Below are 510077 nucleotides of genomic sequence, written 5' to 3'. Positions count from 1 at the left end.
AAGTTTGGTCAAGTTTACATTTTTACAAGAATATGCATGAATGTACTTTAAAGCTTTAATGTCCTTTAATGAAAAAAAAAATTATTGTATTTCTTGTACTTTTCTTCTGAAAGGTTTCTACATTTATACCTTCATGTTTTACAGTATTATCATAAAGCAGACATGTCATGCGTTTATGTTGTATGTGAAACTCGATCCATTTTGAGTACACTGTGCTGTTTTGTTTTACACCATGTGAACCTTCGCCTGCTGGAGCAAGGCTGTATCATAGAGCAGTGACCTCATTCTGCCCTCATCTTCACAGGATTCCCCACAAAACCACAAGAGGGTGATCTTTCAATTCACAAACGCACTGTCTTTTCATCAACGCACAAAACATTAATTTTAGGAAATTCTCTTCAGGAAATGCAATAAAACATAAACAGGTTCTTTTATGTACATGCTTATATTTATATATTTATTATGTGTAAATTATAAAAAAATAAATGCCATCCTAAACAAGTTTTTTAAATAATTATATTAAAATCAGAAATCATTTACCTACATATATTATATATTCCAACACTAAGTATGAAAGGAATCTGTATATTAAATTCCAGGATATTCATATGGCCTTCCTCGGTACTGCTTCGAGGCCGATCGAAATGTAAATAATGCTCATGCTGAAGCTGCCACACCACAGTTCATACCACACACACCTGCATGGCAGGCTCTGGAGGGTAGTCTGTGTGTGTGTGTGTGTGTGTGTGTGTGGTGTGGGGGAGAGGAGGGGGAGAGCAGAGGATACAGAGCGAGATTGTGTGGAGCTGGTGAAGCTGGCATGCAGCTCTGCTTAAGCAGCCTGGGGGTAATAACATTATCCGGCTCCGGAGCAGCTTGCCTCCGAGGCCTCGCAGAGCCGAGCCTTATGAATAAACAACAAGCAGCGGGGCAGAGGATCCCCTTACTTCTGCACGACTGTGCTGCTAAAGCACGCTGGGTTTTTAAAACATTCAACACTGGATACACCGAACCCATCCAGTGAGGTCAAATATAGCAGACTTGCCTCAGTTATATTTTTAACTGAGCCACAGCAGACATCCTGATGTGATTATTTTTTTATTTAATTAAAATACTCTTCTGCTTTTTTTTTTTGAAAGACAATATTTAAATATATAATCAGGGTATTATATAGCTCTTTATTTCAGCATGTGTGTTGTGGGTCTCGGCATTGCTGAGCTCTGGGTAACCGTCTTTCTCTCTGGGGTGGTGTTTTGGAATCAGTGAGCTCCACCTGCTGCCGCTGATATGCAAGCAATGGATGAAAGCCAGGATTGGCCCGAGAATACAACTTGCCACACTCACTCACACACACAAGCACACACACGTACACGTACACACGCACACACACAGGGGATGTGTGAGTCAGCCCTGCATATCGGCCAGCCTGCACTCATTCACAAACACACACTGCTCACTGCCTGTGCTAAAGCACTGATCAAACACTACATACTGCTCTTCAGGCAGACAAAACATTATATTTAATAGTAAAAAAAAAAAATTGATCACTGGATGAAATGTTTAAATGAAAATGTACTGATAAATTAATACCTACTGTAATTTATCTTCTATTCTATGAACAAACAAACAAATATTTGTTTTTGTTTTTCCCTCCTGTAAACACCTTTATAAGACAGAAAAGTGATAACATGGTTCTGTAAAGTGAAGTTCTCTGCACACAAACATCACATCTTTAAACCATTCACATACAAATAATTTAATATTAATACTCAGTGACATAAAATGTAAAACATGTTGTTCTGCAAACCTTTTAAATCAATTCTAAGTCCAGCCTCCAAATAAATAACTGCATTTTTTTGTGTAACTGTCATGAAAAGTCCAGTCAGCAGTCCAATTCATTTGATGGTCTGTTGAGGTTAGGAAAAATCCCGAATTAAGCCTGAATGTCAATTGCAGAAACCTTCAAAATATTATCACACGCCCACAACCAAGGCTGGATAAAATGTGTAATGTACTGGAGACATTTTAGACAGAGCACTAAAATAAACAATACAAGTATAATATAAAACAATCGTTACATGAACAGATTTAATGTCTGTAAGAAAAGAAAAGTGGAGTAGAGTACAAAGTGCATCCCTGTCTGCTGTTTGTGTGAATATATAAGAGTTTTATTATTGGAAGAACGAGACAATATGCACAAAACAACCACCGCATTTTAAGTATAATTATGTGTTATATAATGCCCAAATTTCTCTCTCTTTTTTTTTTTAGTCTCCCTCACATTCAACACAAGTTTTCACACATCACTTTCACGGAAAAATCTTCGGCAGAGTGCCCATACGCACGCGCACACACACACACATGCGCATGCACACACATGCACACACACAAAACGTTCATTGGGCCCCTGAATCTTTTTCTTAAAAACAAGCCTCCAGGCAAGTACGGCCCGTATGCAAGCTGTTGGAATAGCAAGGCATATGCTGGGTATATCTAACACGTTTTCAACCTCCCCCTCATTCCTTCTGTTGTGCATACGGGCAGAGAGCAGCACAGAGTGCCAGGAGGCTGCATGTTTCCTGCTTATTACATATGTACATTCATTCAGCACAGATACATGCCCATAAAGCACTCATCCTGGATATACACTCTCTGTGCACCTCAGCAAGGTGCGATAACGCAAACAAAAATACATACACACAGACAGCCGTTAATGCACACACAGATGTAGGGAACAATCCCATGCCCTCTGACAGTTTGAAAAACATTATGAGACACCTGACAGCTGTTCCTGACTGAGGAAAAAGAGTGGGAAAGAATTGCAGCTTGGAGTGCGCAGCTGGACGCTGAAAAATGCTGCCTCTCCCACTCCACCGGTGCGCGCACACACATACACATTGCACACATACACAGATTCCTAAGAGCCCTCCACAGCACTGGGTTGGAACCGACAGGTGACTAGGATGACAATTAACTAAAAGGAAGTTCCCAGGCGCATCCACTAATTACGCCGTTTGCTGAATGAAATTGCTTTGGTAACTGTAATACGACTAGACTCCTCCGAGTGCAGCTGCGCACAATAACAGAGAACCAGAGAGAGAGAGGGAGAGAGGGAGTAACAGAAAATGCAGGAAAATCACACAAATTCCTGATGTTCCATTAAAACAATTGACTAAATCCTGTACAAAAAAAGTTGTGTATTTAGGAATCAAATCATTTGCACTATGGCAAAATGGTGCTGCAGAATATAACCTTTCTAAAACATCAGGATTTGTTTTTAAAGCAGGCCATGTGGTTTCATTCTGAGTGCAGGAGATTTTTTTTTACGGAAAGATTTTTTCATGCCTCAGTTTTGTGTGTGTGTGTGTGTGATCATTAGGGTTTCAGGTGCATGATCAGTGCCAGACCTATAGTGGGCTGAAGCAGCAGGCTGTTCGATGCCCCTCTCCCACAGTGTGACTAACTCACAGAGACAGTGCCAGAGGAGGCGACTCACATGAGGGTTCGACACTGCTGATGCCTCCACTCATCACTGCCTTCGTTGTGGCCTCACTATCTCCTCACAACATGCACTTCTGACACGTACACCCAGGCAAAACTCAACATTTAGTCCGACTGAGTGAGAATTATTGTTATTTATTTCTTGGCAATCTGTCATATCATATCATATTGTGTCCGTTTGGCCTTTTTTTTTTTTTACAAGTTTATTTAGTTACTACCTGGATTTAACTAAGCAATTAGGTAAGAGTCTTCGATTGGAAAATTACTGTAGTGATTAATATGGTTCAGCTGGCAACAAGCTATTTAACCCTACCTGATACAGTGCGTAGCTTCTCGTTTCTTAAACAACCATATCACAATACTGTGGTCGCAAAGCTGTTTAGAAACGGTTGAATTATTAGCCTGCATCAAGCAAAGAAAACAACTAAGGAGATTGCTAAAGCTACTAAAATAAAGATCTAAAGAGAGGAATTTAAGAAAATTAAGGGTAAGCACTGGAAGATGCATTATTAAAACCAGGAAGAATAGTGCTGAATAATCATTTTTAAGGAAAAATTTTTTTGGAAAAAAATTCCTGAATGAGCAAGATCACTCAGGACAGGACAGTTTACCTCACTGCTATGTTTCATAGTTAAAGAAAGAACATTGTCACACACACGCAAACACAATGCAAAGAGAACTCAAGGGTTTGGGACTAAACAGCTGTGTAGTCTTAAGAAAATCACTTATTAGTGATACACATTAAAAAAGGGCTTCGATTTGCCAGGGAGCATAAAGAATGGACTGTGGAGTATTGGGAAATGTTATTTTAAGGTCATGTCTGATGTGTCCAGATTTACCCTGTCCCAGAGTGATGGGTGCTTCAGGGTAAGAAGACAGGCAGATGAACTAAGCAAGCCTATTGATACAAGCCTGTGGGGGCAGTGTTATGATCCAGGGTGCTTCTGTTGGTCAGGTCTGGGTTCAGCAATGTTTTGTGGCCAAAAATTTTTTTTTTTCTATCCCAAGACCACTATGCCAGGATTCATCAAATTGTGAAAGAGCATGAGATGTCACTCACACATGGATTGGCCAATTATAGAACCCAGACCTTAACCCCATTGAGAATCTTTGGGATGTGCCGAAGAAAACTTTACACAGAAGTCTGACTCTCACATCATCAATACAAGATCTTGAAAAGAAATTAATTTAACTCTGGATGGAAAGAAATGTTGTGACATTGTCTAAGCTTACAAAAACAACGCCATAGCCGTAAACAAAGCAAAGGGTGGTTCACTGCAATGTAAGAGAGTGTGACACTTTTTTTTTTTGCTGTGAAGTGTGTTAATGTATATACAGTAGTATTTCTCTGGCCTCTGAGAGAGTCTTGTGTCTGGAACCAGGACATCAACAATGAACACACTGGCATAATGTAAAAAAGTAAATAATTCGCTACTTTTGTTAGAACAATTATAACAAATGACATAATAAAGATACATGCTGCTTAGTAAAAATGTTAAATGTTAAACTCTTGTATTGGAAGCTATTTTGTACTGTACAAATGCTGCCCTTGATTTTTCAGTGAGAAAACAAATGCTATAATGAATGGCATACTTTTTATAAGACAAAGGACAATCTCACAATCTCACACACATTTTTTTCTCTCACTTAAAACACTTCCATAATTTTGCTTTTTATTTTGTGAAGCTGCTTTGAGACAATGACCATTGTTAAAAGCGCTATGTAAATAAAACTGACTTGAATTTAATTGAAACACGTTCAATTCAATTGTGAAGCTGCTGAATAAAACTAAGGCATTAAACGTTTGAGTAATAACTCAAGGTTTTTAAAGGTTTAAGGTCTTAAAATTGTAAGAAAATTGGGGGAAAATGTAATATCTAAATATTAGCTTTAAAAAAAAAGAGACCACTGCAAAAAAATCCCTTTCTAATGTTTTTTTTTTCTTACAGGTACATGTTTTGGTAAGATAAACAGTTTTGTTTAATTTCCTGTGAACTGCTGACAATATTTCTCCAAAATCTGAAATATAACTTTTGTTATTTCGAGTGGATTTTTAAAGTAAATTCCAATATCACAACTTAAAAAAATAATGCAGTATTTTCAGAGCTTTAATAACAAATGAAACAAAATGCAAATGCTTTGTGAACAAATTGTGTTAATCCTTTGGATAAATAACATTAAGAAATCAGTGGAATAACCCAGATTTCTTTTTCATTCATATTTATTTCCTATTAATAATCTTTTATTTTTAAGATCACGGGCAGTCGTATAAGTATTTCACTGCACATGATACTGTGTTTGACTGTGTATGTGACAAATAAAATTTGAATTAGATTTGCAGTTACAGCTTTCATACGTTCTGGCACTGAAAACCAAAAAATCCACCAGTTTTTCACACTGCTGTTGGTTAACCTTATACCACTCTCAGCTTTGCTTGATGGTTTGTGACCATCTATCTTCATTTGGACGACATTCCAGCAGTTTTCTGGAATAAATTGCAGTGGTTTCTTTTTTAAAGCTTTATATATAGCATTTTTAAAATAGTATTTATTTATTTATAATAGTTTTTATTTATGAGCAGCTTATTATTTATTATCACAATTTATTATCAGATATTAACCAACTTTGTAAATAAAACAGCATAAAACATTGAAAATGGCTGTGAAATTGAAATGGCTATATAATAAAGAACTACTGTTTAAAGCAACGTCGCCCTCTAATGGCCAAGGTCTGCAATTACATCTACCTAAACTAAGCGTCATGATCAGACATTTCACTAGAGACGCGATTACAGGATAAGTGTGCAAACTACAAATTTCCATATAACAAGTCGATTTTCTCTTGCACTGACTGTAAACATAACTCATAATACATATTAACGAAAATATAAAGGTATACACACTCTTTTAATCTGCATAAAGCCAAATGGAAGGCTTTCCTGATCAGATCCTTTTCAAACATCCTTTCCAAACAGACCTCCCTCAAAAGGGTCATAAAGGGGTCACTTGGATTCAGAACGAACCCCACAAATTCACCCTGCACTAAAACAGCATTTGAGAAAAAGACGTAATCCTCTATATGATGCAGACGCTTAGAGTTGCTTCCATATGCTTCCAGTTGCACAACATCCTAATATTAAATAGTTAAACCAAACTGTTTTCATATTATGTGATAAACAAAATAAATTTTTGTCATTAAATATATTTAGCCTAAGTAATTTCACTTTTTAAATACAACCATGTGTTGCATGGAAGCCTCTGACGGCTGGCAGTAAATGTTCTCAAATAGAAATGAATGAGGTGTTTTTGAGCAGCCTGCCAGCAGAGGTGAGTGATGAACACAGAGAGAGTACCACATACTCTGGCTTCAGGTAGAGAGGATGGATGTGGAGCAGAGAAGTGGGACACGGCGACACCATCACTCAAATCATTCGGACCAAATGGCCAGCAAGGGGCAAGGGAGGTGCAACAGGGTGTGTACTCTGTCTTCATCCTTCAGTATGCCTTCATTAGCCTCACACCCGCTCCAGGAAACTTGCCCTATTGTCCTTTTTCCTCCATCTTGAAAACGCTACTCTGTATTGTTTCAAAAGTTCTTTTGATAAACTATGTGTGCTGTTGCACCGAAGGCTAGGGAGACATGAACACCATATTTATAAGGTACCCAAAACAACAGAAAGAAATGTTAAAGGAAGTGTTTAGTTTTTACCTCGGCTTTCAAAACGTTGATATTTATAGTGTAGCTTTCTTTTCTCATTTTAACATACTCTCTCTCTCTCACACACACACACACACACACACACACACACATACTGTACAAGGCATTCCATCTCTCTCATTTCATTCTGTGCAGCCGTCTTGCTGTGCATAATGTCTTAGACCGAACATGCTGAAAAAAAAAGAGTGGTTCCTCTTGACTATGAAGATATAAATCATGATTTTATTCAACCTGCCCTTAGCCAGTCTAAAAACAATCAATAATCAAAAAAAAGCACCACCCAAAAAGACAACTGCATCCTGAGGCAAACTTTCAGTCACTTCTCTCAGACCACTCTGAGAGATCTACTAATATAGTAACTTTATGAAAGATCAGGACTTCAGATCAAGACCTTACACTGACTGGCACCATGTCTAGATCCCTGGCAGATAAGACAAGAATGCAGAGCCCAAGTGTGTCACTGGAGGAATACGACAAGCCCACAGAACCACTGAAAGAAGTGGCACATCTGACTAAAGCTTCAGTACCATCTGTCAGCCTGGCCCCATCACTCATAACCTGATTACATCCCAGAATCTCTGTAAGACCTCACAGACCTGAAAGAGTGGAACAGAGTGAGGAACCAAAATAAAATAAAAAGTGAAATGATGAAAAGTATATACGAATGCTGACAGAACATAAACGGTCCAAAACTGCATATTTGCAGCTTCATCCATCAATATTTAAGGAAATATTAATGTTTTAATTTGACACACAATGATACAAAAGCTTAAAAGAAACATTTTATGCTAATGGACGTTTTAAAAGGGTCTTGTCAAGCCACATAAAAGAACGTAGAATGAAACATGTCTAAGACTGTGTGTGTGTGTATATATATATATATATATATACCGTATATATGTGTGTGTGCAGGACAGCTGCAGCTCACAGGCCAAGGGAATACAACCATCATGAATATTCAGACCGAGCCTCTGGAAGGAACAGCTGTCAGAGAGAAGTCACATGCTGTAACAGTTGTGCAAGGCCACTTCTTGGACCTTCTGGAGAAGCCACCATTACAGAATATGAGAGAGAGAGAGAGAGAGAGAGAGAGAGAGAGAGAGTTTTTTAAATTTTTATTTTAAAAATATCAGTGGCCGCCAGCTCCACTACAGAAAATGGCATTTAAAAAGGTCTAAAGTTTATAGCTAATACTTTGGCTGGTTTGACACAATTAAAATTGAAAAAACTAAAAGGGGAATTCAGTAGGGTCAGTCAAACAACAAGGTGCACAGATTACACCTTTCACAAAAAGAGAATTCACTGATTTCACAATTTAAACAGAACTGAATTCTCTTGTCTACCATACGCATCTCCACTGGGAAGACTGCATGTTTCTATTTATATTTACGGGCAAACTCTTTTAAGATTGAAATGACTAAATATAATTATCTGTCGTTAGTGCTCAGGAAAAGTAGGAGTTAATGATGTATTCATATTTAATTAATCAAAGCGCAATTGAGTTTTTCTGTTGGTAAAGCAGTGGGTTGTTACTTTCAAATAGTGAACAGCAGATAAATTAGCACCAATGTAGTTTATAATTTTTGTACTAATATTTGAATTGTACAGTAAACAGATGCAATTATATATATATAGTAATCATTTTCCACATTTTCTTTAATTTTAAACTATAAAATTTAATTATTCATTCCTATTCCTGACCAGTAACCTCACAATACCATCAGGCTATACTTTACATTTAATTTCTCACAGCTTATTGTTAAATTTATCTCCATTTTTTAAATATTTTTTTTCTAAAAATATTCAACAAATTGTCAAATATAGGATATATGTAATTTATTGCTATTACAATTTAATTCGCATAAACTTTATAGTACTATAATTTATAGTACTAATTTATGTAAGAATAAGTATATATGTACATGTTAATTAGCAACATTAGATTTTAAAACAACACCAGACCCAAAGGAAAGATTCTCACATTCCTCTATGGGGGAACTTCCTTCTCCAAACTTCTCTTTTTTGTCAGGGAATTTTACTATAACATACCCTGCGGTCATTTCCCAAATGCTTCTTACAAAGGTTAAATTAAGTACTACAATTTTTTTTTTAATAAATAAATAAACAACCTTTTCCCTTAAATATTACAAGTCTGAAGTCATGCTCTTTCAGCAGAGGGAATAAAGACAAATTCCCAGTTGGTTAACCAGATGTTCAAAGTTGAGCAACTGTCTGTGAAACCTGCCATTTCTCATGAGATATACACAGATTTTATATACATATATCTCACCAACAGCAAAACAATATGCTAATGTTACATACTCATCCTAATGTAGCTGAGATGATGCTCCCGCACTGAATAAATATTTATAATCAAGCTGAGACGGTCTTATAAAATATATATTAAATGCCCATACTTTTACTGTTTATTTATAGGTACTTTTACAATTACCACATCTCTTTAACAGTTAAGCCTGAGCAAATTCTGTCTTAAATTTTAACAAAATCTTCAAGTTCCATTTGAGGGAGTGTGAAATCAGAAAGGATTAACTTCTGTTTATTCGACCAGTCTGTTCCCTTTCAATAGTATTTTTCCAGCTTTTCTTCATAAAGTTCTACTTATCAACACAATATGATCCAAATCTGATTCGGAAACTTCTGTGTCATGGAAGCAATGCAGAGAGAGAAGCAGATGGAATAGATTAATTAGCCAATGTATATTTAAGTAGAAAGGTATTTATTTGCGTGAGTAGCCAGGGGCCATAATTAAGAGACAAAATAAAAGAAAAAAAAGAAAAGGGAAAAAAAACAAGGTACAAGGGGGTCATTCTTTTTTGGGAATACAGATGAAACCGGCATTTTCACAAGGAAGGAGCTATCAAGTTGCAACACAAAGTGGTTTCAGGGAATTATAAATAAATAAGAGTAAAACAGGCAATCTGGAGGAGAGGAAAGCTCTTTTTTGTTTACGGGCTGCTCAAGAGACCTGAAATGGACCCTCCAAATAAATAAATACAACCGCTACAGGAAGTTCAGCTGCTTCCCCTCAGGTCTAGTTTAGTTTTATTAGCTACAGTCCTGCAGAGATACTAAACAATGAGTGGTTCCCCTCCTCCCTTTTCAGCTGCCTGCACGTTTTCTGGACCAGCACGCCTCTACTCCAGACAGGTCACTGAAGGCCATAAACGTCCTCTCAGTGGAGAATACCTCCCTCAAGGTGCCACTAAAACAGCAAATTACCATAGTCCAACCCCCCAATTTCACTCATGAGGAACCGTTCTTTCACCTCAGGGGGTTTATAATGATTTTTAATAGCTGTAATGTTCACCCTAATGACTAGTCCTGTAGCTTGTTTGTTAATGTACAGCCTCTTGAGTGCAGGGAAGGTGGGAAGCATGAAAGAAGCAGGACAGGTGTGTTCATGTGCCGGTGTCGTTCGAAGGAGGGCACAGAGGGAACAGCTTGCTTTCAGCAGGGGTCCTACAGAAGGAGCAGGTGAAAAGCTATCCCCCCTGCACCTTTTCAATGATGTCTACCTGACACCACATTCAGAAGGAGGGGGTTAGGCAGGGGGAGCCCTGGCAGCATAGGAAATCAGGCGATAGAGATGAGAGCAAACATGCCATCTGGCCAAGGTTTCGATGGAAGCAAAGTCAGCAAAGTTTGCAAAGAGGGTGAGCCTCTGAGGTGTTAGCTAATAATGATGTCACACTCCTAAATGCACAAGGCTCTCATTATGTGTCCATTATGTGGTGCAAAAGAAGCAATTTACATTTAAACACTCATGTTAAAAAAGTAAAATAAATGTTTTGAAAAAAAAGTAATTTAATAATTTGTTAAAAAAAAAAAAAGAAAAAAAAAGAAAGAAGGAAACAAAAATACAAAGTTTGTCATAATTATAGAACAAACAATCCTTCCAATACTTACAGGAAAGTTTGTCAAAATCTGGGCCAAAAAGAGTCAGGTTTTTACTTTTATTTCAATTACACTTATGCACCAGCAGGTGGTACCAAATGCCAGAGTTCAGGCCTATTTCCCTTAACACCCTAATCAACTGGCAAGGCATGTGCATGTGGTGGGTGAGAGTACACAAACATGACAGACAGTACCAGACAGTCAGCAAATAGGTCAACCAGGGTCTTCCAGCTGGAACCGATACAAGCTCAGACTGTCATTTATAGGCCTACTTAACCTGACTGTCTCCCTTTTTATTGGTTCTTATTGTTTAGGGATCGTTTTCATTCATTTCCACGACTTCTCCCAACATTTCCTCCCAGCAGAGTCAAGGAGAAAAGCATGAACTTAGAGGCCCGCTCATGCTAGTTTCCCCTCGCACCCCCTTCATCCTTCCTCAATGCAGGGATATCTAATCTGCTCCATTAATGCTCCCAGTCGACCATCAGGGCTGGTCTCCTGCAGCCAGCTCATATTTCAGTCTCTCCTTCCCTTGCTGCACCTGTGCCAATACCTGCGCCACACACACAAATGTCCCACAGAACTGTTATTGCAAACTTGTGGAGAGTGGACGGATGTGGACAAGCACAGCTTGCCTGCGTTACTCATCACACAACAAGAATAAAGAGAGTTTTCTTCAGTTTTTTATTTGAACAAAGCCACTTGTGAAAGAAATGATACCCCATTTACCATTTCAGACACTAAGGACAATCTGACATGCCGGATTTGCCAGAAAGTGATATAAATGGAAGTAGATCGGCTTTAAGTTACAGGGGAAGCCCACCCAGGCACTGAGGAATGGAAACAATTAGGAGATACTTGGGTCCTGTGCTGACTGGTGGATGGCTTAGATCTGCAATGAAGAGGATCCCGACTGGCAACACTGATTGCAAGAGGATGTCTCCACTTATAGAGACAATGGGTTCACCTTCTACCAGCCATGCTGGAGTATTCAAGCTCTGGCTGACACCCAGAAGGAAGATCTGTGACTAATATATGAATAGTTGCATGTCCACCAGTCAACTTCATAGCAGGACCCAAAAGATGCAAAGCAAAAAACAAAAAAAAAAAGATCAGTTAAGGAAGGCCATGTGAATCATGTGTGCGCACCTGCCTTCCATAAATGCCTACCTATCGGATCTTCTACAGCAAACAAACAGGAATAGGGGACTGTACTAATACAAGAACAACAGACAGATAACTAAAAGCTGACAGACAGATGTTGAAGTAACTTACTATTAAACACCATCATTGCAATTTGCATTCACATAGATTACTACCTGCCATCACCAACATGCCAATTCCAAACAATACACTTATGTGCTCCATAACCTCAGCATATTCCAGCTGTATCCCCTTTGCCCTCCAGCACTGCAAAAGACTGGAAGACTGCAGAACGAAAGCATCCAAGCCCTCTGCTAAAGCCTCCTTGCCAGCAACCTGGGCCACTAGGGGGCATATAGGATCCTGGATGTGTCAGGGCTACAGATGTGCTGCCAGCTTTGCCAGGGGTCACCTTGGAGAGGCCTGTGGCAGCTTGTCCCCGGATACATCTGGCTCTTCCATTTAATCTGCCCACAGAGGGGAGAGCTGGAGAGCAAGCAAGGGAGGGAGGCAACTATAGGAACACTCTGTCTCTCGTGTGTGAAGAGTACATGACCCAGAATTTACAGCCTGAATGTCTGTCACTTGACCGATTATATGAGGTTTGATAGAACACTGAGGCTCTCTTTTAATGTCAGCACACCTAAAACCCAGAATGTGTCCGTCTGAGAAACCCAGTGCTGCTTTTGTGTGTGGCAATGGAGATGCTGGCCTCTGGAGATGCCCCCGCCAGCTGCTAAGCTCCCCCAGCGACAGGGGTCAGCAGCTCCCCTGTTGTAGGCATGTGTAACATAGCGACAGGCTTCTGTGGGTCATGGTGTGCCCTTTGCCGGACAGGAATAAGTAATGGGGTCTCTTTGCAAAGAAGGCAGTGCTCTGAATCAACCTAATTAGAACTGGGTAGAGAGAGGTAAGGAGGATAGGACAAACTGGGGCTTAGAATGACTGCATGCAGCATGTAAATTATGTGGCCACTAATTTAACATGGCGGTTGCAAATCCGGGTTGCACAACCGGCCCGCAAAAGTATTTCTTTCATCCATTTAGTCACTGTGTGATCACTGCTGAGATAAAACCCTTTCTGTCAGCACAACTCCATTTTCATCTTCATTTAAGAAGACATACTGTAAATAGTACAATAGTCGTTTTTCTGCTTATTTGGGTAAACTGTAAACCAAGTGGTTGTGTGGTTACATAGATGGGTAAATGTACCATAGAGCAGGTAAGCCAGAGTTTGAATCTCCTCATTCAGACAATATAATGCACATTTCAATAGAGAGTAGATAAAAACAGTAAAGTTTATTAAAAACAACTCAATACACTTTAATTCACTACTCATCAGAGGCAATTGTGTTCCTTTCCGATATGATGAAATTCAGGCCTGATCTAATGTGAATCACTTGAGTTAAAGTCAAGATTTCCAGACACAGATGAGACTATGCTTTGTTTCTCAATAAGATGACAAGCCTTTTGTCTTTGTCTTATTAACTTTATGTGAGAGAAAATAAGAGCTTGGGTGAGGGGACAACGTTTATTAGCGATAACAGGAACTTGTTTTTTTTTCCTGGGTGTGTTTTATGATAGTGTTGTAAGTTTTTCATATAGTAGTGATTTTGTTGAGATTTCCTGCCGAGCTTAAGTTTGAACTAAAGTATTTCAAAACTTTTAACTTTTGATTATATTGTTGGTACACTGCAGGGGATCACTCGCTCGCTCTCTCTCTCTCTCCCTCCCTCAATCTCTTGTCCATGCTCTCAAACAGACACACACAAGCATACACACACGTACAATCCCAAATGTGCACAAACTGGGAGGTTTACATTCACTGCTGTGTGCATTGATTTTCAAAAGTTATTTTTTTTTTTCTCTTCTATGTAAACCAGATCTTGGCATGTACTGTATTATACCCTGTTGGAGCAACTTTCTGAATTCTCTTTACACCCCTGAAGCAAAGACTTACAGTTGGAATTATGCAGCCCCTCAAATACACAGCGAAATTTATAAATCTATTCTATTTAGGGGCATCTCGTCTTTCTCTCAATCTGACTCAGACCAACAGACAGACAGACAGACAGACAGACACACACACACACACACACACACACACACACACACACACACACACACACACACTCCTTTACTAGCACCCAATAAACAAACACACTCATTATAAATCATCTATTATACTATAATCTTACCTAATCCTCTCCCTGACTATTATCATATTAAGTGACAAGCTTTACTTTATTTTCTGGAGTCACCATCTCATTAGTATGATTAAAAAATAAGCTACAATTAAGGTCATTCACCATAACCATATTAAAAACAGAAACTTTAAAAAAAATTACCAACTAATGCATAAAAGATATTTCATCAAAAAATGCCAGGTTGAAACTTATTTTCCAATACTTTTTCTTACTTTCTCTCTCTCTCTCTCTGTCATAGATCTACACAATGAGTTTAACCAGTTTAACCAGCTGTACACTCCACAAATGCAATCCATATTCTACCACGCCTTTACCAATTTATGATTTAAATGTGGGGGCCCAAAGAGGATTTTTCTTTTCACATGACAGTTACTGTGGCACTTAAAGAGAAAGCACATGCTCATGGGATCTAGACAGTTAGCAGAGCTGGCCTGAGGGTGTGTGGGGCCTCAGCAAGATCTTTAGAAGTGGCAAATATGTCTGACACGAAAATAAAAATCAGTTTTTAACCAGTTGGTTGTAAGCCAGCTAACAACTTAGCATGAAACCCAGGCTCTGTTACAGTATTTTTTTTTCTGTCTATTTGACTAATGCCCACCATTTCCCCATGGAATATCCATTAAAGGTTGTTACATTACTTTATAATAGAAAAACTTCAAACTCTTATAATAGAAAAACTACTTCACTCAATCCGCACTTAACATTGTTTGCAGAAGCCGATTTCCAAACAGCACAGGAACAGAAAATAATCATTTCAAACTAATAAATAAATAAATTTATTTATTTATCATTTAATTAATAAAAAAATAAAAATAATAAAAGCACAAAGACAAAGGTTTAAACGTATATGACCCAAGCCTTGTTCCCTGCGGAAATGACTGCGATCCAGACTCAAATAAAATGTACAAACATACAGCTTTATAAACTCTACTTCAGACAGATAAATGGTCATACACAGATTAAGTAACGTGCTGGAAAAGACACCGCAGGCCACCCTGTGAAAGGTTAATGTGGGAAACTTAATGTGAGACTCGATTAAATGTTTAACAAAAAAAAAAAATATATATATATATATATATATATATATATATATATATATATATATATATGCTAATACTCCAAAATGGTAAAAGTTTGTAGATCATTTTGTGAGATATTTTGGAGCAGGTGAGTGTGGACTGGAGGAGTTAATAGCACTGGCCAAGTTCCAGTGATAGCAGCAAAGCCCCACACCCACAAACACGCACCACACATACACCCCTTCTGCCTCCCCATCATCGGCGACTGACACCTTTTTTTGGCAGCAGAGTGGCGGGTGGCTCAAGACCAAGAGGGCTATAGAGAAAAAAGGATCACTTCTCACCACCACCACTATCCCCCCCACAACAACCACACACATATACACGTACACACACACACTCAAATACACTCCTCCAAATACCAGATGGTGTTTTTGGAATCTGTTTCCATTTTTTTCCACGTCTATTAAAAAAATGACAACTCCCAAGGAACACACATTATGCATACTTGCATACAAATTCACACACCTCATTTAAAACACAGAATACACGTTCATGAAAGAATGAATATCAACTAAGACATGACAGCCAGTACTTTACAAACAAACAGTGATGATTGTGGATTAGAATAGGAGGAAAGAGAAGACAATAAAATTATAGCTCAAAAAAACTGTGTGCATCCTGCGGTGCTGTGTCCATAACTGTCTGAAGAAGTGCCATGGCACAGAACAAGCCATGCTGTAATAGAGCTTCTCTTGATTTTAAACTCCATCATAATGATTGACCTATTAACGTTTTAAACACCAGCCATGAAAACCTGATAAATTTCGATCTTTGGCTTCTTATTTTACTAAATTTAATTTTTTTAAATTTTAAATCAACCAGGTTCCCTAAGCGTAAAGACTAAGCGAGATTAAGTGTGGATGTATTACTAAGGACAGTGTCAGCTGTGAAACTATAAAAGTTTGACGATGAACAATTCTACGACTGCAGAGCTGAGACAACACATCTCTCTTCTCATAAGCTCTCTATCACAGAGAGCATCTTCACTTTCATTGTTCCAAACAAGACAAGCTATAGAGAGCACCAGGCCGAGCCCAAAGAGCCAGCTGTCTTGGCTGGTAGCCATGTTTCTCTCGGGAGAGCCCGAAGAAAGCAGGATAGGAAGATAGAGCTAGAGAATCAGTAAAGGGGGGTGTCTCCTGCCGAGAGTGGCGTTCCTTACAGAGCCATGCCAGGAATAGAAAGAGGTCCTTTTTCTCACACAGTGACCCCTGACCCGCTCCAGACAGCAAGGATTTCACACGCATCTTTTCCACACAATTGATCCCTTCATACCACAGCACAGACACAGAGTGCCGCTGAGATGGCAGAAGGTAAAAGTGCCACAGAGGAAAAGAGACAGACACCAAAGAAAAAAAAACTGAGGTCCTGAACTAACTGGCTGCTATCTCATGAGATTCACTGTCCACATAGAAGCTGAGCATGTTTCACCCGTAAACAAACTCTGCTTTCAGTGGGCCGGCCAACAATATTTTCTTGTTCTTTACGGCATCACCTGCGTTTATTTACATGACGCAGAGGTTCAGAAGTCTCTCTGGAGATTTCATAATTTAGGTCATTTCATAATTAGTTATAAAATGACAAAAATAAACAGAAAACAGGTACATTAGTCACACAGTGCGTTGTGGCACAAAAAAAAAAAATTAACAGGTCACGCAGCTAAAATGCGGACCAATAAAAATCGCACTACATATAACAACAGAAACATCTCAGTTCAGTTCATGTGCATTCAGTTTCATTATAAATAAACAAAGGGATTGCTTACACTGCCTGCTGTTACAGTTAATAGAAGGATGAATAAATTGTGTATTGGTATTAAATGTTTCTTTCTTATGAATATTGAGATTTGTCAATATTTATCAATATAACATTATGTATCACATTATTGTTATATTTACTAAACCATGAGCAAAAAGGAATTAAGAAGCTTGTTACAAAATAAAAATAGGTAAAAATTCTCATCCATCCTTGCAGACTGTGTGTACATGGTCTCAATGATTCAAGCCGTGCTCCCATACTACACAGATGTAAATCGAAGGGTTAGGATTTGATGAGAAGAAAAAAAATATTTTTGCCAATTATCTCTAATGACAAATGCACATTAATAGCAAGCAAATCCTACATTAGCCAAAAAAACAACAACAAAAAACAGGAATGTTTGTTTCTAACATCAGAAGTTTTGCATGATCCAGAGTTTTTCTCCAGCATTCTTATCTTTTTTATGTAGTTTTCAGGGTGCACGCAATATCTGCCTCTAAATCATTCTTTAATGCTACATTCTAATCCTAGCAGGAATTTATTAATGTTTTTAAACCATCTGTCTTTAAATAAAACTAAATAAAGGTGCATTCGTATTTTGTGTATGAAATTCCTAATTTGAATTAAAACAGTTTGTCATGGAAAGCACTAGAAAATGTAAAACATGATTGTTATAAGTTTGCAGTTAACATCTTGAATGGACTCCAAATTTCGTCTTCCTCACTTCCTCTGTTTTTAACACAGAGCGAAGTCCAAATCTGATTTCTCTTTCTTCAAATTACCTTGTTCACGAGCCAACACAATAATGTGCCAACTAAGATGTGCACATTTAAATTCAGCCTCATCAATATTCTTACAAAATGGATGAGGAATTATAATATTAATTTGTATGGCGTACAAGACATAACCAGTTTGCAATGAGTGAAGCACAGATGCTAGACTGTTGAAGCATCTCTTTCCCTCTCTGCTCAGATATATATCATACCATAAAATAGGTAAAAAAAACACCCTCGGGCACCAGTTTCTCAACAACAACAAAAAAAAAAACGTAAACATATGAACGGATATTAAAGCCTGGGCTTAAAGTCTCCCAGAATTTCTTTCCGAAAGTGAAAGAAAAACATATGGACTATAGAATCAAAAAAGGATATAAGTGTTTGACATACTGTATTAAGACTAGTATAAAAAAAAGTATGACAACCAACAGTCACATATACACTAAAAAACTGAAAAATAAATACATTTTAGCATTCCTTGTACCAAAAAAAAATTCTACAGCAATTTAAGCTATGAGTAATTAATTGAAGAAAATCTTTCGTATTAAGCAAACGCTTTTTAATATAAAGTGTCCTCACTTTAGCATTTTTAGCATTGCTAAAATAATCAAAATGACCAACCCCAACTCCTGCTCTTACAGTCTAAACTGCACTTTTAGACATGTTGCTCTGTCACTCATTGACAAATTAATTCTGACTCCATCAGGCGAGTGATGAGTCACCCAGGGTTGGTAATACGGCACACATTAACAAATTGAGTCTGACTGTGAGCTCAGTGTGTGTTCATCACTCCCACACCGAGCACAAACCCTGATGTGGAGGTGTGTGTGTGTATGTATGTGTGTGTGTGTGTGCGTGCGTGCGCGTGTGCGTGTGTGTGTGTGTGTGTGTGCGAGCGGGCTGGAGATGCTGCTCTGCCTGCAGCGCCTGAGGCTGTAGGTCCCTCAGCACACAGACACCATGAGGGAGAAAGCGGAGCTCAGGAAGTTCAAGCAGACAATTTTAATCCTCCAATTTCCTCCTCTCTAATCATTTCTCCCTTAGTCCATGGCGAAGGGCAAATTAGAAACATCTTCCACTCGACAGGACAAGAACACACAGTAAAACTTCATGCACAGCCAGCCAGCAGTAAAAGCACAGGCGGGATAGGTTAAAAAACAGAAATCTGCCATATGATGACCATATCGGCTTTGGGGATTGTTTGAACTGGATGGGTTTTCATGTTAGAATTTTTTTAACCAAAAAAAGTTGTGTTCTAGCTGCAAACATTTGAAGTGACAAAAAAGAGTATTGGCTAAAAAGACATATTAAACAAATAAATAATGTCTAATTGTTTCCAGCACCTAATGAACCTTTTAGGATCATTCAGTTACAACATATGCCTTTGTTTCATTTAATGTGTCCTTAAACTTTCATGTTAACAAAGCCGTACAACAACAAGCGAAATGCTTCAGTCAATCAGTGATTGATCAAATTAGTGGGAATTTAGATTATAGACTTTCTTTTGGTTTTTGAGATTCCTCGGAATTAATTAAGAAAATAAAACCATGACGCTGAAACTTACAATGAATAATTTATCCTCGTTAATATAAAGTCAAATAAGCAGCTACTCAAGCACTACTTTGGCAAATAGCAGAGCAATTTAACTGAGTAAAATACTCAAAATAAGATTGTTTCTATAACTAAATTACTAAAGTTCTTCTTGACCCTTGTGTATACAAGGAATTTACAAGCAAGTTCTAAACACATGGCTGATATTATTGCTAGAAGCACATGGTTTTCACTCACATATAAAAATTAACTCTTATACACACACACACACACACACACACACACTTATTACACACTTTGCCTTTTAGGGAAAACCGATTAATGACAAGCAGATTATATGAGCTGCACATATATGAAAAACCAAATCTCATTAAGCAGTGGAGGCTCAATGTTTGGATAAATGTTTTTTAGTGCAATGGTCAACGCTAAGCACTAATAATCTCGCACACTCTCCATCGCTATCACCTCAAAGCACTTCAGGGGACAATCAGGGTCGACTGCAACAGCTCATTCTGTAAAATCTACTTCAACATATCACACATTTTACAAATTTATTGACCGTGCAAAACAACCTTAAAGGTCAGCTATTAGAATAAAGATCTGATTTGATTTTAACTGCACATATACAGTACCGACACCGCTGAAAGACACCACGTAAAATTTTACACATCAGTTCTTTTACGATAACTAAACACTGCATAACATTGGTTTACATACTTAGGATTTACTTAACATTACATTTAATTATACACTTATATGATCATATTTACAATGTTAATGGAATTAGTGTAGAACAACAAGTACTTGTAAATTAAAAAATATGTTTTTTATAACAGCAAAGTAAAAATGTCTGGGGTATTTTGGGGATTATTGTCAAACTAAACAGAGATGGTATTTTAAAAGTTTAAAAAAGGCAAGCAATATTTACAATGCCAATCCAATCACTAAATTAAACTATATGATCATATATTGATCTTTTCCTAAAACATAAAGTGAAGGATGCAAATTGAATCATAATGAATATTGAATTATAATAATAAATAAATCTTTAAATTAACATTTTGAAATGCACTTAACAAAAGCTAAACAATCAATAATCTTTAAATAAAAAACAAAACCCACAACTCCATAAAACAAATCTAGAAGAATAAATAAAAAAAAACACTAAAAATAAAACTTTACGATTTAAAAATGTATAAAAATACATTTGCTTAGTTTGAAAATAATAATTACCTTACAATTGGTGATTGTACTCAATAACTATTAAATCAATACTTGTTAAAGATATTGGAGCTAACTAAGTGTTGAAGTAAAACACAATAAACTTATAAATGATAAAACAACAATTAAATATTCAAAAACATTACATACATTTACATAAGAAAAATAATATTATGATGTCTTCATCAATTCTGGACAGAGATTGAAATGAATGTAATACTCCAATTAAAAATTAACTACATAACTGCACTTCCCTGTAACTTAATTAACTTCCATAAAAATGGAATAGTAAGTTTGCTTCAACACAATAATAAATTTATAAACAGGTAAAAAATAACTTGTCGACTGTTTGAAAATTGTCTAAATAAAAACTAATTTACACATATTAAAGTTTATATATATATATATATATATATATATATATATATATTTAATTATGTTTGCCAATATATTAATTATGATACTTTCTATGTTCTGCTGTCAATTGTTTTTTAAAGCAGTATTAAAGTTATACAATCTGCCGATTATTTTTATGTTCAAAATATATTATTATTCTAATCTTGAGAGATTTTACCTGGGTCATTATAGATGCAGAGCTTTATACCTTTTTAGATTAATTATAACACACATTTAATAATTTTTATTCAAAGGAATTGTCTTCCTGATTATTAAAAATAATAATAATAATTTCATGAATTTCTCAATTTTAATTAAAAATATAAATAATTAAAACTCACTAAAACTTAAAAGCTGTCACATGAAAATGGAGTTTAGAGATTCCTGCTTGCAGGCTCGCATTCCCGCACTGCCGGTGTCCGGCTCTGGCCCCAGAGCAAGCCACAATGGATCATTTCTGCGCATCACCACCCCCCTGTTCCACAAAAACATCCACCAAGTAACCACCAAAGCTTCCCATCAGACACCACAGTGTAACTAATTAATTTCCCATTCCTTAATCTTTTCTTCACCAGTGGTAAAACGAGCTGGGAACTAGACTGTGGTTTCTCTCATGCTCTCTCCCCAGCGCCCCACGCAAATTCATGCAGCAGAGCCGCTGTGGAGCGAGAAGCCTGGATCAGGCTGGATCAGGGGGAGTGTGTGAGTAAGGGGGAGTCTCGGGCTGAGTTCTGGAGTTCATAACCGTCTGTGAAAGGAATAATATAGCTATTGTGTTCTCACAACATAATCATCTTTTTACTGAAACCACCAAAGAAACTGCTTTCAAAAAAAAGTTGCAGGCATCACACCGGCACTTCAAGATATAATAATAATAATATGATAATAATCATTATGGCAAAATAGATAGCAATAATAAAGATAATAGCACTGGGCTAACATATCATCATGCCTGTTTTTTTTTTAAACTCTTTCATCCACCCCAACTGGGCTTGTATCAGCCAGCCACAATGGGCTATTGTGAATCCCTGCCCTTCCTCATTTCACTGCAAAATCCGCTAAACGCTTTTCTTTTTTTCTCCTCTCTGCCACTCTTCCACTTTCACCTTTCATCAGTTCTACTGAAACGAAGAGGATGTCAAAGGTTGCCTGACCCCACTGCCCACGACAAGCAAGTTAATCAGCCCGACTCATCCCAGCGCTCTTTGGAAGCTTTTTTTTTTTCTTTTCTTGCTTTAATTGCAGAAGCGAAGTGTCAACGCTCAGGAGCAGCGCCCCACCGCATGTCCACACACCACGCTGATCGATCGTGCATGCACACTAACTCAGTGTAAACAAGGGATCACAGCGAATACATGCAGCTCTTTTTTCCTTGTTAGAAGTCATATCATGTGGAACTTTTCCTGTGTCGAGTTAAAGCAGAAGGAGAAGACACATGGGAGCAGCTTCCTCACGCGGAGTGACAGCGGAGGAGTTGAGAAAGGAGACGAAAGTGGAAGAATAAACTACCTCTTGTGCAAAAGTGGTAAAAGTATTGATCGTAGCAAGGACATCTTCATACATTTCAAGTAGCTTAAGAAAAACAAGTGTATAGCGAGAACAAACTTCATGTTAAGTTTCATCTTCGATTCTTCAGCTCGTGGACAATGAGGACAACATTAAAGGAAACACAAAAGAGGATGAAAGTCACAGGACCAACAGTGCACCATTATCTGAATGTAAGGCAAGCAAACAATACAAAAACAAAGCACTCATTACGAGCAACTGAATGTGAAGCAGAAAAGGAATTTTCACAAAACAAAGATGTTTTTGTCTTTCTTTTTGCATGTGCAAGAAAGGGAGGGAAGTTTTGTCCCTCAAAAAAGAAAGAAGAAGAGGAAGAAAAAAAAAACTGCTTTGGCTCTTGCCAACTTACCATCCACCAAGTCCTGGCCGAGATGTCGTAGCAGAGCTGCCATTTGATGGAGCCTTCTGAGGTTTTAGCTGCCATTACGCTGTCAGCAAGCTTCATCTGATGCTAGTGCACTCACCGGAGATAAGACACCTAATTGAGAAAACATTTGCACTGGCATGTTGGGCAACATGTAGCCCGCTCCATACCATATGGAATCATGGGTAAAAAAAAAAATCCCTGACAATGAACCAATCTCGCGCAGACCCCGTGGCAAGGTGAGCGGCAGTCATCTGCTCACAGAGCGAGCTGTCCTTAAAAAAAAAATAACACCAGAATGACGAGCCCACATCACTGAGCCCCTCAGGTCCTTGATCTTTTTTCTTCTTTAATTAGGGATTTTTCTTTATTGATATCAGCATCCTCATCATCATTACTATTCAGCTCACTTAGATCTGTACAAGTTCTTCTTTTTCTCCTTCTTTCAACTCTTTTTTTGGAGGAGTGGAGAGATTTAATAGGACAGAGTCAGGTAGAGGGAGTGAGGGCAGCGGACTAAAGCGCCACAGGCTATTAGCCTGAAATTTCTGCCGGACAGATGGAACTGCTTAAAGACTATCATGCAATGTTTTGTTTTTGAGCTTTTCCCCATTCACGTTCTGTCCTCTGGCAAGAGACTATTTTGTAACAAATTTACTTTACAATGCTCAGGAAATATATTTGCACAAAAATGTCATGGATATTCACCGCTGGGCATTTGCAAATGACTGTTATTTCAAGTTAAATATGAGCACAGAGGAAAGAGAGAGAGAGAAAGCACTGACCATGATATTATTTCCAACTACCTTTTCTACTTGATGTTATGGTGTAAACTACTGTAAGTGACAGCTTTCTTATCTAGGAGACTTCTCCTACCTTATACACAACATCCAAGTCAAGTTAATTTTATTGCAATATTTTTGAAATGTGTCACCATGACACAAAACTGTTGGATGCTTTTTATTTAATATGGCAAATTTTTCTGTGCGCTCAAGTGTACTTTACCGACATCATGCAGGAGATTATGAGAGCTGTGGTCAAGCTTGGTGCAGCTCAGGTTGCTGAGCGAGGGGAATACCTGAGCCAGGGGCAGGAGAGAGAGCTCCAGCATCAAACAGTTCTCCTATTGTGACCTAGCCTAAGGAATGTGATTTGGGCTGAGATACAGAAAGACCTGTTCTCTGGTACGCTTAAGAGGGTACACAGCTTTCATTAATTCTATACCAAAAAGTAACAAGGACGTAAGTACTCGGGTCGATTCCCTGAGAGAACAGCAAATCCATGTTCGTTACCAGAAACAGGCTTTTATTTTAGTTTTTTCCCGAAAATAAAGTTTATTAGGTATACCTACCCAGTATTTTATGTCAGAAGTACCTAATAAACTGTCAAATCACTAAATTTTTATAATGGATATTATTTGTTAATCAACATTCACATTTTAAATTTATTAGCTATTCTTCATTAAAGACATTCACTAAAAATGATTTTTTTTTTGCCACATTTAATTATGTATAATGTTATTGCATTCCTATAACTTTTTAATTACATTTCTACCATGAATACAAAACGATCTACTAAAAAATTCTAATTTAAATAAGTAGGTTTTAAACCCTACATTTGCATAACCCAGTTTATCAGGTAAAGCATTAAATCTATTTCATACATCTACGAGTCTTGCTATGATGCCAGACACAATCCCAGACTACAAACATAAAAGTTATGGCATGTTGAAGAAAAAATAATGAACTACATACAGTTTTTCTCAATGGTCAGCAGGGTGCGGAAATACTCACATTCACCCTGTACTGGACTAACCAAGCATAAAATGAACATACTATAATTATAGCCCCTTTATAAGAGATTTGGATGAAGCTTCGTTAACAAGAGCTATTGCACTGGACAAGTCATGGTTATTTCAATTAAATAGAAATATATTAATATTTTCAAAAATCATAAAACAACATTGCAGAAAACATAATTCGCTTTTATGGTATGCGCTAATTCCAACATTTTAAATTCAGACCAAAACACCAAAGACAAAGTGTACCTTCTGTAGTTTTCTAAAGTTTAATGTTCCTTCATCACCCAGTAGAAGGCACTCTTGCACCATTTTTATTTACTGTGCATTCGGATTCAGGTAAAAAGATGCCTATCAAGAGTTTTTCGACTCACCTTTGGTCTGTCCGTCCTGCATACTGCTTCATCTTAACAAGAAATGTTTTTGCTAGCACAGAAAATTTGTGCCTCGGTGATATGATCTAATCAGAGGAAATAAGAAAATATATTCAGAATAATAAAACTATATACAGGGCCTATAGAAGCTACAACTATTACCTCAAAACCTATAAATAACCTATATATTTATTTATTTATAACATATAAATTTATTCTTTAAAGTTCAGTCATAGCTATATTATCAAGTAAACACAAATCATAAATACAATTAGATTAGTTTCACTGTAAAATATTTACACAATGAAGAATGCTGAAATTGCTTTAGAAATTTGTACAGATTTTTTTTATTTATTCATAAATTCCATAACTAAACTGAATGTATGTAATTTCCTAAGTAAGTTCCTCTTCCTAATCATAGTCTCATTTAAAATGCCTCAAAAACTATTGTCCACATCTGTTTTCATTTCTTTTTCTTTGGCACCGCATTACCTTCTCAGCAGGAAAGCATGGTGCCAGTTGTCTCAGTCCAAACCACATTAAATTATCCCCCCAACATATTTTTAGTTTATATATATATCATATACTGTCTGATATATTGCAGTACAATAAAATTATGAACTTTTGATTGAATTTCAGTAACTGATGGCTAGTCACATACAAGTCACTCTGTCCATACAACCGATATTAATCCCAGCAGCACTTTATAAGTACAAAACGAGCAGATCTGATTTTTGAGGGATTAAAAAATACTACAGACTGAGATTGAATTTCCAGTTACTTCTTTACAAAAAAATCTGTTTTCCTCCATGCATTTTAGTTCTCCGATTGCTGACAGATGCCATTTGTTACAGATGATTAAACTGTAAAGGGATCTGCGTGCAGCAAAATAAATGTCTTCAACGTTTGCGTCCGTGTCAACATCCATATCACAAGGTATGAATGTTACTTAAACAATGTCTTTGGACCATGAGGGCAAGAAAGCATCCAGTGTCTGTCAAGCTTCTGAGATGTTAATGAGCCATGTGCAACAATTATTCTGATGTGAGCATTTGGGTGAATTGCAACAATCACATAAACAGCCATTTTTCCACGTTCGGGTAATTTGCTTGTGCACAGACATCAGGAATCTGCCTAGGATGTTTTTTTTTTCTGGTGTTGTTGTTGTTGTTTTTGTTGTTGTTGGAGAAAATGCAGAGTGAAAAAAGGTAATGGAGACCTGCTGCAAGTGTGCTCCTGCGATTAGAAACACACCATACAGCTTCAGAGTGTTTCAAAATCTTTCAATTTGCCCGAGGAAAACGTTCACAATAACAAGCCCATTGTTTTCAAAAATAAGCAAAAAATTGAAAAGTCTGCCTGGAATCAAGCAGAATGAAATCCAGAGTAATCTTTGCTTTATCCAAGTAAATGGTTAAACAGATAAAGATGAACTCAAGACACAAAAAAATCTAAATGCAGGATATGCTAAATATCAGTTGTCTTTAAGTAGCATAAAACACAGTTAAATCGAATATGTATGTCAGACCGAAATCTTCTTAATATGTACAAATAAGGATTTTGATAAAAGACGATAAATCTGTTTTTCTTCATGATAGATAACTATGGATGTGCAGTGTGTGTCACTAAACTGAATAGTACGTCTGTCTGCGAAGTGCCAGCAGGCAGCAGTCTTACACCAAGAGGCTGGCAGAGATAAGGTAGAGACGAAGGAGAGCGAAGAGAAGAGGTTTGAGCCCTGGCCATGAGTACCATCTGCTCTCACTGCATAGACTTTGCCAAGGCGTGCACAAATTCACTCTTTTACCAGGGATGGTTTGGTGAGGACACAACACATTCATTACCCTTGGACTCAAGTAAAAAGAGGGTGTTGATGAATGTCCTCAAAACCATACTGTTTTCTTAATTATGTCTGACATGTAAATAAAACTCCGAAACAATTACCCAAGCAACAACAGATTAATAACTGGCTGGCGGGTAACCTTATTCAGGACATCCCTGACTGTCCTTCAATGCTTTTTAGACTCAATGACCTTTAAAGCAATATTAATGGATCTTTAGAAACCGTTCATCACTTTTCTATGCTACAAACTTACTAACAAAGTCTTGAGGATCGAAAAATGATCTTAAGCTTTTAATTTTTTCGTGTGAGCATGAAAATGGGATGCATGTTTCCTCAGAAAAGCCCTGTAGATATTTAGAATGGCAGCCAAATGCCGCTGAGGTATGCCAAATGCCACAGTGTTACATCCTCCCCCCAAAATAAGATGTGATGCCATTCTAAAATTTATGGTGTTAGACAGTTTTGTAGCGTGTAACCCTGAGACTTGCCGGCTGCACTGCTGTCCATCTTGGCACATCAGAGTAAATCAGAGAGAACGGCAAAGAGCGGTGGCCAAATCTGTCACATTGATGTCCTGTGTCAGCCAGCAGCATCCCACGCACTGTTCCCTTGACCTTCATCACACTAAACACTAGCCCACCGCTCTCGCTATTTTACTTCCACCCATCTGCCCTTTAGCGTGCCATACTTCACACTTTTAATATTCAACAAAAAGCCTGACATCCCACTGGGATTAATGAAAGTATAATTAAATATAGCATACATTACACACAATGTCGACTCACAGTCTGTAAAAAAAAAAATATATATATATATATATATATATATATATATATATATATATATATATATGCACAGTACACATACACACACACGTAAAGTACTACATACAATAAATGTTTAATTAACTATACGAGACTACAAGGCCCAGATACATCATCATTACTTATGAGTTATCAGAATCAATATTGTACTGTACAATTTACTGAGAAATTAACCTTTTTATTGAATTGTTTATTTAAAATTTAAATATCATATTTTAATTCTAAATGGATGATTTTTTTTATTCGGTGACACCCTGTACTTTAACAGAATTTTGTTTCAATGGTCAAACACCAGTGTTTATGGGTATGATCTTTCACAACCTCTAAAATAAACTATACTACAGCAACCTCAAACAGTTAAAGAAACAACTGAAGAAAGTGTTATAATACAGCCAATATAATAAGCCGCAGATTGTGTAGGCTGTAAGCTTATGTACAGGTCTCTGACAATCCAAAAAAAAAAAAAAGAGAGAGAGCAAAGCATTTTGTACTACATATTACATATATTTAGAGAATCCATTAAAATTAAATTTTATGATAGGAAAAAATATTTATCAATTGAGTTTTTAAGAAAGATAAGGACATTGTTAAATGAATTCATTTTTATTATAATGCCTATATTTCCACATGTTCTGTTTAGAGCAGAATCATCTGTATACATTTGAATGTTCAGGTTTCCATAGTCTTTAACATAATCTTACCAATTACACAGTTGTATAATTATTTTAATACTAAATTTATTGTGGTATAAAGTTTATGTGTGATACTTTTACAATAAATCTTCCTATTTTTATTTTCCTGAAATATGTAAGTTTTTAGGATGGATGGTGATTAGATAGATAGATAGATAGATAGATAGATAGATAGATAGATAGATAGATAGATAGAACATGTTTGTACCTAATTTTAATTTGTCTCATTTAATTTACAAATCGTCCATCATTAGTGTGAAGTATTAAGGCACTGAAGTGATTTTTTTCTCCGCTATGCTGTGTATTTTATGAGAGACTGTGAAGCCCTTTCCTAAACAGAAATACCACCAAGTCTATTTTCAGAAAAACTGAAATATGTCTCTACATATTGCAAATATCAGACTAATGTTATAAAAGGATAAAAAAAAGATGTTATATTTTTTTTATATATGAAATTTGTTACAAAACCCATAGATAATTGTAAAGTACAAATTACAAAGATGTGTATTAAATGTGTATCAGTGGGGCTGCTTTTGATTCTGAGCCTGGTACTGTTCAAAATGTTTACAAATGTTTATTACAACACAATTGTATTACGCTAAAATCCAAAGCACACGGATGATACCGGGCTACACTTAGAAAAACACTACCTCGTAGAGAATATGTGTTGTATGGATTGTGTGTGAGTGTAATTTTTATTTTTTTAATGAACAAACAATCAACAAATCATGCTAACTCCAAAATACATCTGACTCACCTAGAAATTTAACGAACTTACATAGCATTTGATGGCAATACCGAGTGTTCAGTGAGCCGGATCATTGGGTTCAGCTCACCAATAAGAGTCGACACTTAAACTTCCAAACCGCTTATATCCTGTTTCTTTCAACCTGGACTAGACAACATACATTTACCACATCTTATATGTTCAAAATAGGTCAATATGGAAACATGACTGAATTACACTGCAAGAGTAACCTGCCGCAAATACAAGAACCGACTCGCAAAGTTCACTTAAAAGACTCGATTACAAGAATCGATTTAAAGTGCCGACTCGTTTGCGGTTAGCGGTTAAATTTGAGGTGACATTGATTATGCAAAAATGTAATTCAATTAAAACCGAATTTAAAAACGTGCTACTAAAATACTGTCACACAAATATATATGTGAATATATACACGTAAAACTACCCAGTTAGCTAACTGTTAGCCTACAGGCAACAAAATTAGGCATACAATTAGCTGAAAGTAACTTATTGTGAGCTGTTTTAAGTTTAACTTAAAAAAAACAGCTTACAGTAATCATTATCAGAGGCAACAAGGTGTCGATAGAAAGAGGAACATTTTACTTTAATAAAGTAACTTGGCGTGGTGTTACCTAGCCTTCTTCCACTTATCTCCAGGGTTCAGAAGAAAGCTAACGTAAATGAACGGCTCCGATTCAGCTCCTCTCCCCCCATTTACACAGATTAATCGATTTTGAAGCCGAAAGAAAAATATTCTTTCTATTTATTGGAGTTTTTTTTTTTCTCCAGAATTTTCTATTCGCTAATTGTTCATCTCTACCTTTTTTTCCTGTATGCAGGGTCGCAGGGGGCCTGGGCCCTTCCCAGAAGACTTAAGGCACGATACTCACATTCACACACTACAGGCAATTTGAGAATGCCTGTGGGAAGAAACCAGAGTACAACGGGAGAACACGCAAGCTCCTTCCACATAGTGCAGGCGATACTCACACATAAATTCCAAGTTCACTGTATGATGCTTTTCAAGATGAAATTTTATATAAGGATAATTTGAATATATTTTTAATGTTTCCCTAATGAGCAAACTAGATGCTATGTTGGCAAAGAGGACATTGAGGAAAAAACCTTGAGAGAAACCAGGAACCTATTCTAATCTGGAAATCACCAGATAAAATTATCTGGTTATAAAACATATCAAATAATTGTATTTTATAATTGTATACTAAATATAGTCAAGTTTAAAGTTAGGATAAGTGGTAACTTGGAAGACACTTTTGTAGTTTAACACAGAGAGAGAGAGAGAGAATGGGGTGAAAAATGGTGGAAAGATAAGAGAGGACTCATATTTTCGATAGTCTTATTAGAATGCATATAATGCAAGGACGCTAGGAAAACTATTTAAAAAAAATATCAAACAAATAAGACAGGGGGCTCCTAATGATCATCTTCTTCAAAATAATCTAGTGATATTTTTAACCTTTACACTGTAAACTGTAGGTATAGTCATTCATTTCATAGGTATTGTACAGGTATATTCATGCGGTAATATTTTAGTAAATAAGCAGAAATATTTTCCATACATTATATAATTACGTGTAGACATCTGCTTAGCTTTCTAGTTTATTAATTGGGCTAAGTGTATAAAACAGGAGGAACCAGAGGAAACCTTTTTCTTGGGTTGTACATGATAGAAAACCAAAAAAGTAAAGGTTACTACAGGCTACGTGGTATTTAGTCCTCTGGCTCTATTGCAATTCTGATTTGTTTGGCCCAAGTTCTGATCATAGAAAACAATGTTTCTGCAGCATATTTTTTGTATCGCTGCTTAACATAATTAATTTAATCTGCCTACAGTAAGGCTCTGTGCTCTCATGCCTTCTGCCACTGTTAATCACATCTGTGTGCTAACTGTGATAATGATAATGGCTGGACACAGCGAGACCATGCATTTAATCTGTAATATTGCAGTGGGCTGAATAAGAAAAGCCTTGCAGTCAGAATATTTATCTCTTACTTTATAATGTAGATATACTAATAGCAGAAATGTTGAACAAGAGTTTTTATGTTTAAATATTTTTAGTGAATGGAATCATAACTAAATACAAAAAAAATCATCAATCATCTAATATTAGGCACTCTTTGAAATATGCATAGTGTTTACAAAAGGATGGTGATTTTGTCTTAAATTGGACAGACATTTTTTTATAGCAGAAACAGACTGCAGTGGAAACATATGTTCAGCAAACCCTAGCAGATGTCCATCTCAGGGCTAAAGCTTAAACCCAGTGCAAGCATGTGAACATTAGCAAGTCCTTTATGTTAGAGTGCCATGGGCATACATTATTCTCATTCTAACATGTCTGTCTTGCTTCAGGCATTTTATATTTGTGCAAATTTCAGATACTTAAAAGACATTCTGAGTTACGTACAGTGCTCCTTTGTGTTTGGTGCAGAAGGTTAAAAGTACAGGATTAAAGATACATTAATTGTGATATTTCCCAACAAATACTGAAATCATAATCAGCATTATTGTTACCATTATCAACCCATATATGTGACTCTATACGTAAAAACTCAACTAAAGTCATTTTTTGTGATTCACTGTTATCTTAAAAAAAATAATAATAAATAAAAACATTATACAGTTGATTTTATGTAGAAAACATATAATTTTTTTTTACAGACAGGGTCACAAATGGTCAAGTGTTGTGGGAATATGAAGATAAAATAATTACTTTTGTAATTTGATCTATCTGTTAAGCTTTTCATCCCCATTTTGAATATTGACATATTGAGGAATATAGAACAGAACAACGTGATGATCATATCTATTCCATACCAATGTGTATAAATAGCTGCAGGATATAGAAAAAGCAAGAGGAAGAGTAAAAGCCAGGAACAGAATATGCTATCATTGCCATCTGCAGCACACCCTGCACTTGGCAGCCCTGTCCATACATTCCCTTTCCCAGTAAGTGCAGATTAACAAACAAGCAGTGCAGTCTGGCAGTCACACTGGTCGGGTGCAGCTCGCGCTTCTGTTCTAAGAACCAAGCTTTTCTTTTCAGAGTGACATATTTCACCTAAATCATTCATTCCCACAGAAATGACCTTTTTTTCTCACAAACAAATATACTGGAGGACAAGTAGCTAGTGTATAATGCATTATATCTCCACAACACATCACTATACTTTTCTGATATTTTAACATTTAATTAAAATTAAGATTTAAAGTTTTGTTTTGGACATGCCAATACTTTCCTTAAAATAAATGTAGTCTTACACTGAAGTGGGCTTTAAGTGATGTGCCTTATTACAATATGAATTGAATTAAAAATGAAGTAGAATATTTAAGTGTGCTATAAAGAAATAAATAATGCTCTTTAGTTTATATTCACCTTTCATCATAGCATACAAATGAAGGGTTAACTAGGTAAGAGTTTTACCCCCAATTATAACTCAAATGACACAATAAGAAACAGTTTCCTGTGTGCCAAGTCTGTAAGTAATTCCACCAGCACTGGTCTATCCAACTCTTTATGGATATATTGCTTTGCATCATTTTGTAAGACAACGTTGAGTCTTGGGTGTCATCTATGTGCAATCCATTGTGTTTAAATAGTAGGTTTGAATGAGAGCTGGAACTTAGCCACTGATGGGCACTTAGGACTTAGGATGTGCCCTGAAGTGAAACAAAAACCAGGCATACCAGATTGTTGGCAAAAGGCATGGCATTATCACTCTATGAACCATTTTGTTTCAATATTGGATATATTTTATTTATTTCAACAAATTCATCTCAGAAACTAGACTGTCACTTCTTTGCAGAGCTGCTTTCTTAGTTGTGGCAGAACTAGGATGGTAGGGTGTTTATGCATGATTATATATAAATAGATTAACGATGATTGCTGAAGCAGGAGACACTGACTTTGGCACAGGAGAAACATGATTTACTGCTTATAATGAGTGCTATATCAGGCTTGTCCTGTTAACCACTGCATAATGCTAAATACTACATTATACTGACATTGTCTTGCAAAAAAAGATAAGAAAATTATATTGGCATGATTTGCTGAGCATGCATTCAAAGTGAACGAGCTGAATCAGCATTATTACCGCAGAGATCTCAGCGGTGACGCTGCTGTTCCTGGGCGTGTTTAGACAGATGCTGGGTAATAAGTGGTTAAATGAGATGATTAAAGAGGCCTGTCAAGTGAAGAGTGTTAACTCTATTAACAGACTAAAAGAAACACTGTTACCTGCTCTTGAACCGCATTCCGAATTTCACTGCAAAAATATTTTATTAAGTGGTACGGTCTTTAATTTAACCCAAATGTATCTATTTTTATCATTGGATTATTATGGATCAAATATAAGATTATTCAGATTTTTACTGTACAAACTTTGAAAAAAATATTGGGTAATATCTTAGTTTATTTTTAGAAATTAACTACATTAAAGATTTTAGTTGTATGTTTAGTTTTGCAGTGGTCCCAGCCACCTGTTTCAGTTTATTGGTTAAGCATTAACTTTAACATTTCAGGTGACCATGTAATTTAATGTAATATTCAACATCATATTCAATAGATGTATATTGTCCTTACAAATGGTCACTGTACATTACTTACAGCCAAAGGGCTTTTTTTAAATCAACCTCACGATTTCAGACCTGAAATTACCATAAAGCAGCTGGTATTCTTAATGAGAGCTCAGTGGCCTTTTTGAATGTATAGCCTGAGGAACTGAGATGAACAAAATGCAAATTGTTTGCTAGAAATTATGTGGGACACAGAAACTTGTGCTTGCATGAACTTTATGTTAAACTGATTACTATTCTTGACTATAAGCCACTTTACATTTGATTTAAACAGAAATTGAGTCAAAAGTTATTTCCTCGTCTTTTCATCTAAACCTGAGAAAGTGATATAAACATAAATTATTAAAATAATTATAATGACATTATGCGTTGAATTCACAAGATGATGTTTTCTAAACCATTTAGTTTTTGTGTGAAAAAATGCTTAATATACTGTAAATGCATATTGTTCAAATGTGGTGGTGGTGCAATAGTAGAGAGTGTGGATACAGGGTCCTGTGTTTTGTCCTTCCATCAGAGGACTTTATGTGTACACATTCACGTGTTCTCCACATGTTTGTATGAATTATCTTCAGGTGTTCCAGGTTCTTACCAATATCCAGAAAGCATGCCACTAGGTGAAATGCCAATGGTGTGAGCATATACGTGTGTGTGTGTGTGTGTGTGTGTGTGTGTGTGTGTGTGTGTGTAGGGTGCCCTGTGACTGACTAGAACCCCATTCATGGTGTATTTCTGCCTTATGCCCAGTGTGAGTAGACTGTGGATCTATCATGACAAGGACAAAGCAATTATTGAATGTACAGTAGGTTGATATACATACAGTAAGTATAAGGATGGGAACAGTTACAGTAGATTATTCAATACAGTATGTATAAATGAAACAGGATTGGATTTGTAAATTAACTGTGCTGTAAAATGCCTAACTACTATAAGCCAAGTGCCATAGTGTTAACTAGTCTGACCAGTATGTGTAATGTCTAGTTTCTGAGACTGGAACCCAGGGTACACATAATATAATTCTTAGTCACTTAGAGTTATAACTCATTGGCTATTCATCATACATCATGCTGATATATAATATATGTATTATGTTTCTTTCCTATTCACCTTTTCTACCCAAGTGAATGTATATCAGATCATTGAGCCACCCAGAAAGTTACATCATGGCCAAAAAAGTTGAATCATATGGAAAGAACCGGTACAGATGAAGAACATCAAACCAGTTCATGTGAACAGGGCATGCTCACCAAAGACCAAAGGGGTGACTGTACACCATCCACAACACTCCTTTTCCATGTGTCACCTTACAGCACTTGGGCTTCACTTAGACAGTGCAAGGGGAGGCTGGGAAGGGAAGGCAGTGCTTGCCAACAGCAGGTGTTGGTCTGTCCTTCAGGGAGCAGGCAGCAGGCTGGGTACTGATGTGTGGCAGAGAGAGGGGGTCTGGCAATCTGGTGCTCAATGCTGGAGCGTCTGGATAGACAGACAGAGTGAGAGGGCCGGATACAGGCAAAAGTGTCATCTTTTATTTATTTTGTTGCATGAAGCATGGGTTTAATGATTCTCTGATCATTATGGATGGTTGGCTTACTGGTAGCTTTGGTATTTGAAGCTTTATGTTGGTCCAACTGGTTTTTCTATCATTCCAACTAGTTATGATATATTAGTTGACCTGCTCTTGGTGGCTTCCACTATTGTGACACTAGTGAGTTTTAAAATTTCTACACAGACTCTGTGTGATGTCCAGTTAAGAATGTTTTTTATGCATATTCTTACTTGAAGGAGAGAACATATCTGCCTAAACACTTTGGTTACCACATACATTCCAATTTGTCCTTTTGACAATAGGGCCTCTGAATTATTGATGTCCTCATAAAAAGTAATTAAAGGATTTGCTTTCTCATATTACAGAGATTATTAAAGAGAGTGATTTAGAGAGAATCACTCCAGGGTTCTTAATATTGCAGTGCTTTTTTTGATAGAGAACAGTGTTTCATTTTTGTGCTCTGACTTTTGGCTCCACTAAAGAATTCAGATGAGATTCCTCTCTGCAACATTTGAGGCCCTGCATCTCTGTTCATCACCTTGCAAACAATCCAGCATTCCAACATGGCGCTGGGTGCTGAACAGTAGGCTCTGGTTTGGCTTTGTAGTTGTTGTTGTGGCTGTCGTATTAAGTGAGAACCATGTGTTGTGTGCAAGATTGCCATATGATGGGGAACCTGCCCAGCTTGAGATGGACGGCTCCTTTCCCGTGTGGGCACATGTGCAGACCCTCCAACACCTGCCCCTCCTTCACACAAGTACACACACACACACAAGCACACACACACATACACACACACACACACACACACACACACACACACAAAACCCATCTTGTTTTTTTTTTTTTTTTTGAGCAACAAAGTGACACAACAAACAAAACGGCTTTTCACAGTGAATGTGGCCAGGCTGGCTGCGATGAGAGCCTGGCAGCAACTCACAGTCTAGGTCTGGCTGAGAGAGCTTGTGTTTGAAGAGTGAAATCTGCTCTCTGTCCCTGCCGTTCACAGCCAGGTCTTTAACTGCAGCCAAGAGCTCTGGAGACACCATCACCATTCACTCCAGTCTTTCAGCCTCCGCAGACCCCGTTGCAGCTAATCTCAAGGCTTGTCATAAGAAAAGTACCCCAATGCTGTTTTTGTCTATTCCTTGTGGTAGAACTGCATAAAAATCTTTGCAAGTGCACATACTGTACTCATAAGCTATATGCCTTTGCCACAGTAAGACTGCAATTGCACGTGGAGGTATTCCCTATGTGAATAATATTGTGTTTACCAAAACCTTTACACATTTTTGTGAATTTCAGTCAATTCAGAAAGCCTAATTCTCCATGCTCGATGACAGTAAAATCTATGTCTCCAAAACATCTGCTACTCATTTTAACGTTGAGTTTAATGATTCCTAGGTTAGGTTTGGTCAATGTATAATAGATATGATAGGTTCCTAAATTTACAATGTTTGAAACCTTAAGTGCATGTATAGTAATCACATGCAATTATCTCCAGCAATACACATTAAGCACAAGCACGTGCTTTGGTGAGAGCAGGGAGAAAAGCAAAATATAAAATGATGAAAACAGGTTCCTTATCGTTGGTTTCATGCTGGCCATAAGAATACTGCTATATGCGATAAATGTGTTGTACAGTTGTTCAGATACAGAATGTGTTCAAAATTTGTTACAGACCGATGAATTTTCTTATACGAAGAAAGAAAAAATAAATGTGACAGGAATGTTCTATTGCCACGGGAGAAAATATCTACTGACATGAATAAACTTAAAACATGACTGTATTTACAAGTGTTCATATGCATGACATCCAGCTTTGTTGCTTTGCCACCTTGGCCTTTTTTTTAAGCTACTAGACACAAACAAATATTTGCCCTGCAATCTGACCAGTAAAATGAGCTGCCCCTGGCAAAGGCTGACCCAGATTAGGGAATGTAATGTAAGGCGAGGACCTAATCAACAAATTAAACAAATGTATTAATCATTATGGCAAAATCATTTCTTCTCATTTGCATCTCAGGGCTTCTTTAATAAATTTTGAATAACAAATGCGGGGAAATCAAGACCTCATGCATTTTAAAGAACTCACACACAAAGAAGCTTTCTCATTGAATTAGAAGGTGTTTGAGAATTGTCATTTATTTATTTATTTATTTATTTTAAAGTTCCAGAGAGGCAGAATGAATTTCCTGCTAACACAGCTGAACTCTCTAGACTGTGCTGGATGCAAAATCTTCACTGGAATCGATTATTATTATTATTATTATTATTATTATTATTAATCCGGCAGAGGGCAGTCTGGTATGAAGTTCACCCTCCTCTGTCCAAACAAGGAATCAAAATAATAAAACTTTCAAGAGTTGTTTATTCATATATTAGCAGCCAAAATATTAGCTCTTATAAATTGAATATTAATTCGAATATGTGTAATATAAATATAGAACATAAAATACCGATTGTCCGGTATAAATCTGCCATGACCGTCTTGTCCCAGCTGGACTTAAAAACGTTCCTATATGTTTAAATGAAGTCGGTCTCTGTGGGCGCGCAGTGCGCGTTCCCGTGTCCTAGTTTCTATTAGCCGGGGCTAATCACGGAGTTTAGACAGCTTACAATAATAATTTTTTGAAAATGTTAATGTCAGTGTCCACTTCTGTGCCTGTTACTACATTTAAAAGCCCCCCAAAAGTTTTACACAACGCCCAGCCATTGATCAAACAACTTAACACTATACATTTATATTCATTTAAAAGTAAATTTAAATACATTGTATTCTTTTTTTCGAAATCGAGAGCGCGTCTCTGTGAACGCGCGGTGCGCGTGCCCGTGTCTCTGTGAGCTGCCAGTTGGCTGTCACTTTCAATCACATCTCGCTTTAAGATGTGCACGTGACCTGCGGTTGTTCGGAAGACCACGCCCATATGCAAATCAGCTCGTCTGGACTGGGCAATGCCCGGACTGCCATAGACACAAGCGTCCGCTGCCAGGCAATTGGGTCACCGGGAATGTATGCAAATTTGACATTTTTCTTCATTTGCATGCATACACATCTCATTGGAACAGATTTTTAATTTGTTTAAGCGCTCAAGAGGAAAAGTACTGTCAGTTCTATAAAGACAGAAAACATCTGCATTTGGAGACTAACTAGTGTAGTGTAGTAAACCTCATCCCACAGCATTGGCTATAGTTTTATACTGTCAATTAACCAATAAACAGGAGAGGTCTGTTGTGATTTAAGTATCCAAACAGTGACTCCTGATATCTGTCAAAGAATGTGATTATCCAGCGAATACCTTTAAAAATGTAGTTGTTCTTCTTTGGGCTGCTGAGGTGGGTGGTCATACCCTTCCTGCCACAACCCTAAGAATGTCCCTGCAATCTTAGTGGCTTTGGGTGGACAATCCACATAGGAAGGCAGATCACTGAGTCCCTAGTGCCCTAAATGCTAAAAGAAACAGTAATGTTAAACACAATTTGTATATAAAAAATATATATATATAAACTATATAGAGTTAATGTGGGTCAGATATGCTTGTATAACATTTCAGCTACATACTCACTGTAGAGCAAAAAACAGTGTAGCATATGACAGTCACCAAACACATATCAGCTGATAGATAATATTTGATTTTTCAAGTAAATTTGATTCCCCTAAATAGTACACATACATACATGCATGTTCAAATATTGACATTTTGTACAAATATTATTCAGGATAATTGTAGCAAAATTTGCTCAGTCTTTCCCTATTTTCAATGACTCTCTGGAGCAGGTCTGCTTTTACATCTTTCTCCCTTAAATATTAGTCTCCCACCTTTACATTCACTACATAGCCTTGGCCACATTCACATACAGATACACATATACACACTCAAACACAGGCCGTATTGGCATCTTTGTTACAGAGAGACCACATTTCTGGAGAGAGACAGAGGGGACTAGGGTCATCCAGCTTTGGCAGGTCCACATTTGGCAATATGCTAATGGTCTTGGCATGGTCCTCACTTTAACAACTCAAAACCACAGCCAACAGCTTCATTTCTTGGTTGCATGTCTTTTTTACCCCCTTGTTTCCAGAATGAGATTCTACAACTGTCTGGCATGATCAGGCTGCTATGCTGAGCTCATAACAGCCAGCTCCATTTTCCTGACCTACTCAACCCTCTCTGATTTTAGCTGGCTGTAAAAGGCAAGGGCTCCGGCACTGACCACAGCCTGTGATTAAGCACCAACTGGTAAGCAGCCAGATCACTGGACTCAAGCCACACTGCTTTTTGCTGTTGAATGTGCCACCCAGCAAAGATTTACCCATCCCACTACTGGAACCAAGCTTGCTGCTACAGAATGGAACACAAAAATAAGACAAGATAAGTCTGTGCGAATGGAGATGAGTGGTATAAGTGATCGACGTAGCTCCTTAGACAGACTATGGCAACAACATCTTCAATATGCAATGAAAAGATTCATTAGAAAAACAAAAAAGAATAAAAAGTGTGCGTGACACATGAGGCATTATGAGCAAGTAACTAATAAAGAAGCAAAAAGAAGGCCAAAAAAAAAGTAAGAAACAATACTGGGTAACAAGCAACACTAAGAGAAAGGGCTTGCATACTGTATGCTATGAAGGTTTGGCCTAAGGGGTTACAGGCAAAACCATTTACAAGACAGGATAAGATTATTAAGACGTAAAAACCAAGTGATAGGCCAGTAGGTTCAAAATCAGGTGTGCCAGATGCAAATGGTAATGGGGGTAAAACTATAGTGAACATGTGTCGATTAATGAATAACTGTTATTACACTACTGTATGTCCAATTATATATAATTTTTACCACTTAGAATTCTTTTACTATCCATGTTACAGATGCATCACTGACAGCACCACCTCAGAATTTCCTCTCCTCTCATTAGTATTAGCACCTGCTCTCAATTACAGCTACGTACTGCTTTGACAATTCTTGTTTTGTTTTGTTTTCTCCCAAAAGTATTTAAGTATTTTATGAATTTCCATCTAAGGTCTATGGTCCTTAAATCAGGTGCCTTCTATTTGATCTGCAATAGGTCAGAGTAGCATCAGGTTTTCATTTCAACCAAAATGGAGCTAGAAACAAGTTAGAAATGAAACTTGGTTTCATCTGTTTAATCAGTTAATCATGGCTCTTATTTGGATGGAATGAAAAGGTTGCAGCCACAGATTTATTTTTTTTTTTAATCTTAGCCTTTGCACTAAATATTAAATATTAGGGATTGTTGGTCCATCTGAAGCATTAAAGAAGTGTTCATGCCAAAAAGTAAAGAAAAAAGAGGAGATCTGCGGTCCCATTTAAGCACTCTGAATGACCTACTGTACTGTAGGATGGCGGCCAAGACCACTCCAGTCATTCTCTCTAATGTGAAGTTACTGCTGTTGGTTCACTGCACACAAGAGGAGACTACATGATCACTTTTGCTGCTGGCTAATCTGCTGTCTGGCCACTCACAGTGGACCTCACTTCCTGTACATGTACGTTTAAATTTTTTTATTAAGGGGTGGCATTGGCTGAGGGATGGTTAGCACAAGGCTAGTGCCTCTCAGCATATCTAAAATGGGTAAGATAAAAGGTTTTGAAAAACTAGAGCACACCGACAAGATATTTAAAATCACATTAACATAAATTGTTTTATTCATAATATATGCAGTGAGTTAGCATTGTATTGCAGTAGAATATGCTAGATCATACACATTTCTTTGTTTGAAGATACTGGATCATTGCTGCAAATGTCTACTTCTACCAAATAATGATTGTGCAAGTTCAGGGTAACGAGAGATAAACCAAAAAATAAAACACTATGTTCAAGAAGTGCTAAGTAAATAAACTTAGTAATTACTTTTATTTTTGAATGTTTGTTTTAACTCATTTACTCTTGATGTTTTGAGGTCATCAGGCTATATTCATGACATGCAGAATATACAACACACCAAATGTATGGCCATCCAAAACACATTTTACAACTTAACATCAAGTTTTTTTTACAAAGCAGGCTGGTCTTAAATTGAGGCCCTGAAGGATGCCAAGACTCTGACACTAAACCACAGTGCAAATGATCATCTGTTTTGTCTCAACCCATGTATTCCTCCAAAATGGCTTTTACCCACACTGGGTGGCCTGAGTACACTGTTTGGAGCATCCATTAAATGGGACAATTTATTCTCCTTTCTTACAGAACATTTGAGATATGACTGTGCAACTGTGTTTTGTGATGTTAATGTTTGTAAGAGTTGATGGTACTGTATAGATTGGCTTTTCCATTTCCTGCCTCCAGCACTGAATGCATAGTTGACCCGCTTTCTCATTTCAAGTGGAAAAACAAACTAATTATGTGGTAATATGATAATGTATTGTGCTGAGGGGAGCTGCTGTCCCTTCTCATTAAAGTACTTGTGTAATCTCACTTGTTTTATACAACCCACCCGTTCTTATACCTATCTTGCTTGTCATCCACTTCGCTCATTTGTGTTATTTCTTGCAGGGAATATTGCCCTTTCACGAGTCATGAACATTTGTGTCCAGTCTGGGGTATTTTGCATCAAAGTCTGCTTCGTTTGCATAATTACAGGGTTGCTTCCCCCTATCGCCGGTAGCGAAGGTCATCCATCGTGTCTCATGATTTCTTTGAAAGAGATCAAAATGTCTGACTTACAAACACACACACACAATTGTACTGATCTACTGTATATTAAGATCTGTAGTGTCTCTTTCTACATACCCAAGGGAAAGACAACCTGTTTATCCCTGTAGCAATATCTCTATTCATCTTCCCAGTAATTCATCAGTGACTATACCGTATTTGGTTTATTTATTTCTAATTACTTTGTAAGTGCTGGATATAGTTTTTGTGTTTAATTTTGTCAAATATTTTAAAACATAATGTTGGAGCAGGTGTCACTGAATGTATAAGTGAAGCCTCTGTGTAAAGCCCTCTGAAAGTTATGCTGTGTAAAAACAAACTCTGATCACAGGGCACAGTTGGCTGGCAATGGCTGCCGTTGGGCTCTGGGGTCAGACAGCTTGCCAAGATCATCAGTTCCACTGCTGTTGATTAGATGCGTTAATAAAGGATATCACTTTATTTCAGCCTGTGATAGTGAGGTGTCAAAGTAACATCCTCATGCTTCTAGTGTCTGGTGCTGCAGTAACATCAGGTTGTATCTGCTAATTAAAGGAATGCTCTGTGCCAGGTGTCAATAGTGTCATAAGAAAAACTTTTTACTTCTGTCCCCTCAAAGATTCTTCCATGACTTCACCTTTAAACTCTGCGTGCATTATTCAGGAGCATAACAGTTTACAGTTTCATGTTAAGTTGATTAGTAAAAAAAAAATGTCATTCTACCTCCTCTTACAAAATCATTCTCTCAGTTACTTATGATTAAACCAAAGATACAGTAGTGGAAGAAGCTAAGTAGGGCTTAAAAAAAAAAGTATGCCCAAGTATGTCATCAGCCTTTGGCATAGGTGGGCACTTGGCCAGTGCTGTTTCCTCATCAAAAGTCTGAATGTGAAAGGGTAGCAGTCATAATTCATCAGGAGTGAAGGGACACTTCAAATGGAATTAACTCAAAAGCTCACTGCAGTTTCTGGATTTGTTTCAATTTGTTGACAGTGTCAAACTAATTCACACAGATGAAAAATTACAAAAGTAAGTAATAGTTTGTAAAGTTCAAACAAGATTGAGGGTAAATATTACCCATCTCCACTGTACATTGTACACTCATCTGTTTAGCACCCAAAATTGCATCAAATATTCAGTGTAAGCAGAAATGCAACATGCAAGTGTTCATAAATTCACATTACCTACTTTGCATGCTGTGTGTTTAATCCTATAAACACACAAAGATATATTTTAGTAAGTTCATAAAACTCACTCTATAGATAAAGAGTTCCTTATTTTAAGTATAAATAGAACTTCACCATGTACTTTTAGAGGAGCACCTGTGCACCTACCCAATCATATGGTGGTAGCACAATACATAAAAACCCTCAAATAAAGTTCATGAGCTTCAGCTTACGTTCCGATTAAATATCATTAAAAATGTGATCTTGTGACTTTTTAATTGAAAAGAGTAAAACAGAATTATTTCTAAAAAAAAAAAAAAAAAATGGCAAATGAGTTACTTAAGAATTTACAATAAATAGTTTCTGTGTGAGTCTTAGATCTGGTACTCCATCAGTGACTTCATTAAAATAAAAAGTAATTTCAGCCAAAAGCATAGCCAGAGCAGGAAAAAATGTCAGTGTTTTGTGTCTGTGTCTTGTTAAACATGCCTCGACACATTACTGATTGGATGCAACACTGGATTAATTAGAACTGACACTCAGTGCCATCAGCTTTGCCCAGGCACTTGCCTGAGTCTGTTAATCACAGTCACTTACCACTCACTGAGTCAGAATGTGTGGGTATGGGTGTGCATGGGTTTAGATATTTTAGTTGTATATTAACTCATAAAAAATACATGCAAAGAAGCATGCAAAGAAGACATAACTGGAATTAACAAACATAGCACCTTTTTTCAGGAAACATATGTGTATTAGGTCTCTTTTGCAAAAAGCATGTCTGCATGAGTGTTAAAGTGAATTAAAAAAATTAACTGTATATCAGGAGCAGCAGGAGGAAAAAGGAAATGCATCAGGTGGAAGGAAAAGCTAAAGGTTATAAAGCATTATAACCATTGAATAAAAGGCCAGTGAGTAATATTGTTCACAATTTCAGCATGCCCCACTTGTACACTGCAGCTACACTTAAGTTACCCATATACTATAGCTTTGTAGAGTACCTACAGTAAGGCTAATTTGTTTTTTACTACCAGATTCTTCCGCAATTGATGGCCACAGCATTCAGACAACCAAAAATCGATGCTCTGAATGTATAAAAAGTGCATGACTACACTGCAGACGGCACAGTGGCTTAGTGGCTTATATTAGGCTTATTGGCATTCCCAAATTACCCTAGTGTGTGAATGAGTGTGTGTATGTGCGTGTAGCCTGTGATGGATTGACACCCTGTCCAGGGTGTACCCCGCCCTGTGCCCTAAAGTCTCCTGGGATAGGATCCAGCCTGCAACCCTAAATACAGGATAAAGCGGTATAGACAATGAGCTTTTTGTGCTTGCCAAGAAATAAAACCTCAACATCTGGATATATGAGATTAAATTTACTAGTTTCTTATCTTGTTTTTAAACTGAACAAAATAAATTTAAGATTTCATATCAAGGAAAGTTTTCTTGCTATATGGACAAATCATTTAACTAGTTTTAGGTAAAAAAAGAAAATAAGAAAGGGGATGCAGTCTGATAATAGTGTTGCCATTTGCAGAGATTTCAACCTTGGGAAGGTCAACAAGGTTTGCTTTCATTATGCCATATGTTATATTACTTGCAGTCTTCTGGGGCAGTTTAAGTACAGTATGCCTATAAGCAACAACAAAAAAATAAAGAAAAAAGAAAAGAAAAAATTTGTTTAAATTTAAACCACACAGGAAAACAAAGAAGAACTGTTCTGAAGTTTCTTTAAACTGATTTAAAGATTCTGTTATATTGATACTCAATTAATACTGATGATGAACGTGATCTTTAACTAAAATTTATTCTAGTATAATTAAAAGAAGCCAATGTTTAAGCAAAATGGACATGAAACGGACAGTCTTATCATGGCTCTGGCACACTTTTTATGCTCATAACCGTGTTCATTTTTATTATGCACAATTACAGTACAAGGCTCAGTTTGACTTAAATGGCCCTCCTGAAACCTTTATTAATTAATTCCAGTATTTACACCCAGTAACAAGATTTTTCTTCTTAGTTTTAAGACATACTGTATTTATGACATAAACATTGCATATATTTCTTTCTATCCAGATTTGGGATAAACACAGGCCAAGATCTTGATTGACGACGTTTTGAAGTATTGATGATGAGAAATTTGGACCACTTCATGTAGTCTTCTCCAACACTTTTCCAAGACTGTCAATGGGGTAATTCCAGTAATTTCAGCAATCCTCTTACACTATAAAAATAAAAAGTTAAGAAAACTAAATATATATATATATATATATATATATATATATATATATATATATATATATATATATATATATATATATATATATATTGAGTATTAAGCCCATTTTAAACTCCCAATTCTTTAAAAAAACTTTTTCAAAATTTTTCATATTAAAATAAGTGGGCAAAGTGCTTCCTGTGATTACTGTGACACCATCCGACCCCATCTGTTTCATGCACTGATGCTCATGCACCATTAGAAGGTGGCATGACTTACTCAAAGAATAGGAAAGTACAAGCATGCCACTTGTACTGAGAGACTGAACAATCTTCCTAGACAGAATTCGAACTTGCTTCAGTATCTCCAGTTTATAGAATGAATACATTTTTGTTCTACCTTTTGTTCAAGCTTAAATAAATAGTTGCTTATTTACAGAGTAATTGTTTTTTTTTGCTTGATGCAGACCAATATTTTGACCCTTCTGAAACACAGTTGCAAATTTCCTGTAATTATGGAATATGTCTTTATGATGATCTCAGTCCAACTGAGCATTTACAGTATAGATGTATGAAATGTGCCGGACAAACAAGACTGATCTATGGAGTCCCACTCCACAACCAACAGGACCCAAACACTCCAGCCTTGTGGATCCTTGTGTGGAGTCATGTCCAGAGGGGCCAGAGCTGCCTTGCCTTTGTGTGTTTAATCATGGACTATAAGTACAAGTGAAGGTTTGTGGTATATATTAAAGATTTTATGAAGATACTGTCTAAAAAAATAAAGAAAGCTTAAAACAGCAAAGAAGTGGGCAGTGAGTTGGCTCTCGTTAGCTGATTAGAAGGTTTGATTGTTCAAGCCCCAACAATACCATGATTGACCCGGCTTTCTAACAAGCTGTTATATTGGAAAGAAAATATTTTGCTTAAATGTACAGTATATGCAAGAAAATAAAGACTGCTATGTCTTCTAAAAAAATTTTCATTGTTACCTAAAATTTTTAGTTGAATGAGTGGGCAGCAGGGCTGATCTTACAACAATTGTTATTATTATCACAGTGGCACAGTGATGTACTAATTGGCATTGTGGCCTCAAACCTCCAGGGTTCGATTCCTGCCTTGGGTCTATGCATGGACATGTTCTAGCTGGGCTTGATTGTTTTTTTCCGGGTATTTCGATCCAGGTCCTAAAATGTCCAAAGACTTTTTTAGGAGAGTATACGCTAATTAGTGTTCCTCAATTGACTGTAGTACGTGTGTGTGTGCGTGCGTGCGTGCGTGCCTGTGCCTGTGTGTGTGTGTGTGTGCGTGTGTGTGTGGCAGCCTGTTCATGGTTTGACTAAACATGGGCAAAGTGGCTACACCTCAAAGTAACTTGGTCCTATGTACAATTGTTTGAACTGATATTGGAATGTGTAATATTTTAGAAATGGTTCCAAAAGGCATTCATGTTTCCCACTTTACTGTGTGTTGAACAGCATAATGAATCTACCAGCATGAAGTTGAGAGGTCGTGGGTTGGGCAAATTAAAATACATTTCAGGACAAAGATTATTGTATTGTATATTCTACATGTTATACATTGCAGTGTCATTTATGATCATGTTTGGACTTACTGCAATCAATCACCAACCAAGAATACTGTACATTACCAGTTATCTCATTCTGCTTTCTACCTTCGTGATTATTATCCCATTGCCTTAACCACTGTGCTACCACTGCCAAGAACTACAGTTAAATAATTAATTTAATAAAAGTAAATGCATTGATTTTTGTGGAATTATAACCGATTTTAAACTAAAGACTGATGACCAGTGGTCCACACAGGCATTTGTTATTAGTGAATATTTAATTAAATAAATGTCAATACATTAAAGTGTTTACAAAACATTTCCATATTACGTTTATGCAAAATTTTAGAGTTTGATATAATTTATAAAATTGAATTAATTGGGTGGACTTAGAAATATGATAAATATATATGATGAATATTAAGGTGGTTGTTTATATTGTGATGCCTTAAGTGTACGTGTGAGTGTTTGTATGTGAGACTGTGGACAGAAAATCTGTCATGAAGCAGAGCGGCAGATGGTGCACTGGAAGCCACTTTATCAGCGTTTACTCAGTATTTTTACGGAGCAGGGCGACTGTTTCACAGGTCAAGACTGAAGGTTTGGTGGACATCAAGTGTGTGTGTGTGTGTGTGTGTGTGTGTGTGTGTGTGTGTGTGTGTGTGTGTGTGTGTTACAGCCTTTTGTTATTACCCCTTTCTTTTCATTTCTCCTCAGGCTCTGAATGCCATAAAACATCAAAGTCCTCCAGAACCCAGCGAACAGGTCCGCCTCTCGCACTTTGTGTATGCTGAAATACCTTTAACTTATTTCGTTTTACTCTATCTTCTCCCTTTCTATCTTTCAACCATTCCTGCTTTCCAAGTTTTTTCTTTCTTTCTCTTTGAGAGAGCAGTGAGGTCTTTGGCATGCATCTTTGGGGAATAAGAACATCTGGGTTTGTGAGTCAAAGGCAGCATTAGAGGAGTGAAAACGTTTGGAACTGCAGTGCACATTTCCTGTGTTTGGAGGTCTAATTTTCCTCCCCTCTCACCCCTTCTCCATTTCACATTTCTTTCTTGTTCTCCGTCTACTTTGTAGCACTGCTCCATTTTAAGCTCGGGCAAGTGGAACAGATCTGTTGACTCTCTTTCTTCTGTTCTTCTTATCATTTTCCTTCTTTATTTGTTTTCCTTTGTGCTGAGTCAGAGAGGTTGTGTGAGGCAGGGGGCTGGATGTACACAGACCCCCTGCATTCTTTCAGAACCACTAAGCAGACGGAGATTCTCCCACGAACACTCAGAAAAGGCCTGAAGCGGAGGGTCAGCTGAAACAGGTATGTACAATGCCTCCATGCTCCTTCTACCCGTGTATGTGATTTATTTCTGTCTGATAAGGAACTGAGAGTACAGCGCGCAAACCCATTCTCAGTTTTACTGAGTCATTTTCTAATGAGACATACTCTGACGGAGCCTCTTATATGGCAGGTCTTAAAGGGTTAAAGTGTAAAAAGCTCTTACTGTATGTGCACAGCTTTTCTGTCCTTTGGTTCTGTTACAAAGGAGGCCTTTTAGTGGCATCCATTACTTCTTATTATGTTTCCAAAAGCAGCTAAACAAACCAAACAGATGGGGGTGGTGGACCTTCTATGGACACTGGGTGCCTTAAGCTACATCCTGCCACTGAACCAGGCAGAAAGCGTGTTAAGACTGAACTCTGGACTGCGGGTGATTCGAGGCCAGAGTGTTCCTGTGACCACAGAGGAGCTGCAGTTCAACACTAATGAGACCTCAGAGGCCTGCAAAGTGGAGGTAGTGCTCAATGAGCCTGTGTCCCAGAGGGTGGGAAAACTTACTCCGCAGGTAAGGTCCATAAAGTCTTTGCATTTTCTATTATGTCACATTGTAGTACCTGCTAAAGTATAAAGACCAGATAACACAACATATATAGTATGCTGAGTTCTGGATTGTACAAGGCACCCTGGAGCTGTGAGGCGACAATTCTAGAGCTGGGGTTTATTATATTTTATTTAAAATATTTTTTTTAAAAAAAGGATAATGCTCAAATAAAGAATCTGACCATGTTGACTTTCTGTTGCACTTTGTAGATAATGTACGTTAAAATGTGATTTTTAATAAACTAATTATATGTATTAGGTTTTTGACTGCCACTTTCACCCTGATGAGGTGAAATATATCCATAACGGGAGCCCATTACTGGAGGAGGACACAGTCATGTTGAGAGTCTATAGGTACACATACTGTAGTAACTATTAACTTTAACTCACCTTTGATCGTTGTTTGTGGTAGGCATTTTATTTTTTGAATGTTTTTACATGAATAAATGCATGCCTACTTTAGAATACTGCATATTAATGAAAAATACACCTTTTTTCAGATTTACCCATTCCGAGACATTTACTGAAACATTCCTCCTGAAGGTTCAGGTGCTGGAACCTCAGAAGAGTCTGATAGAGTTTGGGAAAGTTCCTTTGGTGGTTTCAGAGTTTTATGGCCTCTCTAACACCATCGACAGCAGTGTGTTGACCTTCAGATCTGAGTCTGATGTAATCTGTTCCGTCCGTCTCCTTACCTCTGAGATCAACGTCCCCATGTTAGGTCAGGTCATTAAAGAGGATCTGGCGCAGAAAGATCAGGCATCTGAGCTGATCTATGGGCCGAGAAAAGGTTGGACAGCTTTCTTGTTATATAAGAAATCTGTGTTTCTCAACTCATATAGACTTAGACTTAATCTTTCACAGTAAAATGTAAAACACAATCTAGTGGGGAAGCCTACTAAAGTATTTCATTTTTAGAATTACTGTCAACTCTGGGCCACAACAATCCAGAAAATAAATGAGGGAGAGCATGTCAAAATGCACATATGGATAAATGCTTTCATATTAAGTGCTTTTCCTGAAGTAACAGTGTCTGTTTTAGCCATTGAGACCATACATTAATTCATGTCAACTAGAAAAAATACCAAGGATTTCAACTCACAAGGGATTTTATTTTCATCTTGAAGGTCGACAAACAGCTATCACTTGCCCTGGAAATAGAGCATGTAATCACAACACCAGAGAGGTACGCTTCCTAAAGACCAGTTGCAGTGAGTTCCTCACTTCAGGTTTAAAGTACCAACATCTCAGCCCTCCATCACCTGAAATTGACTATGTGCCACTCCGAGTGGAAATCAGAGATCAAAACACTCGAGCCCTTTTGCAGGTAAAACAAATATATTACACAGCTTCATGCATCACAATATTGCCAGTAAGATGACATACTGTTAAAGAATTGTGCAATTGCAATTTACAGCTACAGATTTAGTTTTGCACAGGTCAATAAGATGGAATTTGCTCATTAATTTTTTTTCCTTAGGCAGAAAGTGTTTGGCTTCCTGTCCTAATCCATGGCGCCATGCAGAACCAGCCTCCCCATGCTGCTTTTATGTCCATGTTCATCCTAGAAGTAGATCAGTTCATCCTAACCCCCATGACTACCGCTGCCCTGGATGCCAAAGACGATGAGACCCCACAGGCACAGCTGGTGTTTAACGTGACCAAGCCTCCAGCAGAGGGCTACATCACACATCTGGATGATCACACCAAAGCTGTATTTTCCTTCACTTGGCAAGACCTGAATGAAATGAAGATTGCTTATCAGCCCCCAAACAGCAGCCACGCCAGCAGAAAGAATATTGAGGTGAGTAAAATCAAGTTTAATATTTATTCTGCTGTAGTTGTCTCTATATCAACAAATATAGACAGATCTATGACAAATAAAATTTGAATTTGAATTTATATCAGATATACAGTAAATTATACAGTATGTCCTGATTTAGAGTAACAGGAGATAACAATTACTCAGAAAATAAAACAATTGATATCACTTTATGAGTGTAATATTAAAAGTATGTTATTATTATTATTATTATTATTACTACTACTACTACTACTACTACTACTACTACTAATAATAATAATAATAATAATAATATTTTTATATTTATAAAAATTAAAATTACAGTTATAAAAAATAACTTAATAACTGTTAGTCATTTCTTTGCTATTTTTTTGTTTCACAGGTTGATTTTCAGGCTATTGATGGCTTCTTCACCACCAGTCTACCTATTACAATGCACATCTCAATCCGAACAGCAGAAACAAATGCTCCACGAGTCTCCTGGAATCTGGGTATTCTGACTAAAAATTTGTCTAAACTTTTGGTCCTAGTTGAAGGGAGGGTATTTAAAAATAAACTTGCTGACATTAGATAGCATGGCATATATATTGGATTGCTTGTTTGATTGATACTGCAAAAATGCTATTAAAGAATGCTATCTAGGACAGTTCTGGCTCCTCGGAGCATGACTCCAAAAGACCTCTGGGAGTTTGCTGTTGTGTCTGACACCGGGACATTAATGGCAGATCATTTGGGTTATATGGGTTGTGGGGTGGGGCCTCCATGGATTGGACTTGGCTCCTTAATCAGATTAGGAATTTGGTGGCCGAATCAACAACCTTGAACTCTTTGCCTGTTAATTCCCACACATGGCAGGCTGTGATGCACTGGGTGTTCTGACACCTTTTTATCATAGCCAGCATTTACGTTTTTTCAGCAATTTGTGCTGCACTGGATTTCCTTCGGGATCCCTTGGCTTAGAAGCCACCCCACACATGAATGGTCTCAGGATGCTGTACTGTTGACATGACATAGGACTAATGGTAACGTTCGCCTTTCCTTCTCCAGACAAGCTTTTTTCCAATTGCACCAAACAAAATGAAAGGGAAAAAACACTTTATCAGAGAAAATGACTTTACCCTAGTCCTTAGCAGTCCAATCTCTGTACCATTTGTAGAATATTAGTCCGTCCTTTATGTTTTCCTCAAGAGAGGGTGGCTTCTTTGCTGAAAAAAAGCATTCTGAGACGATTCATGTGTGGGATTGCTTCTTAGCCAAGGGAGAGTGCTTGTTCACAATTTTTCCTAAGAATACAGCCATGAATAAAGAATGGTACAAAAACATCTTCTGAGAGCAACTTCTCCCGACCATACAAGAACAGTTTGGTAATGAACAATGCCTTTTCTAGCATGATGGAGCATCTTTTCTCTAGGCAGAAGTGATAACTAAGTGGTTCAGGGAACAAGACATTAAAATTTTGGTACCATGGCCAGGAAACTCCCCCAAAATTCCATTGAGAACTTTTGGTCAATCCTCAAGAAGCAGTGGAGAAACAAAACCCAACAAATTCTGTTTCATTTATTATGCAAGAATCAGCTGCCATCAGTCAGAATGTGGTCCAGAAGTTGATTGACAGCATGCAAGGGCGAATTGCAGAGGTCTTGAAAAAGAAGGGTCAAAAAAAAGTTTGACTCCTTGTTCACAGGCAGGGTCAATTGACATAATGTAACTGTCAATAAAAGCCCTTGTCCCGTATGAAATGCTTGTAATTATACTTCAAAATACCATAGTAACATCTGACAAAAAAATCTAAAAACACTGAAGCAGCGGAAATTTAATATTATATAAATAATATATGCAGCTGTTGATTTAATACAATTGTAATATCAACATTAAGTAGCATAAAACCAAAATTGTAAAATCAAATGTAAAATAGAAGTTAAAGTGTAAATTAGAAATTACTCCATTTATTTACATACAGTACATTCATGCTTCTTTCCATGTAGGCCTGGATCTGCTGGAGGGTCAGTCCAGACCAATCACATGGGAGGACCTGCAAATTGTTGATAATGACAACATAGATGCTGTCATTCTGGTAGCTGTGGATGGTCCTCTACATGGACGACTCAGTGTTCGAGGTGAAATCATATATTAACTTCATATTAGCAAGCAGGTTGCATCTGCATGTTGTCCCTCCAAACTATGACCTCACATTGTTGATAGCGAGGATTCACTGCTTCCTCCAATGTACTTGCAGGCAAACAGACACTTCCTGTTCCATAGTAAACTGAAGGTTATATTTTGGAGGTAGACCAGATACTATGATGTTATGAAATACATACATTTCTTATGTTATGAATATTTCCTTACCCCAGTTATCAGCTCCATGTATATTATGCTTGTACATCTCAGAAGACATGCACTGATACTGACATACAAATGCACTGATAACACTTTGCCAGTGGCCATCTCACAAAGATGTTTTTAGAGTCCTAGCATGTTTTCTTCTACTCCAATGAGTGGCAAGAAGATGCTTGTTTTTGCACAGTGCCTCAATAAAGCAGATTGTAAAGGCTAATGTCATTTCATGCCACTGTGCACACAGGCCAGATGTACTACACGAGGTCACTGGCAGCGGGGTTAACTTAGCTAGCTCTGTTAGAGAGTTGAGTCCAATATACAAAGAAGTATATTGGTCTGTTTTATGATAGATAGATAGATAGATAGATAGATAGATAGATAGATAGATAGATAGATAGATAGATAGATAAATAGATAGATAGATAGATAGATAGATAGATAGATAGATAGATAGATAGATAGATAGATAGATTTTACCATTGGATCTATCTATTATTGGTACAAAGGTAGCACACAAACCTAATCTATGTCAGCACTAATTATATCGTAACATTACAGTGTATTGTAATGTTACATTATGTCAGCATAAATTACATTACAAATTTAATAATGTTACATGAAACTGTTTGATAATTAGGAAGCCTGCATGTCATTTAGACTTTAAACAAACTTGAATAGCCAAACAATGTTGGAAGGTTCAACTCATATATAATCCTCAAAGGTGGCTAAAAGTACACTGTATAGCCTAATGCTAAAAGTAATTAAACATATTGAGTTTACTTGAATAATTACAATTAGTTCCAATTAATAGACATTGATGAGTATTTAGAACTTTTTGGTATTTATGAATTTGTAGAAATGACACTTTTTACGTTAGCTGAACAAATTAGATATTTTAAGTTATTTTCTGTAAGTATGTAAGTAATAATAACTGTCACCTTAAAGTTCCACCAACTTAAAATCTTTCAAAGTAGCGATTTTGTGTCTGACGTCATCAGGGCAATAGGGCACTGGTGGTTCAGTGGTAGGTGTTTTGCCTCCTATGCGAAAGGCCCAAGTTCGATTCCCAGCAACTGGATGAAGTGCCTGTCCCAAGCCCAGATAAACTGACAGGGGAGCAGCCAAAAGATCAACAACAATTTATTTAATTTGCAACAACAAAAAAAAAAATATATATAATTGCTATTAAATAGTATGAGTTAGGCTACTTGATAATGCACGTAAAGAACGATTAATATGAATGAGTACAATGAACTCAAAAACTCATAGTTCTGTTTACTTTAAACCTCTTAACATCATTACTTAACTAATTACATCATTACTTGACTACATCATTATGTAACTGATTACCTAAATTTTTTTGAGTTTTGCCAACTTATTCGGGTTTACAGTGTAGCAACATGATCAAAAAAGATCATTGTGCCCTCATTCCTGGTTTAGACAATCAACGATCAACCTGGCCTGGTGGCATTTTCTAATACAGCACTGTAAGATGAAACCAGTCCTTTATTTAGTGTTTATGTTATATCTGGTATTTTAGTACAATTGTCATCCTGAGGGATGGTTTATTATGACATATTAGTTCTTAGATGTATAAATCAGGACCTAGAGGAGCTTAACATGCTATACAGTAAGTCACATACATGCCCAAGATAGGGTAGAGTCACCTACTGTAAATCAACGGAGAGAAAAAAATTCAATCCTTCTCCATGTTTTTTTTATCTAATTCCCATAGTGATACCACCCAGTAAGGAAGGCCAGTTAAGCTGTCTTGATGGCTTTTAACCATACAGTCTTCTGCGAATGGGGTCATAGCCCAGTAATATAATTTGCAATGTTTCATTTGCCCCACTCACTGCTCTCTGCAACAAGGATCTACAGAGAACATGTTGCTTCCTGGGCAAACTGCCCATAGTCAACTTTGGGCCCAATTACTCAGTTGTACACATTTCCCCTTTAATACATCTGCTAATTAGGTTCCCTGTTGGACCAGTCATTGCTCAGTCATTACTCAGTCTGGCCTTGCTATACACATTTGCTAGCAACCAGTAGATGGACAGCACCTAGTAAAAGATTCCCTGTTTTCTGTATGAAGCAGAGCAAAAGCACAACCATTAATAAAAATACTTATGTATATTTATGCACATCTTTTTTTATAATAAACATTTTACATAATATGAATCCATATAATTAAATACATGTGGAGTACATTCATTCCAATTATCCAACTGAAAACTACGTCTAGTATTTCTAATGTTTTATTATGGCATTCCTGTTATCCAGACTCTGAACATCCAAGCTGAACAACTCATTTATTTTATTGCTCTTTAGGTGGAAAGGGCTTCATGTTTAAAGTGAGGGACCTCCATGAGGGCGTGGTGGTTTATCACCATTCTGACAGCGACACAACACGCGACCACATCATCTTTAGAATCACAGATGGACGCCACAGCATTCGCCACAAGTTTCCCATCAACATCCTCCCAAAAGATGACACTCCTCCTTTTCTTATCAATAATGTAGCCTTCGAGGTGCAGGAGGGGGGTTCGGTGCATGTGGAGGAGTACATGCTTATGGCATCAGATCTGGATTCCAGCGATGACTATATTCAGTACCAGCTTCTTACTTTCCCCAGAGCAGGAACCATAGTCAGGAAAAGCTCTGCACATGAGCCAGGTACTGTACAGTATGTTAAGCCTTCAGTAGTTTAGTATTACCAAAATCAGCCTTTGCAAGGAATGATTCTTGTAAATTAATATGTGTGCTTGACAGGTGTTCCAGTCAAGACATTTATACAGAGAGACATATTACAGGGTCTGATCTACTACAGACACACAGGAGAAGAGATTTTTGAAGACTCGTTTGACTTCCTGCTCTCTGACATCCATGAACCTCCAAATATATCTGACAGACATGTGAGGAAGTCATATGCAAATTACTGACTAGCCACTTTACGATAATTATAATTATTACTATTATCTTGTGTTTATTTGATATTATTGTAATTATTATTTTATAATACATGCAGTATGTCTTTCAGTATTGTTAGAACTATATAACTATTTAAAGGTTTAGATTAGATTCAGGTGGATTGTATTTGACCCTGTCTGTTTCACTAACAGACCGTGGTGGTCCACGTGTTTCCTGTGAAGGACCAGCTGCCAGTGGAGGTTCCCGGCACGGTTCGTTCCATCACAGTTAAAGAGACGGAGGTTGTTTATCTCACACAGATCCACCTTCATTTCCAAGCCCCTGAGCACCCAGACACTGACCTGATGTATTTCATCACTCAACCCTGTTTCAGCCCTACCAAACCTCAGTATGTGCTTAGTCTCCTTAAGAAAAGGGAAACATTGTTTGTTTTTTTTAACATCTGTATCTGCAGTTACAGTCTTTATCCAGAGTTACTTACAGAAGTACTTAGAGTCTCCATCAAAAACATATCCTCATGCTAATATAAATAGGTCAGGGTCTAAGAACTATTACTCTTAAATGCTGTTATAGCTTTCAACTGTTCTGACATCCAGGGGAAATGCTTTCCATAACCTGGTTGGTAGTACACTCAAGTGTCTTAATGCAAAGTCATCTTTGTATCATCACGATGATGGTTCAAGTGGGGTTTGTTAATGCCTACAGCTATGTCAAGTCTATTGTGTGCTTTTAGGACAAGAATGAGGTTTCTTAATCTACTGGTAATTGTAGAGATTGGAAATAAGACATGCAGATTATATTTAAAATGTAAGGTCTTATAATGCTTTTATTACATCACTTGAAGGAATTTTAAATAGGTTTTGGGTTAACCTTTTGGGTTACAGTACCTCTGACCAGTATAAAGCTGGAACTGAAGATGATGATCTTGTAATGTAATAAAAGAATGGATCATTGGCTATTAAACTTAGTTAATCTCAACACTGGAGAAAGAACACACTGCAACTGAAATATACTACAAATATTTCAATATAATCTCTATTAAATGTACAGTATATCTTCAGGGCATACTGTACATGATTACTACAGGAAAGAAAATTGACTCATTTCCCGGTAATTAAAAAGGAGTAAAAAATATGGAAGATGCAGATCACTAAATAACACTAGTCTAATTTCCAATGTAAGGTCAAATGTTCAGTTGTTGAATTTCATTATTAAAGTATTTAAATATGCATAAACATTAATACACATACATTAAATACACATACACTTACTTGAAAATATAAAGATTAGTTAACAAACATTATAAGTGATGAAAGTATTCAACAAAACATTTTCATATAATTCTAAAGTGCCTTTAGAATTCCATTATAAATTGTTTTCAAAAACAGTAAAATAAATAAATGCACACATACATCTTGTGTTAACTGCATATATGCAACAGATGTGGCAGAGACAGATTAGGTTGAAAAAGCCATAAGAATATATTTTGTTTGTCTAAACAAATAATTACATGAAACATCTTTCCTTTGAAGGCTTCCAGATGCAGGTAGACTCTTCTACACCGACACTACAAAATCAATGAAAAAAGATGCCATGATTCCAGTACTTAAATCATTCACTCAGGTTTGATCTTTTTATATATATTATATAATTCTCAGATCATTTGTGCAAATATTACAGAGAGTTTGTTGGTCCCTGGCAGAAAATATTATAGTCTATTTCTTTTTGTTTCCTTAGCATGCAGTGACTCACCACAAAATAGCCTACATGCCCCCTGTAGAGGATATTGGTTCTGAGCCACTCTTTGTACAGTTTGTCTTCTCTGTAAATGATCAAAAGGGCGGCGTGCTCACTGGACTTATCTTTAACATCACAGTCACACCTGTGGACAATCAGGTTCCAGAGGTAATGTAACAGCCCCAAATTAAATACCCGCACCATTTGAATATAATAAATACCACATGGATTGGATTGGCTTTATTTCCCTTTTTTAGGGTTTGAATATGTACGATATGTAAAAATATGTTCACTTATTCAAATCTAATAATTCTGTTTTAAACATATTTTCTCACACATTTCATTATTATGATTTCTCTAATTTTATTTGGATTCTATAAAGCCAGTTTGCGGCAATGGGCGTATTAAAAGCGTTATATAAATATGCGTGAATTTAATTTCATCAAATTACTTTCATCAAATTTAATTAAATTTAATTGAAATCCATAGTTTACACCCACTTTTTTTGCCTATAATCAATGAAAATCTAATTCAATGTAAGGATTATTATAATTTACACATGCTTACTATGTCTATTCTCGTTAATATTATCCAGATGTTCACTAACATGCTGAGGGTGGAGGAAGGTGGAAGTAGGTTCCTGATGGAGGAACACTTATTGGTGCGAGATGCAGACACCCCAAGGGAGAAACTCAGGGTGCAGATACGAACACCCCCCCAGCATGGCAGACTTGAGCTGCAAGGAGTGGTGCTATCAGAAGGAGAAAGCTTCTATCTACAGGACCTAAAAGCACTGAGAGTCAGGTAGGACTAAAGTAAAGTCCGATCAGTGTATGGATGTGAAGACTCAATTTTACTTCCTCAAACTCTTTAGAGATACTAGCTCATATGTATTCAGAGTTGACTTATGCATTTGTGGTGAAGAGTTAATAATGAATGCTCTGTTTAGATACAGTAGCCACATAATAACTGCATGTATGCATATCTGTAGTTTCTGTTGCCTATATTTTTTCTGGCATATAAGCAAGAACTTTTGCTGCATGCAGATGATTTACATAATTTAAATGGCATGCCCAGAAACTCATCTTACATGAGTAATCCAACTCTGAATACTTCTAACTTAACCTGGCATAAATATAGATTGTTATGGTTAGTGTTACTTTTTATTGCAGATATATCCATGATGACTCTGAGACCACTAGGGACAGCATAGGCCTTACGATTACCGATGGAATCAACTCTGCTCAGACTGAACTTCAATTGCAGGTCAGTGTTAAATTGACCTTAAAATTGAATACCCAGATTTTAGACTGTAACCGAAACCATAAAAATGGGAACCGCCTAAAATACTGCAAATAATTCAAATTTGTTATAAATAAGTTGTTTATGTTTTAAATAAGTGATTGTTTTCATGTGTAGATCCTCCCTGTGAATGATGAGCCCCCACAGCTGGGCCTAGGCCTGAAAGATGGGCTCTCCTGCAATGAAGGCAGTCGTGTGCAGATTACTGCTGAGTATTTATTTGCTACAGATGCAGACAGCGATGACACCCGACTCACATACATGCTGGCTCGGACTCCGGCCCGTGGGGTGCTGCAGAAGAATGGAATTATCGTGGATAAGTTCTCTCAGCTTGACGTGCTCAATGGCCTCATCTTCTACCAGCACACTGGTGAGCGGATAAACAAAATACAATGAGCTATATTACAATTTACAAAGAATTAATGTTGCAGTCAACTATATTATGCAATAGTCATCTGAGGTTCAAAGAAATGAATAAATGCACATTACTTTTGAGTATGACCAAATTTTGTTTTGTTTTGTGTCTAGGAGGTGAAATTGGTCCAGACCCCATATCAGACACTGTTACTCTTATAGTTTCTGATGGAGAGGCAGGGACAGACGGTTGTTGCCAAGAAGATGCAGTCCCACCACCTGTCCCTTTACATGGGACGCTTCCTGTCTATGACCTTAATGTCACTGTGATTCCAGTCAACAACCAGACGCCATCTATAATTACCGGTAAATATCTTGTAAACATCTAAATTTTAGCAGAACGATTTGCTAGATTTTTGGCAGAAGTCGTGTACATTTTATATATGAAATGTTCTAGTATATGGACCATTTTTGTTGCCTAATAGCTAATAGACAAACCATTTTATTAAGTTCTTGTGCAATGTGTGATTTATTAATTGCAATGACAATATTTAAAATGTATGTCATGGATTGTATTTTTGTAGCCTATTAGGCTGTAAGGGCAAGTAATGTGCCACAACCTGCAAAAAGCACTATAGATGCATAATAATAAGTTTAGTAAAAAAATCTGTCAAAATCAAACACACGGTTAAATGAAACATAGCCTAACAATTTCTAGGTAATACATAAAGTATGCAGGGTATCAAAAATTCATTATAGTTGCCAAATCAAATCACTTACTTTTAATAACCTTGTCCACTACCTCAAAGTGTACGGCTTAGAGAAGATTTAAGAAATGTCTACTCCCCCATGCCCCCCCCAACCCATTATATAAGGGAGGCAGACATACATTCAAGGCAAACTCTCACAAAAGCTCAGGATATGGATTTTCACTAAATCCTTAGACTGACATGCACTTTGTAGTTATCAGTGAAAAACAGTGACCATTGGGAAACAATAAGAGGAACGAGCAAAATATGTGGATGGTGGTTAAAATCCTATATAAAATTTCAGTATACATACAGCTTGCACATTACTGGTGTATTGAAGGGCAGAGGGGCCACACAGACAGCAGACTGGGATTATAACACAACAGGAACGCAGTAGAACAGATAGCATATACATGTACCTCAAGCTAAATGAACAACGAGGTAGAGAAAAACACAATAGAGCATGCTATGTTCAGAAAGACAAAACAGCCTCTGTTTTGTATTTCCTCCTGCCAAGTTTTAGCGCATTCAGTAGATTCCGATGATCCCCTAAATCTCCAAATCCTTGGAAGGTATTCTGCATGATTGTTACCACACACCATACACCAGACCAGTTTTTGACAAAACATAGTTGTTTAATTAATTTACTCTAAATAAAACAAAAACGACAGGCTTTAAAGCATTAAGCAAATGAAACAAAAAGAAATCTGGATTTTCTGCTTTCCTCGCTGAGGTGTAATGGTTTTATCACCTTGATTGCAGACTGTTGGTCGTTCATTTCTGTCCTTATTGTAGAGCGTGATCCAAACAAACTCCGCTGTGCCAATTCCCCATTCATCATTTATCGGTGGAGTAAATGGGAGCAGATGCCAGTTAGTGTGGGAATGATGGCTTTATCAGCATCCAGGTGGCAGCGGCCTGGCCAAGAGCCCAAAGAGAGAATGTGAGGGGTCAGGATTGCAGGCAGGACAGAGACACAGAGACCGAGACAGATAGAGAAAGACTAAAACAGAGAGACAGAGATATTGAGAAAAGGGACAGGGTAAGGAATTAAAGTATCACAGTGGCAAAAGTCACTTGTGCTACAGTAGGTAAAAGAAGTAAGAGCTAATAAAAGTATTGATCATCTATGTAAATAAGCATTGAATGTTTTAGTGATGTTGCAACTCCTAAATGTTTTATATTCTTATTATCGCGTATTAATATCACAAAATCCATAAGGAATAGAATGATTTTAGACTATATTTCTGCAATGCTAAAGTTTTGTCCATTAAGATATGCTATACTAATACAGTACATGTGTTAAAACATATTACAAGTATTTGAAAGTATTTCTATATTAGGTAAGTTATTCTTAAGAAAAAAAAATTTTTTTTAAATTGAAAACTCTGGAGTACCATCTAATTTTGCTTCACAGCAAAAAAAAAAAAATACTTTCTTTATGTGTATGCTGTAAAACTCATTATATTTTTTTCTGACTGTACTAAGGTCTGTGCTATCTGCATCTCTGTTAGGAAACATGTTGGTGGTGGAAGAGGGATCTAGTGTGTGTCTTTGTGACAATCTGCTGATGGCTACAGACCCTGACACTAAGCCAGACTACTTACACTTCTTCCTGGAGACCCCACCTCAGTATGGCTTTCTGGAAAACACTCTTCCTTCCCCAGGCTTTGAAAAGAGCAATGCTGGAATCCAAGTGGGTCAGTGTTAATCTTCTCAATACAGTCTCTATTCTACCTGAACCTGATGACAACATGACTCTATTTTTTACATTTCCACTAAATGATACTTTCTAAATTAAGCTTCTTTCAGCCAGCTCCATCTTAGCTCTGGATTCATCAATTATGTCCAGTCGAATCATCAGGGTGTGGAGCCCAGAGCAGACCAGTTCAGTGTAAGCGTCAGTGATGGAGTTCATAAGTCTGAACCTGTAACGTTCTACATCATTATCAACCCCACAAATGATGAGACTCCATCTGTATTTCTGCACAACTTCACAGTTAGTCATTCTTATATTTCTTATGCATGTATAATATATTACAGAGCAAAAGGTGATCAAGTTATGAAGTTATTACTTAAAATTTCACATGCTGGCCTGCTAGGGTTCCTTTGTGTTCTCCGAATTCCTCCCACCTGCCAGTGGATGCTACATTGTCCCACTATGAACCCCTTTGTCATGTCTTGTCTTATACTGATGTTTTATCCAGGATGCATTTCCGTCTTCCATGCCTTGTTTGCAGGACACTCTGCAGATCCACCACATTACTGACTAAGATCCATCATTTACGTAAAATGAATGATTAGTGTAGTGTATCGTGTTGGCATTTCTCAGTTGACTTACTTCTCTGTTATTCTATTTTTCTCATTCAAGGTCATGGAGGGAGGAGTGAAAGATCTCAACCCTGCCATTCTTGATGCGATAGATCTTGATGCTCCACCAGATCTTCTGAGCTTCACTGTCGTTGTTCCTCCCGTTCATGGGACTCTGCTGCATGGGCTCTATGGGCTTGACATCAGCCAATTTAAGAATATGGGCAGAGAAATTTTGCAGAGGAGTTTACTGGTGCAGACCTTTACCATGCAAGCACTACGACAAGGTAGGCTTCTCTTCACAAGATCTCCTGGTTTGCAGCTCTGTTTAGCATTGGGGTGGGTGGAGGGGTGGGGGGGTTGAGCAGGAGGTTTGTCAGTGCAGCGCCTCACAACAAGGCTGGCTGCCCCTGTGTCTCCCAGAGGGCGCTGGTTTGTTTTCTCTGGGGTCCAGACTTGCTGAACAGATGTTCCAGGAGACAGAGGTCATGGAGTGCCTGTGGTGCTTCTGCCACATCTGCGAAGGCCTTTCCTGCACAATTACCTCAGAGCCACTGTGTATACAGTGACTGTACAGCTTTTCCTGTTATAAAGTGATGTAGATCTACAGAAATGTTGATCAGGAAATTAGAAAACAAAAGCTCATGTAATAAGGCTGATACCATAGGTGCAGCATGTCTGACAACAAGACTGTAGTTTAATGAAGTCACAATCAAAGGTCAGAATAAAGACGACAGTATTAAAGTAGGAATTTATCCAAGACATTAAATGTATACAAATGTTGCTTACAAGTAAAATAGGATTATAGTCGCTGGTTTAGCTTTCAGACCAACAGTTTAGCAAATCATCATCTGTGTTTACCAGAGAGGGAGCAAAAAAATCAAGTAATTTACTTTATTACTGTACTTAATTAGCATATTAGTTTGGGTGATTTGTGCTTTCCTTTGATATTACCGAAATTTAAATTTCCACTTATGAAATGCATAGGTCTCCCACATTAAAATTAAATATTAGTCTGTAAAGTTTGCTAATAAAGCTAAGGAAGTGTATTGAACTTTTGTACACAAATTTGCACCTTAATTAGAATCTGGTTGCAATTTATAAATTAAATTGTTATATTTGTTTCAAAGTTTTTGTTTCTTTGTTTTCATATACTGTAGTAAGATTAACCTAGTGAGTCATGTTGTAGGAAGGGCTGAGTTAAGAGAATATTTTTCTTATGAATGATTGATAAGCTAACATGCTAACAAGCTAGTCATGCACAAAAGGCTTGTAGTCATCGATTACAAATATATATTGAAGTACATAAATATGTAGATAATTTTTTACTTTTAATTAAGTAAATTCTTGCCTCTATGTGTCTTGTGTACATATAAAGCACATCAAGTTGATTTAAAATGTAATAACAGCTTAAGCAACCCTTTTGTCACAGTGCTAATGAGGTAGCTACAAACTTGCCCTTCCACACAGATCATGCATTGACAGATCAAATATCTATATTTGAAGTGTACATTTTTTACATTAAGCTTCAGTGATATGTGTTTCCACATTAGTTTGTCTCCTTGTTCGAACTTTTCCTGACTGCTTCCTCTTGTTGTGGTTTTGCAGGAATGAAGATCATGTATATGCACGATGACACAGAAACGCATGAGGACACTTTCACCATGCAGCTGACAGATGGCAGGCATGCTGTCCAGGGGAGGGCATGGGTCCACATCCTACCAGTCAATGATGAGAAGCCCCAGCTGATAAAGTAAGGACACCCTGGGACAAATTCCAAGTCATAGAGTCAGGCAGAACGAGGCATTCAGCAGAGGACACTGGACAGACAGACTATAGAGAAAGGGGCTACATAGGCTACAGTACATAGCCTGTTCTGCACATGTGGTTGGGCAATCTGCATTCTCTTTACTGAGAGACTGGAAATAACTTTACACAGATTTTTTTTTATATCCACCCTAAAATGTATGTTTTTTGACTCCATGATTTGGCAAATGTTTCGTATGTAAACTCATCACAGACGACATAATATTTTTTGGCACTCCCACATTGTTGTTAGTGTCATTACTAATGGTGTCGACAGGACAGACATCCCAGTCCTGCTTGCTTTTGCTCCTAACAGAGGCATCTGGCTCTAATGCAGCTACATATTTATTTGTTTAAGGCTCATTTGAGCTTGAAGGCTTGGCATGAGCACCCATTGTGGCCTCAGCATCTTATTCTCCGTCTCTGTTCTGTGTGTGCAGGAATGCAGGTTTAGAGGTAAAGGCTTTGGAGAGGAGGGTTATCTCCAGTGTGGTGCTGGAGGCAGAAGACCATGACACCCCTAGTAACCAGGTCTACTATGTTCTTAAGGCGAACCCCAGTTTTGGCCTTCTGCAACTTAAGGTCAGATCATGCAATATTTCAGAGGAAAATCACATCCATTTTTTTTTTTTTCAAATTTTTTAAAACATGTTGTGGTTTCTGACATGGCTGTGTGCAGACAGAGGCTGGATACACTGACCTGAACGCAGGTCAAAACTTTACACAGGACGATGTGGAGATGAATCGCCTGTTTTACAAACACACTACGTTCAGTGGGTTCAAAGGTCATGACCGATTCCACTTTTTCCTCAGCGATAGAGAGAATGAGACACCTCCACAGAGTTTCTTCATCACTGTCCAAACTGTACAAAAGGGTATGTGCTTCATGGTTCACCAGATACTTCAAACAAGCTCTAAAGTTTGAAATTTTCAGCTTATAATTTTTACATTTATCTCTAGACCTGCAATAATCATATCATTGCAAGTTGTTTGCTGATATTTATTTATTCATTTATTCATTTTAGTCTTGTGATTAATTTTTTTCTCTCAGAAATGGGCCAAAGCTTATGAGGTGTACAGCAGAAGCACTAAAATAATTTTGTGTAGATGGGTTGTAAATTATTAAATTACACCAGGAGTCTCCAAATCCAGTTCTGGAGGGCCAGTGTCTAATACAGTTTGGTGATTCTTCTTCTCAAACACAGCTGATTTAACTAATCTGTTACTTTACTAGATTCACTGGGTGTGTTTAGGTGTTGGTGAATTACAAACTGTGCTGGTCACTGGCCCACCAGGACTGGATTTGGAGACCCCTGAATTAGACCAGAGGAATTTAATTTCTTCTCGCCCATGTGAGCCTCAAAAAAAAAAAAAAAAAATTAAATATACTTTAACATAAAGTTTTAAATTCAAACAATTGTTGCGGTAAGTTATTGTTAGGATACCGTAATGGTGTCTGTTTGATCATAACAGTACCATAGTGCCTTTCTACCATTTGCAGGACTAATTTTGTGGTTGAGCTCTGTTTTCCTCTAAGTCAAAGACTAAACAAAAAAAAAAAAAAAAACACTTGCTTAAACAAATTTAATCTATATGCACATGTAACTTGCCTCTTCATTAGCCAAGAGGGCGAAGCAGTGGCTTCTAGGTCAGTGGTGTTGATTCAGGTGCTGCAGAGGTGAGACGTTTGAACTGTTTTCTACCTCCCAATGAGCGTGAGTTATTAACAGACCAGAGTGCCAACAACTGTACCCTCGTCCTTGTTCCTGGACTTGTCCCCCCATCCGCTGAGGGATGACACACAACTCCTACAAAGTCACTTTTAGTACAACTTTACTTAGTATTTAACTTTACATCACTGTCACGGTGTCAGCGATAGATGTTGTTTATACAGAATAAACATTATTAGATGTGCATATACAGTATATATACAAAATCCATATACTTTTTTTTCTTTCAAATAATAAATTATGTGATGTCAGTAGATTAACCAAAAGTGAAAATCATAAAAGCCCTACATGGCCTACTGCTTTATTTCCAGTGTTGCATGGGCTTTATCTGCATACTGCTACATGATAGGTTTTTTATATTTTACTATGGAGCAACATCATAACTGCCACATGTTTAGCATTAACTGAGATTGGAATGTGGCAAGCCTTAGAGTTTTTGAGCCAACTACACTTTTAGCAGTTTGCTTATTCAAATCTCCTTTTGAATTTCACTTATTTCACTTATTAAGCGTTAACATTTTCATATACTGTACTTATACAAATATTACCGATTGCCTCTGTCAGGTGACATAATCCTGATCACTAAGCCCATGACTATATCGGAGGGAGAAAGAGTTGTACTGACCACAGACGTTCTAATGGCTACAGACAGTGGAAGCCAGTCATTCGAACTTGTTTACACTGTGACCATCCCTCCTAAACATGGACACCTGCACATGGTCCAGCACCCAGGAATCCCTCTGCTCTCCTTCACACAGATGGATGTGGCTTCACACCGGGTGTGCTACACTCACGACAACAGTCATTTTACAAATCTCGACTCCTTCAGGTCAGTCTCATTGGGTTGGAACTTCTAAATATACTGTATAAGACAACATTTAAATACTGAGACACTTAATGAGGTGCACGATAGTTTGTGAATCAGGTGATATACTGTAGTGAATAGTTAGTGACCCATGATGATGTTAACATTGCAGGCAGAGAAACATTAATGATATTCAAATTGTAAATACATTACTCTTAATTAAAAATAAGCCATTGCAACAAGTATTTTTAATTAAACTCTAGTTATTCAAAATAACTCATTGAACTTAATTCCTTAAACTCTTTCGAATGGCTGAGTCTGACTACACCAGTTGGTGTTTGAAAGCTTCAAAGCAAATACTTTTTCAGTAAGTTTTCAAATAAATTTTTTTCAGAGTTTTTTTAATGCAGCACTGCGGATTTGCTGGCACTTAACCCATATCATTTCTTAAGTAGGCAGGCTCTGAGTGTAAAAACAACAAGGCAAAGATGCACGAAGTAGAGTCTTCTCATGGCCACGTTACAGCAGAGAGAGGGGGGAAAAAAAGAAAAAATGTGAAAATATGGAGCATTCCACATATTTATGTACTTTTCCAGCCAATTTGACAGAAGGCAGACATCAGAGAAGGCAGCGTATGGCTGACCTGTCCTGCCTCTCTCATGTGTGTTTGTGACTTGGTTTGTCACCCAAAACCTTGGCTGAGTTTCACATCAGGGTCAGCTAGGAGCACACAAGCCTCTTTCAGCCAAGTCTGATGATGGTCTTGCTTAAAAGAGCGCAAGCAGCAACTCAAATCCATGCCAGTGTGTGCCATCGCAACAACATGGTGCAGCATGTGGAGTTTAGTGGATCACCGTTTGCAGTCAACAACTCAAGTCAACAATTACAAAACAGCTACTTTGCTACCAGACATCACACGGACCACAGATCCACCACAGTAAACACCCAGAACCACATTTGGATGTTTGATTGACGAAAGCCAGTGCGCTGGCTGGTATACAGTGGATGTTTTTCAAACATCTTGTATTTGTGCTTACAGCAAGCAGCTTGAGACAACAGACCCTGTAACCAGGGAAACACCTGAGCGAACACCTGTGTGTCAAAACTGAGCGCAGACAGGAACTCAGGCCGGGGCCAAGAGGGACGGACATGAAAAGTGAGGCAGAAGGTGTTTTTTGTGGGGCCCTGTTTATCCCTCTGCTCACTGGTGACAGGTGGATGATAAATGGGCATTATTAGGAGTGTAATAATTGTCTGCCTGGCATTGTCTCAGTGGTTGCTGCCATGTGAGTGGTGCACTGGGCACAATTACTGAGCAAAATGTGAAATAATGCTAATGCCAGATGTTTAGCTTTTTTTTTTTTTGTAAACAAGAAGACCTGCATGCCGGTGGAGAGGCCAATGTGAGGGATTATGCATGATGTTGATATTGATATGAACATAATTTATCAAAGGTGGCACAGTGGCGAAATTATTTATAAGTGGTGGCACAGTGGTGTAATAGTGCATTGTGGCCGTGCACCTCCAAGGCTGAGGGTTTGGTCCCCACATCAGGTCTGTGTACATGGAGTTTGCATGTTCTCCCTGTGACTGGTGGTATACTGGTCTAGAAGATGTTTCAATAAGAACGGTTGTTATTTGCCTGTCACTTTTTAAATCACCTTAATGTGCTCCTTCTTCTGAAGTGCCCCCTATATATATATATATATATACACAGTATATGGAGTACAGTATATATAAAAAAAAGAACAACTTCCAAATGTCCAAGAATAATATGTTCATATATTATACATAATATATGTCCAGCTTTGACATCAGCAATGGTGTGAAATCCATTATGGGAAGGCTTACATTCACAGTGGAGCACCATGACCGTATTCCACCCACCCTGACCATCAACACCGGCCTCCAGCTTACTGAACGCACCACGGGAACCATCTCACCTGAACACCTGCAGCTTACTGATCCTGATACAGCCTTAGAGAACCTCACCTACACGGTCATTCAACCACCACAGTATGGCAAGCTGCTGTTAAAGGGGTTTCCAATGTCCTGCACCAGCTTCACACAATTAGACATCAACAACATGCATCTGAGCTACCAGCATCTTGCATCTGAGCATCTGAGCTACCAGCATCTTGCTAAGATTGACAGATTCACCTTTCAACCATCAGATGGAACCAATAAAGGCTATGTGGAATACGGACAGCTGAAGGAGCAAGCAGTGGTTTTCCCAATACAGGCAAGGAATGGATTCATACATTTAAATATAGCAATATTCCTTTTATAGTAACACTTTTGATTTACTTCTGTCCCTAAGTGAGATTTATTCACAGAATTCCTTTGTACTGGCAAAGTGCAGGTTTGCGATTTATTTAAGAAAAAACTCAAGCACAAATGTTGTTATACTGTTATCATTTAAAATGTATTCATTGTCACTTCATCTTACTATGGCGGTTATAAAGCTGCATATCCTTTGGAGGCAGAAAATATGTCTTTTCATCATTTTTTATAAAGATTGCATTAATATCTATTACCCCAGATTTGGGATGGAAAAGGCAGCCTACACTGCAAAATACATAGGTATGCAAAATACCTTTTTTAAATTGTTGCTCCAGACAGAGATTAAAGGATAAAATGGTTGTATACAAGCTGTATGCTATAATATCCTATATTGTGCTGTCTCTAAATCATAACTCATAATTTGCAGTGTGTGACCAGTTGGGCAGCTAACGAGCTGACTGTGACTTTTACACAGTATACTCTACTAAATAAATAAAGTTCATAATTGTAAATTATATATTTTATAAATTGATATATATATATTAACTATATAATAAGTTGACCTCCTTTTGCAATTTCGACATTGAGCCTACTGTAAGTCAAATGCACATGCATTCCCATCATGATGGATTTCATCATAAGCCATTATTATGGCTCCATCTTGTGGTTCAAACCCATCATAATGGTTTTAATTGTATTTACAGATAGAAGTCTTAGACAAGACCCCTCCACATGTTGTAACCAAAGGGACCCCCAGTACAGTAGAATTTCTCCAAAACAACAAAAAGGGCATCTATATCACTTCCAAAGAGCTTCAGGCCTCAGATCCTGACAGTTCTGACCAGGAGCTGGAGTTCATCATCACACGGCCTCCACACTTTGGATATCTTGAGAACGCCATCACAGGCAGGTGCACTGAGTGACTAAGATACTAATTATAATCAACGATGATAAGCAGGATTATAACTTGTGTTTGTATGGGGTGTTCATAGGTGGTTACATCAAAGGACGCTTTACTCAAAAGGATGTGGATCAGAAAGCAGTCCGCTACGTCATTCCCTCAGACATGAAGGTGACCTCAGACAGCTTTGAGTTCCAGCTCACTGACCCAGCGGGAAACTTCATACTTCCAGAAGTGTATGTTATTTTTTTGTGTGTGTCTGTGTATACGTAACTATAAATTATAATTAAGCAGTTGTCAAATATCAGGGGCTGATCTGAACTTTGCTTTAAAGTTTATTTAATCAGACTGACATAAAGCAGTTACTGTAACCACTCTGAGCTTTCAAAAACAGCACATTCCAAAATATTTCATTCATCTTATACAACAGCAGATTTCCAGGTATTATAGGCATTAGTTTATTAATGTTAAAGTGACAACACATTAGTTCCATGCTTTTATTCTATTTATAATTGCATTAAGTGTTGTGGAATGGCTGCAAGAAAAGTTATACTTTATGATGAGCATAGTGGATATCAACAGTCATTCCCTCACCACCTTCTCTCTCTTTTAAAATCATAAAAGTTAAAATAAAAAAAATAAAAAACTTGCCACGTAGAAGAGAAACTGGAAAGTGTGAATTCCTCTGTCCTGGTGAAAAACTTACTGACCAATCACATTCTAGAGTTTGGCATCCCCATGGTATAATACACTATTATAAACTGCCTGGCCAAAAAATGTCACACACTCTACGATTTCATTCAATCACCTACTGCTTCGATTACAGCACACAATGTAGTGACCAGTGGGAAAATGGTTTCTCATGCTCTCAGAACCATGTGTTTTTACAGTGTCCACTATGCATGATGGTCCCTCACTTCATGCGCTTCCCTTCTTACCCTAATGCACCCATCTCTCTGGAATAGGGTCAATCTGAACTAATCAGACCCATAACCTTTTTCCAATGCTCCAAACTCCAATCTTTATGCTCCATGCCAAATCAAATTAAAGCCGTTTTTAATAATTAGTCTTACTGATAAGTGGTTTTCTTATGGCCACACAGCTGTTCATTCCCAACTCTGAGTCCTCATCACATTGTGTGCCTCTGCACATGTCTCACTTTAACTATTAAATATAGCTATGATTTTTACTGTTGCTTTTTTACCATGCAATATCACCAAGTGTTTAAAAAGATCTCATTCATGATTTTTTCTGACCACATTTCTTGACCACAAAGTTGACAGTTCAGCACTATCCTTCCAGGTCGGAATAATGCGTTGGAGCGTACTTAATCCGGTTCCTGCATATTTAAAATCTCCTTATTTGTTTGCATTACTTAATGCAGGCCAATAATTCCACCCTTTTATTTGGCCAGACAGTTTATAAACCAACATAAAATGATTTTTAAGATATTAAATATACACAATTTCTTTCTGCACACTAAATGCAAATGATCAGTCGAGACATGTTTTTTGTCTAGAGTTTTTTTTTTCTTAGATTTGCCCTGAATCTACAAGGCGAACAGTTCTAGCAAATAAGAATTTTTTTAACTATTTTATCTTCTGAATAATTTTTAACCGACTTAGGATCTATGTCTAAAATTATATGTTAGCTCTATCTAGCATGATTGTTACAATCATGGTGCTAATGCAGGATTAATTTAGCTATTATCTGTCTTAGCTTATTGCTTTATAGCATTTAAAAAGTTGGTTTTCAATAATCACTTATCACTTTAAACTCAGTTTATATTAGCAAGTTGCTGAACATTTTCAATTGAATCACTTGAACAGACAAGTTTAGTCTTTGAGCACTGCGTAATGTTCCTTATAAAGCTGTTTTTAGAAGAGGTTAATGCAACGCAGCTCAAGCCAAGTGCTAATGTGAACTCTGTTGTGTGCCAAACCCAGAATGGAGCTCCGATGGTCCCGGGTGGAGCTGACGGCTTCCTGTTATCGTGTATGTGAGAATGCAGGAACTCTAGCTGTGCAGGTGGTGCGCAGTGGGAACAGCATAGACCCTGTCTATGTTGGCATCCAGGTGAACTTGAGCAGCAGCACTAAAGTTCTAAAGATTTTTTTTCCTGCAGCCTTGGTGTAAATGAAATGATGGAGTTTGGTGTGTTGTAAAAGAAATGCTTTATTTGTAACGTTTCAGGTGGAAGAAGGCACAGCAAAGGTGGGAAAGGACTTCACTCACAGCTCGGCTCACCTCATACAGTTTGATCCAGGTGTCATGGATTTTATTTTACACTCAGTAATTTAGTATGACAGCGTCAAAGAAAATGGTATATGTCAAATTTTGTGGAGAACAACAATTTATAAAATACATTTAATAGATCATGTGGCATCAAAAGCCATTCATGCATTCTGATGTTTAAGATGAACATAAGCAGGAGCTTTAGTTACTGTTTCTTATATGTTTTATGTATTCTTGAGAATAAGTTCTCCAAGATTCCTGAAAGACTTCTTGGCTTTCACATGCATATGATGACGGATGATTAAGCCAGTGATGTGTATACTATTGATAGTAGTACTGATGAAAGTGATAAAATTATATTTGATCCGGTTTCCTCGATTTAATTAAATTTTAATTCTCACTCTCTCTCTTTATAAGTTAATTTAAAGGTTTGGACTTTCACTTGGTGTTTTTTTTTTTTTTTAATTATTTTTAACATTGGATATTAATGCTGAAGACATCCAAAAATTATATTTTAGATAATTTTATATTTGAATATAAAAATATATTTTATATTTGCTTTGATGCCAGCTTGACACACTCATGGCATTCTGGCATCGGATTTCACCTGGAATGGTTTTCATTTCACAGGTATGCCTTGTCAGGAGTTCATTTGTGATCATTCGTACCTTCTTAATGTGCATAAAACCATCAGTTGTCTTGTGAAGAGGTGAAGGGTGGGTACAGAGTCAAAAGCTCTATTAGTGCTACTACAACTACCGTAAAAATTATATTATGGCAAAAAAACACTCAGTTAAGCAGAAAGAAAAGTGTAGTCATCAAAACCATTAAACACTATAATAAAACAGGCTTTCAAGAGGACCGTGGCAAAAACAGAAGACCAAAAGCTACCTCTACTGCAAAGGAGAAGCTTATTAAAATGACCAGTTCTCTTTTTTCTTTTTTTTTATAGGAGTCAATGTTAAATTTTGGAATATTTACCTCAAAGATGACGGGCTGGAGGAGAACCGTGAGAGGCTGGAGGTGGTGTTGAAAGCCCAGAAGAATGCTGTTTTAGGTGCAATAAGCAAAGCCTCAGTGGAAATTGTGGATCCCAGACATGGTAAATTTGGTTTGGAAAATCTATTGGGACCTTTTAAATGTTATACACTGTTTTGTTTTGTGGTGCATTCTCTGCTGAATATGGTAAAAACTATGTTTTACTTGAATTTTAATCTTAAAACTGGGGGACAATAGCAGTGTCAGAACTAGGATATCAAACACTTTGAACAAATGCTTGTTGCATCATAAGAAAACAGTGCTCCCTTCTGGATGAATGTTTTGTGAGTGTACACAGACGGACTGTAGGAGAAGAAGAACAGACACCAAAATGTATGCAACAGTACACAACAAAAATCACAAAAATGTAAAATTTATCTTTTTTTATATAAGTCCAGTTGGGCTCAAATGAACTCTGAAAGTATTAAATGAACACATGACACATTTCTTCCCAATAACAGGTAAATTCTCATGTGAGGACCAATGGGTATCATTTTTTTAGATTGAGTATTGAGATGTACAATACACTGTTTGCGTATATACAGTGGTGTGAAAAACTATTTGCCCCCTTCCTGATTTCTTATTCTTTTGCATGTTTGTCACACAAAATGTTTCTGATCATTAAACACATTTAACTATTAGTCAAAGATAACACAAGTAAACACAAAATGCAGTTTTTATTATTTAGGGAGAAAAAAAATCCAAACCTACATGGCCCTGTGTGAAAAAGTAATTGCCCCCTGAACCTAATAACTGGTTGGGCCACCCTTAGCAGCAATAACTGCAATCAAGCGTTTGCGATAACTTGCAACGAGTCTTTTTGCAGCGCTCTGGAGTAATTTTGGCCCACTCATCTTTGCAGAATTGTTGTAATTCAGCTTTATTTGAGGGTTTTCTAGCATGAACCGCCTTTTTAAGGTCATGCCACAACATCTCAATAGGATTCAGGTCAGGACTTTGACTAGGCCACTCCAAAGTCTTCATTTTGTTTTTCTTCAGCCATTCAGAGGTGGATTTGCTGGTGTGTTTTGGGTCATTGTCCTGCTGCAGCACCCAAGATCGCTTCAGCTTGAGTTGACGAACAGATGGCCGGACATTCTCCTTCAGGATTTTTTGGTAGACAGTAGAATTCATGGTTCCATCTATCACAGCAAGCCTTCCAGGTCCTGAAGCAGCAAAACAACCCCAGACCATCACACTACCACCACCATATTTTACTGTTGGTATGATGTTCTTTTTCTGAAATGCTGTGTTACTTTTACGCCAGATGTAACGGGACACGCACCTTCCAAAAAGCTCAACTTTTGTCTCGTCGGACCACAAGGTATTTTCCCAAAAGTCTTGGCAATCATTGAGATGTTTTTTAGCAAAATTGAGACGAGCCTTAATGTTCTTTTTGCTTAAAAGTGGTTTGCGCCTTGGAAATCTGCCATGCATGCCGTTTTTGCCCAGTCTCTTTCTTATGGTGAAGTCGTGAACACTAACCTTAATTGAGGCAAGTGAGGCCTGCAGTTCTTTAGATGTTGTCCTGGGGTCTTTTGTGGCCTCTCGGATGAGTTGTCTCTGCGCTCTGGTCGGCCGGCCACTCCTGGGAAGGTTCAACACTGTTCCATGTTTTTGCCATTTGTGGATAATGGCTCTCACTGTGTTTCGCTGGAGTCCCAAAGCATTAGAAATGGCTTTATAACCTTTACCAGACTGATAGATCTCAATTACTTTTGTTCTCATTTGTTCCTGAATTTCTTTGGATCTTGGCATGATGTCTAGCTTTTGAGGTGCTTTTGGTCTACTTCTCTGTGTCAGGTAGCTCCTATTTAAGTGATTTCTTAATTGAAACAGGTGTGGCAGTAATCAGGCCTGGGGGTGACTACAGAAATTGAACTCAGGTGTGATAAACCACAGTTAAGTTATTTTTTAACAAGGGGGGCAATTACTTTTTCACACAGGACCATGTAGATTTGGAGTTTTTTTCTCCCTAAATAATAAAAACCATCATTTAAAAACTGCATTTTGTGTTTACTTGTGTTATCTTTGACTAATAGTTAAATGTGTTTAATGATCAGAAACATTTTGTGTGACAAACATGCAAAAGAATAAAAAATCAGGAAGGGGGCAAATAGTTTTTCACACCACTGTATGTACAGTGTCTATAAGCTAAAAAAATGGGCTCTATTTTCCATTTTGGACTCTTTTTATTTGCAAGTGTTGATTATAGTCTTGCAACTGTACAGTATGTACATTTTTAGCAGTCATATTGGTGCTGTCCTCTTGTGGTTTGTAGGCCACAAATTGTAAAAATTTTCACCTCTTATATATCTAAGTGTCCTCCATTAGGTCGATGTGACCCAGGCGATTTGATTGTTGAGGATGACGAGAAAAAATCTCCTGTTCTACATCACCCACAAACCCACAATACTCCACTTCCACCAATACCAGGAGCAGCGGAAGAAGACTACACACCAGAGCCAAACACTGGGAGTGTATGGGAGCAATATCCACCAAGGGGGGATGTCCCTTATCGCACACAGTACATTCGCTTCAGTGGTGGGGAGGCAGCAGACCAGCCATTACTCAACCAAGGAAGGAGACAGCTAAGACTGCTGGGAAAGAGTGGATCTAGAGTGAGACAGGAATCTTTACATACAAATTGTTTATTAATAACATTTCATCAGCCTCAATACTTTCCAAACTGGATTACCAATAATTAAGAAGCAATTCCAGAAGATAGACTAATGCATTATAACATTAATAATGCATTATTTTGTTAAGATGAAATTAGATGAGAAAAGAATTGTATGAAACATCTAAAAAATGTTTTGTTTATCTAACATCTAAAAATGTTGCCCTTTAAACTGTGTCAGATTCTCTTTAAAATACAGATAATTATTATTAACAATTCTTTGTCTATTTTAGGAGGCAATGGACATCTTGCACATGACATTGTTATAAAAACTTGCATTGCAAAATGTTAATGGTATATTGTTTTTTGATTTTGTTACCATTGTACAATGATTGCTACATTGTTCTTAGACCTTGGACTTTATAACCAATAACTGTGGTCACTAAAAGTCTTTTAAATGTAACAAAAAATGGGCAATAAGATTGTACATTTTAACAAAAGAAAAAACACCTTAACATTTCTGTTGGATTATTTACACTTTTTAAGAAAAATCAATAGAACTTTTTAATTGTGATTCTATTTACGTTTTATTTTTACTTTAGCCAGAAGTGGTGATCCCAGTGCCTCGTGTCCACCCAGAACTTGAGATCACCCCTATCTGGAACTGGCCTGGACTTTCAGAGACTCCTCAGAGTGACAGATTTTCAACTCACTTCACATCAGCTGTTCACCAGCAAAAGGTTAGACCATTTCATTAACTTTAAGACTTCTGAAGAAATATTAAATGAAATATTATCAGTATCACTCATTTACCCATTCCTATATCTTCTTCCATTTTTTTATTTTTAGTCTGCAAAGGCGGTTAGTGTTGACTGTCCTCCTGACTGGACCTTTTACAAGCAACGGTGCTATATACTGGGCTTGGGTGTAGCCAGCTGGAGAAATGCTCAGCATGCATGCAAAGTGTATGTTAATCAAAATACCTGTATTCTGCTACATAATACTGCATTAGACTTCAATTTACAGTTATTACCTTACCCAGTTGTTTTCTTCACTGCCCTATAAATCCAGGCTTAAAGGTGACTTGACAAGTGTTCGATCAAGGTCTCATATGAAGTGGCTATGGAGGCTTGCTAGAAAACAGCCATTTTGGATTGGTAAGGGCACAAACCATGTTCATCTGGATTTCACCAAGAATTTTTAATATATTGCAATACATATTCCACAGTATATGTATGGCTGTAGAGCAGCATTTAGTTGTTATGTTGACAGAACTGTACGATTCATGTCTTTTTTTTGTGTGTAGGCCTTTCTGAATCTCCAGGCCGGTTGAATTGGGCTGACAACACACCAGTGAAATTCTCCAGACTTAAAAATAACAAGGCTTCAGACAATCCTGACCACAATGGCTTCTCTCACAGCTGTGTGCTGGCCCAGAACCCCAAAATATGGACTAGAGAAAATTGTACAACATTAGCAGAACACGAATATATTTGTTCAAAAGGTGCAGAAATCAACGAATAAAGAGAGAATGAATATACAGTATTTTTATTCGGCAACATCCACTCCTTTTTAAATTGTTACCCATTAATAAATATTTGATATACATAATTGACCAGCCTGTTTTCCTTTAGCATAACAATGATTTATTGCCACAATATTCATGTTTAAATGTTTGCTTTAAGACATTTAAATAAAACACAATAGATTGTGCTGTTATTGGAAAATATTTTTAAATCAATATTGGGGTGGTAATTACCACACCAAAAATAATTAAAAACTAAAACAAAGCTGCTACATCAACAGATATAGGAAATAACTTACCTTGTGGATGATTATTTTAAGTGTAACTATGAATGTTTAAAATAAATGTAATTGTTTAATAAACTGAAAACTGAAATCTTGCATAAATTTCATGTGCAAGATGGAACAGTAAAACCACTCTGTCTTTAATTACTTTCTTATTTCAACGTGCCCTATTATGTTTTATTTAAACATTTTGGCATAATTCTCTCACTTACACACACACACACACACAAACACCAAACTGACTGATTGTTTGAAACTGCCAGGAAGTATTTAGTAACCCATTCACTGATTACACCTATGATAAGCAGAAAATCAGCTCAGCATTGAACACTGAATGCTGAGATGGATGAGCTACAAGAGCTGAAGACCAATCCTGTTAGTCAAGAACAGGACTCTGGGACTATCATAGGCATGGACACACACACACACACACACACTGCACAGAAACTAAAGAGTGATGGCAAGAAAGGTGGGATGATGTAGAAACAGGTAGACATATGCATAAAATTCAAAAACAGACCAAAAGAGTGAAAGGATGGGGCAGAAACAGAAGAGAGGAAATCATCACAGCTAGACTAAGAATAGGACACACAGGACTAAATCAAATTCTTAAGATAATACGCTAACACCCAACTGGAGAATGTGAATTCTGTGGACAAATAGAGACAGTAACACATACTGTATATTAACAAACTGTAAAAGATACGACAAATAAAGACCGTATCTCAGAGAAACCATACAGCAGGATGGAGTAGAAACGACAACAGAAAATATGTAGAAGTGTTGTATGTTTAATTACCTAAACGAAACTGGTCTAGTAGATAGCATCTAAGAGAACTTTAATCCAATCTGATAATCCACACTCCAGTCCAGAAGGTGGCGGTAATGCACATATAAGTTGGCTGCCCGCCTACAAAAAAAACAACAACAAAGAAGAAGAAGAAGAAGAACCTGCCGGAAGTCACCCGGAACACTATTGATGTGCGACGGGGAGAAGATGGCGGCGGCCGTGGTGCAAATGGCCTGTTTGTACCGTGGTATGTTAGCGGTGAGAGCCGCGGGCATTAGACCTCTCATTCCCGGACTTGTGCCCAGTCAGCTCAGAGCTTTTTCTGTGAAAAAGGAACCGGAATTAGAGGAAAACCCGTATTATAGCAAATATGAAGAGAAGATCAGAAAACTGCGAAGGTAAATCACTGCAGTACTACAGCAAGTCCTACTGTACTATTTATTATATTGTACTACTAATTACACTGTTATACTCTATTACTACCAAGCTATAATATACTCGCACTGTCATACTAATGTCATACTAATTATAGGAGAGATATTGTACAGGTTAGGGAAGATAATGTAGCATGTTTGCTAGGTGTCAGTGTGTGTTCTTACATTTTTGCAATTTACCTCAGCAGAAGCATTTCAGTATATCATCATATAATACAGTGATCATCATGGGGCAGGGGTGGTGGTATCAAAAAGTTTCCAGACTAGTTTTGTAGCACGCCAACACACACACACACACACACACACACACACACACAGTCACAGGGTGCACTGAGCTTCAGAAGTCAGTGTGCCAAAAGACACAGTTCTGTGAGTTCTGTGTACACCGGGAGCTGTGATAGCAACTCGTGCTATTCTGGTCATGTGCATTACCTCATCTGCTATTTCATCATGGACAGCAAGTTAGAACAAAGAGCGAACGTGAAATTCTGCGTGACACTGGGCAAAAAGAGACATTTGACGTGATTCGGCAAGTTTTCAGCGATGCTGCAATGAGCCTTTTGAGGTGTTTTGAGTGGCACACGCTCTTCAAGAGTGGAAAAACATGACTGGAAGACGATGAGAGATCAGAAAGACCTTCAACAACTTTGACAACTTTTGCATGATGACCATCTGAGAACATTTCACAACCTTGCTGCCATTGTCGGTGTGTCTTACAGAAGAGTCCAGGCAATCCTGGGATTCGAACATGCGCTGTGTTGCTGTTCAAAGTTTATCCCCAGGTTGCTGACCCAGGAGCAGAAGGAACATTGCATCAAAGTCTGCCAAGAACTCCATCAGCATGCTGTGGATGACTTATCCTTCAACTTGGTTAGATGAGGGTGCGATCCTAAGACACAAAGCAACAGTCTTTATAGTCGAAGAGTCCATCATCTCCATAACTGAAAAAGTCGAGGCAGGTCCGCAGCTCAACCAAGTGCATGCTCACCTTCTTTTTCAATATTCAAGGGAGTGTAAATCAAGAAATCTTACTGAGGGGCCAGACCATCAAAAGCAAATTATACTGCCAGATTTTAAGGCATCTGAATGAGGACATACAGCGAAAGCGACCAGATCTGTGACACTCGAATCTCGAAACTTTTGATATCCTGTCGTAGTATAGCTATTAGAATTTAAACATGTATTTTGTATTTGTCAAATAAAATTAACTGTGAATTAACAAGCATAATTAAACATATATTCACACACAGTAACAAACATATCTTGTTATTGTATCTCCAGCAACAAACCTCAAGAGTACAAAGCCCGGCTCGAGAAGTGCAATGAGGTTAAAAAAGAGCCTGTGGGCCACTCCAAACAAGCTGACTTCATTAAACTAATGGAGCAGACGGTAAATGACAAAGACATCTTGTTCCTTCGTTGCACAGACATATGCAACCTATATTACCTATATTCTTGTATAATATTGGTGTATATGTGCTATTTTTTTTATGTGCACTATTGTTTATCTCATGCTTCTAGAAAGATGAGGGAGGCAATGCAGGACCTGCGGGTTTTACTAAAAACAAGGTAGGTTACTCAGCCATTTTCTCATTTCTGTGCTTGTATTTGATTGATTGATTGATTGATTGATTATTTTGTTTGTGTGTGGCAGACCTTAGATTCAATCCTTAACCTTGACATGGTGAAGGACAAGTCTGGTGCTGAAATTGGAGAGGTGACTGCTTTAGTTATTGATTGTAACATCACTTATACATTTTATTTTTATATATACAGTGTATATATACACACAAATAAAGCTCATGAGAAATATTTTAGGAATGACATAAATTTGGCATAAATGTATTAATTGCTACTTGAACCGGTAAACAATGTTTAATTGTTTTGATAAGCTTTGGATGAACTACTTCTCAACAAAAGACACCATCAGTGCTGTCATACCAGTGAGTAAGATCATTTCTTTAGTTTGCAAGTGCATGATTATATAATTAAATTTAGAGATTATTTTGTAACTAAATACGTTTGGTATGAAACTAAATAACTTAGTTTTGTTTTACAAGATTTTACAGTAACTAAATAATTTTTATTCTTCAGGGCTCGACTTATGAGAAGATGATCAGCCGTGCAAAGCTCTGCCCAATGGTAAGGCATGCAGTAATGATATACTCATTAATTCCATGTTTATTTAATCATGCTGGGATCACAAGGCTGCTTTCATATTGGCATTCAGTCATTTATTCATTGTTTAATTTATTTTTATTTTTTTATTTTTTGGAAAATGAGAACACACCTAGCTGCTAAACTGAACTATGAGGTGCAAACTAAGTCAGAGAATAGAACTACAGTATAGTGGTGCAGAAATGTTGTATTCTCTGAACATCTGGATTAAAATGGGAAATAAATACCATCAATCATTGGTTATACTAAACTCTATGAATTCTAGGGAACCCTGAGATCTCTAGCAGTAATATAATTTATGTCACAGGTTACCAACCCTGGTTCTGGAGCATTTGTTTTGCACAATGTATTTTTACCCTGCTCTAAACATTTTTTAAACCACAAGGAGGCAGCATTGTTTTAAAAAGAACCCTGGCAAAATGTCGTTTTAGAAGGAGCTACATCAAGCAAAGAAAACTAAAGAGATTGATGGAATTGGGTTAAGAACTGTCACACGTTATTAAAACCTCTAAAGATGGTACTTTACTGTCAACTAATTTATGCTGAGTAAAGGTGTGTTGAAAAATTTAACAGTACAGCTCGGTTATGATTTTTAGTGAGCAGTGGCAAAAAAAAAAATATTCAGGAGGACTAGGACTGAACTGTGTGGCCATAAAAAAACATTTAATAGTGAGACTAATCAGAAAAAATTGCTGATTAAAAAAAAAAAAGGAAGCATGAAGATTAGACTTAGGAGCAATGAAAAAGGGTAATGTGGCCTGACTGGATTGGCCCAATGTCCAAGTCTTTGGAGGGGCAGTGTTATGATCTGGTGTTGCATCAAGACTCGGTAATGTTATATGGCAATAAAAAGACAGCTGAAGACCTGAATGTTCTAAATGACTGGGTTACTACATATATGAATTTGGTATGGGTATTTTCCAGTACTCAAATTGTGAAAGAAAAAAAAAAGCTTTTCATTCCATCACAATTGCATTTAAAATGTGCTTGGGTTTTTCAATTATTAATTAATTGCTTCAGTTATTCGCAGTAACCATGTTTTTTCTTTAACAGTTCCTGTATCCTCTGCCCCGGGAAGAAGGATATGAATTCTTTCTGGGTCAATGGACTGCTCAGGAACTACACTTTACCTCCCTCATCAATGTTCAGGTAAATAATCCTGCATTTGGGCAGTGTTACATGTCGAAGTCCTGCTTTTTGTTTTTATATATATATATATATACGCTTTATTTTCTATGCAGACTTTGGGAGAAAACGCTCCAAGCCAGCTGATTCTCTACCACTACTCCGACCTGAAGCAGGACAAGGATGTTGTGCTCATGACTGCTGAAAGGGATAACAAGTTTGTTGTGAGTATTACACACACAGCTCCACACTTGTTTGGGTAATATTGTTATTAAAGGATTAGTTTGGCTAATAATTTATAGTTGTATAACAGGTTGTATGATGGTTAATTGGCTTATTTAAATTGATTTTGTAAACAAAATTGAACATTTTGCCCCAGTATAAAATCCAAGTAGTGTTTTTTGTTAATTTAATTTTAATTTTAATTTAAATATTAATTTTAAATTAAGTTCCTTTAAAGTTAAAAGTAAATTATTTTTCAGCTTCAGTCCATGTTTTGCTTATTTTATAGTAATTTCTTTTGTTTTCCAGACTGTTCAAGAAGCTCAATGTTTGGCCAATCAGGTGCAGTTATTTTATGCAGCACAGAGACATGAGACTTTTCAACTAGTAGAGACTTTCAACCACAAACCAGCAGAGTTCAAACACATGTCTGTGGTCGCAGAACTTGAGCAGAGCGGGATAGGACAAGCGGTCACTGCAAAGTAACACCAACACTTGTGGGAGAGAGGCCAGAGAAGCCGTGCATAAAGGAAAGGACGAATAGGGCGAGTCCTGGAATGGAAACTGTCTGGTGTCGATCCCTGCATTGTACTGACTGTACTAGTCCTTAGTACTATCAGCTATCAATATCATCTCATTTATGCATAGATATTTGGTCTCAACAAATATCTCAACATTTGATGATCTCAACAGTGATCTCAAAAAATGCTTTTTTTACTTCCATCACAAGCTCTATTCCTATTTGCAAAGCCATTATTATAAAATGTGAACAGTTTTAGTCTGTTAATGTTCATGTAACTTACCAAAAGTTCAAGGTTCGAGCCTATGGTTTAGATTTTCACCAGTATTTTTTATTTTAAAGAATGAAGAATTTAAATTATAGACCAGTAAAAGCAACATTTTTCTTAGAAATGTGTAAGAAATCTGAAGCTTGGGTATCCAAATTATTATACACTGAACACAAACTCGGTTAAACAACATTTAGGTGGGAAACTTGTGTCTACAGTCCAATAATAGTGTAAATGATAATTGTAATAATGTTGGATATAATGATTTACCTAGCTGACTCCAGGTCGCCGCGACCCTGTATACAGGATAAAGCTGTATAGATGATGAGTTGATTGAAGGAGTTAAATCATGTGGGTTTGTGGAACCTTATGCTCTGTGGTGGTGAACTTCTGGACTGTGATCCACACCATTGCAGTTATTCTCTCTCCATCCTATATGAAGTCATTGCTGTTCAGTAAAAAGAGATGTTTATGAATTAATGACCTGTCATTGAACTCATTATTTTATAAGATTATTTTACAGATTATAAACACTAAGTTCATCCATAAAATGAGTTCAATCTGTCATAATAAACAGCGTGAAGTGTAATTGGCACTACAGCCCTGTGCTTTTTTTCAGCCAAGTTAATAGAATTACAGTGATTTATCAATTATAAACTGGGAAACTGGTAACAGGATCATGAGCATCCAAGGCTCATTTATGCCTGTAGGGACCAAAGACTTGCCTGTCTTGTCCATTCCCACAGAAGAGCCACAGCAACCAAATTGCTAAAAAAAAAATAATAATGATACAAATAATGCAGGCTGAGTATCAGACTACTCAGTAGATTGCAGCTTGCTGTGTATGGTGCTTAACAGGTGAAGAGTTTAAGGTTGCTGATCTGCCCTCCAGACTCCACATATCTCAATTAGATTGAGCCTAGATGACAGAGGTAGAGGTAAAGCCTGATCCATAAAGGCTGCACCTTGCAACATCTAGCACTTAAAGGATCAGCTGAAAACATCCAGGTACCAGATACCACAGCACATCTTCAGGCGTTTTGTGTAGTCCATGCCTTGAGGGGTCAGAGCTGTTTTAGTGGCACAAGGTGAGTGTTTTTGAGTCAATTGTTGAGCACCCACCTAAAGAAGTGAAATTTACCATGAAAGGTTTTTGTTGAAGGTTAGGAACATCTACTGAGACGGATGAAATCTTTAAATACTATGGATGAATGGTGTATGTCATTTTGTTTTAAAATGGTTTATTTACCAGCAATTATGGTCTAACATAAAGGTTAGCACAATTAACATGATTATATCTAATGCCCTCAATGTAATCATACAGAACCTGTATGATTGCTTTAACTTTTCATCCATTCATTCATTCAATAATTATCTTTATCCTGGTCAGGATACTTTAAAGATTGTTCAGTGTAGAGAGGTGAGGTACTACATGAAAATACTGCCTCAAAAAAAAAAAAAATTCACACACACACTAATATTTCTTCATTCAATCAAATTCAAATTTTATTTGTCACATACACAGTCATACACAGTACGATATGCAGTGAAATGCTTAAGCACCTTTAGTTGTGGCCAGTTTATGTGCCAAACTTATTTCTCATGTTTTCAGAACCAGTATGTGTCCTGGAATATGGCTGTGCCATTAGGGAAAAAGAAATACATTCAGATCATCAGTTGATTTCATTTTCTTGCCAAATAATGTTGCTGAGCCTAGCCCTGACCAACTGAAGCAACCCCCAATCATACATTAAAACCGCCTCCACAGGCTTGTTCAGTGGGCAATACACATGATGGGTTCATCGCTTCATGGGCTTCTCTTCCGAACCTGATATACAGGTCTGTCTGGATTCATCAAACCACATGACCTTTTTCCATTGCTCCATAGTCCAATCTTTATGCAATATAACAAACTGAAGTCTGATTAGTCTTACCAATAAGTGGTTTTCATGGCCACATAGCTGTTTTTACCTAATCCTGTGATTTCTAATTACAATGTTTGCATATGGTTATGCTATTACTCACTCACTCACTCATCGTCTATACTACCGCTTTATCTTGTATTCAGGGTCGCAGGGACCTGGAGCCTATCCCAGGAGGCTTAGGGCACGAGGCAAGGTACACCCTGGACAGGGTGCCAATCCATCGCAGGGCTATGCTATTACATTTACTTTTAAACAAAGCTATGGTTTTACTGTTCTTTTTTTTTTAAGAGAACTCTTTTTTTCTATCACATTTCTTCCACAAAGCACTATCCTTCCAGGTTTTTATAATGTGTTGAAGGGTTCTTAACCCAGTTCCATTCATTTTAAATATCCTTAGTTGCTTAGATGTAGCTCAATAATTTGACCCTTCTGAAATGGTAACCCTTTTTGGGTCAGGCAGTGTATATCTAAACAAAGTGTAGTGCATATCCAGCAGCCTTTATGGTTAACAGGTGTTAATCTTTATTATTAAGTACTGAATTCAGTGTACTTGTTAACCGGATGTATTGGACAGTGTTTGTCTCAATGGTTAACAAGTAATATTGGTTATGTACATTGTTTTATGCATTGGTTGTGGCGAGGTGGCACGGTGGTGTAGTGGTTAGCACTGTAGTGGTTAGCACTGTCGCCTTGCACCTCCAGGGTCCGGGTTAGATTCCCGGGCAGGCTTGATTCCCGTCTCTGTGCACATGGTGGGTTTTCTCCGGGTACTCCGGTTTCCTCCCACAGTCCAAAGATATGCATATTAGGCTAATTGGTGGTCCCAAATTGCGTGGCAATTTGTGTGTGCCCCGCGATGGATTGGCACCCTGTCTGGGGTGTACCCTAAGACTCCTGGGATAGGCTCCAGGTCCCTGCGACCCTGAATACAGGATAAAGTGGTATATAAGATAAGTAAGTGAGTGTTAAAGTGGCTAACCAGTTACAGTTATAATGATAATGTTCATCCATCCAAATAAGAACCTCTGTAGTCCAACTATTCCCATTTCACAACTGTGGTAGGACCTCCGGTCAATATTCACACTTTTACACACTACCAGTTAAATCTGCATGTTTTTACGACTGCGAAAGGAAACCAGAGTACCTGCAGCAAACCCACCAATCAAGGATACCACGTAAAGTCCATACACACAGACCCTGAGGCAGGAATCGAACCCGGCTTCTGGAGGTGCAAGGCGACAGTGCTAACTACTGAGCCACCGTGCTACCAATGGTAGTGTACGCTGGTGTTCATGTTATGGCTGTGCCATTGTTTAACCTGTTACTGAGTTAATGTACAATAGAGTATATAAATGTATTGGTCATCTCTATGGTTAACAAGTTAGAAACAACAGAGTGAGTGTGACTAGACACCATCATAAACCATATTAGATATGGCTCTTCTCAGATTGAGCAGCCTTTTCCCTGCTGTGTAAACTGACCATGGACGTTATGACTCATTTATCGGAATCGATTCTTTGTTTGACTCATCGACGGAGAGTTTGATTCATTTGATTCACTACTCATAGGTATGTCAGTCAGGGCGTAGATTTTAGTTCGACCTGGCGTGTCAACAAGAATCTATATTAACGCTAAGTATAGTCTAAAACATTTATGCTATATAAGTATTACCTTACAGAGTAGAGTTTTATAGGTACATTGACTTTTTTTAGGTTAAAAAACGGTTAGTGGTTCAGTCCCACACACGAGAAATAGACATTTTATTACGCTTTCAAGTGTGTAAACTGGCAAAAACAGTAGGCCACGATAACCCGTAGTTGTGATTTGGAAAACGCCCACCGTGGTTCAGTATTTCGGAGAAAAGGAGAGCTTTCTACTCGTTCATACACGTGAGTCGATTCACTCGAAATCTCTCAGACGGAAACGATTCGTCCGAAACGGCTCGTCTGTGATCAGTGCAGTCCGCCCCCACCTAGAAGGAAGGACGGAGGGAACAGCGCGCGCACACTCGAGGTACGAGAGCATCTCCATCATATGAGCAATTAATTAAGCCTCCTGATGTGTGGGATTAGACCAGCATGATTTCCACACGCAGTACATCTGATGTCAATTGTCTGTGCATGCCGTCTTTTATCCTGTCGTTAAAGCCTGTGTGTGTGTGTGTCAGCTCCTCTCACCTGCTCATTGTTTACACCTTATAATTTGTAATATCTGTAATATTCCAGAATCTCAGCTTATTAAATCTGTTTGGTCATTCACATTGGTGACATGCTGCAGTCCAAATCTGTTGAGCTGTAAATACTGTTTACACCCAAGCATACTGTATCGGGTAGATAGATGTGTTCACTGCTGATGAATTGTACTTTAATGAGCCAGACCAAGCCTCGGGAGGTACAGCGTGATGGCCTGTAGAGGCTTTTTCCACCCAGTCATGAACTGAAATGCTGTAGACTGTAGAAATCATTTTCATCTGTAGCTCAGAGCTACAGTACATCTGCTCACCTGTCTGGTTTTGTGCGTTTCCAGATGGCAAAAGTAGACCACCGCTTCGGACAAAGGGATGGCTCCGACCAGAACTTTGATTACATGTTCAAGCTCCTGATTATAGGCAACAGCAGTGTGGGCAAAACCAGCTTTTTGTTCCGATATGCAGACGACTCATTCAGCAACTCGTTTGTCAGCACTGTTGGCATTGACTTTAAAGTAAAGACGGTTTACCGCAATGACAAGAGGGTGAAACTCCAAATCTGGGTGAGTCTGTCTGGACATTATGTTTGTGTGTTCATATAGTATGTGGACACCTTTTAGTTATTGAGTTCTTTCCATGCCTTGTATTCCTATATATGCACACCCTTCGTTGAGAAATAAATCTTTTTTGTTCCTCACACAAAAAACAATAGTGTGAATTTACACTCTTTCTGTAAACAGATTGTATATTATGGTAAGTGATAGAATATTAACCCCAGGACAGATCTTGCCTGCCAGGCACTTTGGTGGAAGATCTAGCTGAGGCAAACATTTGTGTGCTTTGACCCCAGTGTCTAAGGTGAATCATTTTAGAGACTTTCAGTGCACGGCCCTCTACCAGACTGTGAATGGAATTGGTATTTTATTCAGCAGGAAATGCGAGGCAAAAGACTCCCTCTGCTTGCATCATCGGTGCTGGTTGTCATGGCAGCAGTACAGCAGCACACACGGCAGAATGATGCTCAGAGCCAATTAAAGCATCTCCTCAGAGTGGGGGGTGGAGGGTATTGGAGAGTAAACACACGCTTAAGACTGAAGGCAGTAGCTTCAGTAAATTGCAGTTTGAGAAAAGAAAGTTGTAATCAAGGCTGATTGAACAGGATTAAGCGATGGCAAAAATAGCGACTCAAAAACAGCTGCAAAGTTGCTGATGGTGGATAGGATGCGATGAATAATGCTGACGATGGCGCAGCTTTTCTCCTGATAAAATACGCTTTAAATCAGCTATGGCTCATTGTGCCGTTTTTTCATGAATCAGGCTTTAGATGTTGTCATAGTATTCTTGATCATGTGGAGATTCTGCTGATCTGTAGTAATGTGAAAAGTAAGATAAGTACATTTTAAGTAATTAATGGCTGTTAATGTTTAATTCATTAATTTTTTTTTAACTCAAATTTTTTATTTGCTGACTTTGTGTCCTGAGTTTCTATCAACACCATCAGACATTTCTAATGAATAAATAAAGTTAGGCAATATTGTGGTCAACTAACACTAGATGGAACTCTTCATGACTTCCTGTTTGTTCTATAACCAGGTCAACTGCTCAGATTCTGCTCAGAAGTTTGATCTTTTTTTTTTTATATAATTTCAAGATTGAACATTGATACTGCTGTAGTTACAATCATATCATGTTAATACAGTATATCTTAAATGATGATAAATTTGTAGTCACTGTTGATGCTCTTCAGTCTAATCCAGGGTTTACAAGGTGTACACGTTTTCACCGCAGACGATGCTGCCTACCGATACATTTGGTGAAATACGCCCGTGACACACCCATAGTATGACACAAAAGCTGATAATTGCCTCTGAAATGCCTCACAAAATGTTTTGTGTTAAAAAAAAAGCAAGGATAAATTTTTCACAATAACTTGGAGGATGTAAGTAATAACTTACAGTTTTTAGCCTAATTAAAAGTTATGAAAAGGTGCTCCATTGAATTTTTATAATTATATGACAAATACAAAAAATACTTGGTTATTAGACAAATCCTATATTTCCAAGAAAATAAATGTAATTTAAATACATATTTTAATGTCTGACAAAAAAAGTGTTTACAAAACTTCTGTAATGCACTAAAAAAGGTTTTCATTTGTACTAAAATGTTACAACTGGGAGGTTGTTCCAAAACAGGGTGTGATAACCCACACCTCACTGTTCAACAATATATATTAAGTTTTTAGAAATAATTAAAGTTTTTAGTAACATTTTGTCCTAGTTCTCAAGAATGACAGATTTATTATTATATAACAATATGAGGCACAAGTAAGCTGATTATAACTCACGTGCACTAAGTATGGGTGTTTCCTTTCTAAGTTAATAAAAAAAAAATCACAGCCTAACAATTTCCCGAGAAACCAGAAAGTGCAAACTCATCTGTTCTGATAACCCTTCCACATTAAAAAACCTTACTGACACTGGTCACTCGTCTTATAAATCTCCTCATAAAAAGATTTAATCATATCAACTGTTAGGCCATATGTCCGCTTTTGGACATGTTGAATAAGAACATGTTTTTGGTCCATTTAGATTCCATAGTACCCACTATGTTATTTATATCCAGCTTCAATGGATGTGGAGCACAGCCGTGCAAGTCCCTGTGAATGAGCTGTTACTATAGAAACAATGTGTTATTAATATAACCTGTGATTTGCCTCGCAGCTTTAACTGCTGCCAGAGCTGCTGATATTGAAAATGAATCACCTTCTGACTGCTCAAAAACACACATTTAAATGGAACAAACATAAAAATGTAAAAATTATCAACAGGTATATTACTGTTTGATGCAAACGTTATTCAAGACAGTCTCCAGACATTAATCGATATGTCTGGGTGTAAATCACTAGTTAATTAAGATACTGATTCTTCACAGGTTGTAATATTTAAATGTAAATAGCATAATAATCAAGAATATAGTAGAGGCTGGAAACTAGTAATTGATCATCAAAAGAGCAGTGGTGGTTCACACGATTAAGTCTGTGGGTTACTGGTTACTGATCCAAAGGTCAGGGGTTCACACTCCAGCACCATCAAGTTGCCACTATTGAGCACGCTGATTAAGGGCTATCTGCTCCGAGAGGGCTGTATCCTAACTGACCCTGAGTTCTGACCCCAGCTACCTAACTCGGATATGCGAAAAAAAATTTTTTTACTGTGCTATAAGGTACTGTACATGTGACAAATAATTGAATTTATTTATTATTATTATTATTATTTTTTTTTTTGGAAGACCAAAGAGGAGATTTATGGATGCAGTGAGAGAGGACATGAAGTTAGTTGGTGTAAAAGAAGAGGATGCAGAGGATAGGGTTAGATGGAGGCAGATGATTCGCTGTAGAGTACTGTATGTAGTGAGCATAATAACGTCAATGGATATATTTGTTACATGGACCACAAAAAAGCAGGTGATTCAGCCCTATCAGCCTAATCAACCAAAAGCCAGCCGAAAGGAAAACATGATGAAGCCTATGTTGCGCTTGGATTCATGGTGGGGATGGTGGGGGCAGAGGAGAGACCCGTGTGTGTTTTGTGTTTTAAACCACTGGCAGCAGACAGCATGAGACAAAGTAGGAAGACACTTAGAGACAACACACCCCAGTCACATTAATAAGCCACCTGACTTCTTTGAAAGAAAGCTCTAGATAAGTGACGAAGTAAGCCTGTTATAACAATTGCACGTGTATTTTATCTGTTTTGAACTTGGTGTTATTTAATCTTTTTGGTTTTAGAAATTGATATTTCAATAAATAGTAAACTTGGCCGATTTCGTTATCATTTTGTTGACAAGTGAGGCTTGAAAATTCTCCCACCCACTTAAGTGGGGAATGACAGAAAATGTTTGAGAACCACTGACATATAGTAATTCATGTCCCAAAATCTTAATATCAATAATTATTAATGCATTTTTTTTCAGATAATTTCCAGTGGCCTCTGACCTATATATTCCCATAAGCAGCATCACAATAAATATTTACAGCATTCAGCTATAGATTAAAATGTTTTGTGGTGTTTTTGTTGCAGGATACAGCTGGTCAGGAGCGTTACAGGACCATCACTACAGCTTACTACAGAGGAGCAATGGGCTTCATTCTCATGTATGACATAACCAATGAGGAGTCATTTAATGCAGTACAGGACTGGTGAGTCGAATGTGGTTTAAATACCTCTTACAGTATATTTTCTAAACATGAACATGCAAACTCCATGCACACAGACCCAACATGGTGAAACAAATATACAAATATTGACTAAAATAAACTTTTGGCCTCTAGTATTGTATGTTGTAGGTTTGCTGTCATACATTTTTGTCATTTTTTAATTTACATGAGTGTTTAAAGTCTGGCACAGTCTAGGCATAACATACACAAAAATTCTGATACCACAAGTCTAATCCTTTCCTTTTCTGCATTATTTTATATATTTTTATTTAAGGCAAAATATTTTAATACAAATTATGTTAACAGCAGGAGCTTGCAGAAAATTTATACCTTAGAATTTTATGTTTGCATAAATTCCAGAATTACTTAGTATTTGGTACTTATCTTCTTTAGCTTTAATGACAATGGATTATACGAAGGAGTTTGCAAACCTGGTGATTGGCATATGTTAGATCAAGCCCATCATCATAACATCTGAACACATGTTGGAAGGAATGGAATGAATAAGACTCAAGGAAAATCTGACATTTTACGCAAGTTATTAACATGGTCAAAAATAGCTTACATTTAAATAGGCACCAGGAAATACGACCTCAAGATAAATGTCAAACATTGTAAAACTTATGGTTTATTCTCAGCTTTAATTTGAGAAAGAAACACAACACAGGAGGTTTTCATATACAAACAAAAACTTCATCTAGAACAGAGGAAGCAACCACTATAATGAATCCATTGGATTGCTCTAATCCTTGCTATAATGGTGTCGGTCTTAAGATTCTTGCCAGGCTGATAAAAGGTTCTATCATTAAAATGGTTAACTAAACGTCTTGGTAATTCATCCAGCCCCAGGCATCCTCCAGAAGTAAGGCCAGTTACTGTACTGTAGAACACAGAGTCAAAGACGTGCCATGAAAGTTGCTTTGCAAACAACTAGTATGCAGTGAGCTTCTGTTTGCGTGCACATGACATGTTGCCAACTTTGGAAAGAGAAGCCAGGATAAAAAGCTGCAGATAGAAACATCAGTATAAGAGTTACATTTCTTGAAAAGGTTCAGCATCTGTTTACTGGTCAATTTTGTTGTTTTTTTGTCAATACTGGTAGAATAAATCGGGTGATCATATGAGAGGAAAAAAGCTTATTAATGAAAGCATGTATGATGTTTATGGTGAAATGGAAAAAAAGCTTTGGACAACATGATGTTTAACAAATTGCAACAGATATGTCTTTTAAAACATGCTTATTCATATTAATTACAGACGCTGAAAGTATGATAATGTGATGGTGAACAATATGACAAAATATTCTATTGTAATAGTTGAACATGTTTCTCTAATGCACAAACATGCATTGTGTATACAGTAGGTTGGCTGACAAGGTTACATTTTAAAAATACAATTTGTTTAATAAAATATGCATTACTGTTTACTTATTATTTTTTTACTAAATAAAAAATAGAAAAGAGACACTGAAATAAACACTGAAAATTTAACCACCAAATAATCTGCTTGCAGAGTTTGTGACAGTAATTTTACAAAAAAATAATAAATTATATTCCTGATAGCCATCATTTTTAGAAAGGTAGTTTTGATACAGTTTTATCCCAATATCAAAATTATCATAATATCCCAATTTCAAAATTAACCATAAATGTTTCTTGTTTCAGGGCAACCCAGATTAAGACCTACTCGTGGGACAATGCTCAGGTTATTTTAGTGGGAAATAAATGTGACATGGCTGATGAGAGAGTGATACCTGTAGAGAAAGGCAAGCACTTGGCTGATCAACTAGGTGAGTAGCCAAAGAAACCATTTTAAAATGCTTTAACATAAACAGATATTTAAACGTACCCAGTTAAATATGATTCTATAAAATCATGTGATGTTTTTCAGGCTTTGAGTACTATGAGGCGAGCGCCAAGGAAAACATCAATGTCAGGCAGGTGTTCGAGCGCCTGGTAGACATCATCTGTGTGAAGATGTCTGAGCGAGTGGATGCAGACCCATCCATGGTCAGTGGCGCCAAGACCACTCGGCTCAGTGACAAGCCGGCGCAGCTACCTCAGAATTGCTGCTGATTTAGCCTGTTTACTCTGCCGTCACGTGCTAGACTATTGTGCTGATCCTGTCTTTTCATCTGCTTTTCATTTCCAGACTTTTCTGTTTTGTTTATTTGTTACATGTAGTAGTGTTACATATAAAATGCTATATTTTCATGTTAAGCTCACATCTAACTAAGGGTCAGAGTGAGGTCAAAGCAGGGACTCCAGCAAAGCACAAAAAAGCACATGCTCACTGCCAGACACAGATAACTTACATGATTAAATCAGACCTCAATAGGTGTATTATTCTAGCATAATTGGTGCTTTAAGGATCACCTAACACAATCTCTCTGCATCTGCTTTTTAACTATTGCTTAGTGAAGGAGCACGAGTGTGATGTAAACTCAGACAACTGCAGAGTGGTCATATTAGTTATATATTATGCACAGTAAAGGTCTGTTGTTTCAGGGTGGTATATTTTATTTTACTTGGCAGAACCAATGGGCTGGTGGGTACCTATAAAGTTATTTCACTGCCAAAAGTTAAGAGCACAATAGTTTCATCAAGATTGGACTGAGATTCCTTTCATTCCTGTCCATCTTTATTTTGTTACTTTGCTTTCATACCAAAATAGATATCCAGGCTTAACTCTGTCCTGCTTGGCTGAGTGGTGTTTAAAAATAAATAAATCCCGCTCTACCAAGTAAGGACCTACATACAGTGCTGCAGCCATCTGTGGTTGGGAGTCTTAACAAATTATAAATGAACTGCTTGTTATCAGTTGTTGGCACCTGTGAGCACATGTAATGTAGGTAGAGTAGAAAAGAGCAGATCTTGCTTTCCTCTGATTGTGTTCAGCTGTCATGTGACCGAAAATGAGCAGCACTTTGAAAAGGATGTAATAGCTACGCCTGCCGCAGAAGAAGCTCATGCAAGTCTTCACCCTCATTGATAACTATTTTAAAAATGGTGAAAAAGGAAAAGTATAAAACAATCTTATTCTGCTTACTCTCAAACGTGATTACTCTCACATGGTCAGATTTCCTTTCTGTTGTATGCAATTTTTTGTGCCTGTAAACTTTTAGTGGTTCTTGACATTAATAATTGGCCACTCCAACTGCCCAGCATCAGCAATATGGTGTTAGAATGGAGGAGCTTATCTTGATTTCATTCCATTAAAAAGGTAGGGAAGGCCATCAGCTGAACCCTATTCTGATTAGCTGATGACTTTTGGCAGTGTTGTCGCACCAAAGGATGAAAAAGGAAACCTAAACGGGTGAGCACAAAAAGTATAAGTGAACCAGATGAATCTAACTTGTATTATTGTACATTGAGAGTGGAAGTAACTTGTGTAATCATTGCGTGTTCTCTTAACAGCTACAAAAGATAATGCGCTCTCCATTTTTGGCAATAAAATAACACCATAATGGACACAATATAATGTGTGATTTGGACATAAGGAACACTTTGCAAATGTTCAATATATTATGATATATCAAAGGTAGATTAGTAGTTGCATGAATCGAGCCAAGTAGCCTCCAGATACTCTAACAAAATACAAATCAAATCCCTACATGTTCTCTTGTATAAAAGTGAGTATTTTCTTGTGGAGTATATATAACTATATATTTGAATGGTGTGTGTGTGTGTGTGTGTGTGTGTGCGGGCGCGCGCGTATGCGTGTGTGTTAATTTACAGTAACAACACATTAAAAATATCTTTAGAGATGCCAGTATATGTACATTGTAAAACTTGTGCCACAACTGATTTATATTTCAGAAACGTAGCAGATCCTTGTGGAGTTCTACATGTGTCACATACATTGAGTTTTTAATCAAGTGATGTAAGCATTTATGAACAATGTTTTATGTAACTACTTTGAAATTTATTTTACATGAAATATTTATAATTAAGATGTTGTAAGCTATCAAGCTGGTCTTTGCTGAGTAGATATTTATTTTTATGCTATAACCCGAATCTGGGGACATATAGATGTACTGTAACTTTGCTGTCAGTGATTTTTGACTGGTAGAACAATTTGCACAAGGATATAGAGTGATTGTACAGGTCGTTGTAAAGTTGGTTTTAGATTCAATTTCTAACAATAAAAGTTCCACTCACACCATATTAAGTTGTGAATATCCTATCATGTCATAAGATATACAATGTGTGGAGATAACCTGTACAGCAGAATTATTGGCACCCTGAGCAAAAAGGTTATAAATAGGAGGTTGTTGAAATTAAACCAGGACTTGTGGCGAAACCTTTCATGAATAAATTTGTAAAACTGATTGACATTTACAGAAGACTTCCACAGTATGATGATGAAACTCTTAATTCACAGTAAAACATTTTAATAATGCAAACGTTTTGAAGAAGGCCAAACATCAGCGAGCAGAAGGCCTGATTCTTGAGAATCATCTGATTACTTGTTGCTAACTTATGGACAAGACGCATCTATCTGTGGGCTCTGTATACACAAACATTTACCAACACTACTTGCACATTACAGGAAATCAGGTAGATGTTTTTGCTGACCTCGTTCCAAGCCATTTCCACATGTTTGGGCACTTAATAGAGTTCATGGGCCATGCTAGGACCATACTAAAATATTTTAATGGCTGTAAGAGTTTAACATTTACCAGCAGTGGACACATTAGCATACTGTTAAGAAGAGCCTTATAAAATGCTTCATATACAGGATGACAATAGATTTGGTGACAGTGTCATGCAGAAGACATAGCCTCCAGATGGGTAAAGAGAATAAAGTGGTTACTAGAAAAAAAATAGACATTGCTTCATCTTTATATTATTTACTAATTCAACCTGCTTTGTGAATGTTTATATAAATGAGCTCATTTTATTATATATATATATTTTTTTACATTAAAACCAAGTCACAATTCATTGTTTAGAAGATCAAATGCTCACTTAAAATAAGGCAGAAAATATTTTTTTTACAAAGAAAATTGTATAATTCCTTACAGCACTGTGCCAAAGTCTTGGGTACATACAAATAAATGCTGTAGAGCAAAAATGCCTTCAGAAAAAAAAAAAAAGAAAAAAAAATCTACAAAGCCCAGGAAACAAAATCAGTATATGAGTATATGCTTTGAAGACCCTTTAGTGTCAAGTACATTTTGTCTATTTTTATAAGGAAATTAGCTAACAAGTTTTCTGAGCATTCTACAGAAACCCAGTCACACTTTTTCTGGGGACTTGGACAATTCTTTTGTCTTTTTCCCCTGGGATAGGGGGATAGGCTCTAGGCTTCCAATTACCCTGTACAGGATAGGAAATGAATTAGAATTAGATATAACAAAGATTTTCACTGGAACATTAGGAGGAAAAATCCAAATGCAGATGCAATGCCTGCAAGCCAGACGGCTAGGATATTTTATTTACAAACCTGGTATGGAATTGAGTTGTGGATTTAAATTGCATGTAAAAATGTTAAAAAACACAAATACACATTCTCTGCTCTACTAAATGCTTGTCCACCATCCCTACAGCAGCTTCCCTTACAACTACCTAAACCAATCAGAATATCGCTTGCTTTTGTGTTCAACTCTATTCACCAATCACATTGTTCCATACTAGAGGTTCTCGCGCGACTTTAAGGGACTGAGCTGAATACCAAATGCCTGCCTCCTTGAAAATAGAAACGTAACAGAAGCCGTTATTCATCGTTATTCATAGAGTCTGTAGTGTCCCTACTGTATGTAGGGCGTGAATGTTATTTGGGACTCGGCCTACACAGATACGAAGCACCAAGCTCATCTTACCGGTAAACAAGGCACATATTGAATCTTTGACACAAAGCTTATAGCAGAATATGTAAATGCGCTTTTGAATTAAAGATAAACATGTCCTAAATTGCATGTACTGTTTTCTGATGTGTGTTAGAGCGAATACTATACTGTGTGACACTTCAGCTGAGCTAAAGTAGCTAATAGCTAATGTTCAGGTGCCTCAGTGACTGTGCGTTAAATACACCAGGCGGAATAAGGTGACGGTGTCTAAAGGAAGATGTATACTTGTGTTATTCTGTCAGTTACTATGACAAGAGAAAAGTTCGTAATTTAAGTAGTCTGTTAGTAACTTTGTGATTTTATATTGTTACAGAGTGTGTGTATTAGTGATGGGAATCACCGGTCAACTCCCGATTCGATATTATCACGATACCGCGGTGTCGATTCGAATAAAATTGCAATTCTATGAGTATCGTGTTTTTATAAATATCATGATTCAATATTAAATTTTCCTTCGAATTATGTTCAACAATACAAACTACCTTAAAACACGATATCTTAATGTTCAACTGACCAGCACGTATCTCTGTCTGCCATCATGATTACTGCTAAACAAACTTAGGAAATAATTCACTCCACACGGGGTGAACATGTGTTAATAGTATGCAGTGTGCTCTCCGCAGCATTATAAACCTCCAAAGTCCTAAAACTCAATGGCTAAAGCACTGGTTAGCGGTTGCGAGCATGCAGGCGCATAAAGCTTTTGATTGCGCATATAATTTTTGGTTTGTGATTGCGCATATAATTTTTGTCTAATTAACTGTTGTGGTGTTTTAAGACTTGTGTAAAGGTGTGAAATGAGTGGGTTTGAGTCTAATTCGTTCACAGAGTTTGGAGAAAAAGGCTCTAGATCACACAGTCTTTGACCTTGTCTGATTTTTGATCATATAACGACATAAAAATCTATTTCTATTTCCCCAATCAGTTTCTGCGCTCGGTACAGAAATGCTTATATCCGAGGCTGATCACCGTTCATGGCCAATCAAACTAAAAACCAGACTGGTCAGTAGCCGATCAACTGATAATAGTTTTAAATAATCCTGATTCTTTCTAATTTAGTCATGTTCATTGGCTGTAGAACCGTCATTAATGTGGGAGCACTAAGTACCGCTCATCCCTCCCTTCTGAGAGAGCTCGGCCAATCAGCTCTCTCTAAACCTTCGGCTGCGAGAGGTTACAGCATCACCCGGGAATCAAACCAGCGATCTTCAAATGATAGGGCGAGCACTTTACCACTGTGCCATTCGGAGGCAGAACAATGATTCTTGACTGAATCTATTACTATTAGGTGTATATGCTTTGTGTCCAAAATGGTGCATTATGAGTTTTGTGTGCATGTCATGGTAAAAAAATCGCACTTTACCTTAGTGCTTTGCGTTATAAAATGTCATTAGTCCATTATCATTAGTGATATTCTCGGCAAAACCAGACTCGGTGTATGGTAAAAATATAGCTATGTTGTCAGATTTTATATGGGTTTTTTTTTTTTTTTGGCCATGTGTGTTAATTCCTCTGTGATGTGGTGTTTAATTACAGTGTCAACCTCCTCCTAGAAATGCCTCAGAAAAACAAATCCAAAACATCCTGCGGAACTACTCAAGAGCTCAGGCCTGAGAGCGGAGAGCCGCCACCGCTGTCTCAGCAGCCTCAGACTGAACCCAAAGCTGATCTAGACCAAGCTAAGAAAGCAGAGGAAGACCTTGAGGATTTAGAGATAATTAAATCACCAAGTGACCCAAAGAAATATAGGTAAGAAATTGCTCAGTGGATGATGATTTGTTTTATAAATATGCTCCTTTCTTTTGATAAACTTACTTTATCAAAACTTTCAGGTACATTGAGTTAAGCAATGGTCTGAGAGCGCTTCTCATCTCGGATCTGGGTCAGGAAACCTGTGTGTGTAAGTCTGAGCAGTCAGATGGTGGGGACAACGACAGGGAGGAAGACGGTGATCAGGGCGAGAAAGATGGCGGGTCTGAGGAAGACAGCGATAACGATGGAGACAGTAATGACTCGGATGAGAATGGTGATGTGAGGAAAAAGAAGAAGAAAGGCACTTTGGAGAAACAGGTGATAATCCTTGATTCGTTTACAGTACATTTTACTGATAATTTAGAGCACTCTTTCTGTTTCTGATACTTATATTCCAACCAGCGGGTTAGGATTTTCAAGAACATCTGGACATTAGAACTTGGTGTATGAATGTCCATGCATACCAGAAAAGAAAACCCATTAATTGGTCATGTTGATTCCTCAAAATTACTTAATATTTTTATGGTCTGCATATTTTATGACATAGATTGCTATCTCTTCAGGATTAATGTTTTATAAGCAACATTTCAAAAGCCCCCTTTTTTTTTTTTTTTTTAAAGATCATGTTTCGTGCATGGATACCAAATCTAAAAACTGATTAATTTTCCCCTTGCCTTACGTGTATTTTGCTTTAAACACTGCAGGAGACTATAACACCACTTCGGTTTTAACTATAATGTAAACAATCAGGAATAAATTGTTAAAGCTTGTATTAATGACACTATGTACTTTCTCTTTGTCAGTCAGCAGCTGCTCTTTGTATCTGTGTGGGAAGCTTCAGTGACCCAGAGGATTTGCCTGGTCTTGCTCATTTCCTTGAGCACAGTAAGTCCTGTGTGTTTTTTTTTTTTTTTTTTTTTTTTAGTTAGATAGCTTTCATGCAAGCTGTTACTATATCTGTTTTACTTACTGTCTTTATTCGATTTTGAAGGCTTGTCTTAGCTTTTGTTTTGCTTTTTTCGAGCATCAGGTTTCTGAGAAATTACTGAAATGAAAATCTCTGTGCTCTAAACAAATGCTTACCTGACTGGGTTTGACTATTTTCCCATAACTAGAAGAATACCATTACAAGTGCATTTGCAGTGAGCTCAATTAAAACTCATTCTTCTTCTTTCTTTCTTTCTTTCTTAAGTTTTCTTTTTTGGATTAAGCAGAAATAAAGATCATGTAGGTGTAGTTCTTGCAAATACAGTATACTGTATGAAGATACACTTTATATTGCCCAAAGTATTTGGTCGCTTCCCTTTTCATGCATATGACCTTGAGTAACATCCAACTTTTAATCCATAGGTTTTAATATGATGCACCCTTTGTAGCTTAACAGCTTTAACTATTTTGTAAAGACTTTCCACAAGGTGTAGGAGTGTGTTTATAAGATTTTTTTACCATTCTTCCAGAAGTGCATTTGTGAGGTCAGACACTGATGTTGGGCGAGAAGGCCTGGCCCGGGGTCTCTGCTCTAATTCATCCCAAAGGTGTTCTATCAGGTTGAGGTCATGACATTCTGCAGGCCAGTCAATTTTTTCCACACTAAACTTGCTCATTCATGTCCTTATGGACTTTGCTTTGTGTACTGGTGAAATAGGAAGGGGCCATTGGAATAGGGGTCAGATTGGAATAGGAAGGAACCATCCCCAAACTGTTCCCACAAAGTCGGGAGCATGAAATTGTCCAAAATGTCTTGATACGGTAAAGCATTAAGAATTCCTTTCACTGGAACCAAGGGGCCGAGCCCAACTCCTGAATAACAACCACACATCAAAATCCCCCCTCCACAAAACTTTACACTTGGCACAATGTACAAGTACCGTTCTCCGGGCAACCGGCATACCCAGACACATCTATTGGATTGATAGAGAAGCGTTACAGTACTTGTCACTTTAAAGAACACTTCTTCACTGCTGTAGAGACCAGTGGCGGCGGCTTTTACACCGCTGCATCCGATGCATTGCACTTGGTGATATAAGGCTTGGCTGCAGCTTCTCGGCCATCCTGAATCTTTTTACGCACTATTCTTGACCTACTCGAAAGGCCACATGAAGTTTGGAGGTCTGTAACTATTGAAAGTTGATGGCTTCTGTGCACTATGCGTCTCAGCATCAGCTAACCCCACTCCGTGATTTTATGTGGCTTTTCATGGCTAATTTGCTGTAATTTCCAATCGAGTCCACTTTGTTATAATAACACTAACACTTGACTGTGGAATATTTAGTAGCAAGAAAATTTCACGACTGGACTTATTGCACAGGTAGCAATCTATGCAACCCAGTCACTCTCAAATTTTTGTAGAAGCAGCCTACATGCCTTGGTGTTTAATTTTATACTTCTGTAATCATGGAAGTGATTGGAAAACCTGAATTTAATGATTTGGATGAGTGAGTAAATACTTTGGGCAATATAGTGTATCTGATTGAAGAGATTTTAAGGAATGTTTTTGCGATACTGTCTGCCCCTTCACTTTTTTTAAATCTTTTTTTTAGCATAGCTGCTAAAGATTTCTGAGGCTGTTGCTGTTTACATACTGGAGTGATTGGCCTATTTGCCTTTTTTTGGAAAAACCTACATATTGTACCTCTACCATATATATTAGAGTTATTTGCTCACAGTGGATAGGTTATATTCGTCTGAGCCTTGCCTGATGATGGGTTTTACCTGATTACACTCATCTTAAACAAAGGGCATTTACTACTGCATGTACACGTGTCTCTCTCTCTCTTTGTTTCTTTGTCGCTCAGTGGTGTTTATGGGTAGTGAGAAGTACCCAGCTGAGAATGGATTTGATGCGTTTCTAAAGAAGCACGGTGGCAGCGACAATGCTTCAACTGACTTGGAGAGGACTATTTTTCAGTTTGATGTTCAGAGGAAGTACTTCAGAGATGCACTGGATAGGCAAGTTTGATAAATTCCTATGTACTGTAAAATGATGAAGTCTTAAAATTATCTACATAAAATTGCCGTTCCTGATTTATGAGAATACTGTAAAAGTATACTTCCCAGTGATAAATATTTGCTAAATTAAAATTAACAATGAGGGCCAACATTTGACTAAATAAAACTCATAATCTAAATGTAACTTTAAAGGTACTGCTTTTTGGGGCCTTCTCAGTAGATGGTATCTAAAATGGTCTGTGAATGGAGCATGTTGAGGTCTGGTTTAAACTTAAAGACATATTTAATGGAATTACCTTTCTGATCCGCAGGTGGGCTCAGTTCTTCATCTGCCCTTTGATGATAGAAGATGCAATTGAAAGGGAGGTGGAAGCAGTGGATAGTGGTGAGTATATTTTCAGCATCTTGATAGTCGCACAAAATATACTGGTCCTGGGGGCTCCCATGTGGCGCAGGAAAGTGTCCAGAGATTGAAAATTCTAATAACATCTTTTTTAATCACAGTAGCACTAGCATATAAAAGAAGTATGTTGACCTGTGAGCTGTTGTATGCAGATGGTGATGGATATACATTACAGGCAATGGTCTTGGAGTCTGTAGTTTTAAATCAAGTGTTTGTGAGAATGTGTGTTTTCTTCCTGCTGTGCAGAATACCAGTTGGCCAGGCCATCAGACTCTCATCGCAAAGAAATGCTCTTTGGAAGCCTAGCAAAGCCCAACCACCCGATGACAAAGTTCTGCTGGGGTGAGGTCATGATTCTTTGCTATCAAAGATAAAAGTATTTCAGAATATGTGCATAATAATGATAATTATGATAATAACACATAAATTGCAAATCTCACATTTCGTTTGGCGGAAGGTGTATACTTCATTTAATTTCCAGTGGTTTATTTAACACATTGTATTTACATACATTGGGGAAAAAAAAAAACCTTTGTTTGTTTAAAATGTGTTAGGAAATGGGCAAACCCTTAAACACGACCCGAAGGAAAAGATGATAAATACTTATGAGCGCCTGCGGGAGTTCTGGAGGAGATACTACTCTGCTCATTATATGACCCTCACTGTGCAGTCCCGAGGTAACAAACATGACAGACCTCTAGCTGTTTAAGTTAGTCTCTTTTTTTCTTAACAGCAGCCATGTGTTCTGTTCTTAAATTTGCACAAGAGACAAATTTAACTGCTTTTTTCATTCTGTGATCCAAAGGTTTTATTTTATTTATATATTTATTTGTCAAAACTGTATTATCATATTTCTTCCTTTTGCAGAGAGCCTGGATACTTTAGAGGAATGGGTGAGGGAAATTTTCACCAAGGTCCCAAACAAGTAGGTGTTTGACCCACACATTTTGAATTATCATGTTAATCTGTAAACCCTTGTGTCATTTATTTTATTTTTTTGTCTTTTTGTTTGTTCTTCTAAGTGGTCAGACACGTCCTGATTTTTCTGATCGTCAGGAGCCTTTTGCAACACCCGACTTCAACAAGCTTTATAGAGGTACTGCCGTCTCTCTTGTCTGTCTTGTCAGTGTTGTCACAATTTTCGACTAGTTTATTTAATGTGTATTTTGCCTTTTTTAAAGCTTGTTGCATCATTGTGTGCTAAACAGAAAGTGTTAAATATAGTGGTGTGTGTAATTGGCATTTCTATTCAGAATTTTTTTTTTTTATTAAATAATGGCAGGAAAGCCTTTCTTCATTAAACTTAAGAGTTGGGCAGCCTTTTGTTAGTATAAAGTTACCATAACTCAAGTAATTGTTGTCTTTTGATTAATAAAGGAATAATAATTATTATTATACAAACATTGTTTGCCTGTATCTACAATATATCACCTTTTTTCATTTTTTTTCCAGTGGTTCCTGTAAGAAAAATGCACGCTCTTAATATCAGCTGGGCTTTACCTCCCCAAAGCATGCACTACAGGTTAGAGGGGAAACATAACACCTTATTTAACTTTGGCCATCATAACTTACGGTTGTCAAGATACATTTTTATGGACCTAAATCGTTCCAATAATTGGGAAAACTGAAATTTAAAAGAAAAAGGTGGGGGAAATGATTGCTTATTTTCACATACAGTACAACCCCTTTTAAACAAATAAGACACTGTACTCTTAGTGTTTGGTTTAATTAAAACAATCTCTGGTGCTGCAACTGAGCCACGAATGTGAACACACGCTTGCAGTGGACTAAAACAAAAGGAACTTTTTTCTTCTTGTGTTCACATTGTGCGTTTATTTGAAAAAGGTCTCATTTCCCTTTTTGTTCCACAAGAGCTCTCATGTGGCCTCAGACCTCTTTCTGTTCATACTACAGTTCCTTTTTACCTCTCAAACCTTTAATTTTATGGGCCAGCAGACATGATTTACGTTATCACCAATATCTTTGCAATATTGATGCAGCCAAAGTTGGCCTATAAACAAATAAGATTAATGGGAGTTAATTGTTTGTCTGTTTGTTTTTTTCTGAATAAAAAGCATGTCTCGGCTGGTTTTATGTTCAGGATATATAATCTATGTGTAGATTATATTATATATTCAAGGATATATAATCTATGTGTGGAATGTGTACACCCTATTTTATAAATAAGCGATAAATAATATATGCTATAGTACTGCAAAGCTTATATAGTGTTGTTTTGCAACTTTATACTATGTCACAATATTGTAAAAATAATAAATGCAAAGAAATTATATTTGAATACATTTTACAAATTTACAAAGTACTATTTTTTTTTTCTCTCTTAAACTCATTCAATTTGTTTAAAAAATAGTAAAATATTAGCAGTTAAAAATGCACTATTTAATTTTTTTCTCCCATTATTTTAAAGTGAATGTGCTGCGTTCTGCCCTGGTACACAGGAAAAGCTACAATGACTAGAACATAAAGAGGAAATAAGAATTTTAATAATGTAGAAAAACTTTCTGCACATTTCATAAACATTATATGGCATTACAGTATATAAGGACGTCTTCAAAAGTATTAACCAAGGAAAATAAGCCAAATCCATGCATAAGCTTTTACAACACTTTATGCAAAAGTAAATCTATCAGCTAAGAAATTCAGTTCATATCAGCCTAACGCTGATAATCCACTTCCTCTCTTAACCTTCTAGCAGCGATTATTGCCTAACTTTTTTAGATTCTAAGATAGAGTAGACAAAATGTCTTTGTACTACACATAGCTTATAAACCCTTAAATATAAAAATGGCTTATTGAAATTGGTTGAGAAATGTAAACTTGATCTTTTTTTATTAATTCAGAAAAAAATATAGCTCCTGTTTACTCATTTTCCTTTTAAGCCAGCCTTGCCTGCACAAATATAGCAAATGCATTTACCTTATTTAAAGCATTCCTGAATAACAGCATTATATTGTTTACTGCAAGCCTAGAAAGATTAAATACAGTGACACACGGCAAACCAAAGCTGTGTTTTGCATTTACATTGCACAGGTTAAGCAAACCACCACACAGAGGTAATGTAAACTGAACTGAGACGACCCTCAAGGTCTTCTTTGTTTAGTTCGTTTCAGACGATTCTGGGTTCATTTGAGGTGTTTACATACAGTATATGCAAATGCTGACTATTTGGTCTAAATTTTAAGGGCAAAAATGGACCGAGTGTAAAAAAAAACCTTAATAGTGAATACTGTTGCTTCGCACTTCCAGTGTAGTTGATTCAAATCTCATCTGTATTTCCGAGTTGTCTGTAGTGTATTATTGATTGTATTGGTGGGTGTTGTGATTGGATTTGTGCCTTGTGATGGGTACCCATGTGCACACATCCTACTGGAAATGCATGAAAGTATAAAAAGTCTGTGTCTATGTGTGCTATTACAGGGTGAAACCTTTGCATTACTTATCCTGGTTGGTTGGACATGAGGGTGCTGGCAGTATCCTCTCTGTGCTCAGAAAAAAGTAAGCTCAGTGATCTTGTCCACCCACAGTTTTCCACCATATAGGAACATCAAATGTGAATGAGATGTAGCGTTTGTGTTAATCTTTAACATTTACTGTATATTTGCAGGTGCTGGGCACTGGCTCTGTTCGGAGGCAACAGCGAAACAGGTTTTGATCAGAACACAACTTACTCCATCTTTAGCATATCCATCACTCTGACAGATGAGGGCTATCAAAATTTCTATCAGGTCAGGAAACTCAGAGCTGCTTATAATGCACTTGGGGGGGGGGGTAAAAAATGAGCCTAGGGTTTAAACAGTTCTTGTTATCATAGGTGGTGCATTTGGTGTTCCAGTACATGAAGATGCTTCAGAAACTCAAACCCCAACAGAGGTGAGCAATTAATGTTAATACAATTTAGGAGATAGCATTATACTTACAGAAGTACTATAGTCTCTTTCCAAAAATTGTAATTCTGTAGGGCAGTGATTAAGGATGTCATCAAGCTAAAGAACTCTGAGGAAGAGGTTATTATTAAGAATGAAAGTAGTAAAACTCAAGTCAAGGAATTTAAGTGCATATTGATCTTCGACACTTTCTTTTTTTTACTGTTAATCATCTTACTCGTGTGCACATTATAAGTTGTGATTATTATTAATATATTCATTATTATTGCTTGGAAAAGTAATGTGTGGGGTTCAGGGAACAGAGTCAGCCATGGTACAGTACCCCTGGAGCTGCTGAATGTTAATGACTTGACAGAAGCTTTACAGGATTCCCATTTCTAACACAGAATCTTAAATACTTTTGACATCTATGTGCAGCAAGTGTTCTGCAATTGTGTTTTACATATGATTTACAATCCAGGAGCTTCATAATTCCTATTTGTCATTAATTTGCTAAAAACAAACATAAAAAACTTTTTTTAGAAAAACGATAGGCTGTTTGCAGTGGTTCCCAAAAATATTGAGACAAAAGTGTCATTAATGTTTTAATGACATTTTCAAATTATTAACATGTACATGAAATATCAAGATAATAAGAATGATTTGTTATTGTATGTTGTGTTAGCCACTACTGTATTTAACCACTAAGCTAACTTACAGTATTTTTTGTTCATTCAGAAATACTTTTAATATAACTCAGCACATTAATACTTATTGAACATCTACAGTATCTATTCCTTACATCATGCTCTATTCCAGGATTTATGAAGAAATTCAGAAGATAGATGCCAATGAGTTTCACTACCAAGAGCAGGTATGATTACTCCTTGGCATGTTTTGAAATAACTGAATGCATATTTTACATATCAATGTCATGTATTTTCAATATCGCCTGTCGAAAATACTGTGTTCTTAAATTTTGTGATAGACAGATCCTATTGAGTTTGTGGAGAAAATTTGTGAGAATATGCAGCTTTTCCCTAAAGAACACTTTCTCTGTGGAGACCAGCTCATGTTTGAATACAACGCAGAGGTATATGTGCTGTACCCTTCCTCCATCACTGCTTGAATTGTGATGTTGATATTAATTCATTACGTAAGTGTAAGATAAGTCAGGCTAATGGTATTTAAATCTGACCTGTTAAAATATCCTGTTTAAAGTATTACATGCTGTAGGTTTTGTTTCTGCTTAAAAGCATTAGGTTAAAATAAATTGTTTGTTTATCGCTAGAAAATGACATTCATAATTAGGGTAGTTATTGCTGCCGTGTAGAGATTGATTGTATCTTCAAAGTGTGTGTGTGTGTGTGTGTGTGTGTGTGTGTGTGTGTGTGTGTGTGTGTGTGAAGGTGATTTTAGACGCCTTGGAACTGCTCACTCCTGAGAGAGCGAACCTGCTGCTGCTATCCCCGGAGCATGAGGGACAATGCGCACTGAAGGAGAAGTGGTTTGGCACGCAGTACAGTGTAGAAGGTGGGAGCCATTAGGCTGATTGGCAAAATATAATATACAGTGTAAACGTCCTATCGTTGCCAGACAGGTCGATGCATTTCTACACTGATGGTTGCCACAGCACTTAAAAGTTGGCTTAAACTGAAACATCGAAAGCAGTGGCTCTGACTATAAAGGTTAATTTTACAATGAAACACTTTGACAGATAAAATTAAAATTTTATTTTGACCAGGCATTCCATCAATATTGATTACATATCATTTTAGGAACACTGATTTTTTTTTTAAAGTATAGTCTCTGTTTACAGGTTTTTATCTGTTTTTTACTAATTTACACAGATTTAGAGCAGAAAGCTGCATAGTAAAAATCCATATGTAATTCTCACATACTGTACTTGTCACACAATTCTCACATAAAATATTTTCGTTGGCACAGAAGCAACATTGGTACATTATTGGATACCTGATGAAACAGCAGAATGTCAGTATTAAACAGAAACAAATGCATGGTTTAAACTTAAAATTTAATGCATTGAGTTTACATAACAAAATTCAGATTGACTCCATCTCTAATCCACTGTCATGTCCTAATTATGTTAATTAACCTATAATTTAACAATATTCTTTATTGTTAAAATTCTCATATTGATCTTGGTTGTGTGTTTTTACAGATATTGCTCTGGAATGGAGTGAGCTGTGGTCTGGAGATTTCCCTCTGAACCCTGCCCTTCACCTCCCAGTCGAGAACAAGTTCATAGGTCCGTTCTGATGCTTGCTGAATGATAAGTGCTCCTGCTATTCAAATTCAAATTTTATTTGTCACGTACACAGTCATACACAGTACGATATGTAGTGAAATGCTTACACGCCTGCCAGTGACCTTAAAAATAAAAGCTTAAACATAAGAGATAAATATGAATAAAAGAAATACGTTAGAAAATAAAATTAATTGGTAAAATATACTGTACAAGTAAAATATACTGTAATAAAAAAATATGGTAGAAAATGAAATTAACTAGTAAAGGTATGGTTTTTGAGTGAGTGTTTATTTTCTCTCCGTTTCTGTTTGTGATCTGCTTCCAGCCACGGATTTCACACTGAAAACATCAGACTGTCCTGACACCGAGTTCCCGGTTAAAATCGTTGACCACAGCCGAGGGCGACTGTGGTTCAAAAAGGACATGAAGTTTAAAATTCCAAAAGGTGTGTGTCTGTATTTATGTGTGTCTGTCTGCGTCTGTGTGTAAGTGAGAGAGAGAAAGTGGTAATAGAAAAAATAAATCATATGATCATGCGTGTTTCCTTTTTTTTTCATAACTCTTTCTGCAGCATACATCCGCTTCAATTTGCTTACACCTCTGATCCAGGAGTCTCCTGAAAAGTCAGTGTTGATTCACTCCTTGTTTAAGCATTTTTTGTGCATAAATATAAACTTTGCTGCATTTATTTCCGTCTTCATATATAATAGTTGGAGAACTTGCAGTGTAAATTAAGTGTCAAATTGGAAGTCCCCCCCCCCACATATTTATGTTTTTTCTCTTTTCTTGTGTCCTTTCTCAAAGCCTGGTTCTGTTTGACCTTTTCGTGAACATGTTGGTCCATAACTTGGCTGAGCCAGCTTATGATGCAGATGTTGCTCAGTTGGAGTTCAAACTGGTTCCAGGGGATCACGGCTTGGTCATACGTCTCAAAGGGTTCAATCACAAGCTGCCTGTAAGGATGTGGTTTGCCAAATAAAATTTAAACAAATGCAAAGTTTTCTTTCACTAGCTTGATTAATAGATCTAATCAGTTTGTACAGTTTATCCACAAGAACTCCCCATGAGATTTAATTATCTCATTCTATTCTGTTATTTTCTGTCTTTACAGTTGCTATTGAACCTGATTGTAGACTACTTGGCAGATTTCACTGCAGCTCTTGACGTGTTCAGCATGTTTGTAGAGCAGTTGAAAAAGGCATACTTCAACATCCTCATCAAGCCAGAAAGGCTGGGAAAGTCAGTTTGCTTTATTTACTGATTAAACTATTGATGCTTTCGTGATCATTTGACCTGCAGATGTTCAGACACGGTTTTGTCTCCCCCAAATTGTCACACAAATCTAAAACAAGTGGCATTTCTGCTTTTCTGGTATTTTATTTGTGTATAAAATGTAATTGGTGTCGTTTCATTATTGGTATCAAACTATATTTAGTTGTTGTGTAGTAAAAACAATTTGAACTCGCATAGAATTTTCTACCAAAGTTATTTTAGCATATTTAGATTACGTTATTTCAGATATTTGATTTGCATTTTAATTCTTTCTATAGTCATGCATGCAAAATGTTCCCCTTTTTAATCAAGTTTATTTATATATATATAAATTTACAAAGTTGATGGCTAGCCTCTGTTCTGTCACAGAGATGTACGTCTGCAAATCCTGGAGCACTCTCGATGGTCAGTCATTCAGAAGTACCAGGCCATCAGTAAAAACCTCTCCATGAAAGATCTGATGCAGTTTGTCACCAAATTTAAGGCAGAAATGTTTGTGGAAGGACTTGTGCAGGGCAACTTTACAAGTGATGTGAGTCACCTTTAAATTTTGTATAAAAATGTAGAAGTGGCTGCAAGAAGACAAAATCTTCCTTAGTATGTGATGATTAATGTCACAATTCTGCTTCTTCCTAACCATAATTCCTGCGGCACTTCTCCCACAGGAGTCCAAAGAGTTCTTGCAGTATTTTATTGAGTAAGTAGTTTTTTTTTATTATTATTTGTTTGTTTGGTTTTGGTCAGTGTTTGCCAATATATATTGTACTGGGTGTTAGCAGTTTAATACATCTCGAAGCTCATCAGCCATTTCATAAGCTGAGAGTGTTGTATTACAGGGTTCTTGCACATGTCTGAATTGTTCTCAGGAAGAAAAGGAATAAACCCTGTATTAGAGCAGGGAGACAAATATAACCATAAGATCCACTGATCTCAATCATACATCAGCAGAAATACCCATCAGTGTGTTTGTAATGCTATTTATTTTCTGCTTTAAAGCAGGCAGTGTTTTCCAGTCTGAGCCCAGTTCACCGGCTGTTAATTTGATTTTATGCCTTATAGGAGGCTTCAGTTTCAGCCGCTTCCAGTTGAGCCTCCTGTTCTCTTCCATGTGGTGGATCTGCCACAGAAACATCACCTGTGTAAAGTCCAGTCACTAAACATGGGTGATGCCAATTCTGAGGTCACTGTTTATTATCAGGTATTTATTGTTTTGTGTCCTTCCAATACATAATGCACTGTTTTTTAAGTATAAACAGTAGGGCAAAAAAATATTTAGTCAGCCACCAATTGTGCAAATAAACTTGCAAATAAATTCTTTAAAAATCCTACAATGTGGTTTTCTGGCTTTTTTTTTCTTATTTTGTCTCTCATAGTTGAGGTATATCTATGATGAAAATTACAGGCCTCTCACATCTTTTTAAGTGGAAGAACTTGCACAACTGGTGGCTGACTAAATGCTTTTTTGCTCCACTATAGCCTAATGATATATACAGTAGTCATTAAATCTACAGCCATTAGTACATCTGATTTTTTTATGCTGTCTGGACATCTTTGTTTGTTGATAGCTCTCAATTATAGACTTATTTGTGTTCATATGTTTATGACCCTTTAACAAGGAACCAGAAAGCTATGCAAGTGACACAACTTTAGTAATGATGAAATATGTTGTTCTCGTTGTTGTGTGCTTTGTGGCCTTGATATTGTCTGATATGCTTGTTTCCAGTCTGGAATCAAGAGCCTCAAAGAGCATGCGATGATGGAGCTGCTTGTGGTAAGAGTCCCACAGTTCAGTTCTATGCCACATGAGCAAGGGTGATATAAGTGTCTGTGGTTTTATATTTTGTGTCTTGTTGGTTAGATGCACATGGAAGAGCCCTGCTTTGACTTCCTAAGGACTAAAGAGACTTTGGGGTCAGTTGAAAGTTACCTGTTTATTGCAGTTACTTGTATTAAGTCTTAGTGTGAGTATTTAGTGCTGATGAAAGATGGATGTTCATTCTACCCCATCCCACAGGTATCAGGTGTATCCTACCTGCAGGAACACATCCAGTATCCTTGGCTTCTCAGTTACTGTTGAAACTCAAGCAACCAAATTCAGGTGTGTTTTACATGTATTTTAGAATCAGGTTGGTCAGTATCATATTTGCACAGTTAAAATCACATAAATCGAGTTAACAGTCAGAATGAATAGTGTTTCCTTATTAAATTGCAATTGAAGGTTATTGTTTATATGTTGAGTTGACATAATGGATATGCAAGTTGACAGCGTGATATTTGAGCAATGCCTGACTAAGCCATTGTCTTTCTGACAGAACTGACTTTGTAGAGAATAAAATCGAAGAGTTCTTGGTGAACTTTGGTGAGATGATGGCAGATCTGTCAGATGAATCCTTTCAGGCACAAGTCACTGCTTTAATTAAGCTGAAGGAGTGTGAGGATACACACCTTGGTGAGGAGGTGGAAAGAAACTGGTTTGAGGTGGTCACCCAGCAGTATGTGTTTGACCGACTTAGCAAAGAGGTGAGAAAGAAGTAACGCCATCCACATCCTGGTGCTTTCTTTTTAGCTATTTTTGCTTTGTAGCATATTGGAAAAACTTAGTAAATAAACATGTCTTGGCTCACCAGTAAACATTACCTTTACCAGATTATAGCTTTACATATGATTCTATTTAAAAAAAAAAAAAAAAGTTAAGCACATCACCAGTTCAAGCTCTATATAATTACGGTTTACTGTATGTCATGTTGGCTGACAGATATCGGCTCTAAAGCAGATGACCAAAGCTGATATTGTGTCCTGGTATATGAAGCACAGAGGTGTAGACAGCAAGAAGCTCAGTGTTCATGTGAGTATAATACTTTGTGTCTCAGTGCCAATGTGTGTTTATACCATCAATTCATAATGTCCTTAGTCAGTATCTTAGCTATGTGGCTGTAGTACATACACCTATACAAATGATGATGTCCTTCTGTTGATGCCTACTCCAAATACTCCCAGGTGGTTGGCTTTGGGCAGGAGGAGAAAAACGACGAAGACGATCAGACTGCCTCCAATCCGCTGCAGAAGAGTGAAAACGGTACAGACAAGTGTTCCTCGTATGGTGAGGTGTCCAAGCTTACCTTCCTGCCTGCATCACCAGCTCTTGCTGGAACCTACATGATCACGGACATCCGTGCGTTCACCTCCTCATGTTCCCTCTATCCATTTCACAAAATCCTTGGCTAAATTACGCCTGTAACCCAGTGGAACTCAGGAATCGCTGTGCAAATAGACTTGCTTGAGGAGCTACCTCAGATTTGACTCACCTGTGCAGAATCTCTTTCTTTTGTTTTAACTTTACTGATGAAGGGTTAAGAATATAAAGTGCACTGAAATGAGGCTTCATATCAGTACACATGGCAGAGGAAAAAAGGCTATTGTGTTGTTATACTGTAAGTGAGCAATAAAAATGCAGATTTCTTATTAACTGCTTTGAAAAAAAAAATGGTCAAAATTAACCAAATATACAGATGTGTCTATTTTCTACAGTATGTTTTAACTTGGTTTTTGTGCTTCTGGAAGAAAAGAAGTTTTGAGGACATCATAGGTCAATGCAAGGCTTACCTGTACTGAGTGCTTGTAGCATATACAGTTTAGCATGTTTTATCATCTCTTGTTTTGTCAAATGTGTATATGTAATAAATGTGTTTTGGAGAGAAGACAGTGTGTTTGTTATTATTTTCTTTTTTCAAATTTTTGTTATTTAAATTTGCTATTGTAAAATATAAGCACCAATCACCAGTTAGGCTATTGTAAATCTTTGCATATCTAAACACCCTTTGTTCACTTTAGTGAAGCTATTTATGAATAATTCTAATGATGAAAAGGGAAAGATAATTAAAGGTTTAGGATTGCTCTAAATACATTAAAAGCTTGTTGAAGAAAAGGAAAGACATGTTATTACCTTCCAGCTGCTCACTGCTTATTGTTAGTTACTCACATAGACACTGAACAGGCTATTGAATTTTCATCAATAATTTAAAATGAATTGTCATTAAACATGTACGAACCCAGCGCAACAAAACAAACAACCAAAGTGTCATTGATTGATATAATGGCGAGACCAATGACGTATTCATCATTTAGTTCTCAGTGCTCAGGGCATCTTAACGTGTTAGTAACCTATATAAATACTATCTAAATACAATATAAACTAGTACTCTGCCTGACTATGGTAAGCTTCAGGCGCACTGCTCTAACACACACTGCTCTAACACACTCTGCAGTACGGAAGTGTGTTCGGTTGGCCGCAGCCTCGTGAAGTTGCGTGGAAACGGAACGCGATGTTGCCATGGTAACAAACTTTATTACTGTCCGCGCGACGGAACCATTGTGTGGTAAATCTAGGGCGTTTAAAATTACATCTATTTTATTTAAATAGTAACATTTTGTTTGTTTGTTTTTTTGTAGTGGTGTTTCTTCATCCGGTTTTTGTCAGTAGGTTTAATTAAAAAGCCGACATGTCTTCGTGTGTAAAGTCCAGTCCGTCACCTCCTGCTTTACCGAAACCAGACAGCCGGAGGTCGAAGAGACTCCATCACTCTGCGGGGCAAAACAAGTGTGAGTTATCAGCCTTTATACACTTCCTTATTACATGCCTTATGAGGTTAGACACTTTTCTATCACTTCGTTTTACATCTCTGATGTCCTTCCTCCGGTTCTCATCACTAGTCCCAGCTGGTGAGGATGGACACATACAGACATGGGACACATACAGACATGGGACACATACAGACATGGGACACATACAGACATGGGACACATGCTTCAGGACTGAAATTGCCTGAAACAGTTTTGTACTCAAGTCTCCATTAGTCAATAGTCAAAACTTTATTCTACTAGAGTCAAAAATCATCCTCACTCTGGCTGTAGAATTTATTCAAATTCATTTTTAGATATTTTACATAATCCCCTTACTCTTCAATACACTTTGTTCATCTCTCAACAAGCTTTTCTATTCCCTCATTAAACAAACAAAAAAAAAATTAAGGCCAAGCTACAGGCCACAATTGCACCACTCTCTTTATTCCTTCATCAGAAGTGAATCTTCTGGGGACCGAGGGGCAGTGGGCGTTCAGGGGACCAAATGTGAAAAACTGATGGGGCAAGATTAGGACTATCACAATGCCATTGCATATCCAATCGAGGCTTCAGCTCTTCAATAATCATTTCCCTGTAAAGAGCACTGTTGATTGTTGAACATTTTTCCTGATAATGCTCCAATAGTGGGCCTTGAGAATCCCAGCAAACTGTAAGCATCAGTTTTCCAGGTGAGGGTTGACTTTTGAGCTTTTTCTTGTTCAGTGATTGAGGATGTTTTCATTCCATACTGTTTATACTCTCAGGCTTGTAATGATGAATCCATGTCTCGTCACCAGTAATAATTTTCTTTAAGAAACTTTTACCTTTTGAAACCTTTACCGCAGTTACAAATGAACTCATGTAACACGTTCACATCTGCACAGCAGTGACTGAAGAGACAGTAGCCTTGAATGGAAAGCACTGATAAGACCATAACCCAAGAAAAATTTTAATATAACCGTATAAAGTGTATATCACTTTTCGACTCACCCTCGTAAAACCAATTATTTTTACTTAATGCACACAGTGATAGAAGTGAAGTATTTATTCAGTGTTACCCAAAGTATTACCCAAAGTTGTACTTTAAAATACAATTTAAGTTTGGTGGTGGACAGTTGTCATCATTGAGCTGACGCTTACCTAGTAGTGGCATATCGGGATGCAATTATTATAAATTTTTCATCTTTTTATTTAATTTCACCTCTACTTTCTCTTTCCTTTAAGGAATTGGCCACTTATGAAAAATATCCTGCTGAGACCACTGTATGGTCACTTACCATCAATAACTTTTTAAATATACACTTGTATTTTTGCCATCCATATGTATTGTGTGGTTAGTGGTGGACCTAGTGGTTTGTTGCCTGTCATGGATGGGGTAAAATGGCAAATGCATCAATGCAACATTAGTATCTGACCTCACAAATGCACTTCTGAAAGAATATTTAAAAATTCCCATAAACACACTCCTGCACCTTGTGGAACACCTTCCTAGAAGAGTTGAAACTGTTTAGCTGCAAAGGGTGGACCAACATTACTGTATATGAAATCTTATGGATTAAAAAAATTGGATGTTACTAAAATTTATATGCATATAAGGCAGCCGAGCTGTATATATAGTTATATATACTTATATATATAAGTAATACTTATATAGTAATATAGTGTTGAATGTTAAAAATGTTTAATGTGTAATATGTAAATCCTTTTAGACTTTATTGTTACCATATCTGTGCAGCATTATCTGAGTTTCCTGAAGTTAAAGACAGATCATCACTAAGTGAAGGAGTCCAAATGCCAGTGCTTCCCCCACAAAATGGACAAAACTACTTCATACCAGATGAGCTTCTCTTTACTCTCACCTCACCTGAATGGCAGCAAGACAGAGCCCAGTACAACAAAACCCTCAAACACTCAAAGGTTTTTACTGAATAATGTTATTTTCTATATCTTTCATGCTTTCTATAAAATCATTTGATTTTTTTTCCATGTGTTTTATCTGCTCTAAAGAATTGTTTTCTTTTTGGTGCAGGTTTGTGGAATACGTGCACCAGATGCAGTATGGCACCACAATGTAGGTCGCAAAAAATATCACTACTTTCTCGACCAGCCAACATCTGTGACTGGAGCCGGCAGGTTGATATTTTCCACTCCGCTATACTACCACCTTAAACGATATACAGTACAGTACAGCTAACCTAGAGCTTTGCCTTTTTCTGAACTATTGTGTTGTGTGAACAGGGATATATCCTTTCTGTGTGATGCTTTGGCATCTCAGAGGGAGCGGATCTCCCTCCCGCCTGTGCCTGACCGGACCACCATTTCTTTGGAAGACAGTCAAAAGGCAAGTCAAACATAAAAGGTTCTGACCATAACTGTTCCTCCAGTGCTGAAGCTTATAGTCTGATTTTACATACAGGATACACATTCTACACAGACGTTAATCCCAGAGGAATACCATATACTGACAAATAAAGGAGTGAAAGCACTGCATTGTTATGATGAGTAAGTGTTACTGGTTCGGTAGGAAAAAACACTCCATTAAAATGGCTTCTATGTTAATGTAATGTTGCACATGTTTATGTTTCATCAGCTTGCTTTTGTATAATTCCAGCAAATTTACAGTTCTACTAGAGGATGAGCAGAAGAGGCTCAAGAACTTTCCATCAATGTGAGTTACAAAATTCTTAAAATATCCTAAATCACTCAAAGTTATTAATACATATTGTACAGTACCACAGCCCTGGAAAATTCTCAATTCTGATTGTTTAGAAGGTGATGATTTACATTTTACAGTATCTGTGACTGTGATATTATGTTATTACTGGTCCTGCTTTAAACAGTTTGTGTGCCCACTAGGAAGCCAAGTGGGCGTCTGGAGGCAGTGCAGCTGATGAGGGTAATGGATGATATGCTGGAAAAGGCAGGTGCCAGTCAAGAGCTGGAGGAGGTCAAAGGCATTTCACAGGTAAGCATTTTTTAGGCTTGATTTCAATAAGATGGCATATAAACTGCTTTTCTATACACTCTAAGGCCGAAGTACAGTATATGGCCACCTGAGCATAAAGACACACCTATGTTTAAAGAGTTCTGCGTTTAAAGACAATGAGCTCTTCAATATGACCCATTCTACTGCCAGTGTTTGTCCATAGCGATTGCATGACGTGTGTGCTTCATTTTGTGGTATAGGTGTGCGAAAACACCTAAATTTAATAATAGGAAGGGTGTCCACAAATGTTTGGTCATATAGTATAGTTTCATCCAACAGCAAATGGTCTTTTAGTTTACTTTTGGTTTACGAAAGGTTTTGAACTGTAATATCCATGTGCCATGCATAACCACAAAAAAAACCAAAAAAAAAACATGTTTGGACAGCAGTATCAAATGAATCGTACTTAAATCGTAAATAAATTAGCAAAAGATGTCCTGGAAAGTCCCAGTAATAGATTTTTACATGTATATATATTGAAACTAGCTGTACAGTACTAGAGGAAAAAAAGATACACATTACACAAGATACAAAATTGATTGCACCATGAACTAATAATATAAAAATATCCCTGATGCCTTCCTTTTGGTTTTAGATCCAGGGTCTCTTGGAGTTGGTGCGGGTGGAGCAGAACATCTATAACATTGTGTTTCATGAGTTAATTCGGCAGGTGAGCGTGGAATGTATAGAGAGGGGCCAGCTGCTAGCTAAACTCAGGTGTGTGTTCTTATCAAAATGCTTCCTTAATAGAGAGTGACCATTCACATAAAAAAAACAACTAGCCTAAAATACAAAAACTCTCTGTGTAAATAAAGATGCCTTGCCTTAGGCACAGGTATGTGGCTCTACTGGACCGAATCCCCCGTCAGCTCATAGATCTGCATACAGAGACCCTGGCACAGAGAGCTCTGGACCGCCGCCTGACTGAAGAGATCATCTGCTTCAAGAATTCTATTGCACAACTTAATGAGTAAAATTTTAGATCTCTTATTATAAATAAGAGACAAATAATAGTACTGTATCATCATCACCATCATCAATTGGTCAATTGCTTCTCTCCTTGACATTTCAAATGGTTAATATTTTACCTCATGTGCTTACTTTTTATATGTTTGTTTTTTTGTTTTGTTTTTTTACAATAATCCAGAGAGTTGAATCTGCTGAGGGAACACGATGAGCATTTGTCCAAACAGGCTGAAAAAGCCCAGGAGGAGCTAGCTGAAGCACTAAAGCAGTCACAGCTTGACTCTGAGTGAGTAAATGTGCCAGTAGACCCAAGGCTACATTTCCATTTATTCATATTAATATAATCTGTACATGCACAATTTCATGTATCCTAGATTGGCGCTGTAACATCAAAAAGATTGATTTAATATAGTATTTGCCTTTAGATGACATGCAGATTTCCTTGCAGCATTGTTGGGGAGTACCACAAGCTGTATGAACTGCAGAGGCAAAGACTAGAAGGGCAAATAATCATACTGACTGAAGAGAGGGACTTATGGAGCAAGGTCACCTACAGTATCGCTCTCAAGGTCTGATTATGATGATGCATGTGGTTCCTGCCATCTAGTTAACTTTGAAACTCATGCGGCTTTTAGGACACTGTTGGCCTTGTTTAGAAAATAACCAGGTTCGATCCTGGATCCTGGAAATTCTGCAGATTTCATACACAGTTAAAGTGGAAGCACAACACACAGTATAATAGTGAAATGAATGAATAAATCATTAATGAAAAAAGTAAACAGTACATGACTGCTAGAGTCATGTACTTACTTAAACAAAAACCATGTTTATTAAGATCAATTAGACTTTATTTTCCAGCTCAATATGGTATATCAGTTGTTGGCATTATTATTAGTTTCTCATCATATATTGATACTTGAAGGCATTTTCTAGGTACTGTAAGGTCAATCAAACCAGCAGCAGTGATAGGTAGTATGTATAACATTTTTAATGTATGGCCATACTGTATTTAGTAATTAAAAAAAAATAACAGTATGGTCATGCTTATATTCTGTACATTAGGTGCCCATGTCTGTGTTTTTAGACATTTAAATAAAAATCAGATATTTTTTTTAGGTTATTAAGCTAAACAATCTGCAGCTGGTCAGCAGACTTCATCTTAGTGAGCAGGCATGGAGCAAAACCGCTGAGCATTTCACCACTGTCCTGACAGCAAAGGTAAAAACAATGTTTTGCAACAGATGTGGCCATTCAGTAATAGTATAAAAATTCCTGCACATCAGACTAAAATGTTGTAACAAACACATTAGGACTCTGAGGACCTAAATCGCATCATGCAGCTGACAGACCAGTGGAAAGAGCAGCTGACTGGTTTCATGGAGAACCTCAAAGAGACTGAAAATAAACAGTTTGAGAGTATCAGGTCCATCCAGGATGGCCTTGTGAGGTGGCACAAGCACTGTCAGAATAACGCCAGGTAAAAAGGTATACGTTGCTTTTATTTATTTGGTTCCACTTGATCGTATTCATTTTGTGTCAACTTGTTTTTGAAGGAGCCCTAATGTAAAACTGGAAAAAACATCAGAAGAGTTGTTGGTCAATGACTTGAAGCAATGGTCAATGGTGAGCAATTGCTCAAAAAATTATTTATCATAATCCTTTAAGGCCACAAAATGAACTTTTCATACTTATTATACAGGTGTTGACGATGCAGTGTGAGAGGTATGGAGGAGAAGAACTTCTCACTTTTCAAGAGACTCTTCACACACTGGAGCAGCTTCAGGATTTGTGGGTGGAGGTGTATGTGCAGCTGTTCATGAGACATCCATCATGGGATGGAGAAGCTCCTAAGGGACCAGCAGCCATGAGAGAATTGAGCTGTGCTATCAATGAGCTCCACACGCAGTTGGGTATTTGTATCAGTGGAGAGAGTGGTAAGAGGTTTTCAGCATCTGCATGTCTTTATTTGCACTATCACCAAGTCTCGAAATTAAGGTGTAGACAAGATCATAGATATATTGTTTCACTGAATCTAGAATATATCTGATCTAATCTAGCATAAGAAAAAAAAAGGTAAAAAGATGATGTTCGATTATTATAAATTCTGATGTGTAATATTGCCAGTGTTGAAAGTTGTAATGTAATAAACCTGTTGATTGCAGTTTAACATTCTGTAGATTTTTATAATCATAATGTAGTGCTGATAATGTTGCTAAAAAAAACCTATTATCCAGTAAGTTTAATTACATTTTAAACCTAACTAGCTTGTATTTGTTTTTTAGCTCCTAATATACAAAATATAATTTTGTCCATCATATTTTATACAACCCAAATCAGAAAAACTTGAGACAGTATGAAAAATGTGAATAAAAAAGAAAGTAGTGATTTCTAAATTAACTTTGATATGAACACAAAATATTTCATGTTTTGTCTGGTCAACTTTATTTCATTTGTAAACCTACATCCTTTTCTGTCATTAAGACCTGGAACACATTCCAAAAAAGGTTGGAACAGAAGCAATTTAGGGCTAGTAATCAGGTAAATTGGTTAAATAATGATGTGATTTCAAACAGGAAATGTCGACAGGTGATTGTACTTTAATTACTGTATGATCTGGTACAAAAGCAGCATCCAAGAAAGGTCTAGTCCTTTGGGAGCAAAGATGGGCAGAGGATCGACATTTGGATATTTTACCTTCAAAAGTGCATAACATTATTAAAAGATTTAAGGAATCTGGAGGAATTTCAGTGCGTAAAGGACAAGGGTGAAAGTCTAAGCTGAACCACCGTGATCTCCGATCCCTTAGGCGGCACTGAATTAAGAATCATCATTCATCTATAAGTGATATCACCACATGGGCTTAGGAAACTTGTGTCAAGTACCGCAATACATTGACAAATGCCAGTTAAAACTGTACTGTGCCAAAAGGAAGCCGTAAATTAACAGTGTCCAGAAGCGCCGACGCCTTTTCTGTTTGCTCAGAGGCATCTTGGATGGACCATCACACAGTGGAAATGTGTACTGTGGTCGGATCAATTAGTATTTCAGGTATTTTTTGAGGGAAATGGATGCTGTGTGCTCCGGACCAAAGAAGAAAAGAATCATCCAGACTGTTACCATTAAACAAATCCAAAAGTCTGTTATGGTATGTGATTGTGTCAGTGCCCTTGCCAAAGCTGACAGGCACTTCTGTGATGGCACCATTAATGCTGAAAAGTACATAGAGATTTATGCAGCACAATATGCTGCCTTCAAGAAGACATCTTTTCCATGGACACCCATGCATATTTCAACAAGACAATGCAAAACCACATTCTGCACACATTACAAAGTCCTGGCTGCGGAGGAAGAGGATACAAGTACTTGACTGACCTGCCTACAGTCCTGACCTGTCTCCAATAGAAAATGTTTGGCGAATTTTGAAGCACAAAATGCGACAAAAAAGACTCCGTACTGTGGCCCACCTTAAGACTTGTTTGCAGGAAGAATGGGACAAAATTACACCTGAAACACTTCATCACTTTGTGTCTTCAGTCCCTGAATGTCTTTTAAGTGTTGTGCAAAGGAATGGCAACATTAGAAAGTAGTAATTGCTTTACTGGTCTAACTTTTTTTTTATATGTGTTGCAAGAACCAAAATTGTAATATGTGTTTATTTTGAAAAAAAAAAAAGAAAGAAAATTCACGAGGAACACATTAAATAATGTGCTATTGTATTGTCTGCAATGAAATACAAGTCAAAGTAAATTTAGAAATCACTATTCTCTTTTTTTATTTGTGTTTTTCCATACCGCTCCAACTTTTTCTGATTTAAGATTGTAGTTGTTCTTTGTCTTTAGATATTTAATCAAAACTTATTCTTCTGCTAAAGAGCTAGTAAAGACATATTTGTATAAAAGAAAAAAAAATTGGGTGGGGGGTATTAACTATTAACTATTATTATAATCGATTTACTATTATTTGTAGCTTAAGCTATTTTTGCAGTTATCCATGTTATCCATAGCTCCACTGACTGGAAGGGTGTTAGTTAAAATCCCAACCAAGCTGCCACACAAAACCCACGATTGCTTACATGTAGGTTATTAATTTTAAGTAACTTTAAAAGAAATTATCAGCCAAATACAAATGTTCTAATTTAAACAAACCAACAAAGAGTCATTCGACAATAAAACTGCTATACTATAAAATAAAATTGGATTTAATTACAATTTTATTAACCAGGCCCTTCTGTTTGTGCTACTTGAGGAATTCATCAACAGTTGGTCACTCTGGCTGCAGTAATTGAATCCTGGGCTAACAGATTGAAGCCTCTTATTAGACGGCCCGAAATGTTGCATGACTCTGAGTGGTCGAAGCTGGAAAAGGCTCTAGAAAGCTGGATAAATCTGTGTGAGGAGGCCCTGGTAAATGTGAGCAACACACAGACAGAGAGTGACAGGATCAAGCATAAGCCTCACACTAAGTAAGGTTTAATCACTTTATAAACATTACTGTATGCTGTGTGTAATTGATTAGTATCTGAGCTGTCTGAGTCTGTGGCAGGATCAAAATCGACGTGGTCTTGAACATGCTGAGGGAGTTTGTCTCCTCTCAAAACAACTTCTTTGACCACACCAACCTGACACTGTGTGAGGAGGTATAGTACTGACTCTATTAGGTCTTTTTGTGTATGCTCTAAACCAGAAAAACAGTCACCTGAGCTCATATGTGATGAACAGGTCGGCTCTTTGCATGCTCTGCGGACTCGCTGGATGGTGGATCTGCTGCTGTTGATGGTGCCAGATGAGTGTGATGCCCAGGATCTTCATCCTGCACCAAGCCCAGAATTAAACGTCTTTAGGGATGTGTCTTATCAGAAGCTGGAGGACGATGCCAAGAATCTTGAACAGAAACTTAACTACTTCTCCAAATATATTGCAAAGTAATCTTAAACATGTTATTTAACAAAATTAAAATCTATAGTTATTATTATGATTGATGTACCGAAAGTAATGCAAAAGTGGGCCTAACTTTTTAATATAGGACCAGTCAAAACTCTTAATTCTTTGTTAAGTGATTTAAAATGTAAAATTTTTAAATAACACATGGCATTAGGTAATTAAGTACAGTAACAACAACAACAGTCAATTGTTATTTTAAGACATGAAGGTCTGCGGTTCTGGAATAGGTCTTGCAAAAAAGTATTGTCAACTGCATTTGTGAAAAACATAAAGCACCATTATGAAATATCATGAAGACCTTCCCAGGAAAGCAAGACCAAGACTTACCTCTGCAGAGGAGAAGTTCATTTAGAGTCACCTGCCTCAAAATTCACTAATTAACAACACCTCAGCTTTTATGGTGGGATTTACAGAGCAAAAGTAGCAGAAACATCTCGATATTAACTATCTAAAGGAGATTATTGCATATTTTGGATGCCTTCAGGATTGTTTTACAATGTAGAAAGAAATAAAAATCAGGAAAGACCATGGAATTAGAAGTCATCAGAAGTCCAAACTTTTGACTGGTAGTGTAGGTTCTTCAAAGTGCACATACTGTATTGGTAGAATAACTCTTCCTCTGCACTCTTCCTCTCTATCACAAGTGATGCATTTGCACCATCTTTGAACCCAATTCTTGAATTCTCTTAGAAAATCCCTTGTGGTGCAGTTGATGGTCTCCCGCAGTACTACAGAATGTTCACTTAGATGACACCATTGACAAGAACAGTGTGCACAGATGGATGAAGAAGTATAAAGATGGACTAGCCCGCAGTGAAGACAAAGAACGCAGTGGGAGACTATCACCTGTGACAAAGGGGATTTTCAATGAGGATTAGGAGTTAGATTCTAGATGCATCGTTGAGATGTTGAGTGGTGGCTTTATATAATGGAAAATTGTATGAAAATTGTAATAGTTCAGGGGTTATCATTATATGAAATAAGGTACAGAATGGCAGTTTAAATGACAGCTTGTTTGGTGATGCACTGTGTTTGATTGTCACATTGTAGTTCTTGCCAGACGATTGTGGAGGAGATGGCGCAGAAAAATATGTCTCGGACTGACACAGAAAATGAAGTTTACCAGCTTAACAAGCTTCAGGTAAAATATCTGTAATCTCTGGTTAAGCAAAATTTGGCTGTCAAAATTTTCTTTATTAAGACTAGTATATTTAAGACTAGACACATTTTGTCTTACCAGATGTACGATCACTATCCGATAGTTGGCAGTCAGTCAGAAAGCATATTCTTTTATTTGCGTGTGTTTGATGTGTCAGAGGGAGTGTGCCGAGTGGGTGGACGTCTGTCAGATTCTGCTGTGTGATTTGATGGGACGTCCTTTGAAGCTGCAGCTGGCTGAGGAAGCTGTGCCCAAGTTCATCACTGACCTCTCCTTATTTGTGGAGAGTGTACCCTCTCCGGTGAGAAGCATTATTAATTTAGTAAAAATATTCCTTAGATCTGTTTTTCTTCAGGATTAAAAGTATATTGTCTACGTAGTACATTGTATACAGTAAGAACTTGAAGTGTTCTTGCAACAATGTATCTACAATGCTTTTTAAAGCAGATGTTGAAAGACATAAAAAGTATCTCACTTTTTTCATAATTTATCCGTTTGTATAGTGTATATTCTATTTTTGATGTGCTTTCTGATTCAGGGGAAAAAAAGACAATATTGTTTGTGTTTTAGGCTGATGTATATGAAGAACCAGAGAGGTCAGTAAAAGCAAAGGAAGATGAGAAGGCTTTTGTAAAAGCAGGTGGCAGGCCATATACACCCTTACAAGTGAATAAGCAGGTCAGTCACTTTTACTTGTACAAAAAAATTAATGACCTTAAACTTGCTTTTTAACTTTTTGATGTATGGCACATATAAGACACCCCACTGCTCATTTTGTCATGAAGATTGCTTTTGTTAGTTGAAATGAATATATTGTAACCATAGGTGGAAGAAATGAGAGAGGATGGCACAGAGGATCAAAAGAGTGGATCAGTCATGAAGCTTATCGGCCATGATGGTCACATTATCGAACAGATCTTGGAAGGGAAAACTGTGCGCATCACTGGGGTCGGTGTTCATTTACTATTAACATCCATCTAATTTAAATGTGAAAAATACACTCTGGAGAAAAAATACAAATTTCTTAAGTAATTATAAATATGTTTCTTTCTTGTAGACCAGTGATCATGTGGCGCGACCATACTCTGAGAATGCACAGCAGGCTTTCAGTGCACTGGGTACTCTGGGGATTCTTCAGCAGGAGCTGCTGTGAGTATAATATGAATTATACAACAGTTAGTTCTGGTCCACTAATTTAACTGGCCTTTTACGAGTACTTATATTTATTATTATAACTGCACTGGAAGATTTCCCTGTTTGTATCACTCCGCTTGCCTGTGTTCGCAATGTAAAATTCCACTACCTGATTCTTAACAGTTACAATCATCTTCCTTAAGACTGCAATTGCTACCTACAGTATATCTTATCCACAGTCTTCGTCATTGAGACTACAAGTTAAAACTATAAGGAATTTAGAAATGATTCTGATGCTGATACTCTCAATTGCACATAATTGCTCAAATTGCTGTATATGTGTGTGTTCATGTGTTCGTGTGTGTGTGTGTGTGTGTGTGTGTGTGTGTGTGTAAGAACTGTGGAGGCTCGTGCTATCAGTGCTGAAGAGAGGGCTCTAAAGGCAGAGGAAGCCCTTCAGGAAGCTTTAGAGAAGATCCATGATTTAGAGAGACAGCTACCACAAAAAAGCTGTCTAGAAACCAAAGGTAGGTTTAACACACTTTGAAAACAAGCAAACAAAAGAAGCACATTGGTTGTTTCATGCATCTTGAATTTCTAGATTATGATTATCCATCATAAATATGGGTAAATGAGCCAAACTGAGGGCAGAAGAGCTGGCTGCCAAGACCCACATTCAAAACATTTACAAAAGCAGTTTCAGCAAAAAAATAAAATAAAATAATAATAATAATAATAATAATAATAATAATAATAAAAAACGCATTTAATAAGGTTTTGTCACCTTAAACAACCATTTTTTTAAATAGAGAAATTCTTCTAATTGTCTCTGAATCATGTGTGTTGTTTTATTTACACCGAAGGTAAGCTAGAAAGCTAACAAGCTTCTAACACAAGATTGAATCCCAAATGTCTGTCTAAACCCTAATTAAGAGCACTACTTGGCATGTGGAATAAGTAATTGTACACACTAGTGCACTAGATTTCCATTTAACTACTGGGATTTAACCTTGTAACCCGGAAGTTAATGTAGCTGATATTCCAAAGCACAATAGTTGGAAAGATAAAGATAAACTTGGGAGGTTTACTGGACTGTCCAACACCCCATGGTTTATTCTCATCACTTTTTGTTATAAATGTACACCATAAAAAATCCTAAAAAAGTCCTAAATTGATTAAAATCTAGATACAAGTCCTTTCACAAGACCACTTGTAAACTGGGTTGATGATAAATAATCATCAAAAGAAAGAAATTTTTACATCTTTGTAAGAAACAATTATCTGGAAAAAATATCTGGAATGCAGCCACAACAGTTTTAGTGCCTAAAAAAGCATTTTGCATTTCTTTTTCAGCAAACGAGCCTGTTTCACCAGTTGCTAAAGAGGAGGCTATTGCAGAACTGAAAGAGGTGAGCCACTCCCAGCCCTAAATCTACTAAAAGCAGCAAGAAACGCTAAACCTACTGTGTCTACATTGGATGGGCAAGTTTTCTACATGCAAAAGAAAATATATATTTCTGTCATTTGCTTTTCAGTTACAAATGATAAATGATATTTTAGAGAAATAATTCCTTCTCATGCTCCCAGATCTACTCTTTTTTATGTATATTCTATTCTATATCTGTGCCAGAAGGAACAAAAAAAGTGATGGTATATCCTGGTCTTTTAGTACATTTACAGTCGGTCAGCATTGTTGAGTCTGGACCAAAACCACCAAAGCAACTCCAGATCATAACACCACTTCCAGAAAATTGTATAGTTGCAACAATTTGACTCGGCCGAAATGACAACCTTTTATTTTTTGGCCAGACAGTGTATAAACGTTGAATTTCTTGTTATTTTTATTATTATTATTTTCCCCAAGATACAAATAAAAAGTCTGAAATTTTACAGAACAATCAATGCATAATGTATATGAAGTATTTAAGTACATAATAAAAGATATGGTTTTCTACCAGAAGGATGTTTGCATTTTGAATTACAGAACAGTACAATTACAGTTTGCATTTTGAATTAGATTTTTGGTTAAGCAGTAATTTTATGTTTTTTACCTCACTGCCAAATCGCGACTTATTTAACATGATTAGATTGTTCATTGTAGCTAAATAAAATGAAATAAAATTCACATAAGACAATGGTCCACTCTAAGGCGAACACAATTACTGTATGCAATACTATAATGTCCTTTAGATTGGGCAGAATGTGGGCTAAAATAGCTAAATTTAATTGACATAAATATTTTACATTAAAATTAATTGAATGATTTTCGATTGATTTTCAATTAATCAATGTCGCAGGGTGCTTGGGCCCGCAAATCGTTGCTTGCAACTATATTATTATTATTATTATTATTATTATAACTTCTACTACTGCATTCCACTGTCATCATCACATGACTGCTTAAAGACCAGTCAATCTAATGCAATGAACTTTCCAGATTGTTATTTCTTTCTACATTGTAAAGCAATGCTAAAGACATCCAAAATATGCTATATTCTCTTTTGAACAGTTGATATTGAGATGTATCTGCTACTTATGCTCTGTAAAGTCTTCATAACGGCTCTAATCTAAGGTGCTGTAAATTGGTGATTTCTGAGGCTGGTAACTCTAAATTAACTTCTTCTCTGCAGCAGATGTAGGTTTTGGTCTTGTTTGATCTTGGGATGGTTCATGGCTTCCTTAAAGTGGCGCTTGATGGTTTTTGGAAATGCACTTGACAATACTGTTCTTGCAAGAACTATTCCAGAATAACCGACCTTGGTGTCCTAAAAAAACTACTGACTGTTGTTGTTAGACATTGGGAAAATAGAGGGTACCGTACACCCTTTATTGTGTACAAGCATTAATTTTCTCTTGCTTGTATAATTTTTTTTCTCTTGCTTGTATCATTTTTTTCACTTAGAGTTAAGAGTTTTAGTAATAAAAAGTGAATCAGTTGGTCCATTCAATTAACACTGATGACAGAGGAACTATTTTAATGAATTATAATGCTATCTTGCTACTAAATGTGCTCCTGTTGATGGAGGTTCCGTTACATCATTGGGGAATCTTTAGCAATTTCCTGTGAAATGTCCTCTGTTGGCTGGCTTTGATTGGTGGTGCTTCTTATATCTGCCAGCTGAAGTGACTGGTTGTAGAGGGCAGGTGGGAGGCTGAGGAGCACAGCAGGCTGATCATTGCGCATTGTCTGAAGGAGCTGGAGAAGGCGCAGCTGGACGGCCAGAGGAGAGTCTGACAGGGAGTCAATGGAGGCTTTTAAAGCCTCACATGCTGCTTTCTCACCCTCTGCTGCAATCACCTGATGTAACACCACATACACATATTATGGACTGCTTCACTTGCACATTCCCCAGGGGGAACCAGGACATTTCATAGTTCTTTTTTCTAATTTCTTAAAAGATGAATGTTAAATTTGGAACACCAAAGAATAAAGGTTAATGCTAAATGTAATTTCACAATAAATTAATGCACAGATACAAGCGACAGTTTAATGAACTGTGGCTAAAAAGAAGATCCATAAATCCACTTTATATCTTATGAGCGCTTAAAACTAAATCACAGGCTCAGAACTAAATCACTTTCATCACTAATAAACTCCTATGGTAAGAATATTATGAACTAAGCAAAGTACAGATATAACAGAATTTTCTTACTTTTATTTGTGCTTGTCTCTTTGCTTCAGCCTCAACAGCAAAGTTTTGTTGAAGCTCGAGTGGGAGACAGAGGTCCTCTCTGTAATCAAAAAAAGGAGAAAATGTTTCTTACCCAAAAGTTGATTTAACAATACTGCATGGGTATTGATGGACGTATTTATGTTCTTGTGGTTATACATTATGGAATTAACGCATGGCATTTATATGACAACTTACATCTCAGCTCTTTCCACTTTAATTCCCCACTTGCAGGCAAAAGAATCCAGTGCAATCTCAGGAAAATAAAATAAATATATCATAAGACAATTTCTGTAACAAATGTGACATATCGTCATCTAAAAATAAATATATAAACATATACATACATGTATACACTGATCATCCACAACAGTAACACCACCACCAGGTGAATAACAATGATTATCAATTATATACCAGTAAAGGCTAATAGGCATCCAAGCCTCAAGGTGAAAGGCTCATGGGCATCTAAGGCTCATCAATGCCTGTGGAGACTAAAGGACAGCCTGTCCAAAAGCCAATGTAAAGAAAAAAGTAAAGACTATGATAGAAAGTCAGATCAGAACACCCAGTGCATCCGATGAAGAGTTCAAGCTTTTTGATCCACCCTCCAGATTCCCTAGATCTTAATCTGCACTGGACAAACAAGTCCAATCGATAGAGGGTCCACCCAACAGCACCCAAATGATTCGCCACTAATGTACTGCTGACTCCCCCAGAGGTCATGTGGACTCATGCTTCAATGGGGCAGAGCTGCCCCAGTGGCACAAGGGGAAACTACACAATAAAGGGCTTAAATGTTTTGTTCTTTATTGATATAAATGATCCGTGTATATACTGTACTGTATGATGTTGTTCTTGGACCACTTTTAACTTCCTATAACTAATTTGTAATGATGCATGATACATTTTTATTAAATATAGCCTTGGGGAAATAGATTTCTAACAGACTAACACACATGTATACCTGGATCTGGTGGGCAACTTCACTCCTCTTCTGCAGTATGCTGGTGAAGGTGTGATGTGCCAGAACTTCCCTGACTGAGACTTGAACTAGCGCCTGCAGCACAGCTGGGACTCCTGCCAGGGATGAGTAGCACACTGACACATTCTCAACACGGTAGTAGCACACCGCACTCACTTCTGTGCACACCAGGTCTTTTGTCACCACCTGCAGAACAGACACACATTTAATGGGTTACCAGTGAGGAAAATATTATATTGTACTAAAATATTCGTGATTATTTTAAAACATCATTGAGAGATTTAGGCCTACATGAATACTGAACTGCATTAGCTTTAATGAAGAAAATAAATTTTAATACTTTACAGTAGATACCCCTAAAAACTGCAAAGTTCCTGTGTGGAGATGAAAAAGACTACCAGGAGTATTACATTCTCTGAACCACTCGGATCTTTATGGTGCAGCATCCAAACAGAAACCACTCCTTATTAAAACTCTCACTACTTTTTTTTGTTTTTGGATGAAATGTATTAAAAGTTTACTTTAATTTAAAGTTTACTATTTACAGGTAGTGTAATCTAGCAAACACTAGTAGCAAAAGATATTTAGATAAAAATGAAGTTTAATGTTTTAATGATAATGAACTTATTTTTAAGTAAAAAAAAAATAACAATCAATATAATAATAATAATAATAATAATAATACCAATTTGATGTTTTATGCAATGCAGCCAGATAGTTGAGAACTACAATACGTGGCATGTGCTGTTTTAATACTTTTGGCCCTCACTGTATTTTTAAAAGGAAATATACTGTATGCACATATCCATTGACAATTATTGCTGTCCACATCAAAGCATTACAGACAAACAAACAAACAAAAAATCTGAAATATTACCGAGTGAGGAGGGACCTTTAACATCTTTACCCGAATATCCACTTTATGACAAACATCCAGAAATGGGAGGTAAAAGAGAAGGCCTGTAGCAAGATAAAACATAATGGTCTTTATGGTCTCTATACAAAAAGAAGAAAAAATCTGATGCACACTCAAAACTCTAAAGGTCTGGCAGATCCAGTTATGCACAAAGAGTTTTAATTACACTATATTTACTTTCCCAAGTAACTAAAAGGTAGAGGAGACATACTGTAACACTAAATTACTGGGATTTCTCTTTTTGTGTTTGTGTATGGGCTTGAATGATATGTGCAAGTATACCTGGTCCTCTGGGTTTTCTTTCTAGCAAGTGTCCAAGTCTAAACACCACAGCACGCTCATGCTCTCGTACGATCTGTTAATGTTATACTCACATTAACAATTTTGATTAGTAACTAAACACTAAATATCAGGTATATTATTATAGGTAAGGTATATAACACTTACCATCACACAGAACCAAATTGATATTGGGAGGAAGAATATAACTGTGGCAAGAGCTGCAATAATGAGAAGCAGCTCACAAACTCCAAGCCTTTGCAGCTTCAAGGCTGTATTTTAAATTAAAGTTGAAGATTCTTTCAGTAAATGTTAGTGTGTGAGTAAACAGTATACTGTATGTGCATATTATTTGAGAACTCACCATCTTCATGCCATTCACTCTCCAAAAGGCCCAACAACTCTTCATTTTCTTTATTTGTCCTCTGTCTTACACTGTCCACATTGATCACAGTGGATGACACTTCCTTTTTGTCTTCATTACTGTGCTCTTCTTCAGCTTCTTTGTCCTTCGTTCTCTCTCTTCTTTTGTGTGGTTCCTGGAGTTTCACTGCCTTATCCACTTTGTGCTTTCTGTCTCTGGCTGTCGTTTCGGTCTCTCTCTTAGTCCTGACACCTTTTGGAGGAGGTGGTGGAGATATCTTTTCTGTCCTTCCTTCCATCTCACTCTCTTTCACCAGAAGCATCTGACTGTTGTTTGGTGAAGTCAGGAGTGCAGAGTTGCTTTTTAAGATGTTGGGATTAGCTAACAGCCTGCAAGCCTTACAGTTCACTGTGCCATGTGGCTGAGGCAGGGCAGGGAGTATTACTAAGAATAGACAAAAAGGGAGGGAGATGACACAATACAATCAAACTTAGAACTATAAAGAAAGAATAAAGGAGACTCGTATCAAATACTTGAACAAAAAGTAAACAAGTGAAACTTGTTGAATTAACTTTATTTTCCACAATAAAAAGATCGATATATTATTTTAAGATCATCTCCACTGGATACTGCATTATGATTACTAAAATACCCTTTGTTGAAAACAAGTTTTATAAACAATTTTTTGCATGCTTCTTGTTCTGCTTTATGATGTACAATAAAATAATAATTAAATTGTCATTGCATTGGCATTTCATAGCTTCAAGTCTGTGAGAATGGGTTGCTGTCTGTGCAGGATTTCTCACATTCTCCTAGTGTTCAAGTTTCCCCGCAAAACACATGGCAATGGATGCACTGGCTACTCTTGATGGCACTTGTAAATGAGATGATGTGAGTGCACATACACATGTACCCTGAGATGGACTGGCACCCAATGTTCCTGAAATCCACAGCAAACTTTGACTCTTTAGATAAGTAATTATGTATATATTAAAAAGTATGATCTTCCACTCTTTCTTACTCATTCTTTAAATGTGTATGCAAATCCTGTACAGGGTTGCGGGATGCTTGCATACACCCTGGACAATCCACTGCAGAGCATAATCATTAATTCGCTCAGTCATAGACTATGGGTAATTTAGAAACTGTTTAGTCTTATATGCTGGGTATTGATGGCTCAGTGGTAGGTGTTTCGCCTGCCATGCGGAAGGCCCAGGTTTAATTCCCAGCCAGTGCCCAAACCCCCCAGCCACTGAATGCAGTGCCGGTCTCAGGGCCAGGTTAAATGGGAGGGTTGTGTTAGGAAGGGCATCCGGTGTAAAAACCTGTGCCGAGTTGTTGTGTGGACTGGATATTCCGCTGTGGCTAGCAAGGAGTGGCCGATAGACCACCAACAACATTTAGTCTACTCTGCATGTCTTTGGGCTGTGGGAGGAAACTGGAGTACTCCAACATGTAAACTCCATGCACACATACCCGAAAAGGGGACTTGAACCCTTGGCCCTTGAGGTGCCTACTACGGAGCCACAACTTTTTTATCCTAGCTAGGGTTGGGTTGAGGAGTCCACACCAGAAAGTACAAATATTATTTAATTAATCAATTAATTATATATACATTAATTCAGTTAATAATACAAAGTTTAAAAAGTCAATTCTTGATGAAATCAGTGTAAATAATATAACAAATTATATACATATACATTAAAATGTATATATGTTGACAAACAAGCAGTTATTGTTCAATACTCAATTATGGTTTAGAACTAAATATATTATAAAAGATAAAATGTCTTTACATGTGTGTACAGTGAGATGGACTGGAATGTGTAAACTCAAGGGAAAATGTCTGAGGGAGCTGCTGCTGATGCACTTTCCTGTTATTATCACTGTGTCTGAGAAAATATCCGCCCAGCATTTTCAATTATAAAGCCATCCACCCAGTTAAATAAAAAGCTTAATAAACTTTGGTGGTGACAAGTAAAACCTTGGGAAGGTAATAATGCTCAGAGCCTGGTGGGTCAATCACTTCCCACAGTGCAGTAATACAAGCGTGTGTTAACGGCTTGAGCACAAAGCCACCACTGCTAATGTTATGTGTAAAACTTATCTTTTTGAACAAATGAACCCGAAAAAAAAAAACGCTTAATGTTTGTGTAGCAGAAGAGAGATTGTAAGGACTTCAAGAAAACAAGTGTAAGAGGTAAACTGTTTTTTAAAAACCTTTAAACGTATTAGCCAGCTACGCCATATGCTGCCGCGTTCTATTATGTAAAATGCACCTGTTTTGCTAGCAGATAATTTCAGGTTATTTGTTTTTATACACGGTTTCAGCACATATAACCCTGTGCTAACTATTAGCCTAAACGTGTCAGTGCTGATAATAAAAACACCACATATTGCAGTTGGGCTTGGACGCCTATAAAACAGTGAACTGACTCTGCTAATGACTTTCGTGCGGCGGGTCGCCATGTCAGGGGACTAGTGAGAGAAATGTATTCAAGTTTTAAACAACGAGTTTTCCTAGAGGAATATTGCTCGTTTAACCCCCGTTTATTAAACACCCTTTCTGTTTTTAAGTGTCAGGTGAGACTATGGATCTCGAGCAACTTCTTTCAAATCTGAAGAGGGACATTCGCTGTCTCCTCGTCTCCTCCAAAAATGGCCTTTCTCCAGAGGAGCTCAGGAAGGACTACCAGAACATGCTGGGTCACCCCATACCCCTCAAGTGCCTCGGCTTTCGCTCTGTACTCGACATGGTTAAGGAAATGCCCGACGTTGTGCGCTTGAGCTCTGGCTTAAATGGCACTATAGTGTTAAATGGTGAGATCTGTCTGTGTCTCAGTCATTCTGTCTGAAAGATCTAATAGTAGTCAGGTAAAGGGACTCAGTGGCAAATACATTTCTATTAATGATCACTAATTGCATTTCTTCTGCTTTCCCAAATGTTAGATTCCATAAATGATTTTTTTTTTTCATTTCATACATTTATTTTATGATATAAATAAAATAAAAAAATTCATATAGACATGGCCAAAATGTCACAAATATTAATTCAATAATTAATTGCAGGGTTTTTTTTAAATAGATTTTTGTTAGATGTTGCTATTGTTTACTGAAGTATAATTACAAGCATTTCATAAATGTCAAAGCCATGACTAAATAATGACACAAAAGCATCCTCTTGGAGCAACTTTTCAAACATCCAAAAACATTTTGGTGACAAACAGTGCCTTGCCACAAGGCAGATGTGATAACTAAGTGGCTTGGGGAACAAATCATAGATGTTTTTGCATCCATGGCCAGGAAATTCCCCAGGCCTTAATCTCGTTGAGAACGGGCGGACAAACAAAAATCAACAAATTCTGAAAATTTTTAACATCTGACAAAAAGATCTTAAAAACACAGAAGCAGCAGACTTTGTGAAACTTAATATTTGTGTCATTCTCAAAACTTTTGGCCATGGCTGTACATTGCATATGGGTAAGTATGTTGTATGTTCAATCCACTAAAATGCAGTGCTGAATTGAAACTAGACCATAGTCCACCAGATTAGGAATGCTGGCCTATTGTTTTAATGTTGAACATGTCTTAGAAAAGCTGAAGCACAATATTGAGAAACAAAAATCTGCCTAGTTTACAGAGTGAGTAAAGTACAAAGTACCTTTGTACCCAGACGCGTTTACTTAATAGCCAACTCATGAGGCATATGTGGTTTCCATATGTAGTAACCATGTTGGATCATTTGCGTAGATGGAAAAGGTGTGGTTGTGTTTTTGATTAAAACTGAAGTTCAAATTGCAGTCAGCAGAAGGCCTTGTATGTGTTAGTGTCTTCATACGTAGTTGTGTATTTGCTACTTGTCAGCTGTCCAAATTGTTTGTCACTGTTATTTTTTAAAAAATTTATCTTTTTTTACCATGTCAGATAGGACTTGTTAAGTAAGTCAAAAATTGTGCCTTCTTGTGTATATTTTCTTGCATTTAGCAATTGGGAATGAGACTACGAAAGGTATAGAAGAGCTTGTGTACAAGCAGCGAAACCACAAGCCCAAGTCAAAAAGTGGTGGTACACGATTGTTCTCATCACGTTCCATCATTCCACATCACTCACCTGTCCTTCCTCGCCGAGGCCATGCACCCTCTAATCTCCCTGCTCAACTGCGGTCACAGCTCAGGCAGTTACTAAGCCATGGCCCCATAGGGCTCTCCGAGCTGGAGAGGTGCTTTGCACTCCGTTTTGGCAAGCCTCTACGTGTAATGCATTATGGTTTCTACTCCATTGTGGAGATGTTGGCTGCTGCCTCGGACATGATCACGGTGAGGCAGACTCGCATGGGCTCACAGCTGATATTAAAGCCCGACATCACAACAGTCAAACAGATGGGCAGTAGTACTGTTGCACTCCCTAAACAGTCTGCAGGAATCTCCACAGGAGTGTCCACTGGTGCAGGTAAGTTAATCAAATTACACAATCTGTGTTGGGTTATGTTTGTATTATATCATATACATATGTGTTCGGGGAAAACTGTCAGGTTTTCCGTTTCAGTCTTTAGAAAATGGGCTGTGTTGCTTTCCTATCATCAAACCAGAGACAACAACAGAAGGTTCTAATCTAGGCTAGGGAGAAAAAGAACTTGGCAATAGCTGAGTGTTCTAAGGTCCTTGTTTCAGAGGAAAAGGAAGTTTGCATTTCATTTGGAAGTCAACAGCCCAGAGTCTGGAGAAAAAGTGGAGAGGCACAGAATCCAAACTTAAAGTCCAATGTGAAGTTTCAACAGAAAGTGATGATTTTGAGAACCATATTTTTGGTTGATGATGTTGGTCCACAGAGTTTAATCAAGTCCAAGGTCAACACAGCCATCTACCATGAGATTTTAGACCACTTCTTGCTTCATGCTAATGGAGCCCTCACTGAATATTGAGTGCATAACTTAATATATTTTTCAGAAGTTGGACATTTCCATACTCTGAATCCTTTTAGTATTGATATTAGGAAATATTCTAATATTTTAAGATACTGGTTTGAGATTTTAATATTTTAGATACTTTTAAGATTTCTGATTTTTCCGGAACTGTAAGCTATAATCTTCAAAATGAAAACTAAAGCTTCTAATATTTTGCTTGATGTTTAAATAATCTTAAATTAAGTTTTTAAATTAAATAGGAAAAGAAAATGAACTTTTTTGTATTATGATTTTTTGAGATGCACTGTATATTGTTTGAAATTAGGCATTTCAGTAATGTATTGCAGTAAGAACAAAGACTTTTCCATGATTTTTTAATTTTGAAAAAGTAGTGCGAGAATCACCGAAGCTCCATGACATCCAGCCTGAAGTCCAGCAGAAGCCCAAAATCCCTGCAGCCATCAGAGTACAGGAGACTGAACCAATGCAGGAAAAGTCATTTGAGAAATCTGTTGCAAAGGTTTCATTTTATTCCATTATAGCTAAAAAGCACATTATCTTCTGAACCGTAGTCCAATGTCTTAACCGCTGAGCTGCATTGCATTTGTTATTTTAAATACATTTATAAATATTGTCCCAATGACGTTATTGATTTATTGCTATGCTCTGAAATATTCAATAAATAGACTTGATTTTGTGTGGCAGCTTGAGGAGGGGTTTAAGAAGGATATTATTGAAAATGGAGATGCAGGCACGGTCAGTCAGGAACTGAAAGCGAAGCTTCGAAAGGTTAGACTGTGAACCTTAATAAACTATCAAAATTGTGTAATCTTATTAATTGTACTTGTTATTTCATACTTTTTATGCATCATTTTTCAGGTTGTTGCTGAGCACAGACAAGGCATGGTCATTCACAGTCTTCCTACTGAGTACAAGGTAATTCTTCCTAGTAAGCTGTTGAGACTGTACAGTACTTTTAGGCATGACCTGGCCAGATATTTTTACATTCGTGAAGAGGCATTTTATTGGCCATGACAACTGTAGTCTACTTACTGTAGTCTAATTTGTCATTTACAAGGATCACAATTTTAATTTTGTTTTAAATATCTCTTAATATGGTAATAAAAACAAAGTTAGATGTATTCCACAACACTGGGAAAGGGGAACTGAAGACAGTATAATACTCTTGTACTGTATATTATGCAGGATCTTTGAGGGCTCTTCAGGTATTTACCCTAGGTTTTTTTTTGGCATATTACAGTACACATTCCTCTTTAGATGTTGCTTATGATGTTAACTTCTTTCACATGGCCTTTTCAAGGTGGGACATCAAAGTTGCGCCTTCATCACGCCTCACCATTCTGTCTGAAAGGCTGAGGACAGAATAGGGAGTCACTACTGTTTTGCTTTTAAGCCGGCTGTGGTGGTAGTGAAATAAGGAGCGAAATAAGATGTCTATGAAAGGGAGCGGCAGCATCATGCATCAGAGGTGTAACATTTTAAGATGTGTGATTCCTGTCACTCACCACATCTAGATTTAGGCTGTTTTCACACTAAGATTGATTCGTCCCTCCCCCACTCCCCGATTGGCCAGTATTCACATTATTATGTACACAGGTACACTTGTGTATTTATACTTTCCAGTTCAGCAGCTGTCAGTATGTATCAAGTTGGTATGCGAGCTGCCTACACAGAGAAAACATCAGAAAAAGGAATTTCACTATACTGTACCTAATAATATTGATATTTGAAAAAAAATCAGAAAAATGCCTTTTCCTACCACCCTACCTAATTAGCTGTGGCTGTGTGAGATGAGATTGGCGCATACTGTGCACACATTGATTTTGAAGGAGACAAACGGCGTTGTTGACATGTTCTAAACAGCAATCTATTTCTGTATTCGCGTACTGTTGAGTTTCATATTTGATTCAAAACCTTACGAAATTTGGGTTTAAGTGTACTTCATTCCAGACCTGAGAGTATATTGTGAAAAGGGTAAACAGTTGGCTTTTAACCATACAGAAACAAGTATATGGGGGAAACACGAAGGTCCAGGAGCTCAATATGGTGTCTTGTCTTTAGTGTAAATGTGCATGGCTAGCAAAAGCTCCTAAATGCTCAGTTCATTGTTCAGGAGATTTCCAATGCATATGTTATACATCATACCAGATGTTAATATTAATATCAAAACCAGTCCAAAACCTCCAAAGCACAAAGGAAAACTTTACACTGCATTGTCGCATATGTGTGAATTACCAAAGGCAAGCAAAGTTTGCATGTTGAAGGGGTCTTCTTAGTAGCTTTATCTTGCAATCTCTTTTTGAAAGTGACTTTTGTCTCCCTATCACTTTTTGGCTTTGTTGAAATATGTGACACAGTTGCAGCTTGTCATTTTGTCTCTTTATCGATATCAGATATAAATACGTCTCCTTATTGTCAAATACCAGGATATTTTTTGTTTGTTCTCCCCTTTAAGAAAATGCATGGTGAAGACTTGCCCCTGGCCCAGTGTGGCTTCCTGAGTGTAACTGAGATGGTTGAAGCCCTCAGCGACACGTTCTGTGTGCAGCCAAGCCCTGAGGAAGGAGCAAAGCATTTAATCATCATGGAGCTCAAACCAAATGATCAACCAGGTGCTGTGTCTACTGCATACTTCTACTGAGTGTGTTGGCTGCATTTTCCTGTTACTCACATTATGGCTGTATGTTTTTTTACAATGGGCCTTCACCAAGCTTTAAAGTAGTCTCCCTTAATTTTTTCACACCAGATTCCTTGCACTAATTTCAGCACTACCTTTTTAATGTTTTGGTCAGTACTTGTATTGTCTAATTCCAGTCATTTCAAATCTCCTTAGTTATTTTCTTTGCTTGATGCTGGGCAATAATTTGACTCTCTAAAATGGTAAATGTTATTTGATCAGTAGTGATCAGTGAACAGTCCAGAATTACACAGTGATGGTCAGCTGATTTTCAACTTGTATTCCATCAGCTGAGATGTTGGTTCGAGACCTGTATGGACTTTAGGACAGTCAGTAAGGACTGCTTAAAAGATTGTTGGATTTGTCTCTATATTTTTTAAAATGAAGTTTAAAAAAGTTGACAAATCTACCGGCAACATTTTTATTTTGGCCACACTAGATGTTAGTAGGATGTTTATATTAACTGTGTAGTGAAGTGTATTTTCCTGGAACAGTCTTGTCCAAATATATTTAGAAAGTGCTAACATATGTATCACATTTTTTTTTTACAAAATACTAGCACTATGCATGAGTTTTCCTCCTACCCTCAAAGTGCACCTACCTTTATTTTAAAAAATAAACTTGTTAAGTGTCTCACTAAGATCTGAGAGTGGCCAGTTAATCATTTACACAGATTGGTTAACTGGTTAATTACTATTCTGTAGCAATTTGTTTGTAGCAACATTACCGCTGGTCAAGCTGTAATAAAACTGAAATTCAGCCTGTTGGAAAACTTCTGACTGAGAGAAGAGAAGATTGTTCAACACCCACTACTAATGACTCTGTGCTGTAAGTGACGGCATATATTTTCCAGCTTTGTCGTTGAACCCCTCCACCGAGGAACACTTCTTCAGCAGCAATGAGACAGCTTGGGATTGTCAGAGTGATGGAGGAGAGCCCATGGAGTCTTTAGAGTCTGACACAGAAATTGAAATCGCCAACAAGGTCATCCATCAGGTGCATTTAAGTGTTCGGCTTAGGTCAAAGTACTGTGGTGATCTTATTGCTTTATATTATTCAAACAATAAACCATTTAGGCATTTGGTAAAGGGCTCATTTGCATATTGTAGCATTTTTCCCTATCGGTTTTGTAAAGGCCAATAATATAAATAAAAATAACAACTATAAATCAATATGCTATGAAACACTCGGCCGTATGAACACTTGCTTTGTAATTTATTTGTAATGTTTTGTTTCAGCATGAAACTTTTTGTTTTTGTTTTCAGACGGTGAACAGTTTTCCAGAGACGGATTTAAGATGTAGCTTCATGGTCCCTCTGGATGCACTGCGATGTCAGAAGCTAAAACCTCCCACTCGCTGGAGAAACAGGGAGCTGATTCCTGTAGTGGTGGAGTGCATTGAGTCACCCAGCCACTTTTACATCCGCTTTGATGAAGACCATGCAGCCCATGATCTAGAGAAGCTGATGTTTGAAATGAGGTTAATTTTCGTCTTTCAGTAATACAAATACCATCAGGCTAAGGTCGGTGAGGTCAAAATATTGTACTAACTGGTGAATTTCTTCTTATTTTTGGGATACTGTCAACAAACTACAGTATATGCTTAAAGGGAATGCAGGACTCTTTGGCATGCAGACATAATGTTTTCGCCTGATAGATTACATTATTTTGACCATTTTCTCATAACCATTATCATAATTTTCCCAAAATGTTTTGTAACCATCTTACCTGTAGTATTTTTGAATAAACATGACATGTAAACTTCTTACTAATGCTTTATATGTGAGTTCAGGGAGCTGCTGTCAGTTTTCAATCTCAGAGAATGTGTTTGTTGGTAGGAGCTGCTATTCGTGCCCAGAGGTGGCTCAACGCTACTGTCTTCCAGAGACATATGTGCGACCTGGACAGGTGTGCTGTGTGGCCCCAGACGACATGTGGTTCTACCGAGTGGTGATCCACCGACTCCTAAGTCCCTCAGAGGTGGAAGTGTACTACGTGGACTTTGGAGGCCTTACTACCGTCAGCAGAAACAAGCTGCAATTCCTGAAGTTAGTTCTTTGTAATGCTTATGCATAACCTGCTTTTATTAATAACCAAAAAACCCAAATGTTTACATGTTTTCTTTTTTACAAACTGAAGTGAGTTTTGTATTTTAAACAAGAGATAATATTTCTTGAATTCATTTTTTTTACTATAGGTTAGACTATGCTCAGCTTCCAGCTCAAGCTGTTCCATCTGTACTTGTTGGAGTAAAGCCAGTTAAGGTAGTATTGTAACAGTACATCACAATTCAAAATTGAATTTTAGGCTTGTTTTATATATGTCTTATTAAAAGTACAACTTTGTCATTGGTGTGAAAAAAGCTTTACTGTCTTCTTTCTTAACTTGTGCTGCAAAAGCACTGTTCCATAATCCTAAATTTATACAATAGTTTACTGTGTACTTTAGTACTGTGACACTAAACTGAGAGGATTATATTAAAAAAAACAGATGATGTCAAAAAGATCGTGGTTCATTTCATATTAAGCAATGTCACATGGTTAACACTCATACAGTTTGCATTTTCATGTCCTACCAAAGCTTCACCATGCTGTGGATCTTCACAGGGTATTTGGTCTAAAGAAGCCTCCAGCTCGTTCCAGAAGCTGTGCTATGACCGCACCCTGGTGGCTGCCATTCACAGCTACCAGAGAAACTTCCTGCTGGTTTTCTTGTGTGACACTCGCACTGAGGAAGATCTCTACATCCATAGTGCTCTACAAGCCGAGGGTCATGCTATAGCCTGTGATGTCGCTAACATGCCAGTAAGAAATCAACCTTACAAATCAGTTTTGTATATTGCCCAAATTTATATATTTTAAAATGCGGACTCCTATCATATTTTTTTAACCTGGCGGAATTTTTTTTTTCTCGTTTAGAATTAGGGCTGCAGCTAATAATTCTTTTGTTACATCAATCAATGCGCTATTTTAAACCACTAAATATGTTTTTTAAAATTATTTTATGTTTTGACTGGTATGTCCCTTGCATTTGTATTTGTTTGTTTAATCAAATAATTGATTAAACAAAGAAATAAATGCTAGTCGTATTCAAGTCAAACCAGGATTAGTGATGAGACTCGGCTGCAGTGAAAAGTATTAAAGATGATCATCATTCATCAGTGACTGACGGTCCCAGCTGAGGTTGCTTGTAGCTCACTGCAGTCGTTCTCATAAACCTTCAGCGAGTGGAAGCCCTGTTCCTTGAAAAACTCCAGATAACTTGTCGCCAACTTGCAGAAGAGATACAACTGTCTGTGGAAACTGTACATTTACAAACACCATTTGCACATTACAGGAACTCGGCTAGGAGTTATTGCCAGCCACTGCAAGCCATTTCCCCATTTGGGCCATTAAAGGAGCTCCTAGTAGGACAGCGTTTCAGACACGAAGCAGGCAGTTCGATCATACCTAAGAAATGTATGAGAGATTTGACTCTATGGGATCCTCGACCATTACCTTTATTGTAAATTGCAAGCCACTGGGCAACTCAATGACACATTTATAATAGGATAATTCATGTATTTCCATTATATTTGAAATATCCAAACATGTGGTGCAAAATGAACTAATACAGTGTGTTCCACAGTATGCTTCATAGTTTGAAATTTTTATTTTGCTGAATACTGTAAGTCCTATAGTAATATCCTACAGTCTAAAGAAAGACAACTTAGGCTAATTAGCTTTTCAAAATTGGCAAATAAACATGTGAGTGTGTGTATGTGTATATGTGTCTATGCACTGCGGTGGATTGGCACCCTGACCACAATGTACCCTGTTTCATGGCCTAAGTCTTCTAGGATGGGCTCCAGTCCACCGCAACCATGTATACAGGATAAAGTGGTATAGATGATGAGTAAGTGAGTAAGAGTGTATTGTTTCATTATCAAACTTAGTATCTTTGGATGCTAGATCACAAATACAGTGCATATTTGAACCTTTTTTTTTTTTAGTAAAACACTTTTACCTAGACTGAGCTATGAGCAATAAAGTGTGATATATATAGATGATTATATTTTTTTGTTCTTTTAAATGTCTACATTACATTATCTTGTCTGTATCATGTTTAGGTTTTAGAGCAGTTCAACCCAGTGACTCTTTACCTTGGTGAAGGCCAGTTAAAAGAAGTAAAGGAAGATTTTGCAACAGTGATGTCTTCTTTTAGTGTCAAAAATGGACAAAACCTTACACAACAGCTTCAGCCAGATGATGCCACAGCTCGTAGTCAGGTATATTTGCAAGTTTATTGTAGCTACCGTTGCTTAATGTATTGATGTCCTCAGGAAATAGAACTGGGCGACAGGCCAGTTAGTTCCTCGCTCTTTGTAAATTACTGAGACCTTCAGAACCAGAGGAATGCAGCCAGCCTCTTTCTGCTGAGACAGTAAACTGAGGAATTAGAGGGACGCAGTATTGGATGGCAGTCCAATCTGTTTTTAGGACCCATATATCACCTGTCCCTCAAAAAGCCCACTGTGCTTCAATAGTATCACTTGTATTGATCTGTTCTCAAAAGTATGTAACACATTTGTTGATGGTTAATTAGCGAGTATGTAATCAATAGTGCTTGTTTGTTGTTTACTAATAATTTACACTGCATATGAACATGGTTATTTACCAGCTTTTGACAGACAGTGTAGCGAACCAACAGCATTGCCAAGAAATGGCTCTTCTGGATCTTCCTGGGCTGGAATTCATTAATGTGGCTCAGGTCAGGATCAAAGAAACTCCATGCAGTATACTGTATGTCAAACAAATGTGCTGTTTTGCACAACTCATGGTTGCATTTCTACTGGTCCAGGGTGAAAATTCTTACCCCTTTGAAGCACTGATGAATAAAGATCCAGTAAGCTTTGGTAACTGGGATCAGCAATGGATGAACAACGCCAGTGCAAATGAGGAGTCAAAACTTATTCAAAATGGGCCAGAGGAGAGTTCAAAGGTAAGTACCTACATCTCTAGTACATAAACCTAAAGCTGTCTGTGTCGAATCAGTTCTATTTTTAGAGTCCATCTCACCTTTTGAATTCAGAGTGACGTTCCATAAGATATACAGTGCCAGTCAAAAGTCTAATTAATTTTTTGTTTAGTTTTGTAATTTAATTTCCACATTCTAGAACAGTACTGGAGATTTCAAACCTATTAAATAACACATATGGAATTAGGTAATTAGGTAACAACAACAGCAGTCAATTGTTATTTTAAGATGCGAGGGTCAGCTGTTATAGCTGAAATAGTTCTTGCAAGAACAGCATGTTAAGTGCAGTTGCAAAACCCATCAAGATGATGAAACTGGCTCTTACAAAGACCTTCCCAGGAAAGCAAGACCAAAATGTACCTCAGCTGCAGAGAAGTTCCAGCCTCAGAAATCGCCAAATAACAGGACCTCGGATTAGAGCCTTTATGAATGCTTTACAGATCATAAGTACAAAGAAGTAATGCCTTAATACATACAGTATACAGTATAGTTAACTTATTTAAGTAATCAGAATGTTACCTTAACTTTTCTGATCCAAAAAGGATGCTTAGTGTATTTTTACATGAACAACTTTCTTGTATAAAACACAGTTCAGTTTATTTATGTATTTCTATAGCACTTTTGACAATGGTCATTGTCACAAACAGCTTAACAGAATAAAAAAATATGGAAATGAGTTTGATAATTATACAGAATATCCGAAGGCAAGGAAAAAATCAGAGCAATGACAATAGGAAGAAACCTTGAGAGGGAACCCATCCTCATTTGGGTAATATCAGATAGCAAGAATTGATCTGCAGTACTGTGTGTTAGGCAGCTAGAATATGCACATTCTCTGTTGAAGGGGAATTTCAGTACAGAGAACAGCTGTCTTCACCAGCCGAGTCCAAGACCTTCATAATTCTTCATATTCAAGTGGAGCCATCCCCAGTCACCACACGAATCCCAAGCACACCATACTGGGTCATCCCATCATTGGGACGAAAACTCCAACCAGAGGCAGGGCCCCAGTATGTGTCAGACAGGTTCGGCTGGCAGAGGGGGCCTGAATCACTGGCAAATCAGGAGGGCCATGTGTAGCTCAACAGCAAGAGAAAAAAAATGACAGAGACAAAACAGTTAGGTATACTCACAATATCAAGGGATATATTTAGTGCAGAGTGCAAACAGGGACTCTGGCAGGACTAACCATAACGTCATAGCTAAAAGGGAGAGCCAGAAGGAAACAGACTTGAGTACTCCCTGAGAAGTAAAGGAACCTGTCACTTCACCAGAAATCATTTGTACACTGCCAAAATCAAGGAAAAAAGTTCTTGTGGTCTGATGAGTCCAAATTGACCCTATTTCAGATCAACAGATATAGCAGGATAAGAAGGGAATGCATGAAATAATGTACCCTCCATGCATGGTGGTCACTGTACAAGCCTCTGGCAGTGTTACGGGGTTGCTTCCGTTGGTCAGGTCTATGTTCAGTGACGATGAAGTGAAATGGGATGGCTACACGAATGTACTGAATGACCATGTTATTATATCAGGTGATTTTTTTTTTTTTTTCCATCCTTGATTATATGGGCGTATTCCAGAATACAAATAGCGAAAAGTGAAAGAGTGGTTCTGGGAGCATGAAAAATAATTTTCATGCATAAATTGGCCACCATGCTGTGTGCTGTAATCAAAGGTAAAGGTGACAGAGCAAAATATTGAGTGCACATTTTTGGCCTGTCAGTGTACTGTATACCTAAAAGTAATACAGTTAAACCCTGGATTGCGAGTATAATTTGTTCCGGAAGCGTGCTTGGACAGTATGTCACATCACTCGTATATCTGAGCAAATTTCCTGCAAAACATATAATGGAAACTTAGATAATTCGTTCCACAACCCAAAAATATTCATTTAAAAACAAAACAAATTAATCTGCACTTTACCTTTACACTAAATAAAAAAAAAACTTTACATGCATGCACACACAGGTGGTCACAATGTTATAGTAAACAGTACACACACACAAAAGTTGACTATATGAATGACACATGGGCATCGAGACTGAGCATGGGAGACGATTATCCGATATCCCGCAGCGTGCGAAAGAGAAGAACCATTGGCTCAGTTGGGATCACATGATGCTCGGCAGACCAACCGCATATGTATCATTTGTATTTCAAGACCTCTATCGTTTATCAAGTTATTACAAATTTTGCTCGTCTTGAAAAACGCTCATAGACCAAGTTACTTGCAATCCAAGGTTCCATATCATCCATGTCATAAGCTAATTTTCCAACAAGCACTTATTTGAATCACTTGCACTGTGGCTTAATTTAAATGGTGTTTTTAACATCACTGTGCTGAAGGAGGCAAAATACAAAATTAAAAATAAATAGTAAAATAAAAATTAAGAAATTTTTAAACAAATGCCTACAAGTTTAAATAATTGCCAACTTCCCATCTTAATATCATGCATTGTAATTCCCTGTCCTTTAGGACACAGTCCCAGTTAATTGTTAATTAAAAAGGGGATTGTTCTTGTCTGGTGATTTATTATAAAAAGAACACACTATTCTTGACTATCTTACCAATTTACATAACCACTTAGAGCTGAATGAACTTTTCTGAATGCTTTTGCGACATTCCCATTTTGTTACGCAGGCCGAATTGGTGTCACCTGTTCTGTCTATCAACCCGGATGCAGAAACAGAACCTGTTTTGGAGAGTAATTGCCCTCAGACGCCTGCAGCACCTGTTCACATGCTCAGTGATCAAACTCCAGGCATTATCCCCAGCTGCAGCCACCACGCAGGTACAGCACAGACACACTTCAGACACTAATGAAGGGTATTTTGTGGATTGCAGTTTAAAGTTGGGTTGTCTCTATAAAATTCAGTTTTATATACTTGGGGGGGGCAATGTTTGCTGAGGTTTTTGAGTGTCAGCCAGCAATGTGCTGTGTTAATTGTGCTGGACAATTAATACATATAGTGCATGCATTAGTGAGCTATACAAGGTGAATCTACAAATAATGCGTATCTAATAAAGTGGCTAGTAAATGCATCCATCCATGTACTATCTTATCAGAAAAGCCATGAATTAATAAAGATTGAACTCTGTGTTTAATTTTTAAGTCTCTAAAATCAATAGTGCTCTTAAGTTCTTGATTTTGCCTGCTGATTTTAAAGAACTTGGTGTAATAAATTTGTGTTTCTGTAGTAACAGTTTATTGACGGGTACAGTCGAAATAATTAAGTATAATAAGTTAAAAAAACAAAAACAAAGCGAATGCATTTAAAATGTGTTATTATGTACCATATGATAACTGTTGGTATGGTAAAGTGTTCTGGAAAGAGATTTATTTTAGAACTATCTAAAAGTCTAAAATGGAGTTTCTGGTGTTAGCACGTTGTAAGGTAAGCTAATTTAACAAAGGTTCCACAGCACTGAATTTAACTATAAATTTTTTATAATTTTAAAATTATTTAAAATGTAAAATTATTTTATTGTTTGCAGTTAGTGTTTTAATTAAGATTTTTTTAAGTGCTATGGTACGCACTGGACAATCCTCAGAACAAAATTGTAAACTGATAACCAGATCATGGGCACCCAAAGCTAGTTCATGCGTGCGAGGACCAATAGCCAGCATGTCTGCGCTGACCTGATAGAAAAGCCAGTGCAGCACAAATCACCATTAAAAGGTCAATGCTGGCCACAATGGAAAGGTATCAGAACACCCAGTGCACCACAGCCCACCATGCATGTGGCCCAGAATAAGAAGAGCCCCATCCTTAAAACTTCTCAGATACAAGCCCAATTAAGCATACATAAGATGTGCTGAACAAACAAGTTAAATCCATGGAGGATCCACCGTGCAACACCTACACCATCACCGAACGATACTATGGTTAATGGCTTTAATGTTATGGTTTATCACTGTGTAATGAATGTTGTGTGATGCAAGAAATGATCAACACATTATTTTTTCAGGTGATTTACGTCATATGTGTATAGACAGTACAAATCATATCCCCGAGTTTCCCATTATTACTACGTATTTTTCCTATAATGTCTGGATAGAATAGTGAAATACAGGATGTTTAACAGCACTGTTTATAATAAATTTAAAATTGTTACATTATTTCTGTGCATACTGAACAATCCTCTTTTTTTTTTTTTTCTTTGGTCCAGACATGACTGCTGAATTGTTCAAGCCTCTGCCCTCCAGCCTAATGTTTTCTATGTTCAGCACTGGAGACAAGCTAGCTCAAGATGCTCTTTTTCTTCGCCCCGCATCCCCTTTTGCACTAGGCCCCTCAGCCCGCATGGCAGCTGGACCCAGCTTCCTCCAGTGGTGCACACTTAAACAAGTCTAAAATAACTGACTGTCTCTACCGGCAACTCCACACACTCACCTGAACCAGTGATTGTTGAAAGCTACTGTTTGCTGATTTTTTGAAATCTTGCAATTTTGAAATTTGAAGTATTTGTATTATATTGTGGTTTTTATGTTTTTTTTATTTTTTATTATTGGCAATATTTAGAACTTTACCCAGATGGTAATATCGAAAAAAATAAGAAACGAGAATGAAAAATAAATGGAATAGTTTGTGACTGATAAATTATTTTAAACTGGTGATATGTGTCACATATTGATTTATTATTATTATTATTATTATTATTGTTGTTTAACAGGAAAATTCTGAAGTTTTCAGTTATTTATCCTACTAGTTCCAGTTGTTTTTCTGTTGTAAGTAAAGTTGCATGTTTGTTGTTTTGGATTGCAATCTTTTTCTTGTTTGAATCAGACTGTGTCAGATACTAAAAGAGAAAGTATAAATATATATATTTTTTGTTAGTGTGCTTGATTGCTTGCTTTCTTGTTTGTTTTCAGGTGGAAGATATTTAAAATCATAGCATGATATTGCTATAATCATAGCATGGTATATACAGTATACACACATACGCAGTGCCGTAAAAAAGGATTTGCCTGAACTAATTTTTAGATTACACAAAGATAACTCAAGTAAATAATAAATGCAGTATTTAAATAATGATCTCATTTATTAATGTCAAAAAAGCCTATGTAAAAAAATAATTCCCCCGAAAGCCTAATAATGGGGTTGTGCCACCCTTGACGCCAACAACTGCAATCAAGCATTTGCAATGACTGACAGTACTGTAGGTCTTTAACATCGCTGTGGAAGGAATTTGGATTTCACACATTGAACAGCCAGTTTAAGGATCTCAGTCGGATTTCAGTCCAGACTTTCACTAGGCCACCCCAAAACCTTGTTTGTTTATTTTCAATTTTTTTTGTTTTTAGTAATTCAGAGGTGGACTTGCTGGTACATAGGGCCAGGTAGGTTTCGACAGCTTTTTTCTTTATATATTTACACACACGTGCACTATATTGCATCTATAATGCATATGTGGGTTTTTTTTAGGAGTTGGCCAAAATAGTGTACATATGTATGTAATATAGTGTATATGAATCTTTACCTGTTACTGTAAAGTGCGCAGAATGAAGGTGTGAGCGCGTTTACAGTATTCGATTTCAAGTGCACACTGATAAGCACGTATTAAAAATTGTACAGCGCCATCTGTTGAATTTTGTGATTAACTAATAATCTTTTTCAAGGTCAATCTTTATTTTATGATGAGAGCGTTTCCCATTTAAATTTCAAGTTAGCATATCTTCTCTTCCTGTGGTCTGATTGAGATGAAACAAAGCCTATATGTTATCTCAAGCTTAGCTAAATAAACATATGAAATGTTTGTTTAGTAGTTTTTATGTAATGCATGCACAAACAAAAATCAAAAACCATCTTGATGTGTTCTATTACTCATAACTCCATCCAAATTATTTTTCAGAAATATCTTTAATGTACAGACATGCCTACTTTACAGTTTTATTATATGTATAGGAGAACATATACACGTACATACAAACTCGCACTCAGTTGTTTTCAGTTTCTTGCTTAGATGCAAAATTATTCAACAGGTCAATTGATTGGAATGACTTAATGAATAGGAAGTAATGAATAAATCAAAATACATTTTAGAAAACGCTCATCCTCTTACTTGCAGGTTTGAGGTTTGGATGGTTCTGTTAATTATATCAGGAATACATTTCAACTCTTTATCCTAGTCTGTCTTTGTAATATTCACCTTGACACAATGTTCACTGTCAGAGAACCTCTGCTTCTCTGAGCACCATGGGGAAGATTAAATTACCCAAGCAGCATGTCAATAATCCAGCCACATCCATAACTCTGTATTAGATAAAGACGAACAGCCCAGCTGAGGGCCATGGTCAGCAGTTCTAGCCTTTAGCCGACTTAACCAGTGCCTCCTGTACTGAATTTCCTCATTCAGCCAATTATTGCTTTTAATGGGAGCTTAATGGGCCTGTTTCCACAAGACACCCAGGAGGCCAAGCCTTTTAGGAAGAAGCTAAAAGATAGTGCCTCATCCATATATATAGAGAGAGAAAGAGCAGTATGTAAAGGCTTCTGTGTACTTAATTAACTTAATTTTCAAATGTTAAGCTAAAATATTAGATGCTGTGGGTCCTGCATCGGGCAACCCACAGGGATCAATGAGACTTTACTGTGGGCAAGACTCCTTATAGGGGCCTCAATGGTCAAAACTGCTATGCCCACATGTTTGTTTTACCTACAGGGGGCCTTGTGGACTTATTGTGGGCAAGACTACAGACGATTGACCACAGAAAACCCTCACAATTCCTATGGGGCCTGCTTGAGCTACCATACAGGGGCTGATGCCTACAAATGGGCTTGCTCGCGGAAAACTCAAAAAAAGGGCCTCAAAGGGCAGAACTATTGTGGGCCCTGCATGGGCTAACCTACATGGGTCGATGTGGGGTTCATTGTAGACTTACCCACAAAGGGGCCTAAGGGACCAACAGATAAACCCACACCTGCCCACAGTGGGCCTGCTTGGGCATGTTAGCTGGGGTTGTCCAGTTACATTTTTAAGTCTTAAAAGACTTTGTCCTAAGTATTAATATCCAAGTGTTTGGGAAGTGTTGCCATGTCACAGCTCCAGGGTTCCAGGTTCAGTCAGTTTACCCTGTGGGTTTCCTCTGGGATATCCCAGTTTTCTCTCCACTATGTAGTGTGCACTAGATTTCTGCACCCTGGTGTGAAGGAGTGTGTGGTGTCTTGTCCTGAGCTGATTACTCTCTCTCTCTCTCTCTCTCTCTCTCTGCATTTCCAGGAAAGGCTCCAGATTTACTGCAACCATGACTAACACTATATATGTGAATGATTTTTCAGGATGTAAATAAAAGCCGTCAGGAAGGTTTACAGGATGAAAGGGGCGGGGCGATCGGGTTTGGGGGCGTTCCCCTGCGCGTAGGAACACAATCTGGATTTCTTGTAGAGGGGATGTGTGAACCCTGTGTGTGTGTGTGTGTGTGTGTGTCTTCTAAGGACATGTTCTCTGTGGAACTGTTCCCCCGTGTGATTTAGTGCTCAGTGCAGAAAGCGAGAAGTTGTGCCGAGTTTCAGAGCCGCTGTGGATGTGTTCAGACTGGATCCAGCGGAAAGACGTCCCGCGTTAAACACCGACCACTGCGATACCCGAGGAGGAGGAGGAGGAGGAGGAGGAAGGGCCAGGCACACACCAAGGCATTTCAAATCATACAGATGTGAAGAAGTTCGTGTTTCTCGGCGTGTAGATCCAGCACGGTACCGTGTGTGTGTGTGTGTGTGTGTGTGTGTGAGAGAGAGAGATCCCAGTCCTGGATCCTGATCGCCTCCATGGTGAAACAAAGACTGTAGACACAGGTAAGGCTTCAATCCGGATTATATACCTGTTTAAAAAAAGATCAAAGCAATTACACTGCTACTTTGTTATTGATCTACATGTATTGCTATTTTGTTTCTTATTCTGTTTAAATAACCCTTGTTGTTACAGTATTGCCATTACAATGACACATTTTACATACTGTAAATCCCAATGAAAGTGAAAAGTTGTTCCTGTCTAGTCATATAGTCTGCACTGTTACAGGGTTTATATGATAATAAATAAGTGTAATTATAAACTGGGAGGTGGGTCTCCACTATAGCACTCATGGTGTAGAAAAAAAAACTTGAATATTTTCTATACCTGCTTCCTACTGTATGCTTTTGTGCTATAATTGTTTTTTTTTTTTTTACATCATAGTGCTATTAAAAAGCAAGGGGTCATCAGTGCAAATAAATGCAGTAATAATGTCTTTAAGTATCTGTCTTTGACATGCCTTTGTTTACGGTATTGATTATGCAGTCTTTTTCACCTGCTCAGGTGATGATATCAATGACACAGTCAAGTAATATCGCAAACATGCTCCCATTTTTATTCAATGCTCACTGTTTGGTCTGTGCTAAACAAGTATCTTTTTTTCTCTTTATGTTTTCTGTAGTGCAAGCAGATCATGCTTAGATTTGAGGTTGAGTAATTCGAGTCACTTGTTTTGAGTATGCACAATCTAACACCACCAACTTATCATTTGTGTGTTTCCAGTGCTGCAATATCACACGGCACAGCTGAGATAGGGACACAAGTCTTCTAACCCATTCAGGTTAAATATATTGTATTAAGTCGTTGAATGCACTGTGTGTCAGATATGTCCTAGAGGGGTTTTTACAGCAGCTTTCACAAATCACAGCATTCCAAATTAATAATGTATTCATTAATGCAAGGTTCACATGTTAAAAACATGAGCGTCTTATGACCTTTTATTTTCTAACCCTCACTACAAAATGAAATAAACTTCAACCTCCACCCGACTTTAAATCCAAGTCCAATATTTATTCACTTTGATTTACCGGCCTTGTTCTTTATGGTTCACTGTTCTTGTTCTTTCGGGGGAACATGGAGGACAGAGAGCTTTATGAGAAAGATGGCTGATCTCTCTGGCTCTGAATCCCTGCCTCTGAATACTTCCCAGTGATGGAAGAATATTGTTGCAGGAATGCTAGTTGAATTATTGAAAGCTAGGTTTTTAATGCTTGAAAGCTCCTATGGTTGCTGCTCCAAAAGCAGTGTCTTCCTCAGAATAGCTGGTACTACACTTGTGCTCCCTTTTAATTAGGTGCCATCTAAAAACCTGCTTCTGTTATAAAAGAGGAATATACTGTATAGTCCTTCCATAGTATATTGTGATATACTTAATTTTTTAGTACAGTATATTGCATTTTTTATTGGTGGCAGCATGTAAATGTGTGTTAGAATTATTTCCTGAGGAATAAAAGTCAATTATTAGTCTTAATATCGCAGTTCTGCAGGGTTAGGAAATAATTTAGATTATATTGATATTGCAACATATGAGTCAGATGACATTTTGGTACAGCACGTAGTGTTGCTGCCTCACAGCTTCATTGTCCCTGGATTGATCCTATAATGTACTAACCTGCATATAGGTTTTCTCAAAGTACTTTGGTTTTCTTACTGAAAAACAAAACAAAACAGTAAGGCCATATGGGGGAAAGAGACAGGGATTCTGCATTCCATCCAGTGTGTATTTTATTACTACTACAGGTGTTCCATGAATAGGCTCTGGATTAACTACACCTCTGCCCAGAATTAAGCAGTTACTAATAGTAAATGAAGGAATATTTGATCCTTATTAAACATTTTTTGTAATAAGTTGGGTATTGTAAATTTATCATAAGGTGATAACTCCTGAAACCAGTACCTAAGTTCCATTTTAATTTTTGCAACCATCATTTAATTCTTCTTCTTTAAATATGTAAATGCATATAATGCATTTTTTTTATATTGCAAGATATTTTGCTGTGCTATCCACCATTAAAATAGAGCAGAAATTACGGAAAATTAATTACAAAAAAAAGATGTATTAATTGATTCTAAAAAAAATTTTTCTCCAAGTGGCTGTTGTGTTAATCATAATTGCAAGCTGATTCAAAATTATTCGAAAGGAACCATCATCGCTAAAGGAACCAATAGCATCCACTGTTTTTCATCCCTGATTCTGGACCACTCCAGCCTTCTGTTGTTTACCCTTCCATAATACATTTGATCTATTGAATCAGCTGACCAGGCCCTTTCCTGCATCAGTGTGTACATGTGTATATGTTGGAGCTGGGAAAACAATAAACTGAGCAGGATCAGGGTAAAGAACCACTGAGGTGAGGCACCATGCTGCTTTCTGACCTCCTCACCAAATGAAGAACAGGATGTGAATACGTGATTTGTGTAAGATGTAAAACTGTGCCAACGCACAGTAAGCCCATTTAAAAAAACATGACTGTTACACGTTGGCGCTTCCTTTATACATTGAGCTTTTAATGAGTGCAGCAGTGTCATTAGAGACCCAATCCAGTAAATCATGAAACAACAACATAGTGATGAAGATGGAGCAAGCATAACATCTGTGCACATCATTAAATACAGCCATTTATTTCAGAGCCCTCCATAACCACTGTGAATAAACGGAATGAAACAGGAAGTGCTGAATAAGGAGGCAGGCAGTGCTTTGAGATTGTCAGATATGCGAGCCTGGATGCAGCTTTGTCCTTGGGCTGGGAAGCTCACGCAGAACAGCTATAAATCCTGCGCTCCCAGGCCTTGCTGGAGTATTATTGCCCTTCAAGATATACACAAATGGATCCTTCGAGATGGAAGATGAGCTGTAACTTTTTTATCTTTTTATCTGTTCACTTGTGCACTTCATGCCACAGTGTGAGAGTCGAAACTGAGAGCACTTTGAGCAAAATAATTAATGAATAGTTATAGTTGCAGTATAAACATATTCTGTGCCTTAATGTTGTGTAGAATAAATCTTGTAGCTCCAGTGCATCATAAAATTGTATGCTATTATATCTTAATGGGACCCTTCCCTGGTTATTGTATCAAAAATTAATTTAGAGGAAAGCAGAATGCTGTCTTACAGTAATTTAATTCAATACACACATTAAGTTCATTGAGTGGCAGAAACCCAGTCCCTCATTTTGTCATATTAAATCACACTGAGTCCCACACAGTATATAACAATATATAGGAAAAAAAAAACTGCTGCGTTTTACTCATGAATATTATTTTAATCTCTGACAGTTGCAGTGAAGCTCATTTCATATGTAGAATTTATAACAGTATTTTATGCCTGATGATTTTTGAGAAAGCCACATAAATAAATAAATAAACAAATACATTTTACTTCTATTATCGGCTTATAGAAATAAATCTTTGCATAAAGGGATCAGCAGCAATACTCAGGTAAGCTGTGGCATTTAAACCATGACCTTTACACCACCAGCAGCAGCCTGAACTGTTGAGACAAGGCAGGATGGATCCATTGTTTCATACGCTTTATGCCAAGTTCTGACCCTATCTGTTGAATGTCATAGCTGGAATAGAGACTCATTAGACAAGGCAACATTTTTCCAATCTTCTATTGTCTGATTATGTTGTGAGTCCATGCAAATTGTAGCCTCAGTTTCCTTTTCTCAGCTGACAGGAGTTGCACTCCATATGATCTTCTGCAGGCGTAGCCCATTTCCTTCCAGGTTCAACATGTTGTGCATTCAGAGATGCCTTGGTTGTAATGAGAGGTTACTTGAGTTAATTTTGCCTTTTTAGCAGCTTGAACCGGTTTCGCCTTTTTCCTCTGACCATGGGCATCAGCAAGGCATTTTTGCACAAAGAACTGGATATTTCCTCTTCTTCAGACCATTCTTTGTAAATCCCAAAGACAGTTGTGCAGGAAAATCACATTAGATCAGCAGTTTCAGCACCTGTCTGGCACCCACAACCATACCACAAGTTACGTAAATCACCTTTTTTCCCTTTCTGATGCTCGGTTTAAACAACAGTAGACTGTCTTGGGCATGTCTATGTGCTTAAATGCATTGAGTTGCTGTCATGCAATTGACTGATTAGATATTTACATTAAACAGCAGTTGAACAGTGGTGACACATAGTGGGGGACTAGGCGTAGCAGGAGGTGGGTTTCCTCCAGGTACTCCGGTGTCCTCCATCAGCGAGTGTCTGTGTGCGTGCTTGCAAACTCCATGTACACAGAGGCGAGAATCAAACCCGGACCCTTGAGGTGCAAGGCGACAGTGCCAACCACTAAACCACCATGCTGTTGTCACAGAGAACAATTACCCTTGAAAAAATTTAGATCAAATCTTGATCAGTCAATACCTGATTGGTGACTAATGTTTATTCCCCTTGAGCTTGTATAGGTATAGCTAAAATTTTCATAATCCACATAATCTTACATATCTCAGACAATATTCAGCTTTGTCAAAACAATCTTGGTAAATTTGAATGTTGATTATGTATGTTGTAATGAATTATTTAAGCACTAGAGGGTGTCTTGTATCTGAATGAGGGTAGATAAAGAAGTAAAGGCTGGAAGTAGCAGTACAGAGTGAGGGAAATCTGACATTTTATGTTTACATACTTAATGTGTGCTAGTTTTATTTTAATATAAACTGAACTTCAATGTATTAATATAAAATAAAACACAACAATAGGAACCAAAATGTAGAAAGGCCTGGGTTGGATTAATCTATTTCCAGTAATGGTTGAAGCCAGAGACCTTTGTAAGGACCAGGGAAGAAGAAGAAGGATACGGAACTTGGGATTTTAGGGCCCTTGGAAAATAATGACACCTACTCATAAGTGGAAGAATAGCTGGACTGACCTGTGGAAGTTCTGTTCATTCTTCCAACACTTTGTTTAAGTCAACCCAACTCCAGTCAACTTCCATGTACAGGGAGCCTATCCTCTCAGACTGTAAGATGCACTATGTTAAGGGAGAGACCGTCCTTGTAGCCACCGCAAGGAAAATGAATGAAACATTAAGAGAATTGGAAAGCTTAGACAAACCAAAGACTTTAAAAAGGAAGAAGTCATACCCCCAATATAATGCCAGTGGCAGCTCAGAGTGGACCTTGGAAGCAAGGTCTTGTTTACTGTAGAGGGTAAGAAGGCTGCCATTGATCTAACTGTCCATGCAATGGGGCTGTCAGGAGGCAACACAACAAAATTGTTCAACAGCCCTCAAGACCCAGGTGAGGGTTTGACGGGGAAAAAGGTGAAGGTAGACTGAATTTGCAGCATGATGTTTGTGAGTGGAAGCTGTAACAGGCATCCTGTTGGAAAATAAAAGCCACTGACCTCCACTGATGACCTGCCAGGTTGGATTTTTGTGGTTAAAAACCAAAAACAATTCCCCGGACACCTTTAAAACTCTGAGAGAGTTTGTAGTTTAAATGTTTTTTCACTCCATGACGTTCTAGCACTCAGCACCACACTCTTAATTTGATATAAATGACAGTACAGTAAGTCTCACTGTGTTTGAAGCACATCTGCAATCTTGAATATTGGTTTGAGGAAGATATTTACAAACATTAATGAAGTAATTATCAAAAAGTATTCGGTCGAGAGACTTGCAATAGTTGCTAGCTTTGGGAATCAGCACCATCACTCCATCAAAAAATTATGGAGCAAAAGGGAAATGCTTCTATTATTATTATTTATTTTTTTAGTACTTTTTTACTAACTCCTTTAATTAAATTAGAAGAAATATGAAGTATCTAATATATAGGTTTCTGCCTAAGAAGCACATAGGGTCGCAGGAGGAAAGGACACCAGCTGTTATACTTGAAATGGAAGTAGAGGAAAATCTGTTATCTTAAAATGGGGTCACTGGCTAACAAACGTTGAGAGTGACTGCACTAATGAGAGCGAGAAACACTCATCTGTCTTGCTCTGGACATTATTTCATGCCTATTCCTGCTTGACTATTGCTCATCAGTGTGTGTAAGTGTGGTGCTCTCTCCAGAATAAGAATAGCTTTGAAGATTCCACAGATAGGGGAACAGAAATGTTAGTTCCTATTTACATGATTTTTGAAAACTTTAGAAGATACACTTATTAAAAAAAAACCAGATGCCTACAGATTGTAGACAGAACATCCGAAAATGTTCACGCTTGAAAATACATTCAGCAGGGATCAAAAAATTTAATATCCAGCAGCACAAAAATAAATCCACATAATGAATACTTCGGGGTGGCAGGGTGCATCCGATTGTGCCGTAGTGTTTTCTAATTATCTTTAAATAGCCTTCGTTGTTGTTCTCACGTGTTGGATTATTGTTTGCTGCTGCTTGTGACTACAGTCTATAATTATGGAAGCTATCATTATTTATCTGCTAAACATTGGAGATCAAGCTTGTTTAAAGAGCTCCTTAGCAAGAGAAAGGTACTCATTAGGGCCAGACAGGAGGAAATGTGTTACGAGAGAGAACGATGTGGTAGATAAGGGGAAAACAACAGGATAGGCGGAGGATTGGAGGAGAGAGGGGTGACATGATGAGGCTGGACAGAAAGTAAGCGATTAGATGGCTGTTTGCCCAGAAGGGACAGAGCAGATGACGAAGAGGAGACATTGTACTTCTGCCAGCTGAACTGATGTACATGCATCATACATAAAATAAAAATAAGAGCTGAAGCTGAAGAAAAACTCCACTCTTAGCTTACAGACTTGTTATAGAGACATAATTAAATTTACTGAGATTCCTAAATTTAAGGCAAATTCTGAATCATACATCAGGTTTACTGTAGTATTTTCCACATGGATATACAGTTAAAGCTCCAAACTGGACCACATGACTATTCTAACCTGTATAGTGCTTTATAACTTATTCATATACACAGTCTGCGGCTTATATATATATATATATATATATATATATATATATATATATATATATATATATATATATATATTCTACTGTATAACCAACACTGAATGCATGAAGTACATCCAGACTTATCTGTTGTCTATCTTTATTAAGAATGTTATTATTATTATTAATATTAATATTCATTAATATAAGAATGCTCATATAAGATGTCAACTACTATACAATAAAATGTGAGTGTTTATTAATTTTTTCATCAAAGCAATGGGTCCATATATTTATTACCTGATCTTCAAGACCCTTGTTTCCATTCACTAAAGGAACCATTAGTCTTCTTCCCACTTCCGAAATATGATGTGATGAGTTACACAGGCACATTCTTTGCACATTTCTTCCCTTCAGTATTCTGCCATATCTTGGACTATGTTTAGTCATTTCTCAGTGCTAGGACTGAATAGTAATTCTTTAAAAGCAGTCTGGCAACTGGACAGTTAAGAAGCCAGATTATGGAAATGGTAAGATATCCAGTGTTATGACCTTGTTTTGTGCCTTTACATTTTTAAGAAATGTTTCATCTCTCACTTTGTGAATGTGTCTATTGTGAAACTTGGTATAATTTTATCCGACAGAAACGACACAATTACCAAAAATGTAACTTTTCAAATTCAAATGTGACTTTTTATTTATAATTTTACATTCAAATTAAATGCAACTTGATCATTAAGTGGTTTAATGAGTGAGTAGTCGGAAAGTATTATGGTTTGGGGAACCTCGGGGAGGTGGGGAGAGCGAGTCATGGGTTATTGTCACCTGCAAGTCTTAGCATTTGTTTGAGAGAAAGTCAAGACAGCAAGACAGTCAACTGTAGAAACAGGTGGAGATGATGATATTACGATCAGGGCAGTGATTAGTATACTGGTGCTGCTGAATGCTGAGTGGGTGGAACAGACGAGAGGGGAAACGAGGTTGCTGCTGAGGTTGTTATATAAACAAACCCAATTTTTTATTGTATCGTTAGGCACTTTGCAGCCTCTGTCACTAAGTTCAGTTTTTAATTTTTAAATTATTATTTTTATTTATTTAAAAAAAAAAATTTGTGGTAATTTTGATTCTGCAGATTTATTTAAAAAATGTTTCAGTATTTACATATAAGTGGGAAACTATTGTTGCATGGGATGTGGAGTTTCAAATCTAAAAATAAAAGCTAATCATACTTCAGTATGTAAATGCATCACATGCAACAATAGTTTCCCACTTGTGGGAAATGTAGAATTGAAGATTTCGCATATTTATGAATCTGTTTTTCTTGGTGCAGTTAAAATGAACTGCTGCATCGAACATTTTAATGAAATAAAACTTTAAAGTGGGTTTTGCGTGAGTATTTCAATTCTGAAATGTCAAATAAAGTAGTCCAGCTGGCTTGGCACTCTTAGCCGAATAAGTTAATTGTCTCTGTAGATGCAGAGTGCAGATGCGTGTGTTACTCAGGCAGCACGCAGCTGCAGGAAGTCTTATCAGCACTACAGCAGTACAGTACTTCAGGCACTGAAGGAGAAGGCAGGCTGCGCCAGAATCCTGCATTTTCACTGTTGCTCTAATCTGGGCTCAGCAGTGGTGAAAGGCTTGAACAGCCATCCGCTTGCAGTGTGAGCAGAATTTCAAAAACCGCTCAGGATGTGGAGTCCAATGTGCCAGACTTCAGTTTCACTTAATGGGGTGCTGAGGAACGTACAGGCACAGATCCATTTTAGATTACTGCTGTATCTCAGATGGGACGGTGTATGATGTGCTGTGCAAGTATCAGCGCAGGGAAAATTTACCCTTACCTTTACTTGTGTTGTACTGTAGCTTTACTCCAAATGCAGTCAGACTGCCAGAACATCCATAATGTATCTCTAGTTAGTTTTTTTTTTTTTTCCCGGTATTGGACTATTTTTGGTCAGAAGTTTAAACGTTTCGCATTGTATACGTTCTATCCCTTGGTCATCAATCAAACCATGATGAGAGGTTCTCTCACAAAACCGTCCTGGCCAGATCATTTTGCTCCTCAGCATGTAATTTGGTGTCACACGGCATCAGAGTCAGGTAGGAGATGTGACCTGAATTTTGACACAACATTACTGGAAGTGATTTATGACGATATATAAAGTAGTTCAGATTTAATAGCGGTGTTTTTAATACAGACCTATTTTTTAAGCTGTTTATGTGTAAATTATATTATTTATTGTCTTTTCATAAGAGTGGGTTGATTTAGCTTTGTACAGTGCTACACTGCAATATCTTTCCTTTATTTCTGAGCAACATTATCCCAATACCGTCTGATGGACTACATTTTATATACGGGGCCATGGCGGATTGTACAATGGAAACGTTTGAAGCGGTTTCGGTAAGACATCTGGTTGGTAGGATGAATCAGTGATCAGAAATTATCTCCCTTTTTTTTTTTTTTTTGCATACTGAAGAACGAGATGCAATTATTTCTCCCGCAGCAGGAGGATATGATGAATGCAGAGAGAGAGAGAGAGAGAGAGAGAGAAATGAGCAGGTGTGTCTGGCTTCCCCTTTTTCAGTCTCCTGCTCTCATTTTCTCTCACTTCCTGCTGTGAGCCTTCATTATTCTCATCCAGCTGCGTGATTGCACTTCATCATGACAGCTCCTTAATCAAATCTGCACTTCTGGTCAAACTCAATTTCGCCAAGCTGCTTGACCCAACACTCTCTGTGTCAGCACACTCACTACACTTCTGACAGAGGAGAAAACAGAGGACACAGGCATCAGCAGACTCTCTCTCTCTCTCTCTCTCTCTCTCTCTGTACTTCTCTCCTCAGACATTTCTTTTTATCGAACCGTTCGGTCCATTTGTCCAGCTTAGATCCAACTGCTGAAAAACATATTGATTAGTGCGTGAATCTGATTATACGTGTGTATGACAGCCTGTGTAATTGCTGTTACGGCAGCAGTGACATACAAACCACTATGTACTGGGTTAATACCGAATGATCGGCTCAGATTTGATTTTGTTGCTACAGAGACCCACTAGGGAGTACAAACAGGAAGCAGCAAATTGGATGATTACGTGTCAGTTCCAGGCAGCATGAAGCAGGCATTGTAAAAGATTTAAGGTTTTTAGCTTACAGAAATGTTCCTATATTGTATATCCTATAATATCCCAGATATTTGTTGTCAGCTCTACTGTATTATTAAAAGACGCATTACTCTCTGAATAGTAAAAGGTTATATTTATTATTTTTATAAAGGTATAAAATAATCCTTAGTAGGTACATGGTTGCAAACTGCCATCTAGTGACCTACTTTTCTCGCAGTCCTTCTGCACCACATAGGACCATGACACGTTCCAGCTGAGACCATACGAGCCCAAGACACATAAAAACCCCTTAAAAAATCCTGTTTGACCCAGACTAACTATGACTAAAACCAAAACCAATTTCAGCTCAATTTAAGACCGAGACCAGGACCTACACCGAGTGAGATTATCACACACTGAAGTATCTGATCTCAGATCAACCTTGTAATTCAATACTAATCAAAACTATTATGCATACCAACTGAGACCCATGGTAATTGAGACAATGATCCATACCAACCACGGTCAATAAGTACCAACATAAAGACCCAGAGTAAACAAGTCCAAACCCCATACCAACGTGACTAGGTAAGACCAAGACAAACGTATACATACAGAAACATAGTAGCCATAATAACTGAGAACAAAGACAAAATAGGTTGACATCTGAAGGACACTGTGATCAATGTTTATTGATTTTGAAACCCTGGGCTTGTTTAGAAGGCTGATTCATTTTTTTAACTACATTTAGTAGAAAATACGCAATGTTATATTTCTCCACACAATAAAAATGTCTAAACAAACCAAAGAACCATACGAATGCCTCAATCAAAGATGTCCAATTTGATGGCACTGGCATGAATTATGGTTTTCATTACCTCGCCTGCTCTCTTCCTCTCCTCTGGATTTCACTTTAAATGTTTTGTTTCAGTTTAATTTTTAAACACAATAGCGGTGAGCAATAATTGAAACATGTTGTTGATTTAAAGTTCGCTGGGTATTATTGTATTTCTTCGATGTATAAGATTAACTGTCATATTACTTTTAAACTTCACTTTAATGTAATTTCACATAAAATATAGTTCTTTTATAGGAAAGAACTTGCACATTTCTGTCTTAAATGTTTGTCTTTCTTTAAATATGCAAATGCAAATCCTCCCCAACTTATATAACTGGGAACATGCTTGGTTAATCTCATGTCAGGACACCAACATTTGCCTTTTATATGTTTAATATTAACCCAGACTTGATTATCACATTTTTCCCCTGCATTTCTTCCTCTAAATAAGGGTGCAGGAAGTTTAACTCCCCCAAAAGGATTTAATGTTTTAATACTAAAACATTACAGTAAGTTTCACTCACTCACTCACTATGTACCGCTTAGTTCTGTATACAGGGTCGCGAGGGGCCTGGAGCCTATCCCAGGACACTTAAGGACCAGGACAGGGTGCCAATCCTTCATAGGGCACATACAAATACACACTCACACACTATGGGCAACTGTGGGGAGACCATTTAGCCTAATCTGCATGTCTCTGGACTGTGGGAGGACACCAGAGTACCCAGGGGAAAGCCATCAAGCACGGGGAGAACATGCAAAGTCCATGCACACAGAGACGGGAATCGAGCCTGGCCGGGAATCGAACCCAGACCCTGGAGGTGCAATGCTAGTGTGCTCATCACTAAGCCACTGAGACACCAACATTAAGTTTGAGTGGAATAATTTTAGATTAAAGTTGCATTGTAATTCTTTGAACCGGTGATTTTGTATAAGAATGTAAAGGTAGTGTTTCCATATGTTCAGTGACATTGCTTGCTTGACAAAGATATTAGGCTCTTTTAGGACTTTGTGCTTCTGCATGTTCACAGGGTTTGATGGAGATCTGGTCGAATGACAGCGGGAACTGTTGTCATAACTGGAGGAATACTCGCAACGGTGATACTGCTGTGTATCATTGTAGTGCTCTGCTACTGCCGACTCCAGGTACACTCCATTACACCACTTTTATTCACTAATTCCCTTTATCTTTTACATTACATTCAAAAGATTTTTAAAAAAATCCCTTATTTCCTGATATTTACATCTGTATGTGTGTCTTGTTACTCAGACGAGCCCTGTTAGATTGACTGATTGAATAATTAATAGCTCTTCTTGTGTGTGAGCCCTGGGTTACACCTGCGAAGCCTGCATTTGTTGTTTAAAGGGATAAACCCATATGAATTCTAGAGAAGTGTATGTTTCTATTTTGTAGCTGAAAAAAAAAAATCATCTTTCAGACATATTGCAAAAGCATAGGGTATAGGCATTACAGCAATTTGGAATTCCCTGAAAAGGAAGTAAAAAACCCACTGGTGTACTAACCATCAGATATCAAACAGGTCAGGCAAGAAAAAGGACAGCAGTTGACGACAGAAACAAGGTCAGAGGACAATCTCTCTATCAGTCTTCACAAGGCAGGGGTAAAGGTATCACAATTCATTGTTTGAGAAAGACTTCAAGATTTAAAAATTAAATAAAGAGGCCATACTACAAGACGCAAACCACAAAACTGTAGACAAACTGTAGATAGGATCAGCTCAGGTTTCACAACATACACGCTTAAAGCTTGGGTTTGCATGGCGGCTGGTGGAACAGGGCCGCTAATCTCTATTGATGATGGACGGAAACATTCTGTCTAACAATTTCCCAAAAAAAAAAACCACAACCACTCTCATCTCAAAAAATAAAAAAAAATTTAGACTGTCCAAGTGATATCATTGGGGTGCCGGCTCAATGGAGTTATTGCAAGAAAGCAATATCCAAGTATGTTTTTAACTTTAAGACTATCTGTCACGTCATCTGTCATATAAAGTATCCGTCATCTATCAGTTGAGGATATTTGACCACCAAAGGTGCCGGTTTTCTTTTTAGTTTTTAAGAATCTAGAAGTGAAAATAGGAAAACTTCTTATTTGTCATGTCGTATTTGTCTTATACTGTAAATTCAAACTCAAACATTCTCAGTGTATAAGAACCAAAAACTGGCCTTGCTGTTCCATTTTTTTTAAAGGCGGCCATATGTATACTTTATGAATGATACTGTAGATATACAAATCTATCCAAATCTGGGATGAAAAGGTTCTCCTGTATGTTCTCCAGGTCTTTCCCACGTTTCACAGAAAAATCCAAAGCCATCATAACCAGGAGTTTGACATTTTTATTCAGTTGCAGTAATCACATTCACAGCCCTCTTTTATCATAGATATGTTTATTATTGAGCTTTCATAGTCGTCTGACTCGATCTGAATTGATTTATAAAAATGTTTTCTGTCATAATTGTGTTATTGTATGAATAAAAAATGGAGCAAATATTTAAGTAGTTCCAAATAGTCTATTTCTGACTCCATGACTGCATTCCCCCCCCCCCTCTCTTTATCTCAGTATTATTGCTGTAAGCAGAATGAATCCAACCCAGACTCACCTTCCTACTCTGAGGCACAGTTCTCCTGTGATGTCTGCAGACCTTCAGGCATGGAGGGGTCCAGCATCTGTCCCCTGTCCGTGTCTCCTGAAGTGGCCCACAGCTCCTGCCCCACCTGCTCCTCATTCTACAGCAACTCCTTCCACTTCCGCAACAGGGACGAGACACGCAACGGTGCAGAGCGCCTTGCCTACATGCTGCCCTCCACACATGGCACCTCGCTGAGCTCACAATCCTTTCCCGACTTCTACTGCAACACACATGCCATCAGCACTGACGTCTGAGCAGTGGTGAATGATATGAAGTGAGCTATTTCAGGTGACCACTGTGGCACAAGCCATTTTGCGGTCCCAAGAAAACACACCTGAAAGAGGCATTTATTTGCTTGTTTTCAGAGACTTAATAATGAAATATACACGGTCAAGACGAAAAAAAAAAAGTGTTTTGTTTTTTTTTAAACAAGCTGAAATGTGCTGTATACCCACCTCTCGAGCACAGAGAACACTGGGATAACAAGAAGTGTACAGAACCTGATGCTTCGCGTTGGAGCACAGTCAATACAAGTGACTTTTACAGATGAATATTTATTGCTGCTGAAGCTTTTGGACACAGATTTTCTATGAGTATTTGTGGTACAGGATTTCTGAGCCCTAGAAACTCACCAGAGCAGTAATTTTACCTGAGTTTGGGCATCTTTAGAATATGAGCTTCCTGTCTTTACTGCACGAGGGCTATTTAACATGACTTTTCATATGCTGCTGTTGGAATTCTCTAAGATAAGGAAAATCATGTATTCAGTATTAATATCAGCTTTTAATATGAATGAATGTGGCGTGTAAAAGGACAAATCATCAAGGAGTATTGATATAAGAGCAAAGGACTATTTCTAGCTTTCTCTATGCAAGGTCTATGCTTAAGCAGTCAAACATGGCGCTCCTTTTTCACCTTTTAGAGAATGGCATGATGGAAAAGACTGAAGTCATGGACTGAGTGCGTTGTTGTGTAGTGATTTTTTTGCATTGGGTTACATGAGATTGTTATATGAGAACGGAATGTTGGCAAGGGTATTTAAAATTGTAATCTGCATTTTTAAAAACAATTTAGAATTTGGGCCTTTATTTAAATACAGTCTGCCCCAAAAGTCCCTATACATAGACAATGGTTGGATTAAAAGTTTTCTTGGATTGGTTACCATGGTCCTGGAGATTGGCAAATGAGATCCCCAGAACTAAGCCCACTTGTTTCCACTTTATTTATTTTTGAGAGCCATGTAAAGGCCATGGTGTAAGGCCAGGAAAAGTTACAGCAACAAGATGGAATGGGTTCGAAGGAATGCATTCAAAGTGCAGTTACCTGCAAAACTTTGGCTGTGTTAACATGAGTTCATCATGAGTGAAAGAGACGACTCTGAAGGAATGGAACTTGTGGAAAGGAGTTTTGTTGAAGTTTTTTTTGCAGTATCAAGTGGACTAATGGTGTAATGCCATATTCAGTTATTTAGAACAATGTTTTTAGTGGTGGGTCGTATCACAAAAATATCCAATCACAATACACAATTTTTTTTGCACAATATGAATTGGTACATTTTAACAGCAATAACAATTTAATGCTGTTTTTGTTGTTATTATATATATATATATATATATATATATATATATATATATATATATATATAACAATCATGGGTATGAATATAGATTTTCAATCAAGACTGTAAGAAGTATTTGTGTCAGTCAGTGTTGTAGAAGAAAGTCTAGAATCTGTAGGGAGCATTGAAAGTTTTCCTTTCAGAAAGCATTTTGAGTAGAATCCATTAAGAATCCAAAGAATCCTTAAAAAACTTGTTTTTTTAGGCTGCTGATATTGCGAGAATGCATATTGTGGCACAGTTTATTGAGATCTTGATAAATCATATCATCAGTGATACAATATTATGATTGAAATGAAGAGATTTCTAAAAATAGTTCTAAAACTTTACTGTATTTCATTAGAGAAAAAATTAAATACATTTTTAATTAAAAGTACGGTTAGAAATATTTTTTGTCATTAAGAATGATTGTAAAAATATTGTGGAAAAGACTGTGAATGCATCCAGTGGTCTTCATACTAAGCACTGACATTTGACATTAAAACATAGTTTATTTTCACTTTAATGTGCTGCCATAAAAATTGTTCATCTCGTATGCATGATCTAATTATAACTAACACTTATGAACATGTTTGTCAGTCCAGCCAAAAGTTCAGAGGGCAGTTAGTACATACAGTTGAATGCAAAAGTTTGTACACCTTTGGAAAAAAAAGGAAGAACGCTAAGGAATTTAATATAGTTATATAGTGCTGCTGGTTTTCACACATGTTCTGTCATTGTCACAAGTAACAAAGATATAGATATTTATAATGACAAACAAATTTGATTTTATTAAAAGGTTTGCATATAACTATACAATGCTACTTTAAGATGATATTTCTTGTTTTTTTTTCTATCTATTTAGTCTCAGAATTTTTAGATTTGTCCCAGAATACGCACATTTTATTTGTGATTTTATTACATTTTTAACCAAAACTAGTGCATCTTCCTTTTTACCTGCAAAAACTTTTGCACTCGTCTGTAAGTCTCTGATGTAGAAATACTTTTGATGAATTTTTAACAGCTTGGTTTATGTATTATAACACATAATGGATAGAACTTTTGCTATATTGGGAAAATATGGCATATTTTGCTTATTATATTTTTTTATTATTATTATTTTCTTTTTTTAATTCTTTTATTTTCACAATGCAGTGTAAGTAATGAAAAACCCGGAAGTGTATTACATGTAAACAAGATCATTTTAATGTACAGTCTTTTTAGCTCAGATTGGAACATTTAGAAGGTGGATTGAAAAAAATTAATATCATTAAAATGTTACAGTTTTTCAGTTTCACTGATACTTGTTGCATAGTTCAGCCTTATTAACCTTTTTTTACTACTTTATCAGATTCAGTGTATATTCAGTGTTCTCTGCATAAAGGGAATAAAAAGTGGGTTGTGCAACCAAAATAACAAGTTATTGCCACGATTGCAGCAATTAGTTTACTGGTTTCTTTTTCATACAGAACAGGTTTTACTAGTTGCTCTATTACACATCAAAATCTCACATGAGCTCAGATGGAAGCACAAATAAAATAACACTGAGAAGATATTTGAGCAGGAAATCAAGTATGCTCTAATATTTTTTCACGAAGTATGTCTATGCATAACTTTTTGCACTATGGATTATGGGAATTTTGTCACCGGAATCGTCTCCCAAACAGCTCATTGCCAAGTTTGCACATTTTAATCAGTGATGATACTTCTTTATATAGCCATGACTGAGGACATGGCCCATGAAATTTAACAATATAAAAATGCATTCATATACTGCTTTAATATAATGCATTAAAGTTGTTGTGCAGATAAGTCTATGCTTCAGTATAAAGGTACATTTCTATGTATAATGATAACTAATCGCTTCCTCAGTCCACTTTACATACAGCACAGAACATCTTCAGGGAACAGAATGGCTTCAAACAAGCTGTGTCAAACGTGTCATTCATTCATTTTCCTTATATAAGAAGAAAAAATACATTTTGAATATTATGTGAGCAAATACAGTAAGTTGTTTGCATGAGGGTCATTGTACTAGGCAATTTAACCCACTTGTAGAATCACACTTTGGTTTTCTTTTGCCTTCCAACAGGATTGATCACAGTGTTTTTTCACAGCATTTTGTCCTCAGCACATTTTGAAACAAAGTCTGTCTACAAGAATACAGTGGGTGAAGACGATCCAGGTCCATTTCACCACCAGGCTCGTCTGATTAATGGCTGATGTCTGTAGTGTGGAATCTTTTTCATGTATATAGACAAAGTGATGAGAGTGAGGGTTTAACGTTGGTGATCTCTAACAAAAGTGATTAGTTAAATAGATTTGTATTTAAAACCTGACATTCAACTTCTTTTTCTTTAAAAATGATAAAAAATAAAACTATCATTGTGGTTTGGCATATGAGGATACATCTGAAAAGGAATATAAACTGAAATAACCATTTTTTACCAGTCTACTAGACTTGATGCCGAGGTATTCTAAGACATAGTACATTGAGAAATTGAGCTTTACTTAGATTTTTAATACCCTACAATGCAAAATCACTAACATAGTTTTTGTTAAGTTTGTAAATTCATTCAAAATATTAAAGAAGTGGTAAATTCAGCTGATAAAATATGTTTTATATAAAGCCAAGGCATGTCAGAGACAAAAGGACATGAGGTCAAAGATATTCTCCATATACCTCTGACACAGACTTGTGTTAGAATGAGAGAAGAATTAAAGCTTACAATGACTTTTATCATTCTTAATCCCAACCGACATTCTGACAGAATTGAAAGGTATAAAGATGGAGAACCCGACAGCTGGACAATCATATCTGCAGCAGCAGGTCTCTATGTTAGAGGGGCTAGACATTAGCCACTCCTCAATAAAAGGCTTATGTTGGCTTGACAGGAGTTTGCCAAAACACATAAAAGCACTCTGGCCTGATGAAACCATCTGCTGATTACCTGGGTATTTTTATCTACAAAGCACGATGGGGGCAGCCTTATAGTTCTTATGAGGCTTGTAAGAATTGATGAAAGAAGGTAACATGAGTGCAAATAATGGATCAGTTCATGAAACACGTGTCTTGCTCAACCATTGAACAAAAACAGTAAAATATGATGATATTGTTATTTATGTTTAATTGTCATACAAACAGATTCATTGTGTAGAATATATATTTTGCATTCTGCTTTATGTGTTGATGGGATAGCCTCCTGATTCACTACGATGCTAATCAGGATAATGTGTTACTGAAAATGAATATAAGAATGCTTATGCATGAGACTTTATTCAATTGTGACAAATTTAGTGCAACAATACACACTCAGATAAATAGGGTAATTCTGTTTGTGTCTCTGAGGGAACCTGCAAATACATCAGACCAGACCACAAAGTGGTTTCTTTTCTAAACAAAGCTCCAAGCTCATGAAAAGCTAGAACTGTATTTCTACATGTTCCCTCCAAACCTCCAGCACTGCTCAACTGGTCTCACCATCTCTCAGGCATAGAAAAAGACATGCATCTAGACTATTTTTTTTTTCTGTCACCTGACGTATGACTGCACGGCGAGACACTCCAGCTGCCATATAGTTAAATTCGCAGATGACAGCAGTAGTGGGACGCATCACTGATAACGATGAATCCTATACAGAGAGGAGGTGGAACAACTGGTATAGTGGTGTAGAGAATATAACCTCTGCATCAATGTAAAAAAGACCAAAGAAATGGTGGTGGACTTCAGAAAGGACAAGCGAACTCCTCTCCCCCTACACATTGATGGAGCTGCCGTGGAAGGGGTCCCCAGCTTGAAGTATCTGGGTGTCCACATACAGTAGCTAAGACTTAACTTGGAGCATCAACACCTCGGGCCTGATTTAAAAGGCCTACCAACACCTCTACTTCCTCAGGAAGCTAAAACGAGCTGAGCTTGGGGGCCTGGTTCTGAGAAGTTTCTATCGATGTAGAAAGTATCATCGGCTGCTACATCACTGTGTGGCACGGCAATAGCACTGCAGCTGAGAGGAAAGCCCTGAAGAGGGTACACTCTAAAAAGAAATGTTTAGACCTAACAAAAAAAATTAATGCAACGTTTTGCATTAGTCTTTTTGAGTTATGACAACTTCATTTGAAATTATTTTGAACCAACAAGCTTCTTTGCGTTGGGGGAATTAGCTTTTCCTCTTCAGTTAAAGATTATTTTAATTACCCCTTACTTATTAACTGTTAGACAAAAGGCAAGTTTTTAAGTTGATAACTCGTATAAATTATGTTGCTCCAAATGGCTTTACCATATTGTTTTAAAGCAATTTTATATGTTGTTTAATTACTATAATAGTTTATACAAAATTTCAAATAGCAACCATTTAAAAAATTAAGTGACTCCAAATAGATTTTTTTTCAGGTTTCTTTTTATGTAGGGTTTTTTGGTTTTTGTTAATGTAGTAGATTTAAAAAAAATACATTAGTTCAACCATTATTTTTGTGCAATTAGCTTTTATTTTCAACTGCAGTTAAGTATGTGAACAAATTATATATAAATCTTGCACAAAATGCAAATAAAAACCTCAAAATTTAACTGGTCCTCATTAAGAATAACTAAGCATAATAAATTATGCTATCACAACAAAGTTAGCCAAATCTCTATAATTATATGAGTCAAAAGCCAAGTAGCATGTCATAGAACATTCCAAGAGACTAAGCTCTGAATGACACCACACCAGTCATTTCCAATGAGAGAGATAAATTTACAGTTTGCACTCACAGCCCATTTTTTTAAACAATATTGACAAACTTAACAACATACTAATCTAATTAGACTGATGTCTATTGAATAACTATTGATGCAAAATATTAATTTCATACACCTCAGTGATACTGTCAGAATCACAATGCCAACATTTTACATACCCTTTAATGTTATGAAAAATACCACAAATCCCAGACAAATATTAACTTTGAATTGTATTACAAAAGTAACTAAAATACAAGCAAACTAAAATAAAAGAAACACTCTGCTTTTACTTTTTTGCTACTACAATTTGCCTACAGTGGAAGCACACAGCCATCTATGTGAATGAACAAAAGACTTTTAAAAACTGTGGCTGTGACTGAAATTAGTTAACATTATGAAGCTTACAGTCAAATGGTCAAATTAGCAAAACTTGAATAATGTTTTTCCAAACAGCTCTCTTGCTAAGCAGATATCTCATTAAAATAAATGCAAATTCATTACTTTAGTAGATCTATTAGATGTAAATTGAAGTGTTACTCACCATGAAATTTTGTTTATATTAAGTTTGGTTAGCCCATAAGTCTGCTAACACACAATCTTACCACTGGAACACGTCCAGGCATAGGGGGTAGGATATAACTTAAAAAAAATTAACTTATTATGCCAACTTTTTAAAGTTAAGACAACTTAAATTTTGTTTTCAACCCATTAACAATTAAATTTGAGTTTAAATTACATGCAAAATTAAGTTAATATAATTACCAGCATTATTATTTGATCACAACTTATAAAAATAAAGTTTGCAACTTTGAAAGTTCATCTAAATCAATTAATTAGAATGTTTAACTTGCATCCATGTATTAAATCAAGTAGTGGTAAAAGGTCCTCTGAGTTAGTTTTTAGAGTGTAGTTAAGGCTGCACAGAGGACAGTGGGGAGCAGGCTCCCCTCTGTCACTGAACTGTACACTGCAAGATGCGGAGGAAGAACCCTCCGCATTATTAGGGACTCCACACACCCTGCACATGCTCTATTTCAACCTCTTCCCTCAGGCAGAAGGCTGAGGAGCCTTCAGTGCAAGACCACCAGGTTTAAAAACTGCTTTTACCCTGAGGCAATTAGACTGCCGTGCTCTGTAGGTCCTCTCCCATCAAACACAATCACAAGCTGCTAACAATGGATAGTATTTAATTACAATATATCCCTATATGTTTTGTGTAATATAATACTCTATAGTGCCATACATATATAACCCTTTAAGTCCAATGTACAAAATGTGCAATATAGTTCTTGAAAATGTGTTTATATTCATGTATATACACATATACATTCTTATATTTATATTATTCTGTTATCTATGTGGCTTAAACGGGACCTGGATCCCAATTTCATACCATAACATGAAAGTGTGCTAGTATGACAATAAAGAATCTTTGAATCCTTGAATCCTATGTTGGGAAATGACAATCTTTAAGCGACCACTGAAGACCTGTTCCTTATATAAACAGACCAGAAATTCTGCTTGTTTGTTTGTGTGTTTGCACTGGTTTTACAGTGGTCACTAGCGTGTCACAGGCGTAGGCACTGTCACATCAACTTTTATGCCATACTGTTAGATTACTGGATGTAACAGTAGGCATTTCATAAAAGTGGCAGAATTAAGGATTTGAGCCTGCCAGTTTTTTCCCCATTGGAAAGCCCAGGGTTGATTCCCAGCCAGCGCCCAAACCCCAGCCACTGGATGCAGTGCCGGTCCCAAGCCCGGATAAAATGGGAGGGTTGCGTCAGGAAGGGCATCCGCCGTAAAATTTGTGCCAAGTTGTAGTGCGGACTGGATATTCCGCTGTGGCGACACCTGGCCAACAACAACAAAAAAACTGTGTATTCCCACCTGTCGCACCAGTTGTGCTCCTGGGATAGGCTCCTGATTCACCATCCTGATCACAATGGGTTTATCTGACAACAAGATCTTAACCTTTTCCCCGAGGGTAGAAAGTGGGTAGTAAACATGCCCCATGTACTTCGCATAAAAAAACGAACAAAAACAAGCCAAACAAACACTTTTTTTCCACAATGGGACTTTAGTCAAAATTAATTTGCAGATCTTCCTGGAATGTTTTAAGACTTACAGTTTATCAGATCCAGCCCTGGAGTGTCAGTGTCCAGGACAGTTTACAGGATTTTTCTGCTCAGGTTCAAGGTGTTTGTTTTTATTGTGATAATAAATTGAAATCAATGCTGTACGCCATCCTATCTGATTTTGGTTTCGATTTAATGGAGGTTTTTTTTGTGCCTCACGGTGGCGCTCAAACACCCCGAGCCTCGTTCCAGTGGCAGTGTATGAACCCAATACCACGAGTTTGACCCGCCTGTATTCCGACTTGTCCCGCTACCCGGTCTAGGATTGGGTAGCATCGTTCAGGCTTTGACTTTAGGATTGAGTGGCGGCTCTGTCTTCCAATAAATAAGAACCTTGGAAGAATTAACTAATCACAGCAGAGGAGGCGGGATTTTTACCTAATACGGGTAGGAAAACAAATCGTTTTCTGACGTTGTATACACACCGGACTGCTGAGAGACACTTCACCCCAAAACTCCGAACAAGTAAGTTATATCTGTACGGCTGCTTCTTCACCAGGTTTGGACGTTATACTGCAGTTATGGCGCACTTTTTGCGCCTAAACGACACATTTTATGTCTACGAGCAGATATTTCCAGGAGACAACAAACACTGGGGCTAACAGTTTATACTCTGCTAATCAGATAGGACACTAACTAGCCACTTCAGGCTTGTAGTCTGTCCGCTTATAAACGCACGAGCTGGTTTAACTACCTGTGGGTGTCGCGTGCGGTTTCTGTTATTGCTAGTTAGTCAGCTAGCTTAGCTCTGGAGAAAGGCTGCTAATTTTTTTCATGCCAGTAGAGGAGTTTCGGAGACAACAGCGTGCTGTAAACCCGCAGTAATGAGCAATACCAGTATTGCTGTCACATCTACCAGCAAAACACTGATGACCAGTCTCAGATTGTAATGTTTAATGTGTTATTATACACAGGTGGCGGTTTGAGCGCTCTGCTTTGACCCTTCGCAAGTTGTCTAGCCACTGGTAGCTTTAAAAACAACACACTAGCTAAGATCTGATTTTATTCAGCAAAGTTGTTATGGAATTTAAAAGTACGCCTGTCTGCGTTTATGATTGTTTAATTACCTTAATGACTTAATTTAATTAAGTCTAATTACCTAGCTGGAGTACACATCTTCTGATACACAACATAAACAAATATGTAAGTTCTCATTCTTTTTTAAGGAATGAAATACATAATAAATAAGGGGCAATTTGACATCCAGATGATCTTATTTGGAGTTAAGAAGGCCTTAAAGTGGCAGTTTTGGAGAACCAAGAATAGCAGAAACGTTGTGTAAAGTGAAAGGTTGATGTATTTCCAGCCCAGGCTGTAATTTTACACAGCCTGTGTTTTTTTTCTACACTGTATGATTTTGCTTTCAGTAAAAAAAAAAAAATTGTACATTATAGAAGACTTTCTTAATAGTTTATGATCATATAATCAGCATAGAGACGTTACTACGGTTCAGTCTGTCATAGACTTCAGCACATACAGTAATTCATTCGCATTCCTCTAGTGCATTGTTATCATAATGGTATCATAAAGACATTGCACAAATTTAAGCCGGATCATTGCCTAATTGAGTGGTTGCACTTGGTGAAACGCATACAGTGTTATTCCCGATGTGCATTATTGTAATCATGCTCGGCAAGCAAATTCACAGCATGTCCTCAGTGACTGGGAAACCACATGATTACCATGAATGTGGTAGATTACATTGTTAATCACAACAAAGCAAGCATTATCAAATCAAGTTACAAGTTACACAAATTAACCGTCATTGATAAGACATTGACGAGAAGAGATTAGGCTTTAAGTCTCAACTGAATTGTTTCTTGATCATATGGAAGAACTCCTGAAGAACTTTTTAGCTCCGCCATTTAATGCCATGACTAGACATCAATATATTTAAAAAAAAAAACATACAATACATAAGTTTAGTGTTTTTGTTCAGCTGGCACCAGACGACACTTGTTCAATTGGAACACTTTTGGTGGGAATCATTTGTAAAGATGGTGGATAAATACTGTATTTATGTTAACATGTTCTTCCAGGCTGAATCATCTCAGTTATGCGGTGGAGTTTCACAAATCACTGATATGTTGACAGTGCTAAGCATTTAAAGGCTCAAATTTCACAAGACGCTAAACAATTGCAGAAGGACTCTTTATGTTGAAATTAAGTAAAGTCCTACTTCATTCTGTATTTAGTGCTAGTTTCCGCTGAGGGAGTGTAGTAAACATTGCCTATGCGTTTTTTTTGTCCGAGTAACAGAATTGACTGGTTTAAGGAACCTTATTGTGGTCCATGCGTGGCTACTATGTGGCTTGAAGTTCTGGAAAATTACGCTATGGGTGCGCCTAGAGAAAAGTGCACGTGGCATGTTGTCCATGCAGTGTTTTACTCCGTAACTGGGTGACTGTGTGTGACAGAACTTTAGTGACTGCTTTACCCATGTGTTTTTAATGACGTAAGATCTGTCTGAAGAAAGCCGGCAGCAACTCCCTGTCACAGTGATACAGAACAAATCATATTACTGTACCCTTAAAAAATCTATTGATGCATAGTATACAGTATATACACATTTGCACAAGTCATAGAAGATATTTATCTTTGCAAACATATTGGCACGTTTGAAATCAAATCAAGCGTTAAAGACTGCAGAAATTTAATGAACTACCATATCAGATTTTTTTTTTTTTTGTTTTTTCCAATTTTCTTCCCTAATTTAGTCATAGCCAATTTCTCCCCATCACTAGGGGGCTCCCACATTAAGGCTACTACTACCACTCAGCCAGGAGGGCCGAAGACTATCACGTGTTTCCTACGAACCGCGTGACGTCAGCCGACCGCATCTTTTTAAACTGCTTGCTCACGCGCCATTAGGGGCGGAGTAACACACTCGGAGGAAAGCGCTAGCCTCTCCTTCCGCGTGCGCGAGCTCACAGACGCCCCTAATTGGCTGTAGAGCTGTGATTAATGTGGGAGCGCGAGTACCTCTTATCCCTCCCCCCCCGAGAGAGCTCCACCAATCAGCTCTCTCTGCGCCTCCGGCTGTGAGAGGAAAACAGCATCACCCGGGGTTCGAACCAGCACTCCCCGGATGATAGGGCGAGCACTTTACCACTGCGCCACTCGAGATCAGATTTTTACCCTAAGCAACAGTAGTCTATTATAAAATCACACCATGTTATGTTGGTCATGTTATTAAATTATTTACATTTTCAGTGGTACTTCAGAAAAATGTATAATATTGTTCTCTTGATTACAATATGAATATTATTTCTGTGATGTTGAAATCTTTTACTGCACAATGGAGTGCATTTAGTTTTTGCATCATGTCTTAAATAACCACTGTTTAATCCAAAGGTTATTCACTTTATTATATAGCCATAACTTGTTTTTGGATATATTTGACATCATGAAATGCATCTATAAATGAGTTAATTGTGTGCTGTACTGCACTTAAATTATGAATAAAAATTTATAATTGTTGTAGTACATGTCAAATAAGACATTTTGGGACGTGATGTTTAAGGGAGTAAACAACTTCAAGGTGGTTTCAGTAACTCATGACAAAGGAGTACAGGATACTCAAGTTGTCATTTCTCTGATATTTCAGATTTATATTTAAAGGATTCTTTTAATTGCATGTTAAAAGTGTCGTAGGGCTCATCGCTGATGCTGCAGTTGATGGGCATCTTAATGGTTTTGGTGCATTATATTGACCTAATTCTTGAATATTTCTTTCAGTTTATGCTGATGATAAAACAAAAATACAAAAATAAAAAACAAAAAGGAGGAAACAGTGTGTTACCACAAGGAGCAGCATGATGCATGTATATGGTAGATTTAACAAAACACTTCAGGGCATTAATCTATGATTATGATGAAAAGGCCCTTTTGGCACAAAGCACTGTTGTGTTTGCATTCGTTTTCAGTTCTGGACCATTTATAAAGGCTGTAATTGACTGAATGTGATCAGAGCACATGACTGCGTCTAAGAAGCTGCATCTGTGTAGAGCCTTTCACGCACAGCTGGCTGTGGTGTCACTTAAATAAATCCCTGCGTTTGCACAGTGCCTGCTGCTGGGGATGATGCAGTTATAACTGCTACTTCTCAGTGTCATGGTGGCACTGCCTCGGGGCCAGGATTGTGATTGTAATTTTTGACATTCTTGTCTGTCAGAGTAATAAAAAACAGGTTAACTATAGGTCAGTGCAAAATATTGTTTAGTTAACTGTCTTCTTGTTTTTTAAATAAATCAATCTAATAGTTTTTTTTCCTAGGTCTCGAAAAGAAGTAAGATCTCTGGTTTGTTAAAAGGCTTTGCGTCTGGGCTGACGTTATGTTACATAAGACATGGTGGCTTATCTCAGGAAACGAGATGAGAATCAGCAGAAAACAAGGAGTGGTAAACTGCACTTGGCTGCTTGTAGTGTTGTTTGTAATGTCAGCATTTTTTAAGCTTTACTATCGTTTTAAACTTAACCACGTGGTGTCTCTGGCTTTATCCAGCTTTATATATTCATGGACGGTAAATGATCTTTTACAGTAGCTACACAGAACATCAGGATAAACAAGATGGAGCTTACAGTTTTTGCTAGTTGCATGGGGTAGCATGATAAATAAGACAGTTTCTGCATTATTTATAGTATTGATTTCCAGTCCTTGCTGCTTGTGTGTATCATAGTATTTGACCTGTTATGGCTTTTTTTTATACCTTAATGTTAAAAAGCGTAATAGAAAAAATGCACACGTTTTAAAAACAAGAAACAATATTTTTCACTTACTCACTCACTCATCTTCTATACCGCTTTATCCTGCATTCAGGGTCGCGGGGACCTGGAGCCTCTCCCAGGAGGCTTAGGGCACGAGGCGGGGTCACCCTGGACAGAGTGCCAATCCATCGCAGGGCACACACATTCACACTCTCATTCACACACTAAGGGCAATTTGGGAACGCCAATTAGCCTAATCTACATGTCTTTGGACTATGGGAGGAAACTGGAGTACCCGGAGGAAACCCACCAAACATGGGGAGAACATGCAAACTCCATGCACACAGAGACAGGAATCGAGCCTGGCCAGAAAACAAACCCAGATCCTGGAGCTGCAAGGCGACAGTGCTAACTACTACACCACCGTGCCTCCCAATATTTTTCAATTTCAATTAAATTGTATAGCATTTAAATTAATTAATTAATTTAAAGTGTGGGGGGGGGGGTTCCCTGTTTTCTTTCCAATTTAGTCATAATCATTCCCAACAGTTTCTCATTAAGGCTATATCTAGCAATCAGGTAAGACGGAAGATGAGGATTATACATGCTTCCTTCATGACATGTGACACCAGCTAACTGCATCTTTTTCGACGTTGGGGACAGTTTAACACACTCTGAGGAAAGCGCTAATAATATTTTAACTAGTGGCTTAACATGGTTTAAAAAAAACCTTCCTCTTTCATTTTCAGCTGGAACAGAATTGATTAAGGCCAATTTATTTGAGAGTGTGAATGATTTTACTATGCTAAATGGGGAAATGTCAGCCAGCTAAATATTTCTGGTTACAGTACTTTCACTTTCATATTATATGGTGAGGACTGGACAATGAGAATAAACAATTGTACTAAAAAGTTCCTGTGAAGGAACAAGGTCGGTTGGTCTGTGAAATGGTCATGTATCTGTCTATTTCTCTTCCTGCTGTTCAACAATTGCCTTTTCTTCTTCCCTTTTCTTAATCTCTTCTGTTTGACTAACTCTTTCATTACTTTTACTTTTATCATCATTTTTACTTTTTGTGTATGTCTGTTAATTTCAGTTGTCTTATATTTTATTAACTTTTTGAGATTTTGAGTTTTTGACTTTGCCTCTGTACATCGCTTTGATAAATAAATGTAAAGTTTATTTTGAGAAACATGTAGAATAAAGTTGGCTGAATGTATACAGTGTAGAATAGCCGTTATGGTCATTTTGCTACTAAACACCAGTCTTCACATACAAGCGACTTTGAGTAGGATTACATACAGCTTGGATGAAGATGGATAATTTTGACAGATTGCAATTAATTCTCTATATATCATCAGTTAATGCAGAAAATGCAATCAGAATAACCTCAGTCAGATAAATAAAATACTTTATTTATTTACATTTAGGCAATTGGCATGTGCTCTTATCCAGAGTGACTTACATTTTTATTTACAAACACATGGAGTGAGGACCTAAGGGAGGGTGTGTCTGCAGGAATAAAACATGACCTGAAGGAATTGGTTTTGATCATCAAAACTAATTATTATAAAAGAAAAAGAGAATAGATTCAAATTATTGTATTTTAATGGATAATTCATAACAAGAAGGGATTAATAACAACTCGCAAAGCTCAGATATTGTATGAAATAATCATAGGAATTTAGAATCCATTATAAGGGCTACCTCGCACTCTGACAAAGAAAAAAAAAACGCTCCACGTTAAGATCAGATCAGTGTAGGATGTAACTTACGAGTAATCTAACACATTTAGTCCGCCATTTAAGTACTCAGTTATTTACATTTACATTTAGGCATTTGGCAAAAAATAAATATTTAGTTATACTTTCAAAAATATAACAATTTATTCAGACAATTTATGTAATGTGTGAGTGTGTGTGAGTGTGTGTGAGTGTGTGTGAGTGTGTGTGAGTGAGTGTGTGTGAGTGAGTGTGTGTAAGTGTGTGTGTGTGAGTGTGTGTGTGTGTAGTCATGCTACAAGCCCCGCCTCCGATAACCCGGCCCCCTCTGTTATTTCTGCTGTTATACTCCTATCTCACCTATGCGGTTTGACTCTCGGTAACATGGGAACATGGCGTAAAATGTGTTCTGAGGCCTTTAATAAACTGTGTTAGACAGATTTTCATTGGATTGTAGTTATGGTGGAGCTGAGTAAATTTCTGAACACCGGGTGATATTATATATATTTTTTATGTAAATAGGTTTTCATGAGCACGATGACATGGATGTCATTGTTAAAAAAAACGTTTCATGCATTGGTAATTCAGTGAAATAGGTTTTGTGTGTTGCTGGAATAGCACCTGTGCTGTCTGGTTGAGTGGTATCATGGGGAACACCTTTTTTGATTAGTGTAACTTTACCCTCTATGTAACTGTGATGAATGATTTTGTGCAGGGCAGTAGCAGAGGAGGCGCCGAGGGAGGAGCTTCCCTAGCTATCATGGATGACCGCTCATCCCTGCGTAAAGTGAGCGGCTCCACTGAATCTGTGTCCACGGTCACCAGTGAAGAGTTTGTTCTGGTGCAGAACGGCGCTGAGGGCTCACCATCCAGCTCAGAGGGACGTCCCAGGCTCAAGGTGATTGACAACATTGCACTTTTCATGTTACAATTACGGTGTTTATCCATAATCTGTGACCATAATCTGGAAGTATTATTGTAATTGGTATGTAATTGTATTGAAGCTGAAAATCACAATTTGCTTTCAACCTGTAACTGTTGGCGGCTGACACGGGTCGGAACTTTACTATCTGCTTGATGGTCTGCTTTATGCTCATAGATGTCTTGGAACGGAAGTGAGCAGCTGGAGAGGGCAATGGAGGAGGTGCTGGAGGATGAATTAAGGTTGGAGGAGAGGAGAATGGACACACCAGAGGAGACTGGAGAGAATACACAGGACACAGGCATGTCCACAGAACATAAACCACGCAACAGACCACGTAGGCTTACTCTCACTGTGACACCCAATGGTTTGCTCTGGTTTCTCACAGCATTGAGAGAAGTGTAGAAGTTAATATTATTATAGAGGTGCAATAATTTAATTTTAAACCTAAGTTTCACAGCACTAAGTGTGATCAGGTAGTCTTTCTGCATTTGGATGAAGACCCACTAACCATATAAGGCTAGAGAAGGTAGTGAAAAGCTCTGCGTGTTCTGTGCAGGTTTTAGCCAGGAAGTGTCACTGCATACATGCTGGCTCGCTTCCTATTGTTACTGGTTCCTGTTGTTGCTTTTGAAACTGTTGACTGACTGAAGCTGTGGGTTTTAACCTCTCATGTCCTGTGTCCTTTTTTTTGAGCCTTCTTTGCTAAGAATGACTCAGCAGTCCGATGTCCAGGCTGGTGTAAAAGTTTCACTTTGTGATTAGGACTTAACATGCAGTAATGTATTTTATGAGAAGTAGAAATGAATGTGACTCTCTATTATGCATGAACTATTCCTAAATATTTTTTGCAGCCTTAAGTTGTTAAACCAGTGGTTCTCAAACATTTTCTGTCATTCCCCACTTAAGGGGGTGGGTGAATTTTCAAGCCCCACTTGTCAACAAAATGATAACGAAAACGGCCAAGTGTACTATTTATTGAAAAATCAATTTTTAAACCAGTAAGATCAAATAACACCAAGTTCAAAACAGATAAAATACACGTGCAATTGTTATAACAGGCTTACTTCGTCACTTATCTAGAACTTTCTTTCGAAGAAGTCGAGTGGTTTTGTCTCATGCTGTCTGCTGCCAGCGGTTTAAGACACAAAACACACAGAGGTCTCTCCTCTGCCCCACCATCCCCACCATGAATCCAAGCGCAACATAGACTTCATCATGTTTTCCTTTCGGCTGGATTTTTGGTTGATTAGGCTGATAATGCTGAATCACCTGCTTTTTGGTGGTCCATGTAACAAATGTGTCCATTGATGTTATTATGCTCACTACATACAGTATGCTACTGTGTTATGGTCTAAAATGCCCCCGACCTAGGCCACGGATTGCCCACCTAAATTCATAGGTTTATGGTTTACAAATTACAAATTATAACAAATTAATTTAATTATAAAGTAAGCAATATAAAAAAAGGTTGTATAGGGGAAAAATATATAAATTATATATTTTTTCATATACAGTACCACATGTATATTTTTATATTGCTTATTTTATAATAAAAATCATTTCCTGTAATTTTTCACCACAAACAATATTTATTTAGTGTAATTTGTGATAAATAATTTGTTATTTGTACATTGACAAACCCCTGCAAAATAAATGTGCCATAAAATAATCATTTTGGGGGATTTGTATTAATCGTCTCGACGAGTGTCACGTGCCTATGGTTAATTATAATAGTAAAAATATATTTGATAATAATAAACCTTTGAATGTATGTCCTAATATAATATTTGATAGAGATTATGTATGGGGACAATCCGTGGCAGGGGGGCATTTTAGCACATAACACCTGTTTGTGTCCGCGGTAAAGTTAGTTTTATATTCGCATCTCCGAATTCAACAGCTGCGTAAATAAACCCGCAAATAAGATACCCACATATATTTCCTCTCTTCCTCCTCTGTACATTAAGCTACATCCGCCTTAAATTATACATGTTTAAAAGCATAAACACCATTATTCTCTACGGCGCAACGAATGATTTAGGGATCATCGCAAAATGCCGCACACCAACAAAAAGCGTAGAACAATATTGATCTTCCCTTCTGTTCAGCGCCTGAAGGGTCAAAAAGCAACTTTGTTGCCACACTAGAAACTAGAAATGCCAGACTAGTACTGCCTGATAAAATATTAATGTTTAACAAAAATACAGAAACATGAGCATACACATTGGAATAAATGAAATTACATACATAATACCGAATGTTTCCTTATATATTGTTCCTCTGGAATTAACATGCCGACGTTAAACCGTTATTGTTGCACTATGGTTTCACTTTTTCTCTGATGTTATTTTAATTTACTTGTATTAATGATCCATTTCTTTGTGTGTCATTATTTAGTTTCGAGTGTCCGATAAAGAAAATAAAGATTAAATAAATCAATAAAGAAAAGCATGAATTAGAGTAGGTACTTTCCTATTATTTTCCACTAATTCCCTCCCGTTCATTGCGCCCCACCTGTCATAATTGTATTAACCACTAGTGGGGCGCGCCCCACACTTTGAGAACCACTGTGTTAAACTAATAGTTGATAAACAGTATTTAAAATAAAAAGTAACGAGATCAGGATCACATCTCACTTTCCTAACATTGATGATTTTAGGCCAAAAATTATATATATATATATATATATATATATATATATATTAAAAAAAAAAGGTTTCTATGAATGGCTAGTGTATGCAGGGTGCACTAACCTTATAAATTCTTATTCAAAATAGCGATTTAATGGTAATGTTTATAATGGTTAGAGGTTCAGGCCATGGATAAATGTGACTGTGCGACTAATAGGATAAGATAAAGAGACTTTATTGTGAGGTCGCTGTTAGGACTAGAGTAATAAGATACAATAACATTTTGAAATGATGGACTGGAGCACAGAACTTTACCCATAATGGACATCATTTGGAAATACATTTACATTTAGACATTTGGCAGATAGCTATTTACCGGAACACATGGATTCCACAAACCTTGACTATGTCAAAAAAAAAAAAAAGGCAAAGAATAAAAACTTAAATATTTAAAATGAATAAAAAACAGTGATAGTTGACCTGATGTATGTTGTTTCAGAGGCGTTTATAGCTGCAGTGGAGAGCCCAGTGCTGCAAGAGGAAGAGAGTGTGCAGTTCAGTAAGCTCTCCTACCTAGGCTGTACATGGGTAAAGGCTCCACGCAGTGAGACTGAGGCCCAGAGAGCAATGTCCACCCTGAGAGCTGAGAGCCCCAGTCCCATCCCTATTACCTTGCACGTACCTAACAGCCCCGACGGCTGTGTGAGGTAAGACATGCAGTGACCTACATCTTGGACAGATAGACCAGACTCATAAACTAACTTTCTAGATGTAGTAGCTTTTTTTTTTTTTTTTTACATTTCATATTAGTTTTTATTTCCAAACTGGTCTAATACACACACACACACACACACACACACACACACACACACACACACACACACACACACACTGTTCAACCACCCACAGTTCTTCCAAGGACTTTGACTGTTGCACCCGCTTTTTTGCATGCAAAACCCAGCAGGTTCCATTTAGTTTTTTGCCTGAAAATTGGTTGCTAACATAATATGTTGCTTTCTTTTCTGGGATACAGGTATTTTTTTGTAATACTGATGTTTGGAATCAAAAATGTTTTTTGAATAATAAATTCCTACAATAAAACTGTACTAAAAGCACTGTGTGCCTAAGACATTTGCACCGTATTATAGAGATAGTGGGGGGATAGTCGATTCAACTATGAATTGCAATTATTTTGTCTGGCAACAAAAGAAACTGTTACATTTATAATGGACATAAACCGATCGATTCGCCAGTGACCAGAATTGGCTGGTTTTCAGTTTGATCGGCCGATCAGCCTCAGATATGAACGATTCTGGACCAAGTGCAGAAGCTTCCGAATGGTGCAACAGAATGTTTATGGCATTATGTTATCAAAATATTGTGCGTTAAAAGCCTTAGATTTGTTTTTTTGTTTTAAACACTAAACAAATTAGCCTCAAACCCATTTATTACACATGCTTACACCAGTCTCACGGTGAGCGTTAATTAGTGCACTAGAACCCCTGCATGCCCATATGTGATCGCTGCTCTTCGACCCGCATGCTCACTGTTGTGTTCTTGGACTTTGAAGATGTTTGAGGAGGTCAACATTGCCGTTTCTTTATAATCCTACAGGTAAACTATTTACACATTTTCATCCCATGATGTAGGAGAGAATTATTTGCTTAGTTTAAATGATTATTAAAAAAAAATAATTATAGTGGATGACAGAAATATGTGCTGCTCAGTTCAATTTTAAATTACAGCAGCACGGTGATTTAGTGGTTAGCACTATTGTTTTGCACCTTCAGGGCGTGTGGATGGGTATATAAAATCAGACTCATAGTGTACAATCAGACCGACACTACCAGTCAAACGTCTGGACATGACACCTGCTTATTCAAGGGCTTTCCTTTGTTTTTACCATTTTTTGCAATGTGGAACAAAATCAAACACATCAAAACTATAACCCAACACATATTAAGTTAACAAAAATGTTTCAATAAAAAATCTCATATTTTATATCCTTGAAAGTTGCCACCTTTATTTTATTTACGTTGATGAGAGTTTTGCTTGCTTTTGGCAGTCAAAAAGTGCTCAATAGAAACTAATCCCAGTCTCTCATGAGAATCTTGGCCATGATGCTTATGCTCACTGCTGTTGCTTGGAAAAAAACAAGAACGTGCAAAGCTGTCATTACAGCAAAATGTGGTTACATTTAGACGTAAAATATAAAAGATTTTGGTCTATTTCCACTTTATAGCTTACTACATAATCCCATGTGTATTTTTTCACTGTTTTGATGCCTTCAGAATTGCTTTGCAGTGTAGAATATAGTACAAATAAAGAAAAAAAATATGAGTCCTGGTACTAAATATGGTTTTGTACTGGCTTTGTAGTTTTCAATTTGCAAACATATTTTGCTATGTGAGACCAGAATCATATGCAGATATGCTGACTGTCAGCTCAGAATCATACTTACTTTGATTAATTTACTATAAACTTATTTATATATGTAATCTACTGTCAACCATATGAACTCATATTCTAGTAGCATAATAATTTAGAGTAATATTTTTCTTTGTAAGATCAGATTTAAACTTTTGACCTTGCATATCTTCTATGGATCTTAATACCATATAATGAACAGGAACTGTATAATCATGTGTCAAGGTTAAGGTCATGAACTGAAATTTCACTCCCTTGTCCTCATGTACCTTGTTTAAATATCCAGCTCTGTTTCTTCCCTAAAAATGTTTAACATATTTCATTGTTAAACTTTCCTGAAATTTTACACTTGTTCTCTGCTCAGCGCAGAGAATTACCCAAGTTGAAACTACCCTGGTGATGCGGTTTCTCTGTCTTTCGCTACACGTGTGGGAGGGGGTGGACACACAACGAAAAAATTAACACCGCTCTCATGAGAACTTTATAGTAAGAGATGTGAAAGTACCATGAAGCAACCATAAATTGTTTGTTTGACAGGTTCCTCTCAGTTTAAAATTTTTGCATTTCATTCTGAAACCAAATAAACACTCAAACACTCAAAATATTTGTGTACATGCAGTTTCTTCTGACTGTTTGTCATTCTTCTTGTTATTAGCTTCTGATAACTATGAACCTAATGTTTTCATTAGGAAATAGTTTGGCAAAAAAATGATACTTTATGGTTCTCACATAAGAAAGCCATGTCATGTGTAAATGTACAGTATACAGTAAATGTGTCATGTTTGTGTAATTCATGAGTATGTATGAAATGTGATTTGTAAAACATTTTTTTTCTTTTTCCCCTTCTGTGCCGTACTTTAGGATTGTTGACCAGGCCACTGGCACTGAGATTGCCTCCTTTCCCATCTATAAAGTGCTGTTCTGTGCCAGAGGAAAAGATGGCTCTTTAGAGAGTGACTGCTTTTGCTTCACTGAGAGCTACCGTAGCTCTGAGGACTTTCAAATTCACGTCTTCTCCTGTCATATCAAAGAAGCTGTGAGTAGTCCCTCTAGTATGTTCAAGTTAAGGGCTGACTTTTAATAGCTGCAGAGGAAGTCTTGTTTCAACCCTAGGTAAATTTGTCCATGCTCATAAAAAATGTGTTTGTAAGAAGGTACAGGTATTTATTTAGCATGTTTGCAAAGGAGGCTTTGCGATATTATAACAGCAACTAACTTTATTTACAGGTATTTCACACTTTATGTAATAGATAAATAGTATCACCTTATTCATTTCATAAATAGAAAAATGTAAAATGTTGAAAAACATTTTAGGACATACTTTTAAAGAATCTAACTCTGGTTGGTAACAGCTACTCTGCTTCTTGTACTGCACTGCATAACTCCACCTTTTCATTAATTATTTTCCTATAACAGCACACCCATGGTGCTTTCTTGCACTTGAAGTTGATACATTTAGAAGTTGATACATTTAATTTTAATTTGTAAACTTGCCTCAGTGTCTGGTGACCTCGAAGTAATTTTATGCCATGGGGCTAATTGATGAGCAGCGATCAAATAAAACACTCCTGTCATTGTTAATTTGTGCAGGTGAGCCGGATTCTCTACAGCTTCTCTACAGCCTTTAAGCGCTCATCCAGAGCTGCCACAGAGATCCGTGAATCTGCTTTGCCTCAAACCCCTGATAGCGACATCTTCACCTTCACTGTGTCTCTGGAGGTGCGAGAGGATGATGGCAAAGGCAACTTCAGGTCAAGACTGCTATAGTGATTGTTTTGTTCTTATGAGGAAGTGTCTACTTAATGCCTTTATTGTATATAACCTAATGTTGTCTTACCTTATAGAGTTATCATGGTGGTAGTTATTTATTTTACTAAGTATAATGCAGCTGATGGATTTGGTTACTACGATTTCTAATATTCAGTGTATACCTTATTTAAAAAAAATATATGAATTATGATTATTTATAATTGTGGGTGTTATTTATTTTTATTTAACTTTTTTAGGGACTCAGAATTTAAATTTACTCAGTGTTAATCCCAGCTGAAAACCGATTGGCCAATATCAGCCATGTTTTTTAAGTAACTAGTTCATCATTAATAGGACTCATTATAAAATTAGCACGAAGATGGAGAATACCTTAAGTTTCACCTTAATCAGACCTGAGATACCGTTTTTATCAACTTCACACCCAAAACTCCTGGTCCTAAAGAGGCCTGTAAATTTTGTTCAAGTAGATGCAAAATATTATGAGTTCTAGCTGTTTAAGTGAGTTAAACTTAATGCTTGCTGAGAATTGCTTAAATGCTTGAGTCAGAATTAGACAAGGAATCAGAGCGAACAAGAATAAGGTTTCTAGGCCTGAGATCTGGCTTAAAATGGTGTTATGCTGTGTTGTAGTGCCACCATTAGGCCTGTTCGGCTCTTGCCTTAGGGGCTACTACATAATGGCAAAGTGAGTCTGCACAAGTTTCCAAATATTTTGTACCATTTCATTTTATGAGAAACCTATTTTTGATGGTTGCTATGTGGGACCCTTACAACCAATTAAAAAGGTAAATATAAGCCGGTAATACCCATCAAGATCGAACAAATTGTTATTAGTTCCCATTTGATATCCTGAAAATGTGGGACACTTATTTGTGTAAATTTTTTTTCTCAGGAAAAAAGCTGAAATAAAATTTAACATAGATCTAATATGCCGTTACATTAGATCTACTATTAATTATTAATACCATATTAAAACCATTGCAAACTGTTAGCGGAAGTCTAGGCATTGGATCAACATAATCTGTGATCTAATTACATTAAAGACATTACTGTTAAACATTATGTAACAGGAAGTTTAAAGTATGTTCGTGTATTCTTTGTAATCATTGTAATGTTCCTATTTAATGAAGTATAATTTTCTTGATAGTGACATGCAACCTGTACTTCCTGTACTTTGTGTGAAAAAAATTCAGAAAGAAGAAATTCTGTGAAACAGTCGCCTTAAAACCCAGCAGTAGAATTCGTTATTGATGATCTGGCCCAACGGGACAAATTCTCGATGCACAATGTCACGAATGTTAAAAAAGATGATGAGCATGCACTTGTTTTGTTTTAGTCGTGTAGGTGATGGGCTCTTCCACTGTGAAGACTGTTGCTTATTCTCAGGGTTTTACACATGCACCCAAGTTTCGTCACTTGCGTGTGTGCCACACATCATACAACTCATTGCGGCATCGCTGTAAACTTGCCGAATCATGTCAAACTTCTCTGTGGCAGATTTATGCAGTTTTACACAGAATTACACATTTGCTCTTTGGCCAGAACAGCACCAGTTGCACTTCTCTTGAAGTACACAGGACGATGTTCTTTGACATACTGATTTATGCAGGTCCGTGCTCCCTGTGACTGTGTGCAGTCTTGTGCTGTTATATGTTGGTGTGTTACAAAACTAGTCTCAAAACTTTTTAATACCACCCTATATTTTAATAAATCCAAAAAGAAATTGTCTTTCCTTTACTAAATTATGACATGCCTGATTCCAGTGACTAAATTCTGTTGTTGGGTTTCTGTCACTTCTGCAGTCCTGTTCCTAAAGACAGAGACAAGTATTATTTCAAACTGCGCCAGGGTGTACAGAAGAAGGTGGTGGTTACAGTGCAGCAAATCTCCAACAAAGAGTTGGTAATAGAGCGGTAAGACATCACACACACACACACACACACACATTTAAATATCACTTTTGACGAAACTACAGTTTGATGTAGCTTTATGGAATACTATTTCCCTGTTATTGCATCGTGTAGGATGAGGGATTTAAAGTAAAAAGTATTGTACATTATTTGCCCACTCTTCGTCTTTTTCTTTGTCTTTTTCTCACAGTTTTTTTTACTCTTTCCTGTCTCTTGCTTTACTGCTCCTGTTCTTATTCATTTTCTCTGACTCACATTTTCTCTCTCTCTTTCTCTCTCTCACACTCTCTCTCTCTTAGTTCTTTAAATGGCAGATTTTGTACTTGTAAAGAGTAGTTCCTTAATCAGACTCCTGGTGGCACTCAAGTCACAGCAACAGGGTTTCTCTTTTCAATCCGCAACCCACAGTACAAATCCACATTCTCCAAACAGACAGGTTTTAAATTAAAGGACAAACAGCTGCTCTGTTATACTGTGGGGCATTTATTTATTTTACTGCAGTAGCTTTAGGCACTGCTTGCTCTTTTAGATTCATAAGGGCATGAGAGATCAATAAATGTTTTGAAAATAATTCAAATCGCATAATATAAACTTAAAAATGACAGTCCTGTGGGAATTTTTCATCCTTTTAGGGAAAATGTTCCCTATTCATCGGCTTTAGAGACTTTATGCTAAGGTTCATTGCAGGTTTTCTGGAAACTCTTGCGAAGCATTTTATCCTTTTCCTTTAATTGTTCACCTGTCTATATTTCATTTGTTACTGTTTTTTATTATAAAAACTGATGGATGTTTTATTTTGTCTTTCACCATGTCAGATGTTTCGGCATGTTACTCAGTCCTGGGCAGAAGGTTCGGAACAACGACATGCACTTATTAGACATGGTGAGGAAACTCCCCAGATTCTTCCCTCATCTCTCTTTAAGTATTCTTAAAAGTATTACATCTTGCTTTGCTGTGTCTCAGAGGCTGTTCTATAACATCCTTGTGCTGTGTCATGGGACCAGTTTTCTATCCTGATTGCCTCATATTTTCTCATACAGCCACACTTTTAAATGGTCATTCCAAGTCTATTTAAAGACTTTTTATTATTCATTAGAAACATATTTTTGCATATTGCCTCAAGCAACTTTTAGTGTGGGCGGCAATGCATTAAGCTAAAACAATCAGACGTGTAGTTTAATCAGCTGTGGTAATTTTCCTTGGCATTGATGTGGGGAATGAAATTTAGCTTTTACAATACTGTATATCTTAATTTGTGCCTGTTGTTGTTGTGCCTGACATTTCATTCTTAAATCCACTCCTTTTCATGATACTTTTTAGAGAAGTCGCATTACTCAATTACTTAATGCTACAATATAACAGCCATTTGATAAACATGTGATTAAACCGAGCAAACTGCATAAGATACTGGAAAAAAGATTTTTTTAATTTGTTCAGTTATTTTAAATGTTGTGAAGGGATCCTATTATCATTTCCTCTTATTGAAGCCATAAACCTTAGTTCCTTCACAATCTTTTTTTTGTTCTTTTTTTTTTTTTTAATTACAAGGAAAAGAAGCAGCATGACATTTTACCACATAGCCCAAAACAATCTTGTGAAAGAAAATGTGAAGTTAAATTAATTCATGTCTAAAATGATCTTTAATAACATCATAACTTCATTCTGCGTATAAAATCATCAATGTTACTGTATATAAACAAATTTTAAGAATGTAAAGTTTCTTAGTCAACACACATTTTCGCTTTTAGATCGCTTTTACTAGTTTACTTTCTGGTTCTTGTTGTACGTAGGAGATGATGGGGAAGAGTTCAGACGGAAAGGCTTACATTATCACTGGTATATGGAACCCTAACACCCCTGTGTTTCAAGCCCTCAATGAGGATACACCAAAAGGTGAGACATTGTTAATATACAGTCTATACAGAGAGTGCATAGAGTTACGTTATAGACTTCTATTTGAAGCTTGATCATATTTTGTGTGAAAATTGTTTTTCCTGTTTGTGTGATTTGATTACCTGCATCATACATTTATTTATCAGTATATTACACTTTTTGTTTATCATCCTGTCATACAGTATATGATTATAAAACAGCTCTAATCTTTTTTTATGTACATACAGTGTGAGTGTGAGTGTGTGTGTGTGTGTGTGTGTGCAATGGGAGGGGGAAAGAGAAACAACCGAGACATAGGGTGGTATTGTGTGAATATGTGTGTGTGTGTGTGTGTATATGTTTGTATGTATGTATGTATGTATATATGTATGTATGTATGTGTGTGTATATGTATGTATGTATGTATGTATGTATGTGTGTGTATATGTATGTATGTATGTATGTATGTATGTATGTATGTATGTGTGTGTGTGTATGTATGTGTGTGTGTGTATGTATGTGTGTGTATGTATGTATGTATGTATGTATGTATGTATGTATGTATGTATGTATGTATGTGTGTGTGTGTGTGTGTGTGTGTGTGTGTGTGTGTGTGTGTGAGAGATAGAGAGAGAGTACACCATCCTGCATTCAACATAGCAGCAACTGACTGTAAGCTTAAAGGTATAGAATAGAAAGAAATGGCTTGGCTTATAAAACTGTCATATTGTCCTCCAGAAAGGGAGAACCTGTCCACATTATTTAGTCCATGCTAATAATTTAAATAGGGTCCAAATGTAGACAGCTGACCTCTGCTCTGCAAGGAAGGGGTCTGTTTTCTTTATATCTCATTTGATCTGATTTATTTGACTGCAAATTTTGTGGCGTGTGATGGACCAATATTATATTTTCATTAGCTTTATGTGGCAGTTTGGTCTGAAAGCGATGTCATTGAAAAGTCCTACCGTTTACCTACTGTAAATGCTCTTCTCTGCCAGGATTTTATGTTTAGTTTCTTCTGATTGGCAAATATTTTTTGTTTTTCTTTCATTAATGTCTTGTTTATCCAGGTTAATTACAGGTAAAAGTAAAGTTTACCTAAAGTAAAGAGATGAACTCCTTCCACCATGTGACTGAACATGTAAATTACTTAAAGAGAAATGCATATATAAAATCCAGATTGGCTTTCAGAGCACCATTCCATTTCCTGCTGATTAATCTGTAACATGAGATGGGCTTGAGTAATGAGAGTGAATCGTGTATGAGATGAGAATTTGCTTTTGGATTAGACCCTGGAGAGTGCATCGTGTCTCTGTGACCTTCAGCTCAGCTGCCTTGTATTTGCCTCAGTTATGCGATGGTATTTGTGGTTTTATACACGGTGCATATTTTGGGCGTTTAAACTATTGTACAGAAATACTGTGTTAAATTGTAGACATTTGTTTAATGCACCAGTCAATATATCTAATTATGTATGGCGATGTGCATGAAATTTTCGGTCCACATTTTTTACAGTTATTCAGATATGCATACATTAGGTGTAACCTGTCGAGAGTTAATTTGTGACATTTCTTGCCTTCTTAAAGTGCTTTGGACAATCATTTGTTTTACTTCGACTACTACACAAATGCATATTATGGCAAGAAACAGTTAGTTAAGTAAAGAGAAAAGGTATTACATCATTACTTTAAGAAATGATGGTTGTCAGTCCAAAAACTTTTAGCTTTTACAGTGCCGTCACCAAAACCATCAAATGCTGTGATGAAACTAGATAGATGAGGGCTGTTCCCGGAAAGCAAGACCCATGACTACCTCTGCTGCAGGGGCTGCAAGTTTTTTAGAATGACCAGCCTCTTAAACCACCGATTTATAGCACCACAAATTAGAGCTCATGTGAGTCAGGGGCAAAGAAATAGTTACTTTGGAAGAACAACAAGCAGAAGAGACTTGCTTGGTCCAAGAAACACAATAAATGGACATTAGATCAGAGGAAAACTTCTTTTGTCATGTGAGTCCAAATTTGAGATACTGTAGAGCGAGCGAACAGACAGTCCCTTAAATCATGGAGGAGGTGTGATTTGCGTATGGGTGCTTTACTGGTGACACTGTTGGTGACTTCAAAATAGTCGAAAATGATGTGTGTGTGTGTGTGTGTGTGTGTGTGTGTGTGTGTGTATATGTATATATATGTGTGTGTGTGTGAGTGTATCTGGTAACAGGATGCAGACCATCATAGTCATACATGCATTAGTGAGAATCAATCCTTTATTCACATTGCTTATGTCTTGCCTATTTTTAACAGATAAGCAGGTGTATTTGACTGTGGCTGTGGATCTGGTGGTGACAGAGGTGGTGGAGCCAGTTCGATTCCTGATGGAGGCCTTGGCTCGTGTTTATCCATCCAATGAGAGGTTTTGGTACTTCAGCCGAAAAGCTTTCTCTGAGACCTTCTACCTGCAGCTAAAACTGGTACGCAGTTAATTTTATTAAATAGGATTTCTTTCTAAATTGGTCCCGTGACTTCCAACCCGCTAGCTAACTCTCCGCATAGCACAACAGCTACATGACACATGAGGGGACCCTTCCCATCTTTTTGTATTGTTTCTCATTCTGGTACACAGGGAAAGTGTAGTACAGCTGGAGGAAAGTGCTATCTGCCTTCTTCTATTTGCTGTAATTAACAGGAAAGAGAGAGAGAGAGAGTATGTATTTGATCCCACCCGGAAGGTACGGCTATTTATGGCCTCTAAGAGCAGCCAATTCAATAAGCTCACCAACTTTGTACTTGATTTTATTTGGATAACTGAGGTAACTTATTAGGCAATGATAAAACATATTATAATAATTGAGGGACCCTAGAGATACTACCTCATTTTGTTTATGCAGATACAACCTTATTGAGTTTTGGAGATGGGACTCCTAGGCTGACAGTGCACACTACTTCAACTCCAGGAAAGCTGTGAAGCATCAAATGAAGGCTTTGTATTAAGGAACTTAATGAGAGGCCTGGCTCTCATTATCATGCTGAAGTAATTAGGGTTTGCTGTCTGCATGTCCTACTGATTGCCTTGGTAGTTATTTTATTGCTGAGTGGAAGAATAAATGGGCTGTAGTTAAAATCTAATTAAAAGATAATATTATGGTGTTAGCATGAGACCCTTCTTATTTTATTTTCGTGTATTTGCTCCTGCCTTTCATTGTGTGAAGGAATTGGTAAGTAGTTGTTATTTGTTGTAAATGTTGTTTTCTGCCTGAAGCATATTCTCTGCTTAGCAATTACAACAGATTGGCTTCTATTTCAGAGCCAGTGATAAGGGTATCAGCAGGTTTTTTTTGAGAGATGCAAAGAAGGGAGGATTTAGAGATGACCTCTAATGAATGAATAGGATGCGTGTAATCTGGCGCTCTGATTACACCAGCCTCTCTGTGAACCCCATTAGCATACAAGCCCCCCAGGAGTGGCCACTCAGCAAGACACCTTTTTTTTCACTGGCTGCTCCTTTTAATTTCCATAAACATAATTATATTTTTGCCTTTTTCCCCTGTGGCAGCAGCAGAGGTAGGGCTAACTCTGAAAACTTAAACCATATTGTCACGATGGAGACGTTAAAGTCTTGGCATGAGTTAAATGATCAAAACATTTACTCATCGTAGCCATGTAGCCGTGGGTGATCGAGTTCACAACTGTAGCCGCTTTCACACAGCCGGTTTAGTGTGGGTATATTGCACCACGATTGTGCCTCGGCATTCTGTATGAAGGCAGTAAGGTCACGTAGTGATGGCCGAGATTAGAATTGTGTAAAAAGGGAGAACCCTTCCTTGCAGAACTGGGGTCTGAGAGTTGAGATGAGTGATGTATGTGACTTGCTATCGAAGGGATTTAACCAATTAACCAAGCCAGAGATCAGACATACAGTACCGTACACCCCCCAAAGCTGCAAAGCTTAAAGAAAAATTAAGTGAAGGATCAGATGAGATTGAGACTGACTAGCAGTGAGACATTTTTATTTTTTTATATAAATTATTTTATTTTGATAAATATTTATGTTTCAAAGGGCAGTTGACCTCACTGAGCTTTGTCTGGCATTAGGAGATACAGTAAAATGCAAAAAAAAAAAAACTTTCTTTCTCACAAACTCATGTTATGATTGGTTACAACGTTTGGTAAGACTTTAGTTTTGTCTTTTTTTTTATTGTTTAGATTACCAGAACTCTGAAATAGAAGAGAATCCCAGAGCATAAATGCAGAAGTTAAAGGAAATATGTTTTTTTTCCACTCCGTTAAGTGCATCTGCAGTGAGAAATGGCAGTGAACTGGGGAGTCAGCAAGCTTTTAGCAGAGCACTGTGTCTTGAAATCAATGGTACTGTATATGTGGTATTTCAAACATACATGGTACACATCATGCCTACAGTACTCTTCAGGCTGATGGAAGCTCATTGAAAGAAAACACAGAGGTGACTTGGCACTAAATTTGTAATTTCTGTGTGAATTACAAAATAGAAGGAAAAACACAGCATTGAGTAAGGCTTGTCACCCTTGTAGCATGATTTCGGTCGTATTGTTTTTGGGGGTCTGGCAGTGAGGGGGATGCCGGTTACTAATGGTGCATATACGTTATAGTAGCACAGTATCCAGTTTTAATTTAATTTCAAATGTAATGTAGGGCTGTAGCTATTGAATATTTTAGTAATCGAGTATTTTACCAAAAGTTTTATTGAGTAATCAGATAAAATTTAATTTTGCTTAATTAAACAGCAATGTAAAATACTGTATATATAAAAGAAACTATTAAACTAAAAATTAATTGGTTTTCTTTTTAGAAAAATCTACTTTTATTTTTTAAATAAATACAGCATTTAATCTAAAATAAACAGTCATTTATTCACAGGAATAGCTTGTTGGCTAAGATGAATTAATTGCATTACAGTGCCATACATTCTTATTTTAAAGCCTTTTCTCAGATGCAAAAACAAAAAAAAAAAGGTATTTTAAATGACTTTAAGTATCAAAAAATCTAAGGCACACTGTTATGCGTTAAAATGCCTCCCTGCCACGGATTGCCCCCGCTGCATAATATCTATCAAATATTATATTAGAACATAAACTCATATGTTTATGATTTACAAATTGCCCCAAACGAATTTGATTATAAAATAAGCAATATAAAAAAAGACATGTTGTATAGGGAAAAAATATATAAATTATCTTTTTTTTTCATTTTTATATTGCTTATTTTATAACAAAATCGTTTCGTGTAATTTTTCTTCATAAACAATATTTATTTAGTGTAAACATTTTTGTATTACAAACCACTGCAAATTAAATGTGCCACAAAATAAACATTATATGAGAATTTGTATTACGTGTCTGGGGGGCATTATAGCGCATAACACACACATTAAAATAAATAATTATACAAAAACAGTTGTGCAACTTAACTTTCAGAACTAAAAGTTTCAGAGTTTACAGCTCAGGCATAACATAAGCCTTTACTGACAATTTCTGTAATTTTCTCTCGCTGGTCTTTCATCTCTTGGCTTGCTGATATTTTTATCGCTCCCTTCCATTTTGCAGCCCGCAACAGAACGCTCCATCCAATCAATGCACAGCAAACTGTTTGCGTCTCCTTCCGCTGTTTTGGGTGACGTAAGCGCTTTTTCTTTGTCTGTGTTTAGTGGTGGCTTGCATCCGGAAGCGCGCTTTTTCACACCAAACAAATAATTGCGCAAAAACATAACGCAAGCTTTAAAAATTTATTAAAAGAAGCTTCGAGGCAGAAGATTTTGCCTCGACCATTTTTTGTTATAGAATTACTCGGGTTACTCGAGGAATCGTTTCAGCCCTAATGTAATGCATTTAAATAATTTCCTGCCTAATCACTTTATAGTTACAATTCATTCATGTCTATAACTGGCTCTTGATGCTAGCTAGTGTTTTTGATATGTGAAGCCACAGGTCCTGAGCTATTTTATACCTATTTTGTAGCCTTTGAAACATTAACCAGTGTATTATTTAATGCTAATGCGTCACTTTCATCATGCTACTGCTCTGTTGTTAGTAAAATGAATGGGCGAAGTGACGGAATAAATGCATTTTCATTTTTTGCTCTATGTGTATTCATGAACACTCATTTACTGAATATTTGTGTGTAGGGCTTGGAGAAGGGTAGCCAAGGAGACGCCATATATGAAGTAGTGAGTCTTCAGAGGGAATCGGAGAGAGTGGGAGGATCACGAGGCCGCTTGCAGTCCCCTACTGAGGAAGAGGAGCTGGAGGAAGGTATGGCATGTTAAGGCTGGACACAAAATTCGTGATGTTGTTTAAAAAAAGAAAAAAAAAGAAATTTTACTAACAAACTGCCAGTATATTCGTGTGTGTGTGTGTGTGTGTGTGTGTATGTATATATATATATATATATATATATACTGTATATATATATATACTGTATATATAGTACACATACATATAATACCCATACATACTATACATACATATAATACATACATAAACACACACACACACACACACATATACATATATATATATATATATATATATATATATATACACAGTGGTGTGAAAAACTATTTGCCCCCTTCCTGATTTCTTATTCTTTTGCATGTTTGTCACACAAAATGTTTCTGATCATCAAACACATTTAACTATTAGTCAAAGATAACACAAGTAAACACAAAATGCAGTTTTTAAATGATGGTTTTTATTATTTAGGGAGAAAATAACTGGTTGGGCCACCCTTAGCAGCAATAACTGCAATCAAGCATTTGCGATAACTTGCAACGAGTCTTTTTGCAGCGCTCTGGAGGAATTTTGGCCCACTCATCTTTGCAGAATTGTTGTAATTCAGCTTTATTTGAGGGTTTTCTAGCATGAACCGCCTTTTAAAGGTCATGCCACAACATCTCAATAGGATTCAGGTCAGGACTTTGACTAGGCCACTCCAAAGTCTTCATTTTGTTTTTCTTCAGCCATTCAGAGGTGGATTTGCTGGTGTGTTTTGAGTCATTGTCCTGCTGCAGCACCCAAGATCGCTTCAGCTTGAGTTGACGAACAGATGGCCGGACATTCTCCTTCAGGATTTTTTGGTAGACAGTAGAATTCATGGTTCCATCTATCACAGCAAGCCTTCCAGGTCCTGAAGCAGCAAAACAACCCCAGACCATCACACTACCACCACCATATTTTACTGTTGGTATGATGTTCTTTTTCTGAAATGCTGTGTTACTTTTACGCCAGATGTAACGGGACACGCACCTTCCAAAAAGTTCAACTTTTGTCTGGTTGGCCCACAAGGTATTTTCCCAAAAGTCTTGGCAATCATTGAGATGTTTTTTTAGCAAAATTGAGACGAGCCTTAATGTTCTTTTTGCTTAAAAGTGGTTTGCGCCTTGGAAATCTGCCATGCAGGCCGTTTTTGCCCAGTCTCTTTCTTATGGTGGAGTCGTGAACACTAACCTTAATTGAGGCAAGTGAGGCCTGCAGTTCTTTAGATGTTGTTTTGGGGTCTTTTGTGGCCCCTTTTGGTTTGCTGGAGTCCCAAAGCATTAGAAATGGCTTTATAACCTTTACCAGACTGATAGATCTCAATTACTTTTGTTCTCATTTGTTCCTGAATTTCTTTGGATCTTGGCATGATGTCTAGCTTTTGAGGTGCTTTTGGTCTACTTCTCTGTGTCAGGTAGCTCCTATTTAAGTGATTTCTTGATTGAAACAGGTGTGGCAGTAATCAGGCCTGGGGGTGACTACAGAAATTGAAGGTGTGATAAACCACAGTTAAGTTATTTTTTAACAAGGGGGGCAATCACTTTTTTTACACAGGGCCATGTAGATTTGGAGTTTTTTTCTCCCTAAATAATAAAAACCATCATTTAAAAACTGCATTTTGTGTTCAATTATGTTATCTTTGACTAATAGTTAAATGTGTTTGATGATCAGAAACATTTGACAAACATGCAAAAGAATAAGAAATCAGGAAGGGGCAAATAGTTTTTTTTTGTTTGTTTTTTTTCGATTATATATATATAGTTTGATTTTTTGGCTGCTCCTATCGAAGGGTCGCCAGAGGAGACCATTTGATCTGCGAACAGCTTGGCATAGGTTTTATGCCAGATGGCCCTCCTGATGCAACCCTCACATTTTATCTGGGCTTGAGACCGGCACTGCATCTAGTGGCTGGGATTTGGGCAGGAGGGAATTAAACCCGGGTCTTCTGCATGACAGGCGATGAATTCTACTGTACTGTATGTGTGTGTGGTCATTTTCAAAATTTAGTCCCCCCCCTTAAATAAAAACATAATTAAAGAATTAGCTTGTAGCGGGTCTCGGTATTGGGTAAATACTCAGAAAAATAACAGCATAAAACCTTTTTACTGGAACATTATTTATTTAACAAAAAATTCTTTTTAAAAAATGAAGAAGAAAAGAAACCCATAAAAGAATTTGGAGTTGATTGATTGATTTTTCACATGTGGAATCATTCAAGATAGTTGCCAATGTTCCCAGCACATTCACCCTAAGGTCAGACTATACAACGCTTTGCTATACTGTATATATATATATACAGTATAGCTACAGTGAGGTTAATAAGTATTTGATCACCCTGTGATTTTGCAAGTTCTCTTACTTAGAAATCATGGAGGGGTCTACAATTTTTAGCATAGGTGCAGACAGAAAGAAAAATCCAGAAATCACATGCTATGATTTATTTAAACTATTTATTTGTGAATTACTGTGTCAAATAAGTATTTGATCACTTGCTTATCAGCCAGATTTCTGACCCACAAAGACCTGTTATTTTGCCCTTAACGGATCATTTAGGCCTCACAGATAATTTAAGTCAACGAACATGAGAGCATGATCTGAATTTCGCAAAACTGCATCTGAACAAAGCACAAGCCTTCTGGATAATATCCTATGCACAAATGAGACCAACGTGAAGTTGTTCTGCCCTAATGCGCAGCTCCATGTTTGGCAAAAACCAAACAGTATTTCAACAGAAACACCTCCTATCCGGGGTTTATGATTTGCAGCCACAGGACCTGGGCATCTTCATTGAGTTGACCATGAACTTCTCTGTATAAATTCAATTCAAATAAAAATTTTATTTGTCACATACACAGTCATACACAGTACGATATGCAGTGAAATGCTTATACGACCGCCAGTGACCTTAAAAAATGAAAGCTTATAGATAAGAATTTTATTTTTAAAGATAAAAATAAAAATATACTGTACAAATAAGGACATTCACAATATAGCAAAATATGGAAAATATAGAAGAAAAAAAATAGATATTTGTAAAAATGTAGTGTAAATTAAGAATATATATATAAATATATAATCATTATATCCTAGAGGCAAACGTGAGGCCATCTATAATAATAATGAAGAATTAAAAGAATAAAAGAATGAAGGATTTGGAATAGTTTAGTCTAAGTCCAGAGAACTCAGAATTTTAAGAGAGCTGTGCATAAGTGAATACCCAAAAACCTTCATGAACTGACGCAATGTTGTAAAGAGGAATAGGCCAAAAATTCTTGACAATGATGTAAGAGACTGATAAAGTAATAAAGTAAACAATTTCTTCAGGTTATTGCTGCTAAAGGTGGATCTACAAGTTATTAAATCATGTGGTAGTTTGTATTGCCCGCATGTTTATAATGACAATAAAAATAAAAATAATGACACAAATTTTAAGTTTTTTTGTCTGAGGTTGTTTTATGTATATACACACACACACAGTAGAACCTTGGATTGCGAGTAACGCGGTTTGCGAGTGTTCCGCAAGACGAGCAAAGATTTTAGCAAGTCTTGGTTTATAAATACAGAGTATCATGTATCACACATGCGCTTCTTGTTTTGACGCCAAAACAAAAAGATGTCACGTGATCACAACTGAGCCAAAGTTTTTTCCTCTCTCTTGCGCTGCGAAATTGTGGGTAATCGTCTCCCCTGCTCTGTCTTAGTGCTCGTCTTTCACTGGTATATCAACACCCGTGCACGTGTGTACTGTTTACTATAACACTGTGACCGTGTGTGTGCGTAAAACATATTTTATTTTGTGTTTGTATGCGGGCATGTACTGTTTCTTATAACACACATGTGCTCGTGTGTAAAGCAAAAGAAAGTCTCATTAGAGAGGTTGCAGATCCATTTTCTCCCTCCCTGTTTCAGCCTGTCATTATGTGTGTGTGCTCGCGTAATTTGACACCGTGCCCCTTCACACACACACTCTTGCCTTTACAACCCCCCACCCCACCTTGGTATGAAGGTAAAACAGTAGCAAAACCCGAGAGCTTGCAAATTCGAATGTGAGAACTTGTAAAATTAATATTTGTATTTGTAAGTTGAAATTTATACTCACAGCTCTGATGTGAAAAGCTGCATCTATCGATTTGCACACCTGTGTTTTAAATTCGAAGTTGCAGATTAATAGTGACAAATGTGTAACGTGTCATTCACATAAACAAAATGACAGGCACAATTGTGTACTACACATTTATCTTTGCGCTTTACTTCAGTTTCGCTGCACAAGTCGGCGCTCACAACCTCTCAGATCTGGCAGTACAACCTCAAATCCCGGCGCTCTGACTTTTGCTACTCATTTTGCGATATTCCTGTAGCAAAACTCACTTGTGCACTTGTAAGCGCGAACTTGAGAGAGCAGAGTCAGGGGCGGGGCTGGGGTGGGAATGAAGTCAAAGCGCAAAGATAAATGTGTCATTTTGTTTATGTGAATGACACGTTACACATTTGTCACTATTAATCTGCAACGTGGAACGAATATTTACATTAACGAATACATTACTTCTTATGGGGAACCTTGGTTTTTACGAGTGTTTTGAAATACGAGCTTGTATAATCTTTAAACTACTTAAAGAGTGAAAAAAATCACCAGACCAGATTTGCTTTCTTCACAGAAAATCTTCACAGAATTTCGCTAATATCCACTCAAACACATTCGTCCCTCTGCACTTTCTCCCTCATATTTTGGCAGCTGTGAATAAAGTGTAAGTGTTAATTTGGTCAGTGGCTCTGCGCTCCTGCAAATGTGTCTGTTTTTCCCATGTGGTAAACATAGTGCTAGAATTCTTAAATAATACAATACTGCTACGATTAACTGAATATTTTTGTTATAATGTAAAATGTAAAATAATAGTAAATAGTGCTTTCATTTTAGAAAGTAACCAAGAAGGTAGATGTGCAGATGGAGAACACATTACTAAAATTTCACTCATAAGTTTCACAAGATTTTCCGTGGCATTTTAGTTTTTTTAAATTGTGTAAATTAGCCATGACTCAATAAATCGACAACTCAACAAGGTTTTACTAATTGATTCCTTAGACTGATCCTGTGGGGTGTAGGATCCAGGATTTTTTCGATCCCTTTTTGTAAATGTAGTCACCACTTGTAGTTTGTTGCCACAGTTTAACTGATTGATTAGAACAAATTGGGCTCTGTGTTGTACTGTTAGCAAAATTCACAATGCACAAACTTATGCAGAATTGCAGATACATGTCAAGAGCATCTGTTACTATAAAAAAAAAAAAATAGAATCACTAGGTACCAGATGATCTAATTTAAGTATTTGATAAGCTGCTGATCTCCTGGGAATTTCACAGGAAACAGTCTCTAGAGTTTATCCTAAATGGTGTAAAAAAAACTAAAGCAACATGAAGTAAGCGGTTATGTAGGTGAAAGTGCCTTGTTTAAACTGGACTAGGGGAAGTACCCATAGTTGACAGGAAAATGTTTTTTATAAACGGTTAAAAGGTTAAATCTAAAAAATAATATCTGTGATATTATTTCAGCTTAAAAATTAATACAAAGTTGTAAGGTATCTTGTGCCTTATTTACACTAAATAAACTGTACGGCAGCTGAATACAATCCCTGTTCGGTATTCATTTGTTGAATAATGACTCCAGCATATTAAAATTCACTTATACCAATTCAGCACTGTTATTTCAGTGGTCAAACTATTAACTAATCCCAGTAAAAATATTCAGTTTAGCTTTTCTAATTAATCTATGGATGCGGCTTGTTTACATTTAGCAAGTAGCTTCTTAGTAGTTTATTTTAAAGTAGATTTTTAAATCTGTGACATAACTGTTCATAACATCGCTTTTATTCAACATTTTGATTTTGTTTATGGTGCAAATTAAACTTTGGGCAGATATCTAAGTACTCCAGAAGTTTTAATACATTTTGTTTAGCAGTTGATTTAAGACGCGCCAAGAGTTTGACGTATGCCCAGTGCGCTTTCAGAACTTCCGATTTGTTATCTGACACATAACTGCTCATAAGTTTACTTCTACTAAACATTCTGAATTAGTTTATGGTGCAGGTTTAACTTTAGGCTAATGCCAAAGCATGGTTTTAAACTTCCTGCAGGAAGCTATCTTGCGTTGCTTGCTAGATTTTATGTTTAATAAAAAGTGGTGCATGTAAATTGTAAAATGGGATATACTGTATGCTGTACACATTTTGGCTACTTATGAGCTAGAATGAAATGCTTACCAGTTTATTCCCACAAGCGACACAGCAGCAGTCGTGTGTTCCCACAGATAACACGAACTGTCACGTACAAGTGTGAGCACTGGGATAGAGTGGATTCTGGTTTAACAGGGAGTGATCTGGTGTAAAGCAATAGACTGGTGTTTGGTGTTTGCCAAAGCATTACATTTTTATCTCTCAGCAACCCTGTAACATAGATCATGTTTCCAAAGCCTTTAAAAAGATGAGTCATTTTATTTCTCTGGTATCGTTTACAGCAAAGTTGAATCATTTAAAGTGTTGTCTTTTTCCCCACACACATTTAATTGTGTTTAGGGTTTGTATTGATGAAAACCGCTGTTATAGAATGACAGTTTATTATATAATAACTCCATTAAAAATCTAGTGTTTCATCTGAAGCCACTGTACATGCACATTTTTCTTTTCATTTTTTGTATTGTCAGAGAGCTGGAAAAGAAAATTCATCCACCCACACACTATTGAGCTGCTTTGCCACCTTAGGACATAGCAAGCACTCAAGACCTCTATCTCCATCTCCATCTTATTTCTTGTCTCATTTCTCTCTTTCTCTCCCACCCTTTTGTTCTTCTTTCCTTTTTTCGCCCCTCTCATTCTCTTTTGTGAAACACAGAAGCTTATGTTTTAAGCTAAGCCTTAGGTAGTTTAAAAGCATTTTAAAGCCTGCACTTTGATTTGAACCTGACCATTTGTAAAGAACGCTGATTAGAATCTGTTTTTTTTTGGAGGTCAGTTCATGGATGAAGAACCTTTACATCTATCCTCCATCTACATAATGCAGCTCTGGACTGTGCTGCCCTTTTTAAAGTGATGGTGTTAATAATGTGGCTTTTTGTGGGTGATTTACTCCTCGTATTGTGTTGTCCTATTTGTTATGATTGAAACTACAGTCATTTTCTTCCCATTATTAAAATCAATTCACAACTCCTGATTTAGGAATCTATCCATGCTGTGGTACTAAAACCCTTTTTATACCATTCCATAAATTCAGCTACAGATCTGATTGAAATCACAGTCCTGGTCTCCTGGACACGCTGTGAGATTATTGCAAAGCACGTGTCACAGTTGTTCACCTCAGACTTCCATTAGGATTAATGTTACTGTTTCAGTAAGATTTTAGTTTTTGGCTCGTTGGTTTTAACTTCATCAGAGTCAATTTAAGAGTAAATTGTTTTGTTTTACAACCTTTACATTACATCCTTAGGTCTGTACCTTAATAAACAAGTGTCATGACAGTTATTGGCTTATTACATCATTGGATTTAAAACGGTTTTAGTCAACATGTTTCCTAGTATTTATTCAGATTTCTTCATGTCTGGTTAACAGTTGTTGTAAAGAGCATTTTTTTTTTATTTTTTTTATTAGAAATGTTAACGCAGTCATAAGTTTAAATGCTAATCTGATGCTAAATCAATATCTATTGAGTTTGTATTTCTTTTATTTTTTTTAACAAACATCAATACTGTAGTAACCCTCTACTAACCATGATGGAGAGGTTGACTGAGTTAAGCATACTGTAACATATTATTGTAGTTATTATAATTGTTGTTTTTATCATTGGTATTATTATTATTGTTACATTTCAACCATTCTGTGAAGATCAAACATGATTTTTCTTCAGTGACAATGACATGTCTGTGGTATGTCTGGGTTTAGCACAAGCCTGTCGTCATGCAGACTGTGAGAAATGAGATGTCAAAGTGCCAATGGTGCTGCTGGGCTCATAACGACCCTTATGAACATTAACCTTCAGATACTGCATTTATCACCACAAGTTGTGTTAGTTTCAGATGGATAGACCGAAAGCTTAGCTCATGCGTGCGTAGCAGTGATCCTCAGGTTAATGAAATGTATGCAACACGTGACTGTACGATCGCAACAAATACTATGAAACTTTTTTGTTTTTAAATTAAGGCTGTAATCACGTCATCTAAGTTCATGTGTATGTGATGGTTTGAAAGTCAAAGATGTGCCAGTTCGTTTTCTCTTTCCCCTCACATGCGCGCAGACATTCTTGGAAACGTTGAATCCAAAGACTGCATGTAAAAAGCTTGAGTGCTTTTCAGCCCTGAGCTGTGAATTTCAGCTCATCGCTCCTGCTTTCCAGCAGAGCTCTCCCACACACGCACACACAATCTGTGACCAAGGAGGTCACATTATCCCCCCAGCCTGAAGCCTAACACATCAAAAGTACACTGGTGTTTTTCAAGACAAATGAGATCTAGCTACCTTAAGTTATTAAATGATCTTAGATACGACCACATAAATGAATTCCTTACAGTGCTTATCTTCATACCGTTCCCCTTCAATCTTCTCTTCTAGACAGCGACAGCGAGCTCTCCAGTGGAACTGGTGATGTGTCTAAAGACTGTCCTGAAAAGATTTTGGAGTCCTGGGGTGGCATCCTTAATAGATGGTGAGACGACAAGCATTTTACAAACCAATAATTAAGAAAAATATTGGCAAATTAACATCTTTCACATCACTTAATCATTGATTATATCCTTTAAATATCTCATTTATTGCATTATAAAATTTTGAAGTAAAATTTTTTGCTGGTTTAGGTGTTGATTGTAATTATATAATGTATTTTAGTTAACAAGGTTGATATGGTGACTGGAAAGTTGCACCCACAAAGCGTAAATTAATTAATTAACATAACTGACTGACTAATATGAAGCTTGACTTTTTTTACATCCTTCAGAACATGGCTATGCAGGTTGAGACTGAATTCTCATGCTTTTCTGTTTGTGTCAAATGAGAGTTGGTCAAGTTACTGGGTAGTTATCGACTTACATTCGCTGCAGTAATATTTAATTATACAGCAGGTCAGTTCATGTACAGTCCTCCATGTTCATTTTAAGTAGCTGCATGCCATCATACAGTTTGGGCTTGTCAGTAATTTCTTGGGATTTTAAAAACTCCTGCAAAGCCATTTATTACGCTTAGTTAATTTTATTATATAATGAAAAATTTGGTACTTAAAATTCTCTCTTGAAAAAGATTTACAGTACTACTCAGTGTGTTGCTGTAAATGCATGAACAAGGAAAAATATTTTTAGATCCTAAAAGCGGAATAAATAATTGAATGAGAAAATTGTTCTTAATGTTAATCTCTTAATAAGAAAATATTTCAGAATTGTGATGACATGTAGCACTGACCAAGTGTGTGTGTGTGTGTGTTGTTCCCAGGCATGGGAACCTGTCTTCACGTCCTAAAGGGCTGTCTGCACTGGTGAGACCCGGCATCCCCGAGGCCCTGCGAGCTGAAATTTGGCAGCTCCTCTGTGGCTGCCAGGACGAACAGGCCCTGCTGGAACGTTATCGCATCCTCATAACCAAGGTAGGATCAAAACACCCTGCACACACACACACACACACACACACACACACACACACACACACACACACACACACACTTAAATTCATACTCACTCACTCATTCTCTCCGTCTCTCTCTCTCTCTCTCACTGTACACATCTCTGAGTGGAAAACTTACTCCACCTCTCTCATTGCTCACATTTGATTAAAATGCCTTGTTTGTCTTTTAAACCTCTTAAATTGCTCCATGTGGGTGAAGATTCAGGATGCTTTTACATAAATATATCTTGTGTTCATCAAAAATTTTTAAATAAATAAAATGTATTGATATGTGGTAGTTGGTGAATTACACATTGGGGAGACCTAATCTACATGAACTTTGACTTATAGTCATGCAAATACTTAGCATTTTTGTGTAAAACAGATCATATCTATTAATCTAATTGCAGGGTTAAGTGTGTTGGACATTAGCACGTTTATATTTACTTTCCCATGCTTGTATCTCATACATCATAGTTATGAACCTACAAACATTTTCGGTGGATTCTATTTTGGAATCTGTATGTGTAGCTGTTTAAGCAGACTAGTTATTAAGGGTGCAAAAGTGTGTGTATTTGTACTGAACTGTACTGTTTCTGCAGGACTTTTGGGTCAGTCTACATTGTGAACTAAGTGAATACTGTCTAAGTTTACCTAGTACTAGGTGTTTTTCTCAATGAATTTGGTAAATTTAAATTAAAGTTTTAACCCAATTTCCCAAAATTGTCATGGAAAATGTTTAGTAATAATGCTCATACAAACCATAACTATAATAAAGGCAATCCCTAGGCAGGACATTTGGCTTTCGAAGATGAAATTTCCTATTACTACTAATGTTTCTGGAAGATGCCATTGAAACGCTCATTACCTACTTTGACCATAAAGTGATGATAAAATCAGCAGCAGAGCCTCTGATGCCAGGTGTGCACAACCAGTGGCAGTGATGAAGCTGATGTACAAAAACTTTTAAACCTGTACCGCATTTGGTATTTTGAGCAGCATACAGTGCAGTCGCCTAAACAAATTTAAAGTGCTCCCATTAAAGCTCTTGATTTAAGAAAGCATATCCTTAATGTAGCTCTGGCAGGCTATGCTAAGTTTGTAGATGTTTAAAAAGCTAATTCTTTCATGTTGTTTTTGGAGGTGCACTCGTTCTCATGCCAAGCATAGTGACTGGTTGGAATGTTCCCACACTATAACACTATTGTTAACTCTGTCATGTCGTCATACTGTACTAACAGATTAATACTAAAACTATCATTAGTCATGCTTTAAATTTGTTAAAGCTTTTTCAAACTAATTTTCAAGCTTTATTTCAAATTTTTAAGTAGAAGTAGTAAGAAGCAGCTAAGTACCTGAGGTCATCAGTAGAATTAACTCCTGAGTGCAGTGGGGAAGGGGAGCTCTGATTTATTATCCCCTGATCCCCAACTAATATATATTTACACTGTATATTCCAACACAAGTACCTTCCAAACAGAACAATTTTTATTTTTTACTGAAACTCTTATTGAAATAATAATTAGATAGACATAATTTCTGATTCAGTTGGTGGATTAGGTGAAATATCAGGCTGTTTAATTCTTCTGTTAATTCTTTTTATTAAGTTTTTTTATTTTAAGACTTTTGTTTGTTGCACTCTTGTCTGATTTGATGGTGTTGACAGCTGGTATCTACAGTAATTGCAAGTGGAATTAATTAGACTTATGTTAATTTCTCTGTGGGTGCACAGTTGGTATTGAGGGATTTTTTTTTATTATTGGTATAAAAGTTGCATTTGGTCACCTTTTTTGCCACCACATATGATGAATTTTCTCAGACCAGCACAAAAATATCATAATGTCATCATTAAACGCATCCAATTAAATTAAGGTAACTTTATGACTTTATGAATTACAACTCCGGAACCATGTATGGTCGATTAATGGAAAAATTAAAAAATCGGCCCCCACGGTTGCTGATGTAAATGCAAAAGCACCTGGTATAAGAATGTACTCTATGTAAATAGGCACACTGTGTTTTTTTTTTAACTATGTTGGTGTAATGGACTTTGCAGAGCTCAGTTGGAGGTGAGGATATTCCTGCCTGCCCTTTTGTGCTCTTGGTCCTGACCTGCCAGAATCAATTTACCGTTGACTCTGCTTCAAATACCCTTCGGTGTTTCCACCCAGCCCCCATCACTGCTCTCCATAGAGCTCCGATCAGTCAAGCACACCGCTGTTAGATAGGCTGTAAAAGGGCATGTGAAAATCTTTGTTATACATAAAGGAATAGTTTCACAGCAGGAAGGAAATTTTTAGAAGACCTTGATAATGATGTGTGTTTTTTTTTTTCTTGGTTTTTTTTTTCTTTTTTTCTGTATAAATCAATAGTCATCACTGATGCACCTGGGAAATACAGCATGGTCATTATTGAGAGGAAGGGTGACAGAGAAAAAGGCCAATAATAAAACAGGTAAAAAAAGGATAATTGTTTTTCATATGTATTTATACCCTGGCTGTCAGCTCTTGCCAGGGAGTATAAATTCCACTGTTCCAGTTCCCTAACCAAGAGCCATAGTTCCCATCACCTCTCACATCAGCAAAAATAGCTGCCATCCAGATGAGTTACCAAATATATGCTGCTTTATGTAATACAGATTCTGTAACAGTGCAAATATAATTCTCTCATTTATTAATTAAATTTGTAGTATTCTCCTGCAAAGCTCGAAATAATGGTATTGATATAACAGTCATGAGACCATTAATAAACATGAAGAGGCTGATGGGCTTCTCTGCTAGGTGACACTGAAGTTATAAATGGCTCTGTCTCAGCTTGCTATTGATTATGATAGTGATTAATTCCCAAGTAATTGTGCAAATTATGTATTTAGGTTATTATGTAATAAACAAGCCTGATTTTTTTTTTATTATTTTAAATTGGGCTAAGACTAATGATATTTAAAAGCAAATAATCAAAGAATACAAATGAATGTACATGTGGCTCAGTTTATATCATAGCAAATTAGACCTTTTCAGGTTTAAATGATTGAAAATCAGAAATGCATGGCATTTGTAACCACAATTATCCCTGCTTACACTTTTGATTAGGGATTATTATTAAACGATTTATTATTAGCTGACATTTTCTCAACATTTTCCTATCTGCTCCCTCAGAATACTGAGAGAGATGTTCAACCAGGCCTTATAAAAGGGCTGGAACATTTTTGTTTTTAAGAAGCAGATAAAGTAGAGTTAAAAAAAAGTGCACTTGTTTATGCATTTCTATGTATGCATGCAAGAATACCTTGCCAGTTGTTTGCTGTGTTAAAGTGCACTTACCTTGCATATTTCAAACACGTATAAGTGCCGAGAAGGGCATAATTGTATGAGGCTCTGAAGCACGATCCAGAATTTCATTGAAGGCTTGTTTGTGCATCAGATGTCTTATTTGCTGTGTGCCAAGAGGCTTCCTTTTAAACTCACTGTTGCTGAGACAAATCGCTGGACTACATCCAAGAGTTTATTATTCTTTTTATTTTTTACTTCTCTTTGCTAAGACTCTGTTCCACCACTTTCTATTTCCATCTGCTTGTGGGATTAATTATGTAGTCCTCACCAGTCTGCTTAAGTAGATTATTGTCTTTATGGAGCATGTAATGAAATCTTTGATAGCAGATCATTTTGGTAGTTTATTTGCGTTTGTCATTTTTGTGCGCGCTCTGGATTTATAAGATTGTTTCCTTTACATGTTGGTAGGGGGTTTTGGTTTCTCTCTCTTTTTTTCAGTAGTAGTTTCATTGAATTATGAAAGGGACAAGCTTTTAATACCACTTGTGTCATTTGTCTCAGGAATAGCTTCTTTGGCATCACCGTGCGTGGCATCAGGCCTTCATCATATATCATTACATTACATTATGTTATGTTTGCGACACAACTCATCATGTAATTGATATTTCTCATTACCCTCATTGTGCTCTGAGGATCAGCAATGTGTCTGGTGGGGCCACATGAGAGACTGACAGTTTGTAAACATCATTGAGTTAATTTAATTTCCAGGAAATCTAAATAATTTGTCTGTCTGGGTAGATAGAGATTCTTTTGCATGTACTTGCAGAAAATGTGAATGAAAATAAAATGAGGCATTACCTCCTGGTTTACGTAACTAATGAACATTTCCCCTAAAAAGAAAAATCACAGTACACAATCAAGCAATTGAAAAGTACACATCGTGGTTTATATTGTTTGCATTGATGTCATTACTCAACGGTTGTGTCTGTTCTGCTCAGCTGCATATGAAGTGCCTCGGCTTCTCACAAAGCTCTCCCAGTCTCCTTTGGCCAGCTGCATTCATGGCTTCTCTAGATTCAACACCCCTTTTTATAACAGACTTCTGTTCTTACATGTATTTTAATGCACCTATCAGTTACTGAGCCTCCAGTAATGCTGGTCTTTTCTGCTGATTTGCGAGTGTAGATTTTGTATGTTTTCTCCGATGGCTTATTAGAAATCCGTAATAACACCAGCATAGGTTTTAAAATGTACAGTACAGTAAACTGCATGAACAAGTAAAAGAGAGTTTGTCTGTTACTGTTTTTTTAGGTTAACTACAGCGAATATCACTGTCAGTGGAAACCTGACCTGGATTTAGGCAGCTGTTATAATAAATGCTGACTGTCTGCCGTCAACTCCCTGAACAGCATGAGATGGAACAAAAAAATATAGTTTATATCAAGAACGTTGGAATTATTGTGCTGGTGGCATTTTCTCTTTATTATTATTATTATTATATATATTTTTCCAAGCCCCACCCATCTTGCCCTTTTTGATGAATAATTTACACAGCCCTCTGTTTGGAGGTAGCTTATGTTACAAGGTGCAGATCATTTGAGTGGCTGATGCTCTGAGGCTGCTAGACTCATACCCATTTTTGTAATTGCTAATTTTCCTGTGAAGGTGAATGTTCTAATACATTTTCAATTTAAGATTACAGGACTTTAACTTGGGGTAGAAGAATTTCTACCCAACCAGACCGCACAACACACACAAATACATTCACAACCCGTTAATCTCTAATTTGTTCCTGTTTGTTGCACTGTGTCGGCTTCTCTGTGGGAGGGTCCCAGCCAGTTAAAATGCCTGGCAACTGTAACCAAGGGGCAGGGATAGCCAGGCTTGGTCACTGCCACGTTTAAGTGATTTGAAGAAAAGAGAACTGAAGAGAAATAACATGATGACAAAAAAAAATTGGGGCAAGGAGCTGTTGGGGGGGGGGGGGGTTCAAAAGAGAGATGGATAAACGCATTTGATTAGTTTTGCATACGAATCATCTTGTATGTCTGTCTTAAGGGAGATCATGCAAGAATCAGGGAGAAAAAGAGAGGGGCGGGGGGCAGATGGGCACATTTGAGGAGTTGAAAGAGAAGCAGGACCTCAGGTGCAGCCCAAAGGGAAGGCGGGGAAAGCATGTGTGCATGAGAGAGAGAGAGCCTGGCAGCAAGGGAGGGAGCGTGTGAAAAAGAGCCGGCATAAGCGCAAGCGAATGTGTGTGTGTGTGTGTGTGTGTGTGTAAGAGAAAGAGAGAGAAAGGGGAGAGGGAACTGAAAGCCACTCACAGCATCTCTTTCCCACTGCGCCAGCGGTCCAGGGCTGCTCATCACCTCTCTGCTGCTGCTTTCTCATACTATTTGTTTTTTTTACTATCATTTTTTTATATAACTATTGTTCTTCTGTATACTTCATTTTTATCTTCAGTTTATGTTTTTTCTGGTTACTTTTTTTCCCTCTAATTGCTGAATTGAACCTTCGTGTATATACAAGCGGAGGACTTGTATCAGATTGCTGGAGCTGCTAATTGAAGATGAAATCAGTACCATGCAGATTCTTTACCTTAATCTCCGACAGAGGTTTTTTCCTTCCAGCGTCATCATGTGTTGCTTAGTGAAGTTCTGCTGACAAAAAAAGAGGAGGAAAATTAATAGGCAAGCTGCCATGTAAAGACTTCAGAAAAACTGAGGAGTGATTGAATGCAGACGTTCGTTTGTTGTCATCTTTGAACACTGAAATAAGGATAACCGGATATGCAGAGATTTTGGGCGCCTGGCAAAGAACCTGTTTGTCTGGAGAAATATGGATGCATATGTAATGGCTAGGTATCCAAACTTATCACTTTTTCAGGATACTTAAGGAGGTTATTATTCTTATTATTATTTTACCTCATCTAAGCTTTTTAAAAATGGTCTCTGCAAAACTATGATTTTTTAAATGTTTTTCATTTCAAGTCAAATTCAGGAAAAAAAAAAAGTCAATGAATTGGAAGAAAACAGACCAAAGCCAGTCTTTGTGGCAATGCCGTTGTAAAATTTTGATCATTTCCATTTTGCTCAAGCTGTGGTCACTCAACACTGCGGTTTTGAAACACTGTGCAGAAAGAACAAAAACTGCCATAGTGCATTCTCTGTTCATCTACAGTGTGCCTAGGTTTGGATTTTGGACAATCGAAAGCTTACAGGGGGTCCAGGTAACAGCTGTGGGGTCCTCTTTACAAACAGCACATTAAAAACCTTGCACATGATATTTGCATGCAGAAAAGGAATGTGCAGAATCCAGTGCAACTTTCAGCCTTCCTGCATTTCTGCGATTTTGTCACAGTTACCTGAAGTTATGACTAAAGAAAAGGATTGCCTCTAAACTACAGTAGATATTTTTTTCCTATGCTTACACAGAATTTGTCAAAATAGACTTCAAGCTTTTTACCTTCTCATAATTTTCTGATTTATTTGAAAGAGTATCCATGAAATATGTACATTAATTGCTTACTGATAATCTTTCGCGGCCAGTGTTTAGGGACCGCTATGCATGATATCATAAACTGCAATGGTCTTAAATCTGTTACTCTTTGCCCTTGCAAGGACCGTCAGAAGAATCAGTAGAGCGTTGATGTTGCAGCTTGTCGGGGAGCTCTGAGAGCCGTGGTAAACTGTTTCAGTTATCAGCTGACATGATACTCTTTTTACTATCCTTTTGTTTGTGAATGACAGCATCTGAACCTTTTTAATCATGACTGACTGGGAACGAGACGTCTGCATTTTTTCTCCACTATTGGCAGATATCTTGATTTTTGCCAGTGCTTATTTCTTTGAAACCCAGCTATGTGAGATGCAGAGGTGAGATGAAAAACATAATTAGATAGTCTTGTCTTTGCTGAAGGACATTACACACAAAGGGCAAGCAGAGTTTTGGGTGCAGTCCCCTCTGCATTAAGTAAGGAGCCAAGAAACTTTACTTCGCCTGGAAAATGAACCAGTCAGGACTGATTGAGCCTGTCCCAGCTGATAACAGTAGTTTTGGATATGGCGGGAGTGTTTCCCTGAACCACTCATGTCCTCTGGGATGGGGTCAGAATGAGGGCATGGCGACCTGCATCTTGGAGACGGCTCTCATTGTGTTGCTGACTGTGCTGATTATCGCTGGGAATTTGACGGTGATCTTTGTGTTTCATTGTGCCCCTTTGCTGCACCATTACACCACCAGTTATTTTATCCAGACTATGGCCTACGCAGACCTTCTAGTGGGGCTGAGTTGCCTGGTGCCCACTTTCTCTTTGCTACATTACCCAGCTGGTGTTCAAGAACCCCTCACATGCCAGGTGTTCAGCTACGTCATCTCAGTGTTGAAGAGTGTCTCCATGGCTTGCCTGGCCTGCATAAGTGTAGATCGCTATTTGGCCATCACTAAGCCCCTCTCCTACAACCAGTTGGTGACACCATGCCGTTTGCGCTGTTGCATCATCCTGATCTGGATCTACTCTTGCATTGTGTTCCTGCCATCCTTTTTCGGTTGGGGGAAGCCGGGATACCATGGGGACATTTTTGAGTGGTGTGCTCATTTCTGGCCGACCTCAGCTCTGTTTACTGGCTTTGTTGTGTGTCTCCTGTATGCTCCAGCTGCCCTTGTGGTCTGTTTCACCTACTTTCACATCTTCCGTATCTGCCAACAGCATAATCGGGAAATCAGCGAGCGAAGGGCTCGTTTTCCAAGCCAGGAGATGGAGGCTGGTGAGGGGGGGCAACAAACGGGTCATGGTCCCGACAGGCGCTATGCTATGGTCCTCTTCCGCATCACAAGTGTCTTTTACATGCTCTGGCTTCCCTACATCATTTACTTTCTCCTGGAGAGCTCCCACATCTTGGACAGCCCTGCTCTATCTTTTATCACCACCTGGTTAGCGATCAGCAATAGCTTCTGTAACTGCGTCATCTACAGTCTGTCAAACAGCGTGTTCCGGCTCGGCATGCGTAGGCTCTCGCAGACGCTCTGTTCCTCCTGCTCTTTCAGCCCTTGTGCCCATGATGACAAGGACTTCAGAGAGCCAAAGCCTAGAAAAAGAGCCAACTCCTGTTCAATCTGAAGTTGTCATGACCTGCTAATTACTGCAAGGGATGAAGTGAAAAAATTATATAGCTTGAATGTTTTTTGATTTGTGCAATTAATGTAATGACTTCAGGATGAATTTCTGGATCATTACTGAAAGGTTCACCTTGTTGGGTTAAACGAGATCATATCTAAACCACACATAGTGTAGGTTGACTACCTGTCCTGTAAAAATTGAAGCAGCAACTGCCTTGATAGTGTATATCACCAAATGACTGGAAGGCATGTCCTGGATAATTTTTTTTAAGTAAAATATGCAAAGACAGACAAAAACCGGCACTGCAGCACCACCACCATTGCTACAAAAAAAACTACAAAGAAACAAAAATTAAACATAAACAATAAGGTGAACTTCTCTGAACCTGGGTATTGTTACTGATGTCTGTTTGTGGATGCTATATTAATATAGTTTATAGATTTTTAGATTTTGAGGAATATATTTTTTACATTCAAACTACATCTGCTACTAGAATGGCTGCTATATCAAATGGACATTGGTTCAGAACAATGTTCACATGAGAGAAAAAAAAAACATTTAAGGCAAGTGGCACAATTACAGCAAAGCTTTGCATATGGACATTTGTTAGTGTTCTTATTATAGCACAGCAGTCCTTGAGTTGAGATGGGCTCAAATACCATGACAACACTGACTAGTATAAGATTTGGAATTGGGATGTTTTAATTAAAGATGGTCAAATGAAAGGTGAAAGGCGTCAATCCAAGTAACTGATATGCGTTCCAAATGTCATCTTTTATTACTAGAGATGCTGAATCATTATACACGCACAATATTATTGATGCCGTTAGTAGTCGTGAAACGTACCTTAGTTCCCAGTGGTATTATACCTTGGCAGTATGTAATTAAACTTGTTCACCTGCAGTGGCTCTGTGACCCTCTGAAAACCATACAGCACAGCAAACTCAACATTTTTTTTTTCTGTTTAATCAGCATAATGCTCAGTTGAAGTGCACATTTTCTGGTATGCAAGCAAGTCACCTTGTTTGCACCTGTGATTTTTAGTACCTATATTAGTCTGTGCCTCAAATATATGAGAAATAATTTTTGTGTAATATTTTTTATAAAGATTACTTTTATACAGTACATTTTTTTCCATATTAATTTGTTTCAATAAATTTAGGCTTGTCTGTCCTTTGCCAGCTTTTATATGTTCCTAAATTTATTTTCAATCATACCGAGGTGAAAAATAAGTAAAAAATATGGTGGCATCAGAAATTATATAAATAATCACACAAAATAATTTCATAACTTTTATTTTGTATATTTAGTTGCTTTCAGGTGTTCAGATTCAATGTGTAGTCTACAAAAAAAAGTTTTTTTTATTAATTTTTTCCCCCACTAATTTAATCATTTCAATACCATTTTTTGTTTTTTGTAGGAGTTTTGTTTTAAAGTTAATGTGTCCATATTTAATATTAGGATTAATAAACCTAAACCACACACTGATGGCATTAAAATATTTCTTCGAGTTTAAAAATAAGGAACTTTGTGAGCTGTTAGGAAACCTCTGTGAAATATACTGGTGGGGTGTATCTGTTGATTTATATAATGACAATATCATGGAAAACTTGTCTGATTTTCCCTTGTCATTAATTTGCGGTGAACGTCTCAACTCGTAAGGTAAATATACTCCCTTTCATTACTCGTTATATCACACAGAGGAATTATCCTTTTTCGTGTCTACAAAAATGGACAAAAAAGCACAATACCATGTGAGGGCATCACAACCTGGATGTGCGTTTTATGTTTTCATTTTTTAAACAATGAATAATCTGTTTATTTATTTATGCATTTATTTATTTCACAGCATCCACATGGATATAATAGCTGGTAATTTGAAGTCTAACTGTGTGTAGCTGTATTTGTATTGCTGTACAGCTGGTGTATGTTACCTCCAGTACTGAATTTGTTCAATTAAAAAGCGATGGAACATTCCATGGTATACATGCAACATGACCTCTAATGTTAATTTAACGTTTTGTTTACCTTTTTTTCTGTCCAAGACAAATGATAAAGTTTTTTTTAAGGTTTTGTGAGAAACTATGGTTTTCTGTTGCTGCCAGTACAATAAAGTGAACAGAGAATACTTGCCCTACTGTGACTGGACATTGTTACTTAAAAACTCTGCACTGCACATTCATTTGCACCTCCATGCCCTCACTTTTTATTCTTTTATCCACCAAATGAATGCCAATAATTGTTGAATAATGTTATTATAAGTAGATTTCTGTCATTTCTATTTTTTCCATGCTCTAACCCTTGCACTTCAGTTCCTGTCCATCATTTAAAAGCTAGAGCAACCTCATGGTTTTTGTATCCATTATGTTTTTATTCTGAGGCTGGTCAAATATGTCATGTACATTATATGACTTTAACTGTCTAATCCCAAATCTGCTTTTCTGCTCTGCTGTCCTACTGTGGTTACTGCAAAGGTTATGGCTTCTTTTTCAAAAGAATATTAGAGCATCTGCAGTTAGAGTTGGAGGGGAGAGGAAATTAAATGACCTTTAGTTTATTATAATGGGCACATCAAAAGTATCCATGATCATGGGAGCCTTTTGGACCTCAGGACTCACATGAATAAACCATAAGCATTCTCAGTGGCCACGCACTGTATGTCTGAGGCCATGCACTGCTTCAGGGAATGTTTGACCTTACTGAGCTTACACTTTGTGATGTGAATTTAAAACCGGCAAGGACTGTGCAACTACCCACTGCATTCTCGAAAAGTTAATGTATGCCTCATTACAGGCACTTTTCTTTAGATCTTTCATTAAATATTTGCCTTTTGCACAAAGGAAATCTTGGGCAAAGGTGGGTATAATGCTCTTTAAAAGTCCAAAAACCTAAAAGATTTAAATCTAGAAATGCAAATGTATTGGAATTAGTTTATGGTGCGTTTTTTGTAGTTTTTAAACTCCTTTTTGAAGGAGTAAATAATTTTTTGATTTACATGATTTTCAAGTAGTAGAGTTTTCTTGAATCTCTTTCAATGAAAAAAAAAAAAAAGAGTGAGCTACAAGTCAGGGGCATAAGCACCGAAAAAATATCCTCATAAATCATTCCATTGTGCTCATGAGACTTGGCCAAAAGTTTTGATACAAGTTATTTTGTGGCACATGCAAACTTTAGGGGCCTTTTCTGGTGAGTCAGATTCTTTAAAAAAAAGTTAAAGCACACCATTCTTGCCAGATGTCACCTCTGTGTGTTAACACACTCCAGTATTATAAATAATTATTAATAAATAATGAAGTAGATACAGTGGGGCAAAAAAGTATTTAGTCAGCCACCAATTGTGCAAGTTCTCCCATTTAAAAAGATAAGAGAGGCCTGTAGAATCTTAAGACTGGGTAGGCCACTCCAGGACCTTGAAATGCTTTATATGAAGTCAGTCCATTATTGCCCGGGCGGTGTGTTTGGGATCATTGTCATGCTAAAAGACCCAGCCACGTTTCATCTTTAATGCCCTTACTGATGGAAAGAGGTTTTCATTCAAAATCTCACAATACATGGCCCTATTCTTTTTTTTCCTTTACACGGATCAGTCGTCCTGGTCCCTTTGCAGAAAAACAGCCCCAAAGCATGATGTTTCCACCCCCATGCTTCACAGTGGGTATGATGTTCTTTGGATGCAACTCAGCACTTTTTCTCTTCCAAACACAAAGTTCTATTTTGGTTCATTTGACCATATGACATTCTCCCAATTCTCTTCTGGATCATCCAAATGCTCTCTAGCGAAATTCAGACAGGCCTGGACATGTACTGGGTTAATCAGGGGGACACGTCTGGCACTGCAGGATTTGAGTCCCTGGCGGCACAGTGTGGTACTGATGGTAGCCTTTGTTACTCTGGTCCCAGCTCTTTACAGGTAATTCACTAGGTCCCCCCGTGTGGTTCTGGGATTTTTTTCTCACAGTTTTTGTGATCATTTTGACCCCAGGGGGGAGATCTTGCGTGGAGCCCCAAATTGAGGGAGATTATCAGTGGTCTTGTATGTCTTCCATTTTTTTTATAGTTGCTCCCACAGTTGATTTCCTCACACCAAGCTGCTTATCTATTGCAGATTCAGTCTTCCCAGCCTGGTGCAGGTCTACAATTTTGTTTCTGGTGTCCTTTGACAGCTCTTTGGTCTTGGCCATAGTGGAGTTTGGAGTGTGACTGTTTGAGGTTGTGGACAGGTGTCTTTTATACTGATAACAGATTCCATTAATACAGGTAACGAGTGGAGGACAGAGGAGCCTCTTAATGAAGAGGTTATAGGTCTGTGAGAGACAGAAATCTTGCTTGCTATTTTCCACCATAATTTGCAAAAAAGTCTTTAAAAATCCTACAATGTAATTTTCTGGATTTTCTTTTAAATTTTGTCTCTCATAGTTGAGGTATACCTATAATGAAAATTACAGGCCTCTCTCATCTTTTTAAATGGGAGAACTTGCACAATTGGTGGCTGATTAAATACTTTTTTGACCCACTGTATGGCAAAGTACCACTTTTTCTTTATATAGATATATAAATAATCAACACAATGTTTTATTTACATACTTGTAAATTTAAACATTCTAGAAAATCCTCTTCTTTAAAGAAGTTATGTGCTTTTACAGTGATGGATGCGGGTAGCGATTTTAAAAAAGAAAATCAAAAGAAGCCTTGAACAAATGAAATGATGAATTTCTATACATAACTGGAGACCTTATTCAAACCCCTACACCTATTTTCATATGATTTTTGGAGTTTTGTGACAGTTAGAGATGATCTTAGACTTCAGTAGGAATGCTTTTATACCTAAAATGTTTGTTTCATTATATGATTATAACACTTGCATTATGCCAATGTACTTTTGAGCATAAATGAATAGACGATTGCATGAGACGCTATTGCGTTGTGTATGTTACCAGTAATTTTGAAACATTATTTTTTATTAATTTATTTTATTTAAAAGATAACCTTAGGAATTCAGAATGTCTTTATAAAACATCATATTACATCTATATCTGTTGCAGCAGTACTTATTTCCAGCTTCAGAATATTGCAGCAAATTATACATTACTCTTTTTTTCTAGGTCTTTTTCTAGAGGTACATTTTATTTATTTTTTTTATATAAATTAAAACATTTATAGGATATCCATGTCTTTTCTTCCGTAACGTTTGCTAGAATTTTGTTCCTTCTCATGGCTCCAGAGCTAATACTGTATATTGCCTCTTACTTTGGCTTGAGTCTCGCTGACAATTCTGTGACAGTTCTTTGGTTAAAAAGGTGACATCGCTTCAGTCTGGTTTACTGGCTTTGACGTTCGCTTTGTCAGGAGCTCAGCATGGCTGCTCTCTGCGGGAAGCCGGCACTGCTGCTACAGCACTTGCACCTCAATTTAAAACAGAAAAGAATCTCTAATGTCACAATTGGGTGTGGATGTGTTGAGCTGTGTAGAAGTCTTGCAACGTTGCACTTATTCTGTTCTCTTTAAAGTATTTTTAGACTACATTCATACCTTTTTATTGATTTTTCTTAGAAGGGCACATATAGGAGCCACCCAGAGTTGGAAAAAACTCCTCATATAACCTTCCATGGTATGTGCTAGGTTAATGGTGCATAGAGTCCATGTGGCACCTGATTAGATATTAGCAATATTAACACAGTGTAAGGGGTACAATTTAGAGTAGACTGTAGTTCGAATTATTTGTGAATTTTATTCCAATAAACATTGAGTTGATTGTATTAGATATGTCCGCCAAATGTATATATTTACTTTTTTGCCCATCACATTTGCCCTCTCCTCCTTTATAGGTCTACGGTTGCTCCCTTCCAGTTGTTCCCTTCTAGCTCATTTAAACACCTTCATTAATTCAGATTGAGGTAGCTAGTTCAGATGTATCCATGTGTTGATTTAAACATGCAGAATGTATTTGTGTAATGGATTTACTACCCATATGTGAATACATATCTAAAGTATTAAATGTGTTCTAATTATGTGATGCTACTTTTTATAAGCTATTAAATATAATTATATAAGTAAATAAGTCACTTTTATAATTAAATAAGTCATTTCCCACAAAAGCATTCACAGGGATTTTCACGATTCCGAAGTTCAGAGGACAAAAGAAAAAAATGATTCAGTGATGTATCAAAATTCTTTTGTGTGGCAATATATTAATTTTGACTCTAAATTAAAAAATTTTTGGTTTCTTTTGAATTTTTTCAAAAAAGCATTTTGGGTAAAAATGTTGCTGTTCCTCTATAATCCTACAGGTGGTGTGCTCTAAATTATTCACACAGCTCAGAATCCTGTGTGGTAAGATTATTTGCTAGGTATGTTTAGAATTATTTCGAATTTACATTTTGTTTAATTGCGATATTTATAGATAACATTTGTGATCAACCATGATCACAGTATCGGGAGGTCCCTGGTGATTCCTATCTCTAAAGAATGTGTTCATTCACATAAACATATACCTTTTATTTACTCACCTGTAGTAACTGCCTGTTGCCTTGCACAGGTTTATACTGTGAGGAAGGTGCAAATAAAGACAATTGCATGAATAAAACAATACTGTGGGTCTCCCATACAGTATGTTTATTTTATTTCAAGAAATCATTTTTAAAACATTTGGTTTGGGACACAGTTACTAGGTTTAAATATAGATACAGATAAATATATGCAGCCCTAAACAGCAGGGATGGAAATCACCAGTCACTACCCGATAATATAGTATCACAATATCTAGATTCCAATTTAATTTAATATTGCATTTCTCTTAGTATAAATATCCCAATTTAGCATTACGTTTTTCAAATTTGTAAAAGTTTTAAGATCTGGAATTTTTAAGCTTGAAAGGTTTATACCTATAGTCTTATTTAACAGTTTCACAACTGAATAAAACAGTCGTAATTAAATGCAGCCGATTTGTTGTATTAGTTTTCTCACTTTAAACCCAAGGGCAGCATTTAAATATTAGAAAGCTAACTTCAAATACAAGAGTTTAAAATGTAATTAAACAAAGATCTACATTTTTACTTAGCGTGTATACATACTTACTGTAGCACTCATGGTCTTTTAAGACTGGTGTAAGCATGTGAAATGCGTGGGTTTGAGACTTATTTGCTCACAGATTAATGTAATGCTATGAAAATACATTTCTGTTGCACCACTCACAAGCTTGTGCACTCGGCACAGAATCAGTCATGTCCAAGGCTGGTCGGCCTAAGATGATCAAGCAGGGAAAACACCAATTCCAGTCACTGGCTGATTGGCCATTTTGTTTCAATATATAAATCAGCACACAAAATAATTGCGATTCATAACTGGATGCATTTTTCTCAACTAAACAGATACAGACAGTACACTGTTCTTTGTGTATGCTCGTTTGTTTCCTTACAGGCAAAACTGTTTAGATTGTGACTAAGGAGATTAGTCAAACCTTACTGTATGTGTCTGGTTGTGTTAGAAGCTGATATTTATATCCGTACCTGGCTTTTTTTTTTCTGACTTTGTTTCCATATGTTTGCATGTGTGCATTTTCATATTTATGCGGTAGATTTTTTTGGAAACAGGTATTAATAAAATATGGTTGGCAATGTTTGCATGTGCTTTAAATGTCTTACACATGCATTTTGCCAATAGTAGTTTTTGGGAGAAATGCTATTACAGCTTGTAGACCAATTCAGTTTTTTCCAAAGGAAAAAATTATACATAAATATAGTTCATATTATATAAAATTAACTTTTGACGTATTTTGTTTATATCACAAAATTTAAAACAAAAGCATGAAAAATCCTTAATTATACAAAAATAATATGGCACTGAATACATGTGTAAAATGTACAGGAGAGAGCGCACACCTAATTTTTACATGTACTGTTCACGCATGTTTCTTAGGGAGACTCACTGATGTGAAGGAATGGAGGAGAGGAAGGTTAGTTTGGAAAAAGAGTCCCCTTACATAGTAACACTGGGTTGCACATAAGACACACCTCGTTAATGTTCATAAGGTGTAGCACTCTTCACTACAGTTTCATTCGGATGATGTTTCTTGGCAAAGACTTGGACGTCACTCCACTTTGCACAAAATTCTTTTATCATGCATGCAGTCTGCAACCGCGGACTGAGCAAAACTGGTACTGGTGCTGGGCTCATGTCTGATAGCAGCAGGTTGGGATGGCGGTTTCTGGGTTGTATTTCGAGGAGGAGTTTGTGGAAATCGAGGTTCCACTGTATTGTAAACAGTTTGTTTTAAAATGATTTAAAAGTGATTGTACGTTAGATTAATGACTTCTGGTTTTGAATTTTGTTTCATGTCACTCACGCTCCAATAGGCGAGATACTAGACATTTGTTCTCCCTGCCAGTTTTTCATCCATATGTATGAACGTAACCAAGAAAAGCTTACAGTCCAAACTGGTGAATATTTATGAAAATTCTCTTCACGCTGTATTATGAATTCCGTTTAATATTAATCTGTGCCGTCATACCACTCCAGAAGTTGTTCTGCTTCTTGAAAAGGCACTTGGGGCAGAGCAGGAAGAACACCTGTCCCTCTCAGAGCAAAGCAAGTTGAGACTTGCATGCTAATCAAAGCAGAGCTGCTTATTTAATTCCAAGTGTTAATTCCCTTAGTGTCTCCAGGCTTACTGGTCATTGCTAATTACCGTTCTTTTTATCTCTCTCATGTGTTTTGGATGGGATGCCAATGGCCAGCAGTGGGGTTTTGTAATTTGTTTCAAGGAAAGCCTAGCTTACCACTCAACATGAGATAGCAAACTGTAATCCAAAATTCATTCATTCATTTGGTTATTCATTGTCCATATCCCTTGTTAACCTATGTAGGGTCATAGAGGTGATCCTTTAGAGTGATTTTACTAATTTTCCTGAAGTACAATATATATATATTTTTTACTTATCATTTAACTCAAAGTTTTTTTGTTTTTTTTTTGGTAGACCGCAGCTTGGCCCTTAAGTGTGTACACCCTGATCTGCACATTATAGTGTTTTTAAATCTACCATCACCACCTCAGGATGGACTTTAAATTAGCTGTGTAGTTAACCCCTTTAATTCTCCGAATTTAAATTGTCATTAAATAATATTTCTGTTTTTGAGTATGTTAGAAATTAAATATTGTAATAGGTTCCTAAACCAGTTCTAGTAGTGTCAAGAATTAATGTCTACTACAGTCACTGGAGGTGCAGGTGTGCAGCTCCTGAAGTTTGTGAAAAGCACATCCATGATTGAGCTCATCTCTAGAGGTGATAAGTCTGCTCACAGGTGGGAGATTAACCATCTGGTGCAGGACAACTTGCAGCTTGATGCTCTTAAACTGTGGAGATGCTGGGACACTTTGGTAAGAAATCAACTTTTTTTGTTTCTTGAGCACCACCTTCAACATCAGCTCCCTAACAAACAAGGCACAGCAGAGGATGTACGATCCATGGCAGCTGAAGAAGTTCAGCCTGCCACAGCCAGTAATGATAGTGCATCATTAAATCAAACAGATCTGCCTCATCACCATCTGGTATTCTGCCTTTTCTGCCAAGTGCAAGAGACTGTCTGCCATTGCTCCAGGACCTGCACAACTCCAGGACCTTAATGCAATCAGGTAAAATAATGTGGCTGACCTCTCCCTTACCAGATACAAACCTTTTTTTTTTTTTTTTTTTTTTTTAAACAAATCCCCCTCTGTGGTCCATCAGGAACAAATACATTCCACCTGCAGATGCTCTCAAACAAGGAGCAAGACCCCTACTGAGAGAACTTTTATACAAACTGTTGGGTTTGTATTGCAAATGAGGATTTTTATAAATACGTTAATTCAATATAATTTATTTTTTAGAAATTTTTTATATATTTGTTTTTAATAATAATCATTAATTGTTAGCTCCTCCCACATAAGATGCAGTGCTGCCTGCCAGTGTGTGATAAGTTTAAGGCATGCCCCCTCAAGGGGGTGCCAAAGATCACAGGGCCATGCGAGTCTTTGTGCGGGAAGGTTATCAGAATTAGATTTGCACAAGTTAAATACGATTATAATTACACATTTACAGTATAGTTAAAAATCATCCTAGAAAACTATTTAAAAAGATACATTTATTCTTTTTGTTTTGTGTACACCAATCGAAGCAACCCCAGATCATAACATGTGCTTCCAGAACCTTGTACAGTATGTCTGTAGTTTTTCTTTTTTATTAATGTATCCCAATAATCTGACTCAAAAATCTGATTTTTTTAGTCAGTGAAACAAAGAAAGTTCAATTTAATTTTGTTTGTATAGCGCTTTTAACAATTGTCATTGTTGCACAGCAGCTTTACACAATCAAAATATTTATTTAAGTTTGGATGAAATGAGAATGTGTATTGTAAAAATCAAAACGGTCAGATTGTCCCTGATGAGCAAGCCCAGGGCAATGATGGCAAGGGAAAAAAACCCTGAGCAATAGGAAGAAACCTTGAGAGGAACCGGGCTCAACAGGGAACCCATCCTCATTTGGGTGAAACAGTAGGCAGGAATTGATCTGCATTCATACTGTGTGTTGGGTGGAAGGCAGTTCAGTATAACAGTTGATGTTAATTGATGTTAATATGGAGTCCAGGTAGTTATTGAAGGCTCAGGTAGACTCGTTGGAAATTTCAGTCCTGAACTATCGAGCAACTGCAACCAAGTCCTCAGAGAAACAGCTGAGTCCCTAAGGAACACATCCAACCAGAAGCTGGGCACCAGGATGAGTCGGACAGGTCCGGAGGGCAGAGGAAGTCTGGATCAATGGTGTAGGCAGTTCAGGTTTTTTGTCTCTGGGTGTGTGCTGTTGCATCTGGCACCAAGACATTGGCAGCAGAGCCTTTGGGTGCAGTGGGTTGTGTGGTATAGAGCCTCGATGGACTAGACTTGTGTGTCTGGATCATCCTGTGGGTGATTGATTGGATTGGGATTTGAGAGAGATTTGACGCTAGACGGGTAGCCTTAGGTTCTTTACCCGCTGAGCCCTGTGTGTCAGGTGGTGGCGTTCTGGTGCCTTTTTTGACATGGCCAGCATTGACTGAGAATTTGTGCCGCATTGTACCGCTCCTTTGGTCCCCGTGGGCATGGGTTTTACTTGGGTACCCAAGATTATGTCACTGGTTTGCTGGTGTGTAATTGTTGATCACTGTTGTTTAGCTCACCGGGCAGTGGTGTGCTTTTTGCTGAATGGTGTCTATATAGTATATTGTCTTTCCTTAGCCTTTTCATAGAAGAATGGTCATCTCTCACATGCTTACCGTGTGTGTTTTTTGGCTCTACATGGTGCTATTTCAAGCCTTCTGTCTTCTACGATTTGCTAATTTCCTTCGGGAACAAAAAAGTATCTTTCTCTCTCTCTCTCTTAAATTATTCTATGTAAAGTGAAATTCTTTTTTTTTAAATAATTATAGTTTCCAGGTCATGAAAATCCAGTATCATGAAATATTAAAATATTTTACTTTGGTCATTTTGAGTTTGAATTACTTACTATTCATACAGTATAAATGTCATGTACCTCTCAGTCTCATTTAGTACACACATGGGGAAGACTGCTATTTATTTTTTGTAGTACTTCCTAAATTTTCCCCTGTTCTAAGTGTATTTTCTAGCAGCTTGCACCACATTGCCAAGACACTTTCCTTGAATGTGAAACCTACTTGGCAGTAAACCTGATTCAGATTTTTGTGAGGGGCTGTTTTGAAAGAAAATAAACATTACAGTCCTGCTTTTGCGCCAAGTGACTGGTATTCTGCTGAACAGTTCCAGTATGGTAAGTGATAAATCCATGACCTGATCCAGCCTGTTCCATGCAGGCTTCAGCTTAGCTAGCTGTCTGCCACCATTTACACCTTGTCAATACTGATCACTTTTAAATATAGATTGGTTAAGTGAAAATAAGTGTGCCGTATTCCTGGGCATCAAAGATGTAGGCCATATTCATTAAACCTTAAACCAGGTGTTTTATAATTCACATATATTTCTCATACAGGCATCTAGGAAAAAGGTCTTGCATGTATAATGTTACAGTGAGATAATATTTCCTTCACTGTTAGTCCCACTGAGCAGTCTCGTGAATGACATCTGGGTTCATTTTCCTGTTCAACTTTCCAGGCATGAAGAAAAAGGCTCGTAGCTTTTGCCTTGCTACATGTTTATGTATATATGAAGTTTGCTACGAGAGAAGTAACTATCATGTACACTATATGGAAAGTACCTGCAATGACATTGCATCCAAATACATATGCTTCAGTATGGAGTTGGTCCCCTTTTTGCTACTATGACACTCAACTTGGAAGGTTCTCCACAAGATTTTGCAGTGGTTCTGTGGGAATTTCTGCCTAATGATTCTGTCAAGCATTTATGAGGTCAGGGACTGATGTTAAATTAGGCCTAGCTCGCAATCTCCAGTCCAGCTCATCCCATAGGTGCTCAATGTTGTTGAGGTAGGGGGTTCTGTGCAGGCCAGTCAAGTTCTTTTACACGGAAACTCATCAAACCTTGTCTTTATAGTCCTTGTTTGTGCACTAGGGCACAGCTGTGCTGGAATAAATAAGGGCCTTCCACAAACTGTTGCCACGAAGTTGGAAATATAGCATTGTCCAAATGTCTTAGTGCTCTTCATTGGGGATTCAATAATTTGATAATTAACTGATTTGGCAAAATAATTTGTATGTCACTCAGCTCGTTTACTGTATTGGATGGATGATTGTGAATTGGTTTGGGCAGGCAGATCAACTGGAGCTCAGAAGGGCTTGTTTATAAAATGCAATCTTCACAAACAACTTGCATAAACATTAGATTATAGACCGACAGATTAGATAAACTGTTCATAGAGGCAGCACTTCTTGCTATGGTATTTTCCTATTTTGCATTAGAACATTGGTCTACTGTTGTTGTTTTTTTTTTTTTTCCTTAAGCCAGTCTCCAGACAACCAAACTTTGATGAATTCCTGAAAGAGAACATTTAGTTACTACCAAAACCGTTCTTGGTTAGTATGTTCCACATATATCACTGGACCACCACCTTTTGTAAAATGAGGAAGATGTGTTTTTATGAGGATAGATGACATTATGCCTTGAGCTGTAGGTCAAGTGGAGGGCACAAGTAATCTCTGCTAGCCAGTTCTGACCCGGCCATTGCCAGCTAGTGCAATGTCCCGTAAGGAGACACATGCGATTCTAAATCAAATTATCATTTGAATTCTTAGCTTTCCTAAAGTTTCTAGTTGGATGCACCTCTATAAGAGGAAAGTGGTCAACTGAGGCTCTGCGCTTAAGGCTGTAGGTCACCTACCCCGAATTCTGGATTTGATTTTTTTACCGTTTTAGGGGTTTTTAATGTGAGAGACTTTTTGCTTGGTCTAAAGAGTTACTTATTTGAGACATGACTATTCACCTCTTTATAAGAATACAGGATGATAAATAGTGGGCACAGGACTTTATAATCCCATAAGTTAATTATCTGCACCCTGTTTATTGTGCACTATAACTGCAACAAAGTAGACTGTCCATGTGAGACATTGAAAAATCCAAATGTGACTTTCAGTACTGAGAGGAATAGTGGTCGTGAGGCCACTGTGTTTTAGTCAGCCTGTGGACTTGCCACGCACTGTTAAGGTGATTAGAAATTTCTCCAAATATCGCTGTTGGTTTTTATTGTTTACTACATGACAAACCAAGGTCAGGATTCAGTAATGGTCTTGGAACATAAATTCTCTGCATTTCTGTTTTTTGGCATCTAATTTTAAATATTAATAATTCCTTGTTGGGAATTTTCTTAACAAATTTGAAGCATATATGTAGGCGAGAGAGAGACCGAGAAAATAGAGTGCTTTCATTTTATATCGTCATGGAAACAAAAAGGCAGATTTGCCTCCCTGGTGTTCTACTTGTGATCGCTGGTAATTAATTAGGATTGTTAAGCTCTGAAGCAGTTATCCCATGGATAAAACTGTGTGTTTTTGTGCATGTGTCCACAACCTATTTTGCCATTCTCCAGCAGCAGAGAGTCATCCGAATACCTCCTGTTTTCTGTGATAAACGCAATGGAGGTATTGTATGACCCCGGAATAGTAGCACAATGGAATAACCAGAGACCTAAAATAGTAGCACAATGAAATAACCAGATAAAGTAATTAGTGCCTGAACAAACAGATTAAGAATGTCCACAGAGGAGGCGAGGGGTGTGTTTTACAATGGTCTTCAGGTGAAAATGAATCACTTGTCTTTGCGCAGTTGTTTTAATGCTCTTGAACTGTCCACTTTCATAACCACGGATCACATACCACTTATCAGGGGCTTGTTGTCACTTGTTTTTTAAAGACCAGTTTGGTTTGTACAGACCAAACATGTTAGTGAGGCATCATGTCCAGCACTAATGACTAATGAGAATGAGACAGCAGACTCTGCGTGACCAGAGTAGGCTTATTTCTGTTTTATGCAAGTTCATGCTCTCTTCTGTTCTTGAAATAACCAATCGGATTCCCTTTTTATAATACTGTCTTTCAGGGGTTTTTTTCCCCTTCAAATTTTTCTCCCTGTCTCACTGTGTATCTCTGTGAATCATTTTGGATTCTTTTTGTCTCTTTGTCTTTCTGTCTCTTCTGCGAGTTTCTCTTTGTATTTCTCTCTCGGTCTCCTTCTATTTCTGTTTTTTTCTGTCTCTCTGTATCTCTGACTTTGTCTGTTTTATCACTTTCATCCTTTCTGTCTCGCTCTTTGACTTTGTTTCTTCATCAGTTTTTAATTTTCTGTGTCTCTTTCTAACTTTGTCATTCTCTCTCTCTCTCTATTTCTCAATCCAGCTGCTGTCATGTTTTGCCTTTCTTTCAACAGACTCGACTTCTTCTGTGTGGCATTTGTAAATGCCTTCACTTTCTTTGCACTTCTTCTCATCTGCATCCTTGTGTTGACAGGCCTGCCAGTGCAGTGGCTTTGGCACTCAAACAGCAGAAGATGAAGTTGCTGTGCAGTTTTTATGCACATTCAGTCCGTGAGATGCAACTTATTTTAGTCATCGGTTCTTTAATGTTTTCTGTAGCTTCTGTACTGAACTTCCTATTGCCAAAGACAATATTTTTTTGGGTTTCTAAGTCTGAAATATAGTCTTCTTTATAGTATTTCATGTGGACATTAAGATTGGGCAGTGCTCTACAAGGATAAAGTGTCGCCATCTAGCTACATTTATAGCTACATTTATTGCTCCAAAATATAAGAAAATATAATATATATATATAGTATAATATATATAATCTTATTTCCAGTTTTAATTCATGACCTTTATATTGTAAAAGGTGCAGATCTTCTAGAAATTTTAAATGGGAATTTTAAATCCCACTAAAAGAAATCAAAAAGGCCTTGTATGTGTGTTTTACTGTATGTCCACTTATATACATCAGTGCCTCTCATTGAGATCCTGATCAGGCAGCATTATCAACGGCCCTATGAGCACAATCGCTTCATCCCATATGAATCCTGAGAAGAGTGAGCGCAACGGATTCAGCCAAATAATTGGAGCTGGCATTTCTCCAGGAGCTCATTTCGCACACCGATGACACCTTACAAGGATGAGCAGGTCACCGAGGACAAGGAAGGCTCATTCTGCTGTTTACGGATTACCTTGACTGCCTTACACAGCAGCATAATCTGTCAAAAACCAGCGCAAGGACCCATGTGCCTCTTTCCTGACTCCTCACTTATTTGCAATCATCTCTGTGGATGCTGCCAGATGGGTCATGTTGTTTACCACTTGACCTACATTGTGCTCCTTGTTGTTCGATCTTCAGTTTTCCCTCAGTATGTGGGAGCGGTTGCCTTTTGTGGATTTTCCTGCAAGTGTCTGTTGCGTGTGCTTAAGTACATACGTGTTTAGATTCGTGTTAGCAAGAAGGATTTCAGTGTTCCACTTGGACAAGTATAGTGATCTTATCTGGTCTTCATTTACCTTTTTTCACAAGCTTCACTCTCTTAGACTTGTAACTATAGCAACCCTTGTGCAGCTCTCAAGGCTCTTGAGAGTTTATTAGTTTACCAAGTGTAAAAGTAATACACAGTTAAAGTACTGCTTATTGAACATCTGCTCTTGTATATCGCATACCTTTTCCTTTAGGGTTCTTCTAATAACTCCAACAAAATCAGCATTTCATTAGGGTGTCTGTGCGGAAGAGAGATTATGAGAATGCTGTTTGAAACTTATATCGGTTTGTGTGATTATCACCCTATAAAGAGTCTCCAAGCGGGCAATCCTACTTTAAACTGTAAAATGTATGCAACACAAACATATCCTGGGAAAAAAAAGATGCAAAACAAGGATGTTAAGGACAGCAATCAGTTTTAAAGGATGTGTCAAGGGATAAAAGCTCCTGTTGAAGCCAGGTATAATTAAAAAAATATACTGTATAATGATATGCGTATACAGTCTGTGATAGTATGGTATTCAGTCTACAGAAACTCTAAATGAATGATAAGGTTTTTTGATCTAGTTCTATATATAAAAAAATAGATAATAATGTTAAAAATAAAAAGCAAAAGTACACACTTGTTACATAAGTCTCTTGGGTGTACATAATTTTTTCTACTTACTCATTAAGACAGCATATCCCAAGTCTTTTCAGTTGACTCCCTTAACAAGCTCAAGTGTTAAGTAATGTACCAGCACTGTAATTATAATCTAATAATCATGCTCAAACATGCAGCTGTTGTGGTAGTCTTTTATGCTAAGTCCAGTTTCATACTTCTGCTTATAGTAATAAAACGATTGCTCCAGCATGTTTTTTTTTTGTTTTTTTAAACTGTTTTTAAATTTTTTGAAATCCCGGCCTTCACATTTATCAGATAGGTTTTTGAGTTTTGTATGCTGTATGCATGACCGTATCATGACCGTATGCTGTTTGCATGCTGTTTGTTGGCGTTATCAAAACATACCAAAAGAATGAAACAAAATCTTTTTTTTTTTAACTAGAAGAACAGCAGATGATTCAGACGGCTTATGAATCTGGAATGATTGACAGGTTTGTAGGTGTTGTATGTACATAATGCTTTTTTATACTGCATTAAACACTGATCATCTGTGCCATGGTTTGCCTCCAGCTTGTACACTGCTGTACAGACTGTATCAAATTAACCGTTTCATACTATACATAGATAATTAAAAAAATAAATACATTTTATATAGAAAGTGTGTCCTTTATGTAAAGGTCAATACATAAAAATACATTTGTAAAAAGGATAAATAAATAAAGAATAAATGATATTGGTTTGTAAAAAATGTAAGTCATTTAAATCAAAATAGATGAAAAAAAATACAGTTTATTTACAGTTTTAAACATTTAACTAAAGTGAACATATAAATAACCTATTGTATTCACTGGAGTGTGAACACCTGCCATTTTATATTATTTATTATATATATTTTTTTGTTTACAAGAGCCATGTTGCACTCTCATAGTCCAGAGAGCAATAGAAATTAGGCTAATGGTTGAGAGTAATTGTGTTGAATGATTTTGACCTAAACTGACCGTCTAATAAATGTGTGGACACTGCACAAGCAAGGGTTAAAAAGATTGCTTTATAATTTAAACCTATTGTCTGTCCTAATAAGTAAATCACCATGCTACACAACTTTGGCTATTAAACCGCATTGACAGCATGCTGACAGATCAGTTTCCAACCTGTCCAGGAGAGCAGCTGTTGTAGACCCAGGAGACCTCTCGGAAAGCTCTGAAACAGCCAGTTCCCAGTGCAGTCCTCCTGCTTTTTAATTAACCATATGACCTAATCTCCACTTCTGATAAATTTGTCATCTTAGTGTAAAAGGTTAAATTTGAAGGTCATTTGTTTTATATACTTTAATAAGAATTTTATCAGATGGCAGATGACTGTTTCACATTATTTATAGATATAAGAATGTCTCAGACTTTTTGATCTAAGACAGTGTTTGGTATCCATGTTGAAACAATCAAGGGAATGGGTAGAAACTCCTGTGGCCTGTCTTGTACAGATTTGCAGAACTCAAGGCGATGAAGATTTGCTGTATGGAGATTTAACTGTTATAAGCAAGAAGGGCAAGTCACACTAAACACGCCTTTGACTTGTGTCTGTCAAAACATTGACATTTACACTTCATTTAGCACATGCTTTTATCTAAACTGACGCACAGTAGTGTAAAGCAGCTGAAGGTTATAATCTTTGGCATTTCTGAGGCTCACAGTGTTTCTATTACAAGCATAACCTAAATAACCAGAATTATGTTTTTTTTTTTTTTTTACTTGGCCACTTGCATGTTTTAGTAAATTATAAGCTCTCTAGGTTCATTTGAAGCCACACACCCCCATGTTCTGTATGGTGCAAACCATTTTTAAGGGCACTTTCATATCTATTAGTTTTCTCTTCTAATACTGTATAAATATATAAATCATGCCTTTTTGGTTAAAACCTCAGGCAAAGGAATGTTATATCAAAGCATGATTTTCAAAGGCATTTTTATATTACACAATATGTTTATATACAGTATGTTTGTGTGGCTTTCCTATATACAGTATACTGTGTGTATATGTAAAGCACTTGCTATGGTCTCCCAGCAATATAGTAGTATTGCATTTTAATGTGATGCTTTATATAATTACAAAAAAAATTATTAATTTGTATTTTTATATTTAAAAAAAATGTTTTTATAGAAAATTATTTCTTCAATTTATTGTGCTTCAAGGATGTTAAAGTATCCTTTTGTTTCTGATTGCTAAAAACACAAAACACATCCACTTGAGCTTATTACATACTAAAGTGAGGGCAAAGCTGAATAATGTGACACCTGGCAGTACTATAAAGCTAGTATCCTGGCCTTAATTCCTTTTTTTTTTTTAGAAAGCTGCGTCTTCTTTGTTCTAGCAGTTTTTCCTGCCTTTTCTTAGATGACTTCAAACATTTTGTAGCTTTTCATGTGCATGTGCAAGAGAGAAAAAAAAAAGTTTGCTGATCTGGTATGTTTTTTCTTCTGGTGACACAGCTAATAACAAGCCGTCAGTAGGATCACACACAGCGCACTTATGCATTATGCATAGACAAGATTAATCTATCTCCATACTAGCAAAGCTCTCAAGCCTCCCTCTTCCTCCTCCTCTTCTTCTCACCTTCTATTTTGTTGCTTGCCTGGGCTGGCCTGTATGATCAGTCTAATGCAGCTGTTTGTCAATTTCAATTACGGCCTCCTTTGAACTGTGCAATTTCACCTAGGGGAAAAATAGAGGAAGTAATATCCTGCAGTCAGTCGAGCCCTCACTGTGTCGTCCTTTCCTTTACTCGCTTATTTTTTCTCCTTTTATCACCACCCTTTTTGCCAAGGTTTATTTTTTTGTCCAAGATTTTCATTGGGATGATATCTTAGGAATAAGGGGTTAAATGTTTGTAGGAGTGATATGAAGGGTACAGTAGTCAGTCTGCCGATGAACTGCATTTAAATGTTAATTAATTTATATAATACAATTTAACATAAAAGGTTTTTTATGAAAATATGCCAGTGCCGTGAAGTTCAATGTGAACATTTTACATTTCTTCCATAATGAACATCTCTGCATAGTGCGTTTGTACTACTGTGTTTTTCTGTTCATTACCTCTCTAGCCCTAACAAAGGTCTTTCCTGCAGTACATGTGATGGAAAGCTATGAGAGATACAAGTAATACTTACACTTACAAAAGGAAAAACTAGATGTTTTGAAAATCTTTTCCTTTTTTTTCACATTTTAAAACAATGTGCTGATCCTTAGCCTCATCATGTTTCTTAGACCTGCTCAAACAGGATTGTCTCAGCTCTTGATTGGAAAACTTGGACCACCACTTATGTTCATCATCTAATGCTTTATCTTTACCACAGATTCTATATGAGTACATGTCTGTAATTAAATCACAGTCATTTTATTTCATTTAAAATGCAGCATGTGTTTATTGGTTTTCCAAGCCAAATGTGCTCTCGTACAAGTGTGTTCAGCTGCTCTATTAGTTTGTTGAAGGGAAAAATTGTTAGACGTCCCTCTACCAGGCTGGTAGATGCAATGGAATGTAATGACACAAATATAGTGTAAAGGAAGTTTGTTGTGGACTTTTTTGCACCTGCTAAGTAAATAATGTGGATTTAGTCTGGCATTATCGTTATTTGCATCAGAGCTACATAGTTCTGATAGCAGGTCATCTCTCAGTCCTAAACCTTTTTGGCAGCTCTGCAGTTTTTAGACCTTCTGAAGACAGAAGCCGTCTGGCTTAACCCCTGCTGAGAGTGATGAGACCACAATCGATACCTTCACGCTGTTTCCTCCCCAGTGAATTGTCTAGACCCATCTGTCCCTGAATGTTGGTGCAAAAACCGGAAGCCACTCATAGCCAACGTAGCCATCCTGAATCTCTGCACAGCGCACAGGACCGTTGTTCGCTGTCAGCTTGCTATTTAGGGACGTTCACTCTGTTCTTGTCAAAGGCTTGGGAGTGAGCTTTTATCCCCAACATTGATGTCTTGTCAGGCTGATATTAAAGGGATGAAGCACACTGAAGGAAAAGACTATGTATCAGTCCTGACTTTAATTAGAAAAGAGCAATCATTATGGGGATTCTGTGTGAAAACTACTGTTAGTGTCTGAAAAGTGTTTCGGCAGACATGGATGAATTCCTCATGTATTCAGTATTTGGTAAATTCAGTGTAAGGTTCAATTGGCTTTAATATTTTAATGACCCCGATGGCATTATGGAGCTTCCCCCCATTAAAAAAAAAAAAACATTTTACTGTCTTGCTTTAACTAGCTAACTAATATGTACACCAATCAGCCATAACATTTTCCGTACAATGGCACATGTTCAAGGTTTAAGCATTAGATTTTACCATGAAGCATGTGCTCCTAAGTTGAAAAATCTATGAGCACATCTAGAGGTTCACTCCTGCCTTCTCAAAGCCACCTGCAAAGTTCCTGAACCTTTTTCTTTCATGATGTACATCTCTGCATAGTGTGTTTGTTCTACTGTGTTTCTGTTCATTATCTCTCTAGCCCTAACAAAGGTGTTAAATGACTGTTATAAAATAAGCAGTGGAAATGTTTTCCGACACTGCAGGTTAAAATTTATTTCCTGGTAGTTGTAAAGAGTGAACTGGTATAACATACCGGGGGCTTTGTTGGCTCCCTTGTTCATCTCTACTGGGCTAAGAAGCCATGTCTGACCCCCTGTCCCCTGCCAGTGGGCTTGTACGCATCACTGGGCCATGGAGCAATGGATGCAAAACAAATTGAACGGTGGTATAAAGAACATTACAAGGACTTAGAGGTGTTGACACTTCCTAGAAATTTGTCTGAACTCAAACCAGTTGAGCATCTCTAGATGTGTTGATCAAGTATGATCCATCGAGGCTCCACCTCCCAACTTGGGACATTAAAGATCTGCTCCCCCAGGACTTACCGTAAATGATCTGCTACTAATGCCTTGGTCCCAGATACCATGGCACACCTTGAGGAAACCATGCCTCAGTGGGTCAAGCTGTTCTTTGCAACACAAGTGAGATCTTAAACAGTTTTCGGCAGTTGGTTTTTGGGCAAGTTTTTGCTAATCAGTGTATAGTGCTCAAAGTCACAGGGCACATATCAAAATTATTATTAGAGTACTTTATTAATCCCAAAGGGAAAACTTTTTATCATATTCCAGTTAGGAAGCTGGGGTCACTGCTTTATAAACACGGGTCAATATAAAGCAGGTTTCGCTAGGAAGCTGCTCCTAAAAATGGATCTGTACTAACGCTTCGTGTTTCTGCTTCATCTTCACCAGGCTTGGTGAGTGTGATTTTTTTTTTTTTTTTCTATGAATCTTTGCAGATCGCCTTTTTAATAATCACGATAAGTTAACTTATACTCTCATAGAACATGATTATGTAGTCTTCTCTATATACATCCGTCTCTATATAATCCCTAATCGTCCGTTTATAATAAACAATGCATTAAGGTGTTTGTCTAGTTGCAAACTGTATACGTAGTCGGAAAACTATATTATGCTTACCTTTGTAACGTTAAATGGTTTATAACGGTGTCTGTCGAAGATTAAGAAATCATGTAAACACATCAGTAAACACATCGCGTCCGTATCTCTCTTAGTAAGCTTTTCCGCTTTTGTTGTTGTTGCTCACGGCAGCGTAACATCCCGTTAATTCATGCCCATGCAGTGATGAGAAAGACTAATCGAGTCGATGCATGTCCATTCTTTTAATTTCTGCGTTGTCAGGCGATATTACAAACTTCCGTGTAGGTTCCGTACTTAAATTAAACCAAAAACTACTTAAGAAAACAGGCTCAGGCTCTATATTCCAGCGTTTTTCAGTTTGGACTGCATTACCCACAAAGCATTGCCCCACTGCGTTGTGGGCAGTGCTTTGTGGGTAATGCAGTCCAAAGCATTGCCCGCACTGGACTACACTCCCGTGGCTATACCCCACGTGTGTTGTGAAGACACGCCCCACAGAACTAGGGGGGGCGGGCTCAGCAGAGATCATAAGCATTTAAAGGAACATGTACCGAAACAGGTTGCTGAGAACAGAGCTAGTTTTTACCAGGTAAAAGTAGTGTTTTTTTTTTTTTTTACACAACCATTGAGAATTTTTAATTAAAGTATATTACAAACTTTTCATTATCACCCCAAAGAATCATATTAACATTTAAAAATGGGGCTGGATGACCCCTTTAAAAACAGAAGAATAGACATGAAGGACAACAGTGTTATCCTCATCCAAATGCAACAGTAAATCAGACAGAGCAAACTTACAGTATGTTGGTCCCTGAAGCCAGTCAACAGCAGTGTTCAGTGATGTTTCTTAAAAAATCTATTTTATCCATGAAATAGATACAGATAAAAGTTATTTTTTTGATGTTGACTTTATTTATGCATTGGTTATTTTATGGATGTTTGAGTCTGTATCACTATGCAGACTTTGCACTGCTCTTCTGGTTTCTGAACAGTAATCCAGAATTTATGAGGCAGCATTCAAATTAACATCCCATGCTTGCTGGCAGAGATGAAGAGAGAGGTGCAGGAGGTTGAGGAGGACAAAGGCACAGGAAAATTGTGTGTGCGTGTGTGTGTGAGGGAGAGAGATAATGGGGAGCATAGACAGCCCAGTGAACATTCAGTCACACAGCATTGTGTGATCAACCACATACTGTGGCTGAATTGCAGCTTGAGTCCTTCATTGGTGTTAAAAACTCGGTTTACAGAAATAACCCAATCAGCCTGACATTGCATTTCAACAACAACATAGATCAGAGGTGCCCTATCTTATCTGCCAAGTACTGGTGTGGATGTAGGTTTATGTTTCATCCAGGCAAGTAAATCACACAGAGAAGACTGGAAACATCTGGTTACTTCATCTCCTGTTTTGTCAAGGTGATTATTACAATATTTATAGTAGAAAAAGGGTTGTGGATAAATCTATATTTTTTGAAGGGCAAAATCGGAAATGTTTGCTGCCACTTTTCTCCTGCACAGCGTTTTTAAAAAAGCTTTTTAAAGGTTTTTAAGCATTTTTTGTTTGTTGTACACGATAGCTAGTAGAATCAAAAGCTAGCAGGGTCACCAGTACGATATTAAAACGATACATGTTTCTGTTGCACTCAGAAGCTTGTGCACTTGGTTTCATGTCCATTGCCACCAGCCATGGCTGATCAAGCTGAATACCAGTCAGTCACTGGGTGATTGACTGGTGAAATGTTCATAAAATCATAACTGGTATAAATTATTTACAAATCGATTTTGGAGTCAATGAGGCTATTTTTTTGCCTCATTTCTATTAGCTACTGTAGCAACTTTGTTAGGATTTTGAGGCCGTATCATTACTGGTGGGTTTACCTGTGACCACACTCATTTTCTTAGATTTCCTGCCTGCCACTACTTGTTCTGATCTGTGTGATCAGAGTGTCAGCCATTTGTTTTGCTCCTTGCTTTTTGCTACTATTGAACATAGTTTTCTTTAACTTACCATCCACTTGTCTGGCAGTTCCACTTGGTTGTTTAAGTGCATCATATCTGTAACTTTGAACTAGCATTACATGCCCACCTAGCCAGAATTTTTTGACTTTTCTGACTAACAAGGCGTTAAAAATAAAGTAATTCGGACTCTTGTCCCTCAAGTGGTCATATTTTTCTAAACATCTCAAAGACCTAATAAATAATCCGCAAAATATGCACAGAGGTTCTCATTGTTGGTTTGTTCACATAATCTTGTGACTCAATTGTAATGGTATTACTGGAAACACCAGAAGAAATCTGCATATTGAGATAGGGCTGTAAAATGCAGAGTAGTCTTTTCTTGTCTTGTCCCGTACTTTTAAATACACAGACTCCTTCAAATAAGGCCTGTATTAGCTATGACCATGTTGTCTATGAAGAGGTTGTATTTATGTGCCTCACTGAAATATTGTATCAACCAGGGCTGTTTGCTGAGTTAAATAAGACCTGTTCTCCTGGCTACGGCTACCAAGTACTAAGTATATTTGTCTTTGCTTCGACCATAAACCTTTGATTGCCTTGCTCTAAAGTATAAATCTACCCATCATGTGACCCTACTGTCTATCTTGACTTTTTTTCTTCTTCCCCCACAATTGTAGTTACTGAAGATTTCAATCTATATACTGTAGTGACAACCCTACTTTCAATGTAGAAGCTGAGTTGTTAAATTTTAGATTTGGTTGGTATAGACAGAAGATCAGGGGATAACATAATTAACGAGCTGCAACTGTCGTAGCCCTTATCAAAGCTGTTCGGGCGCTATATCATGGTTGACACTGAGCTTTGCCCTCAGCATCCTTACAAGTTGGAAAATAAGAATCTCGTTGTTTAGTATTATACAGGTGACAAAGGGATAGTCTTATTATTATTGGTAGTTAGTTATTAGAGATGTCTCCTAGGGGTTTAAACATTCGTTTGCAACTCAAAATAAACAACTTTCCTCCCGTAGCCATAGCTCACTTGATTTCACTCCCCTTGGAAATCGAGACATGTGAGGTCAAAGAGATCAAAAATCTTAAGTACTATCATGTCAATGAAAAATACATAACCCCTGCAAAAATGCACCCAGACTCCAAAATTCTCTATTCAAGTCTATGAGAGGCTAGAGTGAAGACAGACTGCTTCCTCCCAAACCTGCCTATTCACTGATGTGTGCTCAACTCTGGGGCTCACAAATCCCCACAAAGCTTATATCAAACTGAAGCGCTTAGTCTCTAGCCTTTGTTTAAACTTCAAATGAACAAGATTGATCGAACCATTTGGGAGCAATCAAGCATTGTTCGGGACCTGATAAAAAACGCATTTTGTCAAAGGAATCCATTTCATTTTCTACTGCGGCTGAATTTCAGCAAAAAACTGCCAGTCTAGGCTCAACTTTTAAAATGCACACATGAAACTTGACATCCCACAAGTTTAAAACATTCTCTTTCAAAAACAACAGACCCGTATTTTTGTAACCATATGGGCTAGAAATGAGCCGTTGACGCCAGTGAGGAAATCCAGTGCACCATTGCTCCCCTGCTTCACAATTTCTCCCGAAAGAAATGGTAGTGGTAGTAGGAGTTGTTGTTTAGTAGTAGTTTTTGTTGCTGCTGCTGTAGTAAGTAGTAGTAGTAGTGTTACTACTAATGAGAATGATAAAAATCTGATAAACAGGCTGCCCTGGCGTTTGACTTGCAGAGCATCCCTTGTCTTGGTTTGGATGCTTTGTTTGAAGTGTAGAACAAATAATTGAGTCATGCCCTCAAACCAAAAGTCTCTTTTCTTTGCTCATGGCCTTTTAAATCACGGTGTGCAAATTAGCCTATCCAGCTCAGCAACAAGACTGAGTCTACTCAAAAGGCCTTGTCTGCTTTCTGCTCCCACATTATTAACAATAACTCAGATAATTCTGAGTGCCATTTTTCAACCCTGCTCATGTTAATCCCGAGGAACATGGTTAAAAAGTTTTTAAAAGGTCAAGAACATAAGAGCATCATTGCTCTCTAACTCACCCTCTCTGCAACTGTGTTCTGTACATCCTCAGTCTGGAAGCTCTTTTTCATACTTAGTCTTTTTAATTAGGTAACCCAGGACACAATTAAGGGTGGCATTAATAGGATGAAACTCTAAACGTGAAGTGTTGGCTTACTACTCTCAGCTCTGATCTATTTGTCCCCCCGGTTACCACGACTGTTAATCATTCCCTCAGCACAGGTAACATCCCACCCCCCTTCACCCTTCTTAAAAAGCCACCATTGATGCTGAAGTCTTGTCCAAGAAGTGGCAGACATTTTTGTCTGGGTAGTGATTAAATTTTCACTTTTTTTAGAGTGGTTTTAGATATAATCACATACTGTAGTGTGCTGCTGCTGCTAGTGTCTAAATGAAACATTTAGTCTAATGGTATTTTCATGGCTTCAAACTCTGCACTTTATCCTCAGTCACTTTAAATAAGTTGTTGATTTGTGCCTTTTTGCTGGTGACTAGTGCTGCCTGTGAACTGATCTGTAATTAGGGACTCTCTTCTTGTTGGGTGCAGAAATCCGAGGCATAACAAGTATTCGAGCTCACGGGCCATGCGCACTAAGTGCTGCTCATACACACTTTCACTTCACTGCACACTACACATCCAGAGAGATGATGAGGGGCTGTTGTAGCCCTGAACATGGCTGTCGACTGTATTATCCCATCTGATTCAGTGTGCATTTATTTATAGTGTCATTAACTCATGATGTGAGGAAATCATCAGGGTAAATGTCTTTCATTATTGTTCCCAGTGCAGTGATTTTGCTTAAACTTAAAAAACACAGTGTGTGTAAAGTTGCACAGAAATTATACTATCAGAGGGAATGATGATAACTGTTTAAATTCACTGTGTACTGAATTAGGCAGCAGCATGTCTACTAACAAGGCTACTGTAAGCAATAACCAATATGAAACAGTGCAGCTTCTGTTTGTTCATTGTCCGCAATAAAGCAAGATGGTACAAGTTTACATATGCATTGGCATTTTAATAGGGCCAGGGTTTAAATCCATTGTCTTCTTCATTATGCAGCTTATTATTTAATCTCCATAGGTTTACAGGGAAAGTAATGAAATCCTCCAACTTGCCAATTTTTTATCCTTTGTAGATTAAAAATATGTCGCGACTCATCACAGACTCATAACTCTTTTGCTTGCTCACTTGTCACTAACAAAAGACAAACATGCAGACATCTGTTTTTTTTCTTGGTTTTAGCTCAATCGTTGGCTGATGAATTATATAATTTCAAGCTACAGTATGTCCAATGCAACATGGAATTACTTTTACTGCAGTATCTCTGAGATCACTGGTTGTCTCTGTACATGGTATATACTGTTGTACTTCTAGGTTTGAGATCAAAAGATGAATGAGGGATAACAGATCATCAGATTTTCTGCTTTTGTTTCCTGACATTTACATGTGAAAGTGTAAAACCACTTAGAATAAGGCATCTTTTATATGAACACATTTGATCAGAAATATTTGAATATGACTGAGAACGACAGGTGCTTCTTTTTTCTTGAACAGGTGTACCCTGCTAGATTGATTGTTTAATCAATTAGACAGTGTCTGCTCTTGGTTAAAGCTCTGGATTTATCTTGTGTGTTGTGTAATTGTTGTGCATTTGAGCAGTCTGTGAGAGAAAAGCAAGCGATTTTAAGGCTAAAAAAATAATAATAAATAGATCAAGCCCATTGTATCATGCTTCTGTTTAATAACGTTTAAAGGATGTGCTTTTTGTTTTCATGAGATTATTTGTTATAAGTTGCATGTGTTTTTTTTTTTTCACTGTATTTAACACTGAATTTAACATTCATCTGTTCATTTCATTATACGTCCTGAACATTTATATGTATTTAATTAGAATTAATTAGACTTTGAAACCCTTCCGGGTTAACATGCTCAGGGTTTTTCAGTCATCCCGTGCTCTTGTACTGGCTATGTTTCCTGGTGCTCTCAACCCTTATCTTGATCAGTGATTCTGGCTGAGAGGATTCTGTGTCGAGGATCATCATTTAATCTGATCTCTGGTCAGTGTTATCTGAGGTCAGTCGCATCGGCATTTCAACCCGGAGTGAAACGGAACTGACAGATCTGGTCAAAGCTGCTTCACGCAGACATGGTTTCTTAGCAGCGAGGGAGTCTTTTTATAGTCCGTTAAGCGTCTCTAATTTTCCAAGCGGCAGCAGAAACCCACGGGTGAAATGGGAGAAGTCCACTGCCATCTGTCCGCTCTTTGTCCCTCACAGTAGAATCCAATTGAAGTCAGCAGACATTGTTCTGGTGCCTGCTTTGCTTCGTTTCCTCTCCTTCACCTTTTAGCACCAATGCCTTTCTTCATTTTCTGCCTTCACGTCGCACTGCACCAGCTCAGGTCATTTTGCCGACCCTTCTATTAAAGGAACTGCATGGAAGATTTAATCACATGAATAGGTTTGGCTTTTCAAGTCTGCCGTTATTTTTTTTTATAATAATCTCTATAGCTGATAAACTCATAAAGATAGAAAATAGGATCATACAGTGCAAATTATGTTTTTTTCATTAAATAAAAGACAGCATTGCACAGACAATCTTTTCGAAATGCTGATTTAGAAGCATCTATCATAAGTGGTGAGTTAAACTTATTAGTTTTTACAATTTTTACATGCATGCTTCATAAAGGTAAAATTAAAAGATTAGAAAACAAACATTCTCCTTTTCTACATCTAACTTCATCCACTGACAAAATTAGTTGTCCAAAAGAACTGAAATGAAAGGTTTTGTCTGTACATTGGTCAGAACTTGCTCTTTTAATTACATCTTTACGTTTCATACATGGTAGGGCTAAAATTAGTCTAAAAATATTTTATGTCTGTCTGTATGTGTGTTTGTCCTAGCCAGATTTTGTCAAAGCGTCACGCAAAACTGTCTGTACAGAATTTAGTGAAATTTAGTTAAACTTGTATCACAAATGAAATCAAAATGTTGAGTAGAAGTGAAGTTTATGTCACAGATTATGTCACAGTACAGTATGTACACATTTATTTTTTTCTTCTTATTAGATTATTAGGTCTATACGCATCACTCAATAGAGCCGATCAATGTGATTAATTACTGTGTATAGTCGGTCATGCACCTTTAAGCTGCCAAAATTCTCAAGAAACAGAAATGGAAGGACAGCATGGCTTACTCCAAAACAAAAGGAAAATAGACCATGAAAACTAAACCTGTAAAGATAAATGTGCAGATCAATGTATGTTTATTCTTCTGGAAGTTCCGCCAGTTCGTCTCATAAGTTCCGAAACTATGGCTTTAATAAAAAGCAGTAACGTGAAGCGCTATGAGATAAAACTAGACTCGTTAGAGCAAACATATCCACAGCAGTCCGAGGTAAGAGCGTGTAAATTACCTAAACTGATGGCCCAGTGTTATGCCAAAATGTCCCCCAGTAACTGCTATAAAAATACATATTATAACACAATAATCTATATAAAAGAAAGAAAGGTTTTGTCTGTACATAGTGAAATCAAAATGTTGAGTAAAAGTGATTCTATGTTGGGTGTCAGATTTAATAATCTACTTTAAAATAAGCTGTAAACAAACACCTGCATCAATAGATATTAATTAGAAAAGCTAAACTGAATAATTGTTAGCAGGTAAATCCAGTTTCAGGGTCTGAAAAATTTAACAAGAGCCTAAACTTGAAGCTAACATATGCATTGCATGCATTTAAGTCATGTTTAAAAAATACAAAGTTCATCTTTAATGTACGCTGCATTAAACAGTGATAATGTAATGGTAAAGCTTCATGCTTTATAATGGAAAACTGTCACTGTGATGTATTGTGATTATCATAATCCACTACAATACATTGTGGCTAAAACAATACCGCTTTTTTTGTTCACTAATAAATCACTCACTACTTTATTATCCCCTTCGTTTCCTTGTTCAGCTGGCTGCTATTTGATAAAGCGAATTAGTGAAGCACAAGGACTTGAAATAAAGCGATACAGGTGAGAAAAGAAATGCTGCTGTCTCTTCATCTCTGGAGTCAGTTGACAAATGACACTTTAGATTTGCAGTGACATGCTGTTAATTAAATTAAACTGTTCATAACTCGCCCTGTCAAAAGAGATTTCAGGCATTCATGTTTGGTGTTAACGAACGCCTGGGAACTTGAAGTGGTCATTTGTTAATGAAACTATGAGACCAGTGTACATGTCAGAGTGTGTTTTTTGTAAACTTGGTTTGTTAAACTGGTTGATCATCAGATTGGGAGGACAATTCCTTAACCACAGACAAATTAATCTTGACTCACAGTCAACATCTTGGAAGAAGTGCAACATCTTGGATTCCTTTATCTAAAATGTATGGTCATTTGATAATGTCATGCTTGACCATTGACCTACACTCTCAGTCCTGTGTATTAGCAAAATCTATACACCTGCTTGGTTAGGTGATTGTTCAGTCACAAAGATACATGAAAGCCACATACACAATGAAATCATGCAGATACTACTTAAGTTAATTAGTTAGGGGTGTGGTGGTGGTGGTGTATCTCAATAACCATGATCTTTTTGTGCTAGACAGAGAAAACAGGTCTTAGTATTTTAGAAACTGATGTTCACATACATTTCCTTTTAAATATCATTGGGATCAAATGACTTATAAAAGATGTAGGATAGGACATTCAAAAGCTACACACATTTTTACTGTTAAGAGAAAATCCACCACAATGTTTATCATGCAGAACCCTTCTGTCTATCAAACATATTTTATTTGACTGTAGCTCTTTTACTTGTTTTATTCTTTTTTTTTATATTAGTTTTTAAACAAGTAAATCCAAATGTAGTTCTTAGAAAAAATGTATTTTAAACACCTTATCTAGTTTTAATATTAAATAACAAAAATGACTCTCGCCATGAATATAGCCATAGAAGCTGGCATGGCGTTAAAAAAGAAACTACTGATCTCCTGGGATTTGCACTCATAGCGGACTATAAAGTTTATACAGAATGGTCCATTAAAAACACCTAGCCAATGAGTTACAGTTTGCCATGCAGAAATGTCTTGCTGTTAAGAGGAGTTTATAATGACATAAACTCTACTATTAATGTACTGTAACTATACAATCAAGGCGACCAAAAGAAATCTCAGAATGCATCACATGTCAACGTGTCCTAGGAGATCAACAAGCATGTTCAAAGTGACCTAAAATTAAATTTTCTACCAATTTTGGTGTTTGATATATTAAAAATGAATTACAATTGAGCTGTGCCATCTGGCCAATTTGACAGTTAAAAGGGCAGGTGTACTGGTGTTTGTATTAAAGCCGAATGTATGACATGTACAGTGTATCTGTATTTTGTATCTGGAATTGACTGGCCATGGTCATAATATAAAAATGTCTGCTACATTTAGACAGCAGATTCTGAGAAATACATAAATACGATTCTATCTTTTATTAAAAAACCCAAGGCAGAAAATTGTTGTGATGATAAAGAAAATACAGTGTGGCTTCAACACTACCTGCTGCTAATGTATAGTCTTGGCTATAAACTTCCCGACAACTGAAGATTCTTTATTCTTAGTTATTTGAGCAAAGTACTTGCCATCTATGTCAATCTCTGAGCAATTGTTTTGTAATACTGTTTCAGAAGTGTCAGTATTTCCGCGCTGCTGTGCTGCTGGTTTGCAGTAGAAGGCTGTAGATAGATGTTACACTCATTTTACTGTGTGCTATTGCGCAGCATTCAAGCCAAGGCTTTGGCTCCAGTGCTTTATTCTCAAACTAACAAATGACTCGTGGCAGCTATGTGTCTGTGTGTGTGTCAGAGAGAGAGAAAGAGAGAGAGAGAGTGTGTGTGTGTGTGTGTGAATATATATGTGTGGAGAGAGGATCATCTGTCACAGCTGAAGCCTTTTATCTGCAGCTCTACAGTATGTGCCTTCCAGAAACTCATTCTTCCTAGGAAGCTCTTTGGGGCAAATTTGGACCAATCCTAAACATTCATAATTGTCATGCTTCGTAAAGCCTATCTTTGAAAGTCCAGTTCACTGTGGTATCATGCACTTTGACTTTTTTATTATTGGCTCCCTTTATAATGGGTCAAATTCATTAACATTAATTTTTATTTTTATTTAAAACGGTGGCACTTCCAGAGACATTACTGCACATGTAAAACAACTGGATTTTAGGGATGGGTTGGGTATTTTTCTTAAATATTTAAATATATTTTATGTTTATACATTTAAAATTATATGGAAATCAATGTTTTGATATTAAAAGGTTAGAAACCGGATTATATATAATGTACATGCACAGGGCTCAGCAAAGAGCCCAAGACTGCCAATCAAGCGTCCTAAACTCGACAGATCCCAGTTTGACTGAGCACCCATGGGACGTGTTGGGCAAACAAGTCTGATACACGGAGATATACTACTGCAAAATGTATAACTAAGTGTGTCCTCTTGTGGTGTAGAAGTTAGTAGACATATGAGCTGTGGAAAAACAGCAGGCAAAACAAACATCATAGTTCAATATGTTTTTACGTGCTTAAATTTTTGCATTGATTATAGATTAATGGTTGATATATGAGTCATTTAACACCACAATTATAAAGATTCCAAAATGCCAGATGAGTTTAACCAAAAACGCTGGGACTAGTTTCCAAAAGTAGATTTTGTGTATTAATTTATCACATACTTGACTTGGTGAAGCTAAAAGTTTTAGTAATGTTTTTAACAAGGGGGGGGGGGGAGAGTGGCACATTATAGCTTTTTTATGCGTTGATAGCTGCCACTCTAGTCAGTGCTTCTGGTTTCACCAGATGTGCCTGGCTTCACCAAAGTTTTACAACTATCAATGTTTTGATATTAAAAGGTTACCAACCCGATTATATATAATGTACATGTACAGAGCTCAGCAAAGAGCCCAAGGCTGCCAACCAAGCGTCCTAAACTCGACCGATCCCAGTTTGACTCAGCACCCATGGGACGTGTTGGGCAAACAAGTCAGATACACGGCGGCCCCATCCCGCAACAGCACCCAGAGGATCTGCTTAAAGTTCTGGTCCGAAACAACTGTGTTTTTTTTGGAGTCATGCAGTGAAGAGCTAGAACTGCAAAGGGAACCTACATAGTACTGGACGTGATGTTTCACGTTGGAATTTTGTGTTGGAGTTGCTTGATACTAGGAACGCAACAGTTGTAACCTTACATATCAACTGGTATATGTATTTGGCGTACTGTATATTGGTATGCACACAAAATGATCTCCATGAAGTGCTCTCATGAAAAGTCTTGGGGCAAAGACCTGTGTCAGTTCACCAGTGAGTCTGGAATAGGGGCATATAATGTTAATAATTTTATTCATAATTAGTACTGCAAAGCATGTAATTATTGTCAGCCATTTCAGTATGACTTCCTGCATCCGTATTATATGAAAATCCTTTCCTAATGTTCCTTTATTGGAATGTTTCTTCTTTATTTTTGTTTTCTAATTTTTTACCAACACTCCTCATTTATCCACATAAACTGAAATTTAAATGTATATAAAATAATAATAAAAATCTCCATACTAAGTAAAAACTTGAGTTAATTCTCTTGAGTTACAGTAACTCTGCTTTTCTTGCACGCCAGCCTGCCGACATGTTTCAGTGATTTTTAAAGGTTTGTAAACGATTTCTGAATGTGTGGAAAGTAAACACAGTGTCCTCTTTGTCTTCTTTGTCATTTAGCTATCAAATGCTCAGCACAGTGAAAAGAAAAAATTGTGCCTTGTTTCTCTCTACATCATTCTGGGCCATGTAAACACTTCAGGATTAAATGTTTATTCTTTTTCTCAAGGATTTTCTGTCTCTCATTTTTGCTTTTTTGAAAACAGACATTTCGGCCTGATTCATATAGCTATCTAATGCAGTACAATAAAGCGTTGTAAGGGGGAAAGTGTTGTTTAATACCTGTACATTGCATCTGTTGACAGTTGTGGGTATTTTTTGTAATTATTCCTGTCTTACACTTGGTTGTAGTGTGAAATCTAATTTTCAACATTTTTTTCTCTGGCTGACTACTTTCCACATTCTGTTTAGTTCTTTATAGTGAATTTAATATAAATACAATTGTAATATTAAAATATGAGTTAATTTATTTTTAATTAGACTATAAGGTTTTGGGGAAGGAATACAGTTATGACTTACATCTGTGCAGAGGACAGTGGTCATATGTTTAAGAACTCTGTCCTCCATCGTGATGAAAGTTCTTAGACCCTATTACAGCTCCTTAGGCATACATTAACAGCAGTGAAAGTAAATCTTATTGTATTCTTGGCATCCTTCCCACCTAACAATTAGTCTATTGTAGGCTGCTATTTTCAGCTGTAGTGTTACAAGGATGAATCCACCAGGAGACCGCATTACATGTCCTTTCTCTTTGTTTGCTTGCATGATGTGACTTCCAGGACTCACCACAAGAAGGTGTCATTACCAGAGACATCCATCGCACCTTCCCTGCTCATGACTACTTTAAGGACTCAAATGGTGACGGGCAAGATTCGCTCTACAAGATCTGCAAGGTGAGGAGTAATGCTGGTAGAATTTTTTTTAAAAGGGCAAAAATAGCACCGCATTTATATACAAGTTTTAACCTTTAGCTATGGCTTGTTCCCTGTTCTTTTTTTTTTTTTTGTTGCTATATTTAAATTACAGGTCATATTGCTGTTTCTTTCTGGTCTGAAACAGTTTAAAAATCCATTCGTAAATTCTATAGTTGTTGAAATCTTGAGGTTGACAAAAATATTCTACAACTTTAAGCTTATTTAGGACTCCAATCACCACATGTGTGTACCAAAGGCTAGATTAACAAAATGATTTCGAGTATGTCAAAGCTGTAACCTAAAAACACTTATTTTAAAATTAGTTTATTTGAACTAACATTTTTTTTGTTCACAGGCTTACTCTGTGTATGATGAGGAGATTGGATATTGCCAAGGCCAGTCCTTCCTTGCTGCAGTGTTGTTGTTGCATGTAAGTGTTTATCACTTGTACTTTGACAATTTAAGGTAAAAGGCAGATTATATATATATATAAGTGGTGTGGCAACAATTGGTCATTAAAAATCAAAAGAGAAAATATATGTGTTTGCATCTATTTATCTATCGCTCCATCTATCCATCTATCCATCTATCTATCTATCTATCTATCTATCTATCTATCTATCTATCTATCTATCTACGAGCTTTTTGCAAATAGCACCACCCAGTGGCAAGTGCTTGCCAAGTTACCAGAAACAATAAAGAGACCATAAATGAACGCACTCAACTTTTGATAGCTCAGTGGTAGTTATGTAAAGTGCCTACTAAATCTGATTGGCCTAAGGTCAGTTACTTTTTTTAAAAATTTTATTTAATTTAAATCTCACTAGCAGCATAATCTCAACAAATTATGTAAGCCCAAACAGAATAAAAAAAAACCTGTTTAAAGTGCTATTCATGTTGTCATTATTTAAAAATAATCACTACTGCAAAATGTACGTGGTTAAATTTTTGCATTGATTATAGATTAATGGTTGATATCCCTAGTAATTACTGCAGTCACGATCTGCTGAGTCATTTAACACCACAATATTAAAGATTCCAAAATGCCATTTAGTAATGTTTTTAACAAGTGGGGGAAGTGGCACATTATTGCTGTATCATGGTTGTTTGGCGTTGATAGCTGCCACTCTAGTCAGTGCTTCTGGTTCCACCAGATGTGCCTGTATTCACCAAAGTTTTACACCTAGTCAATTTTTCCTGGAAGCCAACAACCCACAAAAAAAGTAGTAGTCGTTTTTAACATTTTTATTTTCTTATTTACAACCATACAAACAAGAGTACACACTTAACATTTAAACATAAAGTATTTAGGATATAAAAAAAAAAACAGATTAAAAATTAATCCAAAAATAAAATAACTTGTGTTAACCCTTTTGATAAAATAGTATTTAACTATTGAAAAAGGTCTCTGAGTCTGTTGAGGTAGAATATACAGTACTGCATCTCATAAACATTCATACCAGACCAATTCCAGCTGCTCTGCAACAAGAGAACACACAATGACCCAGTGGAAATTCAGGGTTTTACTGGCTGGTCAAAGAAAAAAATTGGGCACTTTAATATTTCATTTGACTACTTTTAACTTCTTGCACATTTGCAGTATCATTGTTTTGACAACTTTTCACTTGTGCAAATTAAAGATCTTGCACTGATGAACAACGAACCCCTCCATAAAGTCTTCTCCAGCACATGCCAAAGATGTTCACTACGGACTCAGGTCATCAGCAGACTTAATTTTATTGCCACATTACATTGCTGAGCTGAAACTTGACAAACTGCCCCCTGAAACTTGTAAAGTGGTACTCTGCATAATGTGGGCATTGCTTCATTTACCTCTGTTCTTACTTTGAAGCATCCGTCGCTCTGGGATAAGGTCAATCTGAACAACACAACGTTTTTTCCATTGATACACTGTCCATTCCAGTCCAGTCTTTATGCTTTATTTTTCCTAGCAAATTGGCTTTGTTTTCACAATGCGCCTTCACCAAATGTTGACGATTCAGCTATTCCTCCGGGTTGTAAATACCCAGAAACGGCTGGTACAACACTCTCCTTGGTTATTTTCTTTGCTTGATGCAGCTCAATAATTTTAACCTTCTGAAACATTTTTGTCATAATTGTTTAAGAACTAAGAAGATACTCACTGCATCAATTAGGTTTAAAAGAATTGTTACCAATTGAAGCATATAATTAATTGCATTAATTATCAAATTAAAGGCTTTTATTTTTATCTTTTTTTGGCCAGGCATTGTGAACCTTTTCTACATTTACCCTTTTTAACTTGCTGAAATTGCCCTTACTTTATTTATTTTGACAATGTCTTGCTTTTTAGCTTAATTAGGACTCCAATCAACACAGATGTATAAACCCTTTTGTAATTTTATTTTGTGGTATTTAACTATAATTTCTTCTGCTTTTTCTTCTTCTTCTTCTTTTTGCCTAAAGAACAAATAATCCAGAATAAGCTATAAGTTGTAAAGACATATTACTAATATTTTTGCAGAAGCTCTGTCTTAGAGTGGATGTTTGTGTATGTATGGAGGTTTTCTTACCCAGGAAGCCCAGGAGGTGACAGGAATATTAATGCCTTAGATTGTCTACCTGCAGGAGCCTATTCAGTCCTGGACACACACGCTGTCTCTGTGATTTAATACCCACCTTAACCTCTCTACCTCAAATATGACCACACACACGTACGACTCAGCACCAGACGCCTGCTTTCTACAGCACTTGCAGCCAACCAGACCTTTCACACATTTGAAATCTTTCACATAGTCACTTGGCAATCTCTGTTAAAGCCCCTGGCTCACTAAGAATCTTCTCCTCAGTTGCATTTTTTTTCTCCTTCATCCATCACAAGCCCTTTATGTAACACCCATCTTTCTTGCATTCTCCATCTTGTTCCCAGTATCTCACTGACTTTGACCTATTGACTCTTAGTCTCCATTATTGTTCCATTCTCTGTATTTCTTTCTCCTTCTTTGACCTAGTATTGTTTCCGCTGTCTCGCTTATCTCATCTTTGGTTCTGCATTTAATCCTTCACTGCTATTAATACCTTTTGATCCTACCTCTTAGATTCTGTCTTGTTTAAAAACAGTACTGACTCGCTGGAAATTCTGTGTTATTTAGCATATATTTAGTTAGCTGTTCTTTATTAATATGTGCTGGAGGTTCTCTTGGATGTTATGTATTCCACTTTACTGTGAGCAGTTTAGCTTTAGAAGAAGGCACGTGCCCATTTTTTACACTAACCCTAAGCCCTGAATTTGTTTTAGGTATTGCTATAATTTAAATACTTACTATAAACTTCTGTAATTTTTATTTAATACAAATTGGCAGTGTTCTAATAGTTTTGGCTAATATTTTTGGCTAGTATAATAAATGTATTCTATGGAAGCCAAGATGTTGTTTCTATTATAAATTTATTTTCTGTATTTATATAAAAGAGGGAAAAGTGTTTTGTAGATTGAATAATGCCCTAAAAAAAATTTTTAAAGATGTAATTGGGATGAAACATTTTCTGAGACTGCAAAATAAGGTGTAATATTTGAAATCCTTTGTATTTTTTGGGAAGAGACATCCACTTGGGGAGGAGTGCACTGGCTTGTATGTTTTTGAAAGGTGGGAGGAACCTGACATGAGAATCCTGTGGAAACCTACATGAGTAACTCCACACAGATAATAACCTGAGTTCAGAATCAAACCAAGGGCCCCCATAGCTGTGGGGTGGCTCATGAAAACAAAAACAAAACAAAAAAAATGTAAAAATAAAGTAAACTGTCTCTAGAAACATAGATTTTTGTTTTATGTTTAGGATTATGTTTAAAAGGAAAAATATGAGAGTATTCATGTTTATATCAGGGTAGCTAAGGATTTTTTTATTTAAGGATTTTTTTTGTGTGTGTGTGTGTGTGTGTGTGTTTGCAGATGCCAGAGGAGCAAGCATTCTGTGTGCTGGTGAAGATCATGTTTGACTACAAACTCAGGGATCTCTACAGGAACAACTTTGAGGATCTACACTGCAAGTTCTACCAGTTAGAGCGCCTGATACAGGTTAATATAGTTAAAATGCCATCTGCAGATTGTCAAACGTGGTATTCATGCTTTTACAACATTCTGTGAGTCAGAGAGAAATGATGACATGACGATATGATGAAATCTGAATCTGCTGCAGAAATGCTCTTTAAAAAATTGTTTTAACTGAAGTTGTTTGGTAAAAATCATAAATAAAAACATGATTGAACTAGTAAGTCTTTCCATACCCACTATTAAGTATTGCACATTTAAATAATGAGACTAATATTTAAATGGTGGGTTTATGTTTATAAAATAAATCTGGGAAAGTGCTATGGATTTTTATTTTTAATTTTTTTTAAACTGGCTAACATTATGCCTAAAATGTGACAACAGCAGATAGTCTACCAGACGGACTTGCAGAGCACAACTTTGTCCAAGTTGTAAGAGTAACTCCTCTGCAAAGTGGGTTTTAATTTTCTGTTGAAATGCAGTTATCACCCAAACACACTTCTTTCAGCACGCAACCTAATAAGGTTAGCATTGATATGTTCCCACATGACGAGTGTTAGCATTGATCGATTCGGGAATGGTACACACACACACACACACACACACACACACACACACACACACCTGTCTGGGGACCCATGCTGTGCAACCAGCAGGCTCTCTGTAAAAATTCCTATCTTTAGCAGCCTTTCTCAAACAGGCTTTTTTTCTTTTCTTTCTTTTTTTTTTAATTAGCTTCTATTCTTAGTGCTTGGGTTCCATCCTCACACTATATCTGATCTCTAATCAGTAGCGGGACAAAATAAAATATGTTGCTGTTGCCACATTGGTCTGAGCTGCTTGTATGAAGAGATAATTTTGAGAGGCTTATTTAAAGCTAAAAAAAAAAAAGATCATGCAAAAGGGAGTTTGACTCATCAGCTTTATGTATTTAATTTTGCCTTGACTTATCCATTATGAGTTTTTTCTTATTTAGGTTTTTTTTTTTTTTTGGTCAGGGCTAAAAAAAAAAAAAAAAACATAAAATTTTGTATGTACAGGTAAAACTCGAAAAAAAAAAATTAATATCATGCAAAAGTTCATTTATTTTAGTAATGCAACTTAAAAGGTAAACTAATATATGAGATACTCATTACAAGCAAAGCAAGATAGTTCAAGCCGTGATTTGTCATAATTGAGATGATTATGGCTTACAGCTCATGAAAACTCCAAATCCACAATCTCAGAAAATTTTAATATTGTAAACAGGGTTTAATTTTTAGCCTCAAAGTGTCCCACTCCCTAATCAGCTAATTAATCCATAACACCTGCAAAGGGTTCCTGAGTCTTTAAATGGTCTCTCAGTCTGGTTCAGCACAATCATGGGTAAGACTGCTGACCTGACAGTTGTGCTGAAAACCATCATTGACATCCTCCATAAGGAGGGAAAGCCTCAAAAGGTAATTGCAAAAGAAGTTGGATGTTTCCAAAGTGCTGTATCAAAGCACATTAATAGAAAGTTATGTGAAAGGGAAAAGTATGGAAGAAAAAGGTTGCTTGTGTAGGGATGACCGCAGCCTGGAGGGGATGGTCAAGAAAAGGCCATTCAAAAGTGTTGAGGACTTTCACAAGGAGTGGACTGAGGCTGGAGTCAGTGCATCAAGAGCCACCACACAGACGGATCCTGGATATGGGTTTCCAATGTGGTATTCCTCTTGTCAAAGTCCTCTTTTCTGATGAGAGCAACTTTTGCATCCCATTTGGAAACAAATGAGTCTGAGGAAGAATGGAGAGGCACACACTGCAAGATGCTTGAAGTCCAGTGTGAAGTTTCCACAGTGTGTGTTAATTTGGGGAGCCTTGTCATCTGCTGGTGTTGGTCCACTGTGTTTTATTATGTCCAGGGTCAACGCAGTGTCTACCAGGAGATTTTGGAGCACTTTATGCTTCCTTTTGCAGACAAGCTTTATGGGGATGCTGACTACATTTTCCAGCAGGACTTGGCACCTGCCCACACTGCCAAAAGGACCAAAACCTGGTTCAGTGACGTTGGATTACTGTGCTTGATTGGCCAGCAAACTCGTCTGACCTGAACACCATAGAGAATCTATGGGGCACTGCCAAGAGAAAGATGAGAGACATGAGACCGAACAATGTAGAAGAGCTTAGAGCCGCTATTGAAGCATCCTGGTCTTTAACACCTCAGCAGTGCCACAGGCTGATAGCTTTCATGCCACGCTGCAGTAAGGCAGTAATTGCTGCAAAAGGGGTCTAAATCAAGTACTGAGTACATGTGCACACTTTTTCATACTTTTTTTAGCGGCCCGATATGTTCTGTGTACAATCCTTGTTTTATTGATTGCATGTAATATTCAAATTTTCTAAGATTCTGGATTTGGGCTTTTCAGGACCTGTAAGCCATAATCATCTCAATTATGACAAATCACGGCTTGAACTATCTTGCTTTGCATTTAATGAGTTCATCTTATATATTAGTTTCACCTTTTAAGTTGCATTACTGAAATAAATGAACTTTTGCATGATATTCTATTTTTTTATAGAGTTTTACCTGTATATATTGCCATACTGACCCCAACCCTGTCAGTACTGTGTGATGAATAAAATATACACTCTGCACTATGCAGAACTGCTTCACTTTTTTAGCACTGGCTAAGGCATAATAGGCAATAGAGTAACAATCCAACATTTATTGAAACAAATTGATATAGCTATCATGCATTGATTATTGATATTATTATTATTATTGGTTGTTATTGTGGATTTTGACACAGAACAAAAACACTGTATTAAAAATAATTTAGATATGTACAACATTTACATGTCAAGTGAGATTATTTTCCGGTTACGCTCATAGTTAGTAGTTCCTCTGTAATTTTGAAAAAAATAATATACATTGTAAAGCATCACTGAAGGCATACAAAATATTCAATAATCTCCTTTGAACAGTGTAAATGTTGAGATATCTGCTACTCATGATCCTCCATAACGGATCTAATCTGAGGTGGTGTTTATTAATTGGTGATTTTTAAGGCTGGTAACTTTAAATTAACTTCTCCTCCACGGCAGAGGTCAATTTTGGTCTTGCTTTCCTGGGAAGGTCTTCATGAGAGCCAGGTTTATTATGGTGCTTGATAGTTTTTGCAAATGCACTCGACAACACTGTTCATGCAAGAACTAATTCAGAAAGGCTGACCTCTTTGTCTTAAAACAACAACTGACTGTTATTGTTGTTACATAATTGCCTAATTTTATGTATTATTTCATAGTTTTGAAATCCCCAGTACTGTTGTGGAATGTAGAAAATAAATTTCTAAACAAGGGTAGTGTACATGTATATTTATATACCTATAAAAAAATTATGTAGTAATATTTGAATATTGAATTTGCCACTAATATAGCAAATATATAACCAGCATTACAGACAGATACAAATATACAGTATAAAATGGAAAGGTAGTGTTATATAGCATACATTTAAAATAAAAACCTTTTATGTGTCCTCTAAATAGTTTTTTTTCCCTTTTCTTCTGTGTAGGAGCAACTCCCCGATTTGTGGTCTCACTTCCAGGATCTAAATCTGGAGGCTCATATGTACGCCTCCCAGTGGTTCTTGACCCTCTTCACCGCCAAGTTCCCCCTCTGCATGGTCTTCCACATCACCGACTTGCTGCTGTGTGAGGTGCATAAACCACACTCTAATGCATTACCTACTGTAGCACCAGAAAATTTCCTTAGCGAGAAGAAAATAATATAGAATATAGTTGTGTATTACTTTATTACTACATCTTTTATCAACTGTTATACACAGTATAATATTCTGTTAAAGCAATAGTTTGATTTAAATGTTTTTTAAATCGAGTAGGACGTGTTTGATGTCGATTGGATCTATTTTGATTTTTACTGAAGGCTAAATTTGCTAGGAAGTAAGGAATACCCACCAGTTTAGTGATGTGTCTAAATCATCACACGTATAGCAATAGCTTTTTGAGGTGAATTGTTGTATGATGCAAAACTGGTAGCTATAAACTTTACATAATTATAAGTTATGATAAACCCAGAGCTTAAGTGGGGTTATCATAAGTGAAATTACCAAAGATGCAAATTTTTAATTTTGCCGTTTTTTAAGATCAGCTAACTTTGGCTTAAAGGGTAAAAACCATACGTTTAATTAGTATAACTATTTCTTTACTTTCATCCGAAGTTTAGTATTGAAGACGATTTAGATTGAAGACTGTTGTAGCAGTGCAATGCTTTATCTTAAAGTGTTTTATCATCAAAAGCTCATATTTGTTCATTGATGAGGATTATAAAATAGTGAGCTTCTGTGTTTGTTTGTCCGTTTTTTTTATTTCGGGTCACATATGAAGAAAGACCATTAGGTTTTTACCTATTAGGTTCAGACACTGGTTTTGGTTAACTTTGTCAAGCATAAATCTCTAAAGGGATTCACTAAATGCTCTTTTTTTTCTTCTTTTTTTAATTGGTTTATATTTTCCAAATATGTTGCTTTAAAAGTCTTTTGGTCTTTTCTTTGCCGTATATTTAGCACAGTTAAAGCCTTTGGCAGAATAATAAAAATTTTCCTTACTCAGTCAATGAGTCGCATGATGAAAATCTGTTGCATGTGTTTAAAGGCATGTCTGTATCTTTCTGCCTCTATGCTCGTTTATCACACTCACTTTGTGTTTTTTTTCTGGCTTCCTCCATCTCTTGTACCATTGACACCTTTTAACACCTTTAACATTTTATTCTTGCTTTGTTTATTCATTCTCTTGAAGGATGCTAGAGGAATTGTATCTGTATTCGGAATGGTGGGATATTGTGTTTCTGTTAGAACGCTTATTTACAAACACAAAATAACACAACACGATGAGCCTCTATTAGAGACACCTGTACATTCATGTAGTTATTTAATCAGCCAATCATGTTGCTGCAGTGCAATGCTTTATCTTGAAGTATTTTATCATCAAAAGCTCATATTCATTCATTAGCTCCAGTAGCTCTAAGGTCAGTCTCAGTTTTTTTTAATTCAGTGTGATACAATGCAATGTGATGAGCTGGAGAACATTCTCCGCAGAACATAAACACTCACCATTTTTTTCTCAACATTCCTATCTTGCCTCCTGGCGCCATCTAGGGTCAGGTTTGTCTGAGTTATTAATAGCGTGAGGAGGATATTTTTAGCTCTGTGTTGCCATGTGAACGGGTTGTCTGAGCGATGTTTGAGATGAATGTTCCCATGCAGAGCTGAGTTCAGCACTGCATCTCCCTTTGCTACTGTGATAGCACCTGCTCACACTCACTCACTCTCTTCTCTCACTCCCATACACACACACACACACACACACACACACACACACACACACACACACACCGCCCACAGTGCAGCTTCTGTCCATCTTTCACTCTGCATGCATGCACACATCCACCTGTCCATCACTCAGGCTTCATCTGATATTTGCTTCTCTTCTTCTTCTTAGCAGTCACTCCCCAGCTTATTGTATTGCTGTGCTATTTCTAGGCATGCTAATCCCCTTCACACAGTAACCCTCATTTGCATTTTGTGTTGAGAAATTCAGCTTTTTTTCTTCTTTTTCTTTTTAGCGAGTCTTTCCTACCCAATGTATCTCCAAGCTTCTGACCTCAGGATGTACAATTAGCTCTTGTCTGTTTTTATATTTCCAGACAATGAGTACAAATAAGCGGCCAAATAACAGACGAATGAAAAATAGTCACTCATAGCTGATTAATCTTCTTGTGGCCAATATTGTCCTATTGTGTACGGAATCTGTAGTGAATACTGAAATAATATTCTGTGTTTAAAAGCATTCATGTCTGTACCCTTACACCATGGTTTGTGCACCTCACACTTCTTTGTGAATCTCTCTACAGGGCCTTAACATCATCTTTAATGTGGCACTGGCTCTACTAAAGGTAAGGATATTTATTACCTAAAAACTTTACTTCTCGACATATAATCAAACTACGGCAAAATGGTGCAGAGACTGTAAATTAGAATAATGTTAAACATGCAACCATGAACAAATCGGGACTGACTAGTGTGTGATTTCGAATAACAAAGATATACCAAAAGCAAAAAAAATTAAATCTCTAGTTTCATTGCAATCTGAGGTATTTGACATTGAACTATCTCAAACCACTTTATTCTCCATATTGGATTTACTTTCTTGTACCAAGCCTTGACCTGACTGGTTGCAGGACTATTTTTAAGTGCTTGACTGTACTCAGTGCTTTTCATAAGAGTTTCATCTGCTTCCTGTAGGAATAAATATGAAGTTTACACTGTCAGCCAATTAAAAGACAGTGTAAAAGTGTAAAAGCAATCTAATGCAGCCTACCTAATTAATTTACATTAATATATTTGTTAAATTTAAGTTTTTAAGTTATGATTAAGAGTGTTTCTTATCCAATAATAAATATAATTATTATATGGTTTCAAACATATGCAAACTATCCATTGAAAGGATGTCTTTGTTTTTTTATTAGAGTGCTTTAAATATTGCAAATGACTTCTCTGGGTTTATTCTCAAATGCACAAAGAAAAAAACAAATATAATTATTGTATGTGCATACTTAATTTCTGTGTGATATTCCAGTAAACACAAGCTAAAATACAATACACGAGGACTGTTTAAATCAAACCCGGACAAAATAACACAAGTATAAAAGTAAAAACTACCTTTATTTCTCTATATAATACCCAGCTACATTAATGCACCTATTCTACCATCAATGTAGATTATCTTTTCAGTATGATGTAACCATGAGCAGACTGCCTGCTTTACATCTGAAACTCTGGCCCCTTAGGAACTCCTTAAATGGCCCAAAAATGTTGAAATTGCATGGAGCAAGGCCAAGACAGTGCAGGGATGTGGCAGTAACTCGCAGTCGAGTTCCTGTAGTGTGCCAGTGGTGTTTGTAAATGATTGTCTGGACAGTTCCCACAGACGAATGCGTCTCTTTTGCAAGTTGGCGACAAGTTATTTGTTGATTTTCTAGGATCAGGTGTTCCACTTGCTGAGTGTTCACAGGAGCGACTGTCGTGGTCTCCAAGGCATCTCAGTTGGGATCATTTTTCATGGACAGGTGGCCTTTTTTTAAATGTTAGCACCATTAAACATTTTACTGCAGTTAGGAGTCTCACCACCGTACTGTGCTTGAAGTCTTCAGTAAATGTCAATCAGTTTTATGCCATTCGCAGGAAATGTCATCAAGTCCCGGTTTGGCTTGATGTCCCTTGAATAATAATAATCTATATTATACTTTATACTCTAGTTACACAAAACTGGAAGAAGCCATGTAGTGTTGTGTGGTGATGAATGAAGATCAGGTGTCCTAGAGCAAAAAAATAACACATACTTTTTGTATCCAGCTGGGAGATCGTCTAGAATAAAAATGACCACCATTTTTTTTTCTAGATCACTATCAGTTCTTCACCATCAGCCTCATTTTAAGACTTAGAACGTGAATTAAAACGGTACAGACTTTTAATGCAATACAAATTGAGTCAGGAAAGCAAAATTATCCATGCTTCCTAATCAGAAGGATGGGATACTCTCTCTTCCCTGTCAATTACATCAACACTAGTCAATCATAGACACCTGAGAGCTAATCTATTCAGAAGAAGGTGGATAGTGTTTTGTGCTGCTCTTTGGTACAACATGAACAGCACAATGGCTTTAAAAAACAGGATGGCTTCATGTGCATTGGCAGGGCACATTCTTACCTGGACTGCAATTGTTGTGTCGTAACCTTATCAGTGGGATCTATCAAGACCAAAATAGGAGAATATTAGTATTGTGTGCCTTGTGGGTTAAAGAAAAAGGCTCTGTCTTCAGCAACATATCGATAAGAGAAATTGGGTAGGACAGTTACTGAGGCAGTTTTGGCCTTTTTTTCTTTTTTTTTTGGTGAAAGGAACATATGCAAAACCTTAAACAGGTAATGGTCTGTAATTAATTGCATCAGATTTCATTTTGTCCTAAGGGTGTGCAGGCATTTGCACTGGACTAGGGTGCAGCAACTATAATTGTCAAAGACACGTTGTAGGAAAATGAAAGAGTAGTCTCTGTTTCCCTCTGCTGTTTGGAAATAATACTGCAAATCAATACTTCAAAAATTTAAGTCATTTCATACACTGGTTCTTAGAGTGAGGATGGTAAACATTCCTGTGGTAGAAAAATATTCCGATGCTTAAACAGTTTGACATTTAGGAGCTCTCAGTGTGAGATAAACAGAGTGGTTATACAGCGTAAAGGTAATACTTTATGAATATTATTGGGCAAATAATGCATTACCTTCTCATACAGTATAAATGTACACATTACTATAAAAAAGTATGTACAGTAGTGCATTATTCTTCTACATACCCCTGCGTATCATTATATAGATGATTTATGCTTTAGAAGTTCCACTTTATTTTTCAAGAAGTAGAGCCAAAGGTGGGGTGGTGTACTGAACTGATATGCTGGCATGGTGAAGGTTATAAGTACCATGCGGTCATTAATCCTGATCAAAAGTTACAGCAGAGCTTGGTTAATACACAGTGAGGATAATGATAGCATGTTAGGATTATTATCAGGTAGCAGGCAATAGAGCTTATATAGTTGTTATAGTTGATAATAATTCTAAACAGTTATCCACTGCCTGGCCAAAAAAAGCTGCACACTCTAAGATTTTGTTTATTCACCTTTAGCTTTAATTACAGCACACAATGTGGAAGCCAGTCTATGTGTGAAAATTATAAGTGCAAGTTTAGTAATAGAATTTTGCCAATTTAGCCTGAAATTTGTTTTAGTCTTAATTGAAAATAGGCAGGGTACACAGAACCTGTGAGATTGAGCATGTACTTCCTATTGGCCTAAGCTTCTTAGCTGTTAAAAGTACTAAAAAGTGTTGACAGGTTTTATTTTTATCATTGTAATATTTTGTTTATATAGTTTACAGTTTATTTATTACCTACGTAGCTAGTATATGTTGTCACTTTTGTTAGGGCATTTACAGTGAGGTCAATAAGTATTTGATTACCCTGTGATTTTGCAAGTTCTCTTATTTAGAAAGGTGCATTTTCACTGTGAGAGACAGAATCTAAAAAGAAAAATCTGGAAAATCACATTGTATGATTTTTATACAATTAATTTGTAAATTTCTGTATAAGTATAAGTAAGTATTTGATCACTTGCTTATTAGCCAGATTTCTGAAATTTCATTTGGCTTTTAAATAGTCCAGCTACACTCTTATCATGATTCTAAATTAGTAGCAGCTGTTTGAGGTCGTTAGCTGTCATAAAGACACCTGTGCACCCCACAATCAGCCAAAGTCTAAGTAGATACATGGGGTATCAATGATAAGAATGGTGAAGAATCAGCTCAGAACTCCACGGAAGGAGCTGATCAATGCTGTGAAGAGAGCTGGGACCATCGTTTTCAAGGCTACTATTTACTAGGCCGTGTTTGGAGAAAGAAGAATGATGAGTATCATCCCAATAATACCATACCTACAGTGAAGCATGGGGCTGGAAACATCATGCTCTGGGGGTGTTTTTCTGCACAGGGGACAGGACGACTGCACTGTATTAAGGAGAGGATAAACAGGGCCTTTTATTGTGACATACTGGGCAAAAACCTTCTTCCCTCAGTCAAGGCATTAAAGATGTATTGTGGCTGGGTCTTCCAACACTACAATGACCCAAAGCACACTGCCAGGAAAACCAAGGAGTGGCTCCGTAAGAAGCATATGGACTATTTAAAAGCAAAATAACAGGTCTTTGAGGGTCAGAAATCTGGCTGATAAGCAAGTGATCAAATACTTATTTGACACAGTAATTCACAAATAAATTGTTCAAAAAAATCATACAATGTGGTTTCCGGATTTTTCTTTTTAGATTCTGTTTCTCACAGTGGAAATGCACCTATGCTAAAAATTGTAGACCCCTCCATGATTTTTAAGTAAGAGAACTTGCAAAATCACAGGGTGATCAAATACTTATTGACCTCACTGTATAAAAGTCCTATGATCACCATCAGCCGCAATCTGGTTTCATTCCTGAAGTAACAAAGACAAACACAGAAAAACTAATTTGGTCATGATGTGAAGTTATGAAGATTTCATACTCTTTCCATTTTTCCACATTTTGCTATATTTCACACACATCTTAAAATATATTCAAGTCCTCTCCCCCCTCATCATTCAACACACAACACTACACAATGACAAAGTCCACCTGTGCCTAATTGAGTTCACCTTCTTAGGAACAGTACACACCTCTCTATACAAGGTCTGTATATTTGCTCAGGTATGCACTTATTATTTTATCAGAGAACCTTATGGCAGCTGTACAATTCATAAATTTGTGCAAATAAATGTCAGAGATTCAGTTAAGAGAGCAAGATCAACAGTTCTGTGGGTGGAGACACCTTGTTGATAAGACAAGTCAGGGTATAATAGACAGAATAGTTTGATCTACCAGGAAAGATATTTTAATTTATATAATTCCTCCTTACCAACATGGTGAGCAGAAAAACATCCCAGGATGCAAGACCTCACTGCACTTGTCAGCCAAATATAGTGATCTTAACCTAGTAGTCTTTGTTTTTTGCACTATACTGTGTAAGCTCTAGAGACTGTTAAGTGTGAACAGTCAAATTCTCGAACAAGCTCTTTCTAGCACTGGCAACCCTGATGCAGCAAACGTCACAGAGATCACACATTTTTATATATATTATTACGTATTATAATAATGTTAACTGCAGCTTTTCACGTTCAGGCTTGATTTTCTGTAAATTATGTGTGGCTGCCACATCATTAGTCGATTGGACGATGCCGTAGATAAGCAGGTATATGGTGTTTATTTTAAAGTGCATTGTATGCAGTCCTCCTGAACTAGTGAAGTATTAATTGAATATTCAGCCAATTAACTCATGTTAGCAAAACTCATTAATATAATATGAATAAAATACATAAAAATTTGCAATCATGACTGAAATATAATTAACTGTGCAATCCTAATAGGTAGTTAAATCTAAGGCTATAAAAAGCTGTTTTGAATAATATTCATAGACATAATCCTTAAGTAGAAATTAATTTTGCCACCATGCCTTAAGGAATAGTCATTACTACTGTACAATTTGATCGATATCAGGATTTTCTATGATGGATGGATTTACACTAAAAAGCTAATTAAAAAATTGATGTGTGCTTATGTTAATTAATTAAAAATGATTAATTTTTCTTTTACTGCATGACTGCACTGCTTTGCTGTTTTATTAAAAAGGAATCTATTCATCTTTCTATCTCTCTAACTTTCTATACACACACATAAAATTGAATATTATAATATATTGAGAATGTAAATGATGGTGTACATGCAGGCATGTGAGAGAGAGAAAAGGGTGGGGAGGTTTAGAGGGGTTGCACTGCTTCATTCGGATTGGCTGGTTATTACGGCATTTTCCCCGGAGGCTCCCAAGCACCCCTCCCTTCCTCCCTCTCTCGTGCTGTTTCTCCACATGCCCACTTCTGTTTGTGTGCCCAACCTGAGCAAACGGCGTCTATTAGCATTTAGCATTAGCCCTTGAACATTTCTCAGCCATGTCCACGGTGCACACGTCGACTCAGGCTGCTTGTGGAGTCTTCACGATGCCCCTCCTCTATACTTTTCATCCTCCACCTCCTCCCTCTCCACCAGCCTGCTGCCTCTTCTAGCACCGACAGCATTTCTGTCCTCTCTCTATCTTGCTTAGCGTCTCCTGGATTAGTCTGCTCTGGTGGGTGTTGCAGCTAGCCTGAGACAGGCCTCGATCTCACTGGCTCACAGGAGCTCAGGAGCAGAGCAGCCAGCCCCAGGGACATCCACAGGCTCTGGACGAGGCCTGCATCATCCTGCCTTATCCCTTTGAATGGAGGTTTTTTTTTTATTTCTGACTGATGAAATGAGACATGACGGAGTGCTGTGGTCTGGTACCCTGTGTGCTTTGCCGATTGGATCCTTCGCATGTGTCCTGGGATTACTTTTTTTTTAATCTTCCTCTGCCAGAGTGATTCACTGATGAGGCATTAAAGCAAAAAGAGGTTATTACTGAGCTGTGGCTTATCTGCTAGGCTTCTAAATGTCATCCATTAGCTCTTCTCTTCTACTCTGAGCTTTTCCAGGTCTCTTATGTTTACATCCGTGCACGTGAAAAGAGTGAAAACCTGTTGTGGACTTATGTCTTTACCAATATATTTTTTCTCATCTTTCACCTTGCTAACATATTTTTTTATGGATGGCATAAGAATAGTTGAGAGTTGTCTAGCTCTGTGTACGAGGAGGAAAGCAGGAAGGATGTGTTGCCTGTCATCTGTCTCATCGCATCCCCAAGCCTGTCCCTCTGTCTGTTGCCAGGCAACAGATTGCTGATTTGAACACTGACGGTGGTGGCCATTACTGAGCATGCAAGAAAGCAGCTCCTCAAACTGAAGCTTAATATTCTTAGGTTAAACAGGACTATAAAAGTCAGGTGAAGTTAACCATGATGTAGATCTTGTGCTTTTATGTTGTGGTCTGAAACAGCAATTTCAACTTAGCATGAACGGGATAAACTATATACAATGCCTTTTTTTAAATATGGAAATCGCCAAACCAAGTCTGTTTGACAAAATAATTACGTGACTGCTGTTTGCTAAATGTGATTGCACATCTAAACTCTGAGTGCGCTAATTTCTAAGAAAAATTATATACCACCTCCGAACTTCATCGTGGCTGATCTTAAGTTAGCCCCGCAGCCTCCCAAGGAGGACTGTGCTGGGGACTCGGGGGATGACCTGGAGAGCTGTACCCTCTCAAGCCCGGACAGGGAGATTCCCATGCCCCCAGCATTGCGGGCACTGGAGGAAGGGGCATCAGCAGGTGATGAACAGGCAGCACTGGGGCCAGACTACACAGATCGGGTGATGACTCTCCTGGGCATGGGCCACCGGCTATTTGTTCCCCGACTGCTGGCGGTGAGGGACAGCTACCATGTGACCTTTACATTTTATGACTCCATGTTGTCTCTTTGGCCATTTGGAATATTTTTCACACAACCTCTACATTTTAAATGAACGTAAAGAACTTTTTTATGGGAAACAGGGGTGTCATTTTTGTCGTTAATTGGGATAATAAGTGATAAATTGAAAATCTCTAAAGGCAAAGTGTGTTAGGACTTTGGGAAAATTTTGGTTGTTTATGTAGGGATTCAGACCTAATATGTGGTGGTGTTTTTTTTGTTTTGTTTTTTTGTAAGGGCAAGTATATTGCATGTGCTGCATCGCCTATGTTTCCCATCAGAGCATGGAAAACTTTTTTTTAGGTTTCTGGTTGGCAAACATGGCTTTAGGTTTAGGGTTTTATTGCCACCTGCTGGTTTTAACTGTCTTCTTCTGGGTTTCCATGTGGACAAAGGTTTGTTGTTTTTCTTTTTTTGAGATTGAAAAGGAAAAAATACAAGTGTAATGTACATGGGGACGAGGCCTCAGATATTCAGATGTACATTAGATTTAAGTAATTAAGATCCCAGAAACCAATTTATTTGGAGTGAATTTGTCTAACTGATGTCAATGCTTTTTTGAATCAGTTTCTTTTTGCATCAGGTACTTTTCTCCTGAACCTCTCTTACCCTGACCAGGACAAATTGCTGACTAAAATGAACTTGTTATTTGTGGCTTTGAAATTGGTGTATTCATTTATAAACATATTTATAGAGTTAATATTGAGCTGAATTCGGTTTATTTGTGGCTTAAATACACATGCAGTATACCTGTTTTGCCCATCCCAGTTACAATTTATTGGGTTCATGTTGATTTTGCCCATACAGTTTTAATTCTGTATGTTAGTGTATCAGTAAGCCCTGATCTCCATTTCTTGTGAAAGCAGCACTTCATCTCATCACTAGTAGATCTGCCTGTTCTGCAGAATGGTGACTTAAAACAATTACTACATTTCTTACTGAAATATTTAATAGGTTCCTCTGTCTCTCTCTTTCTTTCTCTCGCTAAATACAGACCTCTAAGGAAGACCTGCTTCAAGCTGACTTTGAGGGTGCTCTCAAGTTTTTCCGGGTTCAGCTCCCCAAACGCTACAGAGCAGCTGAAAATGCTCGCAGACTCATGGAGCAAGCCTGCAACATCAAGGTAGGATCTATTTCCCAAATCTCATTCTCATTATTACTCGTCTACACTCAGGCACACTGACATCTCTTTAAAATCTTCATGTGAAAGCCATGGGAATAAATGGAAAGGTCATTATCAGTTTTTTGAGGTTCTATTATTTTCTTTCACAGCCACTTGCTCCCGTGCCATTACACTTATATTTCAGCAATATTTCAGCCATGAGGGGAAATTAGTGGAGTCCTAAATGTCTGCCATGACTAAAGTCATCTGTATGGCTTACAGATGCTCAGCGCATTGAACTGGATAAGGAAATGGGTTGCTGACACTGAAGATTACTTGTAATCATGTGCAATACTTACATTGAAGCAGATCTAAATTACTAGAGAATTGATGACACCAGACTTTTTCAGTACTAATAATGTTTAACTTCTAATTTAACATCCTCATTATCAGGGAGAGCAACATGAGACCATTATTTGTTATGGCAACATCATTTCCATAAACCATTACAGCTTACAAACCATTAGCCTATTATTTAATATAGCTCGCTATTTCTCCACCATTAAATAATCTGGATAAATGCGATGTCTAATATAATACTAAACAAGTAACACTAAAGAATGTCTTTTTTTTTCTCCACTATATTGAAATGTTGAGAAAAAACATGTGGCTGCGTTTAAAATCATGCATTGTTAAAGTTTGAGTAAGTGCCTGACATTACGTCATGTTGATATAGTCGTTACAGTGCTATGTAATATTTAATTGAGGACTAAACAACTTCTCTGACCTGTTCCATCTTGAATTTAAAGAATGAACACATGTATGTTTTGCTGTTAATAAACTAATACTTTAGTTCTCTGCACATGGAGGTTCCTGGCTTTCTGCCGAGGATGGGCCCATGTGGTCTGCCTGGGATGTGTGTGGTGACTGGGGACAGTTCCACTTGACCAGGAAGATGGTTTTGGACTTGGCTGGTGTAGGCAGTTGTTTTTAGATGACTTGTGACTGCAGTTGCTTAATAGCTCTGCTATTATTAAGCTTAATAGCTTTGCTAAAATAGTTTTGTACCTAAGCCTCCAACAGAAAAGGTGGACTAAAATGACCGCAAATCAAACCCTGCTGTCTATCACACAAATGAGGATTCCCTGTTAAGTCTGGATCCCCTCAAGGTGTCGTCCTATTGTAATAACAGGGAGATTTTTCTTGCCACTGTTGCACTCGGTTTGTTCATCAGGGACAATTTGATTAATTATATTTATATATACTTCCTCCTCCCTTTCAAACTCATTTCCATAATTTCTTGATTCTGTAAAATTGTTTAATGATAATGGCCATTGTTATAAGTGTGAAAAAGGTGAGATAAATTGAATTGAATTGGTCCAGTATGGTGGTGTAGTGGTTAGCAGGCCTCGGGTCTGTGTGCGTGGAGTCTGCATGTTCTCTCAGTGTTTTGTGGGTTTTCTCCCACAGGCATTTCCCAATGACCCATAGTGAGTGAGTGTATGCCCTGCAATAGATTGTACCCCCCCTCTTGCGAGTCTCTTGAGAGGCTCTCATGACCCTGTAGCAGGATAAGCAGTATAGAAGAAGCTAAATTGTAGGCAAATACCAATTTAATACATGCATTTAATACACACGTTTTGTTTTTGCTTTAACATTGCTTATGAATTATTATTATATTATTTAGTTATGATTCTGGAGAATATATTCTGAGAAATAAACGGGTATTGCATTTGCATCTGCCACTATTTTGCCAAAGTATTTTTACTCTGTAGAAGTTGCTTGATGTTAAAGAAACAACACTTACACCTTGCTATGAGAAATGCACAGTTTTACCACATCTAATGCTTTATGTGAGACGTGCTCTCGCTGCTCTTATCAGTTTCTACTTCATATTCATTAACACATCTTGAAATGTAGTTTTTATCAGTTTTATAAGTTCTGTGAAAAAGAAAACTGATGGCAATAATACTGCCTTAATAGTTTCTTATCCCTCACTGCTTCTTGCCTCTTTCCCCTTATTTATGTTTTAGTCCCACTCATACTTGAACATCGTTGTTACTACTTCTTTTTTTTTTCTTACTCACACGCCCACTGTCACTATCACTATCAGCAGGATTTCCTGTGTAGTTGCTCAACTCTGTTTAAGCTGCAATGTTAAATACAGAAGACATTTAAAGCAGACATGTAGCATTACTTAAGTGCAGGTTTAAATGTGTGTTTCTGGTTACATTTCTAATGCGATATCTGCTCAGAGGAGAAATTGTGATCTCCATCACTGAATCAGTCAGGACAAGGTGGCCTGTTAATCACGTGGCCTGGATATTCAGAAGTGTACAATGGCAGTCTGGCATTTTAGCCAAGTGTTTCTGTACGTGTTTGGAAAGTGTGGCTTTAAAAGTAACACTGAATAGAGGCACTTTTGTCTTTAACATGGCAGTAAAACAATTGTTGAACAATATCACCTTTAAGGCAGGCTTCATATCTTTGTGGTGTCTGTAACACATTGTGTTTTCTTTATTGTTAAAATATACGACAAAACACATTTTAATAGCTTGTTATCCCCACGCCCTGTGATATGATCTGATTATTTGACCGATTGATAATCCTGTGTCATATGTCAGTACAAGGTAAGGCTTTGAGCTATAAGCTCTAGCTATTCTATAGCATATCATTATTGAAATAAAGCATTTTTGTATATGGTGTAGATAATTCTTTTATCTTGTGGAATTGCACTCTTTTGATGTTTCTGATAATAGGCTTCCAGTAAGCACCGGAATAACCGAGATATGCAGTGGTAATTTTCACAGCAAATATGTTTGAGACTTTTCCAAAGCTTTCATCACATTAAAAATTCTCTGAATATAAATAACTAAAATGAAAATCATATAGAAACAGTTGGAAAACACATTTCAACACAAAGCAGCGTGAAGCAATAACTTCTTGTAGAAGTTGCAGAGATGTTTTTCGCAACAGGGCTTAACAATGAATTAGATAAAACCTTTAAGTTAGATATAATTAACAAACTTTTTGCTGTTTTTTTTTTTTTTGTGAAGGGGGGACCGAAGCACATGTAAAGAATAAAATGACACCTGCAGTCGTTGTAAAATGAATGCTGTCAGAACATGCCTTATATTACACAAAACATGTTGATTTTCTCAAACTGTGAGACACTCACCTTATAATTACTCCTGATTGTGGAATAACCTGGTAGGCTTTAGGACCATGGGAAGGTGAAATCCCGGCATAAGGAAATAAGTACACCTGAGCACTGGGATGCAAACAGGTGCATCGATCTGCTTGTTCAAAATGAGTCAGCACATGTGAGGTTCATTTGCCGCGTTTTTTTTTTTGTTTTTTTTTTATCAGAGACTGCGGCGAAATAGTTATTTTTCCATCTGTTATACTTTAAGCCTCTTTTATTTCCTCATGCTTTACCACACCTTGTCTTGTGCAGCGTCATTTTCATAGGTGTGGACCTTGACTTTTTCAAACCACTCCTGTGCATACTAAACAAATCAGCTCAGGACTGTGCGCATGTCATCAGGGAAAAAAATCTGTCCAGCCCTTGACTCCGTCCTTTTATCTCTGGGGAATTAGAGGACACGGAAAATACAAACGTAACGTCTCATCTTTAGACGCATTTTTGAAACATGAAGCTAAGCAGAATTTCAGGATCTTGAACCATCCTCAACCTTGTCACTGGAAATACTGGCCGTGTTTGCTGTGTCATACATGTGTGTGGGAAAACATCATCTCTTATCCATTTGTCAACAGCTTTACAGAAGGTTTGGCCTGTGTGAGGCGCCTGACTCAAAGTGAGAGTGGATGTGAGGGACAGAGCAGCTCATAAGGAGGAGCTGTGAGATGACACTTTGCTTATTTTCAAACGTTTCTCCTCATCCTGTGGTGCATCATATACCCTGGTTATACGTTGGTTTGTACTAACGCTTGTGATGTTTTATCAGAGATGCTTCAGCTGCTTAAGCTTCCGGTTTAGATGAGAGTATTTGTGTGTTGGTGGCAAAAGATGAGAGTGTAAGAGAGTGGCTTGTTTGTGTGCAGGAAGCCTTATAGTGTTTGTTCATATCAGCACTTTTCTGTATGCACACAACCTCTCTGGGGGGCTGCACACAGTGATTAAAGATCCTAAGGGTGGAGTAAATCCCCCCATGTAGAAGCGTTCTTTCTCTTAGGAAACTTGGCATATTTAAGAAAGGATCAACTTGCCGCCTAATCAGCTTACACTGTAAAGGAATTCACTGGCACCTTCATGAACAGGCGAGAGAAAAGCAAAGCCATCTGACTTATTCCCGTCCCAACTTTAGGAAACGTTACAGTGTCTTCACATGAAAGATTTCTGGGGTAAAGCAGCAACAAGACACTGCTTTCGCTGGAGGATTGAATGCAGCTCTGACTCAGCCTGACTGGAATTGTGGATGTGATAACTTCAGGAAAGAGTTGTTATGCTAACTGTGGGATTTTCTCACAGGATGGAGTACCGTGGACTGTAAGATCTCAGGAGGGATAAAGAGATATCGAGCACTAAAGGGACAAGTTTTGAGAGCTTACTGCTGCACGTACATATATTAAAGTGGAGCATTTGCATGAGAGTTACTGAGTCATTGTGGTCTGTGTCTGACATAACCCACACTTCCCCTCCTCTTCCTCTGTCTATCAGTCTTGCGTTTCCCTCTCTTTTCCACATTCTGACCCTCTCTGAAAGCGAGTGAGCTTACCTGCTGAGGACTATGGGATAAAAGTGAGCTCTGTGTAAACGAACCCAGGAAGGACACCTCATTTTTTTTACAGAACGAGGACAAGAAGAGAAAGGGGGCATTTGTGTCTGCTTGTTGGAGGATATCACAGAGACACTTGATCCCCATACTTGGCTTCAGAAACCCCCTGCCTACCTGGGAAGGTTGAAAGGGGGTGTGTCTGTATGAGAGTGTGCATGACAGAGCGAGAGAGAGAGCAAGAGAGAGAGAGAAACTACTCATCTCCTCCCGCCTTCAGGGGCAGGATCTGCTGCTTAGGAAAGGACGCGTGAGCTGTTCAGCACTGACAGAGCTAGCAGCAGTTCTCCATCCTCTCTCATTTTGCTCTCACTCTTGTGCTCTTCTTTCCTGGCTTACACGCTGTCGCTTTCATTCAAGCGCCGGCAAGATGATGGAGGAAGTGTCTATCACGGTGGCCTACGATGCCCACGTTATCAACCAAATCTGTGACGAGGACATCTTTGCTAATTTGGTGGCAGATTCCAGACCTAAACCAGCGGTAGGTAAAACACATCACCATGAATAAACCTCAACATTTATTTCTGAGAAGATCGTGCATTATCCAAGCAAGTAAAGAGCAAGCTTGTGCTGTGATAATGTTCTTGGTATCTTTGGAGAGAAAAAATAGTGTTTTGATACATTGTGTTTTATTTCTGGTCTCTCAGTTAAGTTTGACCTCTGAGTTGCCTCAATTGCAAAGCTAAGCTTGTTTATGTTAAGCTTATTTATGCTTAAAATTTATCCTCAGAACTTTTTTTTTTAAAACTTAATGGCAGAGCAGAACCATAAGTTAGCATTTGAGTGATGCACAAGGAAACTAAGTAACTATTCATTGAGCAGAAAGAGAGAACGTTGTGTGATACATTTTGATTTATTCATGTTTTTATTTATTTATGTCTTTTGTCTGTTTGTTTTTTTCCGCTGATTTTTATCACACTGTTATACGTTTCATGTCACGCGTGCTAGATCTAGTTCTAGATACTTTGAATATAAAGATAAGTATAAAGCGATTGCAAATCAGTATTTAAATCCTCATATTGTTCAAAAGAATTGATTGATAAAAGTTTAAAAGATCTAAATGGCAGATTAAACATTTCTTTAAACAACCTGACATGAAGGTGTGACTCTGTGTTCGCTCTGAGTAGTCATGGAAAACAGTGGTTTGCTGTGAATACTTTGTATGGAAAGTGCCATGGGGGAGTGTTCTTTCCACGAAGGGAGTCAAGTACCTGTGATAAGTGTGTGTGTGTTGTTTTGTGTGTATACAGACGTGCAATAATGCCATTTGCTGACAGCAGCCTTGAGTTTGTTTATAGTTTGCTACATTTTTCCTGTCAGTTTCTGTCAGTATTTATGACTCTATAAGAGCAGCATGTGGAGTCGCTGCTGAAGGCATGGCACTTCTGTACACATCATCCTGGCATAAAATGTGTCATTTCAAGATGTAACGTTGCGTCCTGAACTCTTTGGTGTTCTTTCCATTAAATCTAATGACGATGGCTCCGCTCTTGTTCTCGAATTAAGCTACTTGTTTTATATCCTCCCCCAGCGTGACAGGCAATCACCCCCACAGACCACAAAGAGTGTATCTTATTACTCAACCCTCAACAGATACACTGTGTAAGAACAGGGGGGTTAGAAGAGAGTTTTCATCACCATTGGTTTTAGAGCTTTCTTTGCATATGGGCGTGCCAGGTTTCACATCAACCTTCACTTGTAGCTGCTACACTGTTGATAAAAAAAAAAACCTGTTTTTTTTATCACTGACCCCATGGAGATTACGTCACATCAGTGTTTTCCCCTACAGTATATCAAAGTCTCTATGCAAAACTAGGCCAGGTGAGTGGCTTCCCAAGAGCACTTGTTAGTGTGTGTTTGTGCTCAGTCTCTGTGGATCTGTATGTCAAAGCCCTTGTGTAAAAGGGTAACCGAAGCACTTTATGTTGAAATGGATTTGGGCAAGGTTGTGCTCTTTAGGATAACAGTGTCATAAAATTAGTTGCATCAACAACGAGACAAATGTGTGAAGCAGGTGTGATTTTTACTGGCCTATACAATAGAGTATATTTATCATGATTTTCAAAATAAATATTAATATTCCTTTTTGACAATATCACATTAATTGGAATTAAATGACAACCCTCATAACCAAGTTTTTTTTACTCAATTTTGGTTTTAAATAAAGTTTTGAGGAAGTTGTTTTAGGGCAGCCTTCACAGACTTGCCAGCCCTTTACACATTTTGTGTAGAGCTCTGCATTTTAACTTTACAGTACATTCCAACAAGCTGTCACTCAAAAAAAAAAGTAAAAAGAAGGTTACTCAAAGAAGCTGTTTTCTTTTTTTTATAATAAAACCAGCAGCTGAGTCAATCACCATATAAATGGGGAATGACTGACGGATTTAAATGTGGGTGTTTTTAACATTTCTGTATTAATTGGCACTTTCTGGAAGCCCCACCTTGTTTGCCCATCTCGCATTATTACTTTTGTCGCAAGTTTTCACAGTGCTTGAATGATGCCTTACTTCACTTAAGGGTTGCCAGGTTGAGGCTCCTTATTTTTGATTTATCAGAATTTATGAAGACGGTTTACAAAGAAGTTTCTGTTTCTCCAGGACTCAGTGAATTAGCAAACTTGTAGACAGAAAAAAGCTTGATTGTCTTTCTTCTGCTGAATTTAATGCGATTATTTAAAACAATTCTTCATCTTCAAGTCCTAAGCTGCTGTTATGAATCACCATTATTGGAGACGTGTCATTAATGTAAACCAGACAAGCTTGTCCATTAAAATATTAGGGTGAGTTTTGCCTGATGATGAAGGAAGTATCTGACAGTTTATAAACATATCTATTGTACAACCCAAGGCAAGCAGTACTCTTTGACCACTTTAGTCGGCGTTCCGTTGTTAGACAGCAGACTGAAATACTTTATGCATTGTGACACGCTTTATCTTTCTGCTTGGTCATAATGATGCTTATGTTGCAAGATAATTTTAACTAAACCGCAGGAATTCGTGTGGCTGGTTTTTCCTGCAGTGTAACGCAGGTAGTGTTGCTCCACATTCTCACTCCCTTGGTGTGGCTTTAGAAAGCTCCTCCTGCTGAATGCCATAGAAACTCCAGCACCCATACACCAGCTCTGCTGTTATAGTAACACTCGTCCACTGAGAACACAATGGAGGCTAAGCAGTCTCTGGATTTAAAAGCTTCATCAGTGCAAATGAGCTGAGTTAAAATGAGCTCTGTGTAATTAGTGTAGGGGAAAAGGAGCGTGCATGTTGTGGATATTTAGGACTAATCCGGCATTTTCAGGCTTAAATTTTCATTAGAAAGTTTATGCTTTCTTGTGTATCATGTTGCTGATCACACATAGGCATCTACTGTAAAGAATGCAAGGAATGTTTATCCTGTACATGCTAATGAAAAATGACAGCATATGTAAGGTTGTCCATACCAGTACTAGATCATAGGATGATTATCCTATACACCAAAATAATACTTTAAATAAAATACATAAAATTGTTCAATGCTACAGTCAAATCGAATGGTTATGACTATAACCCTTTGTTCCCTGAGGGAGAGGACCGAGGTACAACACATTGCTTCCCCGCCTCTTAGCTTGGCTCTGCGAAGAGCGGCTTTCAAACTAAGAGTCAACCGTGTCACCATCACGATAGCTTATAGGTATAGACGTGGCTACATCTACGTCACCACAGGTTTGACTGCTTTTACGGCGTGAATATAGGTAGCTTTAGCCAGGACACGAGAGGGTGTGATATCCCATATGTTATGTGTTGTACCGAGTGAGTCGACTGAAAGGGAACTTACTTTATCTTACAAGACATGTCAATACTTATTATTTATATATTGCCTTTAACGGTGGCTATTATTACATAGCAGTTTTACACAAGTATAAAAAGTTACAGATATATTTTTACTTACATTTATCCAAAATAAGCAAGCAGAAGACATGGTATTGAGGAAAAACTTCTTGTGATGACAAGAGAAAGAAGCAATGAGAGGGATCAGACTCATTATGGATAAGCAAGAGATAATTGAAGTCAACCACTGTTCAGATTATAAGTGCTTAACTTAATAGAACTAAGGAATAAAACTGAACTCTATAATCTTAATAAAACAAATGAGTTAACAATTGAAGCATTTACCATGCTACACAGCGCTGACTAATTAGGACTCAAGAGACTGCATGTTGTTGTCCCAGTGTTAAATGTAGTAATGTCTCCACAAAACCAGCACTGATAAACTTAGTAAACTAGGGCTTAGCAGGCAGTGAATAAAGATGCAGACAAAGATTGTCAAAGTGTAGGCAGTGTGCATATTCCATTAAACATCTCTGAATTATATAGTTATGCGGTTTTATGTTAAACATCTGTCTTTAAAATTATATTAGGTGGTAAATTTAAATGGAAATCGTGAAGCAAATACAGTGTCAGGTATAATCAAATTAATAACAATTTAACAAGTAATCTGACCTGCTGAATGCTTTTACTAAATTGCTCGTTTCATGTTTTATAATGGAGGGTATTGTAACATTTTTTGTATTTGTTTGCTGCTGTTGTTTATTAGCAAGGTAAACAAATACGCCTAATTTTTCCTCACTGCACACTGAGAAAATTTGCAAAATGATAATTTAGTTCTACAATGTTATATACTATTTCATACATTGTTGGAAAAAAAAATGTATGGATTTTTACTATTTGTACAGATTTGTTGGCATGTCATTTTTAATCTCATTCTTAAGTCAATAAGGGATGTTTAACCTGTAAACACTGACTTTACGCAGCCTCGTGCTTCTGTCATTCTCATCACCTTCTCCGGTATTTAGCCATTTTAAAGGGAACTACTTCTTGGTACTTTTCGTTTATTTATAAAGCCTTAACATCCAGTGTTCATTCTTTATATCCACTTAACTCATTCCACACTTTCCTCAGGTGCCGACTAAGAAGCTAAAGAAGTTTGAGAAGGAGTACCAGGCTTTCCGGGAGAGCCAGCTGCAGCAGGAGGATCCTATAGACAGATACCAGGTAGGCAAAATAGCTACTTAAACCATATTTACTAATCTCTCTGCTTTTTCACACTTACCCTCATTTCCTCCCTTCACCTTCATCTCATTGCCCTGTCCCAGTTCAGGCCTGCATAGAGATCTGCGGAGAGCATGGCATGCCACACACAGCACAAGGGGGGGAAAAAGAGACTCATTTGCATAGCTATGATTTTATTTTTGGTTGACTTTTTGACCTAGAGAAGGTGACTGTGCTTGTGAGGACTGTTGATTTAATTTTACTCCTTCAGGAACCAATTAATTTTACATAAACTTAGAATAAGTTTCATTTTTGTTGAAATACTGACATTTTGTTATTTATAAGCTAAAGGCCAGAAATGTTTCCACGAGCAGCTATTATTTGGGAAATACAATTTGAATTTTACTATTTGTTTTGTTTAACTGTAAACCAGATTAAATGTCATGTCATCATTGTTAAATAGATTACGTAACCTTCAATTTGTTTGAGTTGTAGTGTTCTGTATTGCAAAATCTTTTATTACATTGTTTTTTTATATAAACATGAAGTATTTTATTTCTGTTCATTGCCTTCGTTGTGTATCCCACTGTTTGTCTTGTAACTCTGATCATAGAAGTGCATGTTTTATTTATTTTTCTTTTGTAATAATTTAATAAAATTTGTTTTGTAGGAAATGTTTCATGGTGAATTAGGGGTTTTATCATGTTGGCACATTTTCAAAAGCTTTTAAGCAAGACTTTTGGATGCAAGCTGAACTTTCTGTGATTTCCGTTCCATGACTTCCTGTTTACTTCCTGCAACACTCACACATTTAACCAATGAGCTTTGCTCACTCACCCCATTTACCCAATGCTGCGTGAGAATGGGTCGAGATGGAGCAGTGCTGATTTCTTCAGGAGGGCTGCTGAGGTGTGTGTGTTTTCTAGTGCTAGATCATAGGTAGTCCACAGCGGTTCCAGGTAAGCCCTAAACCCAATGGTCCTCTTTGGCTATTAACAAGCTTTTTTTCTCCTGCATGTCTGCTGTAACCTCTCTCCTGTTCTGTGCTTTATGGGCTTACTGTTTGTTAGCTGTGAAAAAAATCTGTGTGACACATGCGTGGATCTTTATGGTTAAACCAAGTAGCAAGGCAGGCATGTGTGTAGGATGAGTGGAAATGGGAGTCAGATGACTGGTCTTCCTCTTCCTGATGAACAGAATGTTTGCCAGTGTGCGTATCATGTGAGAGCACTTAGAGGGAGTGGACAGTGTCACACAAAGCCAGTTCTTCCGATGTTGATAATGCAGATGCTGTAAGTAATTTAGAGGAGCAGCCTAAGGCCACTCAGTTCCAGAGTTGTTGGGATTCAATAGTCAGTACTGGCCTCATTGTAAAATGTTGGAGTAAAACCTTTAGCTCATTTTCTTTTAATATATATAGAGAGTGTTTAAAAAGTCTTCATACTAACAGGTAATTTACACTTTTTTAGCAAACAGTCTTCTGAAAATGTTCATATTTAGCGCACATTTTGTTTTGCTATTAGATCCCCAGATCTAAGCACATTTGATTTCCTGTGAATCCATGTCATTAAGGAACGCATTTGAGGTGCACAACCCCAGTTATATTAACATGAGTCCATCATGAGTGGGTCTATATGTGTTTACAAGGACAGTTAATTGTGTAGAGGATGTTTTGTAATAAAGTTTTGCTAAAAAAGTGTTCATGTCCTCTGTATAGAGAGAACTTTGGGGTACCGTTTACAGCACATGCAAAAAAATATTCTTAGGAACTTTACATACAGATTTTTATATAGATTGTGACTTCTGCTTTTAAAAAAAAAATAATAATAATAATAATAATGTTACAGAAATAAAAGATGTTTGTATGTCAGTAAAGAAATTAACATGTTAAGTAATGCATGACATTTCAGACCAAAACATAGTGTAAATCTAAGGTTGGAATAGTCATGGACAGAAAACTTGTGGTACAGTACAGTAGATTCTCCAGGATTCTCAGTTAAACAGCCAGCTTTTATGTTAAAACTTTTGGACCAGAGTGTACCTCAATCTGCTGATGCATCTTCTTAATTAGCTTTGACTCTGGTTATTGCATCACTGTTTATTGTTCAAGCCTTTTTTAAATATGTAAATGTTTAATATTGTTTATTAAGGGAACTTTGCACTCACCTTTAATACCGTACTCTATGTTTTATTAGTTTTATTCTTGAGTTGCAAGATGCAGCTAATCAACAGATCACATAAGCACATCATTACCAACATTTGTATCTGTTTTGTGTTTGGGAAGACTCATTAGATAGTGCTATCAATGAAAAGCCAAAAAGATTTTTTCCCAAAATTACCAAATTCTGTTTATTAGAATACCATACATATATTTTACAACGACATTGAAATGTTTTTTTTTTCTTCTGTAAGAAACATCATGTTGTGTAAAAAGCCAGTTTAATGAACATGATGGTGAAACTGTCAGTCTGCCTAAAGATATCTGAAATCTTGTTAGGCCAGGTGTGATTTAGTCACACAATTAACTTCATGCTTTGAGCAAGCTATTGGAAAGGTATGTGCTGTATCAGAATGGATATAAGGCTAATCAGTGCTGTTTATAACCAGAATTAGGCAGTCAGCATTTCCAGGAAGCTCCTTCTCCAGTGTTATTTTTTCACCGTTGTGTATTTTTCAAAAGACTGTAGATTTTAGAACTGTTAGTAGTAGATATGTCAGACTATATATACTGTAATGACCACCTGCCTAATATTGAGGAGGTTGCCCCTTTTGCCACCAATGACCCTGTCACAAGTTCACTGTTTTTCCCATGTAAAAGGAAAAGTAAAAAAAAACTGAAAACAGTGAACTGGCAACAGGGCCATGAGTGGCCAAGGCTGACTGATGCACATGTGGAGTGAAAGCTGGCCTGTGTAGTCTGATCCAATAGAAGAGCTACTGTAGCTCAAATTGAGGAAAAGGTTATTGATGGTTCCAATAGAAAGGTGTCAGAACACACTGATCATCTCTGTTTTACGGTTTTGGTGGAAATAGGCGGGACCTACTCAATATGAGGCGGGTGGTCACTGTTATAGCTGATCATTGTGTATGTGTATGTATCATGGGAGATGCGCGGTAGTTGCACACTTTTAGCTTCTATGCTAAAAGCAAATCAAGTCAAGGTGGCTAATTTTGGTAATGAACATAATTGCATTTATAAGGTGTAATTAACCATCACAAAACTAAATGACTTTTGAGATCATGTCAAACTGTGATGCTGGTGTGCTAATGTGCTGGGGGTTACTTAACCAGCTGGCTTTACAGTATAGGAGGACTTACTGAGTTTGCAAATTGCATATTCGTGTTACTTTCTTTCTTTTTACCGATGCATTAAGACTTGCATAATGTTATGTAAAATGTTTGTGGTTTGGTTACTGTTTAATAACAAATCACCACCACGTAGCAGGATGCTCTAGTCTTAATTTCCTTAACACGGTTCTTAATAGAAAAGTGTAATTTAGACTAAGACTGTAAATATGGCATATTCTTGCTATTTTACAAATAGGTATCTTCAAATTTACATGATTCATGATCTTAATTTAATACATTTTGCTGTAACCTGGTGTTACAGCATGAAGTGTTGGTGAATTTGTGGAAAAAGGTTCTAGAAAAGAGTGAGAGGGTTAAATGCTATTAAAAAAAAGCAAACATGGAAAATCAAACAGGTTTACGTTTAAACAACTTACTTTGGTTCCGAGTCTACCTGTTTGTTCTGATAGTTTTAAGGCCGAATTCTGTCTGTGGTTCTGTAGAAAACACTGCATGCTGCTTTCAGTCCTGTCTGCTGCGGCTCAGCCTGGTGTGTCATGTGCTACTGCTTATATGTGTCCTGCTCAATCCTATTTTGCAGCTTGTTTCATTCTGCCGTACTCATTTAATTCTGCATCCCAGATAAAAACAAAAAAAATTTTAGTTTAATATGGCATGAGGATGTAGATTCTGATAGAAAATTATGTGTAAATTTGAACAACAGCATGTCATGCTAAATATTTCCTTGGCCTGCTTTCTCAGATGATTATGAATTGTGTATGTACACAGCATTTATTGAGCAGAATTTGATGCCAGAAGGAAAATACTTTAAGCTATCTAGTGATGTTTTTGCTATTTGTTCCTTTTGGGAATTGCTGTTGGCTTTTGTATGCAAGCGAAATGCGTCTGTTTAGCTTGTAGTTGATTGTATTTATATTACTGATATGTGTATTAGGCTTCAGCAAGTCAATTTCATCCAGCTTTGCCTTTTTTACTTGCCTTTTGTCACTCTGTTGTATCTAGTCTGTGATCCATCAAGGCTGGATCGAGGCTGTTCAGTGCTAAAGCTGCAAAAATGCCGTTAACAAAAGTTGCTGACAAACTTTCTGAAGTGTGTTTTCTCTGAAATTTGGTGCTATAGTTTTTAGAGCACAAAAAACCCACAAGCTACTGTATCTCTCTGTGAGCGAGCAAGCCACACTGGCCTTATTTCTCCATTTTAATAGTAAACTAGTTGTGAGCTTTCAGCATCCACGAGCTTTAGTGGCTCAATTTTTTTTATTTTTTATTTTTTTACTGACCATCATTCAGGAAGTTTAAAACTGTCTCCATGTATTTCTCTGGCTTTTAAGCTTATCTGTAGACCAGGTAGTTTCCTATGTGTGTGCGCTGATCCTGGCAAGTCTGCATTTTTAATGCACTTTATGATAATACTAAGCTGTTTGTGTGTGTGTCCTTTCGTGTGTGTGTGTTTTATCCAGAGGGAGAATCGCCGGCTACAGGAAGCCAGCATGCGTTTGGAGCAGGAGAACGATGACCTCGCCCACGAGCTGGTCACGAGCAAGATTGCATTGCGAAATGATTTAGACCAGGTCTGCACCTTCCCTTCCTTCACTTTTATATATTGTACACATGACAGAAAAAAAAAAAACTTGTTGCTGCAGTACTGAGACAGAGCTGTGTGTTTGTCTAGGCGGAGGACAAGGCCGACGTGTTGAACAAAGAGCTGCTGAGCACAAAGCAACGTCTGGTGGAGACGGAAGAAGAGAAGAGGAGACAGGAGGAAGAGACGGCTCAGGTCTACATTCAAAATGAATTACACATGCTTCTGTTTCTCAGTAAATCTGTCTGAAGCTGTGCTGAGCTAAATGACATTATTGGTATAAAATGCTTTTATGTAAACCAATACAAATGTATAATTACTCTTACGTCAACTTTCACATTCAGCTTTTAAGGAAGGAGTCTCCAGTGTCAGGGTTCTGAAGCAGCGTTAAAGCTGTATTTTGTTTTCCGACTCTAGAAAGTCTCCAGTGTGAAGGATTTTGTGTATTGGCATTACATGTTCATTTATTTTCCTTTTTTTTTGTTCTACTAAGTTGAGAGAGAAAGGAAAAGAGGTTGGTGAAGGAAGAAATGTTTTTAGCTTGAATAAGCTGTAAGCGACGCCAGGCTCAGCATGCTCTACAGATGACGGGGTTTCAGATTAGTTAGAATACACACCTGATTTTTTTTTTTTTCCTTTAATATTCTCAGCTAAATGATTTTTCCTACAGTGTTTTTGACTATGCTGGGGTTTCTCGAAATTGAAACCCTCTTTGGGTTTTCACACATCACTGAGTCATAATATATTCCTCTTTTCATTTATGTAGCTAAAGGAGGTGTTCAGAAGAGAGTTGGAAAAAGCAGAGTCTGAGATTAAGAAGACCACAGCCATCATTGCCGAGTATAAACAGGTAAGTATGCGCAGTTTTGTGTACCGTTTCTGATTCCTGACATCTATATGTCTCTGCTTTTCACTATGTGCCTTATTTCTCCTGCTTCTCTTGAGACGAATGTGGAGTTCTGTTAGCTGAAAGCTGCTAAAGTTTCATATTTTCCGTCCCAGATTTGCTCTCAGCTGAGCACCCGGCTGGAGAAACAACAGGCCTCCAACAAGGAGGAGCTGGATATCGTGAAGGTAAAACATCTGTATTCTTATCCTGGTGCATTAAAATGTTTGTCAGGTTCAGGAAAAGGGAGACTTTTTTTTGTCATTCTGTACTATTTCAATCAAAGCTTGTTAAGCAGCATGTCCACTGCAAGCAAATGTGAAAGTTCACTCCCGTTCGTTTCCAGCAGGGCAGTGGGAGTGAAAAGTGTATTGTGGGATAGCAAGCTGCACGAGCTTCAGTCATGACACAGTGAGAAATTCAGAGCTAGTCTTTAGCTTCATGCAAATAACAAGCAGCAGTCATGTAGTGTTGACCAATCAGGGAAAAAAAACTTTTTTCTATTCCATGCTCCGTCATGGTTATTTGCATTTTACTGCCTGTATAAAGTTCTGCCTGGGACTCTGTTTTCACTTGAGTTTTTTTACATTTGTACTGTATGTAAATGCTTTGTTGAGCAGGAATGCTTTTCATGTGATGCTGCACTAAACTGGCTAGAAGGAAATATTTTCACAAAAATCATTAGCTCAGAGTGGCACTGTGATGTAGCGGTTAGCACTGTAGCTTCGCATATCCAGGGTCGAGTGTTGCCACCTGCGGGTCTGTGTGCATTTAGTTTGCATGCTCTCCCTGTTCCTATGGTTTCCTCCCACAGTCCAAAATCCTGCAGATTAAACTAATTGGCGTTCCTGAGTTCCCCGTACAGGCAGGCATTCTGCTGCACACAGTGGACATTTAGCCTTACAGTCACGCTTATACTGAATGAAAAAAAAATCCAGTTCGGTTATGCAATGCAAATTACTTTACACCCACATCAGTATCTGCAACCCGATAAAGAGTTTAATCATAATCCTGTTTGTAGCTCACACTGATTTAGTAAAACTCGGAACCTTAAATCTTATTGGTGTGCGTGTTTGTGCCCACACTCTGTCAGAGTAAAGTGATGGCGTGTGAGCGATGTCGGGAGGTGTTCAGTAAGGACAGCCCCCTGCACGTCCCAGCGGTGACGCAGGACAACCGTGACACGGACCTGGACGAGGAGAAGGATTCCCTAAAGGCTCAGCTGAGGGAGCTAGAGCTAGAACTGGCTCAGACCAAACTGCAGCTGGTGGAGGCCAAGTGCAGGATCCAGGTCAGGGTGTAGACAGCACGCACACACGCACACACACACACACACACACACACACACACTCTCAGCCTCACTGACCTAAGCCCTCTGATCCTTTTTTTCATCCTGCTGCAGGCCTTCTCATGTTTATTTTGTTTCAGTTGCCAGGTTTATATGATACTGATGATGACCGGAATTTGAATAAACAAAAAACTAAAAGACTTTTAAATCAGATGGGCCAATATTTTATTCACAATAGAGAACAAAACTGAGAAATTTTATGCGCAAAATGAGCTCATTTTAAATTTGATGCTTGCTACAGTTCTCCAAAAAGTTGGGACGGGGACAACAAAGGGCTGAAGAAGCAAGAAATCTTGAAAAGATTCAACCAAGTTAATTGACATCAGGTCTGTAACATGTTTAGCTATAAAAGGGCCGTCTTAGAAAGTCTACTACAGCGAAGTGAAGATCAGCAGAGGCTTTTCACTTTATTCAAATTTAAAAAAGGTCCCAACTTTTTCCGGGAATTCGTGTTGTATTATTATGAAGCTCATAGAACGTGGACATGTGAGGCAACATAGCATGTGGAACTCCAAGCATTCTCATTCAAAAGGCTTTAAATTTGAACATTTAAATGAAGCTAGTGCAATTATCATGCACATGGTAAATATATGAAGAAAAAATGTGCTTATGTACATACATAAGTATATCTGATGTATACAGAAATTCACTTTGTATCAACTAGCAATTTGCTTTAGGCATTCATCAGTTATTAAATCAGTCACCATTTGAGACATTAAGAAAGAAGCTGTTCTTTAATTATTCGTGATTAATGTCTTCAAATGTTTTGTTGGTTAAAGATGCACAGATGTAACCATAGTAACATTTACAATCAGGAGCTGAAAACAGTGTGTGATTGGGGAAATGTTTTATTTGTGACTCGTTCGTAAAGTATTTTTACTTTTATAAATGAAGTACTTAATGAGATTAATGAGACATTTCTGCTTTAGTGAAGTGAAACATCTGTGACTTGGATCTTTTACCAAAGGAAATATTTGATTGACTAGTTGCTCTTTTACTTAAGAATCAGTTTGAGTTATTTATTCTTCCTGGTGATGATTGCGTAATACTTTCTACTCATTTTGACTTTTAAGCTTTTTTTTTATTTTTTAATTACCCCCCCCCCCCCCCCCCCAAACAGGAGTTGGAGCATCAGAAAGGAGTCCTGATGAATGAAGTCCAAGCTGCCAAAAACTCCTGGTTTAGTAAAACCCTGGGCTCCTTAAAGAATTCAGCGAGCAGTCAGGTGCCTTCATCACCTAAAGAGGGCCAGTAGGACAGATACAGGCCTCAGCCAGCGAGGCAGGAACAGATCCACTGCCTGGCGCCTGCATGGGAAGGACACAGATGTCTGAATGTTTCTAAACACAGTGTGGTAATGCAGTATTCCCTCTCATACTGAGGGAGACGGGTGGACAGGAAGGAAGAACCACCTGAACTGCTGATCTGTAGACCAGAGTACTGTTGGTTTAGCTTAAGGTCTGTGGGAAAGCAGATTTTATTCTATGAATGCCAAATGTGTGGAACTTTATGGAATTATCACTATTTGACAGGAATGTGAGCAAATATTTTCATGACCTTTATCTGTCGGTCAGAGTGTTTAAGAAAAATGTTGCCCACTCCAACTCGTCCTTTCGTTAGTAAGGTTAAGTGGTCTAACAGGATATTACTACATTAAGGAAAAATTCCTGTTTATTACTGTCAAGCACAAAATGTCTGAATTACATTACAAATGTCCTCTAAAACACTGGTAAACATGTTTACATGATGCCAAACAACAAATCGTTTTCACAAGTTTAAGGTTGATGCACAGAGAGATTTTTTTTTCTTTGTGTGTGTGTTTGTGTTTACGAGAGAGAGAGAATTCTGGTGTAAGTGACCACTCCATTGCACATGTCTCAATCAGAGGTCATATCTATTCAGAGTTCTCTGTATATTGGAAGACAGCAGGTAGGAATATACTGGAATATGCAGAAGCAGCGTCTTGGGCAGTGCAGCAGTTCCACCTTGTGGTGGTTTTCAGTACTGCAGGGTACTGAATTCGGTTACCTGCGTTGACTGTTATATGTTTAAAGGTGGAATTCCTATATAACATTACTAATAAAATTTTATCTTTAGAGTTTATCTACACATTTATAACTGTAGTTTTTTTTTATTTAAGAGGGGGAATACTGCATCCAGACTCAATATATCCCTGTTTTTCTATGTAGTAATAACTAATGTAATTGTATTGTGTTTAAACTAATTTTTTTTAATCTTGTACAGTTCTGAAAAAAGTTCTTTTTTTAACCATTTTTGAATTTGAAATAATGTAAATATTAGCAGCTTAAAGCGCAGTGTTCTGCACAGTGTTGTATATGACTATGAAACGACATTCCTGCTTCTGCTCTTAACTCTCCCAAGTAGCTGAAGCCATGATGACCGAGCGAGCCAGTGACAGCACAGCGCTCTCACACACTCTGCACTCGGGTTAGTGAGCTGGAGACTCCTTCCTGCAAAGCAGTGGTTTGTACACACTGTACTTTAACATAAAGTCACCCACTATTGGGAAAACAGTGTGTTCCCCTATAGCAGGAGACGCATCATAAATGTGCCAAGAATTCCTTGCAGATGTTCCCATGTCCAAGTTTAAGAAAATCATGCTGATATTGAGTGTTGTACATTCATTACTGCAGTTAAACCCTAGGACAAACAGAACAACCTTCAGTGTCTGTCTCTATACCAAGGGTTTGTCACTTCTCCTTATAGGTCTGCATTTGTGACTCAGAGTTGTTTAAATCGCATGGATCTTAACACAAGATGTCTTTATTGTGAATACTTTTTTTTAACTGTGGTCAAAATATGTATGCTTACCTATTTTGTAAGCCAAACATTACTTAAATATTAACCGCTTTCAAGTGCAATCTTTTCTTCAGAGTATATCACTCTGGGTGATGGATTAGAACAAGAGACATTCCTTCTGAGCTCATTAGATTTGTCTGTGTAAGCTGGCTACACCAACCTGTTTCAGTTGAAATAACTATGTGACAAATAAACCCTAATTCTTGATCTGTTAAAGAATTGTGTTCATCTTTGTGTCATTTACATAGTAGTTTTGAATGTTTGAAATGTTAGTTTCTGGTGTTTTATTCAGTGTCATTAAGTCAAACTGTTGCAATCTGACTTCTGGGTTCAATCCAATGGGCATGCAAAAGTAGAATTTTTTTAGAATACTTCAAGTCCTTTGTTCTACTTTTGCTCTGAGGGTGAAATAACTGCTAAGTTATTTAACCCTTAAAACAGCCCTTGGCAACATTGCACTTGTTTATTGTTCCTGCTTTCATGTGGTTTCTTATAAGAAATTATTTAAAAGCACCATCAACTGAAACTTTAACACAGTTGAGAAAATTAAGTATTTGTAATACAGACAGAAGTAACTGTTGTATTTATTGCAAAAACTGCATTTGCCCTCCATAATAATAAAATTAGGAATAACAGTACTTGATCTTCAGCCTGCTGTAGCATGTTGGAAACTTAAACTCCAGAAAAAGCAAACAGCAATGTCTCAACATTTGAGATTTATTGGCAAATCTTTAACAAAAGGTCATTTCTGAGTAACTTAAGGATAAAACATGGGGAGGGTAAGAAAAATAAAATTTGGTCTCTAAAAATTTTTAAGCAAGCAAAAACTAAAACTGCACCAGTAGAAATGTAATGAAGGGTTGAGAGCTCTGTATAGAAGTTGAGAAGGCAAACAGGGGGTAGGATCTCTGGTGGATTACGCATTTCTGTCAATCCTCACATCAATCTCTCTCCCATTAAGTCGATAGCCGTTCATGGTGCGGCAAGCGCGTTCTGCTGTTTCAGGGCTGTCGAAGCGCACCACGCCACAACCCTTTGACTTGCCGTTTTCCATCTTAATATCAGCATACTGCACCATACCTAGTGTAAATACAAAAAAATATTTGTGTTATAACAGTTATTGCTTCCTTGTTAGTTGACCTTAAAACTTTTGATAACTTGTCAACTAAGGCGGCACAAGGACCTGAACATGTTGCATGCTAAATAAGGAATTAGACATGTACCTGACAGTACGTAAAGTTTTTAATTAAAGTATACCTTAGTGATTGTAAAACAATAGAGATAGGTCTCGCTTTAAAATTAGGGTTTTTTTTTTTTACATGATACCTTGACTTAAATATCAGTTTATGAACAATGTTTTTCAAAAACAATTTTGTTGGCACCATTTAAAAAATATATATATATATTTATTACGCAGTGTGAAAAGCTTAAAAGACTGCTAAGCTGCTTAGACCAGACATTTGGAAATGCTCATTTAGGTTGGTGTCTCACCACATGAATTGAAGGCATCCTTCAGCATCTTCCATGTAAAATCAAATGGCAGCTGCAGAGAAACACATTCCAGCGTAAGAAATTTGTTTACATTTTCACAAAACGTACATAATTCAATTTAAAGCTGCCTTGAAAGGACCTACATTTCTGACAAAGATCTGGCAGCCCTTTCTGGCATTGACTCCAGCTCCCGGTCCTCCTTGTCCCACTGAGCCAAAGCTGCCAAAGTTTCCACGGTCCATATCTGCACCTCGATCAAACTGCCCTCCTACACCAGCAGAGCCCATGCGGTCCATTCGGTCAATGCTGGAACCCATGCGGTCCATCCCCGGGGCTGGGAAACGGTCCAGCCCACCCGAGCCCATTCGCTCAAAGTTGGAGCCCATGCGGTCGAGACCAGTATTCATCCTGTCCATGCCCATTGGTGAGGTGAAGTCCATGCCTGCACTCATGCGGTCCAGGCTGGACGGGCCTAGACGGTCAAAATTGGATGGACCCAGGCGGTCCAGACCTGAGCTCATACGGTCTAGGCCTGATCCCAGCCTGTCCATGCTGGGCCCCAGACGATCCATGCCTGAGCCCATGCGATCAAAACTAGAACCCATCCTGTCCAGGTCAGACACACGGTCCATGCGATCCATCCCTATTCTGTCCAGGCTGCCCATGCGATCCATGTTGGCACCAAGTCTGTCCATGCCTGAGCTCATGCGATCCATTCCCATGGAGTTACCTGCAAAACAGGGAACTCTCAGTCTGCACTTCAGAAAATTTTGTGGAAACTATAAGGAATCACAGCTTCATTGCTAACTAACCCATTCCTCTGTCAAAGGAGTCCCCAAAGTTATTGCGGGACATGCCCATCTCACTGCGGCCACCAAATTCTCTGTCAAAGGCAGCGCCAATTCCACGATCCATGTCTGGGAAAAACAAGTCCAGTAGAGTAAGTGGAAGGAGATATAAAACATTTATCATAACTTCCTACACAATTCTGCAACTCACCATTCATCCTCCCCATTCCTGATGGCCCAAAACGATCCATGTTGTTCATTCCACCTCCAAAATTATCCATTCCTTAAAAAAAAAAAAAAAAAAAAAATTAAAAAAAAAAAGATTTTTCTTAACTGGCGAAACGAGTACTTACAGCAAAACTTTTAACTATGAATGGACTGGAAATGAAAATGGAATGATGTATGAAACATACCTCCCATTCTACCCATGCCACCAAATCCCATTCCATCCATTCCTAAACAAAAATGAGTGGGGTGTCAGTGAGAATGAATGGAAAAATGACAAGAAAAGAAACACAAATTAAAGTAAGGCTCTCACCTCCAGGTCCCATATTGCTCATCCCTCCACCACGATTCAGCTGTGTAGCATCAATGGGTTGTCCTCCAGGCCCCAATCCCAGACCAATACCACTCAGACCACCTGCATGAGAACAGAGAAGAGGTTTACACTCGACTGCACAAAATTCAGGCCTGTATAATCACTAATCATACAAAAACTTGTATGTATAATAGCAAACTAACAACGATTTCTTTCTATTTCTATTCAACCTGAAGTAATACTGTTTTGTGGTTTTTTTAGCTTCAACCATTTAACCATTTCTAAAAACGATTTACCACTTAACGATTACTAACACTGATTATATTTTGTTAAAATAAAAAGTTGTACCTTCCATGCAGGCTATTTTATAAGGTTCCTTTGTGTAATCAAATATACAAGCCGTATTTTGCAGACAAGGGGTTTACACAATATCAATTAGGATTACAGGATTACTTACGGGGCAGTGCAGGTGGTCTCTCAGGGGGTGCAAAGTCACCCTTGGGCATTGATTTCTCATCCTGAAATTAAAAACATGGTAAACATTTGTCATATGTTAAGATTTTTAAGCCAAGAGCTCTTAGTAGGAACTGATCACTCACCAACTTAACATGCATGGTTCGATTGAACAGGAGCTGGCCATTGAACATGGCTAACGCAAGTTAAGGAGAGTTGACAAGACAGAAATGATACAGAAATGGGCACAATCACAACAAAATACAAATCCTGCAGTTCAAATTTAAAGGATACAGACTGCTTGCACAGCTTCAATGGGCATCTCAAAGGTGACTGTCCCCATGCCCCTGCTCTTGCCATCTTTGTCCTCTAGGATGTCGGTGCGAACGACGACCCCAGCCATACTAAACACCTCCTTCAGCTTCTTCCAGCCCACCTTGTAATCAAGCTGCGAAAGAAAATCTACATTGAGTATACACTGCAGAACAAACCCATCAGGGCTTGCATGAGCTCTAGTATTAAATAAAACATTTACAATGGAAAGTGATCCGAAGTAGGTTTGTATTTGATCAACTACCATATTGACCAAGCAAGTAATTTACAACTTACATTTGCCACAAAAACTGTACTTCCGATCTTGCCAGCTTGAAGGCCATGGATGATCTCATTAGGAATGTTTGGATTGTTCAGGAGACTCGGCGGGATGTTGACCATGGGAGGAGCACCAGGTCCGGGACCCATACCCATTCCACCCCCCATCCCTCCACCCATACCACCAGGAGGTCCTCCACCACCACCCTGAGACCTCTGGGCTTCACGCTGGGCAATCACTCCATCTGGGTCCTGCAAATAGCACCAGCATCACACATTAGCCACAGTAACAAAGAGGTGGCATACATGAAATTGAAGTGCAAATGTTAATGCAAATGTCTGACCTCTTTCACTTTTAAAGGACGTCCATTCATGTTGTGTTTATTGACCTTTTCCACAGCCTTCTTCATTAACTCTTCAGTTCTAAACTCAACCACCCTGCAAGGTCAAGAAGAGAAATGAAAAAAAGTGATGAAAAGAACCAAGTAAATTTTTTCCACAAGTAAGCAAAAATTAATAAATAAATAAAATACATACGCGCATCCCTTTGGATGATACAGAACATGAGCATGGGGAAGAGGAGCACAAAACACAAGAGGCAACAATTAGACAACAGTGACAGAAATGTATTACATCATTAATACATTCTTGATTGTATACCAAAAAACCTCCCAAAAAAGGAAAAAAAAAAAAAAACATTAAAATGTTACAAGTCATTTTACATCAGTATTTGTGGGGTTCTTTCATCATTTAAAAGTTTCAGAACTTAATTTCATGTCATTTAATAAATACAGCATCCAGAAACTTAAATATTTTAACAATTCTCATACAAAAAAAAATAAAAATCTCCTTCCCTTAACTCCACTTAAAGTGAGTAGCTGTTATTCACTGTTAATGCTCACTGAAGCCTTACTAACCATCATCTATTGAACACCACTCACTACTTTCAGTCCTCAGTTAGAGTAAAAATAAATAAATGTAAAATTCAAACTGCTGCCCACAGTGGGACTGAACTGTAGCACACGATCCAGAATTACCATGGAGCTGAAAAAAATAAAATAAAAAACCACCCCCTGCGGCTCCACTCTGAACCACAGTCAGCATCCACATTCAGCCAAAATTCACCCACGGTGGCATTTTCAACTCTCAAACCCAAGTCTGAATGCCCCACATAAAGGAGATGTAGTGAGAAAACTCAAGCGGACAAATGGAGGTTCGTCTCTTGCACTTACCCTTGATTTGCCTTCCGCGTCCATTAAGTGTTCCACGTACGTTACCTCACCCACTACAAATCAGATTCCAGAAGACACACACCAAGGGAGAGAAGCCGAGAAAACAATTGGAGTTTAGAGCAGACAAACAACCAGGCAGTGAAAGTGAGCTCGGCTTGCTAGTCCAGAGCCTCTCCCCAGCACCACAATTCTGGTACAGGTCTACATGAAGCAAGCTGTCATCTTAAAAATTACTTCTTAAGCTGTCCTTGCTCGAAACCTCAAGACCATAAATGACCGGAAGATTTACGACCTCTCAATCCACCACTATGAATTTGACACGTTGCCTTTTGGGTGTATTTCCACTAGACAACTAACACAAGGTTTGGAAGGTTGGTGTGATCACATTTAGCGAGCTACCTGTACCACCAGTCAACACATTTAAAACAAGCATGTTTAGTCTTAAACAAGCCAGTTCTCAATAGCGTATCAACTGAATATCCAACCACAATGGCACCATCTATGATTAACTAAAGTAACTCAGAATTGAGACCAAACAGGCTCCGCTAAAAGTAAAATCACAGTAATGCCAGTAGAGGCCTTGGAACTCACTGTTATTCTTCAAGGACTGTTAACACCTAAAAGGCAGCCACATATTTCCTTTTTTTCTTTTTTGTTTTATAACAAAACATGGTAATGCCAACAAGATCAACCATGCAGTCAATGGTCTGCCCATTTCTCAGATGTGAAAGAGACGAGCTTAAGAAGCTGCTTTGTTCTGTAGACCTGTACCCCAACAAAACTGACACTTCCAGGCAAAGGTACAATGTGAAGTTCTGCTGTGACAACATTCACTCTGGTATACCTAAAAAAAGAGAATGCAATTTAATTCTACAAGCAACAATTTCCAAATGACACGAAATATATTCCTCATGCTTGCACACCATAAGCCATGGAGGCTTCCTTAAAATAAATAAGTAACTACAAAATCTTAACTCTTTGGGCCTATGACCCTTGAATCGGCCAAAGATCTTGCTCTGAGGATTTTAATATGAATATTTAAGTGTTGTACAACAACTTTATAGGAAAACATGGAATTCATCAAGACATAATTGTATGTCCATTTCTCATTCATAACTGGAACTAAAATGAAATCCTAGCCAGCAAAAGGCCAGGCTGAACTATATTGGTTTAAAGGGGTGACACGATGGGGGCCCCTAAAACATGAACCCGAATACAAAATGAGAAACCTTAAAGAGCTCATAGAAAGCTCTCCAGGGATTGTACGCCACTTAAAGTGCCATTATTTCCAGTCTTATAGGAGCACATTACTGCATCCATGTACAAAAAGGAATTTAAGCCAATACACAACCACAACAACGAATGCATTATATAACTGCTACACAGCCGCCTTCAAGCGGCACCAACCTGACAGGGTTTTGCTAAACACCCTACACTGATGTCTCAAGTGGGAACAAATCCTCCAATCAAACCCAGTACTTTTTCTTACAGAGTCTTACCTTTTTCCTTCATTAGGTCCTTCAGCGCCTGCCATTTGACATCATAAGGAATGTTGCTCACAAAAACACGATATCTCTTGGAGGGGTTGGCGTACGGCTCGTATCTACCACCGCCGCCTCGCTTAGATGACCTCTCCTTCCTGGACTCATGGCCGGGCTTTCCATTCAGTGCATTTCTTAATTTTTTTTTTTAAATAGAAAAAAGCACATATTTGACATGTTTAATTTGTGTTTGTAGATCCTCCAAACTCCATTTAATAATCATCTTCTAAAAGAGTAACAATAATTAGAAGTGTGTTTCTGCCAGGAATCTTTGATTAGTGAAAAAAGTCAAATTTAATGCATTTTTTTCAAGTTATTTTATTCATACATTTTAAAAAGAAGGTTTAATAGCAGATTTGTATATTCTGACTAATTTATGACAAATTCACAGAAACGTGAGTGTTACAGAAAGCGTATAAAATCTTCCCTCAGTGTGCGCCTGGTTTCCTGAGCAGGTCCAGGCCTGGAGGGGAAAATCGGCGACTTCACGCACAGCCAGGCTGTTAGTGCCGCATCGTCACGTATTTAATACAAGCAGCATTACACACTGCATTTAGACGTTAGCCTGGTTTAAACGCGTAACGGCTACACTGCTGCTAGTTACAGTTAACCAGATAACGAACAATAAACAGCTTTCTGTATACGACTTAAAAAAAAGCGCCAACAAAAGTCGAATTGTTCCACAGACATGCTTTTAACGTCAACATTTAAACGTCGGTTTTAAAATTCCACTTTTACAATCATATTACTGGTTAAGTTAGCTAGATTACTTGATTTTAATATTATGTAAACAACATCCGGGAACGCAGTAGGCCCACGCGCCCCACGGCTTTGTTAGCAAACCTAGCCAGCTAGTTAGCGTTCTCTTCTCACTTAACAACCTGAACGCTTAATACGTTACGGCACAAAATACTGTGAAACATAAAATAACGACGTACTATAAAACACTTTAATTAACTGGGTTACCAAAAAAAAAGTGTTTTTGTAGTTAAGGTTATTGAAGTTACCCTTGGCCTGGTTTCTCTGCTGCAGCATCAGACGACATTTTCGGCGTTTCTTCTTTTTCTGACATGCAAACTAACACCAAAAACAAGTAATTGAAAAAAAAAAATCTGTTTAACAGCTAAAATAACAGATTATATTTTTGTAAAGTAGCGCGGTAGCACTGTGCTAATCTGTGCGCTTTGTTCCGGGACGTTTGAAATGGCGGCGGAGCGACGAAATGGATATTTGAGGAGAGTGGGGCATGATGGGAAACGAGTCATACACCTGAATCAAAGGAGCCGAGTGAGTCACGTGATGGAGCGATTCAGATACTTTCTTTACAGTGAGCTGCTTTGTAGAGGAATATACTGCATGTATATATTGTGTATATATGAAATTTTTTGTTTGTGAAAAAAGGTTATACATTTAAACAAATCCTATAAAAATCTATAAAAAAAAAAGTTATAGCCACTGAACTCCACATACACAGACCCGAGGAAGGATCCTCAACCCTGGAGTTGCAAGGCGACAGTGCTAAACATAAAATAAACAAACATGTATAACATTTCTATTAAAAAATGTAAAAAATTGGACAGTACTGTGTGAGTGTGTGTGTGTGTGTGTGGTTTTATAAATAGTCAGACAAGTTTATATTAATCAGATTATTCAGAATCTTATCATCAGATCTTTTTAGAATTGACTCCCATGACTCAAGATATCCAATGGAGATCAATGTTTTCTAAAAAAAAAAACTATAGTTTCCTTTTAAAAAATTGCTCTATTTATGTTAAAGTGTCCTGTTTTTTTTTCAAGTGCAACCATATTACAAATATGGTTTCCCCCTAAGAATAAACTTTATGTGCTTGCCTCTTTTTCTAACAAAAGGGCAAAGGGATAAAAATGACTTCTGTTCTTTTAAATTTATGTTACACAGGATATGATCAGGTTTCTTTGGGCCAAGAATAACTCAGAATGCAAAGAGTTGTGAAATATTAATTACATTAACTGTTAAAAAAAAACAAGTAATTATCTCCATGTCGTATTTGCACATACAGTTGTGTTCAAAATAATAGCAGTGTGTTGAAAAAAGTGAGTAAAGCTCTATATCCATATAATAACTTTTAAATAAAATCACAACACGAAGAAAAATGTGCTAAATGGATTATTAGTTTACAGAAAGTGAAGAAAAACAAATATTTTTATAGTTTATAATTATATCTGTTTTAAAAAATAGCAGTGTCATCATTGATCTTTACAAAGTAATGAATTTACCTTTTAAACAAAAAAGCTTGAAGTTTAATCTTACTCGTGCATCTCTGAACTAATATTTAGTTGCATAACCATGCTTTCTGAGAACTGCTTTACATCTGTGACAATTGTACTACATGCCACAGCATTTACTACAAACAGCATTTTTATTGTCAGGCCACGTGTTTTCTAATGGATTAGAGTCTGTGGATTGGGCTGGCCACTCCATAACGTTAATCTTATTGGTCTGGAACCAAGATGCTGCTTGCTTACTAGTGTGTTCGGGGTCCTTGTCTTGTTGAAACACCCATTTCAAGGGCATTTCCTATTCGGCATGAGGCAACATGACCTCCTTAAGTATTCTGATGTACTCATTTTAATCCATGATCCCTAAAATGTGATAAATAGGCCCAACACCATAGTACAAGAAGCATGAGATAATTAATATCATGATGCTTGTGTCTCCATGCTTCACTGTCTTCACAGTGTACTGTGGCTTAAATTCAGTGTTTGGGGGTTGCATGAAAGTCTGCGCCCTCTAGACCCAAAAAGGACAATCCTGCTTTAATCAGTCCACAAAATATTGCACAATTTCTCTTTAGGCCAGTCAATGTGTTCTTTTGCGAACTGTAACCTCTTCAGCACGTCTTTTTTTTTTTTCAAAGTGACTTCTTGCTAATAGCTTGGCTTTACATAGCCGTCTTCTAATAGTAACAGTACTCACAGGTAACTTTAGGTGTTCTTTGACCATGATGGAATTAATCATTGGCTGAGTCTGCCTAATTTGATATTCCTCGATCCATTTGAATGGTAGTTTTTCTTTCAATTTTTTCTGGTTTTGATCTCCATTTTAAAGCATTTGATATTTTAGCAGAGCAGCCTTTAATTTTTTGCACTTCTTTGTTTTTTTCATCTCTAATTAACTTCTGAACAATGTCTGGAACAACCCATTTTATTCAGATTTTCAGAGAGAAATGCACAGGACAACCTTCTCTGTATTTATCCTTAAATAAGGGGAACTTGTTTGACACCTGTTGTTCACAGAATAATTTACCTCTCCAATTGAACTCCTCACTGCTATTATTTTGAACACGCCCCAATTCAATTAATGATTAAATTACACAGAATCAGGTGCATCCAATCATGACTGTTGGTTTTCTATTACTCCACTACACCTACAAGTAAAATATTTACCATGAAAAAATATCATTTCTCACCAAAATAATTATTGATCTGGTTACTAATGTTGGACTGCTATTATTTTAAACACAAAGGTACATGTGTATTTGTATACATGATTACAGGTCTTGGTAGAAGCAACTCAAAGTGTAAAAATGCATTTTAGGTATTTTCTTTTTTATCATCTTCAAAAAAAATATGACTTTTGAACCATACATGTATTGCTTAGTTCTGAACAGAACATAATGAATAAAAAAACAAGAATTATTATATTATATTATTATATTAATTATTATATCATCTCATTTAATAATTAATATTCCTATAATATTATTATTATAGGAATATTAATTATTAAATAAGATGATCTCTAAGCTTGAGCTCACTTAGCTCACAAGTATGCACAATTTTGAAGCTTTAAAAGTATAAAGTGGCCTCATTCATGTCACTTCAGAGAGTAAAAATGCACAGCAAGATATCAGACCAGACCAGTTGTACTTCCTGCTGGGTTATCAAGGTTGCCCTGGGAGATCTCTTATGCTTTCTGAGGGAGAGTGACAACAAAAATCTAACTATACAATGAAAGAACTTCTATAAGGAATACTGATGTGTTATACAAAAATGGGTAAAGGCCAGATAACACAACATCCAGAGCATCATGTTTAATTCGCTTTGCACACTTTTCTTGGCTGATTGCAAGCACCAACAACTTTTAGTGAGGACAATACAGACACATCAGTCTTTATCCACTTCACTACATAAATATAATAGTATCCCAAAAACTGCGTTAAGTGATAAAAATACGGTGCTCAAAGAATAATTAAAAAAAAAAAGACATAAAATGCAAATAATACATACACTAAAAACACATTAAAACACACTGATGACGAAACAAAAAAAAAATTGTGTATAAGGTTTTGTATAAATTTGCTTAGGTTTATCCTGGAGAAAACAAGAGATTGGTCTTTACCACTTTCTTTTTGTTATGCAATAAAGTGAACCAGTTCATCAACTATCAGAGGAAGTTTAACCTCTGAAATGTGTCAAGTAGAAAAGGCTAGCTAACCTATTTCCAAATGTAAAGAAATTTGGTTTATATAGTGTAAGAAATAACATGGGTCAGCCATATTAACACATATTAACAGCCATATTAATTTTAGAAAGTAAAAGCCTTTTGGCTGCTTAACTCTGCAGGTTGCATAGTGGAAGAAACTCATGGATCTAAAGTAAAAATAAAACAACCCAACAGTGATCTCTTTTTTTCTTTCTGAATGTAGTCCTGTAATCCTTCATATGTCTATAGAATAATTTTCTTAAATGTACTGATAAGGTTATAGGCAAGAAGTGCATTGTAATATTGCCGACACTGCACTCAAGCATGTTTTTTTTTTCCTTTTCTTTTTTTTAACCTCACATTGCAAAATAAAGATACAGATAATCAGGAAAGAAAAAGGCAGACATGTCAGATGGAAGCACACCAATGAGAGACAGTGTTACTTAGAGCAGCAGTTAAGCAGTGAATTTGCACTTAGCTGCTTATCTGTGACCGTTTTTGTGGCTCCTCTCGGTTGGGCTTCTAGAATTATTTGAAAAAGTTAATCCAAAGCCATCAATCCTGCACCACACAACAGGTAGGATAATAATGTTGCAGAGATATATATTTTTTACAACATTTGCTTCTTTCTCAAAAACATAATTTAAAAAACATTTAATGCTGAAAGCTTTTAGTATTAATCTATTGCACACCACTTTCCAAAACTTAACATTATTCCAAGGAGAAGTCATTTAGAGTGTTGAGTGACACTTGAAAAGAAGTAACTACAATTTGCGAGAAATATCTCAGGTGACTTTTACCCCATAAAGAACAAGAAGCCGAGCAAACAGAACTCTGAGGGATTTATCTTTCACCTATTTTTTTACTCCGTATACGGATGCAAGCACCTTTTTGTTTTGTTTTAAATGTGGCACTATGGAAGGTCAAAATCACACAATCACACAAAGCTGGACTGTCAACTATTGTGACAAACATCCACACCCACACCTGGACTGCCTTCCACAGACTTAATTGTATATACAAATGTACAGAGCCTGTCCAGATGATATACTTAATATTTTTACAGAGATGTTTGTCATGTTTCCTATGTGAACAGAGCCCGTTATCAGAAGCAGATGGTCCCTCGATAACTGCATAAAGGCCAAACTTTGGTCAAGGGGTCCATAAAGCCATTAGTAGGAGGCCCTATATCACGACACAGGTTTCCCTTTAAAGTTATGTCATTTTCCACATCACTCTTGTAACATATAACATGCAGGGTGATAATCTTGTCTGTACTCAAGTGGTGTAAATAGATAATTACACAGTTGTTCCCCTGTTGTCAGACAATTTTCCCCAAATAACTGCATATTTAATAATGTAAAACTGCTACAAAAACAAAAATACAAATAAAAGTGTACATACATGTTCTCACAAACACATTCTGCCCTTTACCACAGCCACGTGGAGCTGCAATGTTTAAAATTAAGAAACGTTTGTCACAATAATGACCTGAAGCACAATTACACTTGATCAGCGCATACCTAGGCTACTCGTTTAAGTGCTACCACTGTAGGACCACCGTACACTGCTTTCTGCATGATGCTCGCTTTTAAGAGCTGCTGAGTATAGCCTCTGCTGATCCACAGAAGAGATCTGCGATAGCAACTTTAACAGTCACTAATCATGATACTCAAAAAAAGGGTAGAATTAAAAAATTATTTTGCATGCATGAAAAACCGAGCGTACTGGAGGGCATACACTCTGCCGCATACTAGGTGGAAAAAGGAAATGAATTTATTTCACTCTCCTATTTTAGTGTTCTCCCCTCTATTGGGGCATGTCTAAGAGATCAGGTGCTTGCAGGTTATAGCTCATTCTGTTAGCCGGCCTCAGGAGAAGGCCCTGTCATCCTGTCAACACTTAAAAAAAATCACCACATGGCCTAACAGAGTAAGCTTCAAACATTGGAGCTTCTATAATATATACCAACTGTCACATGGGATAAAGTACTCAAAAACTGGCAGTAGCCATTTTCCTGTCCAATCAAAATGCCAATGCTTTTAAATTAAACAAAACATTAGAGAAGTGTTTAATTTTAAAGTTCATCAGCTTTTTCCTGTTTTCCTGAATTTGTCCCCTCACCCAGCTACCTCTGCTCATAGAGTCCCTACTGTTCTGAACAAAGTATGCTGTGTGGTAGAGGGCCTCATAGATCACCGTGTAGGCAAATAAATAAAATCGTTCCCAAACCACAAACAGCTCACAGAAAGGTACAAAATAATACGCACAACAGAAAAGAGAGAGAGAGAGTTGAAGAAAGAAAATAAAAGAAGTGCTCACATATTTAGATAAAAAGGATTAAATAGAAAAAGAATGCATCCAAAAGTGCTGAGGCTCTAACTGATGATGTGACACATCAAGAACCTTTAGCACATTTAATACCAACACTGTCATGTCCCCCGCCCTCCCCAAAACACCGCCATTCTCATACGATGGTCTCGTCTGACGTCTTTTTCAGCAGCTTTGTGGAAAGCAAGGAATGCTGGGTAGAGTGGGCACCCTTGGCGTCAGGAATGAGCAGACGCACTTTCTGATTGGTTCGTCTCCACTCGGAGTACAACTGACAGTGGTAACGGAATGACACCTGCGGAGAGAGAAGAAATAAGTAAGTAATAATCTCAAATGTAGTCAGTCATTCAGTCTAAAGCTTAAAGTCTGATTCTTTAGTTTTGCATTATGGCACTATAAAGCAATACGACAGCTATTAGTTTGACATCTGTTTTGTGTTTTATGGTATTATTGATTGGTCATAAACGGATTATGTGTAGGATTAAATGTGACATAAGACAACCTTTCTCTGGAAGATTTTAAGTCTGACATCTAAACAACCTGCTGTAGAGCCGACAAGGAGTCTACACATTTGCAGATTTTGTGGTTTGGATGCAGCTGTTTCAAACCACAAAACCACTTCTATAGGGTTTACTGTCTAATGAAATATTAGACAGTAAAATATTGACATATTAACAACTGGTAAGGTAAATCTGCTAAATATTAACTGAAGTGTGGCATAAGGCGAGCCACATACAACTAAACAGACAGCTTAAAGTAAACTCCATGTTTCAAAATAAAATCCATCAGATATATACTGTAACAACTAAAACAAGAGAAAATCCATCTATGCTTATTATACCAATGTGTTAAGGAAAAGTCTAAAAGAATTGAGTTTATACAGAGGATGGCCCAAAATCAACAGATAATCTCATCTGAATTTTGTACATTTTTAAAAGCACACGGTTACGCTCACCTCTCGTCTGCTAACCTGTCTCCACTGTTCAACCATATTAGAAACTGTTTTTAACAAGGTAAACAAAAAGAAAGGCATCTGATCTAAATCACCTAAATCTAAATCTCCTGCCATATTTTAATCACCACGCTGGTTGGGAGACTGTGCTTTGTCCCCTAGCACTTCATAAATCCAGGTGCAAAATCTTAACTTCGAGCCCTGTTTTCACATCAGCACATGAAAAAACACCTGGAACAACCACATATGGATCCACTATAGTTCGTCTACAGAGTCAAAAGATATGCTGATGTCAGTTACATTCTGGAAAGTCTGGAGTTTCCCAACACCTACACCCACACAGCTCGGCATTTAGAACCATAAATCCTGAGAAAATATTCCTCAGACTCTAAAAGACATAAAAATAAAATAGCAGCCTGCTATGGTAAATTATTCTAGCTGATGGAAGAAAAGGGAACTTTTTAAACTTTAACATTTTAATGTCTTGTCTTTCGTTAAAAGAACTTCCCAGGGTTATGATCAATCTCCCTTCCCTCCTCGGAAATGATGAGTCACCACATATATGATGTGGTCTGCTCTGTAACATGGTGTGAAAACAATCGTACATCCTTAAAACCTCCAAAACCAAGATTAAAGGTTAACCTGATCTCAAAGAAGCCATCAGTATCCAAAAATGATCAAGAACACCCATCAGGATCTCACTTAAATCGGATAAGAAGACTTATCTCTCATCTCCTGACACATTACCATGCATTTTTACAACGAATGAAGAATGAAGTGAAATATTCTGACAGCTTCACTGTTTGTTTGCCACAGCAACACTGGCTTACAAAAGGACAAAAATAATTGGGTGTGAGTAGCCATTTGTTAACTTCCTGTACATCAAATAGATTACACACGACTGGTCTTCTTTCAGCACACGTTATAACTCAACCCCATTAGTTCTGACAAATGAAATGGGGAAAAAAGGTGAAAATAATCAGTGGAGTGTTGGAGTGATGTGGCTGGACCTGTTACAACCCTAAAGTGAAAAAAATTGTGTCATACTTGTTATCCGTTTACTGTTAGGTCCTGTTTTTACTTCTTTTCACATTATAACAGAAACATTATGTTACCAACATCTTCTCTCACTCATATTATTAATAATACTACAATAAAAACGCAGTTTTTCATTTGAGCAGGAAACAAAAACTGCTCTCTTCTCAAGACTTACCCATGTTGTATCTGTCGCTTTCTGACAGACACAAAGCACGACACTGGAGACTCTTTCCATTAAATGTTAAATAAAAGTCTCTATAGAAATCTCATCAATAATTTATCACCATATCAATGATTACATACAGTTTTTTAATATAAATACAAGATTCTTCTGTTTATTAATAGGCTTTGGGTAGGTGCTGTCTTCATTATACAAGTTGCTGTTATTTAGCCGATACTGTATAAATAATGCTGCAATGCAACAGTTACTGACAGTTAAGATTCTCTCAGATTTTCTGTGATTCTCAGATTTGAGAATCAACACAGACAACAGACTAAAGACTCCCAAACAACCTCAAAACACTTACACCATCTAATCTCTTCTCTTTTTATTAGTGAGCTCATATCATTCCTGTCCTCTAGTGTGTTCTGGAAGTTCTCACAATCTTTTGCACTAAAAAAACTTTACACATATTTCACTGTGCCCAAAAATAAAAAGCACCGCCTAAAAAGATTTAAGACCTTAAAAAGGTGAGGGCGTGGTTTAAGCCGGGGTCTATCAGTGGGAGTGTGGGGAGAGTGAGCAAATGAAAGTGGCATACCTGTCTCTCATTTGTATTCTTTCATGCTTATTTACCATTATGTTTTTCTTCCTCTCCACTAGACAGTGGGCCCACGTGTGTTGTGAGTGAGTGTAGAGCTAAGTTGAACGAAGCCTCTGAAAATCTGCCAATTTTCTGTTTCCTTTTTTGTGTGGTTTGCCTTTTCCCCCCTTTGTATGGGGGGGGGGCAGACAAAAAATTATAAAAACTCCCCGCAGTCATCTCACCCTGATGTAGTGTCTGTTGAATAACGAATGTGGAAGTGATCTCATGTACGATCTGAGAGACGTTCAAGAAAGACAGATGAAGTTCAAATCATAAGCAAAATGAAGAACGGTGAACCAGGCATGACTTGACTAATCAACCATATATGTAGTGAAAGCTCGGTTCTTCGCCAAACCAATCTGTCTAGGTGAGAGCTTTTAAATTGAGAGATTTGTAGTGTGTGCAGGTATTTAACCAGACATTACCAGAGTCCAGAGGACATAAATGGTGAAGAGTGCGATGGTGAGAGCGATCAGGCCGACTGCCTCCAGGCGACTGTTGAAGTGCAGGTGGTCCTGAGCCCCTCGTAGGCACAGCCAGCCTGATATGGCTGCCAGGGGTGTAATGAACAGGAAGCACACCATGTCGCAGAAGAGCGTGCGCTTCTCGTTTCTGGGCCCAGGGTCCCTAAGCCACTGTAGATAAGCAATGGAAAGGAATTTAAAGGTGAATTAAGTGCATATTGTTTGGCCAGTGGTTCTGTACTTTTTTTTCTTGGTTACTTTACTTTTTTTTGCTCAAAGAAAAAAAAATGATGAACTACAGTAAATTCAAATACAATCTAAAAGGTTCCCTGTTTTTAGACCAAGCGCTACAGAGGCTTTATGGAATGACCCATAGAAAAATCTGAGGTGCACAAATTTCCTTCTTTCTCCAAAAGCCATTATTAAGCAAAAAAAAAAAACAGGTTTGTTGTCTGCCATCTGTTTCTTTGTTTTGCACTGAATCTGAGTAATTTAGAAGTTGTCATTCCTGCACTCTTTGTCATTTCTAGTCACATGTGTTTGGCCTGAAGTTGCCCAAGTTATTGTCCTTTCCTGGAAAGCAAGTGAGCTTTAATTTTCTATATATAAAATTACAGATTTTGATGCTCTGTAAGTAGGGCGTCTTTTAAAGCAGTATGACAACGTAAATCTATGGCACAGCCATCCTAAACAAAATGTGGTTATGTCCAGTTCTTTAGCGTAATCTGGGATCAACAAAAAACTGGGAGGTGTGGCTGTTTACATCCACACATTGTAATATTAACTTTAAACAATTAAATCCTTGTTATTCTAGGAAGTAATTTACTTAAAGACAATTCTCCCAGAAAAAAACAATTACTAAAGATGAATGAGTGTTCTTGCATTCAGTTTGGCAAATTTGCACTGCTGCTTGAAAGACTGAAAAAAAGTTATATGTATTCCACATACATGAATGCCATACAAATCACACGTTTAGTGTCACAGTGCTAAATTCTGAATCACAGCATCCATTAATTGTTTGTGGCAGTACTTGTTTATACACAACAAGCTTAAGCAGGATTTTATGCACTAACTGCAGCTCGGCTACAAAGTCAAACATGACAAAACACTGAACACCAGGAACATAATCTCACATATACCCACACAACCCATAACAATATTACCCACACCCCCACCACCAATAAAACCACCACCACCACCATGCATGACCACACCCCACTAACCACAACCCCTCCCAAGAATAGCTAGACAGTAGCCATGTTACCTCTGTGAGGGGTCTCGGCCTGCGTTCGATAGTGAACTCTGTGTGACACAGCTCACAGTAGCTGGTGTTGGAAGAGGACAGCCACTTCTCCAGGCAGCTCTTGTGCACTGTGCCCAGCGTGCCTGTGCAGTCACATGGCGAAAGGAGCCCTTCACTGTTGCCCCCCTCGTGGCAGATGCGACAAATCGGGCCATCACTGAGAGTAAGAGTGTAACACAGTTCTTGTTAGACTGCCCTTAAAATAAAAAATATGCACACTGCCAACATATGGCATACCTCCAAGGGACGAAAACTAAAAAATCTTTCAGTTTTATAGTGTGTCTCTTACAGAGTAATACAAAAAGACTTTTTTAAAATATTTTAATATCCTTTTCCAACCATTCCTTGTTTCAGTTAGTTTTAGTTAGTTTTCGTTAGTTTTCGTTAGTTTTTGTTATTTTATGTTGTAATTTATGTTAGGACTATCTGTCTTGTCTCTGCTAGCCAGCTAACTAGGCCTCTTAGTTAGCTAGTTTAGCTTCTCTCTTAATTTATGTTGTAAGTTTATGTTGCATGTAGCACCTTGGTCTTGGAGGAACGTTGTTTCATTTCACTGTGTACTAACTGTAAATGGTTGAAGTGACAATAAAGCCTACTTGAACTTGAGTGAGATAAATAAGGTTAAAGAGGAGTTGCCTTGAGAGGATGGAAACTGTAGAAGATACAGAATTAAATCATGGCTTTTAAGCTATTTCACTGGGACTTTTATCTAATACACTGGAGTGGTAGTATACAATGTTTATGCACTTTTACTTGCTTGGTTGCTCAGAATTAAATAAGATATATTTATGATATTTGGGAAAAAAAACAATCAGCATTGGCCTTGTGGTCTTATCCAAAATTACCATCTCTCACTTTACGTCAAAGTATAAGAGTTTCTACAGCTGGATTTAGGAAGGTCACAACTAAAAACTAACAAATACAACAACTAACTGCATATTTCTGGGTTCTGGTTAAGCACAACTGCATGCTGGCACACAGGTTACTGTTTTGTTTGTTTTTTAACTCTGAAAGGTAACACCTCTCCTCCCAGCTACTGTCTTGCCCTAATTACAACAAACTGATTAATACTGACAATCTAAGAGACTTTATGGGAAAAACTCAAATATGCCCATCTTATAAAATAAGATGTGATTATTTGATATAAAACAACAGGATTTTAAGCAAAGATTTCATGATAAAAGTTCCTCTGCAGTTTTTAACACTGTGTACACTGTGTGTGTGTGTGTGTGTGTGTGTGTGTGTGTGTGTGCACGCGTTTAAACAGATGTAAACAGATCAGACACACTCCACTCACCTCTGTGTGCCCAGGGCTTTGATGACAGTGGACAGCAGGCGTCCGTCCTTCGCCGTGACCTGTGTGACGTACTGTGCCCTACGGTGGTCCGACTCCTCCACGGTTTTGGACAGGGCAGCGTTGCCAGTGCAGTCGCACAGCGAGCCTGGCAGGTGGCAACACTCCCCTGTGGTCATGTCTGATCCGTCCAGGGGGACAGGGGACAGGGGAGGGAAAGGGGGACAGGGGGAGTGACCTCTGCTCCCTTATCTCAGGTGGCCCGGGTCCTAGAGCTGCACAGACACAGAACAAGGCTGACTTTAACTACTGTAAAGTGACATACTGTCGGTACAAAGGCACTTATGGCTAGGATTATTCTGAGACTTCCTGGATCATACCTGCTCATCCTGTTTGCTATAAACGTGTGACACAAACAGACAGTAAAACTTACTAAACTTACTGGCTCAGGCAAACATTAACAGCAAGTAACAATTTTTCGCCATACATCCTTATATAAAAGTGACCTGAGTAAATGATTAGATCTAATCTCTCTTCCTGTCGTTACACACACACACACACACAGGCTAAGCAAGACAGTCTCTTACCAAAACAAGGAGAAACGGAGCTAGTTAGCTGCTCGGCTAATACATCCTCCTAATTAGACTTTAGACCACACGCATTTGAATCCCACATAGCCGAGAATTAATGTAAATGTCGATGCAAAATTCGTCCTGTTTAGTCTCCTCACCTATGAAAAAAACATTTAACGCTAGCCGGCACCGCTAGCTTAGCTTAGCTTAATGCGCTACCTGAGGTAACGCTGTGCTCCTCACAACCAGTCAAAATCCAAGCTCTCACCTTTTGTAATTTCATGGCTGTTTATCCTGTCAAGCCTTTAGTTCGCCACAATGGAAATAATGAACTGTAACGTCACAAATAAGAAATAACGTCTCTTGTTTGTGGCCTGGCTAACCTCCCAGATTGGCTTCTTTTCCAGTCTGACAGACGAGCCGACGGCCTCCTATCGACGCTTCCGATTATCGCTCAGAGGACGCAAAAAGCGTAAAGCGGGATTTGGGTGCCGCACTATACTTACGCCGAGTGCGTTACTACTCATTGTGAATTCCCGTAAGATGGGAGGTGTAGTTCATCTACTAAAGAATGCTTAACATAAACTACAGTTAACTCTGGACTGACTGAAACGCACTATACCGAAAGGAAAGATACACCCTTCATTATGTAGTGATTGTAGGGGGGAAAATCATACAACGAATAATAATTTATTAATAAATCATAGTTGTTAAAGAATAATTGAAATCATATAGAATTGGAATTCTACTTGTTATAAAATGGTTTTAAACAGAATGGCTAATTGAACAAGGATTACAAAATAAGGAATAAAGCATCTGAGGTTGTGCTGTTATTAGAAAATAATCAACGACAGGGTGCAGTCATGTGGCCTGATACAAAGAGTTACTGTCATTAAATACCATCCTCCTTAAGTGCTTTGGCACACTGACGTAGTGTGCCAAAGCACTGTCAGCTTGCACCACCAGGGTCCAGGTTTGATTCCCACATGGTGATTAGGCTAATTGGTGTTCCTGTATTGCCTTTCATGTGTTTGTGTGCCCTGTGATGGCTTGGCACCATTTAATGTTGTAAAATGTTCCATCAGATAAGTTAGTTAGTGTTATTGCTTACATTTCAGCAGTTATGAACAGTAATTCACTTTTTCTTGAAGTAAATATCACCTGACCACAGCATGTCAGAAAATGTATTATGTTGACACTCCTCACAAAAATATGAAACTCCTTTTTCCTTACATAATACATCGTATTAACTACTCGATTCTCATATTCATCCCAATCCCAACACGATGCATTACACACTCAAGTAATTACAATTATTTGTTATTAAATTCATCACATTCATATACACTAACAAAGAGAAGGTTGCCCCCAAATCAAAATAGTAATTGAGTTTACTGCTTAATATTAAAAACAATTGTATTAAACTATTGTATTTTCAGTATCTAATAATTTGTTTTCCATGATTGAAATATTTATAATGCTTTTTACCTCACAAACATACAAAACATGTATAATGCCTGATGGCATGTCTGCATCTTTGATATGCGTCTCCAAGTGTTTCAACTTTCTATATAATGTATTCTTAAAAAAACATAACGTTATACTTTTATTTTATCTTTAAAACTATCTTTAAACGACGACTCAAGACGCATCTGTTTCTCCAGTAGTTGAACTAACATCCCCCCCCTCCCAAAAAAAAAAAAAACCCTCTTTCCAGTTGTGTTGGACTAATGGCACTTAGTTATTAACCTAGTTAACCCAGTGTAAGTATGTATCCAATGATGTAAACTTTAAAGCACTTTTTGTAAGTCGCTCTGGATAAGAGTGTCGGCCAAATGCCTAAATGTAAATTTTGAGGCTTTAAATTCCAGCAGCTTGAATGACACATTGTAATATTACATAATACTTTAAAGTCACTATTTTCCTTTAGTCAGTTTCATAATGTTTAAGATGGAGTTATGTATAATAATTACACTAAATAAATTTGACTCACATATATGATTACATGTCAAATTACCCTTCACCTACATTTCAAGCCAAAGCATACATTCAACAGTATGAAACAAAGCTTAAAATCAGTGTAAGGATAACGACAGAGTGTGATGGTAATTTGGTTTATTTTTCATCCCAATATAACTTGATAAAAGGCAAAACAGCTGATGAGACTTCATGGATATGTGAATGTCATAGAACCACGCTTTAATAAAGGCATTTTTTTTATCACAGCATGGGAAAACATAAGGCATTTTCAAACTAACCACACAAGTTACTTAAATTTAAATTATTCAAAAATAATTCAATAACATGGTGATGCACGTTCAGATACAAGATGACAGACAGCCAACCAGCTTGAACAGAAAAAAACCCCAAGTACAGCCTCCTGGTTAACATTAACCTATAACTTAACAGTGCAAAGCCTGGGCTGGGATAACTGTCAATTTTATTTTAATCTGTGTATGTGTGTGTCTGTGTGCGTGTGTGTATATAATGATTAACAGGAAACATCTGCATTCACATGACTGCTGTAACTGGTGCCCTGAACGCAATACAGAATCATCACATGAACTCACTTGGGAGTGTCAGCCAGTGCTGCTCTAAGTAGTACAGAATTTATTGACCGTGCAAGTCTGAAATGTTTGTCTTATTTATTTTTTCCCCCACAACTGAAATAACTGCAGTCTCCCTTTGGTATCTACACAATACAGACAATGTTTCTTGCCCCATGCCGATTCTCAGCCAAAAGTTAAACTAGCAGAGATCCCTTTCAGGGTCTGGCTGAACTGCAGCCTTGCTTAGTGTCGGGAATCTCCAAGCGGAAACTCCTCAAAGTGGCTGGAAGCTCAGGACACACTGATCCCTCACCATCCTTTTCCTTAGGAGTGGGTCACACGATCAGTGGCCAACCAGTGCCCACCACTTCCAAAAACTAAGTCTTCAAGTAGCCTGAAGTCAAATGTGATGACAGAAAGAAAGAGGGAAAACAATTCTCAGACAAACAAAGAGGGAGGGGGAAAAAAAAAGGAATGTTATCTAGAACTTCACAGGACTGGGGAGAATTCTAGACTCAACATGAGTAGAAAGAGCTAGAGCAGCAATGGTTGCACAATACACAGCAAAGAAGCAATGAGTGTGAGAAGAACTGAAGAGGAAGCAGCATGGAGCGAGGACAGAGCAGGGTCACAGGTTCTGGCAGAACTGACATTTGCTGCCTTTCAGCCCATCAGTGGTAGGGGGAACGCTGATGTCCACCACATTGTTGCCAGGAGACTCGTCATGTGCAGACCTGTCTGCAATCTGCTTTTGTGATACAATACGGTAGATCTCTGGAGGGGGACATACAAAAAGTAAATAATTTTAAGACAATTTATATTACGATTGTTAACTGAGAATTAAAAATTCAACAAAAGTAAAATTCATTGTTTTAAATGACTAAACTTTTTTTTTAAATAATCAATTTAATTCAAGTAAATTTTATTTATATTGTGCTTTTAACAATGGTAATTTTTGCAAAGGAGCTTCAGGGACTCTAAAAGAAATTATGGAAATGAGTGTGCAAAAATATGTATAATTATAATTATTACTTTGTTCCGGATGAGCAAGACAAGAGCAACAGTGGCTAAAATAAAAAAAATAAAAAATAAAAAAAAAAAATAAAAAAAACTTGATGACAATAAGAAAAAACCTTAAAAAGAATCAGACTCAACACGGAACTCATCCTCATTTGGGTGATATTTTATTTGTTCTAATAGTTATGGCCAGCAGTACACAGTATGCCACTAAGGACTGCTACTTATATTGTGTTTCATTTGGTGCTCTGTTACAATGAGGAAGATCTGCCTATTCCTAATGACACAATCTGTGGTATGGAATGAGATCTTGCAAAACATGCCCATAATGGCAAAAGAAAAAAAAAAAAAAAAAAAAGAACAAAGCTAACAGACAACAACTCCCTACCTGTGAGTATATTTTTAAAAGCCTCTTCAACATTTGTTGAGTCCAAAGCAGAAGTCTCAATGAAAGACAGGTTGTTCTTTTCTGAAAGAAATACGTATTTAAAGTCATGAATAATATGCTTATTCAGTTTACTTTTTAAGAAAGATCTGGTTAGTGAAACTCACCTGCGAAGGCCCGGGCCTCGTCAGTGGGCACGGCTCGGAGGTGCCTCAGGTCACTTTTGTTGCCCACTAACATGATGACGATGTTGTTGTCCGCATGATCACGTAGCTCCTTTAGCCAGCGCTCTACATTCTCATAGGTCAGGTGTTTGGCAATGTCATACACCAGAAGAGCTCCCACCGCACCCCGGTAATACCTAAATGACAAAAACAGCAAGATCAGTTCTGTTGAGAGATTAGAACTAAAACATTGAAAATTATTCTGACCAAAATATTTTAAAAGTAGAAAAATAACTAATGAACATCATCATACAAGCTTTTCCTATCTGTGTATGCATGTGGCAGGCATGTACTGCTCCAAGTTTAAGCAAAGAACAAGCTCTTTAAAAGACCTTAGTCCTTGTCCTTCAAATGGGACACATCACACTGTGCAAATATACAATATGGCATACTCCCAAACAGAACACAAGGATAAAGGCACAATTATCAAGTGTTGACTATATAAACACTATATAAAAACCTCATTTTGTGGATGTGTTACAACAAAAAATATTAAGTAATACAGTATGTGTAGTTCCTTAACTCACTACATGGAGTAAATGAGTACGTTACCTAAATTAAACGAAGTGAAGGGGTTCCAAGGTACACAATCACACCACACATTTATCATTTATTTTTCCTAAAACAGCAGACCCAATCATGTTTTATCCCTTATTTACAGACTTGAGTGTGTCTAGATTGAGCATCATTCACTCACGCTGACGTGATTGCTCTGTAGCGCTCTTGTCCTGCTGTGTCCCAAATCTGAGCTTTTATAGTTTTGCCATCCACTTGGATGCTTCGAGTAGCGAACTCTACACCGATGGTGCTCTTGCTCTCCAGGTTGAACTCATTGCGCGTGAAACGGGACAGCAGGTTACTCTTGCCCACACCAGAGTCTCCGATGAGCACCACTGCAAACACACATGCCCAAAAAATAAATAAATAAATAATTTTAGTATTAAAATATTAAAGCCAGTATTAAAGACTGCATTTCTGTACTCCCCTGACCACCACACTTAAAACAACAAATGACAACTGGGGAAGTGTATTATGACCATATACTTAAGTGAACTTCAAAATGTACAGGACTTCACTTTAAAAAAAAAAAAAAAAAGTCTATGACTAGAAAAAAAAAATTACTTTACGTAGAATGGTTGTAATCTTAGAATTCATAAAATTCTAAATGTAACCAATGTCACAGATGGTCATATTTTTGAAGACTCTTACACCGAGATATTAACACAATCCCGTTTCACTCGTTTAAACGATTGGGAAATGGTTTCCACTACATACTTTTTCATGACTACATTTTTTGTCAAACATCTGTCTGGCATTAAAGCTGTAAACGCTAACCTTAACTAAGGGCAAGGTATCGTTCACATGGTTTAACCCTGGTTATAAAGCTATTTCATATCTTGTCATTTCTATGCTCTGCATGTGAATATTTTGTCAAAAATGTAGAAAAAAAACAAACAAGGGTTATCTTTGTTTGTCAGTTTTATAGGTGAAAATGTCCTTACATGGGTAATGTGATTTTTTTTGGCATCACAACAAGCTGGGGAAGTAGAAGTTCAACACATGAGTTGATGAAATTCAAGGATCTACGGAATTTTTATCCATCCAGAGTCTGGAATTCTCAGTTGAGGGGGACAGAAAACGTACTCGTGGTGTAATTTCTCTGGGTGAGGTCACAAAAGTTGAATGTGTGTGGTGAAAACAGGAGTTAAATCATTACAGCAAATAAATATTTTAAACTATTAAATAATAAAAGTTGCTTCCTTCCTGAGATTTCTGGTTGGCAAAAAGGAAAACATTCCCTTTTCCAATTTTTATAAATTTACTTTTTTTATAAATAAAAAATAGAATTACGCGCGTGTCTGTAACATGAAACCAACAAAACATTAAAAGAGGAGAAAACAAAACAAAAACAGCATGTCACGTACTAATCATTTAGTAAGTCTAAACTTAAATTTGCAGTTTTTTTTAACAACGCAGAAAGAGGGACAATTTTTGAGATGATAGAAAATTGCTTGACAATGTTTATATTCTTACTAGCCATTTCAACAAAACACTGCTCATTTATGCAATTATCCAAGTCAGCCATCAAGCAGATACAGACTTGCTGGAACTGGAAAAAGACAAGCCAACATTTATGCAGTCCTCAATAATCCTGTTTCATTAAGCTTGTGCATGCTGTAGATTCCACACTCAGATTCCTGTAGTGAGCTGACAGGAGTCAGAACCTGATGTGGCCTGTTGCAGTTGTAGCTCATCCTCCTCAGTGTTTCCTTGTTGTGCATGAAGCAGGTTCCTGCCCAACACGGTTGTAAACAGTAATTATATGGGTTACAGTAGACTTCCTGTGATCTTAAATCAGCCTGGCCATTCTGCATTGACCTCTTTCAGTAAAAGGCATTTTCAGCAGCAGAACTCCTGCTTACATGATGTTTTCTGTTTTTCACACCACTCTGCAAAAAGCTAGAGACTGTACAGGAGACCAGCGGTTACAAAGAAAGTATATTTCCCCATTGTGACCTTTGATGTGCACAGCAGCTGAAGCTCAACATGTATTGGCACAACTTAATGCATTGTGCTGCTGTTTAAGTAAGCACATAAATGAGGAGTACAGGCGTTCCTAATGAAGTGTATGGATGTAAAAAGTAGGAATATTAAAATAAATATATGCATTGATTATTTAGATTGGTAATTATTTAACCATGCAGTGTTTGACTATGTTTGCTACTAGGGACAAAGTAGGAACATTTGCGTAGATTAAAACACTGAATGTGTAGCGTGTGAACTAAAATTCTGTTTATGATGGTAATTATGCACATAACTCCACTTAGATGTGCTTGACTGGTTTAGATTTTTTAAAGGAAAAAAAAAAAAAAAAAAAAAGTATGCAAAAAACAGATAACTGAATTCACTCTGTACCTTGGCTTAATGTTATATGACCTGCTCAGCAGCACAGAGGGCCACTGTGATACTGCAGTGGTAAATAAATGACTAGAAGCCTGAAATCTTGCTGTTTAAGCATCTTCCTATCATCAAGACACACATCAACAGTCACGGGACTTCTGAGGAATCTGTTGTGTGGTACACTTGCATTTTAAAGACATTTGTTTGCCTTCTGATATATGTTTTTGTAATAAAAATGATTAAGCAATAACATCACATCAGGAGTCTGGCACTGGCGTGATGACGTCACCAGGCAGAAATCTCTTATCAATCATTTCCTCTTCGGTTTGATAGATAAGCAAGCTAGAGACTTCCACAGGCTTCAGCGCAGCACCAAGCGTCCTGTTTCACTTCTCTTAACAAACACGACTATTTAAAAGAGAGCACCAAGTTTTACGACTACTGTATTCATTTTTTTTAACAAGCCACAAGTTATTTATAAAAAATGATGTGAAACATTAGCACATCTGCTAATTACCAATCCCCGGATAAAACCAACAATTACTTAGGAGTCATCTTCATAAAAACAGTTCTGGAATTAAATTACGGGGAGAAAATACCAATTTTGACGTAAACTCGACTGTAGCGTTTAGCGAACTAACGTTACACAGCTAGATAGCGGTTAGCTTCCTCCATCTTCATTAAAGCGGTTTCATAGCTAGCTGCAAAACTACCAAGAAAATAAATGGTATTTTTGTGCACATCCATCCCCAATAATTAACTATTTTTTTAAAGATATCGCAGTTTTCCCTCCTCGCCAAAATAAAAATATATATTAAGACCAAAAGGCCTCGAAAGACTAAAAAAGGCCATCGTTGTCAGGTTAGCGTCATATAGCTGAGCTAACGCTCAAATAGCGCTCCATCAAACACGTAGTGCACTACATAAAGTATACAGGACACAGAAACACGCGCAACGTAGTGGACACTCACAATATGTCAGAAGCCATTTGGGACAAAACCAGAGACTGCGATCAAGCAAATTTAGCCTTGTACCTAGCTTATCAAGCTAAATAAACTCCCACTAACGGGGGTTGCATTATTTCACGCAACGCCTAATGGCGGTGTTTAGGCGCGTAAATAAATTTACAACTGACCTTTAAATAAATAATCATACTCATCATCTCGGGTTCCCATGTTAAGTTTTTAGCGAAGCGCCGACGGTCTCCTGACTCCAACCGACAGGAAGAGAATTCACTCAGCTTTATAGCGCTGGAAGGGCGGATTATAGTGATGGGAGACTCGCAAAGGAATCGACTCTTTTAGACCGAAGCTTTTGATTTAATTATACGATACGATTCGATTCGCAAATTTGAATAGTGGCCTTAAAAAACGCAACATTTCATATTATGTATTTTAGATAATAATAAAAATAATAATAATAATAATGTATTTTAGATAATAATCATTTTATTTCTTTATTTATTTGTTGTTGTCACATTGCACCTTCAGGGTCTGGGTTCGAGTCCTGCCTTGGGTCTGTGTGCATATGGAGTTTGCATGTTCTCCCGGTGCTTGGTGGGTTTCCTCCAGGTTCTCCAGTTTTCTCCCACAGTCCAATGACCTGCAGAGTATGTTAATTGGTGTTCCCAAATTGCCTGTAGTGTGTGTGGTGCACTGTGATGGATCAGACTGTCCAGGGTGTCCCCCGTCTCTAGCCTGGGGTAGGCTCCAGGCCATGCAACAGGATAAAATTAAATAGAAGATACATGAAGAAATTAATAATTGTAGTTGTTAATATTATTTACGAACTGTGCATTATTAGAAATGTATGATCAGAAAATGTCTAAATCATAAACCTGTCCTTTCATTAAACACGTACACAGGTTGTATAACCAAACAGGACACTTTTGAGAAACGAGGAACTATGTAAAGCTTCATGCAAGTACTAAAACATGGGGTTATTGTTTAAAATATTTTTTTCTCTTGCTACCCTACCAAATAGTTTATAGTTTATACCCCAGGTTGTGTGTATTTCCTGTTCTGCTCATGTCTTACACTGTTTTATATTTGTACTTTGTGTGGCTTTGAATAGTGTTGTGTTGCACCACAGTTCTGGGGAAACAGCATTTTGTTCTAATGTGTACAAGCTACATACTGTATATGGAGGAAAAACAATATAAGTGCAGAACAGTCACTTCTAGAACTCCTAAACTGATGTGTAAGGATACGATCATCATGTGATCAGCTGCCTGCTGTGTGTGTGTGTGTGTTGCTTACCTGAGGAAGAGGTGGCACCAGGATGCATTGTGGGAAGAAGGCAAGCCAATGGGGGCAATGTTCTTCAGGTAAACTTTGGGTCCAGGCATTTATGTTGCTAAGAGTATTCCCCAATGGCAGTGGCCTCTTTCAACACAACTTCACAGAGGTCATGTGGATCCAGTGCCTGTACTGTCAAAGATGTTTTGGTTGCAAAAGGCAGACCTACACAATATTAGGCAGTTGAGTTTAATGTTATAATTGATTGGTGTGCACATATGCACATATACAGTAATATTCCAGGTATACACATATACCTGGAATATTCCTGAGCCATCAAGAAAGAAAAAACTCCATTAATGAGATAACCTGGTCATTCACTACATTCAGGTTAAATGGTAATTCAACTTATTGCTACATCATGCCTCTGACTCTATATTATAACACGGCTCCCAGAGGCTTGTACAGTGGGTATGACACATGATGGGTGCATCGCTTCATGTGTTTCTGTTCTAACCCTGACAAGCCCATCACTCTACAATAGGGTCAGTCTGGATTCATCAGACCATATGACATTTGTCCATTGCTGCCCATCAAATTGAAGCCTTATATCCAATTAGTGTCACTAACAAGTGATTTTTTTTATGACAACCCAGCTGTTTCCACCGAAGCTATGAATTCTTCTACAAATTTTTACAAATGCAACTCCACCAAGCGTTAAAGTGTCACAATTTTTTCTGACCACATCTGGAAATTCCTTTGGGATAAATAAATTATCTATCTATCTATCTATCTATCTATCTATCTATCTATCTAAGGGGTATTAAAGTCAAAGTGGAATTTTTGATTGTGTAGAATAACATAGTCATGAGAGTAAAAACTACTTATAGTTCTCGAAATACTCCCCTGCTTTACTAATCCACTTATCTCAGCATTTCAGTAGTGCTTGGATACCATCAAGATAGAAAGATTTTTCAGCACACCAGAGCCTTGCTCAGACAGCCTGTTGCATATCTGATTGCTGGCCTCCCAGGAGCTCCTTTTTTGGCACAAACATGTGGAAATCACTTGAAGTGAGGTCAGGACTATACATAGAATGTGGCAATAACTCCCAGCTGCGTTGCCGTAATATGCAAGCTTCATGTGTTTAGGAATTATTGTGTAGACAGTTCCCACAGACAGATGCATCTCTTCCACAAGTTGGTGACAAATTATCTGACGATTTTCAGGGATCAGTAGTTCTTGTGGGCTCCGAGCCACCTCGACTGAGATAATCCTTCATCGGAGTTGTTCTAAATGTTTGCACCATTTAAATAGTCAATTGTAGCTAAAAGTCTCATCACTGTACTGTGCTTGAAGTCTTCTGTAAATGTCAATCAGGTCATTTATGAGAAATTTCATCATAAGTCCAGGTTTGACTTTAATGCCCCTGGTAGATATCAGATCAACACTATTGTAGTGTACAGTGGTGTGAAAAACTATTTGCCCCCTTCCTGATTTCTTATTCTTTTGCATGTTTGTCACACAAAATGTTTCTGATCATCAAACACATTTACCTATTAGTCAAAGATAACACAAGTAAACACAAAATGCAGTTTTTAAATGATGGTTTTTATTATTTAGGGAGGAAAAAAAATCCAAACCTACATGGCCCTGTGTGAAAAAGTAATTGCCCCCTGAACCTAATAACTGGTTGGGCCACCCATAGCAGCAATAACTGCAATCGAGCGTTTGCGATAACTTGCAACAAGTTTTTTTGCAGCGCTCTGGAGTAATTTTGGCCCACTCATCTTTGCAGAATTGTTGTAATTCAGCTTTATTTGAGGGTTTTCTAGCATGAACCGCCTTTTAAAGGTCATGCCACAACATCTCAATAGGATTCAGGTCAGGACTTTGACTAGGCCACTCCAAAGTCTTCATTTTGTTTTTCTGCAGCCATTCAGAGGTGGATTTGCTGGTGTGTTTTGGGTCATTGTCCTGCTGCAGCACCCAAGATCGCTTCAGCTTGAGTTGACGAACAGATGGCCGGACATTCTCCTTCAGGATTTTTTGGTAGACAGTAGAATTCATGGTTCCATCTATCACAGCAAGCCTTCCAGGTCCTGAAGCAGCAAAACAACCCCAGACCATCACACTACCACCACCATATTTTACTGTTGGTATGATGTTCTTTTTCTGAAATGCTGTGTTACTTTTACGCCAGATGTAACGGGACACGCACCTTCCAAAAAGTTCAACTTTTGTCTGGTTGGCCCACAAGGTATTTTCCCAAAAGTCTTGGCAATCATTGAGATGTTTTTTTAGCAAAATTGAGACGAGCCTTAATGTTCTTTTTGCTCAAAAGTGGTTTGCGCCTTGGAAATCTGCCATGCAGGCCGTTTTTGCCCAGTCTCTTTCTTATGGTGAACACTGACCTTAATTGAGGCAAGTGAGGCCTGCAGTTCTTTGGATGTTGTTTTGGGGTCTTTTGTGGCCCCTTTTGGTTTGCTGGAGTCCCAAAGCATTAGAAATGGCTTTATAACCTTTACCAGACTGATAGATCTCAATTACTTTTGTTCATATTTGTTCCTGAATTTCTTTGGATCTTGGCATGATGTCTAGCTTTTGAGGTTCTTTTGGTCTACTTCTCTGTGTCAGGTAGCTCCTATTTAAGTGATTTCTTGATTGAAACAGGTGTGGCAGTAATCAGGCCTGGGGGTGACTACAGAAATTGAACTCAGGTGTGATAAACCACAGTTATTTTTTAACAAGGGGGGCAATCACTTTTTCACACAGGGCCATGTAGATTTGGAGTTTTTTTTCTCCCTTAATAACATAAACCTTTAATTGTTTAAATTATCACCATTTTGTGTTCAATTATGTTATCTTTGACTAATAGTTACGGGTTTTGATGAGCAGAAACATTTAAGTGTGACAAACATGCAAAAGAATAAGAAATCAGGAAGGGGGCAAATAGTTTTTCACACCACTGTATAAACACATGTACACATGTTGCAATAAATTAATGTGTAATTTCTAATGAAATAAACATTTAGCAAAACTCTGATGTGCAGGTCGTATCTTTTAGTTTGTATTTTATGAAGTCTGTACATAGATCAACATGCCAAAACCATACATGTAAATGAGATATTGACAGATAAAATAACAGATGTCAAGTATGTTTATTTCAAGAGAAGGCCAAAAAAATGCACTTGCACGTGTACACAGCCTTTCTCCCACACACATACACACACACTCCTATGAAATACTCATCTATTAAAGAAACAGTTTAGCAAAAAAAAATAAAAAATAACTTGCACAATTTTCCATTGTTCCTAACGTAACATTACAGCATTAACATTATAACTAGATGATGTTTGAGGTGTGAATTTACAGAAGTAACTGGATGAGTTAGACTTTCATTACTTGCTAGCTGCAATAGCCTTCTGCCTGGTGCAAAACATCAAATAACGAACTGGTTTTAATTGATTAATTACACTTATTTTAAAAAGAAAATCGTATATATTTTTTTCACTGAACCATCATTTTATGCTTTGTGTATAAATAAAAAGGATAAACTGTTTCATTTTAAAATTTCGATTTATATTTACAATTTTCAGTGACAACATGCTTGATCTCTACAGCATTGCTTAATCTAATTAATCAGGGCCACACATTTTAAACCACACATACACAGACACAGCTTCTGCAAGATGATGCAATTGATACATTTGCAAGTTCACATGTACGGCACAAAGTGACGTCTGAAATGCAAACACAGTTGCACACTTCGCATCTCAGGAAGAATCTTCTTTACTTAAATTTTACTCATTTTTATGCACAGCTTGAGGGAAAAAAAGGACAAAAAAAGAAAAAAGAAAGCTCCAAATTCACAAGATAAAATATAATCAGTATTTCTTCATTATTATTTGTATTTCTATGTACATACCATTAGTGAGTCACTAACTATGGTGTCAGAACAATTAAAATAATAAATAAATAAGGCAACCCAAAAGTACACTATGTATTGCTGCTGTGGGTGCTTTATATCACACAACAGCATCATGATCAGTGCTTTAACACCCATCAAATATTTAGTAAATCACACATCCTCACACTCACACTTTCAAACACATACACTCTTAAATTACTCTACACATACAAATAAATATACATTTCAACAAATTTCTTTAAACCTTTCCTGCAGTGTAGATCACAACAGCAGTGAAAAACTTGCATCCTGCTCAAATGATTGTGATGCGATGAAATAAAGTGCTGTGATTAAACAGTCCTAAGAGGAAAGCCTGTCTAAAGTTTAAAAAAATTCCATCAAAGGCTTAAATAAAATTTTTAATAAAGACACAATAATGGAAAGTTATCAGGAAACTGTGGGAATTTATAGTGTTTTAAAAATCAAATAACACAAATTGAATTTGAAATGAATCTATATTTTGTGTAACAATTTCAATCAGTTTCAATGCTGGGTTAAATTAACACACCCCTTTAGAAATTCTCATTTGGTCACCATGTGAGAAGATGTAAGAATGCTTTATAAATTAAACAGAAGCTTGCTGGATGACTCCGTAGTAGCAGAAGGAAATCTGAAGGAGTTAAATTACCCAGAATGCATTAAAACACCCCAACCTGTTCCAAATACAGTGGAACCTTGGATTATGAGCATAATTCATTCTGAAAGCGCTCTTGTATATCAAAGCACTCATATATCAAAGCACGAAATTCAATGATTCGTTCCATGACCCAAAAATATTCATATAAAAATAGTTAATACAAAATCTAAAGTAAAAATGAAACAAATTAACCTACACTTTACCTTTGAAAAGAATCATGACTGGTGTTAGACAAGAGCAGAATCAAGAGCGGGGGTGGGCTACTGTGCAGGACGCCTTTCACACGCTGCACACAAACACTACCGGAATCACTCCTCTAAACAAATTCATCTCCCTCTTCATTACTACAGCCTTTCGAACTTTTTTTTTCTTCACGGAGGCCGTTATTACAGTACAGTTACAAAAGAACAGTCACTACTTACAAAAATGCTTTACACACACACACACGGTCACAATGTTATAGTAAACAGTACATACGTGCACGGATGTTAACTATACTAGTGACGCATGCACACTGAGAATGAGTATAGGAGACGATTACCCACAATCCCACATCGCAAGAGAGAGATGAGTTGCTCGTCTTGTAAAAACGCTCACAGACCAAGTTACTCACAATCCAAGGTTCCACTGTACCTCAGGCAACAGATAATAATCTGTATGAACATTAAAGCTTCCATAAAATACTATTCTCTATTTATCATTTCTGTAATAGACAACATTGGCCACTTTTCCTTGTATTGAGGACATAAAGAAAATGTGTTCTTAAATATCAGTTACAATCAACAAAGTTTTTAAAACATAACTAACCATTATAAGGACTTTCATGAATTCTTCAGGCCTATTTATGTGTAAATTAAACCCTAAATCAGAATAATCCATACTTGTGAAAAAGATATTGGACTATTATGTTGTCAATTGCTGCTTCAAAAAGCTAAAAAAAAAAAAGGGACATTACTTTTGTAACAACACTGATTCAGTGCTGTAAAGTATAATGAATAAAGTAAAGTATATGAATAAATCTACACCAGAAAAGCTTTCAGGTCCAGTTTCAGTCCGATGTTTTTTTTATACCATTGTGTTCTTTTCTCTGAACAAGGAAATTTCAACATTTCTGTCTAACGGGCAATGTATTACAGATGTGGTAAATAGAAAGACCAGGCTAAGCAGATAAAGAAGACTGGGTGATTTCTTTTAAAAGCAAATTAGCTTTCCTGCAATTGCTGTTTTATTAGCACATTTAGCTATTTCTTAATTATGCTTCTCTCACGTGTGTGGCGTAAGTTGTTCATATTGCTGAGCTGTAAGGGTTTATTAACTCCAGCACTGCACTATAGAGTTTAGAGCAACTGTCTGCCCATCACATGGGTCTTGATACTGTTGCCCTGAATGATTTTTGTCCGACAATATGCACGTCTTAAAATTCTGAAATTAGGTAGTATATGCAGAGGTGAACAAATTACTAACCCAGGCATTCAGGGTATGGTTCATCAAGCAGTTAATGGAATTAATCTTTACCTCTCACTAAGTGTAAAACAATTATTTCCTTTTGGTATTTCTGTTTTAACCTAATGTGCTTTATGTTGGTTCGACATTACTGAATAGTACAAGCTGCTGCACTACGCACAAAGGTGCTGGTAGTATGTTTTTAATCGTAAACTCAATAGAGTAGACTCACCTCCCAGTTAAGTGTTGAAAGGAAATAAAAAAGCTAGCCGGATTGAAATCATATGCATGGATGAATGAAGAGAGGACTAAAAATCATAGCTGAAAAGCATTAACAAAATCTATTGCAAAGTTTGCAAACACAATGGGTTATGTTAAATATATTATAAGGAAAGGATAAGCACATCATCACACAGTCACCCCCTCCCTGACAATTCACGCACTCATTCCATTGATTATTAAAGCGGTATCCCCCCTAGCTGGCCATATCTTATTACACAATGTTAGCTAGCACCTGGTTAAATAGGTCTCTTGGTGATCAAAGCATCAGACTGTGTACGGACACTGGCCTGGTGGGTTGGATAATTAATAGTAATTTGTCCACCCCTGACATAGCTTACAACATAATATTAGAAATTTTTCCTCATAGTGAAGTTAATTGTAGTATATTGATGCTAGACAGAGCAAGCTTCCTCCAATCTCACATTCCACACCAAGTAATTTCTCTATACATATGAAAAACATGCCCACACTCAGAGACTCACACACATAGAAAAGTAAAAAACAAAATAAAAAAACGTTTTATGAATTACAGGAATGTTATCTCAAAAGACGTAGTTATTACTGGTTGGAGTGCTGCTGTTAGTAGACAGAATGACCGGAGAACCATAGAAGAATGACACTAGTGTATGTTCAGCACAAAGCTCCATATTGCAGCACAAAGCCTGCATGTGGTTTTGGATCATGACAAGATGAAGATCGAAGACACCAGTCACTTAAAAATGTGGTAGGAAGTTTGGTCAGTTGAGTTGAGTCGAGTTGGAAGCCACATCACACCTGAACGATCTCCGGCACCGTCGGACTCACTGCTGTGAACGAGACACAAGAGCGACTGTGGCTCAACTGTACACATTGTAATGCTGTGCAATTTGCAAGATATTTGTGCTTTCAACCGATCAAATGCACATTCAATACAGATGAAAACAGAAATATGATTGTAAAAACAAGAGGATAAACATGCACATGGATTACAAACACACAGACACCTGAACCTGAACCCCCTCCATGCAGATGACACCAGTGTATTAAAATCTACAGAAATAAATAAACACAACAGCTACAGTAAATCAATCAAGAGGGATTGTAAAATAACGAATGACACAAGAATAGTGTTTAAGCTGCCAAATATCCAATACATCAGACAGTCCAGGCAGCTCTGTGACCAACAGTAACTTACTGTATCACTGTCCTCATCCCCTGTGGGCAGAGTCCTGGACTCTGCTGCGTAGTGCAGAGGAGAATAAACCCAGCTCCTCTCCTCTGGAGGCTGATTTGGGAGGCAGAGAGAGAGCGCAGCAGCCGGCATGAGAAAGCAATAGAGCCGAGAAGTGAGAGAGGAATAGAAGAGTTTGTAGGAGGTGAAAGATAAGACAGACAAACACACTGATGAAAGAAAGTAGAATAACATTAAAGAATCATTCAAACTCAAGTATGTGAGTTTGGGTTAGTGTTTGGGTTTTGATGCTGTGCTAATTTTACAAGTTTACACTATTTTAAAACAAGCTCATTAGTTTCAATAAAACAGATTGTCTTGTTGATGTTACAAAACAGCCTGAAGACCATGAGCCTGTTATGTACAATATGCTAATTATAAGGAATAATAATAAAGATAAATAGCAGATTTGTCTCCTGGCAAATAAAACACAGAGGAATCAAGATAGTAAAGGCATAGTGAAATCTCACTTGTGTTTACCTGTGACAAATGCAAGATAGTTTACTATCAGGCTAGCCATTTGGTAGACAATTTACATATTTATGCATGCAGCCTCCTTACATGTCATATGTGTATACAGCAAAAGGTCTTTCTCTGGATTTTAAATACTGATAGGCCCCAAAAAAATGTATAAACACTTAAAAAAGAAAATTATATTCGATATACAGTATAATGATGGTGCGACTACTGACGTATTTAAATACTACCCTTAGCTGCAATAATTCAATTCAAGTTGTAAAAAATAGTATAAATAACAAGTGTGTATACATGGTTTTGGTTCCCTCTGTATATACCAGTGCTAAAGAATTCCTTATGCTAATATTCAAAGCTTAAAAAAAACAACAACTATTAAATAGTCTACCTTATGCCACAGCATATGTTCCTCGCTATTATAAGCAGGATAGACTTTAATGAAAGTTAATAATAAATTTTTAATGTTAAACAGATAATCTTAATTCCTGTAGTGTTTTAATGTGGAAGAGCCATTGCCCTTAAGGTTATGGATTGTGAGATTCCATCATCAGGTGAAACTGACTTAAAACATTTAATGTTTTTATGATGAAATGTCCTATTGAAAAGGGATTTATTATTTTTTAGCTTGGCTATTGTGTTTTTTATTAATTTTTGGAGTGTCAGGGTTTTTATAGTATTTTGAACTTGTGCACAAAATAAGTCATGTTCACTTTTTGCTTCTTAAAAAAACTAAGCCTCTAAACTACTGTATAAAAGCAGTTAGTAATAAAAAACAGGAAGAGGGGTAGCTGGCTACAGAAAAAAGGAACCGGAACTGTGCTAATAAAATGGGAAGTGGAAAAGGCAGTGGTGTGTCCAAGTTCACATTCTGGCTTTCCACATATTTAAATAAGCTAAACATGCCAACAGGATGTATGTGTGTGTGTGTGTGTGTGTGTGTGTAGGAGAGAGAGAGAGAGTTCTAGTTTCCTAGTTTCTCTGCTATTACAGCATTACAGTCACAATGTTCCACAACAGGCTAGTTGACTACCAGGACTTACACTGTGGCCTGAAGTTAGCCCCCTGTTGTGTTTAATGGTCTGAAACAGCTGCCATCAGAAAACTAACAATAGGCAGAAGCTGTGTGTGTGTGTGTGTGTGTGTGTGTGTGTGTGTGTGTGTGTGTGTGTGTGTGTATGTGTAAAGGAGTAAGGCACAGTTAGACAGATAAATTAACAGAGAGAGAGAAAGAGAGATGAATATGGAAATAAATGGAGAAAACAGAATATAAAAAGTGAGACAGAAATAGTTGCAAATGTTAAAATTGATATCATGTAGTCATGTAGAGAGAGAAGCAGAAGGAAAAGAGAGGAACTGAGTGAAAAAAACACAAATAAATGAACAGGTGACAGGTAGCTCATAGTTGCAAGTGGGTGGCTGTTAATTATAAAACCCGGTCTGGTTCAACTGATCACTTGCATTCAACATTCACCACAGAGTTAATTTATTTTACAGTGCAGTGAATTCTCAAACCTGATTGGTCCGAAAGTTCTAATTAATTTACAGCAGCTCTTGAGTGGTGTTCCAGCTGCAAGCTTATTGTAAGTTAAATTCTTGTACAGGGAACATGTGACACATTATACAGACACATTAAAACATGTGTAAACATTAATTCGGTTATGTTTTCTGTGGAGAGACATTTATTTAATGTTTTTGGAAGAGTCTCCAGTGTCAGCACTTTGTAACAATAACAGGAAAAAGGTCTGATGAAGGAAAAGCTGTAAGTTTTTAGTCACAGGAAAGCTGTCTGGCACTGGAGTTTACAATTAGTCATGGATTTATATCTGACCCAACAGAAGTGATGGAACGGGATATGTTTTGTGGATGTTAACTATAAACTTAACTATAACTGGATTAAGCAGTATAAAGTATAGCTATTTAATACACATGAAAAGTGCTGCTGTGTATGGAAGCAGGGGTGGCTCGGTGGTTAAGGTGTTGGATGTCAAGCTGGCAACCCGATGCTGTAAGTAACTGCCACAGAAACGACGGATATATCTCCAGGGTGGGGTGTACCTGCCACCAGATGTGCCGGTACGTAGACACATATCAAGAGGAATACAACACAACCAGGCTGACGTTGAAAAATTAACATCTTCATGATGGGGAGAAGAATTTAGCTTTCCCAGTTTTATTTCTTATATTAATCCCGCTATTCAGTCAATTTACTAGAACCCATTTCCTTTAGCAATGAAGAAGCAGCTTAAGCCGTGCACACAGCAAAAGACTGATGTGATTGTAAACAAGCTGATTGCCGACAGCTGTATTCCTTAGCAAGAGGGATGACAAAAGCGGGTTCAGGAATGTCCTCCGTCACTGCTGCACAAGCATAGTCATTACACAGTCAGAGGCCTTAGGACACATGCTGTATAAAATAAACATTTCTTAAAACAAATCTTAGTCTGAAACCAGGCACTAAAATGAGACGAATTGTCTTTTCATGCAGCCAGTTCAGCGCACTGTGGAAAATCTGATGAAGGTATGCAGCAGGGAACAAAACCGCACACATCACATGCTGTTTAGACCAAGCAGCATAACACATCATGCTGGACATTTAATGAAATGAAAATGAAGCAGACACTCCTAACATACAATCCACTTTAATAACTATCTGGATGAATTAAGTTTATTACTAAGTAAATGTTTTCAAGCCAGAGGAGGAATGCCCAGTTTGATATAATGTCAAAAAGAAAAAAAAATACAGAAAAAATGAAATCCCTACATGTTTCTCCTAAGCTTAAATGTTATTCTGATAAATTTGGATTATCCAATGCATGTATCCTGTGTCGGATTTTGCGGTGCGCTAGCGTGGAACAAAATGGAAATCTCGCTGCTTCTTCCTGAACATATACATCTATACATCATTCGTTTTATTGTATTTCAGATTCAATAGCTTAATTTTGCAGTTTAAGTAATTAAATACTTAACTGAAATAAGATTTTTAAAAATCCTAAAAGCTATATTTTATATAAAAGAATATATATTACAATAATTAGCACCCTTAGAAATGATTATTTATAAAATTCTGGTTCGATTCCCGGGTGATGCTGTAACCTCTCGCAGCCAGAGGTCTAGAGAGAGCGGATTGGCCGAGCTCTCTCAGAGGGGAGGGATGAGAGGTACTTTGTGCTCTCACATTCATCACGACTCTACAGCCAATCTGTGAGCCCGTGCAAGCGGAAGGAGCGGATAGCGCTGTCCTCCAGGTGCGTTACTCTGCCCCCAACAATGCGTGAGCGAGGAGTTTAAAAAGACTCAGCTGGCGTCCTGTGGTTCGGACTGAATAGTCTTCAGCCTTTCTGACTGAGTGGTAGTAGTAGCCTTAATGTGGGAGCCCCCTAGTGACGGGGAGGAATTGGATACGTCTAAATTAGGAATAAAATAAATAGAAAAATAATAGGAAATAAAAAAGAAAAAAAAGAAATATGGATAATAATATAATTCCAGTCTGAACTTAAATGTGAATTAAACCAACTTGCGCTATAATACAAACATATAGTCATTTCAAATTTAAAAACAGACTTTGGATAAGACAGACTTCCCTTACTATTCTTTTAATTGTCAGTGTTCATTTTAAATAATCACACTACAAATTATTCGAAATATTATTTTCTGCTCTGTGTTTTTTTAGGCACAGAACTGTTCCTCGTCTGGCTTCAGCACACGGCAGGGGAAACAATATTCTGTTGAACACACCACACACTCACACTGGCTTCTCACCAGGTTAACAACACCCGCTCGTCACACCAGCGATTCTGCAGACTGCACAGATTCAAATTATCATGTCCCAGATCTAATAAACATGTCTGTGTTCTCTTATATTTATTGCATTATCACAAGAACCGCTGCTTATAATCAAGTCCCTGGTGCTAAGCTTCCAAAACAGTACGCAAGACTCGGTTAAATTAAAAGTGCTTGTGACACTGAATATTTACTTCAGGGAGGCTGTGGCTGAAATACAGAAATGTAGAACGCCAGGCAGACTCTAAATACTCGAGAGTCAGAGCATGCTGTGACAGAACGATACTTACAAAGTAGATCTCAGTGATTGGCACATCATCATCGTCGTCTACAGAGGAGTGGCTGAGGCAGCCAGAGGCTTGACTAGTGCAGTCTGAATCCACCACAATTTTAGGACTCGCAGGAACTGTGGAACAGGAAGCTTCGGCAGAGAGCTCAGGTTCTTCACTGAAAAAAAAAAGTCAAAAAGCTGCTTATTTCCACACTTGGAACTTTTTCACAACCACCAGTGCACGTTTGGTGTGCAAGCGTACTGAAAGAAAGTGACTCACTTCTGGATGAAATTCCCACACTTTTGAAAAGAGCTGCGCATTACAAGGTTGAAAACAGAGAAAAGGTTACATTACATCAAGAATTCTTTTTAATCTCAGAACCATCCAGGTCTACAACTTAGGTGAACGTTGAGCAAAATGTGTCGTTAAACAGGAGCCTTGCAGGTGAGTGATTTTAAGGAGATTGAAATTAAAAGCACTAAAATAATAAATCCATATGAGCATTTGCAAATCACGCACCCAGCAGAGACAGAAGGAGCAAATAAGACAGATGGTTAACTCCCCTCTCCTACAACAACTTCTTTCCCCTCATGGCCACCCACTCACAGTCTCAATGACCTTGCTTCACTGACAGACCGCAAAAACCACACCACGACCGATTTTTAACCAACCGCTTCACACCATGAAAGCAGGACAACCTGGGAGACTGAAAAAATAACCCTTCAAAGTTCAACCCTCAAACAAATAGCTTGAAAGGTTTGGATCTCGATGATGCCATAGCTACAGTATCTGTGGTTAGAGGACAAAAAAGGCAAAATTGGAGGGATGTTACATTTTCTTTCCCTGCCTGTCAGTCACAGTGACACTAATAATGTAAAGGCTGATGTATGACTGGTGAGTGGAGACAGGCTGAGAGAAATAAGGGAGAAGATAATCTTCTTTTTTTTTTTTTAAAGGGCCTTCAACTGGGGCCTTTTATGATGACTTTGATAATGATGTGGCAAAACAAGGAATCACTGAGGAACTTTTCAGACTGTGGCTACACTGACCACGTTACAATTTTCACTGAATCAGTGTTTGACATTTTTCTCTGCTGCATATTTGGATGACTGCTTTGATTTTTACTCAGATTTTTTAATACCTTTGTGAACACATTTTGCAGACAGAATGATATGTATTCTGCCGGACATTACACAAATACAGATGTTCCCTGTGCTATATTAAAGGCTGTTAAAATAATAAATACCTTGTCTCTGGAGAAGGTTGTGGAGCTATGAGTGTAGGCTCACTGTCTTGTCGCTTCAACTCCACCTCTACAGTGATGGTCTGTTGATCTTCCTCCTGAGCCCTACAATCACACCAGCAGAGGGTGCCAACATTCAGCAAAGCACCATGCAATAACTAATAAGAGTGAATAATGTGTGTAACATACACTCACATAATCAGCGTAACACGAGTTTAAAAAAAAAGGGCTCTTTCTGTGCAAATAAAATGATGGTCTTTCATTCTTGGGATTAATATAGGGAGTTGTTTGGGGTTTTTTTTCCACATAGGAATGAAAGTCAAAGCAACTTACGTTCCGTCTTGGCTAGACTGGGTATGTCTCCTGGGAGAGAAAACAGAGACGGCATTATAGCAGGCTCAGCTGTGGCCGCTAGTTTGTGTGTGTGTGTGTGTGTGTGTGTGTGTGTGTGTGTATGTGTTAGGGATTGGTTACCTGTAGCGGGGGTGCTCAGAGGTGTCGGATGGTGAGCGTTCAGGAATGGATAGAGAGGTGGTGGAGGAGAGTGTGGTGGCAATGGAGGCAGTGGTGGCATCCTCAAACGATGGAGGTGTGCAGGGAAGCACATCAGAGCGTCCTGAGAGAGAGAGAGAGTGTCAAAGTCCCTTTGCTTATTCATCTCAACACTGAGTCTAAATAATATCCTTCACTTGTGTGCCTATTTGTTTAATAAATTTTAAACAAATCATGCTATTTATTCTAGGCCAATTCTTATAGAATCAAAAGGAATTCAAATATAATCTTAAATTGTTAGAACATCTGTTACTAAAGTTAGCAAAAAGTCCAACATACAGCTTCTGTGTTAAAGCAAAAACAAAAAAAATTAAATTAAATTAAAAACTCATGTTACTAAGAACCACTCCATTAACAAAACACAACCCTCTACTCATTTAGTCAGCCTTTATAAATACTAATACTGAGGCTGCCATGCTCAGCACAGCCCAGCACACACCCTGGAGCTCAGAGTCCAACCAAAATAAGCAGGTATTTCCATGGTGGTTGAAAACATAGCTGTTTACCTTCATCCTCCAGCGTGGGGAAGCTGCGAGCTCCTCGCAGGTCGTAAATGCTGTCATCTCTGTCGTAGGGAAGCTGGCTAATAGACCATGCGGCTCCAGGCCCTGAGTATTTGGGCACGGCCAGGCCGCCACGCCCACGCTTTGATGGAGAGGATTTCAAGGCTAAAAAAAGAAACACAAGAATCGTTACAACTTTGAAAAAACAAATACACCTATACAGCCATAACTTGATCAGCCATAAAATTGTTTGTGTCTTGTTTGTGTCCTTAGTTTTGCATTAAAGAAATTACTATAAAAAAATTTTTTTGTGACTGTCAGCCTCTCCAATGGTGAACTCAGGTAAAAGTCCTAGGGTGATGGCCAACACTAGCAATGGCAGAAAGTAATCAAAAATAGAGAAAATAATTTGTTTGCAGCGTGTACAACAAAAACAAAGGCTTTGTCAAAATTACAAGATTTATATATACTATATACAATTACTATTCACTTTATTAGGAACACCTGTACATGTGCACATTCATGCAGTTATTCTTGTGCAGTGGCAAGCAGAACAAGGTAATACATGGTGCAAGTTTCTGACTCTGTAACTCATTGACTTTAACCAAGGCAAGGAGGTTGGTACCAGATGGGAGGGTTTAAGAATTTCAGGGCACAACAGAGTTTGGAATGGAGAGAATGGTGAGAAAAGCAAAATAAAAAAAAATGATTTACATCTGGTTCTGTGGGTGGAAACATCCTGTTGATATGAGAAGTCAGGATAATAGTCAGATTGGTTAAAGCTGCCAGGAAGCATATAATAACTCATATAATCACACTTTACAAACATGGTGAGCAGAAAAGCATCTCTCAATACACAAAAGATAACACCATGACACCTTGATGTGCATGAGCCACAACACCTGAAGACCACACCAGGTTCTACGCCTGTCAGTCAAGAACAAAAATCGTCATTAGCGATAACTTGAGCACTCTGACGGGGAAGATATTAGGGTTAGAGGAGCCCATCCAAACTTTAAAGAGGAATAGAGAGCGCAAGAGCAGCGTTATTCCCGTAGCTGAAAGTCTGGGTGGCACAGGCGGATAGCCAGCCCCCGACTCCGGCATTAGAGCCCTCACAGTGGGACAAGGGGGTAACGACTCGGCGGCATACTCATTCAGGCAAAGCTAACGCTGAGGCTAGCCCACCGGAGCACACCTCTTCTGCGCTTCATGTGTCCAACAGGTTTTCTCTCCTCAGTGATGCACCCGCTGAGAAACCTGAAAGAGCTCTGGTTATAGAAGACTCTATACTGAGAAACATAAAATTACCTAGGCCTTTAGGGGCGCCAGCGGCAGTATTTAGGTGTATCCCGGGAGCCAGAGCACCGGACATAGCAGGTAATCTTAGGGCTCTAGGACAGCAAAGGTTCTCCAAGATAGGGTTACATGTTGGAGCAAACGATATACGCCTTCGTCAGTCAGAAGTTAGTAGGCGTAACTTTACAGAGGTGTTTAAATTAGCGAAGGCAATGTCCGATGAAGTAGTATGCTCTGGTCCCATCCCAATGCAACGTGGCGACATAGCTTACAGCAGGTTAAGGAAAATAATGTGGGCTTCATAGACCAATTGGAAGACCTTTAAGGGCAAAGCTGGCCTGTTAGTGTGGGACAGTGTCCATCCCACTCGGAAAAGTGCTGCTCTCATTTCCTGTAGTATAGCTCATAGTCTCAGAAGAGGCCTAGTTAATAGGCGACAATCCAGAACCCAGACCTGAATTTCTCTATGAATTTGCAGATTTCCTCTTAAACCTTGTCATCTCTGTAGACAAGGTGTTAATTGCTGGAGACTTTAATATTTATTTTGAGCACGCAGAAGACCCTCTGAGAACAGCATTTATGTCCATATTGGACTCAGTAGGAGTAAATCAGTGTGTAGTAGGACCCACTCATAAGGCAGGTCACACTTTATTAATTTAATATTATCCTTTAGATCAAGTATAAGAAATATAGCCACAATTGCACAGTCTGAAGTTATCTCTCTATCAGATCACTGTTTTGTCTTAATTAAAGTGTGTCATAGTAATAATGTATGTACAGAGCCGCGCTGTATTAAACGTACATTCACATCAGATATACCACACAGAGCTTTATCAGTAATCTCCCAAAGTTACCAACTTTGGGACTTACTATTTTGATTCATACATGTTTACATCTCATACCAACTTAAATAACTGTTTTGATTGTGTAAAGCTGCTTTTTCGACAATGTCAAGTGTTAAAAGCGCTATACAAATAAAATTTAATTGAATTGAATTGAATAAAAAACTTGCAAACTTTTGTCGGTCCTCAGTTTGGGTCAGTCTGTGGGTATGATAGCCTCAGATTCTTGTTACGCAAGTTGAACCTGATGTGGTCTTCTGCTGTTGTAGCTCACCCACCTGTCTGAGGGTCTGTGCATGCTGAGATAATTTTTTTGGCTTACCATGATTGTACAGTGTGATTGAGATACATATAGACTTCCTGTCGGCTCAAAAATGTCTGGTCATTTTCCTCTGATCTCTCACCAACAGTGTGTTTAAGTCTGCAGACCCTCCACACACAGGATGCTTTTATTTTTTTTGTACCATTTTGTGTTCTCTCCAGAGACTGTGTCTTGTGTCTGAAATTACCAGCAGACCAGCAGTTTCTGAAACTCGATTCAGCCTTTCTGGCGCCAACAATTATGCCATGATCAGAGTCAAAGAGTTCACATTTTTCAGATTCTAATGTCTGATGTGAACATTAACTGAAGCTCTTAACCTCTATATATATGATTTTATGCATTGTGCTGCTACCAAAATTCTGGCTAATGGGATAAGTACATGAATGTGGCAGTGTTTAGGATTTTTAAATGTTGATCCCCATTTTTTAAGGGACCAAACAAACTAACAATCATAAATTAAACTGGTTGTAAATTCTAAGCATTCGTCGACTGCCTTTAGTCTAGAGCCCATAGACGTGACCAGATGATAAGTTTCTGCCCTAGTGATCTTCTTCTTCCAAGGCTTTATTGCAGATGTGTTCAGCTAGCTTTAAAAGTGTTTTGTCTTCTGTTTGCTTTTAGCATGTGGAATCCACATTCAATTCGGTTCAAATCAGGTAACTGACTTGGTCATTGCAGAACATTTCCACACCTTTAAAAATCTTGGGGTGCTGTCAAAGTATTCCATTAGTCATTATTTATCTCCGCTGTGATGTCCTATCCAAAGATTCTGACTTGACTGCATATCATATTACTCTCCATCTGTACATTCAATCATCATGTAATCAGTCAATCATACTTTTGAAGCAGACTTACAGGTGCTTTTTCTAAATACTGTGCTGCTCATAAATCTGAAGAATCTGTCTGCATAGAAAGAAGGCCGGTGAACAGACACTGTATCCTAAAAAAGAGAATAACTCAGCGTTAGAAAACTGGAATTTTATGACTAATTCTAGCTGCATCATTAGGAAAGATCTTGACAACATCTACATCAATAACAAATTTCTCAAAAAGGCACTGTTTACTTAAAAATATACCAGGACATGAACACATACATTTCTGTGCAATAGTCTTGAGCCAGCCCACATTTCATTACATTTTACTTCCAAAGAGTCAGACTTTCCTGTATTTTTTTTAATACAGTCTTAAGAAATTGGTCCCTAGGTTTCCCGAAGGATTTTTTGGCACTAATTTTTGGCAGGTTTTTTCACTGCAGTCCTTGTACCTCACCAGTTTCAGATAAATGTTTTTGCTCGTTAAGCCGCACAGTGACCCATGAATCATTTAAGCATAAAAATCTAAATTAAGGTACAAACCAGTGAGAAACAGGAGCACACAATGACAGATATTCAAGCAGTGGGTGAAACAGACAAGAGGGAAATTGAGGTTACTGCTGAGGTTGTTACATAAACAATTTTTCAATGACTTTGCAGCCTGTCACAGTAAAACATAAAAATTTATAAAGTTCTTTATGAATCCCAAAGGGAAATTTTAACATATCTCAGTTAGGAAATAGGGGTCAGAGCACAGGATAGGTGTCTGTGGAACATACTGGGTTAAGAGCCTTGCTCAAGACTCAACAGTAGCAACCTGGTGGTACTATGGCTAGAACCCCCGACCTTCCGATCAGAAACTCGGTAACCTACAGCCTTAACCATTTGAGCCACCACTGCCCTTCATTTTTTGCCATTTCTTTAATCTATATAGCAAAATTGTCTATGAGGAAATGCAGAAAGAAGTATGACTAAGTGAAGAGAAAGTGCCGTGAATGTTACACCACGTAACGGCAGGACATCAAAACCTTTTCCAACACCTTAAAGATAAACTTTTCTCATCTTATTTTTCATCCATGCATGAAAATACACGTCCTTCTCAAAAAATTAGCATATTGTGATAAAGTTCTTTTTTTTTTTTTTTTTATGTACTGATAAACATTAGAGTTTCATATATTTTAGATTTATTACACACAAATGAAGTAGTTCAAGCCTTCTGTTGTTTTAATATTGATGATTTTGGCATACAGCTCATGAAAACCCAAAATTACTATCTCAAAAAATTAGCATATCATTAAAAGGTTCTCTAAACAAGCTATTAACCTAATCATCTGAATCAACTAATTAACTCTAAACACCTGCAAAAGATTCCTGAGGCTTTTAAAAACTCCCAGCCTGGTTCATTATTTAAAACAGCAATCATGGGTAAGACTGCCGACCTGACTGCTGTCCAGAAGGCCATCATTGACACCCTTAAGCAACAGGGTAAGACACAGAAAGAAATTTCTGAACGAATAGGCTGTTCCCAGAGTGCTGTATCAAGGCACCTTAGTGGGAAGTCTGTGGGAAGGAAAAAGTGTGGCAGAAAACACTGCACAACGAGAAGATGTGACCGGACCCTGAGGAAGATTGTGGAGAAGGACCGATTCCAGACCTTTGGGGACCTGCGGAAGCAGTGGACTGAGTCTGGAGTAGAAACATCCAGAGCCACCGTGTACAGGCGTGTGCAGGAAATGGGCTACAGGTGCCGCATTCCCCAGGTTAAGCCACTTTTGAACCAGAAACAGCGACAGAAGCGCCTCACCTGGGCTACAGAGAAGCAGCACTGGACTGTTGCTCAGTGGTCCAAAGTACTTTTTCGGATGAAAGCAAATTTTGCATGTCATTCGGAAATCAAGGTGCCAGAGTCAGGAGGAAGACTGGGGAGAGGGAAATGCCAAAATGCCTGAAGTCCAGTGTCAAGTACCCACATTCAGTGATGGCCTGTGGTGCCATGTCAGCTGCTGGTGTTGGTCCACTGGGTATCAAGGGCAGGGTCAATGCAGCTAGCTATCAGGAGATTTTGGAGCACTTCATGCTGTTATCTGCTGAAAAGCTTTCTGGAGATGAAGATTTAATTTTTCAGCACGATCTGGCACCTGCTAACAGTTTCAAAACCACTGGTGAATGGTTTACTGACCATGGTATTACTGTGCTCAATTGGCCTGCCAACTCTCCTGACCTGAACCCCATAGAGAATCTGTGGGATATTGTGAAGAGAAAGTTGTGAGACGCAAGAGCCAACACTCTGGATGAGCTTAAGGCCACTATCGAAGCATCCTGGGCCTCCATAACACCTCAGCAGTGCCACAGGCTGATTGCCTCCATGCCACACCGCATTTAAGCAGTCATTTCTGCAACCGATTCCGACCAAGTATTGAGTGCATAACTGAACATAATTATTTGAAGGTTGACTTTTTTTGTATTAAAAACACTTTTCTTTTATTGGTCAGATGAAATATGCTAATTTTTTGAGATAGGAGTTTTGGGTTTTCATGAGCTGTATGCCAAAATCATCAATATTAAAACAATAAAAGGCTTGAACTACTTCAGTTGTGTGTAATGAATCTAAAATATATGAAACTCTAATGTTTATCAGTACATTACAGAAAATAATGAACTTTATCACAATAGGCTAATTTTAATTAACTTAATTTAATTTAAGAAGGACCTGTATTAAAGGTAGCAGCATATTTTAGGAAAAGATAGGTAAAGATACGAAATGTAAAATATTACAAAAAAACCTTCATTTACATTTCTACTTGAGAAAAAAGTATTTACATTAAAATGTACATAAAATCAAAGGTACTGAGCTTTTATTAGCTCACTGTAGCCTTTAAGTCACAGTAAAAGAGTCTGTCTGTCTGTCTCTCTCCACTGTGTACGTTGTGAAGCAATTTCCGCTTTAAATGCTACATACCCATCTGGTTAGGTAAAGCAATGCCATGCAAAAATGTAGTGAGGGAGAAAATACAGATAGTTGTTGTAGAATGTAGTGGACTAAAGGTAAAAAGGAGCAATTAATAAAAGTATTCATGTAAAGTACAAATACATGAAAACTGTACTTCAGTACAGTAACAAAGTAAATGTATTGTTACCTCCCACCCTCTGTTAATGTTAATCCGTACATGTGGATCTTTAAGCAACACATCATGATGTCAAACTTAAGCAAGTGTTACTTCCTAATGCATTCAGTAGCATATTGCCACACTAGCCCACTTTTAAAAAGCATAAGAAAGAACTTTTCATGTTGCTACAGACATGGTTCCTGGACACAGTTACAAAGGAGGGCTTCAAGAGGACCTGCCCAATACACACTTTAGATCCAACCACATGACTTAGCCCTAAACATGAGTTTAACAATGCCTTTTTTTTCAAATAGGAGTTTAAAACAGGAGGTTCATCACCCACTGCGAGATAAACAGCTTTATTAAGGTAAAAATTAAGTAACAGCCATTTAGGTTCAGATGCATGTAAATGCGTCACAGCCATACTGAGGAAGTGGAACAGCCTCACAGCTGAGCCTGTGAAGCTTTCAGCTATAAATAAAGAACTGCTGAATGTGAGATGTGTATGAGTGTGTATATGTACAGTATGTCTGGAGTGTAAAAGACTTGGACAGAAAGATGTGTTTTTTTTTTACCATTTTTTTGTAACTTAAAAGCAAACCTAAACTCAGCTAGGTTGATTATTGATTATTAACTATTCCTATGATCATTAAAAGTGGTTATAAACTCACTATTATCAAAAATATTATATGGCATTATTTAGTCTTTATACTTGTTAGTCTAGTTGGCTGTCACATAAAGCTTAACTCAAACCTAAGTAAATTTTAAATGTCAACTTGGACCTAATGCGCTCTGTGAATGGAATGCTCATAAATAAAAAAAGGCTATTTTAAACATTTAAATAATTAGCCTAATATCTAAATATTTGTATTATAAATGTGTTGTGAAATAGTCAGTGCACTTAGGTTAATAGTTAAAGAAGTTGATAAAGAACACTTGAGGTCTGTGAGCCCACACCTATAATAGTGGGCTTGTTTCAATTTACTTGAGCACTAGTCTATCTGTGACTGGATTAAAGGTAGCTCGTAGTTTCAGAAATACATTCAGGAAAGAATTTGGCATCACAGTCGAGGTCAAAGACTACAGATCATCTAGATAGGGTGTTCCGCTAAATAATTAGACCTTCAAACACAACAATCAGACTGATACCACATTGTACCAGAAATAGACTTTTTTACCAGAAAATACCAGAAATTTACAACTGAATTATGATCTGAATAGTGTATAAACTGCAGGAGAAACTTGAATACCTACCCCGTCATGTACAAGAGCTTTCCATGTGTGTTCTAATTTCTTTATTAACCTGCAACAAAAATAACCATCAGTAATCATAAGATCCAAAAGTACAAATAAACAGTATACTAATACTGTACATTGGCAAGCTCTGAGTATTTCAAGTTATTTACAGCAGATTTCAATAAAACTGAAAGAGATGAAAAGTAAATGGAAGATCTGACATCATGATTGTGTTACCTGTAAGACTGCAGGATGTCGATGATGCCAATGTACAGTAAAAGACGCTCTCCTTTACTGTTCACTGCAGGGATGCCTCCCATCCTGAGTGGGAAATTATTTACAGTGGTTTACAGACAATACAGACTCTGTACATAAAGAAGACGTGTAGATAAAAAAACTCAAATTTTTTTATTTTAATTTTAGGATTTTTACAGAGAGGTGATGCTGAAGGTCAAGCTTCAGGTGAACAGTTGTCTATCACAAATTTTGACCAGGTTCATGGAATATGTATTTTAGCACTGGGTCAGGATTGACTGCATTTCTGAGACTAGCCAATGAAAAAGCAAATAACTTCATATCAACTTTTTTTAAAAATTGTTTCCCTGTGTGTACATACAGACTTAAGAGGGTAACCAAAGGTGCTTGGTTTGGGGAGGTGGTGGTGAGAGGGGGATAAGCTGGAATTTATCAGTTTTAATTCAGTCAAAATTTCACATGCACTTATCTAATCCTAATATATAATGAAAATTTATAGGGAATGAAAAAGTATAATAATAAAGTTTCTAAAGTCTATGTCTTGCCCCTTGTGGATACCCTAAAACTACCCACTCCAGCTAGTACCATGACAACATGTACTGTATTCTTCGTAGGTCTCCAAGCTAATGGTGCAGGAGATCAAGATTGTTAACTATATGCATGCACACGCAGCGGCATACTCAGATTTAAATGGTGCGTTCTGTGCAAAATGTATAAATGAAGGTCTGGTGTGCTGTGTCCTAGTAAGTATAAGTGCTCACGTGTCTTCTGTGTCGATTTCCTCTCCACAGGCCGAGGCTCCCTGGATGGACTCCATGGCGGTAGAGTAGAGGGCTTTCTGGGCTGGTGGTCTCTTTCCATCGCTGCTGCTCTGGGAGCCCTCAACATTCTGCTCCCTCTCAGCCTGGTCAAGGTTATGCACCCCAAGCAACAAGCTGTAATCCATGATCTTAAAACTCTCTAGCACCTACAAGACAAACAGAGGAACACTGAAGAAACTGTCACCGTGGCCTGTAATTAGCGCATGGTGAGCAACCTGCAAAGCATTTAAAAAGCACCATCTTTGGTGCCATATCAATTGTATAAACAAAAAAGTAAAGCGAGAGGAAGACCCAGAGCACACGTGCACAGACACCGCATGTCCTACCCTTATAAAAATGGCCAGCAATAACGACAAAAAGAACAGCAGTAACAGGATAAATAATGATGCTTAAGAAAGTAATATAGTTGATCACACTATACTTCAGTTTCCATAAAGCCTGCTGGTAAAAAAAGGTCAGTTGAGGGCTTTGACTAAACATGGACATTTCTAGTGGTAATTTAGTTTAGAGTCACAGTAATTCAAAACTGATTGCAGTAATTCCACCAATTGGTTTGTTTAGTTCTTTTGCCAAGTGACAGAAGATACGACTGTGTAACACGTCATTAATAAGTGATGTTCCTGTAAAGTGAGACTTTGATGGGGTAAGGCCATCTCACTTAACAAACCTTTGTTTTTCTGTCCTTGTCTCTCAGAGGTTTTAAAGAAAACAAATTTAGCAATAAGCAACGAGAAGCAAGCAGCAAGTTTAAAGCTGTGAAAGAGCATGTTAAATCCTGCCCCTAGAGTAAATGCGGCTGACGATTTCTCTCTAGGTGGCCTGCCAGTTAAGGTGTTGCAGTTTTTCTTTTCTCCTAATGGGGGCAGCAGGCTAAAATGCAAAAAGCCTTTCCTCCCTCTGACTACACCTGCAAATTAATTTAAAGAATGAAATTCAGTCAAGGCAACATTGTGCAAAGTTAACAGTGAAAAGTGTGTGTGTGTGTGTGTGTGTGTGTGTGTGTGTGGGTCTAGATTCTGAAAAGTCTGATGGCTTGTGGGAAGACGCTGTTACACAGTCTAGCTGTGTAAGAACTAATGCTTCTGTACCTTTTTCCAGATGGGAGAAGGGTAAAAGGTGTGTGATCATCCACAATGCTCTGCAGTCACAGTGTGTGCTGTAAATGTCTGATAGAGGGATGACATTCTAAGTTGTCTTTACTACAGTTCAAAAACAAGGCATTGATACAACTGCACAGGACGCTCTTGATAGTCCTTCTGTAGAACGTGGTGAAAATGGGGTGGATGTTAAGCTTTCCTCAGCCTTTACATAAACCAGAGATGCTAAGTGGCTCTACTGACTATGGAGCTGATGCTTAATGACCAAGTGAGATTTTCCTCCAGGTGAACACAGATGAATTTTGTGCTCTTATCAAGACTGGTTATGACAGCTTATGGACTGATGGTCAGTCCCTTGATGCTCCACCCATCTCTTTAGTTTTAACCACATTCAGAGACAAGTTGTCTCCTCAACACCATATTTTATGTTTTATGTTCTGATATGTCGTTGTTGTCGCACTGTCACTTTGTTGTTGCTCGTTTTGCACATTTGCACGTGCACTTTATGTTGTTGTCTGTTGTCTGGAAAAAAAAACCTGTAGATAGTCTTTTAGTTAGTTAGTCTTTAGTTAGTTTTTTTGTTAATTTATGTTGTAATTTATGTTAGGAATATCTGTCTTGTCTCTGCTAGCCAGCTAACTAGGCCTCCTAGCTAGCTAGTTTAGCTTCTCTGTTAATTTATGTTGTAAGTTTATGTTGCATGTAGCACCTTGGTCCTGGAGGAACGTTGTTTCGTTTCACTGTGTACTAACTGTATATGGTTGAAGTGACAATAAAGCCTACTTGAACTTGAACTTGAAGTTATTGACTCTGCATCAATTCGTTAGCTGATGCACCGCCTCTCTGTAAGCTGACTCGTTTAATACTTGCTGATAAGGTCCACCATGTCATGTCATCAGCAAACCGATGATGCGTTTTTAGCTGTGCATTGCTGTGCAGTCCTGAGTCAGCAGAGTGAACAGCAGTGGACTGAGCACAAAGCTCTGGGGGACCCCAGTCCTCAGTGTGATGGTGTGTGTGAGGGAGACGCTGTTCCCAATCCGGACCGTCTGATGTCTCTCAGTCAGGAAGTCCGGGATCTAATTTAATAGTAAAGTGTTCAGCGGACTCAGCTTTCCAGTCAGGTGCTGAGGAGTCATTATGTTGAATTCTGATCTGAAGTCTATGAAAAGCATTCAAACATATATGTCCATCTTGTCTCTATTGTAATTCCCTTAGCATCTATTTGATCTGCATTCATTTACCCTTAAATTAAAGCTGAAAGCATGCAGTCTGACTTTAAATTTATAATTTAATTTTAACTCCAATATACTATGGTAGATATTTGTGATGACAATGTGTGTGTCTGCACATGTTGGGCTTTTTGATAAGGTCTAGTCCAGTCCGCTTTTAAAAAAGTTTGGACCCATGGACTATTGTAGAAGGGATTATATAATTATTGACTACTGCTTATATCTACTTTCACCTGTTTATCCCAATATTTATCACCTAGTGGTCACTCAGCTTATGCTTACTTTTAATTCAGTAGCAATGCAACTTCACAGCCCCAGAGTCTACACCTTTATCCTTCTGACTGACTGTGTATAAAATGAAACCTCACCAAGCAGTCTCTCTGGAGTGTCTTGACCAAGGCGTTGTAAGTGTCTGTGTCCAGCATCAGGCCTTCAGGAATGTCTTGCATGAAGTCTAGGTCTTTAAATGTTGGCTTTGCCTTCTCTCGCTCTTTTTTGGAGGCCCGGCGCTTGTATGTAGAACCCTTGAGGTCATATTTAAGGTGCATGCGTACCACCCTGGGCAGGATGTTGTTCATCACCACCATCCGGATGTTCTTTCCTCCAGACTGCACGCAGTACAAACCAAAAAACTTGGGCAGCAACGTGCGAGGGTTCTGATTAAGGTTCTGTAGAAGGGAAAAAAGTTAGATTAGAAATATTCATTACACATATGCACATTATGACCAGTAAGTACATGGTTAATACATGTTTCTTTTCGGCTGGCAGGTGGCCATCAACTGCTTTTTGTAAAATAACTTGACTGCATTGACACTTACACACTATCCAGAGCTGCATCAATGTTCACATGTTAGAATGTAACCAGGAGACCAAATGCTATCATGTTTCTAACCAACAAAAACGCTCTTCCAATTCGCAATTTATAAACCACATCATCTCCTACTAAAATACTTAGTTCCATGTCCTAATTATCAGTGACTGGATAAATAATTAGTGCTGTGTTTAACAGAAATGTGGTCCAAGTGCTGCAGAGTCAGTGTTGTTCTTTGCTTCAAACTGAAATGAGGAATGTGCTTTAAATGTTTTTTGAGCAGCCATAATTTAGTATTGGTATTGGCTGGTACATTAGCTTAGCATTATGTTTAATTAAGATTGATACTCATATCAAAAACTGCTGGCATTTGATTAACTATCAAAACCAACATGAAAAAGTCTGTTTAAACTTTATCAGTAATAAAATTTTCCATTTCCCTCAAGTCCTAACACTCAGCTGTGCTGAATCAAGTGTGTTATGGGCTGAGATGTAGAAAAAAAACGTGTGGCGAGTACTTGTTGCCAGAATCATGACTAATTCATGCAGAGTCACGCGGTCTATAAAAGGACCAGCATTGGTTTTACTTTATCATCAGCCAGCAGCTTGCATCCTCCCGAGAGCTGAGCTGAGCCACAGCCATCAATTTATCCCGCTTCATATCCACCCTCATAAGTCGTGCTACTGGCATGTGAACGCCTGCTAACTGCTTAAATGCAGAAACACAGAAAGGGCTGAAATGAAAATGCTATTTGTATGTTAATGGTGGCTGTTAACTTTATTATTCAGCAAATGGGCACACATACTGCCTCGAGGAAAAATTCTAGCAGTAAAAATAGACAAGAAAACGTTCTGAAAATAGCAGCAATGTTTTGGAATAAAAAAAACCAGCAAAAACCAACAACACCAAAGGAGCTGTAGTTAGAGCACAGCATCATAAATGTTAGTAAAACCATTAACAAACTTGTTACAAGATGATTTTAAAATCATTCCAAAACATGTACGTTTTAAAATGACACTTTAAAGCATTCTCTAGCAAAGACACTGCACCTCCACTTTCAAACACACTGGACATTCAGGAAGCTCACCATGTAATATCCAGGCAGAAGCTTCTGCAGGAACTCCGCCTCTTTGTGCATGACGGTCTTAATAATAAACTCGTCATCCTTCGTAACGTAGAACACAGAACCGCTGGCTCCTGGGTTTGACAACTCGATTAGCGGCTCGTTACACAGCGAGTACTACAGGGAACAAAATTGTAAAAAATTACAATAAATTATTTTAAAAAATAAACACGTCCAGACAAAATATAAGTAAAAAATGCAGGAAGAAATAGCCTGAGGGCAATGACATTTTTTGGCGAGAATAAATTACTAGTGGACAGGTTAGAGTCAGCTTACACTCCAAGATAAAAGAAAGAGAAAAGTGAGAGAAAATTAATCAGACGTTCTTAGCATGACATCTGGACACGGTCTATAAACGAGTCACTAGTGGGATAAACGAGTCACACAGAGCGAGCTATCCAACTCACATGCGTACAAATTTTATACACACTTACATTTTACACACACACGCCACGCATTTTACAAACATGCTTTTTTCACCCATTACTCATCCATTTCTCACTCTCATCGTCTATACCGCTTTATCCTGTATTCAGGGTCGGGGGGGCCTGGAGCCTATCCCAGAAGGCTTAGGGCACAAGGCAGGGTACACCCTGGAGAGGGTGCCAGTCCATCGCAGGGCAACTCACACACACACTCTCACACACACACACTCACTCACTCACACTCACTCACACACACTCACTCACACACACTCACTCACACACACACTCTCACACACACACTCTCACACACACACACACTCACACACACTCACACACTCACACACACTCACACACTCACTCACACTCACACACACTCACACACACTCACACACACACACTCACACTCTCACACACACTCACACACACTCACACACACACACACACTCACACACACACACTCACACTCACACACACTCACACACACACACACATTCACATTCACACACACACATTCACACACACACACACATTCACACACTTGGGGCAATTTGGTAATGCCAATTAGCTAACATACATATCTTTGGACTGTGGGAGGAAACCAGAGTACCCAGAGGAAACCCACCAAGTGGGGAGAACATGCAAACTCCATGCACACAGAGACGGGACTCGAACCCGGACCCTGGAGGTGCAAGGCGACAGTGCTAACCACTACACCACTGTGCCGCCCCATCCATTTCTATGTCATGGAAATATTGGGTTTGTAATGAACTCTTTAAACTGATCTTTTTTTTTGCAGAGTGATAGAAGAATTTGGAGCACAGTTTATTCTGAAAACTATTTTGACACCCAACTCTTCAATCCGGTTAAGAGTTCAGCTACAGAAAGACACGCATACCAGTGTTACCAGCTAGCACAAAAGTGGTCTACTACATACAACAATCAACAAATGCATACAGCCTTTAACACAATATTTTTACTTATTTAATGTTTTTATTAATTCCACATTTCAGAGATCCAACATACTAATCCTCCCTTTCATCTACCCAAACAGGGGGGGTTAGCCATTTTGCATTACTCAGTTTTAATATAGGCATCAGAATTGTGCAATATACTGTGAAACATGCTTTTACAGTACAACTGAGACAATATGATAAACTGTATTTTATTCAGGTTTAACCAAACATACAAACATGACTTTCGGCTGTTTCTGTGATCTAATAATAATTATGGTGATAATAACATGCGCATTTTGTAAATTCCACATTTTTGTGATGTCATTACCATATTCCGGTAGCAGTCAAATTCACATATTTTAAAAGAAATGATAACTTCAGAAAACCGAAATGCACAGTTTGATGTCTAAAGCCTCCTCCGTCGACACACAGGCCAAACTTCTGTGTAAACATTTTGTTTTTAATCAGTCATTGACTTATTCTGCCAGCACGGATCCTTGCCGCTTAAGTTTAAAGCGTTAATCGTCCTTGGTTTCATAATTAAGAGCCGTTCACCGTACAAAACTGTGTTTCCCTGCAGAGCGTGTGCAACCATAAGTACGCCCTCCTTATTTGCTTTACGGCAGCTGGCGACCGTGGTATTTACTGCCTCTCAGTACACAGCTCTCGCGGTAGCAGAATAAAAAGGTACAGGAGCGCTGGTGCAAGAGGGAACTGTCCTCTACTACTGTAGTTAATTAATCGCTGATGGCATGGTCCCCCTGGACAGGTTTTTTAAAAGGGCAGGTGAATATCTCCTCCCGGGCAGCCGTCAATATATACTTCGGCAACCCACCCAAGTATACTGCATGTGTGGGAAACACTGTGCACACAAACACAGGTTTTACACTCCAACAGGCTTTCACACAAACACACACTCACACATCAAGTACAAAGGGTCACACATCCCTCAGACAGACCAGAACACATTATATGCCTATACACACGCACACACACACCATGCACACAGGCATGTTTGAGTCAGTAGTGGGAGGGTGAGTCAGGGTGTACTGTTTTACACACAGCCACATTTCACACACCCTTAAAAAAAAACACACACACATTTCTCAAACACAAACACATATGTGTGCAAGCACACACACACACACACACACACACACACACACAGAGCTGTACAGGCAGTGGCTGTAAATGCACACAGGAATACAAGAGAAATATAAAACCTAGTTTATATCACAGGGCGTCTGACTTCTCAATTCTGCTGAAGGTGTTGATTATGTTTCTATAACAGCAGCTCTGACAGTAGCTCTGGCTGTAACTGAAATCACAAGTTTATTTATACACATAAAATATTTACACAACAGCTCGTTGTGGTCCACTAATCTGATTGGTCGAGGAGCGAAAGTAATTATATCTCCTGTAACTGTACTGGGATGCATCACTGTATGCATCACTCCAATCATCTATGTTGGTCTGTTCAATTCCACTCCTTAATCCGAAACAGCACTACTTTAGTGTCTAATTCAATTTTCAGGAATGTTACCTTTGACAAAAAATATGAAAGCTCATAAGATGATGAAAAGAAAGTAGAAAAGGCAACTTCACCAGAAGCACCAGGAATGTGCACATCAATGTGAGCAAACTAGCCAAAATGCTGTGAATCGCCGTGAAGGAATACTGTATGTCAATTGTGTGGTTATACTAAATATCAGCACAGCTGTGAATTCCTAAAGCCCAAACCTTAAACATTACTAAATTTGTTTTTCATTTAATATTTTTTTTTTCTAGAGCAACAGCTAATTCACAGAAAGTTAGTCGTATGATGGCTGCTCAATAAAGATCTAAGGCTAATAATAAGCATCAAAGGAAAACACACTGTTTAGTTTTAACACTTCATTGATGAGATGAAACAAGAAATAATGATAACAGGGAAGACAAATCTGAAGGAATTTTAGTGACTTCAACCACTGAGAACCAACAGTTTCATTTGCTTTTCCTGTTGAACAGAGGCTAAACACCCCGATCAGTTCTTACCAGATAATCATCAGGACGAATCCCAAACAGCTCCCTAAAATAACGGAAAGCCACAGGAGCATACGTCTTAAAGCGGAAGTCTGGAAAGTGGTGGGCCGGTGTCAGGTTGCTCCCCTCACTGAAATACAAATGAATATAAATATGAACATAAATTTGTCATATTAAATAAAAGCACCTGGCAAAAAATATATATATTTAAAATGAACCAACAACATGGATGGTGCCCTTTTGGTTTGCTGGAATAAATGACTTGTAGTTATACAGTGGCAATCATCTTAATGTTTTTAGACCTAGTTGGCGAAAAGCTAAAAAGTTAATCCAGCCCATATTACATTTTCTAAAATCACGTGTGTGTCCGTGCTTGTTAATTAGTATAAATACTTCACACAGTATTCTTTAAAAAGTAGGCAAAAGAGACTGGCATTGCAGGTGTAGTAAAGCACCGCTCTGTTTTTTACTCTCTCCTTTTCCTTTTTTTACACAAGTAAAAAGAACTAGCATCTCATATTACGTTATCTGTGTCTCACTGCGTCTGTCTCCTTATCTGTCTATCTCTGTTTGTCTGAGTGTCCGTCTGTGTCTGCACCTCTCTCTGTGTTTTTCTCAGTCTGTCATTCTCCATTTGTCTGTAACTGTCTGTGTGTGTATTTGTCTTTCTGCTAACGTCTGTCTTATTCACTGTATACCTGTCTCTGTCTGTCTGTCTGTCCCATCATTTTGTTCGGGTCAATGACTCTACCTATCTCCTTCTGTCTTGATCTGTTTCCCTTAGTGTCTGTTAGTAGGTGTTTCTTTTTTGCCCCTATCTTTCTTTCCACCTCCAGCTTCATGTCTAACAGAGGCATGAATTTTCAGCATAAAACCTGGGAAATGTAAAGCAAACCTGATTCTGTAACAAAGAACAGTTATAGCACACAGTAGATATGGGGTTTTGCTCCGAAGGAGTGAGAATCAATTCTAACCTGGGAAAGAAGATGCTTTCCACGACATAGAAGTCCTGCATGAGAACGTCCCTCTCAGGCTTGGAGCTCAGGTTGCCCACCGTGTAGCCGATGCCGAGCTGGATGGCTCCCTTTAGTGCTGACGATGTGGTCTGTGGAAGAAAGAGTCAGAGATAATGATGGTCACAACCTAAAATACACACAAAAAAAAACAAGACAAATGAGATCATCACCTGTCACTTAAAGAATCTAAAAGGTTTATTTTTCTTCTCAAGATTGTTCATCATAGTAACACATGTGTTTAAATAATCTGGATAAAATAAAAGATGCACCTTCTTGTACGTCGTCTCACCGGACGCGTCCACTCCTCTATGTCCTATCTTTTTTCCGAGGCCTGGCTGGCCTGAAGATGACGCCATCTATCAGAGAAAACAGAACGTATTTGCTCTGCTTTCTGACATGTCATATTGCGTTCTTCTTATGACACTAATGCAATAGAGTTGGGCAGTTATCTGCTGGGCTTATGATTTACTGCAAAAAGACAAGACAGTTAATTCATACCTCTGTGATGAAAGCCATTTTGACAGCATCTGTGTAAGAGAAAAAAAGGCACTAATTAATTTACTTTCCTTCTAAATGCAGACCAGACGTCAGCCAGGAGGCATCAGATGCTAAACGGAGAGGTGAAATTATGCTTTATTCCTCCCTCTTATCTCACACCATGGAAGGAATCTGTCTCTCGTCTGATCACATGACCAGGTTATAAGGAGGAGCTGTTGGCTCTCACCTCCTGGATGTTTCTTCTTCCTCTAAACCGACCCAGACAGAACCTGCAGTAGAGTGGCCAGGTACTGGGAAAGGTTAAATTTTAGACCAAGAAATTTCACCTAATGCTGCAATTAGGTATTTATGGTTCTGCCTCAATTTACAGATGATTCACAGAGCTCTGTATTCCCTTGGTACAGGTTTCCTGTTCTCTCCCATTCTGATAACAGTTCCAGTAAAAGGCCACTGCAACGGTGGAGTTACTCTGCCAAAACTGCTTCATCTTAATCATTTTGATCTATAAAATTAATCTGTGTGGAATACATTATTTAATGTGAGTCCACACCCTATTTAAAAATGGCCTAGAAACGCATCTCTGCATTTTACTGCCAGAAACAAATTCCAGGATCTATTCACATGCACAACACAAATTTGAACATCACCATATGCTCCTGACCTCCTGAATAGCAACTCAGCTCATTAACTGCTAGTTAATATTTTGCCAGTTAACCTGGATTTCTGTATCAGAGTCACAATTTGCTTTGTCACAATCTCAGTAAATTATTTCATTTAAGTAGCCAAATCAGACAGAATATAGCACAACAAATACAACATTAGCAAGTAGCAGTCATCCCATAACAACTCAAAATCTGAATTTACCACAACATCGCTGCATTATGAAATCTGATTGGTCAGAAGCTACTGAATAATTTCCATCAGCTCTGATAGTTGTCCTGGTGCTTTCGTCCTGACACTAACTGACCGTATCCATAAAATGGTACATTGAAAACAAGTCTTCATAAAAGTTTTTGGTTTGAAGTTTTGGTAAACATGATAAGCTGGATTTTTCCCGCTTACTGTATAAGTATTGTGTTTCAAGGAAGTTCCACAAGATTAAATGTAACTATAAATGGATAAAAGGAGCATGACATTCAGATAATTGATGGCAAAGATAATTCAGATAATACATGCCAAAGTGAGCATGAGCGAACTGCTGCGGTGTAAGAAGATAATAGATTATTAACATATATGCAGAATCTAATCTGAGAAAATATGGCATTTACTGATTAATAATTTAGTTCCACATTGTTCGTTTCTAATTTTCAGAGTCAGGGCTGTGAACGAACACCAGATTTTTTTCAGCCCACACACAGAATGGACAGCGAGCAGGCAACTGAATGAGACAAAATGTATTTGATTTAAATTGTGCACCTATAAATCCACGGAAGACATTCCTACACCTTCATCTCTACTTGTCTCTAATTCACATATTATCTTCTGTGATCACTGACCATTAAAGTTCCCATCATTAGCAATATGGAACAACCATAAAGTGCCCATGAGGATGAAAGCCACGTTCCCTTGGGGTCTGAGCCTTGTCACATCGAGTCGACCACCCAGATGAACTGCACAAACTACTATTCACCCCGTTTCCATGGTTCCCTGATTGAGGTCAACTGGCCTTTTTCTGAGTCTGCACATGCTCATAGACTTAACAGACACTCGCTTCCATCCATTCTCTAAATAGGGCATTTGCTGCATCGTAATTCAGCACATAGGCGCACACAAAGAGCAGGCATGGGGCAAAACAAAGAGGGGTGGTGTGGCATGATGCAGCAAAAGAGGCCTCTCTATCTGAAGGCACATTGAAAAGAGCTCCATGGTGTATCCAAATACTGAAGTCAAGAATCCCAATATATCAAGAATAACAGCTGCAGCTGATCAACAATATGACAAAATGATATCATCGTTCTTGAAGGCATTGAAGGCATCAATACACAATATATATCATGTATTAGGGATGCACCGAAATGAAAATTCTGGGCCGAAAACGAAACCGAAATTTTTGGATGCACTTGGCCGAAAACCGATACCGAAACCGAAAATGGCTTCATTAAAAAACATGTTTTTTTTGTTTGTTTGTATTAAAAAAATGTTGCATATTGCAACTTTGCTGTCCTCATCTGAAACTTTGAAGTGCTTCCAAACCGCCGACATACTCCGTGTTTGATGCGTAATGACAGCGCGAACGAGACGGGAGGATGGAAGAGGCGTGGCGACAATTTCGGCTTTTATTTTCGGCGCTTTCTTACGTTTCGGCCGAAACCGATAATGCTATTTCGGCCGAAAATTTTCGGCGGCCGAAATTTCGGTGCATCCCTATCATGTATCACAGTTTATCTACATGTACTGTATTTACACATGATATTTGGATTTGCTAGCAAACTGCCAATGACAAAATAGTGAGGTATTAAAAACATGACATGAATACGATGTATGTATATATGTGAAAATACACTGTAGACGAATGAGGATGAATCAGGGTGTGTAACCGAGTTGTAGCAATTAAACTGCCAGCAGTGCAAGAAGTGAGTGGTGCAAGACTGAAATGTAAGTAGAGTTATTTAGTTATTAACGATAGAGACATTATACTGTCACGGCCATAACACTGTCAATGATCAGCTCTATAAGGCATGTAACAATACATTGAGATACGATGCAAATATTTGACCGTTTGCATTGTGTACATCAGAATGTTATAACATTTTTTATTGAATGCTATTGCGCATATCTGGGGACCAGGTGTTCATTCAAATCAAGACCACAGTAAAGTGATACAACCGTAACTCTTTATCCATACAAAGTCAGAGCAGAAAAAATGGCAAAATGGCAGTCGGACTTCTCCTAGGCCAGAACAGAAATAGATTTGTTTGCTTCCAGCTATGGATCCAAATGTAAAAAATGCTCAGCTTTATAGAAAATCATCTTCTTTTCACACCACCTAAAAAGACCGTAGGAGCTGATTTATGGTATTGACTTGTACGTGTACTGTCAGAGACATGAGGGAAACAACACTCTCGGGTCTAAAGTGACTTTAATTCTTATTAATAAACTAAAATTATAATAACAGTGTAACAAATCTGTGTGTTTAAAGAGAGGTGTTTGGCTGCCTGCCACTGACAAGGGTTTAAAAATCTGTTATCAGTCTTCTTATACTGACTTATAGTTACAGCGCAGATTTAATCAGGTTGTTTTGATACAATGTGATATTTATAGCTCGTCTAGAGGAGTAAAGGACAAAGAAAAGAAAATCATAAAGCTCCAGACAGAAACATAAGTCAAGTCAAAACAAAAGTCATCACCTTAAAAAGCAGACATTAACTCTGAGTGTGTCTTATAACGAAATAAAACACTCGGGTGTGATAATGCAGATTTATAACAGCACATCCAGAAGTGATTTTCCTTTTATTTCACAGCAATTCCCCATTTTCATTGCTTTTAACTTTATAACAAATAAAATCTCATGGTTTTTAACTGCTTATAGTCACTTATAAAGAGCTGTAAGGTCTGTGAGAAAGCATCCAGTTATCACTCATGTTGTAACTTTTCAAAAGTTAGACAGAAAAGCACAAAGTGTTTTGTTCTGAATACTCTTAAATAAATTCAACAACACTGTCATTTAAGACACCATAAAGGTGTTTTGCTAAAATAAACACCCTGACTGACTGAACCCGATAAGAGGAGAAGTACAGACTCACACCAATCTATATTTAACAGTGAGCATAACTTCTCAAGTGATTATAAACTGGTGTGATCACAGTGTTTCTATAACACACTTAAAAATGAGGAATTATGAGAGTAAAACTCAACTAAGACTCATTACATAAATGTAACGTACTTGAATTGAAACAGTTCACTGGCCAAGTGTTATGCCAAATAGTCCTTTAAACAGCGTATTAAGCCATCCCACCTAATGTTATATTAAATACAGATTTCCTTAAGTGCAGTAGCCTTGTACAGTATTACGAAACGCCAGTAATCTCATGAAAAGCAGCAAAGCGCAAAAGTGGTCAGCAGAAATAATCTAATAAATCTATGGAAAGCTTTCTTCCTCAGTGAACAGACACAATTTACTGTGTTGGGAGTCTAGGACTCCACCCTTAAAGAAGAAAGTGTACTTTATATGGGCCCTACACACTTCCTCTTGGAAAAAGCACCTGGACTTTAAAGAGCTAAAACTGGTTCAACTTGTGCTACATACAACTTAAACTCATTTAGGTCATTTTATTATTTCTTTGCACGGTCTAAAACAGACCATACAAAGGTCATATTCCACTTTCTGTGTCATCCAAGAGATTTCTGAGGTTATAATGGGCACAGTTTACCAAAGCTGGACATGAAGATTGAAACAACTTGGTCATGACGAACCATGACTTCTGTTATGGCAAATGTTAAGGTCAAAATTTTGAGTGATGGAAACTTCAAAGCACTTTTTGTAAGTCGCTCTGGATGAGACAGTCTGCCAAATGCCTAAATGTAAATATTTCAGGTGGTGGAGGTGGTGTAATGGTGTGGAGAATAGTTACCTGGCACACTTTGGGTTTATTAAAACCAAGCAAATCATTGCTTAAAGGCACAGGCTACTTGAGCACTGTTTCTGACCATGTGCACCCCTTCAATTTTTTAACACATGAATTCACAATTCTAATAGCTTCTAATAGCTACTATCAGAACAATAATGCACCATGTCACAAAGCTTAAATTCTCCTCAAACTGGTTCCACGAACATGGACTTAAGTTGCACGTACTTCTGGGCCTTCTCAGTTACCAGATCTGAATCCAAACAAAAACCTATGGAGGTGTGGTACACCAGAAGATTTACAGCATGAAACAAGCCTAATAAATGAGCACCAGTTATGTGATGTAAACATGTCAACATACTTTAGACCAAAATCGCAAAGAAATGTTTCCAGCATCTCGAGGAAGGCATGCCATGCATGTTGTGAATAAAGTGTTAGTGCTGTGCACAAACATTCACAAATTTGTCCACATCACTTTTGCCATTAACAAGTACTTCAACATGTGATACTTGCTCAGAGCAATCAGCCTAGATATGTTGCTTATTCTAATAGCTTGTTTTTTTTAAGAACTGACTTTGGCACAATTAATTAGAGACATGGACAAAGGGTTTCCCATACTTTTGGCTAACTGCAATTCTCCCAAGTCCTCCTATAAATAATTAACCACACCTCACCTTATTTGGAGGTATCTGATTATCAGGAGCTGCCTGAGCAGTTGAGGAAAAAGCAGAGCACACAATCAGCCATGAAGTTAACACTTTAACATTGTGAAGCCTAAACATCAGGGCGAGAGAGAAGCATGATCTGTTCGAGATGTCTTCACATGAAAACATTGGCTGCATGATCCATTGAGATCAGGCCAAAATGGCCTCAGTGTTAGGACAAAGCCAGACATGGCCTGCAATCCTCTCACTGCATGAGTAAATTTCTCAGTGTAAATCACGTGGTGAAAGAGAATGTGGAAATGACAGCAGATGGAGATGATAAGATACTTGACTGTGAGTTGACAACAGTGGAGATGATTACAGTAAGACAGGCAGGTTTTTTTCTTTCTAATCTAAGTGTTTCTTTTTTTATTTAACTGTCCTGCCATAAGACAATAAATAAACTGCTGATTAATTATTTAGGATCCTTTAAATCTTTAAGGTTGTGCACTCAGGGAACCCTTAAGTTGTGAAATACTATAAATTTTATGAACCTCCTCACCCAGATTTATAGTTTTTCTGGTAATATTCCTGTATTTTAAACATGACCACTAATACTTTGCTATTTATTGCAGTTCTTATTGCACTATTGACCCCCTGACTATGTTTCCCCCTGACCCATTTGAGAAGTGCTGATTTAACCAGCAAGGAGACCCCCAGTGAGTTTTACTTTCTGTCAAACAAAAACTGGTGTCTAAGTTGTAGGCTCCATGCCAGACTCAGCTCTATCAATATCTCAAGTAAATAGCTATTGACAGAAGTGCTTTGCCCTATGCACTGAAAATTAAGTGGGCCTTTTAAAAAGCGTGTCCATTCCTTCCGCAGTGGTGTACTTTAACTTCCTAGGAAGGTTTCATTTACTGAAATTACTCCATGCTGGGGGAGAGAGTTAAATACATCGCAGGGTATTTTAAAACACGGTTCTGGGAACAGTTTTTAAGGGAACAGTGGACAGGAACTCTTAACTCTCCTAAACAATGTTGCATAATTTCCTTTATGTTTTCTATGTTTCTCTAGTTTTGTGCTCACATGAAATACGAGTGATTCTTGTCTCGCATAGTGACTGAGTGCATGTGAAGGTGTGTTTTATGTGAGTTTTTTTTTCAGATTCAGATTTCAAATCCATTTCTGTTTTAATTATACACATTCACACTGTTTGGAGCAGTAGCAAAAGCACACGAATATTATAAACTCTTGAATAAGGCAGTACAGTATAGGCTATTCATTTGGTTGCATGATGTGACTACAGTGATTTATTCAAACCCAGGCATGAGTCTGAATGAACAAGTTTATTAGTGAGATGTTTTATTCCTTTATTAAATCGAGAAATAAAGCACCACACTAATAAACATGTTCATTTAGACTCAAACCTGGGTTTGAATAAATCACTGCAGTCCAGTGCTCTTTTTTATACATACTGTATGGTACAAATGTAAAGAATAGCTAATAAATGTACACAGATTCACGTGTTGTATTTATTACACTAAGTTACACTTATTATAAGTAAACACACGTATTTATTAACAGTTACAAAAAAAATTATATGAAAGCACAATCCTAACAGTGTCCATCAACTAGGTAACTAGTGACTGTATCCTAATTATAGCTCAAACTTTCTCGTTATTATTAATATCAATATGATAAGCAACAAACCCAATTTGACTAACAAAAAAAATAAGCGAATATAAAATAAACAAATACAAAAGCAAAATGTCATTCCCAAAATAAGACATCACATAAACAGACACCAGTGTGGCTGGGCTTGGTGATCAGTTAGCTGGTAGCTCGCTGTCATTTAGCGCTAGCTAGCTACCGGCTAACCAGCTGGTAATATTTGGGTAATATACTGTATACAGACGCCTGTTTAATTAAATTACATTTAATATCGGGTTTGTCTGAAAATTTCAAAAATTCTAAAATTTAATTAAAATAAATTACCTGAGCAGGTACATTAGTTATCTTACCCCTAAAGCTAGCTAAACACCCAAGTCATCTGAGCTAGCTAGCATCACTAACCGTCCACAGGCTCGCATCACTCCAGTCAGGTGTAACGCTACGCTCTGACGGATCTGTAGAGCTAGGCAAGGCTGTGCTCTGACATTTAATGTATAAAATGAGACGATGTGGGTATAACTGATTTAGATATGTACCCGGGTCACCTGTATCCATCGCCTGGTTGTCACCGAGCACACACACCGGTTCGTCCTCGGATAACGGGCTGCCATCCTCGGCCTCAGCCAGGCTGCTCGCGCCGCCGCCGGACGCCTCCATTCTCAGGCTGAAAGCCGAAAACGCTCGTGCGAGCTCGTGCCTCTGTCCCGCTGACCCGCAGTCTACCGGGCTCTCAGCAGCGCGAGCGCATAGTGCAATGAGGTGGATGTGAGCGCGCGCCCTGATCCTTTCATCTGCACTGCCATGTAGTGCAGCTTCAGGCTTTTCCCTTAAATCAGACTCCTGTAGCGAGCGCGTGAAGCAAACGCAGACGTCTCATCCGATGCTTGGGGAACAGCGCTCTCTATTGGTGCTCGTCACATCGTATAAATGCACGCACGCATCGTCTATACCGCTTTTGTATACAGAGTCGCGGGGGCCTGGATCCTATTCCAGGAGGCTTAGGGCACGAGGCGGTACACCATGGACAGGGTGCCAATCCATCACATGGCACACACACACGCACTCACACACCCATTCACACAATATGGGCAATTTGGGAACGCCAATTAGCCTAATCTGCATTTCTTTGGACTGTAGGAGGATATATATATATATATAAAATTCTGAAACTTTGTTAAGAGCTGTCCCGGTGCATTGTTAAAACCTGAAAGGATGTGGTTAGTACAGTCCAAAGACATGCAAATTAGACTAATTAGTTTTCCCGAATTGCCCATAGTGTGTGAAAGAGTATGTGAGCGTGTGTTTAATGAAATGGCACCGCATCTAGGGTGTACCTCGCCTTGTGCCCTTAGTCACCTGGGACAGACTCCTAGGGCCCCTGTGACCCAATGAGTGAATAAGAATAGAGCTGAACCCTTAACTCGTATGGCGAAATGTTGTCGGAAATGCTTGGTGAATAAATCAACAATAGAAATCAGAATATTTAACTGTGAAAGTAAGAGCATTTTCCACAGTGTCCCAACTGAAGAAGGTGAACAGGTACAGTAATGTTGATGGTAGTTTTAGCTTAACACAGAACTGGAGGGTCAACAGTATGCAGAGTCACACAGATACAATATCACAGTCTGCACACTCAGTTTCATTAAGGAAGTAATCTGTTAATCTGGTTCAGTCTGTGGTTAGAAGAAAAAACGTAGCCATGTTTAGCTGTAACCAAACTTAATTCTCTAGGTAATTGTATACTCCTGACACTGAGTGATTAAGATTATTAGACCGAACATATGTTTTGACAGCATCATTGCTCACCATCTGTTACAGAGGATACAATATGAGCTGCCAGACTACAAAATGGTAATATAAGGTTAATAAATTAATAATTCATAGGTAATAATGTTGTAAAAGCTGTGTCATATAAATGTGCCATATGTATTGTATGTTTGCTTATTGGCAATAGAAAAGGTACACATGTCGTTTCTGAGCTGCCAGTGATTTAGACTCCCTCTGCCCTCCGGACCTGTCTGACCCATCCTGGTGCCCCGCTTCTGGTTGGAGATCTCGTCACATGGATGCCCTGTGTGTCTCTTCGGCATGCGTCTGGTGTCTGGGGACGGTTTCACTCTACCTAGAAGACGGTTCTGGCCTCGACTGGTGTTGACAGCTGTTTCTCTGAGGACTTGACCGTTCGATAGTTCAGGACTGGAACTTCATACAAGTCTACCCGAGCCTTTAATAACTACCTGGACTCCATATTAACATCAATTAACATCAACTGTTATAGCTGAACTGGCTTACACACCTAACACACAGTATGAATGCACATCAATCCCTGCTCTCTGTTTCACCCAGATGAGGATGGGTTCCCTGTTGAGTCTGGTTCCTCTCAAGGTTTCTTCCTACTACCATCTCAGGGAGTTTTTCCTTGCTTGCTCACCAGGGACTAACTGACCATTTTGGTTCATACACACTTACATTACATACAGACTTAAATAATTCTTTTAATTCTGTAAAGCTGCTTTGCGACAATGACAATTGTTAAAAGCGCTATACAAATAAAATTGAATTGAATTGAAAAGATTGGCTTTATCAAGTTTTGAGGCCTAATGTATTAGGCTTTCAAGGGGCCAACAATCTCTAGTGGCACACCTTCTCGTGAGCATTAAGCCATGTCCACACGTAGCTGGCTATCTTTAAAAACTGAGATTTTTCTTCTTCGTTTTAAAAAATAATTCTGTCCACACGACCTACGTTTTTTAAAAATATCTTCATCAATACCTGTTGCGCTTTGTAGAACTCCGATGGGTCTCGTCCGAAACCGCCATCACTGTCTGCGGGGTCTGTGTCGTCAGAGTTTTTTACAGTATGTGCGCTTAATAATACATTCAGGCACCTCTGTTTATCAACATAGTGTGTGAGTAACTGTGAGTGTATATACACGCATGTAAAAAGTCCAGTACGCAACGTTAACACAGTCACTAGTTAACTGTACCTAAGTCCACTATTGCACAAAATATCCTGATAAACAAAGCTGACGTCAAATCAAGGAGACAAGTGCACAGACAATTACATCATCGCCAGAAGGTGACGTTACAACAAGCCAAAATCTCTGTTTCCCCTGTCCACACAACACCACTGGAAACGGAGGTTTGGAAAATCATTACTTTGGACGGAGTTTTCCAAAAGCTCCGTTTTCAACTACAGAGAAAAATCTTTGTTTTTTAAAATACCCGGCTACGTGTGGACATGGCCTTAGTCAGTGGAAGGAAATACTGTACATTACAACCAGTATAACAGATGTAACTTTAAAGGGTGAGGGTTTCATCTGAGAAACATTGCCTCTATAATAACGGAGCATACTTTTGATATGACATACATACTCTATATGTTTGCACCAGTTGGAACTGTAAAGTAATATTTTGGTGAATTACCCATAGACAGAACAGTGGTATAGTGGTTAGCACAGAGTCCCCTCATCTCCAGGGGGCTCTGGGTCAAGTCCTGCCTTTGGGTTTGTGTGCATGGAGTTTGCATATTCTCCCTGTGCATGGTGGGTTTCCTCAGGCTATTCTGGTTTTCTCTCACAGTCAAAAGGCTTGTGGATTACCCTAACCTTCTATGGCATGAATTTCTATTTTACAAGGAAAAACAAATTTCACTCTGGGGTCCCTGATAATGTATCAATCATAAAATGTGTCCCCCCCACAAGCCCCCCACCAGATTTTGGATTGTTGCCTCAGGGCAACAACATGCTATGGGGTACTAAAACACCTGTGGATTAAGGAACAAGTCAAGCAATAAATACATTAGAAGTTTTATTTAAACAACAATTTAAACATCAGCCACAAGTGTTTCATTGATCAGTGGCTTAGAGATTACTGAGGTGTGTTCCTCTGGGGTACTGGTTGAATTGGTGTTTCTCTTTCTTTACAAAGCACAGTCTGTATTGTTCTGAATGGAACCTCAGGAAAAAGTTGCCGGTGGATGTCAAACAGAGGTGGATGTGACATTTTTTAGCATTTGGCTTTAGGGGTACCTTGCATCCCTCTTGCATTTCGCTCTCAAGACCTGAAATAGGTGTGGCGGGTCCTTTCTTACCTTTTATTTATACCACCCAGCAGTTGTGGAACCGGGATAACCTCTAGTGCCAGATTCTTGACACTTTTGCCCAAGTTTCTGCAATATACAACTTGAAAGTATAAAGCCTTATCTGTTCCTTCCTTTTTTCCCTCCCAATGCTGCTGCAATCCCTCTTGTAGAGCAGCCAAGCAGTCACAATGGTCATGTTGATAAAGTGAAACAGCAGCCAGTAGTACCACTTCCTTGGTCTGACCAGTGCATTTAGAACGTCTAGCAGATCCACCATACCCATATTTTTATTGTACTTTCTTACCACAACAGAACAGGGGACATTGATGATTTCCCACCTATCATCCTTGGTGGAAAGAATCCTTAATTACTGGGAAGAATGACTAAACCATTTTACCAAAAATAATACCAATTTACAGCATGCAAGGTGGTTTCCCCAACCATGGGCAGCATTTTCTCCTTGTCTGTGAGGGAACTGTCTGTGCAAACACACAATCAGCGACCACCATGGATTCACATTTTCGCCTATAGACGACGCTACCTACTGTTTTTTTTGTTGTTGTTGTTATTTGGTGGAAAGCCTGTAATACATTTACAGTATGACATACAAGTTGATGATACAACCTATAATTCAAACTAGGGGTGGGCAACTATAATCATGTGATGAAATTACCTGTGCAAATGTACAATATGTACACAGTACATAAAAAAGTTTTTTATTTTTATTTTATTTAAAGGTTTAAAAGGGAAATGCATTTCGCTTTTTCTGCTAACAGTGTGTCCAAGCCAGCTATGGTCCCAAAAAGGATTGTTTCACCCCCAGATAAAAAGGTCAAACCCACATCACTCCTCATCATCAGGCCTTTTATCATTAAAAGGGGCGTTGTACGGGCCAAAACTGTGGTTTGTTGCCTGAGGGCAACACTTTGCCAAAGAGGGCTAATGGGCAGTTTGTGAATGAGTATGTAAGTGTGTGTGTGATCGTTACTGGAATCCCATCCAGAGTGTATCCTTCTTTGAGGCTTGAATCCCGTTGGATAGGCTCCAAGCTGCACACTGCCCTATACAGGATAAGCGATATAAAGAACAAGTGTTTGTTTTGGACAATGTTGGACATTATGTGATTACTACAGGTCCTACAATGCTCGAACATTTACATTCAATTATTTTAGTAATTAGTAGCATAATTTACTAACAGGTCCTAAATACTATTATTATTATTATTATTATTATTTAGATTTTTGGGCTTGGATAGTAGTGCTCTTTATGGGTCACACACCATGACTGCACACTGTGACAGTGAAATATGTTTTTCCTATTAAAGCAGTATAACTTTATTTATTAACTCATCTGCAGACTTACTTGCAATGCAGGGTCTGAACTACAGTACCATAGCACGTATTAGCATTAACATCATGTATTAACGGGAAATCAGCATTTCTTTTTTAAAATGGCAAAACAAAAGAGGTTTTGTTATTCGAATTTAAATAAGATGTCACTACCATTTGTGATGCTTATCAGAATCCACGGAATAACAATCATTCAACATTCTGTTTCATTTATTCTGCTTTATTCACCTTAATCAGAGCATCAAGACTTTTCAGATTAATTACTTCGAGTTATTTGTAACTGAAAGTGTAATAGACTTTTGAGATTGGGTATTGTGGAAAAAAGGAATGGGATCCCTTCCCAGTTGACCGTCTGTGAACTGGTGATCTTCCCATGAGAAGTTGCACGCCAAATGCATCGGGTTTGTCTTTTCCACAGAGAGGGTTTCAAGACAAACCGTCATGAATGCATGGGATGATCCCACTGACTCCCAGCAGCCTCCAGGAAAGGATCGGAAACAGAAGCGGGAATGAGCGGTTATGGGGACATCTAGCTCCAGGTGAAATTAATGCTGGGTTTACAGATATTTCAGGAGGTCACTTTCCATCTCCTGAAAAAGAGACACAGACAATTCTTTAGAAATCTTTAATTTTACATATCATCATCACAATTCTCACCTAATTGTTTATGACTTTTATCATACTGACTATTACTATACGTGACTATTATCATACTGTATTATAAAGAACTTCCATGATGGTGCCTTCAAATTGAAGATAAGGTCAGCTGTCCTTATGTCTCCTTTTTCATAATGCAAACACTGCCTATCTAATCAACTTCCTCCCGGTATAGTGATCATATTTTGATCAAGGTCACAACCCGGTGTTAGCTCTTATGTTTCAGATTGTGGCTATAATGTGCAAGAAGGAGATCAAACAGAAGGAATTTCCTACATTTCTATTGATTGCACCTGCATACTGTGGAAATATCTTTTGTCACAAAGTTATTTTATTTTGCTTTTTTTTTTTTATGTGGTTTATACTTACAAATGGATCTTGAAGTGGTGAGTATCTCTTCACAACCTGGCCTTGTCTGTCAATAAGGAACTGCACAAACCACAATTCAGACGTCAGGGACAACATTCATTTTGAGCCAAAATAAAAAAACAAAATTCAAGGCAGAAAACTCCAGATGAATTGTACTGATAATAGTTTGTTAGTTTATACTTGAGCATAAACTCAATAGTCACTTTAATAGGAACACTTATACACCTGCTCATTTATAGATATGGCAGTAGAACAATGCATAACATCATGTACAGTAGATACAGGTCAAGAGCTTCAGATAATGTTTAACGTACACTCTGTGAACACACTAGAATCTAATGTGTGGGTCCTATATTCAGCAGTTTCATGACCAATTTTAAACCATATGGTACAAATATCCATGCCACAATCAAAGTCACAGAGGTCAGCCGAAATACACGATGCACAGCAGTTGTTCTGCCCCTCAAATGATTCAAATCTATTAGATACATACCTTGGTGAAATTCCACTTGATTGAACTAAAAAAAAAAAAAAAAAACGTATTTAGCCACACGGTTTATAGTAGAGTCATTATACTGTACAATGTCACAGTGGAAGTGAAGAACAAAAATATGTTAAGATATAGCTTGTAGTGAAAAGAACTGGTCTAATGATGTGCAGGTTTCAGCAAGTTTTGCAATGTGTTACAGGAGTTACCTTCCTCCACTTGTGAAAGTGTTTTATGCACTCATATACTAAAATCAATGTAACTTTAATTATTGTTTATACTGAGTTTTTGGTTTAAATATTAAGTAATCCCAGTAAAGAAGTTCAGTTTAGCGTTTCTAATAAATATCTTTTGTTGCAGATGTGTGTTAAATCTGGTACATTATTCTTCATAACATCGCTTTTACTCAACATTTCGATTTCACTTATAGTGTAATTTAAACTTCAGGCAGCTATCTGATTAATGCAAAAAGTTTATTTAATTATGTCCAGGCAGTTTTTTTGTATTTTCACAGAACATTTTCATTTGAGTTTGAGTATCGTACACCCCCTCACTTCAGATTGCTGCATATATGTTTGTTCTAGTGACCCATGTTTTATCTCATAGTGTCGCCTCTTATTACTGCTTGTTATTATTTCTATGGTTTTGTAACATATAACACAAACTGGTTTTAAACTTCCTGCAGGTTAAATACATACATCTGTCCATTCATCTTTGAAGGTTCAGTTTTCATAGTCTACTTTTCTTTTTTTGGTGTAAGCCATGTTGTGTCGTGCTTTTGTTTCTGTTATTTTTTTTTAGGGTACTCTGCGTATACATGGTAAACTATTGCATTGATTGGCTCGGTTGAGTGACGTGTGTGGCCACGCCCACCTCAAGTCCAAGATGCTGTGACATAATCTGGCACATAATTGCTTATAACTTCAATATTTTTATTTAATTTATGGTACATGTTTAACAGGCAAGTACCTAACAACTGCAAAAGTTTCATTAAATGCTGTCCATCCAGTTTTGTGTGATGCTGTGCCAAAATCTGGTTGAACAGATATACGGACAGAATTTTTTTTTAAAACTGGCTTTGGATCCTCCAATGTATGAAACGTAAAGATATCATTGAAAGAGTGAATTCTGACCAATGTACAGATAAAATCTTACTTTTATTTATATAGATATGCTTTGCTTCTACACGTGATCTTCTATATTTATCATAGACTGCTCATCTAATCCACTCAGTGGGGTTTTTTCCTTAGGATGTTCCTCCTAATGTTTTATTCCTTTAAGGGATTTTCCTTCTTTAGGTCACCAGTGACAGTCATACAGCTAATCCAAGATTCTAGCCCACTGACTTGATATAAAATGAGTTTTTAATAAAAAAAAAATAATAATAAAATCGTTGCATATCGCCTGAATTTAAAGATTAAAAAATATTTTATTTTTCGCTTATTTCTCTAAAAGGGCCATATACTTAGCTACTTATCAAAATGTGCTAATGATGAAATACTTCTTCAATAACAAACAAAACATTTATAGTATAATAAAAATATATTTTCAAAATAAATAATTTAGGGGTTTCACAGCTTATGTAATATGCAATATTACTTATTGTTTATATAATATGCAATATAAATACTTATAAAAAATGTATGCGATCAGTAAAATACTTAAAATATTCTTATGTAATCAGTAATCTGTAGAGATAAAAAAAAGTATGAAAAAACAGCCAGTGTCTGAACCACTCTCTATTCATACCTTACAGTATATATCTTAATGAATTTTTGAATACTTCATTTCGAACATAAAATAATAAAATAAACGAGCAAAAATTAATGTTTCGAAAAGACGTTGGAAGAAATATACACTTACATCTCTCAATGAAAAATACATGCCTTTGCTTTTACTATTAGAGCTGAATAATGCTGACTTACTTTACGAGAAATCCTTTGCCATTGGGTTGCTCCTTTAACCACTTCCACAGGGGATGCGCATCTTGTCCATTTACATCGATCTTGCTGAATAGGTCAAACTGCACATCATAGGTTTGGGCATATTTTTTGATCTGTTCGTGGGAGCCAGGTTCCTGATTGATAAAGAGAAAAACTGTTACTATCTTAGAAAAAAAAATCTAATAATTATATCTTGCACTCATATAAAGGACACTGTTACACTTATAACAGTTGTTAATTTGTGAATAACTGTACAACAATGGTAATGTGACTTCTAGCACAGCAGTAAAGTCTTGGTGTGTTTGTGCAAAATGTTGTTTGTTCATATCTTTAAACAAACAACAGTTACGCATAATTCATGCATAATGTGATCCTTAAGAGTCTTTTTATCAGGGTAGCCCTCTAGAAGCACTGGACTCTATTTCCTATCAGCCTTAGCATGATCAGGTCTCTGATCACTTTCCCCTGTGTCGTGTCACTTCCTGTTTATTATCCTGTGCATAGAGTTTGTTATGGATACGGCATGTTGTGTCATGTAACTGTATCACTGTAGTCCTGAGCATAGTCTATGTGTTCTTGCCTCAAACCATAGTTCTTGTCTGTTATTGGTTTACAAGAGTCACTTGTTTGCATTTGCATCCACCTTTACCTTAAATCCCTGCCACCTTTAATAAATGCCTTAAAGGAAAAGCCAACATTGTACTATGACACACACATTACACATGGCACATATTCACATTTTGCACACCAGATAACTGTGAACTTTGAACTGCAGCCTTGCACATTATTCTGCACATTCTGCATTATCTTGCCCATAACTGGACACGGTTCTACACTACACTACAGTTTATTACATTTCAACTCCTCTATATTTCATTTTATTATACAATGGAACCTTGGATAACGAGCACAATTCATTCCGGAAGCGGGCTCGTATTCCAAAACACTCGTGAACCAAATCAATTCTTATTTCCCATTAGAAATAATGGAAACTCAAATTATTTGTTCCACAGCCCAAAAAAATAAATACATAAAAATAATTAACACAAAATATAAAGTAAAAATAAAACAAATTAACCTGCACTTTACCTTTAAATTAAAAAAATCCAGACAGATAAGTGCAATAAAGTTTCCGTTTCTGCGCGCAGGCGCTGTGTATGTATGTATGTATGTGTGTGTGTGTGTGTGTGTGTGTAAATCTAAAGTAAGCTCCCCTCTCCCTCTTCTTATTCTGCACAGTTACCCTCTTTTCACACACACGCGCACACACAACGGAAACACTGTTTTCTCAGAAAAATCAGTCTGTGTGTGTGGCACGTGTGTGTCCAATGATGCGCACGCACACAGACACAAAGAGCAGGCTGAGTCTTAAGCAGAGAGAGAGAGAAAATGGATCTTTAACCTCTCTAATGAGACTTGCTTTTGCTTTACACATGCGCTGTACACACACGCATACAGGCACAAAATAAAATATGTTTTACACACATGTGGTCAAGTGTTATCGTAAACAGTCCACTTGTGCACGGATGTTGATTATAGCAGTAAGAGATGAGCACTGAGACCCAGCAGGTCAAAACAAGAAGCGCTTGCGTGATACATGATACTCGGTACTTGTAAACCAAGACTTGTTTGTTTTCCAAGTCAAAATTTATTAAAAATCTTTGCTCATCTTGTGGAACACTCGCAAACCGCGTTACTCGCAATCCGAGGTTTCACTGTAAATTTCCATATTTCTCTCATATTTCTATTTTGTAAATTCTTTCATTTCTCTTATTTTACACTAAAACTTTCTTGTCATCAGCAGTTGTATAAGCATTTCACTTCATATCATACTGTGTACGACTGTGTATGTGACGAATTGAATTTGAATTTGATTTGAACATACATGTTTTAGTAAGGTGTTAGGCCATCACAAGCTGGCAGCACTAATGGTATTTTTGAAATGACACTTTTTTTCTTGGAAATATGTGTCACAATTAATAATAAAATAATAAAAAAAAGAAACAAATGATCATTCTCGAAAATATTATTGCTTTTATTTATTCAGTCCCTTAGTAATTCTCACTTAGTCACTATGTTCTGTTTTTCTGGGTTATAAATAAGATGTTACACACATTGAAAAACATTTCCATGTCCATTTCTTTGGCAACCTTGTGTATTATGCTGTATTTGTACTACCTCTGCACTTACCAACTAGTTTAATAGAACACGTTCAGCTGATGATAATTTATGCAGTTATCTATTTAACCAATCATGTGATCGCAGCATAATGCATAAAATCATAGTGATGGTACAGGTGAAGTAAAAGATTACATCAGACATCAGAATGGGGAACATTTAGCTTACAGAGGACGCAATTACCTTGCAAATTTAAAGCATTTATAATAACGTCATACCTGGTTGGCGAACTGGTTGCATGGGAAAGCGAGGATGGATAAACCTCTCTCAGCGTACTTGGCGTGCAACTGTACAAACTGAGAGTAGTTTACTGGGGCTTTGCCTCATTTGGTGGCAACGTTGGTGATAATAACCACCCGACCCCTATAGAATATAGGAATAAAGACGGTAAAGATCATTTCCATTCTTTACATTTTTTCTGTTGCACTTACTGATATCAGTTTAACAAGCCTAAAGATATTATTAATATTAATACTGACTACATTATGCTTTAAAGTAAGCACTGAAAGTATGAGTAATAATCCTACTTAATGTTAGGTATATCTAACTTAAGTTTAGGAAAAAATAAAAAATTTTTGTCATGCTTGTTTTCATGTAAAGACAAACTTTATATGGATAACCTTGAGGAATTAATGAATTAATGAATTAATTAGATGTGAAATATCCTGTAAAAGCAATGTGCAGACAAACAAATATAAAACAATATTTAGAATTTGAATAATCTAGTAATTGGAAAAAAAAATTTGTTAACGTAGTTAAAATAACCGGTAAAGTAATGTGAAAATGAGCCAGTTTGCATGTCATCTACCTGTATTTTTCCATAGACACATCGTTGCCATCGATATCTGTAGCAGTGAAGTCATAAATAGATGTGGCTGTTTTCCAGTTCTCGTCCTGTGCAGACTAAAAGACAAAACATTACAATTATAAAGGAATATTTATTGCCATTATTATTTATAAATGTTTTTTTAATTGTGAGAAATAAGAAGCTTACCACTGTCTGCAGCAGGATGGAGAAAAGGACAGAGGACGATAGGAGCAGCATGGCTGCCGTATAGAAGGACTGACGGACTCGAGCACACTTTCCCCTAAAAATCCACAACAGCACACAATCTTATCACAGTGTGATGCTTTGTGCAAAGAACACAATGCACCCTTGAACACAGGGCACTGGTTACAGCCTGACACAGGCACAGCTGATAAGAGCAGAACGATAGCAGATAAATGTCAATTCCATCAAAGAGTTCTTACACATGTTTAAAACATTTTAAAGTGTTTAAATGACTTAAAAAATAGTCATGCGAAGGAATTTAGCCTAGAAGACAAAACTGACTGAATGAATTAGTGATTTCACCACTCACGTTAGTGTGAATGGAGATCACTTGCATGATGAGGCTTTTGTTTAAACAAGTCTTGTGTTGACTTTCACCTTAGGTAAGGAGACAAAGTCTGATGTGAATGAACTGAATCCTTTATTTTTTTATTTGTATCTGATAATGTTGACGTCTTTATAATAAGGTGGTACCTCCATTATCCTTTCTCCCAGCTAATGAATATGAACACAACTGTTCATTCCCTCTTTAACAGTGACACAATTAAAAACCCTACAGGACAAATATTCTGCACACAATACCTTCTCATTTAAAAGAAAGACATGTTCGATGAGCTGATATGTTCGATAAAATGCGTCCACATTTCAATTCGATTTTATTTGCATGGATCTGGCTAGAAATGAGAAAAATCTGAAGGCAAATATATAAATTATGATTATCAGTTTGTCCCTGATGAGCAAGCCGAGGGCGACAGTGGCAAGAAAAACTCCCTGAGATGACAATAGGAAGAAACCTTGAGAGAAACGAGACTCAACAGGGAACCCATCCTCATTTGGGTGATAACAGATAGTATGACCATAAATCAATCCCTGCTATCCTTTTGTGCTATAAGGCTTAAAGTTCAATTATATAACAGCAGAAACTGCCTGTATCAGCCAATTCCAATGCCATCTTTATGGTCATCAACTGGAATTGTCCTCAGTTACCCTAAGCCATACAGAGAGAGAGAGAGAGAGGGCAGTTAGGTCTACTCTTAGTCCCGTTATGGAGAAGGTCAATGTACATTTTGTGCAGAGTGCTAGGACTAGCTATGACAGCATTATATAGTGTTGGAGGTTTCATGGCTGAATTTGACCAGCCTGGTGGCTAATCTTCATTGATTCCACCAGTAAGAGCAGAGTGTGAAGGTTTAATTAGCAGAGTAATATCACAGTTTTGCTTAAAATATCGCAATTCACACAACATTATGGGTGACATATCAGAGTTCAAAAGAGGACAAATTGTTGTAGGCGTCTCGCTGGTGGATCTGTGACCAAGACAGCAAGTCTTTGTGCAAGAGCCACGGTATCCAGGGTAATGTTAGCATACCACTAAGAAGGACGCACCATATCTTGGGCTGTAGACAATGTGAAACATGTATTGTTCTCTGATGAGTCCACCTTCACTGTCTTTCCCACATCCGGGAGAGTTACATGTATGCATGAGAGTTATACGCCTGCATGTACTGTATGTGACCCTGCAGACTTAAACAGGATGGCGAGGAGGTGCTGCTGTAATTTGTATGATTGGGTGAGAGAAAACCGACTGCTCTGCTCACCAAGCTGGTATCTCCGCATTATATAAGAAGACGTCCTACAAACCATGAATATAACACAAACATCGGTTTAGAGGACGAGTAGGACTGTCTAGTAAAGTACAGTGTTACCTACTAGTGTCAAATTCCCGCCTCTTGCAACAGCTAATACCTGAAGCAGTAAAGATGAAAAATTGTCTATAATATTTTAATTAAATGATTTAAATTTTACGCCAATTTTATCGCCAACACAAAAGTGTTTTTAAAAGATAATTCAATTATCATACTGTATTGAAAAATAACTGCATGCTATTCAGAGTTTCAAGAAACAGGACTAAAAGTGGCTTCTTGGAACATTAGTAGAAATCTGTCCTTATGTCTCTTTCTTGATAATACAAACAATCGCTTATCAGCTTCCTCCCAAATGGAGCTCTGGAGTAAAGATCATATTTTGACAGGTCTTTAACAACAGTGCTGTTTACGTTAAATACTGCAAAGCAACTAGCACCTCATCAAGACATCTCAAGTCAGAATACACTTCACTAATGTAAACAGCTAAGCAGTTTTCACAGATAACTCTCCTGCATTAGCTGTTTCATTTTACTGGCTACGCAGGTTGACTAGCAACATAGCAATCAATTAGATTAGAGAAATTATAAATCAGGCGCGCACGGACGCATCAGCCTTTCTGGGCAAAATGGTGTAAATGGTTCATTTCTAGGCCCTACACATCCTCAGATGGGGCCATTCACCTGTCCTAGGTCTGTGACTCACAATCTTCTGTTTTTTGACTTGGGTAACAGTGCCCTCTATAGGTCGCACACCATGATTGCAGACAATGATACAGGTAGGCCTTGGAAATGGTTTATTTTTAAACATGAATAATCAGGTATTTTGTATTTCATAGTAAAGGAATATAAATTAATTCATTACACCAAATAATGATCACCTGCTAGATTTACCAAAATTATAGTTTAAATTCTCTAACATTTATGAAGCCCATAAGAATCTTGAGCATAACATTTATTCAAAAATTGGTACATAAATGGTATTAAGATTTTATTCAGGTTAAACAAAGCTCATATGAGTTTTAAAATAATTCCTTTAAATAATTTCTGACAATAAAAGCAATAGACTCTTGGGACAATATTATGGTGAAAACGTTATAGGATCCCTTTCCAGTTGACCATTTGTGCACTGGTGATCTTCCCATGAGAAATGCATCAGGATTGTCCTTTCCGCAGAACAGGTTTCAAGACAAACCGTCATATATCCATGCAATGACACCACTGACTCCCAGCAGGCCACAGGAGAGGACTGGAAATGGAAATGACTGGCTAGAAAAGCATCAGGTGAAATTAAATGCAGGATTTACAGATATTTCAGGAGATCGTTTTCTATCGTCTGAAAACAGAAACAGATGTAGATGGAAGCTGTTATAAAATTGCATATATTTTGTAAATTATTAGTTAAGGTCACTACCCAGTGTTAGCTTGTATGCCTACAGGGTGAATGAGTGTGGGAATTTCCATCGCTTAAACTGGAAGTGAAATAAGTTTCACTTTGACGTGAATGACTCCTGTACCAAAGTTTGTCCAAAAAGAAAAAATAAAGTTTTGACTTACAATTGGATCTTTCAGCGGTGAGTATCTTTTCATAACCTGGCCTTGTCGGTTGATGAGGAACTGCACAAATCACACATTAGACATTAATATCCAAATTTCTTTTAAAAGAGCATAAAAACCAAGAAACTACAATAAAATTTCATTGACTGTAGTTATTTAGTTTAAACAATGTGCTGATAAAGTTTCTAAGAAAAAAAGCTATATATTATACAGTATAAACTTTAATACATGTTAAACACGTTCCGTAGATGTCTCAGCTGTCCCATTAATTAATCAAATCTGTTGGGTACATACCTTCGTGAAATTCCACTTGATCCCACTGAGAAAACACAAAACACATTTTTGACTTTAGATGGGGGATGAACAGATTTGAGATATGCCGAGATGGGCTAAAAGAGTTCATTTTACCCTCTATATAAGCTAATATACCTTGTAGCCTGCTGTATAGGAGCACAGTCAATAACATCTTGATCAGCTACAGTACTGTCTAGTATAGTTACTGTCACACCTCTAAAGAGCTCTTCAGGTATATGCAGACAGCTGAGCAGATCACTTTTCCCCACCCTTTCCACCCACCATTCATCATCCACATCGTCTATTTCTACCAGACTGTGGAATAGTTTGTTCCTATAAGCAGTCTGGCTCCCATGTTACTCCTGTCCACCCTGTACCCCACCCCGCAAAATCTACACCAACGTCCCTGACCCCCATGCTCCAACCCATCCCAGAACCCATAACAGCCCCCCCCCTACTCCCCCCCAAATTCCCTTAAATTGGTCCAGATGTTTTTTTTTTGTTGTTGACAATTCAAAGACAATATAAACAAGCTACAAATGATTCGTCTGTGACTGATGAGCTTAAATATTAAACTACGTTCAGTTGATTTATTTGCACAAATCCATACTGTGTACACTTTAAGTCAATCTGCATTGATCCATGGGAGTTACATACTCAGTGTTGTGTCTCCTGAGTGTGCTGTTGCACAGATACCATCCATTGTGTACTATACTGCATACAACAGCTGAGATGAGATTAAAGCTTTACTTGATTTGACTTGAATTTATTTCTAATTACTCATCCAGCCTACTTAGAGTATTTACGTATGTAACTATTTAGCACAAACTGTGCTGACTTACTTTCCTAGGACTCCTTCACCGTTGGGTTGCGTCTTCATCCATTTCCACATGGGATGAGCTTCTGCTTTGTTTACACTAATTTTGCTGAATAAGTCAAATTGCACATTATAGGACTGGGCATATTTTTTGATCTGTTCATGTGTGCCAGGTTCCTTGTTAATAAAGAGGTTAAAAAAAAAAAAGTTATTATTATCTGAACAAATAATCCAATTTAAATCCAAATGATTATTTCTTGCTTGTATATAAAGTGTACAAGTGTTATTGTGACTGCTAGTGTCTATGGCAGTTACAACTCATTGGCATAGTGTTAGATCTGTTCATGAGTGTCAGGTTCCTGATTAACAGAGAGAGAGAAAAAAACAGCAAACAGCATTATTGCTGATTGTATTACTGTATATGGAACACTGTTACAGTGCAATGACAGGTTTTAGTTCTCAAATAACTGCAAACAATTGTCCCATCACAGAAGCATTTATGTGTCCATTCAGCTTGGAATGGGGTTTATCCGTTTAATCATTTATTTGCCATATGAATAAATCAGACATAAAAAAAAAGATTCAACGTCACGACATTTAATTTCTGTTCTAAGTTGCATTACTTTTTTAATCAAGCTCTTATATTGATGACAGGAGAGTCTACCCCCTCTGTACACTCTTCTTCATGGCATCCCAAAGACATTCAGTAGGGTTTAGGAACCATTCTTTCACGATTTGAGCCAAGGAACCTTAGCATTGTTGCCCTGGAATATTTAGGTGCTATCAGGGTAGAAATTAAATCCAAAGATGTCACTTAGTACATTCAGTTAGTTGACTTCATTTTATTGCCACTTAACATTGTTGAGTCTAGCCATAACCAACTGAAGCAACCCCAGATCATAACACTGCCTCCAGGAGCTTGTACAGAGCTACATGCATTTATCTTCTGACCCTTGTGGGTAATATAAAAGTTTGAAGCATTTATAAAAACGCTTCAAACTTTTGAAGTTTAAAAAAGTTTGAAATAAAAGTTTGAAGCATTCATAATAAGGTCATACAGTACCTGGTTGGCGAACTGGTTGCATGGGAAAGCGAGGATGGATAAACCTCTCTCAGCATACTTGTCGTGCAGCTGTACGAACTGAGAGTAGTTTACTGGGGCTTTGCCTCATTTGGTGGCAACGTTGGTGATAAGAACCACCCGACCCCTATAGAATATAGAAATAAAGACAACAAAGAGTAGTGAAGTTGAAATGTTATTTACAGTTTACTCTTATTAATAGAATTATCATTTTTTTACTCTTACATTAGATTTTTAGTTTGGACTTCAGTTGTGATTCGTCGATCTTTTGCGCACATGGTTTAGTCTCTGTCATACACTGCATGGCCAGATTTCATTCAGCCACCTTTATCGTTGATTACACCACCAGAGCCACTCTTTTACAATTTGAGTCCTGGACTATGCCAGTACCATCAGGGAATGAAAAACTCCATTGATGTGATCGCCTGGTCATTCAGTACATTCAGGTCATCAGCTGACTTCGGTACCTGATTTTCCGTATGTGATACTTCTTACTTTTACTACATTTATTTTCTAATCTAAAGATAAATGTTTGCACCGTCATTAATACCATACCATGCCCCAAGATACAGTACCCCCAGCTGGGAAGTACAGGAACAAAACAATCCCACCAGCCCTCCTTTACAGAAATGACAGGCAGGTCAGTATAAAAGCTTTGGTTAGGGCAACTAAGTGGGTAACGGTTACCTGGGCAACGGATCCGGAACTGCAATAGGCACACTTCCACAAGGATCTTTCCAGGTTTTGTTAATGTACTGAAGATTACTTAACTCAATTCCAAATCTGCTTTCCTTTTTCCCTAATAATTTGACCGTTGGAAATGCTAACTCTTTTGGTAGTGTATGTTGGAGGTAGCAGTGACTCTAAATGTGTTGTAATTTTTGTTAATTGTTGCTGCCATAGATGGAACTATGTTGGTTTGCAGTCCAGTAACCTCATGGAAGCACAAATTTACTCATCCTTTGTTAGTGCGATCATTTACTAATAATATATGGTACTTCCTTCTTTCCAAAATCAATGATGTGTTCGAATTCTGCAGTTTGGTACTTAAAGTGATTTCAGTCTGTTTTTTAAATTGCTTTTCTATCAGAGTTCCCAAAGACTTTTTAACTGAACTTCTGGATTCAGCATGTCTCTCTCTCATCTTCGTCAGGGTGGAGTTTTCTCCAACAAAGAGGCTCCTTTTAGCAGAAAATCTTTGTACTGAGGTCTGAGGTCACTGAGATTACTGAGGTCACTGAGATTTTATCCATAAATCCTAAAGACAGTCTCTTAAAGATTTGGCCAGATGTGGACAAAGTATAGAGTAAATCATATTTAAAAGACAGTATGTACAGTAAGTTAGTAAGCAGTATAAATAATGTCTTTTTTCTAATAATGATATCTTTTTCATTTTAAAGTGGTTATACAACTAGTTTACTTTAATTAAAGCATATTTTTTAATGTCGTAGCATTAAAATATTACCAATTAAATGATTTGTATGTCATCTACCTGTATTTTTCCAGAGACACTTCATTGCCATCGATATCTGTAGCAGTGAAGTCAAAAATAGACGTGGCTGTTTCCCAGTCCTCCACCTGTGCAGAAGAAAATATTACAGTATTAAAGATCATAATTATAAAGGGGTTAAAGTGAACACACACACACACACACACTGTTCCAAAATCCTTAGTTTTAAAACTCATTTTGGAATGAGGTGATAACTGTAGTTCTACTTGAACAGTTTAAACGACTGAGCGTCCGTGTAGTGAAGAGAATTTGCTTAATTTCACATCAGTGGGGACATGTAGAGTATAATTAATACAGCACTCACTCACTCACTCACTCACCCACCCTCCCACTCACTCACTCACTCACCCACTCACTCACTCACTCACCCACCCTCCCACTCACTCACCCACCCACTCACTCACTCACTCACCCACTCACTCACTCACTCACTCACTCACTCACTCACCCACTCACTCACTCACTCACCCACGCACTCACTCACTCACTCACTCACTCACCCACTCACTCACTCACTCACTCACTCACTCACTCGCCCACCCACTCACTCACTCACTCACCCACCCACTCACTCACTCACTCACTCACCCACCCACTCACTCACTCACTCACTCACCCACTCACTCACTCACTCACCCACGCACTCACTCACTCACTCACTCACCCACTCACTCACTCACTCACCCACGCACTCACTCACTCACTCACCCACCCACCCACTCACCCACCCACTCACTCACTCACTCACTCACTCACCCACTCACTCACTCACTCAACCACTCACTCACTCACTCACTCACCCACTCACTCACTCACTCACTCACCCACCCTCACACTCACTCACGCACTCACTCACTCACCCACCCACCCTCCCACTCACTCACCCACCCACTCACTCACTCACTCACCCACTCACTCACTCACTCACTCACTCACCCACTCACTCACTCACTCACCCACGCACTCACTCACTCACTCACTCACTCACCCACTCACTCACTCACTCACTCACTCGCCCACCCACTCACTCACTCACTCACCCACCCACTCACTCACTCACTCACTCACCCACCCACTCACTCACTCACTCACTCACCCACTCACTCACTCACTCACCCACGCACTCACTCACTCACTCACTCACCCACTCACTCACTCACTCACCCACGCACTCACTCACTCACTCACCCACCCTCCCACTCACCCACCCACTCACTCACTCACTCACTCACTCACCCACTCACTCACTCACTCAACCACTCACTCACTCACTCACTCACCCACTCACTCACTCACTCACTCACCCACCCTCCCACTCACTCACGCACTCACTCACTCACCCACCCACCCACTCACTCACTCACTCACTCAACCACTCACTCACTCACTCACCCACGCACTCACTCACTCACTCACTCACTCACCCACTCACTCACTCACTCACTCACTCACTCGCCCACCCACTCACTCACTCACTCACCCACCCACTCACTCACTCACTCACTCACCCACCCACTCACTCACTCACTCACTCACCCACTCACTCACTCACTCACCCACGCACTCACTCACTCACTCACTCACCCACTCACTCACTCACTCACCCACGCACTCACTCACTCACTCACCCACCCTCCCACTCACCCACCCACTCACTCACTCACTCACTCACTCACCCACTCACTCACTCACTCAACCACTCACTCACTCACTCACTCACCCACTCACTCACTCACTCACTCACCCACCCTCCCACTCACTCACTCACTCACTCACTCACCCACCCACCCACTCACTCACTCACTCACCCACTCACTCACTCACGCACTTACTCACTCACTCACCCACGCACTCACTCACTCACTCACTCACTCACTCACCCACCCTCCCACTCACTCACCCACCCACTCACTCACTCACTCACTCACCCACCCACTCACTCACTCACTTACTCACCCACTCACTCACTCACTCACCCACGCACTCACTCACTCACTCACTCACCACTCACTCACTCACTCACCCACGCACTCACTCACTCACTCACCCACCCTCCCACTCACCCACCCACTCACTCACTCACTCACTCACTCACCCACTCACTCACTCACTCAACCACTCACTCACTCACTCACTCACCCACTCACTCACTCACTCACTCACCCACCCTCCCACTCACTCACGCACTCACTCACTCACCCACCCACCCACTCACTCACTCACTCACCCACTCACTCACTCACGCACTTACTCACTCACTCACCCACTCACTCACTCACTCACTCACTCACTCACTCACCCACTAACTCACCCGCTCACTCACTCACTCACTTACGCACGCACGCACTCACCCACTCACTCACTCACCCACCCACTCACTCACTCACCCACTCACTCACTCACTCACTCACTCACCCACTCACTCACTCACCCACTCACTCACTCACTTACTCACTCACCCACTCACTCACTCACTCACCCACTCACTCACGCACTTACTCACTCACTCACCCACGCACTCACTCACTCACTCACTCACTCACCCACTCAGCCACTCACTCACTCACTCACTCACTCACCCACTCACTCACTCACTCACTCATTCACCCACCCACCCACTCACTCACTCATTCACTCGCCCACCCACTCACTCACTCACTCACCCACTCACTCACGCACTCACTCACTCACTCACTCACTCACTCACTCACTCACTCACTCACCCACCCACTCACTCACTCACCCACTCACTCACTCACCCACTCACTCACCCACTCACTCACTCACCCACTCACTCACTCACTCACTCACTCACCCACTCACTCACTCACTCACCCACTCACCCACGCACTTACTCACTCACTCACCCACGCACTCACTCACTCACTCACTCACCCACTCACTCACTCACCCACTCAGCCACTCACTCACTCACTCACTCACTCACCCACTCACTCACTCACTCACTCACTCATTCACCCACCCACCCACTCACTCACTCATTCACTCGCCCACCCACTCACTCACTCACTCACCCACTCACTCACGCACTCACTCACCCACTCACTCACTCACTCACTCACTCACTCACCCACTCACCCACTCACTCACTCACCCACTCACTCACTCACTCACTCACCCACTAACTCACTCACTCACTCACTCACTTACGCACGCACTCACCCACTCACTCACCCACCCACTCACTCACTCACTCACTCACTCACTCACCCACTCACTCACTCACTTACTCGCCCACCCACCCACTCACTCACTCACTCGCCCACTCACTCACCCACGCACTCACTCACTTACCCACTCACTCACGCACTCACTCACTCACTCTCTCACTCACTCACTCACTCACTCACTCACCCACTCACTCACTCACTCACTCACCCACTAACTCACTCACGCACGCACGCACTCACCCACTCACTCAACTCACCCACCCACCCACTCACCCACCCACTCACTCACTCACCCACTCACTCACGCACTCACTCACTCACTCACCCACTAACTCACTTACTCACTCACTCACCCACTCACTCACTCACCCACTCATTCACTCACTCACCCACTCACTCACGCACTCACTCACTCACTCACCCACTCACTCACTCACCCACTCACGCACTCACTCACTCACTCACTCACCCACGCACTCACTCATGCACGCACACACTCACTCACTTATCCACTCACCCACTCACCCACTCACTCACGCACTCACCCACCCACTCACTCACCCACTCACTCACGCACTCACCCACTCACTCACCCACTCATGCACTCACTCACTCACGCACTCACTCACTCATGCACGCACTTACTCACCCACCCACCCACTCACTTACTTACTCACCCAATACCCACTCACTCACCCACTCACCCACCCACTCATTCACTCACTCACTCATGCACTCACCCACTCACTCACTCACTCATGCACTCACTCACTCACTCACTCACTCATTTACTCACTCACTCACTCACTCACGCACTCACTCACCCACTCACTCACTCAGTACTCACTCACCCACTCACTCACTCACTCACTCACCCACCCACTCACTCACGCACTCACCCACTCACTCATTCACTCACTCACTCATGCACTCACCCACTCACTCACTCACTCATGCACTCACTCACTCACTCACCCACTCACTCACTCACTCACCCACTCACTCACTCACTTACTCACTCACGCACTCACTCACCCACTCACTCACTCACTCACTCACCCACTCACTCACTGACTCACTCCCTCACCCACTCACCCGTTCACTCACTCACTCACTCACCCGTTCACTCACTCACTCACCCACTCACTCACTCACTCACCCGCTCACTCACTCACTCACTCACTCACCCACTCACTCACTCACTCACTCACCCATGCCATCACTCACTCACTCACTCACTCACCCACTCACTCCCTCACTCACTCACTCACTCGCTCACTCACTCACTCACTCACTCACTCACCCACTCACTCACTCACTCACTCACCCACTCACCCACTCACTCACTCACTCACTCATGCACTCACTCACCAACTCACTCACTCACTCACCCACCCACTCACTCACTCACTCACTCACTCACTCACAGCTGGATTGAGGTCAGGTGACTGACTAAGACCAGTCACAAAACCCTGGGATGCTTTCACTTTATATTTTGAGTGATTATACATCTGCACTGTGAAGCGGCCCCTTATCTGTTTTAAAGCATTTGACTAAACGTGGGCAGGAAGTAAAGCTCTAGTCATTGTATACTTCTTCCTGCTACTTCTATCAGCGATCTCGGCAATAATCACACCGGTGACCCAGTCCCATATTGGCATGGAGTCATGCTTGTGCCATGACACGTCCTCCATGTTTGATGGGAGACACTGTACTATGGATCAGGAGCCCTTACTCTTCTTCTCTATATTCTTCTCATTCAAGTTAATACTGTACAGGCTTTTTTTCCTTTTTAAAGCAGAAAGTCTTATTTGGTCTTTTTATCAATGGTTTGCATTTATAGCTAAACCCTCTGTATTAACATTTATGAAAATGTCCACTGACTGTAGACTAACAACTTGTCTAACTCTTCTGGAGTATTATTGACATGTCTTTCCTTCACCGAGATATAAATTCTGTGATCATTTATTTTAGTTGTGTTCTATGATTTTCCAGGCCTTTGTTGTTGCTGGACTTGCCAGTACATTCTTCCTTTTTAAACTGACGTGGTTGTAGGCATCACTTCTCAGTGATCTGGGCCGGAACGTAGACAACCGCTAGGAGTATCGACAAATAGAATCGAAATCCACAAGGCAAACAAAGCCCAGAGAGCAAGTAAACATGGCTGAGACAGGATCGAATTCCTATAAACTGTCCAAAACATACTGTATATTACAAGGGAGACACGGAAGAGGGGCAGAGTCCAAACTTAACTAAGGAGGAATTTACTGGGAGAACCAGGCAGACAGATATATAGAGTTATAAAGCAAGTTTAGGGTAATAACAGATCAAACAGGCAGGGTCGGATTCACAGGCAAACTCGGTAAACAGTGATTGTGGCATTTATACTGTAGATCAGAGAGGCAGCTTAAATAGAGACAGTTAGAGCTGGCGAATGGAACATACCAGTGGTGGGGAGAAAAGCGTGAGTAAGCACCTAAACCACATAAGTGAACTGCAACTTAGAGGGAGGAAATCTGAGTTAATCATAAAAGCAGCAATGGATCATGAAACATAATTTGTCATAAAAAAATAAATAAATAAATATATATATATATATATATATATATATATATATATATATATATATATATATATATATATTCAATTAAATTCAATTCAATTTTATTTATATAGCGCTTTTAACAATGGTCATTGTCCCAAAGCAGCTTCACAAAAAAAAAAAAAATTAAAGATTTTTTTTTTTTTTTTTTTTTTTTAGAAAAGAAAAGAAAAGAAAATATTTGGAAGTGTGTATGTGTGAGAAAAATGTGTCTAGATAATAATGAAATGAATGAATGATGAATGAAATGTCTCTGATGAGCAAGCCAAGGGTGACGGCGACAGTGGCAAGGAAAAACTCCCTGAGATGGCAATAGGAAGAAACCTTGAGAGGAACCAGACTCAACAGGGAACCCATCCTCATCTGGGTGATAACAGATAGAAATAACATCAAATGTGTTGTGCAGGTGAAAGTTCAATATATCAGAAGTTGTGTAGATTCAGTTCAGCAGTAGGTGCAGAGGGCAGATGGGGTCAGATCACTGAAAGCACAGGAGCAGGATGTGTAGCTCCAGCCATCATAAAGCAGAATCTAGCTGGAGCAGGTCCTTCTCAAGATGCCTTGGAAACCTCGCAGGGTTGGCCTTTGTCTACTGAAGCTGGCACAATCTCCAGATGTCTCAGGATGGGTAGAAAAATACAGAAAAGATGGAGAGAATTAGCGTAGTTGCCATTCAGGATAGGTGTACTGGAGTATGAGGTTATGGGATGAGTTACGCGTATGCCAGATTAAAGAGATGCGTCTTGAGCCTACTTTTGAATTGGGAAACCGTGTCTGCTCCCCGAACACTGTCTGGAAGGCTATTCCAAAGCTTTGGAGCCAAATATGAAAATGCTCTGCCCCCTTTTGTAGATTTTAAAATTCTGGGAATTACCAGAAGTCCGGAGTTGTGATCTTAAGGGACGTGGTGGATTATAGCGTATCAAAAGACTGGTTAGGTATGAGGGAGATATATATATTGTGGCGTGGGCGGGGCGGTGGCTGACGACCAGCATGCCTTGCGGGGATGTCGGTGTGTTCACCATGATGGGGAAAGGTGTTTGGGTTAGTGACTTTGGCCCTGTTGTGTGTGTGTTGAGGTGTGTGACGTGTGAAATGTGCTCCAGTTCAAGCTAGTGCTGAATTGGATGTAGGCTCCTGAGTGAAGGTGCTGCTCATGCCTTACATGCTGTGTGCTTAATAAAGTACTCCCAGCCATTGCATTGGGCAGCAAATAAGCTCACTCGTCTCTCCAGCATTCTTCCCGGCGTAAAAACGCTACAATATATATATACTCTTGAATTTAAGGGGAAAGTCTACCCTTTAATCACCGTATAATTGCTTTATTTAAAATCCATTGTGATCATAGACAGGGGAAAATACAATCATTGTCTCCATGCCCAAATACGTATGGACATGACGGTACAGTATATGTTAAATATGATATAAAAAATGGTGTAATTTCTTTAAATGCTGTCTTTAACCTGCATAATCCTGCAGAAATTGAATGAATTAATTTAACACATCTAAATACACATTGAAGTTCCTCTTTTAAAGGTCAAAATGGATGCTATTTTGTCTCGCTAGGTTCTGCTTTAGGTATTTTCTTTCCACTTCCCAGTTAAACATGAGATAAGATCATGTGGCTTGGAAAGAATTTCGGTAAGGCGGACTCTACTACTCAGGTACCATCATGAGGGACTTGTCAGGTCACAAACATCCATTTACTGTACGATGAAAAATAGCTAATAATGTAGAAAAAAGCTTTGTGAAGCTGGAAGTTATACTGATAATGTTATCTGTACTGTACATTACATTATCCAGCGGGTATTGAAGATTTCTCAACTAAATATACAGTGATGACATGAGAAGTTCCATCTCTAATAGGACAAATTATACTTAATTAGAGCCCAATTCAATTTACATTAAATGACTTCGAAATGTACAAAAATATGTTTTATATAAATGTTTCTTAAACCAGAGCTGCCCTTTCACTTCTCTTATGAGCATAAGTATTGATCGTAAGTATTTTCCTTTCCATTACAGCAAAGTAAAAATTGTTGTACGGTATATTTGTTATTTCAGTAAACACTTTAAACACATTTCTTTCACAGAAATAATTTTCAATTGTTAATAATTCTGTTCGGTTTTACCCACTTTAAGTTTAACTGTAAACAAAATGCACTAACCTCTTTTTTCTTTTTAAAAGCCATCAGCTAGTTCAGGTTAGCAACAGGTGCAGGATGAAACATCAGCATGAGTGATCACACACAATCAGAGTATTATAGAAGAACTGTGGAAGGTTATTTATCTAGAGCTCGCATGTTCCCTACGTGACTTAGTTTGCATAATGTAGAGTAAAACTTCTTCCTCTGAAAGCCACAAGCTGTAAAAAAATAAACATACTCATCGGCAAAAGATGAGGAACAGGAATATGCTTTATTTATTCAATGAGTTTACTGCAAAATGAGATAAATCCATTCTGGAGGTTTGGATAAAAAACAGATAAGTATTGCAAACTGATGGAACATATTTTGTGCATAGTTTTATTTTTTCACTGGGGTGTTAAAAAGCAAAAAATAGTATGTAAAATTGTTTTGGTTCTATAAACGTGAATTGTATATGATACTCCATCTCCCACAGCAATTCAGTATTAATAATACGTTTAAATGAAACAAAAAAAGAAGAATCATGTTTTTGTCGTGAGTCATGCAGCAAATTGAAACAAGATGAAGTATTTTGCACACAAGATTTTTTAAATTACAACAATTGTTGAAAATGATGAAAAACATTCAAAACAAATATAGTTGCAAGCAACGATGAGCGGGCCCAAGCACCCTGCGCCATCGCCACCCGGCCGCACTGCACAACCTGTTTGTCGTTTGAGTGTGTTAAGACCTACAAAAGGCCATCGCCGCCCGGGTGCACCGCACAACTTGCACACTTCACACATAATATATACGGCTGATGTCAGCTTGGGCCCTAAATATTTGTCATGTCAACTGTGTGTGTGTTTGTGTGTGTGTAGAATAGGGGGAATTTAACATTAAGACCTCCAAAAACCTGGTGTGTGTGTGTGTGTGTGTGTGTGTGTGTGTCTGTATGCATGTGTGACAGTGAGAGATGTATGTGATATGTGTGTTTGTGCATGTGTATGCGCGCGCCCCTATATGTAAAAGAGATGAGTGTGAGTGTGTGTAAAATAGGCCGCAGATGCTGGAAAATAAGCATCACACTATGATGTTCCTCAATGGAACATCATAGTGTGATGCTGAATATAATGCCACTCAATAGAATGGCAGAAAGTTAAAAGAAAAGTTAATAATCACTTTTCAGTGTAAGTTTAAGGCATCACACAGCTAACCCACATCGGTTCGGTTTGTTGCCGATCGTACAGTATAAATTCCCTAGGAGGACTATATCAAAATCCATTGAGTGCGTTTTGGCAAACAAACTTTTGCAGTGTGAAAGTTGTTCGGCTCAATGAGCTCTAAATGTGAGTCCCGAGTTTCGTGTGCATAAGTGCAAGTGTGTATGAGCTATCTAGCAAAATCTCATGTGGGGTCTCCTGAGGGGCGCGGGGTCATGCGACTCTTAGGCATCCTGAGATAATAAGAGGGTCCTGCACACCCTATAGTGCTTAGGCCCTAATAACATACAGTTTACAATGCTTCATCAACACCTTTTCAACCTCTTAATTAGATGACAACAGTTACTTATCATAGAAGTCCATGTCTGCTGGGGAAACTGCACTAGCACTCAACTCTTCCAAAAGTTCATCAAACACATTCAATTATTTCAGGGCTATTATACTTTGTACTTCCCTGATCAAATGACTGGCTCTTCATAGATGCTATGTTGGTGGAATAAAAAATGATGAGTGAATGATTCCACTGAACCTTGACCCACCTTCCAATCAGCGTGGACAAAGTGGCTGACCAGTAGACACACACAAGATAACGTCTAAATATTCTCTGGTTTATGCACAGATGAAGAGTTTTTTAAGTTCCTGAGTGCATCTGTGTGACTTCAAAAGAGCAAACACAAAAAGACCATAGAAAGTACCACCATATAAGAAATGAGGATGAAGGGAGTCACAAGGAAAGCTTGGTAAAGTTACCACAAACCATAAGCAGGAATAGCTTTAAAATAAGGATATATGGTGATTTTCTTTATAAAAAAAAAAAAAAGAGTAGTTATACCTGCAGTGGACTGATACCCCATACCCTGCCTCATATCCTGAGTCCCCTGGGATAGGCTTCCCCTGGGAAGGGCCTTTATCCTGTACATGTATACGTTTTTGAGCATGCTAAAACCCCCAAAAGGCCCAAAATGGTGGGGAAAAAATTTCTTAGGAACACACTATGACGACATAGGGCTGATGTCATAGTGCTTGGGCCCTAAAAAAAACAATCCTTTGAAGAACAAGAGGGCCCTTGCCCATTTATGACATCAGCACTATTAAATCAGCATTATCAGACCAATGTAAAGATGTCATAGTCCTGGCGTCATCGTGCTGATGTCGTAGTGCTTGGGCCTTAATAATTGATTATAGTGATGAAATATTCGTTCCTTGCTTCTTGCCAACTCTGCACAGTATAAATTGACTTAATCTATTTCATATTAGTTTTTAATAACCTTAAGGTGTCAATAATTCTGCTTCTGACTATGTGTTACAGTATATACCCATCTTTAAATAAAAATCAAAAATGTAAAAAAGTCTTGGAAAAAGTCTTGAAATTTTACAAATTTGAATTTCCAAGTATTTCAATGAGTGCCCTAGAAAGGCATTAGAAAACACCTAGAAATGTGTTTAAAGTAATTATTTATGATTTCTTTTCTGACACATTCTGACCATGAAGTTAACAGTTCAGCGTTATTGTTTCAGCTTTGATAATTTTTATTTAAAGTTTTTGTCTTTGCTTAATGCAGGCCAAAAGTCTTGAACATTTTAAAACAGCCAGGCAGTGTACATAAATATGCAGCTTAGCTATACACATACTGCTACCTAACAGCTTTTAAGAAAAGCCGGCCAGCTGATTTTATTAAGAAAATAGGACATTATGAATGAATTTAGACATGGACATGCAAATTCTGAACAGGAATGGCTTGGCAAACAAAACTCTACATTTCTAACAATGTATGAAAACCACGTTTTCACTGATTAGGTAAGAAAAAAAAACTGACTTACTTACACCACTATGCACATTAGTTCGACTTATTTAAATACCCAAATTACACACAGTATGTGTGTAATTCCATTTCTGAAAAACATACAAATAAAAATAAAAATAAATGTTCGTAAATAACCATGCCACTGTGAAAGCACTGATATCATGTTCATGTGGTGTTTAGTATTTTAACAACACATTGACCACCTTAGGCACGTTTCCATCCAGTTTCTGTAAATGTCTGAGGATCAAAAGAGTTCTAAAACTCTCTTGAACAACTACTGAAAGGTACTACTAAACTTTTTTTTAGCTAAAACAGCAACATGGTTAGGAATGACACTGCATTCACACTGGCAGCAAGTTTTAAGCATTGCACAGCTCTAGTTGCTCTAAGTAGTTGCTAATGTTTTTTAGTTTTTTTTTTAGTTTTAATGTGCTATGACTTCTCTGGCTTGTACAGGATGGCAGTACAAACTACTTAAGTAGCCACATTATCTTTGCTTTGGATTTGCATTTAACCATAATTCTTTACTGAACTTTATCACAAGAATCACCTTACTCACTTTGCATTGCAGTTACATCACCTGTCACAGAACCATCGACTCTTTAAATTAATGACTTCTGGCTGCTTTGTCATGTTGCCTCACTGCCAGTGCGAATGCAGGGTTAAGATTAGGTTAAGAGTTTTAAACCAGTAGCAGTAAAGCAGGCTCAATTTTTTATCTTTTAATTATTTTTGCAGCCTATAATTAAGGCACAATATTTTTAACACCATTTTTGGAAACAAGAGCATTATGGAAATGTGATCTGATCCCATCCCATCTGATATAAAACAAGCTTGTTGGACAGATACTGTTTTTTAAGACATTTTGTAAGAAAATCAGACATCATGAAGTTCTTGGTCGACGTGAAATTACCTAAAACACATTATTGAAACAAATGGTCAGGAGTTGGTTACTGTGAAGGAAACGTGCTTAAAGTTCCTGGGTATCTAAAAAGGTTACTGCAGTGTAACTGAGTCTCGCTATGGCTCATTATTGTTTGACTGGTTGATGCTGAGCTGTGCGAATGAGTTTGTTGGAAGTTCGTCTGGACTTTCAAGCTCCGGAGGCTCACTCTCAGGCAATGCAGGAGGTTCACTGTCTGAACCTGAGTAATACTGCGCCTCTGTTGTAGGAGGGGGTACTTCAAGATCCTCATTATCAGTTGGGGATGTTGGTTGTCCTTCAGTCCTGCCTCCTTCCTCCTCCAGCTCAGAATCAGAATCCAGACTATGCTCCAAGGACCCCAGTGTACCTGTGGAGCCTTCTAATAGAAAACATGAAAAAAGGGGAGAAATACCTCAGTAAATGAACAATGAGGATTTGCTACAATGTAAAATTAATTTGTCCTAAAATACCCTACCAAGGCCCTCGTTGATCTTGTCTGCCTCAGTTCCACCATGTTCTTCTGTGCGTTCTGCTTCATCATCATTTGTACCCGAGTCCTCCCCATCAATACTGCTCTGCTCCACAAAAACAACAAAGTTGAAGTGTGATTTAATAGATCATCAGTGTTGCTTTTATGTGGGTCTTATTTTAGAGACGAAGAACAAAACATCTGCTAAAGACCTATGTGCCTGTTTTTAATATTAAAGCACAATAAAAACACTTGTGAAATTCCCAGAGCAGATTTCGTCCACTTATGAACAGGGTTTGTTGTACACACCTGCTGCAGTGGTGGAGAGAGGACTGTACTGACATCGCCTGCGCGATTGGACGAAGAAGGGAAGACGATGGGGTAAAACACAATGAGTGTTTCTACAATGCGAGCCTGATAGGGGTAATCCACCAGAGAAGACAGGGACACTGTTGCCCCCGTGGGCCGTGGCCGCATTAGCGAGGGCCCAAACACAATACCCAGGTTACTGGGGCTCATCTTATTATCCTCTTCCAGTTCAGCAATCCTACAAAGTGCATAATATATGGCAGTATAATTACTATTTTACATTTTTTAAGGGAAAAAAAATAACATTCACTTTTGTCCCAAAAAATGCTGTATGAGCTTTAAATGTTATGCCTAGAATACAAAAGATGTTTAGGTACAGTAATAACTACAGACACAAAAAAAAAATTTAAACCTAATTTTTTTTATTTCCAATGTTAAGTTCTTCCATATCAACCAATAGTTATTAGACTGTATTTTAGTTGCATCACCCGGGAGCCCTTAAAGATTATTACTGAAAATTTGAGTTTTTGCAATAAGACCCTGCAGCACATTTTATAGTGATTAAAATGCCACAAATTAAGACAGTATATCTAAAGACCGTTAGCTACATTGCAGTATGTTCACAGGACAGAAGCTAAATCTTTTCCAGAAATCTATCTAAGCTGGTTACCTGCGAAGATGGCGTGTTATGTACCGCAGTGTAGTCATGTTTGCTTTGGGCAGCTCAGTGAGGAGCTCCTTTAATTTGTCCACCAGTTTCAGGAGTTCAGGGTCTGTCTCTGGACCCAGATCAACCAGATCAGGCCCCTTCCCAGCCTCGGCCCCCTCAGGTCCCACCAGGGTCAGGCTTTCCTTCGCAAGTCCCATCAGACTGTTATACAGGCGGAAAAGCATTATGGGTTCTGGGAGCTGCATAGGAGTAAAAAATATAACAAATGAAAAAAAAAAAATCACTGTTTATATTTCCTGTGTTATACGAAACAGAACAATTGCAATTATTTTAAACAATCCATATTAAATTATTGAAGATCCTATGTTCTTAGCCCAAAATAAGACACATTTTGTAAACATGGCGATATACAGTATGAGTAGTATTTTGATCCTTTTTACATATACATATACATTGATCTGTACATGAAAACATCCACAGTAAAATAATTAAAACTTAATTTTTTTTAAACAAATAAATTTTCAGGCCATTATTGGAAAGCAGGATGAATATTATAAGCTTAAATGAGTTCATCCTTATTTGGGTTTAACAGTGTAATAAAAATAAAATCCACCTGTCTCAGGTAGAGCTTGAGCACGTTGCTGATGTCATGTGGAGAGGACTGTGACAGCTCTACGAGCTCTTTGCCGTTTTCAAAGGCCTGGCACAATTTCTCCACCCTTGTTTTCACCCCGTTCACCCGGTAGATTCCCTGAATTAGGAAAAAAAACACAAGCATTTTATGTGCTTGAATTTAGGTAAAATGTGACATTACATAAAAATCTTAGAGAGTCCAAAATCTTTAAAATTAGCAGAAAACATATTTAAACTATATCAAAACCTCAATCACTGGCTTTTAGTCTCACCTTCATCCTCAATGCTCTCCTCTCAATCTCACATGTACACTTTTTGATGATGAACGGAATTCCATCTGAGCTGGTGCCAGACACTTGGGAAAATTCCTGACCAAAGAGCTGGAGGCGGCCCTGTAGTTTCTTATGTCCACACTGGATGGCCAGAGTCTCCAAACAGCGTTTATGGCAAGCCAGGAAACACTGCAACATGTCGAAAAACAAATGCAAGTCACAACTAATTTGTGTGCTTTACTAACGCTAAAATGCTGCTAAAATTTATCATCTACAGTACGTTAAATTTATGTTGCACTTAAATATTTAGACAGGTAAAGCCATGCATAACTGGCCAAAAGGTTTGTTTGTATGGAACTCCAAAGTGTTTAAAATTAAATAAGTAAATAGGACATGATGAAATAAATAACTCTATGAATAAATAAGACACAAATGTAATATGAGAATGATATCGTAAAATAATGGAACACATTTTGAAAAAAAGCTTATTATTGTGAAAATATATTGCTCATATATTGTCTGTCAATCAAGAGCGATAGGGTGGAGCCAGCTGTAAAAAGTCACATTATGAAATAAATAGGCCATCGGGAAAAACAGAATTTTGAAATGAAGACTCACATTTTGGAATAAAAACAGTTGGAATTAAATAAAATGCCTCTGCTATAATCTCTGTTACCGGGAAAAATAATGACCATAAAATATTATTTCATAATAATAAGTAAATTTATATAGCAGCATGCAAAATACTGTATTTCACAATAATAAGCTTTTTTTAAAGTATGTTTTATTATTTCACAATATCATTCTCATATTACATATCTGTGTATTCATCTGTGTATTCATAGAGTTATTTATTTTATCATGTCCTATTTATTAATTTAATTTTGAACACTTTGGAATTCCATATGTTTAAACTAAAAAAAAAAAAAAGACTACCTGGGACTACCTGCTCAGCTTACAACACTGTACTCACCTCCTCACACTCCGCTCCTTGGAAGTACACATAGCTGTCACATTGCCGGCATTTTGCTGGAGAGCGTAGTTTGCGCAGGCGGTGAGTTTGCGCAGCTTTGGATAGGCCCACATTTCTAAACGGTCCAGTCGGCACCACAATTTCAGGCTCGATGCCATTAATGTCTAAAAGGAAAGATAGAGGAGAGTGATATCACTGTTTAAAATGACGGTACATACTATGCATACAACTTATGCTAAACATAATGCAGTAGGTGAACAAGATTATGAAAATACATCATAGATCCAGAGGCTGGCCCTGAACCCAATAAAACCTGTACCTAAACCTAGGGTTAGGTTTAGGAGGAGGGTGAACCATATAAACCAGAAAATAGTTGATTGAGCTTGGATGATTCTGCCAAGAAGAATGGAAGAAACTTCCAAAAGAAATGTGTGTCAAGCTTGTAGATACATTCACAACCAGACTTTAGGCTGTGATTGCTGCCAAAGATTCTATAACCAAATACCAAGTTATGGGTGTGAACAAACCACTCCACCTGTTTCCAGTTTCTAATGTGAAGTTTTGTGTGTAGAATGATGAAAAGAACAGATTTGAATCCATTTTAAGGTGAGTGTGAAACAAAACAAAAAATGTGGAAAACCTGAAAAAAACTGAAATATTTACTTCGAAACTGTAAATATTGAATTTCTCTGCAAATTTCTCGTTAGTTGTGATTCACTAATGCATGACTGGGCGGTTCTCCATCACCATGCATTAGTGTTTATGTAAACCCTACAGTTCTACAGCTCTTTCATCTCATGCTGTAGAATCTGTATTCCCTCAATGTTATCCCCTTTCTTTTGTTAAACACAGAACAGCAATGACACAAATAATCAATTTGAATTAATCAAAGAGTTTCAATTTAAAATAAGTGTAATGTTTTGCAGTTGTTATGTTATTTAGACTTACTGGAAGGTTCAAAGTTTGCCATGGCCCCATCTTTTTCATCTGCATCCTCATTCGATGACATGGTTCCTGTGGATGATGTTCGGGCTATTTTACTGATGTCACCTACAACGTGATAATGAAAGCATGAACAGTCTTAGTACAGCACAAAAACGGTAAAACTACTAAATATTTTCAATATTACACTAAATGAAAAGCAGCAGTGTGGTGTAAGTATTTTTTTCTTCCAGATTTTCCAATTTTGTTGTATACAATTCCTCCCCGTCATTAGGGGGCATTCATATTAAGGCTACTACTACCAGTCAGTCGGGGGGGCCGAAGGCTATCACATTCATTTGAACCACATGACGCCAGCCGACCGCATCTTTTCCAACTGCTCGTTTATGAACCGTTGGGGGAGGCACTATCCGCTCCTTTCGCTTGCGTGAGCTCACAGACGCCCCTGATCGGCTGTATAGCCGGGATTAATGAAAGGGCACTATATGCCTTCCATCCCATCTTGCTGAGAGCGCTCGGCCAATCAACTCTCTCTAGGCCCTCGGCTGTGACAGTCTACAGCATCACCCGGGAATCAAACCAGCAATCTCTGGATGATAGGGCGAGCAACTTGAGACCTTAAAACCTTAAACCAGTGTGTACCTGCACTGTGTGTGGGGGAGCCAAGATCATTTCCTCCGACCACGCTGTCTGTGTCACTCACTGTGGAGCCCCACGATTTGTGAGTCATGTGACCTCGTGCTGAAGGAGTGACAAAAATAACAGATTATACATCCTGTGCATAAGACATCAGTAAGTCAAATCTCAAATCACAGTCTTTATTTATTTTCAGTTCATCATATATGTTCCCAGTATCTAGTGTTTTATACACACACCACCAGCAAGAAGTTTGCACACACCTTCTAATTCAATGATGGAATGGTCCTTATGAGAACCAGTCTCATGCACTTGACAACACTATTATAAAAGAACTATTCTAGAACAGTTAACCTTTATGTCTATAAATAACAACTGTTGTTTTTTGTTGTTGTTACATAATTACTATATTACCATATTAAATAATTGCCATATGTGTTGTATTTATAGTAGTGAAAAAACAAATCCAGTATTTATCTAGAATATAAAAAAATAAATCCAATCTTGTGTCCAAACTTTTGACTGGCACTGTAATCCACCGTCTCCCGCTTGAAAATACGTACAGCTTCAAAAATCAGCTCTTTTTAAACCTCATTGTCGAGACGAACCAGAACGACAACAAAAAAAAAACAGTTTAAACAATGTCTGTATATACCTTTTCTCTGATCCTCTTTCTGAGCAGGATCGGCTGATTCTCCAGCCGTGACTGTCCCTTCAGTATTGCTTGGTGCATCTTGGTTGGAGCTGTCACTGCGCACTCTGGCTGCCTGCCTACATACAAAACCAAACATATATTTAAGTTTACTGAACCAGTTAATTTGATAGAGCTATCAAAATACTATGCACCAAACTGAATTTTGCTCATAAATAATACTGCGAGCAAGCAGTTCCCAGTTTTAATTCTGCAGTAATTGCTACAGTTCATCACCACCTGAGTTCACATAAAAAACTCAAGAATGCTTTAACCTTTTACAAAAAACATGTTTTTTGTTTTGCTTTACTGCTGAAACCCTGTGTGTGACACGCACTGGCTGCTGGAGGCGCTGTAGGGCTCGAAGGTGTAATGGACCTCGGGCTCCTCACTCATCTGCAGTTCTTTGACGTGGGTGGCATACTGCTGTCCTGGATCATACAGCTTACTGCTCTCACACAGCGTCTGGTAGTGCACAGGCAGCGCTACTGTCTGCATGTGCATGGTCTGGAAGTAGGAAATAGTGGCCTGGGAAGAAAAAGGGAGACCAAATTACAAGAATGCAGCAGTATACTGATTTCCTATCTGATGAAAGAACCCAGGCATTTTACACTACTTTAGGCCGCCGATAAATATTAGCAATAAAAGTAATCATTTTTAGCCATTACTATAGTGAACTTAATGGATTTGGGATTTGGTGGACCACCGCTGCCGTTATTTGTTTGGACGAGATTGTTGTGGATCTTTTTTTTTCGAAGATTTTTTAACCGGATTATCTTTGACTGGACATATTCCCCGGAGTTCTCACCCTCCGTCATCGGCCTCTCGGACTTCATTAACCCTGGTAAGACCAAACAATACTCCTCCAACACACATACAATAAACACGGACTTCGGGCATTTTCCACTCTCTCGCACACATACCGTTTATTATATATAGTTTGTAAATATTGTTTATATCTTTGTTTGGCTGTGGTGCATCTTTTTCATTTGCTTTATTTAGTTTTGTACAATACACGTTTGCTTTATCTACTTGTTTGTGTTTGTCCTTTTTGTTTTTTTTTGGTATGTACACACATACAATAAACACGGACTTCGGACATTTTCCACTCACTCGCGTTCATGCACACATACAGTTTATTATATGTAGTTTGTAAATATTGTTTATATCTTTGTTTGGTTGTGGTGCACCTTATTCGTTTACTTTATTTAGTTTTGTTTGCTTTCTCTACTTTTGCTCACCGGCCTTTAATGCAACACCGACACAAAGATAAAAGCCTTTTCGATTTTTGTAGCCACAGTTATTAAAATTAGCTTTTACACAGTAAAACCGACGCCATCTTTTCTATGTATTGACGGGTCTCCAAAGCTGTCGTTTAGTTATGGTCATGGGCGTTTCTTTTTCCGACACACACTGTAGCGGTTGACCAATCATAAATCACTGCGCCATCTGATCAATCACAGCAGTGAGGGCTCACGAAAAGGAGGGGTTTAGACAGACTGAATCTTCGAACTGCTTCACACGAGTCATTTACGAATCATTTAAAAATGGGGTAAAATGAAATCTATTTTTGGAGAAAACTAAAGTTTTTTTTTGACCTTGCATACATGTAAACCTGGTTTAAGAGACTCATTAAGCAATATTAGCAACCTTCAAAATGGCATAATTGGGGCACTTTAATTATTTTTGTTCAAAATTGCCCCTGCTGTATATCCCCAGGTGCACTGTGGATATTCTTTACTGTCTCAACCACTTATTTCAGACATTAGACTGTATTTTGGAATTGCATGATTATACAGGGTATTTGGTTATTCAGATTTGGCAATCTAACAAAAACACTATAGATAGCCGGCCAGTACATACAGTATGTTTTATCTGTTATGTTTTACCTGTTAGAGATTTAGGCGAAAATTATATTAAATCTCCTACACCTTATTATACATGGTAATTATTTGACATTTGTTAGCTTAATTGGTAGATGGCTTTAGAAATGGTTGACTTTTTTTATATAATATATATAATTTTAATGATACTAATTATTACAATCTGGCCTAGTGACCACCACACAAACCCCACTTATGGACACTCACAGAGCGAAGGGTCTGGTCACTCTGCTTGATGACCTCTTGTATCTGTCTCAGAACTGTGACTTTTGTGTGCTCCAGCTCCTGCTGCTGCTGTGTGGCGTCCGCAACACACACACGGTACGTAGCCTCTGCTTCCTCAGCCTGACATGACATACCATCAGACAAAGTGATTTACTAAAGGATATTAACAAGTGATATACGGACGTATCGATTGATGTTAACTACAATTACCAAGTCATTGTTTCATGCAGTAAATTGACACTAAGTCAAATTAATGTGTGTTGTAAACAGGCCAGACCTTATTGCGAGCCTCTTCCTCTAGCCGCTTTTTCTTATCCACTGCTTTGGCCGTAGAGGAGCTGCCCTCCTCCTCTGCCCTGCTAGCTGCCGTCTTGGCCTTCTCATATTCTTCATAGCGAGCGATGAAGACCTGCTTAGCCCGCCGCAAATTAGCCTCAGACTCCAACTGCGAAAGTGTGATATCATTTTAAAGTACAGTTGTAAATGCTCATAAAGTTGTTGTGAAGATTTTTTTTTGTTATAATTGCTTATCGCAGCAATAAAATCAGACAGACATCAGAAAATGCCAGATCCAGGTTTACTCTTACTAAGAAAGTAAAAGAAAAGAAAGCAAATCAGAAATGCCCCCCAGCCATACATATGTGCCCTTATTTTCGTAAAGAAGTGTCAAAGTTGAAATGGTTTATTAGAACATACTGGTAATAACAGCAGATAATTGTGAGTATTGGTGTCCACACTAAAAATACAAAGCAAATGAATCTGAGCTCTCTCTGAAAGTACTGGAACATAGTTTTAGATTAAATGATGAATATGACATGAATAATACATGATAGATCAAAATTTAAGCAAAAATTTCGAGCTGCATTCTAAGTTTAAGTTATGGTCTGGTGATTACCCTGGTCAGTTTAAAATCTTCCACTTTTATATATACTATTACAGTTTTCACAATATTTCCGTCATCATTCACTTTTGTTTTTCCAAGCCTGACTTGTTCGATACCAGGTTGTTTTTTAAGAAATTCAAAACTGTTATTAACTACACCCAATGTTTAGGGACTATAGCAGAGTGTGAAAACAGCTAAAAGATCATCATGGTCTCTCTACCCATCATCAACATCTCATACACCATTAACTGCCTCCACAAAACCACAGGAATTGCAGACCTTCCCTCCCCATCTATCGTTTGGACTTTTCATTCTCGTACAATCTATCAGAGGGTAAAGGAGCATCCATGCCACCACAGTATACTCTGCAACAGTTTATTTACTGAGGCAGTCAGATTACTCAACACCAACCAGCCTGTAGTGCTAACCTTGGCCATGATACCATGACACACCAGCACTTTTCCACTTTTCCAGACCTGTGTAATTATTACCATGAGTTTTTATGATTCTGTTTATTTGTTGTCATGCACTCAACTTACACTTTCATGTATTTACACTTACTTATTCATGTATATTATTATATGCTGCACCATGGTCCTGCAGAAACCACACACATTTTATCCAGATGTATACAAGCTAAAAAAAAAACCTTGACTTGATGTGACCTGCAATAGATCTGATCTAATTTTCCTCTTTTCTTAGCTTTAAAATGGCTTCTCTCATAGTCATCTTGCTTGTCTTCATGCGGGTTTATCCTTTTTACCATCAAATGCAGTCTTCACAGCTAAAAACTGCCCTTAAACCAAAAGTAGATATTCAAAGATATTAATTGTGCAAACAATCAATGTAACAGGGCTCACCTAGGAAACAATAAACACCTGCAATATTCCTAACCACTTGAGATACACAAAATGTTTCATGTTCTATGCAAGGTGTGATGACCTGTACAGTATGTTCTGACACCTTTCCTATCATACTGTTGCATGACATTTTACAGCAGTTTGTTAGGCTGAAAACAGGCTAGTCTTTACTGTGCTAATAAGCCTTGGGCACCCATGACCTTGTTGCCGGATCACAGTTTGTCTTTCCTTGGAGAACTTTTGGTAGGCCCTGATGACTACATACCAGAGACACCTCACAAGACCTGCAGATGCTCTGACCCAGGCGTCTAGCCATGACAACTTGGCCCTGTTTAAAGTCACATAGATCTTTATGCTTGCCTCTTTTTCCTGCTTCCTAAACAACAACTTCTAAAAATGATTGGTCACTTGATGTTCATTAAAACCAACGCCTTGACATTTGACACTGTAATAAATTTTCTTAATTTTGACTGTCAGCAGTTTTAATCTCATAGCTGATCTGTGTATATATTATGTGCGGACCAGAATTTTTTTTTATATTTCAAACCAAGAAAATAAATGTTAATTATTTAATATTAAAGCAAATTTGTGATTTTGACCAACTGCTTTGTACAAAAGCTCAGATATACAGTATGCCTAACTTATTCAGATGACACGCCAACGGAATTCATTCATTAAAGCATCAGGTTTACATAATCAGATCATCTGTGGTACTTATAATGGCAGTATAATAATAAAATAATACAAGCAGCTCTCACCAGCTTTCTTCGGGCTTTGAGCCACTGTTCCTTTAGATCTTTTCGTTTCTTTTCATGCTCTTGTTTACGCTGCAACAGAGGCTATAAACAGAACAGTGTAAACAATACTCAAAGTCAGAAACAATATGCACAGATCTCAATACATTTGCTTACATACATTAAAATCAAGATTTACTAAAGATTGTTGTTTGTATAGAATGGTCATAAAAAATTGACAATAAATATTATTGAAATGCTATAGAAATTTTAAATGCCATTTTTATAGACTGCATATAAAGAGATGGTACAGAGAATGACTTAATAAAGAGACAAGGGTGCCATGATGCTACTGGATGTGTTTTCTTGCTGAAACTGCTTCTGTGTCTGGGGTGGGTATGTGGGTTTTGCCAGGCAGCCGCTCTCCTCTCAGTATTGTGGAATGTACTGACCTATATTCAAGCATGCTGGCTACCAACATTTAGTGTACACAAATTTTTTTGGGGGGGTAAAAAAAAAATAGACAATTCCTCCCCGTCGCTAGGGGGCTCCCACATTAAGTCTACTACTACCACTCAGTCAGGAGGGCGAAGACTATCCCGTGTTTCCTTAGAACCGCGTGACGTCAGCCGACCGCATCTTTTCAAACTGCTTGCTCACACACCGTTAGGGGCGGAGTAACACACTCGGAGGAAAGCACTAGCCGCTCCTTCCGCGTGCGCGAGCTCACAGACGCCCCTGATTGGCTGTAGAGCCGTGATATGCCGTAATGTGAGAGCGCAAGTACCTCTCATCCCTCCCCCTGAGAGAGCTCGGCCAATCAGCTCTCTCTGTGCCTCCGGCTGTGAGAGGAAAACAGCATCACCCCGAGTTCGAACCAGCGATCTCCGGATGATAGGGTGAGCGCTTTACCACTGCACCACTCAGAGGCCTAGTGTACACTAATTAATGTTGTTAATAAATCCTGCATTTAAACCTCTGGTCATACACAATACTACATATTCACACAAGTACTTAATATTAAATGGCACTAAAGATTTGCTCTGTGGTTTATTTTATTGTCATTCAGAGCCAATACTGAAAAATTATAATATATATTGCAAATTATATGTTTTTTTTGCATTATTTTTTGCTTTTTATAAAAAGCACAGGTAAATCTCTGAGCTGTGTACCTGTATGAAGGTCTGGCATTGCAGGGTGTTTGCAGAGATCTGTATTGCTGTACTTTGCTCAAGGTCCTGCTCCAGTGCCAGAGAGTATATGGAATAGAAAGGCATGTGTGGCTAAGGAGGGATAAAGAAAAGTAATAAGTAATAAGTTTATTATATAAAATAAAATTATATATATATAATTTTATTATTTAAAATTATAGCAGAATTCAATATAGTTGAAAAGCTGTTACATTTTTAATTGTGATCGGTCAGAAGGTTCAGCTTTTATAACACTTATAGGATGTAAAAAGTTGTTTATTAAAAACTTATTCACAACCATCACACTCTGCTGAGAGACAAGAGTAAAAACATTTCGGCATACGTTGTTAAGGAAAAATTATAACCATGAAACCTATTTGTCTGAGGATGAATCACACCACACATGCTAAGTTTTATTACTTACTATATATAAAGAGTCTAACCTACCTGTGTGATTGTTTGTTTGCATGTCTGATACAGCCTTTGCAGGCCTTTGGAAAACTCCACCTCTGAAATAAAAAAAAAATTTAATATGCATAGCAGTCATAAGCTACATGATATAAAAAAAAACAGACTTAGTAAACCAAGCAACCACTCTTACCAAAAGAGATGCGCTTCTCCACGTAGCCAATAAGGTCCTTCATGTACCTGGAGATAGTCTTAGCATACGCCAGGGCGGAGTCAACTCCACCCTCACTCCGCTGCAGAAGGATGTCCACCTCCTCAGCTCTCATTGCTGCACACACAAACACACACACACACACACACACACACACACACACACACACACACACAAAATGTACCATTTTAGCTTAAACAAATCACAAAAAAAAAAAAGAAAATTTGAAATCGAACTGAAGTGAGAATGATACCTAATTCAGAGGAGTCGTGTGAAGTCTCTACACCAGAGATTCTGTACAGGTTCTCCATAGACTGATGACACAAACAGAATTACAGTCATGCTTTTCATTTCCCTCACACATTCCAGCTTAGGTTTTTGCCTTACTTCATCTTGCTCAGTGCTACATATGAGGCAGTCTGGGCTAAGCCCCTGTCTCATACTGTACCCTTCAGGGTTGATTCGGTGACACTTCAATCAGCAGGGAGTGAAGAGTCTGCCTTCGAAATGTGCACACACGGATATGATCACACAGACCTACCTTACTTTTCTCTGTGGGAAGGACTGATAAAAGAGTGCTGCTGTCAACCTCCCCCATTAACAGCTCTGAGACACTGAGTAAAAAAAAAACACAAGAAGAGAAGAGAAAATAAATTCATACACTGCTCTGTGTGTTACATCCATCACTGGCAGCACTTGCACTTCTGTAAGGCCATCAAAACACCACCCATTTTTATATCAGTAATCTGGCAATAACGAATAAGATCAACATGTTTGTCTCTATTATTACTGTAATAATTATGTAATTAACCTAAAACATAATAATAATAATAATAATAATAATAATAATAATAGATATAAAATGGGAATAATGTAAACTAAAAAATGTACACTAATCAGCATATTAACCATCACAATAAGAAGAAAGTTATCAAATTAAAATGGTGATGTCTGTGTTTCCGACTTGTAAACAATTGGTTAAGGCTGTGGGTTACTATGGAAAGGTCGGGGGTTTGAGCCCCAGGACTGTAAAATTGTCACTATAGGTGAAAAAATTTATTCACTTGGTGACAAGTAATTGAATTATCATCATGAATCCATGGACGAACGTTGTCGAGAGTGGAGGTGGTGTAATGATGCGGTAAATATTTTCTTGGCACACTCTGGGTCTGTTAATACCAATATATTATCACTTGAATGCCACAGCATCTCTGCATATTGCCTGCTGGGCATGTAGACAATTCTAATGGCTGCTTCCAGCATGAATTTATTTTAAACAATGAGAGACAAATCTGCATGAATTGTGTGATCCAAGCATGGACCAGAATCTCAATGAAATGCTTCCAACATCTTGTGGAATCCATGCCATGTAGAATATGGTGCTCCTAATAAAGTGCATGGAGATTCTTGAATACTTTTGCTGTGCAGGTAGACCTAAATATTTTGACTATTTTTAAATGCAAAAATAAATTAAATACAAATTTGTGTTATATAGTTAAATAAACAATAAATTTTAATAATTGATGTAATAATGTTAAAATAATGATGAAGGAGAGATTTACAGCACATTTATAAGCACGCAAAGATAAAAATCAAACATCTGAGTTTTTTCTTTTTGGGTTGTGGGCCAGTTGCTGAGAAACAGAAGCCACGACTCCACTTCCTGTTATGCCACTTGAGTTACAACCTGTATCAGTGTAGTCATTACACTTTACTCAAACACAGTCAAGTATTAAAATGCTTTTATTGCCATTTTCACACCACAGGTACACTGTTCTGACTCAGATGTGTGCTGCCAAACTGAAAAAAACGAATAATTTTGAAGTCCCCTTAATATGATTTAGGCGTTAGATAAAATCTGAAAGTCGTGTCAAAAAGCTCACTTACTTGTTGCTGAAAGCTACTGCAATGGTCTCAATGGCTTTCTCAAAGTCTTTTTTGTCATTTTCATTGCAGACTTCATAATGAAAGCCTGAAATCAAACCAATACGTTAGAGGCTTTATTAAAATGTAAAAAATAAATCTTGTTCCTTAGTATTTTTAATGTTTAAATAATGGACAGTATAAATTTATGTTTTTTTTTCTCTTATCGATCTTGATTTTGCCTGTACAGAGCACCTAAATCTAGCTGAAAAACACAGCGTGCATCCATAAGCACTGAAAATATGTTAGTTATATTAATCATATTTCGCTGGCTCAGAAGCTAAATATCCAAAGTAGCATCTGACCTTTGACCTGGGAGATGAGCTTGCCAGCAGCAGTGAGAGTCTCCACCGTGTTGAGAAGTGGGTACATGTTGATGATTTGGCGCAGGATTCGCAGCACCTCACCCAGACACTCATGGGCCAGCGGGCGGCGATTCTCTTGTTTGTCTGGAAAAACACAAATGAGAACAGCTTTTACATCAGACAGATGAACACAGTGACTGCAGATCACAGCAACACTGGTGAGTTTCTACTATGAAAACCCTGATTAGTCAGAGATCAGCAGCGTACACTTTACATCAAATATTTAAGTGTGTGGCTTGTTGTTTTGACCATCTACGTAAAAAAAGGACAGAATAAAACAAAATATGAGGTTGTAAATTGAAGATCGAGCTCTTAGGCTGTAGATTCGATAGAGAAACTAAAATACAGGCATGAGTCCAAGTGTATTGAACGCAGAAAAAGAGCAGTTAAAGTCAGATTGCCAAACGGAAGCTAGAGATGAACAATACAAAAACAAAAGTGACACCACAAATTAAACACAAATTTAACATAATCTATCTGCCAATCTATCAGGCACTAGGAAGACAACTGAAACTGATCTGGATGCATTTCATAATTATTAATGAAAATCAAAGCAAAGCAGTCTAAAAACTGCTCTTTGTAAAAATATTAAAAGAAAGAATTACACCATCTTCTAAGTACACAAACAACCTGATAAAACAATTTGTGGGTTTAAAAAAATATCAATTATAAATAGCATGAGTAAACACGGTTTCAAAAGGTGCTATGAATTGTGTACAGTATGTAAAGTATTGTACTGTAAAAATGTATTTGTACACGTAGAACAATGAAGCCTGTCTCACAGCACTTCAATTTTGAGTGCTGAGTACCGAAACTCAACAGTTTTCTTTTTCCTTCCTGGCCAGGGTCAACACTGGGGTCACTGCAATTCATGGCACTTTCCACTAATTTGTTGTGACCAAGTTCACTTAAACTACTCTGCACACAGGTTGGCTGCCCTCACACATTCTGTTAAACATGCTGTCTTGACACTTCTAGCAACAACTTAACAAGTACCAAAAATATGTATTCGTACTTGGCCTGGAAAATGCTACTGCTGCAAATTTTAAAAGGTCTTTGTTTGAATTATCTTCATACTGTATGTCGACCTGATACAGGACACATGTCCAAGAACTGTCACAGGACCACATGGGACATAAGAGTAAGTAGGGGGAGCCACGCTACACAAGATCTTACCCACTTTTAAGTGTGCTGCAACACCTCTAAAAGCCACTTCCTCCTCTCTACACAAAGCAACAGAGCATACTTCCCCTGATCTGTCAAAACAACACAGCTACTGAACCAAAAACAGTCATGTATGTAAGTTAAAAGGGAGTTAAAGAAGGCAGCACAACATTCGCAAGTACAGCTCTAAAATACATAAATAAGTAGTGCACAACTTGGAAATTGTCTGATTAGTTTTAAAAAATCTAAATACCTATGAACATGTAAATTTATTTTATTATTATAATTTTTTAAAAGCAACAACAATTTCGAAATGTTGTTTGGTTTTCAGCATGAACCATGCAAGAAAGCCTTCCTGGGGAGAATGCAGGTGTGATTATATAGACAGTGTGATTTTGCCAGAAAGAGCACGATGGTTAGAGCATGAAAGTAGAGTTTCCTGTTGAATGTGGTTTGCCACAGAAACTGTGCTGAGAGCAACAAGCGGAAGCTCAAGGTGCCTTCGGACTAAAGACCCGCCTACATTTTTCTCTCTTCCATCAGTCATTGGGGGGGGAGTGGCCTACAGGACACTCTGGAACAAAAAATCCTCTTGTGTTACATGCGCAAATAGTGTTACATGTGGAGTGATTATTAGCCACCATTTTGTCCACCTTCCACCATTTTGTTCCGACTTTTTTAGGAATAATCTCTAAATATGACTAAATAATGTGATGTGATGATGTATAGGTGACAGCTTATTTCATGACAGACTAGCAATTAAGATCAGTATAAACTGACACCAAACATGATACTCCTATAAGCATCATCCTGTAAGTGGGGGCAATTAGCTTGCTTTTTATAGACCACCAGCTATATTAGCTACTTAAAAGTGTAAGAATACACTGTCTTAGCAATGCCACTGTATGTAAGTTAGCTGGCAGGCTCAAGAATAGCTGGTTTTATTATCCAATACCAGGTGTTAAGGTAATGATGGGGTTATGAAAAATATTCAGCTAGGGCTAATTTTAATTAAACATTACTAAATTTTATTTAATTGTAAATTCTTAATATTATATTAAGGTGAACACATTATTACAACTGATTTTTACACTGGCCCATAAAGCCAACACTAACGATATCAACTAAACAGTATGTTACATGTTAATTACACCGCAAAACAAAAAGCTTTGATTACAATGTGTATTGTGGTGGCTAATTTATGTGTGAAAATGATCCCCAGAACCACTGTTTCTTATTTTCAATCCTGTAATAAATCCCGTCTCAGAAGGAAAAAATGCACTGATGGGTTATAATCTGGTCATTCAGTGCATTCATGTCATCAGCTGACAAAAATTTATTGCTACATAACATTGCTGAGTCTAGACTTGACCGACTAAAGCAACTCCAGATCATAATCCTGCCAGAGTCTTGTACAGTTGCCAAAATGCACGATGGGTGCATGGCTTTATGTGTTTCTCTTCTTACCCTGCCATGCCAATTACTTTTGGATCTAAATCTAAACTCATCAGACCACATTACCTTTTTCCAAAGTCCAATCTCCCTAACAAACACAGCTGTTTAGTCCCAATCCTGTGAGTTGTGCATATGGAAATGCTCTTAATATTACTGTTTTATTAAACATACCTGTGATTTTTACTGTCTATAGTTTTTTGTTAATGATGCAACTTGACCAAGTGTTTAAGTGATCTCCAGTTATGATCAATCAGGATTTTTTCAGCAAAAACAGTTCAGAACTGTTCAGAAATATTCTTCCAGGTTTTAATAATACATTGGACAGTTCTTAATTCACTTCAACTATTTTTTATCAATCAATACAAATCAATCTTCTCAGTTGTTTTCTTTGCTTGATGCAAACCATTATTTTTTTGCCCAGGCAGTGTAAATACTATATATGTAATAAGCATATTTTAGGCTTACCAATACATACTGTACACCAAACGCACTCAATATTATAGCAAAACCAGAGACAATTACAATGAAACAACAGGTTAGTAAATCTGTGAAATGACTGGCATACTTATTGCACCTCCTAATGTCACTCTGGTTTTGTTGTCTGCTCCGGGTGACTGCATGTGCTACAATTCTCACATGCATAAATACAGAAGCATATTATCTATGTGACAGTTGCATCTTGTAAATAAAGGAATTATCACTGTAATGGACAATTATGATAAGAAAACCCACATTCTTTCCTGTCCAAACTATATAAAAAAGAGAATTACCGTTAAAAGAACTGTACTACAAAAAACTGTCCTCGTTAAAAACAGTGATGCTCCATGTCTATTTCTAAGCTGACACATTTGCCCAAAGATAATAGACTTAATCCAAATATGCTATTAACAAACTTTAAGAAACATTTTTAATCTAAATTACAAAGACAGAAAATTTAAAATCCTCTGTCTCATTTTACTAGATACCCATTGGTTCTTTGTAGCTCCCACAAAAATACCAATGACCCTGTATGATTATTAGAAAGATTACGTGCTGTATGTAGACAAAGACAAAAAAATGTTGACAGTTACACTATGAGAACCACATCCTGTTTCCCCACCCACTTCATTTACATACAGGACATCTTGTCTTACCTTCCAGAACCACATCTTTGAGTTTCTCCACAGCCTCGGCGAAGTGAGCCACAGCACGCAGCAGTGGGGGAATGTCCTCCACCTCGATAGCTGCTGGCATGTCCACAGACTCTGTCTGAGGGCTATGGGCAATAGCTGCCCGGCCTTGGCCCTTACTGAACACCCAGGACTGGAGTGGCGAGCCTGCGGCGCTGGCATTGCGACTCAGAGCTGTAGGCCTCTTCAGGGTGCCTCCAGGTGACGGGCAGCCCACCAGTTTGCCATGAGTGGCAGACGGAGTGCCTGGGCAGCTCTGGCCTTCCAAGGCTGGTGGACAAAGACTTGCAGGGGTAGAGGAAGATGCAGATGAAGAGGATAAACTAGCATCCGAGCCATCTTTCCGAGGCTGCTCTTGAAGAATAGACAGCTAGGTCAAACGGAAACGAGAAGAAAAAAGAAAAGAATTAAAAATGTGGAGAAAACAAGAAAATAATGTACCCAAAAATGGTTTTAAGGAACTGGTGATAATGTGGTCTTAAAACATTTGGGCAAATAGCAGAAGACGGGTGTTGGTAAACAGACCTTATTTCACAAGAACCCATTGAGCAACACTGTCGCCTGCTTTCCTGTCACACCCTAAATCTGGAGTTAAAATGCTCAAAACACACAAGTCCTACGTAGCTACCGCAGAAACACCAATGACTAAATGCAGTGCAATTTTCTAATAAACCATCTTGCAAAATTCTGCACAGCACTTTATAGGTATAAATATGCAACAGTAAAAGGAAATTCATTGGCACTTTGTGTATGCCAGAGTTTTATAATAATACTTAATAAAAAGTAGAATTTCGATTTTAGGTTTTTAACTGAACATGTAGTTTACAGTCCAGGATAAAAATGTGAAAAACAAGCTTACCACAGTGCAGAAAGTACTGAAGGTTTTTATAAAGTTGATTATTGTAAAAGCCCTGTGCTGGTATAAGAAACCTGAGGGAATCTCACCTACCTGTTTCAGCCACACATTGGCTTTATTGGGCAACAGATCCAATTTCGTTTTGCTGTCTGCTTTCTTGATTCTCTGTCCCGTTGAATACGGACTGTAGCTAGCTTTAGACCCTGTTCCCCTTTTTAACATCTTCAATAATTTATTTTACAGGATGGAATAATAAAAGCTTACAAACGAAAAAGGGGCCATCTCGTCAAGTTCATCCAATGTAAATCCACTCTGCTAACTTACAGGCAAACAAATGTAAAATTACTATTAAAACTAACAAATAAAACTGAAGCAACAGAAAAACACGTAATTAATTAAATGAATAAATATTTAAAATGACACTTTAAAGATTATATTTAAAGGTTTCGAGGGGAAAAATTGAACGCTTCATAGTGCTAAGCTAACAGGCTAAATTCATTTCTCGTCGACGACAAAACGCCGTTAAGTAAAATATTTCATTTCTAAAACTAAGAAAAATTAACAAGTTTTTTTAAAAAGCAAACTTTAAAAACATTACGGTTATATTTAAAACAACAAGGACGGATTTTAAAAAATTAATAAATAAGTACCGACGATCCCACCCACACACACTGTACCGAAATGTCGGAAACGTTAGCTACATCCCAAAGTGCATACTACCGTACTAGGTAGTGTGCACCAATATTACGCACCCCATGGTAACCATGGTGACGCACTACTTGAGCGTACTGATTAGTAGGCTTGTGTGCGGTTGAGTGACAGGAGAGGAAAATGTGTGACTTACTGTTGACGAGCTTTGAGGCGACGAGTTTCCGGTCCGGCTCTTCTTTGACACGGAGTGTGTTTTTATCAGCTCTCTTCTCTTTTTGGAGAACATGTTTTCATTCTGTGCCGGCCTTGTCCTTCACTTCTTTTTCCCCCCAGCCCACCCCCTCAGTCCCCCATGTCACAGCTGTGGAACCTGTTAATGATGCTGCTCCATCCGAGCCTGGCCGTGCACTGCCTCAGTGTGGTGCTGCGCTTATCACACGCGCACTTTCCTGCTACTCTACATCACAGCTACACATCCGCTCTCAACTTTTTTTTTTTTCTTTCTCTTTGTGCAGACAACTGGAGCACGGTTGCCAGATTGAGCGACAGACGGTTTAAATATGCCTGTAAACCTCAGGCTTCCACACGATTAGATGTTGAACGAACAGATATTTGACAATATCACTTAATCTGACTGAAATAACATGATTTGCCTGAAAGTTGAACAGAATCGGCCAGTTTACAAATGATGATGATTATGATGTGAAGAAGTGACTGTTGTTTAAAAAGTGAAATGAAAGATCCTTTTCCAATAATGAGCAAGTTGTAGTCAAGTAACATTAACAATAATAAGTTTGTTGTTGACTTTATTCATTTTAACCATTATGTTTTAAATTGATGCATCAGTCCGGGTGTTACAGCCTTACAAATCAGTGTAGAGGAAAATGAAACACCAGTGCGATATTAAAGTTGATACTCAATCTTCTTACACCACAGCAATTTGCAAACAAATCCTATTTTAAAATATGGATTATGAGCAAGGCGGCACAGTGGTGAAGTGGTTAGCACTGTGGCCTCACACCTCCAGGGTCAAAGGTTCGATTCTCGCCTCCGGTCTGTCTGAGTGGAGTTTGCAAGTTCTCCCTGTACTTGCTGGGTTTCCTCCCATAGTCATGCAGAAATGATCTAATTGACATTCCCAAATCGCTCATAGTGTGTGTGATTGTCACTTTGTCCAGGCTGTACCCTGCCCCATGCCCAAAATCTCCTAAGATAGGCTTCAGCGCCCCACTCGACCCTGTAAGACTATAAGCGGTAGAGAACACAAATTATTGTTATGTTATAATAATGGTGACATCTGTTTTTTTTAACATTACAAAAAAAAACATTTACAGTATCTTTCTTAAATATCAATGCTTTTTAAAATCAGATTACTATTAGCCCTAGGTAAAAAAAAAAAAAAAAAGATGCTCTGCCATGCATATCCATCTGAATAAGTTGTTTCCATAGAAATGAAGAAGTATTATTACAAGCACATAAATCATAACGTGATTTTTCTGTCAGAGCTACAGTTATAGAAAATTAACCCTAAACACCTTGTTGCCAGACAAATGGTAGACACTAACCATGCTGTAGTATACAGTAGCTAAAATAACACTATCTCACAAATAAACTGTGAGGTCATAAACACAAACATGCACATGAATTTACAAGATTAAATTAACCTAATTTATTGGGATTTCTGATCCATATGTCGTCATTTCATTAGACACTACCTATACTACAGCAATGATGAAGTTTTTGATTTAGATAGGTCAAAAGGTGTTGATTCTGTAACAGTAACTTTAACGGCAGTTTTGGTTGCAAGACAAATCACTAGTTTGAAAAATGCTGTATGTTGCATTTTTCATACAGCTTATTTACAGAGTACCATCTAAATACAATATAAGCCTAATAATCAAATGATAAATCACTTTTAACAATGCTAATTGTCACAAAGCAGCCTTACAGTATCAAAAAAAAGAAAATGAGTTCAAAAAGTGTGAGGAAATGTGTATAAATTATAATGATCTGTTTGTCCCTGATGAGCAAGCTGAGGCGAAGGAAAAACTCCCCGAGATGGCAATAGGGAGGAACTTTGAGAGAAACGAGACTCAACAGGGAACCCATCCTCATTTGGGTGATAACAGACAGCAGGAATTGATCTGCTGTCATACTGTGAGTATGAATAGCTAGAATGCGTTCAACTTCATGACTAGCTCGTTCAAAATCAGGTTTTTATTGTAGATTGTTTGACGCGATTTTCTTGTCATACATTTCCGTGCAGCAAAGCGCGTAAAACCTCCTGAAGCCCAGCTTCACTGGACTGGAACTCTATGGGCAGCACAGAAGAGTTTTTTTCACTGCAGAAAAGCTGAACGGTAATTGAAAAAATGCACCAAAATCGTCACTTACAGGGAAGCTCAGCGTCTCTGGGAGTGAATGAAGCAGTGGGCGGGCCAGGGCGCTGGGCTGCTGCATGATGATTGGAGGCGCTGTTTAAAGGGCGAAACCCCTTTTTTGATTGACAGCATGTATTAGTATACATCAGTGCTACAGACATTCGAGTTTAATCCCATGCGGATTTGCAGGTGAAGTGGTACGAAGAACTGCTGCACTCTGTATTGTTTGCTGGTGATATAAACCAATTTGGTTGTACAAATCATTCTTTAAATAATAAAAAAACTAATTATAGCGTTCTTGCCTTTTCTCCTTGTTTCAGCATTGTAAAGTTAGTTCATTCATATAATTAAAGTAGCTCGTGAAAGGGAAAACTAGCCAGCTAGCAAGCTGTGCATAATGTCAGATGCAGGCGGTGCTAATATTGTTGACCTGCTTTTGGCAAAACCATTTAGTAGTCTTCCTTACGAGGAAAGACTCAGATTTAAACGGCACAGCAGGGCAGACCAATGCCCAAGATTGATTTGGTGCAAAAAACAGGAAAAAATAACAGGTCTTTTCAGCTCTCCTGGTACAGTATGACCAGTATAGGGTGAACTGGCTGACTGGAAGTGCTGGGACAGAAAATGTACTGTTGGCCATGCCTTTTGGCGAAACCTTCTCAGGGAATGGGATGTGTTTGGTCGAACGTGGGTTTTGAGGATCTGGGTAACTTTGACAGGGCATACAAAAGGCATAAAAAGTGCAAAGAACATAATAAATTTTATGATGAAGGCCTAATATGAGCCTTCCCTGTTTCAAAAGCTAGCAGCCGCCACTGATCCAAACATACCAATTTACCATTAAACTCTACATCTATGAGTCCCCAAATCTGCACCTTTATCTAATATTAATCCATCCACAGAAGGCTTGACTTAAACAGTGAGACTGTGTCTTAGTCCGAAAACATTTTAATGAAATTCATGCTTTTTAGGAAAAAGCTCTGCCACTGCTGTAGTTTTCTGTACAAGGTACTGACAAGCAGCCTGCACCATATGATTAAAGTGGACATGGTGGATCATATAACAGTTACTCTTACTCAGGTACTGTGGTACAGGAAGATTTTGTGCTTTAAAGGTCAGTACAAGTATTTTAAAATCACTGCAAAATGTCCCTGGGAGTCAGTGCAGTGAGAAGAAGAGGGGTGATTGGCTCATATCTTTATAACCAGTTTTTTATGCATTATTTAATGACAATATATTCCTTATCTTGACAATATTTCTAAGATAAAAAAAATGCAATCCTAGTAAAATCTACATGAACTTTAAACAAAGGCCTGGAATCAATAATCGCCCCAAGGTCTTTTACCACTGCACATGATGAAACAAAGGCCATCAAAAGTTATTGTGTGAGAAGATATTTGCATGTGATCCGAATACCAGTATGTCTGTCTCGTCACAATTAAGCAGAAGTAAATTAATCCAGTGTCTAATGTTCTTCATGCATTACTCAACTTAATTAAGCTGGTGTCTCTCTTCTGGCTATCCTGACGCACACAAATGTATCTTCAGCAAAAAATAGAAACTAATACCAGGCTTAAGAATTATGTTTACCAGAGAAAGCCTGCAGAGAGAAAATATTAGTGGGCCCAAAACCGAACCCTGTGTAACAAAGATGTACATGCACAGTAGAATAATCACCATTTACAGTACATTTACAAACTAATAATAATCAGTCAAGTAAGACCTGAGTCAGGAGAAGACATGACAAAAATGCACACATGATCAGGAATCTTTGTGTGAATTTACAGGAGGCTCTACGTTGTTACTTTTTTATGATCAGGATGCTTGCTGGCAATTCTTTATAATGGGGTGCTTTGAAGGTTTTTTTTTTTTTAGTAAAATGAGAAGTTGCATTGTTGTTGTGTTAGTAACTAAAAAAAAAAAAAAAAACAGAGCAGTGAGGGAATTAGTGCTTACATCCGCTATGATGCAAGTTGCAAGAAATTCCAAAAAACATTAGATATATATTATTTATTAATAATTACAATTTATGATTCATCAAGAAATTAATAATGATAAGCGATAGCAATCTGCTATAAGAGGAATGAAACATTTTGGAATAGGTTATTGGGAAATTAGCAACTTCTGGGGTCTGGGTGGTAATTTTGCTTTACATTGGGAGGGATTAACCATAGCCACCATTCACTATTTTCCAAATACAGTACATCAATAAAAATATTATAGGTATAATCTAGATAACAGTTGCATAGCAACTGAGGGGCTTCAGTCATCATTGGTACATTTACAAAATGTAAATGCATTTACAGAGTGAGTTTACTGTACCTCATAATGGACATTGCGTGTACATAAAGAAACCATTACATGAATTATTCAAAAATATATTACTGACGGTGAAATGTTTTGTTAAATGCATTTATTTAAAAACAGTTCACAATAAAAACATGGCTGTAATGTAATACAGCAGGTAAATATACATTGGACATGTCCAATGGTACAGGGCCTAAAAAAACCCCAATGCATGCAAAATGGTCCAGCAGTAAGAGTGTTCAGAACAGGTCCAGGAGGAAAGGACAATGACAGTAAAAAAAAAAAAAAAAAAACGAAAAGAAAAGAAAAAATGATTTTCACATTATATCCACATATGTGGCGGTCCATATATCTTTAAGTCTGTGTGTATTAAAGCTCCGTGGCAGGACCCCACTCCATGTCATCAGCGTCTTCATCATCATCATCGTCATCATCAGCATTATCATCATCAGTGTCAGAACTGTTGCTGCCTCTGATATGGGTTCTTCGCATCAACATTGCTTCATGATGTGCCAACCTAGAATTACAAAAAAAAAGGTCAGACAAAATGGAAAAGGTAGACGAAATCTGGAACTTTAAACTAGCAAATGCTGGACTAATCTTTTTTTGATAATACTTACACAACCACAGGGCCCTTTGGTGCATCTGCCATGCGTGTCTAAACACAGAAAAAAGGCATGTATGTCAGTTTCTTCTCATCATCATTCCAGATTTTACCAATGTTGAACACCAAATGAAACATGTGTAGGTATGATACCTGTTGGAGTTTGTGCTCTATGGCAGACAGTGAAGCTGGTGGTGGGCTCTCATGAGGGAGGTCCATGGGATCTGGGGCCCTAAATTCTGGAGGTCCATCTGAGGTGGGTGTGGTAGGTGGCTCAGGCTCGACACTGAAGTCTGAATCTGTGTAACTCCGTGTGGATTTGAATGCTGCATTCCTTGGTTGTAAGGCTTGGGGTTGAGGGTTAATGTGGATGGGAGGTATCTCTTGAGGGGGTAGAGTGTACTCATGCTCTGCTTCCTCCTCTTCCTCCTCTTCATAGTAGCGCTCAGGCTCAAGGCTGGGTGTCTGCCGTGAGGCTGGTTCAGAGGAGCGAGCCAATGCTGAGCTTCGACGCCAGTTTGAGTCTGGCTGGCTGGGAATCTCCTCCTCCAGGTCCTCGTTGTCCGTGTAAGCCTCGCCATCAGTGTAGGGCTCCCCGTCTGTGTCCTCATAGTCACTGGCACCACTGAGGTAGTCGGAGGAATCATTGCGATTGAACACGTCTAGGTCCTCATTGGCACCTCCCTCCAACTACACACACGTTGATAAATCATTATTACAACTATGTATGTAGTAAACATTTACAGCACACTGCAAATATATTCCTCAACCTACTTTACATGTCTCCACCTTATTACTTTAGTACGTTAAAAATCCCATGTGGCTACTACCGGCTAAATGTTGTTGTTGGTTTTTCGGCCGCTCCCGGCAAGGGGTCGCCACAGCAAACCATCCAGTCTATACATACAAGCTTGGCACATGTTTCATGCCAGATGCCCTTCCTGACAGAACCCTCCTATTTTATCCGGGCTTGGGACCGGCACTGCATCCAGTGGCTAGGGTTTGGGCACTGGCTGGGAATCGAACCCAGGCCTTTCGCATGGCAGGTGAAACACGACTACTGAGCCACCAGTGCCCTATTTCTAAATTCGTTTACCTGAACCTTTTTGTGTACAGAACAAGACAGATTTGTGTAACACTGTAATCTATCCAAAGCATTTTCGCATGCAGAAGAAAGGCAAAAGTCTCACCGTCACTTCTGAGACCCAGACAGGCTTAGACTGTTGCTGTCGAATTTTCTCTTTAAGAATTTCATACCAAACATTTGAAGTAGGCTGCAGATCGATGTGTGCTGAGGGAAGGAAGGGACACAGGGAGGGAACTTGTTTAGTAGAGAGCAAAATATTACGTAGGTGATATTTATAAAAAGGGCAATATTTTCATAAACAGAACACAACTGTCATATTATTTAAAACATTGATTAGCAATTCTGTTGATGGGAATTTCAGAAAGAAAGAAAAAAAAAAACTCTTGCGCAGCAATAATTAACAAACAAAATAAATTAGGAATCGAACCCGAGCTTTACAGATGGTAGGCGAGAAACCTACGACTGAGCCATCGGATACAAGATAATATAAAGAAACAGCGTGTGCCACTCACGGAAGTGATGAATAACCAAAATATAATTGAAAACAGTATATCTACTATGCCTAATATTTAAATAATATAAATACAAGTGTGCTGAGGTAGTGGATTTATTTCACAATAAGATCATTCCTGTCAATCACTGATCTAAGCTGAGCATGTGTGAAGAAAAAAAAAAAAATTGTAGTTACCAGCAAAAATGTGGCTGTATTGTTTCTTCAGCTTTAAAGCCTGACTGTACAGTTTGCGTGAGCTTTTCTTAGAATTGGGATCATATCTCTGCCTCATAATTTTCACATCTTTGCGGCTGTGCGGCTCCAGGAACAGCACTATAGGGTGATACTGGATGTAACTGAGTCTCTCCACTGCAGTGGGTGTGATGTCCAGTAGAGGGTGCTTATCCTGCAAAAACAAATATAAAAAACCTACGTAAATTTGGCCACGCTGCTTGTTTTATGGCAATTAAACCAATTTATAATGGTGATGGATTAGAAAAGGAAAAGATTTTGAATTGTACTTACCTGCTCTGCTATTCTTTTTACGGTGTCCAGCTTAATGACAGACGGTGCATCTTCACCACCCCTGGAAACCATTTCTGCAAAAACACACAACAAACCAAACTCATGAATTTTAAAGGGCAAGGAAATCTGCATAGCATTTTATACTGATAAATATATTGAGCCTACCTGCCACCTCATAATCATTAGGCATGTCTTTAGCCAGTTTCTCATTTGCAATGTCATTTAGAGGGCCCATGATGACAATCGGTCGTTTAAAGTTGGCTGAAACAACAGAAAAACTTCATGAGACTGAAATGATCTTGATTATTAAAGCATTCTGAAAGGTGCGTCTTTTCACTAAACACAATTGGATTTTATGTTCAATAGTGGTTCTTAACTTAAGCCTAATTAAACATGGTTTTATATTTAACGGTAAAATCGTATAAATGTATAAATGTTCCATCCACTCACTCACCTTCCTTCAGCACAACTCTCTCATATGCTGGAAACTTGCCCTGGATGGTCAGCTGTAGAAGGTCGTCCCTTGTTCTTCGGACAGGCTTCTTGGCCCCTCGGAGACCCCGCAGTTTCCAAAACTCTGCTCTGGGAGCTGAGGCCTGCCGTTCTGCCATCTGGATCCTCTGAGTTTGTTCAGCGATGGCTAGCTTTTCAGCTCTGATACACACACACACACACAATGCCATGGTCATCTTTTGCTGCACAAATTACCAATGGTATGTACTACAACCTGGTTTAACCATTTTCTCCACCCTAAAGTATAATAATGTAAACACAACAAGTATAAACAATAATGACATTTCCAAAATAAAGAAATAAAAAAAAAACAGTTGAATCTTGTATTACATTGTATGCTATCTTTTATTAATCGCTCTTAATGCTGGCTGTAAATAAAACTTTGTTTTTTAAAATATTATGTCATTACAGATGAACTCTCGAATGCCACAGGGCATTTTTCATGTTGATGAAATTACAACAACAAGCTTCCCTGTTATGAAAATAATAATTCACAGCAGTGAGTTTTATCATAACAGCAGCTCTGACAGTGTTTTCTTTACTGATTGGTCAGTGGGGTTACATCATGTTCTGTGCAGGCCAATCAAGTTCTTGGCAAACCATGTCTTCATAAAGCTTACTTTTCTTAGCTTCAGTAAAATGAATGGGAATTTTCAGGAAAAAGAAAAACGTTAAGCCTGTAGCATACGAAGACGCCCTATACAATTAAGTGCCTATAAATTTATGGGAACAGTTTGTGAAGAACCAGATATGAATGTAATGATCAGGGCCCGTATTTACAAAGCTTCTTAAGCCTAATAGTTGCTCCCGGTGACCAACTTCTAAGAAAATGCTTATGCTTATGAAATTTTATTAGAATTTCCCCTTAAATTTAGGACAAAATCTTAGTAAAGATAAAAATGATTCACAAAACTTCTTAGCCCTAAAAACAGCTTCTACGGTAAAAATTATTAAGAGTAGAGAGGAGGACTTTTAGGAGGCTTAAGAGTCTCTATAGCAGAGGACAAAATGGCAGAAAGAAGAACTATTCTCCAAACACTGAACGTAAAGCTAAAAGTAAACACTGCTCTTCTGTCCAATTTGGTTTTCTTGTTGTTTTACTTCCTTCCATCTCTCTTGGATTGTTGGCTACACATCATCCGAAAGTGCAACCTAAACAGACTGTCCTGAAATCATGTAAATTGGTAAAAGCTGAGCCATTTTGCTCCCATCAACCTAAAATGGATCACAAGTAATAAAATCAGTTTGGTAGATAAATGTAAGAACTTAAATATAGTAACTACTGTGTGGAAATTAGTTGCTTCAAAAGTAGACATATTTTCAACATTTAGCTGTTTTAATTAAGATATGTAGCCTATAACAGAAACTTTGCATAAAAGTAGCTTGTATTCATGATTATACAATTTCTTTATATACAAACATTATAATTTCATGGTCTGTCCTATTATCATATATTCTATTTTCACAAAGAGTGCATTTCAAGACCTTCACAGAGGTCAAAGGTTATTTTTATCAACCAATCACAGTTTCTGAATTGCTGCCGTCATCCCTAGCAACGGGGTCAACCACACGTCCTCACTGATATAAAGAGTTTTGTACTTTCCTTACTCAGAGTTGCTCTGAGAAGTTTCCTAAATCACTTTTAGTCTAGGACTCCCAGCTAGGACTTTTTAGGCTAAGATAGGAGCTCTCTGAGAGAATTCTAAGAAGCTTTGTGAATACGGGCCCTGACTTCCACAAAGGTTTGGCAATATCGTGTAGAACTGGAGCAAATAGTATTGGGGTGCCTAATAGACGTTTTTGCTTTTTTCTGTTATAAAGAAGGACAACAAACAAAAACTCAGGTGTTTAAATACTGGTTAATTGGTCATGAATAGACAAGATAACTCACAAAGTTTGCTGATATGAAAAATAATGGAGATGAATTCATACTTAATAAAGATACATGTGACATTTGTAAATATTTATATAAACAAACAAAAACAAGGTAAAGCTCTACATTAGAAATGTACAGAATTAAACAAAGTAAATGAATAAATAATGGCTTTTTTTCTCCCACCTGCTCTGATTGGGTATAGTGCCCTTGTCCATCTCGTAAAGGTTTGTTCCCATCCGAACAGCCAACCAAGTTCCCAGTTTCCCATGGTGCATTGTATCCACCACACGAAAAACCTCTCCGCGAGTGAATCCCAGGCCGCGGCTGTCCTCTGGCTCGTGGTCAAAATGGGTGCGGATGTAGAAGGAATCTCCCAGGTTCGACTTCAGGACCTTCTTATAAACTGGAGATATTAATTGCGCATTAGCACCATTAGACTGTAACACTCCTACAACTACTATGTGACAGTCCAAAATGTTATAAAAAAAATATTTTGCGCATTTTTTGACCCGTGTGAAAGAGCTGATGGTAGATCAGATGAAGATCATACAGTGCTCAAAAGTCCTCAACCTTCAGAAAATAACTAATAATCTTTTGAATTTGGTGCACAGCATGTCTTGACTCAGTTATCTAATTTATATGGGAAATTTCTAAGGGTTACAATGGAATATAATCTTTTACAAAACAAAAGCTTGGTGTAAATAACTGAAACAAGACTCCCAAAAGAAAATAGGTGTGTACTCACTGTCCATTTTATTCTGCGTTAGCATGTCAATGCGGTCCCCAGAAGGAATGTTCATAAGAAACATGGCAGCCTCTTCTCTGGTGAAGTGATTGAAATCAACCTCATTGACCTGCACGACAGTAAAACACCAAATATATATATATATATATTTAAAAAAAAACACACAACGCATGGTGAAACAGAAAGCGACATGATGCAGCGGAGATAGAAGTCTAACCTGCAGGATCTGATCTCCCTCTCTCATACCACTTTTCTGAGCAGGGCTGTTAGGCTGGACGCCACCGACAAAGATGCCAATGTCATTGCCTCCTACAAGCCGCAGACCCATACTGCCCTCCTTAACGAACCCCACCATTTTCTGGTCCGAGCTATAACTACAATGGAATAAAATAGAGCAAATTACACATTAAAAGTCAGTCAATCTACACCTTCCAACACTAGCTTGAATAGTAAACTTCGCTCACCCCATGTTAGGTGTAGGACCTGCATCAGGTGGGAGGGAGTAAAGAGGCTCTTCTAGAGGCTTTGCTGAACACATGAGCAAAAACACAGTGTTACTACCTAATCGAGTGAAGCATAAGAAACGGGATCATGCTGCACATTCCTTTACATGCCTTTAGCTTGTTCGCAAGAAAAATAAATCACCTGGCCACGTGAAAATCAGCGTTAATAAGTTATTTACAGAAGAATGCATGCATGATTGTCCTTGTTCCGTGTAATAACACAGTTAGACACTCATTGTATGATACCTGATGTAATCAGTGGGGCTTTGACACATACCATTCAGCCTGATTTGGTTGGATCGTGAAAATTCAGATCGGAGCGTAGCATCTGCCTCTGGCAAACTGGAGGAAGAGTAAAAAGCACATACAGAAAATAAAGCAATTAGCTTATAGGACTATACATAGACTGCCACTTTCCAATACAAACAGGAAAAAAACGACATTTATTGCAGATGTTCCTTCAATCCCAAAATTAAATAAATAAAAAAAATTATATATATATATCATATACAGTATATAAATTTTGTTTACTACAGGGCATTTTCTGAAAGGTACCTGTGATTGCTGTCGTGACCGGTGCTGCCTGATCTCCCTGGAGGAGAAGGAGCTCTCTCAGAGGGAGGGAGGTCTGGAGATTAAAACAGTACAACACAAGAAATCAAAATATGCTCAAGACATTGCGGTATAACGATCAGTAAAGGTGCGTGGTGCATTTCTGACAGTGTACAGACCTGATGGAGCTCTGGGACGAAATTCTCGTTTGCTTTTAACGGATGACACTTGACTTTGAGCAACAACTCTAAAAAACAAATGTTTATGCAACATTTTCAATTTGTCCTGGCCTTGAGCAGGAATAAATAATATTGAAAATTTTTTTAAAAGCAGATTTTAATGCCCAAGGAAAATTCTTACTCGTGTCTATTTGTGGAAACTGGGCTAGGAGCCACTGGGTAACTTGCATCTGACTCAGACTGCGACGGACCTGCATGAACATAAAATTCAGCATCATAAACATTAAAATCAGTTCCTCCAATCCACTTAGCAAATATATGTCTGATTACACCAGATTTACCTCTCTTGATGGGTGATGATTTTGGGGCCATGACCACAGGGGCTAGCGCTATCTCAGGTGTGGCCCTGCCGAAGCAAAAAGAAGAGGTGAAGGAGTGAGAAGATGGAATATATTTGCATCCAATGACATGGAGGGAAATAGCTGAACATTAAAGACGCATTTATTGTGTAGTAATGGGGTGTTGTCCTGTGTGTATGTGTGTGTGTGTGTGTGTGTGTGTGTGTGCGCGTATATGCCTCTGTGTTTAATTTGCGAATGGCATATTACGACCTGTCATCTGATAACACAGAGGCCAACACTGCTTGTCACAGCAATAGTTCAGGAACTATTTATTATTCAAGGCCTTTATGTTTGGAACATATGGGCATTTTCCAAGTCTTCCAAGTAATATTTAATATATATGCCCTAAAATATATGACATTTATATATAATAAAAAACATTTCCTTGACCGTCATTAGGTTTAAATATTAAGAATATTATAAGAATTGCTCTTTTATGACCACTCTTATATATTCACCTCAAAACCTGATGTCTGTTTTTATATCAGATTAAAAAGGGGTGCATTCTTAAATTCTGTCAAAGGCTAAATCTAAATCCAGTCAGCCATTTAAGTCATGGTTGGTGAGTAATGGCAGAAATGGAAAGTTAAAAAAAAAAAAGAAAAAAAAGAAGTTTATTGTAAGACTACATTTTCAAAAATTGTCTCTATTCACACTTAAGTCAACTGAACCATATTACATGCACAGGGTCAATATAGTTGCTATATTTTTTTATATAATTTAATAATATAAGCTGAATAATAAATTTCATTTAATGGTGATCATTTTGCACAGCAAAATCAATGCAAATACAGTCACATATTCAATGTGATTCGATTCTTTTTATTTAAGATCACAATTCATTACACAACAGGAAAATACTACAAAAATATGCAAACAAGCATGAGGGTAACAGTTGAAAGACAAAAAGAAACATGAAAGCAATATAAAAAAAATGCATGCATAGACAAAAGTCTAAATACCATAGGAACATGCATAACAAAAAAAAAAAAAAAAAAAAACTAATAAATTCACTTAGTTCAAAATAAAATTTATTACATCCTGAATGCCCAGTAGATTAGTGGTCCTGTTTGGGAGGTTCTTGCTGGTGTTGAATAGGGAGGGGCAGCAAAACCTCCCTCATCAGTACCTGTATCTGTTGCGCGAGTCCTGGGTGGACATCGCTCCTGGTCTCCGAGCTGCTCCTAAACTTTCATCGGATTCTGACGCAGAATCATCTGTAGAAAAACAGTGTTAGCCAAAAATCTTTATAAAAATGTCTGGACTCGTAGCAGTGAAAAGGGAAAACGGTGACGTGAACGGGATGAGCAGTTCGAGACATGGGTCTCACCTCGTGGTGAGGGTCTATAAGGGGAGGAGCCATGGCTGAGGAGGTCCAGGGAGCGACTGCGGGAAGATGCCTTCAAGCCAGCCTGGGGAAGATCAGGGAGCACCCTGGGAGAGTGAGGGAGAGACATGATCCGAGTGTTGTAGGGTTAGACATGACAAAGTTATGTACGGGAACTAAATGCTGTGCTTCATTCTGGATTATCTAGATTATCTGGCTATCGATAAATGTTCTAAAACAGAAGAATTTTATCCTGTGATCATACATAATAACCTTACTAATACATTAATTCACATTAATCAGAATGAGAAAAAAAATTGAGCACAAAAGAAGGACAAATATGATAATCATGTACAATCTCTCCCTGTCTCTCTCACTCTGTCTTAAACATAATAAAGCATTGCTACGCAGAGATTATGGCACCCTACAGACAGAAAGAACAAGAAAAAGCAGGTGCAGCTGGCGATGTGTGTGTAATAACTTGTACTTGTATCTGGAGTGAGTGTCAGTCCTGGGACTCTCCCTCCTGGGTGGTGAAGAGGCAGTGGGGTCTGAGTCAGAATCAGAAACCGCTGAAATGCAGAACATTAAGTATTAGAGCTATTAACCATTTCACCAGACTCAGAATCCATCTCTTCAGAAGGCAAATCAAGTATTAGATAAGGGAAAATCTGAACCAACATGACTGTTGTAACTTATTTATAAAAATGCCCTGATGCAGACCTTTGCGTGGCCGTGGCAATGAGTAGGAGCTGCGAGGTGCGTTCCAGTTGACAGGAGAAGCTCGAGGATTAGGCAGTGCCGATACTCCCGAGAGCACTCTGTAATGTCAATCACTCATTTACTTTCATTAAAACTGACATGTACTTCATTATACAAGTTAGAGTGAGTGTGTGTAGCTCAGCGTACAGTATGTGAAGTGCATGTTCGAGACCTGTTGTGAAACATCAGAACTTTACCTGTACCGGTCTCTGGTGTCAATGCTGTCATGTTTAGCTGGAGGAGGGGATTTGCTGTGGTCTGATTCTGAATCAGATGAGACTGCGCATGAACCAGGAAATAAAATAATTAGAGAATTTTGATTATTATTATTATTATTATTGAGAAAAGTTCTCCATCTTCAAAGCATCTTTCCATTCTATAGTTTTTTTTACTTTTTTATTTACGGTTTTACCTTACATATCGAGAGTAAAAAAAAAAAAAAAGTGTTTGTTAGAATGACAGTCAAGCAAGACTGACCTCTGCGACGAGGGATTGCATAGGAAGGTGGCTGTGCTCTGTTGGAGCGCAACTGGGGTGAGTCACGATTTTTTGAGGAAGGAGCCTCATTCCAGGTTCTGAAACACAAAGACAATTCTGTATAGGCCATGTCCACCTTCATCATCACAGGCCAGATTGTTATTTGTGTGTGAGTGAGTGAGTCGTCCTGTTTACCTGCGAGTGCGACGTTCTCGGGTTGGTGCACGAGACCGGTTGCGAGCGGGGCTGTCCGTATCCAAGTCAGAAATTTCTGAAGAAAAATAATGTTTGTGAGATTTCCTGGAACATTTACAATAAACAGTTCAGGGAGCTTTAGACAACAATTTTGTTTAGAACTCACCCTCCAGCTCTGAGCTGCTGCCGCCCCTCTCATCGGCACTGTTCTGAGGGCTGTCCTCCACCTCAGGGATACTGACCAGGAACTTCCTGTTGTCTCTCAACACCACCATGGTCAGTTTACCTTTGGACTTTTCCACCAGATGCTTGGTCTCCAGCAATGAGAGGTTTTCTGTAGTCATTCCATTAATCTAAAAAAAAAAAAAAAAAAAGAAAAGAAAAAAAATTGGATATATTATTCAGGATTCTATTGATATTTTTAAAAATCAACAATCAGTACCTAGGAACATGCTACCTTGAGAATGTACACATCTCACCTTGAGAACAAGATCTCCCTCTTGCAGTGTTCCTTCTTTAGCAGCTAGACCAGTGGGAGTCATGTGCTTGATAAAAATCTGACTTCCTAACTTCATCCCGTACTCTAAAGAGAGAGTGAAGTTTTGCATAAAAAAAGGGTTTCAAAAAAAATTACTGATGTCTGTCTTACATTATACATCTTGTACTTGAATTAACTGTACAAGAACTCTTACATTTATTATATAAAAGATATCAACTATAGAATACACTTATACTTGTATATATTTCTACTACTATGAGCATTACAGGAGGCACTCCAGGACCAAGGTTGAGAATTACTCTAAGGGATTAATAAAATCTAATCCTTCATCCTGAAGGTGGGCCTACGGCTCGTCCCCGTACCATCTGTAGGTTTCAGCTTCACTAGCGTGGCTCTGATGGGTTTTTCTGAAGCTTCCAAATTGGGCAGTCTCTTGAAACCGGACATAAGTGGCAGGTCGTGGCCATTGTGCTCAGGTGTGGTACTCCGAGGACGTCGCCCGTACCCCGAGTCTGACCCACGCCGGGGTCTCCGCTCGCTATCCAGAAGGTTGGATTGTGAAGAAGCTCTTGTGGGTCTGCCGCTGGCTGGGACCTGAATTGTGCGGGGTCTCTTCACCGTCTGCAAAAGATGACATCAGCCATATTAATTCTTTCAAAGCGCATAGTGAAGACACAAAATCTTGCTCCGAAAGGAATCCAGACAGAGACCAGACCCTGTTGAGTAGGAGAAGAAGCACTGGTCTGTACTGTTGGTGGTTGTACTCACAATGTTGGCTGTTTTGCCACAGCTCTTAAGCTGCTGAATGGTTTGCTGTGAGGTGGTGTTCTCCATGGTTACCCCATTCACCATGACTATCTGATCCTGTTTCCTGCACAGGAAATACAGCATAGTTAATGTTGGTTTCAGTCATGTTTAAATGTCCATTTAAAATCTCCAACAATGCCTGGATTTAGGAACGAAAATATAATGATTAAAAATGCTACTAATTTAATTTGAATGGGGAATAATAAGGGTTGCCAGATTTGTGTTGCTTGTATTTAGTATTATTAAATCCCTTCCAATCGGTCATTTTAAACTAATAAAATGAAAAAATGAGTTGAACAAGTTGAACCAATCTGTCCAGACAATTTAATTAAAATTAACAACACTGAGTGAAAGAGTTCGGGAGGTCTTCTAGGAGGTCAGAGCTATGTTTCAAACATCCACAGCAAAACTTTACAGTTAATATGGAACCAAGGTAAACAAAAAAAAAAAGGATTTCGCAACTCATGCTCTGACTCTACTTCCTGGTAAAGACCCCGTCACATTCTGAGTTAGCAGACATTTTCTGGGAGAGCAGATAATATAAACACACACTTCTCTGTATTTCGAATTCATAAGCAAACCTTCCAAACTCTTGTCATATTTTACAACACAGAAAGATTGTGATTGTGAAAATGCTGAGTGGTTTGCGCTTGTAGGTCTTTCATGAACAGATATTTCAGGTTAGACAGGATTAGCCTGGAGGTGCAGGAGGAAGTGATGTTTACGTAAGAAACTCACTGTAGCCTGCCCATAGCTGGGCCGGCAGGCAGCACATCAGAGATGATCACGGCTGGGTCCCCATTGACTGGATTGGGCTTGTCCCTTCCGCCTGAGATAGCAAAACCAAAACCGAACTTGGGATCCTAATAGGGAAAACAAAATGGGGGTTGGGAGAAAGAATGACACAAGAGGGTGGGTTAAAATACACTTATTTCGACAGAGAATGTAACGGGTCACATGATTTAAGACGTTCAAAAATACAGGGTGTGTCCCGACGGGACTATATCAGTACTGCTCGCGTGAGCTACTGGTAAGCAAACACGCCTTTGCGTTTAAACTTCCCCCCAGTCATCGTGTACTGAGCTTAACCTCTTTCTTTACTATTATTAATACAAGTAAAGGCACAAATGTAGGAAAGCTTGAAGGAAAACTTACTTTGTTTAACGTCACTGTATGCTGCTCCCATATCGTCATTTCCTCCATTTCTGCCTTCTAAAAACACAAAGCAACACGCTTGAGTTATAAAACCCTCCTTTGGCGTTACAGGTGCAGAGCATCAGGATGAAGCAAGAGAGACTCAAAACAGCTCCATGAGCAAGACGGGAACTGTGCCGAGACTACGCTGGTCGAAGGCCTTGGTGTTTTTTTTCTCGCGCTCCCTGAATTAGAGGAAGAGTGACTCAGCCTGAGCGTGCTCTCACCTGCTCACTGCATTCCTGGAGGGCAGGTAGAGGAGGCGGGGCCTGCAACATGAAACCTCCCCCTGATCAACAAACACATAATACACAGCCCCGGTCTCTGTGCACATTCTCTTCATGGCCAGCATACCAGCTCGTTTCGACATGAAACGCTTTAAGGAGTGAAACTAAGACAAGACAATGATACACTCTACTCAGATACCTCAACTGCAACAAACACAAAGATTAAACTAATACTTACCCAAAGAAAACAACTACAACCAAGGCCACTACACTGAAACTTTGAGCGAGTACATTTTAAACATATAAAAATAATAAATAATCACCAATTAAAATATATAAAAAAAAAATATTGTTAGGACCTAAAAAAATATCTTTTTACATTTATAATTTTTTATTTAAAAAATATTGAAAGCAATCCAATTAATGTAATAAACTGCAATCATTAAATTCAGTACATCTAAATCGTCTATTAAAACCAAATAAATGAAAAAGATCCTGTCTAAAAACGCATGTTTGTGTTCATTTTCCTGAGACAGAAATCACTACAGAATACCATAATCTTTTCGTGAAGGTCAAAGGTGACCACCTGTCTCCAGACCAGACTGTCTGCTCCTCCTTCTGTTGACAAAACATCTCCATTTCTACATCATGTGTTCAGTCGGCAGAGGAGAAGCAGAAAGCAATGCAAGGAGCTGTCGGAAGGTGGAAAAATGATGCAGAACTGCAATACCACCAAGTAAAACAAAAGCTCACACACCAGTAGGGATGGGAATCACCAGACACCTCTCGATACGACATCATCATGATACCAAGGTGCTGATTCGATTAATATTGTGATTATTATGATTTTAGGAATATTCTGATTTGATGTTTTTTCCTATTTTGTTACAATTTTAAGACCATTTATTTAAGACAATTTTAATTTTATACGTGAACGTTTTATATATTAGCTTCACAAATGACCTCAAAATACAAGGGTATCAATTAACTTACAATAAAATTAAACAAAAAGCAGCATTTTCACTGAGCAGCACATATCTCCGTCATCCACCATAATTTATATTTCTAAATAAATGTAGCAAATAATTCACTCCTCCCACCATTCCGTTCACAGACTCGAGTGTGAAAATCTCAGGGGATCAGAAATTGCTGAAATACTCAACACCAACAACAATGCCGCGCTTAAAATCACTGAGATCACATTTTTCCTTAATCTGAAGAAGAAAAATTGTGTTACATGTACTTTACAGCACAGTGAAATACTTTTTTCGCATATGAGCGTGCAAGGTAAGCAATGATACAGCGCTCCAGAGCAGACAGAGGTTAATGGCCTTGCTCAAGCCACAACTGGGGTTTACCTACAGACCATCTGATGAGTAACCCAGAGCCTTTACCTGCTGAGCGCTCACTGCCCCTAAAGACTATTGTGAAGATCAACTGAAGCTTGATGTGCATCTACATCATTAATGTGTTGTGGAGCTGCCACATGACTGGCTGATTGGACAACTGCATAAATAAGCAGGTACACAGGTGTAACTAATAAAGTGGTCAGTATGTGCATATAAATATTTATAAAAGTAATTAAGTATTATTATTAAGGCATTAAGATAGATTAAGTATTATCATTATTAATTATAGTTTTATTATTGCTTTTCTTCTTCCCTGCTTCTTCTTTCTCACCCTTCCCTTCCTCCTTCTTTTTCTTCTTTTGTCATATTTCCAGCAGACTAAATGGTTCACAGCAGACAAAACCACTTCATGCATGTCAAATAGTTATATTCGGTGTCGCCCCCTCCTAATCACAGCAGAATTGTGTTCCTTCCTGCAAAATGTTTAACATTTGGCATTAAAACAAGAAAAAAAAAGGATTTGAATAAAACTAATTCTGTCACTTGAAACTTACAAGGGTGAAGTGAAGTGTAGCATTTTAACCAACTTTGATGTTTACATCATGACCTCACTAATTCCGCCAGACCACAGATAAGCCCTATAGGAAACCCCGCCTTACAGTTTCCATCACACCCTCATGGCTGCTCATTAAATCAGTCCGCATCAGACTATAGCGAGTCAGAGGTAAAACTCCTACAAATGCACCAGAACACACCTAGTTGACAAAAGAATGAAACACACTGTGCATATGAATATTTGTTTCATTATATGAGTCAGTGTCACAGGAACTCAAACTATGCATGAAGCTACATGATCTCTATTAATCTAAAAGTCTCACAGTAATTAACTGTGTATTCACAGACGACATGCTGGGACTGAGAACAATACTAGCCCTTGTGATCAGTTGACAATATGGCAGAATGATTATATCATTATACTTAACATTTTTAATAACATGTGGTGAAACACAAACTGAAAAGTTTCCCCACTTTGTCCCTCTTTTTATTTAAACACTTAAAAAAAATATTCTAAATCTGTTAAACATTTAACCAGTTATTAAAAAATCAAGAGCAACAATTGGGACACTGTTTTTTTTCTTTTAATAAAACAAATTATTTAAAAAATAATAATTTCAAGAAAACTACACTCTCCTAAAGGATTATTAGGAACACCATACTAAAACAGTGTTTGACCCCCTTTCGCCATCAGAACTGCTTTTAAATCTATGTGGCATTGATTCAACAAGGTGCTGAAAGCATTCTTTAGAAATGTTGGCCCATATTGATAGGATAGCATCTTGCAGTTGATGGAGATTTGTGGGATGCACATCCAGGGCACGAAGCTCCCGTTCCACCATATCCCAAAGATGCTCTATTGGGTTGAGATCTGGTGACTGTGGGGGCTATTTTAGTACAGTGAACTCATTGTCATGTTCAAGAAACCAATTTGAAATGATTCGCGCTTTGTGACATGGTGCATTATTCTGCCGGAAGTAGCCATCAGAGGATGGGTACATGGTGGTCATAAAGGGATGGACATGGACAGAAACAATGCTCAGGTAGCCCGTGGCATTTAAACGATGCCCAATTGGCACTAAGGGGCCTAAAGTGTGCCAAGAAAACATCCCCCACACCATTACACCACCACCACCAGCCTGCACAGTGGTAACAAGGCATGATGGATCCATGTTCTCATTCTGTTTACGCCAAATTCTGACTCTACCATTTGAATGTTGTGGCTTTACAAATGCTTTGCTGCATACCTCGGTTGTAACGAGTGGTTATTTCAGTCAAAGTTGCTCTTCTATCAGCTTGAATCAGTCGGCCCATTCTCCTCTGACCTCTAGCATCAACAAGGCATTTTCGCCCACAGGACTGCCGCATACTGGATGTTTTTCCCTTTTCACACCATTCTTTGTAAACTCTAGAAATGGTTGTGCGTGAAAATCCCAGTAACTGAGCAGATTGTGAAATACTCAGACCGGACCGTCGGGCACCAACAACCATGTCACGCTCAAAATTGCTTAAATCACCTTTCTTTCCCATTCTGACATTCAGTTTGGAGTTCAGGAGATTGTCTTGTCCAGGGCCACACCCCTAAATGCATTAAAGCAACTGCCATGTGATTGGTTAATTTTTACATTAATTGCATTAATGAGAAATTGAACAGGTGTTCCTAATAATCCTTTAAGTGAGTGTATAATTCAAAGAAATTTAAGGAAATGTGATCAAAGTCCATGGCACGAGCCAAAGAAGTTACTCTAACAACATCAATTCATCAAATATTCCATTTTTATCCATTTTCGGTTAATGTTGTTGAATGCACATGTACCTTATATTATTGTAGTTATAATGAGTCATTCGCTCATTAAACTCTTTTCCCTCTTTTTAACAGCCAGAAAAGTTTAGCTTTTCATGCTATGGAGAGAGTGAGAAAACTCAAAGCCTTTCATCTTAAAGAAATCCTCAGTTAAAAATTTGAAAGTACAACATGATAGTTCTGAAACAAGATACTCCTTCTGAAAATGCTACGAAAGTCTCATTATATCAAAAGTGATATTTGTTCATATTCTGAATGTTACTACCTAATGATAAATGTATAAACTATTTAACATAAAACATCCTGACCGAACTATTGTCAGAGCTGCACTTAAAGAAAATTCACTTACAGAATTTGGCAAATGTCCTTATTTAGAGCAACTTACAGTACAATTTCTCTCATTACACATCTGAGCAGTTACGGGTTAAAGGCCTTGCTCAAGGGCCCAACAACAAAAACTTGGTGGTCCTGGGATTTGAACCTGAAACCTTCTGATTATTAGTCCAGTGCTTTTACCACTTTACTAACCCAAATGACAAAAAAGCAGCAGCACTGTAGTATATTTTTTTGTTCTTGTGTGTGTTTTTTTTTCATGGGGAGTTCACAGTTTTGGTGCATTGTAAAGGTTTTTGGTAAAATGCAAAAATTCAAAAGCAAGAGTGAGAGAGCGAGAGGTTAGATGTGACAGATAAACATGGATGTGTCAATATTAAAGATTACTAAAATCATTAAAAAGCACAGTGAAAATCACAACTAATTAAAAATGGTAAACAGTGGCGAATCTCTATGGTATAAAGAGAATAGCACACCTCAGACCAGAAGCACACCTCAGACTAGGGACGGGAATAACAAGGGACCTGAGGGTGCTGATTCCATTTGTACTATGATTCTGTAAGTAATGAGATTTTATAAATTTTACCAATATCCAATTTATTTTTCAGAATTTGTAAAATTTTTAAATAAACTAGGCAATTAATTTTCCTCCCACCACACAGGACTGCACTGCCTGATACTGTGTGAATAGTTTAGGTCACTCCACCTGTAGTGTTATAGAGGAATGCGGTATATGCAATAACTGAATCAATCACCCCCCCAGCCTAAAGGAAGAAAGTCTCCTAAATGACATCACTATGTCCCAAACATTGCTCTGTGTACGACCTTGGGAAGCTCAAGAAAATGACATAAGCAGATACTTTTCACAAAGTTGACAGATGATTGTGTGTCCAATCTACAGTAAAATGGTGTCTAAGAAAGACTGATCTGACATGCAAATATCTGTGTAATTCATGTTTGGCAAAAAGCCACAACCAAACTGACTGTTCACTGACCTAGTAAAACTACAAGCTGTGTAGTAACAGTTTTCAGTCTCATAGAAAAAAATGGAAATCATTTATGACGAGTGAACAAAGAGAACACAATATGGAAATCAGAGATGCTGGTGTTTATTTTCAAAGTCAGACTAAAAAAAACCATATGGCAACAAGACTTCAGGCACCACGTGCAGCAAGGATGGCTAAGATCATGTCCCTGTATGACCAAAAAAACAAAACAAACAAAAATTCTAACGGTCGTCAATATTTAAAAAAAAATGACTTGCTGACTTCTTTAAAAACACGATCGATGCTCATGTGCCGTTTACATCAAATCAATATCTGGCTGTGGACTCACCGGCTCTTTAAACCTCACCTCCATCTTCTTCAGATAACACTTAATAAAGCAGGACTTATAATCTTCTTGTTATTAACAAATCCTGTGTGTTCTGCAGGGCCTACAGTCAAGCAGAACCTCATTGGGGCTTTGTCCATGAAAAACACCTTGAGCAGAATGCACCTGACTCGGTGAAGAGCTCCACCCACAGGCTTTCCCGTTCCCTAGAGTGCAGGATTTAGCAGGAAGTTCAGGTGGAGCATAAATCCCCCTGGTAAAGAAGTGCTCCTGCTAAAAAGAACCTGCCTTAAGAGCTGTTACATGAAATACGATGATGGCAATGAACCACCTGGTAACCAGGCTGCATATATAATGAGGGGGTAAAAAAATAATAAATAAAAACCTACCATACTGTATTATCCCAATCAAGGAAAGCCACAAAATCCAGATGTACAACTTCTACTGTGTTAATGAGAAACGCTACTGCTCACTGCTAGTAATGAATGAAAGACACATAGAATCTGGTGTATGTACATAGTCTGGGTTATACGAGGAATCATTACCCCAGCTGGTTAATAATTGATGAAGCTTTTAGGAAGGCGTTTACTGCCAGGCCAGAGGAGGTTTCGGTATGTGCTGCATAGTTTCAGGTTCAGGAAGCAGGGGCCTTTTGTTTCTCAGCAATAATAAAGAATGTTATCTGATCTTGGAAAATGTGATATCTAGAATGCACATACACATTCATACAACTCATCTTCAGCTTGCATACAATTACTCTTCTCATTTTAAATTGTAATATACCAAGCATATCTACATAGATTTACTCAAATCATACACACTTATCAGTGAACCAAGACCGAGCAGATATTATTCAAGTGCTGGTTGAATCATACAGCAGATTTGTTTGGGTTATAAACATCTCAACATTACTGCTGGGTTGAGAAACTTCCCACCGTCTCAAATATTAAGCTAAGCTTTTATGTGGTCAGAAGCACTGATGAAGGTTTTGAAAGAGATTTCCCATCCAGGGCTTCATTTATTATTATTATTATTATTATTGTTAATAAATAATAATAATAATAATAACAATAATACTTAAATTTATATATAAAAAAACAACTTGGGCATAAATCTAGCTGTCACTCAGTGATAACTTCCTGTTATTAGTCACATCTGGCCAGCCATAAACAGCCGTCTCTTCACTTTCAATTTTAAACAAACAAACAAAAAAATCTCTGTGGCTATTACAACGTGGTAACAGCAGAGACTCCTTCTGTTAACTAAACAATTCCGTACTAAGAACATTACTATTTAAATGATTAGATGGTTTTCTTGTCTAAATAAAGAAGAACTGCATTAGCAGCAGATCCTTTGGGTGCTGTCGGTTGTGGGGTGGGGCCTCCGTGGATCAGACTCGTTTCTCTGGTGCATTCCATGGATGCTCGGTCAGATTGAGGTCTAGGGAATGTGTAGGCCAGAACAACAGCCTTGAACTAAGCCCAATACACAGCAAGCAGTGATAGAATGGGTGTTTTGGTGCCTTTCTATAATAGACAATGCTGACTTTTTTGGCGATTTTTGTCCTCCATTGGCTTTTTTGTAGTAACGGACCAGATGGGCTGACATTTGGTCCTCCCTGGCATGAATCAGTCTTCAATGTGCATAATCCTTTCACCAGCTTACTGGTATATAATTGATAATCAGTGTTTAACACCAAAGCCAGATAAACTACATATGTTGTGGCTAATCTGTGTAACTTTTTTTTTTGTAAGCAGGTGGTACTTTCTGAGAAGGCTCAGGTCTTTCAACATCCGCAATACCAATCTTCGGATATCTGTTGTGGCGAGTGTCGTTTTCCATGCTGTGGTCTGTTGGGTCTGCAACATGAAAGCGGCAGACAAAAACAGACTGAACAAGGTCATTTAAAGGACGGGATCTGTCCTGGGGATCCTGTCCAAAATACACAATCTTAAACAATGCTTCTCACCCGCTATACAGAGTTCTCTCCGACCAGAGGAGCAATTTCAGCCAGAGAATGATCATGACCAGGTGTTCTACAGAGCGCCACGGGAGATCTTTTCTCCCAATGGCCATAAAATTATATAACTCATCTCTGTAACGTTTTCACTACGGGACAGGGACTCTCAGTAGTTACTGTTCAATAATACTTTATGACACTACTGTTCCCACAACTCAAGATAAGTTCTAAGTGAAGTATCTGATTACCAGTACATTTGTGCAATATTCGTTCTTTTCATTTACACTACATTTCAAGTGCAATATCGATGTATTATTAATTTTTAGTGCCATATGTAAATTACTGTGTGCATATTTAATTCTATTTTTACTTTTGTTCATTGTTATTTTTCTTAAAATTTTTATTTCTTTAATTTATTTTTTTTCCTTGTCTAATCTAATTGATTGAATGATATTGCAATTCTTTGGTGTAGCAATTAATTCATCTCCACACTGAACCCAAAATCGATTTTTTGCATTTGAGATGGCAAAATCTATGCCCCTTCTCTATAATCCCACAGGTGGTGGTGCAAACTATTCACAAATTGACAGGTGGCACATCATCATGTGTGGTAGGAGCAAATTATTTTAAAGTTTGTTTAAAATTGTAAACAAATTCAAAGTAAAAAAACAAAACTATATATATATATATATATATATATATATATATATATATATATATATATATATATATATATATATATATAGTTTTGTTTTTTTATATAGAATCGGTCTACTTCTAAAATCATGAAAAGAGGCCTCCGAGTGGGGCAGTGGTAAAGTGCTCGCCCCATCATCCGAAGATCGCCGATTCGATCCTTTGGTTTTTCCTTTAGATTTGTTTACAATTTTAAACAAACTTCACAAATAATTTGCTCCTACCACACATGATGATGTGCTACCTGTCAATTTGGCAGAGATTTTGCCATCTCAAATGCAATCGCTGGTTCGATCCCCGGGTGATGCTGTTACCTCTCACAGTCGGAGGCCTAGAGAGAGCTGATTGGCCGAGTTCTCTCAGCCAATCAGGGGCGTCTGTGAGCTCGCGCACACAGAAGGAGCGGCTAGCGCTTTCCTGTACGCTGAGTAGTACTGAAAGAGGAGAGAGCAAAACCCAGATTCAATCCCAGTCACAGAAGCACTTTCAAATAAAAAAAAAAACCCACATCTGAGTAATTGCTTTTATAGTGATTTTGAATAGACTGTTGTTCTGTTTACGTCTAACACAAACTACAAAAGAGTTCAGCCTTGTGTTAGAAGCAGTTTTAGTAGCTTCTAACACAAGGCTGAATCCCAACACCTTCTGTAACACCTCTTTATGGCCACTATTTGTCATTTAGAACTATGGTTTGTACACTCCAGTACTTTCCACTTAGCACTACTTAGGAATAGAACCGCAAGCTATCAGAACTGATAGTGGAATAAGTGGAAATATAAAAAGAAAGTTATGGGATTCACAGGACTGTCCACCCCCGTCCATGGTTTATTCTCCACACCTTTTGGCAACATAGTACCAGGAAGTATTTAAAAGTACTTTCACTCCTGTTAATTACCCCAAACTGTTCAATCACTAACTCAATGCTATTTCCGACAATCATGAAAGGAGCAAAATAACTGGTAAATAAAACAAACAAATCATAATATGCTGATAGTACTGGTGTTTGTTGAACTGCTGTATACAAGCAATATCACACTCGAGGTTGTGTTGTTGTGCTGGATACTTGACCGCATCACAGCTAATATTTAGCACAACAGCACTTCCCCTTGTGTAATATTGCTTAATTAATTGACAACTTCTGACCAACCTGAATTGTGATGTCCTAAAATTGTGATTTCCTAAAGTGTCGTGAAAAACAGTTGGGCTACACTCAGTAAGCGCATCCCTAGAAATGTGCAAAACCCTAGCTTGTTCCTAAACTTACAGTATGTTCGACAGACACACTGATTGGGTGTTAACATTTTCCTCAGAGGAAACTTCCCACCCTTGGGGCAACGCTTGAGAGGACACAGCTGTCTCTCACACACAAGACAACACACTGCTGATGTGTAAAAGTGTGTCCTCACAGCAAGATCAGTAAACATCTTCAGCAGATGAAACCTGTTTAGTTCTTCCAGCATGGTTGTTGACTTATGAGTTATTTACTGTTACCTGGAAACATCTATGTTCTGTAAAACCTCTCTTCCAAAAGCCTTTCGTTTTCTGTGACGTGATGTTAAATATAGTCAGAGAATGAAACCATGAAACTAACGCTTACACAATCACTCTGAGGTATGTACAGTACTATGAAGAGGTGTAAATAATCCAACACACATTACTGCACACACTGATACTGGTTCAAGTAAGGGCTGGAAACGTGAGGAAAACATTAACACGGACATTTGAGACAAGATTCACTGTGTGTAGCAGATAGTAGAAGCCGATGATTTCTTGTGAAACTTAGTGAAACTCAAAATCAAGCAGAGACCAGAGAGGGTGGCTCAACCAGAAGTGCAGGTTAGAAATTACAGGGAGTGTGCGTGTGTGTGTGTGTGTGTGTGTGTGAGAGAGAGAGAGAGAGAGAGTGCACAACAGTGGTGTGTTTAAATTATTTGCCTTTTAACTTTATAAATAAAAAATGTAATAGTCCCACAGTTGTTAATCTTCTCCTATGAGTGAGTGACTGTACTTCTAAATAGATGCCTGAGCCATACGTAGTGCTCTATAAAGGGTGTAAAGGACAGACTCTCTCAACGCAGCTGTAGTGCACTCTGTAGGGAGCACAGAGCAGTTTCGGATCTGGCTCGTGTTCATTACCATGTAAACTACACAGCGTGAATTAAGCGCGCAATTCAAGTCAGAATGAACAACTGCAATACTAAATTCTTAATAGTGGCATTCATTTTGATTTCCAGGGCTTTTACAAAAGAATTAATTAATTAAAAAATCCTAAAACTAAGTCAAAACCTGTTAACAAACGCCAGCGGTAACGTTAGTCAGGGTTAAAGGTCTTCGAGTCACCAAGTTCATATTAAAACCTTTAGAAACATTTGAACCAAACAAATTCTAACAAACACACAATTTATGCATCTTTACACATTTAAACATCACATTTAAAACTTCTCTCTAAAACAGTCCTGACCAAAGAACAAGAACCAAAGCGAAGTTCAAACAACAATGTTGAAATGACACTAAGAGCCAGCATGAAGAAAAAACATCACAAACAACGAGCTGACGGATTAAAAAAAAAAAAAAGAGTTTCTTTTACCTCTGAAGATGTGCAGATAGAAAGAGAAACTCTTGTAAATCCTCCGCTTTAAGCGCGACACCTGTCTGACTCTCACTTCCTCTATCATTAGTCTCACTGCACCTTCTGTCAGGTGCCGTCTACCTGAAGACACCATGGGCGTGGCTACCTGGAGCGTCATCGGGTGACGTCACCATGCGCCATCTTTAATTCCGTTTGTTTAAACGTCTGTGTGGATGCTACGGAGCCGCGTGCACTACTGCACACTATCTGTTTAAACGCCTGTTTGTTTACATTTTCTTCACATGAGTTACATTTTCTTGAATGCATTATAGATATATATTTTTTTACATTAAATCACTCTGTTTCAAATGGTTTAAATGGCATTGAAAAGTGCTGTACATGGCAAATTACAAAAAAAAGGAAAAGGGTCTTATGATCTTTAAATCTTAAAGCCTCTATATAAAAGAGAAAGGCTTTTTATAAACTGTACACACAGTGCTGTGGAAACGTATTTCTGATTTGTGTTTTGGCATGTTTGTCACACTTGAATGATTGAGATCATCAAACAGATGTTATTATGACACAAAGATAGCTAGGATGGTGGGCACTGGTGTCTCAGTGGTAGCTTTCTCGGCCACCATGTGGAAGACCCAGGATCAATTCCCACCCGGTCATTAAGCCACAATGGTTACCGCGTCCGTCTACACATTAAGATTTCAGACTCGACTCCCGGTTGAGTGTGCTGTTGTTTATGGGGTTGGTGGGTGCCGCTGTTGGGCCCTTAACCCTGTCTGTTCCAGGGGCGCCATATAATGGACTCTGACAAGAAGCTGGGGTGTGCAAAGATAAAAAAAATTTTGTTACTGTGCAGTAAAAAAAAAAGGGACAAATAATGGCTTTAGATGACAATGCCCAGACCCACAGCCACTAGACGAGGAAGGGAATCCTGCTTAAAACCTGTGCCAAGTTGTGTGTGGATCAGTTGGTCCGCTGTGGTCAACCCCTCGATGGGACCGACCCAAAAATAACCTGAGTAAATAAAAAATATATTTATTAAGAAAAATAAACTTTGGTGGCACAGTGGCTCACACCTCCAGGTCCGAGTTCGATTCCCGGCCAGGCTTGATTCGCGTCTCTGTGTGCATAAAGTTTGCATGGGGAGAGTTTGCATGTTCCTCCTGTGCTTGGTGGGTTTCCGCTGGGTTCTCCCGTTTCCTCCCACAGTCCAAAGACAATGCCGATTAGGCTAATTGGCATTCTCAAATTGACTGTAGTGTGTGTATGAGTGTGTGTGTGTGTGTGTGTGTGTGTGTGCGTGCACCCTGTGATGGATTGGCACCCCGTCCAAGGTGTACCCTGCCCTGTGGCCTAAGTCTCCTGAGATCCCCCACGACCCTAATAAAGCAGTATAGATGATGAGTGAGTGAGTGACAGAGGGAAAAAAAATATCACCATTTTTTGAAAAGCTGATTACTGCTAGATCTGCTAAATTACAAAAAAAATCACATCAATAGAATCTGTCAGAGAAAGTCATGCATGCTAACAGATCTTACCTCATGCCACGATTTAAAGAAATTCAAGAACACATGAGATACAAAGTGATTTACATGTATCAGTCTGGAACAGGTCACAAAGCCATTTCTAAGGGATTGCAAAATGCATTTTACACTTTCATATACAGTATATGTAAATAACATGCAGAAGTACAACTTGAACAGAAGTAACAGCGTAACAGAGTGGCTGATAAAGCAGCTCACTGGGGTCAGGGGGAACACGAGCACTTTAAGGCATTCTGCCTGATTTACAGCAAAACAGTGACACATTCACTTATTAGTTTTTTTTCAACTTTCTGTCACTGCTTTATCCTGTGAATCTGGGGGTGAATCTAAAGCCAGTCCTAGTAACACTGCGTATAAGACAGGCGAAGTCACTACTTGTTCACACCTAGGGGCACCTTGAAACTGGAGGAGACTCAAACAGATACCAGGAAAACGTGAAACTCCACACAGACAGCACCTCCCGGAGCTCAGGATCGATCCCACAACCCTGAAACTGTAATTGTCAATGCTAAGCACTGTAAGTACAGTAGTTACCAAATGTAAGTTAGTGTCCAAAATCATTTCTAAAACAGCCACTCCCTTTTTGAAGATTGTGCAAAAGTATTCACCCCCTCCACTTCCCAGAATTTTTTCCCACAAACTATTCATAGTTTAAGAATCAAGAAGTGAAACTGACCTAACTGGGAACATACAGTATCCCATCTGCATATTGACAGAGAATAGAGATTTGTGTGGCTGACTAATGTGTGATAAGGTAATATAGCTCATACTAGCTCAAAAAGTGTGAAGTATGGAATCAATATCTAGTTTTAAATGTTAGAATTTGCAAACACTTGCACCAATGGGACATACTTGTATGTGGTGATGTGCTCACAAGCTTTACCAAACTGCCCCAGTACCAAAACATGGAACTTATGCATTTAAGACACTGTATATTATAGAGGTCATCCAGCACTGAGTTTTTACAAGGAAGCCATGTTGCCTCGGATAGCATCAGCTCATTCATTTAAATCTGGTGGTTGTATTAGATTTGCATTACTTGCAAATCCTGGTTGGTCCACATAACTTAAAATTAATGATATCATATTTTTTCATTATATTTTTCATATAATATGTCACGCAAAAAAGGAAAAAAAAATGACATGACAACTTGAAATGTTACCAATAATAACATATATTGTTGTTTCATGTAGATTTGGCAAGCATTTATACTCTACTTGCAATGAAATGATTTCAATGTAAAAACAGTAAGCTTATAAACTGGTGTAAAAGTCTGCTCTAATGGTAACATCTTGTACCGCTGATTTACAGTAAAACCATGTGTAAAAGATTATTTAGCCATTTCAAACTGCTAAAGAAACCACAGATTCAACAGGGAACCCATCCTCATTTGGGTGATATCAGGTAGTATATAGATCTTGTAGTCTTATATAAATGACTGTGTTATAAGTGGTATGAACAATATTTTTCTAAAATGGTGTTTTATTTCTTATTGATGTCACTGCTGCAGTGATTATGCTTCCTCAGGGAAACTAATACTCTTAATTAAAATGACACTTTTTAAGAAACTTCACTCCTAACCTCCAGTAGATTATATCCAGTAATTTCAGCCCATAATTTGATCCTTCTGAAGTTATGATTCTTGCCATTTTTGAAATTATTTTTTGGCTATTATAATTTGACAGTATCATCATTCATTCATCAATTCATTCATTTTGTATTCACTTTGTTTATTGTTTAGTCAACAAACATCGCACTGCTGCACTTATATTAATTTTTCTATACATAGAAAACATTTTTAAGAAATAGCTGAAAGGCACACATTGTTTTGCAGTATGTACATCTCAACATCAGATCTACAGTAAATACATAAAGCAAAGCATCGGCAGAAATACAAGGACAAACCCCAGATACATCATTTCAGTAGCACAGTTTTATCTCTTTGCATTGACAATAAATTATTAAGGGATATTACAGAAGATGCTAAACTTTCGTAATACATGGACTTAAGGGGAAAAAAACAAAAATTATTTTAGTGCAAATTTTACATAAAAGAAATTACTATCAAAGTTTATCCAGCCGGGGAAGCTGATGCGGGGTACAAGATCATGATGTGTGTCTAACAGCATGTAGTATTAAAGCCCCAGTTAGAATTCATGAAAAGTAAAACAAGAGATTCACACATATTCTTTTATAATATTGCAAATACACAATATGTTTGTTTCTTTGTGTCCAGCACTTTTTTTTAAAGGCAAAAATATTGAACTTATCCTAAACACTATAAAATGGAGGATTGAAGGATATTAATTGAGCAGGAAAATCAGTCTGATTGGGGTTTAATTTTTATCCATATGCTGGGAAACAAAAAGCAAACAAAGGTGCACAGTTTTGGAATCATATCCATTTTGTTTAGTATATTCTTTAATATGCATGAAAAATGGGATGTGAGTGTTTCTCATGATAAAGAAAACAATACGGTCTCCTGCATGTGGAAAACATAAAAGCAAATACACAGCATGGGTCCAAACCTGAACATAATTTATCAGCAGAAACAATGTTTTTTTAATAAATAATATCTGATCTAATTAGGTAGTTTGGCATATGCACTATGATAAATAAACAACCTTCCATGTGCTGCATGAAAATTTGCATGCTGGGCATGTATTCGTTTTTAACCAGGATTAAAAAAAAAAAAAAAAAAAACATCAAACAACATCACTTACATTTCCTCCTGAGATAAAGGATCTGGTCAGATGCTCTACAACATGATGTTGTAGAGCATGTACTATTATGTACTATAACATGATGTTTAAAAAAAGGCCTCAATCAGCAATTACTGATATTAACAGTTTGATCACACCATGATACACAGGTTGGTCAGAGCTCATTCTGGAAAAGGGCTAAAGCTTTGTTCCTGACTTCTGATTAGGGATTCAAGTTTAAATATAATTTGATAAAACAATTAATAAAAAAACAATATATTAATCATCATAGCATATAATTGTTAAGAACAATAATGTGATTAACAATATAATAATCTCGTACAGAAATAACAGTGCAAGAGTATGGTGCAAATGACTTAGGGCTGGGTGATATAGCTAAAATAGCAAAATAATGATAAATTATTTCACAAATACACTTCATTTTAAAGCTTGGGATGTCACAGGCTTGCTAGTGCTATTTTTTACATAAATTCTTTACTCAGAAAAATTTTGCTTAGTGTATAATAATAATAATAATTTTAAAAAACAACAATATTAATAATAATAATAATAATAATTATTATTATTATTATTATTATTATTATCCCTCCTTCCTGTGTTGAATAATACATTTTTGTATTAAATATAATTCATCTTGAGTTAGTGCTTTATCCCAGTTAGGGTCACAGTGGCTCTTACGGGAAATCCACACACAGACACATTCACACATCAATTCACACCAAGTTTTTGGGAGGTGAGGGGAAACCGGAGAACCCAGGAAAACTCTGACATGAGATGAACATGTGCAGAAACTCAACACAGAGTAACCCGAGCTCTGGCTCGACCCTGGAGCTGTAAGAATAACATAATTTTGTTCCAGCAAACCTATACATAGTGTATTGTGTATCAAGAATTGTGATATTTTTACCACATCACCCACCTCTACTTTTCTTTCTTTGGGTTTTGAAATAATTCTTTGTCTTTTGCTCAAATTACATTAATTAACATAAAACAAAAACTAGATCCCTTTTTGAACAAAAGATAAGTCAATATAAATAAAATGAGAGATACTGCAAGAGATGATCTGATTACCCAGACTATATAATATTTATACATCTTTGTATACTGCATTCCTGTTCAGCTTTTGGTCAAGTCTTATTGGTCAGTTTGGCTAAATCGCTGAAACCCCAAAACATTTTTGTACTTTGCTTTTGTTCTGTGAAACCCAATATATCCACGCAGCGAGTGCATTTTAACTGCCCTGGGTCTAAATCCATCAGTGGGGTTGAACAGAATCTTTGCGTTACCTGAGAGCAAACGATTAAAAGCAAGAATCACATTTCAAGATTAAAAGCTGAAGCTGAAGATTTTGGTATCAGCCCTGAATCACTACTCCGTTAATTCATTAATAGCAGAAGCACAGATTGATTAATTACTCTGGTGCATAAAAAAGACAGAAGCAGGTTTGAGGACATTCAGGTGGACCGGTGGGGTTTGCCCTACTCTCTCACCAGTCCAGTAATGAGGTCAGATAAATAAAAACAATAAATAAATGTCAACACACTGTATACAAATATATACTGTACAGGTGTCTGTTTACAAGACTACATTCCCTAGTACGAACCGAAGGCACTGTGCTGAACAGTAGTCTATTATTTTGCCCTCTGCAATCGCAGGAGCTGATTGTGACAGAAAGCTGTGACGCATATTGAGCAGGTTTGGGTGTGGTTCTCGTCTGTTTGTATTTCTCCAGTTTTGGTTTCAGCATGACAAACGTTTCAGCTAAAGAGATGTAAAAGAAATATGGCAGTAGAGGGCAGTGTGACTCAAATAACTGGTTTTAACACTTTCTGGGTTGGATTGAATTTTTAAACCCTAGGTATTTTTTTTATCTGTTTAAACAAAAATGGGAACATTTTAGCATCTAATCCGAATAAATGTTGGCAGATACCAGGTTGGTGGTCTTCATATAATTAACCCTGAAGCTTTGTCTACAGAGTGTGCCATACCAAGTCAAGCGCCTCTGTCTGGAGTACTGTGTTGACATGCCTGTCAGTCATGATTGTGCTGAGCTGTTATTGGATGCCAGAGGAATAGAGGACTCTGGTTGTTCATCAGGAAAAAGAAATGTATAACGAAGCAACAGAAGCTAACACTCTTGATCACAAACATGCAGAGTACCTCATTTTTGTTTCTGCTCAACTTGCATTTTGCAAAAACCTTTTTGCAACAGTATGGTTGACCAGAGAGATTATGCAGATTCACAGTGGCAAGAAAATGGCAGCTTGGTTAGTTTGTGTGGCTGGCTGTAAAGAGAAGTCAAAATTGTATACCACTACAGGTGATAGCAGAGGTGCCAACAAGAAAATCCTAGCAGACACAGTAAAATAAATTACTGCACGCACACACACACAAAAATGTTTAAAATGTTTTTTTTTTCAATAAAAAACCACAAGGCAGACACTCAGTGTGTCCAATGTTGCCAAACAAATGAGTCTCACCCTGTTGCTCTCTACTGGTTCACATAAAATTCTTGTAAATTCACAAGTAAAATTCTATGTATATAAAGTTGACGTGCTGCAAAATCAATGCATCTGCTAGACAGAAGCAAACGTGTGTCCTTTCTTTGTCAGTGAATTTCCTTTTCTAAACTATATACTTGCCTTATCTAAAAAAAAAATAAAAAAATTCAAAATTCAGGTGGCTCACGTAGTGTCGAAAATCATTAACGCAGCGGCTAAAACTGTAGATATTGGCACCTCTGTGATATAGGTGGTAGATGGTATACTGTTTTGACAAAGCATCTAATACAGTATACGAGTTGGTACACACAATACACACTGTCATCGACTTTGCTTTCTTTTTGTGTTAAGCACATAGAATGCTACTCCTGATATGGAGAGCTACATCCTTTCACACAGACGTAGAATGTGCAGGCATGTCGTTGGAGTCCGACTTCTTGAGATACCATGAACCCTCAGCCGATCTGCTTTGTTAAGCTTGGCGTATCATTGTGCAACAAACCCGACAGGCCTGTTTCACACTAGGCTGTGTTTAGGACAGGTGCTCTGACTCTGGTACTCTGAAGTGGATGACAGACTGGCGGGAGTCTGTGCCACTCCTTAGCATACTGCTCAGCACCTCTTTGGCGTTAATGGCTGTGTCATCGCTGCAGTTTGCAAATGGGTGCTGGTCTGATGGCGACAGGGAGGAAAAGAGTGAAGAAGAAGAAGACGATGGTGTGAGTGAGGGAGAGAAAAGGGACGATGATGAGGAGGAATGATGGATGTTGGCGTTGGAGAAGTAGCTTGTCGTGTTAGGTATGGCAGTGTGTAAAGAGTCTGATGAAGAAGGAAGTGCAGAGTTGAGGAAGTCCAACAATTCCTGTCGTGCGGAATCTCTCAGAGCAGAGTGACTCTGCTGCTGCTGCTGCTGCTCCGGCTGTGGGAAAGTCTCCATGCTGAAATCTGAAACAGGCGCAGAGAGCGTGTCTGTTCCCATGCTGTGTGTAGAAAGGCGAGAAGAGCCGGGCACCCTCAGGTCCAGAATGCCCTCTTTGGAGGAGTGGGATGGAAAAGAAGCAAATAAGCTATCATTGTAAAGGCTGGACAGGTTGGTCAGGCTGGAGAGCTGGGGAGGTTGGGAGTAGAACACAGAATGACGTTCTTCTAACATCCTCCGGTGCTGTTCAGCCACCTGCTGCTCTCTAGCCTTGAGCTCTTTCTCCTGGCGCTTCCTTTTCACCTCTTTATCTATACGGTCCAACTCATCTCGCACTTGAGCCACGCAGTTCTCTGGGACCTTAATACCTGAGCAGAAGAGGACCAGAAACAGGGCATAAGCAAAAGTCAAAGCAGCTAATTTTTTAAAGATGATAATACAGTATAAAAAAAGCCATGTTGACTGAAGTACAATTCAAATAAAAAAAAATTCAACATTGATTAGTATGAAAGTACAGTATGTACAGGTATAATCTACCATGAAAAGAAAATAAACTAAACTGTATATCATAATAAAAAAGACATTTACATTACATTTACATTATGTGTCTTGAAGCTTAAAATAAAAACGGTAAACTATTCCACAGGCTTTTCCTGATAAAGTAAACGCAACACCATTAACCTTTAACTTTAAGTTTGTGCAACGGAAAAGACCAATTCGTTTGAGAACTTAAGAGGTTTAGAAGCAGATCTCTAAACAGAAGAGGTGCCAACATTTGTCCCAGGGCTTTAACAAACAAGAACAGCATCCTAGAACCAATTGTGAACTTAAAAAATTTAATTGAAATTATTTTGCCCCATATTACTCAGTCAGTGTCACAAACTATTGTCACTCTGATCATCATGAGAAAGTATGACCCTCCTACCCTCTTAATCTTTAGGTGTGGCTTTTCCAGTTCCAGTAGTTTAACCGACACTCACCCACTTGTTTGTGTTCCCTGGTTTTGAGGCGTACTATTTGCAGGATGCTGGAGCTGGTGACGTCTGCCACCACGTCAGCTACACGCTTCCACACACACAGAAGAGCACCGCAAAGGACATGGTACTGCCGTAAGCGCATACCCTGCAAACATTCCTGGCCCTCGTCAACCTTTTTGCACCTCCCGGTCCTCCACAGAATACACACAGAATACACACATGTTAATGCTTTAATAAAGAATCTTTTTTGAAAACAAAAATCATGGTAGCTTAAATCTTAAGTATTTATTTTTATGTCTAATTCAGCAAATCAGTCACATAGAAACAAAAAGAACAATTTTATTCTCTATTATGGAAAAGGAAATGTAGGTGATTCCCACTCACCAGTTGGCATGGCTACATTTACTTAAGGAAAAAGCAAACTGATTCTCCCAGCTTTCCTTCGCCTCCTCTGGAGTCACCTGCAGTTTGATTGTTCAAAACATCATTCAGCGTTTGTTATATAACGCAATGTCACAAGAGACCTCTTAGTATAACAATGATAGTGAAAGTTTCATAGATGAACTGGTGTTTTGATTCTTGTGTTCAAGACTGACCATGTATGTTCATAGCATTTATTAACTATACATAAATATATTATAGACACATCACGAAGATGGAAGCGCCTCATTTTAATCATGTTGTTCTTTATTATAAGCACGGCTTAAGGCTTGTGCTTTGTTACTTGGCTCATTAGCTGTGCTGATTACCATAATATATATATAGGATTTACTTGTGCTGGGAACTTAACTAAAATATCAATCTGTTAATATTCTTGTTACTAGAGTGTCTTTTTACAGAGTGGTGGCCAATAGTATTGATACACAAGGGAAATTTAGTGTTTCATTGACAGTGACAAATTTATGCTTTATACTTTAAAACCTGCTGGATCTGACTGGCATAGAGTAAAAAAGTCTGCAGTACTCAGAAGTCACTTGCTCAATCTATGCCTGCCTGTTATCTTAATATCTTTATGTTGCATTATGTATCTTTATGTTGTCTTTATACTTTTGGTCACCACTGTATATAATACATGGGGTTATTCTACAAGTCATGTTATAGCATGTAAAACATGATGGATTTTTTCCAAATGTCTGCACAGAGACTTTTTAAAAATATGAACATAACCAAATTTAATAATTACATTATCTCATCTACCCATGTTACACTAATTTAAATAATAAATATTAAATGAGCACAGTAAAAATAAATAAAGAAGAGAAACAAACGAGACCTTGCGGTACTTCTTTTGGATGTTGTCCAGGTTCTCTGGTTGGTTTTGTTTGCCAACATTGGGCTTGTAGACGGTCATGTTGTGACCTCTGCCCTGTTCGGCCAGAAGAACACATGGGTGACTCCCTCTTAGCTGCAAAGGAAACCGACATCAAGGATCACAGTCTGTTCCAATGACTTTGCTGTAAAGTGACCCCTAGGCACTGACATGTGATTTATTTATGTTAAGGTTCACCCTAGTTATTCTTCTCTTTTTTATGATGATAGTATTGATCATAATGGAATCTGAATGAAGATGTAGGAAAATGAGACAGCTTTTGGCTTCTGCTTCAAAAACATACCTTGTATGAGATGTAGAAGCCTTCATCAGGATTGCTGAGTGTGTGAGCCTTTTTGAGAGCCTCTTCCCAGGGCATACCTCTGTCCACACTGATCTGCAAGGCACAACAAAGCATCCATGTCAGAGGTAAGATATTTAGATGGAACTTACAAACAGAACTGGACAAACCTTTTTACAAAGCTGGCTTATTCTAAAAAACACAAAAGAAAAGTAACTTTGGGTGGAACCCTATGCGGTAGTTGATAAACTGGTCTGTGCTGTACTTGCTGTTCATTTAAACTGTCTGTTAGTAGAAGAAGGAGGAAATGGAGACACATTCCAGCTAAGGGATTTTGTCTATTGTGTAACTTGGGAAACACTCTCCAGTTTGTTCCTGGTGTTATATAACATGCAAAAAGTAATTGTGATGTTCTTGTTCCGATACATGCTGACAAATGTAGACATATCTGAAAATTTTACATTTATGTGCACATATTCTTCAAAGCAGATGTTTCTTAGCAATTTTTGGAAATGGACAGTTTATTAATAGCAAATGTGCCAGTGTACCATCATATTTATTTACCAGCATGATTAGATATTTGATTCTTACATTTTTAGTCATTTTACACTGTTAAAATGCAGACTCAAATAATTTTGTCTCATTTTATCTTAATGCAATTTGTTTTTTTTTTGTAAAAATGTATCTTTTGCTTATATTTATGCACTCCATTTAGTATAAGCAATTTATTAAATAAATTAATAAACTAAATAAACTAATAAAAACAACTAAATCACTGAGCTTTAATAGTATCTTATACCATTTTGCCCTTTTCTGCTATGCCACATTAACTTGTGGGTTTCTTCAAAATTATTTAAAAGTATGCTCTAAATATGAGAAATAAATAAATGGTTCCCATTATGGATGATTTGGTTTGCCCTTACAAAGAATCATGGAGAAACACTTTACTCACACAATTATCGAATAATCCGTGCTATTTGTTTCTGTTAACTTAAATAATGAAGCAATTAAAATATATATTTTTTCCTGGATTTTTTTATACAAACATTCCCTGAGTTTTTATGAAATGGCATTAAGCTTTTTAATGTTCATGCAGCTTATTACACGTTTGTTGTTTTGTTCATTTGTTTTCTGCATCTGAAAAAAAGGAAATTAATCTAAACAATGGGAAATAAATACAGATAACACCTGTGAGCCTTAAACTACTACAATACTCAACTTGTTTTCTTATGAAGTGGTTATAAAGAACAAAATAAATGCTGTATGCTGTATGAAAAATCAACTGCACATTAGTGGCTCTGATTCTGTTCACAGGAAATAGTGTGTATTTTAGAGTTTATCATCCTACACAACTAATACAGTATGAGCACTTAATTACTTGATTAGTCCAAACTGACCTTATAGAGAACTACTTGGCCTTCCTGTGGGTTGCCTGGAGTCTGAAACTTTTCTTGAGTCTCGTTAGAGATCTCATCATTACCAGGAGCCAGATCTGTAAACAAACAAGAAAAGGAGACATGAGAATCCGAATAACTGCTTTTAGTGGGAAAAGAGGGAACAACGTTAAACAGAAAGTACCGTAAATACTTACCCAAGATCCCCATATCATATTTGCCTTCCTTTTTGTCCTTTTCAATCAGGTAGTCAAAATTGTCACTGAAGTACTGAAATAAAGAATTCTGCTTGTGCACTTCTAAACCCAAAATACGATTGAGGAACTTTGTAATGGTGCAGTCTGTTAAAAAAAAAAAAACAAAGACGTAGAACTGAGAATGATGTAATCTATAATTGGAAACCAGTCTATGTACAGTATATAGGACATAAAGCATGGTGACTTTACCTTTCTCAGAGTTGATGCCAAAGCGAGCCTCCTTGCAGAAAATACCGACATCCATCATACCTTGCTTCATGTCTAACAACACAAAAAATGCAAATTTGCTGGTCAATACCCTTTCGAAAGAGTCACATGATTGCATTATTTGACTGCGCACAATAAAATTAGAAGATTGAAATACTGTACATACATATCATACAGTCATCTATATTTGCAGCTGAGAATAGGACATATATTAACACTGACTATACTTCAGTAATATTCAGCCTACTTTTCTCCTCAGCTACATATTAACACACCAACACCCACACTTTCACAGACACACACAAGCTAGCTTACCTCTGAAGAACATGGCATCACCTCCTGGATAGCCTTTGGGAGGTGCCACCTTACTTTCTATATGACCCAAAATGGCCTTGGTGATCTTCTCTAAAGCCCTGTTGCCATACTGAAAAAGAAAAACAAACACACCCATTGCTCAGTCTAGGACTAGATTAGAATCTGCATGTGTTCCTGATAAGACGGAGACTTACTTTATTTTCAAAATTGTACTTGCTCAAGTCTCTAGACTCAGTTGCTCGTCGGTCCCCGTGGGTCAGTGCTCCCTGTATAAAAAAACAGACATTACTTTTATCTTTAAAATCACTCTGGAGTTGTGGTCAAATTATTAATCCTCACTTGTTAAACTCTTTGAACAAAATTATAATATTTCGCCACAAATGCAGGCTGCAGTTAGCTCCACTAGAGTTGTTCTCCTAAATACTGCTGTTTAATAGAGTTTATCAATTGACTTAAAAGTCTGAGTAGTGTCAAGCTGATGCATGGAGCATACGTGGAAACTGCCATCAGCAAATATTAGCCGTGCTAAAATTGAGGTTGTATGGATTGACTTGGTTTAAAACTGTACTAGATAACCCTTCATCAGATTCACTTTTACTTAGACTGAAAGTGAGTAGGACGTCTCAAATCCTGAGCTTCGCGTCCTATATCAGTTTTGACTTCCAAAATGACTAATATGACCTAATTGCAAGTGGTAGACCCCTTTGAAGTGAGAAACGAGATCATTTCCTCTACGTGGGGAGAAAAAAATTCAACAACAGAGATGACCTCAATGCCCGAGAACATACAGTAATTCAGTACATGACGGAAATACATTATGATACGACAGAAGATATTACAAGAAAGACCATGTTAGGATGGATGTGATCAGTAAAAATTATTTTGTATTGATGCGCAGTGACACTCTTTTTCTCTCTCTAAAAAGGAAACAAGTGGAGTGGACACAAACCAGACCAGTATAACGGTATGCTCTTTTGGTCTGATATAATTAAATGAAAGTACCCAGTGTCCATATGTTATATGTCCATATGATTTTGCTATTAGGACATATGATAAATATAAAAAGAATGGAGAAAGTGACCGTGACGTGCGCCTGTACTTGACAACCCAGAGAACACAGATCCTGTTATGAGGATCAATAGCATTATAAGACACACATTAAAAGAGGTGAGTTGTGATGAATCAGTGTGTCATCAGCTTGACGGTGGATATGAGTGTATCTGTGACGTACCAGACTCTCCAGCCTCTTAGCCACAATAGAAGCGAAGCGTCTTTCGCCGGCCAGTTCAGAGATCAGGAAGATGTACTCCGGTGCTGTGACTTGGTTGGAGCGGTGAGTGCGACCTGGTGAGAATAATGAAAAAGTAAGGTTTGCTGTTTTTAGGTCTGTGGTAACAATGTCCTCCGTTTCAGGAAGCTAACACCAGAATTGAAGGTCAACACTGGTGGTAGTTATTATCAAGACATAAGAGAAAATGTCAAAAGTGAGATCAACATTCTAATTTGAGAAATAGCTGGCCACAACATACTTCACTTCATTTATGATTCAGATTAATACTTGGATATTTATAAGGCAGTTTCCATTACAAACGTCAAAACAAAAATGAGAACTGACGGACGCCGCAAAAAACTAATTCATTTTAACAATATTATAATATCACATAGAAACTGGAAGACTATATAGGAATTCTTTATCACTGTAGTGCTAAACATTTTAGCCAACATGGAGTTAGTGCCTGGAGCAATATGTCTATTTGTGTGGATGGCTGTTGAAATAAGCAGCACATATAAGAAAAAGCTGCTGAATAAAAAAAATAACTGACATAAATTTGACTAAAAAATGAGAAATAAGATAAGATGAAAAATCTCTACCATAACATTAAACTCCCTGTCATTATCATTTAGATAACATTACCTTTTAGCAGTGCTTCTTTCACTTGTTCAGTTGGATTATTAATAAATAATTAGGTGCCTTTTTTTTGTAGTAAGCATCCCCCCAGTGATAGGAGTCTAAAAACAAGAATCAGCAAATGTAAACTCACCAAACTGCTGAATGGCCCGGTCAGCACTCCAGGGCAACTCCAGGGTCATGTGGACTCGCCTACACTGGTTCTTCACCCGTCTGTCTGCCTGCAGAGAGATGCCTGAACTGGCTGCCTCAGAGATTATAGCCACCAGCTAAGAAAGAGAAAAACATAGAGTAAAGAGTGAGAGAGAAACAGAGTTAGAGAGAGAGAGAGAGAGAGAGAAAGTAGGTGAGAGAGAGTGAGAGGAAAAAGAGAGCACAAATCAGAGTGAAAGAGGAAAAGAAAGAAAGAGAAAAAGAAAGGGAAACACTTAGAATCTGATTCACCCTAAAAATTTTTTCCACGACGCATTCAGATAAGGTTTGCACTTTTGAAATGAATTATTGACGTAACTTTTTAAACAACATCACACATTTCTAACCTTCTCTCCGTTCATGAAGCGATCCTTTTCTTTAATGTTGATGTGGTCAATGGTGTGGCCCTGCTCAGCACGGGACTCGTAGCGCACGCTCCCATCTGGTCGGCGCACCACTCGGCCCTTCCGTCCAGTCATCTAAACACAGAGAGAAAGGGAGGAAGATAGAGAGAGAGAGAGAGAGAGAGAGAGAGAGAAAACTATAATCTATAATGTGCACATTAATCATATCCTAATCATAGTTTAGCTTTTTTAATTACACATATTGGGGAGCTTTGCTAATGTTAACTTTTTTATTTCGGTTACACAAGACAAAATAAATAAAACGATCCCCATTCATATGTTATAACAGTCCATTATGTTGCATCCTGTGGCATATTAAAACTAAATTTATGTCTTTATTTATTTACACCAAAATTGTGTCTAATTTTGGCATTTAAAGAAATATTTAATTTAATATAACTAAGAAGCACATATTAAGTTCATTATAAAATGAAATCAAATATGTTTCTAATTTAGCTAAACAACAGATGTTGATAATACATTTTATCAGGCATGTGATAATCTACAGTATTAGTAATATATTCCAATATGTACTCATTTGCTAATCATTATCACAATATGTAATAATCTACACACTTTTCCCACTTGATTTACCTCTGCAACCTTTTCCGGACCTCCAAATTTATCTATGAGCTCATCCAGTGTGTTCAGAGGTAGTTCCTTTCCAAGCTCAGAGATTTTATTAAGAAGGCTTTGCTTCATCTCCTCCAAACGTGCTAGTGATCAGGCAGGGAAAATTAGGATCTTTAATTACTCAGAAAAAATGACAGTCATAAACAGTGAGCTGTTAAATTTAGTTTTTAAGCTTTACATCAATTTTAACTTTGCTTTATTTATGGTTCACTGTGCTAAATAAAAAAGTGAAGTAAAAAAAGGCAGCAGCTTTTTATGCACCACTGGACCTTAATCAGAATGATGAGTCACTGTACCAGCATGACAGTTGGTTTGTGTAATGAAGATGACATCATCAGTATTGTCCTGTAGTGAATCTGGAGACGAGTTGGAGTCGCTCTCCACTCCATCAGTCTCTGTGCTGCTGTCATCGCTGATGTTAATGACGCTTTTGGCATCCGCACCCTGCTTGGAGCACTTTGGGTGCCGACCTTTGGCTTTACCTACATCACATACATGTACAACACGTTTTATGCATACTGTATCTGTATTTCGGTCTAGGACAAATCAAGATCATTTTAAGAAAGATAAATAATATAAATATTAGTGTGTTTGGTAGAGCAGTATACAGCAGTATACTATTTCTAACGCAGATATATATATTGGATTTGACATAGGGCCAAAATCTCACAGATTAAATACTGTTTCAGTTTAAGCCCCGTCCTGGTGGTAGGATTATATTCAGGTCATTTCTGAGGCTACATAATTTTAATGTACCTGGGGAAATTTGATAGGGATGAGCTGAAGTCAGAGAAATTTTGCTGTGAAAAGTAACACCATCAAATTTGACATTTCCTGTAAGTAAGAAATGCAAAGAATGTCTGATGTCCCACACAGATCTGTGGGTGCGAGAAAAGACCTACGTTTCCTCTTGCTGGTTGCTCCTTTTTCTCTTCTCTGTTTCTCTGAAGGGAAATGCTTTTGGACCAGGGACTGGAACACACCCCTTCGAACACAGAAACCAAAGTTATTAAAAAGAATCCACACTAGGCATTTAAATATAACACCATACTGTGTTTCATATTACTGCTTCAGTAAGCAGTAGGACAGGATGAAAGCCCCTTATATGGATTGATAATATTAAGAGGCCAATGGCAATGAAGAAAAACACAAAATGCAAGCACTTTTATCTTGCAAACTGACATTGTCAAACATGCAGTTTCAGAATGTCAAACGGAACGTTAATCAACCACAGTGATTTAATAGACATCAATGGTAAACCCTCTATCATTCCGAAAAGCCAGTCATGCTTTATGATGTTTCATTCACAAACAGGAACTATGTGGCTTTAACCTACACATACACTGAGAACAGTTATACTCACTCTGCAGCAGAAACAAATTTGTCGAGGTGTCCCTCGTTTTCATCAAGAACTTCTCGGGTCCGTGCTTCACCCGTGGATTGTAAACCAATCACAACACACTGGGGGACAAAAGACAATTCTTAGAATTACAGCTTTATATTGTCATTTATCTTTTTTGAAACAGAACAAAAACAATCTAAAAATGATTAATCACTTCAATAGTGTGCTGAAGCTTACCTTGCCAGCTTCCAGCTCCTTCTTAGCCAGTTCGACCAAACAGCGAACCTTGGAGGCAATGCAGAGGTATTTGAAAAAGCGCTGGTGGGAAGACCAAAACTGACCCCACAGAGACTTCCTGGACACCATACCAAGAAGATCAGCTGCCTGAGTGAACACAGCCAAGGCTTCTGCCCACTGAGGATCACAGATAGAAAGCGTCTGTTCAGTTTTCACAGCAGTTCTTGTGTTTAAGATATTATAATATTACACCACACCATGGGCTAATGCTCAAATCAAACTGGCACAGCTTAGACAGTGGTTCTAATATATATATTTTTTTTCTTGAGTCTACAGTGTAATGTTTTATATTAAGCTGCCTGGTGTTGTTTAACAAAATAAAAACATGTAACTGTTAATGTGATCAAACTGTTTATGCAACATTAATGGAAGGGGGGGGGGTTCGGTGACACCAGTGAGCGAATGAACATTTATCAACTATAACGTAAGCAATAACAAACAGTCTAGAGTACCTTCCACAACATTGAAGAAACCATTAAAAAATGCATTGTGCCATTCATTTATCAATTAATTAAAACTGTATTTTGCAAAAGTTGTAAATAGTAAACTTTAAATTGCCAAACCGCTGGCAAATCTCTATTGCATGAGCTTGGGCCATTGTGTGTTTTTTACTTAAAGGTATATTATACATTAACGACACAAGACATTATATCAAGATTTTCAGTCCCTTTTCATAATTGGTTTCTGAAAACATAATCCATGTGATTATACATAGCTGCCAAAATCTACATTTTCCAGACCTCACTAATAAGTTAAGAACATTGTTTTATATTTTAGTTTTTTGTCCTGAATGTGGTTGTGTTAATCTCATTTTGATAGAACAAAAAATGCTATCAAAATAGGTTTTAGATTGATATAGTTGGGATGCGCTATATTGTTTCCAGAAAAAAAAAATTCTCTGGAAATATAATTTTAAAACAATCCTGGCTTTTATGGAGTGCTCACCAGTTTGGCAGCTTTGTTGTAAACAAGTGTGAAGTCGTCGTCCAAGCTGATCTCTTCAATGCGGAAGGACACCCCTGAGAAGCTCAGTTGCCGTGCAATGTACATCCCACTCACCTTCATGTCCATTGCTACAATCTCCATGGCACCCACACCTCTACCAAAACAGTGCAATCAGTCAATGAGTAAACGTCTTCCTGCACCAACTGGCTATTTACTGACCATGTCCATTTTACAAACCTCTTTTCTATAGCGTGGAGAAAGTCATCAAAGGTTTTAAACTGGGTTCCTTCTCCCCAGATACCCAGACGACTCATGTAGATCATGTTCTTTGGCTCAGATGCACCTGTGGAATGGATGGGGAATCAAGATTCAAGTCATAAAGAAAAAAAAAAACTAACATTTCCATGTAGTTGAAATGACATCCTTGGAACACTAACCTGTCGCACTGGCGTAGACCACCCTAGCCAGAGGAAGCTTGTTCTGTAGATGCAGCACAGCTTTACCCATTTTGGTGGACGTGGCATTTTTTGCCTTATGGCATTCATCAAACACGATCTATATGCATGGTTCAGTTAAGGGAATATATAACAAGCATGCAAGGATATGTAGTAGTCATTCAGATTTTAAATCTTTACATTCGTTGGTCAGGTATAGTGAGAAATCACAGTAAAGAATTAACAGTAAAGGATACAACTCCATCAAAGTCAGGTCCGCACCAATCAAGGATCTGCTTGAGTCTAGTGCGGTGCTGGCCTCCTGCCTGGCTCTCGCCGATCAGGGCCGAGTAGGTAGCAAACAGAACCCCTTCTGAGGTAGCGGTGTCCCCATACTTTATCTGACAGGACACAGTGACACACAAACAGGTGAGGTGTTATGTGGTAATACAGCGCTCTAAGTTCTGATGAGGAAAGACATCATATAAAAAAGAGTGCAAATGCCAGTTCTGTGCAATGTGTGAAGACCTTCACCTTATTTAAGGCATGTACTAGAATATTAGGAGCACCAATGTCCTGAAGATCTCGTTCAGCATCATATTTGAGGTCATTTGAAACACTGAACCTGAAAGAGACATCAGATAAATTAGAGATATAAATGGTGCTTAATTTAGGTGAAAAGAAGCAAATTATGGAGAAGAAGCACTAAAGTAAAGTGCCACTGTAAAGAGTCAAGAGGAGCCTAGAGCCTACCCCTGGGGCACTAGACAGGGTATGCCCTAGAAGAGGTGGCAATCCATTCACTTACAATCACACACTCAAAACAGGCAATTTGGAAACATTAGTAAGCCTAATCTGCGTGTCTTTAAACTGTAATAGGAAACTGAAGTACTGTGTAGATTCTCTGCAAGCAAACTTATCGATGATCTTATCTTATATCGATCAACTTATTGATGATGAGTTCAATCATCTTAAAAAAAAAAAAAATGACCAAACTCTACAGAGCAGAGATTCCTTACGAGCTGATAACATTGTAAACTGCTTACCAAAGTGCTTTTCTTCTTCCCTTTAGGTAGCTCTCAAGGATGATTCCGGCCACTGTGCGACCTTTTCCCACTCCAGCTCCATCTCCTATCAAAAAACCGGCTCTCTGCTTGTTCTGTAGGATCACCTCGTGTTGCTAACATAAAAAGAAAGAGGTCAGGATTTTAACCAACATCTGAAATCTGAAATTGTTGATAAGTGTAGACACACATGTGTCACAGTACATACTTGGCAGGCATAGATGATAGCCTCGAGCTGCAGGGCAGAGAGCATACTGCTATCTATGATTGCATTGGGAATAGAGAGGGTGTAGCTGATGTCAGGTGGAGGGACGCTTGAAAGAGTGTTGGTCTCCACAACACGGTCAGGGTGTGAGTTTCCTATAGTGGCTGGTAGGGGACAAACAAGGAGAGGAGGAAAAAAAATGTTAATAGTGTGGGATGACAGACAGACAGATAGGATGGGAACTGAAATGGGATGGCTGAGCCTACATTTTGAAGGTTTGTAGTCAGCGTAGGTGTCCACATGGCCTAACTCTTCTGTCTCCTCATCCTCGATTTCCTCTTCCTCCTCTGGTTGCTATAATACAGATAAGTTACAGGACAATCACTCATAGAGACAAAGAGTACAGGTACACCCACTTAAAGAACCAAGCTAAAAATGAAAGTGAAATCTATCAAAGCAAAACTGTATATATGCTACAGTATCGTATGACTACTTCAGGGAAATTGTTTACAAAACTTAAGTTCATTTCGAAGTGAAGTGAACTGTACTATGAATCTAATTAATTACTATGAAGTCACTATAAATGTTTTCATGAATACTGTTAGTTTAGATGTGTTAAAATGATTAAATCAATTCAAATCAAATAATAATATGCACATCAAGCTTAGCTCAGTTATTTCGACTAATTTGTACTAGAAACAACAATGATTTCATTTATTCATTGGTGTAATGTTGTAAAAAGCTACCTGAAGGCTCCTCAAAGGCGGTGTGCTGATTATCGCTGTGATATCTTCTAAACTGTTTAAACCTTGAAACCGGGTGGAATGCAGCTTAAAAGAGAAAAAAGCGAAAACACAAGACTGAAAGTAAATCAGAGGCAAAAAAAAAAAAAAAAACGTGTGAAAATGTGCCATGTCGACTGGGTTCACAACATCTCTTAAAAGCCTGCCTCATAAAGCCTATACAGAGTGCTTAAGTGTAGGAGTGCAACAAACAATATCAAAATTCAGAGGAAACCCGCGGTTGCTTTGACAGATGACTCTGTGTGGGTGGAGGAGCAAATACGTAAGTCTTACCTCCTGAATCTGTGCTGGTGTATTGATGTCCCATATGGTAGGCACAGTTGCCAAGCTGTCTTCTACATGGGACAGGGAATCAGAAGAAGAGAATAGCGAGTTGTTGGACAGATCATCTATACATAGGTCCTACAGAGGGAAAGAGCAAGAACAATGAGAGACAGGAAGTAATGGAAAGACTGAATTGTCACAGATTAAGACCATTTTATGCAGAAATTTCAAATGCATTGTTGTTGGTCTTTCGGCTGCTCCTGGCCAGGGGTCGCCACAGCGGACCATCCGCATGGCAGGCGAAACACTATCATTGAGCCAATATTTCATAATGCCAATAATGTCATTTCTATAACCACTGTGTTCATAATGTGGGCTTCCACTGGACCTCCTGAAACATTTTGGTTGACAGTGTATACAGTGCCCATTCCATCCTGTGCACCAGTGTCCCATCCTCTCTCATGGCCAGTGTATGTGAGAGAAACAGATACACTGTGATCCTGAGTACTAGACAGATTAATGAGGTGACTGCTGACTCACCTAGAGGTTTAAAATCTCAAGGAATTTAATTTAATCATGCAAAAACTAGTTCTTGGACCGAAATAAAACCCAATCAATTCTAGATAAACTGGTCCTTGGAAATTGCATTATTTTGTTCCCATGAGAACAACTCAACTCTAGAAAGTCAATTAAATGACTTCAATGCTTGTGAAACATAAGTGTTGTGTAATGACACTGAATGATTTAACTTAAATGGTTGAAATATGTTTTGTGGCCAAAAAAAAAAAAAAAAGGAAGAAACCATATATATGTTTCCCCCAAAAACATGTTTACTTTTTAATTTGCTTTAAAAATTTCATTGTTTCAAAGCTTGAGCAAAAAAAAAAAAAAAACAGAAAAAGTGAGTTTATTTACTATCAGGGATGAGGAGATGATGATCAGGACAATCTCTAATTAAAAGCCGCTTTCTAAGTGCATACAGTTAAGCTCGCTGTAATCTCATAGCAGCAATTAGCTCTGAGCTCATTTCATATTTGTGTACACACTGGTCTACACATCTCCTTTTAATTACTCACTTGAAAAGTGATAAAGAAAACAAAACATAATCATTATAATAAAACAGAGATTCATAGAGTCAAGCATTTGATCAAGAAGTAACAAAATCTAAAAACATTTTTTAATGATGCTGGCAAAAAATATAAATAACCGAGGTGCACAAAACACTTAGGAAACGGAAAAAAAATATTTATATAAAAAAATTTAAGCTTTCCCAATTATCACTTTTATAGGAAACAATCGCTTTTAAAAACATTTTAAAGTTAAAAAGTTAAACAAAACATATGCTCTGTAAATTTTGGATTTTTTAAAATAATAATAAAAAGAAAAAAACTTGTGCCTGAGTGTGATTACAGTCCATCTAAATAAACATGTTAACAAAAAATTCACTATTTATGTTTAAATGCTCAGGTCTGACATAGTTTTTTACTTTGCTGATCAAAATGGCAAAATATTTAAATGTTCTTTATTTGTGAAACATGTATGCAGTTCAAGAAGATCAAGTACCTTCGGAGATGAAATATCTTGAATGCAACTTTTTACCTGTTTTTGTATTTTTTTGTTTAAAAATCAGCAGAACTATTAAAGCTACAAGACTAGTCTCAAGTAATTTTGAGATATTTTACAACTTTTAAGTTAACCCAACGATCCAGGAATTTCAGTCCATAACTATCAACAGTATTTTTTTATTTAAAAAAATAATAGAGTAATCAAAAATAATTATACTATAGGTTTATAATGTACAATGTAAGAGCGTAGCAGGCAATTAGTCAGTCACAGTTGGGATTTTTGTGTAGACTGTAAACAAAAAAACGAAAGAAATTCAGTGAATTCACAGCTAGAGAACTGAGCAAAGACGGTCGTTATTTTAGGGGATAATAAACAGACAGGACGAAACGGCCACTGGAACAGAACGGCAGGAAAGTCGTACACTTGCACACACGATGGCAGGCAAAATCAGGGAAAGCTCGCCTTGGTTCTGAACATTTCCACGGAGAAACTGAGGAGCAAGTGACAGCTGCTTCTTTACTAAGCAAAAACATCACATCCTGCCCATCTAACTGAGGCCAGCTCTGACTCAAACTAGAGCAGCCTGTTTGTTCCTGTCACAGCAGAAAACACCATGCACAGCCGCCTTTTTCCATGGACAGGAAAGTTCAGTGAAGCCGTTTAACGAGATGTAAGAACATACAGATAGCGTAAATCTTTTATCCAATTACAATTACAAATGTGTCTGAACTTTAAAATGGCTCGCTGTGTGCGTGAGAGTGTGTGTGTGTGTGTGTGTGTGTGTAAATGCAGCACATTTTAACATGTAGTAAAAGTCTGTTAAATCTGTTGGGCTCTTTCACATAAAAAGCACATATATGTTTATGTATGTAAGACAATACATATACTTATATATACATATATAAGACGAAATTACGTAATTTAATATATATGTTTTTTTATGTGCGTCTTAAAACCTGCATGCAGGTAATTTTCAAAGGCCAGTAATTCGAATCATTCTTTTACCAAAAGTTTTAGCAGATATTCATCAGATTAATTCATCTTGCTATTCACTGATAATTTATTATATATGTTTATATATGTATATATTTTTTTCTGCTGGTGGTGATATTCTTCTACATACTGCAAAAATGCCTTCAAATTCTTATCCAATCATTTCAAATCTCAAATCCATACTCTGGGTAAATAAATAATAAAAATATCACAATCACTTATTAAATTTTTAAGCTGCACAGTCATTTCAATGAAACATTTGTGCACCTCATTAGCCTTAATAATTTCCCGTCTGTAACTGCAGAGGATTAGTGCCGAGAAAAGACTCAGCGTGCAACTTTTCATTGCGAAACACTTCCAAATCACAGATCTGCAGCCAAGCCTATAGAGTTCACAATAACCTAATGAAGTTATAAACTGTTACGAGACAACACACAACACGCTTATTTGGCTTGTGGTCTGCTGATCCCTGCGTCCTCTCGCAGTCTGTTCCTCTTCCACTTCATATTTTCCTCTGTTTCCTGCTTAAACAAGCAATTTGTGTTTCCCAGCAGTGCTCAAAAAAAAAAAAAAAAAAAAAATGAAAAAAATATTTAGACCATGTTTTTCACAATCTAAGTAGTTCTCCCTCACTGGCTTGTATTGAAACAGGTCCATAAATTACTAACGCCACAGTACAAAGTTGAGAAGGTATAATATTTAACATCAATGCTTATTACCATCCATTATGTTAAAAGAGTAAAATCAAGATTTGCAGTTTTTCCTTAAAGACACACCAAGGCTTGTGATAAGGAAATAAAATACAGATATATTACTGTAGTTTTGTGATCATGCAGTACATTGCTTTCTTTTGTCCTTTAACCACATGAATACAGCGTAGACTTTTAGGAAAACTGAGCCATTGCTCCACTCGTTTTTTTTTTTTTTTTGCTGAACCAGCGTGCAGGGAATCCCCCAGCATTCCATGTCAACCACAGGAAATTTTTCCATATATAAAAACATTCATTTATTTATTAAAAAATATTTCTAGCCCAAAGAACCAAAGGACGATAAGAAAAATCAAGTCTGTGACGTATGAAAACATTTTTTGCACTTGGTGTTCACTTTTTTCAGATCTTCAGAAAAAATTTAAATGCATTCAAATATACATGAAGCTTGTACAGAAACAAATCTGTTTAGAAAAAAAGGCTCAGGTATGATTGCGCACAGAATACCGTTGTAGGACAACTGCATTAAGGCTTTGCATTTTGTGTGCGTTCTGAGAAGCTTTTCTGCTCCTGACAGATTTAACTTCACATTAACATTTTCCGAAGATTAATTAGGTGATTTACTGCGGAAAGTAACAGTACGCAGATAAGGTATTTGCATGCAATGCATACAAGTGGTTTTGTACAAATGTGCCCGGAGATCTGAACAATGGGAGAAATAAAGTGAAGGTGTACAGTATCTGTTTCTTCAAAACTAATGGCAATAGGTTTTTTTTTTACAACCTGAAAAACACAATCTTCCGGCTTATGAATTTGAATCCTTTGTTAATGTAAATAAACATAACATTTAGGCACGGCACACCCTCTACCTGACCTCCATAACCCGCTTCATGCTGACTGTAACCCAGCATTGCTTGAACAATTTCCAGTGAAAACAGATGATTTCATTTCTTTCATGTTGCAGTCCTTGTTAATTATCCAAGACTGCTTTGAAGACTGCTAAGGTGGCTCTGTTTGCTTTGGGCTTGAATAAGACGACGCAGTGCAAACACTTGGACAGTCAAGGGTGCCTATGGCAACATAAACGCAGGCCAGATGTGACTAACAAATACCGTGTTAGCACACTATGAGAAGAGGAAGCTGCGCAGTGACAGGGGGCTTCTTTTACCGAAAGTCTGTGTGTGATTTTGAACAATGAAGAGAAGACAGAAAGCTTCGCACAGCAGGCAGATGATTAAAATAAAATCAATGTGTGTGTGTGTTTGTGTAAATAAGTGTCCTCCACGTCAGCAAACCGACTGACGATAATCCTCCAGTGAAATTATGCCACATTATTACAACAATAGATTAGATTACACCATAAGGCTTCACACTTACTGAAGCCTCTAAACAAGCGCTGACGGGAAAACAGCAGCCAAGCAAGAGCTTCCTGATGCATTTAAAATAAACTTAGTCCAACAGGTGCAGTTAAAACTGTCATTACAAGGTTTTTAAAACGTTTAAAAAAAAGGAAAGAAGAAAAAGAAAAAGAAAGAAAGAAATGAAAAGCAAAAAAAAATAAAATAAGAAGAAGCAAAAATGGAAACAAATGGAAAAAAAACAAAAAAGAAGAAAAAAACATTTTCAGATCTGCATACAGTACTGTAGGTCAAGTAGTAAAACCACAGGTGTCCGTGTTCTAGGTCTAGTCACAGCACCTTACATCACTCTCTTCCAGTAAGGCACGCACTCTTGCTGTTTAGCCTCAGGCCTAAAATAGATCTGTTTGCCCACCGTTTACTGACAGACCTTGGTTTTCCTTCCTTCTTAAGAATCTGAAGATTCACACGGCCTGATGACACTTTTGACCCAAAAGTGCACGCAAACAGATAAACACAAGATGTCATCTGAAACCTCCTATTCAACAAGACTGACTGACTTAACTGATCAAACATGCCTCATATTCCAGTTTTTTTGCACTGCATTTGTCTCCAAACAGGGACAGTTACTGACATGATGTGGTTAAGACTTTGTCATGGTCCATGCTACTAATGGAAGTTTGATGCGAAACAATTTATTTAGTTAAACTTGACTGCACTCATCGAACCATCCAAAAGTTTGTGCAAAAGGCTGTCATGCAAACAACCAGAAATTTATACGGTATTCAAATCATCAAGTTGTCAGCGAGCCAGAGGAGAATCCAAGAAGCGCCTCCTTCCACCTCTTACTGGAAGCCGGCACAGATTGCAGTTTGTCATGTTGATTACCAACATGCAGCGGCCTGAGAATCAATAGCTTTAAATATGACTGACAACTCGCAGTCATCTTATAGCATGACTCTTGTTTTTAGTTAACAAAGGAATCTCAGAGTTATTATTATTTTTTATTTAAACGGAAGTAAATGTATCCAAAAACTGAGGAATAAACTTAAAGACGTGTTGACAAGGAAGTTTGTTAGTTTATTCTATCCAGGAAATAAATTTAAAAAAAAAAAAATCCTGGAGAGAAACCAGATTATACAGTGCATTGGCAAAGACTTCCCGGAATAACACGTGACCAACGCAATAATCATTCATCACTATGAGAAAAATGCAATCATGTAAGCAAATAACATGGGTAGTTGCATCTGTGCAAATAAACAAAACAAAACAAAACAAAACACACAAAAAAAAGTGAAGTAAACATGTACCTTGGGAAGTGGCCGTCCCAGGTCTGCATAAAACTTAGTCCAAAATTGCATGAGCGACATGAGTCCAGTGCCTTCCCGGGAACTCACTGCTGTCCAGTTTGAGAAAGCAACACATCCGTCCATGTGCTGGAGCAAATCCCAGCACAGTCAGCACAACTGTAGCATTCCCAAATGATAACGACGCCAAGGAAAGAATGAATGACACACAGACACAGACGAGGACCAACGCAGCAATCCCAAAGCTCCGCACCGACAACTCTTCTCTCACTCACACACACAGGCATGCGCGCATTCACACGCACACATACACACACACATACACACACACTCACAACAGGTAGGAGCTAGGCTCGTGCTGGAAAGCTCTTTGGCCTTCCTACTGAGCGTGCTCCTCGTTTGCTAAAAGAGGAGTGACAGGTATTTGCTCAGAATGTTCAGTCATATTGATTGTGGTTTAGTTCCTCAGTGCTGAAGGTGGCAGGGAGGGGAGGGGAGAGTAGAGGGGGAGGAGGGGAGGAGCTTTCAGGAAATGATGCTTTTGTTGGTAAGTGACTAGAGTTCCTGGCAGTCAGGCCCTCTTTACTGTACATGGTGTAACTCAACCGCATTTCTAGTGTAAACAGCGCAGCGCGCAGGATCTCCAGAGCACTGTGGCGGCTGTGTGGCCTCTGTTTAAAGCTCACAGATCATCATTTAATGATTATTCTCTTTAGGCCAGCGGCTCTCTGACGGGCACATTATGTCAGCCTCTGTCTTTTTGTGTTGAGCCGCATGAAGAGTACCATGGTTTCATTCATCACTTGTGAATGGGAAACGATCGAGATAATTAGTTTTACGCAGCCCAAGTGGCAAGCTGAGAAATTAGTTAACGGCTGTCATTAGAAAGCAAAGATTTCCTGAACAAACTATTGTGAGAATGGAATGATCCTGTCAAAGAGCAACCTACACCTTACCTAATTTTTAGGCAGAAGTTATACAAACATAGAAAGTTGCTTCGGCAACAACAGAGGCAGCAACACATTTACAGTCAGTGACACTTTTTAGTAAAGGAATAAATTAAGCATATAATCCCATGACAAGGATTTTAATCAGTTTACCAGAGAATGATTTTAAAGGGGAAATTGTTTTTGCTTTATGTTCTGCAGTCATGACATTATGATGTGATTTTAGGCTATACTATGATTTTTTTTTTATTAACAAATGAGTAATGTGCTATTAGTACTAATACATACCAATGTTACCATTGAAAAAAATCTATACATAATATAGATTTTTATATAGATATAGCAAATATATAATAAAAAATAATTATTATTTTAAAAAGAGCCAAAATAATCTGGTGGTTTTAGATCCTAATCAGTTTGGAGGTCTCCGGCCATGGCCCGTTGATCAATGCCTACTGGAAGAGGCTGCGCATGGCAATAAGGAGCTCCAGGACTGTTATGGCTGCTAATCTGAGAGACAGAGCGGCGTCGTGAGTGGGGTCATAGTTGGGAATCCACATGAACGAGTAGTCATCCGGTACTAATAGGATATCAGAAAGGATGATTCAACCTCTGCAGCTCAGCGTTATATTCAATTAATTTTCCTTCACATAGCGGGTGAACGGGAAAAGACAGTCATGCCGTTCATTTAACATGCCGTATTTTTAAAATAAAAGTCACTACGGTTGAAGAAAAAAGTAACACAGGACCAGTCCTGGATCAGCCTTTCCCTAACTGACATTTAGCCTCAAAACAACTTAAAAGAAAAAAAAGTGTGCATGGCTTACTATTCGGTTAAAAAGTGTTCCATAGAAGTTTAACCTACGCATTGCCTAAGTGACAGTAAGCTTCGTTTTGCATAATCTGATTCTGTATTTGATCAAACTGAAAACTTGCCCACATACTTAAGCTACCATGGAAGTCGCATGATGATGCATGGGCATGCTTTTAAAAGTTCTTTGTAAGCGTATTGTGTATGCAGTGCATGTATGTGTGCATGTGTGCGTGTGTGTGTGTGTGTGTATACGTGTGTGTACTATACACATGTATTGAGGCCCCTCTTTTCTCTGTGGTTGCGTTGTGGTTTCATGTTCTCGTTGCTCTGTAGTTCAGGTAGGTTGCACTACGTACTTGCTCAGCTAGCCGCTAGTCATTAGCGCTACGTTCGCCATTGTGCAACCTGAACTATCAGGAAGAAACAAAACCTTTACAACAATGCAGTGGAGTTTTCTTTCAGGCTTTAGAAACAGATTTGCAGTGAGAGAAATACAGCTCTGCCTCAACAGAAAGGAGACACCTGAAGGCGGATCTTGCTCATCTTCTTTTTACTCTTCATTTGTACTCGAAGAAAATGTTTTTCAACCGTTTCTGTGTAGATTGGGTGCATATGTTTGCGTCACCATCTTGTTGTAAGCTGTATTGGTAGCATAGTTGTAACCTCTTAGCAGAGGCAAAGAGACTTTGCTGGAAATATCCTTGTAGTTAGCAGACATGGTGATGCTGATCCTCATAAAACTCCCCATTAAACAGTCATGTTCACTGACCCTCCTACCATCATTTAAAGTGGTTAATCAGCTTTTCAAAAGGATAAGAAATTTGTTCTTCCTTCTGCTCACAGGCCTGGTTACGGCAGCAATCATATCAAACATCGCCTCAAACATCATTAGCAGCAACAGTATTATTTAATTTCTGTGTGTCGGTGTGTGAAACGACCCAAAACAGTGTGTTTTATGTTCTGTCATGTTTTTTTTTTTCCTATGGTGATGATGCTAAATGGATGTTACAAGTGTGTAACCTCATATTTATTCCACAGGGAAACTGATAGGGTTAGCAGAGTTTCCTGGTATGATGTAGGGGTTTTGGATAACAATCTAATTGCTTTCATATTTATTAATAATCAATGGGATAACAATAATTTTGGCACATACTTCTGAGAAAAGAAAATCCATAATCATGAGCATGTTTTTTTAGAACAAAGGGAAATGTTTTTTCATGTCGTTTAATTGTGTATGATGTTTATTTTATTATTTTTGAACTTGTCTGTGAAAATCCAGCCAACGTATTTTTTTGTGAATCACACACAAAAAAAGAACTAGGCTGAGTTTTTACATACTGGGTCACATTTTTGCTCAGGTGCCAATATTTCTGGAGGTAATTGTGTATTACCCATGTTAAAGAAAGCCGACAGCTGGGAGATCACAATAATAAATTTTACTTATGCTCAGTATACATATATCTTCACTCACACACATACACTAGCATTTTAGACATGTTTGGCCACACACAAGGAAAGGCAGTAAGAATAAAATGTAAGGTGTGGCTGCATTGTAAGCAAATGGAGTGAGACAACCAGAAGGAAATGTAAGCAGCGGCACAAAAATGCACCTGCTAGTAAGATGAACGCCTACAGAACTTCTCTCGTGGCTAAACACAGCCACCTCGGTTTACAGACTGCCAAAACACGGCTGCTCACATGGCATGTGAGGCTAATCAAATGACTACAAATAAAACATGAAGGTTTTCCCTTTACAGCTAATCCCATCACCATAAACAGGCTAACACACAAAAGCTAAATTTACTAAGCTAGAAAGATACTATAGAAAGGCTAAAACACAAAAGATTTTTTAATTTTTCTATCCTGATACATCGATTGCAAATCGGCTAAAACATGAACCCTAACTCTGCTAGTCTAATACGATCACTACAAAAAAGCAATTTTGCTAGACTAATACTAATAAAAAGGCTAAAACATACAGTTAATTTTTACTAAGCTATTAAAAAAATACAAACAGGCTAAATAATAAGAGCTAGTTTTGCCACACTAATAAAAATGGTTCTGAAAAGGTTCTAACTTTGATAGGCTAATAACAAGATTATAAATAATCTCAAAATAAAGCTATTTTAGGATAATACAAATGAAGACTATGAAAAGCCAAAAAATAATGGCTAATCTTGCTACACTAATAAAAATTATTCTAAAAAGGCTACAGCATAACAGCCAATTTTGCTAAGCTAAAATAAATACAAATGTTCTAAATAAATGCAGGCTAATTTTGCTACAGTACACTAATAAACAAAACATGACAGATAATTTTCCAAGGCTATGATCCTGGAAATCCTAGAGCATGAAAGCTAAATTTGCTAGTTTAATCAACATACTGTACTAGAAATAAACTAGAACAGCTAATTTTGCTAGTCTAATAAATTAATTATAAATTATACCCACAACCTGACTAAGAGCCAATTTCACATCTATTGCAATAAAACTAATATACAACTACACTTATATTAAAGTGTACCGGTTTTGCTTATGAGTCTGCTATGAAAATGAAAAAAATGTTAGGATGATTAGCAACACTGCTAACAGCAGCAGCAAGGATTACTACGTAGAACAAACACATTAACAATACTCAACAAACAACCGTGTAAAGCCAGTGGATAGTTTCTAGTTAAGGTTTAAAAGTGGTTGCAGGAACAGAGCAGTGCTCTAACATCCTCTATACAACACAATATGAGGAAGTTCTGTCACAAACTCTCAGCTAAGCAGCTACTCGTGTTTTTAAAGAAGTCTCTTCCACAGTGAGTGCGTGAGTGTGTGTGTTAAGATAACAGGGGAGTGTGATCTTTCCTGCTGGTCAACATGGTCAGGATTAGTCACAGGACAATTACAGTTCATTTAGTCAGAGTTCTCTCATGAAACATCTTTTTCCAGCAGCTGAGAAAGGTGAAGCGGGGCGGACGGGGTCTTCAGCACTACACAAAAACTACTATGATTTTAAGACCTATACATTCATAGGTCACACACATTCATTTAACACATGCAGATATGAATAACATTTCTTCCATTATTGCTCACTAAAGAAAAGCAAAAAAAAAAAAAAAAGAGATCCTTGCTAGAGGTATTCACATTACGGCCAGGTAACTAAACACTGATCTCCAGTCAGCTTCCCTGCTGTGGCTTCCGCACTAAGCTTTTTTTCCTCAATCACTAACGTCCGAGTAAACCCACAGGAAGTGACTGCAAGGCAGGTGAAATGCAGCACTTTTTCATAGTTCAGCTTTTTAGAAAAGCACTGTGAAATGTCAAACGTTTTTTTTTTTTCTTTCTTTTGAACTTCCATTCATTCAGTTTGGGATTAAGCAAGAAAAAGACATATTCTTTATATTCTTAGTAAAAGCATGTGACGTGTTGAATTTCATTTCAACGTCGTTTAATACATTCCCCGGTACCTAATGCCATGTCCCGATTTAAACCAATCTGCGAAGTGATTTTCTGCCTCCAAAATGTCCATCTTTATCAGCTGAATCTAATAAATCTAAACCAGCGCCTCAAAACTACTAAGGGTTTAAAGCAACAGCTCTGGTTGACTTTCTTTGAAGTGTTCTTAACACCTGCTCCATGTTTTACAGCCTAACTGGGTGTGGCCTAAACCAGAATTTCAACTGCTAAGCAACGGATGTAGACGTGTCATCATTGTCAGCGTTGTCTGCGAAAGGACTCTGATAGGTCCTTAATCTGTTATGTCATTCCTGAGAAGTGCGTGGGGCTGCGTTTTTAAACTTGCTTGCTCAAAATAAAAACAAACTAGCAGTTTAATTTTAACTGCCACACACTCTTACTTCACTGTGTCCTTCAAGCTTCATAACTTCTTGCTTACACCCACATGGAAAAAAACAAACAACTTTCTAACTCTAGCTCTTTAGTCAATAAAAAAAAAATCACACCTCTTATTCATATTTGTATTTCTTTCTATTTACAACACATTATATGTTCACTTAGAATACTGTATATATATTATAATGTGGTTAAATTGTCAAATCTAATTGGTCAGATAGTGTGGATTATTTGTGTAGAACAGCACCGACTGAACATCAGCTGCAATATGAACATTGAAAAACAATATTAAACAATGATTTTTATATTAAGTTTTTTTTACTGTTCCAATAAAAACAACGCATATTGTTTAACAAACCAGACAAAAAACTATTGCGTGAATCAAGCAAAGAAAACAACTCAGGAGATTTGAAATTACTGGAACTGGGTTAAGAACCCTTCAACACATTATTAAAACATTTTTAGGATAGTGCTGAACTGTCAACTTTGTGGAAGAAATGTGGTCGGAAAAAAAATCATGAATGGAGATCACCTAAACATATTGGTAAATTTGCATGGTAAAAAAAACAACAGCTATGTTTAATAGTGAAAGTAAGAGCATTTCCTTACACACATACACCTACACACAATGTGATGAGAACTCACAGGATTGGGATTAAACAGCTGTATGAACATAAGAAAAGCACTTGTTAGTGAGTCTAATCAGAAAAAAAGGTCAAGAGTGGTTGTGGGAGAATGAGGAACCATTTTCACACATGAACTGCCCACCTCATTGTGTGCTCTAATCAAATGCTCTTATTTATCAGCATTATATAGTGGTAGTAAGAGGATTTCCATACACACACAATATGATGAACTCACAGGTTTGGGACTAAACAGCTGCATGGACATAAGAAAAGCATATATAATAATAAAAAAAAAAAGAATTCATCACAGATAAGGACTGACAGTTTTTTTAGAGAGAGAGAGATAAAGAGAAAAATATATGGGGAGTATATATAAAGAATGTACTGTAGTTGTTTATAATATAATAAAAAAGACAATGTAACTAAAAACCACTAGCGGGTGACCTGTCGTTCATTAATAACTTATATCTTGTCACTGTTGGCAAATTGCTGTAGTTTGTGTCATCACTAGAGTAGAGTATGCTTTGAATTAAACTCTGGACCATAGTTATGTTTGGTGCAGACTAAACAGTGTTGTCAAGTTGTCAATCCTTTACTCTGTTAATTTTCTAACCCTTGTTTTTTTTTTATTATAAGCCACTAAAATTAGCAGCCTAGGCGTCCAGGGCAGCACAGCAGGAAAGCATTCACTCTATCTTCAGGAGACATTGTGCAATTTCAAATGCCAGTAATAGCAAAAACACTCATGACCAGGAAATTAGAAACAATACCTGGCTAAGAACTAGGTCTGCACCTAATGTTATATTTTGTTTTATAGATTAATCTATCATATATTAATTTATTTACTTTATAAAATAAATATATTAGTCAATTCGTCAACTAGACTACTGATTGTTTTTCACTGTTATTCTAGGTGCTGATGTACCTTGTCAGTAAATAATAACCATAACTTTGATGTTTAACCCTTTATTCAAGCATTTTCTCATACAAAAATGTATTTTTACAAATAAATTCTGCATAAAAAAGTAAAGAATTAATAAGTTCAGAGGCTATTTAGACAGTAACAGAACTTTTATAGAAAAAACTATTTTTATTAATAAATAATAATTAAAAAATTGCACAGCTTTGCCCCCAGATGAGACAAAAATAAGTTTATAAGTTGCCCTGCAATTGTTTGGCACTCTGTCAACTCCTGGGATAGGCTCCAGGCTCCCCGCGACCCTGAATACAGGATTAAGCGGTAATGTTGATGAGTGAGTGAGTAAGTTTATGGATAATATAACCAGCATTTCTTCCAGAAAGGCTCATGCATTTATCAGTAATTTTAAAAAGAAGACTATGTAGGAGACAACCATCTCCATCATCTAACACTTAATGCATAAACAAAATGCCAATGTGCTGGAAAGTGGTGCTGAAAGAATAGCCATTACCATTTGCTCTTAAAAATCGTGATTCCCACTATTATATAGTGGGAATCAAGTTGGTCTGAATCAAGTGGGACTGATGTTCCGTGCACAGATTAAGCTCTCTTGTCATTTTGAGGTTAGACCAGGAAGACTAGTATCTTTTTTTAGATACACCAGCAAAATTTTGAACAAAATTAAATATTGTGACACATTGAAAGTGTTTAGACTTATTTACCTTAAGTATTTAGACTTTCATGGAGTGCAGCAATTAAGTATTTATGTAATCGAATGAATTGATGAGATTGGCGCATTGGTGCAGCCCTACTAAAAACCCCTTATCAAAGCTAAAGGCAATTTGAGTGACACAGCAAATAAAATCACATACCTTTTTTTTACAGACCATAACAACTATATCTCTTAAATATGTGATTCTGTGAACATTTTAGTCCTGTGACTTTCTTGCTTTAGTCCTGTGACTATCTTGCTATCCTGCCCACCATCCCTCCCTCTCATCCTTCTAGATAGGTACATAAATATGTAAAACACAGCTTACCTGAAAGATGTCTTCATCGCAGGAAAAACCTAACATATCAGGAAAATCTGAAAAAGCGGAATGGTTGAAAATTTCCATGTGCATCTCTGAAGTGCTGCTGGAACAGTGTTGCCTGTGATATAGAAAAAAAGTTGGTCAAAGTGTGATTGTTGAAAAAATAAGGCACCTCATTTGCATTTACATTACGTTTTCTCATTTAGCAGTTAGGTTTACCAATTACACAGATTAGCCATAACATTATGACTTCCCTCCCAAGATGTTAAGTTGGTACTCAGTATTAGGCAGATGGTTATAATGTATTTATTTTAAACCTACTTCTCTAATGTAAGACATATGCTTAAGGGGAATTACCACAGTGATGTGAAACTATAAATGTGAATCTGTGAAAAGTTTGGCATCACACTGCCTATTCTTATTCATTTATTCATAACAGATACAACTGACTAATGCAATAAGTGCACACTTCATAAAGCTGTTATTTAACATTCCCACCCTGTACTACATTATCTTCTCAAATCTGCTATTATACAGTATATTATATGTGGTTTGGAAAATTTTACACCACAACAGATGGATCTGACAGCTAACAAATAAAGTGCTGTCTTCAGAAAGCAGACATTTCTGTTTTAATCACGTCTTATGAGCATTTAATACAATGATTAATTATAACCATAACATACTGTAATAATACACTGCTATGTTAACAATACATTTTTACACATTACAAAAATGTTATAATACTTTATTTTTTAGTCTCTCTAATCTCAAATTGGAAAATTCATTTCTTATAACAAACACTTTGTCTTCTTTTTACAGCAGTTTTACCCTCTAGTTGGACCTGCCTTTAAAAAACACACTAATTTGGACTGCCCATATTTTGCTGTTATTCTGTATTTTTTTTTTCTTGTTTTGTCTCTGGCATTAACAGTGAAGGAACTCCACACAGACAGAAACTGGTAAGATGAGGCATATATACCTATAAGACTGTGTGTGATCAGTATAAATTAAAAATGTCATTGATAGTAGAAAATGAGACAGAAAGATGAGAGAAAACCCATGCCTACCTTTAGAAAAGCCTAAATCTAAAAAAGTTTTTACCATGTATACCTCCCGCAGTTGCTCAGTCCATGACTAACACTAGTGCCCTTCATCATATGACGTACATTCATTCCCTACCTACCGAGTCATGTTCACGTCATGTGACATTCACTTTCAGTTCTTCCTTTTCAGCCACTCCTAAATGGGAAAGCACCATTTCTGTTTAAGGAAGTGTTGTTTTTTCTATTGCTCCTTGTAGCAGAATGTATTGTTTAAACAAAAAATTTAAATATTCCTGACTATGAAGTTTTCCTTTGCATGAGTGATTTCACGCATAAACCACTACAGTGGGCTTAGTTTCTGTTTGACCACAACACATATATATATATATACACACACACACACACACACACACACACACACACACACACACACAAGATGAGTAATACAAGTTACAAAGAAATTCATCATTATTTAAGGAAAAATGGAGTTTAAAGTAAAACAAAAAAAAGATAGATCCACATTTTTATGGAACAACAATAAACCCCAATAAATGTGATCTAGATTTAAGCGTCAATAAGAGTTATAAGGTTTAAACATAAATAAGAGGTATTGTCCCTGATTCTTTAGTTTAATAGTTGATCTACCTTGTTTCAAGACATCATGTACAACTAACTTTGCAGTTTCCAGTTGCACTGCACTAGTGCACATACTGACACTCTTCCAAAAATCTTCCTTGTCTGTCACATTGGAGCTCTAAAAAACTAAAGATTTGAAACTTATTTGCTTCTTTGATGTGTAAGGTGATTTCAGATGTTATTACTAAAAGATTCATTTGTGAGAAAAATTTAGATAAGATAAGGTAACTTTAACTCAGCACTTAGGGTAAATACGTCAAAGATTAAAAAAAAAAAACACAAAGGAATACAGAATGATTATCCATTAATCATTAATGTATTTAAAACTGCTATATTTTAATTTCCTTCCACCAATAATGTAAAAAATAATGTAGAAAAAATATATATATAATATATATATATATAATAAGAAAATATTTGTTATCCTGCCCCCTTTCAGTACAGAATGTTTAAACTTGTACTGGCCTTGCATCAATAATTGAAAATGCCCCCAATGCCCCTTCTCATCCTCTTATAGCACGCATGAGGACATGCTGATTGCTTATATTGTTGTAGCTTGGTTTTTTAATAGAGCCAAGACGGTCCTTTGCTAATGATTAGTCTAGTTAGCATGCTATCTCTGGGTAAACCACCATAAGTTTTGGGATTTAGCTTTGTGTTCATTGGGGGAATGGTGCAGGCTTAGTAAATAAAAAAAGTCTTATTCTCCACTCATTTAACTACTACAGACACATTTCTCCCACATTTTTTGTCTAATACACATTCAAAAGAAAAATGACACAGGTGCCAAATCTTAATTGCTAGGTTAAAAAAAAATAGCACCAGCACACCAAGTTATGTAGAGTTTTACCTAAACTGGTGGCTTTTCTTTTAATTTTTTTCCCTCAGTTTGGTCTCCTGTCATTTCTAACCCATCAGCCAGCTCTCTCCTATTATTTCGGGTGGTTCCTTATACGATGATACACGAAACCAGCCAACTCTTCTCTTTCATAAGATTGGGCTCACAGATTAAAAAAAAAAAAAGATATAATAGGAGCTAACTGGTTTCCCAGACGTTCCACATAATTACTTTCACAATATTATAGCTCTCACTTTTACTAACTCACTCAGTTTCAGTAATTATTTTATCCTGATCAGGATTCATGGTGGATCTGGAACCTATCCTGGAAAACTGGCCATGAGTCAGGAAAACACCCTGATACCTGCCAAATGTAGTAAAAATGCAGAAAGGATTACTCTTTAATAAAGTAAATAAATAACTTAACTGTTGGCAACAACAAATGGTACTGCTTGCTGTTTAATAAATAAATCAATCAATAAGTAACCCAACTGTTGGCAACATCAACTGGTACTGCTGCGGTAAAAGTGGAACACAACACTTCAAAACAAGCTGCTAAGGAACAACAACTGTGCTGTATCTGGGGCCACATTACACATAATTTGCCTATAACAGCAATATCTTTTATTGTTTATTCCTCACATATCATCCATGCCTCATGTAAACTGTAACTGTACAAAAGAAAGAACAGACGATAAATAAGACATGCTTCTCATATACCAGTAATGGTACGCTGACCATCGAGCACACTGGGACAAAACCAAGTGGGCTGATGTATCAGTGGACCTGATAAGGTGCGTTAACATTCTGAGTATTTAAAGCTAAATTTAGTGCACTGCAGAGAGATGGTAAGAAAAAAAAGAAAACGTCTGGAAAAAAATGAGAAAAGAGGAAGTATGCAATATATAGAGGCTTCCAAATGTAAAAGTGGCCAGCAATGTTTCTGGAAACAAAAGCAATGTGGCAAGATGACTTCAGTTACAGACTAGGCTGCATATGTAGTTGCAATTTGCTTATCCTTAAAAAAATTGATTGACAGACAATGTGTTGCTATTTAATTAATTATTGTTACCATTGATTGTGCAGGATAGGGTTGCTATGTGTAACATTTTATTGTAATTATATAACCCCATAAACACACACACACAAACAAATAATTACACCTGGGGCAGGCTGGTGTGTATGTCCAGGCCTGAATTTCCATCCTAGTATACTTCCTGTACACAGACAGTATCAGTCTGGTGTCAATGTGAAAACAGGTGATGTTCCTAATGTCGTATTAAAGATTTTATACAAGTTACTTAAGTCAATAATTTCTTTTACTGATGTTCATTTTGTTTGTTTTGAGAAACACACAACTGAATGTGATCATTTACACTTGATAGATCTGTTGGCCATTTGCAGGACGTCTCCATTTGGCAAGCAAAAATTTAAATCAAATGGCACCTTATACCTACGTGACTCCACCAGAGACCTGAAGTGGATGAAAGTGGTGTTGAGGCGAAAACCCCCTCTCCTGATCTGAGGGCGACACTGCAGGTTGGGCACACAGCCACCACTTTCTACTAATATAATACCAGCCTCTCAGAACAGGCCTGCATGCCTTTGGAAGCCTGAGAGTTTCCCGGAATGCTTTGGCCCTGAACTATAGAACGCCAGCGCCCTTCTGCTGCCTGGCCTGCCATGACACACTTATCTTATGCTTGATCACAGTCACAGAGGAGAAAAAAAATTCCCTGAATCTCCTTAATAATACCCAAATGTTTGAGCAGGAATTTTTTATGAGATAATACATTAAATGACATGGATAATATCTTTATGTGTGGAAATACAGAGTGTTTTCTTGTCTTGAACGTTTATAAATCACATAGTACAACCATTAGTTTTACACATTTTCATTATTTTTTCTTTAAAAAGGTAAGGACATTTTTTTCATGTCCTTAGCAAACTCCATAGTGCACATTTTTTTTTTTATTTAAAAAGTCCAACTGGATAATAATTCAACAGTGGGGATAGTGCTACATACCATTATACTACATGTACATCACCTGTTTGCTGTCTTTCTCCTGTGTACTGGAAGAATGAACATAAATCTGAACGTTTTGTGCTATTTTTCCAGCAGAGCATGTGGGCAGACAGGATGTTCAGAGTGACGCTATTTGTTATTCATCCTAAAACTGAGATTGCAGTTCTACTGGCGTGATGAACAAAGTAACCGTTATATGAACATAATCCAGATCGCCCACTCAGCCTGTACAGATCTGCTCAAGCTGATTGCATCCTCACTGTTTTTTACATTAAATTGTTTGGGCTGAACAGTGGTACGTAAATCGAGCAGGTTAATTCATGCCCTCATTTCCTGATTAAGTGATGCCAATGATTCCAAGATAAGGAAATCACTTTTTCACATACCTAGAAGCTTTTTAACTCATGTCGCTACAAATATATTAAAACAGGAAGGCCTTTAAGCTAAGACAGAAAGACCTGTGACACGTGCATAACCTCATAAAGCAGTCATTAATGTGTTATGCAGTGGTTCAGTGGTTTTAAATACTTACATGGTCTGAAGGTGTTGATTCATGTTTTAAAACAGCAGCTCTGTCAGACATTCTGACTGTAATACAGGTTTATTTTAATGTGCTGTTTCTAATAAGAATTAGTTTCTAAAATAATATTAACCTAGAGATAAACAAATTAATAAATATGTTGTTGTTTAACTAAGAAAAACGTGTTGTTGTTGATGCTGTAAAGCTTAAGGAGATCATAAGGAGACTTTCTTATGAAAGTCTTAACAAGTAAATGGGGATGCCAACCCAAAATATAATAAGATCCTCTATAGTACTTACTGACTCCCAGACTGGGCAGGCCAATGCGGGTAAGACACCTGTGAGAAAGTCCATGGTGTGCAAAGTGGACTCTGAAAGAGAATTTATATATTTTTTAGACAAAGAAGCTGTGAATCAGAGGGACACAAGCATTGCTGTCTAAATGTGCGTGCAAAACAAATGCAAGCATCTTTTCTTCTCTAATTTCTACAATTTTCCACATTGATCCTATTTACCACTTGAGGAAACAAGGGAAGAGAGTTAATATTTTAACCTGCTATACAAAATGATGAAACTGAACTATACATCACATACACCATAATACCTCTCACACATCAGTGCCTGCACTGTGCATTCAGATGTAGATTAAATTTAAGGGCTCATGACATTCTAAATAAGAGGACAAATTTGAATATAGTTGCAAGCAACGATAAGTGGCCTCCTGGGTGCAGCACACAACCTGCATGATTTTTGAGCATGTTAACATGTATTTAAAGGGGACATACCGATACCATTTTTATTTCAATTTTATGTCAAGACCTTCAAAAAAGCATCACACTATGTTGTCACTCAATATTATGTCACACAAAAAATTACTAACCACTTTTCGGCATTAGTTTGAGGCATCGCCATGGTTGACCCGTTTGAGCTATTAAAAAAATCCCTCTTCAATTTTGCATCCTCAATGTCTTGAGATCACATTGGCCCATATAAATCATATAAATCCTCTTAGATTATCAAATTCATTTGGTGCGTTTTGAAAACAACCCAAAATAACTGACTTCCTGTTGAATGGACCCATAACATATAATGTAAAAGTTGTTCAGCTGTATGAGTATGAGCTGTGTATGAGCTTTGCAGCAAAATCTCGTGTGAGGGCCTCGTGCCACGCCTGGGGCCCAGACTCTCAGGAATCCTAATTGCAGCAGATTTCAAATTGTCTGCCAATTTTCATAAGCCTTTAAGCAGGCTAAGACCCCCAAAAAGCCCTGAATGTTGGAAGAAAACAAAAATCCTTAGAAGAACAGGAGGACTCTCACACATTATGAAAACATACGGGTGATGTCATAGCACTTGGGTCCTAATAATAAAAATCAAAGTATGCAAATTAAGCATGCTAATTAATCCTATAATGAAAGCTGCTGTGTGGAATTCAGAACGGGAAGCGCTTGAAATATTGCAGCTTTTTAAAAAAGGGATGCAGGAATTTAAAAAAAAAGGTTAGCCTACTGAGTTTTTTTGTGCCTGCCATACAAATATGAAAATAAAAAGATTAGCCTGAACAAGTAATTTAATTGTCCTGTGTGTTTGGGTTTTTATTTGTCTACTTTAATAATAATTGTAATTTATCTATTTACAACAGTGTGACACAGATGAGAATTCTTTCATACATATTTCTTTATTTATCAATTCCCATTCGGATGCGTGTTATACAATTATAGTTATTACAGCATAATGAAACAAGCGTTGTTAAATGATATGAATATAAGTCATGCCTTTGTGCAAACAGTATGAGCTTTTTTGCCTATTATGGCATTTTTCCAGCTCCCAGCATTGCAACAATTCTAAAGAAAAGGATAGGTGCAGTGTGTAAACAGCATGTAAACTCTGTCAGACGTTACCTCCATAGCAGAAGAGGCCAAACCCAACATTCCGGTATCCATCTGCGTTCCCTCCGTGTGAGAACAGTTCTGCCCTTCCATGGCAGAGGAAGCAGAGAAAAACAGCATCAGGTCACAGTCAGGAACATGCTGACTAACCTTTATGTCTTGAGTGCCATGTCCTAGACACAAACAGAAAACAAATGATCAGACAGAAAGCAAAACAGAAACACGGCAGTGGTTTAATTGGACTGCTCATGTGGCTTAGGGTGTAGACATTTTTAGTATCCTCTTGTTTTCTTGAGCAGTGAGTGGTAGTATTCTATGTGCAGCCGTGGCCAAAAGTTTTAAGAATGACAAATATTAAGTCTGCTGCTTCAGTGTTTCTGCATATTTTTGTCATATGTTACTACGGAATACTGAAGTGTAATTACGAGCATTTCAGGTAGCAGGTTTATGCAAAGAGTCAATATTTGCTGTGTTGAGCCTTCTTTGTCAAGATCCCTGCAATTCGCCCTAGCATGCTGTCAATCAACTCCGTAGCCACATTTTGACAGATGCAGACCATTCTCGCATAATCAATGAATCAATCAGAATTTATGAATTTTTGTTTGTCCACCCGTCTCTTAAAAATAACCAAGTTCTGAAGGAGTTTCCTGGCCATTGACCCAAAATTTCTATGTTTTGTTCCCTGAACCACTTACTTGTAGTTATCACTTCTGCCTTATGCTGAAAAGGCATTGGTTGGCACCAAATTGTTATTGTATGGTTGGGAAAGGAGGATGTTCAGAGGATGTTTTGGAACATTCTTTATTCATGACTGGAAAACAATTTCTTATGCAAAAATTGTGAGTGAGCACTCACCCATGGCTGAGAATCAACCACACACATGAATGGCCTAAGGATGCTGTATTGTTGGCATGACACAGGATTGACGGTAACGTTCACCTTTTCTTCTCAGGACAAGCTTTTTTTCTGGATGTCCCAAACAATCGGAAAGGAAATTCATCTGAGAAAATGTCTTCAGCAGTTCAATCCTTGTACGTTTTTATTTTCTTTTCTGGCAAGAAATGGCTTCTTTGCTGCCCTTCGTAAAATGTATGGAGGTGAGTGCTGCTATCATTCCTGTCATGCCAACCATAAAACATCCTAGGAGCATGTATTGTCAAGAAAAAATGCATTAAATACCTTGCTTACTAAAGGTGAGTTTATATTAAGTTTATATTGGCAGGATTTTTGACAGATAACAGAGTATTCGGGTTATCATTTAGACATTAATACTTCTAAACCATTACTATATTTTTAAGAATTTAATGAAGATACATGAATTTCAGACCCATTATTAGGATATTTATGACACATATACTGTTATATGCACTAACAACTGTGCAACTGTGTAAAGTATATGAAATGTTAGAAATGTTAAAGCCGAAACATTTGTAAATATCAAATTACCTAGAAAAAAGGCCCAATGTAAAGTCAATAAGAATTAATGAAAGAGAAGTAAGGGGTAAGAAGCAAGGGTGTTCCTCCAAGCAAACCACAGAAAAAAAAGTAAGGGTAAAGGTTGAGCAGAAGGTTTCTTTGTAGAGGTCTGCTTTGTCACGTGACAGTTCTTAGGCATGCTGCCCAGGGGCTATATAGCAGAGCCCATGAAGGTTAGGCCCCGACAATAAGTCAATAAGACAAAAGTGTGTGAGACTGCATTTCCTTTAACATTATTGCACTTGATTTGTTTGTGTAAGGTATTAATAAAATGTGAGACTCAAGGATGAATGAATGTAATAGGAAACATTATGTTATGTTTCCTAATACAGTATTTGATGTCAACATCATTTCACTTACACAATTTGTTTGAACTGGAGAACATTTTCCTTTAATAAGGTGAGGGGAGACATGTAAAATCCCCCCAAAAGAGAAAAAGACAAAACCATGGTGCTATTGAGCAAGTCAGGGAACAAAGTGAAAAGGAAAACCTCCCTAATATGATGCAAGGTTTGTGATATGAAAATTGTGTATATCTTGCTAGCATTTGAATTTTAACTTTTAAAAAAAAGGATAAAAAATCTCCATAACATATTCTAATATGCTCTTTCATGATTCAGTTCACCACACCATAACTGTTGCGATATTCTTGCTCTTTTTTATGGCTTCATATCACAAAGTGCACGGGTGCTGTGTTCCAGCCCCTGGAGCCCCCATCACAAGACTAAACACAAATCTACAAAGAGCTCATCATGCCTTCATCAAGCTTCAGACGGTCTGAGGGCACAATCATGTTTCTGCTCGCTCCATATGCTGCCTGACACTTCCCAGATGCTGTAGTGGTTAACACATCACACTAACCAGGTGTCCATCTTTCCCAGGCCCATCTCCTAGGACGATCAATCGGCTAGTGATCGTTATTGGGCTGCAAAATGACCTCTTCCTGTAAAGCACCATTATCATTACAAGAAAACCTATTAAGCAAATACAAAAAAGGACCAAAATTATGACAACCTTAAAAAAAGATGACATAAACAGTCATACTAAGGGACCTGCTATGTTCAAAGATACCTAAAATCTGATTTTATTTGAATACATGTGTTTCAAAATATAATTGAAAGGTAACACAATTATTTCCCTTCAAACTTAAAAAGCTAATTGAAAAACACAAGAATTCTATCCATCCCATCTCGTTTAGTGGTAACTTGACAATCTGAGGTTAAAATTGAGTCGGGGGAACATACCTCTAAAACACGATGTTCCTGAGCTGCCGTAAGTCGCCTACACTCCTGTAATTACTCACAGTGTTTTATAGTCAAAGCTAATGGTTTAAATTCACTGAAAATTTTAAATGGTCATGTAGTACACTAGCTGACTAAATCACAGACCTGACAGCAGCACGGCCATAGAACGACTGTACAACCTAATACAGAGCCACATGCATGATAATATGGAGGCAATTTCCATTTTTTGAAAAATTTTGAAAAAATTTTAACAATACTTGTAGACATAGGACACCTAAGGATGTGAATATGAATATGAATAACTTATTCTACAAAATTTAATTCTTTAAAAATCTATGTTCTGCTCTTATTTGGGAATCGTTATTTTTTTCACAAATGAGGAGTAACTGCACTCAGCTGCAATCTATACTTTATTACTTATACAATTAACATCTCAGACACTCAATTAGCAACTTTGTAAATATTGTAAATTTTACAGCTAAATTTTTCTATATTTTCATAATTTTCTCTCGATTTGCATTTTATTTCTTTAACTGAGTTCTAATATATATATGGTGGAACCTCGAATTGCAAGTAACGCATTTTTTTTTGCGAGTGTTCCACAAGACAAACAAAGATTTTTAATAAACTTTTACTTGAAAAATGAGCAAGTCTTGGTTTACAAGTACCGAGTATCATGTAGCAAGCATGCCCTTCTTGTTTTGGCGCCAAGCGTCACGTGATCAAAACTGTTTTTCTCTCTCTTGCGCTGCAGAATTGTGGGTGATCGTCTCCCCTGCTGGGTCTTAGTGTGTGACTCTCACTGGTATAATCAACATCTGTGCACGTGTGTACTGTTTAATATTACGCTGTGACCATGTGTGTGCCCGTAAAACAAATTTTAATTTGTGTTTGTAAGCGCGTGTGTACAGTGCGCGTGTACTGTTTCTTATAACACACGTGTGTACGTGCAAAAAAAAGTCTCATTAGAGAGGGTAAAAATCCATTTTATCCCTCTCAGTTTGAGCCGTTACAGTCGTTATGTGTGTGTGCACATAATTTGACACCGTGCCCCTTCACACACACTCTCGCCTTTATTATTATTTACATTGTATTTTATTTGTTACTAAAGCTCTGCAAATAATGCATGATCTTGGGTTATTTTGATGTGTTATAATGTTGGCATTCCCTTTAAATATAGACTCTAAATTACAATAGTTATATTTTAAATTTAGGAGAAATATTGTCGGAAGTTCACAAAAAAATAAACAAAATGGCTCATCTCACCAATACATGCAGCTGTAAGAAATTATTAGGCAAGCATTTCACTGCATATAATACTGTGTATAGTTGTGGTTTTGACAAACGAAATTCTTATTTTAATTTAATTTTACCTAAGAAAAATAAATAAAATACTTTTAAAATGCAGCATCAAATATGTTGCATCAAATCAGATCAGAAATATTGGGACTGGGTTAAGAACCCTTCAACACATTATCAAAACCTGGAAGGATAGTGCTGAGTTTTTAACTGTGTGGAAAGAATGTGAAAAAATGCTTTAATTTTCTAGGGACTATATAGATTGGACTTTGGAGCAATGGAAAAAGGTCATGTCATCTGATGAGTTCAGATTTATAATATTCCAAAGCAATGATGCACAGTGCCCTCTGTACAAGCCTCTGTAAGCAAGGTTACGGGGTTGCTTCAGTTGATCAGGTCTAGGCTCAGCAACGTTATGTGGCAATTAAATGAAGTCAGCTGATGACCTGCTATGTTCCAGGACTCAAATTGTGAAAGAGTGTTTTTGGAAGCATGAGAAATCATTTGCACACATGACCTAGTCAACTCATTGTGTGCTGTAATCAAAGCACTATATATATTTTATATATATATATATTTTTTTATATACTATATATATTTTATATAATATATATATATATATATATATATATATATATATATATATATTTTTTTTTTTTTTTTTTTTTTTGCATTTATGCAAGATTTAGTGAAGACATAGCCCCAGGAAAGTACTGATAAAACTGAGCAGTCAGTGCCAGAAGGAATCAAGGAATTAAGGTTAAGTGCGGTTTATTGTCTATTTATTTTACTACATTTCTATGTATTTTCTAAATATTTTAATTGTTTTTATATTACAACACAGTATATGGTGCCCTATCTTTAATGTTGAGAGTTCATTAGAAAAAGAATGACATATTGTCTTAAAAAAGTTTCTATAACTTCCTATAAATGAAATTACTAACAAAATTCTAATGTTTTAAAATCAATCCTTTATAGAAGCTGTTAAATGTTCCAGAGAGAACTGATTATTTTGTCATTGGAGGGGTTCATACCAGGACAGAGGACTCTCTTCCCCCTATTGGACTTTTGCTTATGTAAGTGGATGTATTTGGTGGCTTAGAGTTTTCACTGAAATGTTAAAGAAGATTATTCTATGACCTAAGCGTAACTGACTCCCTGACTGACTCACAGCTCCTATTTCACATGTGTCTGATCCTCTCAGATCTTTATCTGCCCAACACCTTTAGTCTTCAAAGGGTAAAAACACAGTATAAGTTGCTGAAAAACCCACAGAACTGCCACATATACCAGCGCAAGTTACACATTTGTGGTTGTACAAACAAGCACAACATGTTTCTGCAGTTTCAAGATAAAGGCTCCAAGTTTTAGAAGCCCATGCTTTGTCTTTTCCTTAATTTAGAGTATGTATATATCAGGGGTTTTCCACCATAAATTCCACTTAACTTGATTCAGTTTAGCCCAGACTCGTATTTTGTTATTTTTGCAAACATTGTGAGCAACGGAAGAATATGGAAGTCATCCAGCGTGACTCTGTTAATCTCCTCTGTTAAAGCCCAGACCTCATGAGGACAGTTGGCCACAGCAAGGGAAATGGCACTCTTTCATGAAAAGAGTGAGAGAGGGCAAATGATCCATGTTGATTACACTATTTCATTTGTTGTAGGTTCAGTGAATCCAGTCATCTTGATTCATTGTTAGATGTTTCTGGTTGTGATATTTTATAAACAGTTTTTGTTCCTTCCAAATCTGGGTTAAGAAATAGGTCTCTGGTCCACTTCGTCTAGAGCTCACTTTAAGTGAACTAATTTTTAAGCCTGAGATATATAAACAACAAACTACCCCTAGGACTGGGTGTAATATAGGCTGATTTAAGGCAGCAAACATTTCCCACAAACCTAATATTACATTTGGGAAGTTATTACAACTTTGGAAGCTGAAGATTTTCACTTTCCCACAAACATAACAGATGCAAATGTAATAGCAACTGCTATGGGATTATTAGATTAAAAGTTGTTATTATTACATAAAAAGTTTATATTGGCAAGCATTACAAAGTCTTTTCCCCATTTAAAAAGTGCTCATGCTAGACATCTAACGAGAATAACTCATGAGAATGCAAAATTATTTTTGTATATCAGCATGCAGTTTTAACAAAAGTATGGTCGGGCCTAATTTCTAAATATATTAAATTAAAATTACAATTTATTAAATTAAATGTCAATATGTGGGCATAACCATTGTCTATGTTATTGGTCTGCACAAACCAACAAAAAACAAATAAGTAGATTTGAAATGACTGGAACTGCAACTGGAACTTGAAGTAAATTACTTCAGCACATCATCAAATACTGAAAGGATAGTGCTGAACCTTCAACTTGTGCTCGGAAAAAATCATGAATGGAGATCATTTAAACACTTGGTTGGTGAAATCAACAGTGAAAACCATAGCTATGTTTAATAGTGAAAGTAAGAACATTTCCATACAGGCACAATGTAATGAGAACTCACAGGATTGAGGCTCACTAAATGACTTCAGTCAGCTACCTGAGCTAATAAAATATGCATGTAGGTATAAAACTGGAGCTTGCTAGTTAGCCAAAGAATCTACTGTGACGATACCTGCTGTGTGCAATCCCTGAGAAATTACCATAAGGGCTTAAGTGATAGAAGAATATACTGTATATTGAATGAGGATCATATACTGTAGCTATGATAGGGAGACACACATACACATCTTAAGTACTACTGAGTACAGAGTACTTTTAAAAGATACTATTAAAAGGACTGTCATATGTGATGAGGTACAATGAAATCAATTACATGTAATGCAAAAAACAATAAGCTTTAGGGGTGTAATGATAAAACAGTTTCCATTGATTCAATTCAAACAGCAATGAGAGAAGTAAATCAAACAGCAAACAAAAACGAATTTAAATTATATAGAAGTTCATTTGTTGTGTTTGTTGTACTGACCGCCTGGCACTTAAAGAGTCCTTTTCTCACATCTCATCATATTAAGTTAACTACCACACCGTATCGGTTTTAGATTCACTGGCATCATTAAATATCTAATCATTGCTTTATGACTTTCATTGTAATACAGTACATCATAGCAGAATCAGTGATATTGCCAGATATTGAATTTGTATGGAAATTTTTAACTTGTACCATGTTGTGTAAAAAGCTTGAGGTTAACACCCCAATTGCACACTTCCCTTTAAATATTTCCGAACAATTCCGAAACATGCAGTGGTTTTAAGTTTGCTCTTTTGGCAGTATTTTAAGTTAAAATGTACTAGAATTAGATGGCAATCACAAATTTTGATTTATATAAATGAAGTATATTCATAAAATGTACCTTTTTTATTAAATGAAAACAACATCTCAAAATGTAGACTGTTTATACCATGTTGAAATTATAATAATATATGCACAACTGAACTAAATACTGCATATCTAAGTACCTTAACTGTATAATTTGTAAAAGGTTATTTATTTAAATATTTTTTAAATATTTAATTTATTCATTTTGATTAATCTATTAACGTTTACTTACTTTCCTACCACACACAAATTTTTCCACGTGTATAACTACACTACATTTTCCCTTGCTACCTGAAACACTGCTGAAAATATTCAAGTTCATGACTATGTTACTAAGAACATGAGCAGAAGCCTGTTTCTGTAATTATCTAGAATTTCCACACACTCTGTAAATTGAAACATTTTTAACATACTGTAGCTGTGCTTTCTTTAGAGCATTCATTCTCTGATTATGACTGTAATTTGACACTTTACTCTGTCTGGGTGGGTATATTCTCCATTATTGAGCTATGAGCAGCAAATTTGATGCCAGTGAGTCACAATGAACCTTCCTCGTGGTATAGGGTGGAGCTGCCTTGTTAAATGATGCTGTCTGATAGAACATTTCTGAAAAATAAGACAAAAAGCAGTTGCCAGCACAACAGATTACTGACCAAACGTAGAAGCACAGCATCTGTTTGTCTGTTGAATTTTTAATTCTTTTGCTTTTTCATTGCTTTTTGCACTTGTTTTCTGACACGCTCAGCCCACTAACGGCTTCCTCCTGACCACAGCATGACGCTGCATTTTGGGTTGGATAAACCAAACATGCTTTGCCAGATCCTGCAGTCCAGCTAAAGGCAACAGAGCCAGCACTTGAACCATAGCTTCTACAAGCTGATAATTACAGACTGAGGAGCCACAATTGCATTTAAAATGCAGCAAACAATGCCAAAAATTGTTAGACCTTCCAGGAAAGGCCTGAGAAAGGTTCAGCTGGAGCAATCCAAACCAGCATGACTTAAAAGAAAAAAAAATTAAAAACATGGCTAAGAAGAAATACGAGAAATGCAAGTATTCTGTGGTATAATAAAGCCCCAGTATGTAACAATTTGTGATTTGATTTAGTTAAGGTGTTTTTTTTTTACTTAAGGCTCATTAAGACTAACACTTACTGCTTGTTTGACCCCAAAATCATAGGTGTAGACACTGATACTAACAAATAATTGACTGCATAAAGATTTACTATCATCAGTATTTTAAAAAAGGTTTCAGAGAAACTTAACAAGTATAAATAAATAAATATATTTTTTTATTTCTCTTTATGTGCATTCCTTATTTGTTCAAAGGGTTATGGCCAGTTTGCTACTGTTTACAAGTTTACACTGCTTAGAATTAATAATAAATGGAAAAAGTTACGCTTATTTTAACCTCACTTTAACAAAATAATACTGCACCATGACTTCAAAACTGAGACAAGTACAGATCTGTGACTTTTGTGCACCATTACACCCCTACTAAATGTTTACATTGTTTGAGTGAGCTGATTTAAATGTTAACAAGCTGTTGGAATTAAAAAGTAATTGTTAAAACAGTATAAAATGAATCAAATGCAAATGTGAAACAATGTTTGGTGTGTGTGTTTATGTGTGTGTGTTTGTAATGTTGATATTTTGAGGATGGGAAGTAGGCTTCTTGACAAATCTTGACAAAAGGTGTTTGACAAATTCAGTGAATAAAAATATAGAAGCTAACCTATTAAGTTAAAATAACTTGTTTGGGTGAGTCAAGAGAATGCTTAAACTGGCCTCACAATGTGTGAAGTGTCCTGTAAAATCATAAGCTGGTCAGCTCTGCAAGTGGTAAACAACTAAACACAAATATGAAACAATGTGAGCAGGTCATGGGAAAACTGGGGGTGGACAAAAGCATTACTGACTCTGAGGCCTTTGTTTTTTAGCTGATAATAATAGATGATAACAATAATAATAAAAATCTCTTCACATAAATGCATGTTGTTTCATAGTCTCTCTTATAATATCTTATTTTGTCATAAAAGTTAAACTGATTGATTTTTAACATGTACGGTAATTTCTCTTATTGATTTTAAATTCAAAACTTTCCCTGAATTTCCAAATGTTTTGAAGCACACAGGTAAATGGTGATAACTAAAAAATTGTCCATTTCCTTGCTGAAACTCAAGCCTCTGGTGTGACTGTATGACCTGTGACATTAGCCGCCTCTTCCAGTTCTAAGCTATTTGTGCTCTGGTTCGGGTTTAGAGTGGTTGCAGTGCCGAGGTGTGAGATCTGTAACCTTTCACTTCAGCCACAAAAATGTATATTTATATATATTTATCTATACCTTTCCTGAGTTGTACTTTAATTTCAGCCTGCCCACATGTAGCGCATTCCTCTAGTGTAGTGTTTAGTGTTTTACAAAGAAAATGGTCACTACTTTCTAAAAAAAAAAAAAAAAGGAAACTAAATAGAACATAAAGTTGGACCACAGCGTACTTTTGCCTTATTATTTTATTTATTATTTTTTGTTAAGAAAAACTCATAACCACTCTACTAGTGCACTCAGGTATTGTATCAATTAAGATTAAAATTTTGTGAGACTTTTCATCCAAACCAACAAAAGAAAAGTTACATCAGAGTAATTTTAAGTAATTAATAAGTAATACAGATATGACTTTTCAATAATAAAAAAAAAACTATAAGCAAAAGTTTTTAAGTTTTAAAAGTTTACCTTATTCAAGGGGTGTGCTTGAGTTTAAATACCTGAGCATACACCAACAAAATTTTTTATATAAAAAATAAGAAACTTACTGTTATGTTACTGTAAAAATTTTAAATCTAATGTCTAATCCAGTCGTATTAAATTGGGTAAGTGTCCTGAAACATTTCATGTTTTTCGGTTAAAGGAGAGCAGAGGCCGCAATCGTGTTTTCTGTTGACTCATGCTTCCACAGTTCAACTCTCAAGGACTTAGTTTACGTAGATAAACACAGCACAAGTTCAAGTAAAATCCTCTTTTAATGCATTTCTGTGCTGAAGCTTTCACCAGCCAAAAATATTCAAGTCGAGCCACAGAACTTTTTAAATATGTCTGCCAACAACATCACCACAAAAAGTTAAATATTAAACAGGACATCTTCAGTCGCATTTAAAGGAAAAAACATACAATAAATAAAAAAAGGGTAGGCGGCACAGTTGCGTAGTGGTTAGCACTGTGGCCTCGCACCTCCAAGGTTCGATTCCCACCTCTAGTCTTTGTGCGTGGAGTTTGCATTTTCTACCCGTGCTGGGTGGGTTTCCTCCAGGTACTTCCACAGTCCAAAATCAAACAGATTATTATGATAATATGTGGTGTACCGAAATTGCCAGTAGGGTGTGAGCAAATGTGTGTGCTTGTGTGCCCTTTGATGGATTAGAACCCCGCCCAGGGTGTACTCCGAGTTCCCTGTAAAGGATGCTCGGTAAAGGGAATAAATGACAGCCTTCATAATGAAAAATTAAAGCTGAGGTACACTACACAAATTTAGACAGAATTTTGTACTGGAATCAAGTCCGACTTAGGCTGCACCAGTCAGCATAAGATGAGGGCAGCTGGCGTGGCAAGTTGGCACAAAACTCTGTATGAGGAGATCAAAATCAAACCGCCAAATGTGTGAACAGATTAGACTAAGAAGAGACTCCTACTGACATGCATCGCAGCATATCAAAGGTCTCATTTTTCACAGCTGATGCGGAACGCTGTCAGAAAGTGTACAGCGGTCACCATCCCGATCGAGGAATGCACTCTGTCAATAGTCCACTTAACACAGACAAGGCAGGATCATGGTGGAATACAGGAAATAGAGCGAAATATGTCTTCAATCAAATTATTTTATTCCATTTTGTTCCTCCTCAGCACAAATGGTGGCTTACTATCAATTTGTTTGTTTTGTTAATTCTTTCTTTTCTTCTCGAAAGTTCAATATTGCTCTTGTAGGAGTTTTTATGAGAGTTTGTTGTGTTCAGTTGGCCTCAGTTGGAGTGACGATTCGTGAGGCCTACGATCCGTCATCTGGCATAGACGTTAAGTGTACTGTATGATAAACCATTTTTGAATCATTATTAAAAAAATGCTGTGGAAGTCAGGTTATACAAGAATACAGGTTTGTGTATTCACCCAAGACCCCAAGAAAGTGTTCCCCTAGAACATTTTTGGAAGAGAATGACAAAGAGTTTGTACGTACACATTACATTTTTGATTATTTAGTTCTCATGCAACACAAGACTTTTGGTTGATAATTTGCATGTAATGGTCAAATAAATTGTTGACGGTCTTTAGCTGCAAACTGATCCGTTCTGTTCACAGTTTACCAAGTAATGAGCAAGTTCAAAGAAAAACACTCTTTTAGCTTGTTCATGCACAACACAGTTCCTGTGCTTGTTTTTTTTTTTTTTTTTTACCAGGGCTGTCAGAAATTAATCAGATTAAAACGTAGAGGAAACACAGAGAGAGAGAGAGAGATTCACCTGACGGAGACTTCTAAATGCAAATAATTATCTTAATAAGTGTATGTTGAACAAGATTAGATTTTTAAAAAATAGCCTGTCATGTACTGTAGGCATGGCTGGGGATCTCACTGGCATGGCGACCAGGTTTATCAGAATCTTTTAGAATTATGAAAGTGATGTAGTGTATCCGTAGTTTAGGACGAAGGTTAATCTGTGCCTTTTTTTGCCACTGTTCTGTAGATGTCATCTCCAAAATGGCAAAAGTAATGCAACAATCTGCATTTGTGCTGATGACAACTAAGAACTGATATATTTTCAGTTTAACAAATTAAAAACTATCAATCTCGTTTTAGGAAAGCACACTGTAACAGATGACCTGAAGAGGTGGTGTAAAGAAAACTCATCATATTTTATACAAAGCTGTATTCTTTTGTTCCCCGAATCACACACTTAGCTCTATAAGGAATGAATCAATTTTGGGATTGCAATAATGCATTTTTGGTCTCCGTAAATAACCAGCCACCACAAATAATGCACTCTTGACAGTAGTACAGCTGCTGCAATGAAATCAATAGGGCAATAAATTCAAATGCTCTGAAGTATAAATAACACAAAGGGATCAAGCCATCAAATGTTGAGTGATATAATGAATCATCCGATGTGAGTTTGTGAATAATGGAGCGAAATAGTGGAAAATAAAATTAATAAAATTGGGAAAAATAGAATTAAGTAAAAAAAAAAACTTTCATCTTGCTATTTAATGTTTTATTTAATACTTCATGGACATGGTTCCAGTACACTACTTCAGTTGGTCAAGCAGCATTCCACGAGTGCTATTTCCTATAACTGCACTGGGGTGCTACTGGGTGTATCATTGCCAAAAAAAAAATCACCATTTCATTTCATTTCATAATTTGCAAGGGATAATAAAAATTTTACTTTGGAGCAATGGAAAAAGGTCATGTGGTCTGATGAGTTCTGTTGACCCTATTCCAGAGTGATGTGCGTGTCAGGGTAGGAAGGGAAGCACATGAAGCGATGCACCCATCATGGCTGCCACTGTATAAGTTTCTGGAAACATTATTATGGTCTGGGCTTGCTTCAGTTGATTAGGTCTTGACTCAGTAACGATATGTGGCCATAAAATGAAATCAGCTGATGACGTGAATGTACTGAACGACCAAGCTATCCCATTAATACAGATTTTATTCTTTGATGACACAGTCATATTCCAGGACTCAAATTGTAAAAGAATGGTTCTGGAAGCGTGAGGAATCATTTTCACACATGAACCACATTGTGCACTCTAATTAAAGCTAACAGTTATTGTATGGAATCTTAGAGTATACATCTTTTTTTTTTGACTGTCAGTCACAGCACACGTATCGTCCGCAGAGCTGAGGAGAGAGCAGCTGCATGCCAATACCCACATTCAAACCCACATTTCCGTAAAGAAAACACTTCTGATAACCATGACATCTTAAATAACACTTTGTCTCTTTAATAATTTGTTTCACATTGCCTTTGTGTTTTTTTTAACCCTTAGGTGAGCTGCAAAGCTAATTTGTTTCTAACACAATGCTGAATTATTAATCACTCTCTATCCCCTAAATGAAGGCACTACCTAGTATGTTGAACAAGTGATTGCACACTGCACATAGAAATTAACATAATTAATATTTTAAAGTAGAAATGTAAAGAGAAACTTATGAGATTTACGGAACTGTCCACCACGCCATAGTTTAGTCCCCTGACCTTTTAGACCTTTAAATACCGGTAAGAATTTAAAAATACTTTCACCCCTGTTAATTACACTAACTGTCAGTCACTATCTGTCAGTGACCAGTTCTGCGGTCGCGGTTAGTTAGTTCTACCAAGTGCAGATGTGTTGATGGAGCAAAATAACTGGTTAAATAATCCAACAAATCATAATCTGTTGGCAATAAATACGGTTTATGTAAGTGTTGTATTTAAGCAATATCACACTTAAGGTTGTGCTTGATATCGGCATTTTCACAGCTGTGACGATTTTCAGCACAACAGCACACCCTCATGTGCAGATTTGCTTAATTACCTAGTAACTACCAACTGTTATGTAACTATGTTGCAGATCATAACAAATGCACATAATTCTGTAAGTAGAGCATATGAATAGGAAGCTGCAACTGCTCAGCTGTATGGATTTGATGGGATTCAACTGTTTTCCATGACAGTCTGGGGAATGGGACATGGACCAGTTGTGTGGACACCAAGGACAGGATATTTCAACTTGCTGTTTGCACAATAGTAGCACACTTAATGTATAGATTATTTAAGTAAGGAATAAAACACAACAGGGTGCAATAGCATAAAAGAAAATAATAAATCAGCAATGTAGTGCTGTGTCCCTTGATACAAATCCTAAAATCTGTGCATGTCCCGAAATGGTTTACAACATTTAAACCCCAGCAAATTGCCCACACTAAGTATTATTTGTTTATTAAAGAATGATACATCACATGTATCAGTGATAGTTATGTGTCATGTTGAACAATGTTCACAAGTTCCTGTTTTCAATTATATTATAAGAGTTATAAAGAGGCACTCCCCCATAAAATAAAATCAAAAAAGGTCTTTGGCATACTATCTAAAACTGCAAGTGCTTCTGTTCTCAACACTTTCCTATGTATTTTAAGAAACCAGCTCAGAGGAATCGTGCTGAGTCTGACCAAAGATGTGATTTAACATTATTAAACAGGTCAGCTTTGATTATAGGGTGTCTTTCTGATTTTAGGACATGCAAGAGGAGCAATAAAACACACAAGAAACACTCAAGGTAACTATAACAGTACTAGATCTAGTAAAAGTAACAAGACCACTAAGTCATGTTAATAGTAAAAGTTAGTTTTTGTATACACCAACACTGATCACCAACTATACACCAGCAAACTGGTGACAGAATGATGGTTGTGCCCTGCAACCCACAGCATCGGAAGGATTCGCTGCCAACATTATTGTGCCAGACACCACAGCACACCCCCAGAGGCCCTGTGGAGCCATACGCCAAGGGGCCAGAGCCACTACGTGGCACAAGGGAAACACAAAACCTGGGTGCTCTTAATGTTAATAGTTTTAATGTCATGGTTGACTGGTATATACACCTATGTTACTTACTAAAATATGGCATGCAACTTTAAAATATTTCATTTGTGATCATTGAAAACCCCAAGAATATAAGCTCTTGATTTACATTGTTTTTCTTTGAAAATGCAAATTTTAAAAAACTACTCTACCAACACTTTTGCTTTCTAAAAAGTGATTCTCCCCCCCCCCCCCTCTTTATTTGTTGATAGGGTTGACATTTCTCTGAGACTGCCCACACACTGACCAACCTGTATAATCCAATAGGAAGAAAAAGTTAGGTGGCAGAGAATTCTTACATCAAACTGGAATCACGCATTATGTACCAGCTGAAAGCTTCTCGGTTATTCTATAAATTATCCAAGGCATGCCGTCACTATGAAGTTACATAATAACAGGAAATATCTCTGTAAAGTCTGCGTCCCTACAGGACTTCTCCTGAAGTGTCTGGGTTGTGTGTATTTTTCTGTAGAACCTCTGTAGAAATCTTCTTCCTCCTAATGAATTTCAAGAGTAAAAATGTGAGGCGGAGGAGTTCAGACCCAGAACAGTAGTGTGTGGTTTGGGGCAGCTTGAGGACATGCAGGTTTCCATTATCCTACAGCACATCCCAAAGATGTGAATCACCAAACGGTCTCTCTCTCTCTCTCTCTCTGTCTCTCTCTCACACACACACACACACACACACACACACACACTTCTCATTTAGAGTGGTTCCACGGTCAGACTGAAACTAACTGGAGGAAAAACACAAAAGACTCTATCTAGATTATCAGTTATTACACTTGATGATGGTTTTATTACAGATTTGTTAATAGATCGAGTGTGATTGAGAAACATGAGTAGTTTCGGTTTGCTTACAGTTAGGACCCGACTCGGCCATTTTAATAAGCACTTAGTACTTTTAATAAGATGTTTTAACAGGAAGTTTTTGTGTTCAGGTTTTAAAGAGACGCTGCTTTTATATGAGCTGATAAGGAACATTTCACACACAATAGGTTTTCTCGTTATTCGGTAACAGTACACACACACACGGACACACACACACGGACACACAGAGTTACACACAGTTACAGTTCAGAGTCTGAGTATTTGAACAAAGACGAGAAAGAAAGAAAAAGTCGTTTGTCAGTTACAAGTAACCTAATTAACTAAGTAACTTACCTTTAGATAGTCACGCTTTCCCCAGAACTTTCAGTAATGAACAGCCAAGACATAAAATTAATTCCTTTCTTGTTGAGAGTAAATATTTTAAAAGTCTAACTCAGTTAACTTAGCGAAGACTCGAACTTCCGTCATCAGGCTATAGAGATCGCGACTCAGCTGTTCGGCCCTGTTCTTCTTTCCCCACTCATAAGTCCCACCTCCTGAGTTACAATTGGTCACCGCGCGCCCCAAAACCATCAACTGTCCAATCACCGATCGGTCTGTGTGACGACCTTGAACAAATGGCCAGAATACGGGCGGAGAAAAGAATGTTTAACAACCACCAAGGAAAGAAAGTTTATTTCTGATAAAGATAAAAGACGTAGAGCCGAGGTTTTAGCTTAGTTTTAACAAAACTAAAAAAACAAAAAAACAGTTTTTGCGTTTACAGTATAAAGTTACCCGAAATAGTCAGCGCTCGAAAAATAAATGTTATTTAGTGTGTATAGAGCGCCATCTACAGGAAATAAAACGAAAAGAACAGAATGCCATGAGTACAACAATAGGAATTATAGGTTAAAATTAGAATTAAAAATAGGATACCGTTAAAAAAAAAGTAAATCAACACGAGAAAATAAAATAACGTTTGAAATATGAGGAAACTAATCATGTAAAAAAAAAAAAATCGGGTGAAAACAGAACCAACCAACCAACCAAACAAACAAACAAACCAAAACACAACAAATCAGTATTCACAGCAACAGCAGGACACGTGTCTAAAACAACAAACAAACAAACAAACAAACAAACAAACAAACAAACAAACGTATAATTAATAATAAATTTAATAAGTTGATGTAATTTCTGGAAACGTGTCCATTATTCATTCTTGGTAAATATTACAACTTAGGTGTCAGTAATACCCAGTCACCACTGTTTATTTGCATAACTATGAGTTATTATTTAACAATATTGTAAAATAAATAAATTATTGTAATTTATCACAATATTTATTTAACAATATTGTAAAATAATTGTGTGTGTGTGTGTGTGCTGTGACTGTGAACAAAGATGACCTTTGGTATGTGATTTCAATCAATGTGTTTTAAAATAGCATAGAGAATTTTACAATAGCAGAATGATAACGAAGCTAAATAAAGTTCAATGTTTTATTGAGTAGCTCTACTCAATAGTGTATTGTGACGCGGTTATTATTTGATGTTGTTTTCACTTTCTGACACAAGAGGGCGACATATAAACTCGTAAAGATTTATCCTCCTCAAGCATTATTGACAACAGCAACAACAACAATATCTTGCTCTAATGTGCTTAACTGACATCAAAAATCAACACCCACCTAGGTGTTACTGAAACTGGACAAAAGTATTAAATAAAAGATAAAGTATATCTACAAAACCCTAGGATTATTAACATAAATCAATATTTGTTAATTGCGGTCATTGATTATGTGTTTACATGTCTTAACACAGGACTCTCATATGAGCAAGAATCCCAGTGATGTGACCTTTCACAGACAAAAAAGAGGGGACCATTAGAGCACATGGTTGGAACGAACATAGAGTTAGAAAGTAACCCCAAACCTCTGAGCGGTAGTATATACAAAATACCCTTTATTAAATAATAATAATATCCACTTTATTATTGCATGCATTTTCTATTTGAGAGCTAAAAGCTGGATAGTCTAACCCACAGTTTTTTTTTTTTTTTCTACAGTCCCAAATCAATGATACATTTCTCTATTTAGGAACCCGTCAAAGTCATTACATACATTAACTACGTATATTTTATTGTGTATATGTGGCAGGTTAAGGTTCCACCTATTTGCACCTAATTGGTCACTTAGTTTGTTGGTTGTCAACAAACAATATGGCCAGGCCCTGTTTGCCTCTTCGTTAGTGGTTGAGGTTTCTGGTGGTGTGATACAGGCATTGCAGTATTGTCATCAGAGTAAGATGGTACTCGGACAGGTAGGTAGAGTGAGGGTGCGAGGTCGGCAGCAGTGCCGTGTCTTGGGTGGTACCATAAAGATCGTAGCTGCTACCTGCTCTGAACGGTGGTCTGGGGGGCTGGTGTTGTTTGAGCCTTTAGAGTCAGGACGTCCAGCTGGCCTATTGGCCTCACCTGCCTTAGTGCCAGTGACTCTAGGACAGTCTATCTCACCGTTGTGAATGTTGGAACATTGGATGCAGTTTTCTACCCAAATACTCTGTTAGGCACCCTCCAGCGGGTGTATGCCACCAGCTTACTTGCAGGGGTGACTGAGGTAGGGGAGGTTTTGCTACAATAGGTTCCCAGGGTTGTGTGGTCGAATTGTCTTTGCCGGAGCGGATTGAAATTGTAGAGTTATCTGCTTTGGGGGCAGAGGAGCAAGATCATGTTAGGAACCTGTTACGGCAGTATCAGTCAGTGTTTTCGGCCCACGACAATGATTTGGGGTGAACTGATCTAATCTCCTCCTAAGTATGATGTGGTGAAAACGCATATTAACCAGCTGCTTAAAGCATTCGGGAGAGTTGCAGTCCTTAGGCGTCCCCTATTGTCCTTGTAAAGTAAAAGGATGGTAGCCTACGCATGTGCGTAGACTACAGTCAGTTGACCTCCAGGACCAGAAAAGATGCGTTCCCGCTGCATCTTATAGAGGAGACATAAGATGCACTGACAGGGCCCCCTGTTTTCCACTTAAGATTTGGCCAATGGATACAACCAGGTTTCTGTCACCGAGGGGGATAAACACAAAACTACGTTCTGTACTTTATTCGGGCTATTCGAATGGAATAGGATGCCGTTTGGCCTTTGTAATGCTCCAAGCACTTTCCAGCGTTTAATGGAGAGGTTGTTTGGGGACCAGCGGCATCAGTCTTTGTTGTTGTATTTGGATGATATTGTGGTGTTCTCCTCTTCAGTGACTCAACATCTGGAATGGTTGGAGGTGGTCTTGAGTAGATTGAAGCAGGAGGACCTTAAAGCGAAGCTGGAAAAGTGCACATTCTTTCAACAGCAGGTAAAGTACCTATGTGGTCTCCACTCAGGGAGTTGCCACTGATCCAAGCAAGGTGGAGGTGGTAGCCAATTGGGCCTGTCCAGGAAATGTTACAGATTTTACGCTCATTTTTAGGCTTTGCTAGTTACTACTGCCGTCTTGTGGAGGGATTTGCTAAGTTGGGACCCCCTCTACATAAGCTGGTAGCTGAGTGGGTTAAAAGTAGGCATAAGAGATGCTGGGACAACCTTTTGGCAGTGCTTGGACAGAGCAGTGTCAACGGAGTTTTGACACATTAAAGGAGGGGCTTATAACTTCATCTATTCTTGCATATGCTAACTTTTTATTGCCATTTATTTTGGAAGTAGATGCAAGTCATCAAGAGCAAGAGGGAAAGGAACGACCCATTACCTTTGCCAGTCGTAGTTTGATACGAGAGTAATCCTACCAATTACAGCTCGATGAAACTTGAATTTTTGGCTCTCAAGTGGGCAATGACAAAAAAGTTTCTGGAGTATTTGTTGGGGCATAAGTGTATTTTTACTGATAACAATCCCCTGAGTTACCTTGCGTCAGCCAAGCTACTCGCATGGTATGTATATTTTGTTTGGTAAGCGTGGAGTGTCGGCTAAACTGCCTAAATTGTAATTTGGTCATAGACCGGTCAGCCACATTCTATTGCCTGGGAGCTAACTGCTGCTTTGCCTGGTAGCTAACTGCTGCTTTGCCCAGGAGCTAACTGCTGTTTTGCCTGGGAGCTAGCTGCTGTTGTTAGCTGGGAGCTAACTGCTGCTTTGCCTGGGAGCTAACTGCTGTTATTAGCTGGGAGCTAACTGCTGTTAGCTGGTAGTTAACTGCTTGTCTGGGAGTCAACTGCTGTTGTTAGCTGGGAGCTAACTGATTGCCTGGGAGCTAACTGCTGTTGTTACAGTAGCTGGGAGCTAACTGATTGCCTGGGAGCTAACTGCTGTTATTAGCTGGGAGCTAACTGCTGTTAGCTGGTAGTTAACTGCTTGTCTGGGAGCTAACTGCTGTTGTTACAGTAGCTGGGAGCTAACTGATTGCCTGGGAGCTAACTGCTGTTGTTAGCTGGGAGCTTTGCTTGGGAGGTAACTGCTTCTATTAAAAGGGAGATAACCGCTTTGGTTCTAGAAACATTCTTTTGCTTTTCTCTTTTAAAACATCTATTAGTTTTGTATTTTGTGTTGGACTCCTTTTGTTTTGGGGTGTATGTGTGTACATGTTTAGATTTGAATTCCTTTTCTTTATTTTATTATTTGTTTATTGTTTTATTATAATGTTGGGTTTTGTAAATCGTTTTTCTTTTTTTTATAGTTTGTGTTTAAGTGTTTTGGGTTGTTTTCTTGTTTTTTTCCCTTTATTAATTGAGCTTTTTCCTTGTTTGCGTGTAAAGTGTGGTACTGATTTCGTTCAGAGTGACTGATCCTATCAGGGTGTCTGTGTTATCACTGAGAGAACTGTATAACATACTTTTGTGGTTACAGGAGCTGAGTGCCTGAGGCGGGATGTAGTCCTGGTGGCGGTCTCCGTTTCACATGTGTGTGTGCGCATGTAAGTGTCTCTACACAGGTGTAAGGAATGGTAAGGTGCTGTGAAGGCCTAGTTGTGCCCCTCCTTGCTGCTGTCATGCCTCAGCTGTTGTACGTTGAGTTACTTTTTGGGATATCTCAGTCATTCTTGTATGACGTTTATGATGATTGCATGTTATACAGTATGTTACAGTAAAATCGTTTTTTTTTTTTTTTATGTCTTGTAATAAAATTTTATTTGTTTTTATATCTGAATAAACCTGTGCTGTTTCTAAGAACCAATATTCTCGAAATATTCCCTGGTGAAATTCCAGGGTGGTGTAATCGTTAGGTAGCACTTCTTTAAACCCTTTAAACAGCTTTAACTGAAAGTGGCCTTACAGAGGAACGAATCACAGTCAGAGGAAGAGAACCATTGGCATCCTGACTCACCTTCATTGGAGAAAAGTAAAAGGAAAATAGTAAATGATTATACCTTTCTGCTGGTTTTATCACTGCAAATCAAAAAACAGTGTGTTCCTTAGATAGCAGACTTCAATTCCAGTATAAATTACTTTTTGGGAAGGCTCACAAAAGTCATCTGCTGTGGTACATAACTAAACATTAATCCTTTGCTAGGATGGAGGAATCAATAATCCCTATCTTACCTGTTAGGTAGGTGAGCTAAACCAATATCTCCTGAGGATTACTGAAGCATATCTCAAGCAGAATGAATGGAAGAAAACGGCACTATCAAGCAGTATATCGCCATTGTGGCTCTTCCATGTTCCACTGTGTATCAGTAAAGGCCCTCCATCAGATGCCAGCATACAGACAGTTTATAAGATCTGCTCTAGCAAACCAACCATGAAATTGTTTACAGGCACACAAATCTGTTGCTCTATCACACCTTTCTTGGTTCATACACGGCAGCTTATGTTTTCTACATTTTTTTTGTATTTGATGAAAAAGATTTATGTTCAAATGATGAAATATACACAGTCAGCCAAAAGAAAACATACACAAAGAAATATAGTATAATGTATATTATATTACTACAATATTGGTAATATTACCATATTATTACCATAATATTATCATATATATTACTATATAACATATAGCAATAAATGTACAATTTAAAATATTCCTTTTTTCCTGAAGTGGGTAAATATTTTATTTTATATTTCATTATTTTTTTGAGACTATCCTCATAGTTCTTCTCTTATTATTTATCTCCAGGATTCACCACATGAAGTTTTCCGCAGATCTAAAGTGTGTTAGACATGTGTGTGTGTGTGCTAGCAATCCTTATTTATAATATCTGAGTAGAAAATAGGAAAAAAAATCTTATTTACTAAATTGATTTAGAAAATATAAAAAGACTGTGATATTCTTAAATGTTAAATTCCTGTTTTGGGCTGACAAAAGTGGAGAGCAGTTAAGCCCATTCTTAAGATTCAACGTGTTGCGCAATCGGCGATACCTTTTGGTATCTGTAGAGATTTGTAAAGAGTAGCTATTTAAGTTCATTGCCTTTCTGCCTGCCAGCTTCAATCCCTGGAGAACAGAAGTTTCTGAAAGACTTTAACCAAGTTGTTCAGGCAAGGTTGCAAACTTTGATCTATTGGTGATTCTGTTCACTTTCCTCCAAACATTGCTTCAAAAAAAATCTGCCATGTATTGCCCTGTATATTAGCAGAATGGTGGCACAGTGGCTTAGTGTGTGCCTGGCAACTCCAGGTTCTGGGTTTGATTCCTGTGTGGGGTCTGTGTGCATGAAGTTTGCATGTCCTCCAGTGCTTGGTGGGTTTCCTCTGGGTTCTCTGGTTTCTTCCCACAGTCCAAAGACATGCAGATTAGGCTAATTGGCCTTCCTAAATTGCCTGTAGTGTGTAAATGTTGACTCGAGGTCCTACCATATTTGTACAAAAAATAAATGAAATGGTCACCAGTGGTCACAACTGGCCTCCACGGTTCCCTTTTGGACTACAGAGGTTCCTAGATGAATGGATGGATGGATTTTTATCAAAATGTGCTATTGGGAGGGAATTATGCACTTTCCTGGATATTTGTGCGGTTAAAATAATTAAGTTTTTCCTGTTTTATGGCTCTGAGATCTTTCCTGCTTCATGGATCAACAAGCACATTTGTTTCAGAAACCAAAGATGACCAAATATACCATATGCTGTAAAGTATAATGATTACCACAATCATTTCTCTATATACTAAATGGATCAGACAAGCGCCTTCTTTTATTTCTGGAACAGGTGTCTCAGGAACATCATGTGTCCTGTTGAACTCCTTTTTGTCATCTACTAGCTGGACATCATGTTCCTCACAATTTGAACTGGTCTTGATAGAGTTATAGCTTTATTGCTGACCACGGTAAAATGGTAAATGCTTTCCTTCTCTCCATGTAGGCTGTCCTGGAATGTTCATTGGACATATTCATCCTCAGTAAATACCCTGTATGGGATGCACCTATAGGCAAATTACTGTAAAGAACTCGGAAGAAACCCATAGGTGTTCTAAAGACATGAATGATAAAGAATGGAATTATGGAAATGAACTTTGTGGATGTTATTGAGAAAACAGCATTTTCACTAAGCTATCTCCAAGCTGGCTCTATCTCTCACTTTGTCTAAATAGAAAAGTAGCATTAACCTAAGATAATTACTAATTAGCACACAGGAGCAACACGGAGAGCTCAGTCCTTCTCCTTCAGCTGTCCCCTAGTTCATCTTTCTTTAGAGTCAGATCTCATCAGGTGCCAATGCTTCAGTTTTGTTTGGTGAGGGATTTTCACTGGGTCAACAGTTCATCCAAAGTCCTTGTTTTGCTTTGAGTCCAGACATGTCAAGCTATCGATTAGGCAGGAGCTGCACTGTGGAGAGTTGATAAGCTAATCTTTCCCTTGAGTCCCAACTAAAGCCCTTCAGAGACTTCAGACAGGAGAAGGGTCTGAGTGTGTGCTTGCAAGAGTGTATGTAGTTTCGGCTTGTTTGTGAATTTTGGGCTTCAGTGCCCTTCTAAACCACATACAGTGATAAACCATTACAGATGTCCAGACCTTCTCCACTGAGTATAGAAGAGCATATTTGATTACTGCACTTTTAGTGCACTCTGTGTCCTGTCTCATTTATTAGGTCTCATTTAAAATTTCATTACTAGATAATGGGATGACTGATGTCACAAACAACTCAGATGAAATGTTATTGCTTTTCTCGTTTCTTTTTTTTATTACATTGTTTAATTTTTTAATCGAAAAATAACTGCGAAGTGATTGGATGCATCTGTTTTAATGTAAGCTTTAAAATTTATTTAGATTTTAGAGTTTAATCTAAAACAGAAAAAAAAATATATTTATTTATTTAACTTATTATTTTTTTTGCTAGCTGTTTGTTCGAATGTGAATTCAATCCACCTGTCATTGTGTTAAAAGCACAGCTAGGAGGCACGAGCAGCAGTGCCCTTGAGAGTAAAATGAAGTGCATTACAGAATTTTTTTAAAGTAATTAACATTAATTGAGCAGATACTAAACATACTGTTCTGATGAAAAATAAAAACAAAATTCTGTTTATTCAATGTCATTTTATAAATGGAGACTGATGAAAATGCAATGCTATTTCTTTTAATACAGATTTAAACCCCATACAGTGGGTACGGAAAGTATTCAGACCCCCTTAAATTTTTCACTCTTTGTTATATTGCAGCCATTTGCTAAAATCATTTACGTTCATTTTTTCCCTCATGAACGTACACACAGCACACCATATTGACAGAAAAACACAGAATTGTTGATATTTTTGCAGATTTATTAAAAAAGAAAAACTGAAATATCACATGGGCCTAAGAATTCAGACCTTTTGCTGTGACACTCATATATTTAACTCAGGTGCTGTCCATTTTTTTCTGATCATCCTTGAGATGGTTCTACACCTTCATTTGAGTCCAGCTGTGTTTGATTATACTGATTGGACCTGATTAGGAAAGTCACACTTACAGCTCACAGTGTATGTCAGAGCAACTGAGAATCATGAGGTCAAAGGAACTGCCTGAAGAGCTCAGAGACAGAACTGTAGCAAGACACAGATCTGGCCAAGGTTACAAAAAAAATCTGTTTCTAAGAGCACAGTGGCCTCCATAATCCTTAAATGGGAATTGTTTAGGATGACCAGAACCCTTCCTAGAGCTGGCTGTCCGGCTAAACTGAGCTATCGGGGGACAAGAGCCTTGAAGCGAAAGGTAAAGAAGAACCCAAAGATCACTGTGCCTGAGCTCCAGAGATGCAGTCGGGAGATTAGAGAAAGTTGTAGAAAGTCAACCATCCCTGCAGCCCTCCACCAGTCAGGCCTTTATGGCAGAGTGGCCCAACAGAAGCCTCTTCTCATTGCAAGACACTCCTCATTAAAAAACACCTGAAGGAATCTAAGATGGTGAGAAATAAGATTTTCTTGTCTGATGAGACCAAGATAGAACTTTTTGGCCTTAATTCTAAGCTGTATGTGTGGAGAAAACCTGCCACTGCTCGTCAGCTGTCCTATACAGTCCCAACAGTGAAGCATGGTGGTAGCAGCATCATGCTGTGGGGGTGTTTTTCAGCTGCAGGGACAGGACAGCAGGGACAGGACAGTTGCAACCGAGGGTAAGACAAATGTGGCCAAGTACAGGGATATCCTGGACAAAAACCTTCTCCAGAGTGCTCAGGACCTCAGACTGGGCCGAAGGTTTACCTAAAGTAAGGAAGGAGTGGCTTCACAACAACTCTGTGACTGTTCTTGAACGGCCCAGCCAGAGCCCTGACTTAAACCCAATTGAGCATCTCTGGAGAGACCTAAAAATGGCTGTCCACCAACGTTTACTATCCAACCTAACAGCACTGGAGAGGATCTGCAAAGAGGAACGGCATAGGATCCCCAAATCCAGGTGTGAAAAACTTGATGCATCTTTCCCAAAAAGACTCATGGCTGTAGGGTGCTTCTACTAAATACTAAGCAAAGGGTCTGAATACTTCTTTATTAATAAATCTGCAAAAAAATGTCAACAATTCTGTGTTTTTCTGTCAATATGGGGTGCTGTGTGTACATTAATAAGGAAAAAATTAACTTAAATAATTTTAGCAAATGGCTGCAATATAGCAAAGAGTAAAAAATGTAAGGGGGTCTGAATACTTTCTGTACCCACTGTAGCTATGTAGCACAAATACAAAACCACAGTATTTAGAAGTTTTTAGAGGTAAAAAGATGCTTTTTTTTGTGATATAAAATGTAAAATTTTACACAAAATGTACATCTTAATTTTACAATCAATCACACACACACTCCATGCACACAAACCTGAGGCAGCAATCGAACCACTCGACCCTCGATATAAAGTCAATTTAATAGATGCATTGTGCCAAGCTGCAAAATCAACCTTTAAACTTTATACTAATGTACTTTATTTCTTCTTATGTCTCCTTTTGCTGACTCCATGAAAATGAAAAACATTGGTTCCATGGTGGTGGTGTAGTGGTTAGCGCTGTCGCCTTGCACCTCCAGGGTCCAGAGCTCAATTCCTGGCTAGGCTCGATTCCCGTCTTTGTGTGCATGAAGTTTGTATGTTCTCCTTGTACTTGGTGAGTTTCCTCAGGGTACTCTGGTTTCCTCTCAAAGACCTGCAGATTAGTCTAATTGGCATTTCCAATTTGTTTGTAGAGTGTGTATGTTTATGTGCTCTGCAATGTATTGCACCCCACCTCGTCTCCTGGGATAGACTCCACGATCCGGCGACCCTGAATACAGGATAAAGTGGTATAGACAAGTGAGTGAGTGAGTGGTTCCATGGGATCTCAGTCATGATGCAGAAATCAACAGTATACTGTACCTCTCATCACAGAGCCAACCTTACGACTGTAAGTTAATAATATCAGTCAAGAGACGATGGTTCACTTTGATTCCTGGGCTGCCAAAGGCAATAAAACCTGCAAGGGACTTCCGTGGTTAGGACCACTAAATAGGAAAAAATAAAGAGCAAATAAACAGTATATACTGTACAGTATACTGATCAGCCATAACATTAATACCACATTACATCACATGAACACATTCAAATTAATTATGAATTACAGCCCAATGTACAGTACTTAATGTACAGTATAGTGTAGATACTAAGTATTGGATGAAAATACATAGACAGTATAGAGTCCAATCCAACAGTCCAGCAGCAAATAGGACAAACTCTCTGTGTCTTTTGATAAACCTATAAATGGCCATTCGATTTGTAGCTCTTCAGTTAGCTTCAGTCTCTTAGGAAACAAATTACATCTGTACTGACTGAAAATATAGCAAGCAGCAATGCTCTAGATGCTTTTCGCTACAAAACAGAGCAAATCCAGATTTGAAATTCAACTCATATACTTATGATATACAGTAAATATAAGGGTATTTACAGTGGAGACAGTTAGAGAGCTGCTCCAGTATAAAGCCAGAGCTTTGATTAGAAACACTGTCTCTCCTTGGTAGTTCTGCCGTTATAGAGAGAGAAACAGGGGAGATGAACTCCTACACACCATGGCTTTGATCATGCCTGTATTTGATGCTCTATTTTCTATAACACCCACAGGCACAAAACTGCAGCTGGGGTCCTTAAGCAGTGCAGTAAACACTGTGGACATTAGAAAGGATAGACAAGAAAAAATAAAATGAGTGGGCTACTGTTTATGCAAATATGCGTTACACACACTCCACAGTATATTTATATTTACTGAACTCAAAAGGAGTGGAACATTCTAATTTACAGTACATTAAGAAAGTCAAGAGACTATAGAACTGTGAAGGTAAAATTCCTAAAATGGCCTCAATCAGTTAAAAATATATCTGTTTGACAAAATGGATATATGATGATTTTTACCATGGCAAGCCTCCTACTGCCTTTATACAGTATATACTGTATATAGCTGGATCATGCTTCAACTAAATTGACTAAGAGAAAAACAAAGTGTAATATACAATATATAATTAGAATATTAATAGCATAGAATAGAATATACTGTATAACATGCAAAGATAAATATATATATACTTAAAAATAATGATGTAAAAATATAGATAAATGAGGATGCATAATCGGTGGATTGACTAGTACAAAAACTGAGATATAGCACTTAAAAGTGACAACAGTGCAAAATGTGAACGCTACAAGACTGTAAGGTTAATGTGGATGAATCTATATGAGGAGTAGTGGATATCAGTTATAAAAGGAGAGTTATATGAATAACTAAGAATGTGTAATGACTGAGGAATGGTCAAGGCCAGGGATCCCAATCACATCCCTGTACCATAAAAAGGTGTTGAAACAACGACTGGCCCTGGAAACAAAGGATTACCCGAGTCTCTCCATACAGCATCTCTGATAGAAGTCTGGCACTGAACATGCTTTTCTGCTTGGCAAAAGCTCCATACATTGGGTGACTGGTGTTGGACATGATGAACAGCACTTTGTTCTAGGTCCTCTTTTCCTGCACCAGCTCCAGCAATCCATCTTAAAGCCAACAACAGACTCCGTGCTCCCAACCAAATTGTTTAATCATGTGACATCTCTGTTTTTTTTTAATGTTCCCTCTTGAACACACTACAGCATAAAAGAGGACACTCAACATCTCAGTGGTAGAACATCTGCAGGAGCTCTTTGCAGATGCTAAAAGAGACCAGTTTCCTTAGAAAGATCATTAGACTCTGATTTCTTTGTACAGATGTTCTATGTACGCTGACCAGTCCAGTTTGTCATCCAGCAGTAGCCCTAGGTATTTATATATCTTCACACCATCAACTCCCAATTGTAATTATGAAACCATTAGAGGTGCAACTTATAGGACAACATCTCAACACATGCATAAAGGTATGATGCATCCACCCAGGAACACATGCACACGCTTGGTTTAAAAACAGATAGACACCATTTGTGCTTCCTACTTTCTTAGTCAAATGTATTATTATCATGACCAATGGATGCTTAGTCTATTGGCTAATAGATTCTAAAAATAAATGATGAAGAAAATTACCACCCCTTCACAATTATGGCATAAGGTGTTAAACAGGTCCCAGTTACTGTATGTGGGCTCAAATAAATTAGACCATTTTCTGCTACTAAATACATTATCTCCTATTACCAAAGTATCCTACGTGATAGCAAAAGACAGCCTACAATCTGGGCAAGAAACAAATTAGCCCCAAGCTTACTTCTTTAGACCATTCCGTCTATTTTTATGACTCTCTGTAGTGCCAGTGTTCATAGTTTTACAGAAGAAATAAATATAAAATATGAGGCACATTTTATGCAATTTCCAAACCAAGTAAGACCATGCGGATGGTAATGAATGAGCCTTACTTTCATGCATTTCTTCCTTATGTCGTGCCAGCCCACTCATAAGAGTGAGTTCTAAATATTAAACATGCAGAAAAAGATTTATCATTAACCCATATAGTAAAGGAAAGGAATGTATTTCAATCCTTTCATCTTAGCCTTTGAGTTATAGGGCATCTCTAAATAATTTAAAACAGGCTCTGGTTTTGATCCATTAATCTTAAAAGGAAATGCTTAAAAAGGAGAAGGTAGCAACTAAACAGCTCTGTTCTAATGAGGAAACTGACTAATTTGCTAGTGAAATTTTGCAAGACCAGAACAACAGGGCTGTTACAGTTTGTGTTTGGTTTTACTCAGGTTGAGTAACAGCACCAACCTTGTGTAGTCTCTATGCAGACTCAGCAGAGTTATGTAAGTGTCGCTCGTGGTTATCTGACTTGTCCCTGGTGTTTTGTTGAACCTGCTATATGAGGTGACTGGTTCTCCATGGGCCGTGTAAAATACAATATTTTTGTCAGAGACTCAGCTGTACGGACATCTAGAGAAAGTTCCATTCAATTTAATTTCGTTCAATTCAATTTTATTTGTATTGACAAAGATTAACTAATGTAATGTATTAGGTCATGTTAGTTTTAAACCAATTCATATATCTCTTTGTGATTTTTTTTTTGCTGTTGTAATAATTAGGCAAAAAAGGAAATACACATCACTAAATGCTCCTTTATTAAATAAAGCCAACACGCTTTACTAGAGAAAGTCTCATTACTTGTTTTAGAATTATATAATACTATAATAATTACATATTTTTGTACGAAGGAGCCTCCATCTACTGAAAGAAGGCATTGTGTCTAGAGGCACATGTAGCACAGAACAATTTATAGACAGTAAAACTTACTGTAGTGCCTTTATGTTCCTTTTTGGGTCACTCAGATTAGTTTACTCAGATTACTATCCTTCTGAATGATCGACTTGTGGATTACATAACTTACTGATATCTAATTATACATACATCTCATTTATACATTTATACACAAATTGTACTTCACTATCATCATGACATTATACAAACAGTTGCAGAAACTAGTCTAACCTCATGCTCCTTCATGTCTGTGCTGTGTTTATATAATATTTTACCTCAAAATATTTATATGGCAGCTTAATGCAAGGTTTTAGAGGTTTGACTTCTTTACAGATAGTCTGCAAATAAAAAAAAAATTGGACAAAAAAGCAATATCATAATAAATCATATATTATTTCATATAATAAAATTTTACATCATATCATATATCATATCATATCATATCATATCATATCATATGTCATGAGTTATTTTCTTTGTCAATAAAAGTTATACTTGAGTATTTTTCTGTTATACAGCAGCCTTTTAAGCCAACATTAGGAAATTCTTCACTGGCATGAGCAAACACTTCTAGAGTATTAAGGGCTGTGAATCTTCCAACCTGATTAGTAATTAATGATTATTATAAAACCTTAATTTTTTTATTCCTGAGTTTATAAATAAATTTTAAGATTTCAACAGAAAAAACAGCAATTGTTGTGGATATTATTAATATTATCAATTTGATAATCCATATGATCCTCTGAGAACATTCTTCATGTCCTTTTCGTACCCAGTAGGGATTACTTAGGTTTCGGAGGTAGCTCAGTGGTTATGGCATTGGAATATGGTTTGGCAAGTTCAAATCCCACAACCATTAAGCTGGCAGAGGCCCTTATCTAGAGCGACTTACATTTTATCTCATTATACTTTTGAGCAGTCGAGGGTTAAGGAAATTGCTCAAGGGCCCAAAAGGGACAACATGGTGGGTGTGGGATTTGAACGTGGTACCTTCCAAACCATAGTCCAGTGCCTTAACTACTGAGCTACTGCAGAAGAACCACAGACCTGTAGCCTATCCCAGGGGACTTGGGACACAAGGTGTCTAGACAGGGTGCCAATCCATCGCAGGGCACACACACATACACTCACTCGCACACTATGGGCAATTTGGGAACGCCAATTAGCCTAATCTGCATGTCTTTGGACAGTAGGAGGAAACTGGAGTACCCGGAGGAAACCCAACAAGCCCAGGGACAACATACAAACTCCATGCACATAGAGACGGGAATCGAGCCTGGCCAGGAATCAAACCCGGACCCTGGAGGTGCAAGGTGCAAGACAGACTATCCTGAAAAGAAAATTCATTAGAAACTCGCTCCCTGGTATAACGACCACACACGCACTAAAGCTCTTAGTGGAGCTAGATCAACGTATCTCTCCACTCTTAAATAACAAAAATAATCCTAGATTTTTATTTAACACTATAGCAAAGTTAACTAGAAATAAGACCACTGCAGAAATCTCCACTGCAACATCATGCAATAGTGAGGGCTTTATGAACTTTTTTAATAATAAAATTTTAAATATCAGGCATAGAATTGAGGCTTTGAAACCGGACAATGTAATTGATGCAGATGTTAAACTAGTCAGATCGGAACCTAGAATACTTTACTCCCCTTAAAGAGAATAAACTAATTTCACTCATCTCTTCTGCAAATTCATCAACTTGTATATTAGATCCTACACCGACACATTTTCTTAAACAGATAGTACCAGCAACAACAGAACCCCTGTTGAGAATAATTCATTCCTAACTCAGCATTTGGATATGTTCCAAAATCTTTTAAATTAGCAATTATTAAACCAATAATTAAGAAACCTGACCTTGACACGTGTCACCTGTCCAATTAAAGGCCAAGATCGAACCTCCCCTTTATCTCTAAGATTCTGGAAAAGATAGTAGCGGAGC

The 510077-nt window shown here is 37.7% G+C and overlaps 17 protein-coding genes and 2 pseudogenes across 38 annotated transcripts; 9 read left to right on the top strand and 10 right to left on the bottom strand.

Annotated features, from left to right (window-relative positions):
* The first annotated feature begins 48209 nt into the window (after positions 1–48209).
* Positions 48210–77900, top strand: frem1b (Fras1 related extracellular matrix 1b). Its single transcript, XM_053512485.1, has 35 exons — positions 48210–48537; positions 48810–49063; positions 49358–49452; positions 49599–49888; positions 50226–50425; positions 50579–50902; positions 51285–51393; positions 52888–53019; positions 55574–55918; positions 56015–56157; positions 56365–56561; positions 57706–57796; positions 57911–58078; positions 58506–58714; positions 59083–59176; positions 59330–59582; positions 59741–59932; positions 61830–62015; positions 62118–62314; positions 62687–62912; positions 64234–64378; positions 64872–65013; positions 65111–65306; positions 66726–66990; positions 68773–69208; positions 69954–70155; positions 70242–70386; positions 72097–72226; positions 72344–72416; positions 73338–73487; positions 75758–76044; positions 76646–76783; positions 76893–77008; positions 77115–77200; positions 77350–77900. The coding sequence occupies exons 2-35, from the start codon at positions 48830–48832 to the stop codon at positions 77565–77567; spliced, it is 6414 nt and encodes a 2137-aa protein (XP_053368460.1). The 5' UTR covers positions 48210–48537; positions 48810–48829; the 3' UTR covers positions 77568–77900.
* Positions 77901–78813: 913 nt separating this feature from the next.
* atpaf1 (ATP synthase mitochondrial F1 complex assembly factor 1) lies at positions 78814–83869 on the top strand. The gene is made up of 9 exons (XM_053513361.1): positions 78814–79040; positions 80358–80466; positions 80598–80645; positions 80731–80793; positions 80969–81019; positions 81171–81218; positions 82308–82403; positions 82496–82603; positions 82911–83869. Exons 1-9 carry the CDS (start codon positions 78832–78834, stop codon positions 83085–83087), a joined length of 909 nt encoding a protein of 302 aa, XP_053369336.1. The 5' UTR covers positions 78814–78831; the 3' UTR covers positions 83088–83869.
* Positions 83870–84386: 517 nt separating this feature from the next.
* rab3b (RAB3B, member RAS oncogene family) lies at positions 84387–95935 on the top strand. Of its 2 annotated transcripts, none has more exons than XM_053512987.1 (5): positions 84387–84477; positions 87841–88065; positions 91582–91700; positions 93383–93507; positions 93609–95935. In XM_053512987.1, exons 2-5 carry the CDS (start codon positions 87841–87843, stop codon positions 93791–93793), a joined length of 654 nt encoding a protein of 217 aa, XP_053368962.1. In that variant the 5' UTR covers positions 84387–84477; the 3' UTR covers positions 93794–95935. The 2 variants fall into 2 exon arrangements, with proteins under 2 accessions (XP_053368962.1, XP_053368964.1); XM_053512989.1 differs by lacking the exon at positions 84387–84477 and adding an exon at positions 87259–87327.
* Positions 95936–97453: 1518 nt separating this feature from the next.
* nrd1b (nardilysin b (N-arginine dibasic convertase)) lies at positions 97454–113796 on the top strand. Of its 2 annotated transcripts, none has more exons than XM_053512985.1 (31): positions 97454–97544; positions 99123–99318; positions 99402–99639; positions 100125–100206; positions 102117–102270; positions 102582–102655; positions 102920–103015; positions 103228–103350; positions 103541–103598; positions 103696–103769; positions 104126–104195; positions 106112–106189; positions 106299–106419; positions 106506–106564; positions 107377–107431; positions 107546–107650; positions 107967–108090; positions 108740–108826; positions 109152–109271; positions 109398–109449; positions 109631–109781; positions 109938–110065; positions 110468–110630; positions 110764–110795; positions 111158–111296; positions 111822–111869; positions 111957–112009; positions 112113–112196; positions 112411–112618; positions 112854–112943; positions 113096–113796. In XM_053512985.1, the coding sequence occupies exons 2-31, from the start codon at positions 99125–99127 to the stop codon at positions 113321–113323; spliced, it is 3288 nt and encodes a 1095-aa protein (XP_053368960.1). In that variant the 5' UTR covers positions 97454–97544; positions 99123–99124; the 3' UTR covers positions 113324–113796. The 2 variants fall into 2 exon arrangements, with proteins under 2 accessions (XP_053368960.1, XP_053368961.1); XM_053512986.1 differs by having other exon boundaries at positions 97460–97544; positions 99106–99318.
* A 790-nt stretch (positions 113797–114586) lies between these two features.
* axdnd1 (axonemal dynein light chain domain containing 1) lies at positions 114587–128288 on the top strand. The gene is made up of 25 exons (XM_053513443.1): positions 114587–114697; positions 116454–116635; positions 116748–116851; positions 116957–117059; positions 117135–117220; positions 117330–117386; positions 117575–117683; positions 118300–118421; positions 118534–118674; positions 118852–118956; positions 119119–119239; positions 119787–119888; positions 119981–120147; positions 120224–120293; positions 120370–120604; positions 122916–123132; positions 123213–123306; positions 123389–123591; positions 124661–124751; positions 124927–125070; positions 125340–125447; positions 125595–125717; positions 125827–125918; positions 126300–126430; positions 127257–128288. The coding sequence occupies exons 1-25, from the start codon at positions 114598–114600 to the stop codon at positions 127331–127333; spliced, it is 3084 nt and encodes a 1027-aa protein (XP_053369418.1). The 5' UTR covers positions 114587–114597; the 3' UTR covers positions 127334–128288.
* On the bottom strand, positions 128284–132440 carry nphs2 (NPHS2 stomatin family member, podocin). The gene is made up of 8 exons (XM_053513444.1): positions 132119–132440; positions 131923–132026; positions 131758–131830; positions 131437–131519; positions 130542–130745; positions 129773–129828; positions 129557–129635; positions 128284–129201 (listed from the first exon to the last, which is right to left on the bottom strand). The coding sequence occupies exons 1-8, from the start codon at positions 132438–132440 to the stop codon at positions 128935–128937; spliced, it is 1188 nt and encodes a 395-aa protein (XP_053369419.1). The 3' UTR covers positions 128284–128934.
* A 1727-nt stretch (positions 132441–134167) lies between these two features.
* tdrd5 (tudor domain containing 5) lies at positions 134168–149717 on the top strand. Of its 2 annotated transcripts, XM_053513510.1 has the most exons (17): positions 134168–134318; positions 134696–134938; positions 136103–136567; positions 137414–137541; positions 137727–137810; positions 137901–137957; positions 139498–139654; positions 140573–140715; positions 140985–141199; positions 141558–141767; positions 141917–141983; positions 142326–142523; positions 143828–143986; positions 144379–144468; positions 144559–144699; positions 147380–147530; positions 148910–149717. In XM_053513510.1, exons 2-17 carry the CDS (start codon positions 134710–134712, stop codon positions 149092–149094), a joined length of 2679 nt encoding a protein of 892 aa, XP_053369485.1. In that variant the 5' UTR covers positions 134168–134318; positions 134696–134709; the 3' UTR covers positions 149095–149717. The 2 variants fall into 2 exon arrangements, with proteins under 2 accessions (XP_053369485.1, XP_053369486.1); XM_053513511.1 differs by lacking the exons at positions 134168–134318; positions 134696–134938 and adding an exon at positions 135562–135598.
* Positions 149718–152146: 2429 nt separating this feature from the next.
* Positions 152147–167532, top strand: fam163ab (family with sequence similarity 163 member Ab). Of its 2 annotated transcripts, none has more exons than XM_053512666.1 (3): positions 152147–152532; positions 164361–164475; positions 165912–167532. In XM_053512666.1, the coding sequence occupies exons 2-3, from the start codon at positions 164383–164385 to the stop codon at positions 166233–166235; spliced, it is 417 nt and encodes a 138-aa protein (XP_053368641.1). In that variant the 5' UTR covers positions 152147–152532; positions 164361–164382; the 3' UTR covers positions 166236–167532. The 2 variants fall into 2 exon arrangements, with proteins under 2 accessions (XP_053368641.1, XP_053368642.1); XM_053512667.1 differs by lacking the exon at positions 152147–152532 and adding an exon at positions 163993–164150.
* A 7299-nt stretch (positions 167533–174831) lies between these two features.
* Positions 174832–289483, top strand: rabgap1l (RAB GTPase activating protein 1-like). Of its 7 annotated transcripts, XM_053513154.1 has the most exons (26): positions 174832–174901; positions 181580–181762; positions 181964–182087; positions 184919–185126; positions 187708–187882; positions 188437–188597; positions 190419–190529; positions 191342–191408; positions 192317–192419; positions 194701–194867; positions 198554–198680; positions 207275–207368; positions 208145–208295; positions 251189–251302; positions 251679–251753; positions 255253–255378; positions 258887–259030; positions 261244–261285; positions 269393–269521; positions 279230–279322; positions 284089–284199; positions 284301–284405; positions 284977–285060; positions 285213–285284; positions 286190–286387; positions 287565–289483. In XM_053513154.1, the coding sequence occupies exons 2-26, from the start codon at positions 181625–181627 to the stop codon at positions 287697–287699; spliced, it is 3054 nt and encodes a 1017-aa protein (XP_053369129.1). In that variant the 5' UTR covers positions 174832–174901; positions 181580–181624; the 3' UTR covers positions 287700–289483. The 7 variants fall into 7 exon arrangements, with proteins under 7 accessions (XP_053369129.1, XP_053369130.1, XP_053369131.1 ...); XM_053513155.1 differs by lacking the exons at positions 284089–284199; positions 284301–284405; positions 284977–285060; ... (1 more) ...; positions 286190–286387; positions 287565–289483 and adding an exon at positions 279429–280270; XM_053513156.1 differs by lacking the exons at positions 284089–284199; positions 284301–284405; positions 284977–285060; ... (1 more) ...; positions 286190–286387; positions 287565–289483 and adding an exon at positions 279424–280270.
* Positions 214047–218818, top strand: gpr52 (G protein-coupled receptor 52). The gene has a single exon (XM_053513161.1). The coding sequence runs from the start codon at positions 215588–215590 to the stop codon at positions 216698–216700; it is 1113 nt and encodes a 370-aa protein (XP_053369136.1). The 5' UTR covers positions 214047–215587; the 3' UTR covers positions 216701–218818.
* Positions 289484–289965: 482 nt separating the features above from the next.
* On the bottom strand, positions 289966–297124 carry hnrnpm (heterogeneous nuclear ribonucleoprotein M). The gene is made up of 16 exons (XM_053513162.1): positions 296906–297124; positions 295857–296032; positions 294358–294410; positions 293663–293670; positions 293470–293563; positions 293144–293377; positions 292829–292982; positions 292681–292730; positions 292539–292599; positions 292082–292183; positions 291957–291998; positions 291755–291826; positions 291568–291672; positions 290899–291485; positions 290756–290807; positions 289966–290344 (listed from the first exon to the last, which is right to left on the bottom strand). The coding sequence occupies exons 1-16, from the start codon at positions 296968–296970 to the stop codon at positions 290181–290183; spliced, it is 2019 nt and encodes a 672-aa protein (XP_053369137.1). The 5' UTR covers positions 296971–297124; the 3' UTR covers positions 289966–290180.
* Positions 297125–299956: 2832 nt separating this feature from the next.
* On the bottom strand, positions 299957–309559 carry marchf2 (membrane-associated ring finger (C3HC4) 2). Its single transcript, XM_053513635.1, has 5 exons — positions 309392–309559; positions 308555–308826; positions 307219–307414; positions 305916–306125; positions 299957–302989 (listed from the first exon to the last, which is right to left on the bottom strand). Exons 2-5 carry the CDS (start codon positions 308728–308730, stop codon positions 302831–302833), a joined length of 741 nt encoding a protein of 246 aa, XP_053369610.1. The 5' UTR covers positions 308731–308826; positions 309392–309559; the 3' UTR covers positions 299957–302830.
* Positions 309560–311221: 1662 nt separating this feature from the next.
* Positions 311222–317481, bottom strand: rab11ba (RAB11B, member RAS oncogene family, a). The gene is made up of 5 exons (XM_053513058.1): positions 317335–317481; positions 313996–314191; positions 313242–313435; positions 313078–313158; positions 311222–312446 (listed from the first exon to the last, which is right to left on the bottom strand). Exons 1-5 carry the CDS (start codon positions 317372–317374, stop codon positions 312301–312303), a joined length of 657 nt encoding a protein of 218 aa, XP_053369033.1. The 5' UTR covers positions 317375–317481; the 3' UTR covers positions 311222–312300.
* Positions 317482–321479: 3998 nt separating this feature from the next.
* On the bottom strand, positions 321480–358402 carry pip5k1ca (phosphatidylinositol-4-phosphate 5-kinase, type I, gamma a). Of its 8 annotated transcripts, none has more exons than XM_053513145.1 (18): positions 358094–358402; positions 350675–350703; positions 350446–350532; positions 350135–350265; positions 349173–349290; positions 345725–345877; positions 344194–344493; positions 341437–341642; positions 340658–340741; positions 340439–340487; positions 336121–336205; positions 332806–332967; positions 332222–332363; positions 332081–332110; positions 331751–331852; positions 330523–330679; positions 325943–326032; positions 321480–325797 (listed from the first exon to the last, which is right to left on the bottom strand). In XM_053513145.1, exons 1-18 carry the CDS (start codon positions 358212–358214, stop codon positions 325654–325656), a joined length of 2190 nt encoding a protein of 729 aa, XP_053369120.1. In that variant the 5' UTR covers positions 358215–358402; the 3' UTR covers positions 321480–325653. The 8 variants fall into 8 exon arrangements, with proteins under 8 accessions (XP_053369120.1, XP_053369122.1, XP_053369123.1 ...); XM_053513147.1 differs by having other exon boundaries at positions 321480–325574; XM_053513148.1 differs by having other exon boundaries at positions 321480–325571.
* Positions 358403–363188: 4786 nt separating this feature from the next.
* Positions 363189–369735, bottom strand: LOC128542550 (phospholipid hydroperoxide glutathione peroxidase-like; annotated as a pseudogene).
* Positions 369736–372134: 2399 nt separating this feature from the next.
* LOC128542541 (phospholipid hydroperoxide glutathione peroxidase-like) lies at positions 372135–384716 on the bottom strand (annotated as a pseudogene).
* A 2439-nt stretch (positions 384717–387155) lies between these two features.
* arhgap45b (Rho GTPase activating protein 45b) lies at positions 387156–408384 on the bottom strand. 2 transcript variants are annotated; one of them, XM_053513093.1, is made up of 23 exons: positions 408213–408384; positions 406477–406882; positions 402665–402808; positions 402324–402408; positions 400978–401050; positions 400690–400750; positions 400419–400553; positions 400265–400326; positions 399800–399910; positions 398652–398732; positions 396428–396595; positions 396133–396270; positions 394380–394570; positions 394007–394122; positions 393358–393456; positions 392722–392823; positions 391774–391937; positions 390801–390989; positions 390509–390646; positions 389896–390134; positions 389226–389463; positions 388923–389022; positions 387156–388826 (listed from the first exon to the last, which is right to left on the bottom strand). In XM_053513093.1, the coding sequence occupies exons 1-23, from the start codon at positions 408303–408305 to the stop codon at positions 388543–388545; spliced, it is 3417 nt and encodes a 1138-aa protein (XP_053369068.1). In that variant the 5' UTR covers positions 408306–408384; the 3' UTR covers positions 387156–388542. The 2 variants fall into 2 exon arrangements, with proteins under 2 accessions (XP_053369068.1, XP_053369067.1); XM_053513092.1 differs by lacking the exon at positions 408213–408384 and adding an exon at positions 407462–408074.
* Positions 408385–412473: 4089 nt separating this feature from the next.
* On the bottom strand, positions 412474–436384 carry tjp3 (tight junction protein 3). 2 transcript variants are annotated; one of them, XM_053513804.1, is made up of 31 exons: positions 436290–436384; positions 425408–425464; positions 424991–425115; positions 424214–424316; positions 423808–424066; positions 423426–423529; positions 423113–423299; positions 422947–423022; positions 422752–422849; positions 422472–422553; positions 422236–422333; positions 422000–422084; positions 421516–421619; positions 421315–421402; positions 420126–420190; positions 419966–420035; positions 419785–419852; positions 419609–419681; positions 419331–419395; positions 419015–419078; positions 418768–418924; positions 418551–418659; positions 417989–418208; positions 415871–416070; positions 415582–415677; positions 415417–415490; positions 415087–415297; positions 414502–414602; positions 413465–414001; positions 413328–413365; positions 412474–413224 (listed from the first exon to the last, which is right to left on the bottom strand). In XM_053513804.1, exons 2-31 carry the CDS (start codon positions 425453–425455, stop codon positions 413077–413079), a joined length of 3753 nt encoding a protein of 1250 aa, XP_053369779.1. In that variant the 5' UTR covers positions 425456–425464; positions 436290–436384; the 3' UTR covers positions 412474–413076. The 2 variants fall into 2 exon arrangements, with proteins under 2 accessions (XP_053369779.1, XP_053369777.1); XM_053513802.1 differs by lacking the exon at positions 436290–436384 and adding an exon at positions 431050–431181.
* Positions 436385–439520: 3136 nt separating this feature from the next.
* si:ch73-63e15.2 (protein strawberry notch homolog 2) lies at positions 439521–494569 on the bottom strand. 3 transcript variants are annotated; one of them, XM_053512688.1, is made up of 32 exons: positions 494409–494569; positions 478304–478464; positions 476703–476773; positions 471343–471454; positions 457235–457363; positions 456905–456988; positions 456425–456512; positions 456162–456322; positions 455936–456069; positions 455424–455514; positions 455147–455290; positions 454893–455010; positions 454693–454798; positions 454456–454609; positions 453451–453627; positions 453235–453332; positions 452774–452856; positions 452168–452353; positions 451833–451954; positions 451182–451313; positions 450776–450911; positions 449965–450077; positions 448928–448999; positions 448734–448842; positions 448401–448472; positions 448152–448295; positions 447958–448052; positions 446564–446656; positions 446224–446355; positions 445335–445411; positions 444954–445141; positions 439521–444341 (listed from the first exon to the last, which is right to left on the bottom strand). In XM_053512688.1, the coding sequence occupies exons 2-32, from the start codon at positions 478409–478411 to the stop codon at positions 443587–443589; spliced, it is 4284 nt and encodes a 1427-aa protein (XP_053368663.1). In that variant the 5' UTR covers positions 478412–478464; positions 494409–494569; the 3' UTR covers positions 439521–443586. The 3 variants fall into 3 exon arrangements, with proteins under 3 accessions (XP_053368663.1, XP_053368665.1, XP_053368664.1); XM_053512690.1 differs by lacking the exons at positions 476703–476773; positions 478304–478464; positions 494409–494569 and adding an exon at positions 472407–472489 and having other exon boundaries at positions 439522–444341; XM_053512689.1 differs by lacking the exons at positions 471343–471454; positions 476703–476773; positions 478304–478464; positions 494409–494569 and adding an exon at positions 463160–463589 and having other exon boundaries at positions 439522–444341.
* Positions 494570–510077: the final 15508 nt, after the last annotated feature.

This window comes from Clarias gariepinus, chromosome 15 (assembly GCF_024256425.1).
Source record: "Clarias gariepinus isolate MV-2021 ecotype Netherlands chromosome 15, CGAR_prim_01v2, whole genome shotgun sequence".
Classification (NCBI taxonomy): Eukaryota; Metazoa; Chordata; class Actinopteri; order Siluriformes; family Clariidae; genus Clarias; species Clarias gariepinus.
Note: the sequence above shows the minus strand (reverse complement) of the source record. Positions and strands in the feature narration are given on the sequence as shown.

Bases quoted from the DNA above. Each gene is read 5' to 3' on its own strand.
- frem1b (XM_053512485.1), top strand. From the start codon at position 48,830: ATGGGGGTGGTGGACCTTCTATGGACACTGGGTGCCTTAAGCTACATC. The intron at 50,903-51,284 runs GTGAGTAAAATC...TTTGTTTCACAG, and splicing joins CCAGCAGAAAGAATATTGAG to GTTGATTTTCAGGCTATTGA. The intron at 66,991-68,772 runs GTCAGTCTCATT...ATATATGTCCAG, and splicing joins ACAAATCTCGACTCCTTCAG to CTTTGACATCAGCAATGGTG.
- atpaf1 (XM_053513361.1), top strand. From the start codon at position 78,832: ATGTGCGACGGGGAGAAGATGGCGGCGGCCGTGGTGCAAATGGCCTGT. The intron at 80,467-80,597 runs GTAAATGACAAA...TCATGCTTCTAG, and splicing joins TTAAACTAATGGAGCAGACG to AAAGATGAGGGAGGCAATGC. The intron at 80,646-80,730 runs GTAGGTTACTCA...TGTGTGTGGCAG, and splicing joins CGGGTTTTACTAAAAACAAG to ACCTTAGATTCAATCCTTAA.
- rab3b (XM_053512987.1), top strand. From the start codon at position 87,841: ATGGCAAAAGTAGACCACCGCTTCGGACAAAGGGATGGCTCCGACCAG. The intron at 88,066-91,581 runs GTGAGTCTGTCT...TTTTTGTTGCAG, and splicing joins GGGTGAAACTCCAAATCTGG to GATACAGCTGGTCAGGAGCG. The intron at 93,508-93,608 runs GTGAGTAGCCAA...GATGTTTTTCAG, and splicing joins GCACTTGGCTGATCAACTAG to GCTTTGAGTACTATGAGGCG.
- nrd1b (XM_053512985.1), top strand. From the start codon at position 99,125: ATGCCTCAGAAAAACAAATCCAAAACATCCTGCGGAACTACTCAAGAG. The intron at 100,207-102,116 runs GTAAGTCCTGTG...TTTGTCGCTCAG, and splicing joins TGCTCATTTCCTTGAGCACA to TGGTGTTTATGGGTAGTGAG. The intron at 104,196-106,111 runs GTTAGAGGGGAA...GTGCTATTACAG, and splicing joins CCCCAAAGCATGCACTACAG to GGTGAAACCTTTGCATTACT.
- axdnd1 (XM_053513443.1), top strand. From the start codon at position 114,598: ATGTCTTCGTGTGTAAAGTCCAGTCCGTCACCTCCTGCTTTACCGAAA. The intron at 120,148-120,223 runs GTAAAAAGGTAT...TTGTTTTTGAAG, and splicing joins CACTGTCAGAATAACGCCAG to GAGCCCTAATGTAAAACTGG. The intron at 123,307-123,388 runs GTATAGTACTGA...TGTGATGAACAG, and splicing joins ACCTGACACTGTGTGAGGAG to GTCGGCTCTTTGCATGCTCT.
- nphs2 (XM_053513444.1), bottom strand. From the start codon at position 132,440: ATGCTTCTGGTGAAAGAGAGTGAGATGGAAGGAAGGACAGAAAAGATA. The intron at 130,746-131,436 runs GTAATATTTCAG...TCTGTTCTGCAG, and splicing joins TAAAGGTCCCTCCTCACTCG to GTGGTGACAAAAGACCTGGT. The intron at 129,636-129,772 runs GTAAGTTGTCAT...TTTTGATTACAG, and splicing joins AAAGTGGAAAGAGCTGAGAT to AGAGGACCTCTGTCTCCCAC.
- tdrd5 (XM_053513510.1), top strand. From the start codon at position 134,710: ATGGATCTCGAGCAACTTCTTTCAAATCTGAAGAGGGACATTCGCTGT. The intron at 134,939-136,102 runs GTGAGATCTGTC...TCTTGCATTTAG, and splicing joins TGGCACTATAGTGTTAAATG to CAATTGGGAATGAGACTACG. The intron at 144,469-144,558 runs GTCAGGATCAAA...CTACTGGTCCAG, and splicing joins AATTCATTAATGTGGCTCAG to GGTGAAAATTCTTACCCCTT.
- fam163ab (XM_053512666.1), top strand. From the start codon at position 164,383: ATGACAGCGGGAACTGTTGTCATAACTGGAGGAATACTCGCAACGGTG. The intron at 164,476-165,911 runs GTACACTCCATT...TCTTTATCTCAG, and splicing joins TCTGCTACTGCCGACTCCAG to TATTATTGCTGTAAGCAGAA.
- rabgap1l (XM_053513154.1), top strand. From the start codon at position 181,625: ATGGATGACCGCTCATCCCTGCGTAAAGTGAGCGGCTCCACTGAATCT. The intron at 187,883-188,436 runs GTGAGTAGTCCC...TAATTTGTGCAG, and splicing joins CCTGTCATATCAAAGAAGCT to GTGAGCCGGATTCTCTACAG. The intron at 279,323-284,088 runs GTAGGCAAAATA...TGTTTTATCCAG, and splicing joins ATCCTATAGACAGATACCAG to AGGGAGAATCGCCGGCTACA.
- gpr52 (XM_053513161.1), top strand. From the start codon at position 215,588: ATGAACCAGTCAGGACTGATTGAGCCTGTCCCAGCTGATAACAGTAGT.
- hnrnpm (XM_053513162.1), bottom strand. From the start codon at position 296,970: ATGTCAGAAAAAGAAGAAACGCCGAAAATGTCGTCTGATGCTGCAGCA. The intron at 292,731-292,828 runs GTATCCTTTAAA...AACTTGCGTTAG, and splicing joins TGAAGCTGTGCAAGCAGTCT to CCATGTTCAATGGCCAGCTC. The intron at 291,486-291,567 runs GTTAGTTAGCAA...CCTGTTTTGCAG, and splicing joins CTCCTTTGACAGAGGAATGG to GTAACTCCATGGGAATGGAT.
- marchf2 (XM_053513635.1), bottom strand. From the start codon at position 308,730: ATGACCACAGGGGAGTGTTGCCACCTGCCAGGCTCGCTGTGCGACTGC. The intron at 307,415-308,554 runs GTGAGTGGAGTG...TCTTACTCTCAG, and splicing joins AAAGCCCTGGGCACACAGAG to TGATGGCCCGATTTGTCGCA. The intron at 306,126-307,218 runs GTAACATGGCTA...GCTTATCTACAG, and splicing joins GGCCGAGACCCCTCACAGAG to TGGCTTAGGGACCCTGGGCC.
- rab11ba (XM_053513058.1), bottom strand. From the start codon at position 317,374: ATGGGAACCCGAGATGATGAGTATGATTATTTATTTAAAG. The intron at 314,192-317,334 runs GTCAGTTGTAAA...GTGTGTTTGCAG, and splicing joins GTATGATTATTTATTTAAAG to TGGTGCTCATCGGAGACTCT. The intron at 312,447-313,077 runs GTAGGGAGTTGT...GTCCCCCTCCAG, and splicing joins TTTTAAAAATATACTCACAG to AGATCTACCGTATTGTATCA.
- pip5k1ca (XM_053513145.1), bottom strand. From the start codon at position 358,214: ATGGAGGCGTCCGGCGGCGGCGCGAGCAGCCTGGCTGAGGCCGAGGAT. The intron at 350,704-358,093 runs GTACATATCTAA...TCTCTTACACAG, and splicing joins GATGGATACAGGTGACCCGG to ATGCTGTCAAAATGGCTTTC. The intron at 332,111-332,221 runs GTAACCAATCCC...TTTCTCTCCCAG, and splicing joins TCTGAGCACCCCCGCTACAG to GAGACATACCCAGTCTAGCC.
- arhgap45b (XM_053513092.1), bottom strand. From the start codon at position 407,590: ATGTTAAAAAGGGGAACAGGGTCTAAAGCTAGCTACAGTCCGTATTCA. The intron at 406,883-407,461 runs GTAGGTGAGATT...CGTTTGACCTAG, and splicing joins CCAATGTGTGGCTGAAACAG to CTGTCTATTCTTCAAGAGCA. The intron at 401,051-402,323 runs GTAAGTGAGCTT...TTTTTTACTCAG, and splicing joins GCAGTAGCTTTCAGCAACAA to TGTCTCAGAGCTGTTAATGG.
- tjp3 (XM_053513802.1), bottom strand. From the start codon at position 431,073: ATGGAGGTGAGGTTTAAAGAGCCG. The intron at 420,191-421,314 runs GTACTGATGAGG...TTGCTTCGGCAG, and splicing joins GACTCGCGCAACAGATACAG to GGCCACACCTGAGATAGCGC. The intron at 418,660-418,767 runs GTTAGACTTCTA...ACTGTCGTGCAG, and splicing joins AGGGAGATCAGATCCTGCAG to GTCAATGAGGTTGATTTCAA.
- si:ch73-63e15.2 (XM_053512688.1), bottom strand. From the start codon at position 478,411: ATGCTGTTTTTCTCTGCTTCCTCTGCCATGGAAGGGCAGAACTGTTCT. The intron at 452,857-453,234 runs GTGAGTATAACT...CTGTGTTCGAAG, and splicing joins AAATTTGTTTCTGCTGCAGA to GGGTGTGTTCCAGTCCCTGG. The intron at 451,314-451,832 runs GTAAATCAAGTG...CTCTGTGTTTAG, and splicing joins GTCCGGAAAAGGTTGCAGAG to ATGACTGGACGGAAGGGCCG.